The 544,123-nt window shown below is 38.5% G+C and overlaps 6 protein-coding genes, 1 long non-coding RNA gene, 1 other non-coding gene and 2 pseudogenes across 23 annotated transcripts; 2 read left to right on the top strand and 8 right to left on the bottom strand.

Moving 5' to 3' along the window:
• Positions 1-15,758: 15,758 nt before the first annotated feature.
• On the bottom strand, positions 15,759-15,866 carry LOC128775981 (U6 spliceosomal RNA). Its single transcript, XR_008420960.1, has one exon. It is a non-coding gene; the product is annotated as a U6 spliceosomal RNA (small nuclear RNA).
• A 10,368-nt stretch (positions 15,867-26,234) lies between these two features.
• LOC109266615 (uncharacterized) lies at positions 26,235-54,495 on the bottom strand. Its single transcript, XR_008417080.1, has 3 exons — positions 54,415-54,495; positions 31,371-31,461; positions 26,235-26,489 (listed from the first exon to the last, which is right to left on the bottom strand). It is a non-coding gene; the product is annotated as an uncharacterized LOC109266615 (long non-coding RNA).
• Positions 54,496-76,699: 22,204 nt separating this feature from the next.
• Positions 76,700-268,680, top strand: OSBPL9 (oxysterol binding protein like 9). Of its 10 annotated transcripts, XM_053895403.1 has the most exons (25): positions 76,702-76,838; positions 119,077-119,127; positions 152,625-152,703; positions 190,261-190,337; positions 215,487-215,555; positions 220,965-221,060; positions 222,043-222,090; positions 223,137-223,166; positions 224,392-224,442; positions 235,246-235,284; positions 238,952-239,042; positions 242,604-242,708; positions 247,944-248,103; positions 253,709-253,821; positions 253,944-254,062; positions 258,675-258,760; positions 259,985-260,156; positions 261,386-261,470; positions 262,189-262,299; positions 262,573-262,636; positions 262,758-262,898; positions 265,345-265,423; positions 266,243-266,334; positions 268,049-268,184; positions 268,442-268,680. In XM_053895403.1, exons 1-25 carry the CDS (start codon positions 76,728-76,730, stop codon positions 268,514-268,516), a joined length of 2,280 nt encoding a protein of 759 aa, XP_053751378.1. In that variant the 5' UTR covers positions 76,702-76,727; the 3' UTR covers positions 268,517-268,680. The 10 variants fall into 10 exon arrangements, with proteins under 10 accessions (XP_053751411.1, XP_053751414.1, XP_053751378.1 ...); XM_053895436.1 differs by lacking the exon at positions 215,487-215,555 and having other exon boundaries at positions 76,700-76,838; XM_053895413.1 differs by lacking the exon at positions 235,246-235,284.
• Positions 239,450-241,271, bottom strand: LOC109266888 (T-complex protein 1 subunit zeta-like; annotated as a pseudogene).
• Positions 268,681-269,811: 1,131 nt separating the features above from the next.
• Positions 269,812-370,792, bottom strand: NRDC (nardilysin convertase). 3 transcript variants are annotated; one of them, XM_019449312.2, is made up of 33 exons: positions 370,271-370,790; positions 330,356-330,665; positions 327,407-327,537; positions 326,437-326,506; positions 326,200-326,281; positions 324,969-325,122; positions 311,487-311,560; positions 306,399-306,494; positions 305,054-305,176; positions 303,201-303,258; positions 300,989-301,062; positions 299,827-299,896; positions 296,870-296,947; positions 295,444-295,564; positions 295,309-295,367; positions 294,955-295,009; positions 290,047-290,151; positions 287,882-288,005; positions 287,244-287,330; positions 285,418-285,537; positions 284,078-284,129; positions 282,768-282,918; positions 280,102-280,229; positions 278,069-278,231; positions 276,214-276,245; positions 275,822-275,960; positions 273,309-273,356; positions 272,964-273,016; positions 272,452-272,535; positions 271,796-271,886; positions 271,394-271,510; positions 270,189-270,278; positions 269,812-270,031 (listed from the first exon to the last, which is right to left on the bottom strand). In XM_019449312.2, the coding sequence occupies exons 1-33, from the start codon at positions 370,612-370,614 to the stop codon at positions 269,834-269,836; spliced, it is 3,681 nt and encodes a 1,226-aa protein (XP_019304857.1). In that variant the 5' UTR covers positions 370,615-370,790; the 3' UTR covers positions 269,812-269,833. The 3 variants fall into 3 exon arrangements, 2 of the variants coding, with proteins under 2 accessions (XP_019304857.1, XP_019304858.1); XM_019449313.2 differs by lacking the exons at positions 326,437-326,506; positions 327,407-327,537 and having other exon boundaries at positions 370,271-370,789; XR_002079903.2 differs by lacking the exons at positions 269,812-270,031; positions 270,189-270,278; positions 271,394-271,510; positions 272,964-273,016 and having other exon boundaries at positions 370,271-370,792.
• LOC128775024 (S-adenosylmethionine decarboxylase proenzyme 1-like) lies at positions 339,848-343,075 on the bottom strand (annotated as a pseudogene).
• Positions 370,793-399,643: 28,851 nt separating the features above from the next.
• Positions 399,644-473,171, bottom strand: RAB3B (RAB3B, member RAS oncogene family). 2 transcript variants are annotated; one of them, XM_019449309.2, is made up of 5 exons: positions 472,949-473,171; positions 463,919-464,146; positions 425,665-425,783; positions 422,643-422,767; positions 399,644-410,015 (listed from the first exon to the last, which is right to left on the bottom strand). In XM_019449309.2, exons 2-5 carry the CDS (start codon positions 464,144-464,146, stop codon positions 409,828-409,830), a joined length of 660 nt encoding a protein of 219 aa, XP_019304854.1. In that variant the 5' UTR covers positions 472,949-473,171; the 3' UTR covers positions 399,644-409,827. The 2 variants fall into 2 exon arrangements, with proteins under 2 accessions (XP_019304854.1, XP_019304855.1); XM_019449310.2 differs by lacking the exon at positions 472,949-473,171 and adding an exon at positions 464,293-464,541.
• Positions 473,172-494,737: 21,566 nt separating this feature from the next.
• On the bottom strand, positions 494,738-521,670 carry TXNDC12 (thioredoxin domain containing 12). The gene is made up of 7 exons (XM_019449307.2): positions 521,437-521,670; positions 507,666-507,726; positions 500,480-500,532; positions 499,305-499,378; positions 498,368-498,437; positions 497,535-497,618; positions 494,738-495,594 (listed from the first exon to the last, which is right to left on the bottom strand). Exons 1-7 carry the CDS (start codon positions 521,531-521,533, stop codon positions 495,515-495,517), a joined length of 519 nt encoding a protein of 172 aa, XP_019304852.1. The 5' UTR covers positions 521,534-521,670; the 3' UTR covers positions 494,738-495,514.
• KTI12 (KTI12 chromatin associated homolog) lies at positions 502,898-504,919 on the bottom strand. Its single transcript, XM_019449301.2, has one exon. The coding sequence runs from the start codon at positions 504,830-504,832 to the stop codon at positions 503,768-503,770; it is 1,065 nt and encodes a 354-aa protein (XP_019304846.2). The 5' UTR covers positions 504,833-504,919; the 3' UTR covers positions 502,898-503,767.
• Positions 521,671-521,801: 131 nt separating the features above from the next.
• On the top strand, positions 521,802-543,877 carry BTF3L4 (basic transcription factor 3 like 4). Of its 4 annotated transcripts, none has more exons than XM_019449304.2 (6): positions 521,802-521,831; positions 526,191-526,257; positions 529,645-529,758; positions 541,624-541,825; positions 542,656-542,715; positions 543,422-543,877. In XM_019449304.2, the coding sequence occupies exons 2-6, from the start codon at positions 526,204-526,206 to the stop codon at positions 543,466-543,468; spliced, it is 477 nt and encodes a 158-aa protein (XP_019304849.1). In that variant the 5' UTR covers positions 521,802-521,831; positions 526,191-526,203; the 3' UTR covers positions 543,469-543,877. The 4 variants fall into 4 exon arrangements, with proteins under 4 accessions (XP_019304849.1, XP_019304848.1, XP_019304851.1 ...); XM_019449303.2 differs by lacking the exon at positions 521,802-521,831 and adding an exon at positions 522,785-522,890; XM_019449305.2 differs by lacking the exon at positions 521,802-521,831 and adding an exon at positions 523,163-523,271.
• The last annotated feature ends 246 nt before the right edge of the window (positions 543,878-544,123 follow it).

Genomic DNA, 544,123 nt, shown 5'->3' with positions numbered 1-544,123 from the left:
AAACTACAATTGTAGTGATAATCTGGAGCTCATGCTTGCAAGCTGTTGGTTGCATAAATATAGCCCATTATTGTTCATGTTTGCCTAGGGCAGAAAGAATATGTGAGGCTGCACAATAATAACAATTGTGCTACACAAATAACTTTCCCTGTGCCAGGAACTGAAAAGAACAAGCAGTAAGATTTTTAAATGCCACGCACACCCAGGGTGTGATAGAACATTTCAAAATTGTCTTCATCACTAATTTTTCAGGGCAACGGGGTGTCCTGGGAAGAATCTGAATTTAGAACTGGGAAGGCCCAGTCTGGTCCAGTCTCAGTTCTGCTACTTCCTAATTTTGTGAATTTGGACATGTCTGTGAACTCTACCAAGCCATTGTTTCCTGCTAAACTGAAGGTAATAATAGGTAATAATAGCACCTACCTGGTTGTGCTATTATAATGATTAAATGAGGTTTCATGTGAAAGCAGTTAGCCTGTAACCTGGCACACAATGGACACTAGATGAACAGTAGCTTCTTTTTCTTCTTATTAGAGATTATTTAGGATTTGAGAAATCAGAAACAAAATAGAAATCATTTTTAAAGATCTTCCCTGGTTTACCAAAACTTACCTTAATGGGTTTTTTAAATAAAATCCATTTATCTATTAGTAATATTTATTGAGTACTACAGAGTAAGGAAGATTGTTACATTCATGTCCCAGAAGTTCCATTGGCTTCTAGTGAGCAAGCAAATGCTGTTTTATACTTGCCCTGTTTCCTTCTTTTTTCTTTCCTTGCTTGCCTTTCTTTCCTTTTTCTTTCTTTCTTTCTTTCTTTCTTTCTTTCTTTCTTTCTTTCTTTCCTTCTTTCCTTCTTCCTTTCTTTTTTTCTGTATGAAACGTCCTGGAAACTATAAGAAACCCAAAGAACATCATGGGAAACAAAATGTTTGCACTCAAGACTGCAGGTCCTTTCATCTGTGGATTTCAAAGCATTGTCTCCAACACTAATTACTAGCCCTGCTTAACATGTGGGAATGCTGAGACACCATCAAATTAAGAAGCTTGCCCTAAATCACAAGGCAAGTCAGTGGATGGGCTACAGACAGAACAAAGCTGTCCTGTTTGCCAGCTTTGGGCTCTAAAGTAGGACACATGAGAGTCAATAGAGGCTTCTCCTCATTACGAGGAGAAAAGTTTGGGGAATTCTGATTTTGTGCCTTTGAATCATTTCAGTGACAAGAGCATGGGCTTTAGAGTCAACTTGGACTTCAAATCTCAGTTCAGCTTCTTAAAAACTGTGCAAAGTCAAATCATAAGTTAAGTCTTAGTTTCCTTCTCTTATAAAATGGGGATATTCATTCTTACATCTAAGGATTTAGGGAGAGTTAAATGATGCAACTTTTGTGAAACTACCTGGCGCCATGTCCTGCACTTAGCAGGTTCACATAGTTGGAGAAAACTAAGACCTGCCACATACACACATAATGACAAATAACTCTTTCAGTCAAAGATTTTCTAAGGCATAATCACAGTTGTGTCTCAGTTAAAAATGATGACTCTGTACTGAACATCTTATAACACAAATAGAGGATGCCTTGTTTAGTCCATCGCTTTTCTTAATTTATTCTGTGCTTTTTTCCATAAAAAGTCCAAGCTATCAGCAAGTTTTGTTGGCTCAACCTCCAATATATATCTGAAATTCCATTTCTGTTTTCAAAATATATTCCAGATCTGACCATTTCTCTGTCTTCACTGCCACCATGACCTGTCTCCTGGGCCACTCCTAAAGCTCCTTAACTAAGCTCCCCAATTCCATGTTTGCACTTACATCTATTACCCTTATCACAGACAGAGTGGTCTTTTAAAACAAACAAACAAAAAGATCTTGTAATTTCTGTTTAAAACCCTCTGGGACTTCTCAGACCCCTGACCATCACTTACAAAGGGGCCAGTTCTTTCCAGGTAAAGTAGGAGTCAGCAAAGAAGAACAAGTATGTTTTGAGCATTCTGAGATGTTTGGTGGAATGGAACATGGCGGGGATAGAAGAGGGAGGAGCTAGCAGAAAAAGATAGAGGAGATGTTAGGACATACTCAGAAGGAATCATGTCCGGGTCAGAAGAGGCTGAGGGAAATTTGTTTGTCTTGAGGTTCTCAGACAAGCAAAATCATTAGTGGCCACAAAAGGGATCACTATTGTTTTGTGTTGATAACATTTTCAAATCTAGTTACCTTGATTTTTATAAAGGACAATATGTAATCTATTTTACCCTTTCAAAAGGAAGTCAGGAACCCTGACATCAGGACAGTGGTTAAGAAGATGGGCTTTGGAATCAGACAAATTTGAGATTAGATCAAGGTCCTCTACTTATAAACTATAACAGCATGGACAATTTACTAAAAGTCTTTGAGCCTCAGTTTTATGGAAACTACATCAGAGTGATAAAGGAAATTAAATGGACAATGCTTATAAAGCACATTACACGGTGTCTGGCACATGGGAATAAGTGCTCAACAAATGGGGACTATCACATCATGGTTATGACAATGATAATTAATGATTTGCTTATCCTTATAATTGTCCCATGTTGTCTAACTTTACTAATAAACACTGTCAATGTCTTCACCCCTAACAGAGATCTGAAGTAAATCTGTCAAATTTTGAAAATCTCAGGAGACTGTCCTCATTCATAGAAACATTTGGCCCTGAGAGATTAAAAAAAAAAAAAAAAAAAAGGTACCTATTTCACTGAAGGCACTATCCACTCTATCCTACAGTCCAGAAAATCAAAGTATGTAAAGAGAGGAGTAGCATGATGTTTGCATTTAACTGTATATGAATGTAATTATATGCCTTCAGTGCTCAGTGTTTAAAGAAAAGGGGTTTTGTTGTTACTTTCAATATTATCTCTATATGCAAGCCAAGGATTTCAGCTGATGCTCAACCAGAGAAGCAAGGATTTGATTTAAGCCTGAAGAAAATAATTGGCTGTGTTGAGCTTATGCAGACACAATGTGTCTGTATATTATACTGAATAATTTCTAGAATTTATCTGGGATAATTCTGACAATACACAAGTTTTGCCTTACTAAGTGTCAAGCTTAACCTCAAGTAAGATACAGCTGTTCTTTTTGCAAAATTATATTCTATAAGTAGGTAAGATGAAGGAAGTAAATGATTAAGAGCACGGGTTTTGTGTCGCAGACTTTGTTTCAAGTTCTGGGAACTTAGGCAAGTTACTTAACTACTCTGCCCCTTATGTGTGAAATGGAAATGATGATCCCTACCTCACTACATATTTTGGGTAGTTTTGTTACATCAAAATGCAGTGGGGTCTAGAAAATCATCAACTTTGAAGAATTGGATTCAAGAAAACCAATAGTTTTTGAAAGGCTATAAATTTTAATTTCTATATAAAACAAATTATCTCTATAATTAAATGTCTACCCAAAGGACACTGAGAAAAAAAATTTTTTTTACTACTTAACAAAGAAGATTCTGATTGGAACTTCAAGGGAACAGTAATTATTTCAGGCCTATAAGGGAACATTGAACAACATCCTGCAAACTCCTAGCCTAGTAGGCTCATTTTCAGACCACTGATTAGAACTACCAAGGACAGGTTTACTGAAGTATGGGACTTATAAAGAGCAGATAAATAGGCTTCTACCCATTTATTAATTTATTCAACAAGTTAAGTTTTAAGTATATGCTATGCCCCAAGCATTTTGCAAAGTAGGGGAGTTACAAAAGTGTATAAGGCATAGTCTCCACCCTCAAGGAGCACATGGCCTAGAAAGGAAGACAGACAAGCAAAATGGCAATTATAAATGCAATGTAATAAAGTTAAAAGAATAAGATTCAAGTGATGTGGAAATACACTGGAGGAATGTAACATCTGCACTGTGGGACAAGGGAGGGGAGGCTTCCTAGTAGAAGTTGTGTATAAGCTGAGATCTGGAGCATGAGCAGAAATTACCTTGAAGCAAGGGATAGATGGAGAGTGGAGTGTATCAGGCACAGGGAATAATGTGCACAATGGCCCAGAAGCAAAAAAGAGCAAGGAGCTGGGAAAAATACTGTGATTCAGTTGGGTCAGATTTTAAGGATGCAAAGCTAACATGAGATGCAAGTAAGTAAATGAGAAGTGAAATCTTTATTCTTTTTAAAAAAAAAAAAATTTAACGTTTATTTATTATTGAAAGACAGAAAGAAACAGAGCGTGAGCAGGGGAGGGGCAGAGAGAGAGAGGGAGACACAGAATCTGAAGCAGGCTCTAGGCCCTGAGCTGTCAGCACAGAGCCCGACAGAGGGCTCAAACTCACAAACAGTGAGATCATGACCTGAGCTGAAGTTGGACACTTAACCGACTGAGCCACCCAGGTGCCCCTGTGAAATCTTTATTCAAAGGGCAATGTGGAGTCATTGAGAGGTTCCAAGGTTGGGAAATAACCCAAAATTGTGTTTTAGAAAGGTCACTCTCAGGGCGCCTGGGTGGCTCAGTCAATTAAGCGTCCGACTTCGACTCAGGTCATGAGTTCAAGCCCTGCATCGGGCTCTGTGCTGACAGCTCAGGGCTGGGAGCCGGCTTTGGATTCTGTGTCGCCCTGTCTCTCTCTGTGCCTCCCCATCTCACACTCCGTCTCTTTCTGTCTCTCAAAAATGAATAAATGTTAAAAATATATATTAAACAAAAAAAAAGAAAGGTCGTTCTCTTCAACATTGTACTGGAGGTTCTAACCAGGGCAATTATGCAAGAAAAAGATATGAAAGGCATCCAAATTGGAAAGATGTAAACTATCTTTATTCACAAGTGAGATGATCTTGTATGTATGGAAATTCCAAAGGAACAACAAAAAATTTATTAGAGTAAACAAATTCAGCAAGATTGCAAAATTCAAGATCAATAGCAGTTGTATTTCTATATACTAGCAATGAATAATAGGAAAATGGAATTAAGATGATAATTTTATTACCAATAGCATCAAAAAGAAAACGTACCTGAGAATAAATTTAAAAGAAGACATTTGAGACTTACAACTGATAACTCTAAAACATCACTGAAAAAAAATTAAAAAGACCTAATAAATGCAGACTTTTCCTGTTCATGGATTAGAAAACTCAAGGCTGTTGAGATGTCAATCTTGCAAAAGATTCAAAATAGCCAATCTTGAAAATGAAGAACAAAGTTGAAAGATTCACACTCCCCGATTTCAAAGTTACCACTAAAGTAGAGTAACAAAGGCAGCTATTGGTTATTGCCATAAGGAGGTATTGGCATAAGGAAAGACATATAAATCAATGAAACAGAATTGAAACTTCAAAAATAAACCCATACATTTATGGTCAGTTGGTTTTCCTTTTTTTTAAGTAATCTCTACACCCAACATGGAGCTCAAACTCACAATCCCACAAGATCAAGAGTCTCATGCTCTACAAAAGAGCCAGCCAGGTACCCCTATGGTCACTTGATTTTCTTTCTTTCTTTTTTTTTTTTTTAATGTTTACTTATTTTTGAGAGAGACAGAGACAGAATCTGAGGGGCAGAGAGAGAGGGAGGCACAGAATCCGAAGCAGGCCCCAGGCACCAAGCTATCAGCACAGAGCCGGACGCAGGGCTCAAACTCATGAGCTATGAGATCATGCCCTAAGCCAAAGTCGGATGCTCAACCGACTGAGCCGGCCAGGTGCCCTGGTCACTTGATTTTGAACAAGAGTGCCAAGACAATTCAATGGGGGAAAGAATAGTTTTTTTCAACAAATGGTATTTGGACAGCTGGATGTCCACATGCAAAAGAATGAAGTTGGGCCCCAACCTCATTCCATATATCAAAATAGTTCATTGATATAAAATGTAAGTCTATAAAGCTCTTAGAAGAAAGTAAGTTCCCTAACTCTAAAACATTAAGAGGAAAACATAGTTGTAAATCTTCATGACTTTGGATTAAGCAATTCTTTCTTAGCTATAACACCAAAAGCATAAGCAACAAAAGGAAAAATAGATCAATTGAACATCAAAACTTAAAACTTTTGTGCTTCAAAGGGCACCATGAAGAAAATGAAGACAATCCAAGGAATGGGAGAGTATTTTTGCAAATTATATGTCTGATAAATAAATTGTTCAGAATATATTTAAAAAGCCTTACAGCTCAACAATAAGAAGATACATAACCCAATTTTAAAAATTGGGTAGGGGCTCCTGGGTGGCTCAGTCACTTAGGCGTCCTACTCTTGGTTTTGGCTCTGGTCATGATCTCACAGTTAAGAGAATAGCCTGCTTGGAATTCTCTCTCTCCCTCTCTATCTGCCCCTTCCCCCCTCAAAATAAATAAACATTAAAAATTTTTTTTTAATTTTAATGTTTTTTTTAGATTTATTTTTGAGAGAGAGAGAGCCAGAGTATGAGTGGAGGAGGGGCAGAGAGAGAGGGAGACACAGAATCCAAAGCAAGCTCCAGGCTCTGAGCTGTCAGCACAGGCCCGACATGCGGTTCAAAATTCGTGAACCACGAGATCATGACCTGAGTGGAAGTTGGGTGCTTAACCGAATGAGCCACTCAGGAGCCCCAACATTTTTTTAAATGGGTAAATTATATGAATAGGCATTTCTCCAAAGAATATGTACATGTGACCAAAAAAATGCGCAAAATATGCTCAACAGCTCACATCATTAATCGTTACGGAAATGCTAATCACAAACACGGTGAAATAGCACTTTACACCTACTAAAATGGTTACAATTTTTAAATGGATAATAACAACTGCATATCTACATGCAAAAGAACGTTGTTGAGATTGTTATAATAATCTAGTATTGGGGCGTCTGGGTGGCTCAGTCGGTTAAGTGTTCAACTCTCTATCTCAGCTCAGGTCATAATCTCACAAACTGCAAGATCGAGCCCCTCATCTGCCCTGTTAGCATAGAGGCTGCTTGGGATTCTCTCTCTACCTCTGTCTCTGTTCCTCCCCTGCTCGTGCTTCCTCTCTCTCAAAATAAATAAATAACCTTAAAAATAATAATAATCCAGTATTGGCAAGGATGTGGAGAAATTGGACTCTCCATACATTTCTGGTGGAATATACAATGATACAGCCACTCTGGAAGACAATTGGGCAGTTCCTCAAAGAGTTAAACATAGAGTTATCATATGCCCCAACAATTCTACTCTTAAGTATATAGCCAAGGGAATTAAAAACATATGTCTGCATAAAAAACATGCACATGAATATTCATAATAATGTTATTTATAATAACAAAAAAGTGTAAAAAAACAAATGTCCATCATTGATGAATAGATAAATACACATGGTATATCTACACAATGGAGTACTATTCAGCAATAAAAAGGAATGAAGTACTGATAAATGCTACAACATGGATGAACCTTGAGAACATTATGCCACATGAAAAAAGCCAGATATAAAAGGCTTTCATGCCCCACATTGTATGATTCTATGTATATGAAATGTCCAGAATAGGCAAATCCATGAAGACAGAAGTAGATTAACAGTTGTCAGAAGCTGAGAGAAAGGGAAATGAAGAGTAACTGCTAATAGATATAGGGTTTCTTTTTGGAGTGATAAAAATGTTCTGCAGTTAGATAATGACGATGGTTGTGACTCTGTGAATGTACTAAAAACCACTTAATTGTGCATTTGAAAACAAAATAAAAAGAAAGAGATGTCACTCTGGCTCTGCGTATAGGATGGAGCAGTGAGGTCAAGGATGTTTTAAAGAGATACAGTTAAGAGTTGTTGGGGCCACAACTATAGCTGAGACAGTGGTGATATACTTAAGAGGACTGATTATAGAGATATAAAGTATCTCTAAAGTGGTTAAAGTTGTGGGCTGTAAATAAAAGCACATCCTGATTCCAACTTCAGCTCTACTACTTGCTAGTTGTATGATTTAAGTTTCTTAGCCTTTCTGAGCCGCAGTTCCCTCATCTATAAAGTAGAGATGATAAAAAATAGAATCTACCTCACAGAGCTATCATGAGGATTTGTTCATTAATTCAAGAAACAGTTATTCAGTACCTACTATGTGCTAAGCTCTGTCCTAGGTACTGAGGATATGGCAGTAAACAAAACAGACAAATTTCTGTCTTCATGTAGCTTATATAAATTATTTATGAAAGTACAAATATATGTAATATATATAATCATAAGTTGATAAGGAGAAAAATATATCAGGGAAGAAAGAAAGATGGATGGGAAAGAATATGAGAAGGAAGAAGGTTTGGGATTTTAAGGGTGGTCAGAAAGGTCCCATGGATAAGGGAACATTAGAGAAAAGACTTTAAGTAAGAGAGTGACAAAGAATATATCTAGGGTGGGGAGAAATCAAGGCAAAAGGAACAGCAGTGCAAGGCAGGAGTATGCCTAGTGGATTTGAGAAATATGAAGGACACCAATATGGCTGGGGTAGAGTGAGGGAAAGGGTGAATGATTAAGAAAGGAAGTCAGAGAGGTTATAGTATCCTACATCAAGTGAGGCTTTATGGACCATTTTAAAGACTTTGCCTTTTACACTGAATGAAATGGAAAGTTACGGGAGTTTTGAACAGAGGAAGAACATAGTATAGCTTAGGTTTAAAAAAGATTATTTGGACTACTGTGGGAAAATATAGTGTAGATAACAAGAGCAGAAAGCAGTAAAATAAATATGATATTGTTACAACAATCCAGATATGATGATGACTTGGGTCAGAGAGTTAGCAATTGGAGGTGGGGGAGAATGGGAGTTGGGGAAAGAAGTGGTAGGAAGTGGTCAGATCTGTATATATTTTGAAGGTAGAGCCTACTTGGTTTGCTAAAGATCTGAGGTATGAGAGAAGAAAAGAGCCAAGGATGATGCTTGGTTTTTGCCAGGTTTTTGCCTAATGGGGTAAGATGGGGGAAGACTGTGGAAAAAACCAACTTGGGGAGAAAATCAGGAATTTTGTCTTGCTCTAGGTTTGCTTTTTAGCAAACCTTTTAAAAGCAAAGCTTTTTAGGTGCTTTTAAAATTTTGTTTTTTATTTTAGAGAGAGAGCAGGGGAGAGGCAGAGGGAGAGAGAATTTTAAGTAGGCTCCATGTTCAGCATGGAGCCTGATGCAGGACTTGATCCCAAGACCCTGGGATTATGACCTGAGCCAAAATCAAGAATTGGACACTCAACTGACTGAACACCCAGGTGCCCCATAAGTTTGAGATACTTTTTAAACATCTAAGTTGAAATGTCAAGAATGCAATTGGAATAAAATGTGGAGTTCAGAGGGCCAATAGCATTAAAACCATGAGACTGGGTAAGACTATCTGTACAAAGAGTGTCTGTAGATCCAACAAGTCCAACTGCAGCCACTCCAACGTTAGAGATCAAGGAAATGAAGTAGAACTAGCAAAAGTGAGGGAACTGAGAAGGAGCAACCACCAGTGAGTTTAGAGCAAAACCAGGAGAGCATGGTGTCTGCCCTGGAACCAAATAAAGACAAATGTTTCAAGAAGAAATGAGGAAGGAAGGAAGAAGTTAGCAAATGTGCCCGATCTGATCATAGAGCTACTTAGATAAGAACTGAGAATTGACCTCCAGATTTATCCACATGGAGTTCTTTGGTGACCTTGGTAAAAAGAGCTTTAGTTAAGGGAGGGGATAAAACCTGATTAAAGTGGACTCTAGAAAGAATGAAAAGGTAGGACTTGAAATCAAGGAATAATATATAATTCTTTAGAGATATTTGAAATGAAGAGCAGAGAAATAATGTGTTAGCTAGAAGGGAATATGGAGTCAAGAGAATTTTCTTTTTTTAATATTAGATATACTATAGTGCTTTTTTAAGCTGATGGGATGATCCTTTGGAAAGGGAAATATGATGAGATAGATAAGAGAGAGAATTGCTGGAGCATAAGGGAAAGGATTGGCTTTCAGAGTACCATTGAGAGGACAGGAATATGCAGGCATGGATGAAGGTGGGTGGGTTATCTGCTGAGAGGGAACAGAAAGAAGAAGGTACTGGAAGTTTGAAGGGAAAAAAGGTATGAAATAATCATTTAGGGAAAGTAGATGGACTATTAAATAAAATGATTACCAGATAGCAGTATAGTATCACTTGAGATTAGTGGTAATGAATTTGTAGAGTCCAGTTGACATCATTGTGGGTTTTCTTCAACAACTTTACAAAAGGTAGAGAGTAGGTGGAGAGTTAGATTGTCCTGGGTAGGAGTTTTGTGAGGCAAAATAACAAAGCAACAAGAGCAAAAGAGAAGAAGACATATCAAGGGAATTATTATAACATTGGACATTGGAATTTAAGTGGGTAAGAAAAGAAGTAAGGATATAAGATGGGTAAGGAATGGTCAAGAGGTGTTGGGATCACTGGTCCAGGGGTTATCAGAGCACTGTTAGAGTTGGGATATTGGAAGGAGTGAGCTGGAAAGGCAGGAGTGGTAGAAAGATAAGAAAGAACATTGGTAAGGGTGCCTGGGTGGCTCAGTCGGTTAAGCATCCGACTCTTGATTTCAGCTCAGGTCATGATCTCACAGTTGTGAGATTGAGCCCTGCATGGGGCTCTGCGCTGAGAGAAAAGCCTGCTTAGATTCTTACCCACCCTCTCCCTCTGCTCCTCCCCAACTTGCATGCCCCCTTTCTCTTCCTCTCTCTCTCTCTCCCTCAGAAGCAAAATGTTTAAAAAGAAATATTAGTAGATTACTAATAAATGGAAACACTCCCTAAGAAATAATAGTAGTATTAAGACCCAGTCTATGCCCTCCAAGTGCTCATTATGTAGTGCAGAAGAAAAGGCAGAAATGAATGCTCAAGATAAGTACATGCAATGCCTGTGGGGGCCAAAAGGAATCTTCAAGTAAATGTGAGGGTCAGATCAAGGAAAAACATCCAAAGAAGGTTGCATTTGAGGTGAACCTCAAAATGGAGCACGTGCAGAGCACAGCCTGATATACCACAGCACTTAAACTATTGCAGCAAGTGTTCAGAAAGCAGTGGTTGGAGGGGCGTGTGGGTGGCTCAGTCAGTTAAGCGCCAACTTTGGCTCAGGCCATGATCTTGCGGTCCGTGGGTTCCATGCCTGCATCAGGCTCTGCGCTGACAGCTTAGAGCCTGGAGCCTGCTTCAGATTCTATGTCTCCCTCTCTCTCTGCCTCTCCCCTGGTCACACTCTGTCTTTCTCTCTCTCTCTCAAAAATAAATAAACAGAAAAGTTTTGCAGGGGAAGGAAAAAAAAAAGAAAGGTTAGAGAGGAAGTGAACCAAATCATAAGAGACTCTTAAAAACTGAGAACAAACTGAGGGTTGATGGGGGGCTGGGAGGGTGGGGAGGGTGGGTGATGGGTATTGAGGAGGGCACCTGTTGGGATGAACACTGGGTGTTGTATGCAAACCAATTTGACAATACATTTCATATTTAAAAAAGAAAGAAAGAAAGAAAGAAAGAAAGAAAGAAAGAAAGAAAGAAAGAAAGAAAGAAGAAAGAAAGAAAGAAAGAAAGAAAGAAAGAAAGAAAGAAAGAAAAAGAGAAAGAGAAAGAAAGAAGGACAAAGAAAGAAAGAAAGAAAGAAAGAAAGAAAGAAAGAAAGAAAGAAAGAAAACCGTGGTTGGTGCATGGGATGGGAACTATGGCAGGACACGAGACTAAAGCATGGGCTGAGGCCAGGTTAGGCTGGTAATAGTGTGAGCACTTGAAACATCAGGCTGATGTATGAGCATTTTTCTACAGGTAATAGTGAGGTTAGGAGCCCTTCTGCATAATTGAGCCCACTTGTTAGCATGATAAGAAGTCATATTGGTTTCTGTAATTTAATCAATCTAAAAGTGCTTTCTTCTCCATTATATATTATGTCATATTTATAGTTTTGTACTTCTCTTGGATTTTCTGATTGTCCTTGTAAGATCATCTCTAGTCTACTGCATTGATACTGTTATTTCTCTGCAAATAATGTATTGCCACATGCCCATTCCCTTTTTTTCCAACTTCATCTTCCAACTTCAACTTCATCCCCCAGTGTTGGTAGGAAAGTCTAATTATGTGACCCCTTTAGGCCCTACCAGAAATGGGTAGGAAATAGGTTGGTTGTGATCAGAACTATGCTGTCCAGAGCATTAGGACTAGTCAAAGTGGACAAGATTTGGGGCACCTGAGTGGCTCAGTCAGTTAATCGTCCGACTTCAGCTCAGGTCATGATCTCATGGTCCGTGAGTTTGAGCCCCGCGTCAGGCTCTGTGCTGCCAGCTCAGAGCCTGGAGCCTGCTTCGGATTCTGTGTCTCCCTCTCTCTCTGCCCCTCCCCTGCTCATGCTCTGTCTCTCTGTCTCAAAATAAATAAAAACATTTTTTAAAAAATTAACAAAACAAAACGAAACAAAACAAAGTGGACAAGATTTGAAGGTGAAGAGTCAAATCCTCCCAGGGTAGAGGAAGACATAAGGGGCACAGTCTCACAACAGAGGTCACAATTTTTTCAGGAACTCAGTATCAGTACCAATGATGGAGTCAGTCTCTTTGCAAGCTATATTTACGATGTCATTTGAAAGTATCAGAACCTCTGTCTTTACAGACTAACCAGGGTAAATGTTAAAACCATTATCTTTTCAGGGTGCCTGGGTGGTTCAGTCGGTTAAGCATCCGACTTCAGTTCAGGTCATGATCTCACAGTCCGTGAGTTTGACCTCTGCATTGAGCTCTGTGCTGACAGCTCAGAGCCTGGAGCCTGCTTCAGATTCTGTGTCTCCCTCTCTCTCTGCCCCTCCCCTGCTCATGCTCTGTCTCTCTCTGTCTCAAAAATAAATAAAAACATTTAAAAAATTTTTTAAATCAAGCAAGAACTGCCTTAAAAAATTATCTTTTCTACCACATTATTGTGGTTTGGTCAAGTCCCTTCCCTCCTCTGGACCCAAGGCCCTGTCTATAAAATGTGGGGGCTGGATTCATCCTTTTCTAGAGCTGCTTCCAACTGACATGCTCTAATTTTTCTGTTACCTTCTATTCTGTATTAAATTCATGACATGTGACAGGCATTTTTCTAAGGATGAGACCCTTTTTCTCACTCCCTTCTTTCCTCACCCTTGTTATGAATTATGTTGGTCTTTTCTTGTTTAAAAGCTTTGGAAAAAGTGATGTGTTAGGAGGTTTATTTCACATGGCATATTTGAGAGAAAATCACATAAAGGGCTTTGTTTTGTTCCAGCAGCTGAAACAGTAAAACCACCAGAATGACATACAGCGTCATTTTGTACTGCCCTCAAGTGGTGACCCAAATGTCTTCTTGGTTGTAGTTTAAGGAATAAAGTGTTTTCAGAGGAGCCTAACGCAACTGGCTTTGATCGAATCTCTCATAAAGGATGGGCTGAGGCTCATCGTTGTTTTCATCAGCATACAAATCTGTTCTAGTTTCTCCTATCTTTAAAGAGCTATTTTATAACCCTGACTCCCTCTCCAGTCCTATTTCTCTGCTTCCCTTCAGAGCCAAATTTTTCAAGAGTTATCAGTATACTCTTTCTAGTTCCTCATTTCCAGTTTATTTTTAAGCTTTTTACTTCAAAATAATTGCAAACTTTCAGAAGAGGTGCACTAATATTATGAAGAATTCCTATACACTCTTCACCCCAATGCACCAGAATTTAATATTTTGCCACAGTCTTTTTGTCTGTGTGTGTTTGCATATGTGTATGAATGCATGCATATATACAAATGTTTCCGGAACCATTCGAATTGTAGTATTTACCCCTAATACCCTAAATATTTGAGTGTGTATTTGCTAAGAACAAGGACATTCTCTCTCTTTTTTAATTTTTTTAAATGTTTGACTATTTTTGAGAGAAAGAGAGAGAGAGAAACAGTGTGAGTGGGAGAGGGGCAGAGAGAGGGAGACACAGAATCCGAGGCAGGCTTCAGGCTCTGAGCTGTCAGTACAGAGCCTGATGTGGGGCTGGAACTCAAGAAATGTGAGATCATGACCTGAGCCAAAGTCATGGTTGACTGAGCCAACCTGGTGCCCCAGGACATTCTCTTATGTACCTGCATTCCTCCCCCACCCCAAGTATGATGATCAAATTCAAGAAATTTAACATTGATAGAAGTCCTTATATTTAGTACATATTCAAAGTTCACTTATTGGCCTGATACTGTCCTATCTAGCAATTTTCCCTCTGATCCAGTGCCTGATCCCTAATCATGCATTACATTTAACTGTCATGACTCTTTAGTCTCCTTTAATCTAGAGCAGTTCCCCAGTCTTACATTGTTATTCATGATATTGACATTTTTGGAAAGTACATACCAATGTTTTGTAGAATTTCCTTCTATTTGGTTTTGTTTCATGTTTAGTTATAATTCTATTTCTTTTTCTTTTTTTTTAGAGGGAGCAGGAATACTACCCAGGGGATGTTATGTCCTCAGTGCATAAGGTGAGGAAAAACATTATGTCACCTGGTCCCATTATTGTTCACCTTTGATCAGTTGGTTAAGATGGCATCTGCCAGGTATTTTCACTATAAAGTTAGCATTTTTTCCCATATAAATAAGTAATTTGGAGAGGTACTTTGAAACTGTGTAAATATCTTGTTCCTCTTCAAATTTATGCTCAAAGTTTTCAACATTCATTGCCAATTGATAGTCTTTACTCCTTCTATGTCTTCAAATGCTGATTATGCTAAAGCTTCTAAATTCATATCTTCATCCCAGACCTCTCTTCTGGGCTCCAAACTTACAACCAACTGCCTAATTGATATCTACTTGGATATTTCACTGACATCTTCAGTTTAACGTGTGTAAAATAAAACTCCTGAGCAACATCTGAATTCATTACTCTAAAGGTGGTCAAGTGGTGATTTTATCATTCCATTATTCCACCTACATTTTTAGTTGGCATTATACTGTAAGCAAGATCTTTCCCTTTTCTCCTATTTATTTGTATATTTATTATTGTCAGTATAGACTTATAGATTCTTATTTTATTTAATAGGTTATAATCTATTACTGTCATTATTCATTTTAATGTTCAACTTGTCCCAGATTTGGTCAGTGAGAGCTCCTTCTACTGGCTCCTGTATCCTTTTGACACACACCCATCTTTTTTTTTTTTTTTTTTTTAAGCACTTTCTTGCTTTCTGGCGTAATATAGCATCCCAGGTACATCTTTTACTTTTCCTGTCTAGTCTTGGAAATCATCCATCTCCAAAGAGCTCCCCTTTTAGTAGGCAATGGTATTTAGAAACCAAGATCTGGGCACCAGATATACTCATTGTTACTGGGGTATAATTGCTTTTAGGCCTTTTAGGTAAACAGAGCCACGAAGGAAAAATGGCAACTTAACATAGTTTAACTATTTTTAATCATGAATTCATTACTGGCACACTCTAATTCCAATTCAGCACCACAGGGTTTTTTATCCTATTCCTTATTTGCATCTCCTATTCCTTATTTTCCTGCAGTGGGAGCTCTGACTCCCAACAGCATCATTGTCTTTTTTCATTTGCTCAGTGTTGTGCTACACACAAAATAGTTTCAGAATTGTTATATCCATGTCACCTAAAAAGTCTATTAAATTGGATTCAAAATTTCTTTGTAGTTTTGTTTTGTTTTTAGACTAAAGGTATATATGCAAAGTACTGCGTTCAAAATTTATTTGAATTAAGTTTTATTTTCCTTCAGAATGTTTATATTATTTATATATAGTTAGGTTTATTTGTTTTCTATTTATATTAATTTTTAGAATCCCTTTCATTCTTGTAGATTCAAATTTCTGTTTGAATATGTTAAAGTTAACATTGTCAAATACATATGATAACATATGGAATGCTTCGCAATTTGTGTGTCATCTATATGGAGGAGTCATGCCAATTTTCTCTGTTTTGTTTTAGTTTTAGCATATGTGCTGTTCAAGTAAGAACACCTTCAATTCATTTTCAGCCTGTTTGATGTTTACTTAGCACCTTCACACACACACACACACACACACACACACACACACTTCACTATTTTTTTATCCTTATATTATTTGACCTTTCCACACTCAACTGACCTAATTTTCTTGAAACACTCTACTCTCTTGGTTTTTGATTCCACACTCTTCTGGTTCTACTTCCTCTTCACAGGACTCTCCTCATTCTCCTTGTTTGTTCAACTGCTCCAAAATATGTGGCTGCTCAGGACTCTTCTTGGCTCCCTTCACTTCTCTCTGTATATTGTTTTCCTAGATAATCTCAACTACTTCTGTATCTTTGAATGATAATACTAGGAAGGGAATCTTTGAATGCTGATTATGTCAATGACTTCTAAATTCATGTCTTCGTCCCATACCTCTCTTCTGGGCTCCAAACTTACAACCAACTACTTCATTGACATCTACATGGATCTCACTGACATCTGAAGCTTAACATGTCTAAAACAGAACTCCTAACTTCCCTGCCAAACCTGCTTCCTCCAAGCTCCTCCCTCTCGGTAAATGTCACCTCCCTCCACCTGGTTGCTCTAGCTAGAAACCACTACTACCACTTTGCGCATCATCTCTTACCTAGGTGACCCATCAGCCTCATAACTGGCTTCTCTTTTATCCCTCACACATTCATTCTCTATACAGTAGCTACCATGATATTTTTGAAAACAAGATAATAATACAAGCTTACATTTGTTGGGTGTTTACTATGTGCCAGGAACTGCTGTAAGCACTTTGTATATATATTACCTTCACAATGGCTCTATGAGGTAAAACCTATCTCAGTTTTATAGAAAAGGAAATTGGGGCACAGAGAGTTTAACTAATTTGCCCAAGGTCACACAGCTGGTATATGGTGGAGTTTAGGTTTGAACCCAGAGTGACTCTTTAGCCTTCAAGTTTATGTACACATGCTACTGGATCATATCACCCAGACTCAAATACTTTCATGGCTTCTCACTGGGGCTCACTGGAACTAGATTCCGAACTCCATACTTAGGCCTGCTGGGTCCTGTGATGTGCCTCCTGCTTACCCCTTCAAATTTATCTCATGCTGTTCCCTTTCCTTGACTTTCCTTCAGCCACATGGCTTGTTTTGTTTTCTGTTTGTCAGTTTCCTTGAACATGATAAGCCATTTCCTGCCAGTCGACATTATTTATCCTCCACTTCAAACACTCTTCTCCTTGGCTTCTTCTCATTCTTCAGGTATCACTTTAATGATATGTGATTCCCTTACCATGCTGTTTCTTAAGTGGCTCCCTTGCTGGTATGTTCTATCTCAGCTTCATATTTGTTTTCTTTTTAGCCCTTAAAACAATTTGTAATTATTTGTTTACTTGTTTTGTCTCTCTTCCCCACTAAAATTAAGTGATATAAAGACAGAGGCTGTGTCCTAGTCACTTTTGTGTATTCTGAGCCTAACACAGTGCCTTGTTCATAGAAGGAACCCTAGAAATATTTGTTGAATAAACATATGTTACCATTTTCTACTTTATAGCTTTTATTTACTCATAATTTCTGCCTCCTCATCACTTTGGTTTGTCACAGCCTAGAGTCTGTCTCCTCTCTCATATACCCCTACTCAACCTCATGGCCTCTCTTTTTGCATCCTTTTAGTCATAGTTTTAGTGCTACTAATTGCCTCAATCACATCATGTTTCCCAATTTAAATTTCTGAAAGAGAAATATTTATTTGTCCAACTCATTTTTTAGGAGACAGACATTTGTAGGTCATTGGCAAGCTCATGAGTTGCTTGCCTTTGGGTCAGATTCCTAGTCCTGGTCCAAACAGTTGTGTGGGGCAGGGTGTGTGTGTGTGTGTGGGCGGGGATATTCTGCATAGCACTGCCTTTCCGATCAGGCACAATGATTGATATTTGAGCACAAGTGGCAGCCACAGCAGCAGCAGTGGCAAATAGTTAATCAGGCCTCACTTAAGGGTCAGGTTCTCCAACAGTCGCTCTCTAGGAGGCAGGTCTCAGGTTATCTTGAGTCCTGTGTACTCTCCCTCTGAAAATAGTAAACACAAATTGAAAGCCCTCACATTTACACAGCATTTCTAAAACTAAAAAAGAGTATCTGCATCCATCTGTATTTGTTAGTCTAGCAACCCTGTGAGGCCAAGAATATTGTCTCCACTTTATAAATAAGGAAACTGAGGCTCAATTTCCTTGCCCAAAGTCAGACACATACTAAATAAGAGCCAGCATCAAATCCCAGGTCTCTAAACTCCCATGATGGGCTCCTTTCACTGTATCTAAAGAAACTGGATGATGATTGAAGTTTCCTCTAAAATAGCACCATAGGTGGCTCCATGGGCTGTGGGTTCCCAATATACTTATCAAGTACCTAAGGGTTTACAAAGCACCTACCATGTACCAGGCACTCTGCTTTACAAATACTATCTCAGTTCAACCTCATAATACTTGGGTGAGGTAGATATTCTAATCCCCACTGAGGAAATGGAGATTTAACAGATTAGATTACTGTTCCAAGTTCAAGATCTAGTATATGGCATGGCTGGGATTCTAATTTAGATCTTTCTGACTCCAAAGCCCATCTTCCTTACATTACACTAGACTGTATCCCTTCTTCTTCCCAACTGTGTTGCCTTGGTCAAGTTACTTAATTTATGTGACCTTGTATTTCCTTATCAGTAAAATGGGGATATGAGTACCTAATTCATGGGATTATCATAGGTTTATGAGCAAACATGTGGTAAAATAGCCTATTCCAGTAAACATAGCAGGTACATACTTTCAGTTTTGTGTGAATCTAAATCTACACGTGTGAAAAAATATATAATTATCAACTTTAGTTGCCCGTAATGATCAGGATCTCTTGTGAGATTCTATTCTGTCAGCAAATATTCCTGATTCAAATTCTGAAGACATAGGGCCTTGACAACAGTTATTCTCTAAGAAAACAGAGCAAGTCAATATACTTCAGAGATGAGAAAGAACCTACACTCAGCCTAGCCATAATATAGCAGAATGGAAATTAATAAGTGCTCAATAAAGAGATCTGAGTATGTGTCTCAGAAGCTTAAGAATTTCTTTAAGGCCAGGGCATTTAACATATAGTCTGATTTAATCCCACCACAACTTTAAGAGATACGTGTTCTTGTGACCTCCATTTTTCAGGCGCAGAGAGTTTAAGTGATCTGCCTAAAGTCACACATCTAAATTGAGGTAGACAAGGAACTGGAGCCCAGTTTGGCACTATTGCACTGAACTTTCAGCTGTGTGCAGTCTGGCAAGTCTACTAACAAGTTAACCTGCTCTGCACCTTCAGGGCTCTTTGGATGGAAACTTACTCTCAGGTCAAACACCCTTCTAACATCTTGCCCACTCATTGTTCTCAGGAAAGAAAAATCAGTTCCACAAGCATCGGCACAATTTAGGGAGAATGCTGGCTAGAATGGCACTTCCCCATATAATAGTACAGATAAATACCATCAATAAATACAGACAAACAATACAAATACATACAGATAAGTAATACCATGTGAGAAATGCAAGAGCAAGAATAATAACTAATCTTTGTACAGTACTTTATAATTTATAAGAGATATGATACCCAATTCTCCACATATCGCCCCTTTGAGATAGGTATTATCATTGCCATTTCACAGATGAAGAAACTGAGGCTTAAGAAGTTGATTTAGTATGAAGAAGTGGACATATACTGTTTTGTGTTTTCCCAGACTCCATTCTTCCTTTTGGTAATGACACCCCGCGTTTCCTTTAGAGATCAAGTACCTTCCATCACAGCAACGTGATTAGATCAATGTGAACACATGACACATCAGATCTTTGGATGTCAAGCTTGGAACTTTTGTTTAGGCTTTTATTCAAGCCATTAAGAGAGAGGAACTCTCTCTGGAGACTGAAGTTAGTGGCCACTACCACAGTAAATACAATGTTATGTATAAATTTTAAACCTGCCAAAGAAAATTCAGTCTAGCCAGTGGAAAGTAGAAATGGAAATTTACGATAAAAAGGAATGTACAGTAAATGGATGGTGGGACTAAATCTTAGTATATAGTAATTACATTAAATGCAAATAAGTTAACCTCACCAATTGGATTTTTAAAAATTACATCCAATAATAAATTGGCTGTAAGAGACACACTTAAAACATGAAAAGATAGGGGATGCCTGAGTGACTCAGTAGGTTAAGTGTTCGATTCTTGATCTTGGTTCAGGTCAAGATCCCACGGTTCATGAGTTAGAGCCCCACGTTGATCTCCACACTGACAGTGCAGAGCCTACTTGGGATTCTCTCTCTCCCTCTCTCTCTCTGCCCCTCCCCTGCTTGCTTTCTCTCTCTCTCTTTTAAAATAAATAAACACTAAAAAAGGAAAAAATATAAAAATATATGAAGATTAAAAATAAAAAGATGAAAAGACATACACTAGGCAAATATGAACTGGGTTGTGATCTTAATTCTGTCAAAAAGAAATTTTAGTATCAAAAGGTAAAAAGTGATAAAAAGTAATTATATATTCATTAAAGAAACAATAAGCAAACCCATAGGTGCACTTAATTACAGAGTATTAAAATACACAGAACCGCAGAGAGAAATAGATGCATAATTATAGCTGCAGATTTTAATATCTCCCTCTCAGAAACTGGTCTGTCAAGGCTGGAATACTATAATTACCATATTTTGACAATTCTACACCTTATACAAAGTTAGACTCTGGGAGAATTAAAGACATAATAAATATTTAAAAATATATTTTTAAAATAGGAAACATAGTTTGTGAGAAGAGAAAGGCGAAACTTCAAAATCACAGACTATGACACAATAATGTTGATGAATAATCAGGATTCCCATTCAACAAAAAACTGTGGACAAAGTAACTAGATGAGAAAATGGGAGAAGATATTTGAAATACTTAGGATACAAAACTCTTGCAAATAAAGAAGACAGCAACCTCTGGAGAAAAATAAGCAAAAGATATGAACAGAGAAGAAACCTACAAATCAAAAAGCATGTGAAGAGATGCTTAAAAAAATCAGAGAAATGTTAACTAAAACAGCAATGTGCTATGGTTTTATATCAATTAAACTATAAAAATCAGAATGTTTGTTGCCTGCTGGTGGCTGGAAGGAACCCTTATGCATGGTGGCGGGAGTATGGACTGCTATAGCCACTGTGGAAAGGAATTTGACATAAGTTAAGAGAATTATGAACTCACATACTCTATGAGCCCATAGCCACTCCTGGGATATATCTCAAAGAAATTCTTATGCAGACACACAAAGGATTAAAATGTTAATTGCAGTATTATTTATGAAGGCAAGGACTTAAAGACTACCTGTTTGGTGGTCTATCACCGGAGACTAGATAGCTAAAATGTAGTAAATTTTATATCGTGAAGTTACATAGCAGTCAGAAGCAATGCATTAGATGTATACACAGCAACATGAATGCATTTTAAAAACAGTGCTCAGTAAAAAATCTGAAGAAACACAATGAGATTTAAATACTGTACCATTTGCATAAATTAAAATACATCTATAGAAAATAAAAATTCACATTTCATATGAACATATACAAATGAAAAGATATACACCAAATAGAACACAGTTGCCTTTGTGGGGTCCAAGGAAAGGGATAAAAGAGAAAAAATAAATAACAAATAAGACTTAAATGTATAAACACTGGGGCACCTGGGTGGCTCAGTTGGTTAAGCATCTGACTCTTGATTTAGACTCAGGTGCTGATATCGCTGTTGCGAGATCAAGCCCCATTTTAGGCTCAGCACTAGGCATGGAGCCTGCTTAGGATTCTCTCTCTCTCTCTCTCTCTCTCTCTCTCTCTGTTCCTCCCCCCACTCATGCATGCTTGCTCATGCTCTTTCTCTCTCTCTCTCTCTCTCAAAGTAAATAAATAAACATTTTTTAAAAGTATTATCAGTGACCTAAGATGATAAAATGCCATGTACTGAGGAGAGTGATTAACTAAAACCTCTACACCTCCAGTCAAACCAGCCAATCAACAAATGAACATAAAACTGGAAGAAAAGACAGTAAGTATTGTATAGTTGCCCCTGGATTTGGGGATAATGAGAAATTTTTACATTCTACTTAATACATTTGTAGAATCAAAATTTTTTACATTGAACACCTGTTACTTTCTAAAATAAAATATATAAGATTTTTATATAATATAATATATTATATAAATTATATAATATAATTATAATATATTATATGTTATATAAAGCATATAATATATTATATTATAATATTATATAATTTATGTAACATATAATATAATTATAAATTATATAATAAAATAAAATAAAATATATAAGATTTTTAAAGTTTATTAATTTTGAGAGAGAGAGAGCACAAGCAGGGGAGGGGCAGAGAGATTGAGAAAGAGACAGAGACAGAGAGAATCCTAAGCAGGCTCTGCACTTTCAGCACAGATCCCAACATGGGGCTGGATCCCAGGAACAATAAGATCATGACCTGAGCCAAAATCAAGAGTTGGACGCTTAACTGACCAGAATTTAAAAAAAAACAAAACAAACTTCATCTGGAGATTTAGGTTTCAGTGGTAGAATGGTAGTATTCAAAAGACAAGACCTGAAAGGAAATACAAAAAATTTCAAAGTCTGTGCAGAATGAGTGGAACTATGCATGCATTTTTCTCTTGTTAAATTACCTTAGTTTTTTAAATAATGCTACAATCTATCAAAATAAAGACAAGGAAATTTAACAAAGGTAAAAGCAACAGCTTAAAAAAATTTTTATGTAGACTTTAATGTTTATTTATTTTTGAAGGAGAGAGAGAGAGACAGAGTGTAAGTGGGGGAGGGGCGGAGAGAGAGGGAGACACAGAATCTGAAGCAGGCTCCAGGCTCCCAACTGTCAGCACAGACCCCGACGCGGGGCTTGAACTCACAAACCGCGAGATCATGACCTGAGCTGAAGTTGGACGCTCAACTGACTGAGCCACCCAGGTGCCCATATATATACTTTAAAGTAAGCTCTGAGCCCAAAGTGGAGCTAGGCTTGATTGACCTCACAACCCCGAGATCAAGAGTTGTATGCCCCAAAGTAGCAGCTTTAAAAAACCTTTGAATAGATCCTTATTATTTATTCTCTCCCCCCACCCAAATTTTGCATGAAAATCAGTATCTTTATCTGGTGATATTTGAAAATACATATCAATTGGTAGAGCATATGTCTAACTAATTAGAACAGATATTGGCAGTAGATGAGATGCTCTCATCAGACTGGAATGCCTAAAATATAGATTACCCACAAGCCAGTCCTCTAGCCCTAACACAGTGTTCAGACACAGGCATCTAAAGCCTTGCCCTTTTTCACAATGGGAAGACTCTTATGTTATAGAAAGAGGTATAAAAATGAGGGATGCCCAAAAAAGCCACTCTATAAAATGCCACTTTGGCATAAAGATTATTTTGAGTGAAAAGCACTTGAAAAACAGCAGATACAATAGGGACACTCTGATCTCTTTTCTTCCTGAAAACAGGAGATAGAACTCCTGTGTGAGAGCTGCCCTTGAGCTGCTAGGAGAAAAGAAACACTCTTATGAAGGACAGAAAGTTGAGATTAAGAGGATTCTGTACAAACAGACTTTGTTAAAATAATTCTTATCTTCCTATAGCCTCCCTGAACATTTTAGTTATTTTTCCACAATTGCCTCTCTTTGTTCAACCTATTATAAAAGCATTTAAGCTTTGCCCCTTCTTTGGGTCTTCATTTCCTTATGAGGGCTCCTGTGTCCCATAAAAGTTTATATTAAATAAATTTGTATGCTTTTCTCCTGTTAATCTGTATTATGTCAATTAAATGTTCAGGCCCAGTCAAAGATCCTAGAGGGTAGAGGCAAAGTTTTGCCTCCTCTACTAAGTCCAGTTTCCCAAGCCAGAATGTTCCAAAGATTGTAAGGCTCAGAAACTACACTAGGCACCAACCTATAACAAAAAAGGAGATGGAATACTTGCTACTTCTTCCTGACTCACCACCCAACTCCTGTTATCTAGGTGCCCTAATCTTTGACCCTGAAATTTGGTCCACACATCTCCTTCTCCATCAGACAGACTCTTACACATTCTTGAAGATCTGGCTCAAAAGTCACTTCCTTCATGAAATCTTCCCTGAAAATACCAGCCAGAGTTTTGTTCAGTCTTTCAACTAATATTTATTAAGTACCTATGGTGTTCCAGACCCATATTATATTTGTATCCCTGTGCTATCATATGACAGCTGTGCCTGGCCTGACTCCCCAGCTAGACTGGGATTAGTCCTTGGTATACTTCTAGTAAAACAAAGGCAGGAAGGAGTCAGCATTTAATCCTCACAGCTAAGTCTGCAGTAGGTCCCGTTATTAACCCTGTCTCACAAATGTGAAAAATGAGGCATAGGAAAGTTAGATCACTTGCCCAAGATAATACAGCTGATAAGTAAACAGAGCCATGAATCAAGCACAGTGACCTCAAACAACTGGCAAACACACTAACTGTATCACTTCTGAAAATGAAAAGGCTGTCACACTGAACTCAATTGCTTGTCTGTATGTTTGTTTTTTGGGAAATTTTTGAAAAGAGGAAGATGACTTTTCGTTTATCTTAAAATGGTATTTATTCTGTATCTGCTATCTGTATTATCTGTATTCAATATAATGTAGATCCACTCATTCAATCAACAGCCTAGTACAATGAAAGGATAAGCTTTGGAATCAGACAAACTTGAGTTCAGATACTGGTCCTGTCCCTTACCAGCAGCTTGACCCTAAGCAAATGACTTGCCTGTTCTAAGCAGTTTCTGCATCTGTAAAACGAAGCTAATAATGGTATCCTCTACAATTGCTGCCATGAGGATTGAATAAGCACACTGAAGGAACTCCTCAAATTTATGGGAAGTGCTTTGCAATCTGTAAAGAGCTATGTGAATGCCCATGATAATGTCGTTATGAGCAGGTGGTAAGAAGAGATAAGTGTAAGACTAGCAAACCTGCAAATGAGTAACAATTATTTAAAAATTAGGGCACAAAACAACAGAGAAGCAAAAGGACTTTCACAAAGTACCTTCTTTATGTTAAGAGGAAGTCTGATTTTGTTTTTAAGTGCTTGCTACATCTGTAAGAAGAAGACAACATCACCCACAGGTATAACCATCAGAACGACTCAGTAAATATTAAGTAATACAGATATTCATTTATTTTATTATTTTAGAGAAAGAGAGAGCATGTGAGCAGGGGAGAGGGACAGAGGGAGACAGAGAGAGAGAATCCCAAGCAGTCTCCACGCTCAGTGTGGAGCCTGATGTAGGGCTCTATCCCACGACCCTGGGATCATGACCTAAGCCGAAATCTAGAGGAAGATGCTCAACCAACTGAGCCACTCAGGTGCCCCAAGTAATACAGATATTTAAACAAAATAAAATTCCCTGGAAGTACTAAGATAAATTGAAAGTGAAGATCAAGTTTATACAGAAGTTTATTTACCAACAATTAATTTCATAAACACCATGATAATGATAGTAGGAATAGTGATTATTTGTTGACTATATATTTATATCAGGCACTGTACACACATGACTATTTAATCCCTGCAACAACTTCATGAAATAGGAATTCTCACTCCCTTTCCAGTGACAAGGAAATAGGAGCCCCAAGAGGCTGATGTGACTTTCCTTAGGTCATATAGAGCAAAGGAGGTAGAGTAGAAAAACAAATCCAAAGTCTGATCAAAAAGAGCAAGTAGGGGTGCCTGGGTGGCTCAGTTGGTTGAGTGTATGACTCTTGGTTTTGGCTCAGGTCATGATCCCAGTGCCATGGGCTTGAGCCCCACATCAGGCTCCATGCTGAGTGTGGAACCGGCTTAAGTTTCTCTTCCTCTCCCTCTGCCCCTCTCCCCACTTGCTCTCTTTCTCTCTCTCTCTAAAATACAAAATAAAAAAAATTAAATTAGGGGCGCCTGGGTGGCTCAGTTGGTTAAGTGTCTGACTTCAGCTCAGGTCATGATATCGTGGTTGGTGGGTTCGAGCCCCATGTCAGGCTCTGTGCTTTTGATTCTGTGTCTCCCTCTCTCTCTGCCCCTCCCCCACTCATGCTCTGTCTCTGTCTCTGACTCTCTCTCTCAAAAATAAACATTAAAAATTTGTTAAAGCAAATTAAATTAATAACATTTTTTTTTTTTTAAAAAAAGAGCAAGTAATTTTGCTCTCCAGATTTGGCCAACCTCATGAACATTTCTCCTTCTAAGCAACATCATTTGCCTCTGAATGTAAGGTGTTTTGTTTTTGTTTTTGTTTTTGTTTTTGTTTTTGTTTTTACCAGATTACAGTTCATCCTTCTGGTCAACACAGACTTCTTCATTTTTACCCAGAAACACACTTTCAGCATCATCTTCCTTCCGCTGCCTGTCATTTCCTGGGTCCTTGGCAGAATCCTCTTCACTTCCCTCTTCTTCAACTCCCCAGATGTCATCTTCCCATTCCTTCTCCTTTTCTTTTTTCTTCTTGACTTCTCCTTCCTGTTTTATTTTTTTCCATCTCTTCATACAGTTTTATCCATTGCTTCTCTTTGTCCTATTTAGAATATGGAATTTCAAAATAATTTACAGATAGTATAAACAAAGTTAACCCACTTTAGAAATGTCTGGTGTCTTCCCAAACTCTTAAAGATTTCTGGGATGGTGTTTGTTTACATACAAATTTTCAGTCTGTGTGTGTTGTGGAGAGAACTCTGTGTATGTGTGTAATTTGTTCATAAGTAAAATTGGTTCAGATTCAGCAATCATGTACTGAATGCCTACAGCATTGCTAAGAATAGTGCTAGACAATTTATACACATTATTTCTATTCCTCACAACAATGTATGAGGTAAATGTTACTAGTTCCACTTCCTAGATGAAGGATCTAAGGTTCGGGCTGATTAAATGCCTTGCCCAAGCTGTATAGTTAGTGAGTGGTAGAACCAGAATTAGAAATCCAGGCTTTCTGCATCTGAGTCTTGTCCTGTCTCTGCTATTTCCAGTGACACAATCTTAGGGAACTCTTTGAATTTGCTTTGACCTGTGATCAGTACAAACTTGTATGAAGTCAGAAATGAGACTCCTTCTATGTTCTCCAATGTGTTCATCTAGGTCCCAGAATTTGATCCCTAAAGCCAATTTCATAGATTTTCCTACTCAGAAGTTCACTAAGGAAGGGACACAGTCCACATTCCTCCAGATGCTTTAGATAAGCATCTGGGCCAAGTGGTCTTTTACCCAGTTTTGGGGGATAAGACTAGACTGAGAACCTGCATGCCCAGTAGGTGGTGATCTTCTAGAATCCTTTTGTGAGGAAGTGCTTGGCATCTCGTTTGTGTTTCCCACATTATTAGACGCAAAAACATTCTCTTTCATTCAGGCCTTCATTTTCTTATGTCTGGAAAGCAGTGGCTACAGTTTAGGTCTCTATTTCTCCCCTTCCCTCTCATGGCTCTACTCATTCATCAGCTTCCACCCTCCTTTCTTTACCAAAACTGCTCTTGCCAAAGGTAACCAGAGACCTCCAATTCCACCAGTTTCTCAACTCCACTTGAACCTACAACAATCCATTGAGCCTATCTATTTTTTATTTGACCTCAACCAACTCATGTCCTCCCTTTTCTCCTTTCTTTATTTTTGTGTGATTGCTCTCTTGCAAACATCCTCAATTCCCTTGCCCTCCCTTAGGTAGGCAAACCCTCAACTCTGGTTAAATCCAACTCTACATGCCTGCATCAAAGCAGAGAAAATAGCTAGAGAAAACAATAAAACCAAACCACTTGTTCTCATTTTAAACTCATTATGACTAAACTCAGGCGAGCCCTTAGTGCTAGTGAGTGAGCCCACTGTATTCTGTGGTTGATTCACTTTCCTTCTACTTGGATAACTATTTCTCACCTTCTTTTCCTCCTCAAACCTCCAATATATCTTTCCCAATCTCAAGTTAAGTTGTTGGCCTTACTTCCTATTTCACAATCAGAAGAAACTTTCCACGTATTCTGTGACAGCCATGGAGTTAGGCCACTTGGATTTCCCTTGAAGAAGAGCCTGTCAGTCATTTGTGAGGAGTGCAGTGAGCTGCTGGCATGTGGCAGTAGCACCTGGGGGTCCACTGCCGCATTTGAACCCAAGACATTCTGTTTCAAAGCAGCCCCTAGCCAGTGGTTGAGCATGGAGGGGGTGCTGGGGTCTGGCCATTTCTAACAGAGTACTCCTCTATAGGCAGTCTTTCTACTGGAGCCCTGTTGGGTAAGTGAGTCTTTCTCAGAGCTGTGCTGCACTCACAGAAATTCTTACCCAATCCTCTTTCCCCCCTCTTCTTTTACAGGTGCCAGACTTTTCTGCCTATTTCTGTACCCTTCACCCTTTATCTCTCCCACACATTATTCCCAGTAAATAGCCTACATTTCTAGCTCTGTCTTGGAATCTGATTCCCAAAGAATCCAACTGACAAATACCCCTCACTACCATATGTACCTGTTTTTATTCTCATATTGTTATTCTTTATGTCTGCAATTATGTATGAAATATCCATACTCAGATGGGAAGCCAGTTCATCTTCTTGGGCACTAAATCTCATCCATTCTCATATTCTCAAGAATGTTGCTCCAGAAATTCTCCTCTGCATCTCCTATATTGATTTCTGTCTTTATTGGATCATACCCATTAGCATACAAGTAGGTAGGAGGAAATTCGTCTCTCTCTGTTCTCCTTCCTTTCTTTCTTGAACCCATTTCCCCCCTATATCTGTCTACTAAAGTGGTTCTTGTCAGAGACACATGAACTCTATGTACTAAAAACAGTGGTCTATTCTCAGTCGTCATTTTTCTTGAACATTTGACACCACTGATCATTCCTTTTCCCCTTAAAACACTTCACTTGCCTTACAGGATACTACTCTTTCTTGGTTCTTTTTCTACCTTGTTTGCTACTCTTTCTGTCTTCTTTGCTTGTTTCACTTTATCTTCCTGATCTCTAAATATTGGGATATCCCAAGCTCATCCTTGAATCTCCTTAACTCACTCCTTAAGGGATTTCACCCAGCTTCATGGGGCTTTAAGTATTACCTGTAGGCTGATGATTCCTGAATTTATATCTCTTAAGCAGACTCACATTCAATGACTCTTTGACATTTGGATTTCTAATAATAATATCTGACTTAACATTTAACAGTTATGCCTTTGATTTCTGTGCCCACTTCCACCACCAAAATGCTCCTTCCTTGTTCTCTATCTCAATAATTCCATCCTCTAGTCATTTGGGTCAAAAACCTTGGAGCCATTCTTGTTTACTCTCCTCATGTCCCATGTCTAATCCATCACTACGGTGAGTTTTGCCTTCAAAATGGATCTGAGCATTTCTCATTACCTCCACTACTGTCACCTGCTTCTGCCTTTGTTCCACTATAGTCTGTTTTTTAATGTTTATTTATTTATTTTGAAAGAGAGAGCATGCGTGTACAAGCAAGCAGGGGAAGGGCAGGGAGAGAGAGGGAGAGAGAATCCCAAGCAGGCTCCGTGGTGTCAGTGCAGAGCCTGATGCGGGGCTTGATCTCCCACAAATCGTGAGATCATGACCTGAGCCAAAATCAAGAGTTGACCCTTAACCAACAGAGCCACCCAGGCGCCCCTAACTATAGCCTTTTTATTCCTATCATCTTTTACAACACAGCAGTCAAAGTAATATTTTAAACTGTGAGCCAGTTTACATCACTCCTTAGCTAAAACTGTTTCCAATCACTCCCCATTTTACTCAGGGATATGAACCTAACTATTCTCATTGTCTCTCACTCAGCTCTAATCACACTGGGCTTCTTACTCATGAGGAAACAAATTATGCTTCTACTTCAGGGACTTTGCATTTGCCGTTCTTTCTACCTAGGTTTTCTTCCCCAGGTATCTTCATGGCTTGATCCTTCCTCCAAGTCTCTTGGATGTTGTTTACTCAATGAAGCCTCTCCTGACAACCTCTATAAGAAAAGAGCAAAACTCTCACAGCCTTCTCTATTGCTTTATTGTTTTCCATAGCTTATTTTACCATCTCCCACATATGTATTGACTTATTTATATGTTTCTTGTTGGTATCCCCTAACTGAAATGTAAGCCCAATGGTGACAGAAACTTCTCTGTTTTATTTCACTAACACAACTTTATAACCTATAACAGTGCTTTGAACAGGCACTCAACAAACATTTGTCAAGTGAACGTATGGTTTAATAATAATGGGTATCATATATTGAGCACTTACTATATGCCAGGAACTTATAAGGTAGTTGCTATCATCATTCCCAAATTATAGATGAGAAAACTGAGGATCAGAAAGGTTAAATAACTTGCTCAAGGTCATATAGCTAGTAAGTGATGGAGCCTGGATTTGAACCTCAGCAATCTAGCTCCAAAATTAATGCTCTTGGGATGCCTAGGTGGCTCAGTCAGTTAAATGTCCAGCTCTTGATTTCAGCTCAGGTCATGATCTCCAGGTTCATGGGATGGAGCACTGCTTCAGCCTCTGTGCTGACAGCACAGAGCCTGCTTGCGATTCTCTCTCTCCCTCTCTCTGTCTCTCTGCCCCTCCCCTGCTTGTGCACACACACATGCGCACACACTCTGTCTCTCAAAATAAAAATTAAAAAAATAAAAAAACAAAACTCATACTCTTAACCAATATGTAATATCGCCTCAAAACATTATTAGATGATAACAAAACATTATTAGATTATAACCTCTAGGCAAAACTAGACTAAAAAGTGTAAAAGGGCTTAATAGATTTTTATTTTTCCATGATGACTACTTCAATGCTTCTTTGGAAATATTAAGTATGAAAGTTCTCTCAAAAAGTTTTTTAAGCATGAGTTTAATCTGCCTACTGGGTAATCAAACCTGCCACTGGCCACAAACCTGCTTGAATAGACCTTCTTGCAGAATAAGGGAGTCATGAATCCATTGTCCCAATTATTACTCTACCCATAAAACAGTTCTAGGAGAGCAGGAAAGCTGGGGAGCAGCTCTAACACCTTCCTTCTTTCTCCAAAGCATTCATCAGAAATGGGCTTAGCAGCCACCTTCTAGATCACCACACTGTTAGCAGGGAGTATGACACAGAAGGAGTGTCAGTTCTAACTCAATAAGTTTAAGGCTGTGTGTGACCTTGGCTGTTTATATATATTCTCAGAATTTCAGTTCCTAGAGCTGAAAAATGGGAATAATGTCTGTCTCATTAGGTGATTTTGATGGCTAAGTGGGATAACTTTTGGAAAGTTCTCCTGTACAAAGTTGTGAATGTCCAATGAATATATGAGCTCTTTCCTTCCCCCTCTTCTCAGGGCCATGTGACCAGCAAATGAGATAATGACTATTAGGCTGATCTTGCAAATGCAAAGAACACTGTACAACTGAGGAGTCAGACATCTGGAATTCAGGGTAGGGGAATATCTTACTTTTCTTATTCCCCAGGTCTTATTTCCAGTCTCCTCAGCAAACTTCATCATTTGTAAGAAAGAAAATATCCAAGATGCTGCCTGATTTTACCTGTTGAAATGAAAACAGTGGGATTAGAATGAGGTTAAAAATCTTAAAAATTCACTTGGGGGCCTTGCTAAAATGCAGATTCTCAGACCATGGACCCAAAGATTTTAATCAATAATTGAGGCAGAATGAGGGAATACAAAGGTGATTAATAATACGGAGCATCCAGAATGTTGTACCACCTTAGTTGATCCACTCTAGAAAGAAGTTCATTTACTATTTCCCAAGATTCTGTGTCCCTCAAACCTCTGACCACTATTTTAGAAGATTATAATGAAATTTTCATTACTCTGCTAGGCTCCAAATTGCTGCCCAGTGGCTCTTGCCCCAGCTCAGATTGACAGCATCTACCTCTGATGCCACTTAGAAATGCCCTTTTTAAGCTTCTCTCCTTAATATAATAAGAAACATTAAGAGAACATAAGGAAAAGAAAAGGTTTGACAAGAAGTATGGGCAGAATTTAGATTCTTTACCATATTTCTCTCTTTTCTTTTTTTTTCTTTCTTTTTTTTTTTTTTTTAGAGAGAGAAAGAGAGAGAAAGCACATGTACGAAAGCAGGGGAGGGGAAAAGGAAGAGGGAGAGAGAGATTCTTAAGCAGGCTCCACACCCAGCGCAGAACCTGACAGAGGGGATGTGGGGGGCAGGGTGTGGGGGGAGTGGGAGCTCGATCCCGTGACCATGAGATCATGACCTGAGCTGAAATCAAGAGTCAGATGCTTAACCTACTGAGCCACCCAGGCACCGCTCTACTTTCTTAAAATAACATATTTAGTATTTGTAATTAAAGGAAAAAGTGAATTAAGTCAATGGCATATAATAAGTCCAGTGTTTGTTGATTTAATGATATAGGAACAGAATACAAAGAGCACAAATCATGGGTCAGACAGACCAGCTCAACCACATACTAGCTGTATGACTTTGGGCAAGTTACTCAACTCCCCTGGGCCTCTTCCCTCTTAAGTAAAATATTGAGAATAACTCCCTTGCAGTGTTGTAATGAGAATTCAAAATAATATATGTAGGGGCACCTGGGTGACTCAGTTGGTTAAGCATCTGACTCCTGATATGGGCTCAGGTCACGATCTCACGGTTTGTGAGTTTGAGCCCCCCATATGGCTTACTGCTGTCAGCACAGAGCCTGCTTTAGATCTGTCTCTTTCTCTCTTTGCCCTTCTCTTGCTCACATTCTCTCTCTCAAAAATAAAAATAAAACATTAAAAAATAAATAAATAAACTTAAAAAAATATTTGTAAAGCACAATATCTGGCAGTTAATAGTCACTCAATAAATGACAACAATTATCACAACTTTTCAATATCTGGATATGTTTCAGAAGGAGCAAAAAGAGAGTCATTCTGTATTTTTTTAAGCTTATTTATTTATTTATTTATTTATTTATTGTGAGAGAGAGAACACTTGTACGCACACCAGGGCAGAGCAGAGAGAAAGAGAGGAAGAAGGCAAATCCTAAGCATGTTCCATGCTGTCAGCACAGAGCCCAGCATGGGGCTGGATCTCAGGGACTGAGCCATGTAGATGCCTCTGTATTTTTTTTTTTTTACTTTAGCAGTATGTTAAATAAATCAACAAGTTAATTGTGTGGGAGCAGTTGTGTGACCAAAAAGAAAGTTCACGGCATAAGTTATGTGTCCCTCCTCCAAGGCTTGAAAAAAGTTTTATTTTCTTTAAATGAGAAGACTTTTGTTTGGTTTATATAATCCTACCAACCCTGCCTCCAACAGAAGAATGAAGGACAAAATAGCCACTTTGAATAGAGATTGTTATTTTACTGGGAGCCATGATTTAGTCGGTTTTAATAATTCCTTCTACAACTTTAAGATTTTTTTTTATCTTTGGGATTTTTTTTTCTCTTTTGAGTTGGAGATTTTTTTTCTCTTTTGAATCATCAGCAGTCTTGGTTAGAGAACTGGTCATTTATTGGCTCTTCCATTTTCCTTATTCCAACAAAAAATGTTCCTAATCTTCTCTGTTCTCTTCAGTGCCCCCTTACTCCCATCCCCCTCACACTAAACTCTTGGTTCTGCATTCAGCTAAAAATCAGGACATGAGGGCTAGTTCTGCTTCCTAAAACTTACTAGTGCAGTGATCTTGGTCTATAAACATCCTCTCTATTCCTCCATGTTATCATCTGAAAAATAGAAGAAAATAGACCTTACGTGCTTTCTTCACACAGTTCTCAAAAAGAAACATAAAAAGCTTCTGCACAGCAAAGGAAACAATCACAAAACTAAGAGGCAACAGACAGAATGGGAGAAGATGTTTGCAAATGACATATCAGATAAAGGGTTAGTACCCAAAATCTATAAAGAACTTAGCAAACTCAACACCCAAAAAAATCAAGTAATCCAGTGAAGAAATGAGCAGAAGACATGAATAGACACTTTTTCAAAGAAGACATCCAGATGGCAAACAGACACATGAAAAGATGCTCAATATTGCTCATCATCAGGGAAATACAAATCAAAACCACAATGAGATACCACTTCACACAGGTCAGAATTGCTAAAAGTAAAAACTCAAGAAACAGATGTTAGTGAGGATGTGGAGAAAGGAGAACCCTTTTGCACTGTTTGTGGTAATGCAAACTGGCACAGCCACTCTGGAAAACAGTGTGTAGGTTCCTCAAAAAATTAAAAATAGAACTACCCTATGGCCCAGCAATTGCACTACTAGGAATTTATCCAAAGCATCCAAAGGATTCGAAGGGGCACGTGCACCCTAATGTTTATAGCAGAGCTATCAACAATAGCCATGTTATGGAAAGGGCCCAAACGTCCATCAACTGATGAATGGGTCAAGAAGATGTGGTATACACACACACACAGACACACACACACACACACACACACACACACACACACTGGAATACTACTCAGCAGTGAAAAAGTATGAAATCCTGCCATTTGCAACAACGTGGATGGAGCTGGAGGGTATTATACTAAGTGAAATAAGTCAGTCAGAGAAAGACAGATATATGATTTCACTCAGATATGGAATTGGAGAAACTTAACAGATGAACATAGGAGAAGGGAAGGAAAAATAAGATAAAAACAGAGAACCATAAAAGACTTAAATACAGAGAACAAACTGAGGGTTGATAGGGTTGTGGGGGTGGGGGTGGGTTAAATGGGTGGTGGGCACTAAGGAGGACGCTTGTTGGGATAAGCCCTGGGTGTTACATATAAGTGATGAATCACTGGATTCTACTCCTGAAGCCAAGACTACACTGTATGTTAACTAACTTGACAATAAAGTAAATAAAAATAAAAATAAATAAATAAATAAATAAATAAATAAATAAATAAATAACAAGAGAAGAAAAGAAAAGAAAAGAAATAGAATACATAAGAAAACATTTTGTTAGACTGTAAACGCTGAAAAGCTCACTGAAAGCTACCTGTTTCCCGTGCTATCCCAGTTGAATCATAAAACGGAAAGAGGGTAGGTTTGGGCACTTTATTAGCTATAGCATCTTGACAAGTCAAGTCACCTCTTGAGCCCTCTGCTTCCTCGTAAGAAAAAGGGAGACCTCACAGACCATATGACTTAAGAAATATCAGCCTGCGGGGTGCCTGGGTGGCTCAGTCAGTTAAACGTCTGACTTCAGCTCAGGTCATGATCTCACTGTTTGTAAGTTTGAGCCCCACATCGGGCTCTGTGATGATCTCAGTGCCTGGAGCCTGCTTTGGATTCTGTGTCTCCCTCTCTCTCTGCCCCTTCCCCCCACCCCTCACACTCTATGTCTCTCTCAAAAAATAAACTAAATTAAAAAAAAAAAGAAATATCAACATGCTTTGCATTGTGGCAAAGCTATACTCACTGCTTTTTTGTGTCATTATTCCTTCAAAGATCATAAAGAGTCCCAAAAGTAAGAGAAAGAATTTTCTTCCTTTGTGGCCATCTCCCCTCAGCCTCTGTCCTAATGAAAGAATGTAACCACTTCTGTCTAAACAACAACAATAATAACAAAAGCAAGGTGATAGTGTATGGATGTGTCAGAACAGAGGGCAGGAAGGGTGAGGGATCAGGCAGGGAAATTAACCAGTTTTCTAGGCTAGGACCCACCAGGAGGACAGCTGGGCTCACAGAGCATCTGAAGGCTGGAAACCCTGATAGGGACAGGGCAGGTAAGGGAGTTCCCACCTATAGGCATGCTGAGAGTCACTAGGTTTTTACAGTAAGGTGTAGGGACCCTATGGTAAACTGGATGTGTCCAGCTGGTTAAGTGTGTAAGGTGAAGTAGGATGTGGGAGTATCAGACCGAATTAGAACTTAGAAGGAAAGGATGCCTGCAAGGGTGATGTCAGCATCATACAGAACTGTGTCACAAGAAAAACAATAATATAAAAAGATAATGCTGGAGTTTTAGAAATCTAGTCTCTCAGGCTTTACCCAGACTTGATGGATCAGAATCTGCATTTTAATAAGATCCTCTAGTGATTCATATGCACATTAAAGTGCGAGAAGCATTCCTTCAGCGTGATTTAAATTCACAAATAGAAGGTTTGCCTGCTTGGAGAGGTTGATAGAATTCAGAACTATTAGTGCCTCAGTTAAGCATCTGACTCTTGGTTTCTGCTCAGGTCATGATCTTACAGTTTGTGAGTTCAAGCCCTGCATCAGGCTTTGAGCTGACAGCGCAGAGCCTGCTTGAGATTCTCTCCCTCCCTCTCTTTCTGCCCCTCCCCTGCTCTTTCTCTCTCTCTCTCAAAATAAATAAATAAACATTTAAAAAAACAACTAAATACATTTTTATAGATGAACAAATACATAGTTTTAAATGTATACTTTAATGTTTTCAGTGAAAAAACCCAATAGATTTTAAGAAAACAATCAAATTAGGCATATGAACATGACCACATATTTACACAAGATATAGAAAGTTCCCATTATTTATTAAAAAGAGAAAACTGAGCGGTCCCTGAGTGGCTCAGTTGGTTGAGTGTCCAACTCTTGATATCGGTTCAGGTCGTGATCTCACTGTTTGCGAGATGGAATCCCTGTGTCGGTGTGGATCCTGCTTGGGATCCTCTCTCTCCCTTTCTCTGTGTCTCTGCCCCTCCCCTGCTCTCGCACTCTCTCTCAAAATAAATAAATGTTTTTTAAAAAGAGAGAGAGGGGCGCCTGGGTGCCTCAATTGGTTAAGCATCCGACTTCAGTTCAGGTCATGATCTCACAGTCCGTGAGCTGGAGCCCCATGTCGGGCTCTGTGCTGACAGCTCAGAGCCTGGAGCCTGCTTCAGATTCTGTCTCCCTCTCTCTCTGCCCCTCCCCCACTCATGCTCTGTCTCTCTCTGTCTCTCAAAAATGAATAAACGTTAAAAAAATTAAAAATAAATAAAAATAAAATAAAAACAGAAAGAGAAAACTGTAAAAAAGAGATAACAATGGCAACTTGTGCAAAGTGTATCTACATTCTTCATATAGGAAAGGAAGGAAAGAACAACATGTGTCCCTTGGTTCTTTCCTTCCTTTCTTCCTCCTTCCTTCCTTCCTTCTTTCCTTCCTTCCTTCCTTCATCCTTCCCTCCTGCCCTCATGTCCATATCTCTTGAAACCCTACAGTGTGTGTAGTAATTTACATACATCATCTCCTTGCACTTCCACGCCAGTCTCACTGAGCTAGGAAACCAAGAAAGTGGAAATAAATAAAGTGGAAAATAACTAAACCAAGAAAGCTTCATAGAGGCAGTGTCTTGTCCAAGAACCCTTTGGCAGCCCTGTACTGTAGAAATCACTGGTCAGAGACAGATTTCCCTGGCTATGGAAACTTCCATGATACACTCCAAGACAAGTGGCTGTAGTTTCTAGAGGCTCTATTGTATAGTGGGTTATAATCAATAAACGTTTTGTTTGATTCCTGTCTCTACCACACACTAGCTGTGTGCTCTTGGACACATCACTTGACATTTCTGAGTCTCAATTCTGTCAAATGTAAAATGGTATAAGAAGAGACAATAATACATTACATAGTTATGAGAATTAAAAGAAGCAATATAGGTAAAGCATTGACCCCAGTCCTGTATTTACCAAAAGTGAATTCCCTTCCTCTCCAAAGGAATTCCAAGACTATGTAGATTTCAAGGTTTTGTTTTTTTTATAGATTGCAGTTTTTCAGAGGCCTCCTGGGCTAAGGCCTTCATTCTGGAGCTGGCTCTTGAGGCACTCTTTTCTCCTGGGTTGGGAAAGAATCCTCCCCATCTTCAATAACTGGTCTCAAAGGAAGAGAGAGAGAGAGAACAACTCTATGAAGACCTGAGTATATGAGCCCTCCAATCAGAACCAGGAAAGATGACTGGCAGAGAGAAAAAGACTAGGTCAAGAATTGTCATCATGGCTGGGCCAATCACACCCAACATCTATTTGGGGATTTTAATATTTCAAGATTTTACCACATCTCTGATGATTCCCTTTTACAGCCAAAAAACACCCTCAAGAATCATGCAGGACCTTGGGGGCGCCTGGGTGGCTTGGTCGGTTAGGCATCCAACTTCGGCTCAGGTCATGATCTCACGGTCCGTGAGTTCGATTCCCGTGTCGGACTCTGTGCTGACAGCTCAGAGCCTGGAGCCTGTTTCAGATTCTGTGTCTCCCTCTCTCTGACCCTCCCCCGTTCATGCTCTGTCTCTCTCTGTCTCAAAAATAAATAAACGTTAAAAAAAAATTAAAAAAAAAAAAAAAAGAATCATGCGGGACCAGTAGGGCAGTGTAAAGTTTTGGAACCCTGAATCTGGCCTCAGAAAGATCTGCACTCAAATCTCAGCTTTTCTTTTTACCAAATGTGTCTTCAGGCAAATTATTTATCTTTTCCGAACCTCAGTGTTCACTTTTAGAAATGGGAGATTTCATAGTGAGAATTAAGTGGCATTTGCAAAGTCTTTAATATGGTGCTTGGTACATGGTAGGGACTCAGTACATTTTAGCTATTATGATTTTCAGGATGAATATAATTAGCCCTGTTTTAAAGATGAGCAGTTTGAGGGTTAGAAAGATCAAGATTCATTCAAGTCTTGTGATTTCCAGCCTGGAACTCCACTTTGTGAAAACTTTAGAGGCAATGTTGATCATTGGCTCTGAGCTCTGAGAACTTTACCTGCCAAAGGTCCAGGCCAGAAACATTGATGTTATAATAGTGACAAATGGTGGGATCAGGCTTATATTTAGCGTTATCTATTCCTGGATGAATCCACTACCCCTGTTAACTGGGATTGTCAGCGATCTCAGGTTTCCATTGTTCCTAAGCAAAAAACCAAAGAGTGCACATGGCATTAATATTTTTCCATTCTTCTCATGCAATCAGAAAGACCAATTTATAAAGACAGTTGTATTTATACAACTTATAAAGACAGTAGGATTCCTGTAGCTTCTTTCCCTTTCCTCAAGCTAATGAATGAGACTCTTCCAAGTTCTCCTTTTACCCAGAGGGTAGAACAAGGTGGCAGAAACCCATTCTAAGCCTGGTTCCATCTCTGTGCATAAGTTTGTTCATGACATTAAGAAAATGTAGCTTCACAGGGAACACCATCTAAGACTTTGGCACTTGGGCCATTCTCTTCCTAGTATATGACACAGGAAACTGTGGCCCAATAAAATCATCAGTTCTGTCAAACTGATGTATCAGTTTGATGCAAACTGCTTGCCACAGTTATATCTCTGGACTATTTGATAGCCAATCCTTTTAGTTTCTTCTCACTTCTGACATGAGGTCAGGAGTTGGTCCTTAAAGAGAAGTTCTCCATCCTCACCCCCAACACCTTTGGCTTATTCATATCCCACCTTTCTCTTTCAGGATCAGTTCTGAGACTTCCAGTTCCTGACCTCAGACCCATTTTCTGTTTTGACCATGTTTCTTTGGCTGCTTTCCACCATTGTGGACAAACCCCTTGTCTAGGGCTGCCTAGATCTCTCCCTCCCAGCATTGACCTTTACCAGACCACCAGGTAGGCACTGCCCTGAGAACAGGGCCTAGATGAGGCTACAGTCTTATGGGGAGTGGGGGTGGGGGTGGTGGTGAGGAGAAAACCGCAGGATCTTAGAGTTTCTGTTTTGTAAATTATACCTTACATCTCTCTCTTCTGTCTTATTTCTCATACCTGTTGCAAGGAAAGGCCCCCTTCACTTTATACTTCAGGTTTGGCGTCAGAGGCCCTTCCCATTCCCCATCCACTACCTCATTCCAGTCATCTGGCTTCTTGGCATTTCGGTCTGGGATGTACTCAAAGTCCTTCCAGTTCTAAAACAAAATGTTCCTTCTTTAGGACAGGTGAATGGGCTGGGATAAAACTGGGGTCCCTACAGTCAGGCTAGACCTGACTCCCTAACCCTGCCAACCTCCTGTCCTTACCCCTATGAAAGCCCAGCTCAAGATTCTTCAAACAAATCCAATACAGGAGAGAAAAAGCCTTTAAGCAACTCTCGCTCTTCCTCAAGTTGTCACTATCACTTTGACATTGAATACTTCAAGCTCAAATAAGTTGGAAATTTCCATTCTGTCTGACCCTCTCCCTCCTCGATCATCTGTCCCTATGGTCAGAATAAGTCTTCTAGCCTGTATCACTCTTTCTGAAGACCCCCCTTGGTGATCTGCTTTGTACCCAGAATGCTCCCAGACCTGTACCAGTCTTCCCTTTTACTCCAGGCCTCTTCTATTTACCAAGACAAAACTCCAAGTCACAAACAACCTACCCTGACTTTCATATTTCTTCTGTTGTGGAGCCTCCAAAATTTTGTTTTATCTACCTAGCAGGTCATCTTGGTGCTGACCATTTGCCCAGACTGACTGAAAGCTTCAATGCTAAGCCAACTAGACCCTGTCATTCAGTAACATTGCAACTGGGAAAGTTCTCTAGTTCCTCAGCTGTCTCAGCCACTTTTTGATTCCTGAGATGTAATAGTCAACATCCCATCATGAGGGCTATAGTCTTCATAGATCCCTGCCTATCTAACTGCTTTCCCTCTTCTCTAATTTTACTCAGCAGGGAGCACAGAGACCTGTAGCCTCTCCCCTCTCCCCCAGGCCTTGAGCCAACCCTGATTATATCAGGTACATGGTCCTCAACAGGAGTGAGGGTCTGTGGTTAGTCTTGCTGCTCTAAGCCTGCTTACTGCACCTGGAAGAAGACTCACCCCTAATTTTCCTGTGGTGCCAAAGGCACAGACACAGCCTGCTCACCTGTCTTAATTCCCTGACTATGCTTCCCTCCCATGAGACTGGATCCCTTTGCTAAATCATCCTACACACAGCTGAGCCACTGCCCACCTCTCTGCAGGCCTCTTCTTAGGAGTTCCAGCCACTGGGTCCCATGTTGCTCCTTGTTTAACCCTAAACGTCTTTTCTGCATGAGAATGAATCTGCTCTGACCTGTGGAGAACCGACAAAATAGCTAAGGCCCTCCATGACCTGGCTCCAACAAACCTTTCCAACTTCATCTCCCACCAGTCTTCACCTTGAAATTTATGCTCCCAAAATAGTAAACTGCTGCTTTCAATTCTTTTATGTAGCCATGTTGCTTTCCACCTAATTTTTGTGCCTCTGCTCCTGCTGTTCTCTGGGTCTGGAATATCTTCCCTCTAGCCCAATTTCCCACTTCCCTTGCTCTAATAAATTCAGTGTTGAAATCCAGTACATTTTAACATATAAATCCTGTATATTAAAAGAACTTACTATTTTCTAATCACTATATTATGTGTGTTAGCTCATTTAATCCTCACAACCACCTTCACACGTAGGTATTATAATAATCCCTGTTTGTGAAATTGACTTTCATAGCAGTTACATTCCTTGCCCAAATGTAACTGCAAGTAGGTAGGAGTCTCACAGTTAGTAAAGGGTGGAGCTCAGATTTCAATCCATATCTGTATGACTGCAGTCTATGTTTCCGACCCCTAGGTTAACCCAATCACTCAAGCATTGCCTCCTCCTTCCAAGACCACCACCCGAACCCTATCACAGGCTAGGTTAGGAGCCTCTTTTGGGCTCCACAGGATTTGGGCTTCCCTGACTCTTAGCACTAATTACACAGTGTGACCTCTGTCTGTGTACTTGTCTGCAAACTCCACTAGATTCTGAATACCAGGAGGATTCTCAATCCCTGGATTGTGCTATTCATAGCTATATCCAGGAGAGCTTTGCAGTGAGTGATAAGAAATCAGTGAATATATTCCACACACTCCCCATATCAATAACTCTGGAGTCAGAGATCCAGATTCAAATCCTGGTGCTAATGTAGGTATATTTGCCAAGTCACTTCATTTTCTACGTGTTGTCTGTTTCCTTATCTATAACAGAGATCAGAGCACACTGTTCACAGAGGCTGTCAGAAGGATCAATAGAGTCTTAACAAATGTAAGTTGCTTCCCTCTTTCCTCCACACCTCTTTGGATACCAATATTTAGCTGGATACCTCTTGGAGTGATTAATGCCCAGTTTCTGCTTCTCTTCCCAGCTTTCTTCTCCCAGGCCCATAGCTGACATCTCCATCTGTTTCCCAGCCAAACACTGTCTAACCTCAGGTTTCTTATCTTTAGGACCCTCTATTTGCAGATGTTCATCCCATTTCCTTGGTTTCCAGGCATAGAGGTCTTTTATCTTCTTGGGAGACAGGAAGTCTCAGTCAACTTCCAGACCCCCAGCAGCCACTTGCTAGTTGTTGTTGATTTTGACCTCATAAGTAGCATTGGGTGAATGATCAAAGTGTATAGTTGAGTATCTTTATTGATCTAGAAAGAGGATAGGGAATATTTCAGCTCCACTATTGGACATCTTTGGACCTCAAGCATTAAATGCACCACCTAAAACAGTTCCTGAATGCCATCCCCCAAATATACACAAACATATTTCACCACACCCCTCCTCCCATTTCTATGATTAATTCAGTAGAGACTCTGGATCTTTTTCTCCTAAGTACATACTTCTTTGGCTCCCCTGACCCCCATCCTTCAGCTCCATCGCAGTTCTGGTCATTCTCTGATGTTTTCTGTTTTTCTGTCTGTGCCCCTTGACTATAAGCTTTTCAAAAGCAGAGGTCATGTCTGACTCATCTGCTGTGTTAACAGCTTCCAGCACAAGGCCTACCCCAGAGGAGGACTTCAGGGAGCCCTTGCACATACAGTCCTTTCACAGTCCTGCTAGCAAAGGCCTTGAGCCTGAACATAATTTCTCCAGTGACTCAGGTCCTATGGGCTTCTCTAGACCCAATTTCTGCCTCTCCCCCGCACTCTGGTTGTGCTGAGTTACTTACAGTACCACTCTTTCTCAGGTATTTTTTACTTTTCTCATGTGATTGCCTCTTCCAGGGATTAAATCCTCCCTAAAATTGTCACACTCTTTCACAAGACCAATTCATGCTCATCTTTCAAAACTCAGCACAGGCAAGACCTCTAGGAAACATTTCCTAAGGCTCCAGGTTGTGTAGAGGGCTTCTTCTGTGCTTCCCCAGACTCTGATCATACTAGGTAGTCCTCTCCTTTTCTTGATTCATACCTTCACTGGACTGTGAGTTCTGTGAGGTCAGAGGCCATGTCTGGGGCTCACTTTATCCCCACCCCAAGTCCCAACACAGAGTTGGAATTTGGTGAATGCCGATTGAGATGCTAAAGAAATCCAGCTACTATCCTCCAGCTAACCTAGATCTCTCTAATCTAATGCTACTAAGACAAGCCCATCACTCATATTTTAGCTTAGTACCCGCCACCTTGCCCATCCCTTCAATATTTAGCAGGGCAACAGGGCCATGCCAAACGTTCTTCCAAGAGAGGACCTTATCTAACTTCCTTTCAGAACTCAGGCTCCTATGTGAACTTCTGTAATCTATAGCACTTCTCTATATTTTCTGATAGTATTTAATTTATAGGGTTTTTGTAAAGGTTAAGTGAGATAACACATATAAAATGCTTATCCTTCCCCCTAGGCTGAAGACCTGCCCACATACTTACCCTGAATTTGATGGTCTTGTTGTTCTCATGCTATTTCCCTTGATAATGAAGGATGACCTGCACTTTGTTGTTGCCAAAGCCACAGGATGTCAGGGCCTAGAAATTAAACCCTAATACATGGTGTCACATCATTTTTAGGCAGTTTGCCTGGTCTGAGGCTAAGACAGACATAGCTAATATATTAATCAGGGCCCCAGCAAGAAACAAAGAGCACACTCAAATTTAGTATTACTTGAGGAGAATTTAATAAAAGGACTATTTACAAAGATAGGGGACCTTGATAAGGCATAAAGAATAGTGCTGTGCTGTGGGCTGGCAACAGAAGGGCTATTCCTACCCTTATCCCTGAAGGGGCAAAGAGTAAGAGTGATTACCAGAGCCTGGAAGAAAGACTCCTGTGGGGAGGGTGGCTGGAGGGAAGCTGTGACTTTCAGTTGAGAGCCACAACTCTCTTTCCTCCCTCTGATCTACTGCCAGGACTTCCATTGACCAAACCCAACCAGAAAATCCCTCCTGTGCCAGGAACCTTATACCATATCATTTAGTTCTTGTGACAAGCATGTGTTACTATCTCCACTCTTAGCTGGGAAAATTGTGGCTTAGAAAATTTAAGTAACTCACCCAAAGTCAAAGAGCTAATAAGTAGCATTGCTGGGATTAAACCCAAGCCTACTAAGAAATAGAGCCTGGGGTTCTTTCTGCTTTGTGAAAACTTTAGAGGCAATTGTTGATCAGTGGCTCTGAGCCTGGAGAGCTTAATGTGACAAAGGTCCAAGAATAGGTTTTAACCTAGTTTTTCAACCTCACTCCCCATGTTCTTCTTGACTATCCTAAACACACACACACGTACGTGCGTGTGCAAAGTGCTCTAGCCACACTGGTTTCATCGGTTTTCTACTTGCATTTCAATTTCATGCCTCTGAGCTTTTGTATAGCTTCCTTTGTCCTCATTATATTTCCCCCACCTCCTTCTCTGCCTATTAACATCTAACTCATTCTTCAAAGAACAATTAATACCCCATCCAAAAAGCCCCCCCAGTTGGACTGAGTCATGCCATCTTTGTAGTCTCATAGCACCTCATCAATATCTTTTTAAAAATATGTCTTGGAGCAGCTGGGTGGCTCAGTCAGTTGAACAACCAACTCTTGATTTCCACTCAGGTCATGATCTCACAGTTGTGGGATTAAGCCCAGCATCGGGTTCTGCACTGGGTGTGGAGCCTGCGTGAGATTCTCTCTCTGCCCCTCCCCTGATCACGTGCATGAGCACACTCTCTCTCAAAAAGAAGTAAATGGATAAACAAATAAATAAATAAATAGAAAATATGTCTTTCATTCTGCCTTTTAAAAAAAATTATTCACATGCTTGCTTCCCCACCAAATAGAAGGCAAAAATATGGAGTAGAAAAAAGCACAGGCTTTAATCTGGATAGATTGGGTTTGAATTCTGACTTCCCACTTACTCACCTTGGGCAAATTTCTTGCCTCTGTTTCCTCATCTGTAAAATGGAGCTATTAACAGCTGAAACTGCTTTGGTTGTTTGAGCATCAAATAAATAATATTCATATGAAAAAAATCACATTTGAAAAAGTATTTCCATTTTCCTTACTACAACCATCTCATACATAAACATATATAAACTCCTTGTAAGGAGGGTGGATTCTGACAAAAAGAGAAATGGGCGAAGACACATTCAGGCACCCAGAGTGCTATATTGTTCTATGCATGCAAGAGCTTGAAAGATGAGGGAGAAAGAGTTGGTGGGGGAGGGGTGCAAATAAAAAAAGGGAAAGAGGCTGAAGAGGAAAATTTTGGCAAAAGCTTGAAGCAAGAAATCTGAAACTCCCTGGGAAAAGAAAGAAATTTTTAGGGAAAATTTTAAGAAAATTTTGCTGTATGACATGTGGCATAATGCTTGCCTCTGACTTTGTGCAAAACGTTTGGTAAAATCCACATTCCTCATCAGTGCTTTGGGAGTTGGATTAGCTTTTATTGTTGTTTGTTGGTTTAAAATTTTTTTTAATGTTTATTTATTTTTGAGAGAGAGACAGACAGAGTGTGAGCAGGGGAGGGGCTGAGAGAGAGGGAGACACAGTATCTGAAGCAGATTCCAGACCCTGAGCTGTCAGCACATAGCCCAATGTGGGGCTTAAACCCACGAACCACGAGATCATGATGAAGTTGGTCGCTTAACCAACTGAGCCACCCAAGCACCCCTGTTTGTTGGTTTTTAAATCTCAACCATCATTCAAGATTGGAGCTAAGTAAGAGCTGGACTCCTCCAAGGAAGCCTAGTGACATATTTGAGGTTACAGATGCAATACTCTGGACTCATTATGGATGCTTAATAAAGATGATTTATATGACCTCTTGGGCCTTCTCTCATCAAGGGCAGGAATCGCTTTCAAAGCAAAGCCATATTGTAGTAGGTGCATTTTAGGGTGTCTACACAGTTTATGGTTCCTTTCTCCCTTTTTGAGAACTGGGGAATGTATCTCTGTATTGCAGCCTTGTTAATAACCATGTGACTCTCTACCTCTTTTGTCTATTTATATTAACATTTAAGCTTAAGGTCGCTTTTTTCAGGTCATTGAAAAGTCTTACTGTGTAGGAAGGTGGATTAGAAATTTCCTTTTTCAGGTCAATCTGAGCCTCTTCAACAATTACAGTGCCTCTCATTAAGACCTCATGTGGCTTATAGTGACCACTATCAGAGAGCTTACAAGCATGCTGTAATGATCAGATTCTGAATGCCTATCCTCCTGGTTCAGGGTATCAGGAAAGAGTTTTGTATACCTGCCACCACAATCAATGCCTTGCTCATGTTTTACTGAAAACTGAACCACCAAGGTCTCATTCTCATTGCTAAATGGCTTAAACCTGGTTGAAAGGGTATAAAACTTGGCATCTTCGTTGGTCTGGAGACCCGGGAGCAGAGAGCACAAAATCTTTAGGCTTAAGTACTCAAAGAGCAGCCAGAGAGACCCAGTACTTGGTATCACCAATCTTTGGTACTTTCTTACATACCTACTATGTGCCAGGTGCTATCCTGGACACATTACCTTATTCAAGCCTCAGAAGAACCCTGCAAAATAGGTATTATCTCTACTTTACAAATTAGAAATCTGAGTCACAGGGAGTGAAGTGACCTGGCTAAGCCCTCATGGCTAATAAGGAACTAAACTAGGATTTTAATCCATGTTTGTCTGATTCTTTCTTCGCCTTATACCATTCTGTCTTTAATGCTCAAGAGATAAATACTGTTCTGCAGCTTTACGAAACAAGGCCCTGTTTATCCCAAGAAGCACAGAATATTTCTAGTCTATGTACATTATCTTATAGATGAGGAAACCAAGCCCCAGAGAGGAAAATTATTTATCCAGATCACACAGTCACAAACAACAGAAGCCAAGTCTCCTGACTTCCAAGCCAGTGGTCTTTCCATTATTCCATGCTGCTGCCCAGCTTACTGGTTTTGTCTCTGTCACTTAAATTCTCGAAGTCTCAGTTTCCTCATCAGAAAATGTGGATAATTATTCCTACCTCATAGGGATCCCATGAAATTCATATGGGTAAGAGATGTGAGAAGCACTTTGTACATTGTCAACATAAAATGCAAGGGGCTATCATCATTCATGCTTAGAGAGGGTCCTTCCTTCATGATTCCACAGCTCTCTGCACGTCCCTGGGTCACACTAAGTTGCAACTAGGTTTATTTCAGTCTCTTTGAATAGTTTTTAAGCTGCTGAAGAGAAGGGAAATCTTCATATTCCCGGAATCTAGGCCAAGGCCTAGCATAGAAGAGATGTTCAATAAATATGTGTTAAATTGCACAGAAGAATCACAGGTGCTGATTCAGCTATCTCTGGAGCATTTATTGCATACTAGTCTCTGTGCTAAACACTTTCATGTCTGATATTGCATTAGGAACTGTGTATTTTAGAGAGTATGCTTACTTCACTAAAGACCTCAAGTGAGGCCAGAGAAGACTTCAGGGCGAGGGAGTGGGCCAAAGGGAAAGAGTATTGAACCCATAAGCAGAAGACCAAGCTCTGAATCTCTGCTCTACCAGATCCTGCTATGTAGTCCAATGCAATCCCCTCCATCCTTGCTGAACCTCATTTGTACCTAAGAGCCCTTCTGGACAACCAAAGGGAACCTAATGCACTTGAGTGGAATGAGATCTGAGGAGCAACAAATCAGAAATCAAACTGAGAGGAGGTGGGTGGCTGTGCAGACTGCCCCCAGAGCCACCAAGAAGCAGGCGTCCCACGAGTCTCTCAATCTCCAATTCTCTCTCCTTTGGAAGCAATTCTTCAGAGTGGATTTAAATGAGACTTTAAATGCTCAAGTCAGTTTGTAATGTTCTCCTTTAATAAACATGAAAATGAGATTCATAACAGTAGCCAGGAGAGAGAAGATGGGAAGTTACTCCAGGGGACAATCAATGGATTCTATTTATAGGATAAAAGCTTTCTCAGGCAAAAACCCTTGCCTTGTAGACTTTGCCCTTAGAGCTCCCCCTTCCTTCATAATATTTTTTGGCTCTTACAGCAGTTCTGCCTAATGAGCATGGCAGGTGATGATTATCATCTCCATTTAACATCAAGGCTCAGAGAAGTGAAAAGACTTGCCCAGATTATGCAGTTAGTGAGTCATAGGAGTTAGCCCTCAGTCTGTCTGCTCCACTCTCCTTTGCACCAAGCTGCTCTAGGGGAAAGCAACATTTGAAGGTTATACAGCATTTTTTCCTGTTTCAATTGCAGTGTTATATTTAAAAAACTCAGGGTGGAGAAAGCAGGGTAGCCCAGCAGTAATTAACCCAGTCCTGGAGTCAGACCTAGAATCAGATCACAGCTCTGCCTCTCGCCAGCTGTGTATATAGCTTTGGGCATATTACCCATCCTCTCTGGGGCCCCTCTGCAAAACTGGGAACATAACAGTAACCATCTCATGAAGTTGTTAGGAAGATTAATGGGGATAATGTGCCTAAGGGCTTAGCTTTGAATATCTGTTATTTAATAAATGGACATTATTATTTTGTGGACAGTTCCTTCTTCTCCACCTGCTAATTTTTTATTCTAAGAGAAATGAATTGATAATTATGAATAAAAACAATTACATGAAAGTCAGAACTTTTTCCCAATTAGTATATTCCTGAATTCCAGCATTCACCTTTATCCTCTTCTGTCTCTATAAAATTTTCCTGCTGTAAACTGAAATTACCATAATCAAGCCTATGTTTAAATTATACCCATTGTTTTTTCCACCCACCAATGGGGGAAAGAAGAAAAGCAACATATAGAAATTATTTGTGTTTTCTTAAAGACAATAAGATGCAACTAAGGCTGACCAAGCCTACAGGAACAGTAAGGGAATATCATGGGATAACTCCAATATTCCTGAAAACCCCTTTACTATCTGATGCCTAAATTCTACCTTTTTTTTTTTTTAATGTTTATTTACTTTTAAGAGAGAGAGGGAGAGAGAGAGAGAAGGGGAGGAGCAGAGAGAAAAGGAGACAAAAAATCCCAAGCAGGCTCCACGTTGCCTAGAAAGCTCAATGTGGTGCTCAAATTCACAAACCATGAGATCATGACCTGAGCTGAAGTCAGACACTTAACAACTGAGCTACCCAGACGCCCCTAAACTCTACCATTTGTGCCCTACTGTGTGGAGTGGCTTGACTACTAAATATTTGAGCCACTTACACATTAATGCGCCACCCTACCCTCCTCTATGAGAGTTAAGTCTTAAAAACCATCATGGCAATGTATGATTGGTTGAAAGACTTCAGGGATTCTCTTAACAATAGATGGAAAAAATATGGGTAGGAGAATAAGTCCTTATGCATATTTATGTCTAGTAAGATAAAATAATAAAATCAACTCACCAAGAGATTAGCAATACCATTTTATACTTCTTGAATTAGTAATGATGATATTAAACAATCAATTTCCATTTACCTTTTTTTTATTGCTTAAAATTTTTAGACTCTCCCTTGCAGTTTTGAGGAGATGCTGATAAATTTGTTTTGCTTTGGCATAGATGGCATACAGACATCTTTTTAAGAGCTGGCACTCCATGCAAACATTCAGTACCCTTCTGATTTTAGGCTTCAGAGTTGCTGACTCCCACTTCCTGGGCCCACCATGGTCCCAGAGTCACAGGGCAATTTGGCAGCCTGTGATGGAAAAGGCCTTGGGTGTAGCCTTTATTTCATCTCCTCCCTGCAGCTAAATGGATATTTCTCAAATTCCACTACCCAGTATGTCGGGTTATTGCCTGAGCTCTGCCCATGAAAACCCTACTTCAACTCACATCCAGTAAGACCACGCTGAACTGGCTCTGTCAGCTCCTGTTACTCAAGCCTGACAGCTCACCTCCTCCCCTCATGAGGCTCAGGGGGTGAGTTTGCTTTCTACGGTCTTGCCTCCTCTCCCAAGATCTCAGCATTAGACAGGACAAGACATATCAGTGACCACCTTACCCACCACTCCTGACATCGGGCCTCCCATTGTTCATCCAAAGAAGGATAAGGACTGATACCAAAGTTAAAAGATTTGTTATTGTGTGTTTGGCCCTTATGTGGGTCCCTAAAAATTTCACCTCATTTACTCCCATGGATAATGCTATGAAAAGGTACTATTAGTTGCATTTTGTGTCTACTAAGTGGAGGACTTGACATGTGAACTCATTTGTCTGACTTCAAACCTGGCCTTTCTTCTGGAAAAAGAGGGAGCTACAGGGAAAAGTGCTATGAAGAACAAAAAGTTGTATAATCATAATAACAACTAACAGCAGTCATATGTCAAGCATGGTGCTGAGTGCTTTACATGCATTATCTCACTGCATTCTCATAATAGCTCTGAGACAAACGTGCTATTTTTCCCCATTCAAATGATAAGAAAAGTAAAGCTAGGAAACCTATCCAAGAGGCCAGTTTGTAAGTAAGTGGGCAAGCCAGGTTCAGACGCAGGCCTCTATAATGCCAAAATCTTTACTTTTAACCCCTATACTATAAGGCTTCCCATGAGGTGATGTGTGTGAAAAGCCCTTTATAGCCTAGAATGCACAGCAAAGGTAAGAGTCATAGTACTTTACAGTTTGTAATTAATAAAGTTATTTGTGTATAATTGGAGTAATGTCTGTCTTCCCCAGACACCAACATGCTGGTAAGTTCCATAACTGTTTTACTTACCATTGTGACCCAGTATCTCTCATAAAGTTAATTGCCAAAATATTTGTTGAATGACTGAATGGATGTATGTATGATCTTACCTTTTGCCTATGCCATAAGATTCTCAGCTTTACAAATGGATAGATTCATTTATTAATCCATTTGACAAATGTTAATTGAATTTAACAAGTATGCAGAAACAGTTGTACAACTTTGATCTTGAACTTTATGGTAAGAGAGGTTAGGGCAGAACTCAGAATTGTTTATGGCTAATTATTTTTCTGGGTGAACAGTATTGATATAAATCAAACCTGACACAATTTAAGATGTCCCCAAATAAGGAGCCTTTCTTGTTAGGAGAATAATGTCCTGTGGTTAATAAAGTCCTACTTTAATGTTTTATATTTTTCCTCTTAGCATCATAACATCTTAACATCAGAGAATGCTCAAGCCAGAATGACTGTTGGTGGTCATTTCATCTGACCTCCTCATATTACAGGCAGGGAAACTAAAGCCCAGAGAAGGAAGTGACTTGCTTATAGACAAAAAGTTGTCAGTTGCAGAGTTGTGATTAGAACCTAGTTCTTCTGCACTTTGGTTCTGGGTTCATTATTCCTTCACTCAACAAATACATATTTTAAAAAAATGTTTTAAGGTTTATTTGAGAGAGAGAGAGAGAGCACAAGCAGGTGAGGGGCAGAGAGAAGGAGAGACAGGATCCCAAGCACAGAGCTCAGATACGGGGCTAAAACCCATGAATCATGAGATCACGACCTGTGCCAAGATCAAGAATTGGACGCTTAGACAACTGCACCAGCCAGGCGCCCCTCAACAAATATTTCTTGAGCACTCACTTTGTGCAAGGCATTAGGCACAAAGGCATGGATCTCCTAGGTTCTCTTTAGGGTCTCAGAGTCTGGTAGAAAATACAGACAAGTAGACAGTTACAACACAGTGTGGTAAGGACAGTGATAGAAGGAAGCACAGGGCAATGAAATTCAAAAAAACACTGAATGCCCTCCAAAGTCAGAGTGAACTTCAGAGAAGGCATACCTGAAGAAGTGAGAATGGAAAAGGCAGAAAAGATGAGGAGTGGGTGTTCCAAATAGAATGACTTGCACATGAAAAGGCCCAGAGGCATCAAACAGCACAGTGTTTCAAGGGAAATGCAAACAGTACTCTATAGTTTTTGGGGAACAGGAGAGGAAAGTAAATAGGGACCAGCTCAAAGAGAGATCTTATTGAGAACAGGAGAGCATTGTATCAACCTCGAGTATATGCTACTATCTTTTCTCCTCTGATAAATCTTTCCTTCACATTGGTCAAATACTGTATGTCCCCAGAGATCCAATCAATAAAAAGCAATAGATGTTTGGAAGCTGGTACATCTAGCTGATGAATGCACATAATCATACCCAAGTCTATAGAAATATAGGACCAAGGAGGCCATATAACATGACTCCTATGTCAAATGAACTTATATCCACATTGCACCTCCCACCGTGTTTGGCTTGTAATGTAGCTCAAAACCAAAGACTGGGCTAGGGACTCATCTCCACCTATAGCTTTAGCAGTATCTTTAACCTCTCTGAGATTGAGTTGCTTCATCTATGGGAAGAGATTATCTAATTTATTGAGATTCTGGGAGAATCAAATAAAATAGAATGTAACACAGTGTCAGGCACATTGTAAGTGCTCAATACATACTACCTGAAACTGAATCTGTACATATGTGTATATGTATACAAAGATACAACATCAAAGGTAAAGAGAGAGAAATATTTTTTAGCCTTGAAGGTAAGCCTTGTACCTTCCCCAACACCTAGTCCTGAGCTTGGGACACAATAGGTCCTTTAGAAAATGCTTGTGTAATTACATGAAAATACACATTTGCTGCATTTATTCAACATAATCAGACTGCATTTTGCAAAAGAGAATTTGCTAGACAAAACTAAAGCTTATTTCTTCAGGTGCCAACATTTTATATATCATTTTCAATGGAAAATTTTTGTAAACATTATAAAAGACTCTGACCTCTTACGTACAGAATCTTAAAATGTAAAGTTCCTTGAAGACTCAAACCCTACATTAGGTTGTAATGTACAGCAGAGGTGTGGGTTTGTTTTGAAAATTTTCTGTCTCCATTGTTCTTGTTCTGCCGTGAACACTCACTTCTCCCTGAGGTCAATGTGTTTGCCTCTAGCAATCTACCCAGTGAGATCAGTGGACCTACATCCCTGCTTACCTGCCTGCCAGCTTATCTGCCCACTTCCTTTCCTTTCTTTTTACTGGCCAGTCTATCCGCATGTTTGTTACATAGACCATAGTCACTCAAATATTTATCAACTGATAAAACGCCTTGTGGTATAATGAACAGCACTGGATAACAATCTGAGCCTTCCCCCCTATTTCTGTATGTGACTTGAGCCAATCCCTTTTCTGAATCTGTGTTCTCATCTATAAATAAGGTTTATATTTAAACTCTTCAAAGAAGGGGATACTGAATACATAGTAGCTGCTCAATGTTTATTGAATAACCGATTGGCATGAGGACCAAATTAAATAAGATAATAATAATTAAGATAATTGCTATTATTGTGATTGTTAATAATTATTAAAAATAATTATTTTGGGGCACCTGGATGGCTCAATCGGTTAAGCATCCAACTCTTGATTTTGGCTCATCTCATGATCTCATGGTTGGTGGGTTTAAGCCCCCCATCAGGCTCTGCACTGACAGTGTGGGGCCTCCTTGGGATTCTCTCTCTCACCTTCTCTCTCTGCCCTCCCCCACTCATGCTCCCTCTCTCTTTCTCAAAAATAAATAAACATAGGGGTGCCTGGGTGGCTCAGTCAGTTAAGCATCTGACTTTGGCTCAGGTCATGATCTCGCAGTTTGCAGGTTTGAGCCCCACATCCGGCTCTGTGCTGACAGCTCAGAGCCTGAAGCCTACTTGGGATTCTGTGGCTCCCTCTCTCCTTGCCCCTTCCATGCTCATGCTCTGTCTCTCTCTCTTTCTCAAAAATAAAATAAACATTAAAATAAATAAATAAGCATTTAAAAAATTTTATAAAAAGGCACCTGGGTGACTCAGTCAGCTGACAGTCAGACTTCAGCTCAGGTCATGATCTCATGGTTTGTGAGTTCAAGTCCAGCATTGGGCTCATTGCTGTCAGTGCAGAGCCTGCTTCAGATCCTCTGTCCTCCTCTCTCTCTCTCTCTCTGCCCCTTTGCTACTCAGGCATTCATGCGCTCTCTCTCACTCTCAAAAATAAATAAATGTTAAAAAACATTTTTTTAAATAATTATTTTTGCTCTCACTGAATGGGTACTACTAGTAGGTCCTTCATTTATTTTATGGGTTGTCATTTCTAATCAACTATATCCTAGGAAGCACACAACCAAGTCTATCAAGAAAGGAGCAATAAATGAGAGCCTAAATGCTTGAAGTAAAAGACAATACAAGTCATTCACTTAAATATTTACAGAGCTCCTGTACTGTCGCAGTGCAAGTGCTAGACATCAAAGTACTAATAAGACACAATTCCTCAAGCCCTCTAGCCCTCAAGGAGCTCACAGTCTAATAAGAAAGGCAAATAAAGTGTCTATTTTTCTCATTTTATATTTCGTGATTTTTCAAAGCAAAATAATTTATGGTAGCAGCAAATAAACAGTAAAAACACTATAATCTACCTCACAGACATGACCACTGTCAGCATTCTGATATATTTCCTTCCAGCCTTTTTGTTGTTTTGTGTGTTAACAATGGCCCCTGCTCCCACCTCCACATCTCTGCAGCCCCTGCAGAGATCCTTACCATCAGTTTGCACTTGAGACCTGGAAAGGCCAGCTGGATCAGGCCTCTTTGGTTTGGGCATCTGTCCAGAGTGATTCTTCCTCAGGCCAAGCATGTCCAAGTATCCACAATTGGCAGATGGACCCAATCGTGTATCAGCTGGAGGCCTGAGCAGCAGGCTGCTCCTCAGCCCTCTGAGCTGTCCTCCGTGGGTGTGAGCCAGCTGGGCACAGAGGCCCTTTGTCTCAGAATGTCTCTTCGGCCAAGTTTTCATGGTCAAGTCTGAGAGTTGACAGAATTAACATTCACACACACCCAACCCCCTTGTGACTTCTGCATCATTTAGATCCTCATCTGCATTCCAGTTTCTTTCTGCCTGATTTTGTGCTTTTACAAATGACACTGCCATTGCCTTCGCCCTCCCCTCACACTTATTTGTATCACTAATTCAGGGATTCTCCAATTCAATCAATCAACATTTCTGCATATTTTAATGTGCCAGCCCCTATGCAAGGTCTCAGATTCCAAAAGCTCATTTTGCCCTGAGGCCACTGGTACTACTTCCTGCTGGCTAACTGACACTTGGCAGCTTTGCAGCGGTGGCCAATACAGCCTTTATGGAAGCAAGAGACCTGGGTTCAACAAGCATCTCTGCCAGTTACTCACTCTGTGACTTTGGGAAAACCACCTCTCCTTTCTGAGTCTCCATTTCATCTGTACAGTGAGAGGGTTGGATTCTAAAGGCCTGGCATGCCCTCCGGTTGCTGAGCTGCTCTCTGGCCTGGAATAGCCTAGGAAAACAGCAGAGAGAAAGGAACCTCAATCAAACTCTGGTACAAAGCTTTTAAATGGCCCTGCGATGTCATGACCTCTCTCTGGACCTCAGTATTCCCATCTATATATGGGGAGAAGGAGGCCATTTGGGGCTGGATGAGCTCTCAGGGCCCCTTTAGCTCTAACATCAAAGTATCTAAGATTTTGTTGTTAAATACTACTTAAAATGTGAGCTAGAAGAACTTCAACTTATTGGAATCATGGGAGGCAGTGGGGTGGGGAGCAGGGGTAATGCAAGAAAGATCAGTTTTTATATTCATATGACATAGGTTCAAATTCTGACTTTGCTGTTTAATAAATGTGTGACCTTAGATAGATGATCCAACTCCTTGGGCTTCAGTTAGATGGTCTATAGACTGGGAAAAAGAATAACTACTTTGCAGAGTTCGGATGAGGAATGGAGTATGGAAAGCATTGTGCCTGGTGAGTAATACTGTGCTCAACAAAGGTTACTTAAGGTTTCTGATACAATTTAGCTATAAAAACCAGAGTTTAAAAGGAGGAAATTTAGTTCCAAGCAGAAATGGATCAGCAGAACACTTAATTTTTTAATCTTGTTTTTTTTTTTTTTATTAAAAGATAACACAAGTTCATTGTAGAAAACAAAGAAAACATTAAAGTCATCTGGAATTCCATCATCTATTTACATTTTGGTATATTCTATTCTTTTTTCTACAACAAATGTATTTTATAATAGTGACAATATATATCTTAGATATTATCTTATACATTTTACATTAAGCTTATATCAAAGATTTCCTTACGACATTAAAGACCTCCCAAATATTCTATGGATGTATCATATTTTACTTGCCTGAGCCCCTACTGTTGGACATTTCGGTTTGTCTCCAAATGTTCCCAATTATTGATAACGCTACCCCCACTCCACTGACCTTCCCTCCACACCAGTTTAGCACTCTGTCCCTATCTTCACACCTTGGGCCTTTTCATCACCAGGAACTGTTCTGCCTCTGAAATTTCAAACTCAGACTTCCCCTTCACGATTCATGGCCTGCTACCCTTCAGTTCTCACACTCTGTTACTTGAAGTACACCTGTTCTTTGATCTCTTGCATTTCTTTTCAGTCAGCTGTCTCCTTCCTGTCTAACTTTCACAGTCCTTCTTCCCTCCCTCCTTCCTTCTTTCCACAAACTTTTAATTGAGCATTTTCTATGTGCCAGACACTGTACTAACACAAGTTTATAATGTTGAAGGAGATATGGGTCTATCACCTTACTCATGTCTCTCAACTCTCTTGCCTGTTTGCCGTTCTGCAAAACCCCCACCTGTGTCATCCAAACCTTCCATTCTCACTTTGCATTCCAAATTAATTAGGATCTCTACTTCGTGTCTCAGCCAGAATTCTCTAAAACATAGCCCATACTTGTTCTATTCATTTTCTAGGCTCTCGTCTCCCCTAAACCTATTGAAGTCATCCTTCCACCTCCACCACTCCACTGAGTCATCAAATTGTCTTCTAACTATACAATGCAATGAATGTTTCCAGAGTTTGCCTTACTTGGCCTCCAAACCACTTTTGACACTAGCTGTGCAAACTTGGGAGAGTCACTCAACCTCTCTGAACCTCAGTTTTCTCATCAATGAAAGAGAGGTTATAGCATCTTTTTGATAGAACCGTTGAGAGATTTAATAAAATAATGTACAAAGAAAAAAATATACTGTTGCACAATAGGTATTCAACAAAAATTAGGAGTGAATGTTAAATGAGGGGGTGAATTTTTAAATTTTATTATACATATAATTAATAAGATTATATGTATAATAAAATTTAATATAATTTTAGTTACTTATATGTATAATAAAATTTAAAATTTAAAATAAATTTAAAATAAAAATTTTAGGATGTCATACTGATAGAGACACCTGATTTGTCAGGTGTTTAACATATAGTTTAAGCAAATATCTTTACAAGCAAATAAAGATGTATATTTTAATCTTTTGATCCAAAAGTTATACAAATTGATAAAAAAATAGATTTCATTTACAGGTTTATTTTCTAAATCAGATAGGCCCACATGATTTTTGCAGCATCCACAGGATTTTCCTCAACCTGTAAGAATATACTGTTAATTGTTTACTGTATAAAGCACTTTGGAGTGACCCAATGCAATTTAATTCAGCATTTATTGGGCTACCCCTATGTACCATGCAGCAGGAGAGAAATAAAGGCATGGTTTCCATCCTGTAGATGCATCTAATCAAAAGGGATGTCAGGCTTACCAGGGCCTGCCTGACCTTTTTCTATCACTTACCAGCAGTGTCATCTTGGGCCAGTCAGGGCCATGTCATGACTTTTATAGGCCCTAGGCACCTTTGCCTTAATGAGTCCCTTCCTCCATAAAAAATTTAAAAAAATGCATTTAAATATATATATTTATGACTGTATGGCATAAAGCCAAATACAATGCAGATTGGATTCATTATTATATATTCATTATTTTCTTTCGTACTGTGCCTTTGAGCCAAATGGATAAGTTGGCTCTGGGGCCAGTTACTGACCTCACCTAGTTCTCATTTTCTGCTACCGAAATTCCAATTTTGAAGGATTGTTATAGGATGATTATCTGTGATACCTAGAAGCTGTATGAGGGCAGAAACCAAGTCTAATTTATTTTCCACTGTGTACCTACAGCACTCGACAGAGTAAGCACTCAATAATATGAATGTGAAATTATCTGCACAGTGCCAGAATACAGTAAACACTTGACAACTGTCAGGTTTCTTTCACCAGAAGTCCTAGAGGACAGTTTAGGATGTACATAACAGATATCAGAGAGCTGGAGTGTATGGTACAGATCCTGAATGTAATAGGAATTGGGGTCAGGAAGGATTATGTGGGTCAATCAGCATGCTTTTTAATTTTTTGTCAGTGCATCCGTGCCCTGGGCTCACTTAATTGCATTTATAACACAATCTATCGTGCGGTATTGGTGGTATAGTGTAACACAATGTATCATTAGCCAGGTAGATAAGTAGATAAGAAAGATGAGTAAGATGAGTAGATGAGTAGATGAGTAGATGAGAAAGATGAGTAGATAAGAAAGATGGTTTTGGAAACCATCAATTTTATAGTCCTGTATGGTATGTTTATACATGCAAGGAGTTGTACCAGTATTGCTGTGTATCTCCACTCCAAATCCTCTGCAGATTTAATTACAGAGCTACAAAGTGAGTGCATAAATTATGCACCACAGCCCATGTTTTAGAAATCACTGTGTAGTCTTGGGAATTAGATAGGAGTTTAGATCTTTGTAAATGATATGCTCCCACTTAGGAGTTGAAACTCTGTGGATCTGTGAGAACTTTTTTGTCTAAACAGTGTGTCTGTCATCCCCAAAGGCAAGGGAATTAAAAGCAAAGATGAACTACTGGGAACTTATGAAGATAAAAAGCTTCTGCACAGCAAAGGAAACAACCAACAAAACAAAAGGCAACCAACGGAATGGGAAAAGATATTTGCAAATGACATTTCGGACAAAGGGCTAGTATCCAAAATCTATAAAGAGCTCACCAAACTCCACACCCGAAAAACAAATAACCCAGTGAAGAAATGGGCAGAAAACATGAATAGACACTTCTCTAAAGAAGACATCCGGATGGCCAACAGGCACATGAAAAGATGTTCAACGTCGCTCCTCATCAGGGAAATCAGGGAAATACAAATCAAAACCACACTCAGATATCACCTCACGCCAGTCAGAGTGGCCAAAATGAGCAAATCAGGAGACTATAGATGCTGGAGAGGATGTGGAGAAACGGGAACCCTCTTGCACTGTTGGTGGGAATGCAAATTGGTGCAGCTGCTCTGGAAAACAGTGTGGAGGTTCCTCAAAAAATTAAAAATAGATCTACCCTATGACCCAGCAATAGCACTGCTAGGAATTTACCCAAGGCATACAGGAGTACTGATGCATAGGGGCGCTTGTATCCCAATGTTTATAGCAGCACTCTCAACAATAGCCAAATAATGGAAAGAGCCTAAATGTCCATCAACTGATGAATGGATAAAGAAAATGTGGTTTATATACACAATGGAGTACTACGTGGCAATGAGAAAGAATGAAATATGGCCCTTTGTAGCAACGTGGATGGAACTGGAGAGTGTGATGCTAAGTGAAATAAGCCATACAGAGAAAGACAGATACCATATGTTCTCACTCTTATGTGGATCCTGAGAAACTTAACAGAAACCCATGGGGGAGGGAAAGGAAAAAAAAAGAAAAAGAAAAAAAAAGAGGTTAGAGTGGGAGAGAGAGCCAAAGCATAAGAAACTCTTAAAAACTGAGAACAAACTGAGGGTTGATGGGGGGTGGGAGGGAGGGGAGGGTGGGTGATGAGTATTGAGGAGGGCACCTTTTGGGATGACCACTGGGTGTTGTATGGAAACCAATTTGACAATAAATTTCATATATTGAAAAAAATAATAATAACTAAAATAAACAGTGTGTCTGCACTTCTACAGGGTTAGCTGGACATTTAAATTCCAAACAATAGATATCCAATCTTTCCCTGTTCTCCTTCTCTATAGATTTATCTCCCACCATGGATTCACTGGTTCCTGTAACCCCACTGCACCGGAAAGGATATGCCATTTCCCAAATGCATAATATATGATTTTGAAGTGTTGTGTCTTTACTTTTACTGTTCTCTTTGGTTGGAATGTTCTTCCTCTCCTCATTCTGGGAAACCCCAAAGAGAGTACCTATTCCAGGTAGCTACTCTACAAGTGTTAGTTTCTCCTCCTGGGTAAGAAAGCAAACTTTTCATGTTAGTAAGCTCAGTTTGAATGCTATTTCCTCTGGAAGCCTTTCTTACCTTCCCTTTCTAGAAGGGGAAAAAAGGGATGTACTTGTACTAGACACAGTTATGTAGAAACTATGGTTTCAGAAACTATGCTGGATCCTTTGCATTTATCATCTTGTTTAATCCTCAGGGCAATTTTGTGTGAAATGTTATGCTTATTCTCAGTTCCCATGTTAGGAACCTGCCATCTGAAGGTTAGGTGTCTTAGCCAAGGTCTCACGCTAGCAAACAGTGGAAGTGGCACTGTTAACCTGGTTTTGCCGGGCTGTCTCTCTCAGGAAAATCCACTCCATTATTGGTGCTCGTACAGCCTTTTCATCATACCCCTATACTAATAATTCTCACTGTATGGCATTTTATTTACATAACAGCATAAGCTGTCTCCTTCACTAAAATCTTGAATCAGAGACCAATTCTTACTTCTCTCTGTATCCTTAACATGTGGCATGATGATTGGTGTACAGAGGGTATTCAAAACATGTTGAGGGAATGAGGTGAATAATAACAAAGCACTTTGCAGTCTGTAAACCATTTTCACATATACGAGTTTATTTAATTATAAATAAGCATAAGATTAAGTCCCTGTCCTTGGAAGCTAGCAATAGAAATGAGAACACAAACTATATGCAGGTGAAAAAGATTATGAACAAAACAGTATTAGGACTAACAACATTGCATACCCATATAATAAAATAACTAAGGCCAAGTGAATGAGGACTGAGAAAAAGATTTTTAGACTTGGAGAGAAAACCATCTTAGAGTTCCATTTAGGGAACTTGATGGAACACTTCTAATATGATGGCTTATTTCATCTTCATAAAATCCAGTGAAGTTAGTGATATTGACTATTTCCCAGAAAGGGAACAAAATCTCTTTGTTTAAGAAGTTAAGTGTTTTCCCCAAGGTCACACAGCTGGCATATAGCAGAGCCTATTCTAGGTTCCAGTCTCTAAGAGCCCTGTTTTTTTTTTCTTAAAAAAAAAAAAAAAGATAGCTGCATTATTTTGTGTCAACATTTTAGGGGATACTAGTAATTTATTTATTTTTTAACATCATAAGACAAAAAGGGCTTTGAGAATTTTTTATCACCAAATATCATAGTAACACAACTTGGAAATTTGGTTTTCTTTTTGTTCAAATATCAAATTTGTATTAGCATAATCTACTCTTCTTTTTAAACTCCAGTATAATTAATATAGAGTGTTATAGTAGTTGCAGGTGTGCAACATAGTGATTCGACAATTCTAGGGGTGCCTGGGTGGCCCAGTTGGTCAGGCATCTGACTCTCTATCTCAGTTCAGGTCTTGATCTCAAGGTTATGAGTTCAGGCCCTGCATTGGGCTCTGCACTGAGTGTGAAGCCTACTTGAAAACAAAAACAAAAACAAAACAAAAACACCCCACAACAACTAAAACTAAAAAAAAACAAACAAAAAACAACCACTAAAAATAATTCTATATATTACTCAGTGCTCATCACTATAAGTGTACTCTTAATCCCCTTCACTATTTCACCCATCCCCCACCCACCTCCCCTCTGGTAACCACCAACTTGTTCTCTACAGTTGAGTCTGGTTTTTGGTTTGTCTCTTTTTACTTTGTTCATTTGTTTTGTTTCTTAAATTCCACATAAGAGTGAAATCCTATGATATCTGTCTTTCTCTGACTTATTTCACTTCGCATTATATCCTCTAGATCCATCCATTTTGTTGCAAATGGCAAGATTTTGTTCTTTTGTATGGCTGAGCAATGTTCCATGGTGTATATGTATATATATATATATATATATATATATATATATATGCCATATCTTCTCTATCCATTCATCTATTAATGGACACTTGTGTTTCTTCTGTATCTTGGCTATTGTAAATAATGCTGCAATAAACATAGAGGTACATATATCTCTTCAAATTAGTGTTTTCATATTCTTTGGGTAAATACCGGGTAAAGGAATTATTGGATTGTATGGTAATTCTATTTTTAATTTTTTGAGGAACTTCCATACTGTTTTCCACAGTGGCCATATAAGTTTGCATTCCTACAAATAGCGCACAAAGGTTACTGTTTCTCCACATCCTCAATAACACTTGTTGTGTCTTGTGTTTTTTATTTTGGACATTCTGACAGGTGTGAGGCATGTTGTGGTTTTAATTTGCATTTCTCTGATGATTCCTGATGTTGAGAGATACTAATAATTTGTATGTTACTCTTTAGGCAACAATAACATTTTCCCTGGGGTCTTCTGGCTAAACATTGTGGTATAGTATAATGAATGTGTATCTTGGTTTGGGTTAAAATCCAAGTAACTTACTTATGATGTCAGAAAACCTGAGTGGGAGTAGGGTAGTGAGACAGGGGAGTGAAGGAGGCCAAAAATATATACATTATCAAGCTAGTTGCCATGGTAGCCAACTGAAGCTCAATTATGCTGGGGAGCTCTGAGTGACAGTACAGGACACATTTAGGGTATTGTAATCGAAAGGTGAGGAACTTGGGGTATTATTCAGTAGCTCACTATCCATCACTGAGTTCAAGGCTGCTTCTGGTGGCATTAAATCTCTGAGACTCCCAGTTTGCTCTCAGCACAAGCCAAATATGTTCTCTGGTAAGAAAGTTAAAAAAACAAAACAAAACAAAAAAGCCCTTCAAGGCAAAGAGCTGTAGGTGCTCTTTGTAAGTGGCCTTCGGTGTATGGAAGTGAATGCCAGGAAAATATGGACAAGAAACCATTAGCATCTGCTACAGAATGTAATGCAATACAAACCCTGCCTCTACCACTTCATTCAACATTCAAAAGAAGTTCATTAGGTACTTATTGTAAGTTCATTATACACTAGGTCAGGGATGGACATGCTATGGATGGAAGGCAAATCTGGCCTGCTGCTTGTTTTTGTAAATAAAGTTTTTTTTATTTTTTATTTTTTTTTATTTTTATTTTTTCCCACCCTCCCCTCCCTCCCACCCCCCATCAACCCTCAATAAAGTTTTTTTTTTAAATGTTTATTTATTTTTGATTGAGATTGAGACAGAGTGAGAACAGGGGAAGGGCATAGAGAGAGGGGGAGACACAGGAGAACCTGAAACAGGCTCCAGGCTCTGAGCTGTCAGCACAGAGCCCTACGCGGGGCTCGAATTCACAAACCTGTCAGCACAGAGACCAATGTGGGGCTCCAGCTCACAAACTGTGAGATCATGACCTGAGCTGAAGTCGGATGTTCAACCGACTGAGCCACCCAGGTGCCACTGTAAATAAAGTTTTGTTGGAGCATATCCATGTCCATTCACTTATGCTTTTGCTCTACAAAGGGGATGAAGTAGTTGTGATACAGAATGTCTGGCCTGCAAAAACGAAAACATTAACTATCTGGCACTTTACAGAAAATGTTTGCCAGTTTCTGAGCTAGGTACTTGGGATACTGAGATGAATAAGATTATTCTCTTGTCTTTAAAGAATTTATAATCCAATGAAAGAGATAGATGTGTAAACCAGTAAGTGCAAAAAAAGTGTTACAAATGCTATAGTAGCCATGCAAGTGAGAGAATGGTGATTTTTAACTAGTTGGGAGAGAAATCAAGAATTTGTTATATCTTCATAAAAGATATAACAAATCCCTTAGCAGAACCCTAAAAGATGTTTCTACAGAAACAGAGCAGAAAACACATTCAACCTAGAGTGGGCAGAAATAGCGAAAATGAAACATAAATCATCAATAAGACGAATTTAGGAAACTAGTGTCATATTTGGATGTGGAGAGAGGAGTGACACAAAAGTAAAATTGGAAGGTAAGGAGTCAAATTTTGTCTTTTTTTTTCTTTTTTGAAATATAAATGGCTCTTACAGTCAGTATGGAAGCCAAGTTGAAGAGGCTGATAGCGGGTTGATAACTCTAAGGTACTGTTGCGATCCAAGCCGGAAATGGTGCAGGCTTGAGCTAAGATGGTAGCAGCGGCCATGAAGAAGGAAAGGCTACTTATTTCCTTAGCACACTGATAAACTCCACCCTGTCACTAGGCTGGCTGACAGATACCAGGCTGGCTGTCATTAGGTGCCCCCTCTTTGCCCCCCTAACAGCCTTGCTCACCACTGGTTTAGCAGAGATCATCTTGTGCAGCAACACATTGTGTTTTCCCACAGACGCTGAGCCCCATGAGGACAGGAACCACGCACGACTAATCTCTACCCTCGGTGTCTGGTACAGGGCTTGACACAGAACCACTGCTCAGTAAAGTCTGCTTTTCTGAAAACAGGAGTGAATGAATACACACCAAATTCATGGCTGCAGTGATCTGTCTCTAAGTTTGCAAAGGTGACACGTTGTAGTATCAGCCCACATAGAGTCTTAGATGGATATAGAATGAGGGAGAGGGCATAGGAATTCTGCAGGCCTCCTGATTGGCACAGAGGCTTATTGGGATCTGACAGGATATCACTGTTTGAATTATGATGTTAGCTTGTTCCAGCTCTTTAAGAAGGCTGGCATTTTATATGACTAAAAATGGCAAATACTGGACAAATTCAGAGCTGACATAATTACCTGGTGGTATTTTTTATATTATTTTAAAAATTCCTTCATAAAATGGCATTTTTTTCCTCATTATAAATACAAGTGTCTGTTACTTGTAGAAAATCTAGAGAATACAAAAGAAGGATAAAGAGAAAAATAAAGTCAATCACAATACTATAAACTGACTTCAAATGTTTTTCTATTTATCCTTAGAGTCTTCCAGGAAGATATGAACATTTTTATAAAATTAGAATCATAATCATATCATACATATAATTTCGAACTGTTTTATACCTATTGATATACATACATATATAATTTTATATCATAACTTTTTTCATTTGTCATATATCTTAAACAACTTTTAATAGCTATACCTTAGCCCATCAGATAGATCTATTATGGCTTATTTAACCTTTTCCCTATTGTTATACATTTAAGTTGTTTCTAGGGTTTCATTATTACAAACAACATCCTAGCATATAAATCTCATATTACTTCCTTATTGATAAATTTCCAGAAGTTCTTGATGTTATTTTGCTGTGGCAACTGGAGAATATCTATGCTAGTCATGCGAAGGGTTACCATAAATAACTGATAGCCACAAGTAATTTATAAAACTCAAATAATTTACAAAACTCAACCTTCTTTAGTCTTCTGCTCAGGCCACTGGGAAAATTTGGCAATCACAGAGGAATCCTTTTGTCATTGTCAGTTAGCAACTTCCTTTATTAAGTTTGCAGCACTTGTCTACAGCTTTATTCTCAACTCCAACCCCTGCCATCAAATGGGTAATTTCAACCTCCATGAGAATGAATTCTGCAGTATAGTGGCCTCACAATTCCTTGACTTCTGGAGCTCCTGTAATCTATACCTCCCAACACACTTCAGTTCTCCACTCCTATGGCTATTTCCTCAACCTTCCATTACCTGAAACCATTCTACTAGTGAAATCTGAAACTCCTCTGTCTGATTACAACCTTCTTTTCCTCCGAGCTTTCTTAATCCTACTAAAACTTGGAACCTCACAAGGAGATCCTATCCAGTCTCTTGACTCCTTTCTCCTTATCTATCCTCCTTTTTGGCTATAGTCAGCCTAAATCCTATGATCTCTCACCTCAACCAATACTCTCAACTCCTTTCTTTCTAGCCTTTTTGCCACAACTACCCTCTAATTCCCCTTAACTTGGATATGTCCAGTTATGTACCTCTTCTGTGCCTAGAGTCAGGTTGCTAAGAATTGCTGAGAAAAACAAACAAACAAACAAACAAGCCAGTGCTGCTAAAAGTTTGTATCCTTAAACTCAGCTAGGCCCCTGTTGCTACCTGGAAATCCTTTTTCATTTCACAAGGCCCCTCCCACCTGCCTTTCATACTTCATCCTCTTTTAAAGTTCACTATCTAGTCCATTCCTTGTCTCTCAATGCCCCTCCCCCCAATAATTCCCCTCTAATTATCTACCAATGACCTTCTAATTCATACAGAAAGAGCCCACTGAGAAGGAGGCCTCTTAATTTCCTGCATATGACCTTGAAATATTTTCCTTCAGCCTTGGCTTCCCCAAGTTTTCTCATTTTTCTTTATTCTAATTGTTCATTGTCAGTCTTTTTTCTTGGGTTCTGTTTTGGGTTTTTTTGTTTTTGTTTTTGTTTTTCCTCTCCTTCTTTAAATGTTGCTGTCCTCCAGGGTTCCATCCTGATCCATATACTCTGTCCACATTCCCTAGGTGATTTCAATACTTCCCATGCCTTCAGTTACAAACTATGGATTGAAACTATCAAATTTATAATTCTAGTTCAGGTTTCTTTCCTAAGCTCCAAATTAGTATATCATCTTGCCTTGCTGAACATCTATTTCCATCTGGATGTGCCACATACTTCAAATTCAACATGTCCGACATTTATTAGTGTTTCCCCAAATTCACACCTTTTCTAGAGTTCACAAACTAGAAATTTGGAGTCCACCTGATTCCTCCCTTTTCCTAATCCCTTAACATTTCTCCTTTCCATTGTCTTCCTTTTCATCTCTTTTGTTCCTGTTTTAATCTAGTCTTTATGCTCTCTGCTCTAGACTCATTTTATAGACTGTGGTCTTCTTAACTCCAGCATGGCATCCATCCTGGTCATAGCAGAGTTGTTCTAAAACATATCCTGACAATGTTTACTATACTGTCACAATACATTGTGGATGAACTCATTCAGGACACTGTAAAGTATATTGCTATCTTTATTAGAGGAGTGCGTAATCTGCTGTGGGACATAGTAAAGGGTAAGATCAATTCTATCTGGCTGTTGGCATAGACTGGGTGTCCAAAGAAGGCCTCAAAGACAAATTGATATTTGAATTGGGACCTGAATGATCAGTAAAAAGTTCCCAAAGCAGAGAAAGAAGGAAAGGACAATCCAGAAAGAGGGACTGGCAAGAGCTCAGTTCAGTTCAGTTTCATAAATATTCAGTGTGGGCTGCTATGACTCAGGCAGTATTCTAACATTGGGGATATAGAGGTGAGTAAGTCACTGACCTCAAGAAAATTATAGTCCAGAGAAGCTACTTTTTGACTACCATCTATTGAGGAGGGTGGCTCAGGAGATTTAGTTCCTTAATCTCTATTAGCTCCTTTAGTCCAATCCAAATAAGTATAAAATAAAAGTAAAAATTGTGTTCCCAGCAAACCCACTTCCCTTCACCTTTCATCTAGATTGCCTACTGCTGCTAAATTGCATCCACTGTTCTGCTACTGTCCATATCAGGCACTGGGCTAAGTCTGAGGATGCACATACAATTGAGTCCTCAAAGAACCCACTGTTAAGGAAGCACTCAGACTCTGTGAATCAGTAAATACAATAAGGTGTTCCAGAATTTCTGCTAGAAGTTTGTTTCTGCCAGAAGTTTGTTCAGAGTATAGGTGGAATACAAGGGAATGAGGGGTCAATTCCACCTGAAAGAGGGAGGATGTTTAAAGAGGGAAATGTTTAAAGAGGGAAATGTTTAAAGCCAAAGGTTACTGGGATGTGGCTATCCAAGGGACATTAGGTGGGCAGGGCAAAAGATGAGTACATTCCTCTGTTCTCTCCTTAGAACACTTACATAGTCTAGATGTAAAATATTTTCTTTTCCTTCCCCAACTCTCTTTGTCTCAAAATCATAGCCACATTTTTCTAAACTTGACATTTCACTTTCTTACTCTCTTGCTAGAAGAAAGAGTGGGAAAGAGCTAGGACTTGTTTGTGGACAAAAGAAGCTATGTCTTATTTTGCTTTTTCCATATTTATGCTTGATCTTCTGTTTCCTCTATACTCTGCAAAGGACAGTCAAGTTTTGATAGGTTTCTGTGTTTTCCCTTAAGAAGGCAGCATTTTGTAAATGTTGTATCATTTGATTCCCAACAATTGTCAATTAAGAAACATGACAACAATAACAGCAACAACAAAAAGCTGTTGGTTGGAAGTTTGAGAAGGCAGCAAACCAGCAACAACAGAATCCGTTATGAAGCAATTTGTAACTACAATCTTGGCTGTGGAAAATTTGGAAATCATCTTTACAAGAAAATTTTAAAAAATGGGGTGCCTAGGTAGCTCAGTTCATTGGGCATCTGACTCTTGATTTCAGCTCAGGTCGTGATCTCATGGTTGTGGAATTGAGCCCCTCTTGGGCTCTTTCTTTCTGCTCCTTTCCCCAGCTCACGTGCTCTCTCTCTCAAATTAAAAAAAAAAAAAAAAAGAAACTAAAAAAAATCACATTTCTAAACAGCTGTGTAAAGGAAGGAAGCTTCATATTGAGAAACATAGCCATTTTTGTTCTTCCTTAAAAAATACGCATAAAAACCAAACTTGATCACTTAAGTAATCATTCAGTTATACACAAGTTAAAAATCTTGGTATTGTCTCTTACTCCTCTTATTCTCTCCTCATTTAATCCCATTGTTTAGTGAGTTTTAAGATCTCATCTCCAGAATATTTCTTAATAAATATGCAACATAGTAACTTTCCCACTCTCCATCCCTGCTATCTTCCAAGTTTAGACTCTTTCTACTGCTTGCTTGGCTTTGTATATATCAGTTTGTCTTCCTGCCTCTGGTCTTGCCCCTCTCCAATTTGTTCTCAATTTTGCTGTGAGTGATCTTTTAAAAAATCACTTTAGTGTAACATTTATTGATATTCTAAGTGGCAGGATGGATTAGTCCCAGTGTCTGCCCTTGATGAACACTGGGCAGTCCCAGTGTCTGCCCTTGATGTTTGATGGTTAATATCATCTCTAGCTTCTGATTCTGAATCTAATCCTCATTTTCTGCTCTGCTTCAGCTGCTACCTCATTTCACAAGAGGTCTGTCACTGAGGAATGTCGGAATGAGAGCTGGTGTATTTCTGCCAAGTTTAACTTTAGATGATAATCTAAAGCATGTAGTTGAACAGTTCATGTAGAGTATAGACGAAGTGCTATGCAATTGGACATGGTTTTAGGAGTCAAGAATTGTCCTTGCTCCTGGCTTTTCCTGAGGACCTGTGTTCTGACATTTGAAGTAAAGCCTGTCGATTTCTGGTTAAAACTGATTTAGTAGTTGATGGTGTTGCCTGTGTTATGTCTAAGACATTTATTTACACATAGACAATGCAAATATAGCTTGCAGCTGGGGTGGAATGGATCTGGAGTGAAAAGACCTAGATTCTAATTCTGGTTCTGCTCTTTCACTAATTGTGCTTCCTTGGACAAGCTACTCAATATCTCTGTGTCCCAGTGTTCTCATCTGTAAGATGGGTGTAATTATCTTAAAGGATTGTGGTGCGATTAAAGGAGAAAACGTAGGTGATGATTCTTAGCATAGTCCTGGAACTTAGGTCGGTTTCAATACAGCATGTAATTCAAATCAAACAGTAATTGTTAAACACTTCTGTATACTGGGCTAATTTCTAGGGCTACAAAGATAAATAAGACCTGGTTGCTGCTCTTAAGAAGCTAATAAAGAAGGAGTTATTAACACTATGTAAATCTTTTTACTCAGTCTGAATCATGATGTTTCAAGATCCCAGCACTTTATCTCAAAAAATATCAGCAACATGAGGCTTTCTGCTAAATAATGTTTCTAGAATATGAGGTTTCTATGAGAAGTGTGTAGTGTGTTTTGGGGGGGACATGTAGCATAATAAAAACACAGACGTGTGTTTACTTGAACTCAGATACTCACCAATTGATACTATTAATATTGGGCAAGTTGGCCAATCTCTTTGAATCTCACATTCTTTATTTGCAAAATGTGGAGGCTAATACACTGATGGGGTTATTGCGATGATTAAATGTGAGAAGGTTGGGGCCCCTGGATGGCTTAGTTGGTGGAGCATGAGACACTTGATCTTAGGGTTGTGAGTTCAAGCCTCACATGGGATGTATAGATTACCTAAAAAATAAAATCTTAAAAAAAATAAACATAAGAAGGTTTATGAAACTCCTTGCACAGTCTCTGGCACATGGTAGACACTCAATAGTGGCAGAATTTCCAAAAAGAAAATGGCTTTATATTACACTCAGTTGCACAGAGGTTTCATGCCCCAGGTTAGCTACTGGATAGAAAGTATATCTCTTCATCTTTAGCTTTCTTGAAGGTGTCAAACACTTGCTATGTTCTCAACAAATTTTGTTGAATTGTAATCTACAGGAAAGAGGCTATCCTAAGAAAAGGAAAGAAGGTAACTTTTATTGGCGGCTGTCCCCTTCATATATGTTCTCATTTGCTCCTTAAATTAGATAGACATGTTACTTTCATGACTATGAAGATAAATGTAAGTCTTACAAAGGCTTACCCAAGCACAGCCAAAATGGCAGAGCTAGGATACCTCATGTTTAGCTCTTTAATTCTAGGGTCAAGTTCTTCCTATTCCATTTTGCCATCTCTTCTGGAAAAGTAATGAAAAGTCATGTAAATAAGGATAAAGAAAATATTCCTCACGTATATTGAGATCCACAGATTTCCTTTGAAAAGACAAATTGTGGCTTGCAATGGAATAGTATGAAGAACTCAAATACCAGGTAGGTCAAACAGACTCTTGAATGTAGGAAACAGGTGATATGCTTTCAATAATTATGAAAATAGCCTTTTCCTAATAAGCACCTTCGTTTTGACCAAGTTTCTCCTTTCTATGACTTCCAATTGCATTTTCTTTGTACCTCTTTGATGAGTTTTATTTGACTTTTGTGTGTGGCCCATCCTTCCCACTAGACTGGAAACTTTTTGAGTCGAGGGACTACATCCACGTATCTATGCATAAACCAGTGTCTTTCACTTCATACAATTTTAATACATTGAATTGCTGAATTGAACTAGATGAGAAGCAAGGGAGGACAGAGTATTCTTTCAATTAACATTTATGAAGCCCCAACCATATGTCAGGTACTGCTTTCGTTTCTGGGTATACAGTTGAAAGCAAGACAGATAAAATCTCTATTGTCATGGAGATTACATTTGAAGTGAGAGAGAAAACAATAAACATGTATCTCTCCCAGCATTTTCCATGATATATAATTGTTTATTTGTCCAGGAGTCTTGAGAGTGAATTCAGTAGAGAGAACATTGGATTAGGGGGAGAAGCATAGGGGTGCCTGGGTGGCTCACTAGGTTGAGCGTCCAACTCTAGATTTCAGCTGAGGTCATGATCCTGCAGCTATAGGATCGAGCCCCCTGTCGGGTTCCATGCTAAGTGTGGAGCATGCTTCAGATTCTCTTTCTCTCTCCCTCTGCCCCTCTCCCCAACTCATGCTCTCTCTTTCTTTAAAATAAAAATTAAAAGGGGGGGGGAAATAAGTCTAAAGTACTTATCATACTGTCCTGTCACTGTCTGTTTATATGTTGTTCTTTTGCATCAGACTTTCTCATATTTAGGGGAGGGAACTCACTTTCCTGAATAATATCAGTGACTAGCCCAAAAGCCTGGCACATAGAAAGGTCTTAATAATTCTGTGCTGAATGATAGCACTGTTATTTAGTAACTCTGTGAACTTGGGCATAACTGCCCAAATAGAAAATTTGAAAATTGAAAATTGAAAATTCAATTTTCTCATCATCTGAAGGGGTATTACTACCTATCCCATAGGGTGTTTTAAAGACTAAATGCTCCTCTTTGCTGCCTCTAAACTAAAGGGGGGGGGAACTACCCCTTCTCCTTCATAAACCTTAGCTTCTTTAAGTCCTTTCCATTCCACTTTACCACCTGCTTTTCTGCTTTCTTGTTGTCATCTACCTACCCCCTGGGCATTAGCCCCAATTCGGTGGTGATTTAAGCTCCTAGCTTTCTTCTTTTACACCTGTCCTGTCATTATTCTGGATGACCTCAACATATCCTTGGACAGCACTTTACAACTCTTTTGCTTCTCCATTCCTGGACTTCCACATCCACAATGTGCTCCTCTCCCTGACCTTAATTGTCCATGCCTGTCTTCATACCTCAGTCTTTGCCCTCATCAGTGACTGTTTTCCTTCCAAAATCTTGACTTCAGGTGTCCACCTGAAGTTTTCATGACCACTTCTTACCCTTCAAGGTCATATACTCCCACTCCAGCTCTTCCTTCACCTTAATAAGATTCGCAAGCCATTATTCTTTCCCCTCTTGTTCTCACTTCCTTTCTTACCCAAACTGGGTTTCATAGTCCAAAATTATAATCACACCTTTGGGTATCATTGTGAACTTAATTGTCCTTCTCTCCCTTTATCCAGCTTGCTTGGTTAATCTAGTTCTCTATACACTCTGAGCTTACTCCTGAACATCCTGATATTGCTGAAGAAAAGCCAGTATCTGGTCTGTTGACTGGTTTCATTTTAAATTTGTGACCATGAACCCTAAATGGGCATGCAATACTGCCCAAGCAATCCTATTCCACTTTTATCGCTTTCTTATTCTCTAAAATGACTCTTTCAAACTTTTCCCTCCACTTTTGTGCCATGTTTCTTTGGAAAAAATTCTAAGAAGTAGTATTCATTGAGTGCTTAGTATCTACCAGGTATTTTTTTTAAATAAATATTTCCTTTTTTTAAGTTTATTTATTTTTGAGAGAGAGAGAGACAGACAGAGAGAGCATGAGCAGGGGAGGGGCAAAGAGAGAGGAAGACACAGAATCTGAAGCAGGGTCCAGGCTCTGAGCTGTCAGCAGAGAGCCCGATGCAGGGCTTGAACCCACAAACCATGAGATCATGACCTGAGCCAAAATCGGATGCTTAACCAACTGAGCCACCCAGGTGCCCCTTTACCAGGTATTGTTTTAAGCTCTTTCCATTTATGAGCTCATTTAATCCCCCAAACAACCTACTATTATTTTTCACATATTAAAGATGGAGAAACTGAAGCACAGAGAAGTTAGAAAACTTGCCTAAGGCCATATGGCTACTAGGTGATGGGTCTGAGGACTCAAATTCAGGTACTGTGGCACCAGATTGTACATTCTTAACCACTGTTTTGAGCCTTTTCGTAACTAAAAGCAGATAAAAACTCATTCACCTCTCTACCATCAAACTATCAAACCATAGTATTTGAATTCATAGTCTCTGTTCTCTCTCGTTATTATGGATGAAGTATCCCTGCTCCTGGTTTCACTGGTGAGTTTCACCCAACATTCTAGGAAGAATTGATTCCAATCTTCTCAAACTCTTCCAAAAAATTGAAGAAGAAGGCACCTTCCAAACTAATTTTATGAGGCCAGCATTGTCCTGATACAGACAAGGATGTTGCAAGAAAACTACAGGCCAATATTCCTCATTAATATAGTTGTAAGAATTTTCAACAAAATGCTAGCAAATCAAATTCAACAGCACATTAAAAGAACCATATGCCACAATCAAGTGAGATTCACCTCTGGGATGCAAAGATGGTTCAACATATACAAATCAAAAAATGTGACCCATCACATTAATAGAGTGAAAGATAAAAATTATATGGTCATCTCAATAGGTACAGAAAAAGCATCTGACAAAGTTCAACATTCATTCAAGATAGAAACCCTCAACAAATTGGATATAGAAGGAGTGTACCTCAACAGAATAAAGGCCATATATAACAAATCCATATTTCATTGGGGAAAGGTTGAAAGCTTTCACTCTAAGATCAGGAACAAAACAAGAGTACCCATTCTCACCACTCCTATTCACCTTATTTAGACAGAGCAACCAGGTAAGAAAAAGAAATAAAATGTATCCAGATTAGAAAGGAAGAAGTCAAATTGTTTCTGTTTGCAGATCACATGAGTTTACATATAGAAAATTCTAAAGATTTCACTAAGAAATCTGAGATCTAATCCATGAATTCAGTAAAGTTGCAGGATACAAAATCAACATACAAAAATCAGTACCATTTCTACATGCTAACACTGAATTATTTGAAAAGGAAATAAAGAAGACAATCCCACTTACAATAGCACCAAAAGCAATAAAATACTTAAGAATAAATCTAACCAAGGAGGTGAAAGATCATACACTGAAAACTATAAGACATTAATGTAAGAAATTGAAGAATACACAAATAAATGGAAAGATGTCTTGTGTTCATGGATTGGAAGAATTAATGTTGTTAAAATGTTCATACTATCCAAAATAAACTGTGGATTCAATGCAATCCCTGTCAAGATTCCAATGGCATTTTCTACAGATAGAAAAAAATCTTAAAATTTGTTTGGAACTACAAAAGACCCTGAATAGCCAAAGCAATCTTGAGAAAGAAGAACAAAGCTGGAGATATCACATTTCTTAATTTCAAACTATATTACAAAGCTATGGTAATCAAAACATTATGATACTGGCATAAAAACAGATATATAGACCAAAGAAACAGAATCGAAAGCTCAGAAATAACCCAATGCATGTACATATATAGTCAACTAACACACATGCATTTTTTAATCTGGAGAATGCCCATTGGAGTTGCCCCTTTATTTTATTTTTTATTGAGCATAATTAACAGAGTGTTATATTAGTTTCAGATATACAATATAATGATTCAACAGTTCTATACATTTCTCAGTGCTTATCAAAATAAGTGTATTCTTAATCCCCTTTATCTATTTCACCTGTCCTTCCACCCATCTCCCCTCTAGCTACCACCAGTTTGTTGTTGTTGTCATCTCTTTTTTTCTTTGTTTGTTTTATTTCTTAAATTCCACATATGAGTGAAATCATATGGTATTTGTGTTTCCCTAACTGACTTATTTCACTAAGAATTATACCCTTTAGGTCCACCCATGTTGTACAGTCAACTAATATTTGACAGAGGAGCCTAGAATACTCACTGGAGAAAAGATAGTCTCTTCAATAAATGGTGTTGGGAAAATTGGATATTCACATGCAAAATAATGAAATTAGACCCCTCACAAAAATTAACCCAAAATTAATTAAAGACTTAATTGTAAGACCTGAAACCATAAAACTCCTAGAAGAAAATTTCTTGACATTGGTCTTGGTAATGATTTTTGTATATGATACCTACATCATAAGCAACAAAAGCAAAAACAAACAAGTGAGACTATGTCAAATTAAAAGGCAATCAAATGTTAAAACTTCCAGTTATAGGATAAATAAGTTCTGTGGATGTAATGTACAGCATGGTGACTATAGTTATTTGAAAGTTACTAAGAGAATAGATCTTAAAAGTTTGCATCACAAGAAAAAAATTGTGTGGTGAAGTGACAGATATTAACTAAACATAGTATAGTAATCATTTCAAGATATATATAATAGTTATGTATATAATCATGTATATATATGTAAATAATTATGTTGTACACCTTAAGCTTACACAATGTTATATCAGTTACATCTCAATAAAATGGGAAAAAAGATAACAAAGAGATCAAGCATGATTAATTTAGTCTAGATTTGCACCCAATTTTGTTTAGCTAGCAAATAGGTTCTCTGTTTAGCTCCCTCAGTGATATTCTTTTTCCTAGAGTTTGTGTTATCAGCAAAGAGAAGGGATTCATAAACACAGTACCTGAATAAAGATACTTTGTAAGTTCAGAAAAATGAAAAAAATAAAAGACAAAGAAAACCTCTCCCTTGACCTCATAACTAATTCTAGCTAATGCCCTACTTCTCAGCTCCCTTTTTAGTTCTTTCTCTCATATTTTCATGGCTGGCTCTTAACCTTCACAACTCAATTTAAATGGCATGTCTGGATCCCCTACCCCAAATATAAAGGAGCCACCCACTGGATTCCTGTTACGTCAATTTAAATTCTCTGCAAGATGTCTTTTTTTTTTTTCCCTAAATCAGCATTAGATATTTTTCTTGTTTACTTGCTTAGTTAATATTTGCTTTTCATCACTGATTTTAAGCTTTTAGAAAGCAAGGAACTTGTTTGGCTCCTTCACTGTTGCATTCCCAGGACCCCGAACAGTGCCTAATGTAGCAGGACAATATATTCATTGTCTTTATAGGCTCTAAGTGATCTACCCTTACTTTTCTGACCTTGTCTCCTACTACTTTCTTCTTAGCTCACTGTTCCACTCACAGTGAACTTGCTGTTCCTTCAACACGCCAAGCTAGTGGTGTTTGCACTTGTTATTCCTTCCCTGGGAAGGCTCTTCCCCCAGCCTTCCTCCACATTCTTTAGGTCTTTGCTCAAAAGTTACCTTCTCATTTAAGCCTTCTCTATTTGAGAATTTAAAATTGCATCTCCTAACTCTCTGCCTCTTTCCTTGCTTAATTTTTCTCTATAGCACTTACCAGTGTTTAATATACTACATAATTTACTATTTACTTTATTGCCTGTTCACCTCTACCCCTCATGAAGTCTCTGTTGAATCCTCAAAGCCTAAAAGAGTATCTAGCACAAAACAGCAAATATTTCTTAAATGAATGGATTTGTGAAATTAATGTATAAATGAATATCAGATGTGAAATCCTTGGGACGTGTAAGATATCATAATGGGTAATAAAATTATTTATGTCAACAAACAGTCTTAGCGGTATTCAGGCTTATACTTCTCACATCCCTGGCACCGAGTCCTGCACACAATAGGCGCCCCAAAAAAGCTTGTTTGAAGTTGATAGCTGGGGGTGTGGGTGGGCAGTTTACCAGCTGGCCCCGCCCCGGCCCCGCCTGGTCCCTCCCCTTCCCGCGGCGGCCCCGCCCCCGCATGGTGAATTCCTTATAGGCGAGTGACGTCAGGCCGTTTGTTGTCATTGGCGGCTCCCAAGATGGCGTCCATCATGGAAGGGCCGCTGAGTAAATGGACTAACGTGATGAAGGGCTGGCAGTACCGTTGGTTTGTGCTGGACTACAATGCAGGGCTGCTCTCCTATTACACGGTGAGACCTCGGGGGGCAAAGCTCCGAGTGCCTCGGCGGTCTCTATCTCTGAGGGGGGACGGGTTTTTTGGTAGCCGGGTAAAGGTTGCTAAACTGGGGGTGCCGCCGTACGAGAGGGTTCCCTCGTGGGGGAAGGTTTTACGTCCAGGATAGCCAATGAGGGTGAAGAAGATGCTGGCGCAGCCAATAAGCTGGCAGTGGCTGTCTGATTTATGGGTTAGGGGCGAGCCGCGTTCCTTTTTTAGGGTCTGGTATTAATCTGTGGTGGGATCCAGCGCAGATATAGATGAGTGAGGGTGATCGTAGCCATGATTTAAAGTGTCAGGTCGCGCAGTCCACGAGGTTCTCCCCACATTGTCATGAACTTGACATTGGCCCCTCCAGGGCCTGTAGACGGCCGCGCCCCTTAGCTTCCTTCCAGGGATTAGAGAGCTCTGCCTTCTCGGAGCAGCGGTCAGACAAGCTTAGCCAGGTCCTAAGGTAACTGGCTCTCCCGCAACCCGAAGCCGAAATCCCTCCTGTCTGCCCAAATTGAGTGTTTCTTTCATGGGATGCACTCTTCTGCGAGAGGCGAGCCTAACCGACACCTTAACTTTTGAAGCCAAGGACTTCCAACACAGGAGCCTCTTGTTAACGAAGAGAATGGCTAGTGCGGTGTGTCCTGAAAGTTTTACTCTGGGGAGGGCTGAGTTCAGGGCTTCACTGTCGTTAAACGCGGATCAGTGCCCATGGGCAAGTGCACGAATTGCCACGAATCTGTCTATCCCTTCTACACCTACAGCATTAGAAACGGAAGGTGGGTGGTATTAGAGAAATTACTTCCAAAGTTACTGTCTTTGAATGGTGTATAGTTAATAATAGCCAATGAAAGGGAGGAAACCACTTAAAAGGACAAAATAGAATCCTTTGAAATCTTCAGAAAATAATAAAAGAAAAAATATCATTATAGAGGAAGGGTTAATGTGAGAAGTGGGGACATTAGTATTTATTTTTCATTTAAAAATATTTATTGAACTCCCACTATATATTAATTATTACTGCTTTGGACTAGGTGTGTGTGCACACACGTGGATATTCACCATTTTTTCCCCCCCTCTGGAGCTTATATTCTAGTTTAGTGATTCCTATAATTCATTTTACAGTAACTATGCAAGGTAGGTATTTTACAGTTTTGGAATCTGAGGCTCCAGGCTTTTAAGTTATTTGCTAGATCACAAAGCTAGCAGTAAGTGGTGTAATCAGGATTACAAATTTCTTGGCTTTCTGACTATTTTCACTGCACTTCACTTTCACCTCAGGGAGGAGAAAAGTGCAAGCTGTAAGTTACTAAAGGCAAGTCTGCAGAAGTAAAAAAAATATAACTTTCAGCATCCTTTAACTATCAACTTCCTTGCTCTATATACTTTTTTAATGGGAGGAAAAGACCAAACCTGAATGAGATTTAAACCCATCATTCAAGATTATCTTTAGGTAGCCATGAAAGTGAGGCAACTGAACATTATATACTGAAAATTCTGGGATAATGAAATCCCATGGCTTAGATGCATCTAAAGTAATGTTGGGTTTCAGTAGATGTGATAATCAGAAAATCCCATGGACCTTTCTAGCCTATTCAAGGTAATTTCAATAAGCGGCACTATGGAATTAAGTTAACTCTACGAATCCTAAATTCTAAATTCTAGGCCTGTACTGGAGCCCTAGCTAGGGTTCTTAGGAACTCTTAGCCCAGACAGAACCTTCCTTCTTCCTGTTTTTCTTCCTTTAATGTATCCTTTACTGCCTCCCTGCCCTTTTAGTTTTTGAATACCTTGATAGATCCTTGCCTTACTGGCTAAACACACTTTTCTTTTTTTCCATATACTCCCCTGCCTGCCACTTAATTTCTCCCTTCTGAGACCACACTCTATAAAACATCATCATTGCCAGCTGAAGGAGGTATCATATTTCTTACTAATAGATATTTTAGAAGGCTTCCCCCCCCCCCTTTTCTAGTTCTTTGGTGTTAAAACATTTGCTTGTAGAGAAACAGCAGAGAAGTATAAAGTAAAATGATCTTGTGAAAATAAAATGATACCTAATCCCAAATTAGAGGAGGTCCAGCAAAGATGGGAAGAGGATAGGTAATCACTTAAAGACTAAGTAGGAGACACATTGAATGTTGTCAATGACTTCTATACACTTGGACATTGTTTTAGTACATTAGGATTTGGGAGGATTAGAAGGTACAGTTTAGTGCATGTGGCTGATAACTTGGAGCTGCATCTTCCAGGAAGAGTATCTGAATCAGTTACATAGCCTTTTAAGCAGAGTGATAAATAGCAAGTCACTCTGTTCCTTGTTTCCAGAATCATTTAGGCTCTGGTCCGGCTCTATGGTTGGAGATCTTTTCCAGGGTGGCCATGAAAACCCTGAACTAAAGTAGATTGGCATTGGTTTAGAGTTGTCCTGTACTGAAAATTGATTATTGGGATAATCTCAGTGTTGGGTTAGAGTCACTGGGATTGCCATGGACTGAATAGATTTACCTAAACTTCACCTCAGTCTGAATCTTTTTCTCTGGGCCTGGGTCTAGACCTAGACCTAGACCTATTGTTCTCTGGGAATGGATGGTCTTTTTACTTTACCTTTCTTTTATTTTCATAATCTGTGAATTTTCTGTTTTTGAAGAAGAACTTCATGCAGTGTTGCTCTGTCCAATACAGGAACAGAGAAACTGATTATCTCTTCTAGGAAAGTAGATTTAGGCAGTCCTTTCAGCTCTAGTTCAGTATCTTAATTATTAGAAACAATATAATGTAGTTCATTCAGTAAGCAATTAATAGGGATTGTATTGTATATGATGGAGATACAGAAGGTGAGAGAGTCTTTCTACCTAGAAACTTACAATCCAGCAGCAGACACCTAAACATAATTTCAAAAAAATATGATAAATTTCAAAACAATATGATAAATTCTACAATGGAAATAAGAATAGAGTGCTGTGGGAACATTGCCTAGAAAAGGTGAGGGAGACATTTGAGCTGAGATTTACAGGATAAAGGAAGAAAAGAAGAAGGGCATTTCAGGCAAGGGGAAATATGCACAAAATGGGAAACTTGAGAACATAAAGGTGCATTAAGAAGACACTGAGAATTTCTGAGCAGCTCTAGTGTAAAGATGTGTAAGGGAGATAACAGGAGATTGAGTGCAGAAGGCATTTGGAGCCATAGATCAGGCCTGGAGATGAAGATCTGTAAAATTATAGCATATAAATTATTATTATGTATTTTTATTGGATGAGATACCCAGAAAGGGCTAAGGTATAAATTTGGGAACACTGTGAACAGCCAACAATTTATGTGAATCATGATCACAAAAGAAGCTGAGAAAGGAAGAAAAATTGAGGGAGTTATAGATAAGTGAGGAGTTGGAAGGTTAGAAAGTGAAAGTCATGTCTTTTGTAAATTTATGATATGTTTATTGAGAACCTACTGTGTGCCAGGCAGTATGCTAGGCAGAGGCGTTAAAATAGTAAATAAAATGGAAATAATCCATGGTTTCATGATACCTAGAATCTACTGGGGGATACAGCAAGTAAGAGCTATGATAGGGGACATAGGATGTTTGGGGGCTATGTAGGTAGGTTGCTTGACTCAGTCTTGAAGGGTTAGAAAAGGTTTGCTGTGACCTGAATGAGTAGAGGCTAGCCATGTGAGCAGAGAGAGAGAACTGCTTGAGATGGAATAAATGTTTTTGGAGCAGACAAGAGTAAGGAGTTTGAGAGTTCTAGAGTTTGGTCTGTGAGATGGACAGCAGTGACATGAGCTGGAGAGGGAGGCAGGGGCTAGATAATGAAATGCTTTCTTAGCCTTCATGGTAAACCATGCTAAGGATTTTGAACTTTACCCCCAGGGCAGTGGAAAGTCATTTAAGTGTTGTGAGCACTTTTTATTACAGAAAAACTTTTATTATAGGGGCACCTGGGTGGCTCAGTCGGTTAAGCATCTGGCTTCAGCTCAGGTCATGATCTCACGGTTCATGGATTTGAGCCCCACGTCGTGCTCTGCACTGACAGCTCAGAGCCTGGAGCCTGCTTCAGATTCTGTGTCTCCTTCTCTCTCTGCACCTCACCCTCTTGTGCTCTGTCTCTCTCTGTCTCTCAAAAATAAATGTTAAAAAAAATAAAAAAAAATACATAAAAGATGATAGTAAAATGGATTCCTGTCATCCAGCATGTACAGTTATCAACATATGGCCAATTTAGTTTTGTTAATATTTCCACCACCCTTTCTTCCCAATTGGATTATTTTATTTTATTTTTATTTAATATTTTAGAGAGAGAGAGAGCTTACGAGTGGGGGAGAGGGGCAGAGGGAGAGAGAATCTTAAGCAGGCTTCATGCTCCCACAACCCTGGGATCATAATCTGAGCTGAAATGAAGAATCAACCATGCAACCAACTGAGCCACCCCAGGCGCCCCCACCCCCCATTGGATTATTTTAAAGTAGATCCCAGATAGACTGTATGTCATTTCATTTGTGAATATTTTAGATGTACTACTAAAAGTTAAGGTCTCTCTCTTTGAAAAAAATGTTATCACAATAGCATTATTAAAACTGAATAATACTAACATGTGCCTGGGTGGCTCAGTTGGTTAAGCCTTTCTTTCATCTCAGGTCATGACCTCACGGTTTGTGAGTTTGAGCCCCGAGTTGGGCTCTGCACTGACAAGTGTGGAGCCTGCTTGGGATTCTCTCTTTCTCCCTCTCTCTCTGCCCCTCCGCCATTCTCTTTCAAAATAAATAAACATTAAAAAAGCCAAAATAAGGGCGCCTGGGTGGCTCAGTCAGTTAAGCGTCCGACTTCGGCTCAGGTCACGATCTCACAGTTGGTGAGTTCGAGCCCCGCGTCGGGCTCTGTGCTGACAGCTCAGAGCCTGGAGCCTGCTTCACATTCCGTGTCTCCCTCTCTCTCTGCCCCTTCCCTGCTCATGCTGTGTCTCTCTCTGTCTCAAAAATAAATAAACATTAAAAAAAAATTAAAAAAAAAGCCAAAATAATAATTTACTAATATCAGATATCCAGTCATATTCAATTTCCTTGGTTGTCTCAAGCATCTCTCCCTCACCAGTAGGTTTGAGTCAGGATTCTGAATAAGATCCACACATAAAATTGCATCTCTCTTTTAGTTTATAGGTCCTCCTTCCCTCTTTTTTTTCTTTGCCACTTATTTGTTGAAGAAACCAGATCATTTATTCTGTAGAGTTTTCTACATTCTGGATTTCACTGCAATGTTCTGTGGTATGTTTAAACATGTTCCTTTGTTGTCTGTATTTCCTGTAATACAGGAACTGTATAAACTGATAATTAGAGCTAGAAGCTTAATCAGATCCATTTTTTTTTCTTTTGGGTGAGAATTCTTCATAGGTGGAACATATTATATCAAGTGGCACATGATGTCTGATTGTCTTTATGATTTTAAAATTGATCAGTAGGGGGGGTGCCTGGGTGGCTCAGTCGGTTAAGCATCTGACTTCTGCCCAGGTCATGATCTCACTGCTCATGAGTTGGAGCCCCGCGTTGGACTCTGTGCTGACAGCTCACAGCTTGGAGCCTGCTTCAGATTCTGTCTCCATCTCTCTGCCCCTCCCCAGCTCGTGCTCTGTCTCTTTCTCTTTCTCTCTCAAATATAAATAAACAAAATTGATCAGTAGGTATAGATGAAATTTGTATTTTTTAAAGAATACTGTCATTACAGAGAAATAATTGGGTCATATTGACAGGACTTAGTGATTGGATGTGAACAAAATTGCAGGAGTTGTCTGATGAAATCCAAGTTTTTGGTTTCACATAGATGAATGATGATAGGGAAGACAAACAGGTTCGGGGAAAGATTGCTTTAGGGCATGTTGAAATTGACATAAAGATGTCCAATAGTATGGAATTTAGGAAAAAATCTGGATTACAGATCTATATTAGCTTTATACATGGAGAATTGAGAGAGTGAGTGAGAATAATTAAATAGGATGCTGAGAGACACCATTGGATTAGTTCTCTATTGCTTTGTAACAAATTACCCCAGAACTTACTAATTTAAACTAACAAATATTATCATAGTTTCTGTGGCCCAGTACTTTGGGAGTGACTTAGCTGTGTGGTTCTGGCTCAGGGTCTCAAGAAGTTGCAGTCAAGACGTTGGCTGGGATTGTAGTCCTGTGAATGGCTTGATGGGAGCTGGAGGATCTGCTTCCAGGATGACTCACTCTCACATCAGTTGGCAGAAGGCCTCAGTCCTTACTGGCTGTTAGAAGGTGGCCTCAGTTCATCACCAGTTAGCCTCTCCAGACTAGACTAGTGTCATCATGACAGGGTTTATGGTTTCACTCAGAGGGAATGATCAAAGTAAAAGCAACAAGGAACTTCAGTGCCTTTTATGTCTTAGTCTGAGAATTCTGCCTTATTTTATTCATTAGAAATGAATCCTACAGTTTAGCTCACACTCATGGGATGGGAATTACAGGCATGGGGAGGGCAATTAGGCTCTACCTTTAGAAATGAGTGTCAAAGAATTTGTGGCCAGATTTAAAAAAATTATTTTTTAATGTTTATTTTTGAGAGAGAGAGAGAGAGAGAGACCGAATGCAAGTGGGGGGTGGGGGCAGAGAGAGAGGGAGACACAGAATCTGAAGCAGGCTCCAAGCTCTGAGCTGTCAGCACAGAGCCTGATGCGGAGCTTGAACCCACAAACCGTGAGATCATGACCTGAGCCAAAGTCGGCTGCTTACCCGACTGAACCACCCAGGTGCCCCTGTGGACAGATTTTTAAGTCACAATCACATTCAAGGGATTGGCAGAGAAAAAAAAAAACAAAACTGTAATAGGAAAGTGACAAGGGACAGCTAGAGATACAAGAAAAACCAGAACACTGGCAGTCAAAGTGGGAATCGTGAGTTGGCTTAAATGTGGTTGAGAGGATTGAATAGGTGAAGTCTAAAAATATCCATTGAATTGATCAATTTGGACATACAGATGCCCTTAGTGAGAGCAGTTTCTGTGGGGTGGTAGTTGTGGAAGGAAGGCCGATTGGAGTGGTTTAAAGAGTAAATAAGGTATAAGAAGTCGAAAAAGTGAGTGCACGTTACTCAAGATACTTCATTTTGAAAGAGGCAGAGAGGAATATGGAATTCAGGGGGAGGGCTTCTACGATAGGGGTTGGCTTAAATGTTGTAGAGACAGGAATCAAGGTCCATATTAAAAATGAGGGTACAGTGAGGACTTAAGAAGTATAGTAAAGCTTTAGATCAGTGGCCTTGGGACCTGGAAAAAGGAATAGCTAGAGACACATTAAAGGTTAATCAGATTGTTTGAGAAACTAGTTGGGAGTATAAAATATAATTTGTTTCATCATTACCCCAAAATGTTTAACTCTCTTTCTTGATTTGCATTGTTTTTATAACATTTTGGAGAGAAAGTTAGAAACAATGAATTAGTAAGTTACCAGAGCCACCCAAGGTATTATTTGCAAAAAGAATCATTAGAAAAATCATGTGTTCTTTGCTATTACTTGCTGCCTGGAAGAGACTCATAATGATATTGCATTTCAGAACCACTGGTAGTTGAAACACATTCAAGTGTTATTCGGCAGTCCTTAGCATTGTTTTGGAGGATGATCAAAATTTTGAAAAGCTTAAGAATATGTGTTTTTCCTGCAAAGATGTAGAAGAGGTAGTGTCAGATTCTCCTAGGAAGATACCAGCACCACTCCCATCAAACAAAAGTGAATTTATACTTTTCTAAATAAACTGTTCTTGACAGTTTTTATTAAGCTTAAATGGTATGTATTAGAAATCCAAAACTAATAAAGTAGCTTTTGAATTGTAAAAGGAACAAGGGGCGCCTGGGTGGCTCAGTGGTTAAATGTCTGACTGTTGGTTTCAGCTCGGGTCATGATCTCATGGTTCATGGGTTCTAGCCCCATGTCAAAGTCTGTACTGACAGTACAGAACCTGCTTGGGATTCTCTCTCTGCCCCTATCCTGCTGGCTCTCTCTCTCTCAAAAGAGATAAACTTAAAACAATAGTAAAATAAATAAAAGGAACAGAACAAAAATTGGATTTAATCTAAATGTCCTGAAAAGATAACAAAGAAAGCTCATAAAATGGTAAGTGGTATCAGTGTGAAGAAGTATATGGAAATTTTATATCTTTTGCTTTCTTGAATACTCTACTCAGCCTTGATTTTTTTCCCTGTTTTAATATCCTTGAAACTTGCTCATTTAATTCTTTGGGGATTTAATCATTTCACATTTGTTATCATTAGCTAGTCGTATCTAGAGTACATTCTTTATCTGTACAAGTTTGTAAACTCTTCAATGGCAGTACTGAGCATTGTAATCTTCAAGCCTTACACTGTGGCACATTGTTGTTGTAGTGAATGTAATGTCCAGGGCCCTTAAAACTTGGCTTAGAGATGAGATTCAGAAGGCTGTTTTGGAATTGTTTTTTACACAACCTTGTAAATTTTGCAGATTGTACTAATAGCAAATATGTACGTTTTCATGCTTTATGTAAAGCCTTGTATCAACAACAGTGGCTTTTGTTTAATTATCTAGAGCCTGTAGAAATGTGTGGATCTTGTGCTTAGTTTGTTCCATCAGACAAGCAGTCAGCTCTTGCTTCTGTTGTAAGCAGTTTTGTTGATGGTAATAATTTGTGGAAGGACAGAAAATAGAGTTGTTCTCAAACATGCCACTCCTGTATGTGGCAATTGTGATAGGGTTAGATTTTCAAATAATTACATAATTCCAATCAAAGGTAGAACAGTACACAAGTGATTTAGATTAATAATTTAATTCCTTTTATTTCTTATAGAGAAAGGCAAACAAATGGCCAGTCCACTTATTTATTTTCCTTCTCACTTTATCATGAAGGATTCTCTTCATAGACTAGTTCCTTAAAAAAAGGGAATTTACTTTTTTTTTTTTTTTTGCAAAAGTTAAGTTTACAAGGTACATGGAATCATACGAATGGAATTATATTCAAGGGAAGTGTTTTGAGGTATTCATAATTTTTTTAATTTCCCATTCACATGACAATGTTAAGATTATTATGAAAGTTGATTTTGTTTCCTGGAGTTTTGTTCACATTAAGCCTTCATGCTAAGATTGTCTACTCATTTCATTTCTTGCATTTTATTTTAGCATTACTGCTATAGCACAGGCGGGTGGATAAAATATTGGGTGAATATTTGCTTTGTCACTCTGCCAGATGTCTCTACATTCTCTCAACCCTTCTCTTTCCTCCATTATTCAGAGAAGGTCCCATGCTTCCGAGACAATGGAATACATTTAGTGGGAATACTTTCAACATCGTGTACACATGTAACTACCTTGTTACTATACCTGCTTTCCTGCCAACCCTTGCCTGCATCTGTCCCCATCTGAGTGGAAGAGGTAATCCTTGGGTGTTCTGATTTCAATCTGCTCACAAATTTTCATAGGACCTCAGTCTGTAGATTTTCTCCTTCATCTGCTTTTTCTCTACTCCCTTTCTCTCATGTAACTTCAACTTCCTTTTTATGTATGGACTTTTGTGATTTCTCTTTTTTCTTTTTCTAAGTTTATTTATTTATTTTTTAATTTACATTTTTTTTAATGTTTATTCATTTTTTGAGAGAGTGAGAGTGGGGAGGGGCAGATAGAGAGGGAGACACTGAATCCAAAGCAGGCTCCAGGCTCTGTGCTGACAGCTCAGAGCCCAATGTAGGGCCCAAACCCACCAACAGGGAGATCATGACCTGAGCCAAAGTCGGGTGCTTAACTGACTGAGCTACCCAGGCGCTCCAGTTTATTTATTTATTTGAGAGAGAGTGAGTACTAGCAGAGGGAGAGGGAGAGAGAGAGAAAGAGAGAGAGAGAGAGAGAGAGAGAGAGAGAGAATCCCAAGCAGTCTCTGTGCTGTCAATACAGTGCTTGTGTATTGAGATTGAGTGGCCTCAATCTCATGAATCATGAGATTATGCGTGACCTGAGCCAAAATCAAGAGTCAGACATGTAAGCCACTGAAGCCACCCAGGGCTGCTTTTGTGGTTTATTTTTAAGAATATTTATTTTGCAATATGACAATTAAACATCTTTGTTGTTGGGGTGCCTGGGTGGCTCAGTGGGTTAAGCATTCAACTTCGGCTCAGGTCATGATCTCAAGGTGCGAGTTCAAGCCCTGTCTGTATCTGGCTCTGTGCTGACAGCACAGAGCCTGGATCCTGCTTCAGATTCTGTGTCTCCCTCTTTCTCTGTCCCTCCCCCATGCATTCTCTCCCATGTGCTCTCTCTCTCTCAAAAATAAATAAATGTTAAAAACATAAAAAAATCTGTGTTGTAACAATTTCATGTGGACATTTTGAGTAAATCTTTGGGTTGCCTGTTGCTTTTTGTTCTGTTTGGTGTGTGTGTGTGTGTGTGTGTGTGTGTGTGTGTGTAACAGTTTTACTGGGGTAGTAACTCACATACCATCTATTTGAAGGATACAGGTAAATGGTTTTTAATATATTCATAGAATTGTGTAACCATTTCCACAGTCAATTTTAGAAAATTTTCATCACTCCCCAAATAAACACTGTTTCCATTATATTCGTACCAGTATTTCACCCCAGCATAGGCAACCACTAATCTACTTTTGGTCTCTATAGATTTGCCTATTTTGTACATTTCCTTTACTAGACTCCTATTATAAAACTATTCCTTAAATAATTCTAACATGGCTTCTTTCATTTAGTTTTCAAGATTCATCTATATTATAGCACATATCAGTACTTTTTACTGCTGAATAGTCTGTTGTATGAGTATTACACAATTGTATTTATCCATTCATCAGTTAATAGATATTTGAGTTGTTTCCACTTTTTTTTGGCTACTGTGATTAATGCTACTATGAACATTTGTGTACATAAGTTTTGGTGTGGACATATGTTTTCATTTCTCTTAGATATCTAAGAGTGGAATTGCTAGGCCATATGATGACTCTATGTTTAACCTTATGAGGAATTGACAGTCTGTTTTTTAAAATTTTTTTTTTTTTAATGTTTATTTATTTTTGAGACAGAGGGAGACAGAGCATGAACAGGGGAGGGTCAGAGAGAGGGAGACACAGAATCTGAAACAGGCTCCAGGCTCTGAGCCATCAGCCCAGAGCCCGACACGGGGCTCAAACTCACGGACCGCGAGATCGTGACCTGAGCTGAAGTCGGACGCTTAACCGACTGAGCCACCCAGGCGCCCCGACAGTCTGTTTTTTAAAGCAGCGACACCATTTTACATTCCCACCAGAGGTATAAGGGTTCCAATTTCTCTATATCCTTGCCAATATTGTCATTATCTATCATTTTGGTTATAGCCATCCTAAGTGGGTGTAAAGTAGTATATTATTAAGGTTTTCATTTGTGTTTCTCTGATGGCTATTGATGTTGAACATCTTTTCATATGCTTATTGACCATTTGTATATCTTTTCTAGAGGAATATCTATTCAGATCCTTTGCTAATTTTTAGATTGTGTTACTTGTCTTTTTTATTAAGTTGTAAGACTTTTTTTTAAATGTATTCTAGATACAAGTCCCTTATTACATACATGATTTACAAATATTTTCTCCTTTTTTTTTTTCTTGATGGCATTCTCTGAAGCACAAAAATTTTTAAATTTGATTATGTCTAATTTAACTTTAACTTTTGTTGCTTGTGCTTTTGGTGACAAGAAACCATTGCTTAGAGGTGCCTGGCTTGCTCCGATGGTAGAGCACAACTCTCGATCTCAGGGTTGAGTTCAAGCCCCACGTTGGGTGCAGAGCCTACCTAAAAAAAACCCCAAAAAACCAAACCCGTTGCTTGATCTAAGGTCACAAAGGTTTATACCTGTGTTCTTCTAAGAGTTTCATAGTTTAAGCTCTTATGTTTAGGTCTTTGATTCATTTTGAATTAATTTTTGTATGTGGTGTCAGCTAAGGGTCCTATTCTTTTTCTTAGATTTTATATTCTTTTTAATTTTTTTATTCTTTTGTGTATGTATGGATATCCAGTTATAATAACATCAATTATTGAAAAGACTTTTTTTTTCTTGTCACCGTGTTGAAAATCAATTGACCATAAGCATGCAGTTTTATTTCTGAACTCACAGTTCTACTCCATTTATCTTTATGTCTGTCCTTATATCGGTGTCACACTGTTTCAATTATTATAGCTTTGGGGTTTTTTTAAATTTTAAAAAGTTTACTTATTTTTTTTGAGAGAGAGGGTATGCACCCATGAACGGAGGAGGGGCAGAGAGAGAGGAAGAGAGGGAGAATCCCAAGTAGGCTCCACATTGTCAGCATGGAGACCGACTCGGGGCTTGAACCCACAAACTGTGAGATCATGATCTGAGTTGAAATCAAGAGTTGGATACTTAGTTAACTGAACCACCCAGGTGACTCTCAATTGTTATTTATAGCTTTGTAATAAGTTTTGAAATTGAGAAGTATGACTTTCAGCTTTTTTTTTTTTTTTAAGATCGTTTTGTCTGTTTTGGGTTCTTGAAATTTCCATCTGAACTTTAGGACCTACTGACTTTTTTATTAACAAATTGACATGGTCATATTTCTCTCAAGTAGAAAAATGTCTCTTCTAATGCTGTGTCTCCCTGGAAATACATCCTAACCTCTCAAACCTGTGGAAAGTTTCTACGTTGTATCTCTTTATCCATCTTATATTTACTCTGCAGCAGTCTTTACCTCCAGATTTTACTGAAAGTCCTAGCAAAGGTCTCCAGTGATAGCTTTGTTGCTAAACCCAATAGGTACTTCTTCATAATTAATTTTTTTTTAATCGTCAAGAAATTTTTAATATAATTCATTAACAAATGAAAAATTATAAATCACGTGATTTTATTATATGATAACATTGACATTTTTTATATAAAATTTATTGTCAAATTGGTTTCCACACAACACCCAGTGCTCATCCCAACAGGTGCCCTCTTCAATGCCCATCACCCACTTTCCCCTCCCTCCCACCCCCATCAACCTTCAGTTTGTTCTCAGTATTTAAAAGTCTCTTATGGTTTTTTACCTCCTTCCCTCTCTGTAACTTTTTTTTCCCCTCCTTCCTCCCCCTGGTCTTGTGTTGAGTTTCTTAGGATCCACATATGAATGAAAACATATGGTATCTGTCTTTCTCTGCCTAACTTATTTCACTTAGCATAACACTCTCCAGTTCCATCCACATTGCTACAAATGGCCAGGTTTCACTCTTTTTCATTGCCAAGTAGTATTCCATTGTGTATGTAAACCACAATTTCTTTATCCATTCGTCAGTTGATGAGCATTTAGGCTCTTTCCATTATTTGGCTATTGTTGAGAGTGCTGCTATAAACATTGGGGTACAAGTGCCCCTATGCATCAGTACTCCTGTATCCCTTGGGTAAATTCCTAGCAGTGCTATTGCTGGGTCATAGGGTAGATCTATTTTAATTTTTTGAGGAACCTCCACACTGTTTTCCAGAGCAGCTACACCAGTTTTCATTCCCACCAACAGTGCAAGAGGGTTCCCATTTCTCCACATCCTCTCCAGCATCTATAGTCTCCTGATTTATTCATTTTAGCCACTCTGACTAGAGTGAGGTGGTATCTCAGTGTGGTTGTGATTTGTATTTCCCTGATGAGGAGTGACATTGAGCATGTTTTCATGTACCTGTTGGCCATCTAGATGTCTTCTTTAGAGAAGTGTCTATTCATGTCTTCTGCCCATTTCTTCACTGGATTATTTGTTTTTTGGGTGTGGAGTCTGGTGAGTTCTTTATAGATTTTGGATACTAGCCCTTTATCCAGTATGTCATTTGCAAATATCTTTTCCCATTCCATCGGTTGCCTTTTACTTTTGTTGATTGTTTCCTTTGCAGTGCAGAAGCTTTTTATCTTGATTAGGTCCCAATAGTTCATTTTTGGTTTTAATTTCCTTGCCTTTGGGGATGTGTCAAGTAAGAAATTGCTGTGGCTGAGGTCAGAGAGGTTTTTTCCTGCTTTCTCCTCTAGGGTTTTGATGGTTTCCTGTCTCACATGCAGGTCCTTCTTCCATTTTGAGTTTATCTTTGTGAATGGTGTAGGAAAGTGGTCTAGTTTCATTCTTCTGCATGTTGCTGTCCGGTTCTCTCAACACCATTTATTAAAGAGACTGTCTTTTTCCCATTGGATATTCTTTCCTGCTTTGTCAAAGATGAGTTGGCCATACTTTTGTGGGTCCAATTCTGGGGTCTCTATTCTATTCCATTGGTCTATGTGTCTGTGTTTGTGCCAATACCATGCTGTCTTGATGATTACAGCTTTGTAGTAGAGGCTAAAGTCTGGGATTGTGATGCTTCCTGCTTTGGTTTTCTTCTTCAATATTACTTTAGCTATTCGGGGTCTTTTGTGGTTCTATACAAATTTCAGGATTGCTTGTTCTAGCTTCGAGAAGAATGCTGGTGCAATTTTGATTGGGATTGCATTGAATGTGTAGATAGCTTTGGGTAATATTGACATTTTAACAGTATTCTTCCAGTCCACAAGCACAGAATATTTTTCCATTTCTTTGTATATTCGTCAGTTTCTTTTATAAGCTTTCTATAGTTTTCAGCATACAGATCTTTTACATCTTTGGTTAGGTTTATTCCTAGGTATTTTATGATTCTTGGTGCAATTGTGAATGGGGTCAGTTTATTTGTCTTTCTGTTGCTTCATTATTAGCGTATAAGAATGCAACTGATTTCTGTACATTAATTTTGTATCCTGCGAGTTTGCTGAATTCATGTATCAGTTCTAGCAGACTTTTGGTGGAGTCTGTCGGGTTTTCCATGTATAGTATCATGTCATCTGCAAAAAGTGAAAGCTTGACTTCATCTTTGCCAATTTTGATGTCTTTAATTTCCTTTGGTTATCTGATTGCTGATGCTAGAACTTCCAACACTATGTTAAACAACAGCGGTGAGAGTGGACATCCCTGTCATGTTCCTGATCTCAGGGGGAAAGCTCTCAGTTTTTCCCCATTGAGGATGATGTTAGCTGTGGGCTTTTCATAAATGGCTTTTATGATGTTTAAGTATGTTCCTCCTATCCCGACTTTCTCGAGGGTTTTTATTAAGAAAGGATGCTGAATATTGTCAGATGCTTTTTCTGTATCGATTGACAGGATCATATGGTTCTTACCTTTTCTTTTATTAATGTGATGTATCACATTGATTGATTTGTGAATGTTGAACCAGCCCTGAAGCCCCAGAATGAGTCCCACTTGATCATGGTGAATAGTTCTTTTTATATGCTGTTGAATTCGATTTGCTAGTATCTTATTGAGAATTTTTGCATCCATATTCATCAGGGATATTGACTTGTATTTCTCTCTTTTTTTTTTTTTTTTTTTTTGCTGGGTCTCTGTCTGGTTTAGGAATCAAAGTAATTCTGGCTTCATAGATTGAGTCTGGAAATTTTCCTTCCCTTTCTATTTTTTGGAACAGCTTGAGAAGGATAGGTATTATCTCTGCTTTAAATGTCTGGTAGAATTCCCCAGGGAAGCCCTCTGGTCCTGGACTCTTATTTGTTGGGAGATTTTTGATAATTGATTCAATTTCTTTGCTGGTTATGGGTCTGTTCAAGTTTTCTATTTCTTCCTGTTTGAGTTTTGGAAGTGTGTGGGTGTTTAGGAATTTGTCCATTTCTTCCAGGTTGTCCAGGTTGTTGGCATATAATTTTTCATAGTATTCCCTGATAATTGCTTGTATTTCTGAGGGATTGGTTGTAATAATTCCATTTTCATTTGTGATTTTATCTATTTGGATCATCTCCCTTTTCTTTTTGAGAAGCCTGGCTAGAGGTTTATCAATTTTATTTATTTTTTCAAAAAACGAACTCTTGGTTTCATTGATCTGCTCTACTGTTTTTTTAGATTCTTCTATATTATTTATTTCTGCTCTGATGTTTATTATTTCTCTTCTGCTGGGTTTGGGGTGTCTTTGCTGTTCTGCTTCTATTTCCTTTAGGTGTGCTGTTAGATTTTGTATTTGGGATTTTTCTTGTTTCTTGAGACAGGCCTGGATTACAATGTATTTTCCTCTCAGGACTGCCTTCGCTGCATCCCAAAGTGTTTGGATTATTGTATTTTCATTTGCATTTGTCTCCATATATTTTTTAATTTCTTCTCTAATTGCCTGGTTGATGCACTCATTCTTTAGTAGAGTGTTCTTTAACCTCCATGCTTTTGGAGGTTTTCCGGACTTTTTCCTGTGGTTAATTTCAAGTTTCATAGTGTTGTGGTCTGAAAGTGTGCATGGTATGATCTCAGTTCTTTTATACTTATTAGGGGCTGTTTTGTGGCCCAATATGTGATCTATCTTGGAGAATGTTCCATGTGCACTCGAGAAGAAAGTATATTCTGTTGCTTTGGGATGCAGAGTTCTAAATATATCTGTCAAGTTCATCTGATCCAATATATCATTCAGGGCCCTTGTTTCTTTGTTTATTCTCTGTCTAAATGTTCTATCCATTGCTTTAAGTGGAGTTTTAAAGTCTTCTGCAATTACCACATTCTTATCAATAAGGTTGCTTACGTTTGTGATTAAGTGTTTTATATATTTGGGAGCTTCCGAATTTGGTGCATAGACATTTATAATTGTTAGCTCTTCCTGATGGATAGACCCTATAATTATTATATAATGCCCTTCTTCATCTCATGTTACAGCCTTTAATGTAAAGTCTAGTTTGTCTGATATAAGTATGGCTACCCCAGCTTTCTTTTGACTTCCAGTAGCATGGTAGATACTTCACTATCCCCTCACTTTCAATCTGAAGGTGTCCTCCTCAGGTCTAAAATGAGTCTCTTGTAGACAGTAAGTAGATGGGTCTTGTTTTTTTATCCATTCTGATACCCTTGTCTTTCGGTTGAGCACTTAGTCCATTTACATTCAGTGCTATCATGGAAAGATATGTGTTTAGAGTCATTGTGATATCTGTAGGTTTCATGCTTGTAGTGGTGTCTCTGGTACTTTGTGGTCCTTGCAAAATTTCACTCAGAGTCCCCCTTAGGATCTCTTGTAGGGCTGGTTTAGGGGTGATGAATTCCTTCAGTTTTTGTTTGTTTGGGAAAACCTTTATCTCACTTTCTATTCTGAATGACAGACTTGCTGGGTAAAGGATTCTTGGCTGCATATTTTTTTTTTTTGTTCATCACATTGAAGATTTCCAGCCATTCCTTTCTGGTCTGCCAAGTTTCAGTAGATAGGTCTGCTGCTACCCTTATGTGTCTACCTTTGTATGTTAAGGCTCATTTATCCCTAGCTGCTTTCAGAATTCTCTCTTCATCCTTGTATTTTGCCAGTTTCACTATGATATGTCGTGTCAAAGATCGATTCGAGTTACGTCTGAAGGGAGTTCTCTGTGCTTCTTGGATTTCAATGCCTGTTTCCTTCCCCAGATCAGGGAAGTTCTCAGCTATGATTTGTTCAAGTACAGCTTCTGCCCCTTTTTCTCTCTCTTCTTCTTCTGGAATTCCTGTGATACAGATATTGTTCCGTTTGATTGCATCACTTAGTTCTTTAATTCTCCCCTTGTACTCCTGGATTTTTTTATCTCTTTCTCTCAGCTTCCTCTTTTTCCATAACTTTATCCTCTTATTCACCTATTCTCTCCTCTGCCTCTTTAATCCGTGGTGTAGCTGCCTCCGTTTTATTTTGCACCACATTTATAGCATTTTTTAATTCATCATGACTAGTTTTTAGTCCCTTGATCTCTGTAGCAATAGATTCTCTGCTGTCCTCTATGCTTTTTTCAAGACCAGCGATTAATTTTATGACTATTATTCTAAATTCTTGTTCTGTTATATTGCTTAAATCGGTTTTGATCAATTTGTTAGCTGTTGCTACTTCCTGGAATACCTTTTTGAGGAGAATTCTTCCGGTTCATCATTTTGGCTAGTTTTCTGTCCCTTATCTGTTTTAAAAGCTTGTTGTGTGCTCTGCACCTGTGAGCATTGCTATATTAAAGGAGGGTCATACATTGTCCAGAGCCTGGCCCTTCAGGAGGTGTTTTTTTGGGGTTGTTACTTGCTCTCTGTTGTTGTGACTTTGGTTATTTTATTACCCTACTCATAGTAATATTTCGGACCCTCCACCAGATGTGCTCTGATTTGTTCCTTGGAGTAGCCCTGTAAAGGAAAACAAATAGACAAACAGGAGACAAAAACATACTAACGTACAAGCCAATAACACAAACAGACAAATAAACAAAAACCTAAAGACTAAAAACAAAAACCCAAAAACACAGACTACAAGTAAAGAAGAGGGTGGAGGCGGTGCTGATGGAAGAGCACATACAAAGAAAGAAATGACGGTGGGGGAGGGGGGAGAAAAAATAAACTTTGATTAGGCAGAGACTAAATGGCTCAATCCAGAGAGAGAGAAAGGAGAATAAAGAAGGAGGCTGGGAAAACTAAACGAAGATAAAGTTACCCAGACTGAGAAACTATATAGCTTGATTATTTCAGAGAGAGAGAAAGGAGTGTAAAGAAGGAGGCGTAGAACATTTATCAAGACAATGGATTAAATATGTTTGTTTAGATAGACCAATAACCAGAGTAACCAGCCTAGGAGAGGGAAGAGATAATGGGGAGAACCGGGGGGGGGGGGGGGGCAGAGTATATCTAAATATCCAGAATTGACCTAGAGTTAATCCAGGCAATGCTGTATCACTTGTCGGTAGTAGATGTCTGCAGGGTCTGTGCTGCTCGGGTGGATATGCAGTTACCCAGTGCAGAGGGGCCTGGTTTGGCTTTATCTGGACCCACCTCCACTATGGGCCCCTGGAGTGATCCCTGAGGCCCCATCTTGGTGGTGGTGGGGAAATGGTGATCCCCCAGTCTCTTCTCCACGGAGAGCCGTACCGGTGGACTCAGTTTGAGTTGTCCTCACTGTGCCGTGGGAGCAGACAGGGCGGTCCTTCTTGCTCCAACTCCCCTGACCCTGTGCTTGGCTAGGATTCAAAGTCCCGCTCCGTGCACTCTGGCACTGGGGAAGCGCCTCTCTGTGCGGCCCGATATGTGGTCCCGGCTGGCTTTGTCTGTGCCTCCGCACTTCAGGGAGGACAGCCTTCTCCTACTTCAGCCTGAAAGCCGCCGTCCTCCCCGGCCCGAGCACCAGGGATGGTGGACGCAGGCAGGCTTTGTCTTCTCCCACAGCACTCCAGAGAGACGGCTGCCTTTTTCTCCTGCAGACTGTGCCCTCTGCCTAGCCACTGCGCCCCGGGGGGTGGCAGATGCAGGCAGGTTCTGTACTATCGCTCAGCCCTCCAGGGAGGGAACCACTTTCTCCAACTGCGGACTGAGCCTCTGACCTACCACCACACCCAGGGCTGGCTCCCCTCCTCCCCAGGTGCGCAAACAGGGAGCCAGCCCCAGTCCGAAGAAAGCCCCACAGTTAGAGATTGGATCCCTCTCAGTCTCAGTCTGAGGTCTTTCTCCTGTCTAGATATGGTCCTGCACTTTCCTGCATTTCCCTAGCTGCTCTTTCTCTTCCCTTTGTCTCTCTGCAGAAGGGTGGGGGGGGGTCCCTCCCCCTGTGCCCACGCAGCCTTTTTTTTTGGTTTTAATCTCCCTCAGTTCACAGTTACCCATCTATCTTTTTTTCCAGCTTTCCCATTTTCTTCCTAGTAGATTCAGTCTCTTTTCCTCCCAGGCTCTGGTGTTCAAAGTCCTTTGGCTTCTACACTTCTTTGAGAGACATGGGAAGTATGGATTCTGCCTACTTCTCCCTTCACATTTAATTTTAATAGCACTGTCTCTGCAGAGTTTGGCAACATAATTTCTTTCTTTCTTTCTCTTTCTTTTTTCAAGAGAGAGATAGTGTGAGCCACGGAGGGGCAGAGAGAGAGAGAGGGAGACACAGAATCTGAAACAGGCTCCAGGCTCAGAGCTTTCAGCACAGAGCCGGATGTGGGGCTCGAACTCCTGAACTGTGAGATCATGACCTGAGCTGAAGTCGGACGCTTAACCGACTGAGCCACGCAGGTGCCCCTAATTCCTCTTTTCTTTAAAGCTTTAAAACAACAGTTTTATTATTCTAAAAATAAGAGATGACACTTAAAAAAAAAAAATTGAAACAGTATGGAAAAGTATATACAATAGAAGGAAGAAAAGTTCCATCTGAAATTCCTCTGTGTTTTGAAGAGTAACTTTTCCTAAAAACAGTTCATGCTTAAATATACATGTATGTATATTTTACATAATTAGATCATTTTATACATGATATTCTACAACTTACATTTTAGTAAAATTTTTGTATATAGTTTAGTATTGCATTTCTTCAAGTAGCAAAATGAACAAAGGGTGTAATTTTTCCTTCATTTTTACTTACTTACTGAGATAATGAGATGTCAGTTATCTGACTTTGGGAGATTAAGAGTCCTATGCTGTTTCATGCTGAAGGGAAGGTATAATAATCTGCATTATCTCCCATGGTTTTGCTCAGTTGGGTAATAATCAGCTTACTTAGTTAAGGCAGTTTATGAAGACCCACCAACAAGTAAGACTCTACTTCTTAATGAGGAAGTGCCATTTTATTTATTAAAAAAAAATTTTTTTTACATTTATTTATTTTTGAGAGACAGAGTGAGACAGAGCACAAGCGGGGGAGGGGCAGAGGTAGGAGACACAGAATCTGCAGCAGGCTCCAGGCTCTGAGCAAGTGTTCAGCACAGAGCCTGATGCGGGGCTCGAACCCAAGAACCATGAGATCATAACTGGAGCCAAAGTTGGTCACTTAACCGACTGAACCACCCAGGTACCCGAGGAAGTGGCACTTTAGAAGAGCTTGTGGGATGAGAAATATTACTGGCTATTATTGGAAAATACAATTTGTTACAAGCCTATATTAGCTATTAATCTTGTTCTAAGTATTTTCTAATATGGTCAAGGATATCACCTCATTAGGCCTCACAACATCTCTCATTTTTTTCTTGCTACCATGTTAGCATATAAACCATCATCATTATGTCTCACTTGATCTGTTGCAAAAACCTCATAACTATTCTCTTTGTTTCCATTTTTACTTTCTAAAATCCATTTCTATCAGCAGTCCAAGTGTTAAAAAAAAAAAAAAGAAAAGAAAAAGATCATGTTACTTCCCTGCTTAAAATTCTCTAGTAACTTTAGGAAAAAATCCAAACTCTTTATTATGACTTATATGAGCTTGGTTATCAGCTTCCATTTCTTTTTCTACATTACTCCCTTTGCTCACCACTCTCTAGCCACTCCAGCTATTTTTTTCTGTTCCTAGAGCACCTCAAACTTGTTCCTGCCTCAGCACCTTTGCATAGGTTTTCTGGCTTCTCAGTCTGTTATCACTCCAGGTCTGTGGCATGGTGGATTCCTTCTTGTTATACAGGTCTTAATTCAGTGTCACTGCTCAGAGAAGCCTTTCCATAACAGCCCACCTAAAGTAGACCTCACTCCCAGCTACCATCACAATGATCTTGGTTTATTTTTTCATGGCATTTATTGTTAGCTGTGGAGATTATTTTTCCTTGTTTGTTGTCTTTTTCTCTCCTCTGGAATGTAAACTCCATGAGAAACTTATCTTCAGTATTTTATATCTAACATCTAGAGCAGTAGCTGGCATTTAGTGAGTATCCAGTAAATATTTAAGGAATGTGTGAAGTAGTTAATATGAAGAAATTGAGACTTACGAAATCACACAATTTATGTGCGTGATAAAGTTTTCTCACTCCACATAGAATGTTCTTTCTTTCAGAGGATATTGAATTGCATTTGCAGTGATACTTAAAAATGATGATAAACCCAAGTTATCACTAGTCTGCTGACAGGTAACAAATAATTAATATCATTATCACAATGAAGTAAACTTTCTGCAAAGATCATTCTAAAATGCTAACTACATTGATTAATCATTAAAAAGTACTGAATCTTTTTACATCTAAGATGTAAGATAGGGACTTAGATCATTCTTGTTGAAATGCCAAGGATAAGCAAAGATTGTCCTTCCTATTACAGTTCACTAAAAGCCTACTAGATGAGGAGAAGGGAGTAGGGAGCAGATACTAAGTTTTAGAATTTGTTGAGTGATGAATATTTTATATTCACAGGATGAGAATAGAAAGGTAGTGGCAAATTCTTAAAGATAATTCCACTTTGAAATTGTAGTCACCTACAATTCAAAGAGGAGTTAAGTGTAAATTTCTGATAGGTGACATCCTGCATGACAAACCCACCATTTTGTGCTTGCATGTTCACTCTTCTGCCTTCTTCCTTTTGTTTTGTTTTTTTTTTTTTCCTTTTTAAGAAACCCAATTTTGAAGTAAAATTAGACCTGACAAAGAATGAGGGCTTTTACATTGCTTTTCTAAAAAGTTTTTTTCCCCTGATTATGAAAGTAAAATATGTTTATTGTAGATCATTAACTTGTCAAGTCCTTGTGTAGCAAGATTCTTGCACAGAGAGACATGACACTGAGGCTTTTCTTTCCAGGAAGAAACTGTATTCCTGCCAGCACCACTCACTTGGGTTCATACCTGAAGAACTGAGCCCCAAATGCCATGTGGCTTAGTTTTTTATATATTTTTTACTTCTTTGTCTCCCATATATGGTAACACACAAACATTCAGTCTAAGTGGTCTCATTTTAGAAGGTCATGAGGGATGTTTTCACCTATGCATATAGCCAGGTGGCCTTGAGGTTTTTTGGTTTTTTTTCCTTAGGGAGGAAAAAACACTTGAAAATTTCTTTCTTTTTTTTTTTAAAGCATTAAAAAAATATATTTATTTTGTGAAATGGGGAGGGGCAGAGAGAGAGAGGGAGAGAGAGAATTCCAAGCAGGCTCCATGCTGTCAGCACAGACCCCAGTGCGTGGCTAGACCCATGAACCGTGAAATCATGACCTGAGCTGAAATGAAGAGTCTTAACCCACTGAGTCACCGAGGCGCCCCAAAGTCCTTGAAAATTTCTTAAGCCCTTAGCCATACCTCTGGAATTCTTGGGAACTATTTTTACCAGTTTCTTTACAAATATTTGTTCTTAGTTCCAGTCTCCATTTGAACAGGAGCTTTTGGAGTATAGCTCCATTCTAAATTGGGGCCTGAGGATGTGTCTTAGAATTAGGACAAAGACTACAAAAGTCTGTGGTTCTGACTCTTGTTGATGCTAATTATTTTGTATGTTGTACAAATTCTCCTATCTTCAAATTTTTGTAATGTTCTTCTTACTGCTTGTCTTTTCATGACCTTATTATCTTGGGCCCTGACTTGGTCTTTGCCAAATGAGGAAAAACATTCCTAGAAAAGTTTTGTTACAGAAGTGAAGTTGAATGATAATAATGGATTATCACTGCACTGTACTAATATACAACACAAACCACCTGGAGTTTAACATGCATGTCTCCATTATTTCTTCAATCATTTTTTTGTGAAATAACAATTATTATTTAGTATTTTGGGCAGTATTTGAGAAACAAAGCAAAAATAGAAAATTTACCTTGAGGTCTACATATATTAACATAACTTAATTTACAGAATTTAGGCTATATTTAGTATTTAGAAAGAATGTGACAACTGCAAGTCATCATAGCTGTGCTTAATTAAACCTTGTGAAAGTCATTCTTTTCACTGATCTGTTGGCTTAAAATTCTGACTTGAAGATAAAATGATCTTTTTTAAGAAATAGTGAAAGACCTGGGACTTCACAATGTAATAGGTCATTAGATCAAAATATAAGCCCACAATCCTTTACTGCAATTTTGAAATTTCATATTTATTTATTAAAAATTTTTTGAGAGAGAGAGAGAGAGAGAGACTGAGACCATGAGTGGGGGAGGGGCAGAGTGAGAGGGAATGGGATGGAGAGAATCTCAAGCAGGCTTCACACTCAGCATGGAGCCTGACATGATGCTCAGTTTCATGGCAGTGAGATCATGACCAGAGCTGAAATCAAGAGTCAAGATGCCCCAGTGACTGAGCTGCCCAGCTGCCCTTGAAATTTCTTAATCTTTGAATTCCAAAAGTTTTTTCCCTAAATTTATTATATTCTCATTTGGAAGTAAAGCCTGTCTTGAACTGTGTGGGTATTTATGGTCTTTATCATAGTTAGTGTAAATATATGTTGTACTACAGAAATATTAATATGCCTGATTGTGAAATTAATTAAATGCTTGATACCCTAGATCCCAGTTCAGGTATGACACAGTGTATGTACTATATGGATACTGTATTATTTTTCTAAAATAGTGAATTTCAAAACATGTATGAACAGAGTTCTCAGATAAGGGATGTGGACCTGAATTTATTATCTAGTGACCTAGGGTTTATAGGCCAGAGGTAGTTCAGAAGGCAGGGGTACACCTACTGAGGTACTGCTGTGAGGCTTTATAGGGTGACATTTATACTACTGAATTCACGATTGCTGATTTGACAATCAGCCTTCAGAAAATCTTTGAAGGAGGACTTAACCAGATTTATAGTAACTGGTAGAAATTCATGGCCTTTGGAGTTAAACTTGGATATGAATCCTGTATCTCCCATGTGTTGTTCATGAGTCCATGGGAAGTTACTTTTCTGAACCTTTGCTTCCTCAATTATAAAATGGATATAATAAAAAGAATTTATAAGACTGATGTGAGAATTAAATAAAATTGTGCTTAAAGCACTAGCATAGTGTCTGGCATAGAAGTGCTCAGTAAATGTTAACAAAAAGCTAAAGTTTATGACAGTGTTTGACATATATTCGCTAACTATACATTGTGTTTACTGTTATATAAACTAGTATTCCAATTTATTCATAACAAGAAATATAACTGTTAAGGAGACTGTATTCTTAGGCTTTCTGGTTAGTGTGTTAGTGCATATACTCTCTGAAAGCAAGCTGTATGGGATGCCAATTTTTTTTTTAAGTTTATTTACTTACTTTTGAGGGAGAGAACCATTGGGGGAGGGGCAGAGAGCAACACAGAGGATCTAAAGTAGGCTCTGGGCTGACAGCAGAGAGCCCGATGCAGGGCTCAAGCTCACAAACCGTGAAATCATGACCTGAGCTGATGTTGTACGCTTAACTGACTAAGTCACCCAGGTGCCCCAGGAGACCTTACTTTTAGATATGAGAGCATCAGAGCATGTTAGATGAGACTCTTACTTGATCTTTTTATTTTTATTTTACTTTTCAAAATTTATTTTTTTGAGTTTGTGTTTTTATTTTTTTAATTTTAATTTAATTAATTAATTAAGTTTTAAATTTACATCCAAGTTAGCATATAGTGCAACAATGATTTCAAGAGTAGATTCCTTAATGCCCCTTACCCATTTAGCCCATTCCTTTCCCACAACCCCTCCAACAACCCTCTGTTCTCTATATTTAAGAGTCTCTTACGTTTTGTCCCTGTCCTGTTTTTATATTAATTTTGCTTCCCTTATGTTCATCTGTTTTGTATCTTAAATTCCTTGTATGAATGAATGAATGAAGTCATATGATATTTGTCTTTCTCTGACTAATTTTGCTAGGCATAATACCCTCTAGTTCCATCCACGTAGTTGCAAATGGTAAGATTTCATTCTTTTTGATTGCTGGGTAATACTCCATTGTATATATATATCACATCTTCTTTATCCATTCATCTGTAGATGGACATCTGGGCTCTTTCCATACTTTGGCTATTGTTGATAACACTGCTGTAAACATTGGGGTGCATGTGCCCCTTTGAAACGGCACACCTGTATCCCTTGGATAAATACCTAGTAGTGCAATTGCTGGGTCATTGGGTAGTTCTATTTTTAATTTTTTTGAGGAACCTCATACCATTTTCCAGAGTGGCACTAGTTTGCATTCCCACCAACAGTGCAAAAGAGATCCTCTTTCACCACATCCTTGCCAACATCTGTTGTTGCCTGAGTTGTTAATGTTAGCCATTCTGACTGGTTTGAGGTGGTACCTCATTGTGGTTTTAATTTGTATTTACCTGATGATGAGTGATGCTGAGCATTTTTTCATGTGTCCTTTGGCCATCTGGATGTCTTATGTTTTTTAATTTAAATTCTAGTTAACATACAGTGCAATATTGGTTTCAGGAGTAGAATTCAGTGATTCTTCATTTACATAGAGTACCCAGTGCTCGTTATAACAAGTGCCCTCCTTAATACTCATCACTCATCTAACATCACCTATCCACCTCCCTCCATCAACCCTCAGTTTGTTCTATTTAAGAGTCTCTTGTTGGTTTGTTTCCCTCTCTCTTCTTCCCCCCTTCCCATATGTTTATCTGTTTTGTTTCTTAAATTCTACATTTCAGTGAAATCATATGGTATTTGTCTTTCTCTGATTGACTTATTTCTTTTAGCATAATACACTTTAGCTCCATCCACATTGTTGCAAATGGCAAGATTTCACTCTTTTTGATGGCTGGGTAATATTCCATTGTATATATACCACATCTTCTTTATTCACCAGTCAGTGGACACTTAGGCTCTTTCCACAGTTTGGCTGTTGTTGACAATGCTGCTTTAAACATCAGGGTGCATGTACCCCTTTGAATCTGTATTTTTGTATCCTTTGGGTAAATAGCAGAGCAATTGCTAGGTCACAGGGTAGTTCTGTTTTTCCCTTTTTGAGGAACTGCCATACTGTTCTCCAGAGTGGCTGCACCAGTTTGCATTCCCATCAGCAGTGCAAGAGGGTTCCCTTTCTTGGCATCCTCACCAACACCTGTTGTTACTTGTGCTGTTAATTTTAGCCATTCTGACAGGTGTGAGGTGATATCTCATTGTGGTTTTCATTTGTATTTCCGTGATGATGAGTGATGTTGAACATCTTTTCATATGTCTGTTAGCCATCTGGATATCTTCTTTGGAAAGATGTCTCTTCATGTCTTCTGTCCTTTTCTTCACTGGGTTATTTGTCTTTTGGGTGTTGAGTTTGTTAAGTTCTTTATAGATTTTGGATACTAACCCTTTATCAGATATGTTGTTTGCAAATTTCTTTTCCCATTCCGTTGGTTGCCTCTCAGTTTTGTTGATTGTTTCCTTCTCTATGTAGAATCTTTTTATCTTGATGAAGTCCCATAGTTCATTTTTCCTTTTGTTTCCCTTGCCTTCAGTAATGTGTCTAATATGAAACTGCTCCAGCCGAGGTCAAAGTGGTTGTTGCTTGTGTTCTCTAGGATTTCAATCGTTTCCTGGCTCGCATTTAGGTCTTTAATCCATTTTGAATTTGTTTTTGCATATGGTATAAGAAAGTGGTCCAGTTTCATTCTTCTGCATGTTGCTGTCCAGTTTTCCTAACCGTTTGTGGAAGGGACTTTTTTTTTCCATTGGATATTCTTTCATGTTTTGTCAAAGATTAGTTGACCATATAGTTGTGTTACTTGATCTTTTTAATACAGATTTAATTTATTTCGAGCAAAGTAAAATTAACATTCAAATAAGAATTTAAGTGTCTTTAATTTTTTTTAAGTTTATTTATCAGAGAGAAAAAGAGACAGAGAGAAAGCACAAGCAGGGGAGCCACAGAGAGAGAGGAGAGAGAGAATCCCAAGCAGGTTCTGCATCATCAGAACAGATGGCCTGATGTGCACAGGGTTAGCTTAGGCTTGAGCTCATGAACTGCAAGATCATGACCTGAGCTGAAGTCAAACACTTAACTGACTGAGCTACCCAGGCACCCCAGAATTTATTTATGTATTTATTTATTTATTTATTTATTTATTTTTCAATATATGAAATTTATTGTCAAATTGGTTTCCATACAACACCCAGTGCTCATCCCAAAAGGTGCCCTCCTCAATACCCATCACCCACCCTCCCCTCCCTCCCACCCCCCATCAACCCTCAGTTTGTTCTCAGTTTTTAACAGTCTCTTATGCTTTGGCTCTCTCCCACTCAAACCTCTTTTTTTTTTTTTTTTCCTTCCCCTCCCCCATGGGTTTCTGTTACGTTTCTCAGGATCCACATAAGAGTGAAACCATATGGTATCTGTCTTTCTCTGTATGGCTTATTTCACTTAGCATCACACTCTCCAGTTCCATCCATGTTGCTACAAAAGGCCATATTTCATTCTTTCTCATTGCCACGTAGTATTCCATTGTGTATATAAACCACAATTTCTTTATCCACTCATCAGTTGATGGACACTTAGGCTCTTTCCATCATTTGGCTATTGTTGAGAGCGCTGCTATAAACATTGGGGTACAAGTGTCCCTATGCATCAGTACTCCTGTATCCCTTGGGTAAATTCCTAGCAGTGCTATTGCTGGGTCATAGGGTAGGTCAATTTTTAATTTTCTGAGGAACCTCCACACTGCTTTCCAGAGCGGCTGCACCAATTTGCATTCCCACCAACAGCAGGCACCCCAGAATTTAACTGTCTTTATATAACAAGTTTGGGGAGGCATTTTTTGCTTTATAAAAGGATTGTAGAATTAGTTTAAATGGCAAACCCCCTGTGAATTTTTTTTTAACATTTATTTATTTTTGAGAGACAGAGAGTGAGCAAGGGAGGGGCAGAGAGAGAGGGAGACACAGAATTCAAAACAGGCTGCAGGCTCTGAGCTGTCAGCACAGAGCCCAATACAGGGTCGAACTGTGAGATCGTGACCTGAGCCGAAGTTGGACGCTCAACTGACTGAGCCACCCAGGTGCCCCAACCCCCTCTGAATTTTGAATGTGTTCGTGTAAAACTTTTCCAGGCTCAGTTGCTTTGTGAAGCAGAGTAAATCCATAGTTATATTTCCAATTAAACAAGTTTTCATTGGTGGCAGTATGTACCAACACCAAATTAGATTTTGTGAGTTAGTTAATTCATAAACTTAAGATACTTTTGAGTTAGTGTATGCTGGAATATGCTGAACTAATCTTTATAGTCCTGTTGGAGGTACAGTTAACTAGTTATAATGAAGATATAACTAAGTGGTTACTTTGGTACTTTGATTTAGTGCTTACCTAACGTTAGAAATTTGTATTGCTCTTTAGTTGTTTTATGGTAGTATTTTTAAGTATAATTGTAAAAAATTTGTTTAAAAGAGATGTAAAGGGGGCGCCTGGGTGGTTTAATGGGTTAAGCATCTGACTTCTGCCCAGATCATGATCTCACGGTTCGTGGGTTTGAGCCCTGTGTCAGGCTCTGTGCTGACAGCTTGGAGCCTGGAGCCTTCTCCAGATTCTCTGTCTCCCTGTCTGCCCCTCCCTTGCTTGTGCTCTGTCTCTGTCTCTCTCTGTCTCAAAAAATAAACATTAAAAAATTTTTTAAAAAGAGATGTAAAGGCATTAGAAATGGGGAAAAAGTTTCACCTGTTTTACTCAGAATTGTTGAATACTAAATTGGGAATGAATGGGCCTATTTTGAGTGAATTATGTTTGTTGAATGAGTGGCATGCCAGGGAGAGGAAGCTGGGGCTATTCACTTAGCAGACATTTATCTCATACCTTCTAGGTTCTAGGCATCGATTAAGTTCTGTAAGATAGGGTGGGAATAATAGTAATACAATGATAATCAAACCCACTGTTTGGCAAGAAAATGAGATGTAACAATTATAATAACTAGTGAACTAGCAATAGCCATAAATTGAATAGAATATAATAAATTGTACCTGAGTATAGAAGCTGGAGTGGGAAAGAATCCACAAAGGAAGTGTGTGAGCATGAAGGAGGAAAACATTATGCTTTGTTTAGTTGCTTATTTTTGTAGGGGCTATGTATTATTACTAAAGCAGGTGTGTGTGTGTGTGTGTGTGTGTGTGTGTGTGTGTGTGTGTGTGTCTAGCGTGTATAGAGGGGACTGAGCTGATGCTAGGAGAAATGCCTGAAAGTATGGTCTAAAGGACACAGGGTTAGCTTAGGCTCAGAGGAAATGATTGTGCATCTCCTGCAATATTTAAGGTAGAAGCAAGGAAGGGTCATGAATCTTGTGCCAGATGTTATGCTAAGTGATTTGTTTTAACTCAGTACTTGTAATGATCCTATGAAAACAATAGCTTAGGGAACTTGCCGCTTAGCCCAGAGTCACACTTCTATCAAGTTGGCAGGGCAGAAATTCAAAATCTTATCTCTTTCACTCTACAGCCCATGGTATATCATTAAACTGTACTGTTTATAGGGTAATGTAAATTATATATCTCTGGGTATGCTTACTTAATGTAATTTTTTCCTAGAAATAGTACTTCCTTTTCTTTTTTAAAAAGCACATATATGATTGAGAGATTGAAATAATTTTGTACATTTTATTATTAAAAAAAATTTTTTTAATGTTTTTTTGAGATTGTGGTGGGGGGGGGGGGAGGGTCAGAGAGAGAAGGAGACACAGAATCTGAAGCAGGCTCCAGGCTCCAAGCTGTCAGCACAGAGCCTTACTCTGGGCTTGAACTCATGAACTGCAAGATCATGACCTGAGCCTAAGTCGGGTGTTCAACCAACTGAGCCACTCAGGTGCCACAAATTTTGTATGTTTTATTCTTTATTTTTTAATTTTTTAAAAATGTTTATTTATTTTGAAGGAGTGAGAGGCAGAGTGTGAGTGGAGGAGGGGCAGGAAGAGAGGGAGACACAGAATCTGAAGCACGTTCCAGGCTCTGAGCTGTTAGCACAGAGCCCGATGTGGGGCTCGAACTCATGAGCCAGGAGATAATGAACCGAGTTGACGCTTAACCAATTGAGCCACCGAGGCACCCCTGAATTTTTTACATTTTAATAATGATTTCATGTGTCTATAACCTTAGAAGCCTAACTGGAGACTATTTTGAGCTGTTCTTAATTTAAATTACTTTGAAATATATGTAGCCATCCTTTCAGAAGATGTTTTTTATGTGGTACACTGAAGTTCAGATAAAGTAATAAAATATATCTCGTGTGTAACAATTAAGAGGCTCTGCTAGATTGTGTTAACCTCTTTTTGAGAAGCAATTGTACATTAAGCTGATTTAAGACTTGACATTCAGCTCATAATTCTCAGTGTCCTCAGAATAACCTTTTCCTAAGGATTTAAGAAATGGACAGAACAGACAGACAACTCTGTAAGTTAAGAATTGAGAATGCAGGTCATTATTGTCATACCACTCTGATTTTGGGACTTTTTGTTTGTTTCCTAATACTCATTTCACAACTAATTTCAGATCCCATGTTTTATAACAATTTTTGCAAGATTCTGTAATTCTCAGATGAAAGAAAAGCTTTCCTTTCCCCCTGCAGGCTGATAGATCAGAAGGTTTATTTAAAAATAAAATTGAGTAGCATCCCTCAGTGATTATTGACCTGTCCACAAAGCATTTTAAAGCAACGTGAGGGTGCCTGGATGGTTCAGTTGCTAAGCATTTGACTTCAGCTCTGGTCATGATTTCATGGTTTGGGAGTTTGAGTTCCATGGTGGGTGAGCTTGAGCCATGCTTCGGGTGAGCTCACTCTGGTGAGCACGAGCCCCGCTTTGGGTTAGCCCTGCTTCTCTCTCTCACTCCCCACCCCCACCCCTGTGCCCTCGCTCACTTGTGCCCTCTCTCTCAAAAAAAAAAAAAAAAAAGCAACTTGAGGTTGAAATTACATTATTTTCTATTTAACAGTTAATGGAGTCTTCATTGATAACTTCCTGATGAACTGCTGAAATTATAATCACATAGTGTGATTTATATGTAAAGTGAAGTCCATTTGTTTTTAACTAGGAGGAAGATAACATAATATGTATTTTTCATTAGTCTGCTGGGCTTTTGTCATTTTCCCTAAAGTGGTCATTGGGAGAGTGTGTGGGGGGTGAGTAGTGGTGGTTGTTAGTGGGTTTGGAGTGAAAGAGATGATAAATATCTCTGTGGATACAGGTGTCCCTCTCATTAAGTGAGCCTACCTAAACAAGTTATATTCTCAAATAGTTTGTGCATTTAATTTTGGCAGTGTAAATTCTTTCTGATACACCTATGTGACCCTTTAAGAAACTTACTTCTGTGAGAGAAGGAGAACTGTTTCTGGTTTTGTTAATTTAGTAATTTTCCCTACAAGGTCCTTTATTCTGCAGTCACCTTCTTTTGGTTGCTTAACCACAGCCTAGATTTCCTCTTAGCAGGGGCTTATTATGAATGTGCTGATTATATATCCCTGACTGTTTTGTTATCAAAACAGGTGGGGGTTAGGCTTTGTTCCTTGACTTCCTGGGAGCAGCAGTCAATGCCAAGATAAATATCTAAGTGTCAAGCAGATATGAAGATGGTAGCATAAAGGACAGAGGTTCTTTTCCTTTGAGGCAGGCTTAACAGACTTAGTAACAGACTAAAAGCTGTGAAATTTAATTTGTACTACGGCAGCTAATTTAACAGCTTTATTTTAGTTTGCTCAACAATGTAACCAAAATAATAATAGAAGCTTCAGAGTACTTGCTGTTAAGACATAATATATATGGTTACAGGCTTTATTTATTGAAACTTAAAATGGCTGTCTGCATGTATGTACAGCCTTCCTATCATTCAACAAATGTTTTTGAATCTTTACTGTATTATTAGATTACTCTCTTAGAATTTATAGGCTAACAGGGATGATGAACTTCAAATAAGTAATTTCAGTTAATTATTATTTACATATTTGGTATATTTTTAATATTCCTTTTTATTAATTTTATCCTGATTACACACACATGAGGTATTCTGGGTGAGAGACAGATTTCATAAGCATAAGAGTATTGGCTTCCTTCTGCCCTAGTCCAAGCCCTTACCCCTAGGGCAGTGTCATAAGAGCCACATCAATTGTCCTACACATATAGCCAAGTAGATGTATGTGAGAGATGAGGAAAAATGAGTTTTCTCTACTTTTGAAGGGTAAAGAGGCAACTGTCCCTCTGCCCTCCTGAAAAGATTGCCTTCGAAAGGTAAGAAGCCTAAATCCTAACTTCAGCCCTTTACTTGCATATCTAACTTGGTATACAAGTAAAATCTTTCCTGGAGCCAGATAGCCTTGTGGGTCTCTGTTTTTACAGACTAGAGACCTTTTTCAGTTCTGAGGCTTCATTTTCTTTCTTTCTTCTTTCTTTCTTTCTTTCTTTCTTTCTTTCTTTCTTTCTTTCTTTCTTTCTTTCATGTAAATACCTAGGGAGATACTTGGTACCCTCTTCCTGGTGCCTTGGGGGCTCAGCCTAGGGACCTACTCCAGGCTTTGACCTTTTAACTGTCTATGGGAAATAGAAGAAGTTTTATTATTCTTTCAGATGGGGAAAACAACAAATCCCTGACTTCATAAGGCAGGTGGAAATGTTGGCAAACTCTTGGGCTTTTTACAGCGACACTGAGAAATCCAGGGAAGTTTTTCTCCACAGTACTATGAAGGAAAATAAGAATATTATGTGAGAATATTATGTAATCTAGTCTAGGTCTTCAGGTAAAGGTTGCCTTTTAGGGAACTGAGGGATGAATAGGAATTATCCAGTTAATGAAGTGAAACTAGATCAGTGAAAGCACTTCAGGCAATGGGAACAGTCTATATAAAAGTCCTAAGGCAGGAAGGCACTTGGCTGGTTCAGGTAATGAAAGGTCAGTGTGGCTGGGGTGCAGGGATGATGGAGACTTTAGAGGTAGGCTGGGGCCAGGGCAAACAGTCTCTGTAGGAGGATAAGTTACAAAATTTGGATTTTATCTTAAGAGCAGTGTAGAGCCTTGAAATATTTTTTTCTTATTTATTTTGTTTATTTTGTTTATTTTTTTAAGTTTATTTATTATTTATCTTGAGAGAGAGAGAGAGAGTGCACAGTGAGTTGGGGAGGGCCAGAGAAAGAAGGTGAGAGAGAATCCCAAGCAGACTCCACACTGTCAGCATGGAGCCCAATGTGGGGCTTGAGCCCAGGAACTATGAGATCATGACCTGACCTAAAATCAAGAGTCAGAGGCTTAACCGACTGAGCCACCCAAGTGCCTCTTGTTTATTTTGGTTTTAATCAGGGTAGTGACCTGCCCAGATTTATATTTTGAAAAGATTCCTCTGGCTACTGTATGGAGAAAGATTAGAGCAGAGGAAGAGTAGATAAAGAGAGAGGAGTTAGAAGGTGATACAGCATAGGGGATGGATTATGGAGGTCTCAATTAGGGCGGTTACAGTGGAGATGATATTAAACAGAAGCATTTGAGAGATTTTTAGGAGACAGAAGTAGGGCGGTGGACTTTGGATGGATGAGAGATAGGATTTGAGAAAGAAAATCGTGAGTTGGTTTCAGACATGTTGGGTTTGAAATGCCTGTGAGAAAGCCAAGTGGAAATGTGCTGAGGGAGAGTGTGTGGTGGGAGAATGGAGACAATTTGAAATAGCCCTTGCTGAGAATGGGAGAGCAAGCCTACTAATGAATCCTTTCCTGCTCTTCCTTCTGCCTGAAACTTTCCCCCAGATTCTTCACTTGAATGGCTTTTCTCATTTAAATCTCAGTGTAGATATGAACCCTCTAACAGTCTTCCCAAACAATCTGCGTTAAAGTAGAACCCCACTTTCCCACAACAGCTTTCTGATTATTACCCTGCCTTATTTTCTTAGCTTATCACCAGCTGAGATTATTTTGTTAGTTTGGTTTTCTTAGGAGAAGTATCCAAATCCTTTACTCATTTAAAAAAAAACACATTTTTTTTTTAACGTTTATTCATTATTGAGAGAGCATGAGCATGGGAGGGACAGACAGAGGAGGAGATACAGAATCTGAAGCAGATTCCAGGCTCTGAGCTGTCAGTACAGAGCCCCTCACAGGGCTCGAACTCACAAACCGCAAGATCACAACCTGAGCTGAAGTTGGATGCTTTACCGACTGAGCCACCCAGGTGCCGCCCCCTTTACTCATTTTTAAGTTGGGTTATCTTTATTGTTGAATTTTAAGTTTTTTATATATTCTAGATACTAGTTCCTTACCAGATGTATGATTTGTAAATATTTTCTTCCACTTTGTGGTTTGTTTTTTCACTTTCTTGATAGTGTCCTTTGAAAAGCATGAGTGTTTTTATTTTTAATTTTTGTTTAATGTTTATTTTTGAGAGAGAGAGAGAAACAGAATGTGAGCAGAGGAGGGGCAGAGAGAGAGAGGGAGACACAGAATCCGAAGCAGGCTTCAGGCTTTGAGCTGTCAGCACAGAGCCCAAGGCGGGGCTTGAACTCACAAACTGTGAGATCATGACCTGAGCAAAAGTCAGACACTTAACCGACTGAGCCACCCAGGCACCCCACATAAGTGTTTTTTTAAGTTTGATGTTCAATTTGTTTTTCTTTTGTTGCTTGTGTCTTTGGTGTCATAACTAAGAAACCATTGTGTAATCCAAGGTCACAAAGAATTATACCTATGTTTTCTTCTAAAAGTTTCATAGTTTTAGCTTATTATTAATAAGTATAATGGTTTTATATGGTATAGGGTAGGGGTCCATCTTTATTCTTTTGCATAGGGGTATATCCATTTGTCTCAGTATTCTTTGTTAGAAAAATTGTTCTTTCCCCCATTAGATGATCTTGGCATCCTTGTCAAAAATCAGTTGACCATAGCTGTGTGAGTTTATTTCTACACTTTCAATTCTATTTCATTGTTCTAATTACTGTCTTTGTTACTCTAGTTTTTTATTGCTCTGAGATTGAGAAGTATGAGTTCTCCAACTTTGTTGTTGTTTTGTTGAAGATTGTTTTGGCTATTCTGGGATCAGTTTATCAATTTCTGCAAAAAAGACAGCTGGGATTTTGATAAGGGATTATGTGAAATCTGTCACATAGGAATTATGTCAATCTGGGGAGTATTGCCATTGTAACAATTTTAAGTCTTCCATTCCTTGAACATGAGATGTCTTTCCATTTATTTAGGTCTTTAATTTCTCTCAACGATACTTTGTAGTTTTTATTGTATAAGCCTTGTATTTCTAAAAATTAAATTTGTTACTAAGTATTTTAATTCTTTTTGATATTATAAATGGATTTTTAAAATGTTTATTTTTTGAGAGAGAGAGAGAGAGAGAGAGGGCATATGAGTGGAAGAGGGGCAGAGAGAGAGGGAGACAGAGGATCCAAGGCAGGCTCTGCTCTGTCAGTGAAAAGCCTGATGCAGGGACTCAAACTCACAAACTGTGAGATCATGAACTGAGCTGAAGTCAGATGCTTAACCTACTGAGCCACCCAGGCACACCTGGAATTGTTTGTTTGTTTTTCATTTTTAGATATTTTATTCCAAGAGTATAGAAACACAATTGGTTTTTATATATTGGTCTTGTGGTCTGAAAATTTGCTGAACTCATTTATTATCTCCAATAGTTTTTTGGTGGATTTCTTAGGATTTTCTGTATATAGGTTCTGTCACCTTCCAATAGTTTCATTTCTTCCTTACCAATCTGGATGTCTTTTATTTCTTTTTCTTATCTAATTTTCCCAGCTAGAACCTGCAGTACAGTGTTGAATAGAAGTGATGAGAGAGGACATCCTTGTCTTGTTCCTGTTCTTAGGTGTAAAGCTTTTAGTCCATTACCAGTAATTATTACATTAGCTGTGGGTTTTCATAGGTGCCCTTTATGAAGTTGAAGAAGTAACTTTCCATTCCTAGAGTGTTGAGTGGTTTTATCATGAAAGAATGTTGGATTTTGTCAAGTGGTTTTCCTGTTTTTGAGATGATCATGTGACTTTTGTTCTTTATTTTATTAATACAGCATATTATGATTTTTATATGTTGACCCAACCTTGCATTCCTGGAATGAATCCCACTTGGTCACTGTCTTAGTATGTTTGGGTTGCTACAACAAAAATACCATGAACTGGTTAGATTATAAACAACAGAAATTTTTTCTCACAGTTCTGGAGGCCGGGAAGTCCAAGATCAAGGCAGTGGTAGATTCAATGTCTGATGAGGACCTGCTTCTTAGATGACCATTGTTTTTCACTGTAACCTCACATTGTGGAAGGGCAAGGGAGCTCTTCTAGGCTTTTTTTTTTTTAAAATAAGGGCACTAATTCCATTCATGAGGGCTATTCCAAAGGTTCTACTTCCTGATACCATCATCATGAGGGTTAGGATTTCAACATATGAATTTGAGGGGTGGAGACACAAATTTAGACCATAATAATTTTGCTGTATAATCCTTTTTGCATGTTGCTGGGATTGGTTTGCTAGTATTTTGGCTAAGGATTTTTGCATCTTTATTCACAGTAGGTGTTGGTCTTTTTTTGTGACAGCTTTGTCTGGTTTTGGTATCAGAATAACACTAGACTCATAGAAAAAGTTGGAAAGTGTTCATTCTGAAATTTTGGAAGGGTATGAAAGGTTGTTAGTTCCTTAAACATTTGATAGAATTTTTCAGTGAAGCCACCTGGGCCTAAGGCTTTTCTTTGTGATAAGTGTTTTGATTACTAGTTCAATCTCTTGTTATATAGGTCTATTCAGATTTTTTTGTCTTCTTTAGTCAGACTCCTTTTTGTTTCTGTAAGGTTGTCAGTAATGTCTCCTCTTTTATTCCTGATTTTAGTAATGTTAATCCTCTTTTTTTCTTGGTTAGTAAAGCTAAATTGTCCCATTTTGTTGATCTTTTCAAGGAACCAGTGTTTGGTTTCATTGATTTTTCTCTGTGGTTTTTCTATTTTCTAATTTCATTTATTTCTGCTGTGACCTTTATTATTTCCTTTCTTCTGCTTGCTTTAGATTTATTTGCTCTACTTTGTGTTATTACTTAAGGTAAAAAGTTAGGTTCTTGATTTCAGATCTTTCTTTTTTAATGTAGACTTTTACAGTTATAAATTTCTCACTAAGAACTGCTTTCACTATCTCCTATAAGTATTGGTATGTTGTTTTCATTTCACATCGCAAATATTTTCTAATTTCCCTTCTGATTTTTTTCTTTGACCCATTCATTATTTAGAAGAGTATCATTTAATTTCCACATAGTTGTGAATTTCCCAATGTTATTGAGCTCTGCTTTTAACACATCATGATCAAAGAACATGCTTTGTATTGTTTCCATCCTTTTAAATTTATTGAGGCTTGTTTTATGGCCTACCATGTGGTCTGTCCTGGAGAATGTTCCGTGTGCGCTTGAGAAAAATGGGTTTTTAAGCATTTCTTTCTTTCTTTTTTTTTTTTAAAGTTTATTTATTTATTTTTTTAGTAACCTCTACACCCAACATGAGCTCAAACTCATGACCCCAAGATCAAGAGTCACATGCTATTCTGACTGAGCCAGCCAGGAGCCCTGTAAGCAGTTTTCTTTTAAAACCACAATGTAGGGGCACCTGGCTGGCTCAATTGGTTAAGCGTCTGACTCTTTTTTTTTTTTTTTTTTTTTAATGTTTATTTATTTTTGAGAGAGAGAGAGACAGAGTGTTGAGTGGAGGAGAGGCAGAGAGAGAGGGAGACAGGAGCAGAAGCAGGCTCTGGGCTCCGGGCTCTGAGCTGTCAGCACAGAGCCCGACGTGGGGCTCGAACTCATGAGCCATGAGATCATGACCTGAGCCAAAGTCGGACGCTCAACCGACTGAGCCACCCAGGCGCCCCTAAGCATCTGACTCTTACTTCACCTCAGGTCACTGTCCTAAGATTGAGCTTCCCATGGGGCTCTGCACTGGCCATGGAGCTTACTTGGTATTCTCTCTCCTTCTGCCCCTAACCCACTCATGCTTGCTTTTTCTCTCACACGTAAAAATAAAGGCATTATGTGTTACAGACATTGCTTCCATTCATAGCCCACTGGACATTATATAGATAAATAGCCTGTATCTACCTGAAAGGGAGGCTGGAAGTGTAATATCCAACAGGAAAGCCATGTGTTCAGTTAAAACTTGGGGTGGAAGGTTTTATTACTGAAAGGAAGAAGAGGAGAATGGATGAATATTGGGGAATATCTCTTTTTCAGTCTTGTCTTTTTCCCCGTTCCTCTGCACTCTGTGCTTGGGTCTGTAAGTCTACTCTCTTATGAATAGTTTGTGTGTAGAGTTTTCTGTAACTGTGCCTTTGCTGGTGTTGTTTCCTTGGATTGGAATGCCTTTTTCTTTCTACCTCTCCTCTCTTTTTATTAGAATCTTTTTTTTTTTTTTTTTTTTTTTTTTTAAGTCCCAGATTGAAACCTGAAACCTTCAGTATTGCCTTCCCTAATCTTTTTTCATGGCAGGGAGCCTTCTGTAGCTCACATCACTTTGTGCCTGTATTCATGTAATTTATTTTTTATTGTATTGCAATTATTTACATGCTAGTCTTTTTTTTTTTTTTGGACATTTTAAGTTTTTATTTATTTTTAATGTTTATTTTTGAGAGAGGGAGAGAGAGGAAAGGAGGGAGGGAGGGAAGGAGGGGCAGAGAGAGAGGGGACAGAGGATCCGAAGCAGGCTCTGTGCTGACAACAGAGATCCTGATGTGGGGCTCAAACCCACAAACCGTGAGATCATGACCTCAGCCAAAGTTAGACGCTTAACCAGCTGAGACACCCAGGTTCCCCTTTTTTGGACATTTTTAAAGAGTCTAGGCCAATTATTTTGTAGGATGTTTCACATTCTGGATTTGTCTGATTGTTTCTAGTTACATTTGTTTTAATTATTTTCACTTATTTCTTTCAGTGTTTACTAATTCATAACCCTAACGGTGATACCATCATTGGGGCCTGTCTTACTCTTTTCCTGTTTACTATAATCATATTTTTTAAAGTGGGAGAGTAATTGAGGATGAATGTGTTGGTTCTTACCTTGAGTTGTATTCTATTTCTCACTGAGTATTTTCAAACCTAATTATTATTTTTGTGTTTGTCTTGACACTTTTGAAAATAAGTCTAGGGTATGGTAAAGGTTTTTGTTTAGGGAATGTTTTTGTTAACTGTGTTTTTGCTAACTGTATTATTAGCAAAGAACTCTTACACCTGTGCCTGGTATTGAATTTTTTTTTTTAATAAAATATATGAGTCTTTCTTGTATTTTAAGTAGAATAAAAGAAGACTGTCTTCTATACTTTAATAATCATTTTTGAACGTGAATTCCTATGGCTCAGTACTTTTTTTTTTGAAGAGAGTCAACTTTGATTTATCATTGTGATATTGTTACATTCATAAGTTTAGAATCAATGAAAAAATAGGCTATGTTCATAGAAAGTACTGTTGGCAATGAAAGGGATAAAGCAGATCTTTATGTACAGACATGCAGATATCCCCAAGAAATATTTATTTTTTCCAGCTTTATTGAGATATAATTGACTATAATATTGTATAAGTTTAAGGTGTACAGTGTGATGATTTGATATATGTATATATTGCAAAATGATAACTACAGTAAGGTTAGTTAACATTATCTATCACCTCACATAGTTAACCTTTGTGTGTGTGGGGGGGGGGGGGGGTGAGGACTTTTAAGATCTGCTTTATTAGTAACTTTTAAGTATGCAATATAGTATTGTTAACTATAGTAACCATGTTGTATGTTAAATCCTTTATAGTCATCTTATAGCTGGAAGTTTGCCTGGGGCTCAGTACATTGGATGTGGGGCATCTGTGGCTTAAAGTGGAACAGTTTTCTTTAAAACATAGTTTTATGATATTGTCTTGTTTTACTTCTCTCTTGCATAGGGGAGTACAGAAAAATTTCAGTTGTGGAGGTGTTAAATCTTCTTAAAACTTTGATTATTTGAGGTTTCACTTTATTGCTCATGACTAAATTTAATTTTAGGAATATTTACTGAATATCAACACAAGGCTTATTATGCAGAATATAGCCTTTGCTCAGCTCAGTCTAGTAAGGGAGACTTAAAAGGTAAGCAGTATTTCATTAGTAAATATTTTTTGAGCATCTAATGTGTGGCAGACACTGTTCTGGAGCATAAATCAGATACAATTCCTACTGTTCTAAGGAATATGCAGTCTTGTGGGTGACTTAGACAAGTAAACTAGCCATTATAGCACAGGGTGCATGCGATGACAGGGAAATATACGGGAGACTCTGAGAACCAGGATAGGAATCCAAATCAGAGGTAAGGAAAAGTGCTTGATGAGTGACAGAAAGGCAGAAAATCAGGGTCAAGTATATTCCAAACTGAGGAACACTGGATGAGATATCTCAGAGGCAAATTTGAGATATGCCCAAATGTGAATCATTTGGGGAATTGAAAAGAGATAAAGCAATGTTTCTCAAAATGTGGTCCTCTATCTGCCTGAGGTATCATCTGGGAGTGAATCTTAAACCTTTGGGTGATTCTTAGCCTTCTAGGTGTTTCTCAAAGTCATTAAAATATGAGAAACACTGAGTGAGAGTCAAGGGGCATGAGGAGGAATGAAAATTATAGTGTAATATATGCTACATTAAAGGCACACATAAAGTTCTATGGTTAGGTTTATTTGTATAGACTATAAAAGGTTTTCATTTTATTTTTTTATAGTTGGCATTCAATATTATATTAGTTTCAGGTGTACAACATAGTGATTCAACATTTATATACATTACTCACTGCTTACCGCAAGTATAGTTACCATCTGTCACCATACAAAGTTATTATGACATTACTGACTATGTTCTCTATGCTGTGCTTTTCATCCCCATGATTTACTTACTTTATAACTGGAAGTTTATACCTCTTAATCCTTTTCACCTATTTTGCCCATCCCCCTACCTCTTCCCCTGTGGCAACCACTAGTTCTCTGTATTTATGAGTCTGTTTCTGTTTGTGTTTTTTTATATTTTACGTATAGATGAAGTTGTATGGTATTTATCTTTCTCTGTCTGACTTATTTCACTTAGCATAATACCCCATAGGCCAACCCACGTTGTCACAAATGGCAAGATTTCATTCTTTGTTATGACTGAGTAATACGCCACTGTGTGTGCGTATGTGTGTGCGTGTGTGTGCGCACGTACACACACACACACACTATATCTTCTTTACCTATTCATCTATTGATACATACTTAGGCTGCTTCAATTTCTTGGGAGTTGTACATAATGCCGTAAACATAGGGGTGCATGTATCTTTCAAATCAGTGTTTTTGTTTTCTTTGGATAAATACCCAGAAGTGGGATTACTGGATCGTATGGTATTTGTATTTTTAGTTTTTTGAGGAACCTCCAATACTGTTTTCTATAGTGGGTGCACCAGTTTACATTTCTACCAATGGTGCACCAGCATCCTCACTGCCACTTTAAAACATATTCATTTGAAACTAATTCCTATCCTTAATGATTTTGGGGGTTGCAGGGGAATAGGGAGAAGGGAGGGATATTACTACTATAATTTTTTTCTCTTTATCCCCAGATGATTCTATAAACAGTCTATTAATCTTTTATTCATTGGATGTTTTTGTTTTTCTTTTAGTCCAAGGACAAAATGATGAGAGGCTCTCGCAGAGGATGTGTGAGACTCAGAGTGAGTATTTTTTCATTTTATGGAAACCAATTTTGATGAAAAAAAAATTTGATGGATCATGGAAGTTAAATTTAGTTTAGTTTTCTCACTAATTGTTGGGACAGGCAACTAAAGCTCAGAGAGAAAAAAATGAGTGCCAGAACCAGGAGTAGAACTCAGTTTTTTGGTCATTGATTTAATGTTGTATTCATGACTAATGCAGCAACTGATTTTTTTTTTTCTTTAACCTCTATTTTTATAGTCAGAGACAAGAAATTAAATGAATTGTAGTATTGGTAGTAGAGCAAAGAGTAGAAATAACTCTGAAAATCCCCACTTATAGTTGCTTTTTTTTTTTTTTTTTTACCTATTCAACACTATTTAATAAGGGTCTAAGTAGCAGTGACATCTAGTAGAAATATAATGTGAGCCATATATATAACTTAAAATTTTGTTGTAGCCACATCTAAAAAGGAAAAACAAATAGGTGAAGTTAATTTTAATAATATATTTTGTTTGGGCCAGTATATCCAGAATGTTATTATTTCAACATGTAATCAATAAAAATTATTAATGAGATGTTTTACATTTTTTTTTCATATTAAGTCTTCAAAATCTAGTGTGTCCTTTACACATATGGCATATCTCAGTTCAGACTAGCTGCATATCAGGTGCCCAGTAACCCCATATGGCTAGTGGCTACCTTACTGGAGTTTCCATCATTATCCAAATTGCTAAAGGCAAGAAAGAGTACTTGGTTGGGGATATAATTTCTAGTACTCCATTACATCTAAAGATGAGCCTACCTTTATCATAACTGGGTAAATCAGCTTCTAGTAGTCTTTTCTTCCTCAGACTCCTGTTGCTTTCTCTCTGCCATCTTTTTTCTGCATGTTTACTTTTGAAGATGTGAATATATTTGGTAAACATATTGTCTTTATTAGCAGTAGCTAATTGGCAGAAATGGGAAATAACTAAAGAAACCAAATTCTTTTTTTTCCCTTCAATTTATTGAAACTAAAGAAAAACAAAAACAGTGAACTTTTCTCCTACTCCACCCCCAGCTTCTGGCAACTACCAGTCTGTTCGTTGTATCTGTGAACTTGGTGTGTGGTTTGTTGTTGTTGTTGTTTTAGGATTCCACATGTAAGAGAGATCAGACAGTATTTGTTTTTCTTTATCTGACTTGTTTCACGTGTCATAACAGCCTCATGGTCACTTCATGTTGCAAATGACTGGATTTCATTCATTTTTATGGTTGAATAATGCTCCAGTGTGTGTGTGTGTGTGTGTGTGTGTGTGTGTGTGTGTGTGTGTATATACACATACAGATATATAAAGAAATATATATAACACAATTTCTTTATTCATCCACCAGTGGATACTTAAGTAATTTTCATATCTTTGCTGTTACATATAATGCTGCCGTGAACATGGGGTGCATATATCTTTTTAAATTAGTGTTTTCATGGTCTTCAGATAAATACATAGAAGTATAATTGCTGGGTCATATGGTAGTTCTCATTAATTTTGGAGGAACCTCATACTTTTTTTCTGTAGCGGCTGCACCAATTTACATTTCTACCAACATTACATGAGAGTTATGTTTTCTCCACATCTTCACCAACACTTATTATTTCTTGTCCCTTTTTTTTTAGTTGCTTCATAAAAACAATTATGAAATTTCCCTTCATTTTCTTTCTTATTGAGGTAAAATTGGTTTATAGCATTATATTACTTTCAGGTATACAATATAATAATTTGATATTTGTATACACTACAAAATGATTACAGTAATCTTGTTACCATCTATCACCATGCAGTTGACTTCCTTCACCCATTTTGTACCTTCCAACCCTCTTCCCCTCTGATTACCTGTTCTCTGTAGCCATGAGTTTTGTTTTGTTTGTTCATTTGCTTTCTTTGAATAAATACCCAGAAGTTGAATACCTGGATCATATATATGATAGTTCTATTTAATTTTTTGAGGAACCACTGTACTGTTTTCCACAGTGGCTGTACCAATTTACATCCCCACTAACAGTGTACAAGGTTTCCTTTTCTCCATGTTCTCTACAACACTTGTTATTTCTTGTCTTTTTGATAAGTCGTTTTAATAGGTATGAGGTGCTATCTCATGTTTTTTGTTTGTATTTCCCTGATAATCAGTGATGTTGAACACCTTCTCATGTGCCTGTTGACCACCTTATGTCTTCTTTGGAATAATGTGTCTAAATGGGCACATCCTCTGCCCATTTTTAAATTGGGTTGTTTGGGTTTTTTTGCTATTGAGTGTATGAGTTCTTTATACATTGTGGATTTTAACCTCTTATTGGTAGGTGACTTGCAAATATTTTTTCCCGTGTAATAAGTTGCATTCTCATTTTGTTGATGATTTCCTTTGCAAGGCAGAATTTTAGTCTGATGTCATCCCACTTGTTTATTTTTGCTCTTGTTGCCTTTGCTTTTGGAGTCAGAACAATGTCAAGGAGCTTACCACTTATGTTTTCCTCAAGTTTTATGGTTTCAGGTCTTATGTTCAAGTCTTTAATCAATTTGAGTTAATTTTTGTGTGCAGTGTAAGAAAATGGTCCACTTTCATTCTTCTGCGTTTCATTGTCCAGTTTTCCCAGCACCATTTATTTTTTTTTTTTAATTTTTTTTTCAACGTTTTTTATTTATTTTTGGGACAGAGAGAGACAGAGCATGAACGGGGGAGGGTCAGAGAGAGAGGGAGACACAGAATCGGAAACAGGCTCCAGGCTCCGAGCCATCAGCCCAGAGCCTGACGCGGGGCTCGAACTCACGGACCGCGAGATCGTCGCGGGGCTCGAACTCACGGACCGCGAGATCGTGACCTGGCTGAAGTCGCACGCTTAACCGACTGCGCCACCCAGGCGCCCCTCCCAGCACCATTTATTAAAGAGACTTTTCTTTTCTCATTGTATGTTCTTGGCTCCTTTGTCATAAATTAACTGACCAAAGATGTGTGGGTTTATTTCTGGGCTCTCTATTCTGTTCCATTGATCGATGTGCCTGAAAAATGCTCACAGGTTAAGGGTTCAGTTCTGCAAGCCCACCCTCCACCCTTTACTTCAAATACTAATTGTAAGCCCCAGGCTATTACCTGTGTTTTGACGGACCAGCTACAGATCGGAGGTTCCAACAGCCTCCTCCTTAATTAATTTAAGATTAATTTTCTAGAGCAACTCAGAACTCAGGGAAACATGTTTACCAGTTTACTAAAGGATATGAATCAGCAGCCAGATAAAGAGATATAAGACAAGATAAGGATAAAGGGTATGGGGCTTCCATGCCCTCTTCAGGCATGCCACTGCCCCCCATCTCCATGTGTTCACTAACCTGGAAGCTCTCTGAACCCAGTCCTTTTGGGTTTTTATGGAAGCTTCAGTGCATAGTCATGATTGACTAAGTCTTTGGCCATTGGCTGATTCAGCCTCCAACCTCTCTCCTCTCCATGGTTGGAGGTGGGGTCGACTACAAGTTCCAACTGTTTAATCACATGATTGGTCCTCCTGCCAACAAGCCCGCATCCTTATGTGGGTTCTAAAATTTGCCTTGTTAACAAAAGACACTGTACACTCTCAATACCTAGGAAAATCCAAAGGTTTTGGGAGCTGTAAGTCAGAAACTATAGAAGAAGATAAATATATATGAGAAATATATTTTGGTCTTCTGAATAACCAAATATATATTTCTTATAAATTTCTTATAAATCACTTGCAACATTGTGATTTATGAGAAATATGTATTTGGTTATACAGAAGACCAAAATATATTTCTCATAAATCACAATGTTGCAAGTTGATTTCTAGTTTCATATGATTGTGTTCAGAGAAGATGCTTTATATGATGTCAGTCTTCTTAAATGTATTGAGACTTGTTTTGTGGCCTAATGGGATCTATCCTGGAGAATGTTGCATGTGCACTTAAGGAGAATGTGTATTTTGCTGCTTTTGAATGGAATGTTCTGTTATTTATCTATTAAGTCCATTTGGCCGAATGTGTCTTTTAAGGCCAGTGTTTCTGTATTGATTTTCTGTCTGGTTGATCTATCCATTAATGAAAATATATTGAAGTCCCCTACTATTATTGTATTGTTATCAATTTCTTCCTTTAGGTTTGTTAATATTTGTTTTATATATTTTGGTTCTCCTATGTTGGGTGCATAAATATTTACAAATGTTATATCCTATTTTGGATTGACCCATTTATCATTATGTAATACTTTTCTTTGTCTTTTATTACAGTCTTTGTTTTAAAGTCTATTTTGTCTGATATAAGGATAGCTAAACAAGTTTTCTTTTGATTTTCATTTGTACAGAATATCTTTTTCTGTCCTTTTAGTTTCAGTCTGCATGTGTCCTTTGATCTGAAGTGAGTCTCTTTCAGGTGACATATAAAGGAGTCTAGTTGTTGTTTTTGTGTGTGTGTGTGTTTGTTTTTTAGCCCATTCTGCCACTCTTTGTCTTTTGATTGGGAATTTAGTTCATTTACATTTAAAGTAATCATTGATAAGTATGTATTTATAACCATTTTGTTGTTTTCCGGTTGTTTTTGTAGTTCCTCTCTGTTCTTTTCTGTTGCTCTCTACCCTTGTGGTTTCATGTCTTTCTTTAGTATTATGTTTAGATTACTTTTTCATTATAGGTTTTTGCTTTGCAGTTGGCCATGGGGTTCACAAATAACAGCCTTTATATATAACAGCATATTTTAAGTCAATAACAACTTATAAAAACTCTACATTTTTGTTACCCTTCCACCATGTTTTATGTTTTTGATGTCATACTTTACATCGTTTTATTTTGTGTATCCCTTAACTAATTATTGCAGTTATAGTTGGTTTTACTATTTTTGTCTTTTAACCTTTATACTAGCTTTATAAATGGTTAATCTCTCACCTTTACTATCTTTAGCCTTACTAGTGAGTTTTTTACTTCCATATGTTTTCTTGTTATTAGATGGTGCCTTTTCTTTTCAGCTTAAAGATGTCACTTTAACATTAATTAAAAGGCCAGTTTATTTATTTGTTTATTTATTTATTTGTTTATTTATTTAAATATGAAATTTATTGTCAAATTGGTTTCTATATAACATCCAGTGCTCATCCCAACAGGTGCCCTCCTCAATGGTCATCACCCACTTTCCCCTCCCTCCCACCCCCCATCAACCCTCAGTTTATTCTCAGTTTTTAAGAGTCTCTTATGGTTTGGCTCCCTCCCTCTCTTTCTTTTTTTTCTCCTTCCCCTCCCCCATGGTCTTCTGTTAAGTTTCTCAGGCTCCACATAAGAGTGAAAACATATGGTATCGGTCTTTCTCTGTATGACTTATTTCACTTAGCATAACACTCTCCAGTTCCATCCACATTGCTACAAAAGGCCGTATTTCATTCTTTCTCATTGTAAAAGGCCAGTTTAATGGTGATGAACTCCTTTATCATGTACTTGCCTGGAAAATTCTCTTTCTCCTGAACTTTTGAATGATAACTTGGCTGAGTACAGTATTCTTGATTGGAAGTTTTTTCTTTCAGCACTTTGAATATAACATTCACTCCCTTCTGACCTATGAAGTTTTTGCTAAAAAATCTTACATGAGTTCTCTTGTATATCACAAGTCTTTTTTTAAGAGTCTCTTTTTGGCGTGCCTGGGTGGCTCAGTTGGTTGTGTCTGACTTTGGGTCATGTCATGATCTCGTGGTTTGTGAGTTGGAGCCCCACATTGGGCTCTGTGCTGACAGCTCAAGAGCCTGGAGTCTGCCTCAGATTCTGTGTTTCCCTCTCTCTCTGTCCCTCCCCCTGCTTGCACTCTGTCTGTCTCTCTCAAAAATAAACATTAAAAAAAATTAAAAAAAAAAGATTCTCTCTGTAACTTCTGATATTTCATTAATTTATTTTTAAAAGTTTATTTATTCTGGGGTGCCTGGGTGGCTCAGTCGGTTGAGTGTCCGACTTTGGCGTAGGCCATGATCTCACGGCTTGTAAGTTTGAGCCCCGCGTCAGGCTCTGTGCTGACAGCTCAGATCCTGGAGCCTGCTTCGGATTCTGTGTCTCCCTCTCTCTCTGCCCCTCCCCCACTCACACTCTATCTCTCTCTCCTTCAAAAATAAATAAATATTAAAAAATTTTTAAAAAAATAAATAAAAGTTTATTTATTCTGAGAGAACGTGTGTGTAAGCAGGGGAGGGGCAGAGAGGAAGAGAGAATCCCAAGCAGGCTCCACCTCAGCAGCGTGAAGTCTGATGCAGGGCTTGAACCCACACACTGTGAGATCATGACCTGAGCTGAAACCAAGAGTTGGACACTTAACCAACTGAACCACCCAGGTGCCCTGACATTTTAGTTATAGTGTGTCTTGATATGGATATCTTTGGGTTCATCTTATTGGTAACTCTCTGTACTTCCTGGACCTGTATGTCTGTTTCTTTCCCCAGGTTAGGGAAATTTTTAACCACTATTTCTTCAAATAAGACTCTTGCCCCTTTCTCTCACTCTTCTGGGAGCCCTGTGATGCAAATGTTAGCTTATTTGATGTCTCATATGTCCCTTAAACTGTCTTCCCTTTTTTTTCCATCCTTTTGCTGTTCTGCTTGGGTGAGTTCCACTGCTTTGTCTTCAAGTTGACTGATGTTTTTTTCTGCTTCATCTAATCTGCTGTTGAACCCCTTGAGTGTTGGGGTTTTTTTTTTTTTTTTTTTTTTTTTTAAGTAGGCTCTATGTCTAGTATGGAGTACAATGTGGGGCTTGAACTCATGAACCTGAGATCAAGACCTGAGCTGAGATCAAGAGTTGGACACTTAACCGACTGGGCCACTGAAACACACCTCAAGTATTTTTCAGTTCAATTAGCATATTCAGTTCTGTGACTTCTATTTTGTACTTTTTCATATTTTCTATTTCTCTAAGTTCCCCTATGTTTATCCATTCTTCTCTCCAGTTTGGTGAGCATCCCTATGACTATTTTTTTTTTTAATGTTTACTTTTGAGAGAGAGAGAGAGAAACGGTGTGAGCAGGAGAGGGGCAGAGAGAGGGAGACACAGAATCTGAAGTAGGCTCCAGGCTCCGAGCTGTCAGCACAGAGCCTGATGTGGGGCTCAAACTCACGAGCTGTGAGAACATGACCTGATCTCAAGTCAGGTGCTTAACCGACTGAGCCTCCCAGGTTCCCCACATCCTTATGACTATTAAGTTGAACTCTTAGGTAAATTACTTGTCTCTGTTTCAAGGTTTTTTTCTGAGGTTTTATCTTGGTCTTTCATTTGGAACATACTCTGTTTTTTCATTTTGCTTGACTCTCACCCACCTCTCCCAGTCTTGAAGGAGTGGCCTCATGTAGGAGGTGAAACTTGTCATTCAACCCTTCCTTAGCTCTTGGTTGTCTTTCAAATCTTAATGCTTGTCCAAGCAACTTGTTGTATTTGTAATAGCTCCCAGTAGTTTAGGATGTGCCAAGATTTGTCAGTGTCCCAAAGGGGAGGATCTCAGCACCTATATTCAAACTGACTGGAAGCCAGACCCTGAGGTCTGAGCTTTTAAATGTATGGAATTATAGGGATGCCTGGGTGGCTCAGTTGGTTAAGCGCTTGACTTTGGCTCAGGTCACGATCTCACGGTTTGTTCGTTCAAGCCCCATGTTGGGCTCTGTGCTGACAGCTCGGAGCCTGGAGCCTGCTTCGGATTCTGTGTCTCCCTCTCTGTCTGCCCCTCCCTGACTCATGCTTTGTCTATCTCTCAAAAATAAATAAACATTAAAAAAATTAATAACCCCCCCTCAAAAGTATGCAATTATATACAGTCCTTTGGGACTGTAAATGTCAGCCCTACTGGCCATCAGAGCCAGGCCATCTGGAGGCATCCCCTGGATGTCAGTCACACAGAAATTGGGGCTGCAGATGCATGTATGAGCTCTTTTTTTGGGTGATACCAGTGAACTCGAGCAAGGCAGAGGAAGAGGGCCAAGATGGTGTCCACAGCCTATGTTTCCTGAGAACAGCTCCATAGGTCACTAATTATGTGCCACATGTGAAGCCTGCCTCTCAAACCAAAGCTACTGGATGAGCAAAGGGGTCCCCTTCACAGAAAGATTGGGGAGTGTGCCCTAATCTGCTGTTTGTGTAGTTGTAGCCTGCCAAGACCCATCTCTTCTCTTACCACAATCTTGTGGGACCCAGTAATGCAACCCACCCTGGCCACTAGAGCCAGGTAATTAAAGGACATTCCTTGGGCAGTAGCCAGAAAATCTGGCTGGGCTTCAGGCATAAAAACCAGGGTACCAGACATGTGTAAAGCTTCCGTCCAGGAGACACTGGTGCTCTGGTGTGTGGCAGAAGATGAATGTGAAGGTAGCGGCCACCCTTCAAGGTCTCGGGAAAGGATTACAGTTCGTCCCAGGATGCATGTTTAATTAAAAGCCCCTCAGGCTGTAGTCCTGATGTTTAGCTAGTTTCCTTCACAGAAAGACTGAGCTCCTGGGTCTGTTGCCTCTTGTTCTTTGGGGTGGTAACCATTTAAGAATTTTTTCTCTGTTGGTTACAGACTGTGGGACCCACAAATGTAAACCCCATTGGTTACCAAAGTAAGGTGATATAGAGGGGTCCCCTGGTAGAAATTGCAAAAATCAGAGCAGCAGACGAGTATACTCTTCTTTCTGGGTGACACTGATTATTACAGTCATATGGGACCAGGAGTGCAAGCTCCCCTGGCCTCCAGATCAAGAGGCATCTCCTAGGCAGTAGCCTGCCACAATCGGGCACTAGACATATGTAAAAGCTCCCTTCCAAGAGATACTCTCCAGCATAGCAAAAGGAGAGTGTGAAAATGGCATCCACCAGTTTCTATCCGTGGATAATATTCCTAGAGGCTTTTAGATGTGTGTATTAAATTAGATGCCTGCCTGTTAGGCTGATGCTTTAATATTAGCAGGTGAGCTTCCTTCACTTTAAGTCTGGGTGTGATCAGCTGTCTGTGAGCTGGGCCTTGGGGTGGGTGAATCAGAGCACTTGAACCTTTTAAGAGCAGTTTCCCAGCTTCCTGGAGTCTTGTGGGTCTCCAGATGCAAGTCCAGTTGATTTTCAAAGATGTTTTGTCTCTCGAGTGTATGTCTTAAAAGTTGGGATGCCTGATGTGAGGTTTGAATCCTTTGCTCCTCAAGGAGAAACTCCAGGTTTTGAGTTCTCTCCTGGTAATGGGATGCAGTACCTGGAGTATGGTTTATGGTAAGATTTTGTCCCAGCCTCTCCTACCCACTTTGATGTTTTCATCTCATTTGTTGGATGTGTAGTTTGTCACTCAACCAGCATTTAAGGTTTTTGAAAGAGGAAATTATTCCATGTGTAACTGTAGACTCGGTATGTTTGTGGGAGGAGGTGAGTTCAGGATCTTCCTATGTTGCCATCTTGTATCAGAATCCAAAAACAAAATCTAATGGGAAAATCTCGTGCAGAGATACAAATAAGTATGGTGAATTTGCAGGATGGAAATGAGATAGACAGGCTTGTTCTGAGCTGATGATGTATATGTGATAGCATTAAGGTTTTTTAAAATTTAACTTATTATACTGTTTACTGTTTTTTTCTTTCCACTGGTTTCTCTTTTGTTGCCTTGGTTTTATTGTTTTTCTAAGCACTGTTATTGACCTTAGTCACTGCTCAGTCTGGTATTAACTGCTTTCTTGGCTGGAGATAGCTAAGTAGACTTTGGCAGAGCTGTTTTGAGACAGCTCTTCAGTTGAATTCAATCTGAATTTGGACCAATGTCCCATTGTTACATTTAATGGACTATTTTTTTTCTTTTAAATGTAGCTTAATTACTTACCCTTGTGACTACCATCCAGGTTAAGAAATAGAATTTTGGCAGGTATGCTGGAAGCCTCTTTATGTGCCCTATTTAAATTACAGGCCCCTCCCTGTCTCTTAAAGTAACCACTATTTTATTATAGCAATCACTTCTTGGATTTACATTCCTAAATTCTATACTTTGGTCTTGCCCTTCTTTTTAACTTGATAACTTTTATTTCTAATTTACCTATTGAAGAATCCAGATCCTTTGACCTATAGATTTCCATAGTGTGGATTTTACTGATTGCACACAGCTGTAATTCTGCATACTCCTCTTGCCCTCTGTTTTTCCTGCAAATTAGCAAGCGGATGCACAGACTAGATCAGACTCAGGTTTGATCCTTTTGGTAACACTATAGGGGGTGGTATGTTCTTTTATCAAGAGATATGTAATGTCTGGTTTTTGCTCATGATTGATATTAGCAGCTACTGATGCTTAGTACATAGATTCATTAACTCATTTTGGGATTGCAAAATTGTGATATTTCCTCATTTTGTTTTAATTTTTATGAGAAATAATTTTACAAGGAGATAGTTCTCTTCATGTATTTGCTTACCCAGTGCTACAGATCAAATAAATAGGATAAGTGCTTGATTATTTCCTTTTACTCACCCAGTTTTCAAGATAGTGAATTGACTTAAAATAATACTGATTTAGGGGTGCTTGGGTGACTCAGTTGGTTAAGTGTCCAGCTTCAGCTCAGGTCATGATCTCATGGTTTGTGAGTTCCAGCCCCGCCTCGGGCTCTGTGCTGACAGCTTGGAGCCTAGAGCCTGCTTCATATTCTGTGTTTCCCTCTTTCTCTGCCCCTTCCCTGCTCACACTCTGTCTCTCTCAAAAATAAATAAACTTAAAAAAAATAATACTGATATATATATATATATGTGTGTGTGTATACACACACACACACACACACACACACACACACATAAATTGATAGCAGACTCAAACAGATATTTGTACACCCATATTCATAGCAGCATTACTCACAGTAGCCTAGAAGCAGAAGCAACCCGGTATTCATTCAGTAGATGAATGGATATACAAAGTGTGGTGTGGGTGGGTGGGTGGGTGGGTGTGTGTGTGTATAATAGAATATTATTTAGTCTTAAAAAGGAAGGAAATTCTGACACATGCTACAACATGGATGAACCTTGAGGACATTATACTAAGTGAAATAAACCAGTCACAAAAAGATAATACTGTATGATTCTACTTAGTTGAGGTAACTAGAGTAGTCAAATTCATGGAAAGTGGTAGTTTCCACGGGTTGAGGGGAAGGGAAATTGGGAAGTTAGTGTTTAATGGGTACATGGCTATAGATTGGGAAAATGAAAAAGTTCTGGAGATGGATATTGATGATCACACAACAGTGTGAATATACTTAATGCCACTAAATTAAACACTTAAAAATGTTTGAATGGTAAATTTTATATGTGTTTCAGCACAATTAAAAAACATCTACCTGAAAAGGAAAAAAAAAAAACCCACACCATTGCCTCTTTATTATCTCAGTTCTGTAAATGAGACACTTCAGAAGCATTCTCTGCTTAAGGTCTCACAAGGCTGAAATCAAGGTATTGACTGGGCTGGGTTCCTTCCTTCCTTCCTTCCTTCCTTCCTTCCTTCCTTCCTTCTTTCCTTCCTTCCTTCCTTCCTTCCTTCCTTCCTTCCTTCCTTCCTTCCTTTCTTTCTTTAATTTTACTCTCAAGTTAGTTAACATACAATGCAGTCTTGGCTTCAGGAGTAGAATCCAGTGATTCATCACTTATATGTAACACCCAGTGCTCATCCCAACACGTGCCCTCTTCAATGCCCATCACCTATTTTCTCCACCCCCCCCCCCACACTCCACCCCCATCAACCCTCAGTTTGTTCTCTGTATTTAAGAATCTCTTACAAAAGGGAACCCTCTTGCACTGTTGGTGGGGATGCAAATTGGTGCAGCCACTCTGGAAAACAGTGTGGAGGTTCCTCAAAAAATTAAAAATAGACCTACCCTATGACCCTGCAATAGCACAGCTAGGAATTTACCCAAGGCACACAGGAGTACTGATGCATAGGGGCACTTGTACCCCAATGTTTATAGCAGCGCTCTCAACAATAGCCAAATTATGGAAAGAGCCTAAATGTCCATCAACTGATGAATGGATAAAGAAATTGTGGTTTTTATACACAATGGAGTACTATGTGGCAATGAGAAAGAATGAAATATGGCCCTTTGTAGCAACGTGGATGGAACTGGAGAGTGTTATGCTAAGTGAAATAAGCCATACAGAGAAAGACAGATACCATGTTTTCACTCTTATGTGGATCCTGAGAAACTTAACAGAAACCCATGGTGGGGGGGGGGGAGGGAGAAGGGAAGGGGGTAAAAAAAAAGGAGGTTAGAGTGGGAGAGAGCCAAAGCATAAGAGACTGTTAAAAACTGAGAACAAATTGAGGGTTGATGGGGGGTGGGAGGGAGGGAAGGGTGGGTGATGGGTATTGAGGAGGGCACCTTTTGGGATGAGAACTGGGTGTTGTATGGAAACCAATTTGACAATAAACTTCATATATTGAAAAAAATTAAAAAAAAAGAATCTCTTACGGTTTACCTACCTCTCTGCATTTATCTTATTTTTCCTACCCTTCCCCTGTTTCTCAAATTCCATGAGCGAAATCATGTGATATCTGTCTTTCTCTGACTGACTTATTTTGCTTAGCTTAATACCCTCCAGTTCTATCCATGTTGTTGCAAATGGCAAGATTTCATTCTTTTTCATTGCCGAGTAGTATTCCATTGTGTGTGTGTGTGTGTGTGTGTGTGTGTGTGTGTGTGTGTGTTCCCCTTTCTCCACATCCTTGCCAACATCTATTGTTTCCTGAGTTGTTAATTTTAGCTACTCTTACCAGTGTGAGGTGGTATCTCATTGTGGTTTTGATTTGTATTTCCCTGATGATGAGTGATTTTAAGTATCTTTTCATGTGTCTATTTGCCATCTGGATGTGTTCTTTGGAAAAGTGTCTGTTCATGTCCTCCATCCATTTCTTCACTTAGTTGTTTTTTTGGGTTTTGATTAGGTAGAGTATCATGTCATCTGCGAAAAGTGAAAGTTTGACAACTTCTTTGCCAATTTGAATGCCTTTTATTTCATTTTGTTGTCTGATTGCTGATTGACTTCCAATACTATGTTAAACAACAGTGGTGAGAGTGGATATCCCTGTCATGTTCCTGATCTCAGGGGGAAAGTTCTCATTTTTTCCCCATTGAGGATATTAGCTGTGGGCCTTTCATATATGGCTTTTATGATGTTAAGGTATGTTCCTTCTATCCCAGCTTTCTTGAGGGTTTTTATTAAGAAACGATGCTGTATTTTGTCAGATGCTTTTTCTGTATCTATTGTGACAGGATCATATGGTTCTTATCCTTTCTTCTGTTAATGTGATGTATCATGTTGATTGGTTTGCGAATATTGAACTAGCCCTGCAACCCGGAATGAATCCCACTTGATCATGGTGAATAATACTTTTAATATACTGTTGATTTCGATTTGCTAGTATCCTGTTGAAAATTTTTGCATCCAGCATAAGAGACTGTTAAAAACTGAGAACAAACTGAGGGTTGATGGGGGGTGGGAGGGAGGGCAGGGTGGGTGATGGGTATTGAGGAGGGCACCTTTTGGGATGAGCACTGGGTGTTGTATGGAAACCAATTTGATAGTAAATTTCATATATTAAAAAATAAAAATTAAAAAAAAAAGAAAATTTTTGCATCCATGTTCATCAAGGATATTGGCCTGTAATTCTCCTTTTTAGTGGGGTCTTTGTCTGGTTTAGGAATCAAGGTAGTGCTGGCTTCATAGAATGAGTCTGGAGGCTTTCCTTCAGTTTCTATTTTTTGGAACAGTTTGAGAAGAATAGGTATTAACTCTTCTTTAAATGTCTGCTACAATTCCCCTGGGAAGCTATCTGGCCCAAGACTCTTATTTTTTGGGAGATTTTTGATAACCTATTTAATTTCTTTGCTGGTTATGGGACGGTTCAAACTTTTTTATTTCTTCCAGTTTGAGTTTTGGTAGTGTGTGAGTGTCTAGGAATTTGTCCATTTCTTCCAGATTGTCCAGTTTGTTGGCATATAATTTTTCATAGTACTAATAATTATATTTCTGTGATGTTGGTTGTCATCTCTCCTCTTTCATTTGTGATTTTATCTGTTTGAGTTCTCTCTCTTTTCTTTTTGAGAAGTCTGGCTAGGGGTTTATCAATTTTATTTATTCTTTCAAAACACCAGCTCTTAGATTCATTGATCTGTTCTACTGTTTGGGTTTTTTTTTTTTTTTTTTTTTTGAATTCTATGTTGTTTATTTCTGCTCTCATCTTTATTATTTCTCTTCTGCTAGCTTTGGGCTTTCTTTGCTGTTGGCTTTCTAGCTCCTTTAGGTATAAGGTTAGGTTGTGTATTTGGGACCTTTCTTGCTTCTTGAGATAGGCCTGAATTGCAATGTGTTTTTCTCTTAGGACTGCCTTTGCTGCATCCCAAAGGGTTTGGACTGTCATGTTTCATTTTCATTTGTTTGTATGTTTTTAAATTTCTTGTTTAATTTCCTGGTTGACCCATTCATTCTTTAGTACGATGTTCTTTAAACTCCGTGTATTTGGGGGCTTTCTAGATTTTTTCTTGTGGTTTATTTCAAGTTTCATAGTGTTGTGATCTGGAAATATGCATGCTATGACTTCAGTCATTTTATATTTGTTGAGGGCTGTTTTGTGATGCAGTATGTGATCTGTTTTGTAGAATGTTCCGTGTGCACTTGAGAAGAATGTGTATTCTTCTGCCTTAGGAGGTAAAATTTTCAATATATCTGTTAAGTCCATCTGATCAAATGTGTCATTCAGAGCCATTGTTTTTCTGCCTAGACTGCCTAGATGATCTGTTCATTGTTGTAAGTAGAGTATTAAAGTCCCGTACAATCATGGTATTATAATCTGTACATTTGTTTATGTTTGTGATTAATTGATTTATATATTTAGCTTTCATGTTGGGGGCATAAACATTTACAATGATTAGCTCTTCTTGATGGATAAACCCCTTAATTATGATATAATGCCTTTCTTCCTCTCTTGTTACAGTCTTTATTTTTATTTATTTTTTATTTTTTTTAATTTATTTATTTTGAGAGAGAAAGAGAGAGTGAGCAGGGGAGAGGCAAAGAGAGGGAAAGAGAGAATTCCAAGCAGGCTCCACACTGCCAGTGCAAAGCCCAACACAGGGCTTGAACCCATGAACTGCAAGATCATGACCTGAGTTGAAACCCAGAGTTGGACACTTAACCAACTGAGCCACCCAGGTACCCATAGAAGTCTTTGTTTTAAAACCTAGTTTGTCTGAAATATCATATGACTTCACTCATATGAGGACTTTAACACACAGAACAGATGAACACAAGGAAAGGGAAGCAAAAATAATATAAAAACAGGGAGGGGGACAAAACATAAAGAGACTCTTAAATATGGGGAACAAACAGAGGGTTACTGGAGGGGTTGTGGGAGGGGGGATGGGCTAAATGGGTAAGGGGTATTAAGGAATCTACCCCTGAAATCATTGTTGCACTATATGCTAACTAACTTGGATGTAAATTTAAAAAAAAAAATGTAGTTTGTCTGATATAAGTATGGCTATTCTAGCTTTCTTTTGACATCCAGTAGCATGATAGATGGCTCTCCATCCCCTCAGTTTCTTTTTTTTTTTTTTTTTTTTTTTTTTTCAACGTTTATTTATTTTTGGGACAGAGAGAGACAGAGCATGAACGGGGGAGGGACAGAGAGAGAGGGAGACACAGAATCGGAAACAGGCTCCAGGCTCTGAGCCATCAGCCCAGAGCCTGACGCGGGGCTCGAACTCACGGACCGTGAGATCGTGACCTGGCTGAAGTCGGATGCTTAACCGGCTGCGCCACCCAGGCGCCCCATCAGTTTCTTTTTTAATTAAAAAAAATTTTTTTTTAAATTTTATTTTTGAGAGAGACAGAGAGCACAAACGAGGGAGGGACAGAGAGAGGGAGACACAGAATCCGAAGCAGGCTCCAGGTTCTGAGTTGGCAGCACAGAGCCTGATGTGGGGCTCGAAGTCACAAACCATGAGGTCATGACCTAAGCTGAAGTCGGCGCTCAACCGACTAAGCCACCCAGGCACCCCCATCCCCTCAGTTTCAATCTGCAGGTGTCATCAGGTCTAAATTGAGTCTCTAGTAGGCCGCATTCCTATGCTTTTTTTCAAGCACGCTATTAGTCTTATGACTGTTACTCTAAATTCTTGTTTAGATATGTTGTTTATATCTGTTTTGAGCAATTCTCTGGCTGTCATTTTTTCCTGGATTTTCTTTTGAGGACAATTCTTGTTTCATCATTTTGGCTAGGTTTTTGTATTTTACATGTTTTAATAGTTGGTTATGTGTCCTGTACCTGTGAGTACTACTGTATTAAAAAGGGGTCATACACTTTCCAGGGCCTAGTGCTTCAGGAAGTGTTTTTGGAGTGTGTTGTGTGCACTCTGTTGTTGCATTTGGGCTGCTCTATCCTGCCGGTCAGTCCTCTGCAAAGCTCCTTCTTGCTTGTGGTGGAGTGTTTGGACCTTCTGCCAGGTGTGCTTTGATTTGCTTTGATTTGTTTGTTGAAGCAACGCTTGAAAAAAGGAAAGGTATGGGAAAGGTATCCCTTTGTATGGAATCAGGCTCCCCCCCCCCCCCCCCCCGCACCGCGCCCCCCCCCCCCCCGCAAGACAAAAATGAAAGGGGTGAAAAAGACCAAGCAGAGAATAAAAAACAAAAAACAAACACAGAAAACCCTATAAGGTTTAATCCAGAGAGAGAGAAAGGAAAATAAAGGAGATATAGAAAAGGCATAAAAAGAATGTAATACAAATGCCTAATTAAACAAAACGGAAAAAAAACATATATATATATATATATATATATATATATATATATATATATATATATAATATGAATTGACCAAAAACAAATCAGAAACTATGAACCTGATTCCAAAAGAAAAAAAACAAGAAGGTAGAAAGAAAAAGAGAAGAGCAAACAGACAAACACACTAACCGACAAAAACACAAAACAGTTGTCTGTTGGTGCCTGGGACCAGTGGCTGTGCTGGTCTGGAGGAGAGGCCATCAGTTTCCTCAGTAGATCAGTCTCTGTAAATAAGAGGTTACCAGGCACCGAGGGGTGGGGTTTGGTGTAAGCAGGTCCCTCCTCTGGGGGCCACTGTGCTGCTCTCTGAAGTCCCACTGTGTTGGTGTTGGGGAGAAAAATGGCGACACCTCAACCTCTCCTTCCCAGACCAGGTGTCTCAAAACATGCTGTTCAGGCAGCCCTCACAGAGTAGCAGTTGGATTGCCCTGCTCCACAGTTCTCCCCTGCCTCCTAGGCACTTGGCTGGGATTCAAAACCTGATGTCTTAAAGGACCCTGCACCTCTTCTGGGGTGGACCCTCTGGGAGGACCCTCTTCTGGGGTAGTGCCACTCAGCTCTGCAGATAAAAGTCCTTTGGCTGGAGCCTGCAGCATCTTTTGTCCTTGAGGAGGCAATAAACCCTCTTCCCACAGTACTTGAGTTCGGAGACTTCTCTCTCAGTGCGCCCCTGAGGTCGCTTTTCCCCTGCCAGGCATGTGCACACGCTTCAGGCTTAATTGAGCCTGATATTCAGCAGCTAAGGCTGTTTGCAGAGTAGAAGCTGGCACTCTCTGTATTTCTTGTTCCCCAGTGTGTGGTCCGGAGAGGTTTTCCTTTTGTTTCAACTCAGTACCGCAATTCCATAGCCTCTCTTTCTCTCCCTTTTATCTCTCCACAGAAGGGGTTCTCTCCTCTCCATGCCTGTGCCATTCACATACACGCACCTTGATTCTGCCATGCTGTCTCCCTCCACCTGTGGATATCCTTCTGCCACTTTGCAGATTGATTTCCTGGGTTTTCCAGGTGATCTGACCTTAAAATGGCTGTGTTTGAAGGAAAGGGAAATCCCAGTCCTTCCGCTCACTGGGCTGAGCTCTTATCTGGAGGCCCTGAGGAAGAATCTAAGGGTCCAGGTCATTCAGGTTATTGTCAAAATTCAGTTCCTTGTGACTGTAGGACTGAGGTTCTTTTTTTCTTGCTAGTTGTCATCTGGGTTCTTCTCTCAACTTCTAAAAGCTGCACATACTATTTGTCATGTGTCTCCTTCCATCTTCAAGGTGGCAGGGCAGATACCTTGAATCCTTCTAGTGCTTTGTATCTCTCTTACTCCCCATTTTGCTACTAGCTGCAAAAAACACCGCTTTTAAAAGACCTCGTATAATTAGGTTACACCACCAGATAATCTCCCTTTTGCCATAATCACTCCAGTGATAACTCATTCTGTAATATAATAACTGCATAGATAGGTCATCACATTCATAGGTTTCCACCCACCTATGAAAGGGAGATTGTATAGGGGCAAGGGTCATTTAGGGTCTTTCTTTTTTCTTTTTTTAGAATGTAGCTTACTACAGAGCATGACAGAGAAGAACAGATATACCTGTGTTTGAATCTTATTTTTTCCTTTTACATGTTAACTGGAAGAGGGAAGCTGTCTGTAAGCTTCCTGAGTTTGAGTTTTCTCTTTAAAGTGGGGATTATAATACCCTTGCAGAATTTTGTGACAATTAAGCACCTGGCACATAGATGGAAGCTGTTACTTCATTTTGTGTGTGTGTGTGTGTGTGTGTGTGTGTGTGTGTGGTTTAAGAGTCTGTGGTATTTTCAAAGTGCTGGACTGCCATTTGGCTTCCTATTTCAGAATCATTTGGAGACTTTGTTTACAATTATGTTCCCTCCTCCTACTCTCTAGACAAACTGTTTTAGAATAGGGTCTAGAACATGTTTTTTATTTTTTTAAATTAATTTATTTATTTTAAGAGAGAGAGAGAGAAAGAGAACAAGAGTGGGAGGGGTAGACAGAGAGTGAGAGAAAGAATCCCAAGCAGGCTCTGCACTTCTAGCATGGAGCCTGACGCGGGGCTTGAACTCACAAATCATGAGGTCATGACCTGAGCTGAAACCCAAGAGTCGGATGCTTAACTGACTGACCCACCCAAGCGCCCCTAGAACCTATTTTTTAAAATAGATTCTCCAGGTGATTTTATTGTGTAGCCAAGTTTGGGGCAACTGGTGTAGTAGAGTCAGAGACCTGGGGTTAAATCTCACTCAGCTCCACCCCTTACTGACTCTGTGCCATTGGGCACATTTCTTAACCTCTGTGAAGATAAACTATAATTTACAGGGTTGTTGTAAGGCTTAGCAATTATATATGGACAGGGTTGGGCACATATTACGCATCTAATACATGATAACTGCTATGGATGATGATGATGATAATGGTGGCAATAGTGCATTTAACATCAAGATTCCAAGTGAGCTTAATGAGCTATCATTGATTGTCTTGGGCCATAGATCTCTCCCTGCCTCTCCATCCATCCCAGACTGTGTTCCAACCACACTGTACTTGTATTTCCTCACTGTGTTTCTTCATTCATCGTTGCTTCTGATATACTGATATATTTTTTTCTTAAGACAGAAATTCTGTGCCCTTGTCTGGTAAGCTCATCTTTTAAAGACTTTTCAAATGTTCCTTCTTCTGTATAGCACTTCTGATCCACATCCGTCTAAACAGACTTGGTCCTCCTGTATCTTTACATTTGCCACTTATATCCATGAAAGTACTTATTACATAGTATTACATGTTATTTTATCTGTTTTCCCTACTCAATAGTGAGTTCCCATCCACTGTCACAGTGTCTGCTTATGTAGTAAGTAGGTACTCAAAAAATGGTTAGTGTTGATTTTGTAGATTTAGAAAAATAATGAATAAATGTGGAATTTGCCTTTACTACAGTTTGCTTACAAAAGAACTATGGGAGTTATCTTCAACACAGTATGAGCCAGTGGTATGGTATGATTTCTAAAAAAAAACAAAGCAGGGGGTGCCTGCTGACTTATTTGGTAGACCATGTGACTCTTGATGTCAGGGTCTTGAGGTCAGGCCCCACATTGGGTGTGGAGCCTACTTAAAATTAAAAACAAAAACAAAGCAGAACACACAGGTGGTTTTAATCTACATAAAAAGAGAATAGGGAAAGGAACAAGTAGTTATTGAGGAAGCTCTCCTAGCAGGTAGTGTGCTGGATGATTTTCACATGTAATCCCATAATAATCTTGTCAGATAAATGATGTTATTTCATTTTACAGATAAGGAGACAGACTCAGGCTACTTTTAGCAACTTACCAAGGTCACAAAGTAAATGGTGAACCTAGGATTGAACTTGAGTCTGTCTCATTACTAAACTCTGTTTAATCTTTAGTGTTACCAGACTCCTGTTCTTTTTGACTTACAAGAGTTAATGCAGACACACTCCAACTTGTGACAAGGTAGTGTCAAACCAGTGGAGGAAAGCAGAACTGTGAAAAACCATTTCCTTCCCATCTATTTATTGTCTTTGACTACATTGGTGGCAAAGTATATGCCACTAGATGGTGCCCTTGCCTTGACGGAAAAGTAAAATGTTGGTTGAGACCTAGGGTCTGATTCCATCTGTCCCACACACATACTAGCCAAAAGCAAAGTACTGACATTTCCAGGAAAAATCTGCAAAAGGGAGAAGTAATAATACTAAAAAGGTAGTGTGAGATATAGATAAAAACAAGCCATACATAAAATGGAATTCAAATCCAGATTCTGCCTTTTACTAGCTCGTGTCTTTAGGCAACTCATCTATTCCGCGCTGAGTCCTATTTTCTGGAATGGGCATCATGTTATTTACTCATAGAATTATGAATATCAAATTAATTGATATATTAAAAAGTATTCTAATACAGTGTTTGGGACTTAGGTTGTTAATGAATGATAGTTACTGTTGTAATTAATAATTATTGATAAAACGAATCTCAGATTCTGAAGAATTCTACAGGGTCTTAGGAATTATTAAAGTAATTATACTCAAGAAAGTTTTTATGCTTAATGTATTGTGAGTTTTTGAAAACTGTTAATCCATACGTATCTTCAAGTAACAGTTTTTACCCAGTCCAGTGAAACTGAATACTCCATTTACTAGTTGTGCTGGTCATCAGAGTTGACTGATTTCCTGAGGGATATGTCATCTGTTCTCTTTTCTTTTAGTTCATCACAAGAGAGGTCAGCAGTGTATTGTGATGGATTATTACTAGTCTTAGCACTGGGGTACATGCACCCCAATGTGTATAGCAGCATTATTAACAATAGCCAAACTATGGAGAGAGCCCAAATGTCCATTGACTGATGAATAAAGAAGAAGTTTTATACACACACACACATACACACGAATATTACTCAGTCATCAAAAAGAATGAAATCTTGCCATTTGCAACAACGTGGATGGAGCTAGAATGTATTATGCTAAGTGAAATAAGTCAATCAGAGAAAGACAAATACCATATGATTTCACTCATATGCGGAATCTAAGAAACAAAACAGATGAACATATGGGAAGGGGGGAAAAGAGGAGAGAGGGAAACAGACCACAAGAGTCTCTCTTTTTTTTTTTTTTTAATTTTAATGTTTATTTGTTTTTGAGAGAGAGAGACAGACAGACAGACAGACAGACTGAGCTAGGGAGGGACAGAGAGAGCGGGAGATACAGAATTTGAAGCAGGCTCCAGACTCTGAGCTGTCAGCACAGAGCCTGATGGTGGGCTCAAACCCACAAATTCTGAGATCGTGACCTCAGCTGAAGTCAGATGCTTAACTGACTGAAGCCACCCAGCTGCCCCAATAGACTCATAGTGATAGAGAACAAACTGAGGGTTGATGGAGGGAGATGGGCTAGATGGGTGATGGGTATTCAGGAGGGTACTTGTGATGAGCACTGGGTGTTGTATGTAAGTGATGAATCACTGAATTCTACTCCTGAAACCAATATTGAACTGTATGTTAACTAAATTTAAGGAAAAAAAAAAAAAGAAAGAAATAGCCTTCCAAAATGAGCTTAACTACAACAGAAAATAAAATGTGGTGAAACAGAAAAAACATAGTTTTAGCACTGACTTTTTCTGCTAGTGCCTTATTTCATTGATTCTACATTATTTTTTCAAATGTTAACATCTCGGGCATTGGGATTCGTCTTACAATTATTGCCATCCTAGAATGGATGCAATAAGGTATTTTTAGTTTTATGTATAACCTTAAGAATGTGTTCAGTTTTGTCCCCTTAGAGCTGCATCCTGTAAGAACTTTTGTCTGTTGTTTTGTCATTTCATTATGAAAAATGACTCTATTAATTTCTGCCTTTTTTGTTAATTCATTAGCTTTTTTGCAAACATCATCTCTTCCTGAATTTGACACTGAAAATATCGTCCCTTGGGGAAGATGTAAATTTCTGTTTAATCTTTTCATTGACACATACATACCATTTTGCTATATTTTCTGAATGTTTGCAATATTTCATAATTACAAATTAAATTAAAAATAGGAAAGTGATGGAGGCACCTGGGTGGCTCAGTCAGTTAAGTGTCTGACTCTTGATTTTGGCTCAGGTCATGACCTTGCTGCTGTGGGATGGAGCCTGAATCAGGCTCCATGCTGAGCAAAGCCTGTTTGGGATTCTCTCTCTCCCTCTCAAAAATAAATAAACAAACTTTAAAAAAAAATAAGAAAGTGATGAAATGTTAGCCAGGAAATGTTAGCCAAAAGAAAGCTTAGAAACAGTATTAATATGAGACCTACTATACTTTAAGAAAAAGAAATTTAAATTATTATGGAAAAAGAATAACAAAAACACAGTTCACATAGATAACATTCCTTGACAAAAGTGGAATAAATTAAGAAACCTTTAACAAAACAGTAACCACTCACTGCCTTACAAACATACTTCTAAATAATTCATTGGTGAATGTAGAAATCATAATGGAAATGATGAAATATTTAAACCTGAATAATAATGAAAGGATCACATGTTAAAGCTGCATCTAAGGCAGTCTGTGATTTATAATTTTAATATAAAACAGTGATTGAAAATTAATGAACTCTAAAAATTAGAAAAAGAAAAAGGTAATAATAAAGTAATAAAATAACAAAGGAAATTTTTAGGCCTGTGTCCTTTATTAATATAGATGTCAAAGTCCTAAACAAAATACAGCAAACCATACACAGTGATGTATAAACAAAAAGTATTACGACCAAATGAAGTTTATTCTAGTAATACTATGATGCTAATTTGAAAATTAATTAAAGTTATTTATCCTATTAATAGATCAAAAGAGGAAGAACTACATGATCATTTGAATAAATGCAAAAGAAGCAGTGACTAAAATGAAACATGCCTTCAAGATTAAGCAAGCTAGAAATAGAAGAGAATAATCTCAACCTGATAAGGGGTATTTACTGCAATACTACAGTGTATTTAATAGTGAAATAGTAGAAGCATTCTCTTTAAAGTCAGTAGCAAACATAAGTGGCTGCTTTTGCTACTCCTTTAAATATTGTGCTCTGGAGGTCCTAGTAAATGCTATAAGACAAAAGATATGGAAAATATAAGGCCTGGAAGGAGGAATGAGAATTAGGATTTGCTGATGATGTCTCTGTAACCGTACTATAGGTCCTGGCAAATGTGTAACACAAGAATAAGAAATAAGAATTCAAAGAAAAAGGATTGGAAGAGAAGAGTAAACATTACTGGTATTTGCAGATGATAATGTTTGTCTACATAAAAAAAATTCACAAGAATCTACAGAAAAACTATTTGAAAGACTAACCTTCAGCAAAGTTTTTGGATATCAAATCAATATGCAGAAAACATATAGTATTCCTTATACAACCCACAAACAATTGGAAAAACGTTATTAAAAAATATAATAGCCAGAAGTTATTAGGGATATATTTTACAAGATCTGTGCGTTCCTTTGGTGGAGGAAAACTGTAACACATCACTGAAAGACTAAAGGAAGATCTGACCATTAAAAAAATCTAATCTATTCCTACTTGTTAAACTCAATATCATGTATATGCTTCTATCCCTTAAATTAATCTGTAAATACATGTGATTCAGTCAAAACCACAATTAGGCTTATTAAATGACTTGCCAAGGTGATTCTAAAAGTCATTTAAAATGGTAAAGGGGCAAGAAAAATTTGAAGAATAAGGAGTTGGGGGACTTGCCATTCCTAAGACTTTTAATGAAACTGGTAATTCAAATGATATGGTGTTGATATAAGGGGAAAGAAATTGATCAGTGGCAAAGAAGAGAAAACTCAAATAGAACCACACAACTATGACAGTTCAGAATATGACAACATTTCAAACCAGATACTGTCACTCAGTAAATGAAGCTGGATCAAGTGACTGCCCATATGGAAAAAAAATAAAATTTACTTCCTACCTTATGCTATACACAATAAATTTCAGAAGTATTAAAGGTATAAAATGAAAATTCATACTTGTAAGAATATATAGAAGAATGTCTTTATGATGCCAAGACAGAATAGGATGTTTTAAAGCACAAACCATGATAGAAGAGATTGGTAGATTTGATAACCTTCAAATTTTAAAACTTTTGACCACCACCAACAACCAAAAGACACCACAATTGAAGAGAAAGATAATGCGTGGACAGGAGTGAAGATATTTACAATGCATATAACTGACAAAAGATTAATATCCAGGGTATATTTTTAAAATCCTACAGATTAATAATAAAAAAGACAAAAAGAAATCCCAAAGAACACATACCAATCAGTAAAAAAGACAAAAGAATGCCTAAAAGAAAATGCACAAAGGATATGTACACTCAATTCATATAAGAGGAAATAAGAATGGCAATAAATGCGACTAGGTTCTTATTTCTCAGTGATATCAGAAAATGCAAATTAAAACTCCAGGAAGATAGTATTTTTATCACATTGTCAAGGATTTATAAAGTCTGATTATACCTAGTGTTGGCTAATGATTGGGGATGTAAGAACTTTCATATAGTACTGGTTGGGATATAAATCAATACAACACTTACGGAGACATTTTGTAGTATTTAATAAAGTTGAAGGTGTGCCCAACTCTACATAAAATTGGAACTCATTCCATTTTAGAGCATATTCTTACTTTCTTATAGAAGTGTTACCAGGAGACATATACAGTAATGGTTATTGCTGGATTATTGGAACAGGAAAAATGAAAAATAACCTAAATGTTAGGAAACTGACACACTGTGGAATACTTATATAGTGGAAATACTATATAGCAGGTAAAACGTACATATGTATTCTCAAAATAGATTGTGTGTGCGTGTATGTGTGCATATATATTCTCAGCATGAAAAGTTTGTGTGTGTATATACACACACACACACACACACACACAGCACTAAGAAACCTCAAAACAATATTTAGTGAAAACAGCAAAGCAGATTGTTCACTGATCTATTCCTATTAGCTATAGTAATGTCTAGAAAATTTAATAAATATATGTTAAATCAATGAATGATGTTAAAATAGGTCCTCCATGCAACAGCATTTGGATAAGCAGGCCAGACCTCAGGCTTTCCTATTTCCTTCTGTATTGTTGACTCCTCTCTTTCCCCTCTAGATGATGTGCTCTTCAAGGGCAGAGATATATTTTACTCCTATTTATATTCCTTGGCTATTAATGTTCCTGGCCCAGAATAGGTATTTAATAAATCTATTGAAGTAATTAGTGAATGTTGCTTATTATAACAGTGCCCTGTTAATAAAGGGCTTTGGATCAAGAATTCCAAAACCTGAATTCTCCTGCCTTTTAGTTGTAGGACCTTGGGCAGTTTTTTTTTAACCTCTCTGAGCCTGTTTTCTAATTTCTAAAGAAGCATAATACCTGTTCTGTCTGAATCTCCAAGTTCATATTTAAATGTGTTATATGAATGTAAGATAGGTTTCTAATATTTCAGCAAGGAGAGAAAGGATGTGGTTGTAGAGTTACTGTGGGAGTGGCTGTGCTGTGTATTCATAACATTGTGTACATTTCTTTTAGGAGCTGTGTGAGCAGTCTGTGTCCCAGAGGAGTCATCATTTCTTTCTTATTATCTTAGATCCAGTTTACCAATTCAATTTTCTCTTCTTGCAAAGGGAGATTGGCCCAAAATAGCCAGAATTCTGTTTTGTGGTGTTCTGTTTTGTTTTGTTTTTCTTCTAAGCCATGAGAGCAAAACTTTCTGTCTTTGGTACCAGAACTATGACTCATGTCTGGGGTATGTTTGTGTGTGTAGAAGAAAGAAGAGAGAAAGTCAGGAAATTTCATCTGGTTGCACTAGACTCCAGCTCTAGTTACTTTCTATCTGGAACTTGGATAGTGTGACCCTGAAGTAGCAGGTATCTTGGTGAACACAAAGTACTGATAACCTGCAAGGTGGAGCATCTCATATATTCAGAATAGAAATCCTGAGAAGTAAGTGAAAAATATATGTGTTTATTATGTTGGTACAGTGGGTCATAAAAGCAGGCTGAAATAAAAACTTTGGTATTTTGGTGGGTTTGCATCGTAAAGAACTTGTTTAAGGTAGAATATTATTCAATATGTGGATTAGCAAACAGAGTTTTGCTTTACCAAATGTAAAAAATAAAGTAGCATACACTCAGATAAAGTGAGAGGATGAATGTTTGATGGAAGAGAGCCTGGGACAACTGGTAAACCTCAAACTGTCCAACTGTAGAATTTGATAAGAGATGAGAGGTAGGCATGGAGCAAATCACTGAGGACATTGTAGGCTAGGCTATGCCAGCGTGACCATATCCCTTAAACCAGACACTCAAGAATAAAAGACCAGGATACTCTATTCATTATTATGCCAGGACAACAGAAATAATCTGGAACTGTCCCAGGCAAACCAAGTCATATGGTCACCTTACTTGAAGGTGAAGAAGAACCATTGATGTGGTTACATATCCCACAAGGAATGGGAGGCTAAAACAATTTAGGAGGCTTGGACAAATCTAAATAATAATGTTGACTGGAAGGGAATGAGAGGTGTGGGCCAGTTGCTAGATGAGGATGTACAATTGAATGAATGATTGTTGTTGTTAAATAGGGTAAAGAATTTCAACATGTGTAAATGCTGTTGGGAAAGAGCCAGTAGTCAAAGAAGTTGAAAATTTGGTAGAGTAAGAGATCTAAGGAACAGTGGTGGGGTTGGAGCCCTTTTTCCATTATGACAAGTGGAAAGGAAGCAAGAGTGGGTATAGATGCAGGTGAATGTTTGGGTGAGAGGGCATAGCAGGTCTAGAGTTTCTACCTGATGACTGCTTATGTTGTTGTTGGGAGTTCAAGGAAAATAGAGAAGGTTTTAAATAGCTACAGAGGACAGTGGGAGAGAGACCAAGGGCAAGGATCCCCTCTGTCATCACTTAGATTCACCATCATCTGCTCTTCTAGTGGCAGTCTTTAACCACACATGCACTGGCATTCTTAGTCAATGGATAAAGCACGAAAAATAATATAAGGTATAAGAAATGGAGTAGAACAAATAAAACTGTTATTATTTGTAGCAACTTAACAGAAAATTCAAGAGAATTTACAGATTTACTATTAGAATTGATAGATGAATTTAGCAAGATTACTGGATACAAGGTCATTATACAAAATAAACTGTATTTTAATATACTAACAACTAGTAATTAGAAAATGAATTTTTAAAAATAAAGAATATTTACTATAGCATCAAAACATTAATTACTTAATAAACATTAATGAAAGGTGGACAAGACCTCTACTCAGAAAACTATAAACATTGAAATGTAAAGAGACTTAAATATTTGGCAGTCCCAGTTCATTCCATCAGAATCCTAGCAAGTTTTTGTGTAACTTGTTCTGCTTATTCAGATTTATAAAGGACCAAGAACACCCACTTCTGATTCCTGCCATCTCAGTCAACCAACAGACCCCCAGTAGAAATGGTGACTTGTTCTCACCTGGGGCCTAGGGGGACCTGGGCATTGACTGTGGTGCTGATGTTGATTTATAACTTATAAAGGCCAAGAGAAAAAAGGTGGAGGATTTACTTCGCCTGATATCCATATGTAAAGACTTCTAAAAGATAACGTTGGAGAGAATATTTTCATGGCCTTGAGATTGGGAAAGACTTCTTAAAACACAGAAAGCCCAATCATAAAGTGTGAAATTAATACATTGTACTACACTAACATTAAGAATTCTTCATGGACATCTTTATGAGAATACAAAGACTGGCAACAGGATGGGAGAAGATACTTGCCTAATTCATAACTAGAAAAGGGTTCATATCCAAGATATGTAAAAAGCTTCTACAGATAATTATAAAATAATCGTCCAGTCTTGTCACTATTTCACAAGAGGATATTCAAATAGCCAAGAAACATGAAAAGATACTTAACCTTATTAGTTATCAGGGAAATGAAATGTATATTAAACCCACTATGAGATAGCACTACTCACCTGCCAGAATGACTAAAGTACAACAATGCTAGTGAAGATGTGGAGCAGTTGAAACTTTTGTATACCATTGGTTGGAGTATAATTGGCACAGCCACTTTTGAGAATTATTTGACAGTATCTTTTACAACTGGCATGTGCAAGGGTGTCTGGCTGGCTCAGTTGGTAGAGCACGTGACTCTTGATCTCAGGGTCATGAGTTTAAGCCCCATATTGGACATAGAGCCTATTTAAAAAAATAAATAGGGGTGCCTGGGTGGCTCAGTTGGTTGGGCATCTGACTCTTGATTTGGGCTCAGGTAATGGTCCCAGGGTTGTGGTATTGAGCCTCACATCAGGCTCTATGCTGAACGTGGAGCCACTTGGGATTTTTCTCTCTCTTCTCTCCTTCTCTCCCCCATTCTCTCTTTCTGTCCCCCCTCCCTCCCTCTCTCAAACTACAAATAAATAAATAACAATTAAAAAATAAAAAAAATTAAATTGGCATGTAGATATCCTATGACCTAGCAAATTTACTCCTAGATATGTACCTAATAAAAATATAAGCATATGTATAATGAGAGAGATACATAAGAATGCCTTAGCAGCATGATCCTATGAATCAAAAACAGGAGACAACATAAATATCCATCTACAATGGGACTGTAAATAAATTGTGGAAAATCCATACAAAGGAATACTATATATATAGCAATAAAAGTGAACAAACTACTGCTATATACAATAACTGTGATGCATTTCACAAGCATTATGTTAAATGAAAGAAGCCAGACACAAAAGAAAGTATATTGCAGAAGTCCATTTGTATAAAGTTCAAAGACAGACAAAAATAATTTGTAATGTTGGAAAGAAAGATAGTATTTACCTTTGGAATGGAGAGTGGGGCTAATGATTAAGAAAGGTTACAAAGGGAACTTCTTTTCACTAAGCTTGTAGGGTTATGATTTATGTATATGTCACCTTTCAATATGAAGTTGTTGTTTTCAAATGATAAAGAATATGTAAAATGCTTATAGTGCCTGGGTCATTGAAAATATTCAGTAACAGGCAGTATTAACTATTTATTGTGGTTTAGGTCTCTATGATGACAAGATCTAGGGCAACACTCACTGTCCAGTAGACTTCTTGCAATTATTAAAATATTCTGTATCTGCACTTAGTTTCATAGCCACTAACCGCATGTAGTAGCTATTGAGCACTTGAAATGTGACTGAGTAACTTACTTTAAATTTTAATTAAAATTTAAATTCCCATGTGTGACTAATGGCTGTTATATTGGGTAGTGCAGGTGTATTGCCATTGGGAATGAGTGACTGAAGGAGAATGGCAGTGAAGTTTATTTGAGTTGAACAAATCAGGAAACTGGGAGGCCAGATTGTCAAATGAATTGTACATCTGTATGTTGAAGAATGTTCAGGATAATGGCAAGACCCAATTGGACTGGGAGATTGTTAGCTATCTTCCAGAGTCTTCACGGAAGCATTTGGACAGAGGAGAGATAAATTATAATGGGCGACAAAAGACTACTTTCTCTTGTATAGGTTGTCAAAGGTACTTAAGTAGAAATATTTCTGAAGCACAGCTTAGGTAATTAAGGACCATTGAAAGAGAGTTTCAAGAAGGAAGCAGTCAGCAGCAGCAACAGTGCTTTAGACTGGTGGTGTATGACATAACTAGAGAGTACTAAAGCAGTCATTGGAGAACTGTGCGACTGTAGTTTGGTGCAGTGGTGGGAAAGAAGCTAGATTGCAGGAGTGGATGAAAGGTTAAGACATTGCCAATTTTTAAAAAGCTCCTTTGTGAGGGGTGCCTGGGTGACTCAGTGGGTTAAGCATTCGACTTCTGCTCAGGTTATGATCTCATGGCTTGTGAGTTCAAGCCCTACCTCAGGCTCTGTGCTGATAGCTCAGAGCCTGGAATCTGCTTCAGATTCTGTGTCTTCCTCTCTCTCTGCCCCTCACCTGCTCGTGCTTTGTCTCTCTGTCTCAAAAATAAACAACATTAAAAAAATTAATTCTTGGGGTGGGGGGGCGCGCCTCGGTGGCTCAGTTGGTTAAGCATCTGACTTCCGCTCAGATCATGATCTCACAGTTTGTGAGTTCAAGCCCTGCCTCAGGCTCTGTGGTGATAGCTCAGAGCCTGGAGCCTGCTTCAGATTCTGTGTCTTCCTCCCTCTCTGCTCTTCCCCCACTCACACTGTCTCCCTCTTTCTCTCTCAAAAATAAATAAACATTAAAAAGTTTTTTAAAAAAAATTTTTGATTCTTGGGGCATCTGGTTGGGTGAGTAGTTAAGCGTCCAACTTCGGCTTAGGTCATGATCTCGAGGTTTGTGAGTTCAAGCCCTGCATCGGGCTCTGTGCTGACAGCTCAGAGCCTGGAGCCTACTTTGGATTCTGTGTCTCCCTTTCTCTGCCCCTTCCCCTCTTGCACCTTGTCTCTCTCTTTCTAAGTTAAGTAAACATTAAAAAGAAAAAAAAAAAACTCCTTTGTGAAAAAGGAGGTTGTAGCTAGGGGGATATGTGGGGTTTTGCTTTTTTTCATAAATGGTTGGTAATTGAGCATAAGAAAGGACATACAAAAAGTGAAATTAATTGGTGTGTTTAGTTTTTTTCCCCCCAGTATGTGGAAGAAATGTTGGGGCTGTATGTACAGGGCCTTTGTGTGTGGTAAGGAGGAAGGGTCTAGTTGATAACAGTGGAAAGGTTAGTTTCCTAAGTTAGTTAGATTTTGAACAGTCTTGATTGGCATTATGAAGAAATGTTGACTTTATCTCTTAGTTCAGAGACCCAAGGAAGGTTTTAAACATCTTTTTCTCTTGTGAGACTCTGTAGTTCAGAAATATTACTCTAGCAATAGCAAAAGACTGGACTAAAAAGGTAGCCAGACTGAAGGGAGACAGACTGCCTTATCAAGCATGTAGTTATGAGAGCCTGAATTCGGGTGTTGGCAATTCATAGATGGAGAAGAATTGACATATTTGAGATTATGGTTCAAGGGTGGAATGAGCACAACTTATGGGGATGGAATGAAGGAGGACATGTGTAGAACCTAGAGGTTTCCATCTGAGTTGACCAGGTAAATGGTAAATTGACATTAAGGGATCCAAAAGAAAGAACAGACATTTGGGATTGGGGTGATTTATAACAGCTTTGTTGAGATATATTTCACATACAGTGCAATTCACCCATTTAAAGTATACAATTCATTGTTTTTAGTATATTCACAGAGTCAAGCAACCATTCCCACAATCAGTTTTAAAATGTTTTCATAAAGAAACCCCGCGGGCCACCAGGGTGGCTCAGTTGGTTGAGTGTCTGACATCAGCTCAGGTCATGATCTCACAGTTTGTGAGTTTAAGCCCCGCATCAGACTCTGTGCTGTCAGTGCAGAGCCCACTTCAGATCTTCTGCTCCTCTCTGCCTGTCTCTCCCCTGCTCATGCTCTCTCTCTCAAAATAAATAAAACATTACAAAAATTAAAAAAAAAAAAAAAGAAATCCATAACTGTTAGCAGTCACTCCCTATTTTACCCCACTTCTTCCCTTCCCCACAACCCTAGGCAAACTTTAATGTACTGTTTGTCTCTATGAATTTGCCTGTTTTGGACATTTCATATAAATGGAATTATACTTTATGGTCCTTTGTGGCTAGCTTCTTTCACTTAGCATGATGTTTTCAAAGTTCATCGATGTAGAGATCATTTTTTGCCTTGTTTTATACTCACCTCTTTGCATGTTTTATCTCCTCCTCTGAAGTATACGTGCCTTGAAGGCAGGGACTGTTGTTACATATTACAGAGCTGTATCTAGCACATATTTTTGTATTTAGTTATGACTTAGCAAATATTTGATACATCTAACTCAGTTAACCAGAAAGATCCACTCCCACGCTTGCTTACCCACTGAAATGTGTCTATATTTGCTGTCATGGAATAAGTAGGTATCCTGCCAGTGGTTCTGGTTCTGACATTCATTCTTTGTGTGACCTTGGGTAAGTCATTATACTCTCAGGAGATACTTTCCTTATCTGAAAATGGGGTAACAATCCTAACCCAATCCAAAACTGAAGAATAAGATAATTCAGGTCAGTGGGGTTTGCGTATAGTTGGGGTTTATCCAGATGGCCTCTGAGAAGAGATTTAATAAATGTTTGGCTCTATTACCTAATCCTCTTGTAATAGGAGTAGCCTTTTTTCATGGGATTAGGTATTTTGGCCCCCTGATTCTTTTCAACACCCATTTTCAAGGTCCTGGTTTTGTCTGTGGCACACTGTTACTTTTGTAGCCATCCTGGGGCATTTTGCCTATCTCAGGTTCTCTAGCTTCTCTCTCTGGAATACTTTAGACACTTCTTAAGGACACTGATTATAATGTTACACTCCCTGTTTTGAGTAGCTTCCTGTCTCTTAATTCCTGTTGTCTTCATGAGCTGCTTGAGGTTGAACACAAAAAAAGTTTAAAACCCAGCCTATCCACTTTCTTGGTACAAACAACTTACAAATGCATTCCCTTCGTCCCCTGTCTTTGGAGAGTTGTTCATGCTTTTATTAGAAAACATAGCTTGGATGTGTACTTAAGGGTCATGTACCAAAATAAATAATGTAGTCCTTGACTTCCAAGATCTCATGGCACTTCAGTGGGAGGAGGCAGACATATGAACAGAAAATTACAGCAGAAAGTGAAAAGTGCAGTTGCACAGCCATGTATAAATGGGGCACACTGGGAAGAATTGATTGGGGTAGTGTTTTGAAGCAAGCGTTACCTGACATTTCTGCACTAAGAAGTGTAACACAAAGCAGCCTGCTGAAGAGGACCTGCATTCTTTGGCCTCACAACAACTGGGTGAGGTGGAGGTTTCTGACCCCCCAATTTTAGAGAGTAGTCCAAAGCTCAGAAAGCCTCAGTGGCTGACTCTGAAACACAGATTCTAGACTCAGCTTCTATGTTTGTCCCCTCCCCCTCACCACAACCATGCCCCTTATGCAAGGATAGAAGGTAGCCATGCAGAGTACTACAGTGCCCTGCCATCCCCTCCCCTTTAGTTCTTCCTCCCTAAGCAAAAATACAGTCTCAGATTCCCCTTTTCTGTGTCTAGCTTACTGCCAGTGCCCTCGGTGCATTAAGCATTCCAGGGCTGTAGCAGTAGTGAATATTGCTGATGTCATTGTTTGCCTTATTGGGATTTTGCTCTTTGTTTCACAGGGAGCTGTGATTGGTATAGACGATGAGGACGACAGCACCTTCACAATAACTGTTGATCAGAAAACCTTCCATTTCCAGGGTGAGCTGAAAGAAGAGATTCTTTCTCTTCACAGTCCCAACTGCTTCTTTCCTTCTCTTTTGGGTTGTTTGCTGGATGACTTGAATGGTTTTGCAACTGATCTGCATGAATGAGTGCACAGGAACGTTCTGGATGAAGTGGTACTGCAGGTTAGGCAGGGATTTGTATCTGCAGTGGATACAGATCTGTTTGAAACGACTGTGGATCTGGCTGCAATTGGAGATTAAAAATTTAAAGGATAAAAATCAGTGAAGGGAGAAAGTAATGGGCTGCTGCTGCTGCTGGCTTGTGTTTACAGAAGGTTGCTGATCTTCTTTATCGAGGAGTATGGTTCTGCTTCTGCATGAAGAGTCTAAAGACTGATTGTGAAGGTTGCAGTGTTTGTCTGTGTAAAACTCAAAATGTAAATTAAATTGAAGCTAGTGGCAACCTTTGGCTTAAAGGTTTTGCTTTGCTTCAAGAACTGCAAGTTTGCATTCATTTCATCTGCATTTCTGTGTGTTGTCTGCCAGCCGTCATTTCTCTGCTATTATCCTTTTTATAGTTAATAACACCAATGCCATCTGCCACTGCTATGTTTCGGCATTGCATGCTATGGTTCACCGGTAGAAAGGGTAAGGTACTGTATGATCATTCTCATTTCATCTTGCTTTGAAAACTAAACCAGCAAATAAAAGTCAATTTTAATGATGTACCTTTCATGTATAATGTACCTCTCATCTATTAGGAATGTCTATTAGCTTTGTTACTAATGGTTTTGTCATTTTGCCTATCCAGAGTAACCTCTATTTTATGTTAAGGCATTCCATGGAACTTAGAAATGAGAAGCTTTGGATATGTTAGCAGTTTCTCTGAACTACAAGTGACAATGCACTATGATAGATGCTAGGTGTACCAGTGTAAATAAATGTATTAAATAAATTGATAGCTTAAAAATGTTTTGAAGGTTATGAAGAAATGAAGAATGTTTGAAGGTTATGAAGTCAGTGACCAGATATATTATATGAGATGTTGAGACAGCTATTGTCCTTCCATGCTAGGATAGTATAGTGAAGTTATTTTTCTTCATTGTCTTGTTTAAGAAATTGACACATAGAAATGAAAGATGCAGCTTATATACGATGAAGACAAACCAATATAACTCAGTAGTGATATACCTAACGCTTTCAGGAAGAAACATCCTTAAAATATTTACTGTGTTTGGTCATACTCTTTATTCAGAGCTGCTTAACTAATAATCCTTTCTGAAATTTTCCACTGCATTTAACTTTACAAAACATTTTAAATCTTATTATGAAAGCTCGGGGCCTTTATTTTTAAGTTGAATATATAATGCTGCTCATAAACTAAAGCAGATAACACCCCCACACTGAAACTCTTTACTTGAGTGAATATGAATACTTTAATGTGTTTCCAGTAATAGCTGCTGGATGCAGGTGAAGGCTGCAGTATAGAATTTTCTCCTCTGCAGTTATTAAGGAGACATCTCCTTTGGACTTCCAGAAGCTGTATTGTTTGCCTATTTAAAGGAGAGGAGACTCAGACCTCTAGAGTAAGGGTACCTGTACCTTCTAACTTTTAAATTATTTATGTTTGATAGTCCCATATTTCTGTGGTTTGCTTATAAAATAAGCAATTCCTTTAATTCTTTTATTGATATAAATGACAAGTGTAAGTAAGAGTTACATGTATTTTTAAAATGAATTCTGGGGCGCCTGGGTGGCTCAGTTGGTTAAGCGGCCGACTTTGGCTCAGGTCATGATCTCGCAGGCCGTGAGTTCGAGCCCCGCGTCGGGCTCTGTGCTGACGGCTCAGAGCCTGGAGCCTGTTTCAGATTCTGTGTCTCCCTCTCTCTGACCCTCCCCTGTTCATGCTCTGTCTCTCTCTGTCTCAAAAATAAATAAACGTTAAAAATTAAAAAAAAAAATGAATTCTTAGCTCTGGGACTGTCAAACTGATTAGTTTTCTCTACTGTAATAGTAATGGGAGCTTCAGGCAACATGAGATTATCTGGCTTTTGTAAAGAACTCAGCAGGACTCTATATTCTATATATTCTTGGCAGTAATGAGAGTTATTTCACATAGATCCTTACTCAGAAGAAATTCTCTGAAAATTTGATAAAAAGTTCTTAATGTCTGATAGATTCTGTATTCTTTTTTTTTTTTAATTTTTTTAATGTTTATTTTTGAGAGAGAGAGAGAGAGAGAGATGGGGAAGGGCAGAGAGAGAGGGAGACACAGAATCTGAAGCAGGCTCTGAGCTGTCAGCACAGAGCCTGATGCAGGGCTTGGACTCATGGGCCATGAGATCATGACCGAAGCAGAAGTTGGATGCTTAACTGCCTAAGCCACCTAGGCGCCCCTGATAGATTCTGTATTCTTGATTAGAATTGAAAACAAGTTTGGCTGATATATATTAAGTGTGTTGAAGTTTTTATTTAATTTACCAGAATTTTTTAAAGCAAATAAAGTATCAGTTGATGCATCTATAAAGTAAATTTTACTTACTATCAGCTATTAAAGGGAAAGCTAGAATTTGTTGAGATACATTCATTTATTCAACATCCATTTTAAGATCTGGGGTTACAGTAGTGAACAAAACAGATAAAATTCCTTTTGGGTCATCCATTCTGGTAGAGGAGAAAGCCAATAAGATATAAGTAACATATATATTAGTAAAATACAAATAAATAAAACAGTGCTAAGGCCTGGGAAGAAAAAAATAAAGCAGGAAAGGAGAAAATGAAATACAAGTGAGGTTGTGTATGTGGGGACGGAGGTGCTGAAATTTGAGAGTGGCCAGGGAAAGACTCATTGAGACGGTGCCCTTTGGTGAAAGACCTGAAGGAAGTGAGGAAACAAGCTTTAAGGCCTTATTGGGGTTGGTAATAGGGAGTACATCATGCCTAGGCAGAGGGAATAAGAAGTGCAAAAGAGTGTGCCTGCTATATTTCAGGAGCAGCAGGGAGGCCACCTCTGATTGGAGTGCAAGTAATCATGGGGGAGGGTAGTGGGAAATGAGATCTATGAGGTAACAGAGAAGCTGGTCATGTGAGGCCTCATATGTCAGAGTAAGGATGCTGAATTTTACTGAGAAGCCGTTAGAGGGTTTTGAGAAGAGTCACATGATGTAATTTTTAACAGTATCAGTGTGGCCACTGTGTTGAGAATAAAATGCAGGAGGCAAGGACAGAAGCAGGGAAACTAGTTAGGCTATTGTCATCCAGAGAGGTGATATAGCTCCCACATGGTAACTCAGGGGGTAGGGAGGCAGTGAGAAATAGTTGAATTATGTATGTATGTTTAATCTTTATAGAGGTATAATCAATATATGATAAAATGTACACATTATGAAGTTCAGTGAGTATTGACAAATTTATTACTCATAACTGCTTCCACAATCAAGATATTGAACATTTTTGTCATCCAAAAGATTTCCTTTTTTCTTTCAGTCTCCACTTTCAGCCACTGGCCCCGGGCAACCACTGATCTACTTTCTATCATTATAGATTTTTCTTTTGGAGAGTTTCACACAAATGGAATCACACATTATGTCCTCTCTTTTGTCTGGTTTTATTTTAGCTCAGCACAATGTTTTTGTTTTTGTTTTTTAAGTTTTATTTTATTTATAAATTTACATAAATACGTTTATGTTTAATATATAAACAGGGGCAGGGGCAGGGGCACAGACAGAGGGAGAGAGGATCCCAGGCAGGTTCCACACTGGCAGCAGGGAGCTCAATGTAGGGCTCAAACTCACGAACCATGAGATCATGACCTGAGCCGAAATCCAGAGTCAGGCGCTTAACTGACTGAGCCACCCAGGTGCCCCACATAATGTTTTAAATATTCATCCATGTTGTTCCATGTACTGGTAGTTTGTTCCTTTTATATTGTTAAGTAATTGTCATATGATAACTATATTTTAAAGGTTAAACTACAGCACGTGAGATAAAGGAGTCTAGGTTGACACCAAGATTTTTTGACTTGCCACAAGAATGGAGATGCCATTAACTGGGGTGAGGAAGATTGCGAGAGGAACTAGTTTAGAGAGAGGATGTGGGCATCAGGAGCTTATTAGCCTTGGACATGTTTATAAACAAGTTCTAGATGCCTATCAGACATCCAGATGGAGATGTCAAGTAGGCACTTGAAGTGTGGAGTTCAGGAGAGGAGTTCATGCTGAAGAAGTAAATTTGGAAGTCATTGGCATAAAGATGGTATTTAGAGCCACAAGAACTTAGGAGTCCAACCTTTACTTATAGGGCACAGAGCTTAGGTAGAACTAGCAAAAGAGATTAAAAAGAAGCAATGAAAAAGAAGGAGGAAAACCAGGTGAATGTAGTACCCTGAAAGCCAAGAGACAGTGTTCTAAAAGAGGAGAGCAGAGGTATCAGCAACTGTGTCAGATGCTCCTGATAGATCAAGTAAGTTGAGGGATATGAAGTGATCAGAGGACTTCTAACAATTAGGAATTCACTGATAACCTTGAGAAGACAATTGTAAGACGGAAGTATAGACAGTGCTTTCACATTCTGCTGAAATAACTGAACTACAGCAGTAGCTGGAGAGGACAATGAGAATAAAAAATTTTTTTGATAAGAGAAATAATAGCATGTTTTTATACTGTTAGCAGTGATTCAGTAAAAGGGGAAAAATTGATGCAAGAGAGAAAGGGGAGAGTTGTTGGATGAGTGTTATTGAGAACACAAGAGAGGATGGGATCTAATACAGAGCTGAGGCATTGCCTTTCTCTAAGAGCACAGATAGTTCGTCCATAATAACAAGAAAGAAAGTCAAGAGTATGGAAATATACATAGGTAGGTTGTTACCTATCACCTTCATTTTCACTATGGTTTAAATCTCTAGCTGCCCTCCACATCCTATATTCTGAAACATCATTTATTTATAATAAAGAGGATTGGTACCAAAAAAAAATTTTTTCCCTCAAAACAATAGATTACTTGTTATTACAATGATTCCCAGTTCTGGTAACTTATTATTTCAGAATGTCTCCAATTTTTAAGAGATGCCATAAAATTATCAAAACAAAGTCAATTTAAATTAACTTTGGATTTGAAGAAGAAATACTCTATTATGGTTTTTTTTTTCTTTAGGTAATCATTGAAATTACAGTTCTAGCATGTTAGAGCTTTAAAAAGGTTTAAAAACTACAACTTCATTCTGTCCTTTGTCAGAGATTAAAAATAGTTGCCAATTTATCTTTACAAGGTGGCTCTTTTTTCTTTTGAACAAGGGCAAAAGATGATTCCCTTTCCTATCAGTCAGCCAAACTTGTTTGCCTATAGATTCTCTCATAGACAGTGGATGGAAAGTAGTTTTGGTATAGACTGGCTGTTGAATTCAAACATTAATTGTGTATATAGTATGTATAACTCCCTGTTTTTAGAATTGAGAATATACTGGTAAATAAGACTTGGGCCATGATGTCAAGGAGTTTGTAAAGAAGTAATTGTAATGTAATATGAAATATGCTGTAGAGGTAGAAATATGTATAAGACACTGAAATAATGAAGAGACAAAAAAGGCAGTCACTCAGTGTTTCACAGAAGAGCAGGGTTTTTTGTTACCAAGTAATTATTCTTATAATAAAGTATTTAATGTAAAAATTAAAAGGTTCCTGTAACCAGACGCTGCTTCCTTCCGCTTCCTCCTTACCTTCTCTCCGTGGCAGTTCTGAAGATTGGACAAGTTTGTTAGGCTGAGGGATGTTGTAGCATGTACAGAGGTATGGAAATATGATGCTGCCACTGTGTTCAGAGAACTATGAAGGTTGGTACTGTTAGAACAATGGGAAGATGAGGCTGTAGATATAGGCAGAAGCTTACATCTAAAATAAAGAGGTTATATTTTATCCTGAGGTCAGTGAAGAACCAGTGAAGCAGAGTTTTAAGCAGAGAAGAGACAGAGTGAGACATGGGCTTTAGATGAGTAGCTGTGATTGTTGATAAGCGCCTGAATGGGAAAGCGGTAGTAATGGGGAAGGAGAAGAGGAAATAGATTTGAGATTTTTAGGAGGTGCATCTGTAGAAACTGGTGACTGCTAGGAAATGGGAAGTGAGAAAATGATTGTAGTAAAGGTGACATTCTTGGCTTAGCATACTGTTTGGATTTGTCAACATCTGAGGTAGAGAAACTAGGGGAACAGAGATGGTAAGGGACTTATGTCTGTGGGACACATAGGTATAGATGGGGATGGCAACTGGATCTGAGTCTGGGCTGAAGATGGAGATTGGTGCTTATCAGCACATTGCTAGTAAGTAGAACTAGCAGCTGAAAAATTGAATGCCTAAGAGCTAGGCAGATAAATAAATGAGTGAAGAGTAAAGCTAACTGAAGACTTTAGCAATTTGGAAAACTCATGCCCTGTTGGAAGTTAGTTGCTATTCCAGACAGTTGTAGGCTTTTGCTAATGCTTGTCCAGTGTTGCCAGATTGTCCAGTTTTTCAAGAGAAGCCAGAATCCAATTTTTGTGTGTGTGTGGGTAGGAGTTTGCGTATGTGTGTGTTAGATCTCCAAATTAAACAATAACAACAAACTATGTAGGCCAATGAAATGCATCTGTGGCTAGATAAAACCTCTCTGTATTTTCAGTCTCCGATTAAAACCATAGAATAGTCATTAGGAACCTTCTGGGAGATCTGAAGGAGAAGAAAGCTGAGGGGGCACCTGGGTGGCTCAGTTGGTTAAGCGTCCAACTCTTGACTTCAGCTCAGGTCATGATCTCACGGTTCGTGAGTTTGAGCACTGCATCAGACTCTGCCCTGACAACACAGAGCCTGCTTGGGATTCTGTCTCTTTATTTCTGCTCCTCCCCTGCTTGCTCTCTATCTGTCTCTTAATAAATAAAAATAAACTTAAAAAAGGAGAGAGCTGAGGACGAAACCTGGGAGCACACTAGAGTGGAACCATCAATAGGCTCAAAAGAATGATCAGAGAGATTGGGATGAAAGCTATTACTCTGAACCTATGCTAGTACTGTATTTATTAGTTGCATGTCAGCAGTTCATATGACTCAACCTAATAATAGAAGACTAGATAGTCTGTAGTTCACACTAATAATTAGAAAAATACCCAGTTATTTAAATTTTACCTTCAAATAACATTGAGTGTATTTAATGCTTTTTTTTTTAAGACAAACTATGAATTCAATTCTTTTAATAGTTATTGGAATATTCAGATTATATATTCCATCTTAGGTGAGGTGTTTTTTTTTTCTTTATTTATGTTGAGGGTTTTTTTTATTTTTATTTTTTTAAAATTTACATCCAAATTAGTTAGCATATAGTGCAACAATGATTTCTGGAGTTGAATCCTAGTGCCTCTTACCCATTTAGCCCATCCCCCCTCCCACACCCCCTCCAGTAACCCTCTGTTTATTCTCCATATTTATGAGTCTCTTCTGTTTTGTCCCCCTCCCTGTTTTTATATTATTTTTGTTTCCCTTCCCTATGTTCATCTGTTCTGTCTCTTAAAATCCTCATATGAGTGAAGTCATATGATTTTTGTCTTTCTCTAATTTCACTTAACATAATACCCTCCAGTTCCATCCACGTAGTTGCAAATGGCAAGATTTCATTCTTTTTGCTTGCCAAATAATACTCCATAGTATACATATACCACATATTCTTTATCCATTCATCCATCGAGGGACATTTGGGCTCTTTCCATACTTTGGCTATTGTTGATAATGCTGCTATAAACATTGGGGTGCACGTGTCCCTCTGAAACAGCACACCTGTATCCCATGGATAAATGCCTAGTAGTGCAATTGCTGGGTCATAGGGCAGTTCTATTTTGAGCTTTTCGAGGAACCTCCATACTATTTTCCAGAGTGGCTGCACCAGCTTGCATTCCCATTATTTAATGCTTTAATATGTATATGTATATATATACATGTGTATATATATGTGCATATATATAATGGTATATAATATAATGATATATAATGACATATATATGTAATGATTTACAATGTTACTGTTAGCGTTTTGGGATAATAATAATGATAGCTACATTTATTGGATGTTTATTTTATGCCAACACTGTTCAGAGTTTACTTCCTTTAACTCAGTTCTCATGACCTTAGGTACTAATACTGTTTTTATTTTACAGGTAAAGAAACTGAGGGCCACAGACACATAGGTTTTGTAAGGCAGAACTGTTACTTGAACACAAACAGTTGTGCTCTAGATCTGTTCTCTTAACTGCTACAAAAAAGTTATTGTAGAGATTTGTAACTAGTTTATAATTAATTTTTATAATTTTATCAGGAAAGGAATTAATGTAAAATATAAGGAACTTTTAATTTACAGTGCAGTTTAATGCAATTAAAAATTTTTGTGATGTTAATGTTCTATATGTTCCATTACTTAGTAGAAATAGTATAGCAGTGATGGTGGAACAAGTACCACTATTACTAGTACTAAATATCTAGGATATTATTATCATGAACCAGGCACAGTGTTCAACAGGCACTGTACATTACTTCCATAGTTCCTAAACTCCACAACAACAAACATAGTTTTAGAGTTAGAGAAGCTGAGTTTTAGAGAAGCTAAGAGTCCAGGATTGGTAGATTAGCACTCAGGTCTCTCTAGATAAGGTCTCTCTAGTTCTTGAAGTGTGCTACCAGACCAGCAAGATTAGCATCACCTGGGAACATGTAAGAAACATAATCTCTGGCCTGACCCCAGACTTGCTGAATCAGAAACTCTGGGAATGGGCCCTGTGTAGTGATTCTGATGCACCCTGAAGTTTGAGAGCCATTGGTCTGGATTCTGTGGTTTTACATGTTATTCCAGTTTACTCTCCTAACAGCCCTACACATTAGATGGAATATCTCCAATTTATATATGAGTGAAATGAGACACAAAGAGTCAAGTGACTTGGCTTTGTTCTTAGATTGTCTCTTACTGTGTCCTAACCTATATACTAGGGGTGTTTGTTTTGCCTTAAGCAAACCTGGTGTGTGAAAAATCTAAATTTTTTAAAGATGAAAATTAGATGTGATTAGGTCTTCATAAAATCCTTTACTTTCAAAGACTTTACTGAAGACCTTATTTAGGCAGTATGTTCTCCAAAATTATTTCAAGTATGAAATTGGTTTGCAAATTTATGTATTTTTAAAGCAATGCAAGTTGCATAAGACCAAATACATTTTTTAGACATAAAAAATGTCTAAATTAGAAGAATCTTCAGGAATTGTATCTTAGTGGAAGTCATCTGTGCTTGGGCTGATAGCTGACCTTTTCAACTCAGTCCATTAAAGCTTGCAGAATTACTACAAATCAGCCCAGTGGTGAAAGAAAGTGTTTAATTCAGGAAAGCTATATTGATCAAGTGTATTAGGGCATCATTGCCCCTACTGCATTAACATTAATCAATGCAGCATGATACATCCTCATCATTAATCATTTAGAAGAACAGACAGTACATCATCAGAGTAACCTTGGTTGCAGGCTTAAGTGTCTTCTGCTTAAAAATAATCATCTTGGGGTGCCTGGGTGGCTCAGTTGGTTAGGCCTCTGACTTCAGCTCAGGTCACGATCTCACACTTCTGGAGTTCGAGCCCTGCATGGGGCTCTCTGCTGTCATCAGCGAAAGGGCAGTGGGGTGGGGGTTGGCAGTGGGGAGAGTGCGTCACTTGGGATCCTCTGTCTCCCCTCTGTCTTCGCCTCTCCCCTGCTCACCTGTGCTCTCGCTCTCAAAAATAAATAAACATTAAAGAAAATAATCATGTGAAGGGTGCCTGGGTGACTCAGATGGTTAAGTGTCCAGTCTTGACTTCAGCTCAGATCATGATCTCTCACTATTGTGAGATTGAATCATGTGTGTGCTCTCTTTCTCTCTCAAAAAAAATCATCTCAGCCTTCTTATTATTAGTAAACAGATTCCATTATCTTGTGTTCATTAATGACTTTTTAAAAAATTTCCCTTTGTAGTTATATATTTTTGATATGTACATGATAACCTCTCCTTGAAACCAAATAAATAACAATTTAAGGCTTTGTGTAAAGGTAGTAAATCAACATAATTCTTTGTTTTGATAATTTTTTTTAAAGTTTATTTTTATTTATTTTGAAAGAGAGGTAGAGAGCAAGCTGGGGAGGGGCAGAGAACGAGGGATACAGAATATCAAGCAGCCTCCATGCATTCAGCACAGAGCCTGATGTGGTCCTCGAACTGACAAACTGTGAAATCATGACCTGAGCTGAAGTCAGACGCTCAACTGACTGTGCCACCCAGGCGCCCTTGGTATTATCATTTTTAAAAATTTTTATTTAAAAAAATTTTTTAAATGTTTATTTATTATTGTGAGACACAGAGAGAGCATGAGCATGGGAGGGGCAGAAACAGGAGGAGACACAGAATTTGAAGCAGTCTCCAGGCTCTGAGCTGTCAGCACAGCCTGATGTGGAGCTTGAACCCACAAACTTCGAGATCATGACCTGAGCCCAAGTCAGACACCCAACCGACTGAGCCACCCAGGCGCCCCCCTGGTAGTATCATTTTAAAAGAATACCAACCCAGTGGCCCTTCTCAAAAGTGTTTTTTAATGTGTTTATTTCTTGTTTGGTAACTCATTAATTCCTTTGTCCATTTTGTTGTTGGTGCTGTGCTCATCTTTTTCTCATATTCTTTTTGAAAGAGAATAGAAAACAGGTTCATTCATTAACCCTACTGTCTGAGAAATTGCTAATAGACATTAAGTCATCTTTTTTACCCAGTTTGGAACATGACTTGGTAAGGTGTTAGTGTGAAGAGTATATAAAGACATGTAAAGGAAATCATTTCCTTACTTTAGTACATAATGTGTACTTGAAAATCTGCATGAAAGTAAACCATGTGAGTTGCACAAAGATTTGCAGGGTAGAAGGGGGATATATTCCTACCACTTACTACAGAGTCTGTAATGACACCTTGCCTCTTAGACATAGTATTTATTCATAAGATGTATTTGTACATTTTATTTCCTTTTCTTCAAAAATAGCCATATAGGCAGTAGACCAAAGTCTTATTGACAAAGTCTAAAAAGTGTTCCACTGATGATAAAAATTTACTGCTTTCAGCATGCCCAATGATTACTCAATTATATTATGTTTATAAAATTTTATTATCATTCCTATTGACACTTAATTTTTCTATTTTTCTTCTAATTAAAAGAAGGGTAGACTAGAATGCCAAATATATTAACGTGGTTGCATGAGCATTGCTCTTCAAGTGGAGATGGTGATGCTGCAAGAATTAAATTGTTGCATGGCAGACTTTGCACATAGTAGTGGCACAAAATGTCCATTTGTTGCTTGATATGAGAAAATTCAGATTTTCCTCTGAAGAGTTGGTCTACAAGAAAGTGTAGATTATATGAAAGTTGAATAAGCAAATACTGATTATATAAAATGTAATGTCATACCTCAAGAAATTTGGGGAACTCAACAGTAATTTGAGGGACAATTACACATTAAATTTTATGTACTTGTAAGTTAATAGTTCAAGGAAGGGAGTGATAATGATAGATGTCCCATGGTTTTCAAACTTTTAATGAAAGCATTTTACAAATGCAATCTTGTTTAAAAGCCTAAATTGGGGGCGCCTGGGTGGCTCAGTCGGTTAAGCGTCCGACTTCGGCTCAGGTCACGATCTCGCGGTCCGTGAGTTCGAGCCCCACGTCGGGCTCTGGGCTGATGGCTCAGAGCCTGGAGCCTGCTTCCGATTCTGTGTCTCCCTCTCTCTCTGCCCCTCCCCCGTTCATGCTCTGTCTCTCTCTGTCTCAAAAATAATAAAATAAACATTAAAAAAAAATTTTTTTTTTTTAAATAAAAGCCTAAATGGGAGATAGAAAAAAGTAGAGCTGCTCTGGTTGAAATAAGAGGGATGGAAGGCTTAGAGCTCTGCCGCAGGCAGCTCCTGGGCACTGTTTTGAGAAAATACCAGTATTTAAATTTATTTCTTTCCTCTATTCATGTATTCGTTCATTTTTATGGTCAACAAATATTTGAGTGCTTATTGTATGCTAGGCACTAGGCTAGTTTCTGAGTATAAAGTAGTGAGCAAAGCAAAGTGCTTATCCTCAAGGATCTCACATTTTGAAAATCATTATAGAGGAGGTTTTCTGGGTGCAGTTTCATATAGTTCTCTGATTCCAGGTTAAATATCCCTCAGTTAAGCTCTGTATTCTGGTAATGCCTGGACTGCACTTGTTTTACTTTTAGATAACTAACTAGCTGATGAATTCTAAGAAAATGCTCATTCTGCCAAGGTCATCTTTGTCTTTTCAACCTCCTTAATTAACTCCACATGCAGTTTATGAACATTCATTCTCATGATTATGATGCTTTAATCAATGTACTCCATGCATAACAGTCCAGCATATAAATTGAAGTTGTAGTTCATCATTGCATTTTCTTAATATTAAATTTGGATATTAAGAGTTTCTTAATATTAAAATTGGGATACCTAAAAGAGTTTGACTAATATCCCAGAAAAAATAATTAGAATTCAGAAAACTGTAAAGAAGCTGCATTTTTGCTGGGTTGCCAGCTTTAATGAGGACATCTGTTTTGGGTGACTAATAGAAGGAATCAGAGTATCATATGAGAAAGAATTGAGCTGAGCCCTTGCATGTGGGTGATTTAAGTCAAGTGGTGAACAGATATCAATGAGTTTTTTTGTGTTTTTTTTAAATATTGGGAAGGATGATTGGATACCTTTTCTGGTTAAGGTGATTATATTTCAAATTTTTTTTACATTTATTTATTTATTTTTGAGAGACAGAGACAGAGCACAAGTGGGGGAAGGGCAGAGAGAGAGAGAGAGACAGAATCCAAAGCGGCTCTAGGCTCTGAGCTGTGAGCACAGAACCTAATGCGGGGCTCAAACTCAGAAACCATGAGATCATGACCTGAGCTGAAGTCAGACGCTTAACCGATGGAGTCACCCAGGCACCCCAAGGTGATTATATTTTAGAAGTGACCCTCAGATGGATAAAAGAAGGAAGTGGAGAGGAAACAAACACTTCATCTGAGGTTGCAGATAATGTGCTAGGCACTGTAATCCTCCTATGTACATGCTTATGATATTTTTATTATCATTTTATATATACGGAAACAGACTTGGAAGGACTTTTTATCCAAGGTAACATGTATAAGAAGTGGCCGAGTCTGGATTCAAATACATGCTGTTTTCATTACTTAGTGCTGCTTGTTCATGCGTTTCCTCTCTGTTACTCTTAGCCACATTGACTTCTCTTTTCACCATGCCGTAGCCTCTTTGCAGCTCTAGCTTCACTGCTGTTTTCTCTTCCTCAATACAGCATACTTCCTAACTCTGATAGTAGTTAATGTTTTCATACTATCAGGTGGTTTGATTGTCAGAGTTTCTCCTGTACTTAGTGTATCATTGTCACTGGGCAGGGGCCCAGCAAGTGCAAGGGAACAGGGACACTGGTCAGAAGACAGTGGTGTGAGTCATGGCATGAAGCATGAGGTGAGTAATCTGTTTCCAGGTGTGAGGGAGGCCTGGAAAACTGGCCAGAGAAAGGGCCAGGAATATTCCCTTTAAGGACTTAAAGGGTAGAGAGTCAAATATTTAATTTTATTCTTGTTCTGAGTGCAGAGTTCTCTTAATAGTCAAGCAAGGGAGCATCCCACTTGTTCTCATGTTTACTTCTCCTTTGCAGAGGAAGTCCTGCTACCTAAGAAGCCTAATGTGGAGCAGGAGGTCACCAGCAAAATGAGGAGGGCAGTATAAACCTTCAGAATTGTTGTGAGATTAGAGAAAATGCATATAAATACTCAACATGATGTCTGGCAAATAGCAGGCTCAAAAATTAGTGGCTGTTGCTGTTGTTATTTTCTATTTTGCCTCATTTTGCTGATGGTCATACTGCTGTTTCTGGGATTCTCTTTTCTCTATTTTGTAGCCTAGGGTTTGGGCTAGAGGTAACCCAAATTAGGTTCTTGAGAATGCCACACACTGAGCATAATACCAGGATGCAGCGCCCATTCCTTGCTGATTCAGGGAGCTCTCAGTTATTAAATTGAGAAGCCAGAATGACTACTGGGAATATTTATTAGAAAGGCAATGATGAGGATAGCAGCTGGGTACAGGTTCTGTACCAAAGATTTACATGTATTTTCGCATTTAACCTTTTTAATGCTGAGAGACCACTATGAGGAAACTGAGGCATAGAATGCTAAATCATTTATCCAGGGTACACAGTTTAGAACAATAGTTATAGTATAATGTAAATGTGATAGAGCATATGGAATGGTAGAAAAGAGAACTAGTGGAGTCAGCGAAGCATCACAGAAGAGACTATTTTGATGCAGATTTTGAAGGATGAAAAGATGGGATAGAAAGAGCTTAGAAGCCAAAAAGAAAAAAAAAAAAAAGAACTTTTACCAAACTTCAGAGAAAGGAAAAACACATTCCAGGTCCAGGGAAAATATGTACAAAAGCTTGGAAGTATAAAAAAGGATAACTTGTTTGAGAAATGTAAGGAATGTAGCATGTTTTAGAATAGATGGCAATTGAGGGGAAGGAGATATGAGTTCAGTCTGGAATTAAAATAGATCATCAAACGTCTCATGGGGGCACCTGGCTGGCTCAGTCAGTGGAGCATGTGACTCTTGATCTCAGGGTTGTGAGTTCTAGCCCCATGTTGGGGCTAGAGATTACTTAAAAAAAAGTGTCATGTATCGGAATGATAAATCAAAATATTGTCTCTATAAATTAGTGAGAGGCATTGGTATTTTAACCAGGGAAATGTCATTATCACATATATGGCTTTGAAAAAACACTGGGAGCTGTTTGCAGGATGCTCTGGGGAGAAGTGAGATTGGGGTCTGGGTGCCCAGTTTGGAGCTTACTGCAGAGGCTTTGATGAAACGTGATGGGGGCTTGAATAAAGGCCTTTGTGAAATATCCCCAGAGGGGATAAACGCAAAAGATGTATGACAGAATTTGGCGACTAACTGCATGTTAGAGGGTAAGGAAAAAGAAGTTCAGAATTATCCCCAGCTTTCTGACAGAGTAATGGGACGATGGTGGCACCATCCTTTGAGGTGTGTCTTTTTCACTGCTCTGTCACCAGTGCCTACTGCTATGGACATGTATGCCCTGAATTTTATTTTATTGGATGAAAGTGTAATTTTGGAATGTATCAGGGTTAAGTGCAGTTGTTAAGGGAAAATATGTGAAGTTACCCCACTGAAGGAAGCTTTGGAGCTTCAGATTTCTGAGAAAACAATCTTCATTTAAAAAGAGTCACAAGACCAGTGACTTCAGCTTGAAAAGAAGTACTCAGATATGTGGGAGCGATGTTTGACTTTTACTTGCACAGGGTATATCCTGATTTGTTAATGGAAAGACCATGAGTAGAATATAATTATTTGAAGTATATGCATTGATTCTTGACGATGTTTTCTCTGTACAGGTTTGTAGCCATCTTGCAGAGCTTTTGAATATGAATCAAATGGAGTCCTTTCCTTTTAGGAATGTGCATTTTTAGGTAAATGAGGTAAATCAAGGTAATTCCATAAATACAATGTGTAGCTGAGTTTTAGTAATGTGGACAGGATGGATAATGGTGGACAGGGAGAAGCAAATCTGAAGTATAGGCTATCTGGAAAGAAATGCCCTTTTCTAGTTTTATGTACAGACACCAGAACTAAGCTAACATTGTTGTCTGATGTTTTTTTTTAGCATGTTAGATCATCATTAAGAATTTGTTTTAATGTTATTTACCCTTTGTACTTAGTGAATTGTTTTAAGCATAGTGACTTGGTATAAATTGTTACAAGTCCTAAATTATGGGGAGGGCTGAATCAATAACATTTTACTATATCTAGATTGTATTTTACAAGATAAAGTTAAAGCTTATGGAATGTCTTAGTTTATACTGCAGTCTTGGTCTGGAAATATATGTTTTCCTAAAGAATGGTGAAGATAGTGTATTAATAGCTTATAGCTAAATATAGAGAAAGAGGGAAGTAGCTTATTGGTATCTTTCTGCCTGAGCAAAATTCCTTGGAGAGCTACCAGGGTGGGGGTGGGGGGCGCAAAGAGTGAAGCTTTTAGAAAAGTTGTTCACTAGGAATATTGTAAGATTATAATGCAGATGCCTCTGTTGTACTTTATACCCTAAGGATATATTTGCACATTTTTTAAGTCTTAAAGGGCTTCACTACCCACAGTTTGCAGGAATAACATCTATTTTCAAAAAACTCTTGAAGCATTTTATTTAAAGTAACATAAATCAATCAACTCTGCATCAACTGACTCTTCCTTTCACAAAGGATTTCTCTGTAGCATGCAATGTTTGACAACATTTTATCCACAGAAAATTTTTAATTTTAATGTTTATTTTTATTTTTGAGAGAGAGAGAGACAGAGACAGAGACAGAGTGTGAGGAGGGGAGGAGCTGAGAGAGAGGGAAACACAGAATCTGAAGCAGGCTCCAGGCTCTGAGCTGTCATGACCTGAGCCAAAGTTGGACGCTTAACCAACTAAGCCACCCAGATGCCCCTTATTTTTTTTTAATGTTTATTTTTGAGAGAGAGAGACAGAGACATACAGACAGAACATTATCAGGGGAGTCACAGAGAGAGGGGGGAGACACAAAATCCGAAGTAGGCTCCAGGCTCTGCACTGTCAGCACAGAGCCTAATACAGGCTTGATCTCATGAACTACAAGATCTTGATCCAAACTGAAGATGGACACTCAACTGACTGAGCCACCTGGGCACCCTAAAGCCATCCTATTCTTAACATTCCCCCCACCCCCCTTCCCAGTATTATAAATGTTTAAGATTGAAAACTCAAATCCTAATTTTTCTTTATTATTTTTTATTTTAGAGCAAGAGAGTATGAGTGGGGGAGAGGGGCAGAGGGGGAAACAGAGAGAGAGAGAGAAAAAAAAAAGCCCAAGCAGGCTCTATGCTCAATGCAGAGCCCAACGTGTGGCTTGATCCCATGACTCTGGGATCATGCCCTGAGCTGAAATCAAGAGTCAGACACTCAACTGACTGAGCCACCCAGGTGCCTCTCAAATCCGAATTTTTCTCAAATTTAAGATAAAGGAATACCCCTTTACTAAAACCTGGAGTGAAAGTGGTTAGGAAACATCTGCTGGAGCTAAAATTATTAGGATATATTTACATATAAATTTGGTGAGGATTTTCATTTACCAGGGATAAGTTGACTTAGAAGCATGTAATTGTAGAATGATTTGAAAAAAACCCATCAATCTGCATTTGATTTTCATTGTCTGTTTTGACTGAATCAAAGATATCCAGTTGCCCAATACAATGCTGACTCTGTCCAGGAGAAGCATAGTATTGCTTCAGATAGTCAAAACAGAATTTGTAGGGATGAGAGAAACCCTTTTGTAAATATTTGCTTATGTTTTATTCATCAGTCTGGAGACTTCAGCTAAAACTATTCCTAGATCTTTGAGGGAGTCAATTGTGGCAGCTTTAAAGGATACTGAACAGAAATAATGATTTAGGGAAATCCAACCTATTTTTAGATTTCATATATAAAAACCATGAAATCAACAATGAAATCAATGGATCATTACTCCTCATTCAGCAAATATTTATTGAACACTTGTTTGCCTGGGATGATTCTCAGGGTTTGGGTTACATCCATAAATAAAACAAAGATCCTTGCTTTTGTGGAGCTTACATTCCTATGGCAGGAGATGGACTGTAAATAAACACACACACACACATGCATGCATGTTAGAAGGAGTAAATACAATGGAGAAAAGATACAGGGAATTGGCCATGCTGGTTTGGGGAGCCATGCTTTGGTATATACTAGTGAAGAGACTTCATTGAAAATGTATCCTTTGAGAAGATGACAAATTATCATTTGTCCTATAAATATTTATTAGTTGCCAAGAACATGTTATGCTTTGAGAATTAAGAAAATATGCATCAGACTCCATCCCAAACTTCAGTGTATACACAGTTGAGCAAGAAGAGGAAAAAATCGGGGCGCCTGGGTGGCTCAGTCAGTTGAGCGTCCAACTCTTGCTCAGGGCATGATCTCGTGGTTCGTGGGTTTGAGCCCTGCGTTGGGCTCTGTGCTGACAGCTCAGAGGCTGGAGCCTGCTTTGGATTCTTTGTCTCCGTCTCTCTCTCTGCCCCTCCCCCACTCACACTCTGTCTCTCCCTGCCTCTCAGAAATAAATAAAAATGTTAAAAAAACATTTTAAGAGGAAAAAATGTAAACAAAAAAGCATTATACTGTTATAAATGCTTTGATAGAAACATACATAGACTTTTCCTTAATTGGATTTCACCATTGCTCTTATTATGGTAAGCAGTTTATTTAAACTATGGCTCTTAAACCTGAATATCAAAACATTGGCTTGGGTTATTTTAGATTTAGAGTTACGTGAATTGGTTTTTCTCTCTACACACCTCTTTCCTATTTTCTTTTAAAAAGAGACCCTCTGACTACCCAACCTGTCCAAACTTGTTACAAATTACAGTCAGTGGCACTTGGAATCACCTGATTATCTAAGTGGATTGTTTTCATTCAGCATCAGTCCAGTCATTCATTCTGTACCCATGCACAAATACATAATGAGTATCTATAAAATGTGCAAGGCACTTTGGTAGGTGGTGGAAATACAACTAGTAAGACAAACTTTTGCTTTCTAGGAGCTTACATTTTAGTGGAGGAAGCAATCAATATGTAATTAATAGGATGTTTATATATTATACACCAGTGGTTCTCAAACTTTTTGGTCTCAAGACCACTTTACAAACTTATTGAGTACACCAAAGAGCTTTTGTTTATGTGGGTGATGTAGATATAGATATAGATATAGATATAGATATAGATATAGATATATAGGTATAGATATTTACCAGGTTAGAAATTAAAACTGAGGGCTTTAAAAAATTATTTATGTATTCACTTAAAATATCAATAACCCATTTTACTAATAACATTTTATGAGAAAATAACCGTTTTCCCAAACAAAAGAGAAATAGAAGAATGACATTGTTTTACATTTTTGTAAATCTTTTTAATGTCTGGCTTAAAAGATAGCTGGATTCTCATACCTGTTTCTACATTCAATCTTTTGACATGTCTTGGTTGAAGTATATGAAGAAAATAGTGTCTCATACAGATACATAGTTGGAAAAGAGAGGAGTATTTTAATAGCCTTTTTAGACAATTGTGAATGATACTTCATCAAAACTTGACAAGTGGTAGTTTCGTAAAGGTTAGTTGCCATGTGGAATCTGAACCCATAACAATGAAATTTACATATGAAAATACTCTATTACATTAAAATCCATTGGTTTGTCTGGCAGTTTGGATGGATCTTTTTACCCTAGGTATGATTTTGTAACATCATGCATTTGTCATATGTGGATCTTACAATTATTGACACATACCATTAAGTGACATAATCACATTTGTTGATATTGCCCTAAACTCTTCAGAAAAGGCTTTAAGTATTGAGAATCTGTTACTATCATGGTGGCTGGCAAATACAGGTTTCCTAAAATTCTAATATTTGCTTGAAAGTCTGGATTTTATAATTGACAACATAAACTGCAAGTTTTCCTGGAAATGACAGGCTCATTTCCATCATTGTCAGGGAAATGTCTGCCAAATACCCCAGTTTGAATACTACAGCTTGTCAGTTCTTTTAAGTAAAAATGCTGTTCCATGAGAAAAGTGCCACTTAGTTCATAACTCAGTTACACAAGTACTTTTCCTTGAGATAATCATTGTACTTTGGTAAGCAGATGTGCTTACGCCTAGTTCCTGTTTGTTACGTAGACTATTATAAAGCATATATTTTATGCTTTATATGGTTGAGATTTAATAATGTTTACTTGCTTCTTCAAGGGCATTTTTTTTTTATTTTTATTTTTGAGAGAGGGAGAGAAACAGAGTATGAGTGGGGGAAGGGCAGAGAGAGAGGGAGACACAATCCAAAGTAGGCTCCAGGCTCCAACTCAGAGCTCAACACAGAGCCCAACTCAGGGCTCGAACCCATGAACCATGAAATCATGACCTGAGCCAGTCAGATGCTTAACCAATTGAGCCATCCAGGCACCCCTTCAAGGGCATTCTTAAGTGAAACAGGAATTGTTTTCTTACAAGTGCATGGTGGTAAAAAATACGACTACCAATTCAGTTTGGTGCTACCGTTCATGCTAAGGTGCCAGCAGTTTTATCACCATTGCTCTTGCACCATTAGTGCAAAAGTCAACACAGTGAAAAATGCAGATAACCTCCTAGTATCATCATGAAATTGGTTTTACCTTAAAAACACCTTAACCTCACTGGACCCCTAGTAGTGTTATATACCTTATTTTATCTTGTTTTCACAGTAAGTCTTTGAGGTAGTTGGTGATATTAACCCCTTTTGAAATTCGTGGATACAACTCAAGTTTTAGTGTTTACTTATTATTTTAAGAGAGAGAGAGAGAGAGAGAGGGAGAAAGAGCATGAGCAGGGGAGAGGCAGGGAGAGAAGGAGACACAGAATCCCAAGCAGGCTCCAGGCTCTGAACCGCAGTACACAGCCTGATGGTGGGGCTCAAACCCAAGGACTGTGAGATCATGACCCAAGCTGAAGTTGGCCGCTTAGCTAACTGAGTCAACCAGGTGCCCTGGAAAGGTTTATATTGTTATCTCTTAAGGATTTTATCTAGCAAGAAGGGCTTGGGATGAGGCTTGTATAACAGAGGTAGGGTCGCATGAAGCCTAGAGATTTCATTTGTATTTGTTGTTTTCTGTGTACTATGTCATTGCAAAATACTAAACCCTGTTTCTATATTCTGGGAAATAAGGATAATAATAATAATTATCACTATCACATGTAGTTGTGAGGATTTAATTAGTTAATACTGTAGTTAGGTATGCATCAGACTATGCTGATACAAATTATCAATAAGCTCAATAGAGATAGCTTTTATTATTTATACAGAGACAAGACTCAGGCATTTCAGCTGAGGGGGAAACAACTTGAGGAAAATACAGGAGTTATAACTTATGTGAGCATTAAGTACTATGTAACTGAAATATAGTGGTTCCTGGAGGAGTATATCAGGAAGTTAGTAGGGAAATAGTAGATTTGGACCCTGATTATTGCTGGGCTATAGTTATAAACTATTATTTGAAGTTGTGCCCCTAATGCCTGAGACAATGGCTGAAAATGGCATGTATTTATATACTACCTGAATATTGGAAATATTTTAATACATTTCAGGAAGGAGAGAGTAGGTCCTCCTATCATGAGCAATATACATAGAGAAGGTGACATTTCAGTGTAGCCCGGAAGAATGAATAGGATTCTAGTAAGCAGATATTAGAAGTTATCAGAATGGGTAAGGATAACTCCTCACTCAACAATGTCTACCCAACCAAGTGATTGTACTTTCCAGGAGAATAAATTACTTAAGATCATGGATTGTCTTCTCCTTGCTTATACCTCCAACACAGTACCTGATACATATTGGGGCTAAGTAGACATTTGAGTGGTATCTCAGCACTTAATCTTGTAAACATGTTTTTTATGTAATGTTTTTATTTCAAAAGAACTTTCAGAGAAAACGAGACCTTCCTGATTTTAGAGGCTAATTCTTCTTTTTACTACAATTACAAAACAGGCAAATAACCACTTCCTTTTGCAAACAGGCAGTAATGTATTCATAATTGTCATATGTCTTAATGGAGAAAAAAAATGTGTCTATAGGAGGACAGATTCCTAAGTAGTGCATCAGGAATGGCAAAATACAGGAATTTTGAAAACTTGTCTTAAAATCTGCTTCAAATATGTATAATGTAGGAAATGTGAATATGTAATAAAAGAGATAAGATTATAGAATCCTGAAAATGTAAGTATTTTACTTAATGAATATTGTTTTTCCTTCTATGTACCTTATATTGTTTCTGTATAAGCCAGGCATTATTGGGAATTAGAGGAGTTACCAGTAATCCCTTCCCGACGTATTTACTCTGGTTAATCATTTATTAGATTATTAATAGAATTGTTTTCTTATGAGGCTATTTGTGAGAATAGTATATTGATATTTTAGTATATGTCAGGCACTATGGTAAATATACAAATTAATTATCTTTTTTTATTTTTAAGTTTATTTATTTATTTATTTTGAGAGAGAGAGCATGTTTGCACGAGGGAGGGGCAGAGAGAGAGGGAGAGAGAGAATCCCAAGCAATCTCTGTGGTGTCAGCCAAAAGCCAGATGTGGGCTCTATCTCACAACCTGAGATGAATTCAAGAGTCAGATGCTTAACTGACTGAGCCACCCAGGTGCCCCTAATTATCTTATTTAAACATCACAACAGCCTTATAAGGTCTAGCTACACTTATCATCCCCATAGGTAATATTATCATCCTTAGATTATATATAAGAAAAGTAAACCTTAGGGAGTTTAAGTAACTTGCTCAAGATCTGGCTGAATAAGGACAAAAATAGGTATCAGAGCCAACCTTCTTAGTTTTTTTGTTTTTTGTTTTTTTTAATGTTTAGTTTTGAGAGAGAGAGAGAGAGTGAGAGCGCACAAGTAGGGGCAGGGCAGAGAGAGAAGAGGACAAGAATCTGAAGCAGATTCTGTGCTGACAGCAGCGAGGCCAATGAAAGGCTCGAACTCACGAACCTGAGCCGAAGTTGGATGCTCAACCGACTGAGCTACCCATGTGCCTCCACCTTCTTAGCTTTTACACTGCACTGCCCAAGAGACACCAGAAAGCAATAGCTTTGTGGACATTGGGTGACTTAGGGTGGTGTTTTCCAGACTATGGATAGTACTCCATTAGTGGATTGTGAATCCTATTTAATGGACCAAGATCAGCATTTTTTAAAAAGTGAAATACAACACAGAGGAAATATCAATGTGTATGGAATGTAGTAAGAGCAGACATTGTTTTGTGAAACTAATGTTCCAATTTTATATGTGTGTGTGTTTGTGAACTGGTCGTGTTATAAAATGTATTTCTTACCATGGGTCACAGCCAAACAAAATTTGTAACCTACTGGCTTAGAGAATGGAAAGAGTTTGAAAAATGTAATGAAGAGGAGACATAGACTCTAGAGAAGAAATTTTAGATATAAACTGAGTATATAAATAATATTATGAAAAGAGGAAGAGTTGGGGCACTTGGCTGGCTCAGTAAGAGGAGCATGCAGCTCTTGATATGCAGGTCACGGGTTCAAGCCCCATGTTGGGTGTAGAGATTACTAAAAAATAAATAAACTTTAAAATGAGGAAGAGTTGATCTATCTTTACAAATTTGGGGAAAATAATACACTGTTTATAAGTTGTTTTAACTAATTTATTAAATTTAGAGCCCTTTTAGCAGGGATTCACTCAGAATTAGTGTAGCTTTAATTTCACTTTTAGAGAGCTGCCTCTGCAGGTGATTTGTGAATTGTGTATATCATTATTATGTTTTTGTTTTTCATATGAACAGGTAATATATTATGGTTGAATAATAACCAGACATTTTATTGGTGCTTCATATACACAGAGATATTTTTCCTGTTAGATCTAGCAGAGTAGAGGTTTGTTTATTGACTCATGGGAGAATGGGAGAAGGTGAGCTACGTTAGTCAGAATAATAGAGTATTGAATTTTCAGCTAGAAAGGATGATTTAGTCCAAGCTTCCAATTTTATTTCTAATTATCATAAAAAAGCACATAACATTAAATTTACTATCTTAATCATTTTATTTTTTTTTAAATTTTTTTTAAAGTTTATTTATTTTTGAGACAGAGAGAGACAGAGCATGAATGGGGGAGGGTCAGAGAGAGAGAGAGACACAGAATCTGAAACAGGCTCCAGGCTCTGAGCTGTTGGCACAGAGCCCAACGCTGGGCTCGAACTCACGGACCGTGAGATCATGACCTGAGCCGAAGTCGGGCGCCCAACCGACCAAGCCACCCAGGCGCCCCCATCTTAATCATTTTAAATCTATAGTTTAGTAGTGTTAAATATATTCACATTTTTGTGCAACAAATCTAACTTTTTCATTTTGTGACACTGAGACTCTATACCTGTTAAATACTAATCCCCCTCTGCCCCTTCTCTCTAGCCCTTGGTAACCACATTTTTACTTTGTTTCTATTATTTTGACTACTTCAGATATTTCATGTGAATAGAATCATGCAGTATTTGTCCCTTTGTGACTGGCTTAATTTGGTTAGCATAATGTCCTCAAGATTCATCCATGTAGTAGCTTGTGATAGGACTTCCTTCTTTTTAAAAGCTGCATAATATTCTGTTGCATGTATATTTTACATTTTCTTTATCTAGTCATCTGTCAATGACAAGTGGGTTGCATCCACCTCTTGGCTGCTGTGAATAATGTTATGCTCTAGTCGTGCAAATATCTCTTTGAGATTCTACTTTGAGTTCTTTTGGATAAATACTCAGAAGTGGGATTGCTGGGTCATATGATGATTCTATTTTTAATTTTCTGAGGAAACTTTATACTGTTTTCCATAATGGCTATGCCATTTTATATTCCCACCAACAAGGCATAAGGATTCCAACTTCTCTGAATCCTTATCAAAACTATTTTTTGTTCTTTTGATAGTGGCCATCCTGATAGGTGATATCTCATTGTGGTGTTGACCTGAATTTCCCTAATGATTCGTGATGTTGAGTACCCTTTCATGTGCTGATTGGCTAGTACTTGTATGTCTTCTTTGGAGAAATGTCTATTCAAGTCCCTGGGCCATTTTTTAAATTAAGCTGTTTTTATGTTTTTGAGTTATAGAAGTTCTTATATATTCTGGGTATTAACCTCTTATCAGATATATAATTTGCAATTATTTTCTCCCATTTTGTACGTTGCTTTTATTTTCTTTTGATTGTTTCCTTTTCACAGAAATTTTTAAGTTTGTTGTAGTTCTATTTGTCTAATTTTTCATTTTGTTGCCTGGGCCTTTGGTGTCATATCCAAGAAATCCTTGCCAAATCCAGTGTTGGAAGCTTTCTCTTTCTGTTTTCTTCTAGTTTAATACTTTTAGCTCTTATATTTAGTCTGTTTTGTTATTTTTTGCATATGGCATAAGAGTCCAAATTCATTCTTTTGAATGTGGATATGCAATCATCCCGGCACCATTTGTTGAAGAGACTGACTTTTCCCCACTGTATAGTGTTGGCACACTTGTCAAAAATCATTTGGCCACAGACACATGAAAAAATGCTCAATGTCACTCATCGTCAGGGAAATACAAATCAAAACCACACTGAGATACCACCTCACACTGGTCAGAGTGGCTAAAATTAACAGCTCAGATGCTGGCGAGGCTGCAGAGAAACGGGAACCTTCTTGCACTGTTGGTGGGACTGCAAACTGGTCCGGCCACTCTGGAAAACAGTGTGGAGGTTCCTCAAAAAAGAACTACCCTACGACCCAGCAATAGCACTACTAGGAATTTATCCAAAGGATACACGAGTGCTGATTTATAGGAGCACATGTACCCCAATGTTTATAGCAGCGCTTCCAACAATAGCCAAATTATGGAAAGAGCCTTAAATGCCCATCAACTGATGAATGGATGAAGAAGATACGTGTTTTATATATACAATGGAAAACTACATGGCAATGAGAAAGAATGAAATCCTGCCATGTGTGGCAACGTGGATGGAACTGGAAGGTATTATACTGAGTGAAATAAGTCAGAGAGAGACAGATATCATGTTTTCACTCATATGTGCATCCTGAGAAATTTAACAGAAGACCATGGGGGAAAGGAAGAGGGAAAAATAGTTACAAACAGAGAGGGAGGGAGGCAAACCATAAGAGACTCTTAGATACAGAGAACAAACTGAGGGTGGATGGTGGGGTGAAGGAGAGGGGAAAATGGGTGATGGGCATTGAGGAGGGCACTTGTTGGGATGAGCACTGGGTGTTGTATGTAAGCGATGAACCACAGGAACCTACCCCAAAAACCAAGAGCACACTTTACACACTGTATGTTAGCCAATTTGACAATAAATTATATTTTTAAAAAAATCATTTGGTCACACATGCAAGGGTTTATTTCTGGGTCCTCTATTCTCTTCCATTGGTCTATATGCCCATCTTTATACCAGTAAGCCTCTAATTTGAAAATGCTAAAATGAGTATTCAGATGGTGTAAGTGACTTGCTAAGGTCAACACTGGAAAAAAGTAGCAAAGCATGGGCTATATTTTCTGGTTCTTAGTTTATATGTTCATACAGTAATTTGCCACATGTTTACCTTTGCTTATACTGCCCTCTTTACCTTTGAATACCTCCCTTGTCAGTGCTTTCCTCACCACACATCCCTTCTCCCTCTCCTCCTTCACATCTCCCTCTCCTTCTTCCTTTCTCTATCTCCTCCCTCCCTCCACATCCACACCTTTGCCTCTAATTCTCACTCAGTTAAAATTTTTTTTCATGTTTTATTTATTTTTGAGAAAGAGACAGAACACAAGTTGGGGAGGGGCAGACACACACACACACACACACACACGCACACGCACACACAGAATCCGAAGCAAGCTCCAGGCTCCAAGCTGTCAGCACAGAGCCCAATGCAGGGCTTGAACTCATGAACTGTGAGATCATGACCTGAGCTGAAGTCAGAAGCTTAACTGACTGAGCCACCCAGGCACCCCTCACTCAGTTTTAAAAACTCAACTCTAATCTCCATGCTCTAGAAGGCTTCCTTGATGAGCTCAAGCCTTCCTTGAGTTCATCTCCACAAGTGTACACCCCTTGAACTCTGCTTACACTGATTTACTCAGTCATCTGTATAGTAGTGGTTGTCAGTTTGCATATGTTTTCTGTCTGTCACTGGAGTGTATGTTCTACACAAACAGGGACTGGGTCTTATTTGAATATATATCCCCAGTTTCTAAACAGTACTTGGTATTTACTAGCTACTAAATAAATGTTGGATGGATGGATAGGAAGATGGATGGATATATCTAATACTGTGATAAACACTATGGTTAATATTGTCAGAAAACCTAAAATCTTAGAGACAAAACATAAACACGTGAAAAAGTGTAAATAACAGTGTGTGGGCAGTATAAGATTAAATTTTATAGGTAGTCAATAAATACTTGATCAAAGAATAATTGAATGATTCATTGGCATTTAAGGAGAAAGAGATCACTGCTGTTGGACTAGTTAGGTAAGACTTCCTTGAGGAGAACTAGGACTTATTCTGAGGCATGTGATGTTTAGGTAGATGGAAGGAAGGGTAAAGTCAATGTTAAGGTTCACAGAGGGAAAAAGTATTCCATGAAGATAATTTAGAGTGTTTTAAAGTCATTGAGAAGATGGTTTGGTTCATGTAAAACAAACATGAAATGGAAGATGTGGAGGGATTTTACTGTTAAACAGGGAGGTTAGGTGAATTCTGTAGAATATGGTCGAATTTTGAGGTTTTTAAAAATAGAAATAGCATTTCTTTTTTTAAAAAAAAAATTTAATGTTTATTTTTGAGAGAGAGGGAGAGCGTGAGTGGAGAGGGGCAGAGAGAGATGGAAACACAGAATCTGAAGCAGGCTCCAGGCTCTGAGCTGTCAGCACAGAGCCTGACACTGGGCTCTGACTTATGAGCCATAAGCTCATGACCTGAGCCAAAGTCGGATGCTCAACTGACTGAGCCACCCAGGCACTCCTAAATAGCATTTCAATATAAGCTCAATCTGAGGTGTGCAGGCTGTGTTGGAGGTTGCAGAGTATACACAGTACTACATTTGTGATGATATTTTGTTTACAGACATAAGACTGTATGACTGCTTGAACCAGCATGTAGTCACTAGGAATTGAAAGACAGGATAGAAAGAGGGACTATCTCAAGGAAGAATCTGATGAACCTGGTATCTGATATCATTTGTGAGGAGGTGGCAGATTTAAAGATGATTACCATTTGGTGGCCTGATGGCAGTGAGAATAACACCCCTTGTCATGCCCTAACCATTTCTCAATTCTGGCCTTACTGGTACAACCACTTCCTAACTGGTGTGACCCCCTCAATTTTTGCCCCATTTTTCATTCTCTACAACATTGCCAGACTGATGTTCCTAATATGCAGATTAGACCATGTCATTCTCATGCTTGAACTTTTTAAGGGCTTTCCATTGTCTTAAGGATAAAGTCCATTTGTACTCCTTGGGCTGGGATCCTAATCTTTTGCCATTTCCTCCTCCCCAAATCAATCCAATGTTCTAGACATATTTAAACCAGTTTCCCAAATATACCTTTTTCATGTCTCAGTGTCTTTATTATTGTTCTTTTCTCTTTCAAGATGTACTTACCCTCTCTACTTAACAAACTAATTCTTATTCTTTAGGGTGTAACTCCTCAAGGAGCTCTTCCCTGATTTTTTATTCACTTCCTTTGTGTGTGGGGGCAGGGCGGGTGGTGGGCATAAGCCATGTATTCATATAGTTAAATACAAATCTTTCTTTACTAGATTTTGAACTCCTTGAAATCAGGGCCAGATCATAATTAATGCTCAACAGTTTGATAGTAATAATTTAATGCTTATTGAGCACTTACTTTATGTCATTTACCTGTCCAAGTGTTGTATTTGTATTAACTCATTTAATCTCCGAAATAACCCTTTGTGGTAGATACTATTACTGTCATTTTACAAATGAGAATACTGAGGCTTATAATTTGTTGCAAATTATATGGTTAATAACTAGCAAAGCTCAGGTTTGAACCTAGAGTCCATGTTCTTTAACTCTGTATGTCACAGTAGCTTATTATGACATTCTCTAAATGATGTCTTTTGATGAACCAAAATTCTTAACTTTGATGTAGTTAAATTTATCATTTTCTTTGTAATTAGTTCTGTATCCCGTTTAAGAAGCTTTTTTTCTATCCCCAAATTATGATGATATTCTCCTGTTCTATCTTCTGGAAGCTTTGTTGTTCTTTCACAGTTAAGAACAAAGCAATCGCCTGGAATTAATTTTTGTGTGTAGTAAAGGTATGGTCAGGTTTCTTTTTTTCCCATATTGTCCTACAATTATATATTGAAAGATTGTTCCTAACTGCTCTTAGGTGCCACATTTGTCACAAATCAAGTGTTTATATATATGAGTGGGCCTGTTTCTGGGCTCTGTTCTGTTTCCTTGGTGTGTTTATATAGCCTTGCTCTAATACCACATTTTCTTTATTACTCTATATTTGATACAGTAAACCTTCTCTCTCTTTTCCAGGAAGCCTTTCCTATTCTTTATCTTTTGTACCATTTTGTATTTTAGAATCAACTTGACAAAGTTTGAAAATGCCTTTTGGAATTTTAATTTGCTTTGCATTTAATCTATAGATTAATTTGAATAGGTTGCAGTATTGAATTTTACAGTCCCTGAAGAAATATTTCCATTTATTTATGTCTTCTTTGATTTATCATAATTTTAAATATTATTTTTAAAATATGATTCAATCTTATACTTACAGAAAAGTTGCAAGTACAGTACAATCCTCCTCCCAAACTGAAAGTTGCTAATTGAATGTCCCATCACCCCTGCTTTTTTAAATATTTCCTGCAAATAAGGAAGTTTTCCTCTATACATACTATACAACCATTAAAATCAAGAAATTAACATTGATGCCTTAATGCTTTCTAATCCTTAGACTCTGTTCAAACTTTTCCAGTTGTCCCAATAAAGTCCTTTATAGCAAGAGGATCTGGTTCAGCATCACATTTTACATTTAGTTATCATGTCTCTTTAGTCTCCTTCAGTCTGGAATGGTTCCACAGTCTTTCCTTTCCTTGACTTTTATGATCTTGACACTTTTTCTTTAAAGATTTTATTTTTAAGTAATCTCTATACCCATTGTGGGGCTTGAACCCACAACCCCAAGAGTCTCATGCTCCAATGATTGAACCAGTCAGACGCCCCTGACCTTGACACTTTTAAAGGTTATAGGCTAATTATTTTGTAGAATGTCCCCCAGTTTGTTTTTTTCTGATGTTTCTTTATAATTTGATTCAGATTACCTATCTTTGACTCAAAGATCACAGACATGATTCTGTGTTCTTATCACAGGGTTTCAATATATCCCATTACTGATGACATTTACTTTAATCATCTCTTTAAGGTATTGCCAGGCTTTTGTTGTTAAATTTAATCTTTTTCCCAACTTAGTTAATATTTTGTGGGGAAGTATTTTGAAGCTATGCCAATATCCCATTCCTCATCAAACTTTCAGTGTGTGTGTGTGTGTGTGTGTATACATATATGTACATATACATATATATGTATATATATATTTATATATCAGTAGTAACATAGTATCTTGTTTTAATCAACAGACTATAATTCTTTACTATCATTATTTATTTTGATGCTTAAATTGCCCTCAGTTTGGCCACTAGAATTCCCTTTAAGCTGACTTCTGTATTCTTTTTGACATGTCCCTATAATTCTCTGAGTATTTCCTTACTTTCTGGCACAAAACATTTCCTTGCATACTTTCTCACACACACACACACACACACACACACACACACACACACACACACACACAAGAAAAAAGGATTCTAGGCTTATTTTCTCCCTTCCTAGTTCTATAATCAACCATTTTTCCAAGAAGCCCTGGTACCTTTGAAAGGAGAATGGCTTTCAGAAATCAATACCTGGTTTTAGGTGTATTTGGCGCTGTTAGGTGTCATGGGACCCAGGTTCTCTCATAGCTAAGAAACATGTAAATGTTATATACATGCATGTGCATCCATGTCCATATTTCCATATGTATTTATTTATATATCCAAAACCATGAGTTCATACCGATACCTCCATTTCCAGTCTCACACCCCAGAAATCATTCTGGTTTTCTCGCTTACATTATTTGTAACACTATTTTCCAACAGTGAGAAATCCTTTATCCTTGTTGTGTTTACTTACTTGGCCAATCCTCCTGTATGTAGTTCCTATCATTACCTGCTTTGTGTGAATATCATCCTTACTCCACCCAGCCTTGGAAACCTTGTGCCCACTTGACTCTGTCCTCTGCAATGTGGACTCCCTCTTTACCTTTCTTGTCTTCTGACTCTTCATGCTGGACTCTTCCACTGTGTAGATTCCCTCTTCATCCTGTTTTGGGCTTTGATGCCTCATGCCACATTGTCCATTGGTATGATGTACAGTAGTGCCCCTTCATGCGCAGTTTTGCTTTCTGCGGTTTTAATTACTCACAGTTAACTGTGTTCTGGAAGCAGATGATCCTTCTAACATATTGCCAAGTCAGTAATGGCCTAATGCTACTTCATAGTGCCTGTATTAATTTACTTCACTTTATCTCATCACATAGACATTTTATCATCTCACATCATCACAAGAAGAAGGGTGAGTACAGTACATTAAGATATTTTAAGGGGCGCCTGGGTGGCTCAGTCAGTAAACCATCTGACTTTGGCTCAGGTCACGATCTCGCAGTCTATGAGTTTGAGCTTCGCGTCAGGCCCTGTGCTGACAGCTCAGAGCCTGGAGCCTGCTTCGGATTCTGTGTCTCCCTCTCTCTCTGCCTCCCTCTGCCTCTCCCCCAACTCACTCTCTGTGTCTCTCTCTCTCTCTCAAAAATAAATAAACAATATTAAAAAATATATATATATATTTTAAGAGTATTCATGTATGTGAGAAACAGGCCACATTCACATAACTTTTATTACAGTATATTGTTATAATTGTTCTATTTATTATTAGTTACTGTTGTTAATCTCTTACTAATTACTGATCTCTTACTAATTTATAAATAAACTTTATCATAAGTATGTATAGGAAAAAACACTGTATATATAGGGTTCATTACTGTCCATGGTTTCAGGCATCCACTGGGTGTCTTGGAATGTATCCCTTGTTGATAAGGGGTTAAGACCGCGTGCCCTCCTCATCTTGCTCAGGCTCTAATGTCCTGAGCTGAATCTTCCACTCATTTGGTACAATGCTTTTAATTAAAACACAGAGCTCATTTGATTTTTCCTCTAATGTTCCTTTTCTCTTCCAGGATTCAATCCAAGATCCTGCATTACATTTAGTTATGGCAGTTCCTTATTCTTTTCTTGTCTTGGTTTTGGGGATAGATTCCTGTGAGTCATTGCTTACATACGACATCCAGTGCTCATCCCAACAAGTGCCCTCCTCAATGCCCATCACCCACTTACCCCCTCACCTTCCCCCCCCCCCCACAACCCTCAGTTTGTTCTCTGCATTTAAGAGTCTCTTATGGTTTGCCTCCCTCTCTGTTTGAAACTATTTTTTCCCTTCCCTTTCCCTCCCCCCCCCCCCCCACCGCCCCATGGTCTTCTGTTAAGTTTTTCAAGCTCCACATGAGAACATATGGTATCTGTCTTTCTCTGGCTTACTTCACTTAGCATAATACCCTCCAGTTCCATACATGTTGTTGCAAATGGCAGGATTTCATTCTTTCTCATTGCCAAGTAGTATTCCATTGTATATATAAACCGTATCTTCTTTATCCATTCATCAGTTGATGGGCATTTAGGCTCTTTCCATAATCTGGCTATTGTTGGAAGAGCTGCTATATGGTCAGTTTTTAGAAATATTCTGTGTGTGCTTGAAAAGAATGTCTATTTCACATTTGTTGTGTGTAGTGCTCTATGTATGTCCATTGGATGAAGTTTATTCATCAGGGATTATTCATATTTTCTAGATGCTTACTAATTTTTTGTCTGCTTCATCTAATTGGGAGATGAATGAGTTATATTAAAATCTGCCACTATGATGGTGGTGTTTTGTCTATTTTTCCTTATATTCTATATGTTTTTGCCATATACATATATTTTTGAATACATATTATTAGCTACATATAAATTTATATTTATTGTATCTTCTTGATGATAAATTCTGTTGCATTTGCAAAGTGAGCCTCTTGATCTTCTGGTAAAGTCTGTTTTGTGTGATTTGAATAATATCAACTTTTTTAGAGTTAGTATTTCTATGGTCTGTCTTTTTGTATACTCCTATTTTTAATATTTCTGTATCCTTATATTTAATGAGTATCTCTTGTGTCATAAAATCTTGTTTAAAAATTCTTCTTTTTCTAATTGGAACATTTACATACTTCATTTATACTTAATTTATTTATTGGTGTTTTAGGGTTAAAATTTTACCATTTTACCATATGTTTTCTTTTTGTCTTATATTTTGTTTCTTTTTTTTCTTTCTTGTAAATTTTTGGATTATTTTTCATTACTGATTTTTTTATTTATTATGTGGGAAGTTAAACACTTAACCTTATAGTGATTACTCTAAAAATTACAACATAAATCTTTCAGGTATCAAAATCTAATGTTAATTGGTAATTTTATCTTCTTTCCAAACAATGCAGAACTTTAGAATTCTTTAACTCCATTTTCTCTTTCCTACTTTATTTGCAGTTGTTTGTATTTAATTTTATATGTATTTAACTTCACAAGGTATTATTATTTTATGTAGTCAATATGCATTTAGTTTTGCCCATGTACTTACCATTTTTTTAATTTTTATTATTTTTTTTTATTTTTTTTAACGTTTATTTATTTTTGAGACAGAAAGAGACAGAGCATGAACGGGGAAGGGTCAGAGAGAGGGAATCACAGAATCTGAAATAGGCTCCAGGCTCTGAGCTGTCAGCACAGAGCCCGACACGGGGCTTGAACTCACGGACCACGAGATCATGACCTGAGCCGAAGTCGGCCGCTTAACCGACTGAGCCACCCAGGCGCCCCAATGTACTTACCATTTTTTAACTGTTTTTTTCTTTCTTTTTTTTTTTTTTTAGGTTTTTATTTAAATTCCAGTTAGTTAACATACAGTGTAACACTGGTTTCAGGTGTACAATTTAGTGGTTCAACACTTCTATACGACAGCCAGTGCTCATCACAAGTGCCCTCTTTGATCCCCATCACCTATTTAACCCATTCCACAACCCTCCTCCCCTCTGGTAACCATAAGTTTGTTTTCTATAGTTACGTCTGTTTCTTGATTTGCCTCCCTCTCTCCCTCTTTTTCTCTATGCTCATGTGTTTTGTTTCTTAAGTTCCACATATGAGTGAAATCATATGGTATTTGTCTTTCTCTTTTCTCTTAGCATAATAATATACTGTCGCTCCATCCACATCATTCTGGCAAGATTTCATTTTTATGGCTGAATGATATTCCATTGTATATCTATTCCACATTTTCTTTATCCATTCATTAGTTGATGGACACTTGGGCTATTTTCATAGTTTGGCTGTTGGAGATAATACTGCTGTAAACATTGGGGTACATGTATCCCTTTGAATGAGTAAATACCTAATAGTGCAATTGCTGCATCATAGGGTAGTTGTATTTTTAACTTTTTTGAGGAACGTCCATACTGTTTTCTAGAGTGGCTGGACTAGTTTGCATTCTCACCAATAGTATAATAAGGTTCCCCTTTCTCCACTTCCTTGTCAACACCTGTTGTTTCTTGTGTTACTGATTTTAGTCATCTGACGGGTGTCAGGTGCTATCTCATTGTGGTTTTGACTTGTATTCTTGATTATGAGTGATGTTGAACATCTTTCCATGTGTCTGTTAGCCATCTGGATGTCTTCTTTGGAAAATTGTCTATTCATGTCTTCCACTCACTTTTTAATTGGATTATTTGTTTTTTAGGTGTTGAGTTTGTTGAGTTCTTTATAATTTTGGATACTAACCCTTTATCAGATATGTCATTTGCAAATATCTTCTCCCATTCCATAGGTTGCCTTTTAGTTTTGTTGATTGTTTCACTGTGCAGAGGTTTTTTATTTTGATGAAGTACCAATAGTTATTTTTGCTTCTGTTTCCCTTGCCTCAGGAGACGTATCTAGTCAGAACTTGCTATGGCTGATGTCAAAAAGATTACTGCTTGTGTTCTTCTCTAGGAGTTTAATGGTTTCATGTCTCACATTTAGGTCTTTAATCCATTTTGAATTTATTTTTGTGTATGGTGTAAAACAGTGGTACAGTTTCATTCTTTTGCATGTTGCTGTCCAGTTTTCCCAACACCATATGTTGAAGAGACTGTCTTTTCCCTATTGGATATGCTTTCCTGCTTTGTTAAAGATTAATTGACCATATAGTTGTGGGTTCATTTCTGACTTTTCTATTCTGTTCCACTGATCTATGTTTCTGTTTTTATGCCAGTACCATACTATACTGTTTGATCACTACAGCTTTGTAATATAACTTGAAGTCCAGAATTGTGATACCTCCAGCTTTGCTTTGTTTTTTCAAGGTTGCTTTGACTATTCAGAGTCTTTAGTGGTTCCATACAAATTTTAGGATTGTTTGTTCTAGCTCTGTGAAAAATGCTTATGGTATTTTGAGAGGGATTGCATTAAATGTGTAGATTGCTTTGGGTAGTGTAAATATTTTAACAATATTTGTTCTTCTAATCCATGAGCATGGAATGTCTTTCCAGTTCTTTGTGTCCTTTTTAATTTCTTTCATCAGTGTTTTATAGTTTTCAGAGTACCAGTCTTTCACCTCTTTGGTTAGGTTTATTCCTAGGTTTCTTATGGTTTAATATACTTACCATTTTTGTGACTCCATTCTTTCCTGCTTCTACCACCTTCCATCAGACATTATCCATGTAGGCATGGAGAATACCTTTCCAAATTTTCTTTTTCTTTTTTTTTTTTTTAAGTTTATTTAGAGAGAGAGAGAGGGAGGGAGAGGAAGGGGCAGAGAGAGGGGCGGGGAAGAGAGAATTCCAATCAGGCTCCACATTGTCAGGGCAGACCTTGGCATGGGGCTTGATCTCACAAACTGTGAGATGATGACCTGAGCTGAAATCAAGAGTCGGATTCTCAACTGACTGAGCCACCCAAGTGCCCCTCAAATTTTCTTTAATGAGTGTCTGCTGGTGACAAATTTTTAGTTTTTTTGGTCTGAAAATGACTTTATTTCATCTTAGTTCCTGAAGGACATTCACCAAATTCTAGATTGGAAGCTATTTTCTTTTATCCATTAAATATAGTACTCTGTTGTCTTTTGGCTAGCATTGGTTGAGAGTTTAGCTCAATTGCTTGCTTAGCTTTAAAAAAAAGATTTTTTTTAACATTTATTTATTTTTGAGAGACAGAAAGAGAGCATGGGTGGGGGAGGGGAAGAGAGAGAGGGAGACAGAGAATCCAAAGCAGGGTCCAGGCTCTGAGCTGTCAGCATAGAGCCCGATGCAGGGCTTGAACTCACAAACAGTGAGAACATGACCTGAGCCGAAGTCAGAAGCTTAACCGACTGAGTCACCCAGGCGCCCTGCTTACCTTTTTGAAAATATTTTCTGTTTGACTTACTGTCTTTTATACTGATAAGTTTCTTCTGATCTCTCTTCCATTTCTCTGATTGTCTCATTAGTTGATTCATTCTGCTGTTAAACTCATCCACTGAGTTTTAAATTTTGCTGATTATGTTTTTTTAAGTTTATTTATTTATTTTGAAAGAGAGAGAGCATGAGTGGGGGAGAGAGACAGAATCCCAAGCAGGCTCTGCACCATCAGTGCAGAGCCTGATGTGGGGCTCGAGCTCACAGACTGTGAGATCATGACCTGAGCCGAAATCAAGAGCTGGATGTTTAACCTTCGGAGTCACCTATATGCCCCTGTATTGTCTTTTGATTTTCATTAATGTATAGTTTTGTCTCCTTGTATACTTGGCTATCTGTACTTATGTGCTAGACATTGTATCAAAAATTATTTATAGAGATGATTCAGCGGTTGAAATGATGTTATCTTCCTACAGAAAAGATTTTGTTTGCTTTTGTTAGCCAGGTACCTAGAGTCACTAATAACATGGGGTTGTTTTAATCCATTTTGGGCATGAAGATTTTTCTTTGCCATTCAGAACTGAGCAGTTAATTTAATTGTTTTATTCTTAATCCCTCTATTAAGTGTAGCCCCATGACACCCTAATTGAAGCATGACTTATTTACTAGAGTTCCCACTGGTGGTGGGCCTTGGTTTCCAACTTTTGCCTTGACAAGGCTTTTTTTTTTTTTTTTTTTTAATAGACTATTTTTTAAAGCGGTTCTTGGTTCATAGAAAAATTAAGCAGAAAATACATAGAGTTCCCATACAGCTCCTGCCCAAACATACTGACAAAGCTTTTAAGTACGTTGCTCAGTCTACTACTCCTTTGGTGGAATTTATAAGGAGAAAAGTGGCCTTCAATATAAGGCTTATCTTCTAGATGTTTGTCTTTTAGACTTTGGCCTGTTATTTCTTTATTACCTTGTTATTTTCTATTGTCTCCAATCAATTATTTTTTAGTAATTTTTCCAGCTTTTCTAGTTGTTCTCAGTGAAGTGTAGCTTGCTATTACTGACCATAATTATTCCCTTTGTTATAAATTGCTGCAAGTGGATTGCATGTTTAGAAAGGATAGGAAGATGAACCTATTAAGAAAATGGCACAACTAAAACCTCTCCTATTAGTATTGAGGTTTAAAATTTTTACTTTAAAACATGAAACTATCTTGTAGAAATTAGCAGTTTAATTTTTATAATATTTTATTTCAGCTCGCGATGCTGATGAGCGAGAGAAGTGGATCCATGCCTTAGAAGAAACAATTCTTAGACATACTCTTCAGCTTCAAGTAAGAGTCTTTACATAGCTTCTGGATAGTTCGTTAGTTTTTGTTTGTTTACTTTCTGTTTTTTTAAAATAACTGTGATATGATATAATGAAAATTTCTTATTTCTGAGTTGCTTATTCTTGCCTTTATAGTGTTATATTAGTAAAGGTATATTCCTTTTCTTCTGCTTTCTATGGGGTAAAATACTGATTTTTATTTAGAAATAAGACAGCTCAAGGCCATATTCAATGTGAAATGCTGTGTTAATATGTACCAGATCATTTTTAAATTTAGTGTCTATGATTGGTTATTGATACAACTAAATTATGCAGTAATGTATAATAATACATAAGTACTGATGAGTTGACCTACTTTTCTTGTTACTGGATTTGGCAGTTACCATATGTGTTAAGTAGTACTCTTTGGGGTGAAAGTAAAAGAAAAAAAAGACAAATTGGGTTTAAGAAAAATGTAAATCTGGCTGAAATGTGGTTTGAAGTAGGCACTTAATGTCATGAGGACCCAAATCCACCATTTCTATTTCTAGGCCTCATTTCTTCTGGAGTGCCTTTATTTTTAGATAAGTTCTTTTTGTTGTAGCAATTTCAGCCTCCCATTGTTGAGATGTACAACATACTATCAGGAAAATATTGTAGGAACTCCCAATTCCACAGAAGGTTATTGTTCTTTCTGGACCATAGTAAGACCAATAGGATTAGTGCTGATCACCTTATCTCCAGTCATTTTCTTAATCCTGACCAATCACAATTTCACAGTCACATCTTTCACTCCTGGAGCTGGGCTGTTACCTGCTTCACCAGAAACATATTGCTTATAGGGTAGAAGATGGTGCCCACCAAGCAAAGTCATAATAGGGAAAAAAGATGATAGATGACAAAAACAACAAATGTTTACTCCACCATACTGCAGATAGTTTTCCAAGTTCATTCTTAAATGAAGGAGCTTATATTATGGCATTGGAGGATTTTGTTTTAATTATTTTGATTTATAGGGTTGAGTTGTAGAAAACTGATATTTAATAACTCTTTTTCTCTACTGATTTTTGTCCTGTACCAGGAACTGGCTTGATTATACAAAGTGGTATATAGGGCATTGCAGGTCCTACAAGGTGGAAACTCCCCATCACCTGAAACTGTTCAAATAGAGGCTTAAAAAACATTATTCAAGGATGTGGCTATTAAGAGATTATAAGAATGAATATGGAGTTGAACTAGGAGATCTGTAAGTTATTCTTTGAGCTATGCTTTTTAAAAGCAATTTCATAATTTCTCAAGGCTTGCTTTTAGGCAGTTTTATAAATGACTGTGACATCATTTTAGGAAATTTGTGATTCAGTAGGAAGACAAGTGTTTTAAGAATCCTATTAACCTGAATGCGGCAGATGAGATTCCCTCCGTGGTTGGTGAAACTGACATTCAATTCAAGTCCCTCTGTGATCTGTTCTCAACTTGCCTTTCTAGACATTTCTACCATTATACCTCTATGTCAGCTTTTTACTAGAGTGCTGCTGCTGTTTACTTAATTTCCTCTGAACGCATCTTTTCATTTCTGGTCTCCACATTCTTGCACATTATGTTTTCTCTCCTCTCTGAAATGCCATCTGCCTCCACTCTGCTTATATACCATGGCTTTTCTTTAAAGCCCAGTTCAGAACTGATCTCTTCTGTGGAGTCTCCCCTGACTGACCCCTTTCTACCCATCCCCCAAACTCAAAATGATCTCTTTCCTTCGAATGCCATACTTGTCGCACAATTCAATTAAGTCCTCATGAGATATATAAATATATATATATATTTATATATATATATATTTTGTTGTTGTTGTTTTGTTTTTTTTGTTTTGTTTTTTGTTTATCTTTTAAAGTATGTGTTACTCCAGCTTCCCCAATTAGGATGCAGACTCCTGAAGGCCGGGTACCTAGTTTGATCCATTTTTGGAATTTCTGAGTTTTCACTCAGAAGAAGTAACAAGAAGAAAAGAAAAATTTTAAAGTCTTAGACTCTGATAGCTTTGATATTTTAAAATACATGTAATACAAGAGAATATATATTTTTAAATAAAGTTTATGTATGCATAAGATAGGACATTTAGAAATATGTAAGTAAATGTTAATTTGATTGGCAAAAAAGTAAAGATTTTCCTCCCAGAGATAGTGAAGTGTGGTGAAGAACTTGACTCTGGAGCCAGAATGTCTTGGTCTGTATCCCAGTGCCACCACTTAGGTTTAACTCTTTACATTGAACTTAGTCTGAGTTCCACTGTCCTCATCTATAAAATGAAAACAAAAGTACCTACCTTTATAGAGTTGTTTTGATGATTAAATTAGTTAAATGCAAATTTGTTGTAATCATTCCTAGCTATAGTGAGAACTTGATAAATGTTAGCTGCTATTACTAACACAGCAACTACTCTCACCATTTTTACTCCCAGTACCTGACTGACATTCTAAAGAGTGCTTAGTAACTGTTAGTTAGATGAAAAATAATTGAAAGAATTAACAAAGAAACACATGATGTATAGGTTGCTTTTCCATTGCTGTTTATCAAGTACTTTGAGATGTATAGTGTACTATTAGGCACTATGGAGTAGGCACTCATGGAACTCTCTTGCAAATGGTCACAGGAAAAGGCTTTACATGTCTTCTTTTTCCATTGAATTTCATCTCTACTTTAGCCATTAAGTGATACTGGTTTGGCCTTGTAGCTACTGAGGGCTGCACTACCTCCATAATATTGAATTTAAAAGTGTTTTCTCTTTGACCACAGTTTTCTTACCTTTACCCTCTATCACTTAACTTCTTCTGAACTTTTCTTATTTTGGTCTGAGCTCTACTTCATTTTTTCTGGCCATTTAATACCTAATTTTGCTTATGTCATCCTCCCATGTAGACCTTATGCCTGCTTCTCAAGCACTGATTTTGCTATCACCCTTAGAATTTTTTGTCACTTGATGTTTTGTGCTGTGTACCATTCTGGTTTCCATTCCCCAAGGCCCCCATTGTTTGGTTTGTCAGCCTCTAGTACTATTAGGGGTCACAAAATTGAGATGGCTGTATTTAAATTTTGTCTAACTGTAATTGGATTTCTATTTAACAGTCTTCTTATTGACTCCTTGATTTTCAATTAAATCCCCACAGTGAAATCTTTAAAGTGTGCAGTATCTAACACAGCCTGCTCCCTTCTTTATAGAAAAAGGTCTCACTGCAATAGTTCTTAGTGATTTCACCTATACTTTCTTTCTCTGCTTTGCATATTTCAAAGAAAAATATGCTTACTTTCTCAGAGTTAATACTACATCCATCCTCTTGAATGTATGATGTTTCCTTTGAGACTATGACCTTACTCCCTCTGCCTCCAGTAGCCCTCACCATTTTCATGGATTCATCTAAAACTTTTATGTAGGTGACTTCTCCTTACCTCTCACCCACCCGTTTTTATATATATCTTTTCATATTTGGTTTTAGTCCTACACTCTTTCCTTTTGGATTTTGCTAGTTAGATGTCCCCCTGGAACTCAACCTCAACATGGCTAAATCTGAGCTTGTCATCTCCTTCTTCCTCAAACCCATCTCTTTATCCCATTTTTCTGTTTCTGTTAATGACAGTGTTACTCTCTGAGCCATTGAAGTTTCAGAGTTGAGAGTCCTCTTAGGTGATAACTTCCCACCTGCCAAACTGTGTGTGTGTGTGTGTGTGTGTGTTGTCCTTTTTTTTTTTTTTTTTTTTTTTTTTTTTTTAAAGTAGGCTCCATGCCCATTGTAGGGTTTGAACTCATGACCTTGGGATCAAGAGTTGGATGCTCTACTAACTGAGCCAGCCAGGCACCCCAGTGTCTTTTCTTTTTAACAGAATCGCTCATACTCCTCTTCTCACTTTGACTACCATGTAAGTTGCATCTTGCTAACTCTATTTCTGGTACCCTTGTAATATTCCTGAATTTATTCTCTTCATCTTATAAAAGAGCACCTTTAATAAAAGACCTTAAGGTATCAATAACTGTGAAAAACCTTTAATTACTTACATTTGCCTGTAGGATGAAGTAAAACTTTATTAGGGGATTTCTGTCTCTTTTTAATTTGACCCCAACCTACCTTTCCACCTGCTGATCCTACATGTATCTGATGCTCCGCATAGAAATCTTTTCTGGTTCCATGCTTCTACTCATGCTACTCTAAGTCCTCACCATCCTTAGTCCTCAAATTTGCCTCTGAAAGATTAATTCCAGTCATTCAAGACCCAATGCACATATTACCTCTTCATTTCATCTTTCTTATCACTGTAATAAAAAGTAGTCTCATGTAGCCACTCTGGAAAACAGTATGGAGTTTCCTCAAAAAGTTAAAAATAGAACTACCCTATGACCCAATGATTACACTACTAGGTATATATCTAAAGGATACAAAAATACTGATTTGAAGGGGCAAATGCACCCCAGTGTTTATAGCAGCACTGTAAACAGTAGCCAAATTACAGAAAGAGCCCAAATGTCCATTAGCTAATGAATGGACAAAAAAGACACACACACACACACACACACACACACACACACACACACACACACACATATATGTATGTGTGTATGTGTATATTGTATATATATGTATATACATGTATATACATGTATACATTTGTATATATGTATATATACAAATGTATACATGTATATACATGTATATACATATGTATACATATATACATGTATACATGTATATATATATGTATACATATATACATGTATACACATGTGTATATACGTATGTATATATGTATACATATGTGTATATATATACATGTATATATACGTATGTATATATGTATACATATGTGTATATATACATGTATATATATGTATGTATATGTGTGTATATATATACACACACACACACACACAGTGGAATATTATTCAGGCATCAAAAAGAATGAAATCTTGCCATTTGCAACAATGTGGATGGAATTAGAGTGTATTATGCTAAGCAAAATAAATCAGAGAAAGATAAGCACCATATAATTTCACTCATGTGGAATTTAATAAAAGAAACAGATGACATATGGGAAGGGAAGGAAAAATAAGATAAAAACAGAGGGAGGCAAACCATAAGAGACTTAACTATAGGGAACAAACTCAGGGTTGCTGGAGGGGAGGTGGGCATTAAGGAGTGCACTTGTGATGAGCACTGGCTTTTATATGTAACTGATGAACCACTGAATTCTACTCCTGAAACCAGTACTAAAAAAAAAAAAAAAAATTGCTCTGCCATATATTCCCTCCCCATGTCTGACTGCTTGAGCTTGAGCATATTCATAGCTTTCTGGTCAGTTACAAGAATAAGTCTTATTTTGGATTTTAAAACTGTTTTAGGTTAAGAAATTCTAATTCAGCCCTGTAACAAAACTTTAATTTCTTATTCAACTCATAGTTTGCCTGATAACTCCAACTGAGGACTGAGGAACTTGTATTATTGGGACAATGGAAAGGATTCATTTTTTTTCACTTGTCTTCTGTCTTCTTCATAGGTCTTCCTTCTGAGTTAGGGCAAGGATATGAAAAGGGAGTATAGGAAAAAAAATAGGCCAAGTCTTACATGACTGGTGACTTATGTGTGCCATGTGCCTAAATATTAGATTTTTTAAATTGGGAGTGGGAGAGAGCCAAAGCATAAGAGACTCTTAAAAACTGAAAACAAACTGAGGGTTGATGGGGTGTGGGAGGGAGGGTAGGGTAGGTGATGGGTATTGAAGAGGGCATCTTTTGGGATGAGCACTGAGTGTTGTATGGAAACCAATTTGACAATAAATTTCATATATTAAAAAAATAAAAAATAAATAAATTGGAGTTCATCAGGGAATTCTTTGGACATCCTCCCATTGGGACATCCCATGCTACACAGTTCATTGACACAGGCATTTTGTTATTTGCTCTCCGACTAACCACTTGCTCCCTTCACACCCCAGTTTCTATTTTTGGCAGAACATTTAACATTCTTTTAATTCTTAATTCTGAGTCTCATTGTGGTAGAAAGTAGCCATCTTAAGGAGGATTCCATTATCCTTCTACCTTACTAACCTGATCCCTGGGAAGCTCATGCATCTTTAACACAACAAACTGTAGTTGTAACAGCCACTCCTGCTAAGGCCCCTTTCCATTGCCCTGACTTAGGATAGCTCTAACCATACTTCTGGCACCCAAATTTATTAGATAGGAAGAAAATATCTAATTCAGCAGTTATGCATGTCCCCATATTCTAAGGAATACACATTAATTTCTTTTTCTCCTTATTTTACATCTATTCCATGAAACCACCTGCTGATTTAGTTGCTGAATAAATATCCAAACATGGAGGAAAAAAAGTACTCTCTTACCTCTTTAACCTCTGCTGTAATTTCCCCTCCTTTGTGGTCCATATAACATTCTGGTATGTAGTAATAACAGTAGCAACTAATATTTGAGCATTTCTTATGTGCCAGGAACTATGTGGGCTTTACATGCATTATCTCTTTTAATAATACATTATTGTTTAATTCATCTCCCATTTGAGATTATAAGTTTCATGAGGTGAGAGCAAACCTATCTTTTTGATAGTATTTTTATCATAGCACCTATGTGCCTAGCCCACTAGGCACCGTCTAACTTGAATATGGTTTAAGAAGCAGTATATTATAGTAGAAAATCTGTAGAGTTAGGCTTATCAAGACTTGGGTCCTGGCTCTGCCCTCTTACTAGCTGTATAATGTGGGTTAGTAAGTACTTAATTTCTTTTAAGTCTGAGCTGATCTTTAAAGGTAAGTATAAAGCCTCAATAAAGTCGTGTTCAGATTTATAATATCTCTAATATATTATACCTTGTATGTAGAAGGTATTCATAAATATTAGTTCCATTCTTCCTTTTATTCTGATTAACTGTAAATTCATCTAGCATCTCTTGTACCTTTTCCCTTTCCTTCTATCTTTCCTCTTTTCCTGTTTTCCCTGCTTCTCTGTGGGTATCTTTTTTTTTTTTTTTTAAGTTTATTTACTTATCTTGAGAGAGAGCACGCATGAGCAGGGGAGGGGCAGAGAGAGAGAGAGAGAGAGAGAGGGAGGGAGGGAGGGAGGGAGGGAGAGAGAATCCTAAGCAGCCTCCACACTGTCAGTGCGGAGCCTGCTGCGGGGCTCAAACTCAGGAACGGTGAGGTCATGACCTGAGTTGAAAGCAAGAGTCAGCCATTTAACTGACTGAACCACCCAGGTGTCCCTCCTCTGTGGGTATCTTAAAATTGCAATTAGGGTAGTCTGAGGATGTGAGAAGACAATTAAAATCTTCTCTCCTTGCAACTCCTATAGTAGTTTAATTTCCATTAGTCATTCTAAATTTGTATGTTAGCTTGTGTTATCTTTGCATGTATTTACAGCCAACTAAATTAGGATACTCCTTGAAGAGGGGCCAGAGGGGATGTTGAGCTTCTTATTCCCCTCTTCTTAGCCTGTAAGAATCCTTCAGTGGATATTTGCTGAAACTGATTAATGGAGGGAAACTTTTAATTTATTTGCCCTAGTAAGCTTTAGTACAGACAAAATGCAAGAGATTGCCAAGCAAGGAATTGATCACTGGAAGAAGATAGGATGCTACATCCTGTAGGTTTAGCAGTGTTACCTATACTGTGCAAAGTTTTGTGAATTATAGCAGCTTGTCTGGATATCATACAGATGTAAAAAAGGTTTATAATCTTCAGTAAACTAGGACCTATTTTAGAAAAAAAAAAAACAAAATAAAACTCTTGCAAGCCCAAAATTCCAGTGTTTCAAGTATTATATATATCATGTTATTTAATGTGGGCAAAAATTAAGCTAGGCATAAACTTATTATATTTAAAATTTTATACATCCAAAAGAAAATTGCAAGTTAAATACAAACAAAATACAAAGCAATAAAATCTAAATTAATATTTATTTAATGTGATGAATGATACTGCCTTGTAAAAATGGGTCACTACTTACAATGTGAAAATGGTACTGACTGTTAGGGTATAGAATCTTTTTAAGTTTGACATGTATACACTGCTGTGGATTGTGATAACTGTCATCTTGCCACTTTTCTCTGTTCTGACTACTGGGAAACCTTCATTTGTACATCACATCCTATGAGGTTATTTGACCTTCACTTCACAAAATATGTCATTTTCATAGTCAAGGCTCTTCTGTGACAAGTAGTAGTACTTGGTGCCAAGTTGATCATAAACAAAATGAACAATGAAATAAGTTGGTACCACTTGGATTTAAGGTTGTTACTGAGATGATTCAGTTTGTGGCTATATAGGTTTTATATAGGTTATATAAAAAATGAAAACATAGAAGATTGTGGTAGATACTTTTTTAGATTCCAGTTTAAAAACCTTCATGTAGATGTTTAATTGAGTAGTATAGACCTTTATATTTTTTTACATTTATGCTATAAATTAGTTGATATTTAAAATTTTTTCATACTAAATGGCTTCTGTGATTGTTGTTTGGTCTGAGAAATTGGGCTATAATTGTCCTTGTCTATATAGGTTTATGTAGGCCATTGTAGACTGTATCTTAGGTGGTTATCAAATTGGAATTTCATTGCTACTGTCTTGTAATTTTATAATTTTTGCCCTTTACTGTTCATTCATTATCCATTGGCTTTGATCTCAAGCCCCTAGAAAGGACATGATACCTTGTGTAAGAATATGGCTGAGGGGAATAGAGAGGGCTAGTAGAAACCTCACCAGAAATGCCATTGAATCTGTGGGTAAAACCTAATTATACATAAGGAAAATGTGATAGAATTCAGATTGCAAATCATTATTGAAGCTGAAAAATAACAGAACCATTATAGAGCCATTATGAAGGCTTTTTTCAAAATTAGATACTTCGGTCAATTACATACCTGCCAAATTTTGTATTTAAGGTATAATTTGGGATAGTAGCTGAGAAACTAATCTTTAGTATTAGGATACCTTAATTCTACCCTCTTTTCTGTAATGTCTCATGTGTCTTACTGGGTAGCTACAATTAATAGAAATCTTTTGAGTACTATTCTTAGGTGTTAAGCTACTTCACTTGAAGATTAGTTTTTTGAACATATGTTTCAATTTCTCAGTATATAAGTTTCTGTTTACCAGCATTGTAGTGTTTCTCCTGCTACCTTAGATTTTATTTTTGTATCATGGAGAAAAATAGATGTGTTTTGTTTTTCTCCCTTGAAACTCTTTGTTTCCCAAAGGAAATGATTGCAATATATATGTGTCCACCTTTTCCATAGGTGAAGTGGTATGGAGAAGTAGCCAGTTACTTGTGTTTCCTATAACAAAGAAAAATTTCCCTAAGGGCTGTTTCCATAGTCATTGCAATTACTGAGGGTAGATAATCTCTGGCTCCCAAATTGGCATTTAGGATTCTAGGATTCATGATTTTCTTCAGTTCTATTGTCCAAGCAATGGCCCATCTATCTTAAACTCTTAGGAAACAAAAACAGATGGTCCAGGGGTGCCTGGGTAGCTCAGAAGGTTAAGCATTGACTCTTGATTTCAGCTCAGGTCATGATCTCACAGTGGTGAGATTGAGCCCTGAATCCCAGCGTGGAGCCTGCTTGGGATTCTCTCCCTCCCTTTCCTTCTGTGCCTCCCCTGCGTGCACTAGTGTTTGTGTGCGCTTTCTCTCAAAAAATTTTTTTAAATTAAAAGAACAGATGATTCATTCTTATAGCTGCTGAAGGTCATTCCTTTAACTGCCAGAAATTTATCATAACTGTGTTTTTATGGAAATCTTTTAGAATTTATTATATATTTTCCTGCCTTCTCTGTATAAAAGTAAGGTTTAAAAATTAAAAAAAAATAGTGCATGCTCACTTCAGAACATATGGAGAATACAAAAAAGTTATGCATTTGGTAAATACCACACAGTTAATGTATTCCATGCACTGTACTAGTTATAGAGGATATAATCGTGAATAAGTGCCGTGTTGTCTTTGACTTTACAGAGTTCAGTCTAGTATAAAGTAGAAAATAAAAATAATGAGGATTGAATTTCTCATTAAAAATGAGAATTTCAATTTTAATTGAAATTAAAATAAAATAATGACATAAGTCATGCTTCTAAAAATTTTTTTAAATATGTAGAAGTATATAAAATAAAAGCAGTAGTGTTTCCCACACCCTTTCTTTAGAGATGAACACACAGTTTGTTAACTTCCTAATTTTACATAAAGTTGGAGGGCATAAAAGCAGGAGCATTTAAAAAGAAGAGTAATTACATAATACAAAGCCATCTCATCCATTTTGTAGCAAGGAGCTTTGTACTTCTAACCAAATTTGGCAACTCATGTGTCTTTTTTTTTTTAATTTTTTTTTTTTTTTTTTTTTTTTTTTTTTGAGAGAGAGAGCGCGAGTGAGCATGAGTTGGGGAGGGGCAGAAAGAGAGGGAGACACAGAGTCCGAACAAAGCAGGCTCCAGGCTCCCTGCTGTCAGCACAGAGCCTGACGTGGGGCTCAAACTCATATACCATGAGATCATGACCTGAGCCAAAGTTGGACGCTCAACCGACTGAGCCACCCAGGCACCCCAGCAACTCATGTGTTTTTAATGAAATCTACAAGTTGCAGAATTTTATGTGTAAAAATTGGGGCACTAGTACCTAATATAAGCTTTTAAAATTAAATAGTACTAAAGGGCTCATACAGGAAAACAACAGCCTTCTGTCTCTGCTTTCTCTGTTCTGCTTGCTTTACTTGCCATTTTCAGCCTTTTTAGTTGTTTATACTGCTATTTTCATAGTATAACACCTGGCATTTCATTCATTTAACAGATATTTATTAAGTACCTAATACATGTCAGTCCCTGTGTTAAGAAGATACTAAAGATATATTGGTGAACAAGGCAGTACACTATCATAGCCATTGTGTGGTTTATAAAGGGTGTTTATTCCTAACCTTGAACCAAATAATTCTTCTGTTTGATAATGCACTGAGAATTGCAAATAAAATAAACTTTTGGAACATGGTCACCGTGGTCACGAGATAGTACAGACTGCTTCTACCATATGGCAAGTGGTGTTTCGATTCCATATGACCAAACTTTCTATGTGGAAATTTGAGACTTTTGGATACTGGTTAAATAGTGGAGCTGCATGTCCTTCTTCCAAGAGTTGTCTCTTAATGTTACCTGTTCCAATCATTTGGCCTGAGTTGCAAAGCAAATTCATAGGTATATATTCATATACTATGAACATAAATGTAATATATACATAAACATAATTGAGCCCTCTAGCAGAATATTTTTGAAAGTAGTGGATGAATTCTGTATGGTTAAAATTTTCATCTTAATAGCTGTAGGTAAAATTGGCCTATTTTTTGCTTGACCTCTTGCCATTTGAAAGACCCCCTCACCCTGAATCTTTGTGTTTTTATTTTTCTCAGGTTGTTTTTTGTACTCCTTATTCATCCTATTGTATTCTTCTTTATCTTGAACAAAAACAGAAGTACTAATTTAATCACATAATAGCCTTAGTTATGTAGTTCAAAGATAAGTATTGAAGACTTTTTTTTTATGCATACATTGGAAATCCATTGCTATATATGGGTTTAAGGCATTGGTCCCTTAACTTTCTTCTGAAATAATTTGTAGATTTTTTAAAACTTTTTTTTAATGTTTATTTTTGAGAGAGAGAGAGACAGACCGTGAGTGGGGGAGGAGCAGAGAGAGAGGGAGACACAGAATCCAAAGCAGGGTCCAGGCTCTGAGCTGTCAGCACAGAGCCCGGCTCGGGGCTCAAACCAACGAACCGTGAGATCATGACCTGAGCTGAAGTTGGATGCTTAACTGACTGAGCCACCCAGGTGCCCCAATTTGTAGATGTTTTAAAAAACAACTTGAGTTGCCAAATTTGCTTATGAGTCCTCTAGTTTCTTGAGATAAAATGGGTCAAGTTGCCCTGTATCACGTAATTATTTTTCATCTTAAATAGTACATCTTTCATGCACATTAACTTTATGCTAGGATTAGGAAAGTGAGAACTATATGTAACAAATAGTTATCTCTAGCATGAAACTAGATGAACGGGTAGACTTTGGATTGTAGCTGTGGCCTCTTTAAATGTGTAACTAGAATGTAGAGTTTTATACACACACACACAGTAGAAGAAAACTCAATTGTTTTAAGAGACCATCATAACTCATATATTCTATTGCCATTACCCCTAATCTTAATACTTCAGCTTATTAATAAAAAAAAACTAATGATAATCAGGTCCACTAAAATCTTACTAGAACTTTACTATTTACCCTATATTGTCAAAAATGATAGTGCATTATATTTTGAAATGACTGACCGATGATGATGATGATGATGATGATGATGATGATGATGATGATGGTGGTGGTAGATTTGGAGAACACTTTTTAAAAAAGTGTGACACTTTGATAGACACTGTTAAATATGAAGTCACTGATGACACCATGGGTCTTTCTGTCTAGTTGGGGAGATAAGACATAAGCACATGATGGACCTGGTAAGCAAGAAAGATATAAATAAGTATTATGTCTCTTATGGGGTTAAACAGTACAGTACATAGAATTAGAGATGGAGGCTTTTTTCCCCTGGAGAACTGTTGGATCAGCCAATATTGAATTACATACTTTGGGCTGCTCAAGCACAAAACTGCTAAAGGCAGATATTAAAGGAAAATGTTAAAGGGTGTTAGTGAAAGTTGCTAGACATTGACCTTGTCCATCTGGCAAAATTCATGTATTTTTCTACATCACTGCTTATGGTTTGATATTTATCATACAATTGATGTTTATTTTCATAACCTATTAACAGAAAATCCATTATTAAGCATTTAATATGTGCCAGGCATATGGCTAAATATTGAAGATATAATGTTGAACCAAATCAGATAGATCCTTGCCTAATTAAGCTTACAGTCTAGTGGTAAACATGAACATTAATGAAAGAATAATGCAAATAGAGCAGTGGTTGGTGGGATTGACTGCTTGAGGGGCTTAAGGGAAATCCTGGGGTGATAGAAATATTCTGTGTCTTAATTGTGGTGATTACATGTATGTATACATTTATCAAAATATGTTGAACTGTACATCTAAAATAGATGTTTTATTTTATGTAAATTATCTCATTTTATGTAATTAAAAAGAGTATTTTATGTAATTAAAAAGAGTAACTCAAATACATGTAAAATTATAGCTGTGATAAGTTTTGTAAAGGAGAGTTATAGGGGCCATGAGAACATAATAGGAATTCACATAGGTGGGGAGGATAAGATGATGAATAGCAGTAAATTGAAGATTTGTGTCAAGTGGATAAGTGTAAAAGAAGTAACAGCCTGCTCCAAGGCTATGAACTTGGAAAGTCCATGGCAAATTGAAGAAACTTGAAAAAGGTCATTATGTGAAATGCAAAAAATGAAGGAGTGGAAGGTGTAAAATGGACTAAGGGTGTAAGTAGAGCTAAACTTTGTAAGCCATTGTTAGAGACTGAATTGTATCCTAAGCACATTGGAAAGCAGTTGAAGTTCTTTAATTGGTTGTGGTAGGGGGTGAGGAGGGGGTAATTAAATTGGCTTTGAAAACCAACTACTGTGGCTATAGTGTTAAGACTGAATTGGAGGAGCTAGGGTAGATTCAGGAAGTTTATTGCAAAAGGCCCAGACCTATAACCGAGTGGTGGTAATGGGGAGAGGTGGGCATAATTGAGAATGTATTGGGGAGGTAAAAATGATGGAACTTGATGGATTGAAGGTGGAATGAGAGAGGCAACATGGACTGTCCAGTTTATGGTTTGCATATTAGAGTGGATGGTAGTGGTTATCGTTTACTGATATAGAGGGAGTACTGGAAGACCAGGGTTTTGAAGCATGGGTTTGGGAAAAAGAGATTGTGTTTGGTAGTGGGCATTTTGGGAAAAAAAATTTACATTAAACTGTACGTATCTTTAACATTGAGTGCAGCAAGCATTTATTGCGCCTTCTGTGCAGGGCACACTATGCTAGTTGTAGGGGATAGCAACAGAGCTAGAAAAATTAAGATGCTTAGGAATTTAGTAGTTGCAGATATATAAATAACCAGAAAGAAAAATAGTAAGGGAAAGAAAAGGAGATTGTCCTCCGGAGCAGTAAGTTAATCATTTATGTCTGTGATTCCCTGCATTTTGGATAATTATCTGTTAAGGGCCTCTAAATTCGAACTTTTGATCTAATTTGAAGTTATGCCATTTAGTTTCTTGAAGCATCTTCACAAGCCACCTACATTCCTTATGGAGCTGTGGCATAACAGCAGGCCTACGATGTTTCCTGTATTAATAAAACAGGCACCCACGCTTTTGTTTACTGATGAAGTATCTTTTCCTCCCAACTCCTTCCCCCCACCCCCCCCCCCCCACGCGACACAAACAACTTTACGGAAGTAAGCAAAAGCAGCGAGATGAAACTTGGTTCCACAGCTGCCAGATTTTTAGATAGTAAACTAGAAGTCGGTGGGTGTAGGTGGAGCAGTTTTTCGTCGGTAAGTTCTTCTCCAGTCGCCACGTTATGGGAATTCCTGGGGCTGAAGTTCTCAAGCCAAGCCCAGCTCCCTTGAGCAGTGACCTCCGTTTCCTAAGGAGTGCGTGGGCTCAGCTGGCAGCAGCTGCACGTCTCGAAACATAGGTCCTGCAGCAGGCTTGGGTTCCCAGCTTACAGCCCCCGAGGGGGACCCTGGGCTCCGTGAGGAAGCAGCAGGGGTTGGGTCTGGGCAGGAAGGCAGGGGGGCAGGCTCTCCGGTGCCCACCGCAGCTGCCCGTCCCTCCCGTGAGTAGCCCTCTCCCTCTCGCCTCTCCACCCAAAATTGGCCTAACGGCCAATCATCAGCCGCTCACGTCTTTTACAGCAGGTGACCTATGGCCAATCGCCAGGGGTTTCTTTGCCAGGAGCCGCCAGGGCCAGCCAATCGGTGCGGCCCTTAGGCCCGGGCGGGGGGCGGGGCAAGAATGGGGGGGGGGGAGCGGTTAAAGGGGTGTCCCGGGGGACTGGCGGAACCTGAGAGGAGAGACTTCACTGCATTCTGGGGGATACGGACTGGGGGAGAGAAAAGGGGTGCTTGGAAGCGGCACCTAGTTCCCTCCTCTGGAGGCACAGAGGGCGGGGGCCTTGGCGAATGGCTTTCTTGCTGGCCACTTGCGGAGTGAGTAGACCCAGAGGGTCTGGGAAAGGGGCCGGCCCCCACTCCTGAGTCCCCGGGGGTCCCTGCTGCCTGTCCGGGCCGGGCCGTGGGCGCGAATGTCGCTCTCTCCCCGCCTCCTTTCCGCTGCCCTCTGGGGTGAGTAGGACGACGTGGCCACCGAGGCCCTCTCTTCTCGGGGAGCTCTCCTCACTTCTTCGGCTGAGATGGGTTGGAGGGTGAGGCTAGGGGCTTCTTGTTCCACAGAGAGGTCATTCGCCACCAAACCATACTGGAGGGTATCTCTTCCCCTTTTTCTCATTTCTGTGGAACTCACTTTCCTTTTCGAAAGCTCTCTCAAGATATAAACACAAAAGTTAAGCTTTCTCGTAGTGTGAAAGCTTAATTTTGACCAGTTGCCCATTAATAGAATCTCCAGTTGCAGGCCAAACATTTTATTTTTGGCCCTGTTGTTCTTTTAGCCTGGCCTAGTATTTTTTGTGTGTAATAATTATAGGTGCTATTATTTGTGAGTGGGGGGGGGGGGGAGGGAGTGTTTTTATTCTTATTTGGTAGCTTGTACAAAAAATTAAAAACTTTGGAGTAATGTGGGGTTCTCAGAAAAACTGGAGGTAAAGGTTTAGGTTCTTAGCACAACTCAGTAATGCAAAGTTGAATATAATGAATAGGGTAAAAAGCATGTTTGAATCATGCAATTTTTTCAGCATTCATACCGTACTTCACAAGTATTTTTGTTATGAAAGAGCTGTATTGAGCCAGAAAACTTTTTGCTAATTTGAAGTAACATTTGGTTTTGCTTGTCCGTTAAATTGTTTACTTTTAGCTGTGTTCAGGAAATTAAAAACCAATCAAGTAATTATTTCTACTATTCAGTGGAGAAGTTTAGGCATGTAGTTGCAGTTTTAAGAGCTTTTGTAGTGATATTTAAATTGGAAAATTTCAAACACTGTTTGTGAATCATTTCTCAGAACATTGCCTGTGTTGAATTAAGTGATAAAACCCTTTAAGGATTAGGATCATCATCTTTCATCTTCTCAAAAAAATTTTTTTAGCTTTCATTTTTTGTGCAGCTTAGCAAGAGACAACTTAAATAAAATAATATATTACCTTCCCTAACTCAGGGAAAATATAAACCACCAAAACTCAGACTTTTAGTCTGAGAGCTTAAATGAGAAATAAGGAATATCACAGACAAGCCACATCTGTTTCCAAGTGTCCTGAGTTTGGTTTTGACAGAGATGGCATTATGCTTGAAGTGCCTCTCAATAAATACTAAGCTGCAAAGGCTCTTGGTCACATCCATTTTGATATTTCTAAAGTTCTAGGTGGATTTTTTTTTAATGCAAAAAGATTGTATTCAGTAATAATCTAATCACTCAGCCATCCCCAGATGATATGAAGATCATATCAGGGAGTTTAAGTTTGATTCAACCAGGAAGGAGCATCATGATCCAGCCATATTCTGCTGATTGGAAAATCAGGCTGTTGCATGGTGTGCAGTCTGTTGCTTGAGGAAGATAATACCAGGCTTTTATTCTGAAAGCAAATTCTAGGGTATCCCCTGCGATATGTTGAGTTCTATCAGTGCCTAGACTTTGTAGTATGGAATGATAACTGATGTTTATGTGGATTCTATAGAAAAAGACAGTTTTAATGTAGTTAGCCTATTATATTTAGCAAGGTTTTTCAATACAGATTTAAACAAAGGTTATGTTTGAAAGAGTAGTTCTTAGCGTGAATATATAATTAAGCCAACTAAGTCTCCCTAAATATGTTATTTATTTATATCTTAAAGTTTATTTATTTTGAAAGAGCACAGAGGGTGTGGGGTTGATGGTGTGGGGAGTGTGACAGAGGATCCGAAGAGGATCAGCTCTGTGCTGATAGCAGAGAGCATGATGTGGGACTCCAGCTCATTAATGGTGAGACCATGACCTGAGCTTAACCAGATGCTTAACTGACTGAGGCACTGAGGCGCCCTGCCCTCTCCCTAAATATTTTAATTAATTGAAGTTCCACCATACATAGGTAATTAGTCATTTAAAGCTGTTTTCCATCTTCCTTATTCATGTCCAGTCACCAGATCCTGTTAAATTTGCATTAGTAATATCTCTTGGATTTGTCCTTGTTTTCCCACATGATAATGCTTTAATTTAGGCTTTCATCATCTCTTACCTAGACTTTTGCAAAACCTTCTAACTAGTCTTCCCTCTCCTCACATTATTTATCCCTAATCAGATCAGACTCAGCCATCGGTGCTTAAAAATCTGTTTTGAATCCATTTTGCCAAAGTCAGCTGTCTGTCAGGTCCAAGGCCCTTCACAGCCTGGTCCTAATTTATCTCTCTTTAGTCTCAACTTAGCTAGCTGCAGGTGCTCTACCCAAGTTATCCACTCCAGCACTGTGAACTGTTAATTATTTAGAACATGACTTAGCCTCTCAGCTCTTTGTCCTTAAACAGCCTTTCCCTCTTGCTTAGAATTATAATTGCTTAGAATTCTAGCAAGTGATAAACCTCCAGTTCTTCCTTTCACTTACAGCTCACATCTTACTTTTTCTCTGAGGTCTTCCTTCAGACAGAGCCAGTTAGAGTTACTCTTGTCCTTTGCCTGTGTGCCACTATCGCACTTTGTTAATATCTCTGTATTTGAGCCTTCATTGGATTGTATTGTAGATTTTTTGTTCACATGTCTGATTCTTGCATTACACCCTGACCTCCAGAGGTCAAAGGTCTTTACTCATCTTTGTATCCCCAGGGCCTTTGTCTGTAGTCCAGTGCTTGGCACATAGTAGGTGCTCAATGAATGCTTGTTACATGGTCAAAATATATGACTTAACGATGTCCTAAGTGTGCAAACTCAAACTTAGCTTTATCCCCTGTGAGGTAGAAATATTTCCTAAGTCACCAAGCTCCCTAGTTGCTGCCACTTCTGAGAGACAGGATTGGAGAGAATATTTAGAAACAGTGTTATAAATGGTGAGCAGATTCCTAGGCAAACTCCCTCTGCCCCCCAGTCTGTATGATCTCTGATGTATTTTGAAGAATACTGATTACAGTATCAGCACTAATTAGTTCTATGGTAGTTAGTATCGTAGGAAGTCAGAGTATGTTGCTTGGAAGGGGTGAAATTTGAGCTCATTCCAGAAGATTAGGTAATGATTAATTATATTTGCTGTTTTCTGTATTGTCCTTAAAGATGTCCTTTGGAGACCATGATAGTACCTGGCACATAGCATATTCATTGAATATCTGTGTCGTGAAGAAATTGTTCCCAGGTGTGTGTGTGAGAGAGAGACAAAGACTTTACATTGGAGTTCATTTATTTCTGAAGACACCTTTAAGAACTTTGCTTCTTCGCTATATTTTATCACCTCATTTTGTTTTTTCCAAAATGTGCCACTTTAGTCAATTTATTCTGCTTACTCCATTGTTTCTTTGCATTCTCTGCATTCCAAAGCATGTTTTAAAATCTGGTTACATTGGTCTTACTCAGTTTCAAGGTTATACTAAATGATAGTCTGCTTGTATTTTAACATTCTTTGTTGTATTGTGCAGGACTTGGCTGCAGTTGGAACCTACAAGTTCTTATTGTCTTTATTTAAACGAAATTAATTTTTTATAAAAGTAAATAAGTGGACTCCAGGTTTTTCCAGTGCAGAAGGGTTATTTACTCACTTGATGAACATGCTTATTTACCTGGAGATACTGGCTTTACAGGCTCCTAGAGTTGGAAGGGATCTTAATGTTTTAACACAACCTCTACCTATTTTTATAGTGGAAAAAACAGTTTCAGAGAATCCAAAGGACTAGCCCAAGGTCACAGTTAGAGACTAGATTAACTAGGCCTAGAGTCCTATGATTCTTGCTCTTTTGACTATAGAGAGAACCAGAGTGCTAACCTGCTGCTGTTCTCCATCCTTTGCTCTCCTACCTCCCCAAACCCTAGTAATTTTTCCAGTTAAGCCACTAATTTTGATTTCTTTTCAGATTCAGCATCTGAATCTGAAAAACATGTTCTCCTTCCAGAGCATATTGTCCCTCATTTGGCCTCCTTCTCTTTATAGCCTCTCTATGCTTATGCTAGCCCCTGAGTCTAAGGATGCCTTTTCTGGTTATTTTCCATTTTCCTGCAGATTGATTCTTTGCCCTTCTCTGCTCTTTGCTCAGGAAGGCTGACCTTTACAGCCTGTGTCACCTGAGGCTCTTTTTCCTTTGGATTCTGGTTGGGGTTAGCCAGTGGGAATGGGAGGTAGTGACAGACGATGAAAGGAGGAAAAGAGAGAGCTCTTGGGGTCTTTATTCCTCTTGCTACTCTGTTTTGATGCATTTCTGGCAGTGGCTATGGACTATGTTAGAGTGTCCTTTGATTAGCTCCTCCTCCAGTTCATCCTAGGTAATGTTTCCTTCCTTGTTCCTTTAGGCTTGAGGTGGTGAAGGCTTCCTGCTGTTCCTCGTTCCTGGGTCCAGCATCCCTTGTTAGTTTACTTAACCCTGCTCTCATTTCTATAGCCCCATCATTGAAGAGAAGTTCAAATACTCCATTTCATTATGATGTTTCCTGCCTCTGGCCACTGCTATAATACTTTCCCCCTCACATGTCAGTCCAAATCTTGTACTTCACAGTGCTACCTCTGTGAAACCTTTCTTATCCTCTCAACTTTCCCCCCGGTCTCTTAGCACTTTTCTCATAACACTTATTTTACCACGTTTGAATCAATTATTTGTAGACAGATGTTTATCTTCTCTTACAGATTTGAAACTCTTAGGGCACAGTCTACATCTGATTCATCTTGGCATCTAGCACAGTGCCATAGTCAAAAAAGATACCCAATGAATAAATCATTATTGTAACACTGAATTCCAACCATAGAACGGTATAGGTTTCCTCAGCTTTTTGAAATTAGAGTGTTCTTATGAAATCTTTCCTAAGTCAAAATGGTGTAAAGTGAAGAAGCAATTACCATAAATTTAAGTGGAAAGATTTCTGAAGGATCTTAGACCCTAAAAATAACCTCTCAGACTTTTCTGACACTTTAGGTCGTCTTGCTAATGGATGCTCAAGAAATTTAGATAAAGCACAAATGCTCACAGATACAGTTCAAGCTGTGGCAGCATAATGGCTGAGATGCTGAGTGTAGTTCCCAGAGAAGGAGCTTGGTGGTGCCATTCTTGATTGTGGTATTTGCTGCCTCTAACAGCTTGCTGCAAAACAAATGTTGAATGCTGTTTTTGCTTTGTGCCTTTTTTCATAAAAGCAGATATCCTCTTCAGATATCTTTTGGTTAGTGAAAATAAGTACTGATGAAGGTCTTTTGTGAAAGCAAAGTGGTAAGGTGGACTTTTGAAAGATCAGGGGATACCTGCATGTGTAAAACTGCTTGTGAGAAGATTTGGCATGAGAAGAATGAGGTTTTAGAGGGGTAAGTCAGTTGTCATTGCCTGGTCTTGTTTTTTGTTTGTTTTTATTTTTAGTTTATTTATTTTGAGAGAGCATGTGGGTTCATGAATTGGGGGTGGGGCAGAGAGAGAGGTAGAGAATCCCAAGCAGCTCTGCACTGCCATTGGAGAGCCCGACACAGGGTTTGATCCCACGGACCAAACCATGAGATCATGACCTGAGCCGACACCAAGAATTGGACGCTCAATCAGCTGAGCCACCCAGGTGCCCCTGCCTGGTCTTGTTTTTTGTACTGCCTGTATAATACAGTGTCTTATCTGTTACTTCTTTTTTTTATTTAAGAAGTTTTACCTAGCCATAAAAAAGCCAGCTTCCGTTCTTGTAAAATAATAAATCCTTTAGAGTAAACAAGTTATTTATGCTTTTTTCATGATACGCTGCTTTATAATTTCTTTGATTACTTTTTATGTTTAAATGCTAACAGGTAGGGACATTTCAGAATTCCTTCATTTGCAAAATTTTTATTGAGCACCTCTACAAACCAAGCACTGGCCTTGGATACAGTTGAGAACAACACTGAGTCCTGTCCTGATATATTCTAGTTATGTTTTAGACCATCTTGATAGATTTGTGACCACAATTAAACTAAATTAGGGTAATTTTCTATGACACTTTTAACAGCTTTAGCAAAAACTGAACCTGTTAGTTCTGTTTAATGTTCACTGGCAGCTAAAATGAGATATACAAAAACTGCTTTGGCATATGTGATTTTTAAGGGATATATGCCAAACCAATTACAGTATTTATTCTTTTTCAGTGTTGTTCTTCTATTTTTGTTTGGTTGGTTTATGTGAGATTTAAGCCTTTTAGTACTTGTCTGTTGGTCTGACTAGTTCATCATTTAGCTCCTGTTAGATATTGTTTCATTTTCAGTGTGTTATGTTTTGCCATACAGAGAGATCCGGGTTTGTTAGAGGAATATATCAAGTTTTGTTTTTGAAAACATTTCATAATCAAAATTTCAACAACTATTATGCTGTGAGAATTCTGCAGTTATTTCAAAAATTGACCTACTAAAATACCCAGGTTAAGGATTCATGTGTTTGAATATGAGTTTCTGTTAGTTATGCTTAGAGCAAATATCCAGTATTTACCTAAAACTTTCATTTCTGTGGGCCCTTAACAATAGTGAGACTTTTTTGCTTTCCAGAATGCTGTTAAACCGCATGCTAGGTAGTAGTCTGAGGTTGGGGAAAGGAAGAATGTATTTTTTCCATCTCATACTAGTCACTCAGAGCTTATATAAATCTTGGAATGAGTTAACCTGTGACTTGTAAGAAAGAGATGGCCAATAGCCTGACAGCTAGTGTGTGAAAAGAAAAGCTTTGGCTGATTGCCACCATCACATGGTCAAACAGGGCTTTGTTAGAGGGAGTGATGTAGTGGGTGTTTTTGTCTTTCATGAGTTTGCTTTCTTGAATGTTGAGTTATTATGTTATTGGCAGGAAGGATGTAGAAAAAAATAGGTATTCTGCTTTGTTTTACTGGCTATTTTTCTTCTTGACATTTATTTCAACATACTGTTGATTGCTAATTTTTTAGTGCCCTCCCCCTTTTTTTTTGCTAGTTTGTGCTTTTGATCTGTAAATGATGTTACAAATCTGTTATGCTACATTTTGCTTGGAAAGGTGTACCTGAGCAGCTGTATTGTCAAATTTACTCTCAAGACATTTTACGCATTTATAGATAATTGTAAGAGAATAATTTTGCAAGCTAAAACAGTAATAAAACTTTTGAAAAATATTTATAAACCTGCAGTTTCCAAATATTTTTACATGTTTTTGAACTAAAATAAATATATACTTATTTTTAATAATCAGAGACAAGTGAATGTATAAACTAAAAACTATACCAGTCCCTGTCTCAAATACCCCCTTTCCTTAATCCCCATCCCCGGTAATAATGCGTGATGTATTTCATGTGTTTTGTTACTTGCATTTTATTTCAGAGGGGAATATGTGTATAAATAAGATAACTTTTAAAAAATGTAGCTTTTATATTATTTACGTCTCCATTTAGCTAGCATAAGGTAAGCACCCAGTTAATGTTAATTACCTTGAGTTACGTTAAAGCCTTACTTCTGTAATTGGCTTTCTACATTGAGAGCCTTTAACCTCGTTTTTCATTTAAAACAATGTTTTAAGTAATTTGCTGCATTCTGACAACTCAGAGGCAATCTCACACACTTTCCAGGATGCTAGCTACATTCTTTATAGAGAAGGAGCCCATACAGTTTATTGTCCAGACTGGAACACTTTTGAGATTGAAGGAGGCTGCTAATAATTTTTTTCTGAGACAACAGGCATAATAAACATTGATTACCCCAGACGAACTAGGATATGTGGTCATCCTATTCATAAACTTCAGGTTTTTATTTGTTGTATTTAGTTTTGACAGGACTTTTTATATGACTTTATTGAATAAATTGAGAGAACTCTTGGAAAAACAAGCTATCAATGATTTAAAAACAGAGGAAAATGGTGCAAATCCCAAACCTCTTTTGTGCAGTTGTAACCAAGTCATTTTATGCAGTCAATATTAGTGTTTTCTTCTGTAAGTTCTTAGGTTACATATAGGGTCAGCATTAGATGAAGAGATCATGAAGAATAAGCAGTTGTGCTAAGAGTTATGATTCAAGTTCATGAATTTTGACACCAATGTCTGTACATAATTCCTGTTTGACAAAGGAGTTCTCTTTCCCAACTGTATGAGCAATTCACGTTTGCTTTGTGGTATATATATTTTTTAAACAGAAACTTAATACTATGCATAAGCCATTTTTTTAAACTTAAAAGTGATTCCTTTTTTAAAGAGCTGATGTACTTTCAAAAATCAGTTTATTTTATGGTGAAAAAGGCTTTCTCTATGTTGTTTGACTCTTTGTGACCACAATAATAATTCAGTACAATTTACCTTTTATGATTCAGGCTTAATACCCAATACTTTCCTGAAAATCTCATATGGAATTTTTTTTCTGATCTATTTTCTATAACTGTATTTTATGACTTGTTTTGTGTATTGCTCATATCTTTATTACTATTATATTCAGAATTTATCAACTTACTGTGTTCCTTTTTTAAAGGAACATTAAATACAATTTCACTTAGGCTTATATCCTTTTTTGATTATGGGTCTCTTAAAATTGCATATGTTTTATGGTATTATCGGGTTATTAATCAGTTTTGTTTTTATCAAATATTCATTGAGTGCCCTCTTTATGTTAGGCACTAGTTAGGCCCTGGAGATAATGAATCCTGGTTATTTATGATTCCAGATTGTGAAGAGGAAGTGGAAAACTTACTGCTGTGTTACTTTGCAGATTCTTTCATTTCATTTATCCAACAACTTTGAATCGTTTGTTATTATGCCCATCTCTAGATGAGAAAATGGCAGTGGGGAAAGTAGCTTGGCCAGATCATACAGGTAATTGGTTAGGAAGTTGCAGATTCAGGATTTAAAACTAGATCAGTCTGACCTTAAAGCTTGTGCCCATTTTAGCTACCTCAAGCTCCTTCAGGCAGTTTTTCTAGTACATTTTAGTGCTCTTATGCCATGAATTCTTTTCAGACATTATTGTGATTTAAGAGAAAAGTTTAACGGGTTAAAGTCAAAGGACTGGGTTGAAATCCCAATTAAAGAAAACTCCTGCCTCATGACTTGGGTAAATGCTTATAAAAATAGGGTTAATGTCTGTCTACCTTACTGTCTTGTGATAATCAAATGAGAAAACTTATAAAGTATCTACCAGAGGACCTAATACTGTGAAAAGATTTTAATATAGTACATCCATGGTGAATCCATGGTGTTAGAACTACAGAAAAAAACCTTATAGGATATTCTTGGGGTACCTAGCAGTGCTGGTAAGTTAACTATAGCTACCATGTTGATAAAAGAGAACTTGCTCTGGAGGCTTAGGTTATCAGAACATTGACTTAAATGGAAAATAGCGTGAAGTTACAGTGGAGGAAAGTATTTAGTAATAGGCTCAGTTTTATTGACAGTTTTGAATTGATAATCTTCACTCCAAATGAATTGATAGTGGAGTAGTCTTTAGGATTAAAAATAGAAATTCTTGCCCTCAGAAATTCCTTTAGGTGAGGTGAATAAACCACAGAGACAGTAGGGATTATAAATGTTTTCAGGTTTTCAGCAATCCAAGAAAATCACAGAGTAGTATACTTGACATAAAATCATAATCTGATTAATATTTCTGGTTTCTTTAGTATACTATTTTCATCATTAAGCCAACTTTTAAGTCATTTGATAAGGAGACAAAATGGTGTCATTTCTCAAAAAACTTAATTTGTTAATAAGTTTCTAAGGAACAGAAAAGCCATTAAGTTTGGCATAAAATATTCTTTTTTTTTTTTTTAATTTGCCACTTGCTGCTCACGTACCTACTTTTCCTCTGAATATTCAGTTACAGGTTTTTCTCTTATTATTCCTTTACTTAATTATTGATGTCAGACTCACAGCATGGTAAAGTAACTTTCTATTCTCTCTTTTCCTTACTTTTATGGAAGATCAGTACCACACTTGCTTTTTTCCAGTCTTCTGGTATCTCTCCAGTTCTTGAATTTTCAAAAATAATTGTAAGTGATTGAATTGTAAGTATGCTCTATACTTCTTTCATTGGATGAAAGCCTATCTGTGATGCATGTCATCTCAAATTGCTAATTGTGAACTTAAACTTTCCAAATACTCTCATATTTTATCAAAACGACATTTCTGCAAAGTTTGCATTATTTTAATTATCAGGTGTGTATTTTGCTAATTTTTAAAAAATCATCTACTTTTGTCTGGATTCATGTTGTGTTTTTTTTTTTTTTTTTTTTCATTAGGAGGCTTGTTTTCTTTGGTGTTTTTCCTTTGTTAAATTTTTAAGCTGCTACTCCCCTTTACAATTCTACTGTTGATAACTTATTCTGTTTTCTTGTTATTCTGAAGTTTTCTGTGAGATTTACATGGTCTGATTTCTCTAATATATTTTCCTTTTCTCTTTTTGCAACATATATTTATTATATACTATTCCTATATAAGAGAAAGCAGAGTATAGAGTACTTAGTCCTTTATGTTTTTGCTGTAAAATAAGATTTGATATGAAAATAATTACTCATTTGTTAATTTCACAGTGTTATTTATTCAGCCATAGCCCTTCCTGTTCTGTGTTAATCTCCTCCGTTCCTCAGATTACTCATGACTTTCTTATTTCCTGATTCTGACCTCAACAAGACCTTTAACCACCTTTTACCACCTTTACCTCCACTGTTCATTACTCTTCCTCTGTTACCAGGAATTACTTTAAAAGCTCTTAACTGCCTGCCTCAAAAATTGCCTCCTGTACTATTTTACTAAAAGAGTACCTCTACAAAGCAGTTACCGTTCATATGTACTTCAGTTTTAAGGACGTCCTTGTAATACTTTTTTTTTTAATGGAGGTGAAGCATTTGGTTATGTGTGTGTATAAATAGTGTTTAACGGCCCCAACTGAAGTCATTAATAGGAATTCATTTAATTTTGCTGACATTTGTTAGCTTTGAAGTGCTTTCTGAGAAGAGAAGTGATGCTATTCAATATAAGTATTAGGAAGATAGTAGGAAGTACTTACATACAGCTCTGAGGCAGTCTGATGTTCTTCTGGCAGTCTAGATATTATTTTTGAAATTGGGCCAAATGTTTCTTTATATATTTTAAACTGAATATATAGATCTTGGCTGGTGGCGAATCATGTGTTACTCTTCTTTAAAAGTCTTGATTTTATAGCTTCCTTTATTAGCAAAGGATTCTTTTTTGTTGTGATTTTTGTTTTTAAAATGTTTATTCATTCATTTTGAGAAAGAGAATAGGGAAAGGGCAGAGAGGGAGAGAGAAAGAATCTCAACCAGACTTCACACTGCCAGCGCAGAGCCTGATGCAGTGCTCGAAACCCCAAACTGTGAGATCATGCCCTCCGCCGAAACCAAGAGTTGGGCACTTAACCAACTGAGCCACCCAGATACCCCTATTAGCAAAGTATTCTTGAAAACTAGACTGTTTTGTTTTTAGTATATTTGCCACATAAAGGGGCTTTTTTTTCCCTTTTTACGTTGATTTCTAATTTTATGGATGTATGTAACTTGCAGGTTTCGTTTCTTTTGTTCCAATTTAATTTCTTTTACATCACAGATCATTTGCCTTTACTTCTCTGTAATAGTTGTGTTTAATTTAAACTTTAGGTTCACCTGGGTGGCTCAGTCGGTTGCCTGTCTGATTTCGGCTCAGGTCATGATCTCATAGTTCCTGAGTTCGAACCTTGCATCGAGCTCTGTGCTGACAGCTTAGAGCCTGCAGCCTGCTTCAGATTCTGTTTCCCTCTTTCTCTGCCCCTCCCCCACTAATGTTTTGTCTCTCTCCATCTCTCAAAAATGAATAAATGTTAAAAAAAAAAAATTGAAACTTTAAATGAATTCACACAGAAGTCATCAAATGAGAACTATGGCTCATCAATATAGTAAATTAGGGAGCAGCAACCTCTTTGGTCCTGACTGCCAAAAGTGCAACAAAACCACTTTGGTCACTGCTAAAGGACAAAAGGGAAGAAAAGAAAGACCTGAAGTGAAGAAGGGAGTGAGGGGGTAGGCAAAGGGGAGGATGAAGACAACAGAAAGGCAAGAGGAATCTTAGGGAGGAAGGGGAGTGGAGTAGACCCTTGTCAAGGCATCAGTAGCTGCCAGATGCTGCAGTCAGTGCCACACACATTTATTCAAGGCTGAACTATCCCTGAGGGTATAGTATTGAATGAGTGGTACATCTGCTTGACCCAGCCAGCTTGTTCTCAAGAGTTATTATAAGATACCCCTGTAAGAAATATGAAGTCACACGCTGTCTTAAAGGATCTGCTCTGTTTGTTCTTAGTTCTTTTGAAGAAAGACCATTCTCAACATGGTGTAAAGGGCTATATATTCTGATAATTTGTTTTAAAACAAAATTCCATTAAAAAGGACATGAATAAGTGTAGGGTCTTATTGTAAATGTTGAATAGAAAGAGGAATAGTTATGACTTAAAGGGAATTTTTATGAAATAGTATATGTTAGGAGGTAACGAGTTCCTTGTCTGTTGAGATATTTAAAGACTAGAAGACTTTTTTTTTTTTTTTTACATTTATTTTTGAGCAACAGAGTGAGACAAAGTGTGAACGGGGGAGGGGCAGAGAGAGGAGGAGACACAGAATCTGAAGCAGCCTCCAGGCTCTGAGCAAGCGGTCAGCACAGAGCCTGATGCAGGGCTCGAACCCACGAACTGTGAGATCATGACCTGAGCCGAAGTAGGACGCTCAACCGACTGAGCCACCCAGGCGCCCCTAGAAGATTTTCAAAGACATTGTAAAAGTAACTTCAGGTGGGAGGTTTTAGAGATGGCTTTGTTTCTGTGTACTTACTGTAAGTCACAATACATAGTAACAACTTGGTATTTTCTTCTAGTGTGAGGAAGCAGTTTAATTACTATCAGTTGTCCATGTTGATAAATGTGTGCATGTTGTTTTATTGATTGCAGATTTTCTGTTTAAGTACATTAGAGATGTATGGATTACTGTGCAAGGAAGTTTAGGCTAGTGCTGGGCTTTTACGCTAATAACTCTTGTTATAAACCTCCTATTATACATTACATAAAAATAGATTGGTGAGTAGATCTTTGACTTGGATGTTAACGACGTGTGGAGTTTATTCTGAGGTTAAAGGAATGTTGTGGAGGACTATCTAGAGGCAGGTCTAAGAAGAGAGCCAGGTTGAGGTTCTATGATTATAGCAACATCAAAGGATTGTTTTTTAAGAATTAATTTAGGTGGGTTTTAGATCTCAGTAATTTAAATCCAGTTTGTTTCTATTTACGGAAGGATTTTTAATCATATTTGTTCAAAATAATATGTTAATTACATTTTGGATTCAAAAGAGGGAAAATTCTTAAAAGTTACATTTTCTAATTATTTAGATGCTTTACCTTTTATTTATGACTACGCCATTAACCTTTCCAATATTTAGCAAGCATAATGTATTTTACTGATTTTTAACTGGATCTTATACTTACGTTAATGGCGGTTATGTTCTATTGCTGTGTGAAACAAAAACTAAGCCAAGCAGTTCTAATTTTTCTGTGGTACAGTAACATACAAAGAAATTACTTCCTTCTTTCACAATGCAGTACTGTAGTATCTCTGAAATGTAATGGATCTATCCTTCCTTTTCCACATCTTTTATTATCATGCTCTATATAGTAACTGTTTTTAATAGGAAGTTTTTTGGATTATCTTTTAAAATGAAAATGTTTAAACCACAGTTTTATTATACACGATGTTTATTATGATTTTTCTTAAATTTTGTTTTTATGCATGACATTTCATTGGGAAGGGATATTTTAATACTCATTCAAGCAGTTTCTTTACATGTATATATTAAAAAACAGGCAGTTGTATTGCCTTTGAATTTGAAAAACAAAATGGGTTACAAGCTAAGTTGATTTTCCCATGGTCTAATATGACTTAAGTTTTTGTTTTCGTTTTTTTTTACTGTTCTGATTCAGAATTTGAAGCAAGAGCAACAATAAATGCTAATAGTAGTAATTGATTGTATTAGTAATTGTCTTAAGTACTAGCTGTGGTATCAATAATAGTATGAGGAGGATGCCTATATTTGGCAGTTAAGAAAACAGCTTAGAGAGACCTGTTAGTGGCTGAGCTGCAATTAGAAACCAGGCTTGCCAACCCATTGTTGTTTTCCATACTATACAGTCTCAGTCTGGTGTTTGAGATAATGGTTGTAAAAGTGCTTTAGTAATAATAAAGTATTGTGCAGAGATGAGGTGTTGGTATAATACACAATGAACCCTGGCCTCAATTTTCTAAATTGGGAATGTGAAAATGATCAGCATGTTTTGGCCAATAAGTGAAAATCAAGTATGGTATGTTTAACTGGTATATTTTACCCATTCAGTGCTGAATTCTGTGGTTGGGTTGGGATTGTGACATTAGTGGTTTGTGACCCTTTTTAACTGCATGACATTTGGGCATGCAAGTATGGCAGGCTGGTAGTCTTGTTCAGTCTCCCAACTTTGTCTTTTATTTTTTTAAAGATTTTTATTTCTAAGTAATCTCTGTATCCAACATGGGGCTCAAACTCAAAACCCAGAGATCGAGAGTTGCACGCTCCACTGACTGAGCCAGCCAGGCACCCCACTTTTTGTCTTTACACCTAGGATTGATGTGTTTTTCAGTCGGAGATGATTACTTTTGAGTAAAGTTAAAACATAGGAATCCCATGCTCTTGAAGTTTAAAATTTTTAGTGTACAAAAAGTGGGACATGCAAATGCTGGACCCTTAAACTGAGAAATGAGTGGGCCCTTTAAATAAATAAACATTTACACCGTGTCCAGAGTGTAGTGTTCATGCCAAGGGTGAAAGTGAGTAGGGAACTTGATTAAGACAGAAGTATTGTCATTTTCACTTAGAAAGGGCCCTATTAGAAGAGGTGAGAATTTTGAGGTTCATTTTTCTTTTTTAAAAAGGAAGGAGGAGAATGCATCAGTGCTAATGGGGTGGGTTAGGGAATGAGAGAACTAAATAGAATATGAAGTTAAGATAAGGGACTGGAGGAATCAAAGTGGGGGTAAAGTAGGAGGTAATCAAGGTGGTGATCGAGGTTATTTATCTAAATTACTGTTGCTCTGGATATCACTGGGAGCCATTTTGGGAGAGAAGAAAATGATTCTGAAGAGCAGGGTGAATCCTAATTTAAGCAGCAGCACATGTTTGATAAGGGAACAGGGCTAGAAGTTTATGAGGGAGATTGATGTACCACTATTCTTGGAGAATTTAGATAGTTTAAATATGCCTATTATATATGTAAAAGTACTATTTTTACTTCAAAAATTGAAATGTCATGTATGAAGGATGAAGTATCTATCTTCTGTACTATTAAACATTGCATGGGTACTGTTAGATTTATTACAAATTTTCTTTTTCTCTAGGGTTTGGATTCAGGATTTGTTCCTAGTGTCCAAGACTTTGATAAGAAACTTACAGAGGCCGATGCTTACCTACAAATCTTGATAGAACAATTAAAGGTATGGCATTAGTTTATATACTGGATTGGTATAAAGTAGTAAATGTTACTGAGCTTCATTCTGAATGTAAAGTTATTTGATGTTAATTTGAACCCCTAGATGGTTCCTCAGCAGTTTTTAAAGCTGACTTATTAAAAGATCTGGGTGACTTATTCATAGATCTTTATCTCTGATTTATATTGATAAATTGTATAATGCACTTTTTTGGCCATTAAAAAATAAATATCTAGACATAATTAGAAGAAAGCATGATAAGATTAGATTCATATTCTGTTTTAAAGTTCTTTGAAACTGGTGAATTTTAAAGTCATTCAATTTCAAAGGCCTTGGTTTTTCCATTTTGGGGATTGGGGTTGAGAGAGATGATTTCTCTACTTCATTTATTATTACTGAAATTGTCTTTTTCAATTCCTACTTTAAAATTAATTACAAGCAGGGGCTTCTGGGTGGTTCAGTTGGTAAAATGTCCAACTTCAGCTCAGGTCATGATCTCGTGGTTTGTGAGTTCAAGCCCTGTGTCGGTCTCTGTGCTGACAGCTCAGAGCCTGGAACCTGCTTCAGATTCTGTATCTCCCCCTCTCTCTGCCCCTCCCATGCTCATGTTCAGCCTCTTTCTGTCTCTCAATAATAAATAAACGTTAAAATTAATTAAAAGCAAAAGTCCTGGGAAGAAAAAGAAGTGTTAATAAACTTGGATCACAGAGCAGAAAAAGCTTAGGTTTCAGTTGATATTTTAAGTTCAGAATGTTTTCTTTTGCTTGTAATTCTACCAGAGTAATTGAACTTGACCGTTTAAAATAATTCAGTAGAATTGGATTTGATACAGTCCTTTGGAAAAATGTACGTTACCTTAAAAATACATGTAGATCATCCCTGGAAGAAAAGTGTTCAAGAACTAAGGTTTGCTGTTTTATGTTTAGTACATGTATACAATATAGTAAAGTGGCTTGATACTATAATCGTTTTCTTTTTAATCCTGTAGCTTTTTGATGACAAACTTCAAAACTGCAAAGATGATGAACAGAGAAAGGTAAATTCTATAATCATTATTTTGCCTTAAACCATTTTAAAACCAAGAGCCTTTTAGAGAAATAACAGAAGGACCTCAGTGTTTTGGCTACTATCATAGTATTGTTTACTGTTTATGGTAGTACTGCTGTACAGACCAGGGCGGGGCAGAGGGGACAGGGGGTTCTGGGGAATTTCTGTTATGGTTTCATAATTAAATGAAAGGGTAATGTACAAAATTTTTAATATGATGCCCATTTTGTTAAGTACCACCTTCCTAGAAATAAGTTCTGTTTAGAGGTTTTTAAATGTTGAAGGTAGAAATTTTATTTTATTAAATTGATTTGTGGTCACTTCATATAGTAAACTGGCAAGAATTTGCAGAATTAACAAGAAGCCACAGTTGAGGAAACAAAACAAGTGTTGCTTTAATTATATTTCCCCTACTGCCCTCTGTGAATTTCTGACAATTACTTTGTATTTTGAATATTGCTTTCTTCCAGTTAACATTTTTTCTTCCTTGATTAGATTTCCTAATGCAGTATCATTTATTTTTGTGTGTGTTTCTTTTGACTGTAGCTTTGCATTTGGCTCTTTTACACTTGATAATAGTATCTGTAACTCATGTTTAGCTCCCTTTCCATTCTTAGTTTTGGAATTTAGTCCCATTTCATTTTTAAACAGCTTGGCAAAGTTTAAGGTAGTTCTGAAACACGTGTTTTAAAATCATATAGTGAATCAGTCTATAGAAAAGAGACGTTTTTTAATAAAACGAATAAAAATGTTTTGTATTCTTACAAATGTTGAATTGAACCACATGAATTTTATTTGCAGATGTAATCATTTTCTTTTTAATCCTGTAATCCATAATCCGTAAAATATCTGAATGTTTTATTTAATGTTTGATATAAGTTTTAAAAAGTATAACCAAAAGTACTCCCTTTCCAACTTGCTTGTACTCAGAGTTATGAGTACATTTTAGTAAAATTCTTTAAATGATGAGTAGAAAATAATGATATCTCTTTGTGCTTCTGATTATTTCTGTTTAAAACATCTCATTTTTCACAGAAAATTGAAACTCTCAAAGAAACAACAAATGTAAGTTATGTGTTTGATAAACTCTGGCTTTGCATTAGAAAGTACTTTAAAATGCTGTTTCTATTTTAAGCTGCCACTATTAAGAACAATTGAGATTTTAATTTTTATGAATTTTTTACAAGGCTGTTTAAGAATTTTATTATTTTCAGGGAGCCTGGGTGACTTGGTTAGGCGTCTGACTCTTGATTTCAGCTCAGGTCATGATCTCATGGTTCATGAGCTGAAGCCCCACATCGGGCTCCGTGCTGACAGTGTGGAACCTGCTTTGGATTCTCCCCCTTCCCTGCTCTCTCTCAAAATAAATAAACATTAAAAAAAAGAATTTTATTTTCTAAAGGAGTTAAAAGGACTAAAATAATCCCTCTAATTGAAATGGACTTCATGTGCCATTTTATTTGTTTCTGGTCTTGTCTGTCTGAGATTCTTGGATAAAAAGTGTCATCCATGCACAACGTAAATTCTCTTATAATTAAAATATATTATGATTCAAGCTTTCTGATGTACTGGCCTTCTGACATTATGTAATAGGCTACTCATAAGATCTACATTTTGATAAAAGCCTTTTTAAAAACAAAGTAGTAGTATTCTAGGTAACCAGTATTGGGGTTAGAATCCTTTACTCTCCATAATTCCATAAAAGTCTTCAATAGATATTTTAGGAATTTACATTAGGGTTACCTGCCATTGATCTAAGAATTTGGAAGTTAATCAGCCCCCTGTTTCTTTCTGTTTGAAGTGTTGAAAATCCGTTTAGAATGTTATCAGTATAAATTAACAATTTTTAGCATTCTTTTTAAATTTTTTAATGTTTATTTTTGAGAGAGAGAGGGAGCACGCACGAGCATAAGTGGGAGATGGGCAGAGAGAGAGGGAGACACAAAGTCTGAAACAGGCTCCAGGCTCTGAGCTGTCAACAGAGAGCGTGACACAGGACTTGAACTTGTGAACCGCAAGATCATGACCTGAGCCAAGGTTGGACACTTAATGACTGAGCCACCCAGATGCCCCTTTTTGGCATTCTTTAATGATTTATAGAATTGCTAATCATAACTTCATCTGACACTGTCAATATAGTAGAACCCACCGGATATCCAGAGAGGGTATTTCTTGTATAGTATAGACTTAAATCTTGTACATTTGAACTGATTTTTATATCTAAAGTTGTAGTATCAAAAGACCATTTTATTTGGTGCAAGATCCTAAAATCAGTGTCCTGTTTTTACAGAGCATGGTAGAATCAATTAAACACTGCATTGTGTTGCTGCAGATTGCTAAAGTAAGTAAATTTTACTTTTGATTCCTTTAATTTAATGAGATTTAAAAATTGTAATAGCATTTCTCTTTAATAGTCCGGTGACCTGGTTCTGAAATATATTACCTTTCTACAGTAAATTGTGGGGTTCCTAGTACTATTGAACAACTGTGTATTTGGGTGTATAGTACTATTGAACAACTGTGTATTAGCAACATGTGCCTGGTTTTGATAAGGTAATTTCTGATATGACTGGGAAGGAGGGGAGCACATTTGAATGACTCACTCCTTTCTTCCACTTTACCCATTATACTGCTTTGGAACAAGGGCATACTTTGCAAAACTTTTCACAGAAAAGTTTTTCTTAGGAAGAAAGGAATTAAATTTTAGCAAGAGTTCTTTCTCTCATCCATAATGAAGAGTATAAAAGATATATATGTGTGTGTGTGTATTATATGTATATAATATATATATATATTTTTTAGTTGGTTTTCTAGTACTAAACTACATCAGTGAACCACAGCTTTAATTGCTGTTCCTTATTCATACAATAAAATATATTTTGAATTATTGTGGTGAAGTAAAAATTTCATGGCGTTGTGCCTGCTTTTCTGAAAAATTTTGGTGTATTCAACTTAAATGTAGATTTGATTGCCTGGTATTTTGAGAAATAGGCATTTTAGGGTTTGAAAATAAGAATTTTAAAAAATGTCCCCTGATTATTTCTATCTGACTGTACCTCTGTATTTCTAGCCAGTGGCTAGAAGAGGGTGGGCAGGCAATTCAGCAGCCAAGTTGGGAAATGATGTTTGCATGAGTTTTTAATTACTGGCCTGTTTTACTTATTCAGTTGCATATATTTGTTTGCCCAGTAATGGTCACTTTTTACCTAGTATGGTTAATAACACAATTGTATAGGACAATCCATTTGTGCTTAGATAGTAAGGATATTCACCATATAAGTTAAAGGAGGTCAATATCATTTTCTTCTGAGGCTAGATCCAGTATTAAAGTGTCTGAATTTAAGGGCTTGTGTTCACTTTCTAGGTTTTTGGTGTTTTGTTTTGTTTTTTTATCACTATGCCTGATTTCTTGTGTATATGTCTAAATTTTTCATCTGCTTTTGTGGATGAGAATATATTATAAAGGGAGGATAGTGTTGGGGGTATAAAAGAGGTGGTAAGGTTTCTGTTTTTCTTGACTGTAAAATTACACCTACTGTTACCCAAAAGCCTCTACAATATATAGATAAGCAGTGAACTACACCATGCTCAGTGTGAATAGGTAGGTGTTTTAGGGATTCATACTGCCTTCTCTAGAAGATTGAGGAAATAGAAGAGCTGATAGTGTTTAGGCCAGTTTGGATAATCTCTACAAGTCATTCAAAACTTTTAGATAGATGTAAAACAAGACTGCCTAGCTTCTTTGAGTAGCTCACCTTTTTAGCTTCCCATCAAGAACATTTTCGGTGTTCTGTCTTTGGAATGAGTTACAATTCAAATTACTAACACTCCTTTTTGGAAGTTTCTACTATTTTTTTTAAAGATTTTTCATTTTTTAAGTAATCTCTACAAATGTGGGACTCGCACTCACCCAAGATGAAGAGCAGCACTCGCCACTGACTGAGGCAGCCAGGTGCTCAGTTTCTGCTGGAAGTTTCTACTGTTTAGTCTGTACTTGCTACCTCTCTGTGTTTTTTGTTTTTTGTTTTTTGGTTTTTTTTGTTTTTTTTTTTTTTGTTTTTTTTTTTTTTTTAGCCCAGCTTGATAGACTTATATTTCAAGGTCCTTCAGAAGGGGTAACGTAGATTAAGTAAATGGAGTTTGGCTTTTTAGTTTTTTCCATAAGGAAAAAGCCTTCATTAAAGGCTTTCAGTGTACAAAAACATCCCTTAAATTACATATGTATTCTGTATGAATTCTATGAGTATCTTTAAATCTAAATGTAAATCAGATCATTTCACTTGCCTCCTTAAATCCCCCTAAATGGTTTTGCATCTCCCTTGGAATCTAAACTGCTTATAATAACTTATATCAATTGAACTATCACTACTCTCTCACCTCATCTGCCCTCATTTGATCACGTTATTCCAACAACATTGGCTTGTTTTCTTTTTCTCAGGCCAGACGCTTTCTGCTTCAGAGATGTGTATTTACTTTCCCCTCTGCCTGGAAGACCCTTCCTCCATATTTCCAGGACTCACTCTCTTGCTTTATTCAGATTTCTGCCCACATGAAATCTCTTTGAAGAGACCTTCCTGACCACTCTACTTAAATAATGTCTAACTTCCCATTGGTGGTCTTTTTCTTCATGGCCTTGCATCACTAGCCAAATTCACTTGATATATTGTTTGCTATCTGTTTACACCTGACTGTAATCTCCTTAAGGACTTAGTCTTATTTATCCTTGTATTAGTCTACTTGGGCTGCCATAACAAACCATCACAGACTGGGTGGCTTAAACAACAAATTTATTTTCTCACAGTTTTGGAGGCTATAGAAGTTCAAGATCAGGGTTCCTGCCAATTTGGTTTCTGGTAATGACTCTTTAGCTTGTAGACCGCCACCTTCTCACTATGTCCTCACATGGTCTTTCCTTGATGGTGTGCACAAGGAGTAGAGAGATAAAAAGGAGGGAGGGAGGGAAGGAGAAGGAGAAGGTTGAAAGGACAGAGGGATATAGGGAGAGAGATGGTGAGGAGAGCTCTCTGGTATCTCATAAAAACACTTAATTAGGTCCAGACCCCACTTTTAGGACCTTATTTAACTATAATTTACTTCAATAGATGCCCCCATCTCCAAATAGTCATACTGGAGGTTAGGGCTTCATCTGAATATGGTAGAAGGCAGGGCACACAAATATTCACTGCAAAACACCACTGTATTCTCAGTGCCCAGAACAGTTGCCTGCCACATAATAGGGGCCCAATAATTGTGAATTTTGAATTAATGTTTCTAATACATAATTAAAAAAAAATTTTTTTTTAATGTTTTTGAGACAGAGAGCATGAGCAGGGGAGGGGCAGAGGGAGGGGAAACACAGAATCTGAAGCAGGCTCCAGGCTCTGAGCTGTCAGCACAGAGCCTGATGGGGGGCTCGAACTCACGGACTGTGAGATCATGACCTGAGCTGAAGTCAGACGCCCAACCGACTGAGCCACCCAGGCATCCCATCTAATACATAATTTTTTATGGTTTCATAGTTTAGTGTTTCCACTCTATGTATGATTTTTTTTTTTAGCCACCTCTCTGTTGTGCTGGGAGGACTTCTGTCTAATACTGATGGGAATATGAATTGTTACAGTCACTTTGGAGGACTGTTCTTCATTGGTGGGTTAATAAAATCTTGAAATCAGCTACCTCTAGAGAGTGCCACCTGAGACCCCAAAGGGATATAAGAGGATAGCTAATTTGATGCCTTTGTTGTTTGGAATTTATTTAGTATTAGCTTGTTAGAGGCAGAATGCTGTAGGTAGGATTGTAAACTCCTTCCAGTTTTGATTCTTTCATTTTAATTCTCCCACAAGTTTTCCTCCTCCCTAAATGATTAATGTATTGACTCCCAAACTTTGCTACCTGTTGGAATCACTTGAGAATCTTTAACAGTTCTCGTGTCTAGCTCGCATTTCCAGACATTGTGTTGTAGCTGCTGTGGGGTGTTACCTGGGCTTTTGGGATTTTTAAACTCCCAGGTGGTTCTAATATGCAGCAAAATTTGGGTACCACTTGGGTTAGTGGGATTTTCAGGTGGGCTGTGTTAGTTCAGAAAACTTCATTCTTCCTTTGTACTATAGATAGAGGCAGCTGGTGTTTCACTCATGGGAAATTGCAGAGGAAGTGGCCGGGAGGCAGGGCGGGGAAGGTGGAGTAAAGCAGAAATAATCTGGGAGGCCTCTACATTGGAGGACTTGACCAATTCCTTATCAAGATTAGGTGATAAGACCATATGCCATAATTCATATAAGCAAGTGAAATTAATTTTAATAACGTATTTTATTTAACCCAATATATCCAAAATACTATCATTTCAACATACTTCATATTCTGTCTTTTTTTTGGTGCTAAGTCTTCAATATCTTGGGTGTATATTACACTTTGAACTAGCCACATTCCAAGTGCCCAGTAGCCTGGTGTGACTGGTAGTTCCCAAACTGGACAGTACAGGTCTAGATTATCCTTTCAAAGTAGATTGTATATTTAAGTTGTCTTGGGATCTCCGGTTCTCTCCCCAGAATATTTTTCTTCATAGACTTTTTGTTTTTCATAAGTATTTGTTAATTTCTCATCAGACTTTTTAAAAACAGATTTATTGATACTAATTTATATACCATAAAGTTTACTCATTTAAAGTATACACTTCAGGGGCACCTGGGTGGCTCAGTTGGTTAAGCGTCTGACTTCGGCCCGGGTCATGATCTCACAGTTCACAGGTTTGAGCTCCACGTAGGGCTCTGTGCTGACAGCATGGAGCCTGGAGCCTGCTTCAGATTCTGTCTTCCTCTGTCTCTGCCCCTCTCCCACTCACACTTTGTCTCTTTCTCAGAAAATGAATAAACATTAAAAAAATTTTAAAAAGTGTACGCTTCATTGGTTTTTGGTATATTTACAAACTTGTGCAGTCATCATCATATTCAAATTATAGTACGTTTTTATCACTCCAAAAAGAACCACTGTATCTATTAAGCAGTCACCCCCTCCCTGTTCCTCTTTTCTTTGCTACCCTCGCCCCTGTTCCTCCTCCAGTCCCTGGAAACCACTAATCTACTGTTTCTAGATTTGCCTATTCTGGACATTTCATATAATTAGGATTATATAGTATGTGGTCTTTTGTGACTGGCTTATTTAGCATAATGTTTTCAAGGCTCATATTGTCACATGTATCAGGACTTAATTCCTTTTCATTTCTGAATAACATTCCAATGAATAGATATACCACATTTTGTCTATTCAGCAATTAATGAATATTTGGGTTGTTTCCCTTTTTTTTGGCTACTGTGAATAATGCTGCAGTAAATGTCTACATTTTGTGTGGAGATATGTTTCATTTATTTTAACTGTATACCTAGAAGTGGCATTAGTAGGGTCATATGGTAATAACTTTTTTAGAAACTGCTAAACTACTTTTCAAAGCAGCTACACCATTTTACAGTCCCACTCACAATCAGTATGTTAGAATTCCATTTTCTCCACATCCTCAACCAATATTTGTGATTGTCCTTTTTTTTTTTTTTTTTTTTTTTTTAAGTGGCTTAAAACAGCAGTCATTTATTAGCTCACAGTTCTGTAGATGACTCTAAGGTGACTGGGCTGGATTGTATGCTTAAGGCCCAAATCAAGGTCTGGACAGGTTGAACTATTTAGACGGTCTGGGAAAGAATCCACTTCTAGGCTTACTCAGGTCCTTGTTGTAGGACTGAGGTCCCCATTTCCTTGCTAGTTGTTGGCTAGAACTCATTGTCAGCAACTAAAGGCCTCTGTCTCATTCTTGCACAGTCTCCCTCTATCTTCAAAGCCAGCAGTGACATATCATATCCTCTCATGGTTCACATTTCTGACCTTATCTCTCTTCAGCAACCAGCCAGGGAAAGCTCTCTGGTTTTAATGGCTCATGAGATCAGATCAGGCCCACCTGCGTAATGCTTCTGTCTTATGGCTAACTGTAAATGTAAATACCATATGATTTCACTTAAATATGGAATCTGAAAAAACAAAACAAATGAACAAACAGAAACAGACCCATAAATGCAGAGAACAGCTGGTGGTTGCCAGAGAAGGGGGTGTGGGGGTGGTGCAGAATGAGTGAAGAAGAGTGGAAGGTACAGGCTTTCAGTTATGGAATGAGTAAGTTATAGGGATAAAAGGTACAGCACAGGGAATATACTCAATGATACTGTAATAGTATGTTGACAAATGGTAGCTGCACTTATGATAAGCATAGCATAACGTACAGAATCATAGAATTACATAGAATTACTGTGTTGTACACCTGAAACTAATGTAACATTGTGTGTCAACTATACTTTAAAAAATAATAATGGATTCATGGAACCTCTGAATATGATGAGATCACTCCTGTGATTGTCTAGCCATTCTTAGTGGCATCTCAGGGTTTTCATTTGCATTTCCCTAAGAAATAGTGATGTTCGTGATCTTTTCATGTGCTTGTTAGCCATTTCATAGATCTTTGGGAAAATGTCTATTCAAATTCTTTGCCCATTTTTTAGTTGTTTTGTTTTAAATCTCATTGAGTTTGGGACTGATTTATATGTTCTAAATACAAATCCTTATCTATGATTTGCAAATTTTTCTTCAAGTTTGTGGGTTGTCTTTTCTCTTTCTTGATAGCATCCTGAGAAGCATGCATATTTTTATTTTTGATAAAGTCCAATTTATCAGTCTTCTATTGGTTGTGCCTTTGGTGGCTTACCTGAGAAAGTCATTGCCTAATCCTAGATCACAAAGGTTTATTCCTGTGTTTTGTTCTTAGAGTTTTATAGTTTTGTGATCCACTTTGAGTTCATCTTTGTGGTGTGAGGTAGGGGTCTAAATTCATTTTTCTGCATGTGGATATCCAGTTGTCCCAGCCTCATTTGTTGAATCTCATCAAACTTGAGTTAGAAATTTTCTGTCATCAAAAGATGTTTATTTTTTGTTTCATATAATAAGTATTGGTCCATAATTATGAGAGCTTTTACTAGACTATATTGCCTTATTAGAGAGATGGGGATATATTTCATGTATTTTATTGGTAGGTATGGTTTTAAAAATACTGGAGTCTACAGTTGTCAGAAATCAGAAATCCAGGTTATGTTGTGCTGATGTTTTTGTTCATTATCATATTTCCAGATCTCAGTCATGCTGGTATGTTCAGAGAAAAGAATAGCCTTTGCATTAAGGAATGAGGGACTTAGAACCAGATAAACGTATGGTATAATTTAAGTGGGAAGTAGCATTAGACCCTTTCTTTGTTTCATTAACATAGTTCATATTGAATTCAATTAAATCTCCAGTTCAGTAATACTTGAGGTTTAGCTTTAACTGATCCTGATTAAAAGCCATTTGTGGTATACTTAAAAACAGAATCGTTTTTAAAAAGAAAAATGGGGAAGGCGGGATGAATATAGCTTTAATTTTAAGTAGTAGAACAAAATTCCTAAAGTACATGATGGGAATGGATTAATAGGAAAGCATTTAATAGTCTGTGGGTTCATCTAGCTTTGACTCTGCCTTAAAAGACAAACCACAACAATAACAAGAATAATAAACCCTGATTTAAAATACCCTGTAGATGAAGTGCCTGGTGGCTGGCTCAGTTGGTTAAGCGTCTGACTTCAGCTCAGGTCATGATCTCATGGTTTGTGTGTTTAAGTCCCGCATCCGGCTCTGTGCTGACAGCTCAGAGCCTGGAGCCTGCTTCAGATTCTGTGTCTCCCTCTCTCTCTGCCCCTCCCTCCCACCCACTCCCCTGCCTCTCTTTCTTAAAAATACACCCTTTAAAAAAAATTAAAATTCCCTGTAGGTATCATTCATTATTAATGGGTGGGGGGCAGTTTGTCAGATATTGAAATTTATTTTAAATTACACCAGAATTAAAAGTGGTCTTTTTAGATAACATACGTGTGTATATATAACATAGTATTTCAGTAATCAATCACTGCATAACAGAGCAGTCTAAACTGGAGTGTCTTAAAATAGCAGTAGTGATTTAAATTTTGCTCACAAATTTGCAGTTTGGGTAGACCTCATGACTTGTTCATATTTCATGCAGTGTCACCTGTGATAATTTGGGGGCGGCTAGAGGATCTACTTTTAAGATGGCTCACTCACACACTGCAAAGTTGGGCTGGGGGCCTAGATTCTTCTCCATAGAGTCCTCTTTACAGTTGCTTGGGTTTTCTCACGGTATGGTGGTTGGTTGGGTTGGTTGTTTTCTGCTAGAAAACAAGGAGAAAGAAAGTTTGTGACATATCTATGAACTAACGTTAGAAATCACATATAGTCATTTCTGCTGTAATTACTGGTAGAGACTGTCACAAAGGCCCACCTAGGTTTTAGTGTAAGGGACGTGAACACTACCTCTTGTTGGGGCCATTTCTGGAAAATTTAATCTATCACATGTGTATAATACTCCTTTCTAAGAAATCCTTTGGAAAAACCAATATTTAGAAATTAATAGGGGAAAGCCATAATTAAATCAAAATGTCATCTGAGCAAGAAACTTTCTAATTTCTTTCTCTAGAATTCCCAATAATTTATTTTCAACTATCTTCATTAAGAATTACTGAAACTTTGGATATTCTAAATATATAGTTAATTTTTCAAATGGGGAAAACCCCAATATGAATTACATAGATAACAAAATGCCAGATATTCTCAAGGATATGTGAAAGATACACACTGTGCTAGAAGTTCTCACAAGCACCTCTAGGTTTGATGATTTGCTTGGAGGACTCACAGGATGATGGATATTCATAGGTACAGTTTATTAGAGCAAAGGATCCAAAGCAAAATCAGCAAAGGGAAAAGGCACATGGGACAAAATCCAGAGAAAACCAGGCACAAGCTTCTGTCTGTCTTCTCCCAGTAGACTTGCATAGAATGTGCTTATTAACTCCAGTAACAAATTGTGACAACATGTGTAAAATGTCTACCAGGGAAGCTCATTAAAGACTCAACACCTTGGAGCTTTGTCAAGTAAGCACTTTCTACATAGCACTTATCAAGAGTCCAGACTTAGAGAAGGAAAACAGGTTGTCAGCACAAACAAATTGTTTGCTTATACAGTTTAGGTACAGTGAGCCACCCTTATCAGATAGAATGGTCAGAGGCCAGCTTTGCAGGCAGACAGGCCTGCTATGTTAGTGTTAACTTATTCCCAAATCTTCAAAGTGCTCTTGGTTGACACTTCAATATGAAGATTTCTGAGTAAACTCAGTAAAGAAAAAGTTATAGGTACGTGAGATAGAATGTGGACATTATGTTTAAAACCAAGACCAGATACTGGTTTCTATTCATACTTAAACATCCTCATACTATGGAGTTGAAACATTAAACAGTTTTATTTAAAATTAAACATATTATCTATATAATGCAAATAGGTGGATTATAATTACAGAAATGAATATGTGTTGGTAACTTTCCACCACCTTCTTAAAGTATGTGCTTGGAGAAGCAAGGCAAAATAGCGTATTAGTTAATTAAGAACATGAGTTCCAAAACTGGACTGTGGAATCCTGGCTGCCCACCTTCTGTCTCAATTTTCTCATATGTCCAATGGGAATAATAATAGCACCTACCTTATAGAGTTGTTGGTGGAATAAGTGAAATAATAAATGAGAAATATTTGCCAGGCATTCGCTCCTATGTCATTCCATGGATACAGTGATTATATTTACTGAAACAAAAATCAGACCATCTATTTAGAAAAGTGTAATTCTGGGCCCACAGCCAGATATAGGAAATTGTGTTTGTCCCAAGTTTTTAAGGGTGTATGATTGTCATCTCTTTATTTTTATTTATTTATTTATTTTTATATATGCAATTTACTGTCAAATTGGTTTCCATACAACACCCAGTGCTCATCCCAAAAGGTGCCCTCCTCAATACCCATCACCCACCCTGCCCTCCCTCCCACCCCCCATCAACCCTCAGTTTGTTCTCAGTTTTTAACAGTCTCTTATGCTTTGGCTCTCTCCCACTCTAACCTCTTTTTTTTTTTTTTTTCTTCCCCTCCCCCATGGGTTTCTGTTACGTTTCTCAGGATCCACATAAGAGTGAAACCATATGGTATCTGTCTTTCTCTGTATGGCTTATTTCACTTAGCATCACACTCTCCAGTTCCATCCACGTTGCTACAAAAGGCCATATTTCATTTTTTCTCATTGCCACATAGTATTCCATTGTGTATATAAACCACAATTTCTTTATCCATTCATCAGTTGATGGACATTTAGGCTCTTTCCATCATTTGGCTATTGTTGAGAGTGCTGCTATAAACATTGGGGTACAAGTGCCCCTATGCATCAGTACTCCTGTATCCCTTGGATAAATTCCTAGCAGTGCTATTGCTGGGTCATAGGGTAGATCTATTTTTAATTTTCTGAGGAACCTCCACACTGCTTTCCAGAGCGGCTGCACCAATTTGCATTCCCACCAACAGTGCAAGAGGGTTGCCGTTTCTCCACATCCTCTCCAGCATCTATAGTCTCCTGATTTGTTCATTTTGGCCACTCTGACTGGCGTGAGGTGATATCTGAGTGTGGTTTTGATTTGTATTTCCCTGATAAGGAGCGACGTTGAACATCTTTTCATGTGCCTGTTGGCCATCCGGATGTCTTCTTTAGAGAACTGTCTATTCATGTTTTCTGCCCATTTCTTCACTGGGTTATTTGTTTTTCGGGTGTGGAGTGTGATGAGCTGATTGTCACCTCTTTAAATTGCAGTGAGAGTTTAAGGGTTGTGGGTAGTTATCATAACATACTATAAAATTAAACCCAGAAATATTCAGGGTCTTCCATCCTAAATTAGTGTATCTGCTTTTAATAGTTGGTACCAATATGAGTACACAGTTCCATAAGTTATTTCTATAATGAACTTAATTAAATACCTGTAGAGAAAAAATAATTGTTGGTTGTGTTTGTTTTATAGCCAGTGATAGAATTATGTTTGGTTAGCAGTGTACAAATAGAATTACAATTTTAGTAGAAGCCAAGAGATAGTCTAACGTTGTTACTTACCTATAGTAAAATAAGCTTTCTTAATAGGGAAGAAAGTACAGAAGGAGTTACTTAAAAGAATGAAGTTAATATTTTTAACATTTCTCCTTAAGGACCAGTGTAATGCGGAGAAGCACGCAGATGGAATTATAGTAAGTTTAATCTAATCTTTTTGTTTCCCTTTACTTCTGCAGAGCATTATAACCAGTCATGTCAGGAGAAGCCTGAACTTCTACTCATTTTTCAACACAAATTCCTCTTTTACCTACTCACTGCTTTTTTGTTGTTGACTCTTGCAATTTTCTTTAAGCTTCTAAAGTTGGCCATCTTTCAGCAATCATTTGGAGGGGAAATGTTAAAATTTTTCTAAGTATTGATTCAGATCGAATCACTTTGCATGTGTTAACATGAAGGGTTAATCATGGTGTGAAAATGCAGCTTTTATGACTAAGGCATAACTCACAATGCTACTATCAAACTTTTTTCTCAAATGAAAGCAGAAGGGGAAGGATACAATATTGAAACATATCTTAATCTATTTCAATATGTTTATTGGTTTCCATTTTATTTTTAGATTTTGCTATTGCAGTATATATTGCATCTTTATTAGAACAAATTGCACCATGAATTCTTTCACTTGTAGCCATTTTCTTATTCTTTCCTCCCCCTTGGCTTTTTACTCTTCGCTTAGATTCAACTTCTACTTTAAAAAGAAAAGAAAATTTTATTGTTGGTATTTCCCATCTGGAAATAAAAGTTCGAGTTTGAAGATTTATAGTTGGAGCCACCCTATTTTTATGATAAATGAGTGACTTCTGTTTAGACTGTGCTTCTAAAGCAGGAGGCAGCCTCTTTTTTTTTTTTTTTTTTTGAGACTTTACAAATGCCAGCTTGTCTGAGATCTGGAAACTCTTCAAAATCTTCAAAACCATCTCATGATTATACTTGAAAGGATAAGCGTGTTAACTTTATATTTGTTTTAAAATGAAAAAAGTTAAAAAATCTGTGTTGTTTGCATGTTTCTTAAGGCAGAGATAAGAGAAGCATTTTTAAAATATGAATTAAAAGCATTGGAATTTTTATCTCTCTTCACAGTGTGAGTTCAGAGTTTGAGGCATGGTGATTTAATACGAATATGTCGTATAAATACAATGTAATGTAGTATCTCTTCCTGAGATATCACTTAAGATTGTAAGCCTCATAGAAAATGACTATTTATGTTGTTATTATTAGCTATTTTTTTATTATGTTAAAAAAAAGTTGGCTGAGTTTTATAAAGCATACCCAAAATGTTTGGTCATTTACAATTAAAAACATCTAGAAAATTTATACTTAAAGAAAATCTAAACCTGTAGAAAACAAACATATCTGAATCATTTGATCAAGGACTATAACATTTTTCCCTAAGAGTTTTTATTTTTAAAAGATAAAGGAAATGTTCATGGTTTAGATCTTGGACCCATACAGCTAGAACCTGGCCTTCCTACTCACTAACTGTGACCTTAGTAGGCATGTTACTCAACCTTTGAACCTTAGTTTTCTCATGTATAAAGAAAAGTGGCTAGATCTACCTCAAAACATTGTTGTAAGGTACTGAATGAGCACAGAATCAATAAATGTTCACTATACATATATACATTTATATATAATTTATAACATTTTATTGCATGAATTCTATAAATGTTATAGCAGATTAGAGCTGAGGATTATTGTTTGCACTTCTAAAGCTCTGCTTTAGAATTTCTATAATTTCTATAGAATTAGTTTCTATAATTTTCTATAACAACAAGCAACAAAAGATATGTGGTACCTTTAATATCCATGCAAAAAAAGTCTAAAAGTATCTTCTTTGGTTGACTAGCCTAATCTTTAGAACATTTCACCTGGAAAACAGATTGCATTCAAAAGATAGAATTCTGCTGGTCCTTTTTCCCAAAGTTATTTCTTAGTTGCTTCAGTAATTTTTCTTATATAAAAGATGAGGATAATAAGGAGGTGACATATTCTCCTTCCCATGGATCACGGTATTAATGGCAAGATTTTGACTTTAAACCACTTGGAGTTCTTTGGAGAAAACCACTGGGTAAAAATGGAATTTATTCTAAGAACAGCTCCAGGACTTGTTGAGACACTTGTTATTATGTCCTGGTCCAGTATCTGAAAATAGAATCACAAAGTAATAAGCAGAAAGCCCCTATATAACGTTTAATCCAGCCATTTCTTCATTTTACAGACTGGGAAGGTGTGGACCACAGCAGATAAGAGACTTGCCAAATTCTTGGTAGAGGAAAGATTCTAAGGAATTAAAATTCTTAGTCTGTTTCTCTGCTTTTCCCAGTGCTTCAAAACCTTCTGTACTTCATTTTAGTGGGGTTTTATTATTAATGACTGTTTTCAGGGTCTCTCCTCTAAGTGTCCTTTATTTTTCCATTAGAATATTTATGGTAGGTAAGCTATTATAGTGACAAGCTTCAGAATTCTTATGTTCAAATCAGTTGATTTAAGAGATCTGACTTAGTGCTTTTAAAATTTATGCAGAGAGGTAGTTTAAGAAAAAAATTTTTTGAACTTAGACATTAAATGAGAATGAGATAAAAACTGTCCCATTATCTCAGTTATTGCTAGGGGCTTCTAAATTTTTATGAATACTATTGGAGCTCATTCATCAGTAAAGTATTTCTCTTCTGATTCTATTTTGATATTTTCTGTTATAAGCCCTAATATACATTTAAAATTTAGTTTTCTGGATCAAGGAAAGCTAAAGAACTGAAAATTTTATTTCTTGGGTTTTATCTGATGTGGTATTCTAAATGAGAGATCAAACTTAACTCTGACAAAGACCTTATTTTAATACCACCCACCTCCTCCAAATAAAAAAGCATTAGTAAACTATGGAGTCTGGTTTTTAAAATACCATCCTGCTGGCAGAATAATTTCTTGGCTTGAAATTAGAAACACCTAGACTTTTTTTTCCCTCTAAAATTATAACTATGTTTATTTTTTTTCTTCTAATCTTCAAAAAGGAAGGCTTCTTCCCTGCATCCCCCAATTAGAATATACATCTCTTTGCTTTTAATGACTGTAAAATTAGATGCCTATACTGTGTGTACACAGTATTAGAAGGTGGCAATAGTATGAGATGGAAAGATAAAATCCTAGTGGTACAAATAAATTTGCAAGTCGTAGTTTATATATATATATGTGTGTGTGTGTGTGTGTGTGTGTGTGTGTGTGTGTATAACTATATATATATAGTTGTATATATATAGTTATACATATATATAACTATATATATATGTATAACTATATATAGTTATATATAGTTACATAGTTATATATATATATTATATAATTATATATACATAGCTATAGTTTTTATTTATATAGTGTTTATTAATATAGTTTAGTGTTTATTAATACCAAAGCAAGAGAGACTTTCTCTATCTTTGATAGAGAAGCAGTATTTGTGGTGAACTGAGAATTAAGTGAGAAGCACTGAAATGAATTGAGAAGTTACTGCTGTAGCTTCCTGAAATTTTCCCACACCTTTTTACAACTCTATGCAAGTTTTTCCATTTTAGCTTTACCTATCTATATGACAGAGACTGTCATTTTCCTTCCTTACTACATTTTTGTTTTTTTAGGAAATTCTTCTGTATTGTAAAAGTGTTTCATTTCTTCCTTGCATTTTGATCAGCGTATCTATATAGCTACCTCAGGACTTTGCTGTCAGGAATCTGGGCATTTCATACATTTGGGAGGGTCAGCACTGGGAAGGCATTTAATTAAAAATAACTGTACTGTGTTTCTTTATCTCAGAGTACTATTAATCCTGTGGATGCAATATATCAACCTAGTCCCTTGGAACCTGTGATCAACACAATGCCTACTCAGACTGTCTTACCTCCAGGTATGATATTTGGAAAGATATTTCACAGATTCATTGATTAGAAAAAACTTAATTTGTACGACTGTCATGGTAATCTTGAAGGGCTCATTTTTTTTTTTTTTTTTTTTGATAAGTAAAAGGAATCAAAGAAATGGTATAACAGAAAATGAAATAGAAAAAGATACATTTTGGTATTGGGCTTTTTTTTTTTTTTTTTTTTTTTTTTTTTTTTGCTTTTCAAGGAACATTTAATAACAAGGTAGGTAACATACTTGTCTAACATGGTACCTTTAGATCATGGAAGCTAAAGCAAAACATCCTGTTCATTGGGTGAAAACAGCCTGCTTAATGGTGTACACTGCAGTGAAATTTAAATAAATACTGTAATAATAATTTCAGAACTTCAAAATTTGAGTGTCAGTGTTCCCTTTTTCGTATGGGAAAGGAAAATGCTTTTGAAAATCATTTGAAGCTTGGACGAAAATTCCATAGCTATATTCTTAGGATCACTCTGTAGTCTTCATGATACAAATGACACAAGGGAAGCTTCAATTCAACCTTTTAGAGAAGACATTCCAGCTCGCATGATCTCATCAACCAGGAGAATGTTGGTGGCAATCACAGTGCAGGAGTGAAGAAGCTGTTTCTTTACACAATAGTTATCCCATATGCCTACTTCAGCAGCTACCACTGGCTAACCTGTGTTCAAGTCCACACCTACAAGTTGACCTGATTCTGAATGTTCTGCTTGAACTTTAGTGTTTCTTGAAGGTCAAAACCAGAATTCTGAGCAAGAACCTTGGGAATAATGAGCAATGCATCAGCAAATGCTTGCACTCCAAGCTGGGCCCTGCCCTTTACACTGGCTTATATTTAATCAAGGCTTCTGCCATTGCCACTTCCACTGCACCAGCACCTGGAACTACACAGCCATCATCAATAGCATTTTTAACAGCCCTCAAGCCATCTCTTATTGCATGTTTGATTTGAGTGAGTGTGTGCTTATTTGGTCCTTTGACCAATAATGTGACAGAGTGAGGGTTGTTACATTTCTCAATAAAGGTGAATTTCTCTTCTCCCAATGTATATTCATAGACAAGTCCTACATGTCCCAAACAATCAGGATTTAGGTCATCAAAAGAATTTAGAGCTACTCCACCACAAGCAAGAGTCAGCCTTTCCATATTTCTCCTTTTAGCCCTCCGCAGAGCTACTATGCCTTCTTTTGCAAGAGCATCTAAGGAAAAGGGGTCAATTCCCTTTTGATTAATAACCACGAGTCCTTTATCTGAATCACCACAGACTTTCTTTTTCAGTTCTATTATTTTTTTAACTCTACCTTCAATGAATTTTCTTTCAGCTTTTACAAGCTTCTCTCTCTTTTACACTCTTGTAAAAAAAAAAAAAAGCCAGAATTCACTTCTGTTTTTTCATATTCTGATGACACATTGCACGTGAGGATGTATGCATCTTCTACTCTTTTTTTTTTTTTTTTTTTTTGTCCATATCAGGATGCCGCGCCCCATGGTCTAAAACAAGACCTCTGATTAAGCTTCTATCAGTTTCAGATTTGTGTTTCATCTCCATAATCTGAACCATGAAGAGGTCAATAGGTTCATCTTGTTTTTTAATGGCCAAAATGGAATCCACCACAGCCTCTGTTAAGACATCAGCAAGTTCAGCATGCACTTTAGTACGTAGAGATGTTCTGGCCACATCTATAAGTGTTTCTCTGTCCTTTTCTTTGCTTACTTTGACTTGTTCCAAAAACTGAAGTGCCTTTTCCTTTGCAGCTTCAAATCCTTCTGTTATTATTCTGGGATGAAGACCTTCAGAAATGTAGAGATCCGCCTGTTTCAGTAGTTCTCCAATGATTAGGACATTGGAAGTGGTACCATCACCAGTTATGTCATCCTGGGCTGTTGCTACTTTGGCTATTAAGGAGGCTGTTGGGTGTTGAATTTGCATTTCATGAAGCAGCACATTGCCATCTTTAGTAAGCTTGATGTCTTCAGCACCAGAAACAAGCATCTTCATGGTGCCTTTAGGCCCCAAGTTGGTCCTCAGCACATCCTGCAGTCCCCGGGCTGCGCTGATGTTGACCGCCAGCGCCGCCTGGGCTCTGGCTACCTCGGCCTTGGGGTTCAGGGTCTTCACGGCCGCCATAGCTAACCACCACAGGAAGAGGAGGAGACCCGGCGTGCGGAGTGCCTAAAGCCGGCTCAGTGTGGCCTGGAGGCGCTACCCAGGTCTTCTCAGTGTTGGGCTTTTAAAAATGTTTATTTTATTTTATTTTTGAGAGAGAGGGAGGGCACAGGCAGGGGAGGGGCAGAGAGAGAGAAGGAGATGCAGAATCTGAAACAGGCTTCAGGCTGTGAACTGTCAGCCCAGAACTCGACACAGGGCTCAAACCCACAGAGATCATGACTGACCCAGAGTTGGACACTTAACTGACTGAGCCACCCAGGCACCCCAATATTGGGCTTTTTTAATACAGTGAAAGAGCTTTTGGCTTTCAAAGAAAGAAGAAAAACATGATTACTAAGACTTGGGTTAGCTGGTGGGACAGAATCCTATGACTCAGGATTCATGCTACCAAAGAAAGCTTACTATACCTTGATATATACTTGAAGGTAATCCAGGAACTTTCTATTTGGGGGTATTCTTTATAGCTGTGAAGAATACGAATGGTTTCTTCTTCATGGTGGATTCTATGGTAATAGAAGGGAAGAGTGAAATTTGTGATGCCTACTGATTATATAGACATGAATTTTTAAGTATAGAGTACAAAATAGTAATTTTTTTTTGAACTGGCAAAAGAAGGCTTAGGGGCAACACCCAATGTATACCAGTTCCTCCTCTTACCTTTTGTGGCATCCAACACTTTTGTGTTTTCAATGATGCAGTTAAGTCAGAAATTATAATGAAAAAAAAAATCCCTTTAAAAATACTTCCAAGTATGTGAAATCCTTTTGTGAATTTTTTTTAATGTTTATTTTTTTTATTTTTGAGAGAGAGTGGGCACGTGAGCAGGGAGAGGCAGAGAGAGGAGAGGGGAGAGAACCCCAAGCAGGCTCCATGCTTATTAGCACAGAGCCTGATGCAGGGCTCGAACTCACAAATTGTGAGATCATGACCTGAACCAAAATCAAGAGCCAAACGCTTAACTGAGCCACCCAGACACCCCTGTGAATTTGACTCCTTAAGAGAATGAGTTTAAGTATCTTATGGGGCTAAAGAGGAAGTACTGTGCCCCATTTTTAAATGATTTTATGTGGTTTGATGCTTAGAAAGACCTTATCATTAGAAGCATTTGCTAGTTTTACAGAGCATTTTTACTGAGGTATTGGCCTACCTTGACTAGTCTCTTGATATCTTGCCTAATGTCTTAGTACTGAGTAGCCTATCCTCATTGAGTTTAAAGGGGATTAAAGATCATGAAGGAGTAGCATAGAATTTGACTTAATGGAAGACAGTTTCATAAATTCCTGATCTTTATGATTTTGAATTGCACACAATTGCAGCTAACAGAGTTGTATTTGGCTTTTTCTCTAACTTATTTTATATGTTTAAATCTTCTAGAACCTGCTCAGTTGTGTAAGTCAGAGCAGCGTCCATCTTCCCTACCAGTTGGACCTGTATTAGCTACCTTGGGACATCATCAGACTCCAACACCAAATAGTACAGGTACAGATTTGTGTAACTTTCTTTTTTTTTATGTTTATTTTTTGGAGTGTGCAAGTGGGGGAGGGTCAGAGAGAGGGGGACAGATGATCCAAAACAGGCTCTGCACTGACATCAATAAGCCCAATGTGCAGCTCAAACTTACGAACCAAAAGATCATGACCTGAGCCGAAGTCAGAGACTCAACTGACTAAACCACCCAGGTGCCCCTGTATAATTTCTTTCTCATAAAGCCCCATTAACATTTAAGATGTGTTTGATTGCTAATGGGAAGGAGAATGAAGAAATGTGTATTTGTATTGGAGCTATCCTAATTTTACCATTACAGTTCTGTACATGAAGTAGTTAACTTTGTGATAGAGCTAGAAGCTTTAGTAATAATTGTATTGTACATAAAATATTCCAGGATTTTGTTTGTTAACCTTAAGAAAAGATTTATTTTGGAGCACCTGGGTGGCTCAATTGGTCAAGCTTCTGACTCTTGATTTCCACTCAGGTCATGATCTCACAGTGAGTTCAAGCCCCGCATTGGGCTCTGTGCTGACAGTGTGGTGCCTGCTTGGGATTCTCTCTCCCTTTCTCTCTGCCCTTCCCCTGCTCGCACACACACTCTCTCTCTCTGTCTCTCTCAAGATAAATAAACTTTTTTTTTTTTTTTAAAGATTTATTCTGAAGATCTGTATTGGCTTTTTAAAAAATTTGCTCAAGTCAGATTTGTATACTTTATTATTGTAAAGAAATCAGTACAAAAATATAGAGAACAAAAGCTAAAAGTCCTCTTTATTCTTCCCTCTGTCATTTGCGTGTATTTACACGTAATGCATGCATATATGTACACATATACCTGTATATGCCTTTATTTATTTATTTATTTATTTTTTAGTTAAACTATTGTTTTACAATTTTTGAGTATAGTTGACAATGTTACATTAGTTTCAGGTGTGCAACTTAGTGATTTGACAGGCTTATACATTATGCTGTGTTTCCCCAAGTGTAGCTACCACCTGTCCTGTTATATCACTATTACAATAGCATTGACTGTATTTCTAATGCTGTGCCTTTTATTCCTGTGGCTTATTAATTCCATAACTGGAAGCCTGTATTTCCCTCTCCACCCATTTTGCTCACCCACTCCCTTCCTGTCTGGCAACCATCAGTTTGTTCTCTGTATTTATAGGTCTGATCCTGCTTTTTGTTTGTTTATTCATTTGTGTTCTTTCTTTCTTTGTTTCTTTCTTTAAGATTGTGGCCACTTATGAATGGAGTCATGTGGTATTTGTCTTCCTTAGTTAGACTTGTTTCACTTAGCATAATACCCTCTAGGTTCATCCAAATGTCAGTGTCATCCCTTTTATGTCTGTGTAATATTACTGTGTGTGTGTGTGTCACATTTTCTTTCTTTATTCACCTAATAATGGACACTTAGGTTGCTTTCATATCTTGGCTGTTGAAAATAATGCTGCAGTGGGCATGAGAGTGCATGTATCTTTTTGAATTAGTGTCACCATTTTCAACACTTGTTATTTCTTGTCATTTTGACTTTAGCCATTCTGTCTGGTATAAGGTGATATCTTATTGTGGCCTTTGATTTGCATTTCAGTTATTTGTGATGTTGAGCATCTTTTTTGCCTGTTGGCTATCTGTATGTCTTCTTTGGAAAAATGTTTATTCAGGTCCTCTGCCCCTTTTTAAATCCGATTATTTGGGGTTTGGTGTTGAGTTGTGTAAGTTCTTTATATATTTTGGATATTAACCCCTTATCGGATAGGTCATTTGCAAATATCTTCTCCCATTCAGCAGGTTGTCTTTTTGTTTTGTCAAAAGTTTCCTTTGCTATGCAAAACTTTCTATTTTTAGGGGTGCCTGAGTGGCTTAGTGTCAGACTCTTGATCTCAGCTCAGATACTGATCTCTCAGGGTTGTGAGTTCAAGCCCCACATTGGACTCCATGCTGGGCATGAAGCCTACTTAAAAAACAACAACAACTTTTTATTTTGATGTAGTCCCAATAGTTTATTTTTGCTTTTGTCTCCCTTGCCTCAGGAGACATCTAGAAAAATGTGCTACAGCCAATATCAGAGAAATTACTTGCCAGTGTTTTCTTCTAGGATTTTTATGATTTCAAGTCTCACATTTAGGTTTTTAATCCATTTTTTAGTCTGTTTTTATGTACAGTGTTAGAACATGGTACCGTTTCATTCTTTTACATGCAGCTGTCCAGTTTTCCCAGCACCATTTATTGAAAAGACTGTCTTTTCCTCATTGTATATTCTTGCCTCTCTTCCTTTGTCTTTGTCATGGATTAATTGACCATATAATGGACTTATTTCTGGGATCTCTGTTCTGTTCCACTCATCTGTCTATTTTGTGCTAGTAACATACTGTTTTGATTACTGCAGCTTTGTAGTACATTTTGAAATCTGGTATTGTAATACCTCTACTTTGCTCTTCTTTCTCAGGACTTGCTTTGGCTATTCAGGGTCTTCTGTGGTTCCATACAGAGTTTAGTATTATTTGCTCTAGTTTTGTGAAAATATTTTGTATATTCTTATTGCTGTTTTTGTTTTAACCTGAATTGAGATCATGCATTTCTGTGACTTTCTCTTTTCATTTAACAGAGAACGCTTAAACAGCCTTCCATGTTCATACAGTTAGATACATACAATGTTCTTTTTATGGCTGCCTGACCACATATTGTTTTTCCACTGATGGACATTTAGGTTGTTTCCAGTATTTTCCTATCTATAAGCAGTAGTACTTCAGTGAATATCCTTGTGCAGCCACTTTTGGTACATACATTTTTTTTTTTTAAGGAAGATTTATCATTCTTTCACATATTTGTCATCTCACAGGCAAAAAAGGGTACTTCATTTTAATTTGCATTCTCTTTATTTAGACTTATGGTCATTATTCTTTCTGTAATTTACAGAGTTGCTGTCAGTGTTAGTATTAAATTTAGTTCTTATTTTGAAACTGATTAGTTGTAAATTGAGGTGCTTGTTGAACCAAACTCAAAGGAGAACTAAGTGCTTTTGTCCCTATTATAACTTGAGGAAGTAGAAGATAAGCCCCTGTTTGTTGCTCCACAGATTTCTTTCCTGGGCAGAACTTTTCCTTGGTAATAATGAAAAATTACCTTGTGACTTTAGTCCATTTTGAAATTTGAATTAGTAAAGATGCTGATGCTATTACTTTGGTCTTTAATATTTAATAGCATGGGCAGCTCTCTCCTGAATTTTGAAAGAAAGAAAGCAAAACTAACTCCTCTTATTTGAAGCTCTTGGGAAAATGCTGATAAGCAATTTGAGTAATGAGGTTGAAATGTTTGCCCAACTTTTTTCTGTATTTCATTACTTTTATCTTCCTTTTTTGTTCGTTTTAAAAACAGTACCTGTGTTTTCTTGTGTTTTTATAAGAAAGGATACTCTGGTTTCTCTTTAGATCATATAAATCTTTTGCCTTTTACTAAAAAAAGGATTATGTCAGAGTTTTGAAACACAGCCAAAATAGGTCTATTTGAAGATATGTAAAATTGATTACAAACTTTAAAAAAGTGAGCACTCTTCCTATGTACATTCACTTTAGCATAATTACTTAATAAATAATTTAGGATACATTGTTTCAGATTACATTTTTAAAATATAGCATTTTAGAGTAGGTAGATTTAAAGAAATTTTGGAAATTAAATTAACATATGATTTATATCCTGTTTGATTTTTCAACCTAATTTCTTCATCTTCTCCACCTTTCTTTAAGTCTTTCCCCAATACAAAAATGAAATAAGGTAATAAAAACTGAGAAAAGAAAAAATATTGTTTGTTCTCATAAGGAAAACTCCGTTCTTTTGTTTGCATTTCCCAAATTCATTTTCTTCTTTGGACACTTTTTCAATTGTGTGATCATCTGGAGTGTTTGCATGTTACTTAATCATTTTTGATTCCTGGGTGGGTTGATTGTTTTTCCTATTTTAGTAAAAGAAAGTCTCTTTCCCATCTATTGCTGCTATTGCAGGGAGCAGAGAGGAAGAACTTAAAGTTATTTGCTAAGATGAACTATTTTTGGAATCTACAATAAGATTACCTTTTTGGGGTTCCAAACTCTTTGTTATGTTCTTAAAAATATCTCGGGGCGCCTGGGTGGCTTAGTCGGTTAAGCGTCCGACTTCAGCTCAGGTCATGATCTCGCGGTCCGTGAGTTCGAGCTCCGCGTCGGGCTCTGTGCTGACAGCTCGGAGCCTGGAGCCTGTTTCGGATTCTGTGTCTCCCTCTCTCTCTGACCCTCCCCCCCGTTCATGCTCTCTCTCTGTCTCAAAAATAAATAAACGTTAAAAAAAAAAATTAAAAAAAAATATCTTTGTGAACATGGCAACTAAATGTAGCAGATGAATTTGCTTTTTAATCTGTAGCAGTTTAGCATACATTGCCTGAAAGCCTTTAGATGCTCTGTAAACACTTGTTAAATTAATATCTCAGTAGTCCTCCATTATTTGATACTTTTATTGTTTTACTTTGTTACTTAGACAATCCAGTGATCACAGAGATTAAATAGTAGTAGTCTTCTTTCTGTGGATCTCTGTTAATTTCCATTTCCTTAGACTGTTTAGGAATAGAAAAATGTTCCTCCTAGTCCTTTCCTTTTCCACATTCTTCTCACAATAAACCTGTTTTTCTCTGTCCCCGAGTCCCAGGCACCTGATTTTTGACTTAGGTAGGAAAGAAGTAAGGAGTTTGGATGGTGAGTGCTGGGGCTTTGTGTGGCACTTCTGTGTTTTCATGTGACTGCCAAAACAGTGACTGATGTGAATATGATATTCTGGATAGCATTTTAACATTCATGTGGTCTTTAATATTCTTTCCATTATGCGTTTTCATTGTCTCACTACTGCATTTTTTAAATACCTGGATCTGCAGTATAAAGTAGGAGCCCTGGCTTGTATCTTTTGTGGGACTTCTGACCCCAGAACTCACACACTGAGATTATAATCAAAAGAGCTCCCTAATTATAAATAATTATGGAGTGGGAACATAGCAATTTTTCATTTAAAAGGCTGTGTCCCATTCTATAATATGATTTGCCTTTGTCTAATTTAAATAGTGATTTTCTTTAAAAATAATGTAGGGACTTCTACCAACTTAACTTTTTCTTGATTTTAGGAAAGTCTGCTTTGACTCCATCTCCCTAATTTTCCCCCCTCTGTTACCAGCATTGTCTCCCAATTTAAAATGTTTTAATTTCCTAGGCAGTGGGCACTCACCACCTAGTAGCAGTTTGACTTCTCCAAGCCATGTCAACTTGTCTCCAAATACTGTCCCCGAGTTCTCTTATTCTAGCAGCGAAGATGAATTCTATGATGCTGATGAATTTCATCAAAGTGGCTCATCCCCAAAGCGCTTAATAGAGTAAGTAAATGAACTATGTGTTTAAGTGACTCTTTTGATTTTAAAAATTAATTTGATTTTGAGACAGCTGTTAATGATGGACTCCCTTACAAGTTATTATACTGGTGTTGACATACTCCCTTATAAGCTTATTTTTGGTTATTGAGCAAAGACATTTCTGTGAGAATGTTGATTTTACTTTTGATTTAATTCAAATGGAAAAAAAAAACATCAGCTCAAGTAATATGCCAGTATTGTTCATTAAACTCTAGGCATTATTTCTATAGCACCTATGTTCTATAGAACATTAGGAGAGAGTTAAAGGAGAGTGAGAAAGCTAGCAAGTATTATACAAATAAGAGGTTACCGTTACTTGTTTTGTATTAGAGTGGAGATATTAAATACCTATAAGCCAAGCACTATACAAGTGGAGGGAATGATCTAGAGGTTAAAAAAGACCTAGTTCCTGCCTTCAGGGAACTTAGAGTTTGTTGGGAGATCAAACAGATAGTTATTATCCAGTGGGATACATGCCATGGTAAGAATAATCAAAGGCCATGGGAGCCTTTTGAAGTCCTTAGAAGTAAGGGAAGGATTCACAGAGGTGGCAGGGGGCGTGATTCTAGGTAAGAATGGGAGTGAGTAGGAAGAAGGGATGTGGCGGTGATGAAGGGGAAATAGAAATATTTTCATGGGGGTAGAACCCTATTAAGGCAGGCCTATAGCTACACAAAGGGAGGGGAGTTGAGTTTCTTGGCGGAAACTATAAATTGTTGAGTGTGACTGGAGCATAAGTTGTCTTAAAAAAGGATACAGAAGTGGTTGACAAGGGCCAGGTCATTTAAGACTCCTTTAGCCTTGGGTGCCTGGGTGACCCCATTGATTGATGGTTGAGCATCCACCTCTTGATTTTTTGGCTCAGGTCATGATCCCATGGTGGTGGGATTGAGCCCACATCGGGATCTGCACTTAGCGTGGAGCCTGCTTAAGATTCTCCCTTCCCCTCTGCACCTCTTCCCAACTTGAGCACTCTTTCAGAAAAAAATAAATAAATAAAAGGCAAAAAAAGACTCCGTTAGCCTTTTATAAATTTTGAACATTTTCTCACAAAAAATAGCCATTACTGGTCAGGTCTGCATTTTAGAAAAATAGATTTGCCTAGATTGTTCATAGAGTTGAATGAAGTGGGGCTGCATTACAGGTAGGAAGATCAGCCTAAACCAGGTAGTAAGTTGAGAAATGTTGATAGCTTTAGCTAAGGTACTAGCATGGAAATGAGGGAAACATGTGTATTCCAGAGACATTAAGCAGGCAGATTTTAATAGATATTAATGATAGAGTTTCCCTCATTAGAAAATATTTGTCCTTTTTTATACTATTGAAAAAGCTAGTTAGGTATGTTCCATTGCACAGACAAGGCTTTTTAGGTGTAAAGTCATTTATCTGATAGCTGATAAGCAAAATATGCCCTATTGGCATATAGGTTGCTATTGTTAAGACTTTGGATTCTGGAATCTCAGAAAGAAATAGGTTCTAAATCTGTTTTGCTTTTAAGGTGTGTAGTCTTGGTCAAGTTATTTACCTGTGTAATCCTCAGTTACCTCATTTGTAAAATGAGGTTAATAATAGTTTCAACTTCAAGGTGTCATTGTGAACATTTAAATGAGAATAGTGTCAGTCAAGTGCTTAATAAGGTATCTGGCATGTAATAAGCACTCAAATATATAGAAAAAAATTAATATTTGCTTTAATGTTACTTATGTTTATTGTAGATATAGTTGGCTTAGTTGTTGGGTATTGTTTCTGATTCTACTGCTTTTTCAGGACTTGGTACTATTGTTAGAGCTTGGCATTTGCTTTGTAGGAAGTACAAATTTGGAAATAATTATATGTGAATCTGTAAGCCCAGTACCATCAACCAGTCCTTAAGCCTCAAACTTTGTTTCCTTTTAATAAATACTGTGTAGGACTCTAGTTTTCTTTTTTGTATTTTATTTTATTGAAATCTTTTTTTTTTTTTTATGCTTATTTTTGAGAGAGAGCGAGAGACAAAACATGAGCCAGGGAAGGGCTCAGGGAGCACAGAATCTGAAGCAGGCTCCAGGCTCTGTGCTCTCAGCACAGAACCCAACGCAGGGCTTGAACTCATGAACTGCGAGATTATAACCTGAGCCAAAATCAGACGCTTAACCGGCTGAGCCACCCAGGCACCCCAGGACTCTACTTTTCTCAAGTGTACACATGAACTGAAAAATACAGTATTCGTATATAATTTCATCATAACTACTCAAAATCTCAAAACTTTTAAGCAAAATGATTATTGGTTCAGGAAGTTTTATGTCTTAGTGGATCAGATTCAGCTTTTTAATGTGGGAAAAGTGAAATCTCTGTGATATAAGTAAACACATACAGTTAAGACATGAGACTAAAGGAAAAGAGGTTTGAACCCACAGCTCAAGGCCAGGTTAGCAGAAAGGCTTGGTTTAGTATCTTTTTTTAGTGTCGTATGTGGAGAAATAAACTATTGAGAAACCGTTATAATTAGTTTGCCAGTAGGGATTTCACTTTAATTTTAAAATTGTTTTTTTATGATAGTGGAGGAAAATTCCAAAGTAAACTGATTTGTGATGTTTTTAAGTAAGTTTCCTTTAAACAGAATTAAGGACAATCTTACATCAAAAATTTGGTATTACTTTAAACAAAGTACAGTTGAATATCAAAATGGACTCCTTTATCCTCTAGAAGCATATAACTGTATTCAGTAAGTTTGTAGTATGTGGTTAACTTCCTTTTAACAATACTGATAGTCTCCGGCTATCAGTTTCAAGGGGTTCTCCTGAAATTTTTATGAGGTAGGAATACTTAACTGTTGTACCTGTAATGGGCATATTTACAAAATCACCTATAGGGTCATAGGCTTTTCTTTTTTCTTCTTCTTATAAGCTTCTGTGCTCTCCTGGTACCCATTGCATGACAAATACACAGTTTATGAACCTCCCATTTGAAAGGATACAGAGTTAAATTCTGTGTCCTGCTAGCCCACTGGGTTCCTTTTCTCCCTCAATTTTATGCTCTCCTTATATGCCCTAATGTGGATTCCCAAACTGGTAGTCCTACAGATGTTTTATTTGGCCAGCAAAGTGTTTGTTGACTTTTTTTTTTTTTTTTTTTTTTTTTTGGAGGGGTGGGGTGTGTTGTTTTTTAAATGGGGCTTTAAATCCCTTCAAATTGAGTGTGTTGGCCCCAGGTTTATATTGCCTTGTAACCTAGCCCTGTCCATGTATTTATGTTCTCTGCCTGACCTTGGTAGGCATTGAGTGTGTGACACCTGCTGGTCATCAGCTACTACTATTTGTTTTCTAACTCAGGTCTAAACAGTTTTTCTGTCTCTCTCTGAAGGAAGAGAACTTAAAAGCTAAAGTCTTCTCACTGTTCACTTTCTGAAGAACTGTAGTAATGATAGTTCCTGTGTGAACTCTGTTATCGAGCAGTATGGTTGTACACAGTTATAAACTAGATTAAAGTGCATGTTGGAAAGAACTGGTGCTAGGAGCCAGATATGCATTTGAAACGGCTCCACTGCTTACCAGCTGTGTGACCCTGTCAGGTCAGTCACTGAACCTCTGGGCTGAGCATCCATGCATGATGAGAATAATCCTGTCTACTTTGTAGGATTGTTATGGAGGTTCAATTGTTATGGAGATAAACACAGCATTTGGCAGGTGCCTAGGTACTCAGGAAGACTTTGGATTCTGTTACTATAATGCAATTCAGTACTTTACATTATTTGCTTTAGTTTATGATATTATCATTAGATATTTATACAAGTTAGCCTGTTGCAGATAAACGTTTCCTGTATGCATATGATTTTTGTCAATATTGCTGTTATTTTTTAACTGTATTCTTTAAATTCTTTGTCCTGATTGAAGTAAATTATGAAATGGATAAATGAGAATTTATACCATTTAAAAAATTTTGAGCTTTATTGAGCATTTCATTTGGCCCAGACATGGTTTCTAACCTGAGTAAGAAAGAAAAGCCCAGCATAAATCTGACCTTTGGAATTGCACCTAAAATAAAGTACGGGTTTTAAAGAATTCGGGGGTTTTTTGATCAATTGATTTAAAAGATTGACTCTATTTTAACGATGTATCAAAGAGCCACAAAACATTTTGAAGATAATTTTCATGCAGCTCCTTTATTTAATGATAATTTGATTTCTCTTACCTAGGTCTTTTACTCATATTTTCCATTGGCTCTCAAAACTGGTGAGGTAGACATTAGTTACAGTACCTTGTGATGTATACTACTAAATTATCAAAGAAGCAATATTTAGTTACCTAAGGATTTTTGAAAAGTAGATCAAAAGGAGGTAAGTAACCAGGACAAACTATGTCTAAATTAGAATATACATTGTTCTAATACTCTAATATTAGATTGTTCTAATATTCTAATGTTCTAATATAGGCAGAGTACATAGGATTTTTAGGGTAGTGAAACTATTCTCTACAGCACTACAGTGATGAATACTTATCATCATCCATTTGTCAAAATTCATAGAAAGTACATCACCAGGAGTGAACCCTAATGTAAACGGTGGATTTTGAGTCAGAGAATGATGTGCCAGTGTAGGTTTATAAGTTGTTCCAAGTGTATCACTCTGGTGTGGGATGTTGGTAGTATGGGAGGGAGGTTGTGCATGTGTGGGCAAAGGGGCACATTGGAATTCTGTACTTTCTGCTCAGTTTTGCTGTGAAGAACTGCTTCTGAAAACTAGAAAGCTTATTAAATAAAAAAAAAATTGAAGGTAAGTAATTAGGGCAAACTATGTTTAAATTAGAATATATAATATGTTTTGCACCCATAAATGTGTAACAAGACTGATTATGTGTGTACTATTTTATAAATAGTATCTTCAGTGTAAAAATTTTGGTTTTCTTTTTATATTTAATAAGTAAGCTGTAGGCCCTGATTATTTTATTAATATACAACTAATCCTGGGTAAGTTGTAATCACAGGTATAACAGTATAATAGAGGAAGCTTTCCTTAGACCCTGTTAACCAGCTCATAATTCCAGTTACCATAAATTTACTTGTAAAAAATAATATCCTTTTTTATTTTTTAATTTCAAATACAGTTTTTAAGGGACTGGGAAGAGTGTTATGTACTAGCGTAGGCTTTTATCAAAGGATCTCAAAAATATAGACAAAGCATCTTTCTGAGACTAAGTAATACACTTGCAAGTTTTGAGGTTCTGAAAATTGTTGCAGAGAATTGTAGGTAACTTTATGCAAAGTAACACGATAAGAAAATGAACTCTAGTTTTAAACTTAGATGCAGAGGCAAAAATCTTACTAATTTTTGATGACTTTTCAGCATGGCTTGGTTGACCACACACTATGCAAAAAGTACAAGATAAGAAACCTAGTCATCACACTTTACAGTCATGAGGGTGACAGAGAAAGAGTTGGAAAGTGTGTGTGTGTATGACCAGCTAACTGTAAGTCTAGCTTATTTGTCACCTATCTGCCTCTATTGGTTTTAGGTAGCTTTATAGGTTAATGTCTTACTATGATTCTAAATTGCTTTCTTAAAAGCTTATGAATGTGATTACTGTTTTTTTAGTTCCTCTGGATCTGCCTCAGTCTTGACACACAGCAGCTCAGGAAATAGTCTCAAGCGCCCTGATACCACAGAGTCACTTAATTCTTCCATGTCCAATGGAACAAGTGATGCTGGTAAGTAGCCTTGGAGGATTTAAGTTTTTCTTAAAACTGTTTGAAAGAAAGATTTGTAACACTGGTAGCATCACAGATTGGCCCAGTTTAACACTGGTCTAAGCAGATCTGTTTTGTTTTAGACCTCTTTGATTCACATGATGATAGAGATGATGAAGGGGAGGCAGGGTCCGTGGAAGAGCACAAGAGCGTTATCATGCATCTCTTGTCACAGGTTAGGCTTGGAATGGATCTTACTAAGGTAAGAATCAAATTTGGCGTTTGCTAGAAGTCTTAATGTGTATGCATGGATTCTCGTGATTGTACAGCGAGTATGCCTGCAAATGTAGCATAACTACATAACTTCTGTTTATACTTTTGTGGTTTAATATCTCCATAGATGAGTAAACTGAGAAGTTTTATAAATGGATAAAATATGTAAAGCTAGAATTCATAGAGATAGTATATGTGAATTGTATGAATTAAGATTTGGTTTTTACTGGGGGCAAACAAGGAATAGTGTTGGGCTTGATGAGTAATTTGGATAAAACCTAAAGTAGTGGGGTGTGCACAGAATCAAATGAGCAGAGTTCTGAAATTGGGGTTAGAGGACCCTTGTTTACATCCTGCCTCTGCTATTACGAAACCATCTGTTTGCACAGGTCCCCTCCTCTGTGATCTTTACATTTCTCGTGCAAGATGAACATACAGTGGCCACTTCACAGGGTTGTTGTTAAGGATTGGAACAGGTAGTAAATGGGAAATTGTATGACATATTGAACCATACACTTACTATGGTCTGCATTTTAATTTGAATTTAAACTTGCTGCTCTAAACAGAAATGCCCTGTTGATTTAGGAGACTAGCATGTGGGTGCCTTTTGTATATCCCTGCCACTGTGCTGGAAGCCATATTCTTTTTTTTTTTTTTTTTTTTTTAACATTTTTTTTAAATGTTTGTTTATTTTGAGGGAGAGAGCGCATGAGTAGGGGATGGGCAGAGAGAGAGGGAGGGACAGAATCCCAAAGAAGCTCTGCACTGCCAGCGTGGAGCCCAACGTGGAGCTCAAACTCACTAACCGTGAGATCATGACCTGAGCCAAAACCAAGAGTCGGACACTTAACCAACTGAGGCACCCAGGTGCCCCTGGAAACCTTATTCTTGCACTTCATTCTCATCACAGCTCTGCAAAGGTGTTACTGTTAACATTTTATAGATGAGGAAACTAAAACCCACAGAGGCTGAGTAGTTTGGCTGAGTCCTATTAAGTGGCAGAACTAAGATTCTAATCTGGTCTGTGACTTCAAAATCTGCAGTCTTTCTACTACTGCCTTTTGTCCTAAAGACTTGGGCTCTAGTAGTTTTCATATTGGTTAGATTATTATTTTACCTGGCTTTAGAAAGTTAATAAAATTTAGGACTCTCACTTTTGTTAAGACCAAATCAGCTCCAGGGCTATATATAGTCTTCATCAGCAGTCAGCTTCATTTTGGTTTTGGATTTAGAGGGTTATTGAGGAAAAAACTAATCCTTAATACTTTCCAAGTAAGTGTCCATAATAAAACCTTTTACCTTAAATCTAAATGAGAACAGAAACACAAGGATAGCATTAATTTGTGGAAATCAGCATATTTGCCAGGTATGAGAATATTTTCAGGTAAGAGAATATTTGCAGAAGTCTGTCCCAGAACTTTTTTGGTGATCATTAGATTGCATAGTTGCTGGGACAGAATTGTCACTTAAAATTTGCAAGTTATAGTGTAATTTTAGATGTTGACATCTAAATATTTCTTTTCTGTATTTTCCACCTTGGTCTGTCTTGGTCTTCAGTAATGGATGACTAACCAGAAGATATCTTGAACAATATGAGATTTATTATCTCATATAATGAGAAGGCTAGAAGTAGCATAGTTCTGGGATTAATTCAGTCAGTTGTGTCTGAGAAAGAACCTAGGTTCCTTCTGTTCCTCCATCCTTAGCATGTTGACTTTCACACTCAGGCTTGTCTCTTTGTAATTGCAAAATGGCTGTCCCACTTCCAGTCATCACATCCTTAGGCAAATAATGTCAAGATCCAGAAAAATAATTGCTTTTCCTGGGTTTGTTATTGTTATTAGGGAAGGGCATTCTTCTGTAGTGGCCCCTCAGACTTCCAACTGAATCTTACTGGCCAGAGTGATGCTTGTGCCCACACCTAAACCAGTACCTAGCAAGGGAGGTTAAATGATAGGTACAGATTAATCCACATTCACCCCTTGAGATCTGGGAGGACCCTGTGACTCTCATCAATCTAGATTCTCGTGAATCTTGAGCTGAATCAGAATTCTCTTACTAAGGATGAAGCAGGGATGTGCATAGGCAACCAAAAGTGTCTGCCACAATCAAGTTTGTAATACTTGCCTCACATAATTTCCTCTGCCAGTTAATCTACATTTGGTCCATAGTTACTATAAGCTTGTTATATTACCAAAGATGTGATAATAATTGTTAATTTTTTACCAAGTATGTTAATAATGAGTTATTTTAGTTATTGGCACAAACAAATGGCTGTGATTGCCAACAGATTCTGAAATCTTGATGCCTTTATGCATTCCAAAATATTACAGTAATGCCTTAAATTTTTCTCATTCTATTTTTAAATGTATCTTCTCACTTCAGATACTTTCTAAAAAAGAGTTCTTTCCTAAGTACTTTGTAGTGTTCAGAAATACTACAAAGTCACATCCCATTTACCTCACTTGATCTTCCAAACAGTTCTAAGGTAGAAGCAGGGCATGTAATTATCCTCCTTGTACACAAACTTACAGAAGTTGAGTTAATTTTCCAGGGCCTTCTCACACCTAAGGGGTGGCAAAATAAGTACTTGAACCCAGGTCTAAGACAACCTAGCCCTGTTTCAGTGACTGGACATAATGGCATGTATCAGTATATTGCTAAAAACATTGAAGAAGAGCTGTTGAGTGAGAGTTATCAAGAAAATTTAAGTAGGGAGAAAAAAATCTTTTTTTTTTTCTTTTATTACATGTAAATTGGGTTTTGGCCATTTCTTCTTTTTGAATTACCTGTTCAGTACTTTTGTCCATTTTTCTCTGAGCAGTAGTAATCTTTTTCTTGTTGGTTTGTCAGAGTTATTTATATATTAAAAGTATTTACCCCTGTTTTGTTCTTTAGCATTCTTACTTAGCAGTTTGTAATTTGTTTTTCAAGAGTGGTAGGAAGTTGGTTGTACGAAGTCAGTACATAAGCTTACCTACCAGTCTAACCATCTTTAGATTATGAGCATATATGGGAAAGAAACATACATAGGAGAAATGTTTACTTAACTGTAAACTCTTGGGGCATCTGGGTGGCTTTGTTAAGTGTCCCAACTTCAGCTCAGGTCATGATTCACAGTTCCTGAGTTCAAGCCCTTCATCAGGTTTTGTGCTGACAGTGAGGTACCTGCCTGGGATTTGCTCTCCCTCTCTCAAACAAACTTTAAAATGTAAACTCTGGAGTCTGATAACAAAGATTCTAAATGTTAGAGCCATAGTGTTGTTTCTAAACTGTGTTCCATCATTCTCGTATTCTTAATATACCCAACCACACTGGTCCACTGGTCAATCCCTGTCACACACTATTTCCTGTCTCCATGTCTTCCCCCTTCCCCCGCCCCCACCCCCGCCCATGACCATGTCTTGTTTTTCTGTTTTCTCCTCTGTTACAGTCTTATTCTTTTCTAAGGCTTTTCTGTAGTGCTACCTCAGTGAGTCATTTCCCAGCTCTGCCCTCATTCTGGTTGCCTAACAGAACATGATCTTTCCTTCTCCTAAACTTCCAGGACACTTTGAACATCTCTTGTATGATATTATTCTCTCAAACTTACCTTTGCCTTTTCTACAGGATTTTAACACAGAACCTTGAATGTAGTTCACATGCAGTAATTACTAAATTTAAGGGAATTTTTGCTTACTGTGGTGCTCTGTAATGAATACCGTAATTTGATAAACATATCAAAAACTGTTCTTCCATTCCCTAATTAAATTCTTCTCTTTTTAATTGGTTGTTCCTAATATTCCTCATTCCTTCTTCCCATATTCCAGTTTCCTATTTACTTTCTCCTCTGCCATATTCCCAGCCCCTCAGCGTTTCTTCATGGGCTCAGTTCCTGGTAGAAAGAGTTCATTGACTCCCATCCTTATTCTCTTCTTTGTTTATTCCTTTAATGCTCATTTAAAGATTTCTTACTGTGTAATAGTAGCCATGAATGCAAGTGTAAGTGTGGTCCTTGCATTCTAGCAGATCATTTATTTGAGGAGACAGGTTTGTAAGTATATCCATTTCCTAATACAACTAACAATAACAGAGAAGCAGCATTATTAGAAAGGGCACAGAGCCCTCAATGTCATACTCAGTTTTGAATTCCACAGCAGTACGGAGCAATGTGAAAATTTCTTACTCTCTTTGAGTTTCATTTTTCTTGACTGTAAATAGGGGTAATAGTTTTTTGATAACAGGATTGTTGTACAGTTTAATAACATAAAGTATATGTAGTGCCCCAGCAGGTAGAAAGCATCAGAGAGTTGGTGCTGAGAGTTTGTCATCGTTATACTGATTTGGGAGCAATAGGGAGGTTGCACAGAGGAAGTGACGTCTGAACGTTGAAAATCTGTTCTTCATTTCCCATCTGCCGGGCAGGTTAATGAGCATTTCTGAATCAGAATAGTTTGGAAAGTAGGTATCAGAAGCATGCTGGGCAGTACGTGGTGGGTTATTACCATGATTGGAATGAGATTTTTTTGGTTTTGGGTTAAAAAAATTTTTTAATCAATATAGTAGTCTGTTTATCTGTAGTGGAATTTGATCCTCAAGGGTCAAATGTGTATGTTTTTCAGGTAGTTCTTCCAACATTCATTCTTGAAAGAAGATCTCTGTTAGAAATGTATGCAGACTTTTTTGCACATCCGGACCTGTTTGTGAGGTATTTGCCTGAACATTGTAGTTTCCAATTTTTAAGCTGTTACTTGGTAGCTTTGTGTTTGTACAGGATAGGTGGATTCCTTTTATCCTTTTTACCTTTCAGACATTTCTGGGGAAAGCCATTAAATACTTTGTTTTATTAGATACCTGTCTGTTTGCTTAGGTTATATGGTGGTGATGTTGTTAGGCAACCAAGTTAGATGCTAAAAAATCTTGAGAGCCAGTGTTTATAGAGCCAAGGCTATGAGCTTATTTGATCCAGGGATTGGTAATCACTGTTTATACTATATCCTGATGAAATTCAGTTAATTGAGTTCAACAAACCATTTTAAAGCACCTCTTATTTGCCAGGACTTTGTTATGAGCTGGAGAAAGAAAAAGTCACAATGTCTGCCCTCGAGGAGCTTACACTCTAGTGTCCAGATTACAGACTGACTCATTTTTTAAATATTGCAATATTAGATATATGTACAAAGGGGAAAGTATTCTGAAGTTGGCATTGATTTACAAGGAGATGAGTTCACATTGTTTTTCAGTGGTAGCAGGAAATTTTTCTTTATGGTAGGATGTTCTAATCCATCTTCTCTGACTACATTCTTTGGCTTTGGACTGTGGTTTACTGAAGCCAGATATAAATCACTTTGAGGTTTCATGATGGTTGGGCACACTGGTTGACATTGGTATTCACTTGGCCCTTGGATAACATGGGGATTTGGGTTGCTTATCCCCCACACAGTCAAAAATCTGTGTGTACTTTTGACTCCCCCCAAAACTTAACTAATAGCCTGGTGCTGACCAGAAGCCTTGCTGATAACATAAACAGTATTACCACATATTTTTGTACATAACATGTATTATGTATTGTATTCTTACAATAAAGAAAGCTAAAGCAAAGAAAACATTGTTACAGTCATAAGGGAAAACACATTTACAGTACTTTACTGTATTTATCGAAAAAAATCCACGTGTAAGGAGACCCAGACAGTTTAAACCCATGTAATTCAAACGTCAGCTATATCCATTTATCAAATTCATCAAACCAAACACTTAAGACTAGTGTGTCTAATCACGTATATTATACCTCAGTTTTAAAAAGAAACTTAGAAGTAACTCTTTGTCTTGGGTCCTCTCAGCCTAGCTTAGGGTGGACCATGCTGAGGAGTGCTGCATCAGCTTTTCTGTTACTAGAAAGCAGGACATTACATTTTGTCTTTCTCCCTTGCAGCATTAGTGACCAGAAGGATGCCAGAGATCGAATGGTTCAGGTTGTGAAATGGTACCTCTCAGCCTTTCATGCAGGAAGGAAAGGATCGGTTGCCAAAAAGCCATACAACCCCATTTTGGGCGAAATCTTTCAGTGTCACTGGACATTACCAAATGATACTGAAGAGAACGCAGTGAGTTCTACACTGACATTTTTAATAATCTTAAGTTGCAGACTGATTCAAGATTTCATTTTATTTGGGGGCAGATAACAATGGTGAAGGCAGAAATCAGAAGATGCTCAGCACTCACAGAACAGTGCTGTTGGGGCAACATACTCTAGATACAGTGAGCAGGGAAGAAGTGGCAGGAAATGCGATTGACAGATCAGGTCATGGAAGGCCTTGTGGGCCATAATGGTAATTTTATGGCTTATCAGGATTGTATTTTTATTTTGAAAAGATCGCTGTAATGATTTTGTTAAAAATAAATTGGAAAGGGGCAAAAATAGAAGGAAAGAGACCACCGAGGAATTTTTGGCATTATTCCAGGAGAGACACAGTTGATTTAAGCTGTATTGTGGAGGTAACACTGATAGGTGGACTGGAGAAGTAAAAGAAAGGGGACAGAGATGAACCCTGCATGTGGGCTTCAGCAGTTTGTTGATGCCATTTACAAAAAAGGAAAAAAATTATATTTGGGGAGGAAGAATCAAGAACTCGAATTTGAAATAAAAAGTATGAGTTACACATGTATGTGGAATTATCAGGGAGTTAGAATTTTAAGAATCTGGAGTCTAAGGAAGAGTCTAAGGGGAAAAATGGGTCTTTTAGAGATTTGAGTATATTTAGATGACATTTAAAGCGCTGGAATGAGGTGAAATGATCTAGGAAGACAGCATAGAGAAGAGTAAGTAACCCAGACCTGAGTCCCCAGGGTCCCAACATCTAGAGGTTGGTTTGAGGAAGATGACCAGCAAGAATACTCAAGCAAATGTAAAAAAGGCCCTAGCCCACAGTGCCTGATACATAATAGCCTGAGTAAACGTAAATCTCCGTATTTTTCCCTTTCCATGTGATTTGTTACATGTAGTCCTTACCGAAGACAGGCATTGTAATTTGTCTGTTCTTACTCATTTGGCAGACATTGGTAAGTGACCACTGTCTGTGCTATGCTGCCCCTGAGTTAGGCACATGATGCTTGCCTTCAAGGATGTCTCAGGGAAACCTAGTCAAGGCAGACTGACACAAAGCCGTAATTCCAGTAGTGAAGTTAAGTGCCATAATAAAAGTGTGTATAAGGTGCTTGGGGTGTGTGGAGGAGACAACAGTTAACCACCTTGGGAGGCAGAGACTCCAATTGTTAGACTGTCCACAGTGTCATTTGTTTCCACATCAAAAGAAAATGTTGTGTTTGCTTACAGGAGCTAGTTTCAGAAGGACCAGTTCCCTGGGTTTCCAAAAACTGTGTGACATTCGTGGCTGAGCAGGTTTCCCATCATCCACCCAGTAAGTTACAGGGCTCTTCTGTACCATCCACTGTCGAACTGTTCTGTCTAAAGGGTCCTGAGAAGCTTCATAGCTGAGGTCACTCAGCTTTACCTCACTCAGCTGAGATACCAGTTTTATGGCTGCCTGTATCTTTGTAACCTTATGGGGATTAGTTTCTCCTATCTGTCTGTTCCTTGTATAAATGCCAAAGATTCTATTCACTGATAAACTGTGTATAGAAAGCAGGGATTTAGGAAACTAACTTGTTGGTGCTTCTAAAGTCCTCTTACACATAACAAGCTATGTTATAGAGACTTCAGCAATTTTGACAGTTTATAAAATGAGATGTAGTTTCTGCGCAGTATATTCCTGACAGAGTGGAGAGAATGCACATCCTTAATGTCTTAATTGTTCAACACAATGTTAACACTGGAAATACTGGATGGTCCCAGGTTGGGGCTGTGGCAAGGACATGCTTACTGACCAGAAGAGTTTTAAGCTTCCAGGATTGCTACAGCGTCATCATTCAGGAAAGTTCCTTCTTATATGGCCCTGAATGGTGCTTGCATTGGGAGAAACAGGGTAGAAAAGGCAGTTAGATACCTTCTGGTCTCATTTGAGGCTGTTCTTTGAGGGATACAAGGATTTTCCCAGTGGAGCTTGTTCTTTCTCCAAGTTGTGTTGGAGAGGTGACTATAGCTATGTAGTGCACTAATTGCAAATAATTTCTATTCAGTTTCAGCTTTTTATGCTGAGTGTTTTAACAAGAAGATACAATTCAATGCTCATATCTGGACCAAATCAAAATTCCTTGGGATGTCAATTGGGGTGCACAACATAGGGCAGGGTAAGTCTGTGGGCTTAGGGTGGACTGCACTGTTAGTAGAATTTTATTCAAATATGTGCTGGACCCTTGTCTAGTGAGGGGAAATGGCACCAGAAAGCCAGACTGGATCTCATCATTTGCATATAAATATGCGTACTGGGGATGAGAGCAGGGGTGGGAGATTGATTTTCCCTAAATTGAGTGGAGTATTCTGGAGTATCTATCAACCAGACAACAAAATCTTTATGGCCAGTTGACACTACTCATCAGAGATTCTATCCCTTCTCTCCACAGGCTGTGTCTCATGTCTAGATTATGACGAACATTACATTCTCACATTCCCAAATGGTTATGGAAGGCAAGTAGAGCTATGCCCTTTTCCTCTGACCAGCTGGCAGCAGACCCTGCTGTTCCTTAAGCTACACTCCTCCTTTTTTTCCTCTAAACTGTCAGCCTTACGTGCACTTTTGGTTTTGCAGGTCTATCCTCACAGTGCCCTGGGTGGAACTAGGTGGAGAATGCAATATCAATTGTTCCAAAACTGGCTATAGTGCAAATATCGTCTTCCACACTAAGCCTTTCTATGGGGGCAAGAAGCACAGAATTACTGCTGAGATTTTGTAGGTATTTTGTTTTCCTGCTTCAGTGCTCTTGTGCTTCGCTGAAATACTTTTCTTTTTGTCTTGAACTATAACTTACTAGGAATTGACGGTTTGACTGGTTCTGTCTTTGTAAACTTGTTTCACATCTTGTATGTCATGTCCCTTCCTAAAATCCTATTATCAGAAGAAGACCTAAAGTCTGGATTTCAGAACACTCAGAGGTCATTCATTGGTGGGATTTCCTTCCCAGAAACCTGAGGGGAGTCTTCTTAAATTGCCTAGTTAATGCAAATCGTAGATTTCTGACTCGATACTGCCAGATTGGATGATGGGCTAGTCTGTACAGTAGACTCTGTGATTCCTGCTGCATTGTCTCCAAGACCTCACAGTCCTTTTTTCTGTGCCTTTGCTGGGGGAAAACATCACATCTTGGCTTGCTTCCATCTAGGGTCAGATGAAGACAACTGTGCTGTCTGGGTAACAGAGCCTGCCTGGAAAAGGAACATCTGCAGGACTTTGTCTTCCCTGAAAGGCCTTATTGGGAACAGTGTTGCAGACGGAAGATACATGACTGGTTAACCAGTTTTCCAGGGAGATAGATAATTGGGATGACAAAATCAGCACCCCCCCACCCACCCACCCACACAAATCTGGAGCAGGAAGCACCACAAACATAAGATGAAGTTTGCTAAGGATCAGTGTAAAATCCAAAAAATTACTGCAGTCAGAGAATATGGGCAGAGCTCAGAGAGTAGCATAAGTCACCACTGTAATGCATCTGTGCCTCCAAAATAGGCAGGTGGTGGAAATTGGATGTCCAGAACAAAGGCATGGATGCTTCTCAGTGTTCTTTGGAGGTAACCAGCACCAACAGGAAATGCTGGCTCAGCAAAATCTTCTGCCAGTCATAGCCGTATATAGAAAACTTCCCTCAAAGTTGGGAGCTGAGAAGAGTACTTGGTAGACTCTAAATTAGGGATTTGAGCACAAGATGATGAATGGTTGTACCAGCTGGGTGGCTCTCAAAGTTTTTGGTCTCTGGACCGCTTTTACACTTAAAAATGATTAAGAGCCCCGAAGAGCTTTGTCTAGGTCTATTATATCCACTGATATCTCTCACATTAGAAATTAAAGGGGGTGCATGGGTGGCTCAGCTGGTCAAGTGTCGGACTCTTGATTTCGGCTCAGGTCACGATCTCATGGTTGAGTTCATGGGATCAAACTCTGCATTGGGCTCGGCACTGATAGTGTGAAGCCTGCTTGGGATTCTATCTCTCCCTCTCTGCCCTTCCCCTGCTCGAGCGTGCGTTTTCTTCCTTAAATACTTTTTAAAAAAATAAATTAAGACTTAAAAATATTTGTAAATACATTTACAAATGACAATAGTATTTTTATGAAAAAACTTTTCCAAAACTTTTCTTTAAAAAATTTGTGAGGAGTGACATTATATACATTTTTTGAATTTTGTACATCTCTGATACAATAGAAAACAGCTGGGTTCTCCTAACTACTTGTTGTCAGTCTCTTGCTACATATCACGTCTCTGGGAAACACTGTACCCTTATGGGAAAATTAGAGTGAAAAAGGCAAGTAATGTCTTAATATTATAAAAATAGTTTTGACCTAAGAGGGTCTTGGGAACCCCCAAGAGTCCCCAACACACTTTGAGAAGACTGCACAATGACCTTCTAAACAAGGGATTCGTCCATTTCTTTTCCCCTTTGTCCCTCTTCACCCAAAGCCCCTAAATCATAGTGGAAGCTTGTTTCAGTCCTGTGATGGCAGCTTGCATCCTTCTACCCTGTGTATTTTTTTCTTTCTGACCTCTTTTATAGCTCCTCCTATGTTCATACCTTACCCTTTCTAACCTGTCCTTTGCTGTGATGCTTAACTTCCCAAATTTCATACCTGCCATACATACTATTGTCATGTCCAAGTAGAGGCCTGTTGGGGTTTTCCTCAAGAGAAAAAGGTCAAACCATTTGACCTTTGGACTTCAGGATCCTTCCTAAGGATGAAAAGCCTGGTCTCCAGTGTTACATCCTTAAGTGAGACCTTCCCTGACCTTCATTCCAACTTTTGCCTTTGATCTCCAGTGCTCACATAAACTCACCATAGCACTTACCACCCAGAATCTCGACGGTGAGGTCTCCACAACTAGGCTGTGAACAGCTTGAGGACAGGGACTGTCCATCATCTGCTGTGGCCCCTGTACCTCCAGGACAAGGCTCTCTTGCTCATCTCATGCCCACTGTTCATAGGATCTTCAGTTCATTAGCATCTTGTTTAGGGCCCTCATTCTTATAGTTGGCTCAGGGAAATCCAATTTTACTAAGCTGCTTTCACCAGAGACTGACTTCACAGTTGCTCTCCTATGTTCTGCTCTGTGTAGAAGGCCACACCAACCAGATTCTCTGGTAATTTTTAAATTAAGACTAACAGAAATGTTTCCTTTTCTATTTAGTTCTCCAAATGACAAGAAATCTTTTTGCTCAGTTGAAGGGGAATGGAATGGTGTAATGTATGCAAAATATGCAACAGGGGTAAGAACCTGTATTTTATACTTGTTTTAGGCTACGTTGAATTATAGCCTTCCTTCATCTGGAAATTTAAACGCTGAGGCCAGCTCTAATGCCAGCTCTTCAGGGAAATCCTTTTCCTTCCCCTACTTTTTCCCCAGCAGTACAGTGGTTTTTATTTTCTCCTCTCAAAATACGCAAATATATATATATATATATATATAATGTACTCAAAATAGATGTGAAAAAATGCTTGGCATACTGTATGCCAAACCCCTATGGGTTTAGCTATATCACTAGAATATGTGGTATATTTATAAAATTAAGTGCTAAACTAACTCGTCTGTTTGTATACACAGCTTGACTCTTTTACAAGAAATGTATTTACTACCTAGCACCAGGAATGCAGAAATGATTAAGACAGTCCTTGACCTAAAGGAACTTGCAAATAGTACCTAATTAAAGTAGGGAGGAAGGTGGAATGGGATTAACAGGAGGAGCCAATGAACTGGATTTTGGACTTGGAGAATTTGAAATGTAAAAATGTAAAAAGCACTTCAGCATTTAACATTAGAAGTCATTGTTTATGGGTCAAGCTTTCCTAAGAGAGTTAATACTGAGCATGTAGCACATAGCCACATTGAAAACCTCTGTTGAGCTTCTACCAAGACTTAAGATACACTAATGTTATTTTATGCTGATAGTAGCATATGAAACTGTTTATACGTTGTCTTCCAATGTGGGATTTGATTATTAAATCTGTTCAGGACTTCTGGGAAGAGTTGACTTTTCCTCCTAGAACAGTTTGAACAATAAAGTGTCTACCTACCTCTTGTTTTTTAGGAAAATGCAGTTTTTATAGATACCAAGAAGTTGCCTATAATTAAGAAGAAAGTGAGGAAGTTAGAAGATCAGAATGAGTATGAATCCCGCTGGTAAGAGAACTTTGCTAGAGTTGTTGTGGTAGTGCCCCTGCTAATGGCTAGACATAGGCAGGGCTGGGTTTTAGAGACACAGTAGCACAGTGTAACAGCACAGACTAATTTTGAACTGGGTTCATATGGAGCTCCACCACTTAGTAGCTATGTAACCATGACGGTAAGCTAGCATCTCTTTGCCTTCTTTCCTGAAATGGGAACTACCTCAGAGTTGATGTGAGGACTAAATGAGATAATCATGTAGTATATAAATGATGTAAGGATATAGTAAGTATTCACTGTGTCGTTGGCTTATCACCTTGTGGTTTATACAAGAAGGCAGTGAGGTTTCCAGTCAAGGTGTGTACAACACCCTCAGGTTTTTTGTTGCAAAAAAAAGTTTTTTTTTTCCTTAAAGTTCATCTCTAAGTATTTCAGTATGTATCTCTAAAGTGACTTTAAAGGGGTGCCTGGGTGGCTCAGTTGGTTAAGTGTCCAACTCTTGGTTTCAGCTCAGTTTGTGATCTCACGGTTGGGAAGTTCAAGCCCCGTATCAGGCTCTGCACTGACAGCATAGAGCCTGTTTGGGATTCTCTCTTTTTCTCTTTTCCTTCCCTGCTCATGCTCACTCTCTCAAAATAAAATAAAGTGACCTAAAAACCACTAGCCACAATATCATGATCATGCTTTAAAATTCCTGGGGCGCCTGGGTGGCTCAGGTCAGGTCATGATCCAAGGGCTGTGGGATCAAGCCCACATTGGTCTCCATGCTCAGTGTGGAGCCTGCTTAAGATCCTCTCTCTCTTCTTCTGCCCCTCTCCCCTCCTCACACTCTTTCTAAAAAAATTTAAAAAAAAAAAAGTTTCCTTAATATCATCAGATATCTAGTTGATACTCAATATTCCAGTGGTTTCAAACCTAATTTTTTCCTTTTCCATCTGCATAGTAAAATCCAGATCTTTCAGTGGTTTGAGGAATCATGCACTAAAGTTCTTTGTTTAGCATATTAGGGCATTTCTTAAGTGAAGGAAGAGGATCTTACAACACCCAACTATGGTCTCTGACTTAACAGTCTGCTTGGCTGGACAGCCTGGTCATATTAGTAAGTGGAAATCTATAGAAATCCATAGGGGGATCTTAGGCATGCCACTTTTGTGGTTCCTAGGCATCTTCATTTGTACACTGACACTAGTCTTACCTAGTTGTCATCTTCCAGGCTCTGAGAAGCAGCCACATCTCTTACCCCGATAAGCCTCTGTTTCACATCTTGACTCTTACTCTATTCACACAGTTTCTCCAAGATTTCATTGTTCAGGGTAGTTTTTCTGAAATGGAACTTCTCTCCCCTGATCTAATAACCCTTTTGGTTTATAATACAGGAAACTCAAGCCCCATGGAGAGGTAAACCTACCCCCTAAAGTTGCATAGCAACTACAGGTCAAGCCAGAAGTAAAATTCCAGGTTTCAGTTCTATTCTTTTCTCCTGTTGTCTCTACCATATCCAACTTTCTGCCCATCCTTTATTTTCTTCCTTTGACACTAACCGTGCAATCTTCCAAGCCCATTTCTCTGTTCTTTGCCACTTTAAGGAGATTGTCTGTGAACTATACTCAGAGTTATTTGACTTATTACTTTCATTGTGCTGTATTTAGTGAGGCTCTAGACTTTCATTCTCAAGTTTGCTAACTCCTTTGTCCATCAAGTACTTAGCACCTTGACTTCTTTTCTTTAGCCTTTGGAAGGATGTCACTTTCAACTTAAAAATCAGAGACATTGATGCAGCAACTGAAGCCAAGCATAGACTTGAAGAAAGACAAAGAGCAGAAGCCCGGGAAAGGAAAGAGAAGGAAATTCAGTGGGAGACAAGGGTAAGCTTGTTTGGGTTGCCTGCCCCAAGGTCCCAGCTCCTATTCCCTCTGTATCCTGAGGTATATAACTCATTCATTTCAATGAATGCTGAAGTGAAGTACCACTTTTAAATAAGCATGGCGATAAACAAAATGAGCCTTGGTCCCTGCCTGAAACTCATTTTAGTGTAATGGAAGAAAATATAAAATAATAAAAAGTATAATTCTAGAAGTACAGAGCAAGTGAGTAACTGAATTTTCCCCCATTTCTTTTACAGCTATTTCACGAAGATGGAGAATGTTGGGTTTACGATGAACCATTACTGAAACGTCTTGGTGCTGCAAAGCATTAGGTTGGGAAATGCAATGTTTACACCTGATGACCAGGGCAATAGGCATAATTAAGCAACAATCTTCCTTTGGGAGAACCTATTCACTCCCTTCTTATTGCAGTGGTTCCTATCTCAGGGATACTGGACTTTCTGATGCAGATGAACAATTAAAGCAAGAAAAGCTTCCCGTTTTTTCCTTTTCTGTGGCAGTTACAGTTTTGACTTCAGTCCTGAGAAAAACTTCAGGTTTTGAAAACAAGATGTCTGCTTTTTTCCCCAAACCCCATGCTTTGAAAAGCATTTATAAATCCCAGTCTTAAATCTTGCATACCAGTATGGCTGTTAAGATCTACATTTGTTTCCTAGTTCATATAATTCTGGGATGGATATATATATATATAATTACATACACACATATATAAATATATACCTGATGCCAGAATTTTCATAAATGCTCCAACTACTGTAAATATTCCTGAGTTGTTTTAGAAAATTAGTGCAATGTATTAAAATCAAGTGTTAGGAAATTTCATGGCCTCACCTATAACAACTTTTGTTTTGGAATTGGACTATTAGGAATTGGACTATTGTATCTAATGCTGGACTATAATTATACTCAGTGCTTAAGGCTTCATAAAGTAATTTTTCCAGTTTTTTTTAATGTGTTTCTTTTATTGTTTGGCAGCCTGGGATCTAAGAGTTAATAAAGGATCTATTCTTTTTTTTTTTCCACCCCTCCTTTATACCTTGTTTAGCCCCCACCATGCTATCCTCCAGAGTCTTCCTTGAACTCTCATACAGCACACATAGGGCTCCCAACATTTTATACAAAAATATTTTATTGTTTTAGAGGGTTTGGGAAGAATAATTAGATCCCCCCACCCCACAATGAAAAGAATGCTACAGCAGCAAAATGGCTCATTCTGAAGGGCATTACAGAACTATCTTTATTTAAAAATACATTAAAAAAAAAAAAACAACAAAACCACAGGTATTAGCACCTAGCATTTAGGCACTAAGACATCGGTTACATAGGGCCTCTCAAGGTTCTCTTACAGACCTAGATCCTCCATCTGAGAGAACCAGGACATGCCAGGGCTTCTCATATTGCTCCTGCAAGCATTTTGGTCACACTTGGTGCACCCTGCTACTTTCTCTCTGCCAGCTGCTATAGTAACCCTTGGTTTGTTAGTCATAATGTGGTGGGTAGGAGGAGAATAAGTCAAATTCTATGATGGCAGTGCAAAATTTCAATGGCACTACTAGCAGTATAACTAACTTCATAAAATACAAACACATTTTTAAATACACAATGCTTCAGGCCAACGGGACTGCAGTTTATTTGACTATTTTGTGGTAGGGGAGAAGGTTAAGTGTTGATGTGAAAGCCCTGATGTCAGTAATGGGGATGGTAGACTCTACCAGCAAAGGAGAGGTTGGCAGGTAGGTTAGCTGCATCACTTCACAAGAAGAGTTTGAATCTTCACCAGAAGGGGAACCATCTTCTTCCAGCTCATACTTCCCAAATCCAACAACCTAAAAGAAGCCAAAAACTTGAGGTGAGAAAGGCTGACCAGATTTGGGCAAAGCCCTGTTAGAATCTTTGATACCAACCCAAACTCAGTGAATGGTAACTGGGCTGAATGACAGCTCTGAAAAGGATAGAGCTACAGCTTTAGTTAGCCATACTCACATGAACGCTGAGCATTTTACTTCCTGGTCCTCTATGAGCCTTGAACCAGTTGACTAGGTCTGACTTTGAGAATGACTTCAGTGCTTCAATCTTACAGGGGAAAGGGAAGATAGGTAAAACAAAGAAAGCAAGCTATAAAAAAAGACTAGCAATGCATTTTCTGGAAAGACTGTTATTAAACTAACACACCCGAGGTGGATCTCTTTGGTCCTGCTTAGCACCTGAGCACATCATTTTATTCTTCCAGGTATCAGCTTGCCTTCAACCTTCCAGAGAAGGGTGAAAAGCCTCTGAGACACACCTTCATCTGTTTCACAGTAATAATTAACCCTGGCAAATAAGCAAGAGAGGGTAGCAGATGCTGTAATTATAGCTGAGTACTACACACAGCCAAAACCCACTACTGCCTCAGTGTCACCTCTCAGGTACATGGTAACTGTATATTCTAGCTTGCTTGAGAAAATATAGTAACAACTGAAGCAGGTAAAGAGAACTTTGTCTTTTTTTTTTTTTTTTTAATGTTTATTTTTGAAAGAGTCACAAAGTGCAAGCAGGGGAGGTGCAGACAGACACAGAATCCAAAGCAGGCTCCAGGCTTGGAGCTGTCAGCACAGAGCCCGACGCGGGGCCTGAACCCAGACTGCGAGATCATGACCTGAGCTGAAGTCGGTCACTCAACCAACTGAGCCACCCAGGTGCCCTGAGAATTTTGTCTTCTAATAGGAAAACTGGAGCACCGTATGAGCTGGGCTGAAATCTCTTATTAAATAACTTTCTTGCCTCTGTGTCCTTTGCTAATTCCCCTTATACAGTTATATTCTCAGCGCTAGACTGCAAGTTCCAGAGCTTTTGTGCATTTTACTACTTGGGGCTAGAAGCTGTCAAAAAGACCACAGCCAGAATCTGGAGAGGAATTCCATAACGACCAGATGTTCTCAATTTTCTTTAAATAGAAAACCCCTTTCCCCCCCCCAACAATCCTGCAGTGAACCTCAATATAAAAGTATTTTACAAAAACAATATAAATACAAAAATAGATCTGCTCACTTAGGTGCTAGACAGGCCAGTCTGGAAACAGGATTTGATTTAGTAAAAAACCAAACCTAGAGGAACACCCCAGGTTTCTCTTCCACTTGGGATTGGGACTCCTATAAAATCAGGAGTCCCTATCAGAGCTCTGTCACTCAAAACTGTGTTACTACTACCTCATGGGCAAGGCGGTCAAAGAGATACTGCTGTGTCACCACTTCGTTCCAGTTCCTGTCCACCTCCTCCCCAAGGTGGGTATCTTCACACTCCTTTAGCTTGATCAGAGCTGTGACCTGTTCCACCAAAAAAGGAGACCCTCAGGTATAGTATCACACCAGATGCCCCAGAACACACTTGGCCCTGTTCAGTCTGGTTAGTGACAGACCTGCTATGGTCCCTTTATTTGGGACCTGCAGCACGATGGGGAGGGATAAAGCTACGAAGACATTATGACCATGTTAAGGTGGGGGCTACAAAACTCAAAATCTGGCCAGCAGGTAACACTGGCAAGATTGGTATCAAGTTGTCTTATGGGCTTGTGTGGACCAAGGAACAAAAGAGCAGGTCAGCACAGTTACCTGGGTGTTGAATGCATCCTCAGTGAGGTTCTCGATCTTCTCCTCAAAGTTTGAAAGAAACTCCTCTATCTTCTTATCAACAACTTCAGAACTGAAACAAAACATCTTCAATTAAGAGTCATCAGGAACCTGGTCTCAAGCAGAATGCAGAAGAAGAAAAGGGCTAAGGCATATTTTTAGGAAAGAGACAAGTATTTTCCTCCCAGGCCTCAGTACTCCCCTACGCTGAGGGAGATACAGGAGAGAACCCAACCCCTACCTCCAGCCCAACTTCCTGATATCCTCAATACTGAAGCAGTGACAACCCATGCTTGACCACTCCAAAGCTGAGAAACAAGGCTTGTTTGTAACTCTGGTTCTAGTATGAATGCTAGGCCAGGCATTCTTTGCTTTTGTCCTCAGACCTGCCTAAAGAGAGGAAACATTGGCAAGCCGTGCACAGTGACCACAGGACTTGAGTCAAGCCTTATAGGATCACCGGAACCACTGATCTGTCCTGGATCAGGCAGGCATCTCTGAATCACCCTCCATCCCCACCCCCTTGTGACTAAGTGAAGCAAACCCTATTTTGGTCAGAGTTGCCTGAGGTTTAAGGAAGCACCTATAGCCCCCACTCTCCAGGCCAAGAATAGTAATAGCTGGGCCCATCTACTCACTTGTATTTAGTTGCCTGAGTCCCCACAGTGACAGAAAATCCTAGAATCCCAGATGTGTTCCTACAGGTAGGGTAGACATGGTACCTACAACCAGAATGAAAAGTTCTATGAACGCAGGTAGTCACCTGGGCCCTGCCCTCAGAAACTAGAGGTAAGTAGGAAGGGTTTCTGCACATCTTTACTGGACCTGGAGGTCCTGAAAGAGAATCCACAAACGTATATGCATCTATTTCATTCTCAGGTTAGGGTGTCCACCCCCTCTCCTGAACTGAGGACTACAGGCTAGCTTTTATCCTTGCTAATCTCTGAAACTTAACTGAACTGAAAACCTGATCATAGTACAAGATGCAAATTCTAGAAGTTGTCTTGACCAGTAGGTATGATGATGATGCTAAGGCATGGAAGGACCAGCGAGCTCTGAGGCTGCTCAGTCAGGATATCTGATAAACCTCAGCCTGCAAAGTAAGCCCCAGACCTTTATTTGAGCTCAGTGCTCTTGCCAGCAGACTTACCCAAGGGTCTGCTTGGTTCGAAGGAAGTCAAAACAAGGCTCTTCCATGTGCATCTGTAATTCAACATACTACCCATCAGCCCAACTCCTCCCAGCAGAGAAACCTCCATTTCTAACCCCCAAGTGTTCCACATACCCCAAGTCCATCCTTCTTTACTGTCTTCTTCCTAAATCGCCCAGGCCCCCTGTCCATTCTCATACCAGATGAGAATACTAAACATAACCATCTCACCTACCAAACAGGCCTCTGACCTCTCCCAAGTCCCTAGCTCCCAGGCATAAAGGCCAGTCCTCGTAGTGGGTCAAGGGCTCCTGAACACCTCAACTCTCCTTTATTACAACTTACCACAAGCAGCTCCATAAGAGTGTATTCTTTCAGACTCCTGGTACCTGACTGAAAGGAGAAATTGGTCAGACCAACTGAAAATCCAATGGCTTATAGGGCTTTTTAAGAATCCAGTTATTCTTGGCAACCATTTATTCAGGTATCCATCCCATTCTTCTCTTCCCCTCAAAGAGTTGATCACACCCTCTGTTGCCATACTTGCAACAATTTTGTTTATACATCTGCCTTTCCACTAGACTGCAGGCCTGTGAGGACAGAAATCATGCTTGATCATTTGAATTCTTGGCCCATGCACAGGACTGCAGGCACACATGAAGGGAAGTCCAATAATCCCCACCCAACCTGCCAGTTCCTGCCCAAAGGACCCAAAGGATATAACCTAAAGTCAAGTACATGCAGTTCAGGGTCCTAAGGAGAAAAGCAGAAAATGGGATCAATGAACAGTATCTGGAGCTATTCCTTCAATAGGAAGGACATGAATAGAAGTTTTTAAGGCCACATACAGGGACCAAACCAGTTGCTAAGAGAAATACCTAAGAGGCTGATACCATACTTGGAGACCACATGCTGGCAATCCTGAAGAGTAGCAAAATAATGCAATTAGAATGAAAGGGCAGGAGGCCAAAATCCAAGGATGTTGCTAGTACATCATATAGTCAGGCTCTTGCAGGCTCCTCTGACACGTACTCATTGCTATTCCTTCCCACTTCACCAGAGGAAGAGGCTAAAGCCTGTGTGCCCTGCAAGTCCTGTTTAGTCAGGCAAAGAGACTTCCTGTTTGCCTCTAAGAGGACTGTAACAAAACTAGTTGAAACCTTGTATCAATTTCCAGTTTAAAATGTTGTCTGGGGGCACCTGGGTGGCTCAGTCGGTTAAGCGGCCGACTTCGGCTCAGGTCATGATCTCGCGGTCCGTGAGTTCGAGCCCTGCGTCAGGCTCTGTGCTGACAGCTCAGAGCCTGGAGCCTGTTTCAGATTCTGTGTCTCCCTCTCTCTGACCCTCCCCCGTTCATGCTCTGTCTCTGTCTCAAAAATAAATAAACATTAAAAAAAAAAATTTTTTTTTAAATAAAATGCTGTCTGGCGGGAGGGAAGTGGTGCCCTAAAGAAAGCAGTTTGTTTTGGAAGCTAGTGCTAACAGGTGATTGATAAACACTTCGACAGACATGGTCACACGTGGTCTTATGCTATGAAATCCTGCCTAAAACAGAAGTACTATGGTTTTGAGCAGCAGAAGCACTGGAAATGTGGACAAGGCTAATAAACAGGGCCAGGCCGTATTATTTATGAACTTTGGGGCCTGGTAGTCATTTCAGCTTCAAATAAGCTGAGAAACTAGATGAAAGCAAACAAACAAGGCAGCTATAGTCAGCAAAAGATGGGCTCTACAGACAAACTGGATCTCAATGGAAAGACTTAGGTCCAGGCCAGAAACACAATAAAAGGACAAAGTGACAGACACTAAGGCCATGTAGCCCTGCCCAAAGCCCCGATCAGAGGGCTCTTCACAGGGCCTGACACAGAAGGGACTTCCTCATGCAGGACTTCAAAGACTAGAGCAGCAGCTAGCGGTAGAAGCCCCAGAGTGTAGGAAGTCTGACATCAGTCTAGACAAGCACAGGTCCCCCATAGTCCTAGAAGTAAGTGGGCTAACCACAAGCTACGGACCAAATGAGATTATTGCAAAGCTCTACCTTATTTTAAGCCCAATCGCACCTTCCCAGAATGATGTGGAAAGAACAAAGGATCTGGGGGTGTAAGGAATAAATTCAAGCCCCACTTAGTATGACCTCAGGCAAGTAAGGGACTCTGGACCTCAGATTCATCATCCATAAAACAAGAGATAAATCCTTTATCTAAATGCTTTGAAATTTTTAATTGGAATTCTGGTAGTCATTCTTTTTGCTATATATACTGATTACTTGGCTATGTTTACTTTTGTCTCTTTCAAAACTGTCCTTTTAACAAATGTCCTTCTGCTGCCTGGGGTTGGTTCTGTCAGGGGAACATGTAGGAACTCCCAACTACTCTTCAGTCTCTGTCCCTCTGGCCCAGTGGTTGAAGGATTCAATGAAGCATTATGATTGAAAAAGAATCCATTTCACTGATAGGAGCAATTTTTAAATGCAATTGCTTCAATGGGGCACCTGGGTGGCTCAGTCTGTTAAGCGTCCAACTTCAGCTCAGGTCGTGATCTCACAGGTCATGAGTTCGAGCCCTGCATCCAGGCTCTGTGCTGACAGCTCACAGCCTGGAGCCTGCTTCAGATTCCGTGTCTCCCTCTCTCTGCCCCTCCCCTGCTCAACTCTGTCTGTCTCTCTCCCAAAAATAAACATTAAAAAATTTTTTTAATGTAATTGCTTCAAGAAGACAAATGACTGCAAGGAAAAAACTACAGAGGTAAGTGCAAAATAAAGGGCCTCGAAAGTCATAGGGTCACTACTCCAAGGTACTCTGGACCTTCCATCAGGCTCTTAGCCATGAGGATGGCTGTGTGTAACGGGGCCAGCTGACCTGATAGTACACAGTGACTTCAGAGTTGGCATCACCCTTGTTCAGAGCTCTCACTTTGCACAGGTGGTGACCACTAGGCAGCTCTACCACCTGGAACTGCACAGGCATCTCCTGCTCCAGAGGCATGAAGTTCAGCTTACTGCAAAAGAATGAGTGTGGATCACTGAACAGTGCCTTTATCCTCTTACCCCCTCCCAAAAACTACTATGAAGAGGTGAGGCCATCCACAGTCCCTTCTGAATTGCTTTGTTTACATAACCAGCCTCAAGAAAACCTACTACAAGGAGTAGTATCATCCCCTGTGGATTTACTAATAACTGAGCTGTGGTTCAAGGCCCTCCTGCTGGTAGGAATATAGAACTCCTACAGAGAAAACTCATACCAATACTTACTCAACAACATATTTCAGGAAATCCACTGATTCCTAGGAAGCAAAAGAGAAAAAAATAACTGTATTGGGCACTATAACATTAATTTCACCCTGAACCAACTACTATCAACATTCTAATTGCTTAAGAAGCCCTGGATAGCATAAGGAAAGCAGATATAATCTACAAAATTCATCAATTGGGCTCATCATTCACTGATTTAATATTATGTTTGTTGAATATTAAGTGGCTCTCAACTGAACAGCTCCCTCTTTTTTCCCTTTGGCATTCTGTTAACCTGTACACTGTGACACGATCAAACTTAACTGTTCAGTTAAACCCACTAAGCTGTGTCCTCTAGGATACCTGTGACTATGTTTTAGAAACCTAGGTCTATAAATACAGAACCTGGCATAGAATGAGCAAAAGAATAACACTTAACACTAAGTGAATGCATCCTCTCCCAAGACTTCTGTTTTCTAACCTATAAAATGGGGGATAACCGAAGGGGTGAGCTCATCTTTACAGTGGTTTCTATCTGGGGCAATTCATGGTACTAAGTTGTTTAGACCAAAAGGACCCCAGCCCAGTACTCCCACTGTGTTCAGAAAAGCAGGCAGCTATCCTGCTCTTCTCTATGTGGGTTAAAGCTTTTAAACTTCTTTCTGAGGAAAGGAAAAGAAACTAAGGCTGGTTTGGGGATTGGGGGAATAAAGACAGAGGAAGTACAGAGGAGACAGCAGTCTCAAGAGTGGCCAGTTACATATTCCATTGAAGGAACAGTCCTGAGAAACTAGAAAGCCATGAAGGAAGATGGTCAACAGGCAAAAAATTTAGGCAGAGTCCCAAACAAGCATTCTTGGCTGGAAGAGGCCTCAGGTAATTACAAGGTTCACAGACCTATCCCACTCAATATATATCAGAACAAATTTCTCATATGCCCCCAAACCTACTATTTTTCCTACTCCTCCACCAACCCACTGTTTCTAAAGCAAGAAATCCGGGCATCATCTTAGACTTCTCTCTTCTCCCTCACCCCAACATCCAATCAGTCACTGAGTTTTGGTCATCTTCTATCTCACTATTTCTTTTTCATTTATTTGTGTAACTTTGGGCTTTATCATTTTTCACTTCAACTTGTGTGTGTGTAATGGTAAAAGCACATAACATAAAGTTCACCATCTTAACCATTTTTCAAGTAAACAGTTCTACAGTATTGAGTATATTTACATTGTTGCAAAATGGAACTCCAGAACTTTCTCACCTTGCAAAACTGAAACTCTATACCCATAAAACAACTCCCCCCTTTTTTCCATCTTCTCAACCCTTGGTAACCACCATTCTACTTTCTGTTTCTACGACTTTGACTACTATGGATATTTCATATATTCTGGAATTATACTTCATGTCAATTCTTATAACAGCCTCATAACTGGTCTCTCTGCATCTTTCTTAACAACAAATCCCTATTTAAATGCTTCAGTGATTTTCTATTTACTACAGGATAAAACCCAAGCTCCTTAACTTGACACACAAGCTTGATATACAAGTTCTGTCTGTGTGTCTGTTTGTGTACACATCCCTCACCACACCCCAGATCTCCCACTTTAATCTCTAAATTAAACTGGTGTTTCCACACACACTCTTCAACAAGTAACCAACACCTTGTATTTACTAAATCATTTCACTCAAAGCCTTGTCCATTATCAGCAGTCTTCTTCATTGAGGAAGTCTTGCCCAGCATCAGAATGGCTGTGCTAGGACAACTCTGACCTGCGAAAACTACTACAGAGCTTCCTTTTTCGGAGAACTAATGCAATTCCAGAGCCCACAACAGCATTCAGACCTAGCCAATAGCAACAGAGCACCTCACACTTACTGTGCTTGTGACATTTCCTTGTACCAAGCCTTCAACAAAGAGCTGGGATTTGAACTCCTTGACAAAGCTCAGCAGAGACTCAAGGGAAAGGCCATCCATCAAAGCCCGGTACTTGTCAATCATAGACCAACGGGCATATTCCAGGATTAAAAGCCGTACATCTCTACATAGAGGGCAGAAAAAAGACAAAGTTTTATCATTTTGAAATGAATCTTAAGGTAAAAAAAGATTCTACAGATGATGTGTTTCTAAAGAGACACAATTTCTATCATAACTTAAGATGGGAGAAACAATGTCATAATCACCAAAAAGTATTTATAAAATTACATATACAAAATTATGCATAAATTTACTCACTGGTACAGCTCAAGTATCTCAGTTGCAAAATAAAATACTTCACATTAAGTTAACACATGAGTCACACACACCAATTTAAAATTGTTACTATTTTTACTTCAAGTCTCACTAACATTTTTTTAATTACTAAAGGCCACCATTATGGGTATCTATTACTACAGTAACTATACAGTATAAATAGTGGCTCTGGGCCAGAATCAGACTAACTCCTACTCCTCTCCACCCAACTCCCCTCTCCTCACACTAAGCTATCTGAACTTGTCAAGTTACTTCACATCTGTGACTCAATTTCTTCATTTGTAAAACAAGGGAATAATAATGGCTACCATTATAGGGTTTTGGAGAGAAATAAATATATACATCTAACGTTTTTAGATTTAACAAGTAACAACTCTTCAATAAATGGATATGATTATTAGTTTACCACATTTGAATAAAGTAGCATTCAGTAGTTATTGGATACATAGGGCTATTTTTCATATTGATAGCTCTAGACAACTCTCCTTTCCAACTTATACTTGGTTATTAGTTTTTATAACTTTTTGTGATGAGATTATAAGTTATTACAGATTTCTCAACTGCTCCCTGCCCTGCTTTTGAATTTTGTTCATTTATGGGCTCCTTATGACTAGGTCAAAAGTAGGGCCTCTATATAACGTTGTGCTGTTTGTTCACCATTTATAGATGTCCAGCAAGGAGGTCAAGCCATGTGCACAAAGGGTGGTATCTACTCAGAGGGGACTTCTTTCTCCCCTCCACAAAGACTCCACCTGCTGATAGAGGCCACCCCAAAGGGGCACTTCTTCTGCTTCACACAGAGGTACCTCTGGGCTACCATTAGCCCTAGACAAAAGAACAGGCTCTAATGAAAGGCTCAGGGTGTTATGAGCAGGAGGTTTAAGCATTATTCTACAGACTGTCAGAAGCTTTTTGCTATCGTTTGGAAACTTGGCTGAATTCTGGGTAGTTGCAGTTGCCAGATAAACTATGGATTAAGCAATTTAACTCAACTACCTCATCATAATACCCTACATACTACAATCATCAGTAAAACAATTTTGAGTTATAACAAAGCCAGCATTCACCATCTTTTACTTACAAACTTTGGAAAAAACACCCAGGTTGCTTGCCTTTAGCCTATAAATAAGTATAGTAGGCTTATTTTAGTCCTACTCACAAATAGCTACTTAAGCTGGGTTCAGAAATCCTATAATCCAATGGACGATTTCCTAAACCATAGCCAATTCTAGTATGTCTGAAAAATAGCACTGAAACTATAGTCTCATCCCCCACACCTAACCCCTCAGGAAGGCAAATACTTTCAGGTCTTCAAAATATAAACTGATTCTGGGGCACTTGGGTGGCTTAGTAGGTTAAGCGTCTGACTTCAGCTCAGGTCACGATCTCACAGCTTATTGAGTTCGAGCCCTGCATTGGGCTCTGTGCTGACAGCTCAGAACCTGGAGCCTGCTTCAGATTCTGTCTCCATCTCTTTCTGCCCCTCCCCTGCTTGCGCTATGTCACTCTCAAAAACAAATAAACATTAAATTATATATTATATATGTATGTGTGTGTGTGTGTGTATATATATATATATATATATATATATATATATATATATATACATACATATATATATATACATACATATATAAGCTGATTCTATGTATACCCACTTGGCCAGAGTCTCAGGCTTGATGAGGATGTTAAAGTAGGTCTTCTTCAACTGCTCAGTTATCATTGTAAAAACAGCTGGTGTGGAACTGAATTCCGCTAAGTAGTCAATAATGAGCTGAAATAGTAGCTAAAAAGAAAAGAAAAAAGCACTTTAAGTAGAGAAGCATGAAATTCACTACGTTTTGGGGCAGGGATGAGGGGGGAAGGTTTTTCCCTTGTTTTTTACCAGGGGCCCAGCATGGTAATAGGCATTTGTAGAGGACATAAGAGAAGTACGTGACTCAAGGATCTTTAGGAGCTAAAATCCTCAATAACTGTGAAATTTGGAGCAATGGTTACTTCTTTTTTTTTTTTTAAATAGTTTTCATGGGTATTCTTAAACATTTTTTTTCATCCAAATAAACTTAAATCACTTTTTATTCAGCATCTCCATTGCCCCTAATTTGACTTTAACTGAGAGGGCATTACATATATATATAAATTTTGGAAGTAATGACAACTTTCTATCAAAGCTATTCTATCCAGAAACATAATGAGTCTCTCTCTCTTAATTTAAAGTCTTTTATTTATATGATTCTGTAAGATTTCTGGTTTCCTTTAGAGAGATTCTGTACTTTTCTTCCTTATTCCTAGGTATTCCGTTTTTCTCAATATCATATAACGGAGTACTTTTTCCATCCATTTCTATGTGGTTACTGCTACTATAGGAAAAAGAGCTATTGATTTTGATATACCGATCTCATGACCAGCCACATCATGTTATTTTTTAAACTTCAGTAGACTCTTAGGTTTTCTAAGAATACAATCATATCATCTGCAAAGGGGAATACTTTTTCTTTTCCAACTGGATTTTTTTTTTTTTTCCATTTTAATGTAGTAGCCAGAATAATAGAGATGATCATGTGTTTCCTTGGCTTGTGCCTGATTTTAGTGTTCAGCATTTCATCAGTTACTGTAACATTTGCTGTTACTGTTCTTAATGAAGGTTTTAAATTTCTCTTTAATGTTTTATTTTTGAGAGAGACAGAGTATGAGTAGGAAAGGAGCAGAGAGAGAAGGAGACACAGAATCTGAAGCAGGCTCCAGACTCTGAGCTGTCAGCACAGGGCCTGACATGGGGCTCAAATCCACAAACCATGAGATCGTGACCCGAGCGGAACTGAGATGCTTAAGTGACTGAGCCACCCGGGCACCCCTGAAGGTTTTTACTGTATTTAATTTCCCTCTATTCCTACTTATTAAGAATGCCTACTTACATTTATCAGATGATTTTTTAGTACTTATCATATAATGTTTCTCAATTGACCCGTTATGATGATTTGTGTTCATCAACTTAATACTGAACAACCAATCCTTTGCATTCTTCCCATTTGATCACATGAATTATTCTTTTTGTTACATTTTTAATTTAATTTTCAAATTTTTTAAATGAGTCTATATTATATAGGTGAAACTAGTGTCTACTTTGAGAGAGAGAGAGAGAGAGATTGATTGATAGATTCTATACCAGGTTTTAATATTAAGGCTAGGTAAGCTTCATAAAATTAAGAGCCTCAAATACTTGTCTATACCTTACACATATATTTTTTTACATTTATTTACTTAGAGAGAAAGCACACACATATGTGTGCGTTCAGCAGAGGAGCAGAGAGACAGAATCCCAAGCAGGCTCCACACTGTCAGCACAGAATATGGCTTATATTTTTTAAAAGCTCCCCAGGTAATTTCAAAACATACCTCTTAAATGACAACCAATGTTATTAGGCATTAATCTGTTTGGCTCTAAGCTACATTACACTTAGGCCTTTAAAGGTTGATAAAGGTTAAATATTCCACAGTGTCTCCTCCTGAGACCAATCTTTGTTCTCTGGGACAGTAATAGGGACAAGGGTACAAAGAAGAGAACTATAGTCTGCTCTTGGGTTTAGCTATGACAGAGAGGCCTCTTAGCACAGGTCTAACTTCTGCCAGGTCTTTTCCTCCACAATTTTTCTTGTATGAACCTAGTTCCGCAAATCTTAATATATGTCCTACACAAGAAATCAAGATATAAAATTTGTTGATGGACACATATTATTTTAGCTGGTATTTAATGGCATAACCCTCTTAGCTAGCATCCCATATTATTTCTTCTTCTGCTTAAGAAGTTTTTGACAAATAACACTGAAACATATTCCTTACCAAAAGATAAATTAACGACAAGATATATAGACCCTGTTTCTAAAAGGCTCAAAAACTTAGAAGGGAAATAAGACACATATTTGAAACAAAGGGATGGAGTGAAAGAGGAAGAAGGAAGGATACAAATATTTGAGTTCTACTCTGTCAGGTAATGTGCCACGTGCTTTAAATTTGTTATTACTGTCTGAGCATGAAATTAAGCTCACACCAGTCCAAAATGCCAGTGTTGGCTGCAGAGGAACTGACAGCAAAGGGAAGGGAAATCAAGCCTGAGGCATAGACTGTACTGCATGCATTGCTAATAATTAATGAATGTATATTGCTCTTATGTGTGGCCCAAGTTAGAATAGCTGTCACCAGCCAAGAATCCACATTTTGTTCTATGTATAGCAACCCATGCATAAACCTCTATACTTTGTGCTTTAGGGGCAACAAACATAAAATTTGAAGCTCTCTATGAGGAAAACAGAACATGTGTACTTACAGGTAGTTTGTGGTTGAATCCTTTCACTCGAATAATTAAACCATGTTCTCCAGCTACCAACTTGTACTCTAGCTGTGCCACATCTGCTTCATAAGCTGGTTCCGCAAGGTTATGGGTAAGGATATTGACAAAGATATCAAAGAGAACCACACTGAGAATATAAAATACAAATAGCACTATTAATTGGCAAGAAATAAACACAAATAAATATACTTTGATTTAACAACAGGAAACTTCACTTTTAGAAAGATGTTAATTCCACTACTCCAGAATGTAAAACTGTGTACTGAGTTAGAGTTTACCTAGGATTCAATTTTACAGGGACATTACAGACACCTACCTTTAGCAGTGCTTCCCAATCTTTTTCATGTTATATACACATACAAAATGTTAATATTTATACTGAAAAATGGGGTAAGTGTAAAAGGCATACAAGGCAATTGGCCCAAAGGCTCTGGCCATCCCCACAGCCTAGGTTTTCTGACTGACAAATTAAAAATCTGAGTGAAGGGGGAGATTAATACATTTTTTATGTGGTATTAAATGTTAGTGCTGCTTATCATTTTAAGGTTAGATTTTACAGTTCATTTATTTTTATTATTAATATTTTTTTTAACATTTATTTATTGTTGAGAGACAGAGCATGAGCAGGGGAAGGGCAGAGAGAGAGAGGGAGACACAGAATCTGAAGCAAGCTCCAGGCTCTGAGCTGTCAGCACAGAGCCTGACATGGGGCTCGAATTCATGAACTGTGAGATCATGACCTGAGCTAAAGTCGATGCTTAACCAACTGAGACACCCAGGCTCCCCAGATTTTACAGTTTAAGTAGCAAAGGAAAGGAAGAAGTACAGTAACATTTCCTGAACACCTCCTATGTTTCAGGGACATTTTAGGCTCTGACCTCCCACAGTGCAGGTATCTGTATAAATATATAAATTATTTGCTAAGAACAAAGTATAATCAGATTCCTTGCCAGTTTCTAAATATAAGATCAAACAGATCCATTCATTCTCATTACAAACTAGAAGCTAATCCAAACGCATCTTTAAGGAACTTTCTCAGTCCAATAATCCTATGATTAGCCTATACCATCAGCATGTGTTATAAATGGGTGGAGATGGAACAGCCACAATTCCATTTGAATGCTCAGTATCAATACAAATAATTTGTTTTGGGTACAGAAAAAATACACAAATCAGCAGCATAACTCAGTACTCATAGAGAAAATAACAGAATGATTCAGAATAAAACAAACCAAATAGTTTTTCCATAAGAAATATATTTTCCAGAAAAGAGGACAATTGCTTACTTTGCTGCAGACTTCTGTATCAAAGGTGAAATCAGATGGAAACGTATATATGCTAAAAGAAAAAAAAAAAAAAAAAAAAAAAAACAGATAAGAAATTACAGGCCAGAGGCCTCAAATATTTTATACATCTGCTATTTGACCCTAACATATTTTCTAAAAATTCTTTTTTTTTTTTTAAGTTTATTTTTATTTATTTTGAGAGAGATAAAGAGCCAAGGGGAAGGGGCAGAGAGAGAGAGGGAGAGACAGAATCCCAGGCAGGCTCTGCACTGTCAGTGCATGATGTAGGGCTCCAACTTACAAATCATGAAATCATGACCTGAGCCAAAGTCAAGAGTTGGACGCTTAACCGACTGAGCCACCCAAGTACCTCTAAAAATTCTGAAATAAGCTACTAGCCCTTAAATCCTCATTACATCTTTATCCTGAAGTGTCTTTAAAAAGTAATATTTACCAGTCTAAACAGTGTTCAGAAGGCACACTTCAGTCTATGGGAAGCACAAGTATATAGACAGATACACAAAGAAGCCTAGGAATAGTCATCTTTATTAATAGCTTTGGTCAGAGAACATGTTTACAGAGATATACATGTCAAAAACAACGGAACAATCCCAATGTTCACAGAGAGCTATAGCAGAGACTATCTAAAGAAACACTAATAAGCTATTCAAAAAACACCCTCCCAGTAATCTAAAAAATCCCTCAGAGCTACGTTACAGTTGTCTTGAGGTTAGGAATATGGGTTAAATACCAATGAAGAGCCCTCAGCCTTTTTGATTCTAAGTTGCTTCCGTAAGTTCCTATGCTATTCACAAGAACAGAAAATAAAAATGCAACAGTTTGGGTTAACACACTAAAGACTAGAACTTTGGAGTCTATTTCTGTATACCATGATTCCTTTATGATGAAAAGCAAAATGATAGAGGGAGAGAGAGGGAGAATATTTCACATTTGTAATGTTGGAAAAGGCTATCAATTGTGTCTCAGAATAATTTCCTTCAGCATACTTTTATCCTCTTTTTAAAAATAAAGTTTAAAACATACCACCATTCCCTAAGATGGCCAAAAACCTGGCTCTGCTTTCATTTAACCAGAAGAAAAAATATTTGAAAATAATTTCATTTTAGCCTTGAATCTTTACTTATTTCCTAGAATCTGTAAGGTATACAAGGGTTTCTGTGACAGCACTGGAGCACAGTATGAATCTGATAGATAAGCCTAGAAAACATCTTCAAATGAAGAGAAAGGAGAAAGGGTGATAGAGGGAAATAAGGTTGCTACCAAGTAGAGAAAGAGTTGATATACTTATTTCATTCCAATTAGAGAGGGAAACATTTTACCTTTGGGAATTTTGAATTTGTTGTCTTTCTTATACCACAGGCAACCTTGTAGAGTATTCACAATTTTAACAGGGTATTCTGTCTCAGGGCAATCAAAAGCCTTCAACATGAAGTCCGTGGCTAACAACAGAAAAGAGTAATAATTAATTCAGGTATTTCAGCAAGATTCCCAACAATCTTCAGTTCTGAAGTCTAGGTAACTTTTGTGGCAAAAATAAGCCAAATTAAGATGCTAGAGAACAATAAATTAGTAAAACAATACAGAATAGAAAATTCTCTTGGTCTTAAACTAAATGAACTCTGAAGATTTGTAATTTCCTAAAGGCCAATTCTGATCTCTCTGCATTCTGCTTCATTCCCTTTCTCAAAGACAATGTTAACCGTAAAAGGGACCTTTAGTCAGGATGGTTGTATAAACCAATTTATAAATGAATCCATTCTTGAATGTCTTATACCAATCTTACAGACTTCTGAAAGGTAACAAAAAAGTGAAAGTCAAACTTGTCCTCTCAGTTAATGAAAACCTAAATTCTTTCATCAATATGTAGGTGAGAAATAGCTACTTAAGAGAAAACTATAGAACAGAAAAAACTACTGGTTATATTTATTAAGAAGAATTGGGTTGTTTAGATACTTAAAGTTCAAGATGTGGAAATGAATGGTCTAAAATATGTGAGACTTTTTTTCCTAATTGAGGTTAGACTCACATAACAAAATTAAGCATTTTAAAGTGAACAATTCAGGGGTATTTAATACATGCACAATGTCGTGCAACCACCACTTCTATCCAGTTTCAAAACATTTTCATCACCCTAAAAGAAAATCTTTAAACCCATTACAGTCACTCCCTATTATCCACTTCCCCCAGCCACTGGCAACCATCAATTTGTGTTTCATCTATGGGTATACATATCCTGGATATATCATAAATGGATCCATAAATGGAATCATACAACCTATAACCTCTTGTGTCTGGCTTCTTTAGCATGTTTTTAAGGTTCATCCACATTGTAGCATGTATATACCTCATTTCTTTTTATGACTATTACTCCTTTGTATATACTTACCACAATTTGTTTATCCATTCATTCACTGATGGACATATGAGCTATTTCCACTTTTGACTACTGTGAATAATGCTGCTATGAACATGCATGTACATGTATTTGTTTGAGTACCCATTTTCAATTCTTTTGGGTATATTCCTAGGAGTGGAATTGCTGGGGAAAATTCTGAATAAATTAGTTATATACAACTGTAACCTTTGACTTAGGTAGCTTTCTCATAGTTAGAATGTTTCCCACTCTAAGCTAGTACACAGGCACAGATACAAACATATATACCTACACAGAATAAAAGTTCTTAAAATAATACTTTATATAATTAAACATTTTGCTATTTTCCATCCTAATTAATTTTTTTAATGCTTTCATAACTCATTACACAGAACTCACAACCCATTACAATGATTTCACAAACCTTGTAGTTTGAAAAACACTAGCACGGCAATTCCTACAGAGATGATAGGGAAGGATCAGCTATGACATACAAAAAAGCAAAAGCTTCAGAGTCCCAAGATCTACATTTAAGTCCTGTTTCCTCCATTTACCAACTGAATAGTCTGGGACATGTTACTTTCCTTTTTTAAGCCTCAAGTTTTCTCATTCAAAAAAGTAAGAAAACAGTAATCCCTATCCCAGAGTGTTACACTGGGAAGCTGAAATATGAACTCAAATGATACTTTGGAAATGTACTATATAGATGCTATTTGTTTTGTTTTATTACTACATAAATGAATTATGTATAATTATTGCTATTTCACTGACCTATGTACTTGTTTTCAGCTGGAAGATGAAGATCTGGATTTAATTCGAAATTAGACTTCCATAGGTCAGCCCACGAGTTTTCAACATCTGTGGAGATGAAAAACAAACTGATCCAATAAACCAGCAATGTTGAGAATTCTCTTAATGACAAACCAGTTAACAACCAGCCTTCACAAATCAATTCTCTTTTCTTAGGAAAACTATAATATATCCAGGCATTCTAGCTATTTACCACTCAAAGTGTAGTCTTAGCAGCATTGGTATCACCTGGGAGCTTGTCAGAAATGCAGAATCTCAGGCACTACTCCAGAGCTAGCGAATAAGAATCTGTATTTTAATAAGATGTCTAGGTGATACTACATGTACACTGAAGTTTCAGAAGTACTTTGCTAAAACACAATCAAAAAACCCTTCCCCAAACTATCCAGAAAACAGGATTTTTTTTTTTACTAGTTAATAAGTAGCTATAAAACACAGCAGAAAATAATTTTTTGTTAAGCAGTATAATTTTCATTTCAAAGTCAACTCCTAAAAAAAGGATATACTTTTTTCCCATAGGAACCATCAGATGAAATATTAAGGAATAAAAATTCTCAGTTGAGTTAGATAAATGTGGGACTATTATTAAAATATTTTACCTTCCATACTATACTGAGTCCCAAACCATTTCTCCTTGAGGTCACATTTTCCCTCATTAGCACCAGACAGTAGAACAAGATTTGCTTTTTGTGGCAGCAGCTGATTAAGAGCTTCAGCAATGACCTAATCAGGGGAAGGTAGAGAGACACACACACATACACAATAATAACTTTAACCTAATACATCTCTGTTAAAAAGGCAAAATCACGTTATGGTAGGCATCCCCAAGATCCTAGCATCTTAATGCTCATGAAATTATCGTCATGAACACCATAATTTATAAAACTTTGTTAGTCTATTGTTTCAAATGTTTCTTGATAAGCTATAAACCAGTGTCCATCTCAAATCCTACGTAATAATAGTGCTAACAGTAGAAACAGCTCTCATTTATTAAGTTTTACTATGTACCAGGTAGTGCTTAATATACATTATTTCATTTAATCCTAAAAACAACTCTAAGGCATACCCATTTTATAAAAAATAATACTCAGGTTCCTATTAAAAATTAAGTAATTTGTTCAGGTTAAAGATTACATAATCTGCACAGAACAACACATCTAGAAGTGGCAAAGGTGGAGTTCTAAACAAGTTCGTACATGATTCCAAAGACTATGCTCTTAACCCCTAGGTATTATACTACCTTCATCCCCAAGAATCAGTAACATGATACCATTGCAGGGCCTCCTTCAATAATCCTTCAGCTATGACAGGAATAAACAAAAGATTTTGTGGGTAAAGTTTGAAACCCTGACTAGCATTTGAATACCATTTCTTTGAGAAACACAACAAATGGAGGTTCAGAATAAACTGCTTGGGCCCCTGGACACAATATTCCCAGGAGATAACAAGAATATTATCACTGCCTCTTCCTTTACCTTTCCATTATCTTTTTTTTTTTTTTTTAATGTATGTTTATTTTTAAGAAAGAAAGAGAGAGAGAGAAAGAGAGAGAGAGAGAGGATGAGTACGGGAGGGGCAAAGAGAGAGGAAAACACACAATCCCAAGCAGGCTCCAGGCTCTGAACTGTCAGCACAGAGCCTGATGCGGAGCTCAAACTCACAAACCATGAGATCATGACCTGAGCTTAAGTCAGACACTTAATTGACTGAACCACCCAGGTCCCCCACCTTTCTGTTATCTTTAAAATTAGTAGTTTTGGAATACCCTAATCAAGATTTCTCAATCTCAACATTATTAACATCTTGGACCAAATAATACTTTATTGTGGGGTGCTGTCTTTTGCACTATAAGATGTTTAGCTGCCATTTCTGGCCTCTAACCCACTAGATGCCAAGAGCATCCCACAGTTATGACAACTGAAATGTCTCCAGACATTGACAAATATACCCTGGGGGCAAAATCAGCCAACTGAGAACTGCTATCCCATATGGAGCAAAATGACTTCACCCCAACAAGTAAAGGAGGAAAGACTCAAACCAACTATTTATTTGTATATAATAATTATCTCTAAGTCACATGTTTCAAATTCAGGGAATCTTTTATTTCTTTTTTTTTTTTAATGTTTATTTATTTTGAGAGAGAGAGCAAGCGGGGTAGAGGGTCAGAGAAAGAGGGAGAGAGAATCCCAAGCAGGCTCCATGCTGTCAGTATGAAGTCAGACGTGGGGCTTGATCTAACAAACTGTGAGATCATGACTTGAGCCAAAATCAAGAGCCAGCTGCTTAACTGACTGGGCCACCTAGCGCCCCAGGGAATCTTGTATTTCTCAGAAACATTTTCAAAATGGTTAAATTTAATTGCCCAGAGTATCTAACTGAGTTAGATAAGGTAAGCAAAAACAACTCACTAAATAAGGTTACCAAAAAGGTGAGCGAAACATCTCCCTAAGTAAGCTTAACAACCAAAGCACGTAATTCTTAGGAATCACTTTAATTGTTTTAGTAGATGTTTCAACACTTGAAAAACAGTGAGAATAATAGTACCTAAGAAATGGACTTGGTTTTCTCCTCATATTAAAACATAATCATATACAACAATCATGAAAAACTGCCAAAAAAAATACTGTTATTTCTTCCATTTAAACAAACAAAAATCTGATATATTTAACCAAGTTTTCTACATTCTCACAGTTCCTAAGTCATGTCTGCACTTCTCCCCCTTCTCTCTGTCTAAAAGTAACTCTCAGAAATGAAACGTCCTTACTTCTGGCTTGTATTCAAAAAGAAGCTGATCTCCAGTGAGGAAATCCTGTAGCGGGTACAGCTGCATGTTTTCACACATATTTTCCACATACTCAACTGGATCTGTCTGTAAAGAGATATAATTATTTCACACCAGAAACTTCCATTATCCTTAATTTACCACAAAATATACTTTTTCTCTTTTTATGAACAATGAAACCAAGAGCTTCTGAACAGAAATAACCAGATACAATTTTAGCCTAAGCATCTAGCTCCCCATTGGGGGGGGGGGGGTGTGGGGGCAGAGAAAGAAAGAAAGAAAGAAAGAAAGAAAGAAAGAAAGAAAGAAAGAAAGAAAGAAAGAAAGAAAGAAAGAAAGAGAAGTTGATGCTCTGAATTCTAAGAAAATTTAGCCAGAGTTACCATCTTAAGGAGTTTAACCTGACACCCCTCCAATCCCCAACCTGAGCCCAACAACACACAAGGCTCTAATCATGTCATGACCTCTTTGTGAGAATAATTACAACACTGAATTGTAAATGCTTATTTATATGTCAAGTACCCCATATGACTGATGATGCCCATAAAGACAGGGTCTTCATCATGTATCACTACAGCACTATCACTTGAAAACTATCTGTAAACATGAATCAGATCAACGTAGAAATCAAAATGTGTCATTAAAGTCTTGATATAAGAAATTATATTAATCAGTATATTACCTCAATTTAAAAATGAAAGAGTGACCACAAGTTCTCTAACCTATGAAATGGAAATACTTTTTCAGAGGAAAGCAATCAATTCAAGTACTTATTGAGCACCCAGAGGCACAGAATCTTAAAGCTGACAAGTCCTTCAGACACCAAGTGGTTCCATTCCCACATTTTATAAGGAAATACACCCAGACTGATTGGATGACTTGCCCAAAGTCACACATTAAGCATCAGGCAGAATAGACACTAGAACTCAGGGCTCCTAATGTAGCAGCAAACACGCTTTCTAAAATACCACACTATCCAGTCCTTTACTAGACAGAATGGGTTGTTCTCTCATCTAATGGAAGACACAGGAGAAGTGAAGGTTACTGCATTTATGGAGAAGAAATAATGCATGCATACATCAAACTAGAGACTATAGGTATATATATTATCTACTATATTATCACATAAAAATAGAATAAGAAGAAAGTAAGGAAACACTGTTAGGTTTTGTTTTTGTTTTTTGCCCCACTTCAGGAAACATTCCTGAATCAAGTTGACTGTCACTAAGGTGCTATTATTATTTAAAATGATTCCTCCTACTCTCTTCTACTTTTTAAAAATAAGTTATTCTCACTAGCCACTTAGTTATAAAGTAAATGGTCAGTATGCAACAAAATTGAATGATTCAAAATATTTCCAATAAAAAAACACTAAGGACCTTGGCTAAAAGCAGATCTCCAGTACCAAAGCAATGGAGCAGGTATTAAGAAAAACACTTAAATGATATCCTCTAATTTTTTAAAGATATTAATCCACATACCATAAAATTCACACTTCTAAAGTACACAATTAAAAATGAAATAAAATTTAAAATAAAGCATACAATTCAGTGGTTTTTAGTATATTTACAAAACTGTACAACCATCACCACTATTTAGTTCGAGAATATTTTCATCACCCTAAAATGAAACTCCCATAACCGCTAAGCAGTCACTCCCTGCTACCCACTCCCCCTAGCCACTGGCAACCATCAATCTGTGTTGTATTTCTATGAATTTACCTATTCTGGAAACTTCATATAAATGGAATCATATTAATATGCAACCTGCAGTGACTGGCTTCTTTCATTTAGCATGTTTTCAAGGTTCATCCATGTTGTAGCATGAATCAGTACCTCATTCCTTCTCACAGCTAACATTCCACAGTATGCGTATTCTACATTTTGTTTAACCATTCATTTGTTGACGGGCATTTGGGTGTTTCCACTTTGGGCCTATAATGAATATTGCTACTATAAACACTTGTGTACAAGCATTTGTGTGGACAGGTTTTCTATTCTCTTGTATATACCTAGGAATAGAACTGATGGTAGAGCTTATATGGTAACTCTATGTAACTTTTTAAGGAAATGCCAAGCTGTTTTCCAAAGCAGCTGCACCATTTTACAATCCTACCAGCAATATATGAGGGTTCTAATTTCTCTACTTCTTCTCCAACACTTGTTATTGTCTGTCCTCTAATTTTTTTATCTACTTCTTACTGCCTTCCATTATTGTTACATTAATGCTGTTTTTCTGCCTGCAGAAAAGAACTTAAGCAGCTCTTTCTAATTCAAATTACTGATTTATAAGATATATTGAGTTCAAGTTCCTATGGAAAATAATTTTTTAGATTTCTTAATTAAATAAGACTGATGTGAATAGTTTGGAAAGGGAATTCCTATCTGCCTTTATTGATGAAAACCAGAAAGTCTAAAGAGGAGGCATTCCAACTTTGTTAAAAAAAAAATTTATAAAAGCCTTAAAAATAATTAAAATAATTAAAATAATTAACTTGAGTTAGCAGTTCACACAGAGATATAGACCTTTCTGAATTGTTCTCACTTTTCACTGATTAGGTTTAAAATTAAGATGTCTTGGACACATGTTTTAAAATCAAGACAAGTATTCATAAATATTGTTAAAGGTAAAAAAAAAATGAGCTACAAAATGGGGAGATTTCAGTAAAAAGATATCCGAAATGTTTTGCTAAGAAGAAACTGGAGGGACAGAACAAAAGTGTCACTCACTCAACCAATGCTAAAAAGCTGATCCTCAAAAAAGGAATGTGGGTGTCACATATGGTTGTATTCCACAATTCTTGATCCCACTCCTTCCCTGCCATAGTTCTGACCCACATGTTGCCACCACAGCTGATAAGGACACTGCACAAAATCACTCCTGGTAAGGTAGGAGGCAGGTCTTGTGGAGTTCTATGCATATCAGTCCACTTATAGGGAAGAGTGTTTATAGAACACTCTAATGGCCAATATATGTGTCATAGCAGCCTTTCTGATTTCATAGAATAAGATTTTCTTTTTGGTTTTTTGGTTCTTGGTGGTGGTGGTTGTTGTTTTGTTTTGTTTTTTTTTTGAGAGCATGCACGCACGTGTGTAAGCACAAGTGGAGGAGGGGCAGAGAAAAAATCATAAGCAGGCTCCACGCTGGGACACAGGCCTCAATCTCATGATCATGTGATCATGACCTGAACCAAAATCAAGAATCAGACACTTAACTAACTGAGCCACCCAGGTGCCCTTAGAATAAGATTTCTATTTCGATTTCAATGATTCAAGTGCAAAGAGCAGATTACACAGGAATCAACAGCAACGAGACGCTTACAGTTTTTGTGACCTTGTTACATATACCTAAATCTTCTTTACTTATAGTAAATATTCAGAGAATTGTCTCTGGTGATGATCCAAAAAGCCAGCTTCAAGATGCTCTGTGAAGCAGTTCTAAATCAGAGGCTTTTAATCCAGGGTCCACAGACATCTCCCACAAGATAGAACAGTGGACAAATTCAGGGGCATGTATGTGCACAAATTTGGGAATAAATTACATTATTTATCTTCACTAACCTCTAAATTAGCATTTTTATTCTATTATGAATATAGGCAACAGGTCACAGTTGTATTAGCAGCATCTATGACGAACCAATAAAAAAATCACAATATAGTTGTAGATATCTCACACTGCTACTTAAAACTGAAATAATTGTTAGACCTACTGCTAGACCTTGTTACTTAATATGTTAAGAAAGAGACACATTACTATTTTTTTTTACCGTTTTAAGTACTTTATACTTCAACAGTCGTTTGTAAACTGCTGTATTTTATTTTATGCACTTAAATACAATATTTTATGAATTGTATAATATTCAACAATATTGTTTCAATGTGATTTCCCAACTATGACAATATTAGTGAGGTTATGCAAGAGAATACATTTGTGTAGCAGATACATGCTAAAATAAAAAAAATTTAGATGTGAAGTACCATGGTATCTGTAATTAAATCTCCAATGTTTTGGGAAAAAAAGATACACATACACACATACATATGTAAGGAAAAGAGACAGAAGAAAATATAGAAAACTATTCACAACTGGTGAACCTACATGAGAGATAAACCAGTAACCAATAACAATTTTTCTGAGAGATTAAAAATTTGAAGGGATGAAATATTATTCTAAGGAGAGGTCCACAGGATTCAACAGATTTCCAAAAGGATCCAATACACAAAAGGGTTTTAGAGAAACCCTGTTTTAAACTCCTTACCTTTCAGCCTTATATAATACCTTCCTTTCAAATACCCTATCCTACAGATACCCAGGATCATTTACTTTTTCGCAATATTCCAGAGTTCCTTACTTAATGTTTTCCTTGTTGCTTACAATGTATCCAAACTTTATCCATTTTTTAATGCTGAACTCAATTCAAATTTACCACATCCATGGAGCCTTCCCTGATTCTATTCCAATCAAGGCAAATGCTCTCCTTGCCCTGAAATCCTAAACCATGCCATTTCTAATAGTACATATGGTAATTACTAGAGATTATCCTACAGAATTTCTTCATGTCTTCATAATATTAGAATTTCCCAAATATCAAGTACCATAGCAAGCTCTCTCTGTTTATCAAAAGGATAGACAGATGGATGAGTACATATATAAAATGATTGTTGCACAACATGATCTATGTGAATCTGCCCACCTCTCACGGTTACACAATACACATAACTCAGAAACACAAAAGTTAATTTTCAGATAACCTCAAGGGCATCTTGGGACTCACATGACACAGAGTGGCAGAATTAAAACTCCAGTGACACTTCCAAAAAGAGGAATAATGTCCACACGAGTTTCAACTTGATCACAGAAAACATTCAAAAAGAATTTAACTTCCAGTACCTGTTCTTGGTAATGAAATTCATTATCCTCAATTTTCTGAATCTCTTCAAAAATTCTGTGAAAGAAGAAAATTATAAGTAGAAGATATATTTACATTTCTCATTCGAATCCTCAGCAAGAAAAGAGAAAAAACAGACTGGCCACATAAACGTAAACCCTTAACGTTTCGTGTTCTCATGTAATATAGGTAATATTCACAGGTAGAAGAAGCAGGATATGGAGCCAGTGAAGGAACTTAGGCAGGAAATGCCTAAAAAACTATCTCGGTAGGACTAAAGCATGTCTATTTGTCAGTCTGAATGCTAAAACACACTAGGATTGATTCCTAGCCTAATTCTAGTATCTATATATTACCTTTTTTCTGGGCCTAGCTTCTGCAGCATTTTCAAATACTGGAAGACAGTATGAGCAACCTGAAAACAAAATATCTGATTATGCTTTTGCATAAAGTCATATCTATATTTTTTTAATTCCATTTTAATTATTTACCTCATAGAAATGTTCATAACCCTCATCAGTCAATGTAATAGAAATGCTGAACACTGAGTAAGTAGAATTTTGCTCAAATCCTGTCTCACCATTTCCACCAAATAGTGCAAGAGCCCAGCACCTATTGTTAGGAAAAAATGAATCCAATCAATATCTTGGGATTGATAGCCTACAAATACTTCAAATTAACAAAACAGGTAGGCTTTCTATATAAAATTTGGGAAGCTCAGTCTTTGAGGCAAATGTACTTTCCAAAGGTAAGTTTAAAAGTACAAATTTCTAAAGTACAAGGCGTCCCAAACAATTGCACTGCATGCAAGAATCACCAGAAGGAAATAACAGCCGTATTTATTTGTTTAATGGAAACAAATATATATATTGCAACATAGTAAAACAGGTTTATGAAGACATAGTTATTATTGTTGAAGAGAACAGTACAAAATATTAAAATTATGGTTGCTGGGAGGCATTTCACTCATCCCTCTCGAACCAGTCTCCCAGAAGCAGCTTAAACACTTCAGATACATCTCTCCTTAGGATGTCAAGTGAGCCCTTTGACACTATCAGCTAACCTCTACAGGTTGTTTAAGAAAGAAGCAGTGAAACTGTATCTTTTCCTGACTAGAATAATCCTGAAAACCTAAAGTAAGAAAGGAGGAAGCCAGAATGAAGAATGTGAAATTCTAAAAAAGTTCGGTAATGTAGAGAGATTGAGCACATCTCAAAGCACTTTGCATTTATTATGTAAGTCATATATGTAACTATTATCATTATTCTTTTGTAATAACCCTGGCCTTTTAGCTTTCTTTGAATGTTCTGGTCCTATCAGTACTTTAAAGTACTTATTTATAATTCTCATCTTCCTTTCCATTCTTGAATTACTCTACAGAAAAATCAAACAAGGACGTACTTTAATTATTGGTCCTGATTTAAAGCTAGATTTCTGTGATTTGGCTAGGCAACTTAAGCAAATGCTTAAATGTATTAGGAAACATTCTGCTAACACAGCCGCACAGAATGTTTATAGTCCCACTATTTGTTATGCTTTCTCTGCCCAATGTAGTTTTAAAGTCCACCTTTTGGGTTAGGACAGTCTGGAGATCCATAGCATTTAAATAACCGACTTCTTTACTATTCAAATCTAAATTCTTGATTAGAGCTAACCTTCTATGTAACTCTGGAATCTATTTTTTTTATGATTTTTTAAATTTTGTGTACTACTTCCAACAAGGGCTAAAAGGTGGCTCCCAAGGAAATAAATATAATAGGACTATTAACATAACCTAGGTATTAAGTGACTATAATTAAGCATTAGATTTGATGCTAGGCTTTCTGGCAAATAAAGTCAAAAGAATGGGTTATAGAATGTTTACTATTATTTTTCAGACATTGCTATACTAAAAATACTTATTAATTAAATACTTGCTTTTTTCTAAGGTAAGAAAGAATGCTGCCTTTGCCTTCATGTCCAACCAGCCAAGAGATATAGTGAAGTGGTTTCACCCTTTAAAAAAAATATTAAGGTCAGAAACAAAAATAATTAAGGTATAAGCAACACCAGGAAATCTTATGTCAAAGGTTATGATATTTAAGAATATGATTATAAACTTATTATCACATAAATTCCACCACACATGAAATTATTATTAATTTGACAATAGCAGGATAAAAACAGAAAACATGGTAAAATTTAACTTCTTTACTTGAAATCACTGAATGAGTATAATCATTCCAAAATTAAGACTACTGCTTTTTCTCTTGGACACTCAAACTTCTTTTCATGGTAAAATCTTTCATTTTTGTTTCACCCAAAATGGAAACTACATACATTCCCTATCATTTTAGAACCTAATACAGATAATGAATCACTCAGTATCTGAAAAGCTTTCAGTATTGCATCAGGTTCTGTGGTAAAAATAAATGTGTTGCTTTATGGGTCAGATAATCTAACATTTAGTTTTAGTTTTTCCTTTAAGTAAATGCATGATCCTGAACAAGAGACTTAACTTCATTGTATTTTTCTTTTTCTCTTCACTTGGCCAACTACTTACTCATAGAGTGTTCATGACAATGTAATATAAGTGCAAGAGGTATAAAAATGCTACATTATATAACAACATACTTTAAAATCTGAGTAGTTGTATATATATTAAATGGTCTTTTCCCACTGACTTCTGCTATAATTTCATAAATGTATTCCCACCAAAACAAAAATATATAGAAAAATAAAGTTAGAAAATCTAAGAATTCTTAAATTTTAAAATTAGTTTACAGAATTATATTCAGTAAACTCTTAAAAACCAAGATATAATATAATGATCTCAACTACATTAAGCAATTCCCAAACCCCACATAAGATTGTTTAAAATATGAATTTGAATTACACCTATCCTAAGACTGATGTAGGGAAAGTACATTAGTTAAAGAATAAACTCAGTAGATTACACAGTATCTGCATCTGAACTAATGGTTTTGTATTTGTAACTCTGTAGGGATAAAATTTGCTTTTTTGTAAAAACAAAATGGGTCCCTCAAAAGGCTAATTCACGTAGAGATTTGAAAAGATTCATGATGAAAGCCACATTAAAACAGTCCATAAAAAATAATAACTGGATGAAAACATATAGAAATTTTAACATTCTTTGGAAAAGACAATCATGAATGACTTTTTTTTCTACTTTTCAGTGATTTTCAGGATTTCTACAATGAATCTACCTTAGTAATCAATAGGATAAATAAGCCTTTGTTAATTAGAAAACTAAGCATTACCCAAAAAAAGGAGGAATAGTATATACAGTATGATTTCATTTTCATAAAAAAAGGTATGTTTCATATTCAGTTTTAATGTCTGAAGGATATATAAGAAACTATTAATGTTGGGCCTTTTAGGAAACAAAGAAATGGGGAAGCACAGCTTTACTTTTTACTAAATACTCTTTTGTCCTATTTTAATATTTTACAAGTATTATTTTTATAGTAAAAACTTTTAAATATGCATATAATAGGGGTGTGTAGGTGGCTGAGCCGGTTAAGTCTCCAACTCTTGATTTTGGCTCAAGTCATGTTCTCACAGCCTGTGAGATCTCACGTCAGAATCCCCTACCTGGGATTGTCTCCCTCCCTCTCTGCCCCTCCCCTGCTCACACACACGTGTTCTCTTTCTCTCTCTCTCAAAATTAAATAATATGCACATAAGAATTTTAACACTTTTGGGCACAATCTACCATAACTACACAATCAATGTACACTGCTTTTTCCTGTATTATCCTTGCACCAAAAGCAAGTAGACAATACACATGTCCTCTACTTTCTCACTGTAAGTGAGAATGGTATCATTTTTGATGGGATGTTTGAATATTCTATCACATGTGAAAAAATTTTTTACTGAACTTAAGCAACATTACTTCTGCTTGTGTGTTTATTCTTATGGTTTGGTTTTGTTGGTAATGGTTTAAAAAAAAATAAGGTAAACTTTTATCAGTTCATTAGCATTTGTTTTTAATCAGAAAAGTATTTGTAGGCATTGACTGATCTTTATCTTTAAAGAACATCTTAGCTCAAGCTATACTGCTCAGTTGAAATGTTTTCCTAATCTGAATAAATCTTCCCTAACTCATTACCACCTCAAATGTGTAGGTCCTTAAGATTTCAGCTGTAGTCATATTCTAGGCTCAAAATTATTTAACTTTACTTTTAACAAGATCAAATTGAGGGGCGCCTGGGTGGCTCACTCGTTTAAGCGTCTGATCTGGAGCCTGCTTCAGATTCTGTGTCTCCCTCACTCTGTTCCTCTCTCTCTCAAAAATAAAACATTAAAAAAAATCAAACTAAATGATCACCACTGACAAATAAATCATAAGCTAATATATTTTTGTACTCAAAGTACTAAAGAAATTAATTACAAAAGTTAGCACTCGTACAAAGATACTTAATTTCAAAGACTCAGAAGAGGTAACCAGCTGTAAGAAAACTCTAGTTTTTATCCCAGAAGACATTAAAATATACAGCATAGTTTGAAAACTCTAGGAGTAGTGAAGTCCCAGTTTATCACATTACAGAACACTCAAATTTAAACCATTTAGTATTCTTTAAAAATATGACTCTTGGGGCGCCTGGGTGGCTCAGTCGGTTAAGTGGCCGACTTCAGCTCAGGTCATGATCTCACGGTCCGTGATTCGAGCCCCACGTCAGGCTCTGTGCTGACAGCTCAGAGCCTGGAGCCCGTTTCAGATTCTGTGTCTCCCTCTCTCTCTGACCCTCCCCTCCTCATGCTCTGTCTCTCTCTGTCTCTAAAATAAATAAACGTTAAAAAAAAAAGTTAAAAAAAAAAAATATGACTCTCATTCAGTATGTACTGGAGTAAATTTGCCCTTCAACTCTTACCTGTAATGTTGCTGTTGAGGGGGAAGCGCCCATGTGATGGTCAGAGCATGAATTTTCCTGATTGGAACAACTAAACAAAAAATTTTTCAGAAAAACAGATATAAGTGTCTCTCCATAATTTTTATTATGCTACACGATTTTTTATTGCAATATATTTCATCCTCCAATAAACAGGGGAAGGTTAAATACAATGCAATTATTATTTCAAGTTGCCAATTTTCCAATTTGAATAGCGCAATTTTTAGAAATTTCTCTTCAATTTGGTTTCACAGGTGGAGAAAACATGGATAAAAAAACTACAACTGAAAATAAGTTGTCTCTGGGAAGAGTCAGCTTAGATAGAATGGAACAGAAGGCAGATAAAACGTGTGACAAAAAGCCATTGATCAAAGAAAGGGAAGAGGAGAGAGACAGCCAATGGGGTGAAGGAGGAAGTGGAGGAAATACCTAAGCAATCCGGAAAAAAAGAAAAAAAACCTGCCATGTTAAAAAGATCAAAGAAAGAGAAAAGCTAAATTAAGAATATTTCTGCAATATTCACTATGGGCAAATTATTAAGTAAATTATAGCAGAGCTCATTGGGAAATTATTACCCATATTAAATGAAAAAAAGCAAGAGATAGAAGTGTACATATTTTATCATCTCGAGTATGTTAAAATATACCTATAGAAACTTTGTCAAAAGGAAATTTGCGAAAATGACTTCTCTACGTGGTAAGCTTTAAGGGTGACTTTCCCCCCTATTTCTTTACACTTCATTTTTACTTTTATTTTTCTTCATTTAACAAAATTGTTTTTATAATTAAGATAAAAGGAAATAATTTGAAAGTTTTATCCATCCTGTATTTTTCTCTTTTTAAAGGTAATAAAGAGCAGAGCATAGATTAAATGAAATAGGAAAGAAACAAAAACCAAAGAATAAAAAGAACAAGGAGAAAACAGGGACAAAGCATGAAACAGACTCAAGTAGCAGCAGGGTAGCAGACCAATCTGCTGCCAGTTACTGGCCTGTCACTAATTGGATCTCCTCTGTCCTTATACTTCCTTTCCAACCCAGCTATACTTTCTGTTATCATTTTCAAAGAAAATTGGCAGCCTCAATTATGTTTTAGAGAATGCGCTGAAGTTATTTCAAACAGTTTTAAACCTTTGGTTCACGAACCTCTATAAAGTTTGTTAAATGCTGGTGTGTCAAATGGATCCGTTAAATGGCCAAAGTTTGGTTTGGGTAACCCACTGAAAATAAAACACATATATTAAAATTTAATTGGCAAAAGCCTTTATAAGCAGTATCTTTAGGGATGCCTAACTGATAGGTATTTATAATTATAATCTATTCTATATACTCCTGGCTGAAAAGCATTCTAGGCATAAGCAAATAGATGGCAACAAAGCCACAAAATCCTGAACTGTCATGTCAACCTCAGTCCTAGTAATTCAAATGCCTTTAAAACTCATGGGAGACAGAAAACAATTGAAGGGGCCTCCCTGCCCAATATTTACTACCTCTATCAGCCCCATTCAACTTCAATTCTCCTCCTATATAAAGCTACTTCAGAAAGAAAACATACTAGAGATTTTTTTTTTAATTCAACAAATATATATGAAATAATTATTAGGTATGAAGCACTGTATTAGGCATTGTGGTATTTAAAAGACATGGCCTTTCCTTCTGGAGGCTTCTCATGTGGTTGAAGATATTAACTATTTCTTCTAAAACATGGTCAATATGAATTATTATTAAATACCTAGAAGATTTTTTAGAACCAAAGTTATTAGTGAGTATTATTTAAGAGAATTTCTAAAAGTGCTTATCAGGGATTGACAGGACCTAATGAATCTCTCCAATCAATATACCTCTGATTTTATTGGCAAAGTTTCACAGTAAAACACATTTCAATCTGCCATTTAACATTTCCATAGCTCATACTCATTTCTTATCAAAACAACCAAAACCAAACAAAACAACCCTACAACTATGACATGACTTTCATTATTTTTCCATACATAAAAGTACTGCTAATTATCAATGGAAATTTACATAAAGCCAAGTTAATAATAATCATTCAGCTGTTACTACAATATTCTAACATTTTCATAGTGAATTTTTCTTTCATAAACTTAAATTATGCCCTGGAATGAGGAACTGGAAGAAATCTAGCTTACTCACCTGATGGAAGAAAAAAACCTTTCATTTATTGTATTAAAATGCAAACTACTTAGGAGTAGAAAAAAGGACTTAAGTATTTCAGAATTTATTTTTTATATTCTTTGTAACAAAAATGTAGCAATAAAACGTTTTTTTTTTTTTTAACGTTTATTTATTTTTGAGACAGAGAGAGACAGAGCATGAATGGGGAGGGGCAGAGAGAGAGGGAGACAGAATCGGAAGCAGGCTCCAGGCTCTGAGCCATCAGCCCAGAGCCCGACGCGGGGCTCGAACTCACGGACCGAGAGATCCTGACCTGAGCTGAAGTCGGGCGCTTAACCGACTGAGCCACCCAGGCGCCCCAATAAAACGTATTTTAAATAACTATTATTTTGAAGAATTTGAGGTAGATAAAAAGTAGTAGTTATTTGACCTGGAACTCTATATACAATTTCTAATAAAAGATAACTTGGTTCAAATATATGAAACAGACTTTTTAGCTTGTATGGAAAGTCAATCATCACCTACAAGATTATTTATTTTATGGAGGAAAGCAATCCAAGTTCCAAACAACGGACTTAAAAATCAAACTTTCAGGGGCGCCTGGGTAGCTTAGTCAGTTAAGTGTCTGACTTTGGCTCAGGTCACGATCTCACGGCTGGTGAGTTCGAGCCCCACGTCAGGCTCTGTATTGATAGCTTAGAATCTGGAGCTTTGTTTGGATTCTGTGTCTCCCTCTCTCTCTGTCCCTTCCCTGCTTATGCTCTGTCTCTATCTCAAAAATAAATAAACACTAAAAAAAAAAAAAAACTTTCAGAACAAAATTTGTTCTGAGGCAGGGTATACAAGTGTATATATAGGCTGCCTCTCGATATAATACTTGCTTTCAAAACACAGTGTCAAACACTCTACACAGTAACAGAAAAACTCTGAATAACTGTAAAAGGAGAAAGAGCCATAAATTCTTCAGAATTATTACTTACTGTAAGATTGCAAGCTTATAAATTTTGAACTATAGACATTATGGAAACTTGGGCTCTCATCTTGGTTTCCCAATCAAAAAGCTATGTGATCTTGCTAAACCATTTTAGGTCTTAATCACCTGTTTAAAAAATAACACCCCTTCCCCAGGCGGGAGGGGTGGGGGGACCACCTCTAGGATTCATACAAGAAGATACCTCTTTAATTCTTTAAAGCATATGGTTTATGAAAATTAATGTCTTACTTGTTTGGTATCTGAGAGAAGATTTCAGTCACCCACTTTTCCAAAGTATCCAGTGTTTCTTTGGGGAGGGCAGGTAGGAGACAGGGAAATAAAATGTTGTTATTGAAGGAAGAAATGCAATTAGATTTAGGTATAAAATCTTTAGGTATAAAACAAAGGGATACTTTAATTTGGGCATTACTTGCCACTCCTTAACCAGTAATAAGTAGCAACAACAACAAAAACAATAGTTAAGAAAACCTTAAGACACATAATTTTATTAGAATCCTCTATTTCTAGCTGGTAAAGTTAGAAAAGGTACACAAGTTTTTGTTTTGTTTTGTTTTATAAAAAAAAAGGAAAGTTTTTGTTTATCACTAGGCTACTGTGGAGAGCCAAGAGTAAAAATATCTCCATCCTCCTACTCCATTCTAAAACTTAATTCTTCTAGGAAGGTTTCTCCCAATTAATCCACACTATACTGATCATTCTTTCTCAGGATTTCATTAGTACTTTCAACATTCCATTTATTTTACATTAATTTATACTTGCTGAGGTTTTAATCTGTAAGTCTTCCTCTTAGGTTGCATATAATATGATTTCTATCTTCTTTTGATTCCTGTATTTCATACAAAATTCTTTTTAAAAGCAGATCTCGGTACAAAAAGAAACCTTTTTCCTTTATCCCACTCACTGACTCATTACTATTACCAAATAGTATTTGTACTTCCACCAGACACAAGTTTCACTAATTTTCAAGAGATGCCCCATTATGTAAAACACAAGATACAAATTAGACTAATCAAGTTCTGAATTTATTCTATACTATATATATAGATATTCAACTCTTAAATGGATAAATGCTAAAGCTTAAAAAACAATTGAATTTAAATTGTATAAGGTTCTCTTATCAAATATCTAGGGTTTATTTTAGAAATTTGCAACAAGCATTAATAAAGGAAACAATACATAGTTGAAGAAAAACGTTTGTTTGTGACACACTTGGAAATAGTAATTAAAAACTGTAAATTATATACTGAATATGGAACTGCCTATTTTAACAAATGTTGTAAAAGGAATTTAGATACACGTCTGTAGTCCGAACAAAAGAATCTACAATTCTATAGCCATAGCTTTAGATTCAAATCAACTTTTAGTGGACTAATTTTGATCCTAAATGCAAAAATGTTTCATATTTAAGTGCCAGGTCAGCTTCAATTTCAGTTTTGACAACGAAAGAACAAAATCTCAGGAAAAGGAGAGTCACAGGGTGAGAAGATTACTTTTTCAAAATTAAATGTGCAAACTATAACATATGTCAAAAAGAAGTTTGGCAACTTCCTGAAGTGTAAAGAAAACAAAAGAAAGCTACCATGATTTCTTTAACGATGAAAAGTTAACACAAATTGCTGAAGATAATGATAAAAGAAGGAAAAGAAGTACTGATCAGTATTTTACATTTTGCTATTATCACCATGATGGATTTCAATTAATCATGCCATTTTACTGGACCCTACGTAAAGATGAAAAGACAGACACCTTGCTCTGTCAGAGTTTACAAAGGCAGCAACTAAATGTGACCTAAAAGACCAATTCATGGCCTATTAGAACATCAGTAAACTCACAGACCAGCCTAGAGATAAGATCTATGTCTATAAAAGAAAAAAACATTTGCCTGAGAATCAGATGATTTTGTGATTGCTAAGCTGTGCCACTTGCTATGTGACTTTTCCAAACCCTGACTTCCTTTAGGTCATATTAAGGTCAAGCACTAAAATAATTTATAATACCCTGCAACACTAATCAAGGCAAACAAATCCTAAGAAAGCACTACTTCAACATAATTCTAAGGGCCATAAAAGACAATATACTACCTTTGGATTGAACCACTAAAGTCATGTAATGAGCAGAATAGTAACGCATCCAGAATTCTCTCAATCTAGCATGTGTATCAATATTATTCCTTTTTGGCTCATGTTTCAGTGTCTCAGCATTTCCTGTAAAAAAAAAAAAAAAGATGAAAAACATCACAAAAATAAGTAGTTTACTTTGAACCACACTAAAATTAAAATATTTTAAATATGTTTACTTTGTCAAAAGCCTCTATACCAAAAATGCATGCTCTGCTACTGATACATAACTAATGAACCTAAGTGACTCAAGAATATAGAATCAATGCATAACAATAATATCAATATAGGACAAAAATTCAAAAGAAACAATTCTGAAGTGTATTTTAACACATAAGGAATTAATCTCCAACTGGCGATACCTTAACAACAGTAATTGTCTTCAGCTTATCTTAATCATTAGTCTAGCATCCAATTCAGGTTTTATCTCTGAATTATTTTAATAATATTCTACATAATCCTTAAAAATAAACCACATAAAGCAAGGCTGTCATATAAATTGCATATAACTGTACAAGATATACAGGGAAGCAGAACAGCCTTTGAATGAAGTACTATTTAGATCAACTCATCTCAGATTCTACCTTACGGTCAAAAGCATTAATATAAGGCTATAACTGAATTCTAACACTAAGAAAAAGCCATTATAAAAAACATACCATTTAAACAGCTTACCATTTAAACAAAATTTGGTCACATTGCTGAATCTCTATTGATAAAGGGAAATACCAGGTTGGGGTAGAGCACAGACTTTATAATCATATAAAAATAGAGGTTCAAATCTCACACCCAACACAGTGTGATTTAAGCAAATTAAATAACTTCCCTGAACCTGTTTATCTTTAAATGGATATGATAATGGGACCCAGCTCATAACAATGTTAACAATGATCAAATGAGGTAATTCATGTAGTGTTAGCAGAGTATCTGGCACTCAAAAAGCATTCACAAAACATTAAGTGCTATTCTTGATATACCTAATGTCAGAAAACCAAATACATGCATGCTCAACCACTTTCTATTTGAGAAGCTGCCTACCAATCCTAAAAGGTGCCCAGCTACTCTGCTTTCACAGTCTTCCATTCTTAATCAACTTTGCATATTCTCAATCTTCCTCAATTAGAAAATAATCTAATCCTGAAACCAAGATTGCACTGTATGTTAGTTAAAATTTAAATTAAAAAAATAACACTTCTGCCAAAAGAAGGAAAAGGAGGAGGAGGAGGAGGTGGAAAAGAAGGGAGAGGAGAGGGAGGAGATGGAGGAGGGGGAGGGGAGAGAAAGAAGATGAAGGTATGAAGCATCTTACCCCAAAAAAATTTCCCCATAGGATGTCCAGGTCTAGCAAGGCTTCCAAACAACATTTCCTTTCTGTTTGCATCAGAAGGTCTTGCAAGTTGATATTCTGTCAGTTTTAAAGAAACACTTTTAATAAAATAAATTCAGTATTTGCTTTATTATTAGAAATTCAAGAAATGAACTGCACAGGACTGAAAGTAAGGAAGTAACAAAAATTAATTTTATGAATTGTGTGTTATAAGACTGAAGTGGAGAACTCAATGACCCAGGTCAGGCTCTATGATTTAACACATTCTGTATCTTTAGGCAGTCAATGCACCTTCCTAGAGGTTTTCCTTTATCTTCAAATGAAACAAGATAAGTTAATGATCTGAAGGTTTCAATTCTAGGATGCTATGTCCAAGAATTTACTGATAAAGTGCTTTAATAAGATGTTAAAGCAAATTTCTCATTACCTGGGAACTCTGTCATACATATTTAAATTTCCTCTAAAACCAGCTGTGTCATTAATAAAATATTAATTGTTCAGAACAATCACTTTGAAGTCAGAAATACCTTGTCTAGAATCCAATTCTGCCATTTACTACACTGTACAACCTTGAGGATAGGATGTTACCTAACTTTCCTGATTCTATTTCTGCATCTATAAAATAGAGTTACTGGCACTTAGTTCATAGGCTTTTGATAAGAAATAAGACAAGATATATTCCTTCAACAATTACTCACTGAACATCTTCTATGAGGCAGGTAGTACTGAACCAGTTGCTAGAGGCAGAAATGTGAAAAAAAAAAAAAAAAAAAAAGGACCCAGTCCCCGCCCTCAAAGAGTTTACATTCTAGTAGAGGAGATAAACAATAACTAAAACAAACAGATTCTAGACATAATGTCAGTGGTAGGTGCTAGAAGAAAAATAAAACTGTGTAAGAGAATGGAAAGTGACAACAGGTCATAAAAGGCCTAAGGTGGTGACAAGTGAGCAAAATCCAAATAAAGTGAGAATGATGTCATAAGAAGTTTTGGGGAAGTTTTCCAGGTATCGAAATTATAAATTCAAAGGCTTTAAGACAAGAAATATTTTAATGAATTCAAAGGCAGCAAAGAGGCCAGTGGAGCAGTTTAATAATCATAAGAGCTTAGGGTCAGTAGAAATTACAGTTTGCTATGGGTAAGTGCTAAAACGCATAGAGTAATTTAAATATATATAAGGGCTGTCACTTAACCTAATTTTGTCTTATTTGTGTGTGAATTTATTTTGGGTAAGGGGGAGGCTCAGGAAGGTTTTCCACAGAATGACTCAAGCTGAGTATTGAGGGACAAACTAGGGTCTTCTAGGAAATAGGAACGGAAGGAGAAATGGGAGTGTGTAAAACATTTTAAGGAGAAAAAACTTAGAAGGAGATTATGGCACCTCTGAAAAACAGACACAGTTTTTGAAAAAAATTGGGCAAATGACTGATTCTGGAACTTTGAGTTAATTACTTCACTTCTGTAAGCCTCAGTTTCATTACATGTCAAATAAGGACAATGGGGATAACAATCACAATAATGCACATAAGTAGTGCTCAAACTGTCAGCTATTATCATTTATCATAGGAGTAATGGCAAGGCATTGCAGATGTTTAATAAGGAGAGTGACATTATCAGATTTGGACTTCAGTAAGTTCATTCTGGTTGCGAAAGTAGAGAATGGGTGGTAGGAAAGCAAAAGTAGAGACAAGAAAACTGATTAGGGGCCATCACTGTAATATTTGCTGAAGAGAGTAGAAAGTGGTGACAGTAGGGATAGGAAGAAACAAAAGTAAACATATTCAAAATACTTTAGTTATAAATCATAAAGTCTAAGTCAACAATGAGACAGCAATGTATATATATATATATACCTTCAACAAGTAAATAATAAAAAAAACTGTAAAAAAAATATGAAGATATGGCTATAACATGAGAAAAACAATTCCTAAGTGTGGCAGATTGAATAATAGTTCCCAAAGATGTGCACATCCTAGTCTCTAAAACCTGTGAATATGTTACCTTACATGGTAAAAGGAACTTGGTGGGTATAAATTAAATTAAGGATCCTGAGAAGGAGAGGTTATCCTGGATTATCTGGGTGGTCCCTATGTAATCATAAAGATCCTTATAAGAGAAAAGCAAGAGGATCAAAGTCAGAGAAAAGATCTAAGGACAGAAGCAGAGTTCAGAGAGGAGAGAAGATTCTACTCTGATGACTCTTAAGATAGAGAAAGGAGCCATAACCTAGGGATGTAGATGGTAACTAGAAAGTGGAAAAGGATAGGAAACAGCTTCTCTCTTATGGTCTCCAAAAGGAATGCAGCCTTAAAGAAATAATTTAGACTTCTGACCTCCAAACATTTAAGAAAACAAATTTGTGTTATTTTGAGACACCAAGTTTCTGGTCATTTGTTTCAGTAGCAAAAGGAAGCTAACAGACATGTAAACATATCCACAAAAAATTATCTATCCACAACAACTGATAAAAATAGAGTATAAATATCTGAACACTTAGAGAACACATTCTGCTACTTGGTTAGATTAAAAAGGTTTTGGACATATCCTCAGTCTCAATCACTAAGACATATTCTGTAGGAAATTACACATATTTATGTGAGAGCATGAACTATCACTAAAATAAAAAGCTAATCATTAAGAACATTTTTTTTTCTCTACAATCTTCTTTTAGCAATAAGCTAATCCCATTTTAAAACCTACCCTATAGACATTGACATGAGTTTGTTACCAAATGTATTCAAGAAAACTGTAAAACACTAAACACACCTATCTGCAATGGGTAAATAAATGCTTATAAATATAAGTGTATAACCACTCCTTTGAAAGATTAGGCGCAAAACAGATTGCCAATGCAGGGCACAGTGATAAGAGTAATGAAGTTAGATCTACATAATAAATTAAAAACCCAGAAAGAATCTTTTTTATAAGCAGGTAGAGAGGAATTTTTTTAAAAAAGTAAAATGAGAAGAGGAATCTGCCAGGAAAGTTGAATCTCCCTTCAACTCCTCTTACATGGAATGGGCCATCCAAGCAAACAGGCAACTGAAAACATGCAAATGAGTTAAGAATGATAGAAGACTATCTCAGCTGAATAGAAGAAAACAACACCAGATTATTGAGCTTTCAAAACTTGTTAATGAATACTAAAGTTATTACACCAGTTACAACTTAAGAGCAACCTCATCTCCCTGATCTCAAGTAAACCCTTCACACTTAGAAGGTTAAGTGACTAATGACATATATCTAGCTATCTGTATCAGGTCACAAATTGAACTAGGTCTCCTATCATCAAAACAAATAAATGAACAAAACAAAAACAAAAAAACAAAGCCTTTACCTTAAGTTCATTTTAAACCAAAACTACTTAGTACATGTGTATGTATGTACATATATCACATGTATATGTCCATATATATATTTCTGCATATTTCAAAATAAAATATATTCTAACTTAAACTTATAAAAACCAAATTAAAGATTGTGTGAACACCAACACTTCAACCCAATCTAGAAACTGTATGAAGAAAAATACTTCAAAGTACTTAAGACAGAAGGTGCTTTCTTCAAAAGTAAGAAAGACTTTCAGAGTTTTCCTTGGTTATTTTGGTTTATCAACCACTCAACAAATACTTATCTGGGCTATGATAAAAGAGATAGTGTGGTAGGCAAATAACAAAAGTGAAGAAAATAAATCCTTGATTGTAAGGAGCTACAAGAGCTAAGAGGAATACAATTCCATCCCACCCTCTTTTACAAATAAGTTGAGGGCCACAGTCAGTTAAATTTCTGTAAGTAAAACAAAAATCTGCTGACGTCCAGGCAGATGGGTCTTTCTATCCATCTACAGTTTACTCCTCTTAATGAATGCAGTAAGTCATTATTACAACCCAACAATGAATTAAGACAAAGAAGAGAAACAAGAACAGAAATCTGCCTCTTAGGCTGTTGCAAGCCAAGCCTAACCTATATGAACCGAAAGTCCCCTCAAGTTTAGTATTATTTGTTTTCAATGCTAAAATAAGGCAAGCAGGGCCATTCTATGATGGTGCTATTTACCAGTACTCTGTAATTAACGGTATTTATAGCATGGCTCTGTAATGAAGCCTCACCCTATATAAGTACAGTTTTTCCTTATGGTCTTCATTCTTTAAATCCTAAAGACAAGAAAAACTGTTAACAAAATTAAATGCATTTCCTATTCAGGGATTTAGTTTCTTTATTCATAAATATATCACAACTGTTTTCAGAACTACCAAAATTCAAGCCATAGACCTAACAAAGGATAAACCATTTATTTATTTGTTTATTTTGAAGGGGGGAGGGGCAGAGGAAAAGGGGAAGAGAAACTCTTAAGCAGACTCCATACCCAGTGCAGAGCCCGACATGGGGCTCAATCTCACGACCGTGAGATCATGACATGAGCTGAAATCAAGAGTCAGAAGCTTAATAGACTAAACCACCCAGGCACCCCCCAGTATAAGCTATTTAAGTATCAGAATGTTACTTAAAGCCTCAGAGAAAATGTCTCTTCATTCAGAAAGAGTTATGTTAACTTTTAAAGTTTTAACACCTGGTATTAACTTTAAGAATTAGGCTACCGTCCTGGGGCACCTGGGTGGCTCAGCTGGCTGGGCGTCTGACTTCTGCAAGGTCATGATCTCACTGTAAGTGGGTTCAACCCTGCATCGGGCTCTGTGCTGACTGTTCTGAGCCTGGAGCCTGCTTCAGATTCTGTGTTTCCCTCTCTCTCTCTGCCCCTCCCCTTGTCACGCTCTCTCTCTCTCTCAAAAATAAAATATTTTTTAAAAAAAAAGAGAATTAAGCTACTGTCCTGCAAAAGATGTAGTCACTATGGTAAAATGCTCAAAAACTAGACTGAAAAACAATAATCATTATTTTATTTCAAATCTACAATGAATTACATTTTAATGGTTCAAGAATATGACACATTTATTTTAATTTTGCCCTTTATGATAAAAGGATAAAATGGTCCAGTGATAATAATGATAAATGTGCTAAATAACTAGTCAATGCAAGAAATAGTCGTAAGATATAAAGCACTTCTCTTACCACTATCAACAGCTTCAACTTCACGGTCAATTGCATCTCTGATCATTAGTGGATGGATGAAAAACTGAGCCCATCTGAAAAACAAAACACAAAAAAACCCTAGCATTTGTTTTTGTTCATAAAAATCTTTTCATCTGTTCATCTGTTTTTTTAAGAAATTTACTAAGTTGGAAATTTAGTTCATAATCATGATATGTAAAATCTAAGTAATATTCTGCATTTCTGTATTTTAAAGTCTACAAACTACCTTTTTTTCATTATGATCTATAATACCCATACAGAAAAGTTCATAAAACATGGACATAAAGACTAATGCATAGGGGCACCTGGGTGGCTCAGTCGGTTAAGCATCGGACTTTGGCTCACATCATGATCTCATGGTTCATGAGTTCCACCAAGAGTTCCAGCCCTGCTTCAGGGGACTTTGAGCCCTGCCTCAGGTGAGCTTGAGTCCTGCCTCAGGTGAGCATGAGCCCTGCTTCAGGTGAGCATGAGCCCTGCTTCCCCGCCCCACCCCACTCTCTCTCCCTCTCTGCCCCCATGGGATTCTCTCTCTCTCAAAAAAACAAAACAAAATAATGCATAACTACAAGGTAAAAGTCTGAGCGGCTACCACCCAGGTCAAGAAACAGACCCAGGCCAAGAAACACTGTCAGAACTCTAAAAGCACCCGGCACCTATATCCTAAATGTTATGATAATCACTTCTCTGCTTTATAGTTTGTACATATAAGTACATATATGTACTTCTAGACCAGTGTTTCTTGACCTTTCTTTTTCCCATTATCAACCCTAAGGAGGCTTTTCAGATTTTCTCCTAATCACTCTCTTTGAACTTTTAATATCACAGATACACTGTTTATCTGTATGTATATCTGTGATTTCATATAAGGTATATAAAGCCTACTCTTATTCAATGCAGGGTTACAAATGATTAACTTTTTTAAGTTAAAAGTTAAAATTTTAAAGACTATCAAATATTTTACTTTGCTTTATAATTGTATTTGCTTTTTAATGTAATTTAAATTGTGATGCATCAAATTACATGTGTATCCATTTATTAATAATAGCAATACAAATAAATTTTAATTAACATCTATTTTTCCAGCAAAAAAAAAGCAATTAAAAAAATTAATTTCCTACAATTTTTAGTAAACTTTTCACTTTTGCTTGATCCAAAAAGAAACTTCTAGCTTAACTGGCTACTAGATATTAAGACAATCAAAATTTTCTTTTCAGTACTTGGCATAACTAACGGGTTAAATAACTTGTTCAATTAAATAAAGTAGAATATTTTTATTTAATTCCAAAGTCATATACAAAAGCACAGAGTATCAATACCCACAAAGCAGCTAATGAAACCAACTGGCACATGCAATGCAGATCACCTCTAGTGATGACTCCAAGATCAAGCAAACATTTCAAAGTTCTCCAATCATCTACGCACCAGTTTTGTAGCACTGACAGTGAATGTGCTTTGTATTATCTTCTATGAACTCTTATCACTGTAAATGGTGCTCAGTGATACTCAAGTAAATTAAAAACAGAAATTAAATACTAAGTAAAGATTTTGCCAGCTAGGGTTAAGCTTTGGAGGGCCACAAGCCATTATAATATTGAACATTTTTTCATCTAGAAAGAACCAATTTTTGCCACCAATGGGAACAATATGCTCCCTGCTGAGAATGCGTGTTCTAAACAATCCAGTTTTATTTTTTATTTTCTATAAATGGAAATATATTTATATATTTTTTATGTCTGACTTATTTACCTATTTATTTTAATAGTCATCCACGATGGTACATGTGGCTATGGTTCATTTATTTTCACTGCTGTAGAATATTCCACTGCATGAAGTTACTCATCCAAGCTACTGCAAATAGTCATTTGGGCTGATTCCAGGTTTAGACCATTACAATCAATGCTACCATAAATTCTTACAAATGTGTAATATGCACATTTGCACAAGTCTGTCTAGGTATACATCTAAGAAAAAACTCCTAGGTAATAGTATATGCAAGCATATGTTCAACATCACTAGCTAAAACCAAAATTTTTATCAGCAGTTCCAATTCCTCCATTCCTCCAAAACCTCACCCTCACCTGGTATAATCAAACTTTAAAATTTACTGCAACTTTCAAGAGTACAGTTAAATCTCATACTGGCTTTAATTTACATTTTCCTGACTCCTAATGAGATTGATTACCATTTCATACATTTATTAATCATTTGAATTTTTTCTTTGGTAAAATACTTAAGGCTTTTTCCTACTATGTTGTATTTTTTCTTGATTCTAATATATATTCATTTTATATAATATTTAATTATGTTACATACAATTATACATATAATCTAATAATTAAAAATTAATGACAGTTACTTTAAACTTTTTTAAAATTAAAGAATTATTTATTTGGCGGGGAGTGGGGGCAGAGACAGAGAGAGAGAGGGAGAGAGAATTCCAAGCAGGGTCCGTGCTGTCAGCACAGAGCTCCATGAGGGATGCTTCAACTCACAAACCATGAGATCATGACTTGAGCCAAAATCAAAGAGTTAGACGCTTAACCCACTGAGCCACCCAGGCGCCCCAACAGTTATTTTAAATATAAGTCCTTGGTTATGTGTGTTGTAAATATATTCTTCCACTTTATACTTGTTTTTCCCACACTCCTTATGGTATCTTTTGATGAACATAATGTAGTATCATTTTTCTTTATTTTTTGTGCTTTTCTATCTTGTTTGATAATTCTTACTGGGGCTAAAGTTACACTCCTCTCTAAAACTTTTAGTTGTACTTTTTACTTTTTGGTCTATAATCCACCTGGAATTGACTCTTTGTGTATGTTGAGGAGAAGTCAAGTTTATAGAAGCCCAATTATCTTGGAATCATTTCTTTAAGAAGTTCTTTTAATCACTGCTACACAGTGCCCCTATCAAAAAGCAAGTGTCTACATATGTGTTGGTCTATTTCTAGGATTTCTGCTCTGTTCCATTGGTCTCTTTGCTTAGCCTTCTAATACCATAGTGTCATAATTACAAAACAAATCTTAGTATCTAGTAAGTCCTGCTATCCTGTTATTTTTCCTATGCAAAAATAATTAGCCCTCTGCCTTTCCTTATAAATTTTAGACTTAGTTTTTTTAATTTAAAACTACATAAATCTTCTGAGATCTTGGTTGCAATATCGCTGAATCAATACATTAACTGATAACTGAAAACAGGTATCATTAAAAATAAATTAAGCTTCAAATCCATGAATAGTACTTTTCTCAAATTACTTAGCTCTTCCTTAAAATCTCACAATAAGGTTTTAATATATTCCCCAAAAAGAGTCTTTTTACCTAATTTTTGGAATAATTTCTGAGTGTTTATTTTTTATAGCTTTAAAGGTATTTTAACTATCACTGTTATGGAGAAATACTACTGACTTTTATATATTAAACATTATCAATTTTATCATTTTTATTTTATGTATCAAGCCACACTAATAAATTATGTTAAATAGAAGTGATAACAATCTGCATCTCCTTCTTATATCTGATCGCAACTTGAAAGCTTTCCAGGTTTTACCATTAAATATAAGGCTTGGTTTAAAATATCAAATATCATCTTGAGAAAGTTGACTTACACTCTGTTAGCTAAGAACATCTTGATGACCAGATACTGAATTTCACCACATAATTTTTTCTACATACATTTTTCCCTTCAATCTGACAATGTGATGAACTGCATTAATTGACTTTCTCATGTTAACCCTACCTCATAATTTTCAACCCAACTCAGTACTACTGTATCTTTATTACTATTTGTATGTGAGTATGGTCTACAGTTCTTTTTATATTACACTTTCTTATATCAAGAGGTCATACTACCTTCATAAATGAGGGAGGAATTATTTATTCCTTCAATTTTTTGTAGACCCCTAAACCTAAAAGTTGATTTTTGTAGACCTCTAAACCTAAAAGTTGATTCATTTCTTTGTTATAAGATTATTCAAACTTAAAAAAAATTTTTTTTAATGTTTATTTTTGAGAGAAAGAGACAGTGCAAGTGGGGGAGGGGCAGAGAGACACGAAGACACAGAATCCAAAGCAGGCTCCAGGCTCTGAGCTGTCAGCCCAGAGCCGAACACAGGGTTTGAACCCACGAGCTGTGAGATCATGACCTGGGCCAAAGTTGGACACAACTTACTGAGCCACCCAGGCTCCCCAGATTATTCAAACTTTTTAATTATAATTTCTCTTGTGTGGGTTTTGTAAATTATATTTCTAAGAATTACACACTTCTCTTTTTTTTTTCACTTACTGGCATAAGTATTCAAAATATCTTATATTTTCAATATCTGAAAAATCGTAAGTCATATTCATTTTCATTCCTGACATCTGCACATTACTTTTTCTTCCCCTTGACCAGACTCGTGAAAGGCTTATCTATTTCATCAGTTTTTTAAGAACCCACATCTAACTTTCTTGAAACTCTGAGAAATAATTCACATACTGCAAAATTCCCCCTTTTAAAGTGCACAACTGGGGCACCTGGGTGGCTCAGTCGGTTAAGCATCTGACTTCAGCTCAGATCATGACCTCACAGTTCAGGAGTTCAAGCCCCACGTCAGCTCTGTGCTGACAGCTCAGAGCCTGGAACCTGCTTCAGATTCTGTGTTTCCCTCTCTCTCTCTGCCCCTCCCCTGCTCGCACTCTGTCTCTCTCTAAAATAAATAAAAATTTAAAAAAATAAATAAAAAAGTGCACAATTGAACAGATTTACTACATTCACAGGATTGTGAAAACATTAACACTAATTTCAGAAAATTTCATTACCCACTAAATAAACTCTATACCCGTTAACAGTCATTCCCTTTCCCCATGTTCCTAGTCCCTGGCAACCACTATTCTACTTTTGGTCTCTACGAATTTATCTAATCTGAGAACTACAGACTAAAGAGACATATTGCATGCAATGCATGTACCTTGATTGGATCATAGATCAAAACAGCTAAAAAATAATTGGAGGACAATTCAATTTGAATACACTCTACATATTAGATAATGTAAGGGACTATTAAATTTTCTTAAGATATGGTATTATGGCATCGTAGGAGAATGTCTGTTTCAATAGAAGATGCACATTTACGTATTTAAGGGTAAAGTATCATGAAGCCTGGTTGCTTTGAAATTGTTCAGAAAAAGAATATATAGAGAGATAAAGCAAATGAACAAGAAAATGTAATGGGTATCATTTGTACTATTCTTTCAACTTAAAGGTTCAAAAAATTATAGAAAGATATGTACCGATACTATGCATTTAAGTGAAATAGTACATATGGTATGATAATTCTGTTTTTGTAAAAAGAAATACACACACACAAACATATAATGTTAACTGCTATAACAAAAGGGCCAAAAATGTCATTACTCAATCAAAACAGAAGTTTATTTCCTGCAACTTTGACAGTCCAGGCTGGATTGAACCAGATTAAGTAGGTAGCTCTCCTCCACTCAGACTTTCAGGGACTCAGGCTTATAATGGCACTGTTGTTTTCAACATGTGACTTTCAGAGTCATTTACTTTCCAGCTGAGGTGTAAGTTCAGACACTATCTCACTTACATTTACACTTCAATGGTGAGACTTTCCACAAGGCCACTCCTTATTGTTGCAGGGGAGGCTGAAATTTTTCATTCAAGTTGGGCAGCTATGTCCCAACTTCAACTCTTAACACTTGAGAAGAGATTTCACTGGAAAGCAAGTACTCTATCAGTCATTAAAAAAGGGAACTTGGCTTGGGGTGCCTGGGTGGCTCAGTCAATTAAGCGTCAGACTTTGGCTAAGGTCATGATATCGCAGTTCATGACTTCGAGCCCCACACTGGGCTTTCTGCTCTCAGCACAGAGCCCGCTTCAGATCCTGTCTCTCTCTCTACCCCTCCCCTGCTCACACTCTCAAAAATAAATACACATTTAAAAAGAAGAGGGTAGAGGGTCTTGGCTCCTATGCTGCTTGCAGCCCAAACCAGTTTGTACTCATCCCTCAGGTCCTAGAAAACACACCTCCTTCATGTAGCCTCCCTTGATTTCTCTTTTTTTTGTGAGTTCCTTTGAAATTAAGAATTGATGCCACCTAACGTCACTTAATTAAAAAAAATTTTTTTAAGTATTCCAAATGTCTTCCCTTTGCTGGTTTGGAAGTTTTACACTCAAATCCTGTTCTTTTAGAAGTTACCCTAGAAAATATTACATGCATCCTTTTAACTTATCAATGTCTAATGTTAATCAATACCTTACCCCTCAAAATACCTTTTACTGCATTTACCATTATTCCTGATATGCCATTGTTGCTTTAATTTTGTACTTTAAAATTTTCACTATTGCTTTAATCAATGTTCATTTATATTTATTCACATAAAATGACTTTCATTGTTCTTTTTTTCATCTCTGATCTTCATTTTCCTTCTGCCTAAATAAATTCTTTAGAAATTTCCTTCAGTAAGTTGGCTGGTGGCAAACTTAATTGTGTATCTGAAGGTCTATTTTACAATCATTCTTGAAAGATATTTTTGCTTGGGGTACCTGGGTGGCTCAGTCAGTTGGGCATCCGACTTTGGCTCAGGTCATGATCTCATGGTTTGTGAGTTCAAGCCCTGCATCAGACTCTGTGCTGACAGCTCAGAGCCTGGAAACTGCTTTAGATTCTGTGTGTGTGTGTCTCTCTCTCTGCCCCTCCCCTGCTCGTGCTCTGTCTCTCTCTCTTTCTCAAAAATAAACATTAAAAAAAAAAAAATTTTTTTTTTTAAAGATATTTTTGCTTGGTATAGAATTTGTGGTTGGTAGTTATTTTCTTTCAGGCTATTGCAGATATCCAACTGTCTTTAACCTTTCACTACTCTGAATAGTCATTTATCAATCTAACATACCTTTGAAGGAAATTTGACCTTTTACCTGGCAAACATTTCCTATATTTGGTTTTCTTCAAATCACTATGTTTTTCTACATATGGATTTCTTTAATTTTTTTAAAGATTTTATTTTTAAGTAACCTCTACACCCAATATGGGGCTCGAACTCACAACCCCAAGATCAAGAGTCCCATGCTCCACCAGCTGAGCCATCCAGGCACCTCTGGATTTCCTTTAACGTCCACCTTTGGAATTTGTTAGGTTTCTCTAACCTTTAATTTGATGTTCTGGGAAGTTTCCAATGATCAACCTTTCAAATATTGTGTCTTCTCTATTTTTCTCTCCCACCTTCTAAGACTCCAAGATATACTGACATTTCTGCTATATCCTTTATGCCTCTTTTCTTTTTCTCTGTATTTATTCACCCCTCTTTGTGTTGCATTTGGAACATCTTTTGGCCTTACAGCCTTTCAGTTCACTAATTCTGTCTTCAACCGTATCTACTCTTTTCTTAAACCAGGCAATTAGGTTTTCCTTTTTTTTTTTTTTTTTAAACATTTACTTATTTTAGGGAGAACACAAGTTGGGGAGGGGCAGAGAGATTGGGACAGAGGATCTGAAGTGGGCTATGTGCCGACAGGCTGACACAGTGAGCCCAATGTGGGGCTCAAACTCACAAACCCCAAGATTATGACCTGAGCAGAAGTCAGACACTCAACCGACTGAGCCACCCAGGTGCCCAAACCAGAACTTTAGGTTTTCAATTTCAATCATCCTATCTCAGTTCAAGATATTCTTTTTATTTTTATTATCCAAATCTCATAGGCCATGTTACAGTTTCCTATTCCTTGCAACTATATTCAAACTTGTGCCTTCTTTCTTTAAAAACAGAAAGTGCAAACATTTTTATAATTTGTGTCTAACCATTCCAATGCCTAAGATTTCTAATGTATTAAAAATCTTTATTTTCTCTCTCTGCCCTTCCACCTTCTCTCAATCCAAAATATATAAACATTTTTTTTAATCCTTGTTTTCTGTTTTAACTCATGTCTTGTTTTGTGTGCCTGCTTACGTTTGACTAAATGCTGATCATTTTACTTGAAAAACTATTTATAGGAGCAATGCAAAGCCTAGGATGAAGAATTTTCTTGTTCTTTTTTCTCTTTTGCACATTTATTTGAAGTACAACTTACCAAAAAAAACCCTATATATATTTAAAACATACAATATGATGATTTGATTACGTATCCTTTTGAAGTGATTACAATTAACACATCACCCTACATAATTTCCTCTTTGTATGTGTGTGAAAGTTGAAGATCTATTCTTTTAGCAAACTTCAAGTGTACAATACAGTATTATTAACTACGGTCCCCATGCTGAACACTTTATCTCGAGAACTTATTCATCTCATAACTAAAGACATGTGCCCTTTGACCACCATGTCCTCATCTTCCCAGCTTCTGGTAACCACCATTCCAGTCTGTTTCTATGAGTTTGGATTTTCTTTTCCTTCTTATTTATTTTATTATTATTAATTATTATCATTATTATCATTGTTATTATTATTATTATTTTATATTTTTTCTTTTTGGTGCCACATATGTTAAGATCATACAGCTTTTGTCTTTTTCTGTGTGGCTTATTTCACTTAACTTAATGTCCTCTAGGTTCATCCCTGTTGTTGCAAACGGCAAGATTTCTTCCCCCCCCCCCTTTTTTTAAATGTTTATTTATTTTTGAGAGAGCAAACATACAAGCAGGGGAAGGGCAGAAAGAGAGGGAGAGAGAGAATCCCAAGCAGGGGGGGCCTGATAGGGGGCTCAATCTCATTACCGAGAGATCACATCCTGAGACAATATCAAGAGTCAGAGGCTTAACCAACTGAGTCACCCCAAGATTTCCTCCCACCTTATGGCTGCATAATATTCCACTGTCTATATCTATGTAGACATATTTCACATTTTCTTCATCCATTTATCTATCAATGCAAGCATTTTCTTTTTAAAGAACTTGTGTTTGCTTCTCTCAGGCATCTGAGAACACTACCAGTTCTGGGCCACTTTAATTCACAATGAAGACTTGAAGTTCACCAGAAAACTCAGGCATTTTGAGAATAGGCTGTAATTTCTTTGGATGCCTAATCCACTTCCTCAACCTGAGTCCCAGATTACTATAAGGAAGATCTCCTGTTAGATACCCCACTTTGTGGGTATCCAGGGTTTTGATATTTCTTGCTCTTGCCCTGAAACGCTGATGTAGCCAAGTCCAAATATATTGAAATTAGCAAATGCCATCAGGGCAAAAGCAGCTTCCATTCTCATTTACTTACCAGAGTAAAAATTCAGTCATTGCCTCAACTTTTTACTTATATGATCCAATATATTAATAAACAATGTGACCTGTGTGAAGGAATTGGATTTACTGACCTATTAAAAAATCCTGGCACTTAATACATGCTATAGGAGTCCTTTCCAAATGATCAAAAGACTTTTTATTCCTTAGTAATTGTAGAAGTATATTATATAAATTATAGTGGATACAATACTTAATGCTCTACCACTATCATTTATGTCATAAATTCATGATGATATTCTAATTATTTTCTATTAATATAGTAGCATTCTTCTTTTTATTTCTGGTAGCTTTTTTTCTAAGTAGAAACAAATGTATAAATATCTTCTGATTTCCTACAGCAGTCCTCAAATCAAAAATGGATACAGTCTCCAAAGAAGAAATGAAACAAGTTCTTTAACTAGACTTTACACCATGCTTCATTAACTCTGAGGTGGTCAGAATTTATTCAACATACGCTTCACCTAATCTTTTTTCCAACAAAATAGGCTTTTTCCTTCTTTATATTTAGATATAATCAAATGTGGGTATTTTCAGTTTAGGGGTATTGTTATTTGTTGTTTGTTTTGGGGTTTGGTTTTTTGGTTTTTGTTTTTTGGGTTTTGGTTTGTTTTTTTAACCAAATATAAAGTCATGAGAATTCAACTTGACTACCGCTCAAGATTTCTCCACATTTACAAATATCTGTTTGGATTTTGTGAAATCTTGGGAGCTAAGAACTTTGAAACAAGAGCAAACATGCAGTCATCCTCAGAGTATTCTTGATTTTATAAGTTCACAGGAAAGATAATCTTGAACATGATTTGCATTGCCTTAGTCAATTAGTTTTGTCCCTATCTTTTGGTTATTTTCAAATTAAATGTTTAATTACAGAAACTAATACACTGAGTATCAAATGTGTGTGCTATGAGCATGTTCTAAAGTATACAATTAAAAACAGCTAGTTTTTAAATAGTTCACTGAACACAGGCAGCCATATTAGAGATTAAGGAAGAAAAACTAGAATGTGGTATCCTATTATAAATGTTATCAAAGTAATATTGTCAATTTTAATGGTATTTTAACACTTTTTTAGCAAAAGAGTTGTTTACTGGGGATAGAGGAACATAAATATTTATCCCGTTGAGAAGAACGGCATATGCTTTCAACTTATGGGTCAAAATCTCTTAATGGAAAAGACAATTTCTTTAAGAAAACTGAATTTTTGTCATGTTTTTGAGAATTTTCTGGTCATTTATGGGTTAATTTTATGGTAATTTTTTCTATAAAGAAACAGTATTAATTCACTCAACAAATATCAGTATAGATTATCTATCAAATTCTGGATGCCGGAGAGATATCAACAAATAAATAGATAAAAATCCCTGCCCTCAGAGGGCTTACATTATATTGATCAAATTCAAGATTTCTTTTTTTATATTTCAATCTTATATTTATCTAGAATTTTCTACTGTAGACTCTGGTCTGCAACCTGTGACATCAAAACTCTACTAACACATGGACAGAAACTTTCTGGAAAACAATTTTACAGTGAGTATCAAAAGCTTTAAAAAAAAAAAAAAAAAAAAAAAGCCTTGCACATGGAACATTTTCCAGAATAGATCACATACTGGGATACAAATCAGCCCTCAACAAGTACAAAAAGATCCAGATCATTCCGTGCATATTTTCAGACCACAATGATATGAAACTCGAAATCACTCACAAGAAAAAATTTGGAAAGACCATGAATACTTGGAGATTAAAAGACATCCTACTAAAGAATGAATGGGTTAACCGAGAAGTTAAAGAGGAAATTAAAAAGTACATGGAAGTCAATGAAAATAACACCACCATAGCCCCAAACCTCCAGGATGCAGATTTGATCCCTTTTGGGTCAAAAGAGGGACATAGCAATCCAGGCCTTCCTAAAGAATGAAGAAAGGTGTCAAATACACAATCTAACCTTACACCTTAAAGAGCTGGACAAAGAACAGTAAATAAAACCCCAAACAAGCAGAAGATGGGAAATAATACAGATTAGAGCAGAAATCAATGATATCAAAAAAACAGAACAGATCAATGAAACCAGGAGCTGTTTCTTTGAAGGAATTAACAAAATTGATAAATCCCTAGCCAATGTGATCAAAAAGAAAAAGGAAAGGACACAAATAAATAAAATCAAGAATGAAAGAGAAGAGAACACATGCACCCCAATGTTTTATAGCAGCACTATTGACAATAGCCAAAGTATGAAAAGAGCCCAAATGTCCATTTACTGATGAGTGGAAAAAGAGGATGTGGTATATTTACATACAATGGCGTATTACTCGGCAATCAGAAAATTGAAATCTTGCTATTTGCAACAACATGGACAGAACTAGAGGGTATTATGCTAAGCGAAATTAGAGAGGACAAATATCATATGACTTCACTCATGTGGAATTTAAGATATAAAACAGATGAACATAAGGGAAGGGAAGCAAAAGTAATATAAAAACAGGGAAGGGGACAAAACATAGACTCTTAAATATAGAGAACAAACTGAGGGTTGCTGGAGGGGTTGTGGGAGAGGGGATGGGCTAAATGGGCAAGGGACATTAAGAAGGACACTTGTTGGGGCACCTGGGTGGCTCAGTCGGTTGAGCGTCCGACTTCGGCTCAGGTCATGATCTCGCAGTCCGTGGGTTCGAGCCCCACATCAGGCTATGTGCTGACAGCTCAGAGCCTGGAGCCTGCTTCGGATTCTGTGTCTCCCTCTCTCTCTGACCCTCCCCTGTTCATGCTCTCTCTCTCTCTCTCTGTCTCAAAATAAATAAATGTTAAAAAAAAATTAAAAAAAAAAAAAAGGACACTTGTTGGGATGAGCACTGGGTGCTAGATGTAGGAGATCAATCACTGGATTCTACTCCTGATACCATTATTGCACTATATGCTAACTACCTTGGATGTAAATTTTAAAAAATAAGTAATAGAAGTATTCAAAAAAATTCAAAAAAAGAAAAAAATCCTTAAAAATGCACATGCAAAAAAAATACACATGCATGCAAAAAAAATACACATGCAAATATACTCAGCAATTTTACTTCCTAGAACTTAATTAAAAAATAATTAAAGATGTGCACAGAGATTAGGATATTCATCACAGCATTACAAATACTAAAAAACGGAACACAGGGGCACCCGGGGGGGCTCAGTCAGTTGAGCGTCTGGCTTCGGCTCAGGTCATGATCTCACGGTCTGTGAGTTTGAACCCCGCGTCGGGCTCTGTACTGACAGCTCAGAGCCTGGAGCCTGTTTCAGATTCTGTGTCCCTCCCCCCTCTCTTTCTGCCCCTCCCCCACTCATGCTCTGTCTCTGTCTCAGAAATAAATAAACGTTAAAAAAAATTTTTTTTTAAAAACTGAACACAATTCAACTAACCAATCATATGTAACTTGTTAAACAGATTATGTTATTCTTTATACAATAAAAATAACACACAATCCCTTAAAATTAGGTTTTATAAATTACATCATGATGTATAAAAATGATATGTCTTGTTTAAAATATAAAAAGGACCCATTCATATGTGGAATTTAAGAACCAAAACAAACAAACAAAGGGAAGAAAAGGGACAACTCAAAAATCAGACGCTTAACTAACTACCGAGGGGAGGTGTGTAAGAGGATGGGTCAAATAGGTAAAGGGGATTAAGAATACACTTATCTTGATGAGCACTTAGTAATAGTTAGAATTGTTGAATCATTATACTGTACACCTGAAATGAATTTAACACTGTGTGTTAACTATACTGAAATTAAAATTTAAAAATTAAAATAAAAATATAATAGGATATGAATAATAATCCCAAATACATTTAAAAATATAGACGACCATACACCAAACCATTAACCATAGTTATCCTTAGATATCAAATTAGGAACAATCTTACCCCTTTTTTGCTTCTGTTTTTCCATATTTTCTACTAAATTAGAAAAAATAATCGCAATAATGAGCCAATAGAGTATACATTATTTATAAAACTCAAAGGTGTTTAAGGGTTTCAGTGTAATCTTCAACACAAAGACTTAAGTATATTACAGAACAAGAGCCAAGGTGCATTTAATAGTTTGCTCATTTCTCCAGATAAAGTATGACAATTCTACAGAATTAGAGTACAGCCTGAAAAGAAATACCATAGAAAAATGCCCAATGTCTCCATTTGTAAAATGTCGTTAGATAATTAAAATAAAAATACATTTTGAGTTAGTTACCTATCGAGGGCCTCCTTGAAGTATTTTCTCTGGACATCAAATTGAAAGACTGTACGTTCACAATCAGTTGAAGCATTATCACTACCCCCATGTTTCTTCAAGAAGGCATCAAATCCATTTTCATCTGGATATTTCAAGCTACCCATGAATACCACTAAGTGGAAAGAACACAAAGTGAAAGAACACAAAGATGTAGACAATGTTATTATCAACAATGAAATTTCTCATGTGCAAAACAAAACAAAACAAACAGAAGAAATATACCAACATACTAACAATGCTTATGTCTGGATAATTCTTTCTTCATTATATTTCTGCTTTTGTAATTTTCTATAATGCTCATCTATTAGTTTTATACTAAAACAACTAAGCACTTTATTTTTTAAAAGTATTTATAAAAAGGGCAAAATGTAAGTATTAGCATATATGCAGATTGTTACTATGAAAGTCCTAAGGTGCATGTTTACCCTCAAATAGCTTAGAAAATCAGAATATAAATAAATAATTCAAGAAAACAAATATAGACTTAAATTTATAACTGTACAGCAACCACACAGGTTTTATTTAGGTATATTCATAATTAAACTGAAGATTTTATTTTGTTTTGATATTAATCATGCCTTTTTATTTTCTGTATTCCCAATGTTTGACAGCTTGGGGCATTGCTAACCCTGGAAGAGGCAGTCCTTCCCAAGGTTATAAGATTCTTAGAGATGGGCAACTATCTCCTGATCTGTTGGCCTTACCATACCAGAACAATAATAAAATCTACATTTTAAAATAGTTTTATAGGTGGGTTTCATTCTAATCCACAAAATTATACAGTCAAGGAGATTAAAATTAAGTGTTCCCCTATGATATTAATAAATGCTTTTCCTTTGGGGCGCCGGAGCAGCTCAGTCAGTTAAGCGTCCGACTTCCGCTCAGGTCATGATCTCACAGTTCTTCCCAGTGTCGGGCTCTGTGCTGACAGCCCTGAGCCTGGAGTCTGCTTGGGATTCTTTTTCCCTCTCTCTCTCTCTCTCTGCCCCTGCCCCACTTACACTCTGTCTCTGTCTCTCAAAAATAAATGTTTAAAAAAATTTTTTTAAATAAATAAATGTTTTTCTTAGTCTTTTCTCTTATTAAACATATCACATTTCTATAAAACCAGTTATTTATCTTTAAAATCAATTTGTACAAATTTGGAGGAAAAAACACACTCAGGAATAATATTCTGTAAAGATCTTACTGTGTTCCAAAAAGTGTGCCAGCCCAGGCAGGTCATCTGGATCAGCAAAACTCCCAACTCCAACACAAAGAGCCGCTGCAGACTGGAGTAAGTAGAACACATGCAAATAGTGAGTCATTCCTAAAGGAATAACACTGTCATCACGTATTAAGGATTCACTTGGAGATGGATGTTTCCAACAGAAAGTAACAAAATTCTTTCCCTGAGAATCAGGAGGAGCAGCATAGTGAAACTCACCAGAACTGTGTCAGTTTCACCCTGCTGCTCCTCCTCTTGCCATCCTCCCAAATGCTGAACAGGTGCAGACCTAAGGGAAAAAGCAGAAACAGAAAAAAAAGGAAAGGGGACTAGCCAGCCCACCCAAATATCATTTCCTGTCAGCATTTCAGAGTTCCGAACCAAGTATGTTTCCTGACTTAATAGATTTTGGAAATCTGCAGAAATAATTTATCTAGGTAGATTATTTCTAAAGATCTTAGCAATTAACGACTATGTGTTCAGTAACTAAGTTATTAGAGGTGAGACTTCTCAATATGTTACTCAGAAAATTCTGTTTTTATTAAAACAGGGTAAAAAATAACATGTCAGGAAAACATTTAATAAAGATAGTAAATGGTTAAAAAAGAAAGTCTTTATTTAAAAAAACTACAGAACTAAACTTTAAAGAGGCTTTTTAGTTCTTCTTTTCTTATTGACGATATACAGAACATATATCTGATCTGTAGGTATTCTCCCAATACCTTGGGCAAATCAGAGTTTTTAACAAAATGGATGGCCAACAGGTATACCAAATTATGCACTAAAAATGATTAGGGTATACCATTATGTGATTGTAAATTAAAAGACACAAAACAGAAGAGGAAAATAGTCAATTTGAATCCTTGAGGATAGGAAGTTGAATTACTAGCTTTCCCCACATTTTAGAAATGTCAATTTTAAAAGGCTAACATTTGGTGATATAGACTGTTTTGATAAATGGTTATTCCTCTAAAAAGAGAGCTTTCAAAAAATAGCATGTACGTGGCATAAAGCCTGACCATGTGTCATAAATGGAAAATATGTTTACAGAAGAACCAAACAGCCTCATTTTACACTGTAAATCCCATTTTGAAGTTGTAGGCACATAAACTCAGTTAAAAAATAGGGGAATATCCACTTCTTCAAACTACAGTCTAACCTGTTCTGGGATGTTTAATAGGTGCCTAACCTGCTTTCAGCTCCAACTACCCCATAAAGATTTCTTGCTTCGACCAGGGTTGAAGACATTTTTGTATAAGATGACTTAAACCACAGTCTATCAGTCAGCTTTGACCACAGCAAAAACAGGCTCTGCGATTGCTAGAAAAGAAATTCATACTTGAGAATTATCTACCCAAGAAATTCATACTTGAGAAATTCATACTTGAGAACTGACTTAAGAAAACCCTGAACAAATCATAATTCTGTATGTATCATACTTAAATTTCAACCTTGTTAGTTTATCAAACCTTTCAGATCAAGAACAACTTCCTTTTGGGAAGATGAAGATGGAGAGGGCTAAAAATGATGCCTCAGGTAAGTAGTTAATTCTTAATTAGGTAAATGTTCTCCAAAAACCTCAAAATTATTTCTTCCCGCTTCTTTTATTAACTTTCGTATTTACCTTAAACAAGATCCACATTTTTCAAATAAAAATTAAACCATAAAATCACTGAAAAACCCTAAGCTACTCTTTAAGCCATCTCTTACATAGACTATTTCCCTTTTGCATACACTTATTCATTCATGAATATAAATCATTTCCAATGTTACAATCAGTCATAGGATCTTTCCTTTCACTAGTATAACCACTGCATCTGAATAAACAATTTGATTTCATCTTCAAACTACATTAGGTTCCTGTATTCCTTTCTAATATGACCTAGAACATTAGCAATCAATCAATATGAGGGAATATATCAACTGAGTTTTCAGAAAAGGCAGCATCTAAACCATTTTTAAATGAGCACTAGAATCTGATCTTGCTGTTCTAAAAAAGGTAAACATTTAGAGTTTGATCCACCTAAGCAAAATAAAAAGGGGTACCAAAATACTGTATGCACATCTTCATTAGTCAAAGGGGCTTACAACCCCTATAATAAATCTAAAGTATTTTACTATGTCTTGACAATAAAATCAGCTGTCAAAACAAGTCTTTAACCCTAGAGTTTTACTTATCAGTTGACAGATGATATAAAGAAATCCAAAGTATGGAAAAGTTACTAACAGATATAGAAGGAAACTTTTAGATAGGAAATATTCACTTATTAAGTTATAACATAATCAGTTTTAGAGCTAAAATAGGCCTTAAAAATTATGTATATAATCTAGGGACACCTGGCTGGCTCAGTCAGTAAGAGTATGTGATTCTTGAACTCAGGATTTTCAGTTCATGTCCCACATTGGGGGAGAGATTACTTAAAGAAAAAATAAAATCTTAAAAAAAGAATTACCTATATAATCTAATCCTGTTGTTTTAGAAATAAGAAAATGAAAAGGCATAAAACCATCCAGATAGAGCCAGAGCCAGAATTAGAACTCAGGTTTCCTGACTGTTAGTGTTTTTCACTTTGTGACTTATATAATTTCTTCCTATTATTGCTCTATTTGGAATTATGAGATCTATTTTAAATTAATGTATTAGTTCCCAATTTATTTATAAAGACCTTAATACAAAGTATCAAGTGGCATATGTATATATATTTTTTTCTTTTCAGTATTTTGGTTTTTATAACTAAAGTTTTCCAACTAAAACCACTTGTCCTAACATGTTACCCCAAAACAGGCATTACTCATAATCTATATAGCAAGGGGCAAATAGCTTCTCACAGACATGACTCAATCCCCTTTCAACAAAAAAGTGAAAAAACTGGTACAATCTTCTTTAAGAAAGTAATTTTTCCAGGAAGAGTGACTATCAAAAGGATTTACTCATAACATATTTACACTACCTATATCTCACATCTTTTTATCTCTGAAGGCTGACCACCTTACGGTAGAATACATTTGACATCTATATTTTAGTCTTAATAATATGAACCTTACTTCATTTGTATGTTGACTGTACCATGTTGAATATATTATCAGTATTCAAGAAACTAGCTTTAACAAACATTTGCTGATCAATCCCACTATAATGCCTCCAAAATATTATCCTCTAATATAGGTACTCCCTACTGCAAAATGGAGGCATTCTTTAAAAGATATCTAGAGAGGAAAATTCTCCTTATCAAGCCCTATTGATATATTTACTTATTGTTATTATACTTGACCTATGAACAACATAGGTTTGAACTGCCCAGGTCCACTTAACTTGTATTTTTCAATAGATACAACACTGTAAATGTACTTTCTCTTGTGATTTTCCTCATAACATTATCTCTAGCTCACTTTACTGTAAGAATACAATACATAATACATATACAAAATATGTGTTAATCAACTGTTTGTGTTATCAGTAAGTCTTCCAGGGAAAAGTAAGCTATTAGTAGTTAAGTTTTAGGTGAATCAAAAGTTATACATGGATTTCCAATTGCACAGGAGGTTGGGGACCCCTAAACCCCACATTGTTCAAGAGTCAAAGTTCAACTGCCCATTTTTATTTCAATTCCTCCAACTTACTTGGTGCCTCCCCATAAAAAGAGAAAAAATACATGAAATTACTAAGCGGAAATTATCCATGAGGATGCTTAGAACCATAGGCCCAGGTGAGAATTCTACACTACCCTGTTCTTTTTCCAGTCCCTCCAAGGATAATATACTCTCCTATCCCTCTATTCCAAGCTAAGAATTGCACAGATCGTCAAATATTACCAGTGAAAACCTCTGAGACTTATGATTATGAGATCATTACATTCTGAGTTTTTATTTTCCATTCATTTCTTTTTTTATATATATGAAATTTATTGTCAAATTGGTTTCCATACTCCATTCATTTCTATAATGAGCTTTTATACTTTCCTAATCAGAGCAAAATGTTTTTTAAATATTATTTTTATACAGAATAAATAGACCTTTACTAAAGATCAAAAGATAAATATACTTCCTTTTTTACATTAAGAAATAAAACATGAATTTAGGACTTATCCCAAAGAATTCCCAAATCAGAAAAAGACATAATAATAGACAAGATTCACACCTGTTTTTCAGTGGTTTTCTTTCTAGCTTCTGCCCTCTCTTCTAATTCTTCTAATTCATTATCCTCAGTATCAAGATCCTCATCATCATGTTCATCCTCATCATCAAACTCATCTTCATCATCAAAACCCTCTTCATCATCATCTTCTATTTCAGCTCCAGAATCTTCATCATCATCGTCATCATCATCGTCTTCTTCTTCTTCCTCTTCGTCTTCTTCTTCATCATCTGTTGCATCTCCTGTTTTACCTTCCATATTACTTAGGTCTGAAATCAAAAGTGCCTGCAAGCCATTCCGTAATTTGATGTACCTAAAAAAAAGAGGAAAAAAAAAAATCACAAACATTTTGAGTCAGCTATTCATTATGTCACACAAGTAATCATCTTAGCAGAATTTAAAAAACAAAACAAAACAAAAAAAAACACGGGGCTCAAACTCACAAACCATGAGATCATGACCTGAGCCAAAGCCAACTTAACCTACTGAGCCACTCAGATGCCCCACCATACTTTTATCAGACAAAATGGACTTCAAAACAAAGAAAGTCATTATATAATGATAAAGGTGTCAGTTCATCAAAAGATGTAACAATTGTAAATATGCGTGCTCCCAGCACCCAAGCAACAACATATATTAAGTAAATAATAACAAATCTTAAGGGAAAAATAGACAGCAATACAATAATTATAGGGGAATTCAATACCCCACTATCAGTAATAGACAAATCATCCAGAAAGAAAATCAACAAGGAAACATTCGAATTGAACCACACTTAAAAACAAATGTACTCAATAGACATACAGAACATTCTATCCAACAGCAGCACAATACACATTCTTCTCAAGTGCACATAGAACATTCTCCAGGACAGGTCATATGATAGACTACAAGATAAATCTTAGCAAATTTAAGATTGAAATCATACCAACTATTTTCTCTAACTACAAACTCTTTTTTGTTTTGTAGTTTCTCTAACTACAAACTCATCTGTGGCTTTGTTTTGTAGTTCTCTAACTACAAAGTCTTCTGTGAAGACAGTTTATAGCAATAAATACATGTATTAAGAATTCAGAATGAGGGGCGCCTGGGTGGCTCAGTCGGCTAAGCTTCTGACTTTGGCTCAGGTCATGATCTCACAGTTCGTGAGTTCAATCCCTGCATCAGGCTCTGTGCTGACAGCTCAGAGCCTGGAAACTGCTTTGAGTTCTGTCTCCCTCTCTCTCTGCCCCTCCCCCGCCCTGCTCATTCCCCCCTCTCTCAGAAATAACATTAAAAAAAAATTTTTTTTAAACAATCAGAAGGATCTCAACCTAATTTTGAACCTCAAGAAACTAGAAAATAAGAAATTAAGCCCAAAGTTAGCAGAAGGAAGGAAATAACAAAGATCACAGCAGAAAAATATGCAATGTCAATAAAATACCTAACCTAGAATAAATGGATACATTTCAGAAACACAACCTATCAAGACTGAATCAGGAAGAAATACACAATCTGAACAGACCAATAACAAAGAGATTGAATCAGTAATCAAAAAACTCCCAACACAAAAAACTCTGGCCTGACAGAATCACTGGAGAATTCTACCAAACATTTAAAGAAGAATTAACACCTCAAATCCTCCTCAAATTCTTCTAACATAACAAGGATGAGGGAACACTTCCAAACCAGTTCTATGAACCTACCATTACTCTGATAAAGAAACCTATAGGCCAATATGCCTAATGAATACAGATGCAAAAATTCTCATCAAGATATTAGCAAACTGAGTTCAAGAATACATTAAAAGGATTATACACCATGACTAAGTGGGAGTTACTCCTGGGATGCAAGGGAGGTTCAATACATGCAAATCAGAAATGTAATACATCACATCAATAAAATGAAAAACAAAAATAACATGATCATTTCCATACACACAAAAAAAGCATTGTATATTATTTACATAATACATCCTCTCATGATGAAAACCCTTAATGTACTGGGCATATAAGGAACATATCTCAGAATAATAAAGGCCACATGTGACAAACTCACAGCTAACATTATAGGCTTACCTCTGAAATACAGGTCAATCCCAAACCACCACAATAAAGTAAATATCACAATAAAGTGAGTCAAATGAATTTTTTTTGTTTCCCAGTGCATATAAAAGTTATATTTACATTATACTGTAGCCTATTAAGCAATAACATTATGTCTAGAAAAAATGTATATGCCTTAATTAAAAATACTTTAGGGGCGCCTGGGTGGCTCAGTCGGTTAAGTGGCCGACTTCGGCTCAGGTCATGATCTCGCGGTCCGTGAGTTCAAGCCCCGCGTCGGGCTCTGTGCTGACAGCTCAAAGCCTGGAGCCTGTTTCAGATTCTGTGTCTCCCTCTCTCTGACCCTCCCCCGTTCATGCTCTGTCTCTCTCTGTCTCAAAAATAAATAAATGTTAAAAAAAAAAAAATTAAAAAAAAAAAAAATACTTTATTGATAAAAAAAAAGCTAACCATCATCTGAGCTTTCAGCAAATCATAATCACTGATCACAGGTCACCATAACAATTATAATAATGAAAACATTTGAAACATTGTGATAATTATCAGAAACATGAAGTGAGCAAACGCTGTTGGAAAAATGGTGCCAAAAGATTTGCTTGACACAGCTTTGCCACAAACCCTGTATTTGCAAAAAATGCAGTATCTGTGAAGTGCAATAAAATGAGGTATGCCTGTATACTCGGTGAAAAACTGAAAGTATTTCCTCTAAGGTCGGAAACAAGGATGTCCACTCTCACCACTCCTATTCAATATAGTACTGAAGCCCTAGATAGAGCAATTAGGAAAGACAAAGATAAAAAAGGCATCCAAATCATAAAATAATAATTAAAAACCACCACTATTTGCTGAACATATGATCTTAGAGAAAATCCGAAAAAAAACAATCCAAAAACTACCAGTAAACTGGCAGGCTACAAATCAACATACAGAAATTAACTACATTCCTTTACAATAATGACGAAGCACCTGAAAATGAAATAAAGAAAACAATCCCATTCACATTAGCATCAAAAACAATAAAATACTTAATAAATTTAAGCAAGGAAGTGAAAGATCTGTACAATGAAAACAATGCTTTGCTGAAAGAAATTTAAAAAGATGCCAATGGAAAGCCATCCCATGATCATGGATCAGAAGAATTAATATTGTTAAAATGACCATACTACCCAAAGCTATTTATATACTCAATGCAATCCCCATCAAAATATCCAAGGCATTCATTCATCACAGAAATAGAAGAAACAATCCTAAAATTTGTGTGGAACCACAAAAGACTTTGAATAGACAAAGCAATCCTGAGAAAAAAGAACAAAGCCAGATGTATCATACTTCTGGATCTCAAACTATACTACAAAAGCCATAGTAATAAAAATAGTATGATACTGGCACAGAAATAGACACATCAACCAGTAAAACAGAATAGAGAGCCCAGAATTAAATCCCTGGATATATGGTCAACAATACTCAACAAAGGGACCAAAAATACCCAATGGGGAAAGGACAGTCTCTTCAGCAAATGACACTATAAAAACTGGAGAAACATACGCAGAGCAGTGAAACTGGACCCTACCTCACACCGCTCACAGAAATTGAAATGGATCAAAGACTTAAATATAAGACCTGATATCATAAAATTCCTAGAAAAAATGTAGGAAAGAAGCTCACCACCATTGGTCTTGGCAATGATTTTTTCTTTTTCTTTTTTTTTTTTTACATCTATTTATTTATCTAAGTAATCTCTACACAACATGGGGCTCAAACTCATGACCCCAAGATCAAGATTTGCACACTCCACTGACTGAGCAAGCCAGGCACGTCCCTGGCAATGATATTTCTATACAATGCCAAATGCACAAACAACAAAGCAAAAAACAAATGAGACTATATCAAACCCAAAACCTTCTGTACAGACCAAGAAACAACTAACAACATGAAAGACAACCTACAGGAGAAAATTTTTACAAACCATATACTGAATAAGATGTTAATATCCAAAATATATAAAGAACAAAAGTCAACTTAATAATAAAAACAATTCAATTTTAAAAAGGGCAGAAGAACTAGATACTTTTCCAAAGAGAACATCAAAATGGCCAACAAATACATGAAAAGATGCTCAACATCATAGTTATCGGTGAAGTATAAATAAAAACCACAATAAGCTATTATCTCACACCTGTCAGAATAGCTATCATTAAGAAAACAAAAGACAACAAGTTCTAGAGAGAATGTGGTGAAAAGAAAACCCTTAACATTAATGGTAGGTATACAAATTGGTCCAACTACTATGAAAAACAATACGGAGGTTCCTCAAAATATTAAAATTAGATCTACCATGAAATGCAGCAATTCCACTTCTGGGTATATACCCAAAGGAAATGAAAAGAGGAATTCAACAAGATATATGCACTGCCATGTTTATTGCAGCACTATTCATAATAGATATGGAAACAACCCAAATGTCCATCAATGATTGAATGAATAAAGTAGATGTGGTATGTACACACAATGGAATATTATTCAGCCATGTGAAAGGACAAAATGGACAGAACTTGAGCACATTATACTAAATGAGATAAGTCAGAGATAAACATATATCACTTATATGTGGTATCTAAAGAGGTTAAACCTGTAAAAAAGAGAATAAAATGGTGGTTGTAAGGGGATTGGGGTTAGGGGTGGGAAGTAAGAGTGATAGTGTTTAAGAGAACAAACTTATAATGAGTAGCAAATAAGCCACAGCAATTTTACACACAGTATAATGAATATAGACAAAAATACTGTACTATAATTATGTAAGGTGACAAACATCACTGTATCAGCAATATTACAATACAAAAATTTATCAAAGTAACATACTATACACTTTAAACTTACACAATGTTACATACCATATTTATTCAACAAAAAAAGAAAAAGTCAGTCTAGCAGAAACTGGGAAGAATAATGTGCAAAGAAAGATGACTTAAGATGAAAGACTGAACATATAGATGTACCTACTTTCATACCAAAAATCACATTTAAATAACCAAAAAAGTTATATTTCATTTTGGTTTTGAGAATAAAATCATGACAGACTCAGAAAATAGAAAAGGACACTGTTAGCAGATCAGAAGTTTTTAGAAATTATTAGAAAACAATAAGTAAATTTAATTAGACTAATGGAGAAAATAGAAAGGAGAACTGCAGGCCTACCTAAATACACGTGATAAAACATTACTTCTTCCCAAGAAGCCCTGGAGGAAGCCTAAACTCCACACCAAAAAATGAAAGTAGGGAGAGACTCAGGGCAAGACGCTCAATTATTAACTGAAATGGAAATAACCCAAATGTCTAGTGACAGCAGAATGGAGAAACTGTGGTATGTTCACAGAATGTATTTCTTTTTCACATAATATTATAATACAGAAAAATACAGGGGCGCCTGCGTGGCTCAGTCAGTTAAGCGCCCGACTTCGGCTCAGGTCATGATCTCAGGGTTTGTGGGTTCGAGCCCTGCGTCAGGCTCTGTGCTATCAGCTCGGAGCCTGGAGCCTGCTTCGGATTCTGTATCTCCCTCTCTCTCTGCCCCTCCCCTGCTCATACTCTATCTCTCTCTCTCAAAAATAAATAATAAAGATTTTAAAAAAATTTTTAAATACAGGAAAATACATAATCCAACAAAAAGCTACAAATGTAGTAAATCTTAAAAATATAATAAGTGTAGGGGCATCTGGGTGGCTCAATCGGTTAAGTGTCCAACTCTTAGTTTTGGCTCAGGTCATGGAATTCTCTCTCTCTCCCTCTCTCTTACCCCTCCCTCCAAGCTCTGTCTCTCTCTCTCTCTCCAAATAAATAAGTAAACTTAAAAAAAAAAAAAAAAATAGGGGCACCTGGGTGGCTTAGTCAGTTAAGTGTCCAACTTTGGCTCAGATCATGATCTCATGGTTGGTGGGTTCGAGCCCCACATGGGGCTCTGTGCTGACAGCTCAGAGCATGGAGTCTGCTTCAGATTCTGTGTCTCCCTCTCTCTCTGCCCCTCCCTGTTCATGCTCTCTCTCTTAAAAATAAATAAAATATTTTTAAATTAAAAATATGAGTATAAAAAGCATATCACAAAGGATTATATACCATATGAATATCATTTATATAAAACCAAAAAAAAAAAAGGAAAAGTAAAGACTATATTTGGCTATACACATGCATGTGATAAAACTTCTTTTTAAACAAAGGAATGATAAATACAAAATTCAGAATAGTTATGGGGGCAAACAACATGGGAGGGTAGAGGAAGGGGCATGTGGCAGAACACTAGAGTAGATCCTAGTTTTGTTTTTTATTTAAAAAAATTTTTTGACCTTTATTTATTTTGACCTTTATTTATTTTTGAGAGACAGAGAGACAGAGAATGAACTGGGGAGGGGCAGAGAGAGAGGGAGACACAGACTCTGATGCAGGTTCCAGGCTCTGAGCTATCAGCACAGAGACTGACACAGGGCTCGAACTCACAGACTGCAAGATCATGACCTGAGCTGAAGTCGGACACTTAGGCTGAGCCACTCAGGTGCCCCTGAAGTTTTTTTTTGTTTTTTTTTTAATGTTTTATTTATTTTTGACTGAGAGAGAGAGACAGAGCATGAGCGGGGGAAGGGCAGAGAGAGGGAGACACAGAATGTGAAGCAGGCTCCAGGCTCTGAGCTGTCAGCACAGAGAGTGACATGGGGCTCAAACTCACGGACCGCGAGATCATGACCTTAGCCGAAGTCCGACGCTCAACCGACTGAGCCACCCAGGCGCCCCATGAAATAGTTTTAAGTTGAGTAATAGGTTATCCATTTTGGGGTTTATTATGCACCATAAAAGCTGTGTGTTCTCTTTTGTATATATAAAATATTAGTCTTGGGGCGCCTGCGTGGCTCAGTTGGTTAAGCGTCCCACTTCGGCTCAAGTCGTGATCTAGCTGTCCGTGAGTTCGAGCCCCGCGTCGGGCTCTGTGCTGACAGCTCAGAGCCTGGAGCCTGTTTCAGATTCTGTGTCTCCCTCTCTCTGACCCTCCCCCATTCATGCTCTGTCTCTCTCTGTCTCAAAAATAAATAAACGTTAAAAAAATAAATAAAAATAAAATATTAGTCTTATAGATTTCTTAAGTAACAATCAAAGGAACTTCATTAATAATAGGCCAGTCAGGTCATGCTCCTCTGTGCCAAATAATCAACTCAACAGCAGTAGGATATGTTAAAATCAAAGAGCTATTTTCTAAGAATGTGAACAATCTGTCAAGAAATGCATCCTAGGATAAATCTTAAGACACAGAATCTTCAAAAGGCAAACATCAAGGCATGTAAAAAAAAAAAAAAAAATCGGGTGGGGGGGAACACCCCAAACAGCCTTTGTAAAATGTGTTTTTTTTACTAGCTTCAAATTTTCAAAACCAGAAAAAGAAAAGGGTGGGGGTGGGTGGAGGCATTCTACTTTCAAAGTAATCCTAAGCATTCCACTTGAAAAACAGATCATAGGGAGCCTGGGTGGCTCAGTGGGTTAAGCATCTGACTCTTTGATTTCAGCTCAGGTCAAGATCTCACAGTGTGAGATTGAGCCCCACATCAGGCTCCACACTAACAGCATGGAGCTTGCTTGAGATACCCTCACCCCCTCTCTGTCCCTCCCCCTGCCGTGCATGCTCTCTATCTCTCTCTCAAAATAAACTTAAAAATCTATCCTCAGCAGTCTGAAAAAGCAGATCAGGTGTGTTATGGGCTAAATTATGTTCTCCCAAAGTCATATGTTGAAGTCCTAACCTCTAGTACCTCAGACTGTGACTATATTTAGAAATAGAACCTTTAAAGAGATATGACTAAGTTAAAATGAGGCCATTGAGGTGAACCCTAATCCAATCTGACTGGTATACTTATAAGACAAAGACATTTGGACACAAAGACACCAGATGTATCTACACAGAAAAAAGATCACATGAGGACAGAGCAAGAAGGCAGCCACCTGTAAGTCATAGAAGCCTCAGAAGAAACCTAACTATTGACACTCAAATCTTGGGACTTCTAGCCTCCAAAGTTGTAAGAAAGTAAATTTCTGTTGTTTAAGGCACCCAGTCTGTGGTATTTTGTCAAAACAATCCTAACAACTAATACAAGGCACTTCACTTTTCAAAAATCATCAATGGCTTCCTGTCATACTTGGAATAAAATCCAAAATCGTTACCAGAGCCTAGAAAGCTCCACATAATCTGTCCACCCACTACCTCTCCAACCTGCTTTCCCTCCACTCTTCCCTCATCCTCTTTGCTCTAACCAAATGACTCTTGTTTCAAGAACATTCCCAACAGGCTTCACACTGGGGCCTTTGGGCTTGCTACTCCCAGTCCTAAAGCGCTATCCCAAGGACAGTATTTGCATGACTGTTCCATCTAGTTCAAGTCTTTGCTGAAATTTACCCTTTTCAGAAACTTTCTCTGACCACACTATCTAAAATAGCACCCTAATCTCTATGCTCTTTTATCCTTTTACTTTTTTCTCAACATTTGGCTCTCTCCTTCCTTCCTTCCTTCCTTCCTTCCTTCTAACTTTTCCTCCCTCCCTTCCTTCTTCCTTCCCTTCCTTCCCTTCTTTCTATTGTCTACACCTTTAGAATGTTAGTTCTGAGAGCAGAGCTCTTCTTTTTCTTCACAGCCATATCCCCAGCACCACAGACATTGTCTGGCACTTAGTAAACGTTTTAAGAGACATTGTTTGGCACTTACGAACCATTTAAAGATTTGTTGAATGAACAGAAGAAGGTTAATGCCTGATACATGGCAGGTATTTAATATCTGTTAAATGAAACAAAATATCAGATAAAATCTAACACCTACTTTTATAGAAACAAATAAAAATATGTGTACAGGAGCACCTGGGTGGCTCAGCTGGTTAAGCCTCGGACTCTTGATTTCAGCTCATGTCAGGATCTCACAATTCATGGGATCGAGCCCCATGTCAGGCTCTGCACTGAGTGTGCAGCCTACTTGGGTCTCTCTCACCCTCTCTCCCCTTTCCTCTTACTCTCTCAAAATAAACATTAAAAAGAAAAGTATGTGTACACCTGTACACATTAAATATATATAAAGGTATAAACCAAATGTAACACATATATGTACAGAGAGGAATAGAAGTAGAGCAGGATACAAAGAATTTCCATGCTTTAAAAATTTGTCTATAGTCTATCACTTCTGTACTTTTTCAATCTTTTGTAATAAAAGTATGTTCCATTATTATTTATATAATAAAAATTTAGTAAAAATCCAAAACCCACTACTCAACAAATTAAGAACACACATATACACACACAAAGCCCTTAGCTTTATAGAGGGTTATCTTTCATAAATCAACACCAAGTCCATTTAAAGAGCCATGGGGAAAAAATGCTCTTTATCAACACTTTTTTTTTTTTTTAACAGTGTATTGCTTTATTGAGAGGGGGTCAGGAGGCAAGACACCATGGCAAGGAATGAAATCAATTTTTAAAAAAGTACAGGTACAAGAAGCAATAATGTTAAAATAGTAATACACAAAATGGATAACTGCAATTATTTCTTAAAGAGGACTCGGCTCATGGAAGATAAATTTTAAACGCTGTTGCAAAAAACATCTGTATGAAGTAGAAATTGGTTTCAGTAATATTAGTAGAGAATATGTTCTGGAAAGTGGAGGTAAATGGATGTAAAATCCTGGCAGCAATTTAATAGAACAGTCCCAGATGATTAGGCTGAGGCCAACACCTAATGAGGACAAAAGCCTTGTCTGTGGGGAATTTTGGATGATACATGGAGAAATATTACATTGTGAATAAGCCAAATTGAATTGTTTTCACAAGTGTTGTAAAGTTTCATATAGTAGAAAGTTTTTTCTATATGCACTTCAATTTCACAGCAAGAGTGGCATAGGATACCTAAACACAGAAGAGAGCATTCATGCAAGATATCTAACTCCTTCATATAATAATGCATATAATTCAAAATGATTACATTATCATTACATCTAGGGCTTTCTGCAGCTACAAGGTGGTGGTTATGGAAAGCATGGCTCCCGATATCAATATCTAAAAAGCAGCCACCACCTCCTTCTATGTGTGTTCTCTTTTTGCATTTGTTCTTATCAACTCTGCTGTTGTTGATGCTTCTTAGCAAAACTGGTAAAAACAAAATTGTAATCATTGAACATAACGCTCTGGCAAGCAAAACATTTAAAACCTTCAATCTTCTGGGGTGAAGAAAGCACTGTGCGACATTTAGAACTCTGATTTACAAACAGGGTGGTCACAAATTTTCCTGGCTTGAAGACTTCCACAACTTTCCTGACCAGGTCATCATAGGAGGTCTGACTTAAGTTTGTTTCAAAGCTAACATAAGAAAATTCTGATTCTGGAGTGATGTGAATAGTCCAGTAAGTTCTATCCGATTTCATTCCATTTATCGAATACCCACAAGGATTGAACAGTGTGGCATCAATGACAGAACCTGGTATCACGTCACGAATTCCACTCTCACAAGTGACATCCTTTGCAGTAATACCATCTTTCATGTAGAACTGGTCCATAACTGCTGGGTCACTCACTCATCAGAATTTCCAGGGTCTGATCTGCCTGACTGATTACCTGAGTCTCTGGAAAATCCAAAGTTTACAAGTACCAACAGTCAGAATTCACACGTCCCATACAATATGCTGCTCCATTTGGGAAAACTGCATTAAGAAATTCTATTTCTTCCTGGAAATTCCAGTGTGGGTACCCTTGATGAGAAGACTTTGTGAAATTCTTACGAGAATAAAAGCTTTGAATTGAGTCAAATCCACTGTAATCCCTAGCAAGTTTCAACAGAGGAACCAACATTCTCAGCAAGAGGGTGGTACCACAGGTCTTCAAAATGAAACGTCTCTTAGAGACAAACGTGCTACTCTCACTGAGTACATAAGCTTCCTGCTTGTCAGTTTTTGTCACACTTATGATTGAACATTGCACATCCTTCAAAAAGTATGTCCCACTCGGATCTTGGGATAGTGCGAAGATCCCCAGATATTTGGTTTAAGTCAGGTTGCTGCCTGGAGAACCAAACCTCCAGCAGCTTCTCAGTCCCTTCGAAAAACTGTGCAGCTTCTATCACCGTGAGACTAGCAAACAACCAACAACCACAGAAAATCAACTAAATTAAATCTCTTCTCCCACCGCTGCTGCTATCGCTGCAGATTGTTCCAGTTGTGCTACTAAAGTTCAGGTTCCTTTTTTTTTTTTTTTTTTGCTATAATTTTATATTAAATTTTTTTTAAAAAAGGATTAATAAAATTTTCCTGGCTTTTTTTTTCATGAGTGAAAGTTGAACGAACATGAGCCTGTTGGAAATAGAGGCAGATACAGTTCAGTCTCCTGCAGTCCGCTGTTTCCCCATTAAAGAGAGTAGAGTGAGCACTAGCTATGTCGTCGGCCATACTGTGGAAGCTCATCACTTCTATTCAACATTGTATTGGAAGTTCTAGTCAATGAAAAAGATCCATGATATAAATAAATAAATAGGAACTATGAGCCAAAAATACTGAAAGCCAAAAGAATTCATTGCAAAATATATGATTACCTAGAGAATGCAAGAATTTAGAAAAACAAAACAAGGAGCTGGTGGCTCAGTTGCTTAAGCATCCAACTATTGATTCATCTCAGGTCATGATCCCACGGTCCTGAGACTGACCCCTGCATCAGGCTCCACTGTGGGCATGGAGCCTGCTTAAGATTTTCTCTCTCCCTCTCCCTCTGCCTCTCTCTCTCCCTCTCTTAAAAGAAAAGAAAAGAAAAAACAGAAGAAAAACAAAAATATTAGTATGAAACAGAGTTCCACAAAGTATTCAAATCAAGAACCACAAGCAAAAAATCATGAACTTTCCTATATATCAAACAAAACCAATTAAAATGAGATTTAAATATAAGACCCCATTCACAAAAACAACAGAAACTATAAATACCTAAATATACACTTAATAACAATAGCTAACATATTGTGTTAACTTACAGGTCTTAACCATTTAATCCTCACAATAACCCTAATGAGTTATTATTCTTCCCATTTTATGGATGAGAAAACTGAAGTATAAAAAGGGGTTTTTATTTGCCCAAGCTTAGCACACAATGAACCCAAATAGCATGGCACTAGAACTCATTCTTTTCACTACTACTCAACACAATCAACATGCAGAAAAGTAGAAAACTGCAGAAGAAAATAAAAGATGTGACTAATCATACCATGCTGGTGAATGAAAACACCTGATATTGTAAAGATATAAATTCCTTCCCACATGAAATCTGTAAATTCAAGGCAATTCCAATAAGAAAAAATCTCAAGAAGATTTTTTTGTGCAACATAACATACACACTGATTCTAAAATTCATGAGGACAAGAGTCACAAAAAAGGCAAGAACATTTTGAAAAGGGAAAACAATGAGAGGGAAGAGCCTTACCAATTATAAAAATATAAACTTTTAAATGAATTGAAATCAAACAGTATACTGGTACAGGAACACTTACAGATCAATGAAACGATATTCTAGAAACAGCAGTCTTTATAATACTGCTGCAATACCATTTATTATGATTCATAAATGATGCTGAAACAACAGGCAATATCTACTTCCTTACATTCAACACATATAAATTTCAGAGAGATTATAGAACTAAAAGGAAAAAGTGTTCTAAAAGTATTTCTTTTTTTTTTTAATGTTTATATTTGAGAGCACACATGCACGCGCGGGAGGGGCAGAGAGAGAGAGGGAGACAGTGAATCCAAAGCAGGCTCTGCTCTGTCAGCAGAAAGCCAGATGCAAGGCTCAAAATCACAAATCATGAGATCATAACCTCAGCCAAAGTCAGATGCTAAACCGACTGAGCCACCCAGGCACCCCTACAAGTATTGTTTTAATGTTTATTTATTCATTTTGAGAGAGAGAGAGAGAGAGACAGAGAAAGAGAGAGAGAGAGAGAGAGAGAGAGAGAGGAAGAGAGGGAGAGGTACAGGGAGAGGGAGACAGAGAATCCCAAGCAGGCTCTGCACTGTCAGCGCAGAGCCCGACACAGGGCTCAATCTCACACCCTGAGATCATGATCTGAGCCAAAGTCAGACACTTAACCCACTGAGGCACCCAGGTGCCCCTAATTTAAAACTTTTTTAAAACAAAGCATCATAAACAAAGAGCAAACTGCATACAGGCATACCTCAGAGATATTACAGGTTCAGTTCCAGATGCCATAATAAAGCAAATATCACAGTAAAGTGAGTCAAGTAAATTTTGTTTCCCTGTGCATGTAAGTTATGTTTACACTATGCTGTCATCTATTAAGTGTGCAATAGCATTGTCTAAAAATATGTACATACTTTAATTTAAAAAGACTTTTAGGGCTAAAAAATCATCATCACCCAAGCTTTCAGTGAGTCGTAATCTTTTTGCTGGTGGAAGGTCTTGCTTCGATGTTCATGGCTGCTAACTGATCGTGGTGGTGGCTGTTAAAGCAAAGGTTGGCTGTGGCAAGTTCTTAAAATAAGACAATAAAGTTGATTGCATCAACTGACTCTTCCTTTCACAAAGGATTTCTCTGTAGCATGCAATGTTTGACAACATTATATCCAGAGAACTTTTTTAATTTCAATGTTTATTTTTATTTTTGAGAGAGAGAGACAGAGTAGGAATGGGGAAGGGGCAGAGAGAGAGGGAAACACAGAATCTGAAGCAGGCTCCAGGCTCTGAGCTGTCAGCACAGAGCCCAATGCAGGGCTCGAACCCATGAATCTCAAGATCATGACCTCAGCCAAGGTTGGATGCTTAACTGACTGAGTCACCCAGAGGCCCTACCCCAGAACTTCTTTAAATTAATCTTCTCAAACTCAACTGCTGCTTTATCAACAAGTTTATATAGTAATCTAAATACTTTGTTGTCCTTTCAACAATCTTCATAGCATCTTTACCAGGAGTAGATTCCATCTCAAGAAATCACTTTCTTTGTTCACCCATAAGAAGCAACTCCTCATCCATTCAAGTTTTATCATGAGGTTGCAGCAATTCAGTCACACTTCAGCTTCCACTTCTAATTCTCTCGCTCTTTCCACAACATCTGCAGTTAGTTCTCCACAGAAGTCTTGAACCTCTCAAAGTCATCCATGAGGGTTGGAATCAGCTTCTTCCAAACTCCTATTCATGTACTTTCAGGTATTCTGACCTCTTCCCATGAATCACAAATGTTCTCAACGGCATCTAGATCATGAATCCTTTCCAGCAGGTTTTCGATTTACTTTTTGCCTGGATCCAAGAAAGGAATCAATATCTATGGCAGATATAGCCTTACAACATGTATTTGTTAAATAATAAGAGAAGCCAAAATTACTACTTGATCCATGAACTGCAGAATGGATGTTGTGTTATCATGCATGAAAACAACATTCATCTCATTGTACATCTCCATCATAGCTCTTGGTGACCAAGTGCATTGTCAATGAGCAGTAATATTTTTATTTTTTTAATGTTTATTTATTTTTGAGAAAGAGAGAATGCAAGTGCACACAAGCAGGGGAGGGCCAGAGACAGAGAGAGACAGAGAATCCCAAGCAGGATCCGCGATGTCAGTGTAAAGCCCAACAGGGAACTCTAACTCATGAACCGAGAGATTCATGACCTGGGCCAAAGTCGTACACTCACCCAACTGAGCCACCCAGGCACCCCAGTAATATTTTTTAAAAATAATAATAAAATAAAATGAGCAGAAATCTTTTTTTTTTTTGAAAGGAATCTTTTTTTTTTTTTTTCTCTGAGCAGGTCTCAACAGTAAGCTTAAATATTCAGTAAGCCATGTTGTAAACAGATGTGCTATCATCCGGGCTTTGTTGTTCCATTTATAGAACACAGGCAGAGTAGATTAAGCATAATTCTTAAAGGCCCTAGGATTTTAAGAATGGTAACTGAGAACTGGCTTCAATTTAGAACCACCAGCTGCATTAGCTCCTAACATGAGAGTCAGCCTGTCCTTTGACGCTTTGAAGCCAGGCACTGACTACTCCTCTCTAGCTATTAAAGTCCTAGATGGCATCATCTTCAACTACACTGAAAATCTATTTAGTGTCGCCACCTTCATTAATTATTTTAGTCAGATCTTCTGGATAACTTGCTGCAGCTTCTATATCTTGCTGCTTCACCTTGCACTTTTATCTTATGGAAACAGCTTCTTTCTTTAAACTTCATAAATTAACCTCTGCTAGCTTCAAAATTTTCTTTTGCAGCTTCCTCACCTCTCTCGACCTTTATAAAATTGAAGAGAATCAAGGCCTTGTTTTGGATTAGGCTTTGATTTAAGGAAATAATCTATCCAAACCATTCAAACTTTCTCCCTTATCAGGTTGTTCTGCTTTCTTGTCATTCTTATCATTACTGTATTCACTGAAGTAGTACTTTTTTTTTTTAAGTTTATTTCTTTTTGAGACCAAGAGAGACACAGCATGAACGGGGGAGGGTCAGAGAGAGGGAGACACAGAATCCGAAACAGGCTCCAGGCTCAGAGCTGTCAGCACAGAGCCCGACGTGGGGCTCGAACTCACGGACCGCGAGATCATGACTTGAGCCAAGATCGAGAGTCGGACGCTTAACCGACTGAGCCACCCAGGCGCCCCTGAAGTAGTACTTTTGATTGCATTCACAATTTGGCTAACTGGCTCAAGAGATCTGGCATTCAGTCTATCTCAGTTTTTAAATTTTTTTTGTTTATTTTTTAAAGAGAGAGAGAGAGACAGGGAGCAGGGGAAGGGCAGAGAGAAAGGGAGACACAGAATCTGAAGCAGGCTCCAGGCTCTGAACTGTCAGCACAGAGCCCAACACGGGGCTCAAACTCCCGGACCGTAAGATCATGACCTGGGCCAAAGTCAGCCACTTAACTGAGCCACCCAGGCACCCCACAGTCTCAGTTTTTGACATGACTTCCTCACTAAGCTTAACCACTTCTAGCATTTGACTTAAATAAAGTAAGAGACACAAGTCTCTTCCTTTCACTTGTACACTTAACTGTAGAGTTATGAATTGGCCTAATGTCGATATTGTTACATCTCAGGGAACAGGGAAGCCCAAGGAAGAGAGAGGGAGGTGAATGACGAGTCAGTGGACCAGTCAGAACACACACAACATTTATTGACTAAGCTTGCTATCTTATATGGCCACACTTTGTGGCATCCCAAAACAATTACAATAGTAATATCAAAGATAACTGATCACAGATCACCATAATGTAGTAATAATAAAATAATAAAAATAATAATAATGATGATGAAAATTACCGAAATGGGGCACAGAGACACAAAGTTAGCAAATGCTGCTAGAAAATGGTGCTGATAGACTTGATTGACAAAGGGTTGCCACAAACCTTCAATTTATGGGGGGGGGGGGGGGGGGCGGGGAATGCAGTATCTGTAAGATGCAATAAAGCAAAGCACAGTAAAATGAGGTATGCCTGTGCTGAGAGAAAATATCAACGATATATAAAAGTTCCTTCACATCAATGAGCAAAGAAACAAAACTAAGGAAAACAGGCTTTACTATTTATTTATTTATTTATTTATTTATTTATTTACAGATCAAGCATGAGCAGAGGAGGGGCAGAGAAAGGAAGAGAGAGAATCCCAAGCAGGCTCTGTGCTGTTAGCATGGAGCCTGATGCAGGGCTCAAACTCACGAACCGTGAGATCATGATCTGAGCTGAAATCAAGAGTTGGATGCTTAACCGACTGAGCCACCCAGGTGCCCCAAGGAAAACAAGTTTTACAAAGATATAAAAACATTTCAAGAAGAACCACAAGACATCCAATAAATGAAATGATGATGAAACTCACCAGAAATCAAAGATAACCAAATTAAAACAATAATATATTTTTCATCTAGCAAACTAGCTAAAAAAATAAAAATTACTGCTATCTAATAGCAGTAATGACAAGGGAGAGAGTATTCTCACCTAGTTTGGGGGTTCTGCTTACATAATGGTTCTGCTTACATAAATGGGTTAGAAAAAAGTGCCCAAGGTTAGGTAGCAAGATATTGTAATGGGATCACAAGTGAAATTACTTTCCATCTGACACCAATATACTATTATACTTTAATCACAAACTTCACTTGCCCCCAGACCCTTTGCTTCTTACATATACAAGTTAATGATTACTGATTGTTTTCTCCACATTTACATGTGTAAATCTTGTTTTCTTCACGTTCACCACATGGGTAATAATCTTGTGAGCTCAAAAAATACAGAGATGAAACCCCTGTTCACCACTCTTGTCTCCTCCCAAACATTAGCCTCTCTCATATTCAATTCTGCGTCCGCTCTCTTGATGGACAAGAGAGAACTCCAGACTTATAGTGTGCAACACTGTTTATAAATCTCAACTGGTATAGTGTTTGTATAGGGAAATACGGCTATACCCATTAAAATGTAAACTCTGCATACTTTTAACCTCATAATTTCATTTCTAGGCATCTTATGGAAATATTCATATACACCATAAAGATATGTCTACAGTGTTCACTAAAGCAACATTTGATAGGGAAAAACTAGAAATTACCCAAATGTCCACAAATAGATGAATGTGCAAATAAATTATTCTACAGCCATAACACAGCATACTACTTAGACTTCAAGACCTCATTTTCTCATATAGAGAGAAAATAGTGAGGCAAGTTCCAGCCCAAATTGCTATTTTTAGGCCTAGATAGTGCTAAATCATTTTAGTCAAAAAGAATACTTGGAGGGCTAACAGTGTAATTACATAAACTTGTCATTACTTCCCCCCAAACGATTTAGTCTCAAATATTTGTATGTATATAAGATGTCACCTATCTCTAAGAAAACTTCTCTTCCTCCAACTTATTCAATTTGTCTTCCTTTATTTGGTTTCATTCTCCCATTGCTCCTGTACTGATAGTGAAGACTGAAGTAGATGGTATTATTCTCTCCATCATAAAGTATCCACCCACTCACTTTTATTTGTTCCGTTAACAAGCTAACCTTTTGTTAAGAAGCCCACTTTCAGTCACTAAAATTACCAGTTACGAGCTCACATATTTAAATCCAAAAATACTTGAGACCACATGGTGAGGGTAGGGAGAGTGGGGACAAGTTACATAGTTACAAAGTAAGCCCTCCCAAATACCCTCTTTTTTTAAATTTTTTTAAGTTTATTTATTTTGAGAGACAAAGAGAATGAAAGGGGGAGAGGCAGAGAGAGAAAGGGAGAGAAAGAATCTCAAGCAGGCTCTGCACTGCAGGCTAAAACTCATGAACCGTGAGACCATGACCTGCCTGAAACCAAGAGTCAGAGACTTAACAAATTGAGCCACCAGGCGCCCCACAATATCCACTTTTAACCTAAAGAGATTTAGCACTGTTTAGACCTAGAATTAACAATTTAAGGCTAGAGCCTTTATCATTAATTACAGCACATTTGGAATTTTAGACATCTTTGCAGTTTAAAACTGCAGGCCTGGTTCAAGAAATCAATAAAAGCATTAAAAAAGCTTTAAAAAATCAAACCCCTGTTTACCCTTGCCTATAATTCTAGGCCAGCTGCAACTCTTGAGTCAAAACAGCCCATATACTAAAACTGATATGACCAGCCTGAATCAACTAAAGTGTTCTTATCCAAGCAGCATTAGTTTAAAGCTAAACATACAACTGTTTTTTAAAAAACAGGGCGCAGGGAGAAGACCTGCATGGTACAACATAGTTCTTGCAAATAACCACGCTCAAAAAATTCACATGCCTCTTTACTTGTTAAAACATAATACCAAGCCACTGTATTTAGGACCCACCAGAGGTACATTTTGCTCCCCAAATGGCAGTCCTTCCCCATTTCTCAAGGTTCCTCAGCTATGGAACAGGTGTTAGGTTATTAGGTGTGACTGATTATTTTAATAATGGCCCCAATTACTGACATACATATCTTCCCACAAGGGTCAGAGGCTATTTCTCCCAACCCCTTAAATCTAGGCTAGTTTTGTAAATTTTGGCCTATATATTGTGATGAAATTGATGTGTAAGTCCTGGAGCCTAGGCCTCAAGATGTCTTGCAGCTTCTGCCTTTACTCTCTTGGGAATCAGTTGCCATGTAAAGTAATACAAGCCAGACTGAACAAGCAGAGATTTTGTGCAGACAGAAGGCCCACTTTCTCACTGTCCTCACCAAGGTCCCAAACATGTGACTGAAGTCACCTTAGATACTCTAGCTCCAGTCAACCCACCGAATGAATGCAGCACACAAGTGTGACCCTAGGCACAAAAGAGTGTCCAGCTATCCCACAGAATTTTAAGAAATAATAAATCATTGTTGCTTTGAGCCACTTCAATTGTGAGGTAGACTGTTACACAACAATACCAATATACTGGGAGAACTCAAATGGTTGAGCAACACCACTTCTGGATATAAAGCAGGGACTCAAACAGGATTTGTAAATCAATGTTCATAGCAGCATTATTCACAACAGCTAAAAGGTGCAAACAACCCAATGTCTATCATTGGATGAATGGATAAACAAAATGTGGTATATGCACACAACAGAGTATTTTTCAGCTTTAAAAAAGTAAGAAATTCTGGAGCACCTGGGTGGCTCAGTTGGTTAAACGTCCCACTTCAGCTCAGGTTATGATCTCAGGTTTGTGGGTTCAAGCCCCGTGCTGGACTCTGTGCTGACAGCTCAGAGCCTAGAACCTGCTTCAGATTCGGTGTCTCCCTTTCTCTCTGCCCCTCCCCCACTCACATTCTCTGTCTCTCAAAAATGAACAAATGTTAAAAAAAAATAATAATACAAAAAAGGAAAGAAATTCTGACACATGCTACACGATGGATGAATTCTGAAGATACACTAAGTGATATAAGCCAGATAGAAAAGGACAAATATTGTGTAATTTCACTTATATGACATACCTACAGAAGCCAAATTCACTGCAAGAAAGTAGAATGGTAGTTGCCAGGGCTTGGGAGGGGGGCGGAAATGGAGAGTTATTGTTTAATGGGTTCAGAGTTTCAGCTTGACAAGATGAAAAGATATGGAGATGGATGGTGGTGATGGCTGTACAATATAAACATACTTAATGCTACTGAACCATACACTTAAAAATGGCTAAAATGGTAAATTTTGTTATGTATAGTTTACCACATTTTTAAAAAGCACAAATCTTCCCCAACTTGATTTCATAATCAAACAAGAGAAAGTTACAGGAATAGATAAATGGAAAGGAAAATATCAGCTTTATCTTTGATAAAAAGGTAGGATGAAGAACATGGCTTAAGAGTGGCTCAGAAATGGCTTACAAACACTATGAATTAAAGTTATCAACCAAAATAGAACTATTTCCCCCCAAAGCAGAACTTGTCCTGCACTCAGTTTACTGTACTAGAAAAGAATATGCCAAAGTACTTGCTGGCTACAGGCTGGAAAGAGATGAACAGGTTAAATTGGCACATGCCCCAGGTAATTCTACTGCACTCATTAATCAGATAAATCACTCCTCCAGTGAAGAGAAGAGGTAAAGAAAGAAGCTACGAGTTTTTTTGTGCCTTGAGGGAGGGGAAGAAAGGCTCCACTGCAGAATCCTTGGCTGCAAACCCCTCACCTGTGTCCCCAGCCCATCTTGGCTCTTGCATTTTCCCACAGCAAAGTCCCTCCACACTTAACCAGTGTTATAGTAGTATATAATAGTTTCAAAAGAAAACAGAGGAGAACTAGAAAAAAAATTTTTTGAGAAAATTTCCTGGCTGGAGTTCCTGGGTGGCTCAGTCAGTTAAGCTTCTGACTCTTGGCATCAGCTCAGGTTATGATCGAGCAGTGGTGAGATCGAGCTCCACACTGAGTGTGGAACCTGCTCAGGATTCTCTCCCAATCTCTCTCTCTCACTGCCCCTCTCCTGCTCACGTGCGCATGTATGTGTGTGTGCGCGCTCTCTCTCGCTCTCTCTCAAATTAAATAAACATAAAAAAGAAAAGAAAAACTTCCTGGAACTGAAGAACATACATTCTAGACTGACTGAGGAATAAAGGTACAACAAAACAAATGCATTGATTGTTACCTGATATGTTTGACCATAGCTGGAGAAGTTTTAAAGCTCTGGCAGAGTAGTAGGGAAGAATTCATGTTAGATAACAAAAGCACACTAAACAAAAATAATAAGGCATCTTCGATATAACACCAAAAGTACACACGGCAAGAGAAAAAAAATAAACTAGACATCATCAAAATTGAAAACTTTTGTGCTTCAAAGAATACTACCAAAGGAAAAACTTTGCAAATCATTTATCTAATGAGATGCATATCTAAAACACAACAACTATTACTACTCAATTAAAACAAAAAATAAAGACGAGCAAAGGATCTGAATAGACATTCTCCGAATAAGATATACATGGTATAAGACAACAAGACCACCAAAAACCACATGAAAAGATGTTCAACATCAGCCATCAGAGAAATGCAAATCATAATGAGATACCACTTTACACCTACCAGGAGGGCTATACTCAAAACTACAATGAGCTATCACTTCACACCTGTCAAAATGACTAAAATTAACGACACAGGAAACAAGAGATGAGGGTGAGGATGAGGAAAAAGGGGAACCCTCCTACCCTGTTGGTGGGAATGCAAACTAGTGCAGCCACTTGGAAAACAGTATGAAGTTTCCACAAAAAGGTAAAAAACAGCAATTTTATGATCCAGCAACTGCACTACTAGGTATTTACCCAAAAGATCTAAAAATACTGGTTTGAAGGGATACATGCACCCTGATGTTTAAAGCATTATCTACAATAGCCAGATTATGGAAGGAGCCCAAATGCCCACTGACTAATGAATGGATAAAGATATATATATATGAACATTACTCAACCATAAAAAAGAATGAAATCTTGTCATGTGCAATGACATGGATGGAGGTGGAGAGTATTATGCTAAGTGAAATAAGTCAGAGAAAGACAAACACCATATGATTTTACTCATATGAGTATTATGAAACAAATGAGAATTTAAGAAACAAAACAGAAGAACATGGGAGGGAGGGGTGGACAAGAGAGAGGCAAACCATAAAAAAGACTCAACTACAGAGAACAAACTGAAGGTTGCTGGAAGGGAGGTGGGCAGGGGGATGGGTTAAATGTGTGATGGGTATTAAAATGGGCACTTGTGATAAGCACTGGGTACTGCTGTGATAAGCAATGGGTGTTGTTATGTAAGTGATGAATCACTAAATTCTACACCTGAAACTAATATTGCACTGTATGTTAAATAACTGGAATTTAAATAAAAACCTGAAACTAAAAAAAAAAAAAAAAAAAAAAAAAAAAAAGATTGTAACAAGTATTGGTGAAGATGCAGAGAAATTGGAATTCTTTTACACTGCTAGAGAAAATTGTAAAATGGTACAGCCACTTTGAAAAATAGTCTGAAAAAAATCCTCAAATGGATAACCAGTTTCCATCTGATCCAGCAATTATGCCCCTGTTTATTATATACCCAAAATAAATAAAAACATAAGTTCACACAAAAGCTTGTACATATATGTTCACGGCAGCATTACTCATAATAACCAAACAGTGTCCACCAACTGTTGAAATAAATAAAATGCAGCATATTCATACAATGGAATATTACTCAGAAATAAATGAAGTTCTAACACATAGTACAACACGGATGAACCTTAAAAACAATACACTAAAGTAGCCAGTCACAAAGGATGAAAAATTTATGATTCCATTTACATGAAATGTCCAGAATAAGCAAATCTAGAGAGCAGAAGACAGATGAGTGTTTGCCTAGGGCTATGGAGATGGGGGACTGGGGAGACTGAGGTGAGGAGTGAGGGATTCCTTTTTGAGGTAATAAAAACATTGTGGTTATGGATGCACAACTGCAAATACACTAAGAACTATTAAGTTGTACACTTTAAATAAAGTCTATTGTGTGATGTGTTACTTATATCTCAATAAAGCTGTTCTTAAAAATAAGGCAATTAGGAGCACCTGGGTGGCTCAGTCGGTTAAGCAGCCAACTTCGGCTCAGGTCATGATCTCAGTTTGTGGGTTCCAGCCCCACATCAGGCTCTGTGCTGACAGTTCAGAGCCTGGAGCCTGCTTCAGATTCTGTGTCTCCCTCTCTCTCTGCCCCTCTCTGACTCATGCTTGCTCTCCCTCCCCCAAAAATAAACATTAAAAAAAATTTTTAATAAAAAATTTTTAAAAATAAGGCAATTAAAGAGAAAACAGTTGTTTAAGAAAGAAAATATAATTATAGTAGACTACATGTCCCAGTAGAAACAATATTTGGATACTGCAAATACTGAATACTGTTTATCAAAAAAACTGGGATGTATTTTACAATAGAGAAAGGGAAGAGGGGAGAGTTAGATATAAATTTCATTACCAGAAAAGACCTGGCTAATGAAAAATAAAAAATTATTTATTTTAGCAACATAATCAACTAGATTAAGATTTGTGTCAAGTAAAATAAACAGTAAGAAATCATTATTGTTTTTGTCTACATAACATGAAGATTTTTTGAAAAACCCTCCCTGCAAGTAAAAAATATGAACTTTTAGGCCATAATATAATGAAATACGAAATCAACAAAATGGAACATAGTAAAGATCCCTGAAAAAATATCCATGCATTTATGAAAACCTAACATATGATAGAGTTAGCATTACAGGAAAAAAAGACATACCAGGAATTAAGAAACTATGGTTACAGCCTTTAAAATAACTGTTTTTTACTTTTTTTGAAGCAGTAGGAAAAAATCCAATGAAAAAATATTTCATGATACATTAAATTCTCTGAAATTCAAATTTCAGTCTCCATAAAGTTTTACTGGCACACAGCCACACTCATTCATTTACATCTATTGCTGCTTTCTCCTTCCAAAGACCTTTGTGGCATTTTCACTGTTGTGCACTGCAGGCTCCACACTGTAAAAATTGCAGCAATGCACTTTATCACCCACCAGCATTTCAAGTGCCACATGTATCACTGTAAGTGCAACTTTTTAAAAAATATTTTTGAAAATGTTTTATTTTTGAAAGACAGAGTGCGAGTAGGAGAGTGGCAGAGAAAGAGAGAGACAGAGAATCCAGGCTCTGAGCTATTAGCACAGGACTTGAACCCACCAACAGTGAGATCATGACCTGAGCTTGGATGCCCAACTGAGCCACACAGGTGCCCCAGTGCAACTTTTTTTAAAGTGGCAATACATATTCATCATGTCCAAATAAGGAAAGGGAAAAATGAAATTCAAATGTCACACTTTTAGTGTGGATTTTGTTACCAAATAATAGGAAAATGCTGTGTTTATTATGTAATATTATAGCTATGCTAAAAGAATAAAATGTTATTACCAAGACTTAGCACTCATCACAGTGTTCACAACTCACAGAAGAGCAACACTCAGAAAAATCAGAAAATTTAAAATGAAATACCTCATTACAGTAGAATTTCTTCACAAAAATTAAAGATGAAAATGAGACTACAACCAAAGTAAGTTTCTGAGTAGCTCCATTTGTTAGCTAAGCAAGGAAAACTATTTACCAATGACGAGTTAGACTGTATTTTGTAAAAGCTGAAAAAATTTATAAAATTAATTATTAATTAAACTATTAGCCTGTTGATGAGAACTACTGCTCAAAGATTTGAGGACCTTAGTAACTGATAAGCAATTAAAAACAAGGCAAATGATTTCAAGATTTTGACTTTTGATGTGCCTAGATATGTTACCAACAACTCAGCTGTTTACTTGAAGAGTCAGTGCCAAGTCTGAAGTGACTGAGCAATTAGCCTCCATGAATATTCTGCGAGAACTACAGATAAGAATATTTTCAAAGGGGTTGAGAAAACATGAATGTACTACAACTGGAAGTGGGATCTAATATATAGTCCCACTAATGTTGGTAAAATAGGTATGGAGCAGAAAAAAAGATTTAGTTGGACAAATTTACCTTTTGTGAGGTGTTTCAAAGTCTATGATTATTCATGATCTTATCAGCAGTACTCTACAGAAAATATTTGAATCTATCATGTATTAAGGAGACAGTAGTGTCACTTATTCTTGTAGACTTCACAATCATCAGTTCTGTGAATTTTTGTTAGAAATAGAGGCTGAATATCTTGAATTACCCTTATTGTAGAGCAGTTTGATGGCTCAGCAATGGGAACATTTTATTGCAATTTTTGAGCTCAAGGCTAAGACAAATTTTTCTGCAAAAAAACCGCCTTCCACCACTATTGTCAAACACCAAATGGCTTTGGAAATTAGCTTTTGCTGAAGGCTCCATAATGTTTCTGAATGAATTCAACCCAAAATTACAAAATAGCACTTATGCAAAACATCTTATGGTAAAGTCATTTCAACAACAACGAATGTTATCTGAATCACAATAATGGCAAACTGCTTTATACACTTCCCGTGCTGTCAAAAGTTAAAACAAGAAGCCATAGCTCCATTACCACACAAATTTGCAGCAGTTATGTTTTCCAAGCAAACTCTAGTTCCAGCAAGTTTTTCAGATTTTGGTGCAAGCATAAGGGAAATTTCCATATTTGTAAGTCCTTTCAACTGTGCAAAGACTCCATCTAATTAAGGAGGTTCCACCTAATTTTCAATCAGAAATGATTAATCTACTATGTAATAACATGCTAAGGGGCAAAAATATCACAAGAATCTAACAGAATTCTATAAATGCTTTCCAAGCAATGAATATGCTAAATTAAAAGCATGTACTCAGGGACTGATATCAGTACTTAGCAGTAACTATCAGGATGAAAACACATTTTCAAAGATGAAATCCGTAAAATCTCATTACAAATCAGTATTAACAGATGCATATTCACAATCAACTTTGATTACAAGAAACACTAACTGTGAACCCCCCAAAAAACAAATGTTACCCCAATAAAAAGAATTTCACTGTGGGCACCTGGGTGGCCCAGTTAGTTAAATACCTGACTCTTGATTTGGGCTCAGGTCATGATCTCATGGTTGTGAGATCAAGCCCCACATTGGGCTGGTGCTGAGTGTAGAGTCTGCTTAAGATTCTCTCTCTCCTTCTCCCTCTCACCCCCATCCCCAACCACCCCCAAGCATAAGTTCTCTCTCAAAAATAAAAGAAAAAAAGGAAGAAAGAAAAAGAATTCCACTCTTCTCACTAGTAAATCTGTATTATCAAAAAAGTACTATTACTATATTTTGAACTTAATACAAATTTTATTTAAAATTTGCAAAGGCACCTTGGTGGCTTAGTTGGTTAAATGTTGGACTTCAGCTCAGGTCACGGTCTCACCGTTTGTGAGTTCTAGCCCTACTTCAGGCTCTGTGCTGACAGCTTGGAGCCTGGAGCCTGCTTTGAATTCTGGGTCTCCCTCGCTCTCTGCCCCTCCCCCACATGCACTCTGTCACTCTCTCAAAAATAAACATTAAAAAAAATTTTTTTTAATTTGCAGAAATTTTGGAAGCACCTGGTGGCTCAGTCAGTTAAGCATCCGACTTTGGCTCAGGTCATGATCTCACGGTTCGTGGGTTTAAACCCCACATCAGGCTCTGTGCTGACAGCTCAGAGAATGGAGTTCAGCTCCGATTCTGTGTCTCCCTCTCTCTCTGCCCCTCCACTGCTTGCGCTCTCTCTCTCTCACTCAAAAATAAATATTAAAAAAAAAAAATTTTTAATTTGCAGAAATTTTTAAAAATTGCAGAAATGCTTTCTTCCTTGTTATAAAAGTACCCACCTAATATCTTTAATTTTGCCTCTTAACTGGCAAAGCCTAAAATGTTTACTATTTACCCTTTAAAGAAAACATTTGGTGACTTCTGGGATATAGACTTCAAAAGGTGTACTTGGACAACTGGTTGTCCCTATTTTTTAAAAAGTGATAAAATTAGATCCATATCCTATAAAAAGCAAAACTGTAAAACTTCTAGAAGAAAATAAGATGAAAAAAACACAAACAATAAAAATAAAGATAAAGTACTATGACTAACTTTTCAGACTTTATAAACAAAGGATAAAGATAAGCTATACAGACTTAGAGAATATATTTGCAACTCATATAACCAACAAAGGATTCAAAATATGTAAATTATCAATTTTAAAGAAGAAGAGAAAGAACACTCCTCTCCAACAAAATGGGCAGTTCATAAAAGGAGAAATCCAAATGGCCAGGAAACATGAAATAATGCCTGATCTTATTAGTAATAAGGTAAAATGCCAACAAAAGGACTTTTTGAAAGAGAAAATGTTTCCTAAAGATCAATTCTCAGTAATTTTTTTAAAGTCTGATTTCTTATTATTTCTGAGAAAAAGAGAGAGAGAGGCAGAGGGAGAGGGATAATCCCAAGCAGGCTCCACGCTGACACAGGGCTCATGTGCAGGAGATCGTGACCTGAGCTGAAGACACTTAACTGACTGACCCACCCAGGAGCCCCTCAATAATTTTTAAATCTAACAATATCAAGAGTTGGTAGGAAACGCTATAAAAGCAGGAACACTAATGCTCTATTGGCATAAATGTAAAATAAAACAGTACAACCAGTTAGAAGAGTATTTTGGAAACATCTAGTAAAAAACAAGTTGTTTCAGGGAAGAAAAAAAAAAGAGAGGAGCACCCGGGTGGCTCACTTGGTCGAGCTTCCAACTTCGGCTCAGGCCATGATCTCCCGATTCATGGATTGGAGCCCTATATCCGGCTCACTGCTGTCAGTGTGGAGACCACTTCAGATTATCTGTGCCCCCCGCCCCCTCCCAGACTCACATCCCCTCTCAAAAATTAAAAAAAAAAAACAAACAAAAAAAAACCCTTTTTCCCTTATAGGTATATATACTCTCAAATGTGTGCCCAAGGAGTCATGTATAAAAATGCTCACTGAACAGGCACCTAGGGGGCTTAGTCATTAGTCAGTTAAGCCATCTGACTTTGGCTCAGGTCATTATCTCCCGGTTGGAGAGTTTGAATTCCACAACCAGTGAGCTCAAGCCCTGCTTCGGGTGAACGCTGCTTCTCTTTCTCTGCCTCTCATGGGATTCTCTCTCTCTCTCTCTCTCTCTCTCTCTCTCTCTCTGCCCCTCACAAGACTCTCTCTCTCTCTGTCCTTGCTCACTTGTGCCCTCTCTCAAAAGAGAAAAAGAAAAAATGTTCACTGAACACTAGAAACAAATGTCCAACAATCAGAGAAAAGATAAATTGTGGCATAATCATAAAAAAAATAACAGAAACCTGGGAATAATCTAAATGACCAATAATAGGAAAACAGACAAATTATGATATATTCATACAAAATATTACTAAAGAGCATTTACCATTAATAACTAGAGTATTACACTTTATTAGCACTGATAAATCTCAAAAGCAATGCTAAACCAAAGGAAAAAAAAAGGCAGGTTCTGAGACATCTAATATGACAATTTCTATTTGTATGTCTTAAAACATGCAAAAACAAGAATATATACTGTTTACAGATAAATGTACATTTGATAAAAAGTATAACAATATATATAGGAATGAATTTTATCAAATTCAGATAATGGTTAATACTGGGAAAAGAGGGTAGGGAATGAAATGAGAGAAGCAGTTATAAAGAGCTTCAACTGTATTGGTATGGTTTTATTTCTTTTATTTTTAATTTTTTTTTTAATGTTTATTTTTGAGAGAGCATGAGCGGGGCAGGGGCAGAGAGAGAGGGAGACACAGATTCTGAAGTAGGCTCCAGGCTCTAAGCTGTCAGCACAGAGCCCAACGCGGGGCTAGAACTCACAAACTGAGATAATGACTGACCTAAAGTCGGACACTTAACCGACTGAGCCACCCAGGCACTGCAGTATGGTTTTATTTTTTTTTTTAAATTTTTTATCTGAAACAAAAGCAAGAAATAAAATGATAAAAGACTGAAAAACTTATCTTTATATAACAATCAGAGCAGAGGAGAAAAGGATGAAAGAGTCAGAGATGGAAGCAAGGCTGAGACAGGTACTACTGTAGGCACTGGGGATTCAGCAGTGAACAAAACAGACTCCTTGCTCTCACAAACCAGTAAATATATAGTATATCAAGTGGCAATAAGTGCTATGAAGAAACATAACCATGAGAAAGGGTATAGGGATTGGGAACCTGAGTAAAATTGTTATTTTATACAGGGTTCTATTTAAAGCCAATGAAATTGGATGAGATAACGCAGGGAGCAAAGGTAGCCAGGGAAAAGAAGAGGTCTGAGAACTGAGCCCTCGGTACTCCAAAATTTAGAGGTCAAGGAGATAAGAAGGAACCTTCAAGTGAGGCAGAAAGAGAACTAGAACAGTGCTGACTGACCTGGGAGCCATCTGAAAAAAGCATTTCAAGAAGGAAAGAATGATTAACCATGTCATATGATACTGAAAGGCCAAGAAAGATAAGAACTTGAGAACGGCTCAACCGTAAAGGATATTGGTGATCTTGAAAACAGCTGTTTTGATATAGCAATAGTGGCAAAAGACCACTCTTGAGTTCAAGAAATTATGGGAGTGTCAACTATACCTCAATTAAAAAAAAAAATTGGGGGGAGTACGTGGGTAGCTCAGTCGGTTAAGTGTCCGACTTTGGCTCAGGTCATGATCTAGCAGTTTGTGAGTTCCAACCCTGCGTCAGGCTCTGTGCTGACGGCTCAGAGCCTGGAGCCTACTTCAGATTCTGTGTCTCCCTCACTCTCTCTGCCCCTCCCCCATTCCCACTCTGTCTCTCTCAAAAATAAATAAAAACATTTCAAAAAAATTTTCAAATGGGGCGCCTGGATGGCTCAGTTGGTTGAGCATCCAACTTTGGCTCAGGTCATGATCTTGCAGTTCATGAGTTTGGGCCCCACATCGGGCTCTGTGCCGAGAGCTCAGAGCCTGGAGCCTGCTTCTGACTCTGTGTCTCCCTCTCTCTCTCTGCTCCTCCCCTGCTCATGCTCTGTCTCCTTCTCTCTCAAAAATAAACATTAAAATAAATAAATAAATAAATAAATAAATAAATAAATAAATAAATAATTTTGGGGGGTGCCTGGGTGGCTCAGTTGGTTAAGCATCCAACTTCAGCTCAGGTCATGATCTCACAGTTCATGAGTTTGAGCGCCACATGGGGCTCTGTGCTGACAGCTCAGAGCCTGGAGCCTGCTTCGGATTCTGTGTCCACCCCCACTACCTCACCCCCGCTTTCTCTGCTCCTTCCCCACATGCACTCGTGCTCTCTCTCTCTCTCAAAAATAATAAACATTAAAAATATTTTTCAATTTTTTAAATGATAGTATGGAACATATTAATGGCAATGAAAGCTATAAATCACACATTAAATGAAAAAATATATAAATTAAAATGGACATTATGTCAAAAAAAAAGAAATAATGAGAATAGATGAACTGCAAATTTCAAGTGTAGACAATTCTTTTAACAAGCTTTGCTACAAAGAAAACCAAGAAACTTGAGTAGATGGAAGGTATAGCTCACAGAGGATGTGGGAAAAAAAAATGTCTTTCCCCTGAAGACAGGAATGATTACAACATATCTGTATACTCGTAGAAATGATCCAGTAAAAGAGAGAAACTGGTAATGCAGAATGGAAGGGGAACGACTGCTGGAATTGATGGACAGCATCAACAAAGAGCAGATGGGGCTAGTGCACAAATGAAGAGATGGGTCTTAAGAGGTACAGACATGTGATTCATTAGTAACAGAAGAAAAGGCATGCAAAGACTCAAAGAGACAAAGTCCCTCCCTACAAAAATTTCAAAATAAGGGGTAAAGATAAATTTAACTTAAAAAATTTAAAACAGCTTGAAAAAAATTGCTACAGGGGCACACAGGAGTATAAATAACTTACATGTGGGAGGGGAAGACTGACCTAAAAGAGTGAGAAAGGATTCACAAGGGGCGCCTGGCTGGCTCAGTCAGTCAAACATGCGATTCTTGATCTTGGGGTCATCAGTTTGAGCCCCACAGTGGGTGCAGAGATTACACACATACATAAGATTCACAAAGGAGGCAATACTTCAACTCACAAGGCAAATATGACCTAAGAGTATAGCATGTGCCAAGAAAGAGTACAAAACAGCACAACAGAAGATGAAACTAGAAAGAAACCAAAATGAACGGGCTTGGAGCTTATCTCCCATGGTAAGAAATATGCTTAGATGGAACCAAATGAGAACACAATCCATTTACACTAATCAGTGCTCAATACCTGTTCAGAATGTGTTTTCACAGAACATCATTTTAGGCTATCATGTAATAAAAGCATTACCTAATAGGATTACGGTAAAAATTAAGTGAGATCAGGGCGCCTGGGTGGCCCAATCGGTTAAGTGTCCGACTTCAGCTCAGGTCATGATCTTGCCATCCGTGAGTTCGAGCCCCGCGTCGGGCTCTGGGCTGACAGCTCAGAGCCTGGAGCCTGTTTCAGATTCTGTGTCTCCCTCTTTCTCTGACCCTCCCCCATTCATGTTCGGTCTCTGTCTTAAAAATAAAAAAACGCTAAAAAAAAAAAAATTTAAGTGAGATAATCTACGTAAACTCCTTAGAATAGGACCTAGTATATAGTAGGCACTTAACAAATACCAGCTATTATTATTAGAAGGAAGATTACTGTTGATGGTAGTGATATATATATGAAATAACTTTTCAAATTACAATCTACTTCCAACCCTCGCGAAAACAGTTAAATTCTGGTCCAACCATATAATTGAGCCTTCCAATGCTCCCCTCCCCCAAAATACTAGAAATAGACTATACTCAGTTTCCTGTGAGTTGGACTGACTTCATTCTGGAAAACAATATGACTATGAGACCTATGTCAGAGTGGAAGTCCCAGAATAAACCAATCGCCTTGTCTGCCAGTTCTCCCAATTACAGATCATCTTTGAAACAGACAAGGTCACCAGAGGTTACCCTACATATCTACCAAACTCATTAGGACTGGGTTCATTCGCAAAGGACTCTGTAGGGAATAAAGAGGCTTCTTAGGTAAAGAAAATTTGACAATATCTCATAAAATGGTAATGATTAAATATGGTATATCTACACAATGGACCGACTTTGTTGGTAGACAAAGTATGTATACCGAAAAACAGTAAGAAAATGTTCACGACATTGTTAAATATATACCATTTTTTTAAAAATTTTTTAATGAGAGAGACAGAGACAAAATGTGAGTGGGTTGGGGCAGAGAGGGAGGGAGGCACAGAATTTGAAGCAGGCTCCAGGCTCTGAGCTGTCTGCCCAGAGCCTGATGCAGGGCTCGAACTCACGAGCTGTGAGATCATGACCTGAGCCGAAGTTGCTCGCTCAACCGACTGAGCCACCCAGGCGCCCCTACCATTTTTTTAAATGTATAGCAAAACAGTATAGTACTGGCACAACATACACACATAGACCAATGGAAAAGAACTGAGAGCCCAGAAATAAACCAATACATGCTTACATGATCAATTAATCTATGACAAAGAAGGTAAAAATCTACAATGAGGAAAAGAAATTCTCTTCAATAAATGGTGGTAGGAAAACTGGACAGCTACATGAAAATGAATGGGCCTGAACCACCTTCTTACACCATACACAAAAGTAAACTCAAAATGGATTAAAAAACCTAAATTTAAGTCCTGAAACCATAAAACTCCTAAAAGAAAACATAGGTAGTAATCGCTTAGACATCAACCTTAGCAATATTTTTCTGGATATGTTTGCCCAGATAAGGGAAAACAAAAGCAAAAATAAACTGGGACCATATCAAACTAAAAAGCTTTTGCACAGAGAATGAAACCATCAACGAAACAAAAAGGCAACCTCCTCACTGGAAGAACTGCAGATAACATATGCAATAAGGGGTTAATATACAAAATATATGAAGAACTCCTATGACTCAACACAAAAAAAACAAATAATCTGACTTAAAATGGGCAAAAAATGCGCACCATGGGACTTCAGTCGGTTAAGCGACTGACTCTTGATTTCAGCTTAGGTCATGATCTCCCAGTTCATGAGATCAAATCCCATGTAGGTTCTGCACTGACAGCACAAAGCCTGCTTGGGATTTTCTCTCTCCCTCTCTCTCTCTCTGCCCCTCCTATGCTCACACACATATGCACTCCCTCACACTCTCTCCCTCTCTCTCAAAATAAGTAAGAATTTTTTTTTTAAAAATGGGCAGAAGACTTGAATAGACATATTTCCAAAGAAAACATACAGATGGCCAACAGAAACATAAAAAGATGCTCAACATTACTAATCACAAAACCACAATGAGAAATGACCTCACACCAGTCAGCATAGCTAAAGGAGTAACAAGGCAAGCATGTGGAGAAAAGGGAACCATTGTGCATTACTAGTGAGACTGTAAATTGGTGCAACCACTATAGAAAACAGTATAGCAGTTCCTCAAAAACTAAAAATACAAGTATCACAGCATCCAATAATTCCACTTCTGGGTATTTACCCAAGAAAAATGAAAACACTAATTCAAAAAGATATATGCACCCTGTATTTACTGCAACATTATTTACAACAGCCAAGATATGGAAGCAACCTAAGTATCCACTGACAGTTGAATGGATAAAGATGTGGTATACATACATGATGGAATATTAGTCGTGAGAAAGAATGAAATCTTGCCATTCATGAAAAGATGGATGGACCTACAGGTGAAATAAATCAGACAGACAAACACATTTAAATACCATATGATTTCACTTATATATGGAATCTGACAATCAAAACAAACAACAAAGGAAAACAGACTCGAAGAGAACTACTAGTGATCACCAGAGGGGAGATGGTGGAGGGATAGGTAAAAGGTGAAGGGGATTAGAAAGTACAAACTTCCAGTTATAAAATAAGTCACGGGGAATAAAAGTACAGCATAGTGAATACAGTCAATAATATCGTAATAACTTTGTGTGGTGACAGTAACTATACTTACTATGGTGAGCATATCACAATACATAGAATTGTCAACTCACTATGTTATACACCTGAAACTTACATGTCAACTAAATGTCAATTAAAAATATACATACAAATTACAAATGCATAGCACAAAGGAATAAAGACTATAAAAATGCAGCAAGTGGTTAATGCTGGATGGAATGATTATAAGAATTTTTAAATTTTTTGTTATTTAAATTTCCTACAATGAATACCTAATACTTTTATTTACTGATCTTCTTTCATTATTAAAAAGTAAATAATCCAAATCAAATTCCTTCTTTCTTTCCCTAGAGAAATAAGCTTACTGAATATCATTCCTAATCATTTCTATATAAATCTAAACATAAAGAACTATATTTTAGGTAAACATATAATGAGAGGTGTTATTTTTTCCTTTTAAAAACAGAATTATAGGGGCGCCTGGGTGGCTCAGTCGGTAAAGCATCTGACTTCAGCTCAGGTCATGATCTCACCGTCTGTGGGTTCGAGCCCCCCACCGTTGTGAGGCTCTGTGCTGACAGCTCAGAGCCTGGAGCCTGTTTCAGATTCTGTGTCTCGCTCTCTCTCTGCCCCTCCCCCACTCATGCTCTGTCTCCCTCTGTCTCAAAAATAAACAAACATTAAAAAAAAAAAAAGAATTATACAACCTACTTTGGTCTGCAACTAGCTTTTTTCATTCAACAATATATCAGGACATGTTTCCATTTCTTTTTTTATTGCTATATATGATTTTCATTATATAAAAAACTTAATCTTTAGTCACTAATGGTCATTAAAGTTGTCACCAATTTTTGCTATTACAAACAATGCTGCAAACATCATTTAATTGGGAACATATTGGGGTGCCTGAATGGCTCAGTCAAGTGGCCAATTCTTGATTTCGACTCAGGTTGTGATCTCACGGTCATGGGATCAAGCACCGCATCATGCTCTGCTCAGAGCTCCCTCCCCTGCTTGTGCTCTCTCTCTCTCTCTCAAAATAAGTAAACTTTAAAAAATTAAAAAATAATAAAGTAATTGGGAACATTATAGCTAACATCTGTGTGCTATGTGCCAAACACCACAAGCTTCTACATGAATTAAATACACAATATCACATGTATTATTACTACTTGTATAATTTATATTTTGTCTTCTGTAACCTACCCATTCATACTATTTTCCCTGAAAACCAACTAATTATGTTTTTAAATTGGCCAGGATACAAAAAATTTTTTTAAGTTTATTTACCTTTAGAAAGAGAGAGAGAGAGAACTGAGCACGCACATGAGCAGGGGAGGGGCAGACAGAGAGGGAAGGAGACACAGAATCCAAAGCAGCCTCCAGGCTCTGAGATGTCAGCACAGGACTTTAACCCACAAACTGTGAGAACATGATCTGAGGAGAAACCAAGGGTCGGAGGCTTAACTGACTGAGCCACCCAGGCACCCATGGCCAGGATACAAATTTAATCTAAAAAATTTCTGGCAGAATATCCCCATGAGTTCCATGAAAACACCTAGCATATGAGCACTCATGCATTTGTACATTCTACAAATATTATCTGAGAACCTACTATGTGCTGGACACTAAGTGAACAAGACATAGTCTCCACATTCACTGGTTTTAGCCTAGCTAAATTGAGTTAACAACGAGAGAGGAAAAAAAAGTAAAAAATAGAATACATCAATTAAAGAAAGACTAGTATCTTATATCAGTGCACACCATTCAAACACCATTCAATACACAATTATAATTACCTCCTAAACCAGTCTTGCCACATCCTATGGATCTGATCTTCAGATTCATCTTAAAACACTGGTTTACTTACGTCATTTTCATGCTCAAGAACCCACAACTTCTCTTAGTATTTCCCAAATACACCTCACCCATTCTCATTAGCTATTTCAACCTTCACCACTAAAGGATTCCTGTTTCCCACTACAACTCTTAAAAGAATCACTTAAGTAAACCTCAACGCTTACTTTACAGAACAAAAAAATCTATAAAGCAAGAATGCTTTCAGCACCTAACTGCCTGCATCCATACTCATTACACCTTCCTCCATTTTCAGTGAAGAGATTTTGTGTTCCTCTTCTCTAAACCAATCGCTTCGTTAATATTCTTGATCCCGTCTCCTCACTACTATGTAAGGATTTTGTTCCATTATCTCCTGTATCTTCAACCTCTCCCTCTCTGATTCTTTTTTTCCCTCAGGCAATAAACATTCTCAAGTTTCTTCTGCCTTGAAAAAAATTCTCCCTTCACCCCATATAATACTTTATCCTAAAATTTTCTCTCATCCCCTCCCCTTTAAAACCAAACTTCTTTAAAAATGTCTATCTCATTATCTAAAATGTCTTACCTTGTGACTCAATGAAGTCTAGCTTCTGCCTCCCTATCATTCCTTTAAAACAGCTGTCACCAGGAACAAATAATTTCTTGGGTCTCCACAAGATTGTTCTCAGTTCCTGGGGTACTGGGTGACTCAAGTCGATTTAGTGTCCGACTTCGGCTCAGGTCATGATCTCACAATTTGGTTCATGGGTTCGAACCACCAGACTGTTAGTGCAGAGCCTGCTTGGGATTCTCACTCTCTGCCCCTTCCCCACTCATGCTTTCTCTCTCAAAATAAACCTCAAAAAAAAAAAAAAAAAAAAAAAAAGATTTTTCTCAGTTCTTATAGTACCTGACTTCTCAGAATAATCTAACAATGATCATTCTTTGCATAAAGCATTTTCCACTGCTCTTCATTTAAAAAAAAAAAAAAAAAAAAAAACCACTATCATGTAGTTTTTCTCCTTCCTAACTGTTCCTTTTCAATTTCAGTGGTTTATGGGCTGCTTTTCTTCTGTGTCCTTAAAGGTCCTCTGCCTTAGATTAATGTGCCCAAGGTCACATAACTAGTGACAGAAGACTAGATACACAAAGGACTAAAAATGCCATACTTTACACATGCTAGCACCTCTTACATTTAATGCATTTGTGCTTCAGTATCTGCTCCCTAACTCTACCAAAAGTCTAGAAGAATTAGAATTCTTTTTAATGGACTAGAGAATTTTTTTAATGCTAAATCTTATTTCCAAAAGAAACATTTTAGTTCGAGCCCCAGTAGGGCTCTGTGCTGACAGTTCAAAGCCTGGAGCCCGCTTCTGATTCTGTGTCTCCCTCTGTCAGCTCCTCCCCTGCTAGCACTCTGTCTCTCTCTCAAAAATAAATTAACATTAAAAAAAAACAGTAGTTCCCAATTTGAAGTCCCTTAATTCTTCCAAATAAGGAAATCAACATTTACTAAACACTTATACAGATCCCTAAAAAAAAAAAAAAAAAAAAACCAGAATAGATGTCCTGTAGGTATGTTTAACATTTCACAAAAGCTAAATACAAATTACACATATACATAAGTAAAATTCCACAGGCTATTACTTAATAAGTGCGGGTTGGTAAGCAAATCTTTCTAGGCATTATTTCACCCTAATAATCCTTTAATCAGGTCTGCCTCTGGTGCTTATTCACACATTCCAAAGACATATAATAAGATGGATATGCACTGTAACAGACGATGTACAAAATCCTACTGAAATACAGTTAAAGGAGGGATTGGTGCTACATATAAAAACTTCACAGAGAAGACATCTGAGAGGGTCCTAGAAGGATAATTCAGCTCTCTGGGCTGCAGATGCTTCATGTCTGTTTCTGGCTACAAAAATTCACAGAATTTCACTTTAGGTTGGATAAGTCTTTAAAGATCATCTAGCACTGAGGTTTTCCACTTTTTTTTTTAAGTAACAAAATCTTTTCTTTAGAAGTCTAATTGAAACTTTCAGTATATTAGAGATAAAAGCGGACTTGCTCTTTTGAAAGGAGAAAGTCACTGGAAAATACCTGTACTAATCAACCCCCATTCACTTTAAAATAAGAAAAACGAGACAGTAAGAAGAAAAATGATTTGAGAAAGGACCACATCAAAATAGAAATACAATATATTCAAAGAATTCTTCTTAAGTATTACCTCTTCTTTTAAATCTTTCCTAATTTTCTCCCTAAATGCAGTTTACAACTCCTTATATTATTCCTTAGTATATAAAACATATACTTCCATTATGGCTTCTATAAATTTTTAGCACCCTAATTTTAGCTTTTTTTTTTTTAACATTTATTTATTTTTGAGAGACAGGGCGAGACAGAGCACGAGTGGGGGAGGGGCAGAGAGAGGGAAGTACACAAAATCCGAAGCAGGCTCCAGGCTCTGAGCTGTCAGCACAGAGCCCGATGCGGGGCTCAAATTCATGGACCACGAAATCATGACCTAAGCCAAAATCGGCCGCGTAACCAACTGAGCCACCCAGGTGTCCCTAACTTTTTTTTTTTTTTAACATGTGTATGTCCCTCTTCTACATTGGAAGCTCCCTGAACACAAAGGCTGTCTTACTCATTTTTTTTGTATGCCCAGCACTGAGAATAAAATTAAGTTATATCCAATCAAGTTTTAGAAAAGATTTAAGATAGCGCAGTGTGTGGCACACAAGACTTTAGTATTTGTCAAATAAATTTGCCAAAATAGGTCATTAAATGAAATAACATATCTAAAGCAGTTAGAACAGTATTTGACACATGGTGTATATTCTTTAAACATTAGCTGTTAATATGTAATTTTACGTAGGCTAAAAAAACTGAAGCTATTACTGAACATTTAATCTAGAAAACTAAGCACCTTTAATCAAGGTTTCAATTTGCTCATTCACATATTACTAATGCAAACACATCTTTGATGAGAAAAAGATTTAGCCCATCCATAAAGATCTCTTGACCCTGCAGCCTGGAAAAAATAGTACAAAGAATTGTGTACTGTTAATCTCTAGACTTGAAGCTAAAGGAGAAATGTGGCCAGTCTTAAACTAGAAGCTAAATCACCTGTTTCAGTCATCTGTCCAATGGGAGTGATGGGGAGTGGAAAAGATTACCTCCAAGGTTCTTTCCTGTTCTAACACTGTAGAGGCTTCTAACAAATTGGGACCTAGAATCCTTCACCTTTCAACTCAATAGGAGCAAGAACTCTATAAAAATCAGTAAATGGTGCACTGGATTTGGTGTCAAATGGACAGGGTTTTTATATCAGTTGTAGTTAACAGTGTAATTCTAAGTAAGAAGCCAACTCTCTGGATCTCAATTTCCTCAACCTGGAAAATGAAGTTGTTGGACAATATGATCTCTCTTTAAAATACATCACACATTCTATGAAATAAGCTACCTCTGAAAGAAATATTCAGGTAGATGTTTAGAGGATTCCGGCATAAAACAAAAAGCAGACAATTTCAGAATTAAAAGAAACCTCAGAAGACTTCTATGACTCACACAACTCAGACCTACGTGCTCTCTAATACACTTTGGAAGAGGTCACCCAAACATTCTAGTAATGAAGAACAACCCATAGAAACAAACCACTTCATCGTAGGCCAACTATGACGCCCAAGTTCTTTTACTGAAGCCACACTATCCTCTATAACTTCCACCCATTAGTTTTACCCCTTTCAACCAAGGGCACCTATTTATTTGTGGCCAGTGATAATATGCCCCTTAAATATCTTTTCCAAAATTAAAATTCCCAACTCCTTCAACCTTTCCTCATAACCTAATACAAGACTCCCTCACCATCCAGCATGTCTTCCTCAGAGAACCCACCATTCTTAGCGAATGTCAAAATTACTCCAAGAGCCCTTCCCATTCTGACATCCTGATTCCTCGTGAAACTCAAGATTTCCCACTTGTCCGGCTGACACCACATGGAAGCCCCTAATTGCCCTCCACCCAAGGAAGCACCTGTGATGGGAAATGTGCCCCTGTTGCTCTTTTGGGAGACAGAAACAGAGAAGCCCCCACCCGGCTCTCCTCCCGGGTCCAAGCCTCCTCCCTCACCGGTACTGCTTGGGGTCGCTGGGAGACTTGACGATCTCAGGGTCTCCGGCATTACTAACAGACCCCCTTCGTCCCTCTTCCTCAGATTCATCAGCTCCTAGACGGGCAACACGGCCGCTCTCTCCCAAATCCTGTCCGTTGGACTGCAGGTCAGGACAGCTGCAGGTAGACTTCGCCTTGTTCCTTCCAGGCATGGTCAGAGTAGGAAAGGGTCTGGCAGCAGCCGAGTCTTCGCACCGACCCCGCGCTCGAATTCTCCACAGCGCCGCGGACTCCCGCCCGGCCTCAAACCACAACTTCCTCCCGGTGGCACAGACTGCAGCAACCGTGACTCTCCTCAGCATTCACCACCAAGCTAGAGCGATGGGCATCCCGCTCGCCTGGGCCCACCTCCTCCTCCTACTCCTCCAGCCGCTCCTCCTCCGCGTTCCAGAGGCGGCGGCGGCCGGCGCTGGTGCTGCCGCAGCCGCTGGGGAGGACAGGCCTGAACCCCTCCCCCAATCCGGTCTGCCTCACACCAGCTTCCCTCAAGCCCCCGCCCTCGCGGTCGCCGATGTCGTTACTGATTCTAGCCAATCAGTAGGGAAGAAGAGAGGTCACGCGCATGCAAACAACCAATGGGAACAGGGAATAAAAAGTACCAAAGCGACCGGGCCGGATTTTTGGAGCACCTAGAAACCTAGGGTGGGCGGGGCGAGGAAGTAGAGGCGGAGAGAGTGGCGCGGAGGACGACGGGAAGAAAGTGCTTGCGCCGCGTTTATGACGTTTCTGTGGTGTAGGTTTGAGGGGAAGGCTGAATAATGTTCCGCGGCCTTGAGAAAAATATTCCCCTAATGAGAAAACCGAGAAGCGAGTGGAGAAAATGAATTCCCAAGTTTTTTTTCTCCAATCATATTTTGTGTATTCTGCCCTTCACAGCCGGCGCGTAGCCATAGGCTGTGACTCAGCATATAAAAAGCGGAACGCCGGAAGTATTTTTCGCCGCCGGATGGGAGCCGCGAGAGAGCTAAGCAAAGCTGAATGCCAGAGATAGCCGTTAAAGTTTTTCACCTTATCGCCAGGCAAACCTTGGTGCTATATGCCCTCAGAGCCTAAGAAAGTGCTTGAAAGACCAGTGTGCTCATTCTTCCATGCGAGAACATTAGCTACCCCACAGCCTAGAGTCCACAGCATTATGTTCAGCTAACTTTAAGTAGCCACAGCTTCCCTGGCTACTACTCTGAAGTACCTTTTTCCAAAGTTTTTTCTGCTTGTAATGGTCTTTGGTGGGCCATCATCTAAACTGTGACTGAAACAGACATACTTGGAAAATAAAAAGCAACTGCCATGTTAATGAAGTACAATATACTGACACCGTGAGTCAAAAGATCCTCACACGTAAAGGGAATAAATCTGTATAAATGAATGGAGAAAGACCAAGCAGAGGGAGGGATTCATTTCATGGCTGTTAAAGGTATTTAAATGTTTCTAGGCCGCCTGAGTTCCAGACACAGGGAATGCAATCAGGAACAAACAAAAATCCTTGTCTTTATCAGGCTGGCTTTTTTTTTTTTTTTTTTTTTTTTTTTTTTAAGTAAACTCTACATCTGTAAGGTGGGGCTCCAACTCAATACTCTGAAATCAGGAGTGGCATGCTCTCCCAACTAAGGCAGCCAGATGCCCCTGGGGTTTGCATGCTAATGATAATGGGGGGTGGGGGAACAGAATAAAATCAGTGATACATTTTTAAAACAATGAATGCTCTGACAAATAATGCAGGGTAGGAGAATAAGGAGTTGGGAAGAGTAAATGCAATGATTCAGGCAGGAGATGATGAAAACCTGAACTAGGGCAGCAGATGAGATAAAATTGAAAAAATATTGTTCAAATATTCCAGTTTATTTTCATACATCTTTTCAGGATGATCATCTATCAGTTTTTAAGCTAAGAACTCCTCTGGACTTCCCTCCTTCAAGGAAATGTTTTTTCTTGTATATCCAGCCCCCAGGTTAGCTTCCCAGTCAGTACATTGTGAAGCAGTCAGTAATGTTTGTTGTTGAATAAATACCTGAAGTGACATGTCTATTTTGAAGGTGTTTTGTTTGTTTTTACTTACCAAAGCAATAACATCATAAATAAGGAATCTTCAGATTCAGCCAGTAATTAGAATTTTATAGCTGGGAACAAAGAGAGGCCATATCTAAAGTGTGACCTGGGGGTGCCCAGCTGGTTCAGTCAGTGGAGCATTGATCTTGGGGGTGTGAGTTCAAGTCCCATGTTGGGTGTAGAGATTAAAAAATAAAATCTTTAAAAATAATAATAAAGTGTGACCCGTTAGTTTTTTTCCCTTTAGAAAGAGCCCTCTAAATCTTATAGTTGACCCGACTGTAGAGATACGGTAAGAGATATGGTGTGTGTTTATTTATATAAATAAATATCAAGGCATACATTTATTCATTCAACCAACAAACTGAGCTCCTAATATGTGCCAGGTACTGAGAATAAAGATACTGGGAATTACAAGAGAACTAGTGGGAGAGACATTAAACAGGCACACAAATTTTTTCTTTTTTTTTTTTTTAATTTATATTCTGGTCAGTTAGTATACAGTGCAATATTGGTTTCAGAAGTAGATTCAGTGATTCATCACTTACAATACCCAGCGCTCATCACAAGTATCCTTCTTAATACCCATCATCCAGCTAGCCCATCTCCCACTCACCTCCCTCCACCAATCCTCAATTCATTCTTATCATTAAGAACCTCTTGTGGTTTGTTTCCTTTTCTTCTATTCCCCCCACCCCCACCGTCTTCCCATATGTTCAACTGTTTCGTTTCTTAAATTCCACATACGAGTAAAATCATAAGATATTTGTCTTTCTCTGATTGACTTATTTCCCTTAGCATAATACATTCTAGCTCCATCCACGTCATTGCAAATGGCAAGATTTCTTTTTTTTTTGATAGTTGAGTAATATTTCATTGTATATATAAACCACGTCTTTTTTATCCATTCGTCAGTCAATGGGCATTTGGGCTCTCGCCATCGCTTGGCTATTGTTGATAATGCTGCTATAAATGTTGGGATGCATGTACCCCATTAAATCTGTATTTTTGCATCCTTTGGGTAAGTACCTAATAAATAAGCACACAAATTTTTAAATTTATCCTTGTGAATAGCTCTAAAAGGAAAAATGCAGAGAGACCTAGAATAGAGAGTTTCTCTAAACAATAGACATTTAAACTTAAATTTGAAAAATGTATAGGAATTAGTGTAGAAATTTATAGGAATAGACTTGTTTAAAAGCTCTGAGAAAGCAAGTCAATATGACCAACGTGTCATAATCAAAGAGCAAAGGGGAAGTGAGTCAGTGGCCAAAATAATACAGAACCTTTATAAGAATAAAAAGAAATAATTGCATTATCTATTTTTTTTATTTTTTTTAACATTTTTATTTTATTTTTGAGACAGAGAGAGACAGAGCATGAACGGGGGAGGGTTAGAGAGAGAGGGAGACACAGAATCTGAAACAGACTCCAGGCTCTGAGCCATCAGCACAGAGCTCGACACGGGGCTCGAACTCACGGACCGCGAGATCATGACCTGAGCCGAAGTCAGACACCCAAACCGACTGAGCCACCCAGGCGCCCCTGCATTATCTATTTTGTGTATCACTGGATTCCTAGCTTCTAGAATAATGTCTGCCGCATTAAAGATACTCACTAGGGGCACCTGGCTGGCTCATTTGGTAGAATATATGACTCTTGATCTTGAGTTCATGAGTCTGAGCCCCACATTGGATGTAGAGATTACTTAAATATGTATGTATAAATACCTACTAAATAATGGTTGAACAAATGAAACAGGAAGACAAGATCACAAGTGTTTTCCAGGTAGATCACTCTGGTTGATGTGTGAAAAATAGTTTGGATTGTGGAGGTGAGGATAAGACTAAAAGTAAGAAGAGAGGAATCACTTAGGAGGGTATTAAAATAATATAGGCACTAGAAAATGATAATTTGGATTTGAGGAGTGATGGTGGAGATGGTGAGATGTATACATATATGTCATATATTTAGGAGGTGGAATTGACTGGTTTGGGAACTTCTTGATGTGGAAGAAGTGTCAAGTATAACTCCCGGGTGTCTTACTTTCTGGATGTGTATGAAATAGACCAGGGCCTGGACTTGGGTCCCCTCTATCTTGACTGCAAAATCTAGTGTTCTTTGGCTTCCTCCATAAGGCGGGGAGGGGGGGGGGTGCTAAAACTCTATATCTCTTGAGTAGCATATCTTGCAGGAAAGCAGAGGGAGTATGCTTACAAAAAGAGGATGCTTACTACAGAGACTGATGAAGACCGGACCAAACCAGTCTGTGCCAAGATGGACCCCAGTGCTGAACTTTCACTGATGTTTTCTCTCAGTATAATACTAAAAATTGTGCTGGTGATGGAGATTTAACACATCAATTAGACATGGGACACATGAAGAACCATGACCTTTAAATGTACAGGTGCTAATAAATCCTAGCATCTACACGCTTAGACATCACCTTTTTCCCATCTAAGTCTCTCTAAAATAACTCTCCCTGACCTCTCCTCATGGAGTCAACCTGAGTGAGGATTCTTTCCTTTGTGCTGTCTCCCTTCTGTCCAAACATAAGCCAGAGTAAAGCCTTGCCTAAAACTCCCTGTGGTCTCCTTTCTGTTTCTATTGTTTAGAGAGCCCAAGGTAGGTAATAGTGCCATACCTCAGTGAACAAATTCTTAAAGAGGAACAGGTTTTGAAGGTGAAAAGCATAAGCTCAGTTTTGGATATATTATGTTTGAGTCATTTGTGTGTCATGCAAAAGAAAGAAAGATTAGGTCTAGAGCTCAGAAAAGAGGCTTTAACTGGAGATGCCAATTTGAAGTTTATCAGCTTATATAGGTGGTAACCAAATTCTATTGAATGAGATCACCCACACTGAGATTGCAAAATGAAAAGAGAAAAGGGCCAAAGGACCAAGCTTTGAGGAGCTTTTAGCAGATGAAGAATTCCCAAAAGTGACAGAAGGAACTACCTGGTAAGAAGGAAGACCAGAAGAATGTAATATTTCCGGGAAAATACCTCTTTGATGCTTGGCTCAATACCATTCTGACCCTATAGCAAATTGCAAAGTGTCAGATTAGATGTATAAAAGATGAGAACTAGTAGAGTATCATAGAAATACTTTAATCTGGCCTCTTCAGATATAAAGAGAAATACCTACCCAGAGAGGTAAAGTTCATAAGCAACCTATGACACAGCCGGGACCTCCAAACCAGAAGATTGGTTTTCCCATTTAAAATACAGCTAACCTGGGGCACCTGGGTGGCTCTGTCAGTTAAGCTGTTAAGCATCAGACTCTTGGTTTTGGCTCAGGTCATAATCTCATAGTTTGCGAGATCGAGCCCCATGTGGGGCTCTGTACTGACCGCACTAAGCCTGCTTGGGATTCTCTCACCCTCTCTCTCTGCCCCTCTCCTACTCTCTCTTTCTTTCTCTCTTAAAATAAATAAACTTAAAAATAGTAATAATAATAAAATACAGCTAACCCTTGAACACGCAGAGGTTAGGGACACCAAACCCTCCCTCCCTGTACAATCAAAAATTTGTATATAACTTTTGACCCCCCCCAAAACTTAACTACTGATGGCCTACTGTTACTGACTAGGAGGCTTACCAATAACAAAAACAGTCAATTAACACATATTTTGTATGATACATGTATTACAAATTATATTCTTACAATAAAGTAAGCCCAAGAAAAAAGTTAAGAAAATCAGAGAAAATACATTTACAATATAGAAAATCTATTTACAGTATACTGTAGTTATCCAAAAACTCTGCATAAGTGAACCCATATAATTCAAACCATGTTGTTTGAGGGTCAACTGTAGTTTAGAAATTTGCCATTCTTCATTTGAATTGAAGATTTGAATATTCATAATTATTGTAAAATATTCCTTAGAGAAAACTGGTAAGTTAAGCTATTATCATTTTATAGGAAATTGAGACATTAGAAATCTTTTTTAAAAGCTTGAGATCCTCAAGAAAGTTGAAGATTTATTAAAGAATATGAGTAAAAATAATTACATTATTTTTCCTGTACAAAAAAAGAAAGAAAGAAAGGTGAAGTGCACAGGGGCACCCAAATTGCTCAGTCAGTGGGGCATGCCAACTCTTTATCTCAGGGCTGTGGGTTCAAGCCCCATGTTGGGTATAGAGATTACTTAAAAATAAAATATTTAAAAAGAAAAAAGGAAAGAGGGATGCCTGGGTGGATCAGTCGGTTAAGCGTCTGACTCTTGATTTTGGCTCAGATCATGATCTCGCAGCTTATGAGATCAAGCCTGGGTCGGGCTCTGTGCTGATGGTGCCCCTGTCCTTCTCTGCCCCTGTCCTGCTCGCATGTGCACGGGCTCTCTCTCTCTCTCTGTCAAAATAAATAAGTAAAGAGTTTTTCAAAAAGGAAGGAAGGAAGGAAACAAGGAAGAAAGGAAAGGAGAAAGGAAGAAAAAGAAAGTTGAAGTGTACAGATCATAATTTTTAGCCTCATTTACACAGGCCTTCTCAGAGTATTTAGATGTTTTCCTCTGTCTTCAGCCAGCCTATACTTCTTCCCGTTTTTACCTCAAGGATTTCCCTCCCATTAGGTTTGATGACCCTTCTCTCCCTATTTTTCTGATGAGAGATCAGAAATCATGAAAATTAAAAGCATCTCATTTGTATATTTGGTTCTTGCCTCTCAAAGTTATTTTAGTCAATGCAATGGCTGTCTACATCCCTGAGGGATAAATCTGAGCCCTACTCCTAAAAATTCAAAGGTAAATAATTTTATTAACCCCATTCCTGTATTTATATTTGAGAGTCATGATAGATCAGAAATATGAAATATTAATTCTAGGTTGAATAGATTGGTAGTGTTGCTGGTAGTCCATTAAAGTCTCAAGCCCAAAAATATCTATTTTGCCTTATGTCTAAAATTCCCCCCATTAGTGATTCATTATTCTCTTTAGAACTCCTTTTAAATGCCAATAATAACCTTGAAAGGAATGAAAAACTACCACCATTTTGCATATGGATCTGTCTTATTTCCCTGTTTTTGAAACACTGGGAAATTTGAGATCACCATGAACCTGGGGTGGGTGAAGAGTTTGCTTAGGGTGGGGAGAAAGGCACAGGAAGAGGAGGTAGGTAGCAAGAGAAATATTATTTACTTTAAAATTTTGTCCTGGGCCCACACTCTAAGCAATTACACCTTTGGAGCTCTAGTTATTAAGGGTACTGCCCACTGGTTGTTCTCCATATTTGGCAGCTTTGTATCTAGGTCAAGAAGTAGGCTTGTTCTTATATAGTCTTCTCTTAGGAGACCAAATGTATGTACAATATATGAAGGAATTTATGTGACCATAAAAATCATTTTTGGGGGCACCTGCCAGGCTCAGTCAGTACAGCATGTGATTCTCGATCTCAGGGTTGTAAGTTTAAGCCCCACAATGGGTGTAGAGATTACTTAAAAAATAATAAAATCTTTAAAAACAATGTTTTCCTATACTATTAACACAGTTCTAGGAAGAATTCGGAATTCAAACTCTAAAAAGAAGGCTTTATGTCAAATGAAAGGTTATTAAATCACAAATCCAGCTAAGTACTCTCATCTCTGATCTAAAGATAGAGATTTTGAGACTACCTGGAAGGGGGAATGTGAAGGCACAAAATGATATTTAAAATATATAAATCAGAAATCAGATCATATTATTTCCCTTTGTAAAACCCACCAGTGGCTTCTCTTTGCACTTTGAATAAAGTCTAGCTGCTTGCCATAGCCTATAAGGCCTACTTATGATTTCTATCCTTCCTCTATGTTTACAATCTCATCTACTATTCTGCCCTTTGCTCCATTCACACTGGTTTTCTTAATTTCTTTCAACACACTAGAGTAGTTCTTGCCTTAGGGCCATTACATCTGCTCCATGCCTGGACTGTTCTTCCTTTAGATTTTGTATCATTGGCTCCTTTTTGCCAGTCATATGTCAGCTCAAATGTGACCTCTTAAAAGAGGCCTTCTCTCACCATTCTACCTAAAATAGTCCTCATTATCTGAAATCATGTTATTTGCCTATAAATTCTATTTTATAAGGTCCATTGGAGAGTTATTACTTTGTCTTGTTCTGTACCATATCCCCAGCATCAAAAATAGTGTCAGGCACATAGTGGGTATTCAATAAGTATTTGTTGAACTAATGAATACATGATACAGGAAAAAGAGGGGACCATTGAAGTTACAAGGTCCCTAGGGAGGCAGAAGAGAAGGATTAGCCTTAAATTAGAAAGGAACACCTTCTTCATTGGTCACAGAGAGAGAGTCACAGATAGTTACAGAAGCAGCAAAGATTTTAAATGTTGTTAGGAGGAAAGAAGGGGTAGAAAATTAAAAGCCATCACTTTCTAAATAAATAAATCCCCCCACTTTCTTTTTGAAATGTCATTTAAAGTCATTGCTGGAAATGAGGGGATAGGTAGTGATGGGTCCTGCTTCCATGGGAATCAGTACATAAGATATTTGCTTTTTTTGTTTAAATTTCACACATCTTTTTTAAAAAGTTTATTTTGAGAGAGAGAGTGTACATGTGTGTGCAAGTGAATGGTGTTAGAGCAGAGAAACAGGGAGAGAGAAAATCCCAGGCAGAGCATGGAGCCCACTGTGGGGCTGGGTTCCACAACCATGAGATCATGACCTGGACCGAAATCAAGAGTCAGACGCTTAACGGACTGAATCACCCAGACGTCCCTAAATTTTACACATCTTGAAGCCAAGCCCCGTTGGTAGTGTTCATTTCCTGAGTAACAATACTTTGGGCAAAGCATTTTATTTACATTAATTCATTCAGTCCTCACAACAACCTAAGTCTGCTATTCACCAGTTCACAGATCAAGAAACTGAGATTCGAGAGTTTAAATAACCTGCACAAAATCACACAACAGGAAAGAAGTATTACCAAAATTCCAAAGATTTTATTTATTTGTCCCTTACATGCTGCCTGTCAAATACCTAGAATAAACAGACTTCTAATTCATTAATTTGATTATTGATATCCCCTGATATTCCCTGGCCAACCCCCAGTTCAGTTTTTAAATGTAATATGCAAAATAACAAATGTTGTAACTTAAATATCCTGAAAGGACAGTTCATAACTATCATTAAGAAAGTATCTGGCTTTCCATCAGCCTTCCTTCCTTCCTTTCTGAACGATTATATCTAAAAGTCATTTGTTTAGGTGGGGTTAAACAAAGCAGGCCCTACACCCAGGGTGTGGAAGAGTAGTTTGATGAGAAGTATTGGAACATGAGCAATGTGAGAAGGGTGAATATGTGGGCTGATGGTGCAGGATGTCAGAGTCCAAGCAGAGGAAGGAGGGTGAGGGGTGATGGCAGCAGTGGCACAATGGAGATTGGTTACATACAGAGGTGATTGATCAAATAAATAAATATATTAAAGATAATGGAGTTTGTTTCCTCACTGAAGAGAGATGGGAGAAGGGAGTTACAAATATGGAAAAGCAGAAATTAGAGTAAACTCTGTGGTGTTGGACTGGAATTATAGGTAACAGTGTGAACTCAAGATTTTCAATAGTTAGATATGGAAGTAAATATAGCTGTGCATAGATGCATATGTGAGGATATATATATATACATAACGTATATTTTCAAGCCATGTTCATTGCCTGGGAGCAGTGACATCCCAACAGCAATAAGCATACCTAATATCTCCATCTTGATTTCTAAATGCTGTTCTCCACTAAAAGGAACTGGGGCTTCTTGGAGAAATAGCTGATTCCAAGGCCAGGGTAGGGAAGGTACAAGATGAACCTGCAACATCTCATATGCTGGAAAGTAAGGAAGTATTCAAAGAATGATGAGAGCACGCCAAAAGGACACAGAGAACAGCTTGAAGGGGCTCCCACAGGACCAGAATGGGACGATTTGAGAATCAAAATAAATAACAATAGCAACAGATTATTGTATAAAATAGGAATCCATGCATCTAAGCTGATACAAATAAACCAAAAGGCATAGAAGAAAGTTGTTAAAATGGAAAGCCAACAGTGAATTTAAAAGGGATGATGGAATTAAAAAATTATCATCTGGCAACCATACTAGTAATAATTAATTAAAGCAAGAAACATTTATGTATGCTAAGCCACTTGGTGAAAATTTGATGAGGTATGGGATATTTATGTAGCCTCAAAGTACCTCCCTACAAAATACTTATTAAGAAGAAGAAAAGGACAATTTTGCTATGAAAAAAATCTGCCAAATATCACTTAATCTGTGAACAGTTAGCATCAGTAATAGGAAAATTGAAATTGTTACTACCTGATGGTATGCAATGAGGAAAAAAAATCATCACTCTGTGCTATTCTTGCTAAAAACGTGTAACCTGAGTCTAATCAAGAGGAAACATTAACCCAACCCAAACTGAGGAACATTCTATAAAATAACTCACCTATAGGGGCACCTGGGTGGCTCAGTCAGTCAAGCGTCAGACTTTGACTCAGGTCATGATCTCACAGTTTGTGAGTTTGAGCCCTGCTTTGGGGTCTGTGCTGACAGCTCAGAGCAAGGATCCTGCTTTGAATTCTGTGTCTCCCTCTCTCTCTCCTCTTCCCCCACTCTGTCTCTGTCTGTCTCTGTCTCTCTGTCTCTCTCTCTCTCCTTCAAAAATAAATAAAAATATTTTTAAAAATTAAAAAAAAACCCTCACATATAGTCTTTTAAAGTAGCAAGCATGAAAATCAAAGAAAAACTATGGAACTATTTTGATTAAAGACTAATGAGGTGTGATAATTAAATGCATTACCAAAAGGCTATTATTGGGGCAATTGGCTAAACTTGAGTGGAGTCTGTGGATTAGACGACAGTAATGCATCAATATTATATTGCCTGATTTTGATAATTTATGGATGATGAAGAATCATATGGGCAACTTATTCTCAAGGGTTTAGAAATTTAAAAAATATTTTTGTACTGTTCTTATAACCTTCCTGTAAGTTTGAAATATTTTAAAATAGAAAAAATATTAGTAAGGGAGTCCAAAAGAATACCCTATGTCTTAAATGTAAAATGTCAACGCCAATGTCTTAAATGGAAAACGTGATTCCTGGAATGGTGGATAGAAAACGTTGTTTTGTGGTCTTAATAATGGCAATTGTCCTCCACCGAACCACATCCTTCAAGATCCTGATAGAAACCTACCTCCTCCTGGAAGCCTTCTTTAACTCTTCCAGACTACACTCATCATCCATTCGATACCAGATCTCCGGATACTTATTTGTTGCATTACTTCCTTGGCACTTAATCATATATGACTTTATTACTTCTCTTGTACTATTATCATACATAATTTTTGAGTTCTTGTTTAAGCCTTTTCTTGAATATGTCATCTTCATAATTCTAAGTTGTAATCAACTTAGGAGCAGACACCATATATGATCTCTGTTTCTTCCCAGGGTACATAGCATATGTTTGTTGTTGTTTTGTTTTTTATTGAAGTATAGTTGACACACAACATCACATTAGTATCAGGTGGACAGCATAGTGATTTGGCAAGTCTATAGTTATGGTACCTAGCATATGTTTTAAAATCACATTTCCACATTCCAAGGACTGTCAAAGGATAATTGATCTCATTTAGTGAATATTTCTTGCATCCTCACTATGTATCAGGTACTGTAAATAGTAATTCCTCACATGTATAGAATACTTTACATTTTATGCAGCACCTACACATCCATTATGTCATTTTTTCTGCATAACTTTGTGAGGTAGGTGCCGCCACGTGATAAACATGCTCAGACAAAAACTGATTTCCTGGAAGTCACAAAGTCATTTAATAGCAGAAATGGGATGCCAACCTTGGTCTTCAGATTCCAAGTCTAGAGCTTTTACCATAAGAAACAGGTAACAAGTCTGGACACGCTGATGGTCATAGGTATTGTATTAATTTTCAATTGCCGCTGTAACAAGTTATCATAAATTTAGTGGCTTACATAACACAAATACATTAGCTTACAATTCTGTAAGACAGAAGTCTAACCAAGGTCTCACTAGGCTAAAATTACGAAGTCAGCAGGGTTTTATTCCTTCTAAAGACACTAGAAGAGAATCCATTTCCTTGCCCCTCCAACTTCTGGTCATGTTCTTTGGCTCATGTCACCCTTTCTCCATCTTCAAAGCAAGCAATGGTGCATCTCTTTTTGCTCTTGCTTATAATTACATCTTCTCCTTTCTCTTCCACTTATAAAAACCCTTGTGATTAAGTTGGATCTACCCAGATACTCCAAGATAATCACCCTATTTTAGGGTCAGTTGATTAACAACCTTAATACCTTCAGTAACCTTAATTCCTCTGCTATGTATCCCAACATATTCACAGATTCCGGAGATTAAAACATGGACATCTTGGGGGCCACTATTCTGCTTGTCATGTGCATATTCTTCAAAGTTTCACTTCCCTAAAATTCCCTGAGCACTTTAGCATCTTAACTCATGATATGAGCATTTCTTCCATCTACTGAAATCAATCATCAGATTCTAACAGGATACTTTGTTTACTAATACATTATTAATTTACAGAAATTAGTTTTTATGAAAAATGAGCTGGAGTTTGATTTACAAAAATTAATATTCTTTGAGTTCACTGCTTCTTAATTTAATAAAGGAATTGAGGCCAGTGACATTAAGTAACTTGGTCAAGGATACAATGCTAGTAAGCGGCAGAGTAGGAACTCAAACCAGTCCTTTGCAAAGATCAGAGCTTTTCCATTCTATCATTTCGTCACCAAGAATAGCTCCTCCCAGGGCCTAATGCTCTAATTTAATGCCTGTGACTTAAAAATCAATCTGTTCCTATGGATCATCCACTTTTTATGAACTGCCTTGCAAATGTAAATTCTTGTGGAAGATAAATACAAATCCCTCCAGTAGCAGATTAAATAAGACTATCTTGTTCACATATGTTGTAAAGGGAAAGAAAAATATGTGTGATAGATGTACGCATTAGTGTATAAGTAGACAGTAGTGAAAGAAAAGAAAGCTTAGAAGAGACTGGATCAACTCCTGACTGTGACACTTGTACGATCGTGGACAAATCCTGAACTCTGGTAAATTATCTTTATCTTGGTTTTCTGATTTATAAAATATTCATAGAGTTGCTGTGAGAATTAAATGCCATAATTCTTTTTTTTCTTTTAATTTTTATTTATTTATTTTAAATTTTTTATTTTTTTAAATTTACATCCAAATTAGTTAGCCTATTGTGCAACAATGATTTCAGGAGTGGATTCCTTAGTGCCCCTTACCCATTTATCCCATCTCCCCTCTCACAATCCCTCCTGTAACCCTCAGTTTGTCCTCCATATTTATGAGTTTCTTCTGTTTTGTCCCCCTCCCTGTTTTTATATTATTTTTGTTTCCCTTCCCTTATGTTCATTTATTTTGTCTCTTAAAGTCCTCATATGAGTGAAGTCATATGATTTTTGTCTTTCTCTGACTAAGTAAATGCCATAATTCTTTTTTTTTTAACGTTTATTTATTTTTGAGACAGAGAGAGACAGAGCATGAACGGGGGAGGAGCAGAGAGAGAGGGAGACAGAATCGGAAGCAGGCTCCAGGCTCTGAGCCATCAGCCCAGAGCCCGACACGGGGCTCGAACTCACGGACTGCGAGATCGTGACCTGAGCTGAAGTCAGATGCTTAACCGACTGAGCCACCCAGGCGCCCCTAAGTAAATGCCATAATTCTTGAAGAGCACTTATGACAGAGCCTGGCCCAAAGTATGTGCTTAAAAACTGTTGACAAGTGTACAGATCCTGATACCTCTTTACCAAATTCACGAATTGATTCTGGAATGGGTGATTTCTTTATCAACCACAAGGTGGAAGTAGAAACACAGGAATGTATGTCTTGTTTATCAGGAATTTTGAACTTAGAGGGGTAAAGAGAGTAGCCTTTCCTTCTGGGTCTAACTGCTTTTAAGCCACCACACAAATTCCTCCATTATGGGAACCTTTGTTTTTTGTTTGTTTTTTGTTTTTCAGAGACAGTTAGATAGGCAATGAGGCTTTTAATAGACATTCTTTAATAATGTGAATTTAGGAGCTCCTTGGTGACTGGGTTGGGAGTCCACCTTTGACTGGGGTCATGATCTCACTGTTGGTGGGTTTGAGCCCCACATTGGGCTCTGTGCTGACAGCTCAGAGCCTGGATTCTGTATCTGCCTCTTTCTCTGCCCCCTCCCCTACTTGCACACTGTCTCTCTCTCAAAAATAAGACATTAAAAAAAATAATAATAACGCAAAATTTAATTTCACCTGGAGAAAATGTGGTATCTGGTTCAGAAGAGATAACTGTACAGTTATGAGAGAAAATCTTTACACTTATTTTCTTCTTCCTCACTCCAGAGGCAAAAGGAAGTTTTTGTCTACACTCTTTGGTCTAAAGGGCATATTTACCCTTTCTCCCAAGAAGCCTACTGGGTCCTCATGAAAATAAGACTCCTAGAAGTCTATCTTAGCATCCCAGGATTCTCAGGATGTAGATTTGGCTTCAGGTGTTCTCAGAGGATCACTTTGTAGGTATATTTTGATAAGTTCATTAAAAACTCAACTCTCATTACCTTCAGGCATGAGGTTACAGACTATGTACCTATTATAATTATAGTCTCAAAAAATTATATATTATATTATATGTATAGTTAGGATTAGAATCTCAATAAAATCATAAAGTCCACTCAAAAGATGAAGGTACTACCAAATACCAACTTCAAAGGGCTACTACTTTTAGGACTTAAGAAAGTATTACTGCAAAAACAGAGCTTAGATTCCCCCCAAAATCTAATTGGATAAAAGAAATCCCTTCATTTATATGTATAATCAAAGGATGAATAAGTGTTAGCCAAGCAAAGGAGAAGGAAAGATGAAAGATCTGAGTTTCAAGACATGCAAAGGTTAAAAAAGAAAAAGCAATGTTCTTGTAGGTTTGAAAGTAATTACATATGGCTTAACAGTAAAGATTGAAAGGGGAATGGCAATAGTTAAAACTGGAGGGGTAAGCTGGAGACAAATCATTAGGCCCTGTGTTTTATGTTCAGTATGGACTTTATCTGAGGGCAATGCAGTCACCAAAGGGTATCAAGGTGGGACAAGAAAAGATCAGATTCATGCTTCAGAAAGATCATTGTGATGGGGTGTCTGGGTGGCTCAGTGAGTTAAGTGGGTCTGATTGTTGATTTCTGCTCAGGTCATGATCTTATGGTTGGTGAGATTGAACCCTACACCGGGCTTTTCACTGACAGTGCAGAACCTGCTTGGGATTCTCTCCCCATCTCTCTGCCTGTCCCCCGCTCATGCATGCTTGTGCTTTCTCTCTCTCTCTCTCTCAAAAATAGATAAATGAACACACACACACACACACACACACACAAGACAGAGACACCTACCAAAATAATACGAATATTCCTACAGCCATACTAAGGCAGTATTTAAGAAAGAAAGAAAGAAGAAAGAAAGAAAGAAAGAAAGAAAGAAAGAAAGATCATTCTAGCTGCAAAAATAGAGACTAAAGGAAGGCAAGACTATATGGAAGGTGTGTTGAATATTTTGTTCGTCTCTCCAGATAATCTTTCCATCCTGCTCCACTTGCTTTGAGTCACAGAATTTTGACCTGTATGGGCTCCCAACAGGCTCCCTTGCCCACTGGCTTCTGGTTGGGTCTAGCATTGGGAAATAGTAGGAGATCAGAGATCAGGAGGAAAGAAAGGTCTGAGTATTTATGCCCCAGCTTCCTCCCTGACAGAGTAGCTTTGTGAGGATACTTCCGTCCACCAAAGGTTATGTAGCTCTTATGAGACAGAACCCTCCATTCAACTGTCTTCTTCAGATTCTGGTAATCACTTTCTCCTTTATTTTTTTATGCCTTTGGCTAGTAATGATTCCCACCATTGCTAGCACCAGGGGGAGCTTTATATCCCATGTTGGTTTCCCTAAACCCTGCACATATTTTGTAAATAATTCCTTAATTAAACACACTACAAATTATCTAATATGAGTGTGCTATATGTTTTCTGCCAGGACTCTAACTGATATAGAAAGAAACAAGCAGTAATAATGATAGCTAACATTAATTATGTTCCAGACATTCTCCTACTAAACAGTCTGCATACATTAGCTTATTTAATGCTCACAGCAACTCTATGAGGAATCTCTCCTTTACAAATATGTATTTGAGGTATAGAGAAATTAAATAATTTCCCAAAGTCCCAGAGCTAGTAAGGAGCTAAACCAGAATTTAGATACACACAGTCTGTTTCCAAAGTCTGTGTTATTAACCACTATACTCCTTTGATGAGGTAAGAGTTGATTGTAAGTTGAAGCAATAGCAGTAGAATGGAGAGAAATCAAAAGGTTTAGGAGATATTATTGCTAATCTCAGCATAATTTGGAAGATGAATTGGGATCAGGAGGCAATATAAATGCATTGATTTAAGAATGAAATGAACCTTTATTTATAATTTGGAGTTTACTACCTGGGTGATCTTGAGTGAGTCACTTTATCTTTCTGGGTATTAGTTTCTTAATACCTATAATACCAATAATACCTATTCCATGGAGTGGGGCTCTAAGAATTAAACAAAGTATTGGAAGTCCTAGCCAGAACAATTAGACAAGAAAAAGAAAGAAAAGGCATCCAAAGCAAAAAGATAGAAGTAAAACTGTCTCTATTTGCAGATGTCTTCATTTGCAGAGAGAGAGAAAATGAGAGAAAGAGAGACTGCATCAAAAAACTGTGAGACAAATTAAAGCTACAGGACCCAAAATCAATACACAAAAATGAGTTGCACTTCTAAACACTAATAATGAGCTATCAGAAAGAGAAATCAAGAAAACAATCCCATTTATAATCACATCAAAAAGAATAAGATACTTAAAAATAAATTTAACTGAGATAGTGAAAGACCTAATACACTGAAAATTATCACAAGTTGATAAAAAAAAAAAAAGGAAGAAGACACAAATAAATGGAAAGATATTTTGTGCTCATGGATTAGAAGAGTTAATATTATTAAAATGTTCCTATGACCCAAAGCAATTTACAAATTCAGGGGGTTTCTTATCAAAATTCCAATGGCATTTTTCACAAAAATAGAACAAATAATCCTAAAATTTGGATGGCACCACAGGAGACCCTAAATAGTCAAAGCAATCTTGAGAAAGAACAAACCTGATAACATAACACTTTCTGATTTCAAACTATATTACACAGAGATAGCAATTAAAACAGTATGATATTGACATTAAAAAAAAAAAGATACATAAAGGGGCACCAGAGTGGCTCAGTTGGTTAAGCGTCTGACTCTTGATCTCAACTCAGATCATGATCTCAGGGTGGTGAGCTTGGACTTACATTTGGCTCTGTGCTTGGCATGAAGCCTACTTAAATTAAAAAATAAAAATAAAAAAGACACATAGATCAATGGAACAGAATAAAGAGTTCAGAAATAAACTCACATATATATGGTCAATTAATTTATAAAAGAGCCAAGAACATACAATAGGGAAAGGATAATCTCTTTTTTTTTAGTTTTTTATTTTTTATTTTTTTAATTATTTTTTTTAGTTTTTTATTTTTTATTTTTTATTATTTTTTTATAATCTCTTCAATAAATGGTGTTGGGAAAACTAGACAGCCGGACAGCCATATGCAAAAGAATAAAACTGGACCCTATCTTACACCATCCACAAAAAACAATTGAAAATGAATTAAAGACTTGAATGTAAAACCTGAAACTATAAAACTCCTAGAAGAAAATATAGGGGGTAAGCTCCTTGACATTGGTGTTGGCAATAATTTTTTGGATTTGACACCAAAAGCAAAGGCAGCAAAAGCAAAAATAAACAAATGGGACTACAAGAAACTAAAAGGCTTTTGCACAGCAAACGAAATCATCAACAAAATGAAAAGGCAACCTATGCAATGAGAGAAAATATTTGCAAATCATATATCTGATAATGGGTTAATATCCAAAATATATCAAGAACTCATACAACTTAATAGCATCAAATAAACAAATAATTCAATTTAAAAATGGGCAGGGGACCTGAATAGACATTTTTCTGAAGAAGACATATATATAGCCAACAGTTATGTGGAAAGATGCCCAAATCACTAATCATCCAGGAAATGCAAATCAAAACTACAATGAGATATCACCTCACACCTGTTAGAATGGCTAGTATCCAAAACAAACAAGCAAACAAGAAATGAGAAGTGTTGGTGAGAATGTGGAGAAAAGGGAATCCTTATGCACTGTTGGTGAGAATGTAAATTGGTGTAATTGGTTTCCATACTGGAAAACAGTATGGAGGGTCCTCAAAAAATTACACATAGAAATGATGATTCAGCAACTCCACTTCTGGATATTAATCTGATGGAAATGGCAACACTAACTTGAAAAGATATCTGCACCCTTACATTCACTGCAGCATTATTTACAATAGCCAAGATGTGGAAACGATCTAAGTGTCCACTGATGGATGAATAAATAAAGAAAATGTGGTATACATACACACAGACACACAGTGGAACATTATTCAACCATAAAAAAGAAAGAAATCCTGCTATTTGCAACAACACGGTTGGACCTTTCTTTCCTTTGGTTATCCACAGTACTTTGGTTATCTATGGCATCTTTATGGCATGTGTCTGCTGTTAGGTTTAGTGGTTCATATGTCTTTCTCCCATATGAGGCTCCATTAGTCAGGAACAGAGTTGTAGAACCCTGATTCATATCCTTAGCTTTAGTTACTACCATAATTTGTAGCCTATAGTAAGTGCTCAGTAATACTTATTGGATGAATAAATAACTCAATACTCCCAGGAAATTATTTCCTGAGTTTTATCTCAATTTGACTTTCCTGCTATAATGAAGATGAGAAAATTACTCTGCTACTTTATTACTTTTCTTATTTATTGACACACTGGGTGCTTAGTAAATATCTATTAAATAAATGAACTAACATCAAGCAATTACAGTAAACTGGCAGCCTAGCACAGCAGAGGTGGTGGAGTCAGATTAGCTGGATTCAAATCAAGGCTCTAATGCTGTGAGATACTGAGCAAGTTACATATTCTCAATGAGCCTCAATTTCCTCATGTGTAATGGAGGATAATAGAACTTATCTCATGGGCATAAAAGAATTGTGAGAGCTAAATGAGATAATGCTGGCTGCTCATAGTAAGGGGTTAACAAATGTTATCCACATAGTGCCAAGTGCTGAGGGTAGGGAGATAGCTTAGAGCCACCATCTTTTTTTTTTTTTTTTTTTTTTTTTTAGAGTCAGTATGTGAAGCCTAGTATACAGTATACAGGGCATCACTCTGAGTAAAGCCTCCTCAACGCTAACTAAATAAGTAAGTCTCAAACTTTAGAGGACTTAAGAAATAACTAGGGAGATAGTTTAAATATCAGAAATGCAGATTCCTAGGCCCACGTTTTGAGGAACGCTGCCCTAGGTCCTGAGCAGATCAACTTGATAACTGAAATTGGCTTGATATTGCCAATTCTGCAGAATTGATCCACGTTAGCTCTAAATTTCAGTCTCTCATGATCTGCTATACAGCCAATGTATAACATTGTCTGCTCCTGCCAGACGTTTCCTCAATGATTACTGCCCCCAGCATCATGCTAATTTCCATCTCCTTACTTCTGCTAGTTCTTCAGTCTGAAATGATTTCTTTTCAGCCTTTTCTATTCAAATTTTCCTGTTCACCAAGATTTGGCTCAAACTACTCCTGCTCCTGGCCCCATCACATGCACCTCCTCAGCAGTTCTTCTTGGGTATCTTACTTGTACCTCTTTCTCCTTTATTCCTTGCCTGTCCACCTGTGCTTCCTTCAAGCACTGCTTTAAGATTAAATGGAATGATTTCTGTGAAAAATAAGGTCTTTCCAAGTTTATTTTCCAGAAGGGTATTCATCTTATATTAGTGAACCAAGAGGGTTGAGGTCACAAAACTCATAACTGATTCCAAAGCTGCATGATGTTGTCAGCATCTGGTCTCCATGAAACTAAGGAGCCTATGTGATACTTACACTAAAAACTAATATAATAATCTAAGTTTTTTTTTAACTCAGAATTTCTGTTAAAGAATAAGAAAAGTATGGTGGTAGACAAAGGGGACTACCCTAGGTCCTGAAAGTCAAACCTGGACTTTATCACCAACATCTTTGAAACCCCCTGCAGTACCTAGCAGAATATTTTGTACCCAGTAGGTACTCAAAATGTTTATAATGAAATCATGGCCTGCTGATCCAAGTTCTTGATTTTGTTGCCCCACTGGATAAACACTAAGGCCTGGGGAGTATGATTTACTTATGTGATCAATTGTTTAAATATGAGATGAAAGAGAAAGTATAAAGGTATGGCCCTATTATGTACTAAATTGTGTCCATCCAAAATTCATATGTTAAAGCCCTAACTCCCAGTGTGACTGTATTTAGAGATAGGGCCTTTCAGGAGGGAGTTAAAGTTAAATGAGGTCATAAGGGTGGGGCCCTAATCCAATATGACTGATATCCTAATGCAGAAAGACGGACTCCAAGGGATATATGTAACAGAGAAAAGGCCACGTGAGGACATAATGAGAAATTGGCCATCTGAAAGCCACAGAGAGAGGCCTCAAGGAAAACTAAACATGCTAACATTTGATCTTGGACTTATAGCCTGTAGAAAATAAGAAGATAAATTTCTGTTTAAGCCACCCAGTTTGTTCTAGTTTGTTATAGCAGCCCTAGCAGACTAAAGTACTTTATTCTACTTTTTAAAATTTTTTAAATATTTATTTACTTTTGAGAGAGAATCAAAGACAGAGTGCCAGTGGGGGAGGGGCAGAGAGAGAAGGAGACACAGAATCTGAAGCAGGCTCCAGGCTCTGAGCTGTCAGCACAGAGCCCAATGAGGGGCTTGAACTCAGGGACCGCGAGGTCATGACTTGAGCCGAAGTTGGACACTTACCCGACTGAGCCACCCAGGCGTCCCAGACATTATTCTACTTTCTAATGAGAGCAGAATTTCCCCAAAGTGTGTTCAGTAGAACTTCAGCAGAGTATTAATGGAGGTCTAGAAAAGAGATTATTCAGTAGTCAAATAAACTTGAGAAACATAGGGTTGAACAAATTAAAGCTGATTCTCAGGATCTTTAATTTGCTAACATATTCTGATTCTCCAAGAGGACAAAATAGTATGTAGCATTTCCAAACTTGCCTGACCATAGAAACACCTTCTTTTTTTGAGGAGGGAGGGGGCAGATAGCAGTCTTACAAGACCAGTATTTTGTGGGAAACAATTTGGAAAATACGTATTTACGGTTTTGGGGAACCTGGCTGGCTCAGTCTAGGGAGCATGCAACTCTTGATCTCACGGTTGTGAGTTTGAGCCACACACTGAGTATAGAAATTACTTAAAAATAAAATCTTTAAAAAAAAAAAGAAAGAAAAGGAAAAGAAAATACTTATTTTAGTTTTGTTTTTCTTATCCTGATCAGCCTGTTCTTAACTGTCCCACTACCACCATTAGGATCTAGACAGATATTCAATAACCTTGGAGAAGGGAGTATGGGTCTGTTTCAAATGAATTATTCCCAGAATGGGGAATGACCCTCCATGGAAGTCTGCCAAGTTTGTTCCTTTAATGACCAACCCAGAGTAAGAAGTGGTAATGACCAAACCCAAAGGAAGAATAGTTAAAAGAGAAGGGCTAAAATCGAACCTGATTTTCTATAAGGAAGTCAAACTGCACTGGCAACCAAGACCTTTGTAAATACTTCTTGTTTTTTATTCTTTTTGTATTTCCCTAAAATCGTTGGTAATAAAATCCTTTACCAAAAAAGTGCAAAAAACAAACAAAAAAAAACCCTCTTTGATCTTGCAGTCTGAAAAAGAAGAAAGATGAAGAGAGAGTGTATCTAATTCTGTAGTCGGATTGAGAAAAGGATGAGGTGGCGGGGTGACAGAATATTCCAAACACAGAGTGTGCGGTGGTAACCACCAAGAAGAGAGAAAAGGAAACAGCATCTGTGGTGCTTGTAGCAAGGAAGGCAGAATAAATGAAGCTCTCTCTGGCTTGTGCAATGGGATTTAGAGGTGTTTTTTTTTTTAAGTTTATTTATTTATTTTGAGAAAGGGAGAAGAGAATCGCAAGCAGGCCCTGTGGTGTCAGCGTAGAGCCAGATGCAGGGCTTGAACTCACAAATGGTGAAATCATGACATGAGCCAAAACCAAGAGTTGGTTGCTTAACTGACTAAGCCACCCAGGTGTCCTGGGATTTAGAGTTAAAAAAAAAAGGGTGAGTGAAGATTTCTTGACTCTATCATGGATGAGGGTATCCTGGGCCAAAGTTAGATATCCATTGGGCCAGTATTTAACACATATTTATTTAGTACTTAATGTCTCAATACCATTCTAGCAAAGAAACAAGACAAAAATGCCCTCCCAATCTCATCCTAGTGAGAGTTTATTATATTTTATTTTTGTTATAAGATATATCATACATACAAAAGTTATCTACAACATATGGGATCATATTAAAGAATAATCATAAAACAAATACACATCTACAAACCGCCAAATTTAAGAAATAGAATACTACCAGTACATAATGAGTTCCTCATCTGGCTTTTTATATCACGTTTCCCTCCTGCAACACACACAGAGTAATTACTATCCTGAATTTTGTGTTAATAATTTCTTTGCTTTTCTTTATAAGTTTTTTCACACCATCTGTTCATCCCTAAACATGATTGTATCAGTCAGGGTCCTGGCAGAAAACATATGACACACTCAAATTAGGATATAAGGAGGCAGGATATTGTAAGAATATAGGATATTGTAGGAATACTATAGGATACTATCTAGAAGCTAGTAACAGTGCTCTTTACCACCACAGGATTGAAGGGGGAGAGGAGAGAGTAGGTACCAAAAGTAAAAAATGGTGGGCTGTGTGAAAAGGGTCATTTGATAGGAGTTGCGACCTTGAGAGGAGAGAATCCAACCAGCTCACACAACCCACAGTGAGAGTACCAGAGAAGAAATACCCAGTGTCACTCTCCTCCAGTTCTCCAATCCTTTGCTGGTGCCTACCATCAGCCAAACCTAACCATAAGGCAGGAGTCAAAGAGCCCTTTGATCCAGTCTGTGCAACTTAGCCTCCTGGAAATAGAAGTGTGGAGAGTGAATCTGGAGGGGCAAACTGAAGATACCTTAAGTATGTTGCTTATTTTGCCTTTTTAAGCTTACATAAATGGAGTCATACAGTATATATTCTTCTGTGACTTGCCCTTTCTGTTTATACATTAGAGAGTTCACGTGTGTAGATGTAGTTCATTCATATTCAGTTCTGTGTGGTATCCCATTGTATAAATCAACTACAATATATTTATCCATTCTACAGATGATGGGCATTTGAATTGTTTCCAGCTTCTCGTTTTCACAAACAATGTGGCTGTGGATATTCCTATGTGTATCTCTTGGTGTGCAAATGCAAGAATATATATATGTATACGGAATTTCTGGGTAATAGGATGTGTGCAAGTTAAACTTTGATAATACCAAACTATTTTCCAAAGTCACAGTAATTGATACTCCAACTAGCATTAAATGAAGGTTCCTGTCACTCGACCATCTCACCAATACTATTACTACCAGACTTGCTAATTTTTATCAGTCTGATAGGTGGGAAATAGTATCTTATCGTGGTTCTAATTTACATTTCCTTGTTTCTAACAAACGAACATCTTTTTACATGCTTACATGCCATATATATGATTATTTTTCTTTTGCTCATTTGTCAGTTGTATGTGTTATAAATATCATCTCTCCATTAGTGCCTTATTTTTTCACTTTGTTTTTTCATATTGTATTTTTCAGTGCACAGAAGTTGTTAATTTTAACATAATTGAATTTATACTTTTTTCCCTTCATGTAAAATCTTTGGTTCCCCTTTAAGAAATCCTTCTCTACCCTGAGGTCATAAAAATATTTCCTATTCTCTCTTCTAAAAGGTCCATCGTTTTACATTATACTATAAGTTTTAAGTCTTTCAGAGTTAAGTCTTTTTTTTGAGAGAGAGAGAGAGAGAGAGAGAGGAACAGAGAGAGAGAGAGAATCGAAAGCAGGCCAGGCCTAGTCCAAAGCCCAAGTGGGGCTCCCTGAGGCAAAATCAAGAGTTGGACACTTAACCAGATGAGCCAACCTAGGTGCCCCCATAGATAAGTCTGGAACTGATACTTGTGTATGGTTTAAGACAGGCGTCTGATTTAATTTTTTCCATCCAGATAACCAATTATTGAATAGTCCATTTCTTTCCAACTGGCTGCAAATGCTTTCTGTGATAACATTTTTACTTCAATATATGTATTAGTTTTTTTCCTGGATTATCTATATATTCTGCTAGCCTGACACAGTGCCTGAGAGTCTGTATATTCTTGACACAGTGCCTGAGAGTCTATATTCTTAGGAACTTCAGCTCCTGAAGTCTTACTTGGTATTAGCTCCTCTGGAGAAATTATATATTAAGCCAAGATTTTTCAGATTATCTCAACAGGAGAATAGTTTATTAGTATCTATCAGGATCTGAGAGTGTGGTCACTTTAATGTTGGAGTAAGACAGACCAGGATCTAAGGCAACATGAAGACTCTGGTTACCTGAAATGTGCCCTTTGCAAAGGGGAGCAAATGAAGGAAGATACAGAGGGGTGAGCCTGATCCTAGTAGCTAAGGAATATTTATGCAGATCTAATCTGCCAGGATGAGCAAGTTTATGGAGCAGAAGTATTTCTAGAACCATATTTTCAATATATGTAAAGAAATCTGCTTATGTGAATATATATATATACATATATATATATATATATATAATGTTTTATATAGATAGATGTTGAAAAATAGCTACTCATATTTTTAGAGCTGTTCTTTTAAAGTCAGTTAATTGAGTCATGCATAGATAACCCAAGTATTTAATTTAGACAATTATCAGTTGATTCACAGGCATCCTCTATATCCACCCTGACAGACAAGAAGACATCATTAAGGAAAGCATAGAGGCTTCCCTTTCAATAGGCAAAATTGTGATCCAGGCAGTTCTTGCAAAAGCTGGAACCTTGGAAACACAGCTCCCCATAGGTGCCTGGTAGTGGACTCTGGATATTACAGCCCACTTATCCTCAAAGAAAAACAGGGGGAAAGGGTTCTCTAACTTAAGCAGACCGTAGAAATATTAGGAAAGGATTTAAATAAGACCTTTGGCCATGAAGGGCTTTAAACTTGTGACCACCTGAACAAACATTTCCTTTGTCTGCCCCCTCCAGAACTAGCTTGGCTGTGATTTCTCCATGCTCTCAACACCCTTCCAAAATACCACCACCACCACCCACCCTTCAGCTAAAAATCTAAGATATCAGCAACTGCCTTGTCCAGGAATCATCCCATCTGTTCAGAATGAGCATCCAATTCCCTTCATTTAGCAAATGGCCATTGGATACCCTTAACGTACTGGCACCTGTGGGAATCAGGGGATTGAGAGAGAAATAAAACCCTCTTCCCTGACCTCCAGGAGCTCACTCTTTAGTGGTGACAAAGAGAAACTGGCTGAGCACCAGAACAAGTTTATTTCTTAACGAATGCCCCAGTAGTGTTCCATAAAGCACAGATGGAACTGCCAAAGCCAGAGGTGTCTGAAACATAAGCAGTTGAGAGAAATCCTTTCCTCTGCTTCTGTCATCACTGAAGGTGTTGCTTTGGGTTTATCCCATGTGATGTGATAGGAGCTGGGTCTCCAGCATCTCCACCTGTGCTTGCCACTAGTATGAATTCCTGACCAGGCTTCAGAAGCTCTTCAGGATGTAAAGGAAGACAACCCCCCATCCCAGTGTTACAGTCAGTCAAGAATTACCTTGCTCCTTACTACTTTATAAATAGACCCTTGTAGCCATTTCCCTGGCACAAGCCTGCCCACAGGAGGACAAATTAGACACAAATTTCAGTATCACTGCCTCACAGACCCTAAACTACTATTCTCTTTCAATACTGTCTTGATTTTTGAGTCAGACCAGTGGCTCTATCTCTTTCCATTATCTTGGTGATTTTTTTCATTCAAAAAGGATTTATATTAGGAGACAACATAGTATTGTGGTTAAGAGCAAGGACTCTGGGGTTTCAATCCTTGCTCTGCATTACTAATGGTGTGGCTTTAGGAAAATTAAATATCCTCTCTATCTACTCATCTATAAAATGGGGATGACAATAGTATCTACTTCATAAGGATATTAATGAAACCTATCTAGGGGCAGGTTTACCTGGCTGGCTCTGTTGGTGGAGCATGAGACTCTTCACCTCGGGGTTGTTAAGTTCAAGCCCCACGTTGGGTGTAGAGATTACTTAAATATAAAATCTTGGCACGCCTGGGTGGCTCAGTGGGTTAAGAGTCCAACTCTTGGTTTTGGCTCTGGTCATGATCTCCTGGTTTCAAGAGTTCAAGCCCCGCATCTGGCTCTGCACTGGCAGGATGTAGCCTGCTTGAGATTCTCTCTCCCTCTCTCTGCCCCTCCCCCACTCATGCTGTCTCTCTCAAAATAAACTTAATTAAAATTTTTTTTAATTAATAAAATAAAATAAAATCTTAAAAAAAGAAACTATCTAATAAAGTTGTGAAGATTAACTTGATGTATATGGAAAGGGCTTAGAATAGAGTAAGCACAATATAAGTGCTAGCTAGTATTGACTATCACCTATGTGCCAGGTTCCAAAGTAAGCTCTCATATTAATGCCTTTAATCCTCACAATAACCCTATGAGGTTGGTACATTTTACAAATTAGAGGTTTATAACAGAGGTTTTAAGTAAAATAGAAGTAAAGTAACTTGCCAAAGGCTCTGAGGCTACAACAGTGAACACAACAGGCAAGATCCCTGCTATCATGAAACTTTCATTAAACAAATAAAATAATTTCATCATGATTAATGCAATGAAGAAAATATAACAAGAAGAAGGGGTATGATAGTGTTGGGGTATACTTCTCTGAGCAATGACATCCCAGGGATTCATTGCCCTTCCCTGTCACTGGCCTGTGTTCAAACCACCCTGGTTTACCTCACATTTCACATTTCAAGAACTCTGAATCTTGTTAATGAAACTATTGGAGTCTCATTTCCTTTGTGTAAGTATGTCTCCAGACCCCTTATGCACATTTGCCTACTGCTTGCCTGGTTTATTTCACAGAAAAATATGCTTATTTCACAGAAACATGTGACAATCAACTCCCACAAGTAACTGGGAAGTTACAGTAGATTTATGGCAAAGGAAAACAAAGGGGGGTGTGGTTTCCTAGAGGAGGTACCTAACTCAGCTTGGGAGCCAGGAGTAAAGACAGCAGCATATGCAGAGGCTCAGATCTAAAGTGTGCCCCCATCCTCTTCTCAAACCAGGGATAGATGGCCTCTCATTTTATTGTCAGGCCTCACTCTCTCTATGAATTACTGCCATTTGAAAATAATTTATTCTCTGTGTGCAAGTGAAGGTAACAGACACTTCCAGGATACTCTTAGGTAGTAATACCCATGAGGAGGCCCATATATTTCTGCTGGGGTCCCTTAAGTACCTGAGTTGTCCATGTCTTCTACCAGAACAGGGGTGAAGGAAAACCTTTTTCTCAGGGTTGCTGCTAGCTCACATAGCACCTGTATTAGTTTCCCAAGGATACTGTAACAAAGTACCACAAGCTGGGGGGCTTAAAACAGTAGAAATGTATTCTCTTTTATAGCTCTGGAAGCTGGAAGTCCAAAATCAAGGTGTTGGGAGCATTGGTTTCATCTGAAGGCTTTGAGGCAGAATCTGTGCTGTGCTTCTCTCCTAAGCTTCTGGTGGCTGCCTGCAAAATCCTCAGTTAGTCCTTGCTGTCCTCCATGGCAGGGAGGACCCTATTGAGTCATATATATTGACTCTGACTGCTCTGCACTCAGCTGGCTGCCTCAAGTCTGCACCCCCATCTCTGCCCACTTTATTCCTTCCATTCCCATATCCTGGGGGTAGAACCCATTTTTTGTTCTCCTCTGTCCAGTCTTTTTTGATGTCTTTTGTGCAGTGATCTGATTCTGTATCTCCTGTGAATAGCTGGTATGTTTGCCTCCCTTCTTTTCTCTTCTAGAAAAAGCACCTTAATTTTCTTTTGGAGCAACCATTCCTTTCCCACTTTCAGTTCATCTTGTTTGAGTAGTACTGACTCCTGTCTCCAACTCCACAGATGGAGTTGGACAAGATCTAGGCTTAGCCAATCAGAACATCTCTCTTCCTGGCATAATTGATCCCAGGACGTTTGCCAAAACTATTAAAGCAAAGACTCTCTGTCTGGATGGCTATATTGGTAGGGTAAGCCTGGAGCTGACTGAGAATGAAACCAACCCAGAGAATCCTGATAAAATAATTTAATCACCCAGTTCCAGATGGGCCTGAAGCTAAATATACCACTGGACTTTATAGCAACACGAGCTAACAAATTCCCCTCCCACCATGACCTCTTTTTTTCCCTTGTGATTATTTAAAATTCGGATATGTCACTTATAATCAAAAGAATCTTGACTGAATGCAGCATCTGACACTTCTGTCACCCCTGCTCTGCATTTCCACAGCTCTGCATCCTCTCTGGCCCACCAGCGTGTCCATGTCTGAGTCCTGACAGATGAGTAGGAGCTAACCAGGCTGAAGAAAGGGAAAGGGTTCCCCTACCACACTGTAGTGTGAATGGGTGAAGAACTGGACTGAATTTGCTGTCTTGTTAGACTAGCTTTGGGGGGTTGGCAGGTAGGGAGTGGGTTCTGCTGCTTTCAGAAGCCGTCAATTCTGTCTGCAGTTTGTTTCATTTTCTTGTGGGCTCACCACTTTCTCTCCAGCTCAGTAGCTTTGCTTCCACATGCTGTCCAGCAGTATAGCCTAAACCTTTGTTGGGGTGCACACTGCTCCTTGTGATTCTCTGCATCCTCTACATCAGCCAGTATAGAGCCAGGACTCACAGGGTCTCCAGAAGTACAAGCTGATTGGGTGTCCTTGACCTCTTGCAGTGCCAGTCCTTCCACCTTGAAACATTCCCCGACAGTTATAGCCCATCCTGATTTCCCCCTATCCTGAGTTCATCAAGAACCACTAACTTGTGGCTTTCATTGCATTGGTGTTGGACCTGTTTTCCCAGTTCCATTCTAAGATCTTAGAAGTCTACCCCCGAAGTTCTTAGCACAAACCCAGGGAAGAGTCACTCCATAAATGATGTATAGTTCAGATGAGCTTTAATGTACATACCACCACTGCCATTACAATAAGGATAGGAGATATATTAAAATAAGCCAGTTTGTATCAATAAAACATATCAACACAGAACAGGGAGGCAGCACAGATATTTGCAAATGGGATCTTCCTTTTTGTTACTGTGTATACATGTGTGTGTGTGTGTGTGTGTGTCTTCACATTTGTACAAACTCACAATACCACCTAACATTTCATATATTTCATATACCACTGAGAATAGATGTCAGTATACAGAACATAGGAAGAATAAAAAAACATGAAAGCATCTGCTTAGCTAGAATCTTACAGGGAGAGTTATGAGTTATTATTCCTTTTTCTGCTCAGTCCTATAGAAGGAAAACTCCAATTTTTGCTAATTGCTCCTCCTGAGGAATTCTGCTCAGCCTATTATGGCACATCTCCTAGGCTGGCATGAGACCAGCCCAGTCCCTGGTTGAATAAATTAGAAAGAGCAACTGGGGGAGTTGAAGCTGGTGTGCAAATTAAGTAAGATGACATTTCTCTGTGTGACTGCCAAGACCATCAGTGTCTCGCCCCACGATATGAGGAATGCCTCTGCTCTAAACTTTCATTGTATTAAGGGTGGTGTGTCCTCTCCTTCCTTCTCTCCTACAAGCAGAGAGGAAGCCAGTTGTACATACATTGATGAAAATAGGCAGGATTCAGGATCAGTACTGCCTACTCCTTGGGGCAGACTCTACCTTGTTCTGAGACCAACTCCTAAGCCATTTGCTGCCTTCTTTATGTAGTCTTGAGCAGGTTGTTTCACTGATGCAGGCCTCAGTTTTCCTTATCTGAGTACTGGGAATAATAAAACCCACACCACAGGGTGTGTCAAAGACCATTGAAGCTTCAACAAGAAAGTGCTTTGAGAACTGTAAAGTGCTGAACACACAATCGATGATTTCTGTTATAATATACTAATCATAGTAAAATGGACTCTACTGTCTGCCCCTCCTGGGCCCCAACCCCATCCACAGGTCACTGCTCTGTTCATCTAATCTCAGCATGCACTGGCTGATTCTCTTTGACCGATGTTAGCATCTGGAAGTTTCTCTGTGGCCAACTAAACCTCTAGGTGTAAGGCATGTTGACCCTGATATTTCTGTGTGAGGTTAGTTTCCTGGGACCAAAATGTGGGGGGAAAGGGGGAAGTTGGTAGAGGTGGAAGGGACGCTTGGAAATGACTCTGGAAGGGGTAGGCTCAGTTTTATTCTGGGATGAATGCTGCTTACTCCCACCCGCTTGCAGTGAGTGGCTCTGTCTTATATGTCCACAACATTTCACAGTTTCTAAAATGCACTTTTGACTCTCACAACTATTTTGTAAAATAGGTAAGATTATTAATCTCATTTTATAGATGAAAATGTTTTTCCAAGGTTACACAGCTAGTATGTTGCTGTGCTCAAATCCAGGTCTTTCAGAATCCTGGTTTTCTGAGTGCTGGGGAACTTTTTATTTTTTGTCTTTAAGTAAACTCTATCCCCAATGTGGAGCTCAAACTCATGACCCCAAGATCAAGAGTCACATGCTTTACTGACTGAGCCAGCCAGGTAATCCTCGGTGGGACATCTTTTGACAAAGGCTCCAGAAAACACTGCCTGATTGGAATGACCTTGTGTAGTACAGCAGTCAACACTACCTGCTCAGCACCTACTATGAATGTCAGGCACTGCACTAAGGGCTTTACACTCATTCTTACATTTAATCCTCTCAACAACGTCTTGTAGTAGATATTCTTCCATTTACATATGAAGTAATTGAGGTTCCAAGAGTAATTTTCTTAAAGTCACAAACTATTTAGTGTTGAAGATCCAAGGATTGAACCCAGAACTGTTGGAGTACAAATCATGAGCTCCTAACCACTTCACCATGCTACTTTCTCAGTCCTCATTCTGGAACTTGACATTTGGAGAGACTGGAAGATAGATGCAGATCTCTTAGCCCTTTAGTTTACAGGCTTCCTGCTTTATGACAGAAATTGTCCTCAGAAAGATCTTACTCAGCTCAGCCTGGCACAGATTTGGTGCTTGATAAATTAATTCCCCCTTGAAGTGGAATGCATTTCTGGCTCTTAAATACGGCTGCCTGGTGTCACTTCTCAAACACATATGTCTGCACTCCATTCTCAAATTTCATCAGAGATTCTTGTTGTTCCTCTTCCTCTTGTTAGACTTTAGGAACCCCTAGCCTCGGACAGGTAGGCATGGACCATCCAGATGTATTTAATTGCTAAGATGCTTTCTGGAAGCTTCAGAAGCCAAAGCCACAAGCCTAGTTGAGTGATGGCGGGGGGGGTGGGGGGTGGAGGGGTGGTCACACAGCCTTGGCTGTTTTCATTGTACCCAAGAAGAAAGAAGGCTTTCATAATGAAAGGATTCCCACCAAAATCCTGTTTGCCACTTGCAGTTCTGACAGAAAAATGTGCCTAAAATCACAGAGCATTAGAGTGCCAAGAGGGCCTACAGAAATCATCTGCTCTAAACTCATGAAGCCTGGAAATAGAGAGTGACTTAATCAAGGTTGCGCAGCCTACTGGCTTTATCCTGGTCCATTGGCAAAAACCAGGAAGAGATGCATCAGAATCTGAAGGGAGCTGGGAATCCTAATCACACCCCTCAGGGACTTGCTGACATTTTCTTTGCCAGACATTAGTATTTCTATGGCATGATTTTGTACCAAGCAAAAGAAACTCTTACTCAAGTCTCCCAGAGATTTCCTATTTGGGTATTTGCTATTTGGCCACTTCAAAATGATAGAAGGAAGCAGACAAAACAGATATCACACAACTCAGTCCAGTCAATGGTATTCTGTCAAGATGGTAGGTGTCACTGAGTTGGTAGACATAGGAACAGATGTGGAGAAAGAGCAGCAGCAGCATTCACTGTTTTGTCTAGCTTCTGTCCCTGGGAAGCCAGACTCTGCGTGGACAGTGACCTAACCATAGGAAACTCTGTGCTGTCATCAGTGTTGGTGGAGAACTACTTCTCACCATGAGAAATCCCTCTTCCTCTTACATTCAGATACATGAAGAGACAATGGGGCAGAAAGTAGGTTTTAGTTTGAGATTATACAAAGTCTTCATCAGAAAGCCCACAGAAGTGCGATTTTTCTGAAAGACTCAGTGTTTAAAAATTAGAATTATTGCACTTGGAGCTGGAAGTATGCATAAAGGAGAAAACTGAGAACCAAAGAGAGGACAATGTATTTTTGGTTGTTAAGTGTTAAGAACCTAACTCCAATGAGCAAAACTAAATGGGGGCTTTATTAGAAACACATACTGAATTGTCTAATAGAATCAAAGGAAGATGTGACCTGCCAAACCTCAAGAAGCCAGAAGCATAGCTGGGAAGGCCCCAGGACACACTTTCTCATCTCATGCCTATGGTTCTGTCTGCATGATGGCCTCATTTTCTCCTGCCACAGACCAGCATTCTACACATGGGTTAAGGATCGGTCATTACAGTTTTAGAGCAAACATCTTCATAATATTTGTCAGAAAAAAATATTGGAATATTTGGAATAAAATAGCTCCAATTATTTCTTTTTAAATCCTAGGGAAGAATTCTGCTTGGCCTTGCTTGATCACATGCCCCCTTTACTGACAGTCTTCACTAGAATCACCTGGTTTGGATGAAGGAGCAGTATTACTACAAAAGAAGAGATTGCTTTTCCAGAAGAAATACTGGGGAGAAGTGATAGCTGGCTATTATGAGAAATGATTTACCAGGGATCCTGCAGTAAGTTAGGGCAGATTCAGGACTAGAAAGAGAATTGATAAAATAATTATTAATGGGGCACCTGGGTGGCTCAGTTGATTAAGCGTCTGACTTTGGGCCAGGTCATGATCTCATGGTTCGTGGGTTCAAGCCCCATGTCAGGCTCTGTGCTGACAGCTCAGAGCCTGGAACCTGCTTTGGATTCTGTATCTTCCTCTCTTTCTGACCCTCCCCCACTCACACACACTCTCTCTCTCTCTCTCAAAAATAAATATTTAAAAAATTAAAATAATTATTAATAATAATTGAAGTTTCTGGATTCTTTTTATGTGTGGTATTAAAATAAACCCCCATGCTTTGAGCTGTTCATTTATTTACATTTTTAAAATATTTGTGTTGTGTGGAGGATGGACTGTAGAGGAGCATGTGTGGACTAGGGAACCTGGTTAGAAGCTTTGTGGTAGCTATCTAGGGGAAAAATGGCATGGACAAACATCATGGTAATGGAATTGGAGAAAAGTAGGCAGACTTGAGATATATTTTAGAGACAAAATCATAGGACTTGTTGCTGGCTGTGGACAGTAAGAAAAAGAAAAATAAGGAATTAAGAATATCAAGGTCTGTGAAGAGTGGGGTTGAAACAAATTTGGGGCAGAATTAAGAGTTCCAGTGTGGACATGTTAAGTTTGAGCTATGGAGATGTCTACTGGGCACTTACGTACACATGTCATTACCAAATACTTGGCATCTAAAGCTGCAGAACTAGATGAGGGCTTCAAGGAAGATAGTACAGCTACAGCAGGGGGCTCAACTATTATTTCTTTTTAAGATTTTGTTTTTATGTAATCTCTACACCCAGAATGGGGCTTGAACTTACAACCCCGAAATCAAGAGTTGCATGCTATACTAACTGAGCCAGCCAGGTGCCCCTCAACTGTTCTTCGAATAATCCTTTATGCATATAATGAATCCTTCTGCTGGGCTTCCAGCCAGGAATCTCAGATGGGAATCACAACCATTATTACCGTTAATCCCACAGAATGAGAAGCCAGATTCATCCTCCAGGGAGCAGCTAAGAAGTAATAAAATGAACAGTGAAATATGCTTCAAAACCCCATGCAGATGTGTTGTCATTCCTCCAGAGTAGACCCTTCGGACAACCAAACAAATGGTGAGATTGCCCTGCTGTAAACCATTTTGACATTTCTCTTTGGGGATAGCAGGTTTTAAGACCTAGGGAAATTTACCAGACTTGGTTTCATAAGACTTAGTGTTGCTTTCTTTGGTGGGTTGAAAAAATAGCCAAAGTATTTTGCAGCTCCTCCTATCAAGAGATGGCATCTCTTTCTCCACACCTTATACATGACTTGTATTAGTGGGACATTAGCGAACATGATACAGAGGCTTGAAAAGTACTTCTGCATTGGAGCTTGCCCTCTCATGCTGCTGGAAAAACTTCTGCCACCATGTGAACAAGCCTGGGCAGCTTCTGGAAGATGAAAACACATGCAGAGACATCAACCACCCTAGTCATGTCAGCTGGGACCCCAGGCATGTGAGTGAATTCATTCTAGGCCATCCAACCTCAGCAGGGAGAAACACCCAGCCAACCCATGGAATCATGAGAAATAATAAATGTTTGTTGTTTTAAGTCACTAAGTTTTGTAGTGGTTTGTTATGTCCCTCAGAAGACAATAATTAGCTCTGAACCAGGCAGTCTAAAGATATTTTGCAAGTACAGATATTCTTTCTCTCACCATTACTCTTTTGGAGGATTTGTTTGATCAATCATCAAAGGTTTGAACTGAAAGATGAAAGCTTGAGGAATGTAAAGCAATGGCCAGTGGGTAATGGAGGTGTTTGGGGGTCAGTGGAGTCTTCCTAGGATTCCTGAAACAGCTCCACAAATATGATTCAAGTTTTCCAGTTGTGTTCTCATAGAATGATGTATCTTTCCTTCAGAGCACTTTGTAATTATATCTGGGTATTTTACAATGTCTAGACTAAACCACAAGCTACTGGACTATAAGCTTCATGAAGGCAAGGATTGTGTTTAATTTGCCATTGATTATATCCTGGCACATACTAGACACTAATTTATTGAATGAGTAAATGTGAGTGAATAAATTTGAGTTTTGGGGATCCAGGTCTTCAAAAACATGACTTAACAATATTCACGTCTCATGGGCCAGTCTCTTGCATGCACTCCCAGGCATAGGCTGATCCTCCAACTGTGGCAGGTAATCAGGGGTAGTAGAGATGCAGAATCTGAAATCAGTGAGATTCCAGGACACCAATTACTCTAATTCCTTCTTACCCCAAACTATTGGCAAACAAAGTCAGACAAACATTCCTCAAGCCACTCTAGAAAACTTGACACCCAAGCAAAGAGCTTTGGAGCGGCAGGTGATGTGAATGGGAAAGTCAGGTCTGGAGGATATTCATATCATTCTGTGGACATTACAAGGCTGCACTCACAAAGTAATCGTGAGAGCAAAGGATTCTCAGAGATAATTAAACAATCTCAATTGGGACATTGGAGTCGGTCACTACTACTACTCCTGAGACACAACTTGAAGAGAAAAATTGAATGAAAATGAGTCAGACAGAGGTGAATTCAAATGATACTACCAAGTGACTTAAACATGTTAACTTTCCCAAGGCTATGTTTCCTTGACTGCCAAATTGGGATAATATTTTAGAAACAGCACATCCATTTGACTATAGGTACCTTGTAGGCAGGCACAATTTGTTTTCATATATATTTATCTAGTGTTTAACAGTGCCAGACTCACAGTAGATACAGAATAGATAAATTTCTACCTAGAGATAACCCAAGATCTAGTCCTGACTCTATCACTAATACACTCTCAGAGTGACCTTAGGAAATTTCCTTTTCCCAGGACTGCAACCTTCCTCTTTGTAAAATGGGAAGCCTGGACAAGCTTTTCTCTAAACTCCTTCCAGATCTAATATTTGAGTCTGTGGCCATTTAGTACAGTCTACCCCATTGCTGCTCCCAGAAGTTAATTAATGCTACAGACTGAGGAGACAATAATAAGTCACGAATCACTTTGTATTTACAGATACACATGCATTTAAAACAGATTCTGTAAATAGCTACAATACTGTATTGCACATTTGGCCTACTTTTGCCTCTTTTGAGGTCAAGAGGTTTTTGTTTGTTTGTTTGTTTAGTCTTCCTTTATTTGGATTGTTAAGCAAGATGAAAACCGGGACAAGTTGCCACTAACACATATTATGCAGCTTGAACCTTGGTGGCTAATTGCACTATTACTGTGATTGATAAACACTGCACTGTAATCGGCTGGAAGCTCCTGGCTTCCATGTGGCAGAAATGAGGTCACAGAGCAGGTCTGGGGGACTGCCATCTAGCAAGCAGCTCTGTTGGTCTGTTGCCCAGTAGGTTTGCCATTATCACATTCAACTCTTGATTCTATCTGTTGTGAAGATGATTGCTCTCTTAAACTAGCTCCTGACTTTTACAGAATTTAACAATTTTTAAGTAGAAATTTCACTATTTGCCTGGATATCCAGTATGAGAGAAAAGATTGTTGGATATATGTACTAAAATATCCAAAGGTCACAAGGAGCTCAGTCTGAAATCCTAGTGCTAGGGTAGATGGGTGTTACTGCCCAGAAAAATAGTGATTATCCCTGACCTGTATTGACTTAGCAGTATAAAAAGCACATCAAGAATCACTGCCTGTAAAGGGATCACATTTGTCCATGGTTGAAGAAGTTAATCAAGTCACTCCTGCAAAATGCTCCATTGCTGGAGGCTGCTTAAAGCATTGCTTGAGAGGTAGGTAAGAATTTCCTGACAGAGACAGATACAGGGACTTGGTCCTGAAAAACATTGGACAATTTTCGCTCAGGCCCTTGGGACCTGATTGCCTCAGAGACTGACTCCTTTCCAGAAGCATTAGATATCCATCATCTTGGATTAGTCTTAATAGTTGAGTAATTTGTTAACAGATTAGAGACATAAGTCTTTTCTCCAGTGGACTCTGAATCTGATGGCCTTGGGATTGAATCCTAACAGGGCTCTAATACTTCCTAGCTGTATCATCTTGGTCAAGTGTCTTAATCTTTTTGGGTCATAGTTTATCTATAAAAAACATCATATAGAATGTGATAAAGAGCACAGACCTTAGAATCTACTGCCTGGATTTGAACCCCAGCTCTACTATTTACTCGTTATGTGACCTTAGGCAAGCTAAAGAACCTTTTTGTATCTTACTTAACCTCATCTTTAAATGAGGTTGATTATAGTGCATCCCTCACAAAGATATTGAGAAGATAAGTTAATATATGTACAGTGCTCGGAACAATGTTTAGTACAGAGTAAGCATGACCTCAGTGTTAGCTACAATGACACTGGGGTGATAATCCTCATCTCTCAGGTTCATTTTGCAGATCAACTGAAATGATAAAAGTGAAAAAAAGAGTCACAGAATTATTAGTGCTAGAAGAGACCTTAAAGATTACCCAAATAACCTCCACATTTTATGGGTGGGAAATCAAGACTCAGAGATGGAGTGATTGGTCCAGAGTCACACTTGATTTAAGGGCAGAGTCCAGGTCTCCTGATTCCAAGTCCAAGTCCAAAAGCTCTATCCTCTGCATCACATCAAAGAAAGCAACATCTCCACAGGGAGGACTCTGGGGGGTCCTCTTATGCAGTCATTGGACCTATGCTAGTTAAGGTACTTTCCTAGGATAACGAACTGCATTTGGAATGGACAAAAAACTTGGGAGAGACTCTCCCCCTTCCCCCACCAACTTCTGAGGTGGCATGTTAGTGAAGGGGGAAGTGGGGATTCGGGCTAGGGCTGGGAGGAAAGATTTTTCAAGAATCAGTGCTAGTTCCATGACATTATTTCAGCTAAAAACCAAACATGTGCCATGTCTAAACAAGCTAGAATCCACTCCATTTGTTTCTGGTGTCAAAGGTTTTCATGTGGTTTTGATTTTGGTTTTGGTTTTTCCTTTTACTCATTATGTGACTAATTAAGCAGCTTTAATTAAGCAGCTTTCCCTAGGAATGGTTTCACATCCTCTCTTCAGTGGAAACTAAGATTTCACTCCCAGGAAGGTGAGTTTGGGATTGGGACCTCTGAGTTCAGTTTTCCCAATTTTTTCAGGGTCATGCCCCCTAGATTTATTCTGCCTTAAATTACATTTCCCAGTTGTACTACTCAGCAGTGATTGAAAGATGGGTTGGAGGAAAGGGCAGTTTGGAGGGAAGACACCATGAAGAACAGCAGAACTATCTGACTTGGAGAAAAGGAGAGGTCATGATTTCTGTTCTCAAATTATCTGAGGGTGTCAAGGGGCAGAGACTGTGAGGTCTCTGACAGCAGAGCTGGTACAAATGGGGTAAAAAGAAGAAGAATTGCCAGGGCACAGATTTCAGCCTAAAGCAAGGAAAACTTTCAAATATGAGAGTTGCCCAAAGATGGTATGGACAACGAGCTCCCATCCCTGCCTAGAAGGTATGCTTTAGAAGAAAGAGATTTGGTTGTGAGGTCTGACAGCCACTTATCAGAGATGTGAAGACTGGAATTGACTAGTCATACCAGGTAACTCTAAATATTTCAAATTCTGGGAGTCTAAAAAACAAAGACCAATTTCATGGAGTTCCCACAGTTAAGAATCACCTGGAAAGCAGCAAAATCAGAAAGTCATGACCTGTTCCTTTATCTTGCCTGTAATTCTCTTTTCTTTCTCTTTCTCTTTCTCGAGCTCACTCGTCTACTCTTTAATATAGCAGGAACCTTTGACATTTTGCAGGGAATAATCTTTTCTTTTAAATGTATTTCTGGCTTAGCCTTTGCTCCTTCAGCATCATTAGAGAGTCTGAGCTCTCTGGAGATTAGCTCTGGCCTGTCACCACAGCAACTGCCCAGGCCCTGTGGGCATCCATGGTAATAGGCATAGGGCTTTGAGAGGAAGCCCCACAGGGAGTCTGATATGAAACAAGCATGTTGTGTATGAGGAGGTTTTCTTTAATAGGATTAGCTGTGTAGGTTGGCCTCACTTACCTAGTTGGCCAGGCCTGAAAAGTGTGCATGTGTCAAATTTTGGTCAAAGGAGGAAATCTTATTTTAAAGGCAGAAAAGAGACTCGCTCTCCACGTCCCTGAAGTGAATCCCCTTTGTAAGATTGAGTCTTTTTTTGTAAAGTGAACCTTAACCCATGCCATGACCTGGTTGTTGGTTTGGGGCTGGGTGTCTGCAAGGGAGGCCATCTGCAGAGAATTCGAGGGGCATGCTTCCACCTCCACTGCAGGCAAAGAACAGCAGCAACTCAGCTTGCTTGGGGCTGGGGGTGGACAGAGTGTAATGCGGGAAGCAGAGTGGGTGTGGGGTTACAAGAAGGGGAAATCGGGAGGGTGGGCCTTGTTTAACATGAGCAGTTCTCCTGCAGCAGTGGTGGGGTGTCTGAGAGACGGGTGTTCTTGGAGGTGCCCAAAACAGAGGGGTCTGTGTCCAGCGAATCAGACATCTTGTCACAAATGGCATCTACCAGGCGCTCGAAGGCCTGCCTCACACTGATGTTCTCCTTGGCGCTGGCTTCAAAGAAGTCAAACCCTAAGGAGAGAAGACAGAAAGTAGTAAGGATTTTTCCCTTCCTTTGTATGCCCCCTGGCCAGAACACTCCGAATTAATACAGCTGGTGCTAAGGAATGAAGTGAGGAGGCCTAATTCCATGGCAGGGGATTCTGCTTTAAAGAAATGGTACAGGGCAGGGGCATTACCTGCACGGGTTTTACAGTCAGTCAGATCCTGGTTCTACCACTGGTCAGCTGTATTATCCCCAGCAAGTCACGTATTCTCTTTATAAATCAAGTCCCTGGTTTATAAATTGTGTTAATTTTACCTAACTCATTAAACAAGATAATGCATGTAAAGTATATAGCCCTGTGCCTGACACAGAGTGGGGGTCACTAGGTGTTTTCTGAAAGAGTGAATACTTCAATATGTGTACACAGCACTTCACAGTGTTCCAATCCATTATTTTGTCTGATCCTCATGTTACCCCTGGGAGGAGGAGTATTTGGGCAGACCCCTCCATTTCACTAGTGCAGACACTGTGGCTTAGAGAAATAAGCTGACTTGCCCAAGATAAATAGAGGCACCAGTTAAAGAAGCCCAAGCTTTGACCTTTTTCACTAGGGCTTTTCTTCCTCTTTCCCTTGCCTTTCAGTCACCTCACAGCCTAGCCCTCTGGGATCTGGAAGGCACCCCAAGATCCACACCAGATAAAGCTTCATTTGCCCTTTCCGCCCCAGACCCACTGGCTTATCTCTACTCCATGAGGTTCCTCCTCCCTGAATTCCCCTGGACTTTCTCTATAGCTCTGCCTCCCACACAAACCCAACAGAAGGCACATGGAAGGCTGCACTTGAAGCATAAAATATTCTTGTCTGTTTGGTACCTTGAGATCTTTAGTGACACTTTCTGTGACAAGGAACAGAACTTGATTGTCCCAAGAGACACAAGAAAGTCCCTCCTGATTCAGACAAAGTGGCTACTTCCCAGCTGAGGAATTCTGACCAGGTTGGTGGCAGTTCTTAGAAGTAAAAGCCTCCTTCTCTATAGGTCCCTGACCCAGTCTCCTCCCTCCTATTTGTCCAAGGAACTTCCTCTTTCCTTTCCTTTCAGGTCCATCTTTATTTCTTCTCAAAACTTCTCTCTTCCCTTGTTTTCATGTCTCTCCTTCCTTTCCCTTATGTTCCTCACACTTTCTCCTTTGGATTCTTTATATTTATTGAGCACCCACTATATGTCAGACACGATGCCAGGAGCTTTGGAACTATTATCTTACTGTGGGTAAATATAATCATCTTTAATTTATAAATGAGAAAATGAAGGCTTCAAGAGATTGCATAACTCACACAAGGTCACGGGACTATATTAGTGGAAATTGGGTTTAAATCTGGGTTTGGCTAGCTCCAAAGTTCATACACAGTCTTGTCTCCTACTTCTTCTCTTTCTCTTCTTTCCATCTTTATTTCTTTTCTTCCTTCCTTCCTTCTTTTTAAAAAAAAATGTTTATTTATTTATTTTGACAGAGAGAGTGTGTGTGCAAGCAGAGGAGGGGCCAAGAGAGAGAGGGAGAAAGAGAATCCCAAGCAGGCTCTGCACTGTAAGCACAGAGCCCAATGCAGGGCTTGAACCCACAAACTGTGAGATCATGACCTGAACCAAAATCAAGAGCCAGATGCTCAACAGAGTGAGTCACCCAGGTACCCCTCCTTACTTCCTTCTCTCTTTTCTTTCCTTTTCCTTTTCTTTCTCCTTTCTCCCTTCCCTCCCTCCCTTCCTCCCTCCCTTCCTTCCTTCCTTCCTTCCTTCCTTCCTTCCTTCCTTCCTTCCTTCCTTCCTTCCTGACTATGCCTTTCTCTTCTTTACAAGTCTCTTTGGCCTTTGCCTTTATCTGACTATTACCCTGTCTGAATCTGGGCAAGTCACTTTATCTCTGCGAATCACTTAGCCTCTCTGAGTCTCAGACTCCTCAGTTGTCAAATAGGAATAGCTACAGTGTGTTCCTGCTGAGAACAGCTGGGAGAATTAAGTGAGAGGAGAGATAAACTGGTGTACGAAGTTGCCTGTTAGAATAACAGTTTCTTTCCTTCTACTTTCATCTGCTCCTCTCACCTCCTCTTCATCCTGTTCTCCTTCTTTTATTGTCTTTTCCCACCAAGGAGGGGCTCTCTTTTCTCCCCACTTCCTACTCCCTATTATCCCACTGTGGACTGAAGGACTGAAGCCCCCAGGTACAAACAAGCCTCCTCTTCCTCCACCATCTCAGCTTGAAGGCACTCCCAGCTCCTTCCAGGCCTCCTTTGGTTGACAGTCTCTCAGTGGCCCTTTTCCCAACCTGAGAAAGGCAAGCAGCAGGAGTGCGTGCTGACCATCGACTTGTGATAAAGAAGGAGTTGGCTGCTGGCTCATTATCTTCAGGCTACAGAAACCCAGTCAGCTTCAGAGACCCTCCAGCATGTAACTTTTCCTTAATGAGTATCATAAAAATTGACTCTCTGGCCTTTGACTGGCTTATCACAAGTGATAGTTTTTGGAGAAGAGGGGGGAGCATATTGCTTGCCTAGGAAAGGGGCAAACAGGTAAAGAAGTAAATAGGCTTTAACTATTAGTTTGGATGAAGATGAGGACCCAGTTCAAGGCCAGGGCACAAATCATTTCTGAGGAATTGGCACTGAGGGGAGGACATGTCATGTTGTACAGGTGGGCAGTGGGAAGAGGCCCAGGAGTCATATAACCCGGATTTGATTATAGTCCCTGTCAGCTACTGGCTATATGACCTTGGGCAAGTTGCCCAACCTCTCTCAGCCTCTATTTCTTTATCTGTAGAATGGGTTGAATATTACCTACCTCATAGTGAGGTAATAAGAATTAAATGCACATAAGTATGTGAAATGATTGGCATATGGAATACATGTTAATTCCCTTTTCCTTATATTCCTAGTTCACTTTAGTCCCAGCTTCCTTGCACCCAGGGCCTTTAGGGAAATCTTCTTTCTCCTAATCACTCAGGGTCAATCAATAAACCAGTCTTTACTGAACATTGACTTTGTGCCAGGTCTCATGTTGAGAGCCAGGGACAAAAGGAGACCAAATCTAATTGTGGAAAAGATACATTAATCAGAGCCCTTATGTATGCATAGTCTATAACAGTTCACAAATACAATTTTATTTTTTTAAGTTTTATTATTTGAGAGAGAGAGAGAGAGAAAGAAAGAGAATATGAATCCCAAGCAGGCTCCACGCTGTCAGCACAGAGCCCAACACAGGGCTCCATCTCACGAACCCTGAGATCATGACCTGAGCCAAAATCAAGGGTCAGATGCTCAACTGACTGAGCCACCCAGGTGCCCCCAAAATATAATTTTAAAACAACCTTGTGAGCGGGGTGGGGGGCAAGGCAGGGGTTATTACTTGTAAGTTACAGACAGGAAAACCTAGACTTGGGGATGCGGTATAAGCTAGGGCTCTATCCCTTATGCCCCTTTGTCTCGCTCTCAGTTGGAATAGTGACTGAACACTATATAACATTTCTAACCCAAGTAGAGCAAACCAGAGGCTGTGCAGGAATGCAGTGGTGAGAGAGAGTGGCATGGGAAGAGAGCAGGAGGAGGCTTCCAGAAGTTAGTGGAAAGAGGAATCTTTGAGGCTACAACTGAGCAAAACTCTTCACCTAACTAACTTTTCATTCTTTCAGGCTCAGCTTAGATACAGCCTCTTATACAGCTATAGCACATGTTACCCTGCATGGTAGAAGTCCATTTGACAAGAAGGTCCCTGAGCAGGGACTATGCCATTCATCTGAGCCCCAGAAATAGCCAAAGGTATAGGTGTTTGGTGAGTGCTGGTTGATGAAGAGATGACTGAAGGAGGGGGGAAGCATGGAGAATGTGCTTGAGAGGATGTGGACAGTAGGGGTCATAAAAGTCAGCTCAACATGCACGATGACACTTGGGTGAATCGGTAGTTCTTACCCTTAAGGAGCTCCTAGTCTAGTGTGAGAGACAGACACACTGACAGTATTACCATGATAAATTCTGGAATGGTGGGAAGCAAGGGGATTAGCAGGACACAAGAGGAGGCACCTAACTGTCCTGGGGGGCCAGGGAAGGCTTCTTGGAGAAGCTGATTCCTACACAGATATCAACTAGATAAAGACAGGTGATTGTGAATGTATGTGTGAGCACATTTGTGTGTACTACACCAGGCAGGGGAAGCAGCATGAGCACAGATAATGGGCAAAAACAGCATTGGTATATGCCAGAGTGACCATAGTAGTTTGTTATCATTAGAGCAGAAAGCTCAAAGTGATGACAGATGAGACAGTAAGTCTCATGGAGACTCATGGAGGGCTCATGTGTCATGCCAAAGAGACGCTGTCACTGTCATTTTAAAGGTACCCAAGGTGTGGGAACTCTGATTTGAGTAACCAGCTCATGGCCTTAGCCAGCTCATGGGTCTCTTTCCCTAGCAGGACCATTCCAAATTCACATCCATCCAATTACTGTCAGGCTTCTGGAAGGCTCTTCATTAGCAGGCCCAGATGGTAACCTTTCCCTCAGATTCATTAGTAAGGATTCTCAGGAGCTGAGAACCTAGTGAGGTCAGAAAGATGACAACCAATTAATCAGACTAGCCCTCAGTACTTTCCTCCCTCTAATTGGCTTCACAACAATATTTCTTCTATCTTTAATAGGGCCCAAGTCTTAGCTGAATCTGAGATAATCCACATCCCCCCAGGATCATGTTTACCTATCCTGCCCAAAGGTAGCTGTCATAGACCCAGACTCTACAGTTTGTCCACACTGCCTGCTTCTGAGTTTGACCTCAGAATCCTATTCAAAAACTCATAACCAACTGAACTTACCTCTCCTCATCCTGACACTGCCCTAGAACACTTCTCCACTTTTATGTTCAAATACCTTCTCTACCTCCCTCTGATACCTCCCATCTCTGTCATGTATCAATCTTCAATTCATGACCTGCTGGTCATTGATAATTTGGCAAGTGACTCACTGTGTTCCTTTATGCCCAGGGTTGTTCTCATTCTCAGGAACTTTGGGTTTCATGTGGTCAATTCATCTAACACCCTTAATTTCTCAATCATCTCATTTACAGCAACCTTCTCTTTCATTTTGTTCAGCTATGCTTCTGTCCTATTTTGACTTGGACTTGTGTAACTGGGACTGAAAGAGGCCTAATTAATGCAATACCCAGACTCATTGGCTTAACATCCAAGATTTTTCGTGGCTTGGCCTCTATCTACTTCCCTGGCTCCATCTTCCTGGCACACACCATGCTCCAGAGATATGAACACTCTCTCATTTGGTGCCATTACTCATGCTATTACTCTCTAGCTCCTACTCCTAGTTACTTTCATTATTCAACTGTGGAATTACCTTTCTCTTCTCACCCCACCTCCACCACTTAGAACATACAATGTACCTCTCCCCTGTTCTCCCATAGTACCTTACACAATTGTTTCCATCAGATTCCAACAGCAAAATGGGAACTATTCTTAACATTTAAACTAGAGGAAATTGGTTATATAAGAGACAGAAGAACAAAGAGGCCAATAAGAATAGTGAGGAAACCAGACATTATCACCGACAAATAAAACAAACCTACTACTAAGGCCAAAGGAAGCTAGAGCCAGGAAAGCAGGAGCCAAAGAAGAGGAGTAGCCTCTACTTGAGGAGTCATCCAAGGTGGGGAGAGGGAATATACAGGTTTCCCTTTTCCCCATCTCTAATCACCTGCCTATGTCTCTCCTTGGCTAAATGCATCCAAAAGCCACTGTCACAGGAACCTGGGAAACACAGCCTACAAATGTCAACCCCCTGGGATGGGAGTGGGGGACGGGGTGTTTGCAGGAGAGACAGCAGAAGAGTGAAGAATGATATCAAACAGGCTAAGGACTGACACAGCCATCTACCCAAAGGATGTTGAAATTACCTCTCTACTATTTTGTTTCCCTAGTCAATTGGCATCTTGAAGGCAGGGTAAAGGCAGGTGTTCACTTCTGTGTCCCCAGCGTCCATCATGTGTTAGACAACTGTGGCAGATTATTCACTGCCCTCTCTGTACAGGATTTGGCATATCCACCCATTGGCAAGTGCTTTGAAGAACCTCCTTGTGGGAGGATTATATCTTTCTGTTTCATTGACATCAAATTTGATCATGTAACTTGCTTTGGCCAACAGATGTGGGCATTCCGAGTCCCAACAGAAGATTTAAGAGCCTTTGTGTGGTTTAGCCATCCCAGATTAGACCCCAGAGTAGGAAAACACATGGAACAGATTCACAGCTGACTTGCAGCTAGCATATGTGAGAAATAAACCTTTATTATCTAAGTTCCTGACTCGAGTTATGTGTTACCACAACAGAATCTAAAGAAATCTCACTAACACTGTGACTAAGGGTAGAAATTTGAAGAGAAACAGTGGCCAGCTTTTGGGAAAACACCACTGGATGATGATATAATGGGAACATTAGGATTTTTAGTCCAAAGCCTGAGTTTGAGTACTGGGCCTACCACCTGATACCTGCGTGGCTTAGAAAAGTTACAGAATCTTTAAATGAAAAAATAAAGAGACAGAAGTGAGTGGCACAGCTCATTGTGTGCAAGAAAACACAACTTTGGATTCAGCTTCTTCATCAGTATCATGGAGCTGATGATAATGACATCTTCCAGGCTAGGAGTGAGGATGAGGGTCACAGAAAATTGTTGTGAAAGCACCTTGTAAACTGTAAGTCACTGCATCAAAGTTAGTTACTATCAATGTCAGGTCTTTCTCTGCAACGAGGCTCTGTGGTGCAGGTTTCAACTGTTCATCCCAATTCAAAAAACAAACAAATAAACAAGCCCATTTAACAGGCACCTAAAATAAGCAAGGCAATGTACAAAGGTCTGTGAGGTCTGAGTGATAAGTAGGTATTGTGTGAACTGAAATCATGGAATCAAAGAGAAGGGATAGAGCCAAATGGACCTTCCCATTCAACTAACCCAAATCTCCTATTTTTCAGATGGGTAAACTGAGACCCAGAGACAGGAGACAAGATGCTCAAGATCATATAGCAAATTAGTGGCAGAAACAGGATAAAACCCTCAGCCTCCAACTCCTACTCTGGTGCTTTTCACACTAAACTTTGCTGGAGTGAGTGTATGTGTGTGTTCTAAGACCGCATTGTAAATGAGTCTCTCCCTCCCTTGTAAGCAGAAGTGCGTTTTTCTCTTTTACTATCCTCTCTGGGCTCTGGCCAGGTCCATTTGCATTCAGATCCAGAGAAGGGACAAGATGTCCCTTTCTGAGGGGCACAGGAGGGAAGAGGCCCCCAAATGCCATGCTTCTCACAATAGGAGTCCCTGAAACTGCTCCATACTCCCAAAATCCACTTGCCACAGTCTCACCCATGTCCCAGGAACTTCGAGGATACTGATAGCCTGCTGCTACTCACAGCTTTAATAAAAGCTAGCAGCTGGCCATATCACTAGATTGGCCTAGTGAGCTAAGAAAAGCTAAGGGAAAGGGAGTCCTGAAGAGGAATCCCATCGAGCAGCGAGTGGCACTACTATGGTGGCAAACAGACCACTGAAACTCAATTGCTGGCATAGCAGAGATAGGACTGAAGTGCGAATGAGGAAGGCTGAGCATCCACCCTCACTGTTCCCAAATCTGATCACATCCTTGCAAAATTCTTAACATGATCCACAGGATCCTTCATGACTTGGCCCTTGCCTACCTCTCCACTCTCACCTCACACTACTCCGCCCTTGATTGTTCAGTCCCTGCGGTATGGCCTTCTTTCAATATCATGAGTGCTTCAAGCTTTACCCCACAGTAGGACTATTCTTGATCTGGAACATGGTCCTCTGCCTCTGTGCCCCGCCCCCGCCCCCACCACACACTCACTCACACCCACTCTTTGCCTAACTTTTTCTCATCTTTTAGTTCTCAGCTTCAGTGTTACTTTCTCGGAAGATCTTGACTCTCCAGTCTAAAATTAAGTTTCTCTGTTTCACTCTCTTCATAGCACTTGTAACTTATGTTACATTTATCTGCCCACCATTCCTTCTTTTAGGGAACCACTATTTTTAAACAGTTGTGGTGGCACTATAGGTCATAATACCCGCCTCCCCCAGCCATTGGAACAGGCACGTGACTCACAGGTGGCCAATCATAGTCTTCCCTAAGATTGAAGGGAGAGAGAAGAGAAGGCCTTTTTTTTTTTTTTTTTTTTTTTTTTTTCAGGAGTTGAGAAGATATGAATCTGGAGCTTCCATCACCCATCTTACTCCCCATGCAGAGTTTGCCTGGAGAAGGAGGGAGGCTGAAGGGATAAACAAAATTGAGAAATGGAAAGGGCAGTTGAATCCTGGGTCTAGTGAACTGTGCAGCTACATGAGCTAACAAGCTATTTTTTTTTAATGAAAGCTAGTTTGATTTGGGATTTTATCACTTGCCATAACAAGAGTCCTAACTCATGTAGAACATATCACAATTTTTAACAGCTTTATTGAGATATAATTCACATACCATTCAATTTGTCTATTTACAACATTTTAAATTATATATTTATTTGTATAATTATTTATTGTCCCCTTCCCATTAGTTCCATGACAGTAAGGATCATAGCTGTTTTGTTCACTATTATATGCCAAATGCTAAAATAGAATCTAGCTCAGAGTTAAGTGCTCAATGAATAAGTGAATAAATGTATGAATGAATGAATGAATATCTACCCTATGCTGGATCCTTAGGATAATGACCCAAATTAGACATAACCTGGTTGCTCTCAAGGTCTAGCAAGAGAAATAGATGTCCAATATGCAAATACTGGTAAGTAATGGAGGAAAACTCAGGAAATTGTACAGGACAGACGTGGTTTAACTTTACTGCCCAAATAGGACTAATTCATTAAGACTCTCTTTAAATGCCTTCCTACACCCTACGCTAAGAATTAATCTTACTTCCATCTATGTTCCTATATAAATTTGATAGATCTAAACTAACCCCACTATCTCTTAACTTGAGCAAATTATTTAACCCCTCTGAACTTCATTTTTCAGAGTATTGGACATACCCTATAGTACCTACTTTGAAGGGTTATAGTGAGAATTAGATGAATTACTATACAGCATTTCATATAACACCTAGATCAATATATATATCACCTATTATTACCATATTTAGTGATAATACATGGTACCATATATAGTGAGGTTAAGTAGTTAGGAGCACAGGGTATGGAGCCAGACCACTGCTAGGGTTCAAATTCTGACTCAACCTGTTACTAGCTGTGTGACCTTAAGCAAGTTACTCAATTTCTCTGTGCCTTAGTTTTCTCCTCTGTTTAAAAAAACAAAAACAAAATAAAACAAAACACCTAACACAACTTAGAGATAAGAGAAGCACATATGTCAGAGAGTTCTAGGGGGATTAAATTAAGTGAGTAATACTTTAAAACACTTAGAATAGTGCCTGGCACATGGTAAACACCTAATAAATATTTAACCAACTCACTTTTTAAAAATCTTAGTCCTAAGGGCTTGGCATGCTGGTTATTTTTTTTCCAAATACAAAACTACCTCATCTTTTAAAACTTGGTCTAAGGTCTTGACGTACTGATTTTTTTCCCTCTTTCTTTTCTTTTCTTTTCTTTCTTTTCTTCCTTCCTTTCTTTCTTTCTTTCTTTCTTTCTTTCTTTCTTTCTTTCTTTCTTTCTTTCTTTCTTTCTTTCTTCTTTTTATTAAATAGGCTTCATGCCCAGCATGGAGCCCAACGTGGGACTTGAATTCATGACCCTGAGATTAAGACCTGAGCTGAGATCAAGAGTCAGATGCTTAACCAACTAAGCCACCCAGGCACCTCTATATTTTTTTCAAATACATATCAAAGTATATACATAAAATCATCTTGCACACTTCCAATGGCATAAGTCTCTTTGGGAAATGCTAGACTCACACAGTCAACAATTTATAGTACCCTGAACACACAGTGCTGTTCTTTGCCTTTGCCAGTGTTACTCCCCTGAAATGTCCTGGCTTCTCCTCCTCACTTGGCTGCTCCTACTTGTCTTCAAGACTCAGCTTGGGCATCATGTTCTCAATCCCCGCTGAGTTAGGTACCTCCTCTGTACCCCTACAACCCCCAGCACATTCCTCTATCACAACACTGATCACTTGGGGTATCACTCTTTCTGTCCTTCAGACAAGGGAATGTGTATCCTATTTCACAGCACAGTACCTGGCATAAAGTAGGCGCTCAGAAAGTCTTAATTGGATTGAAGTAAAATGAAGTAGCCAAATACTTAACATAATAAAATTTAATCAAAACATATTTCTGCAGTGTCTACTCAGAGCCAGGCCATATAGTAGGCACTGTGGGCACAAAAATAAACTAGACTCATTTCCTGTCCTCACAGAACTTTAGGGAGATGGACAAGTAAACAAGTGCACCCAAGTGCGATAGGGACTGTGACTGCTGTGTGTCTGAGGTACGTTGGGTAGAGGCAAGAGGAAAAGAGCTCTGGGGGCCAGGAAGGGCTTTATAGAAGATGTGAAGCTTGAGCTGCTTTGAAAAGTGAGTTTAGGTTTACTGGCTGGATGAGGGTAGGGGGTGTGGAGTAGAAGAGAGCATTCCGAACAGATGGTTAGTTCAGGGAAAGTGCTGGGAGTCTCCCTGGGGACAGCAGGTTGAAGGCATAAAGTGATAGCAAGAGTCACCCAAACGTATGCTTAGCCACATGCTTACTGCTCTGTGAACAGGGGGACAGGTAGACCCTTTCTGGACCCTGTGAACTTCTGTAATGGGGTAGGAACAGCAAAATCCAAGATAACTCAACCTCCCTATTTATTAAACACCTACAGTTTGCTACTTTCTATTCCAGGCCACCCTGGGGAACAGAGGAAGGAAGAAAGACATATAAGACACTCCCACACATGTACTCATAATATACATAATACAAATATATACCACACACAACTCACATTTATATATTACACAATTTTTCCCACCTACAAGCCCAAATACCTATAGTCTAGAGACCATAAGGGAGAATAACTTTAAACTTCCTACTCCTCAATACTTACAATACCTAGGTTGTGAGACATATTTAGGGAGGCTGGCTAAAAGTTAAGAAATATATCCTTTCTTCTAGATGAAGTTTTTTCTGAGGTGATCCTACATTGAACCCCAATACTGAAAGGAAAGGAAAGGGGGGCGCCTGAGTGGCTCAGTCAGTTAAGCGTCTGACTTCAGCTCAGGTCATGATCTCATGGTTCATGAGTTTGAGCCCTGCGTCGGGCTCTGTGCTGACGGCTCAGAGCCTGGAGCCTGTTTCAGATTCTGTGTCCCCTTCTGTCCGCCCCTCCGCTGCCTGCACTCTGTCTCTTGCATTGTCTCAAAAATAAATAAACATTAAAAAAAGGAAAGGAAAGGAAAGGAAAGGAAAGGAAAGGAAAGGAAAGGAAAGGAAAGGAAAGGAAAGAAAAGAAAAGAAAAGAAAAGAAAAGAAAAGAAAAGAAAAGAAAAGAAAAGCAGCTGCTCCTTTAAGCAAGTATAGGTAGGAGTTCTGCTGTGGGGCCATTGAGACACACCTGAGGTACCTGGGTCTCAGTGGAACACAGAGATAAGAGTGCTTTAATCTTGGAAAAAGTCAGACTGAGCTGCATACCTAAATCACATTATTTCATCCCTTCAAACATTTACTGTTGTTGTGAATGGTGTTTTGGTGAAGAAGCATCAGTTTACATTGAGAGAAATACTAAGACACAGTGTTGTGGTTGCTATAAGGATGTTTGCTATTAAGGACATTGTCACATCCAGCATATAGAGTCTGCTCTATCGTGGCCAGTGAAGAGAATAATGGGTTTGTTTTTATTTTATTTTGGAGGGGTTGTTTTTATTTTAAGGACCATCTTGAGACCATGTATTGGTTATGTTTCTCTCTTTGCATGGCTGGTAGGAAGCTAAAAGCCAATATTTTGACCCAACTCTTACACATGCCTGGGAACCTAAAACATACATACTTATCTCACCCCTGGCTTCCTCTTATTTTCCTCCTACCCTTGTTTTCCCTTTACTTTGATTTTCTAATTTTTTTTGATGTATTATGATAATTAAAAAAAATTTTTTTTAATGTTTATTTATTTCTGGGAGAGCGAGAGAGCATGAGTGGAGAAGGGTCAGAGAAAGAGGGAGGCATAGACTCCAAGGCAGGCTCCAGGCTCTGAGCTGTCAGCACAGAGCTCCATGTGGGGCTTGAACTCACAGATGCGAGATCCTGACCTGAGCCGAAGTTGGATGCCTAACCAACTGAGCCACCCAGGTGCCCCTATTATGATGATTTTTATAAGATACCTCAAAGCCTTTGTGGAAGGCACTGGTGAAAAAAAATAGTTCATAAATTTAAATTTTACTTATTAATTCAATGTAACAAAATATACACATTATCATAAATAATAAATTACCTAAAATTCATTAGCACAAAGCTTACACATACATCACACAAATATAAACAATATACATAGAGCACACATGTACATAATTCACAATCACAACATACCTTTAATGTCACACTTAACTGTAAACATGCATGCGCGCGCGCGCGCACGCGCACGCACACACACACACACACACACACACACACACACAAACGTTGTACACATACCAAGCTGCTCTGCAAGGAGCCGGCCCTTCTCAGTGGGAACAACCCTCTCTTCCTCCATGTCACATTTGTTCCCCACCAGGATAACCTGCGCATTGTCCCAGGAGTAGGTCTTGATCTGAGTAGCCCTAAAGAGAGACCAAGAGAAGACTGTGTTAATGACATCCTGCTCTGGTGGCAGAACCTGCAAAACTCTAAGACGTGGTTTCCCTTCCAGGAGGCAGGCTACACCCAAGTTATGTCAATTAACTCAGTTGAGGACAGACAGATACCTGCCCCTGCTGGTTGTCACAGGTGCTGACCCCTAAGCCCTGGTTGCAAACCTCACCCACCTCTTAGTAGCATTCCTCTAATACATCTGCCCATCCCTCTCTTCATTGGGCAGAGAGTTCTTTCTAAAACATCTAGCTGATCCTTTCCTGAAAGGACTCTTCTATGCTCCCCCCCTGCCAACCCCGCCCGCAAAACGAGTAGCTATGTGATGAAGTCTATATCCCTCAGGTGTTCAAGAACATTCACATCCCGTCTCTCCAGCTTTATCACACTTCCTCTCACTTCCCACCCATCCCCAAATGCTCTTCCATAGCTTGTGCCTTTGTCTATACTGGGAGTCCCTTCCCCACACTAACTCATCCCCCAAGACCCAAGGATGGTCCCACAATTCCTTGGGGGAAGTCGTCTCAGGCTTTCTCAGGCCCAGCTAGCCTCTCCTTCTTCCTCTGTGACTTGCAAACATTCACTGAAGCCTCAGATGATGAATATTTGTAGAAACCAAAACGTCAGCAGTAGTTTCCCTCACAAAAGATGATTATGAAACTTTTCAAAAATACTTTATGTACTTCTCAATTTTTCAAAAGTGAGTATATACTACTTACATAATGAGAAACAAAATTTTAACGTAAGGAATAAAATAGGGCCCTTATATTGTGGACATCTCCTTGTGGGGATGGGCCTAACTCTGTCTCTAACCATCCCTTCAGACAAAAATGGAATCTCATTTTGGTCACTTAAACCTTTACCATGGCACCTGTTATATTTAGCTAAACTTATCAGTCTTTCCTTGAGGGCAAGGATAGTCTCATTGATCTTTGGGGTGCCAGTCCCCAGCACGGAGCACAAAGTAGAGGAGATGTCAGCAAATTTCTGGTGAATGAATAAGCCAGCAAATGGTTAATCCTGAAGCAGATCTTAAATGCAACCTATCCTGACACTGACACTCAAACTAACTGAACCCTAACTGTTTCTGGACCTATTACCAACCCTGCTCCTAAAGCTGATCCCACCACCAATCTTCTCTTTAAGGATGAGAAGCCATTCCCTTAAGGTACGGAATTCACTCAGCCACGTTGGTCATGGGCTGACAAAGAATGAGGCTCTGTGCTGGGCACTGGAGGGGCTAGGCTAGGACCAAGTTTCTCAGAGGCAAAACCTAAAGGCCAGGGCTTAGGAGAAATAGACACTTAATCTTTAGCCTCAAGGCAGGTCCCTGGAGCCAACTCTTAATGTCTCCCCATACTATTCTTTCTGTCATTTTTGTCCCTCTTCTCACCCCCATCCACTCTCAGCTCCCAGATTAGCAATTCAGGTTATTCTTGGAGGAATCGTCACCAGGTGTTAAAGTCACTGTGTTCCTGAGACAGAATGAACAGGGACTGATGGCAAAAGGGAAGGAGGTCAAGGCCAACAGGGAATTAGCAGTGTAGAGACACTGAAAGAAAGAGCTAATAATTCCATGGTAGGAGGTAGGGGGGAAGATGGAGAGGGAGAGAAAGAGGAGGAGCTGAGACAAATCGTGACTGAAGGGAAAAGAGGGAATAAGAAAGGAGAAAAGGAAGAGAAAAGGAAAGAGGAAAAAAGACTAGTAAAGAGAAAATGAAGATGGAGGGGTCTTGTTAAAAGAGAAGAGAGAAAAAGGAGGAAGGGGAGGATAACCAATAGGCTGAGAAGGAGAACCTAGACCACCATGAATGACAGACACGTGAAGGCACCTTGGAGAGCCTGCAAAGTCACTCACAACTCAAGACTACAAGGCACCAATAGTACTTCACACAGTCATGGCAACTGTTCCTTCACAGAAGGGAAGTCATCGAAGGATGGCTGTTGGGCAAAGGGCAGCATAGATAACCTTGGCATTGGCCAGCACCGCTGCTGAATTGCTGGCCTTCTCAGCATTTCTGATTCTGAAGAAGACCATGGCACAGATGTCCCATCTTCTCCCATCCCAATCCTTTCTACTGATTAGGGACACAGTGTCCTGGGCCCTCCCTCTTACCTGTCCTTCCCCTTGTGCTCCCTTCTCCCTGTGAATTATACTCCAGGAAGAAAGCTGTGTAAGTCATTCAGAGGTTGTACCTGTGAAGCTGTGCTGATTTCCATTGTATGTTGAACCTTTACAAGCTTGGACTAGATGTTCTCTTGACCCCTAGCCTGGGGATAAACTTTATGGGGATGTCATATGTGGATTCATTCACTACTATGACCAGGATGATCTTTCCAAAACATTAATCTGAACCTGCTGGTTCCCTGTTCAAATGTCGTCATCTAGGGAATAAACTCCAAATTCCTTATCCCAAAACACAAAATTCTTCATGACCTCTGCTCTTTTTATACCCCTCACTTACCTTCTCATCTTTGTACATCTGTATACTTTTCCTGGAATATTCTTATCTATTCACCCCCTGGCTCACTCCTGTTCATCTTACAAAATGTAGCATCTGTGTCAGCAACTCCATGATCCCTTCCTTGACTCCCCAAGCTGGGTCACAGCCCTCTGTTGGATTCCCAACAGTACCTCTCTTTATCACTGCACATGTACATGATATTCTCACTGCTTGCTTACTTATCTTCCTCTCCTCTCATCTGTGAGTTCCTTGAGGACAGGAGCCATGTCTGATTCACGTAGATTTCCCTAGCACACAGCACAAGACCTAGCACACATTAGGTTTTCCTAAAGAGTTTGATGAATAATGAATAACTGAGGTGAATGAATGAATGAATGAATGAGGTGAATGAATGAATCTCATACCAATCTTGGACAGCATTGAAGGACTCCTCGTTGGTGATGTCATACATCAGAATGAAGCCCATGGCCCCACGGTAATAGGCTGTGGTGATGGTCCGGTACCGCTCTTGCCCAGCTGTGTCCTGGGTAGGAAGAGAAAAGAGTTAGCATCCTAGAAAGTCTGCTTTTTTTCCTAAAAAGTCCTCAGGAACAATTAAGAAATAGCCCAAAGTATATTTAAGGAGTACCTATTATGTGTCTTGTATTGTACTTGGTAAGTAGAATAAAATGTTTTTTTAAAACCTCATAAAAATTAATAAGAAAATAATTGAGGGGCTCCTGGCTGGCTCAGTCAGTAGAGTAGGCAACTCTTGACCTTGGGGTCACAAGCTTGAGCCCCACATTGAGGGCAGAGTTTACTTTAAAAAAAGAAAGAGGGGTGCCCGGCTGGCTCAGTCAGTAAAGCACGTGACATTTTTTAAAAAATTTAAATCTAGGGGCGCCTGGGTGGCGCAGTCGGTTAAGCGTCCGACTTCAGCCAGGTCACGATCTCGCGGTCCGTGAGTTCGAGCCCCGCATCAGGCTCTGGGCTGATGGCTCGGAGCCTGGAGCCTGTTTCCGATTCTGTGTCTCCCTCTCTCTCTGCCCCTCCCCCGTTCATGCTCTGTCTCTCTCTGTCCCAAAAATAAATAAAAAACGTTGAAAAAAAAAAAAATTAAAAAAAAAAAAATTTTAAATCTAACTCAATTAACATATAGTGTAATAATGATTTCAGGAATAGAATTTAGTGATTCATCACTTACATATATCACCCATCCCAACAAGTGCTCATCCCAACAAGTGTCCTCCTTAATGTCCCTTGTCCATTTAGCCCATCTCCCTACCCTATACCCCTCCAGCAACCCTCAGTTTGTTCTCTATATTTAAGAGTCTCTTATGGTTTATCTCCCTCTCTGTTTTTACATTATTTTTGCTTTCGTTCCATTACGTTCATCTGTTTTGTATCTTAAATTCCACAAATGAGTGAAGTCATATATTTGTCTTTCTCTAATTTTGCATAGCATAATATACTCTAGTTCCATCCATGTCGTTGCAAATGGCAAGATTTCATTTTTTTTTTTTTGATTGTTGAGTAATACTCCATTGTATATATATACACCACATCTTCTTTATCCATTCATCCATCGATGGACATTTGGGCTCTTTACATATTTTGGCTATTGTCTATAGTGCTACTATAAACATTGGGGTGCGTGTGCACCTTTGAAACAGCACTCCTGTATCCCTTGGATAAATACCTACTAGTGCAATTGCTGGGTCATAGAGTGGTTCTAGTTTTAACATTTTGAGGAATCTCCATACTGTTTTCTAGAGTGGATGCACCAGTTTGCATTCCCATCAGCAGTGCAAAAGAGATCCTCTTTCTCCGCATCCTTGTCAACATCTGTTGTTGCCTGAGTTGTTAATGTTACCCATTCTGACTGGTGTGACGTGGTATCTCGTTGTGGTTTTGATTTGTACTTCCCTGATGATGAGAGATGTTGAGCATTTTTTCATGTGTCTGTTAGCCATCTGGATGTCTTCTTTGGAGAAATGTCTATTCACTAGCATTTACATTTTATAGTTGAGAATGCAAAAATGCAGGCAGGGTAAGTGACTTTCCTAAGGTCACAAAGCTGGAGACAAAAGCTATGCCTTAAATCCAGGACTTCTGATTCCAAGTCCAACGTACATACCACTAAACTCCAATCAATGAAGGATTTATCCACAAGTATTTACTGAACACAATCTATAATGATAATAAAATAAGGGGACAATAATTCCAGTATGCCATTATTTGTGTATATGCTGCACCTGTTATCCACACACTTCAGAAAAACTCTGTAGGATATATATGATTACTCTATTTTATTCCAGATAAGGAAACTGAGGCTTAAGAAGATTGCCACTAAGTATCAGAATTAGAACTCAAAATAAATCTATCTGAGGGGTACCTGGGTTGGATGAGCTCCCGCTCAGTTGGTTGAGCGTCCAACTTCAGTTCAAGTCATGATCTCGCGATTTGTGAGTTTGAGCCCCACATCAGGCTTACTGCTGTCAGCGCAGAGCCCCCTTTGGATCCTCTGTTCTCTGCCCCTCCCCTGCTTGCGCTCTCTCAAAAACAAATAAACATTAAAAAAAAAAAATAAGCCTGACTCCTACACTCATTACAATTTATACCTTAGCCATGGACCATACTTTGTGTGATATAAAAATGGACAAGGCACTATCCCTAACTTGAGGAAGTCTCAGTAAAAGTGCAGAGGTAGCTAATGCTAATGGGGAGCATTAGACTGATAACTAGCAGTATGTGGCAATATGTCATTAGTTCCAGATAAGCAGTGTAAAGAAAATGCATCAGGCTTGCACTGGCAGTGCAGAGCCTGCTTGGGATTCTCCCTCTCCCTCTCTCCCTGCCCCTCCCACCTTGTGTACACATGTTCTCTCTCTCTTTCTCTCTCAAAATAAATAAACTTAAAAAAAAAAGAAAGAAAATGTGTCACACAAGTCAGGTAAGGTAGAAACATGGTGGTTTGGGGTAATTATAGAAGTTGTCAAAGCAGAGATAGTGTATCAGTTAGGATATACTGAGTTATTTAGTAGCAAAGCAATCCCCAAATTTCAGCAGCTTAAACGAGGTTTTATTTTTCACTATTGCTACATATCTATTAACAGTTGGCTGGGTGCTCTGCTTTTTGTCTTCCGTAGCTGACAGGGCAGCTACCAGAGGGGGGAAAAGTGTGTGAGTCATATTTTGGCTCTTAAAACTTCTACTTCTCCCACTTCACTAGCCAAAGCAAGTCACACACCCACATCCAAAAAAATCTTATAACATACCCACGAGGAGAATCATAAACGTGGCAGACAGCGTAACTCCCACTAATGGAATCTGTACCAAGTCCAGAAGCATTGGCCTGAAGATGTGCTTATTTGACAATAGTAGGAGGATAACAGGGACTTTCTTTTTATTTGAGGAAGAGAGAGAGAGCAACTGAGTGAGGAAGCAGAGGAGAGGGACAGAAGGAAAGAGAAAGAGAGAAAGAGAGAGACAGAGAGAAAATCCTAAGCCAGCTCCATGCTCAGCACAGAGCCCAATGCCAGGCTCGATCCCACAACCATGGGATCATGACCTGAGCTGAAATCAAGAGTTGGACACCTAACCAACTGAGCCACCCAGGCACCCCATCAGGGACTTTTCTAAAGAAGAATTTTCCAAGCAGTGAAGTGAGGGAAAAGTATTTTGGCAGAAGAAGAGTTTTTGCCATTGAGTACTCCAAAAGAACTTAAGGAATGGTAAGAAATGGGAAATGGGTAATGGATAAGTGCCGAAGCTAGAAAGAGCTTTAAATGTTGTGCTAGGGGGTTTGGACTTTATCTTTTTTTTAAGTTTATTTATTTATTTTTGAGAGACAAGACAGGGAGAGCACAGAGGAGGGACAGGGAGAAAGGGAGACAGAGGATCTGAAGTGGGCTCCGTGCTGACAGCAGAGAGCCAGACTTGGGGCTCAAGCTCATGAACCATGAGATCATGACCTGAGCCGAAGGCAGATGCTTAACCAACTGAGCCACTCAGGTGCCCTTGGACTTTATCTTTTAAACTAAAAGATTACGAGGCAGGGGATTAACATAATTAGATGTGAACTTTATTTAGAAAGATCACTCTGGCTGTGATGTGGGGAATGGACTGGAAGAAGAGATGGAAAGCAGGAAGGCTAGTTAGAAGATCTCTGCAGTGGTTCAAGTAAGTCCCAATAAGGATTTAAACTAGAGTGGTAGCAATGAGAAGGAAGTCAAACAGATTCAAGAGGTATTTAAGAGATGAGTTATATAGGGCATGGTGATGAATTGGAGGTGAAGTGATGAGAAATCAAAGACAACAGTTATCTGTTACCTCATTTTCTCCATGTCCTCAGCAATTCAGCTCTGACCTAGACTTGCACAACTTTACTCAGCAAAAAAATCTGTACTTACTACACCCACTATCCTTGGGGAGCATATAAATCCCCAACTCCTGTTTATTGAGCATGATCTTTGGGTGTCTTACTCTTCACCTCAAGCAGCTTATCAGAGTATCCCTTCTGACCACATACAATATTTCTTCCTACGAGCTCTGGTAAGAGTTCTTTCTAAAAGTTCTCCAGTTCATAAATGAGTGAGTGGATGAATGAATTAATATATAAATGAATGAAGAGATGGATGAGTGAGTTAACACATAACACTGGGAATTTTAGGCACTACTGAGAGAAATCATCAATTTGCACTATCTATGCAGAAGTTTTTTGTACCTATGAAACACTTCAACAGTATTTAATCCACCCCACACCCCTTGCCTTTGCTTCCTGAGCTCCCACACCACAAATGAGACTCCTCCCACCCATCTGCAGGCCAGGCCCCAAATCTTGTCCTGTGAGGTTTAGAATTAAGCCACCCATCCAGACTAGAGATTTAAAGGCCCAGGCAGGATTTCTAAGCAGCTGATCTCAACTCTTCTCACTCTGCCTGTGTTGTATCATTTCCCTGTGAGAGTTTTGAGGTCTCCATCTCTGACTGGAGTCTGGCCCTGTGCCCCAGGTCTTTGACAGGGGGGGTCCTGTCACCCAATTGATGCCCAATTAATTAGAAATCTTGGTATGGGGAGTGCCTGGCTGGTTCGGTTGGTAGAACATGCAACTCTTGATCTCGGGGTCATGAATTTGAGCCCATATTGGGTGTAGAGGTTACATGAAATGAAATGAAATGAAATGAAATGAAATAAAATAAAATAAAATAAAATAAAATAAAATAAAATAAAATAAAATAAAATAAAATAAAACAAAACAAAATAAATCCTAGTATGGAATACTAAATGAGCTTGGACATGGAACCAGTTTCATCTCTGTTCTCCTAGTGCCTAGCACAGGGCTGTGCACACAGTGGAGATTCAATCATCACTTGCCAAACAAAAAGGCTACATAGTCTTGAAATTGAGGGTGGTCTCTGGGGTTAGACTCCTGGGTGTGAATCCCTGTTCTAGCACTTACTATGTGACTATGGTAGGCAGCCTTTTAAATGCCTCCTAACGATCACTGTCTCCTGGTATTTATGCTCTTGTGTAATCTCCTTCTTGGGCAATTCACCTTTTTGGGCCTTAGTCTCTTCATCTTTAAAGTGGGAATAACAACTATATCTACTTCACAAAGTTATTGTGAACATTAAGAAAGTTATTATACCTAAAATGCTTAGAAAAGTTCCTAGTACATAGTAAGAGCCATAAAAGCCTCAGTTACTATTTTTGCACTTTCAGAGTTAGCCCCAGGAACAGGGCCAGCTTCCCAGAGTCTGCCCAGCTGGAGTAGATGAGTTTCATGCTATGTGTCACTTCCCACTCATTCAAACCTGCTGAGGGCTGCTTCCAGTCAGAGTCTTAATATGATGCTTCCCTCAAAGAGTAGCAAATGGCCTGATAGAAAGGGAATGGATGAGTGTAAAAGTTGAGCAGGCTTTGGTCTGACTCCCAGCTCTGCCATTCATCACCAGCTCACCATTCATCACCAGCTCTGCCATTGTGTGGTTTTGGAAAGCTTGGGTTTTTTGTTTGTTTGTTTGTTTGTTTGTTTATCTCTTTGAGATTCAGCTTCCTCACATCTGGAATAGAAATAATAATCCCTACTTTGTAGGCTGTTTGCAATTAAATAAGATTTTTAAAAATGTCTAGCTCATAATAGGTACTCAAATATGGGAGTACATATCATTTTCATTATTATTTAACCCTTCTAAGCTTAAGTTTTCTCATTTGTAAAGTGATAATACCAACCTTAAAGTGGTTGTGTGAAGATTATAGATAACGTATTTGGAGAGCCTGGCAGAGTGCCAGGCACATAGTAGGTATGCAATAAAGTCCATAGTAGTTCCTGCTATTACTGTTGATATTATTGTTATTGTCATTTCCCTTGAAGAGAAGCAAGGTTGGAAACAACAATCCAGCTCTCACCATCCTGTGCTCAATGGAAAGTAGCCCAGAGAACTGTTCCTGAACCTCCCTCTCTCTCCCTCTCTCTTTTATTTTTAAAAATCACTTCAACAAACATTGATTCCCCTCCCACTGATGAGAGTCAGAAATAGAACCAAAGAGGAGACAGGAAGGAGGAGAAAGAGGCATGACTCACTGGCTACTTGAGGAAGGAGACCATGTCATCAAGAGCAATCAATTCACTTCTATGAAGCAGGCATTCATTGAGCTCTTTATATGGGCAGAGCATTATTCCACAGAGTGGACACCAGGGTGAGCAAGCCGCCGCCCTGGCCTCCAGCAGCCCCATGTGGCAGACAGACACATAGGTAAGGGGCAGAGAAGCTAACATCAACTGAACACCTACTCTGTGCCAGGCATTTTGATAAATGTTTTATATATGGGATCTCACTTATTATTTATAGTAACAAAATAAGACTGTTAGTTGAGAATTATTACTGGCCAAGCACCATGCTAAGCACTTTACCTATTTTATTTAATTACCAAATAACCTTGAAATACTGTTATCTCTATTTACAGATGAGAAAAAGTTAAATAATTTGCCTAAGATCTTGCAACTAGTTCATGCCAGACTGAGATTCAAACCTAGGTCTGATTCCAAAGCCTGTGCTTTTCCCAGGATGCTCTTTATTCCACATCATTTATCTTAATTGTTACAGCAGCCTAAAGCAGGACAAATTTGAGTCTCCATTTTATACATAAATCCACTGAGGATCACAGAAGCTAAGTAAATTTCTAGAGTCACAAACTATAAGGAGACAGAGTCAGGATTCAAATTCTGTCTTTTGACCACAGCCTGTGCATTTTCAACACAACCTATAGCCCAACCAGACTATGTATTCTTGATCCCCTTCTTCCCCCTAGGACAGGACCAATCCACTCTGCAGCACCCCACCCCCCTCCTAGAGAGGGGGTCCTCTAAGGTTTCCTGGGGTGAACAATCTCCCCTCCACCAGAGGGTAAGGCTGGAAATTACCCAGAGAGTTTAAATGGAATCACGTGTGTCTGGCACACATGTGCTCAACCAATATTAGTTATCTTCTTTATCTTCCACTGAATCATCAAACCACACAGACTCTTCATTTCTTTCTGGAGTTTCCTCATGGTCGCCCACACATGCCACACTCATTTCTGCTCCATATTTCTGTTCATGCTACTCTCTGCCACATATGCCCCCTCCCAGTTCCTCCACTTGTCTTGACTACCAGATTGTTGAATTCTAAAGTTAAAAGTAAACCTTAAATATTATTCAACTTACCCTCTCACTCAAACTAGGAATTCATTCCACAGCATACTTGTACTGAGTGTTTCTAATGTTGGACACCCACTACCTTAAAAGGCAGCCATTCCATTGATGGACAGTTCTGATTATTAGAACATTTCTTCCTTCTCTTGAGCTGAAATCTGCATGTGGTAATTTCTATCCATTGATTTAATTCTGTTCTCTGGAGACACAAAGAATAAATCTAATTTTTCACTCACGTGGCAGCCCTCCAAAAATTTAAATCCTATGTTTGTTTAGCTCTTAGAGGTTATAAAGTTTATTATCTCAGTTATCTCAGTTAATTCCCAAAGAAATCCTATGAGAAGAACCAAATCCCCATTCCACAACAGAGGCAACTGATGCTTGCAGAGGTGAAAGACAGTGAATGATGGAAAGGGGCTTAAAGAATACCAGGTCTTTTGGCTCCAAGAGACCATGGCTCCTGGCACAAGGCTATGTCTCTGTTTTAAGTCACCTGTCACAGGGACCTTCACAATTAGCAGAATAACCAGAACAGTGACAGGAACTTGAAACTGTTTTACAGGAGGAACAACTACAGGATGGAAGATGTTTAGTACTCTAGGAAATAGCACTGCTATCTTCAAATATCTAAGGTGTCTAATAGGTTTTCCTCTTTTACCTTCCTTTTCTTTCAAATCTTCGCTGATTCTATGGTTAGTGTCTGCTAGGTCCCGAAGATCAAAGGATGAGTACAATGCCAATACTTGCTTGAAGTTTGCTTTGGAAGGTAAACATGTGTCAGATGGGAGTCTGAAGCCTGAGAGGCTGTTCCCATAAAGCCTTCCGAGTGCCTTTCCTTGAGGCAACACTCTTCCTTTGGAGCTTAGCTCAACTCAGCAGAGAAGCTGCCCTGACCATCCTGGTAAAGTCAAATACTCCAATTACATGCTGTCCTGGCACCATGTACTTCTCCTTTGGAGCACTCATCCTCACTGTAATTTTGTATTTATTCGTGCAGTTATTTGATTAAAGTCAGTCTCCCCTGCCAAACTGCAAGTGCCACAAGAACAGGATGTCTGGTTTTGCTTACTATTGTGTCTCCGTGACTGGCACAGCACTAGCACATAAGGTGGGGGAGATTTCCAATAAATACTTGTTGAAAGGATGAATTTATTGGGTGTCTGCAACATTTTCAATAGAGCATACTACAATGTCAGATGGGTCTTTCTAAAATCTAAATCTCATCATTTCCCTCTTGGTCTAAATCCCCTCTCTGGCCTCCCATAGCCCCCACCACAGAGTCCAAATTTCTCAGTAGAACATACAGACTGTTCAGGATCTAGCTCAAGCTTCCCTTCCAGTTCTTTCCTTCTCATACCTCCACTGAACCCGTGAGTTCCAGTTTTGCCTAACTACTTGTGGCCTTTTGTTGATATGCAGATGTTTGCCTGGAATCCCCTTCTCTTTTATCATTTGTAAACTCATTCAAAGGTCACATCCTCTCTGAAGCTTTTCCTGGCCTTCCCTCCCCTGACAAAGTAACTTCCCTTTCTGCCCTTTCATGGTTTGGCATTATGTCACTGGACACATCACATTTATTATAGTGCTGGTTTATTTATCTGTCTCCTCTTTCAGATTATGAGCATCTTGAGACCCAATCATATATTTAGCTAAATTCCAGGCCCTTGACTATAGCACTTGGGACATAGTAGGCACTAATAAGAACGCTGAATGAAACTCAAGAGCTGACCATGTGGTTGGTAGGGAAAACTCATTTCAAACCTCATTTATAACCCCTTTGGTTATAAAAGGGTCTGTGAGATCATACAAACCACCTCCTCTTACTGGTCCCTTTCCATGTTATAGATAAAGCAGGAGGCACAAAGCAGTGACACAACCTGGAAGGTCACACAACTGGTAAGAGGTTGTTTCTGGGGCCTCTATCCCTGGATACTGCCCTGTTGCATACTTTCTCCTCCAGGCCAGACTCCTCCCTCCCTCCTATTCAATTCACTCCCTCTGGGCCATGTTGGGAGATAGAAATAATGAGCACCAGGAAGGCAGTAAGGAGAGCTTCTGGGCTGGCTCTCCCTACACCTCACCCTCTGACCCACACCTGTCAAGCTCCAAGCCCTTTGTATTTGCAGCAGCAGAAAGCCAAGGCATTGTGTCCCATGGGAGTGGGAGGAAACCAGAGGTAGAGAAGCTTTTCAGAGAGGTTCAATGGAGTCTGGGAGAAGCCGAGGACTGAGGAATGGAGAAAGTGATCCCTTGGAGCTGGCTTGGTGTTACACCCATCTGTCCTCAGCAATACAGACCACACTGTGGACCACCTAGAGTTTATAAACATTTTGTTGCATCACCTTATTGGATCCTAACAATGACCCTGGATGCAGACTGTTTAGAGCCAGAAGAAATCAATCTTAGCTCATCTAGTCTGACTCCTTTATTTTGCAGGTAGAGAAATTGAGACCTAGAGAGGTAAAGTGACTTCCTCAAGGTCATATGGCTGCTTACTTTTTGGCTAGTCAAAGACTCAAATCCAACTATTCAGACTCCACATGATGTTCTCTTCAGCATACCATGTATTATTGTCACTACTGGTTTACAGGTAAGAAAATTAAAGCCTAAGGGCATATAGGTAGTAACTGATAGATCCTTGAGGGCACAAGGCAGGAAAGAGGTCACTAGAATCCAGGACTAGGGATTATAAAGCACTTCCCTGTTCACTGTAATCCTATCTAACTTTGAGGTCCAGGTCAGCGGGCGCCTATTCTGGAAATAGCATCTTTGGGATCTAGCATCAAAATTTGTCATCATTCTTTCTGGGCTTCCACACAACGTACTTGGGACTTTATTTTAGCAGCAGCAGAGCAGAGTATTAGAGCTAGAAGGCCCTCACAAGAATAATCAATTCCACAAATATTTACTGATTTACCACAAATATTTCACTGTGCCAGTGACAAAGACCCATGTAATCCTTGCTCTGGGAATTCTCAGTCTAGTGGGGAAGCTACCTCATATGTGACTAATCCTATGATAGATACATATAGGGTCAACTCCCTCATTTTGCAGATGGGAAGCCAAGGCCCAGAGAAATGAATGCCCTGGATTCTTATTTTTGGCATTGGTCTCTTACACAAAACTCTTGTCAAACACTCAAAACTCAAAACCTCTCAAGGATATAACTATTGACTTCCATGATTTCCACATTTTACTTCAAGCAGATAAACCAAAGGTTATAGGACTTCCTTTCATTGCTCCTCAATGTACCTGGCATGTCTTGTGTGTTCAATAAATATTAATTTAATTTTATTTTAGAAAGAGAGAGAGTACACAAGCAGGGGACAGGGGCAGAGGGAGAGAGAGAGAAAGAGAGAGAATGTTAAGCAGGTTCCATGCTCAGTGCAGAGCCTGATGCAGGGCTGGATCCCACAACCCTAGGATCATGACCTGAGCCAAAACCAAGAGTCAGATCCTCAACCGACTGAGCCACCCAGGTGCCCCAATAAATATTTTTTGAATGAATGACTCACAGCAGCTATATCAGGGATTTGTTTCCACTCCCATCTGCATCTCCTCATTTAGACTATGGTTTAGGGGCTATGTCTTTCATTTCTATACCTTCTGCAATGTCTAAAGCAGTACCTGACAACTGGCAAGTATTCAAAAATACTAACTGAACAAAGAAATGAATGAATAAGAGAAAGGCAGATAATGTGGTCTCTCTTTTGCCCTAAATAACAAAGATGGCATCCCCAAACATACATTCCTCTTCTTGAAACCCCACCTTTCTTCAGCATCACCTTGCTTCATCAATGTGTTCCCTTTATTTTCCCCCTGCTCCTGCTCTGTCTTCTACACTGGCTCTTTATCCTCCCCTCAACCCCTCACTTCTAAGTTTTAGATGGAAATTACTAATTATCTGCTGAACCTTTCCACTTAGTCTGGATGCCTTTAAAATATACGTAGTTGACTATTAATTACAACCTATTTCTGGGATGCCTGGGTGGCTCAGTTGTTGGGCTTCCAACTCTTGGTTTTGGCTCTGGTCATGGTCTCACGGTTCATGGGATCAAGCCCCAAGTCAGGCTCTGTGCTGGCAGCATGGGATACTCTCTCTTCCTCTCTCTCTCTCTCTGCCCCTCTCCTGTTCAAGCACACATGCACATGCACTGTGCTCTCTCTCACTCTCTCTCAAAATAAACCTTAGAAAAAAAATTATGATCTATTTCATTTGTGTCTTCTCTAAATAGTAAGCCCTTATCAGCACCCAGCACAGATCTGAGCATGTAGCAGGTATTTTAAAGATACCTACTGAATGAACCATCATCCATAAAACCTCAGTGCTTTGGCATAGACAAATTTAGCATCAGAGTTGGCAACCCATTTCCTCTTCACCCTTTTTGCCTCCAAATTGACATCACTACCATTCAGAGCATTCTCAGAAGTCTCTCTGAGGAATTTACTTAATTTTTTACTTCCTGTATCTTTTAGGTGACTCACCCAACTCCTCTTCAGGATAGCAAGTGGTGGGGGAAGAAGTGAGGTAGGAGAGGGCTAGGAGAAAAAAGAGAAGCTTGGAACAAGATTATACTTAATACATTCCCAGGTCACAGCAAGTAAAAGCAAATGAGAATCAGACCTTGTACTGAGAAATTGACAGTGATAAAAATAGGAACCTTGTCAAACAGACAATTTGCAGAAAACAAATGATTAATAAATATATAGATGACTGTTCCATATGTAATCAGAGGAATGTAATTTGAAATGATGAGGTACCATTTTTAACCTATTGAATTAGCTAAAATTAAGCTAACATCATATTCCATGCTGGCAAAGATAACATGAATTAGGAATTTCACTATTGAAAATCCATTTAAAGGAAATAATCTAAAACCTAGGAAAAGTTTTACGCACAAGGCTGATCACTGATCACTATAACATGATTCATAACAGCCCCAAACTGAAAAATAATTAAATACTTAAACCATAGAGAACTAAACTTTGAGAAACCAGAGATTGTGCCTCATTCTTTTACCTTATTTATAGTGCCCAACACATGTAAGTGCAACAAATATTGTTGACTACATGAATTAATGAATGGATCTTGTGCATCCTCCCTATGATGTACAATGAAGTCATTAAAATCATATTTGTAAAGACTTGGTAATAATTTTAGCTATATTTATACTATAATGTTACATTTTTAAATTTTTTTCTTAACGTTTTATTTATTTTTGAGACAGAGAGAGACAGAGCATGAGCAGGGGAGGGTCAGAGAGAGAGGGAGACACAGAATCCAAAATAGGCTCCAGGCTCTGAGCTGTCAGCCCAGAGCCCGATGCACAGCTTGAACTCACGGACCACGAGATCATGACCTGAGCCGAAGTCGGACGCCCAACTGAAGTAGGGGCCCCGAAGTAGGGGCGCCACCCAGGCGCCCCTATGTTACATTTTTATTTTTTATTTTTTTTAAAATTTTTTTTCAACGTTTTTTATTTATTTTTGGGACAGAGAGAGACAGAGCATGAACGGGGGAGGGGCAGAGAGAGAGGGAGACACAGAATCGGAAACAGGCTCCAGGCTCCGAGCCATCAGCCCAGAGCCTGACGCGGGGCTCGAACTCACGGACCGCGAGATCGTGACCTGGCTGAAGTCGGACGCTTAACCGACTGCGCCACCCAGGCGCCCCCCTATGTTACATTTTTAAAAAGCAGGATATAAAATTGAATATACAGTGTGACTTCAATTACGATAAAAACTCATAGAAAAGAAACTGGAAAGAAACGAACCACAACAACAATAATGGTTTTTTTTCTTTATGCCTGAATGTAATCTTAAAGTATTTTTTTTAATGGGCATATATTACTTCTATAATTAAGAAAAATTAAGTCCATAGTAGGTAGTGGCAGTTGCTCTTAATATAGCCCAGGGAAAACAAAATATGGAGAAAACATGGAGGATAAACCATAAGTTGGTAATTGTTGTAGATGGATTATGGAATGCATGTAATATGTAGTAGTCTCCCCATTTGACTGCGTGTTTGAAATTTCCTATAATAAACAGTTAAAAAAAAAAAAAAAAGTGAAGCCTGAAACGCCATGGCGTCTGGGGAGAGTACGAGCAGTTCCATTTTCACTGAAGTATAAGATACTCAGAAGGACTCTAAGATGTTCACTTTTTCACATTTTAACATCTCTGAAATAAGAATATAATTTACAATTGACAGCACTTTAGATTCTCTGAAACAGAATACTTAAAATACTAGGTGAGGGTAGAAGTAGGAAGTGAGGCTGGAGCTACCTAGATCATCGAGGCCAGGCCAGGTGCTTGGACGCTGTCCTGAAAAGAAAAGCCACTGAGGGGTTTGTGGTGCCCAACATTGGGCCTGTCACCTGGAAGACATTCAGGAAGTGTGTGCTAAATGGTGAGGCCACTGAGGATGGGGACACTGCTGCTTATGCCAAGGGCCAGGGAAATTGCCCTTCATGGGAGACGTGCTTGAGGCCTTGTTCCCGTGTCCTTCTTATCATCTCATTAGTCCCGATTCTCTTCAGCTCTGCAAGGCAGAACCATTGGGTTGTCTGATAAAATTATCTTTTTCCCTCCAATCCCCCATGATACTTCTATTTTCCTGAAAGTAAGAATCATTTCTCCAGAACGTGAGCCAGCATCACAGCCTAAATAGCTGATATGAATGTCCACAGGCCTGGGTTTCACATTACCTACTGACATGACATTTGAATCCCAAAAACTCAGCTTGGAACCTGGCCAAAGACCTCCTTATGAACTCATTTCCAAACAGAGACAAAAAGAATTAAAATACAGATGGCAGGTAAGAGATTAGAATGAACTCTTCAGGGGGTGCCTGGGTGGCTGAGTCAGTTAAGTGTCGGACTGTTGATTTCGGCTTAGGTCATGATCTCACAGTTCATGAGTTCGAGCCCTAAGCCGGGCTCCTCGCTGACAGCCGGAGCCTGCTTAGGATTCTCTCTCTCTCCCTCTCTTTCTCTCTGCCCCTCGTCCGCTCACCCTCACTCTCTCTCTTTCTCTCAAAATAAATAAATAAACTTAAAAAAAAAAATGAATAAACTCCCCAGGACTTCTAAGACTTCACTAGAAAGATAGTGCAGGATCTCCACCCCACCCTGGGCTGTGCTTTCCCTTTGGTTTCATAGCTGCTTTCTTTGGGGAGTTGGCCCAAGTCACCATAGCAGACAAATTCCCCTGAGGATCATTTGCATACAGGTGCCAGAGTGTTCTAAAAATAGGATAAGCACAAAGTAAATGCCTTGAAATTTATTTACAAAGGAGGGGAGACAATCATCTGAAGAGGGAGGGAGAACCTGTCAGAGGTGGCCTGACAATAGTAAGGGAGCCACACGGTGCAGGCTGGGAGTCAGGAGGCCTGGGTAGGATTTAATTCTACCACTAACTTGCTTTGTGGGATTATAAATACACCCCACTTTGGGCCTTGGTTTTCCATCTTTAAAACAGGGACATTAGGGGCACCTGGGTGTCTCAGTCAGTTAAGTGTCCGACCTCAGCTCAGGTTATGATCTCGCAGTTCATGGGTTCGAGCCCTGCGTCGGGCTCTGTGCTGACAGCTCAGACCCTGGAGCCTGCTTCAGATTCTGTGTCTCCCTCTCTCTTTCCCCACCCCTGCACCCCCCACTCATGCTCTGTCTCTCTCTCTCTCAAAACTAAAATAAACATTAAAAAAAAAACCAGGGACTTTAGACTAGATAATTTTTAGGGCCCCTTCTGGTTCTAAGGAGTCAGGATAAATACTACTACTACTACTACTACTACTACTACTAATAAATTGAGTATTTACTAAGTATCAGGCACTGTGACAAGTATTTTTCATGCATTACTTCACAATCCTCACAACCAGCTCTGAGTGGGTAGGGCAAAGAAACCAAGGTACAGAGAGGTTAACTAGCCCAAGTTAGTAAATGTTGAAGGTAGTTTAAGCCCTGTGCCATACTTCTTTCCAGAATGCTAGGATGCTAAACTTATCCCTTGTTTTCTAACCTAATAATTTTACTGCCTTAAGCTCATGCCACCCCTCCCATTCTTTCTCCTCAGATTCTAACCATTCTGAGCTACTCTCCAGGTCCCAAATATTGTTCTCCTCAAAGTCTCTGTGTTTTCTTCCATGTTGTTCCCTCTGCCTAGAACAGCCTGACCTGCCCTGCTAAACCAGTCCCTACTTACCATTCAGAATTCTGTTCAAATCTCCCCCCAAAACCCACAGATAGAAGTAATGACTGGCTGCCATTTGCCAAGCACTGTGCTAATTCATTATTACAGCTCTCTGGGAGAGGTCCCATTGTCATACCACTTCAACAGATGAGGTAACTCAGACTCAGAGGTTAAATGCTTGCCTAAGGTCACATAGCTGATAATGGTCTGAACCAGGCAGTCTGACCCCAGGGTTAGCCTTCCTAACCCCTATTCTACCCTCTCTCTAGGGAAATACTGTATGAATTGCCAAGTTGTCTTATCCACAAGACCATAAACTCTTTTAGTTTTGTTTGGTCTGGTTTTTACTTTTTGGGATTGACTAAACTGCTAGGAGGTAATTTGGAGCAGCAAACCTGAGGGAAAAAAATCAGGCTAGAGTCAGAATCAAACTGGAAAAAAGAAAAAAATGATTCATTCTGTCTAATCTTTCTCTACCATTTTAAATCCCTGTGGAAACAAGACAAAAATATATTTTTGTAAATACTATACATTGGTATTCAATTCTGTTCCCATCTCAGGGTGGGATCACCTCCTCCAAGAAGCCTATTAAAATCCTCATTCTCAAAATCCCCCCCTAATTTTAGTGTACCTTCAGCACTTAATTTATCATTTAACTAAACACTGTGAGCACTGAATGAATGGGTACTGTAAGGAACAGCAGTAAGAGCATGGATTTGGGGATGGAACACATCTGAGTTCAAATTCCAGTTCTGCCACTTCCTGGCATGTAACCTCAGACTAGTTATCTGACTTTCTGAGTTGATTTGTTAGCTGCAAAATGGAGTTGAAAATAATATCCTTTTCTTTGTATTGCTGGAAAGATAAAATAACTGTTGTGACAGTGCTTGGGCAGCTGTAAAGCTTTGTATAAACATTAGTCATGTTCATTCAATTTACATGCCCTCAATTATCTGCTGTTCCTCCCCAAGTGCCGCATCCAGGGAAGACCTCAGATTCCCGGAGAGCTGGAGGTGTGGGAAAGTGCTAAGAGGGAGAAGCCCAAGAAAACAGGGCTGGTAACTACCTGAGCAAACTTCCGCTGGAAGGAAATTAAAAGGGTAATTATGCCTCCACTGGTGGTAAATTTCCAGGCTGGCCTTTGGGCTCAATCGGTTGACACAGCAACACAGCAGTCGGGGAGGACAGTATCCTGAGAGAACATTTTCTCTCCTCACAAAATGACTCCTCATAGGAGCTTGGACACAATGTCCAACCTTAACATCACCTCTGATTTCCTGTATTCACTCTCTCTCTTCTCTCTTAATTCTCTCATCTTTCTCTTTTGTTTTCCAAAGTTTATTTATCTATTTTGAGAGAGTGAGACAGAGAAATCAGCGGGCAAGGGGCAGAGAGAGAGGGGGGGGGGGGGGCAGAGGATCCAAACCGGGCTCTGTGCTGACAGCAAAGAGCCCAATTTGGGGCTCAAACTCACGAACTGTAAGATCATGACCTGAGCCAAAGTTGGACACTAACCAACTGAGCCACCCAGGAAACCACTCCCTCATCTTCTCCTCCCCAGTCCTTCCTGAGGAAACTAAAGGGTTCAGCCTGGACCCCTATTTAAAACAGTTCCTGCAGAGGAGGCTGGGATGTCCCGGGATGCTCTGAGACAGCACTAAATTGTTGCTTGGGGGTTAGGTCTCATTTTTTATATGCAGAAACACTGTGGGCCAGTGAGAAAAGCCCAAGTTTGAAGGTGAGTCACAAAAGCCTGGGTTCAAGTCTCACTTAACCCATTTACCAGCTGTGTGACCTCCGGTAAAGTACAAACACTTCACCTCTTTGGTCCTCAGTGTCCTCATGTGTACAATGAGGATGACAAGACCCCCTCTCAGGATTAAATGAGATCATTGATGTACCTGATGATCTAACAGGACTGGTGTCCACTTGGTTCTGAGAAGAAAAGCACATGAGAAAGTGGTTGTCCATTCTACAGAGAGGCTAAGCCAAGAGAAGCCTCAGACCTCCCAACCACCGAGGGGCAGAATTGACCAGAGGAGGTTTCTAGGGGAGGCAAAACTTAATCTAGGCCAAAGGAGTGTCAGACGTGCTGGGTGCAGGAGGAATGGCTAGCCTTGACTTTAGGAAGTATAAAGCCACAGCCTGAGCACTGACTTCCATTTTGCCAAACTCTATTGAATGCTTACTCTTTGCCAGGCCCTGCTGGGCAATGGAACTGTAGACGTGAATCAGACCTGACCCTGCCCTCAGGGAACTTGCAGTCTGGGAGGAAGACAGACAAGTCTGAAACACTTGCAGTACAGCTGGTAAGTGTAGGAAGTAAAGGAAGGGCCCTTAACTTAGGCTAGGGGTGAGGTGGGTCAGGAAATGTTTCCAGAGAAGCCTTTATTTGCACTGAGCCTTTAAAGTCAAATAGAAGTTTGCTGGTGGAAAATGGGGGATGGGTGTGGGGGAAAGTATTCCCTACAGAAAGGGAAAGCAAGACACAAAAAAAGTGCATCCTAACTCTCACAGCCATGAGCAACCTAAGCAGACATGACAACTAAATGCAGTATGGTATCCTGGATGGGATCCTGGAACAGGAAAGGGATAATAAGTAAAAACTAAGGAAGTCTGAATAAATTATGTACTTAGGTTAATAACAAGGTATCAATATTGGTTGATTAGAACAAATGTACCATATTAATTAATGTAAGATGGTAATAATAGGGGAAATTGGGTGTGGGGTAAATAAGAACTCTGTGTTATCTTTATAATTTTTCTATAAATCCAAAACTATTCTAAAAAATAAAGTGAGTTTTGTTCTTTGGTGGGGTTTTTTTGTTTGTTTGTTTGTTTTTTGTTTTTTTGTAAGTGCATCCTGTGTTTGGATTTGGGGTTTGGAGAACACGCAGGTAGAGTGTGCCTGAGGGCTGAGTGACTGAGGATGGAGCTGGGAAGGCAAGAAAGGGCCTGGAATGCCAGGCAAAGGAATTTATTGGGTATCAGTGGACAGCCCTTTCTGGGTTTTACGCCGTGGAGGGACAGTGACCAGAGAACATAAGGAGGGAGCAAGACTGGGGGGAGGGAGATTCCTGCAGTCTGCTGCTACAGTCTAAGGGGGGAAATAAGAGGAACCTAAGGTAAGAAAGGGGCAGAAGGGAGGCACACAGTTAACCCTAGATAAATGTTTATAGCACAGAACCAAGGAGGGAAATTTGGGAGATAGAATTGATAGTTCTCATGAACAACTGGATGACTAGGACAAAAGCTGAGAGGAATAAAGGAGGACCCTCAGTTTTGAGGTGGAGGCTCAAAAAGAGAGGGAGTATAGATATTCCCTTGGACTTGACCTCCCATCCTTTTCGTGTCTCCTCCACCTCCACCCGGGGCCTGAGCTCAGTCTCTGCGTCATTAGCACAGAGTTGACAGACTTCACAGAGGAAGGTGAGAAGCACAGGAGTACAGAGAGGATAAGAATTTCCAGCTGCCACCTGGCAACCCAAGGTGTGGGGCAATGGTGTTGGGCAACAGTGTGGGGGAAGAAGAAGTTTGTAGAAGGAAGGAATTATAAAATTCTCAGTTGAATGGCCTCCCCTACTCCTTCCCCTGCCCTTTGCAACACATCTGGCAGTACTTAAGCAAGCTAGGAGAATCTTTGAAGGCTTTGAAGGCAACTGGGCATCTTTGAGAGCAGAGCACTGCTGCTCTCTCTATCCCCCACTGAAAATGGGGGTAAAGCGTCCGTGACTCATATCTAATTTCTCTGCTGATAGACTCTACCCTGTAAACCCCACAGCTCATAATCTTTGTTTTTTGTTTCTAAAGTTGATTTATTCATTTTGAGAGAGAGAGAGAGAGAGAGAGAGAGAGAGCACGAGCATGTACACCCATGAGCATGAGCAGGAAGAGGGGCAGAGAGAAAGGGAGAGAGAGAGAAACCCAAGCAGGCTCTGGGCTGACAGCACAGGACTGGATCCCATGAACTGTAAGATCAAGACCTGAGCCAAAATTAAGAGTCGGACACTTAACCAAATGAGCCACCCAGGCACCCCCAATCTTTGAAATGGTAGTAACCAAGATCAGTACAATAGTATGGCACAAGAGAACACTCATGAATTTATCCTGGCTTTACCAATCACTGTGTGGCATTGGGCAAATTTATTTGAGCACATAATATGTCATAGGCACCATGTTGGGTCCTTTCTTATATTGTCTCATTTAATCTTTACTGCACTACAGAGAAGTTGCTATTATTATTATTCCTATTTTACAGCTGATGAAACAGGTTCAGAGACATCATTACTTATCACATTGCTGGTGCTGTGTTTTCATTCTACTTCTTCCTTAGCTGAACTAACCCAGTCCCCCATCCTTCCTTTGAATCTGCCAGAATGTGCAGCAGGAACTACTATATACCTATCTATCAGTGTTGTACAACTTTGGATGTCCATTAGAATCACCTGGGAAGTTGTAGTGGGGTGGAGAGAGGGAGGGGAAGGAAAGCTAAGAGGAGATAGTTTACAACACATGACCCATCCCTTTCTGGGTGTTTGCTTGGAGGTTCCAAAGTTTCAGCCATGACATTGACACCTGTGAGGTCCCCAGGGTATCACAGGGCAGTGGGAAGAGTGGGAGGGGAGTTGGCTGTGAAAAGAATACAGGCTCCACAGCAGATGGCCTTAATTTTGAATCTCTGCTCTGTCATTTACCAATCTTAGTAAGATTAAGTTCCTTAACTTTTGAGTCTTAGTTTTCTCATTTGTTCTGTGCAGCATAGTTGTAATCACTTTTTGAAAAATGCATGTAACCATTTGCACAATATATAGTTGCTTCCCAATAAATTATAACTCTTAGCAACATCTTTACCATCTATTGGGTGCTTTCTAAGCACCCAAGCCCTTATCCATGTGAAGATATAACAAGAAGAGTAACGGCACAGGACATAGGGGGGTTTTAAAGACAGAACTCAGTTCAAATCTGGACTCTGTTACATGCTATTTGTATGAACTTAAGCTACCTAACTTCTCTGGACCTTGGTTTACTTATCTGTAAAATAGGGACGATAACAGCACCTAGCTCATAGGGTTTTGTGAGGATGAAATGAGTTGATAAAAGCACTGAGTATAGGGGCTCCTGGTTGGTTCAGTCGGTGAAGCCTGTGACCCTTGATCTCAGGGTCATGAGTTCAAGCCCCACATTGGGGGAAGAGATTACTTAAAAACAATTTTTTTTTAGCACTGAGCACAGATGGCCATCAGCCAGTGCCACGGGCAGCTTATGCTAGTCCTGTGAGAGGTATTATTAGCCCCATGGTGCAGGTGAGGATATTTTACATAAATGGTAGTTGGTGTTTATTGCCACAATAATTACTGATGTGTGAAATCAAGAGGAAGGCAGTCCAAGTAAGAATGGCATCTCCACCAGCCTCTTGACTTCTAAAAGCAGGGACCAAGAGGAAGCAAGGCCCTATTCCTCTTCCCCTACAACCACCGCCTGTCTTGGTGCCATCTGTCTGCATTTTAATTTATGTTGCACCTTTTATTCCTCTATTCATGTCAGTCATGGCAAGCATCCCAAGCCTCTCAAGCCATTCTTGATCTCTGGACTCTGAATCTCATACAGCTCTGCACATTATCTTTTCCAACCCTCTCCAGTCCCCTCCCTACTGACACCTTTCACTGGGCCTTCTGAAACACACAGTCATCAGAGAAATCTCTTTTTCCTCAGCCTCTTCTCTGAATGTTTTCTTCACCCCCTTGCTGTGACTGAAACCAGCTTTCCCTGAGGCCACACCTTCTCCTAACACCTCCAAATTGATAGTCCCTTTCCCTCTTACCACCTTTGAATCTCTGGGCCAGGAGGTGGGATAGATATTGCTGCTTTTCACCCCTACTTCCAGATCATTCTTTCCCTCCTTCAAAAGTCAAATCAAAACACCTTCAGCTTTGAATCTCGAGCATCATGAGACTGTGCCACCCACTTATTTGTCTACTGACCAATCAACAACTCCTGGTTCATTGTTACTCTCTCCATAATTCTTGGTGATTTCAATATCCACAGAGATGAGACTTCCAATATCTTGGACTCTCATTTCCTTGAGCTTTCTTCTAGTAATGTTCATTTCTAATCCAGCTCAGCCATTCACCCTCATCATCATACCCTGCACCTTGTCATTGCCAATAGTAATTTCCAGTCTCCCACTTTCCGATCTCTATGATCTTTCTAGCTCATATGCTCATCAACCCCCTGTAATCTTTTCACTGTCCTCTACCCGCCTTATGTCGTCACCTCCCTCTCTGCCCAGCTTGAATCCTATGGTCATTATACAATGGCTTCTCTGTACAAAACTCTGACTCTCTTGGCCTTCTATTGCTTTGTCCATACTCAGCAAAACAATACTTTCATTAAAGCCAACTCTCTGCCTACTCTATGACTGTATCCACAGAGCAAATCATGGTTGCAGAGAAACATACAACCTTGCTTCAAATTCATGAATTCATGAATTTAAATTTATGATCACTAATTTCAAGTAGAGCCTTAATGCTAATGAGCAATCAAATTACATTTCCCTAGTCTATTCACTCTTCCTAGATGACATTCTCCTTGAATCTCCACACTGCCTGCTCCCCATCCTCACTCTCCACCAATGACCTTGCTTTCTAATTCATCCCAAAATTGTATCCAGGAGAACCCCCACCAGCACATGTAGCCCCTGGCCACACCTGTGCCCAGCCTCTTTGTTCTCTCTCCTGTTGATGTGGATGCACAGTCTGTGCTCCTAGCAAGGGCTTACCCCCTGCTTGTGATGTCACCTCCTCTTATCAATTCAAGGATATTATCCCAGTAATTGTCCTCTCTCTCCTACAGCACCAGGTTTGTGTTTTTGTTTCTTTGTTGGTAGTTTGGTTGGGTGACTGCTATTGGATTGTTCCACCAGCACACGAACATACTGGTACTTCTACCATCTTAAAAAACAAAAAACAAAACCCTTTTCTGACTGACTTTTCCCTTCACCTTCAGGTACCACACATTTGAGTCCTTTTACCTTTTTTTTTTTTTTAATGTTTATTTATTTATTTATTTTGAGAGAGAGTGCGTTTGAGCAGGACTTGGGCAGAGAGAGAAAGGGAGAGAGAGAATCCCAAGCAAGCTCCATGCTGTCAGCAAAGAGCCCAACACAGGGCTTGATCACAGGAACTGTGAGATCATGACCTGAGCCTAAACCAAGAGTCGGACACTCAACTGACTGAACCAGCTAGGCACCCCTCCAACAGCCTATTCTGTATCTCCCTTCAGTTTTCCAAAAGGCTTTTCAAACTCAACATAACCAGAACTCAGCCCCAATTATCTCCCCCAAATCCTGCTCTCCCTGCAGTCTTCCCTTCTCCATTAGACGCATTTTCAACCTTCTGGTCACTCAGCCCAAACCCTCGGCATTGTCCCTGACTCCTCGTCTTCCTTCTGTCCCCACTACCAATTCATTAGCAAATACCGTCAGCAATATTTTCAACATATACCCAGAATCTGACCACTTTTACTACCACTCAACTTCCAGACGCATTATTCCTGGCCTGGATTATTACACATCCTAACTGATCTTCCCTGCTTCTGGCCTTTGTCTCTTTATAATTTATTCTTGATGTAGGCATAATCCTTCCTCAGAGCAATCATATTAAATATTGAAATGTAAGCCACTAAAATATTCTGGAGTTAGTAGTGATGGTTGCACAATTTTAGGAATAGTAAAAATCATTAAACTGTATACTTTAAAAAGGTGAATTTTTTTTTCAATATATGAAATTTATTGTCAAATTGGTTTCCATACAACCCCCAGTGCTCATCCCAAAAGGTGCCCTCCTCAATACCCATCACCCACCCTGCCCTCCCTCCCACCCCCCATCAACCCTCAGTTCTCAGTTTTTAAGAGTCTCTTATGCTTTGGCTCTCTCCCACTCTAACCTCTTTTTTTTTTTTTTTCTTCCCCTCCCCCATGGGTTTCTGTTAAGTTTCTCAGGATCCACATAAGAGTGAAACCATATGGTATCTGTCCTTCTCTGTATGGCTTATTTCACTTAGCAGCACACTCTCCAGTTCCATCCACGTTGCTACAAAAGGCCATATTTCATTCTTTCTCATTGCCACGTAGTATTCCATTGTGTATATAAACCACAATTTCTTTATCCATTCATCAGTTGATGGACATTTAGGCTCTTTCCATCATTTGGCTATTGTTGAGAGTGCTGCTATAAACATTGGGGTACAAGTACCCCTATGCATCAGTACTCCTGTATCCCTTGGGTAAATTCCTAGCAGTGCTATTGCTGGGTCATAGGGTAGGTCAATTTTTAATTTTCTGAGGAACCTCCACACTGCTTTCCAGAGCGGCTGCACCAATTTGCATTCCCACCAACAGTGCAAGAGGGTTCCCATTTCTCCACATCCTCTCCAGCATCTATAGTCTCCTGATTTGTTCATTTTGGCCACTCTGACTGGCGTGAGGTGATATCTGAGTGTGGTTTTGATTTGTATTTCCCTGATGAGGAGCAACGTTGAACATCTTTTCATGTGCCTGTTGGCCATCCGGATGTCTTCTTTAGAGAAGTGTCTATTCATGTTTTCTGCCCATTTCTTCACTGGGTTATTTGTTTTTCGGGTGTGGAGTTTGGTGAGCTCTTTATAGATTTTGGATACTAGCCCTAAAAAGGTGAATTTTATGAGATATGACTTATACCTCAATTTTTAAACTATGTTACTAAATATAACATGAACTGGATCCTGGAACAGTAAAAAGACATTATTTGAAAACTAGTGAAATCCAGATAAAGTCTAGAGTTTGGTTAATAATATTGTACTAATTTTAATTTCTTAGTTTTGAAAAATGCACCATGGTAATGTAAGATGTTAATATTAGGGAAACTGGGTGAAGGATATATGAGAACTCTCTGTACCCTCATTGCAAATTTTCTATAAATCTAAAATTATCCAAAAATAAAGTTGATTTTAAGAATGTTAGCCAGATCATGTAATTCCTCTGCTCAAAACCCTCCCATCTCATTCTGAGTAAAACCAAAAGCCTTTTCTTAATTTTTTTTTTAACACTTATTTATTTTTGAGAGACAGAGTGAGCAGAGGAGGGGCAGAGAGAGATGGAGACACAGAATCCAAAGCAGGCTCTAGGCTGCGAGCTGTCAGCACAAAGCCCGATGCGGGGCTCAAACTCACAAACCGTGAGATCATGACCTGAGCCAAAGTCGGACGCTCAACCTACTGAGCCACCCAGGCGCCCCTACCTTTTCTTAATTTTTTAAGGAATCTTCATATAGTCCATAGTGGCTGCACCTACATTCTCACCAACAGTACACAAGGTTAGAACAGTGAACAAGTGAAACAACGGTTCTGATTTCCCCACATCCTTGCCAACACTTGTGTTTTGTTTTGTTTTTAAATAGCCATCCTAATATGTGAGGTAATATCTAATGGTCTTGATTTGCATTTCCTTGATGATTAGTAATGCTGAGCGTTTTTCATATATCTGTTGGCCCATTTGGAGGTCTTCTTTGGAGAAATGTCTTTTCAAGTTGTCTGATAGAACTGCCATATAATCCAGCAATCCTACTTCTGGGTGTGTACCCAAAAGAACTGAAATCAGAATCTCAGGGATATCTGTAAACCCATGTTCACTGCAGCAGTATTCACAGTAACCAAGATATGGAAACAACCCAACTGTCTATTGATAGATGAATGGATAAAGAAAATGTGGTATACACATATGATGGAGTATTATTCAGCCTTTGAAAAAAGGAAATTTTGCCATTTGCAATAACATGGATGAACCTGGAGGACATTATGCTAAGTGAAATAGGCCAATCACAGAAAGATAAATACTGCATGATTCTATTTATATGACATATCTAAAGTAGTAAAATTCATAGAAGCAGAGAATAGAACAGTGGTTTCCAGGGACTATGGGGAGGGAAAAATGGGGAATTATGTAATTGGTATAAAGTTTCAGTGATATAAGATGAATAAGTTCTAGAGATCTGCTGTACAGCATAGTGCCTATAATTAACAACACTATATTATGCACTTAAAATTTTATTAAAAGGGTAAATCTCACCAAAAAAAAAAAAAAAAAGATTTGGGGAAGAGGACACAAGAAAACTTTTAGATGTGATAAATATGTCTATCATCTTGATTATGGTGATGGTTTCACATATGTTTGCATATGTCCAAATTAATCAAATGGCATACATTAAATATATACAGGTTGTTTTGTGTACCAATTATACATCAATAAAGCTGTTTTTAAAAACCGCAAAGTCCAGAGGCACCTGGGTACTCAATCAGTTAAGCGTCTGACTTTTTTTTTTTTATGTTTTATTTATTTTTGAGACAGAGAGCACAAGCAGGGGAAGAGGCCAAGAGAGGGAGACAGAGGATCTGAAGCAGGCTCTGTGCCAATAGCAGTAAGCCCTATGTGGGGCTCCAACTCACAAACTGTGAGATCATGACCTGAGCCAAAGTTGGATGCTCAACGACTGAGTCACCAGGTGATCCAACTCCCTGGCTCTTGATTTTGGCTTAGGTCATGATCTCACAGTTCATGAGTCTGAGCCCCCCATGGGGCACTGCACTCACAGTGTGGAGCCTGCTTGGGATTCTCTCTTTCCCTCTCTTTCTGCCCCTCCTTGGCCCACATTCTCTCTCTGCCCCACCCTCTATCTCAAAAATAAATTAATTAATTAAAAAAAAACCCTCCGAAGTCCAGTTATGGAATAAATAAGTTATGAGAATAAAGAACACAGCATAGGGAATATGGTCAGTGATATTACACAGACAATAGCTACCCTTGTGGTGAGCACAGCATAATGCATGGAGAAGTTGAATCACTATGTTGCACACCAGAAATTAATATAACATTGAGGATCAGTTATATTCAAATAAAAATTTTTTTCACTTTTTTGAATGTTTATTTATTTTGAGAAATTTTAAATAACACTGCACTTCCCAGTGTGGAGTTTCCTCAAAAAAATTAAAAACAGAACTACCCTAGGACCCAGCAATAGCACTACTTGGAATTTAACTGAAGGATACAGGAGTGCTGATTCATAGGGGCACTTGTATCCCAATGTTTATAGCAGCACTTTCAACAATAGCTAAATCATGAAAAGAGCCCAAATGTCCATCAACTGATGAATGGATAAAGAAGATATGGTTTATATATACAATGGAATACAACTTGGCAATGAGAAAGAATGAAATCCTGCCATTTGCAACAATGTGGATAGAACTGGAAGGTATTCTGCTAAGTGAAATAAGTCAGAGAAAGACAGGTTATCATATGTTTTCACTCATATGTGGAACTTGAAGCACTTGACAGAAGACCATGGGGGAAGGGAAGGGGAAAAAATAGTTTCAAACAGAAAAGGAGGCAAACCCATAAGAGACTCTTAAATACAGAGAACAAACCGAGGGTTGATAAGGGAGTGGGGTGGGAGGGGAAAATAGGTGATGGGCATTGAGGAGGGCACTTGCTGGGATGAGCACTGGGTGTTGTATGTAAACAATGAATCACAGGAATCTACCCCCAAAACCAAGAACACAGTCTATACAATATATGTTAGCTAACTTGACAATAAATTAAACATTTTTAAACATATAAATAAACAAACAAATAAATAACACTCCACTTCAAGGGCACCTGGGTGGCTCAGTCAGTTAAGCGTCTGACTTTGGTTCAGGTCATGATCTCGTGGTTCGTGAGTTCAAGCCCCACATCAGGCTCTGTGCTGACAGCTCAGAGCCTGGAGCCTGCTTTGGATTCTGTGTCTCCCTCTCTCTCTGCCCCTCCTCTGCTCACATTCTGTCTCTCTCTCTCAAAAATAAATAAATAAATATTTTTAAAATGTTTAAAAATAACACTCCACTTCCTATATCCCTTTTCCTGCCATATTTTTCCCCAGAACACATCATCATAGCATATACCGTATATTTTGCTTGTTTACTGCCAGTCTTCCCCCTTAAATCTAGGGAAATGTGGGATAGGGGATTCTGTCTGTTACTTTTACTGCTGTATCTGTAGCACCTAGAGCTATGCTTGGTGTGTACAATGTAAATATTGTAAGGAGGGAATGGCTACACCACATGGCAATTGAGGCAGAGGCAGGAGCTGTGACTTACATATGGGAGAAGTCCAGTCACCTCACTGGAAAAACACTGTACAAAGTACACTACAAATCATGCCCTCCTCTAATGTCAATCCCCTTGCTTGGGATGTCTCCATCACAACCTTCCTTCTTTCCCCATCCTATAGTGGTCCCCTTGCTGCTTTCCTCCCAGAAGTCTTTCTTACCCACTCTTACTGAACTCTTTCCTTTAAACTTCCATTAAATTTATTCAGTACCACATATTTTAGTTTTTTATGGCTTTCTAAATTGTTCTATCCCCCCAGCTAAACTGTATGTGCCATCAGGCACAGCTCTGTCAAAGAGATCAGCCACAAACCACTGCAGACTCAGCTCAGGACTCAGAGAAAGAATTCAGATGGATGTTCATCAAATCCTAAAAGATGCGGAGTCCAGCTCAGATATCCAGACTTTGGTGCCACAAATCAATCCCTGAGAGTACCAGAATTAATAACAAAAACTACCAACTAATGATCACTTACTACATGCTAAGCATTATCTTATTTCATTCTCTCAACAACACTAAAATTATCCTTATTTCAAAAAGAAGAAAGAGAAACACAAGGAGGAAAGGGAACATGAACAAGGTAACAGTCGCAGAAATGGGTTTGGAGCATGGACCTGGCTCACTCTAAAGTCTCTGCTCCTAAGGACATGCTGCACTGCTTCCTGAACATGCAAATCGTTTCAGGGAATGTCAGAACATTGCCTCTGAGTCAAAAACCGAGGTCAGCCTGGACCACAGACCTAGAAGAATGAGACAGACAGCTCTGCCTCTGAGGATGTTATTATCTGCTAGACCCGACTTTCATTACAATAAGGCCACCTCCTCAATGAACCCTTCCCTGATGCTGTCAAGCTGAGAGGGAGCACTCCCTCTCTAAACTCCCTTAAAACTTTCTGTACCTCTCAAGGCATCATTCATGTCTATAGCATCATTGATAATTTGTATGCGTGTTATATCCGTCTTACTGCACTGAGTGCCCCTTAGAGGTAGGGATGTTGTTTCACCTACCACAGCCAGGCATATAACAGGTCCCTAAAAGTGATCATGCTTTTGCAAATAAATGTCTTTCCTTTTGCTTGAAAAGATCTTCCCCAGCATTAACCTGAAAAACTCTGACTCATTTGCTAAGACCCAGCTCAAGTGTCCCCTCTTCGTGAAGCCTAAAATAACTTCCCCATGCAGAGGTAGCAGCTCCTTTCCCTTTCCCGGCACTTTCTTCACTCCTTTATTATATCATTCATATTGTATCATAGCTGTGTATTTGCCCTCTTATGACAGTGCCTGGCACGTAATAGGTACAGGTTTATTGAATGAATGAGTATGCAAATGGCTTGTAGGTATTTACTTTCCACCCACACCAGTTTGGGTAGAGGTAAAGGGGTGGTCGCCCTAAAGAACACACACCCCTGGAATAGCCAGTCAGGACTTCTGGTTAATTTATTTACAAGTTACAAAGGCAGATGAGGCCTGCAATTCTGGTTTGACTTCCCATAGTCTTTGTTGTGATTTAAAAAATCAGATTAAACCTCTCTAGCAGCTGGTTCCTACAGGCTTTGGGAGGTGAGTGTCAACATATCTCTGCAGCCACACCAGGAAACTTGCTGCCTATAAAAATCAATTCTGATTATCATAAGAGCTAAGCATGAGATGTTGTACTCAGAACTGTCTCCAGATTCCTGGAGCAACAGGGCCCTGTCAGAGCCCTAGTGTTCCTGTTCAGCCTCCAGCCTCTTCTATGCTGCCCATCAGTCTCTCTATGCTCAGGTGGACAGACTTCACCTTCCTGAAGTGTAGGAAGAGCACTGAAATGTGTTAGGAAACCTTGCTGCAGCCCCTTAGTAAAGTCTGTATCTCTCTGGACCTTAGCCTCATGTCTAAAATGAGAGACTAAGATGTGATAAACTCTGAGCTCACAGGCTTATTGGGACCTAACAATGTGACAAGCATTCTCAGTGGGCAGTGTAAGCCTAAGACATAAACAGTGCCTGTTTCAGGCAGCTAGCAGCAGGGACTAACATCAGAGGAGAGAGAACTTAAGTTAGAGTCTCGAAGGATAGGGAGCATTTATATTAGATCTTTTCCGTGGGTTGTTTTGTTTTGTTTTTGCCTCTATCACTTTTATTTATTTATTTGTTTGTTTGTTTGTTTTTGGTGTGGGGGGTTTAGGTTTTGGAGTTTGTTTAGTTTTTGTTTACATTCCAGTTAATTTACAGTATAATATTAGCTTCAGGTGTATAATAGGTCTTTTCCATGTTATTAATAGATGCTGTGGTAGTCAGAGCAATAGCATCCCAAAAGATACTCACATCTTAATTCCAAGAACGTGTGAATATGTTACCTGGCATGACAAAAAGGGCTTCATAAATGGGATTAAATTAAGGTTTTGAGGTGGGAGATTATCCTGATTATTCATGTGAGCCCAAGATCATGAAAGAGTCCTTATAAGAGAAAAACAGGAAGGTGAGAGAGAGAGAGAGAGAGAGAGAGAGAGAGAGAGAGAGAGAGAGATTGAAAGATATTATTGCATTGCTGGCTTTGAAAATGGAGGAAGGGACCCCAAGCAAAGGAATGCAAGTGGCCTCCAGAAGCTGAAAACTGCAAATTAATGGATTCTCCGCTAGAGCTGCCAGAAGGAATGCCCACCTGCAAACACTTCAATTTTTTTTAAGTTTACTTACTTATTTTGAGAGAGAGAGAGGCAGGGAGAGGCAGAGAGAGAGAGAGGGAAAGAGAGAGAATCCAAGCAGCCTCCACATTGTCAGCACAGAGCCCAATGCAAGGCTCAAACTCATGAACCATAAGATCATGACCTGAGTGGAAATCAAGAGTCACTCAACCAACTGAGCCACCCAGGCGCCTCCAACACTTCAATTTTTAACCCAGTGACACCAATTTTGAACTTCTGACCTCTAGAACTATAAGATAATAAATTGTGTTGTTTTAAACCACTAGATTTATGGTAATTTATGGTAATTGCTGCCCAATCTCATATAATCCATTATTATATATTCTTAAATTCTTAGAAAAAGTCAATCTCTCCTGATGTCCTAGTTTGTTTCCCTTAACCAGAACAAGAGAACTATGCTACTCATTTCACTTTTGGAGCTCACAGGTAAATCCAATCGCACTAGTTTCTGGAGAGCACAGGATGTGTCTCTTCATATTAATTTCTCTATCACCAGTGTAAGCCACAGTAAATATTTGTTAAAAAACTACTTGGGGCGCCTGGGTAACTCAGTCGGTTAAGCGGGGGACTTCAGCTCAGGTCATGATCTCGCGGTCGGTGAGTTCGAGCCCCGCGTCGGGCTCTGTGCTGACAGCTCAGAGCCTGGAGCCTGTTTCAGATTCTGTGTCTCCCTCTCTCTGACCCTCCCCCATTCATGCTCTCTCTCTCTCTCTCTGTCTCAAAAATACATAAACGTTAAAAAAAATTTTTTTTTAAATAAAAAAAAAAAAAAACTACTTAAGGGGCACTGGGTGGCTCAGTTGGTTAAGTGTCCGACTTCAGATCAGGTCGTGATCTCACGGTTCATGAGTTGGAGCCCCGCATCAGGCTCTGTGCTGACAGCTCAGAGCCTGGAGCCTGCTTCGGATTCTGTGTCTCCTTCTCTCTCTGTTCCTTACCTGCTCACACTCTGTCTCTCTGTCTCTCAAAAATAACTAAAGATTAAAAAAAAAATTTTTTTTAAAGACTACTTAAGATCCACAATCCTTCTTAGTCTAGGCTTCTGGTATGATTATATTTCCCCATATTCCTAAACCCCATTCCATTTATTGTTATCTTACTGGTTCCAAGATATAAGTTTTTTGCATTCCCAGATTTAATATTCACTACTTTTAATATTTACAAAGGACTCCAAAATCATGTGGTAACCTGCTATCTTACTGGTTCCAAGATATAAGTTTTTTGCATTCTCAGATTTAATATTCACTACTTTTAATATTTAAAAGTGACTCTAAAATCATGTGGAAACCTAAATTTCATTGAGGTGGCTGTGTGGGAATAAGGTAGTTGGCTAGTGAGTAAACCTAGCTGACTCCCAAAAGCCCTGTCTCACCTGGTCTTACTTTTTCAGCTCCTGGTTACATAGGAAGTGAATCATGTAACTGTGAAATTCAGGATTTCCAGGAAATCTGTTAAGACTCCTCCTATTTTTCCGGGCTTTCATTATTGTACTCAACCTCCTTTTGGAGTGAATGCTTACTTCCATCTATCTCTTTAATACAAAAAGAGTTGTTGGAGGAGGCACCCTCCTTTCCTCCATGAGAAAGACTGAACATGGACATAGAGGCATCTACTATCGTCCTGAGTGGGATGCTTTAGGTCTGAAGCATTAGTAAGTCTGGGCCACATGGACTTTGACCTTGGGTGTACACTGCATGAGCAGATTGCAGCTAGCTCCCCATGTTGGCCTGTGATTGGGTTTCTACATCTATCCGACTCCAGAGCGAAGTATTAGCAAGCTCCACTTCCCTGAGGACTTGGGCCATGTGCTTCATCCTAGCTTTTACCAGTAGTAAGGCTGTCACATTACTCCCCATCTCTCTGACTCCTGCATCTATCTCTCACTTGGTTCCAAACTTAAATGGGGAGGAAAATGAATATCATTTCTTGATCACCCGGGAACCTTAATAAATACTACTGTTTGTTGAGTGTTTCCCCCATGCCAGGCAATATGTTGGTGCTTTATACACTTTACTACTACCACAACAAAGAAATAGAATAATGGAAGTACACACAAGGGCCTTAGTAACTGAGCGCTTCAGAGGAATGAGTTGCGGAGAAAGAAAGATGATAGGAAACAGTGATACCACAAGAGGCCCAGGAGTAAGGATAGTGGCCTATAAATCCTTCACAAGACATAGTTCTTAAAACAGCCAACAGGGGCGCCTGGGTGGCTCGGTCGGTTAAGCGTCCGACTTCGGCTCAGGTCATGATCTCGCGGTCCGTGAGTTTGAGCCCCGCGTCGGGCTCTGTGCTGACAGCTCAGAGCCTGGGGCCTGTTTCAGATTCTGTGTCTCCCTCTCTCTGACCCTCCCCCGTTCATGCTCTGTCTCTCTCTGTCTCAAAAATCAATAAACGTTAAAAAAAAATTTTTTTTAAACAGCCAACAGAAGAATGCTGGACAGGCCAGCCAGTATACTCCCCAATCTTTATACAAGTAATCCCAAACACATGAGGTACTCCTATCTTTAAACCTTTCTGGACATTCAGGTCACCCAAAGCCTCACTGGTGGATGTAAGCAGGAGATACTATCTTTCCACAATGGAGACCCCTGCCACCATGTCCCCTAACAGAGACAGTTCTGAAGTGAACTGGTATGGTGAAGGTCATCAACTAAGCTAGCCTTTTAAATTGTGAATAGAGGGGCGCCTGGGTGGCTCAGCCAGTTAGGCATCCAACTTTGGCTCGGGCCCATGATCTCTGAGTTCGTGAGTTCAGGCCCCCTGTTGGGCTCTGTACTCACAGCTCAGAGCCTGCTTCAGATTCTGTGTCTCCCTCTCTCTCTGCTCCCACCCCCCGCCCCATGCCACTCGCAGTCTGTCTCTCTCAAAAATAAAAATAAAACATTAAAGAAATTTAAATTGTGAATAGAATTTGACCCTGAACTCCAGCTGCAAGCCCAGGGATGAGATTAAAGTCACAGTTCAGCGATTCCAGAGTTCAGAGTCCCAGTGCCTGGGTTTGAAACAAGTCTATTCTTTTCCTTCAGGGTCCTTACCACAGATAAAATTATGTATTTTTTATTCATGTACTTAGTATTTATCTCCCCTCCTAGAGGGTAAACTCCATGTAAGTAGGAAGGGTGTTTCCCCATAGCTAGTACAATGCCTGGCATAGAGTGAGCACCAGGTAAATATCTACTGAATGAATTAAAGAATGAAGTTTACAGTTTGGCTCTACACAAGTAACTTCACATCTCTGACTTAAACACCAATTCTTTTAAGGAGATCAATACTTCCCTGGGTCAGAGGGCAGGTGGGAAAGATACAAAGAATGATTGAAAGCATATACAAGAAGAATTCACATAGCGGACAATATCCATAATCCTTTGATCTCCTCAAAGCTTCATAGTTCTCTTTAGGCTCTCCTTTGCATTTCCTCACTTGATCTTCACAACAACTCATGAGGCATGAAGAACAAGGATTATTTTCTCCATTTGATAGTTAGGGAAGGCCCATGGAGGAGAAGGGTCACTCCAGCTCACATGACTGGAGGGCAGAGCCAGGACTGGAACCCAGGACTCCAGAGTCCTAGGTCAGCTCAGTCCTCCCACACACACCCAGATTCTTCCCTTGACCAGCACCAGACCCAACAGTCCCTGCAATGGGCTCAAAATGGAAGTAGTGGAAGGCCCTCTCCTGCTCATCTCTTCCCACAGGCCTCCAGTGGTTGCTTGGCAACCAGCACCAAGCAGTAAATGGCCTCTAGTCAGGTCTGTTGCTGTGGAGTTACCTAATATCCCTCCCTTCACACCTGTGCATGCTCTCACTCTCTATTAATGAGACTTCTCCCCTACCCCCACCTCCCCAGTAAGATTCTCATCTCTGATCCACAATAATTAACCTCTCATGAAACAGAGGGGGCTCTTAGGGACCTATGTATTCAGGGACCCCAGGGAACAAAGCACTACCAATACCTTCATCATCCAACATCCTCCAGAGATGATAGAAACTCTTTTGGCGAATGGTCCTGCTCAGCAATGCTCATAACCTCCTCTTCCTCCCTCTCCACCTTCCACCCTGACAATGGCTTTCTGAAATCCCCTGAGAGATCAAATTGACCAGAGAAATTTAACTGAACATTTCAGACAGTGCTAGTGCTGTTCCAGCACTCCTGGAACCATGGGTGGAAAACTTGGCAAGGAACCCAGTCACACTTTGCATTTAGATCAGGAACAGAGAGAAAAAGGAACCTAACATTTATTGTGTTCCTAATATGTGCTAGGCACAATACTATGTTATCACATGTAGCACCCCCATCAACAAACCTGTGAGCCTTTTACAGTTGAGGATATTATCTATTCATAGAAATAGAGTGACTTACCAAAGCTCACATAATTTAAAAAAAAAATTACAGAACTTTTGTTTACAGAAGTAAATATATGTAAGTAGATATATATAAGCAGATATGTGTTCCTCCTTCTTCCTAAACAATTAATTGATCATCAAATTCTGTAAATTCTAGTCCTAAATCTCTCTCCTCATTTCCATCCCTTTGGTCACTTTGTTGCTGTCATGATATTATGTTCCAAATGTCTGCATTCTCCTAAAATTCGTAGGTTGGAGTCCTAACCCCCCAGTGTGGCTATATTTGGAGATGAGGATTCTAAGTTAGTGATTAAGGTTAATTGAGACCATAAGCGGGGGGGGGGGGGGGGGGGGGGGGGGGGCGGGGGGGGGGCGGGGTGGCTGATTTGATAGGATTAGTGTCCTTATAAGAAGAGATACCAGAGAGCTCCCTCACTCTCCATATATAAGCACCAAGGAAAGGCCATGTGGGCATGCAGCTAGAAGGCAGCTATCTGCAACACAAGAGAAGAGTTCTTGTCAAGCATCAACCTTGCTAGCACCTTGGTCTTGAACTTCCAGCCTCTAGAACTAGAAGAAAATAAATTTCTATTGTTTAAGCCGTCCAGTCCGTGGTATTTTGTTACAGTAGCCCAAGCAGACTAATACACTTAATTCAGGCCCTTATAACTTACCTGAACCACTGGTTTCTTTGCCTTATTTCCATCCTTTCTCCAAACTGAAAGAAGGGATTTTTCCAGACTGCAAATCTGACCTTATTAAAACCCTTCTATGGCTCCCCACAGTCTGGTAATGGTCTCCAAATTTATACCCTTTAAGTAAGGCCATGTGAACAATGTGAGCACATACCCACAATATTTGTATATTTATTTAGATTACACATACATATAGATCTATATCTGTACACAAAAGATGTTAAAACTCATAAAAATGACAAATATTTAAATCTTTACATTTTAATGTATTTATGAACAGTACAGAAAACTTTTTCTCTGCTATAGAAAAGCATATATGCACACACGCACAAAATCTCTTTGCTAATTTTTTTTTTTTAGCAAAAGCAATGTGATTGACTATGTCAGATCTAATTAGATCATCATTGATTTTACCTCAAAACATGGCTGACAATGAACTTATGCTGGGAGTCTGAGAAACATCAGTTCAGCCATTTGCCATGCTCACTTGGGCTCACTATAATTAGTATAGTCTTCAGGCAGAGGTTTCTTCGCAGGACTCTTTTAAAGCCACATATCCATTGTGAGGGTTTATTTAGTTAAAATTAGGTAGTATAATAAATAAATCCACTTAACCAGGGACAGAGAAACTGCAAAAGTTCACAATGTACTGAACATAAATGAAGGACTGAGGGAGCCACCACTGCCAAATCCCTTAGAAGGGCAGACTGTCTTCTCCTACCTGAAGATTTTTTGAGTGTAGGATATATGACCATGTGATGTGGAGATCAAATGAAGACATCTGTGTCAATCCATATAGGAAATATGACTAAACCTTTATCTTATGTTTATAGATTTAAAAAAAAACTCCAATAGTTTCTTCAGGTCTCTAAAGAATCATCAGGTATGTAAACTCTGGCCCATGATAAGAAACTTCCGTTTGCTGTGCAAGGTCTCCCTTACCTTCAAGCCACTGCCTAACAGCCTCTCCAGCAAATTTCCCTCTTAGCACCCCTCCCTGCTCTTCACAGCCTTGTTCCAGTTCCCCTGTATTGCTCACCACCCCCCAATATCCTGTGCTTTCACTTCTCTGTGCATTGGCTGTCAAGAGGATGTCAGATTACACAAGTGGAAGCAGTTGGCACATAATAGGTACTTAATAAATGCTTATTGATTCTCACCATAAGACGGTTAAACCTAATAGTAGTTAAACCAAAGTGGTTCTTCAATTTTAGCCTGCCTCAAAACCACCTGGAAGGCTTGTTATAATAAACATTGTTAGGTCATAGCTCAAAGTTTCTCATTTAAGTAGGTCTGAGGAGGGGCCTGAGAATTTGCATTTCTACTATATTCCCAGGTAATGCTAATGCTGATGACCTGAAGACCACACTTCTAGAACCAATGAACTGAGTGGTCTTTTTAGCTTCTCATATTTCTAATAACTCACAATTCCTCAGTGATTTTAATAGAGACTAAATGAACAAAATAAACTTTTATCTCTATATAAATTAATACTTAACATTATCATAAATGGAAATAAGGGCTCTATAAGACCTAACATGCACAGTGTAGAGAAAAGAGCACAAAACTTGGAATCAGAAGGCCTCAATTGGAATCCCACTTTGCAACAGTGTGGTTGACTTAAGGCAAGTTAATTACTGAGTCTGACTTTTTTTCTTCTGTAAAATAGGAGTGAATTAAAATAATATCTGTCCCTTGGGGTTAATCAGAAGATGATAACATATGGAGATAATTTATAAAAAGAAAAGTACTGTATATAGCCAATAAGATATGTGCACAATGTATCAGGTTGAATGGAGAGATCATAAACAACACATGCTTTGAATACTAAAAATCACTAATTTTCAAAATATCTAATCCTGGCAATAATTCATTATTGAAAAGCATATGATCTACATTTTGCTATATCATCTCAAAGATGTATATATTTTATTAGTACCACTGGTAAATACCAATAATAGTAGCTGTGGTGGTTTCTAAGATGGTCCCCAATGATCCTCACCTCCCAGGATTCATACCCTTATGTAATTTCCTCCTACACTGAATCAGTGACCAAAAGATACTCTAAGCTAAGTAATAAAAGACATTGTCACTTCCTCTCTGCTTTCTTGGATCTTTCCCCCTGGGGGAAGCCAGATGCCATGCCATGAAGGCACTTACACAACTCCTTGGAGAGAACCACATGGGAAAGAACTAAGGCCTCCTGCTAATAGCCAATACCTGATACATGAGTAAGCCACTTTGGAACGGGATCCTCTAGCCCCATTCAAGCCTTCAGATGACAACCCAAGCCAATATCTGACTGCAACCTCATAAGAGGCAACAAGACAGAAACCAAGCCACCCCCAAATGTTTCATCCACAGAAACTGTGTAATAATTAATTACTGTTATTTTAAGCCATCAAGTTTTGAAGTGATTTATTACACAGCAATAGATTATGGACACAGGAGCTAACATTTACAGTGCATTTACTGCATTCCACGAAGTATGCTAAGCACCAACAGCCCTATGATGTCGATGCTACACCCCCAAAGAGGAAAGGGTGGCCTAGAGAAGATAAATATTTAGTCAAGATTCCATAACTAATAAGTGGCATAACTGGAAGTTGAATCCAAATTTCTAACCCCAAAGCCCAAATTCTTGGTCACTCATTTGTATAGGCAGGATAAAGCCTCTTAGAAAGTTAAGCAGCAGAAACAACTGAGGCCCCAGAAGCGAGCAAACTTCTATCAAAGCAGCAAGGGGCAGTCCAGGGGCCAGGCCTTCAACAGCACTGGTGCTTGATGCCATAAGACCCAGAAGTTCCAGACTGGCCTGCCTCCCAGCTCTTGTACTAGCAGACCAATCACCCCCCAAGACAATCCTGCGCAAGATGCTCAGGACTCACCCAGATCTGCAGCTTCACTCGCTTCTCATGGCGGTAGACTGTCTTCACCTTGAAGTCGATGCCCACAGTGCTGACAAAGGCTGGGGTAAAGGTGTCATCGGCATAGCGGAAGAGGAAGGAGGTTTTGCCAACACTGCTGTTGCCAATGATGAGCAGTTTGAACATGTAGTCAAAATTCTGGTCAGAAGCATCTTTGACTCCAGCTTTACCATCAGTCACAGAAGCCATCTATAGGAAAGACCTGTGGTCACTCAGGAGGAACACACCTCCAGTGTCACCAATCTTTAATGGTTACTCCACCATTCACATACACTCTCTCCACCCAAGCATCACTGAAGAAACACACACACCATAGAATCACCCCAGTACTACACCTGCTCCAAATGTTGTTTCAGGACTGGGGTGGAACCCAGTTCCTCCTATTCATTCTTTCAGCAAATATTTACTGAGCACGTTGCTCTGGGTCAAGCCTTGTGCTGGGTATGGGGAATACAAATATGAATCAGACATGGTGCTATAACCTCTGAGTGGCCACAGATTAGAGTAGAAAAGCATGTAAACACAGGGTAACAAGGCAGTAGATAAGTGATAGGACAGAGGGAAGGCTTGGCCCAGGAAGCCCACAAGAAACATCTAACATCTAACCCAACCTAGAGGCATGGTGGTCAGGAAGAGTCTCTTGTAGGAGGCAGCTCCTGAGCTGAGTTTTGAAAAGAAAAAGCCAAAACGGTAAACGTGAATATTCCAGGAAAGGCCCAGCATGGGGCTATCATTCCCCTGTTTCAAAAACTTTCAAAGGGGCGCCTGGGTGGCTCAGTCAGCTGAGCGTCTGACTTCGGCTCAGGTCATAATCTCACAGTTCATGAGTTGGAGTCCCGTGTCAGGCTCTGTGCTGACAGCTCAGAGCCTGGAGCCTGCTTCGGATTCTGTGTCTCCCTCTCTCTCTGCCCCTCCCCTGCTCACGCTCTGTCTCTCCCTCTCTCTCAAAAATAAATAAACATTAAAAAAAAATTTTTAAACTTTCATGGCTCCCCACAACTCTAAAAATCAAGCCCAAAGAACCAACTTACCAAAAAATAAACTTGATCTTCTTCTAAGCTTTCTCTCTACCAACCAGTGCCACTTTTATACCAAATTATGCACTTTACTCTAAGCCATGTTATTTCTTGCTTTATCCCTTTAGACATGTATTCTTTCTGTTTACAAGACTCTTAATAAACTGCTATTCATCCTTATAGATCCAAATGAAATCTCACCTTCCGTTGTGCATGATAAAGGCACGCACTCCTGCTTCTATGCCTCCAGACCACACTAACAGCACTGGTGTCATTTAGAAACTGTTTACTATTCCAGCTCCTCCTTTAGACCAAGCATCTTGGACTTAATGTACTTCATTTCTGCATCTCTAGCTTCTAGCATAAGTACTCATACATAATCAGCACTCAGTAAATGTGTGCTGGATTAATAAAAGTCACTCATCACTCTGGGACTCAATCTCATCATCTGGAAAATGGAGAGGACAATTTCTGCCCTGCTTTTCCTACAGGGCTGTTATAGGACCCAAATGAGATAACACTAAGGAAGACCTTGATAAAAAGCCCTCACAGCTGTGAACATAAGTTATTATTATTCCAAATCCTTTAAAGCCCAGATCCTTTGTTTATTTATTTGTTCATTTGCTCACTCATCCATATACTCATCAGCAAGTATTTATTTATGTGTCAGGCCTTCCCTGAGACTCCAGCTCCCTCACACCTGCCACCATCCTCTCCTTTCCTGGAGCACTTTGGATCTGAACCCCATAATCCAGCACTTGGTCCCATAGTCTTATTGGAATAAGTAAGTACCCTACTTCTCTACCTGCAGTCACTCCTTATGCTCAGCACTGGGTTCTTGGGCAGGCTGTATAAGTGGTCAAAGGAGGGTGGGAACACAGCCCTAACATGAGATAATGTCCAGGGTGTCACTCTCTTTGGGAATTCCTGTTTTTGTTCTTCAAAGGAAAAGAAAGAGAGTTTGGCTGGTGGGTTTAAGTCTATGGGCCTCTCAGGTGAGCTGTAAGGACAAGGAACTGACAAACGTAGAAGGTTTAAAGCTCTCTTGAAGAAAGGTCAAAGAAATATATGGGATTATTAGCAGTCCTCTAAAAATTTTTTTAATGTTTATTTATTTTTGCCAGACAGAGACAGAATGCGAGCAGGGTAGAGGCAGAGAGAGAGAGACAGAGAGACAGACAAACAGAATCCGAAGCAGGCTCCAGGCTCCAAGCTGTCAGCACAGAGCCAGGTGTGGGGCTCGAATTCACGAATTCATGACCTGAGCCGAAATTGGATGCCTAACCGACTGAGCCACCCAGGTGCCCCTAATAGCAGTCCTTTAATAATACTTTCTTAAATATGCCACCACTAGCCTCTGGTGGCCTCTGTTCTTCCTTTCTCTTTTCTCCCAGCTCTCAAGCCCTTATCTGAGACCCTTGGCCCCACTCCCATAATCAATCTGCCCCAGAACAACACTCACTAGTGGGTGTGGAACGTGCCCAGGACACCTGGAGCATTTACACGGAAGAAGAAAGTGAGATTAGAGGGGAGGATGCCATTGCTTGCTTAAACTGTCTCATAGCCCTAACTTTTCAGCTTTTCATGGTACCAGATGGAGAGCCTGTTTCCAGAATTGGCAATTCAAAGGAATTATGCTTTTTTTCCTACCTAAAACAAGGGAAGCAACCACAACAACCTCACACCATCCTCCACTCTGCTGCCAGTCATTATTGTTTGTTTACAAGACAGAATTTTTGCTTTGAAAGTATAAATTCACTATAAAAAATTAGAAAAGAACATAAGAGGGGTGCCTGAGTGGTTCAGTTAAGCATCTGTCTCTTGATTTCATTCAGCTCAGGTCATGATCTCATGATTTGTAAGTTCGAGCCCTAAGTCAGGCTCTGTACTTACAGCACAGAGCCTGCTTGGGATTCTCTCTCTTCCTCTCTCTCTGCTCCTTCCCAGCTCATGCTTGCACTCTCTCAAAATAAATAAATATATAAATAAAAGAAAAAAGAAAAGAACACAAGAGTGTAAAACAGAAAGTTTTACATTGTAAGATACCCCATCTACTCAGAAACAGCCATCATTAACAGTTAAGTGTATTCTCTCCCTTATTTCCTTTTATTCTTTTCTTTCTTTCTTTTTTAGAGAGAGAGAGAGTGCACATGAGTGGGGGGGCGGAGAGGGGAAGAGGGAGGGAGAGAGGGAGGGAGAGAGAGAGAGAAAGAGAGGGAATCTTAAGCAGGCTCCACGTTCAGCACAGAGGCCTAGATCCTCTGTGGGCTAGATCCCACAACCCAGGGATCATTATCTGAGCCAAAATTAAAAGTCAGACACTCAACTGACTAAGCCACCCAGGTGCCCTTGCCTTTTTATCCTCCGTTACTTTCTTATGCAACAAAGGACCATCTGTTTTTAAATTATATCTTATTATTTGTTGATTTTAAAGGTAATACGGGCAGACAGCCTCTCCTTTGCTGTCCTGCCTGCCTCTCCCTTGCAGTGTATTCAATAAACTTCTATCTCCTTTAATAAACAAACAAACAAACAAATAAATAAATGGTAATACATATGTTGAAAATAATTCAAACTTTTTCTATTTGCAAGCATTATCTTATCACCATCTGTAGTTGGCATTATTTTAATTTTTACTTAAAAAATAAATAATACGTAAAGGTTTATAGTGCTTTCCACTCCGACTTCCAGTCTCTGGTCCTCTCCTCAAAGGCAAACATGTTACCAATTTATGCACCCTTCAGAGATAGTTTTTGTATATATAAACATAGAAATCTATTTATACTTTTTATCTATATATAAATGACAGCATACCATATATCCTTGTTTGTAACTTCTATGTATATTTCACTTAACATTATATCATAAATATTTTTTCTGAGACTTCTATTTTTTCATTTTTTTTTCAAAAACTAAGAGCCACAATAGTTTATTTACAATTGAGACCTTTAAAACTTTTCAGAAATATCATTTCAATTGACTACATCGTATTCCATCTTATGGATGTGTCATATGACCAGTTCTTTAATATTGTACTTTACTTTTCTATTCTTAATTATTATAAATTAAATCAAAGTGGTCATGTATTTACATAAATATGTGTTCAGTTTTCTATTACTTCCTTAAGAAAGATCCCTAAAAATGGGACTGCTGGTCAAAGAGTAACTTTACTGAAACACAGATTTGATCCTTACCTCAATTGCAAGTCCTCTACCTTATTTTATTCTCTAAACCTGGGAGATAAAATTGGAAGAAGAGAGATTACAATTCCTATTTAATCAAGAAAGAAACTGAGAACCAGAAATTGAGGATTTGCCCAGGCGTTACAATTAACAGTTGAGACTAGACCTAGTACTGTGCATTATTATAGGGAGTTCAAAATCCCTGCTCTATTTATTGTTCAGCTGAATTTTTGGGTGAGTCGTACTGCCTCTCTAAGCCACAACATTTTTACTTTACAATAGAGAAAATACTCTCTCTTCACAGAGTTGTGGTACATATAGAATGAGCAGTTGTCATATGTAATTAATCTAGCATAGTTTCTTGGCCTATGAGAGGTACTCAATAAACATTATTTCACTGGCCCCTTTAATTCACTTCCATAGTCAGATCTTGTTCAACTGCCCTCTCCCTAATCTGGGCTACATTATTGGAGTTTGTTTTACAATTAGCCGTCTGCTTTTTCTTCTGGATTCATCTGAGTTTTATCTATCCTTACATCCTGGCAACACTGGACCTAAAGCAAATCTTTAGGGTATGCTACCCCTTAATTATTATTATTATTATTATTATTATTATTATTTAATGTTTATTTTTGAGAGAGAGAGAGAGAGAGAGAGAGAGAGAGCGAGCACGAAAAGGGGAGGGGCAGAGAGAGAGGAAGACACAGATTCTGAAGCAGGCTCCAGGCTCTAAGCCGGCAGCATAGAGCCCAATATGGGGCTTGAACTCACCAACCATGAGATCAGAACCTGAGCCAAAGTCAAATGCTTAACTGACTGAGCCACCCAGGCACCCTATGTTACTCCTTTCGATAAACATTTACTGAGCATTTGCCATGTGCCAGACTATTAATGTAAAAGTCATATTATTGGTCTTCGTTTTTTCTGAGGCAGCTGTTTACACACTTAGATTTTTGGAATAAGAAGAGATTTGGGTGTGGCAGCTTTACCATAACAAAAACCCTGACTCCTGGCCCCAACTTTCCCATAACTCAATGTATGAACTTGGGCAAGTCACTTAAACTCTGAGCCTCATTATCCTCATCTATGATATGAAAATATTACCTACCTCAGAAAGCTGCTGTGAATTTTAAATAAGAGAATGCATATAAATGTGCATCATACACTGTGTTGAGAAAAACACATGGGGCCTCCTGGAGAATCAGCGGGAAAAGTGCCTGCCTTTATGAGCTATGCCTGCCACAAGGAGTGAGACAAGACTAAAAACTAGTTTCAATTCCTGATATGATCCACTTCCCTTCACTGCACAGGTAAAAAGAATAAAAAATAAAAATAATAAAAATAAAATGAGGCTCTATAAAGAGAAGTGATTTGTCCAAGGTCACACAGCAATTCAGTTGGAGTATCATGACTAAACCTTCTGTTATTTAATGACTCCCAGATTAGATGAGGCTTAGGGAAATTAAAAACTTCAGTAACTTTAGCGTGAGTAAAGAAGCATCTCCAGCGCCCTGCAGCTCTTTCCTAGCACTTGCCATACTGTACTATCAACATCTGTTTATGTGCACACAGCACAGCATTCCCAGTAGGTGGTGTAAGAATAGGGAGAGGCAGAGGGCAGAGAGGTTCAGTTGCAAAGCACATTCAGATGGAAGCCCCAAAGGAGATCTTTTCAGGAAGGTGGCAGGGGCTACTTAGTTGGAAGGGAGGCAAAAAGCATCCCAGCAGGCAACCGCCTGAGGCAGATATGAGCAGACAGGTCACTCACTGCACAGCAGCGAGTGCAGAACGCATTTGTGAGATAAGCATCAATCAGATCTTCCTGTCTTTTGTGACAGTCACATAAATGATAGAGCTGGGTAGCTCACTGTCTCCATGACAAGCAATAAAGATGAAGGTCCAGGGACCATCTGGGAAGGCATCTCTAGTCCCAAGCTGGGGGAAAGAAGGAAATGGCCCCTGCAAGGATTGGTATGAAAAACAAGGCTTTCAGTCTGATAGGCAGCAAAAATAAGCACCCACGGAAGAAGCCAGCTTCAGCTAGGAAAGAGGGGAGAGAGGAGGAGAAAGCCCTAAAATCCAGCAAGCGATCAATTCATTACATGTAATGAACAAGTGATCAGATGAACTTCTCTTTTGGTGGAAAGAGCACAAGATTGTGTCCGAGACACCTGGGTTGAGCTCTGGCTCTCTCAGCACTTGTAAAACCTTAGGCAGATCAATTTTCTCATCTATAAAATGAGTTAATAAAAGACTTCTTGGCAAATTGTTATAAGAATTAAAACTACTATATGGGAGAGTGCTTTATAAACCCCTTAAAAAAATTTTTTTTTGTCTGCTTCATATTTTCTTCTACCAAGTCATCTTAGGTAGTGGAAATAGCTTGGGGTTCCAAACCAAACAAACTAGATTCTGTTTCCAGGTCTGTCATTTATTAGCTCTGAGACCCTGGCAAGAAATTTTATGTAACTAGGACACAGTTTCCTCATTTGTAAAACAAGCATCATTGGGAAAATTATAGTCAATGTTGGTAAAGCATCTAGGTAATATGTGACACATAGCTGGTGCTCAATAAATGTGACTCCATCTTCTCATTGGGAACATTTAGTGAGAATAGAAAGGGAGTTGGGCAAATGTGGACTTCATCCTATTATATCCAGCCTCCTCCCTAAAGCCAAACTCTACTAACTTTTCTAATTCAACCTTTCTTTAGACCATTCCCCAATGCAGCACCACCAGCCCAGCCTAGGCCACCTATTCACTGTTTCTCCAGGTCTCTCAGAGCCACAAAAACAGTATCATAATAGCTACCATGTATTGAGCACCTACTAAATGCCAGGCACTCTATTAAGTGCTTTCAATGCATTCTATCTTGCACAGAATATAGGCACACCTGCATAATATTAGTGGCCTCTCTCTTTTGTACAGTGCTTTATAGCTTATGAAGCTCTTTTCACCCATGTTATATTCGCTTCTCACAATTCTTGCCCGGGGTGGGGGGTGGTAGTGGTAAGTGAATTGAGGCACGAGCACCAGCACAGGTCAATTGTTCACTGAATCAATATTCACTGAACACCTACTGTGTACCACACCTGTACTGTACTCTGGAGGGAGGGAGAGGAACCATAAGGAGTTCTGAGTTTAGGGAGGGAAATCCTTCAAAACATCCTCTATAGGTTGCTGGTATCTCTCTTCACATTATATTCCTTAAGAAACCGGAGATTCGTTTAGTGGACTGGAGATGTTAGAGTTTGGGCTTTTCCCACAGTGTTTCCTCTGACAGAAACACATTGTTCTCCACTGCTAGCTAAATTCTTCATTACCAGAAAGGCTTCCCTTACCCATCATCTTCTAGCAAAATGTCTCCTCTGGCAAACACAGGGCCAGGACTTCCCCACTACCATAGCCAGGGCTTTTCATGGCATTCCATGATTTTTCTCCCTTTATAGGCACAGAACACGTGGGCATCCACCTGTACACACACACTCCTTTTACCCTTCCCCACCCCTTTCTATCTGGATTCCAGAAAGTTGGGATGGAGGCCCTGTCTTTCTCCCACCCCCCTCCACACTTGCATTAGCTTCCAGAGGCTGCCATCCTGCCATCCCTAAAGTCCCCTCCCACATTTGGACTCTGGAACAGAGGGAGCCAGTGGATGAATTTTTCTTTCCAAAATTATCTTCTTGTCTGTGATCTCAGATGTCGGTGTAACAAAGTTCAGTGACTGCGCCCCCTCCTCAGCCTTCTTGAGTAGCTGAGACACAGCTAGCACCTGGGTGCCTGTGGACTCCACTATGGGCCACATCATCTTTTCCCCCTCACACCACAACCCACACCTGGCTTCCTCTCCAGCCTGACCCAGCACACCCAGCACTGCCCTAACCTTCCCAAGGCTCTCAAACAGTTCCTCCACTCCCAGCTGCCAGACCCCTGCTCTATTCCAGTGCCTCTCCACCCGCCACCCCTAGCCAGAACTCAGGCGCCCACTGCCCATATCCAAGGCCACTGCCCTCTCCCTCCACCAGCTCCCCGCACCCTTCTTCTGCAGTCCGGGTAGATCCAGCCTTGCCTCCCACCTTCCCATTCTTCCAGGATTCCCGCCTCCGAGCCCCACCCCCCAGTCCCCACTCACGGTTATGCCCCGTGGCCGCACAAGGCTGGCCTCTGGCTCCGCATCCTTTTCGCTCCCAGCTCTCCACTCACATCCCCTCGTGCTCTTCCCCTCTCCCCGACCAGCACCCCCCCCTTTGCCCAGCGCCCCTTCCCTTCATCCCCTCACTCCTCTCCAGCTCACAGCGACCCCTGCGGATCCCGTCCCCTGCCCTTAGCTCTCCACCTCCAGCCACCCCCCTTGCCCTAGCTGTCCTCAATGCCCTCGCTTCAGCTCCCGCTTCATGCTCCTCGGCTGCCTGGCACCCTCTTCCCGCACTGCCCCTCAGTCCCTCCTTACATCTCCCCTCCCCCAACGCTCCGCGTTTCCCCCCAGAGAGCCCCTACTGCGCTCCAGTGGCCGCTTGTCCTTTCCCACCTCCTGCCGCCCCCTGCCCTCGGAGCTCCCCTCCCAGCCCTCACGGTCTGGTAGACTCCCCCACCACCCTCAGCGCCGCTCCCGAAGCTACGCGCCTCCCTCCCGGCCGTGGCGCCCCCTCCTCAGAGGCCTCCCCCAGCCCCTTCTCCTCGGTGTCCCCTCTGCTGCCCTGCACTCGTTAGCGCCCGCCCGGTGTCGCTAGCGCCCCTAGCCCGGGTCGGTCCCACATCCTCCCCGGGCGGGGCGCCCGGGCCGCGCCCCTTACCTGGGACTTCGGGTGTGGGACGAGCGGCTCGCTCCTGGCAGTGCAATGGGACTGGAGATCTAGCTGCACGCGGCGGAATGTGCAGGCGGATTCCCAGAGCAGGGAGGCGCGGTGCGGTGCGGTGCGACGCGGGGAGGTGCGGGGCGGGTCTGGCGCCCACCGCAGCTACTTAGGGCTGAGGCTGTAGCTACAGCTCCGCTCCGCTACGGCAGCGTCCAGGCCCCACCCACGCCCCGCCCAGGGGCGTAGTCCGTGTTCGCTCCTCCCCGGGCCCCCGCAGCCTGCAGGTGCAGGAAATCAGTGGTATCTTGGGCCCCCAGGGCTTCTTCCCACGAGTTCGCGGATATCTGAGTGACTACAGTGATTTATCTTAACTGTCACGTCTCGTTCCATAGACTGAACTTACTGCTATGGTGGTTGAGAGCTTTGATAATAATATAGATGATGATTGGTACCCAGCTTTGCCATTTCCAAAGAACTCTCCTGTCATACTGCTTCATCCTCACAAAAGCCCAGGGAGAGAAGCAGAACCTGGACCGCTGACTACAGGAGGAAACTAAGTCAGAAACCTGGGCACTGTCCTCTTCCCTATGCACTCCTTCACACCCCACATCCCATCAGTCTGGTAATAAAACCCACTTAACATACCCTATCCCTGCCCTTCCTCTCCATCACCACTGCTCTCACCCTGGTTCAGGCTCATCACTTCCTGCCTAGGCTAATGTAACAGCCTAATAGATGTCCCTGCCTCCACTCCAATTTATCCTCTATACCAGCACCATGAGTGATTGTTCTACATGTCACCGTGTTACCATCAACCTAGTTAAAACAAAACAAAGTTTCAATGGCTCCCCATTAGAGTGAGAAAATGTTATTTCCTAGTCATTAGGAAGTCCCAATTCTGCCAGAGGAGGCAGGTATAGGAGGCAATTTGACCTCCCATCCTGACCTGCACTTCACTTTAAGTCTTCCCAAGGTCATAGGAGTCAGCTGCCAGCTTTGGTTTAGAATCATTGTCCTTTTCCACACTCTTCCTCCAACCCAAATCTTATAGGTCTGAATCAGATACCAAAACCATTTTCCCTCAAGTTCCATTACGACCCTATCTATAATTTGTCTCCCCAACATGGGAAACCACCCAATTGATAGCCTCTGGTTGTCTAACTTCTCTCTGACTCATCATTATACATTTCTGAATTTCTCCATCCTCCTCCCTTTCACTCACCTTCTCCCTGCCCACTTCCCTGGCAGACCTTTCCACTGTGCCCTCTAGAACCCTGTTCCTTTCTCAATAAACTCTCCTACATCCTCTGCTTCTTCAGTGAGTTTTCTTCTTTGCCTTTGTTGAAAATTGACCTTCTTCCAGGACTCTCCTTGTAGTCCTCTGCAGGAAGACTTCTCACTTTCCCACTCCCCACACACCAAAAGCTAAAAGTCAGCATTGCCACATTTACCCTTGTACAAAAATTCCTTCTCCTTTGCTCTTCAACCATACCACCTTCTACTCTTCATCATTGCAAATATCACTGACCCCCTTAGTTGCTCCTTATGCATTGAAAATCCCAACCGCCGATTTGTGGTTATCCCAATTAACCCCTGTCCTGCCTTCCTGACTTCAGTAGCCATATGATTTCTTGATCCTTCAGTCCTTGGTCTACTTCTCACATAACTTTTGTCACTGGCTCCCATGGCACACCCTGAACTTCTTACTAACCTGGAACTAGAGCTTCTGTGGTCTCAAAATCCAATATCCTATACTACCTGCTCCCTCATTTCCTGTCTCCCATAAGGCCCTAGTTTACTCACTTCAAAGTAGGTATCATAATTACTATTCATTCTTCACAGGAAAAATGAGTTAACATATAAAAACATTCTTTTAAAGTTGCGAAACAATATGAGAACAGATGGTGTTGTGTTTATGTAGCCTCAGGTCTTCTGATTACTTTCTCTTTCTGCTTCCCCTGGAAGGCCATGTAGTAAAGTGGAAGGAGCACAGGCGTGGGGCCAGCTAGATCTGGTTTTCAATCCTTGTTCCACCACTTGCTTGCTATGTGATCTTATGCAAATTACATAATTTTTCTGATATACACACCTCATCCTTGTTTGTATTAATAGCAATAATGAGAGGTACCTCTTAGGGTCATTGTGAAGACTAAATAAGAAAATGAGATTGCTACTGGAAAGCACTTGATAGATCGCCAGGCACATAGTAAGCACTCAATAAAGAGGAAACACTGTGGTTATTATACCAGAAAAAAAAATGCTATTTTTAGCCACAATTGCCTCCCAAGAAGGATTGACCCTAATGTACAAAGATCCTTTTGTCTACTTAGGGTCTTGAGGAGTGTGGGTATGTAAGTGTAGGAGGAGAACGGGTAATACTAAATTGCTCTGGGTAGAAAAGGGAGGAGAATTTAGAATTCACTTGGCAAAATGGAAGGGAGAGGCAATAAAGAGAACTTGAAGGGGGAAAGGAAAAAGATGAGTACGAAAATCAGTGTAAGGGTAGGTGCTACATGGGTAAAAGCTGAGAAAAAACCCTCCCATAGCAGATGGACAGAGTGTTTAAGTTCTAGAATGTATAAAATGTGATATGTTGTTTGTCATACATATGATGCAACTGCTTTCTGTGACTCTCGAGACTTTGGAACTCAGGAATGCTTTCTGAGACAGGGGCATACTGAGGATGAGTAAGCAGGGAAATTGTGCAATGGGCTTTGTTTTCCTGAGTTGAAAAAGGAGACTAGAGGCAGAGACTATAAGAACACAGTCCTCGTAGAATTTACAAAAATTTCCAGGAAGACTTAGAACATATAAGGATTATAAAATGTGAAAATTGAGGTTCGAGTCCATTGCAGTTAGATCTTAAGGGGGCAGAGAGGCCACTTCTGGCATTTGGACTGTATCAATTATGCCCCCCAATAGCTACCTCCCTATTATTAACTAGCAGGTTACCACCAGTTCAAATTATATTGAACTGCCTTCACTTCCAGATCCAAATGCCCAAATAAGAACAGGAAGAAAGATCTATTCTATCCCAAAAGTCTACTTTTTGTCTTTGATTAGATTGATTAATAACTATGATCATTAAGACCTTAACATGTGATGGGCCCATTCACATCTTTTATCTCATTTAGTTCTCAATACAATCATGCAATGTATGGATTGTCATCCCCTTTTTATAAATGAGGAAACAGAATTCAGAAAGTTCCAGTGACTTGCCAATGGTACATGTCTGGTAAATGGCAGAACCAGATACAAGTCTGTCTGATTCCAAGTCTGAGACCCTTCTATTAGACCCCCCAGAATTGTGGTTGGTCAATGGTCACCACCGTGGTTTAGAGTCCTACAAACAAAATCTCCTTAAATCTTTTCTAACTTCCAGAGTAATCATCCTTTTCCAGCTCCTATTTTTTACATGAAATATAAAATTGATGTTTTCTGTTGAATGAGAATTAGTCACTTAGAAAAGGTAATATCATAAGTGTGTATATCATTTGGAATGTTCAAATCTTTACAAGGTTCAAATCCACACCCCAGTGCCAGTCCCTTATGACCAACCTAGATGTGTTGACAGGTTAAGTAAGTGTTTTCATCTGACCTCCTCGACGGGTCATGAGCTTCCTCATGCAATGAGGGAGCTTAAGCAGCTGTCGGAAGGTCACCAGAATCTGTAAAGCAGCTTTAGAAACATTGGGTTCAATGAGAGGAGTGGTGGAAGACAGGACTGGGAAGAGGCAGGGGCCAGGTGATCTTAAGTCCTCATAAATCAGGGCAAAGATTTGAGAATTTACCTTGTAAGCATAAGGATTTAAGCAATGGAGTAACCTGGCTACATATACATACAATAAAGAATGGTCTGGGGCACCTGTGTGGCTCAGTTGTTTGAGCATCCGACTCTTGATTTCCTCTCAGGTCATGATCTCAGGGCCATGAGTTCGAGCCCTGCATGTGGCTCAGTGCTGACAGCACAGAGCCTTCTCTCTCTCTCTCTCTCTCTCTCTCTCTCTCTCTCTCTCTGCCCTTCCCCCGCTCGCTTGCTCTCTCTCTCTCAAAATAAATAATTAAACATTAAAAAAAATAAAGAATGCTCTGATTGTGGTGGGTATGACAGATTGAATGGGAAGGGTAGGGAGCAGGGCGACAGCATTCACTAAACAGGGAATATAATTAGAGATTGCTCTGATAATCCAGGTGAGAGATGAAGAGGGCTAGAACTCATGTCCTAACAGTGGGGAAAATGAAGAGTAGAGAGACTTGATATGTATTTAGGAAGGATTAAATGTGAGATATGAGGCAAAGGGAACTGGCATAACCAACCAGGTAGACAAGGAAGCTATTGATTGACAACTGGAGCCCAGAAGCTGATTTAGTTACCTATTGCTGCATAACAAAGCACTCCCAAAAATTCATGGCTTAAACAGCAATACTGTATTCTTTCTCCCAGTTCAGTGGATGGCTGAATAGGTTAGTCTTCTGGTTTTGTTTGAGATCACTCTGAGCAGCATTCAGCTGGAAGTTCAGCTGGACTAGGAGGTCTAAGACGGCCTCACTAATAGGTCTGGCAATTGGTTCTGGCTGAGAGCTGAGCGCCATGGTTCTTCTCCACTTTCTAATCCACCAGTAGGCTAGATCAGCTTACCTGGTGGTCTCCAGGCAGTATGCCAAGAGGATAAATGCAGAAGATACAATCTCTTAAGGGCTAGCCTCAGAAATTGCATAGCATCACGTGTACTTTATTCTATTGGCTGAATCAAGTCACAAGAACAGCCCAGATTTCAAGGAATGGAGAAATCAACTTCTGATGGGAGAGAATAGCGAAGTCACATTGCAAAGGGGGCATCGATACAGGGAAGGGAAGAATCTATTGCCATCAACCAATCTACTGCAGGAGTGGGAACAGATTTAGATAATGAGTATCTCAAATGCCACTTCATGCACTAATCATTCCTTCCTTCTCTGTGCTCCAGTTTCTTCAACTGTAAAGTAAATGAATGTGCATGGGCATTCTCCCCACTAGTATAAGTTTATAAGTGAAATTCGGTAAAATGTACATTGAGGACACTGCCCCCATCATCAGGGCACACTACTGTCAGCAGGAGTGGAATGTGAGACACACAGGGAAACATTCAGTTGTGAATAGTCAGAACACAGGTACCACCCACCACTCATCCCTCTTCCTTCACCCACTCTGCCAATCCTTCACAGAAGCTGATCCATTCTACTTCCTGAGAACTCTCTATTCCATTCCTTCCTCTCCATTCCAGTGCCATAGCCTCTTCACTGTCCTACTGCCACCATAGCTCCCAATCTTCCCCTGTAATCTGAGCTCCATGCTGCAGCAGAGGGCTCTCCCTAAACCCAGTTTAAAATCCCCCACCACATTGCCCTCCTCCAAAGTCCGTCTGTTAATATGCACATATGGCCCTCTGTGATCTAGCCTCACTTATTCTCTAGACTCATTTCTAAAAATTCCCCCATCACATCCTAAGTACCAACATTAAACTACCTACTGTTCCCTGAATGTGACCTGATCCATAACACCTCCATGAATTTGTGTCAGGGTCTTCTACATGGAATGCCATTCATTCATTTATTCATTCACTCACTCACACAGCAAATATCTCCTATGTACCTATTATATAGAGGGGTGAATAACAAGCAGTCCCTGACCCCAAAGAGGCTCAGTGTCTGGTGCAGCACAGCAAGCTATTAAGATCCAGCTAGTCTGAGTTTCATAGGGCAAAGGCCACACTAGCACTCAACAAGGTGCCTCCTGGATCATTCTTAGAAGGAGTCAGGGGATATTTGCTGAAAAACAGTCATATAAATATTTACAAAGGGTTTCTCCCACCCACCATCTCATTGAACTTTCACAATAAACCTATAAGGTAGAGACTAATTCATACTATCTTGGATGTGAAGAAGAAATAACTAGGCCATGGTTTCTTAGCTACTGAGAGTAGGGAAAGCCAGCACTAAAATCAGCCACAATAATAAATCTGACAAGACAGGACTGTATTCTCACTCTGGGATGTGTCAGCGGGGAGGTGCCTGAGAGGTTAGGCCCCATGCTGAATGCAGAGTTGAGACTTAAGCTGAGCCTTCAAGGATAAGTAGGAATTTGTTTTGTTTGTTTGTTTGTTTTTTAGTTTATTTATTTATTTTGAGAGAGTGCAAGTGGGGGAGAGGCAGAGAGAGAGAGGGAGAGAGAGAGAATCCCAAGCAGACTCCATACTGTCAGCACAGAGCCCAATGCGGGGCTCAAACTCATGAACTGTGAGATCATGACCTGATCTGAAGTTGGACGCCCAACTGACTGAGCCACCCAGGCACCCCAAGGATAAATAGGAGTTAAACTCATAGAGAAGCAACCCAGGAAGATGGAGCATCATGAGCAAAGGCCCAAAGGTTGGAATGATGTGTGAAGTCTTTGGGTGAGCTGCAGGGGTTGTGAGTTGCTGGAAGCACAGACATGACAGGCACAGTAGAGGTGATGAGTGAGGTGGGAGGTAAGTCAGAGCTGGAGGTTGGCCAGGCCTGGGAGGAGGGGAGAGGCGTGCTAAGGATGACGGACTCATTGATCAGGGCAATGCGGAGCTGTTACAGGGCTTCATCCAGAGGGAAGACTTAGCCAAACTCACGCTTTGTAAAGATCTCAGCCTGCACAATGGGAGACAGATTGGAGGCTACAAGAGACAAAGGACAGGGAGACCAGAGAGAAGACTGGTGCAGTGACTTCAAAAGAGATTATGAGACCTGATCTGGGAGGTGCAGTTGAACATTAAAGGGATGAAAATATAAGAGCTGGTAACTGGATTAGATGGGGAGAAAGAATATTGAGGCAACTAGGAGAACTTTCTGACATGGATGATGCATTCCCTATGAAAAAGGGAACAGAAGAGACAGCCAAGGGGGAAGTGAGGTCCGGAAGAAGGGAACATAAGACCAGTGGTAAAAGCAGCAACTGAGCTGGAAATGATTACTCATAATTGTTTTCATTTATTTTATTCAAATTTAAGCAAGCCCACCAGTGCCTTAGGCCTTTGCCACAGAGCCCAGAAGAAGGAGCTAGTATTGACAATTCCCTTGTCTCTGCTTCCCCTATCCTCTGGGCTAATCTTCCCCTAGTTATTAAGAGAAAATACCCAGTTCACAATTTTTTTAAAAAAAATTTTTAATGTCTATTTATTTATTTATTTTTGAGAGAGAGAAAGAGCATGAGCGGGGAGGAGCAGAGAGAGAGGGAGACACAGAATCCGAAACAGGCTCCAGGCTCCGAGCTGTCAGCACAGAGCCTGACACAGGGCTCAAACTCACAAACTGTGAGATCATGACCTGAGCTGAAGCCAGACACTCAACTAACTGAGCCACCCAGGCGCCCCTACCCAGTTCACAATTAAACACCAACAATGACTAGACCACATACTATTTTCAGGGTTTTAGTTCAAAATCTAATTAAGATTTTACTGAGAAGCCAAAGGAACCTCAAATCAGCCCTTCCCTCCAACCCAACATGGAAGCCTCCCCTAAGCCTTGGCACGCTCAGAATGAGACGGCTACCTCCTCCAGAGCAGACTTTGTCTTTGAACAACTCTTATTGTTAGGAAGTCCTCTTCTTTGTTGAAATATGCCTGCTTATAGCTTTCACCCTCTGGCCCCAGGTCTTTATCATTATGTCATTCATTCATTGATTCCACATAGGTTATTGATCACTTAGCAGTATTCTAGGCACAGGGTACACAAACAGTGAACTAAACAAACAGAACCCTACTCACTGGGAGGTTATGAATCCTAGGAGGGGAGACTAACAAATAAGTAAGCAAAATGTATAAGATAATTTCAGTTAGTGATGAGCACTTTTAAGGAAATATTCCAACAAGACAATGGAATAAAAAGTAACTAGGGGAGGGGATTATTTTAGAATGATTAAATAGGGAAAGCCTCTCTTAGGAAGTGACATCTGAGTTGAGACCAGTTGGAGACCAGCTCATTTTAGAGATGAGGAAATTAAGAGCCAGACAAGACAGGCAATTCTCCTAGGGTGAGACCACGGCTAAATAACCAAATCAAAACTTCCCATCTTGCAGCATGTTTATACAGCAGCAACATGGGCACAGCAATGGTCTGTGGTCAGGGTCTTTGTGTCCACAAGCCCACTGTGGACACAAAGTCTCCCTTGGTCTCCTCCATTACTACTCACCACTGACCACTTCTCCTTCTAGACCATTTCTGTTAAATAAGGAAATTGAATTAAAATAAACCCCAAGACTTTCTAAGGTAAACCAGTGTGGAATAATCAAAAGCACATAAGGTCTAGGTTCAAATCCAACTTTCACCATTTGTAGTTATGTGATTAATTTTCTCTTGATCACACAGGTTGCTCATCTATAAAAAGGGAGTGAGAGTTAAATTAAAAGTGATAATATATGTAAAATAGGTGGTGTATAATAGGATATTTAAAAATATCAGCTGTTTTAAGGGATCTGATGGCTCTTATAACTAAATCCATCATGCTTGCCAATAGTTTCCCCCTTCATATACATGTCCAGGAACCTAAAGATAGTTACTACTTAGTCAGGTTTCCTTTCTAGTTTTGGAAAAACATCTATTTTGTCTTTCTCAGAAGGTTGGCTAAGTGAGGCTAAGTCAGCCCTGTGACCCTCTGGAAAGGTTTGGTTTCATACTCCCTCTTGTGCTCTAAATGGGAACTGCATTCTCTCAGGACTGACCAAAAGCCATGGTGCTGAAATCATAGGAATGAAAGGGAAGTAACATTAAAAAAAAAAAAAAAAAAATGTAATGTTTATTTTTGAGAGACAGAGAGAGCCAGAATATGAGTGGGGGAGGGGCATAGAGAGACAGAGATACAGAACTCAAAGCTGGCTCCAGGCCCCATGCTGTCAGCACAGAGCCTCACATGGGGCTCAAACCCACAAACCACGAGATCATGACCTCAGCTGAAGTCTGATGCTTAACTGACTGAGCCAACCAGATGCTCTGGAGCTAACTTTTTTTAAAGTAATCTCTCCACCCAACTGGGGCTCAAACTCATGACCTGGAGATCAAGAGTCACATGCTCTACTGACTGAGCCAGCCAGGCACCCCAAAAGGGAACTCACATTTGATAAGCATCTACCATATTCCTGGAACCTCTGAAGTACCGTCCATGCCTTATCTCATGTCTCTCACCAGCCATTCAACAGGAAGGGAAATGGAAGCTCAGCAAGATTAAATGACTTTCCCAAGTGTCCATAGATAAAAGACAAAGCAGACCTAAACAAAGGAAAGAACTGTAAAAATCAGTGATGTTTATTGCACTATAAAATAAAATTCAACCTATTCAGCAAACTTGATCAGATTCTTTACTCTTATCTTTATCTCCCATCACTAATGCTTTTTGCTCCTTGCTCTGTGGACACACAGAATGACTTATAGCTTCCAGAAACTTCTTTAAAGTGACTTTTCACAGGCCTTTTCTACCTTGAGTGTCTTTCTCAATACCCCTCCTTTATCTAGAAAACTCCTTACTCATCCTGCAATCCATCCTATCCTTCTTACTTGGAGATAACTTAATCACCTTCCTTTGTACTACTTCTGGACCTTAGGCTTGCTGTTGTTACATGAGAGCTAAAGTAGAACATTCAGTCCTAAGAAATTAACACTGGCCATGCTTTTATTCAACAACTATTCATTTATTGTACAGAGGTATGGTTGCAGTCTGAGCACTAGAAATACAATAATGAGCAAAACAGATATAGTCTATTCTCCCAGAGCTTGCATTCTAATGAGGAAATCAGACATTAAACAAATAATCACATCAATAATTAATTAACATTGTGATAATTGTTTTGAAGGAAAAGAAGTGGGGGATATGGGTGTCATGATCAGAAAAGGTTTCACAAAGTAATATTTAGGTGGGATTTTTGGAGAATGAAGTAGGCAAAAATCTGGGGAAGATTACTCCAGTGAGGGAATATCATGTGTAAAGGCCATGAGGAACTTTGAAGAATGGCTGGAATACTCATGATAGAATGAGAGAATAATATGCATCAAAGATGGAGACTTGTGGGCCAAATTATGCCATCCACTTAAACAGTATTATTGATTTTGGACTTTATCCTGAGAATAATGGAAGAGAGACAATAAAGAGTTTCAAGCAGGGGAATGATATAACCAGAATTTTTATATAAAGAGAATAGTCTCTGTGGAGAACAATTGAAGAGAGGGGCAAGGATGGTTGCAAGGACACCATCTAAATAGCTATTCAATTATTTAGCTGTTTCATTAATATTTATCAAATGCCTATTATTTGCCAGATTCTGTCCTAGGCTTTGAGGATATAGCAGCAAATGAGATAGATAAAGCCCTTCCCTGATGGATCTTACACTGCAAAAATCTAGACAGCAAATGTTTGTGGTGATGGGGCTAGAGATGAAGAAAATGTATTAGTAGACTTGGCCTGCCATAACCAGGTACCACAGACTGGGTGGCTTAAGTTACAGAAATTAATTTCCTCACAGTCCTGGAGGCTATAGATCTGAGATCGGGGTTGGTTTCTTAAGGTCTCTCTTTTTAACTTATAGATAGCCATCTTCTCCCTGAATCTTCACATGGTCTTCTCTTTGTGTGTCTATGCCTTAATCTCTTTCTGTGAGTACATCAGTCAAATTGGATTGGGGCCTACTCAATATGACATCATTTTAATTTAATAACCTCTTTAAAGCCCTCATCTCCAAATATAGTCACATTCTGAGGTACTGGGAGTTAGGACTTCAACATATTAATGGAGGGGGGACATAATTCAGTCCATAACAAGGAGCATATCAATTTTTAAAATATTTAGGAGAAAGAATGAACAGTAATTGATGATTAAGGAGTAAGGGAGAAGATGTGAAGGATGGTGTCAGTTTTCTGACATGTAAAACAGTGGAGGGTCGTGCTATTTACTTTGATAAGGAACTTTGTAGGAAAGTTCACTGTTAGGCCCATTGGGATCCATTTCCTATTTTTTCAGTAGTTGTGATCTTTTGGAAGTTGTAAAGCAACATATAAAAATACAGTAGTTTGGCCAGCAACATAGTGGGGCATTTATTGGCACATAACATCACAAATACATGGGAGGTTGTATCAAGCATTATCCATGCAAGTCTGAATGAGAAAGAGAACTTTCAAAAATAATTTGATCAGCCAAACTCCCCTGACTCACTTCTCAATATCTTCTCCCATAGAGTTGTAAAGGGATAGGCCAGAGTGGAGCAGGTAGAAGGTTGAAGAGAGAATAAGAGGTGAAGAAAGGTTGACTGCATTGGGTCAGGTTGAAGAGACACATAAAGTCTACAGATGGTTTGTTTTTCTTTTCTTTTTCACTTTTTATTTTTTTAAGATTTTGTTATTATTTTTTATGTAATCTCTACCCTCAATGTGGGGCTCGAACTCATGACTCCGAGATCAAGAGCCACATGCTCTACCGACTGAGCCAGCTAAGTTCCCCTAGATGGTCTGTTTTTAAATGAGAAAAACAGTGCTTGTTTAAATGTGTATAGGAATGATCCAATGAAGATAGACAAATGATATAAAAGAGGGAAAAAGAAACATTTATGATGGAAGAAAAAAAATATGAGGACAAAGAGGGGATGGCTCCAGAGCTCAGTGGAAGGATTAGCCTCTGATAAGTAGGAGTCATCTCCTCCACTGAACAAGAGGGAAGAAGATGGGACAGATTTAGGGAAGGTCTATAAATTTACCAGTGGAAAGTTGAGCAAGTTTCAGCAGAAGATTTAGATAAGGTCAAAGTGTAATAAAAGATGTTGATCAGTTAGGAAGAAAGGACAAATAGGTGGTTGTGGTCAAAAGAATTTCTGAATTTAAGATTTTAAAAGTAGAACAGTTTTGAGTGATAACAAGATGAGACCATTGGAGTGAGTGGCTGAGATAGAGTGGAGGTCATTGGTGATGATAAAGTCAAATAAATGAGAGGTTAAGATGTTAGATGATGTTTTACATAGTTTTTCATGGCAAGTAATGGGAAGCTGAGCTTCAATGGTATTAAATATAAGGGAATGTTACCTCACATATTTCGAAGTCCAAAAACAATGTGGAATTCAAAGTTGACTTAATTCCCTGGCTCCCACCATATTTCACTGTAGTTTTCTCAGTATACCCCCTCCTACCATAAGTCAACTTCACAGTCAATCTGGTAACAAGTAAAAATCTTTCTTGTGAGACCTCTCAGAATTTCTAAAGTATTCCTTTGAATTATGAATCATTCTAAGAGATACATTGTTATCCAAACTTACTGAGCCGTGGACTCTTTTTCTGAGAAACTAGTGTTCCATGAAATAGACTTTTGAAGATGCTGCTATAACCTTTTTTTTCTTTTTAGATTGTTGCATATCTTTTACTTAACTAATTCTCAGTAGATATTTAAGCTGTTCCCAATTGTTTTTTTTTTTCTTATTTATTTATTTATTTAAATTCAAATCCAAGTTAGTTAACATATAGTGTAGTAATGGTTTCAGGAGTAGAATTTAGTGATTCATCACTTACATATAATACTCAGTGCTCATCCCAACAAGTGCCCTCCTTAATGCCCATCACCCATTTAGCCCATCACCCCACCCAACTCCCCTCCAGCAACCCTGAAAGAGCCCAAATACCCACCCACTGATGAATGGATAAAGAAGATGTAGTATATATATACAATGGTCAGTGATCAAAAAGAATGAAATCTTGTCATTTGCAACAGTGTGGATGGAGCTGCTGTAACCTTTTAAACGATGGTATTGATAATTATATCAATCACAGTTAGTGGCTAACCACAGAAACTTAGTCTGGCTTATATATGGAAGAAAAGAATTTATTATATAATATTGAATAGACCATGAAATACCCAGGGAGGCTGGAGAACCAGGTTTGGGGTACATGTTGCAGACATCCTGGGAAAGACACTACCGCTGTCGCCACTAAGCACTAAGCTTGTACGGCCAACACTACTAGCTTCCAACACTGCACACCACCATGGGCACTACAACCACCATTCCCCCAAGAACTGTCACATTTCTGCTGCAGAAAGTTGCAGGTGTATCTTATTGGCTGAGCTTAGGCCATGCGCCTGTAGTCTAGCTGCAGAGGAGGCCAGGAAAGCAATTATCTGGCACTTCCAACTTCTAAAATGGAAAGGGGGTTTTGCCTCCCTTCCAAATTTATAAGGTGAAAGATTTCTTAAATCTAAGAATGAGATTTTAATGCAACGGGTAAAAAGAATTTTTAAATGTCCATATAATTCACTAATTTATTTGCCCTCCATGAACTATAACCTTCCTCCCTTCCCCCATATTTATGCTTCAGAAAAATCCCAGTTAACATAGTGCAACTCAAAGTTGCAATTACTCACTCACTAAAGATGGTGCAACCCAAAGTCTCTTCGTTCACTACATCCAGTTACAAATCTAGAACCTCTAAGTAATGACCTGGGAGTTATGTCTGTACATAGGATATCTGAATTAGAAAGTTCACCACTATAACCATCAAGGTTCTTTTGTGGTTACTAGGAGCCATTCTAACTATTATAATCAGAAAAGCATCTTTTTAATGATTTAATTTTTCTTTATTTTAGAGAGAGAGAGAGAGATCACGAGAGGGGAGAGGCAGAGAGAGAGAAAGAGAGAATCTTAAGCAGGCTCCACACTCAGCATGGAGCCCAACATGGGGATCAATCCCATGATCCTGGGACCATGACCTCAGCCGAAATCAAGAGTCAGACATTCAACCAACTGAGCCACCCTGGCACCCCAGAAAAGCATTTAATACAGAGAATTAGGTACTAAAAAAATCAGTTTGAGGGTTACAGGAAAAGACACTGGGCTGGGCCTCAAGGAATGACTCCCAGAACATCACAGACTGTCCTGAAAAAGGAAAGAAAGTTTCACATCAGGAATTTACTACCCTCCAGGTTCTGGTTCCAGGATCATACAACCTTGGCCACAATCTGGAAGTAAGGAAGCCATTGTCCTCTTGGAATACACTGACATAGTTACAACCTGGGATGAGGAAGCTGCTGCCAGAACTGTTAGCTCAAGAGCCATGTCACACTTGCAAGGTCATGCCAGCAAAATGGTGGCCTCATACTCTACCAACTCTTTCCCCCACAATTCCCAATTCAGGTCTCACAGGCAAACGTCACTGTAAAGTGAGTTCACTGCTCAAAGGCAATATTAAGCAAGGTAGCATGATGATGTATAAAGCAGTCTGTAAATCCACAGAGGGCGATGTGACAGCAGGAGCTTGGTGGGTGAGAAATCCTGATTAAGATTCTCTTCCAATAAAGTCAAATCACTACTTGATCCATGATAGGAAGAAACCGGTTTAATCAAATGGATTTTGATTCAGTGCCTGACTGGAGCTTCAGTGTTGGTTGCTACTGCTGCTGGCCTAGTGGACACTCAACAGTGCCAGGTGACTCAACAGTGTCAGACTTGGAGAAGCAGTGTAACTGTGAACAGTAGCCCTGATGCTGTACTGCTCCTCCTGGCTCTGAGTGGCCCAGGAGGGCAACCAAATTGTCCTGCCCACAGAAGGGAGTAGAAATGGTGCTGAGGAGCTGATGGAGCCAGAGGGGTCTTGCTGACAGGATAAAGGAACAGAGTGAGTGGACTGACCACTGGAGGCTGATAGGAAAATAGACATCTCAGCAGATGCTTTCATAGGAGTCCCAGGACCAGGCAGGATGCCTTACATCTCGGAAGATGGCAGCTTGGGCAATGTCTATCTGATGTCGTGACACTGCACAATTCTCTGAGATTTAGATGCCACACGCAAGGGAGAAGAAAATAAAAACTTTAAAAGCTGACAGAGTTAAAACTTCAAATACCTAAAAAACCTTGGATCCGACTACATAAAATATTTCTCTGTTTTCATGAGAAGGGAGGCTTGAGAAATAATTATTGGAATGTACAATTGTTCCCTTTTTTTTTGTAACTGTATTTATTATCTTGAAAATTTAGATCAGCTACACAGCACAAGGCATTGATGCATTCCCTGAGTTGGTTGACTAGAAACTGTATCAGATAGGATAGCAGTTAAAAGTATGGATTCACCAGCCAAACTGCCCACATTCGAATCCCAGCTCTAATACCTACTAGATTGGGTAAGTTACTTTGTCACTGTGTGCCTCAGTTTTCATGTCTATAAAACAGATGATAATGATGATAATAGAATCAAATCCATCAGGTTGTTATTAGGATCAAATGAGCAAATGTAACTGAAGGTTTAGAACAGTTCCTGGCATATAGTGCTATATAAATATTTGCATTATCAGATGAGGAATGTTTGAAATCAGTAGTCTTGAAAGAAATTTAGGTTGAACAATCCTTGAAAGAATTTTGGAAAACTATGTACTTTTAAGATGACACCTTTAGCCTGATATTTACAAGTTTCATTATTTAAATAACTGCTAAGGACATAATTTCTGGCATACTGTAAATATTAAAATTTAAAAATAAAACTTAGGGGTGCCTGGGTGGCTCAGTCAGTTAAGCATCTGATTTCGGATCAGGTTATGATCTCATAGTTCGTGAATTCAAGTCCCACATCTGGTGAGCTTCAGCCCTGCTTTGGGTGAACAGGAGCCCTGCTTCCAGTAAAAACAAGTCCCACTTTGGGTGAGCCCCCCTTCTCCCTCTCTGTCTCTCTGCCCCTCCTGGATTCTCTCTCTGCCCCTCATTCACTTGCACCCTCTAACAAATCAATAAATAAAATAAAACTTATGTCATTTTCTAGAATATATCCACTAGAATCTAAGTACCATAGAAATTTTATACCCATCTTATCCACTTAAAACTAATACATGCACAAGCTCTTCTTAACAGTTGGAAATTTTGTATCATAGTTTCCCCTTAAATTTGTATTTCTCTCATTCTACTTAGAAAATTTTAACCTAATGTTATACTTGTATATGCTTTAAAGTCTTTTATTGATCATCATGCCATACTTCTCTGTAGTAAAAATATGTACTTAATTGGTATTAAAATGCTAAAATTTCCTTTGATTGTAAGAAGCTATGTTAGATAGCTTTCATACTTTATTTTACAATCTTTTGACCTCTTTTTTTCCCCTTCAGCTGTCACTCTGGTGACCAGCTACAATAAGAAGCTGAGGACAACTCTCTATAACTGCATTCCCTTATCTCTTGCTGTCTGCCTCAAGGTTCTCTGTCACTTTTTCGTGTATGATCTCTCAAGAAATGAACTCTTCTGAGGCAATCCTTGACCGACAAGGATAACCAGCTCAATAGTAGACCCTATTTTGACTATCCCTCCTATGCTTCACTCTCCCCAGTTCCCCACTCTTGTTCCCTAGAATCTCTTCCTAAAATATATGAGCTGTACAGAAAGCTTTATCTCAGGCCCTGCTTTTAGGGGAACCTAAACTAAAACATATGAGTTAAATTTTTTCTTCCAGATTCAGTTATCACTATAAGAATCATGAATATGTCAATCAGAACAACAAACATTACAAATGCTGATAATTATTAAATATAAAAGCAAAACTTTACTGAAAGTGCATCTCTTAGTGACACAACTTTTTAAAAATGTCATTCATGTATCTGTGGGAAGAATGTTAGTTATGGCTAGCAGGACTCAGCATTAACTCTATTTTTTTTATATCAAAAGTAATTCTTAGAATGTTAAAAACTTAATTCTAAATTTCTGAGCACATGCCAAAATTTTAACTGATTAATGAGGACCAGCAAGATGACAAAACTAATTCAAAAGAGGATACAAGAAATGTATATACATATCGTCAGTAACAAAAAGGAATCCTGAGATAAGATTGCTAAATCAGATATAAAACTGGTTAATGACCAAAAGGTAATAGAGCCAACACTTTTAAGGTTATTTTCTCCCTGGGAAAGAAATCATTTTCATCTTATTTGTTTTTTTTAAGTTAACATATAATTCATAGAGTTGTAAAATGTCTGTACCCTGATTAATAGTAAATGGTGAATTAAATTAAGTAATATTCTCCTAGAAAGTCACATAACCCTTTAGGCAAGCTTGTTACAACAATGCTCTACAAAACCATTAAAAGTTTCACACAACTTTTATTATTTAGTTATTATTTTTAGAGATATAATTGCTGAGAAATGTTCATATAAATAAATACATGGGAATGGAAGGAGTTTTGTTATTGCCGTGGCATTAAATTCTTTCAACTCTCAACCGAGTTATATACTCCAAAATCACACTGGTGTAACATCAAAAATTTCAAATGATAGATGAGTTGATAATTCAATTAGGTCATCTTTAAATCACATTGTAAGCAAAGAAGTAGAAAATATCTACTTAGTGAAAGAATTTGTTGCCCATTCATTAATCATTCACTTTCTCAATTTCTAAGACATATACCACAAAGACTTATCAAATACTCATTAACCAAAACTCAGACCTTTTCACTTGCTTTTGAGATATACTGTATAACCCAATTCCTCACAAAGGGCTAAGAAAATCTTTGCCAATACAATATACTTTGAAGGAACGTAAAATAGGTGATGGGGATTAAGGAATGCACTTGCTGTGATGAGCACTGGGTGTTATATGGAATAGTTGAATCACTATATTGTACACCTGAAACTAATATGACACTGTGTTAACTAACTGGACTATAAATAAAAACTTTAAAAAAACACAATACACTTTCATAAAATGTATCTTCTCATGTAATTTAAGTATGTTTTAATCAAACACTCGGCTTTCACTCAATTTATGGGGAAAATCTTATATGTTACCTAACTGGCCACATTGGCCTTTACTGTTAAATCAATCAGCTACATCAGACCTCTTTCAGAGACTTCAGTTTGGAGAGTTGGAATAGGTATTTTAAAATCAAATGTATTGGCATATAAATTACATACAAAAATGTACGTTTACAGTACGAGTTTTGACAAATGCATAAACCTATGTAACCATCACAGTCAATACTTCCACCACCACATAAAGTTCCCTCCTGTGCCATTGCAAGTTAATTCCCTCCCTGCCACTCCCAACTGCAGGTAACCGCTATTTGATTTCTTAGACCATAGGTAAGTTTTGCCTGTTCCAAAACTTCATATAAATGTACTCTTTTCTTGGTTTTTTTATTTTTATTTATTTTGAAAGAGAGAGTGTACACACACGCGTGGGGGAGGGGCAAAGAGAGAGGGAGAGAGAGAGAGAATCCTCACTGGGCTCTGTGCTGACCACAGAGCCCGGTGTAGGGCTCAAACTCACAAACCATGAGATCATGAGCTGAGCCCAAACCAAGAGCCGGACATTTAACTGACTGAGCCACCCAGGCACCCCCCACACACCATGTTTTTAAGATTCATCCATATTGTTTCATGCATCAGTAGTTTGTTCTTTATTCTGAGAAGTACCCCTCTGTATGAATATACCACAATTTATCCATTTATTTGTTGACAGACATTTCGGTTGTTTCCAGGTTTGGGATATTATGAATGAAGTTGTTATGAACATTCTTGTACAAGTTTTTTGTTTGCAGACCTGTTTCATATAATCCACATAGTCATAATCTTGGAATTGCTGGGTTACAAAGTAAGTGCATTTTTAACTTTACAAACATTCCCAGACTGTTTACCAGAGTGGTTTTACCACTTTACATTCCCACCAGCAATATATAAGAGTTGCTCCATAGCCCCTTCAACATTTGGTATCATCAGCCCTTTTAATTTTAGCAATTCCAGCAGGTAGGAAATGGTATCTCTGAGTTCTAATTTGCGTGTCTCTGATGCCTAATAATATCACACATTTTCATATGCTTATTGGCCGTTCATTTATCTTCTTTTTGAAGTATCCATTTAAGTCTTTGCCCAGAGGCAACATTGTAACTCTATGTTCCAATTCAAGTAAATGTGTTAACATGAATCTCTATGACAACTATCCTAGGTCCAATTTCTAAGATTAATTCTGAATTCTTTTCTTCTTTTTTTTTAACGGGGTTTGAACTCACAACCCTGAGATCAAGACCTGAGCTGAGGGGCGCCTGGGTGGCTCAGTCGGCTAAGCGTCCGACTTCGGCTGAGGTCATGATCTCGCGGTCCGTGGGCTCAAGCCCTGCGTCGGGCTCTGTGCTGACAGCTCAGAGCCTGGAGCCTGTTTCAGATTCTGTGTCTCCCTCTTTCTCTGACCCTCCCCTGTTCATGCTCTTTCTCTGTCTCAAAAGTAAATAAATGTTAAAAAAAAAAAATTAAAAACAAAAACAAAACAAAACAAAGACCTGAGCTGAGATGAAGAGTCGGACATTTAACTGACTGAGCCACCCAGGCATGCCTAAGATTAATTCTGAATTCTAAGAGGTGAAGACTTGTCCTGAATTTGTCATCTGGATGACTTCAAACTTCCTTCTATGCTCCCTTAGAATTCTCCCTCGGGAGAGATGCCTTCTTTAATAATAACTGGGGATTGGAAGAAGCAAATTTTCAACACTTCACTGTACAACTTGTCTGAATTCAAAACACTTCCAAATGGTACAAACTGTCCATTTCTAATGTCAAGTTTTGCTCCCAACAGAACTATGCTTAAGACAGAACTGACAGGACAAAAGGCCTTTAATCATGGAAACTTATTAGTCTTATTTCAGTTCTCCTTTGTTTAGCACCCCCGAGGTTTTACATACCAGAGCAATGTACCACATTAATATTCAAGGTGAGAGGTGTGCTTTTTTCTGTAATGGGGAAAGGTGAATAGTGAAAAGGGAGGTGGGAATGATATTTCCTGGTAAATCTTTTTTTTTTTAATTGTGATAAAATATATACATAAAAGTTACCACTTAACTTCTAAGTGTACAGTTCTGTGACATTAAGTACATTAACATTGTTGTGCAGCCATCACCAACATCCATCTCCAAAACTTTATCATCTTTCTCAACTGAAATTCTGTAAATGCTAGCTCCCCATTCCCCCTCCCCCCTGTGAACTACATTCTGCCTTGACTATGAATTTGACTGGTATCTCACATGAGTGTAATCATACAATATTTATCCTTTTGTGATTGGCTTGTTTTACTTAGCATGTCTTCATGGTTCATTGATGTTGTGGCATGCATCAGTCCTTCCTTAAGACTGAGTAACATTTCACTATATGCATACATCACATTTTGTTTATCCATTCATCCATCGATAGACCCTTGAATTGCTTCCATCTTTTGGCTATTGTGAAAAATGCTATGAACATGGGTGTGCAAATTATCTATTGAAGTCCCTTCATTCAATTCTTTTGAGTATATAGCCAGAAGTGGAATTGCATTATATAGCAATTCTATGTTTAATATTTTGAGGACTCCTGGGAAATCACTTTTAAGAAAATGAAGATCTGGATATCAATTCACTGAAGTTTCTGTGTCCATGTCTCTCTTGTAAAGTCTTTATGTAACCCAGATTAAATACTCCTGTTCTGAGTCATACCTTAGAACATAAGGGAGGTAATGCAATGTGTGGTGTGAAAAAGCAGGAGTTTGGAATAAGATACGTATAGTGAGAATCCAGTATTTACTTAACTCTAGAAACTGTGGGCAAGCCATTTCCCTCTCCATAGTTTCCTATTCCATGAATGAGGCTAACAATGCCTGTACTATAGAACTATAAAGAGAACGGATAAAAAGAACCTACCATAAGACGTTGACAATTCACTTGAAACTACATTGTTTGGAGACCTGGCTACAGGCCTAGGATCTCTGCCCTGGAGAAGAATGACCACCTGGTGACAGCCACAGATAGAGAATTATAATATAATGTAGCGTGGTGCCGGGACAGATGTGTTTGCAGGGGGATACGGGGACACATTATTCTCATGAGTAGGGTCAGGAAAGACTCTCAGGAAGAGATGGCCGTGGAAGCAAGCCGAGCAAAGACACAAAAGCATAAAAAAGCATATTGTGGGGGGAATTTGAAGCAATTTGGTGTCACCACAACACAAAATGCAAAGACATGAATGGGAACAAATGTGGTTGACAGAGCAGGCAGCTTCTTAAAGGCCATGGTAAAGATTCTTCTGTGCCTTGGTTTCATTGTATATTTCAAATTCTTCTGTAAAATGGGGATTGTTATATATCTTTTCTTTTTTAAAAGTTTATTTTGAGAAAGTAAGCAAGCAGGGGAGGGGCATAAAGAGACAGAATCCCAAGTAGGCTCTATACTGATGCGGGGCTTGAACCCATGAACCGTTGAGGTCATGATGTGAGCTGAAACCAAGAGTTGGACACTCAAACAACTGACCCACCCAGGTGCCCCTATACCTTTCTCATAGGGCTGTTAGGACTATAAACACATGAACTGGGATAACATACACACACAGCACTTAGAAGTATGCCTGGCACATACTGAGGCCCAAATATTTCCTTATGTTAATACTATTTTCTTGAGGTGGCAAGAAAGGCTTTTTAAGCAGGGGAGTGACACTGTCACATTTGCATTTTGGAAAGATCACTGGGGAAAGCAAGGAGGATGGACTGTAGGAGAAGAGAATACTGGAGGTAAGTAGGCAAGTTAAGAGCCTGTCACAATAAATCATCTACGAAGTAGAAAAAGCCTGCTCTACCTGAAAACAGTGACAGTGAGGAGAGAGGGAATCCAGCTATTTAACTAGCAGAAGACATGAGTTCTGATGCCCATGTGAATGTGGGAGAAGCAGGAGTGGGAAGAGTCCCAGATTAGGCCCTCAAGCCTAGTTTTCTTCCTGAAGTGATCTCCATCCCTCCCTCCATTCTCTAGTAACAAAAAGGCCATCACAACACATTTCCTTTCAAAGTTTTATTAAAGTTTAATGGAACAATTAATGTCTTTTAATTTTTTTGTTAACCTCAGTACAAAAATACAGTTGACGACTTGACAAAAATGGCTCCACATAGGGCTTGAAGGTTTCTGTTTCTATAACAGTAACAGGGAAAAGCATGCTTCCAGCTGGGGCTGAGTCCAAGCACACAGCCATTCTTGCACACACATGCGTGCAAACAGGGAAGCCCAAGCAGTAGAAGAGGATGGAAGTTTCTGGGATTCAGGAAGAAGCCCAAGATTATTCCCAGGAGAAAATGAGAAGAAACAGGCTGGTCTCCTTGGTGGGGTAAAATTACTGATTTACATTTAGGTTTGTTGTTTTAAATGATAAACTATTTCTGAAGTTTTACTATTGTAGAAAAGATGCTACTTGTCTCCTTTCACCGCCAAGGTGAAAAAAGCTGGAGGAAATGGAAAAAGATTCAAATACTGAAGTGTGAGGAATAAACCTCCAAATGGCTCAAGTTTTGTGTCAAAAGTGTCATCCTTTACATTCAATGACAAATAGACATCTAAGAGGGTGCGGGAAAAGGAAGTCTGCCACACTCTGCTGGATCCAAAGCACGGAGACCAGTTTCTGTTAGCAGAAGTCTTCCACAGTGACAGCGCTCCTTCCCATGTAGGCAGGAGCAAGGTTTCCTGGTTGGTTTAATTGTTCTGAGTGATTTCTCAATGTTCCCTCCCCTGCTGCTTTCCTTCCAGAACACTAACTTTGATGAAAGAAGGGATATATTCATGTTACAACTCATCTTCAAGATGTTTCTCTCTGAAGGCATCACCAGTCAGCCTTTCCTGAGCTTCCTTCATCCCCTGAACAACTGTGAAATAAAGGTGGGGGTGGGGGGGAGTATGAAGTAGGTTTTTAATATCCGACATTTGACAACTAACACAGATTTTTGTTATAGGAGAAATATGACAGGAGCACAGGATCTGGACTCGAGATCTAGTTCTGGATTTTAGGCCTGGAAAGTCATTTACCTCTTTGAATCTGTTTATAGCTTATCTATAAAATGAGCTAACACTACTTACTTCACACAGGATTATTATAAAAATTAAATAAATAATAAGAGCTTTATAATTTATGAAATACTACAAAAATATTACTAGTAGTTACTATGGCTTAGCATCCAGGATTAGGACTGAATCCCTGTCATAGACTACAGATGTTCACTTGACATGAAAGGAGTAGAAAACACCTTCCTACCATCCCCATCACATCTTTTTGATGAATGCTGCATTTATTTCATGTGCTGTGGAAGTTACAGGCATGTGTGTGCATGTGCTAGAAGGCGGAGTGGTCTTCAATGAAGTAGGTAGTCATTTCTAGTATCACCTATACATAGAAGAAGGCAGGTTCTCAAAGAAAGAGTAGACTGGAAGGAGGGCCCTACATAGATGAGACATGAAACTTCGTGTTTATCTCAGGACATCTCTCTTGTAGATTTAACTTCAAGGAGAGCAGGTGTTTTGGTACAGGCTCTCTAATACAGCGACAGGCCAGGAGCTAGATTGAGCCAGAGTCTGTAAATCTCAGAAAGCAAGCCTGTAACCTCATAAGAGCCAGGTAGAATAGTTGGTTACATCCCTTTTGCTTTCCCTAAGCCTTTAGTAAAGCCAAGTTTGAATGTTCCAGTTTCATGTCAGCTGAGCCATGGGGGATTCAGGCAAAGGTTTTGTGTCCACAGTTGGACTAATGTGTTAAAAGATGATGGCAGTGTGGAGATGGCAATGGTAAGTTGGATGAAATCCTAAAGGGAATGTGAATCTCAAGGTTCAAGAATTGGGGACCTAAAATCTAGCTGCCCTTCCCATAAGGGAAATTTCCAGCTTTTAGTGATCTGCATTTGGGTAAGGAAGATGACATTCTCCTTACCCATGGGAAGGAGATAACTTCTCCAGATCTTGTTCCTCTCCCTATTCTAAGAAATAAGAGTTCCAAGGACTCAAAACAAAGTGATCAACAACAACAGCATGGCAATGCTGAACACATGGCAACTTAGCAAACAACCCCCTCTTATAGATGACACGGGGGAACTTTGGAAGGAAAACAGGGGCAGTACGTAGCATGAATTCCATCTCTGCCTCTAGAATGATTGTGCTCAAGGATTAGAGAACAAGAAGGCATGACTGACATGATTTCAACCTTCCTTCACCTGTTTGTGCTGATGCTGTTCTCTTTGCCTGGAACATGCTTTTTGCATTCTTCTGCTGGCTAGGTCTCACTCTTCAAGATTCAATCCAGTCACTGTGTCCTCCAGCAAGCCTTACGTACTCCATGTTGGGCTACACCTCCCACCCCTTGCTTCCATAGCTTGAAATGTCCTCATATCTGTCCACAGAGACAAATTCTTATCTTTCTAGGTCCAATTAGAGATTACGATCTATGAAACCTCTTAGACTTGATCAGCTAACAGCATTCCCCCTCCTCTGAATTCTTACAGGAAGAGTGGCATTAGTGCCGTGGGAAAAAACTTAAGTTCTGGACTGAAATCCTGGCTGTGACTTAATTGTGAGACCACAGGCAAGTGACTATCTCTGTAAGCCTCAATTCTTATTTCCTGTGGTTCAGTTAGCTCCAAACTAGATTTAAGCAGCTAGGGATAGGGCTCAGTCTCATCTTTCTCCTATATTCTATACAGATCCTAGCCAAAAGCTGGTCATGCAGGAGACACTGAGCTAACATGCTGAATCGAGTCTCCTACCATAGAGCTAGTTAAATTTAGCAGCAATTCTCCTCCTCTCTCTCAACATAACATACCTTGTTCAGCACTGACGTAGAAATACTTGTAGCTGGGGTTTCCATTCTCATTGATGATTTCAGGACGCACCTTGCCACTGGGATCTATTACAGACATAATGCCACAAGGATTGCAGTAATTGTAACGGAGAGGTGTTTCAAATGCTACATAGTATATTAGGCCTTCTAGGAAACAATACCTGCCCATCTTTGCAGCCCATTATCTCACCACTCTACCCCTTGTGTTTTATGTTGTAATCACAATGAATTCCTTGCAGCTCCCTGAAGTCAAGTCCCCCATGCCTTGACATATGCTGTTCTCTTTTCCTGGCATGTTTCTTTTCTGCTTGATGATGGGGGGATTCTGCATTTCTATTGTCTCCCCCACAGAATCCAGCAGAATGCTGAGCAAAGATTAGATGGTCATTAAATTTAGTATCTTTTATAAGTTGTTTGTGGAAAGACATTTGTTAAGTTATATGAAATTAAGTTAAGTTATAGTGGAAAGACATTCCACTGCCTCAGTTGCACTATGAAGTCAAGGGTAGGAACCATGGCTTCTCTCTGTCCCTGTAGTGCCTAGCACAGGGCTTGACATGTGGCTGATACCCAAATGAATGAATGGATGCTCAGTACTCTGTCATTGCTCATAAAAACAGTTAGTTAATAAAAAAAAATTTTCCTTCCAATTTGAAGTTCTAGCATTTAGAACTCCCCTACTCTCTTGAAACTGGTTTTTGTTTGTTTTTGTTTTTAGCCATCCTACTACAATTTCACTAGATGGAGTAAGTGCCTTGACTCCTTTACCTCTCCTTCCACATCACAGATCCCCAGATTAAGGTCTTTCACCTTACCCAGAAAAAGGATTCGTGGAATATAACCCCCATCAGGGCTGAAATCTTCATCCTTGGGCTCTTCTTCATCCTATTAAGTATAAATCTTAAGTCAGATCATGCATGTCCTTTCTTTCTTCAAAACCTTTCAGTGGCTTCCCCTTTCACTCAGGGTAAAACCCCAAGTCCTTGCATTGGCCTAAGAGGCCCTACATAATCTGCCACCTGAGCACTTCTCTAACTTTATGTCCTTCTACCCCTTGTTCAGTCTTTTTCAACCATGCTAACCTCCTTGTTGTCAAGGCATTAAGCCAGGCATGCACCTCACTCAGGCCTTTGTACTTACTCTTACCCTCTGCCAGGACATGCTTTCTCCATTATCCACAAGGCTCACTCCTTTTGTTTCAAATCTTTGTCCATATGTCACCTTCTTTTCTATTTAAAATTGCAAAGTATCCCCTCCATCCCTCATTTTAAGCCATAGCATTTACCACCATCTGACATATTGTTTCACCTGTCCCACCATATTCAATTCCCCATATATAATTTCAATGAGGGCATAAAGGATACCTAATGAAGAAACAGGAATGTTGTACATACAAGCCCAGCACAGACAAGGTGCTCAACTGAATCACATTTTGCAGAGATCTGTGTCCTGCATGTGTTACTATACCTTTAGTTCAGCAATACAAAGATGTAAAACATGTCATATAGACTAAGACTGAAGGACCTTACAATGTGGTCTTCTTAGCTAATCTCTCCTCCCCTTCCTCCCACAAGTGGAGGCTGGATGGCCTTTTACACCTGACACAAGCTTTACTATTAGAAGTGAAGAGGAAAACACATACATACAGGATGCCTGCTCTGCTAAATATGATTTTACACCATTAATGATGTTAATTCTAAAACAGCAAAGACTTAAAATCATAGCAGAAAGGAGAAACCCCCAAAGTCTTACCTCAAGATTCACCATAACGAAATTATGGGAAAGTTCTGAAATTTCTGTAGATTCTGCAAATTTGGGCTTTAAAGCTAGGAGGGAAAAAAAGAGTTTGAAATATAAGAAAACATCATTTTCATATCCAAACCCTAATTTGCAGAGTTGATTCAAATAACTGAACTCTTTTTTGTTTTAAACTCCTAAGAACCAGAAATCAGGACACCTGAATTCTGGCTGTGTTTCTGCTACTTACTCCACACCTGGAGTGAATGACTTTATTTCTCTGAAACTTTTACTTCATTTATAAAATATAGATAATGGCATATAAATGAAAAAATTATTTCTATTTACTTTTTATAGCCACATGTCAGTAACTTCTATTGAAATAACAGAAAACACAGTAACATTACCGTGTGTGTGTGTATATATTATATATACATATATATATGTGTATATATATATACACATATATATATATATGTATTTTTTTTTTTTTTTACACTATTTGCACTAATTTTCTACTCCTTTTCCAACTAGGATTCTGCTGAGTGTAGCATACCAAACAAAAGGAAAAACCTGACCGGGAAGTGGCAAGATGGCAAAGTAGAAAGAATAGGTGCCACAAATAACATTGGGTTCTAAATTTCATTCCCACCTCCTCCAGAAAGACTTCCCTAACCACTTCTCATGTTTCTGTATACTTCAGCTTCCTGTATTTACTGTCTATACAACTACTATAGCACTAATACTATACTCTCCCTAACCATATCTCAATTGCTTTACTCTCCAACCCCTTGCAAAGGTAACTGCAAACTTCTTGAGGGCAGGGAATCTATGTCATATATATTTCTTTGGTATTCCTTAGAGCAATCAGTACTGCTGGGAAAAGTCTGTGCCAATGTTTTTTATTTATTTTTTTAAAATGTTTATTTCTGACAGAGAGAGAGACAGACAGACAGACAGCATGTGCAAGGGAGGGGCAGAGAGAGAGGGAGACACAGAATCCGAAGCAGGCTCCAGATCTGAGCTGTCAGTACAGAGCCTGATGTGGGGCTCAAACTCACGAACCGTGAAATCATGACCTGAGCTGAAGTCAGACATTTAACTGAGCCACCCAGGTACCCCTGTGCTAATTTTTTTAATTAAATGTTAATATTTAAGAACACATTTGAGGTTTGATTATTTGTACTTACCTTTGCAAGCTCCACACCAGGACTTATGGATGATCACCATTAGGGGCAAGCCACTTGAAAAGAAAACAAAGGAATTATAATCTAGTAATTCCACTTCTTTAAGTCTATCCTAATAAAATGACCATATATAAAGACAAAGACTAATGTATAAAGACGTTCAGGTAGTACGATTTGGATTAAGAAAATTTTTAGGCAACATAAATATTCAATAACAGATTATAATAAAATTATTGGTAAGTTCTGACATTCCTATAAATTCTGCAAATTTGGGCTTTAAAGCTAGGGAGAAAAGACTGTAGAATAGAATAAACATCAAATTACAGTATTTCTAAATGTTATGGTTATATAATCATTGAAAATGTTAAAATTTTTCATTGGTACATCAAATTAAAACAGAATGGGGCACCTGGTTGGCTCAGTCAGTAGATCATGTGACTCCTGATCTCAGGATCATGAATTTAAACCCGCTGGGTGAAGAGCTTACTTTAAAAGAAACAAAAAAACAAAAAACTAGAATATAAAATTATCATCTATAGTTTGGATTTAATTGTACAACTATGTACAGAGGAAAGACCCTAAAATGAAATGAAATATACCAAAACATAATAGTTATCCCTAGATAATGGGATTGTGGGTTTTACTATACTTTTTCTATATTTTCCATTTTTTCTACAATTAAATGTAATCTTTATAATCAGGGAGGAAAAAACTTTTTCTTTTTTGAAATGATGAGCAACATCATCCACCTGAACCAGTCTTGGCCAAATGAAGTCCTTAAGCTCTCAAGGCTTAAATGCCAACTTGTAGGAAAGTCCTGTGTAAGCAGCCATGGCTTTCTGAATCATACAACCCCTGTAACACCACACTACATAATACAATCATTGCATTTACTATATTTACTCTATTACTTACCCATCTCCCTGCAATAGACTCGGGAGTTCCCTAAAGCAAAGAACTCAGCTCTCCCTACATGCCCTACATGTGGCACATAGAATATTATTGATATTATTGAATATATTGATAAATGCATAGCATTTACTATGTACTAGACACTATTCTAAATACATATAATTAATTGTCAAATGAATTATTCAGTACCTCATTAGAGGCCTACTACAAATCCGGGGTGGATTTGTACCTCTAATAGTTGTAAAAACCGAATAAGAAGGAAAAACTTATGTGAGAAGTGGGATCTAAGTAACCATAATAATAACCAAAATATGCTACCCATTTATTATACATTGTGCTATGTGCTTTACAGGCATTATCTCATTTAAATCCTCACAACAATCCTAATGTATATACTACTAATGTTCTCATAATAGAAATAAGAAAACTGAGACTCCCAAGAGATTAAATATTTGGCCACATAAAATCTAGGTTCTGTCACTTATGACGTAATTCATTAAGTCTGACTCTAAAACCAATGTTCTTTCTGACCATTACTGTCTACTTCAATTTAGAATCGCAATCCACAACCAATAACTAACTTGGAATCTGAGAACAGAGGTTGGAAAAGGCGTTAGAAGTTGCCTAGTCCAAATCTTCCTGTCACACAGGAATTCTAATATATATCATCTAATATAGCATATGTAACTATAATACATCCACTATATCAAATATAACAAAAGGTGGTCCAGACTGCCTAATGAGCAAGAAACCCACCACCAAGGTAGCCCAACCTTTCAATAGCTCCATGCACTTACAGAGCAGTTTGGAATGCCTTGCTCCCTCCTCCCTCTCTAGTAAACTCTTATTTATCCTTCTAGAGCAGAGATCAGCAAATCTCTGCAGACCTGATCCAGGCCACTGCCTGCTTCTGTAGAGCTGTAAGATACAAGCTATTTTTTTTTTCATTTTTAAATGGTTGAAAACAAATCTAAAAATAGTCCCCCTTGTGATATGTGAAAATTAAATACAATACACATTTTGGTGTAGTTTTGTTCAAGCGCACTTATACTGAGGTGCCTGGCTGGCTCAGCTGTAAGAGTATGCAACTCATGGTCTCAGGGTCATGAGTTGGAGCCCCGCTTGGGTGTAGAAATCACTTAAATAAACACAAACACACACACATACGTACTCATATTCAGTTGTATACTTATTGTATATGGTTGCTTTTGTGCTAAAATGTGCTACAGCTAATAAGCTACAACAGAGACCCTATGGCCCACAAAGCCTAAAACATTCACTATTTGATGCTTTGCTGACACATGTTCTACAGTAACAGCTCAAATATTAACCCCTCTACAAGCCTTCCCAAAACTACCCTCTCTCAACAGCTAATTAGTCCTTTCCTCTTCTGGGGTCCCAACCCATTCTGTCATTATCCTGTAAACACCAACATTTTTACACCATAATCATGTTTACTTATATTTCTCACCAAACTATTAATTTCTCAAGGGCAAAGCCAGTATCTAATTCATCTTTGAAAATCACAAGTGCTGATTTTTATTTAATAAAATCAGTGAAAGAATGAAAAAGCTTAAAGTGGTATTTGCCTTGAAATAAAGAATGAAGCACAACACTTATGGAAGTTGTCATCATCACTCTAGGTTAGACCAAATATCCACTCTCTCATCAAGCACTGTCAAAGTACTATTTTGGTCAAAGGCATAACAGTGATACATGTGTCTCTAAATGTTACATTAAGTAAATTACATGAAGAACATTAAGTTACACGAAGCAAAAGAGATTCCAGCAGACTTTCTTCTAAAAGATTTTATTAGATGTAAACTCTAATAGTTATGTCTTTTGCTTCCACTAGAACCAAAGCTTCCCAAGGACAGAAACCAGTGGATTTATCGGTGACCCCTGGCCCCAGGACAGACTAGCAAAAGCAGACACAGTACTTTAAAAACTGTGGTATGAAAGAAAGGCCAGTGCAGATGCAGAACTGTCTCATCTTCAGTTTCCACTCACAATTGTTTAAAAAAAAATTCATCCATCCAGTCTGCTCTCCTACAATTCAGATGGGGTAAATCCTGGGTGTGTGACACCACAGGCAGAACCCAATCTAAACAAATCCTGTCCACCTGAGCTCTGTCCCTGGAGAAATTTGCCAAGATCCTCCAAGCCAGTTCTCCATTTTCTCTAGTCTCAATTTATGCTGTAACTCAAGGCCTGTCACAACAGAGGCACTCAGAGGAAAATGTGAGTAAAATCAGTCACAACAGCTGTAGTACGACACATCAACATGCTCTGTAGACCTTCAGATTACTTTATCAAGAAACACAGAGAGCAGTGGAGGTCAGAGAAGGAGCCAGGGCTTTCCCCCCACACCTCCTCTGTTTAGTGCAGGCTCTGGCTCAGATACTGCAGAAACATGTTGGCCAGCTGAGGCAGGTTCTCATTGTTGGGATGCATTTTAGTGTAGGAAATAAACTGGCGACGGAGGCGACTCAGTTCTGCCATGGTCAAAGGCCGGGTAAACTGCAGGTGCTCCGTGGTGCCAGGAAGCTTAAGCAAGTCTCCAGGGACCGCGCGCTTCTGAGCTTCCATCAGTCCTGCCAACACCTGGCTGGTGACCTGATCCAACTGGTGCAGAAAGCTGCCGGAGGCAAGGGGCTGGGACTGTGTAGACTGATGGGGTGGGGGAGCCTGGTTCTCAAACAAGGCAGCCCGTATCTCTGCCAGGGGTAATGGCTCCTCTAAGCCCACCAAGGTGAACAGGGGCCGGTCCCAGCGGTTCCGAGAGTCGGGAGCCTCAAAGCGCAGCGTTAGGGCCTCCATAAGTTCAGGAGAGTAAAAGGTACTGACCATACGCTTTTCACATGTATCAAATTCTGAAGTCACAGGAGCTGGAAGATCTGGCACCCCGGTTTCCTCCGGCTCCAGTTCCTTAGGTACAACTGCTTGGGTTCTCCCACTTGCTACAGAGTCCACTGCTTGTGGTTCCCTGAGGACAGGGGTGCCCACCGCCAGAGGTCTCCCTCTTTCCTCAGTACGCGGCCTCCAACTCACACTGAGGTTCAGGCCTCGGTGGTCCACCGCATCAGCCACCCGAGGTCCCCCGCTTAGACCGCCCGGCCGTACGCAATATACCAGACAGAGCGGAGTGCGCGCCGCCCGCGCCAGGCAGTAGAGCTCGTAGCGGAAGCCCTTGATGTAGTTAAGCGAGTCGAGGATGACTACATCGTGGCGACTGAGGCGCCGCTCCACTGCGGCTCGCAAGGCCCCGCGCAACGCCTTCTCACGGGCCGAATCGCCATACACCGTCGTGTCCTCCGTACCCAGCACCAACGCGTCATCCACTACGTACACCGCGCGGCCCTCGGCCGCTAACGCCCCACGGAGCTCCTCCGCCCGCCGGCTCTTGCCGCTGTATGGCAGCCCGCAAAACACTACGAGCGGCATCCTTACGGGACGCGGCCATGTGCAACCGGGTAGCGTCACTTCCGGGTTGCTGAACTCTCCGGCGCAAACCGGAAGGGCAAAGTGCACTTCCTGTCCCTCTCTACTCTTAAAGGACTTATTGTTGCTGTGGAAACATGAGATCTACCCCAACTAAACCCAGGATCTGCTCTCAGAAAAAAGATGGAAATAAGAATGACATCAGTTATTTATGTCAAATAAGCCTCAAGAGAATGTGATCTGCCAAAGACTGCCCAACCGTTTATAATAGGGCCCTAATGAGCATTAAACATTGCAAAGCAGTCAGCACCATATTTATCATACAAAGACCATTCACAAATGCTAGTTCCCCTTCTTTCCTTACACCCAGTGATTCTCAGTAACTGTTTACTCAATAACCATTTCAATCATTCAACTTCTTCATGATTGGGAATTCAGATGAACATAAAACAGTTTCCCCATAGAAGTCTGAATGGGAAAAATAAAGCACCTTACATGGATAGAATACGTTGTTGGGATATAAAAGTATAATAGAGAAAAAACAACATACCCCCCAAAGTCACTTAAGACTTTATCTAGGAACAGTCATTTGATTTAGAACTTGAAAAACTGGGGCGCCTGGGTGGCTCAGCCTGTAAAGCTGGGGACTTCAGCTCAGCTCACCATCTCCCAGTCTGAGTTCCAGCCCAGGGTGGGGCTCTGTGCTGACAGGTCAGAGCCTGGAGCCTGCTTCGGATTCTCCCTGTCTCTGCCTCTCCCCTGCTCACGTTCTGTTTCTCTCTCTCCCTCTCTCTGTCAACAATAAATAAACATTAAAAAATTAAAAAAAGAAAAAAAGAACTTGAGAAACTAACATAAATTTTTCTCCTGGGTAAGGTTGCTTGATAATATACAGGATGCCTAGTTCAATTTGAATTTCACATAAGCAACATAAAATGTTTTTAATATGTCTCAAATATTGAATGGGCCATATTTAAAATTACTTACAATTTACCCGAAATTCAAATTGAACTGGGCATCCTTGTTTTTATTTGCTAAATCTGGCAACCCTATTCTACAGAATGTGTTAAGACTCAAAGTCATTAAGCTGTAGGGTCTGTTCTAGCAAAAGCAAGCACTCACTATACAGTTGACCCTTGAAAAACAGGGGTTTGGATTGCACAGGTACACTTATAATGCAGATTTTTTACAGTACAGTACTATAAATGTATTTTCTCTTCCTTATAACTTTCTTAATATTTTCTTTTCTCTAGCTTACTTTGTTGTTAGAATACAATATGCAATACATATAACATACAAAATATGTTAATGGACTGTTTATGTTATCAGTGAGGCTTCCAGTCAACAGTAGATTATTAGTAGTTAAGTTTTGGGGGAGTCAAAAGTTATATGCAGATTTTGACTAAGCATAAGCAGGTGGTCAGCATCCCTAAGCCCGCATCCCAGCATTGTTTAGGGTCAATTATAATTTTGTAGGTGCAGAAGTGTGACAGTTTCTGTGCAAGTATGTGTGTGTATAAAGTAGATGCACAGGGGTGCCTGGGTGGCTCAGTTGGTTAAGTGTCCAACTCTTAATTTCAGCTCAGATCATTATCTCACAGTTCATGAGTTTGAGTCCCATGTCAGGCTTTGCACTGACAGCGTGGAACCTGCTTGGTATTCTCTCTCTCCCTTTCTCTCCAACCCTCCCCTGCTCAGGCTTGCTCTTTCTCTCTCTCTCTCAAAATAAACATTAAAACATTTTTTTAATAAAGTAGATGCACATATTTTGGGTCTTTGTATCTCTCCAGTACAGTACAATAGAGAACATTCAAGTATTGGCTCTATCACTTACTAGCTGTGTAATCAATTGACAAATTATTTAATCATTCTGTGTCTCAATTCCTCTCCCATACAATAACAACAGTTCTTATTTCACAGGCTGAACCAACCTCATAGGTTATGAAGATTAAATAAATTAATGTATGTAAAGCACTTAGATCAGTGTTTAGCCTTCCCTCCCCTGCTCTGCCTTTTCTTCTCCTTTGCATCAGTTATTTGCATCAGTGCATAGAATAAACCTAACTGAAACTCGAGACTATTCAACTTGAGACTGTAAGGCAGTGTGGTTTACTGGTGGAGAGTAGGCTCTAATGCCATAGTGCCTGGGTCTGAATCTTGGCTCTACCGCTTAATAGCTATGTGATCTTGAGGAAGTTACTTAACTGCTCTGTGCCTTAGTTTTCTCATCTCTAAAATGAAGGTAACAGCATTAGCCACCTCCAAAGAATTCTTGTGAGAATTAAATGAGTTAATTCACATAATTCAGTGTCTGGTGCATACTAAGCACTTATTAAATGTTAACTAGTAGTGCTTTTTTTTTTACATTTGGTTATTTTTTGAGAGAGAGAGAGAGAGAGAGAGAGAGCAGGGGAGGGGCAGAAAGAGAGAGGGAGAAATCCCAAGCAGGCTCCACAATGTCAGCACAGAGCCTGATGTGGGGCTCAATCCCAGGAACTGTGAGATCATGACCTGAGGTGAAACCAAGAGTCCGATGCTCAACCAACTATGCCACCCAGGCACCTCAACTAGTATTGTTGTTGTTGTTATCATCAGGCAACTCCCCAGTTTTAGCTCTGTTTTGGCATAATCCTTCACCTGAAATTAATGTTAAGCCGATGGCTGGAAAATGTTTTACCACCATAAATAACCTGCTGAATGTATTTTATTTTTACAGCAATCTCTAGGTCCAACGTGGGATTGTATTGTGACACCAAGATCAAGAGTTGCATGCTCTACCTGATGAGCCAGCCAGGCGCCCCTTCCACCATAAATAACCTAAAACCATATCTTGTACCTTGCAGCTGCTTCCTTCTTCCCATCTTCTAGTGTCCTCCAATGAATGTGATCTCCAAAACCTGGAAGGAAAGAGCCTTATAAACATTCACCCGTGAATAAAGGCAAAGACCCAAAAAAAGAAATGTGGCGTGTTCACAAGGTAGCCATAAAAAAGTTTTCCTCTGTCAAGAACATGGTGTTCAAGTCTCAGCTCTACCCCTTTCTAGGTGTATGGGACCATGAATGGTCCCATAACTCAAGCCTCAGTTTACTTTCATATATATAAAACAGAGAAAACATGACCTAATTCATAATTTTCAAGAACAGCAAATAATGGTTGGGAAATTCTTTAACATTGAGTATGCAAATAACACTATAAGCATGAATGAGAACTTTCCACAGAGTAAACACAAAATAGGTCATAACAAATCATTACCAGCTGCAGACAATACAGGAACATAGATTTAGGGTCAGAAATACAAGGGTATGGGATGCCTGGGTGGCTCAGGTCATGATCTCATGGTTTGTGGGTTCGAGTCCTGCCTCAGGCTCTGTGCTGGAGCTTCCTTTGGATTCTGTATCTCCCTCTCTCTCTGCCCCTCCCCTACTCATGCTCTCTCTCTCTCTCTCTCAAAAATAAACAAACGTTAAAAAAAATACAAGGGTATGTGACTCCACTTCCTATCAAATGTGTGAATTTTGTAAATGTAGTGAACTCTCCAAATCCCAATTTATTCATCTTTAAAATCAAGATAATAATACCTACCTCCAAGTGTTGGTGTAAAGATTAAATAAGATAATGTATCCAAAGCTACTCTTATTATTCCCCTCACTTCCACCAAAATCATACCTCTGTTATGTCAAACCTTTCAGAGGCTCTCCGATTACCGAAAAAGAAAGGTCAAACTCTGGTAGCAGGGCTTACAAAGCCTTTCAAAATATGGCACCTGCCCATCTCCCCAGGCTCACTTTCCACACTTTTTCTAAAATCCTCTATACAAAACTGTTTTCATTTCCTTAAACTCGGCATGTACTGTCTCCCCTCCAGCCTTCATAATTACTGCCTCCTCTGCCTTTCCTTCCATCCTCACTTCCAATTTATTCTTCAAATACAAACCCAGAGGGCATCATTACATCTGGTAAATCTTCCCTGACTCCCAAAGCAGCCTATTCTTGCTCCATCACAGCATTTCCCAGGCCGAACTATAAATGTTTATGTGCCTGTCTCCCTCACACTAAAGGGAATTACCTTAGGGCTGAGATCATATCTGTCTTATTCTCTCCTATTTCTCCAGCATTGAGCATTATACATGGCCATAGTAAGTGCTCCATAAAATATTTTTTGAGTAAATGAATCTTATTTAGGCCATATCATGTAAATGACTTAGTTTTATTACTTGAAAAATGTTGAGTGATCACAGTAATACTGTCATTCATTGGCCCCTTTATATGTGCTCATGTTAACTACACGTTATCTCATTTAAATTTGGCCTTGGGGCGCCTGGGTGGTTCAGTGGGTTAAGCATCCGATTTTGCCTCAGGTCATGATCTCACAGTTTGTGGGTTCGAGCCCCACATTGGGCTCTGTGCTGACAGCTCAGAGCCTGGAGCCTGCTTCGGATTCTGTGTCTTCCTCTCTCTCTGCCCCTCCCCCACTCATGCTCTGTTTCTACCTCAAAAATAAATATATAAAAAAATTTTTTTTTAATTTGGCCTTAACAATAACCCTGTCTATATTTCCCTAAACTTCTGTTTTCTCATCAGGAAAATAGGTAAAATAATAGCTGTATCTCATAAGATTGCTACTGGATATTACATAAGAAATAAGAATATATAGCACCTTAGCACACTGCTTAGCATTTATAAATGATCAGTAAATAGCAGCTTTTGTTATGCTTTTCATTTGAGACTTCTAAGGCTCTGAGAAGTTACATAACCTGTACCAGGTCACACAGCTGGTAAATGGCCAAGCTGGGATTTAAACTTCAATTCTATGACTTTTCAGTTACGATACTATCTTGCAGACCTTCCTTTCCCAGAAGAAATTCAAATTTCCATCAGTGTTGCCACAGGGAAATAAACAGCTCATCTAGATTAGTGCACAGAGGCAGTATCCCAACTAATCATCATCATTTTTCATTTCCAACAGTGTGGGTTGCTAGCCAAGAGAAATATGTCACTTGCCTAGGGCCCAAAGTCTAATCTTGAAGAGTTAATGATTAAGTGAGAGTAAAACTGGGAGAATTGGAAGGTGCCTAATGTGATTGATCACCATCATTCTACCTGTCAATACCTAAATTCAGGCAACTTAATCCTACCTTGGCGGGATTGCCCAAGTAGACAGTTTGGGGCAGTATCCACCTACAAAATAACAAAATCCCAGATAAAACAGACTTTCAAAATGTACTTACTGGGCTAAAGCAAGCTAAAACCAGATAGTGAGCAACAAATAAAAGGGAAAGCTGACCTGAAAGCAAATGTCTATTACGATAGAGCAAAATGGAGATAAATCTGAGATTCCATATTTAAACAATTAAAAAAAAGATTGAAATGATAATACCCATAGTTTTCCAGATAAGTCAAATTTCAAACCTTTCTAGAGGAAAGTACTCCCCACTTTAGGCCTCCAGAATAGCCAAAGATGAACAGTTCACAATCATAGATTCCCCCAAACACATAAGAAAACAGGCCACCACAAGTAGGAATCAGCAGAGGCAACAAATAGATTTAGATCCCCTACGGACTTCAGATATTAGAATTATCAGCCATAGGACACAAAGATAACTACGTGTGAACATTTAAAGAAATAACACATGGAGGGTGCCTGGGTGGCTCAGTTGGTTAAACGCCCGAGTTGATTTTGGGTCAGGTCATGACCTCATGGTTTGTGCACTGTCAGTGCAGAGCCTGCTTGGGATTCTCTCTTTCCCTCTCTCTCTGCTCCTCCCCCACTGGCTCACTCTTTCTCTCTCAAAATAAACATTTTTTTAAATTAAAAAAACATAAAGAAGTAACACATGGGATCACAAAAATGCATGCAACACATGAAATAAATAGGCAAATCTATAAAGGCACCTGGACTTCTAGAAATTAAATATTATAGGGGCAGCTGGGTGGCTCAGTTGGTAGAGCATTCGATCCTTGGTGTCGGGGTTGTGAGTTCAAGCCCTACCTTGGGCACAGAGCCTACTTAAAAAAAATAATGGTTGAAATATAATATCAATGGATATTCAGTGATAAAAAGAAATGAGCTAGTAAGCCACAAAAAGACATGGAGGAACCTTAAATGCATATTGCTAAGTGAATGACGCCAATCTGAAAATGCTACATAATATATGATTCCAACTACATAACATTCTGGAAGAGGCAAAACTATGGAGATTATAAAAAGATCAGTGGTTGCCAGGGGTTCACGGGGGACAGAGGGATGAGTAGGTGGAACATAGAATTTTTATAGCAGTGAAACTATTCTGTACGATTTTGTAATGGCAGATATATGTTGTTATGAGTTAAATTGTGTCTACCCCACCAAATTGGTATGTTGAAGTCCTAAACCACAATACCTGAGAATAGGACTGTATTTGGACAGAGTCTTTAAAGAGGTTAATTAAATTAAAATGAGGTCACTAGTGTAGGTCCTAATCCATTATAACTGGTGTCCTTCTAAAAAGAGATTAAGACAGACACATATAAAAAAAAGGAAGACCATGTGAAGACACAGAAAGACAGCCATCTATAAGAAGAAACCAATCCTGCCAACCACTTGCTGTTGAACTTGTAGCTTCCAGATTTGTAAGAAAATAAATTTTTGTTAATTTATTAATTAATTATTAATTTGTTTCTACAAGTCTGTAGAATTTGTTATGGCACCTCTAGCAAATTAAGATATATGTCATTATACACTTGTCAAAACCCAGAGACTATATAGCACAAATGTAAACCATGGACTTTAGTCAATAATAATGTATCAATACTGGCTGATCAATCGTAACAAATGAACAACACCAATGCAAGATGTTAATTATAGGGAAAACCCGGAGAGGGGGAAAGTGGAGGGGTGACAGCTGACATGGAACTCTATTTTCCACTCAAGTTTTCTACAGACCTTACACTGCTCAAAAAAATAAATTCTAGTAATTAAAAAAAATACAATGAGGGGCACCTGGGTGGCTCAGTTGGTCAAGCATCCGACTTTGGCTCAGGTCATGATCTCGTGATTTGTGAGTTCAAGCCCCGTGTCAGGCTCTGTGCTGACAGCTCAGAGCTTGGAGACATTTTGAAGGGGCACCTGGCTGGCTCAGTCAGAAGAGTGAGTGACTCTTGATCTCAGGATTGTGAGTTTGAGCCCCATGTTGGGTGTAGAGATTACTAAAAAAATAAGTAAGTAAACTTTGTATTTTTTAATAAATAAATGTTAAATGTTTTTTAATTAAAAAATTAAAAAATTCAATGAATAGGTTAAAACAGCAAATTAGAGACCAGTGGAGAGATAAATCAGAAGTTATCCAGAATGCAGCACAGAGAGATAAGGGGATAGAAAATGTGAAGAAGAGGCCAATAAATATTGAGAAGATTAATAAAGCTAGCATAAAAAGAATTGGAGTTTCAGAATGAAAAGATGAGAGAAAAGGATATATTTGAAAAGACAATATCACTGGGATAGGGCACTGGGTGACTGGGGAACAAAAATGGGAGGAAAAAATACCTTTTGAAATATCAAACCATGTTAATGTATTACTACTTAAAATACATTTGCATCTTTTAAAAAGAAAAAGAAAGAAAGAATGGCTGAGAATTTTCAAGAACTTAGAGAAAACATGAATTTGCAGGTACACAAAGCACAATCTATAGCAACTGAGACAAATTACAAAATCAAAATACACACACTTACACCGTAGTGAAACTGCAGAGCAGCAAAAATATTAAGATGTTTAAAGTATTTCAGAGACAAATGACATATTTCCCACAAAATATCAATAATTAGACTGACAGGAGCAAACTAGAAATCAGAAGAAAGCAGAATACCATCTTCAAAATACTGAAAAGAAAATATCTCTAAATTTAGAATTACGTGCCTAGCAAAACTATCTTTCAAGAACAAGGGCAAGACAGACATCTTCTGAAAAACTAAGAAACTTTTCCACCATCACGTATTCACAACTCATTATTATTTCAATGAATAAATATTTACTATGTAGTATTACATAGTGGTTAAGACCATGAACTCTGGACCTAGACTCCCTAGGTTGGAATCCTAGTTGCAGCTTACTAGCTGTGTGACTTAGGGCAAGTTTCTTACCCTCAGTTTCTTCACCTGTGGATAACCAAGGATTACAACAGTACTTACCTGTTAGGGTTGCTGTGAGGATTGAAAAAATGAATACGTTAAAGAACTCTGAACAGTGTCTGGGACTGGAGAATTGCTACAAGTATCTGCTATTAATATAATATGCAAAGCACTGTTCTAAGTACTTTATGAATATTGATCCTCATAATAACCCTAGAGGTAGGTACTCTTATTAATCCCATTTTACAGATGAGAAAACTGAGGCACAAAGTCTAAATAACTCCCAAGTTTATATCACTAGTGAGTATCAGAGCTGGGATCTGAACCTAGGCAATCAAGGTCCAGACTCCCTGCTTTTAATCACTACACAGTGGTGTCCCTAAAACTAGAGGGAGGTAAGAACAAAGAGGGAACGAAGAGGAGGGAACAGACAATGCAGGGCCTGTTAGGCCACTGTAAAGACTCTAGCTTTTACTAAGCTCTTGGGTTTTGATCAGAGTAGTAACACAATGTGGTTTATGTTTTCACAGGATTGCTTTGGCTTCTATGCTGAAAACAAACTATAGGGGGTGTTATGAGTTGAACTGTATCCCTTAAAAAAAGATATGTTGGAGTCCTAACCCCCAGACTTGTGACCTTATTTGGAAATAGGGTCTTTACAGAGGTAATCAAGTTAAAATGAGGTCGTCGAGGTGGGCCCTAACCCAATATGACTGGTCTCTATCTAAAAAGGGAAATGTGGACACAGATATGCACACAGGGAGAGCATAGCCATCTACAGATCCACCCCTCACTGTTCAGAAGGAACCAATCCTGCCGATTGCAAACTTCCAGCCTCCAGAACTGTGAGACAATAAATTTCTGTTGTTTAAGCCACTCAGTTTGTGGTACTTTGTTACTGTAGCCCTAGTAAACTAATATAGGGGGAAAAAGGAAAAGCAAATGAGACTAGTAAAGTGGCTATTGCAATAATCCAGGCAAACAATGATGATGGTTTGGACTAGCAGAGATGATAGAGGGTATAAGATACTACCGGATTCTGGATATATTTTGAAGGCAAAGTCAAAAGGATTTTGCCATGCATATGGGGTGAGAGAAGTTGAGGACAACTCTTAAGGTTTTTGGCCTGGGTGACTGGAAAAATGGAGTTGCCATTAACAGAACTGGGGAAGGAGCAATTAGAGTGAGTTTTGGAAAGAAACATTAAGAGATTTGATTTGGGTGTGTTCACTTTGAGATGCTTACTAGACATCTAAGTATAGATGCTGAATAAGCAACTAAATGTCTAAGGGTGAAATTCAAGGGACAGGTATCAGAATGTGGATGTTATTAAAGTCATGAGACTGAATAAGATCACCAAGGGAGTGAGTATAGATGAAGAGGGAGTCCAAGAGCCTTGGAGGACTCCTAGGTCAGGGGAGATAAAGAAGAACAACACAAGGACAAGAGAAGGAACTGCCAAGTGAGATTGGCAGAAAACTAGCAGTGCATGGAGTCCTGGAATCCAAGTGTTTCCACGATGTTTCAAGAAGGAAGGATGATCAACTGACTCCAATGTTCCTGTTAAATCAGAAATGACCTCAGCATTTAGCAACTGGAGAGCAATGCTGACCTTGATAAGATCAGTTTCAATTAGACGAGTGGGATGAAAGCATGATTAGAGCAAGATCAAGATAGCCCAGGGGAAGAATCAGAGGAGTACTTACAACTCTTCCACAGAATTTTCCCATATGGGGGGTAATTGTTAGGGGGAGCAGTGAGTTGAGGAAGGGTTTTTATTCAATATGGAGGAAAGTACAGAGATGTTGAAAGCTGATAGAAATGATGTAATAAAGGGAGGACAATTGCTGATACAGGACAAGAAAGAGGAGTCAAAAATATCTAGAGGAGGTGAAAGGAGAAAGGAGTTAGTACTCCAATAGAGGGATCAGCTTTTGCTAGGAGCACAGATAGTTTATCCAGTAGACAGGGGAGGAAGAATATATGGACACTGGTGCTAGAAGGTGGGTAGACATTGTGGTAACAATTTTTGAAAGGCCTCTTCCAATTGCTTCTATCTTCTGTTAAAGAGGAAACATGGTCACCAGCTGAGAGCAAAGATTGTGGAGAAAGTATTGGAGATTTGAAGAGACAAAGGGAAATTAAAATAGTCCCCTAGGAGGGAAGAACCAGAGAAACTAAAGGAATAAGTGAAGGTCACATTTCAGGAAGAAAATGATTCCAGAAGAAAGTCTAGATACAAGGAATAGTGAACAAATTGGGAAACATGTGGATAAATCTAAATATTATCTGTGCAAAGATTGTTAGTGTTCAATTGGTAGAGTTAAAAAAAAAAAGCACCGAACAACTGCTTATAAGTAAAGAGGAAGTGACTGAAGTTGAAATGTTCTAAGACCCCTTTCCATTGGACGGTTAAGATATTAATATTAGATTTTGTAAGTATGTAAGTAAAATTTCAAAAGTAATCACCAAAAGAAAAGAACTAGACGGTCAACTTCTACACTAATAAAGGAGACAAAACAAAATGAGAATAAGAAAATACTAAATTCCTAAAGTAAACAAGGAGAAAAAACAGTAGCAATGCAAACCAGATGACACAAATAAGACCAGCTCTGGCAATAATCACCACAAATATAAGTGGACTAAACTTGCCAGTTAAAGTTAAAAAATAGAAATTGTCAGATTTCACTTAAAAAAAAAAAAACACAAAACCTACCTCTATAACGTTTAAAAGAGCACCTAAAACAGACAGACTTGAAAAAGTCTAAAGTTAGTTGATTGAAAAGTATGTGTCGGGCAAATGTCACCCAAAAGAAAGTCAAAAAAGCTAGATTAATATCAGGTAAAATTCAATTTCTCCATAAACTGGGGCTACTAAGAAGCTAGCTGACACAGCTAAAGGTCATAGGAGGTTCTGGCTAAGAATAGAGACCCTGTGGCAGCACCATTCAATAGAACTTCCTGCAATGATGGAAATGTTCTAGATCTGCACTATTTAATATGGTAGCCACTAGCCACAAGTGGCTACTGAATACCTGAAATGTGGCTAATGCAACTGAAAAGATGAATTTTTTATTTTGATTAGTTTAAATTTAAGGGTGACATGTGACTAGTACCACTGTATTGGGACAGCACAAACTTAAGAGATTAGTCCAATCCTTTCATACTAGGAAGGCCTAGAAAAAGGAAGAGGCTACCCAAAACCACAAAATCACAACCAGAATTTAGGTCTCCTGATTCCTAATTAACATGCTTTTCCAGTATCCCAACATGTGCCAACCTGCCTTACTGCATCATCCCTAAGAGTCAGTCTAGAGGTATTATTTGAAACAATTCACTACATGTACAAAATTGCTTTGAAAATTTGTATTAAAAAGTACATTGGAGGGCCTCGTGGGTGGCTCAGTTGGTTAAGCATCCAACTTTGGCTCAGGTTATGGTCTCGCGGCTCGGGGGTTCAAGCCCCACATCAGGCTCTCTGCTCTCAGTGCGGAGCCTGCTTCGGATCCTCTGTCCCCCTCTCTCTCTACCCCTCTCCTGCTCACACACGCACACTCTCCCTCTCTCAAAAATAAATACACTTAAAAAAAAAAAAGTACATTGGAGGGGCACCTGGCTGGCTCAGCCGGTAGAGCATGCACCTCTTAATTGTGGGTTCTAAGTTCAAGCCCCAAGTTGGGTATAGAGAGGACTTAAAAATAAAATTGTTAAAAAATAAAAATAAAAAGTATACTGGAATTTTTCATAAGAGTCATAATCACCACCATCATTTTCTGAATGCTTACTTTGTGATGATCACAATAATAACAACGATAGCAACAATATTAATAATGACTAATACTCACATGGCATTCATTGTATGTCAGGTCCTGTTTTCCATACTTTTATACATATTAACTTATCTTCACAATAAACTTACAAGGTAGAAACTCTAATTATCCCCATTTTACAGATATGGAAGCTGAAGTCAAACACCTTGCCCAAGGTTGCACTGCCAGTAAATGACAGAACTGGGATTAGAACTTAGGTGGCCAACTTCTAGAGTCTGTATTTTAACCGCACACTATACTGCCTTTCCAGCAAAGAGTAAATGAACAAATTAATGAAAGAACACAGTCTCAGCAAAGGAGAATGAAAACACTGACTTCAGATCTGGAAAACCAGGTCCTTTTGTTTCACTTCAAATATAACTTGAAAGGGTACAGTGTTAACTTTGTTATTAAAATCACCTACTCCCCTAACACCACCCACACTTATACACCCATGCCAACGTGGAACATTTGAAAACAGTCCAATTTCCTGAAGTGTCACATGCACAGCCACCTAATTTATGCCACTATCTGCAAAGTGAGCTGAAGGCTCCCACATCAGTAGCCCTTTCCCTAAAACATTAATTTTTAAAGTGGGGGTGGGGAGGACCATTTCTAAACACAGCATTTACAGCAGAATTCCAACCCCTTCATCCTGAAACTGTTTTCATGAATGTATGTGAAAGACATCAGGAAAGTATTATCCACCCACTCCTGCTATTGAAACAAAAGGTCAAGTGTCAGAGCTGGCAGCCAAGCCTCTAAAACAAGCAACACTGTACCTGAGAGATAGAATAACACAGTAGCTAAGCAAAGTCTAACTACAGTAGAGCAGAATTGGACTGGAATCCCACTTCCACCCTCTTGGCATTTTCACAAACGCAAAATATGGCTAAGAAAAATATCTATCCCATAGGATTCTTGTGAATGTGCGTAGGACACTGACACTTCATGTGTCAGTGCCAAATTTTTATTCCAGAGACTTAACAAAGTCATCTATCTCTGTTTCAGGCAGTGACAGCATCTGAACCACCCCCATTGACAACTTTCTTATTTCTCCTGTGAAGTCTTCAAAGGAGTTTCTGCACTCAGAGACAGGAATGGTATACTGGTTAAGAGGACGGGCTCTAGGATTTCTAAACCAGACAGTCCATATACCAGCTGTGTGACTCCCTTGCCCCATTTTAGATTCTTCATCTGTGAAATGAGGATGATAAGAAAAAATATTATCCATCTCAGAGGATTATTGTGAGTATTAAACTAGTTAATACATGAAAAATGCACAGAACAGTGCCTGGAATATAGTAAATGTACAGAAAATGTTAGTCATTACAATTCTCCCCATAGATGATATATTCCAAATTTTTAGGACACAGAGAACAACAAAATTATAGTTGACCCCTGAACAACACGGGTTTGAACTGCACACATCTACTTATACATGGATTTTTTTACAGTACAGTACTATAAATATATTTCTCTTCCTTGTGATTTTCTTAACATTTCTTTTCTCTAGCTTACTTTATTATATAAAAACAGTATATAATATATAGAACATAATAATGTGTTAATCAAATATTTATGTTATTGGTAAGGCTACTGATCATCAGTAAAGTTTTGGAGGCGTCAAAAAAGTTATATGCTGATTTTTCGACTGTGGGATGTGCAGGGGTCAGCATCCCTAACCCCTGTGCTGCTCAAGAGTCAACTGTATTTGTTAATACCATACTGTTAATACCAACTGTATTTGTTAATACCACTCCAATACCATACTGTTAGAGCTGAAATGACTCTTAGGAATCATTTCTAGTTCAACACTCTCATTCAATTAATAGTGCCCTGGTAAGACTACATGGTCTGACCAGCATTAAAACCCAGGTTTCCTGGGGCACCTGGGTGGCTCAGCCGGTTAAGCGTCTGACTTCAGGTCATGACTCGGGGTTTGTGAGTTCAAGCCCCGTGTGGAGCTCTGTGCTGACAACTCGGAGCCTGGAGCCTGCTTCAGATTCTGTCTCCCTCTCTCTCTGCCCCTCTGCCACTCATGTTGTCTCTCTTTCTCTCTCTCAAAAATAAACATTAAAAAAAAATTTTAAAACAACAAAACAAAACAAAAACACCAGGTCTCCTGATTCCTATCCAGTGCTCACACTTCTGTATTTCCTATTTTTAATGAAAATAGTAGGGTTGTTCAGTCTTTTCTCTCTGCAAACCAACAGGCCATCTTCTGGAAAGAGCCAGAGCTCTGAAAACATTTGGAAAGAAACCATACTCATCAAAATTTTCAGGAAATACTGCTTCAGGTAGCACATTTTGGGGGAGGTAGGGTAGGTAGGCTATAATTTTTTCCCAAGAATCCATACCCAAGAGATACAAAAAACAAAAATTTGAAACATTATTAATTCCTTTCAGGAACAATTAAATATTCTTCCTTGGGAGGGCATAATAATAAATATTAACTAAATCCTTTCTAAGTTTATAACACAATATTACGTGCCTTTTTTTTTTTTTTTTTTTTAATCCTCAGAGCACAGCCCCCCTGCCTCAAGTTGCCTTCTTACATACTGCTACAGTTACTGGTATTTTCCTTGCTCACCGTACATATCACAGCTTATGCAATTGCTTGCTTACTTGCTTTGACAGTCCTCAGACTATAAGCAGAAAAAAGACAGGGATCTCAATGATCAGATACACCATTCATTTCTTCTTTCAACAGATATTCCTGAGCATGAATGAGACAGAAATGGTCCTGGCTTACTGGGGCAGACTATACTTGTAGCAATATCTCATTCCACATGCTTTTCTTACAAAGTGTCCTCAACATTCTTTCCATGCAGGTCCTTCCCCTTGAACACGCCCTTACAGACTACAATGGAAGTGATGCTATGTGACTTATAAGGCTAGATGATAAAAATGCAATGCATTTCCACCTTGGTCTCTTGGGACGGACCCTCTTAAGAGTCTGGCTGTCATACTGAGGAACCCCACACCTGGCCCATGAAGAAAGACCACATGGAAAAGTAACCAGACATGGAACCAAGGGACACACCTTCCCTACGGTGCCTTGTTTGAAATCCTGACTCACAGAATTATGAGCATAATAAAATGATTTCCTTACACTATTAAATTTTGGGGTGGTTTATTATGCAGCAATGGCAACTGGAACAACCATTAATAAATATATGGCTTAATATCTAATAAGGAGTAAAGATACTGAACACATGACTCTAAAGTATTGCCTACACCTAACAGTAACTGGAACAGAGTAAATTATTTGTTGAGTGTCCAAGGTAGTTATTATTATGCCCATTTTGTAGATGAGGAACTGAGCTTTGAAAGGTGAAGCAACTTGCCCTAAGCCTCTCAGCTGGCCAATAGCAGAATAAATTAAAATTCAGATCTACACCCACACTCATAACACTGTACTCTGTCTCCCTTGGTACTTACATTTTTGTGCTAAATATACAGTAATCTGTTTCAAAATGAGATTGTCAGTACTGAAAATATTCTGGCCCAGAATTCACCATGCAGTTTCATCACTGAGATGGAAATCCACATATCACCTTCTCACAGAAGTCTTCTTTGACCTTCCTAGCTCAAGTAATGCCAGCTCCCTCACCCTCCCCAGCCATTCTTTCTACTCCATCACGATTTCATTTTCTTCACAATACTTATTCCTAGCTGAAATTCTCTTGCTTCTTACATTTGTTCTTGTTCACGTGTCTACTCTCTGTATCTCTGACTTGAATATGAACTCTGTGAGCAGGACCCTTATCTGTCCTGTCTATTCCAAGATCCCCAGTGCCTAGTACAGTGCCTGGAATATGGTAGGTGATCAAAAATTAATTATATACTGAAGGAGTGACCACCCAACCTCACCACCTACCAATAAATATGCAAACTGGAAGGATAAAGCAAAGTTTAAAACATCAGGACTGCATCAGAATCACTCCATCCAGTAAGGTTGGTACAAAAAAAGGAGAGGAGAATCCATGCTACCACTCTTCTACTTAGAAAAAGCATAAACCCTGAATTCCAAAGGAGATGTAGGTAAGGGGATGGGGTGGGGGTGGAGGTCACACCGATCTCCCATTCATAACCACTGTCCCCTCAACTCCTCAAAAAAAAATCAGTTTCTTCAGACACATTGACTGAAGCACACCAAGGACAACTGTTGGTGACCCTCTAACACCAGACCTTCTATCCTTCACCTGGCCTTTCCTTATATACCAGTTCTGGGATGCAGGTGCTATTCTCCCCAAGGTCCGGAAGAAGCAGTAACCTAACTCCTCAGGGAGAAGGTGAGTAGGGGGATCTTCAGAGCCAGGGAAATGGTCTCTGCATGTGCAGGTCTCCAAAGACCATATTTCTCCCAAAAGGAAAAATGATTGTTCCTGAGGACCTACCAAGTGCTAGGCACCTATGCTGGCTCTTAAACCTGCTTTAGGGTCGTTCCTTACCTCCAACCCAAGAATTTAGGGAGGCCTCAAGCACAACTTCCTTCTCACCATTTCCCAGACCCGCTACTCCTTATCCCCTAGAAATCCTCAAAATCCAGGAGCGGTTAGAGAGAATAAAAAGAAACCTGGCGTGGCCTAAGAGACAGAACGGGAGGGGGATCGTGTTAGCATAAGAAGAGGATTATACTGGGCTGGGCCCCAGTATGAGTAAAGATTAATATAAGAAGGCAGTCTGACCCTTTCCAAGCCCAATATGTCCATCAGAAGAGGTGATCAGAAGCAGGAAACTGAAGCTCAGCAAACAAGTGGCCCCGAGATGAGACCGAAGCTCCATGGTGGTAGGTGCGCGGAGCCACCGGGCTGAGCAGACGGAGGAGGACCAGAGTCCTAGCAGAAGGTCCGTGCCGTTCCCCAAGTGCGGCTCAGCCCAACCCCTCGCGTTCCCAGATTTTTTTTTTCCTAACCGTGAAGGAAGTGATGTTAGATGGATGTGGGTGGTGCCTCCGGGGTCTGGTTTGAGATGGAGTAAGTTTAAAGGTGCAGATCACGTAGAAGGGTGCGGGAATTGCTCTCCTGCGCGACCTGCTTCCCCTCGATTCTGGATATTCAGTCCGAAGACTGAGAGGGAGAAGGTGGGCCGAGATAGTGGGGGTGGGGAGAGGGCTCAAGAGAACCGTTGCTGGTTGCCTCAGCCTGCAAGCTAGCCCCTCCCCCCAAGAACCGCTGCACTTAATATTCACAACGCGAATTATTGATCGGTGAAGTCAGCTGCTCCCTACAGTGGGCGCGTTGCCCATTGGCCTCCCCTTTCCTCCTCCGCAAAACAAAACAAAACAAAACAAAAAAAAACCCAAAAACCTAGACTACGCGATTTCATTCTTAGGTTCCTGCTCTGGTCACGAGGAGACCTGGCAAACCTGTTCTGCAGTGTATTGTCTCGTGCCTTGCAAGAATGCCCCTTCCTGCTGGAGAAGCAGCGCTGGGCCTTATTTTTCCTTGCAGCCGCAATTCGTCCACTCTGGGATGATGCAACCAACCGATGCAAGCTCCCAGAAAACCAAATTTCGAATCCCTTATTGCAAAACTGACCCAGATCTTCAGGGAACGAGGACAAAAGTCACTGCAGACATTTAAAGCGTAAAACTTCTTCTGGTTAAATCTACTTGACTTGTTTTTAAACTTTGTGGGTTGAGTATTTCTCCTCAAGTTTTCCTCTGATTTACATAACAAACGGTAAAATTTCCCGTCTCTCCTCCCAGTAGAAGCTAGTTGAATCAATACACTAGTGAGTCCGCACTAGTTGACTCCGACAGTGCGTACTTAATGAGTAGTGAAAGACATGAGACAAAAGTACACCCTCAAACAAAAATACACACCTCTTTTTTATTAGTACCCTTACAAAATTGTAGGCACAATGGAATCCTCGGGAGACTGCAGGCTCCAGAATGCAGTGCGGCCACCTGCACCTGCCGCATTTCTATTGGCAGGCGCAGAGCAGGCTGGGTTTTGTAGTTCGTATATGCGCTCTCCACGATAGGCTGCTCTGGTGAGAGAGAAAGAGAGGCGGAGCCGGTTGTGTCACGTGGGCCCCGCTCCCGCCGCCGCTGCTGCCGTCGTCTTTCTCTGTCTCGACTGAGGCAGCCATCTTGCTCTTGCCGCGTGCTGTTGTTGGAGGACCCTCCCTGCTTCAGGTGAGACCCCCGGCGGTCCCGCCACTCCACGGCCATAGGCCGCTGCGCACGGTCTCCCCCCGCCCTCTTTTTCCAACACCCGCCAACCATTCGGGCTGCCACTTCCGCCGTGGCGGGCCGAGTGGGGGCGGAGGCGGCTGGTTTGGCTTGTCGGTTACCGGCGGCGCAGCTGGGGGTCGGCACCTGAGGGAAGGTCCCCAGCACCATCGCCCCCTATGGGGGCGAGCGGGGACCCGCGGTGTTGCCTCCCAGATCCAGTCCCAGGAGGCGGATTACCCCCGCCTCTCTCCTGTTACTCTATTCACAACAACAATGCTGTGATAACAGCCTATCTGTTGTCATCTCGTTTGATCGTCCCACTCTACAGATAGGGAAACTGAGGTTAGCAGCCCCCGGCCCCCAAGCGCTTGGGACTGAATTCCGTTGCAGCTCTGTTCACCTCGCAATGGCAGTATTTACAATTCTGATTCCCTCTCTGAGACATTGCCTTGTCCATCTCGATAGCCCCATCAAACTGCCTGATGCATAGTAGGCTGTCAGGAAACAGATGATTGACCGACGGGCACCCTGTTACACAGCTAGTGAATGGCGGTTTCAACTTCCGTTCCCACGTTCTTTCACTTATACCATAGATGTTCCCTCGGGAGTGGTAACAATAGTTACCAGTTTTTGAATATATACTGTGAGCCATACCCTGTGCTTGTTAACTTAACCTTTAACCTTTAAAACAGCCCTGTGAATTGTGTAGTGTTAAACCTTTTCTAATACAGAACGAACACAAGTTCAGAAAGTAAAATACCTTTCTGAAGTCTTAAGGGGTAGAACCTTGATCCTTTTGATTACAAAACTTGTGCCTCTGTTAGAGGAACCCCACATAATAAAAAGTCAGGACAAAGGATTGAAATTATTTTATCTGTGTAAACAAAAAGAAAGTGCCTAGCATAATGCTTGGAACTTAGGCACTCAATAAATATTGATCAGAACCTCATTATTTACACTTTTCTTGAGTCCTTGAGTAAAGGGCTAACCGATCCTAGGATCCCCAAGGAAGAACGCAGTAATTTATGTTCTTAGGAAGTTCTTCCTTTTGGGTCTAGGAAGTGACTTGTCCCTTCTGGACCTTCATTTCCAAATCTGTTAAATTAGGAGGGAGGTGAACTGTTTTATTTGTTCATAATTTTTTTATACCCGCTGCTGCTTGCAGGTATTTGAGATGGCCTCACATACAAGACAGGAATAATGGGTACAATGAAGTAAAGGTTGGTCGAAGAATAGGGAATTAAGCCAGGTGATCTTTGAGGTCTAGTCCAGGATCTGAGCTTAACACCTCATCTCTCATAGACTGAGTCCAGTCCTCTTTTCTCCTTCAATTCCACATACCCCAACCTGCTAATAGACAAAGGACCATCTTTCTTTCTCCCCTTCCCCTTTGAGAACCTCCCTAAAATGCTTTTTCTCTGAGATAATTCTTGGGAACAAGTTTTCTGTTACACTGATTACCTGGAATGGAAATCTGTTCTTTCATCAACACATTGATGTAAAGAGTTAATTTTGTTTTTGCTTTTGTTTCAAACAAGTCAAGACTCTTTATCTTGACTTCATTCTCTTGTTTTCCATCTCTTTTCTTGGGGATTGTTACTTCAAAATGCAGAAGAGCCCCTAAGGTTTACATTGTATCTAGTTCTAATATTTTCACTTCCTCCCTTTTTTGTAAAAAAAAAAAAATTCCTTAGGCTCTATACTAAGTTCACTATACTTTCATGGCCACATTCCTTTGAGAAAAGTGAATATTGGTCCTCTTCTATGGATATTGAGTATAGACATTGGGATTTGCATCAGCAAATTTAATTAAGTCTGGCAGAGTTGAGACTGACCTACACCTAAGCCTTCTGGCTTTGTACTCCTCCTGTAACAGCGTGTTTTTAGCTGCTTGAGCATTGTGATACAGTGCTGAGTAAAGATTGAGGAACTATAAATTCTGAATGTTATTTGGGAACTGGACTTTATTTGGCCTTGAAGCATGCATGTATGTATGTATGTATGTATGTATGTGTGTATGTATGTATATATATATATGTATACACACACACACACACACACACACACACACACACACAGGTTAGTGCTCCAGTGGTGTCAGAAAACAGAACAATTAGTACTTATATAATCTTTATTCTCTTTCATCTCTCAAATGAAGACATTATCTTTTTCATGTGAATGATAATTATAAAGAGGTTAGAGAATTGGCCAAAAAAGGTTTGAGAACAGCCTTTATTCCCTCTCTCACATCTTGGTAATGATCTCTTGTTCCACAGAACAAGTAAAACAAGACTTTTAACCTTGGCTTTTATTTGTTTATATAGTGTGGAATGTTACAACCCATTATAAACTTAACTTTTTTTCTCTAGTCAGGAATATCACTGACCAGATTAGGTTTTATGGCTTTATAATTTTCTTAAGAGTTTTCAAAATCAAAATTGGCCTTAAAAAAGCTATTTCTAAGACTCTCCTCCCCACTAAGCACTCACAAAAATTTAGTATTAATGTAGCAGAGATGTTTTTGTCAAATTGTGCAGTGAGGAATTTTACCCAGTGTGCAAGAATATCTTGACAAGTCTGACATACTATATCAGTGCAAGGTATTGAATGAACTCTGTGGAAAGGGCTGCTGAAGTGCTTAATGTCTGAAAATCTGGCTCTCTTTTCCTGTTATTAACATACCATCTGACCTTGAATAGAAGATGTGACTCCCTCATATCTTGACAGCTAGAGAGCCTATTGTTGAATTTCTTCTTTGTCCTGCTTTTTCTTCTTCTTCTTTTTTATTTTTCTATTTATGGGCACAAGGTTATTTATGGCTCATTTATTATTTGACAGAAAAAAATCTACTTAAAGGTTGTGCTGGTAACATTTGGTAACTGCTCTCTGTTGTAAAAACCTTTGGGGGAAAAACTGGCTTGTCTATAGAGATTTTCTAATTGGTTAGGTTTTACTGAATGCCCAAGAACTGAATTATGCATTTAAGGAGGGATCCTCAAATAGGTAACTTTGAATCCTATTCTATTTTATGTTTGTGTATTTGACTCCCTGGTGGTTTTATTTAATTTTCATTCTCTTAATATCTGGTTTATGAAGCGAGAACAAGTTATTAATATTTATTAAGACTATATAGACAGTATTAATATGATCACAGTGGTAATGCCTATTGCAAGCCTAGTGAACCAGAAGGTACTGTTGCATAAACAGTTATTTTATTTTGGTAAAACAGTGATTTTAACAAATGTATTTTTCCCCCCCTAGATTTACCAACAGCATGAATCAAGAAAAGTTAGCCAAACTTCAGGCTCAGGTCCGGATAGGGGGCAAGGTGAGTGTGGCATAAGAAAAATTGATAGGAAAATGTATTATCAGAAAGTAGTATTATTTTGGATTTGTGGTCATTGAAAATCTAAAATCTTTTCAATAATCAAGATCAAACCACATTCCAATTTGAAAAAACTTGTCTAGATTTAATATAGGTAACTAGAAGACTTCTTTCTGGTGGTGCAATGTTAATAGCCACCTTTGTTTGAATCCTCTTAACATCTGGTAGTTATGTGACATGAACAAGTTACCCAACCTTGTTAAGCTTCCATTTTCGCATGTGCAAAATAGAAAAAATCCTGCATAAGATACATCTAAATATTAGAGTAATACTTATAAAACACCTATCTGGCACAGAATAGATAATAAATGAGAGCTGTTATTATGTTAGACTCATTTACAGGGCATCCCAGATGTTGAGGTTACCTTATCTTGACTGGATACACCTATTTGTACAGTTAGGCTTATAAGTGGTTTAACTGGAGATGCTCAGACTGATTATACTTTTTTCATTGCTGGGTTTTCCTCCCAAATTCCTGTCTGTTCTTTGTTGGTCAATATAAGCATGAACATTCTTATTCCATGTATTTTGAAGCCCAAAGAAAAGCTTGTTCTGAGAATCTTTGATTCCCTTCAGCTCTTGCCCCAGGCTTAAGAAGAATACTCTGCCCTTATGTCTGCCTAGTACAATATTTGTAAAAGGAAAAGAAATAGTACTTAGCTCAGACCTGGAAGGCGGTAGGTAGGACACTATGTAGCAACTCTACCTGTCATTTACTTTGATGATTACCACAACTCCTAAGAATGGAGATAAAAGGGGAAGGAAAGAAGTGACTAGTACTTTCTCCTTCTTCCATAGTGACACAGGTATAGGACTCTGGAGTCATATTAACATACTCATGTAACTAAAGTAGTCACATGGTAGCATCAAGTCTAATGCAATGTACAAATGAAAAAACTAGGGATATTCAGGAACCATAGAATATACCTGGAAGAGCTTGATGCAGCACCTCACTGTTACACATTTTAAACCAGATGGTTCATACATTCATTCATTTAACTAGTTTACTGAGCACCTACTATGTGCTTGGCACATAGTAGATAACCTAGTCAGGGTTTTCTTCTCTTGACATAGCTAAGCTTGGAAGAGAGACGTGCTCACAGTTACACTACTGGGTAGTAAATGTTAAAATGAAGTACAAGGTGCTTTTGCCTAGGAGGGACAAGGAAGTCATCACTGAGCCGAGATTTGGAAAACAAACAAGAATTTATCACTAGGTAGACTGGTGAGGGTGAGGGTGTGAGGTGACGAGGGGATTGTTATTCTCATACATGCTAAGGCACCTAAGATGCTGAGATAACATGGTGCTTAATGGAATGGCTTGTTTTAGTTTGGTACAGTTAGAGTTTAGACTATCCAATGGATAAAGAATGATAGGAAACTAAACAACCAGGTAATCATAGTCTTATATGCCATATTAAGGAGGTTAGGATTTTATCCTATAGGCAAGGGGCAACTATTGAAAGATTTTAAGAAGAATAGTCATTTTAGAAAGGTAGGTGCTAGCAACATGGAAAATGGAAATGAAATAGAAGTCTGGCATAGAGGAGAACGATTGAAAGGCTGCTGCTGTAGTATATGGAACACAAATTTAGGAGTTGGAATTGACATGACTCAGAATACAGAGGAGGGATGACCCCCAGATTTCTGGTTTTAAAGACTAAATATATGGTGGTACTACCAGCTACAAATCTAGGAAGAATAGTTTGGTGGACTGGTAAGCTTTTAGACATATTGAATTTGAGGTACTGAGGATCATTTCATTTGAGCAAGCGATTGAGCTTTCCCTGAGTCAGGAATGTTTCACAAATAAACGAGGATCTATGAAAATAGTCCTCCTAGTCCATCCTCCAGCAACTGGATTTTGTCACATCCTCTGCTGCTACTCACAGAGCTCTCTTTCACTCCCATCAGCATTGCTGAGACGGTAGTCCCTGCCTACTGTATAAGGCTGGTTCCCTGAGTACTGCGGGAACTACCCAGAGAATGAAATCTCTCTTCCTTTCCCCTTACTCCTGCCAGGTGTCAGAAAGATTTAGCCCTCAAGACATAGGCTTCTTTTGGTAATGTTTTATTTTTGCTGTAGGTTACATTTTTGTAAATTGGCCCAGGAATTTAATCCATTATTTTAAATAACTTTTCAATGGAAATCTATATTGAGAGTTTCGAAGTATCCATTTAGAAATGAGCTCTTTCTGTCTTTGTGAATAGTGTAATTTTCAACCTATTTGCTCAGGCCAAATTTCTAAGCATCATTCTAGATTCCTTTTTTCCTCATATCCCACATCCGGTCTATTAGTATGTTGGTTCTTCTGACAGTCTAAGATCTCACCATCTCCATTGCCAGAACCCTCATCTCTCGTCAAGACTGCTACAGTAGCTTCCTGATTGATCTCATTGTAGTCCATTTTCTACAGCAACTTCAGTCATCTGTGAAAATCATAATAAAAATCATAAATGAGATCAAATCATTCCCATGCTTAAAACCTTCCTGTTGCAATCAGAATAAAATCCACCTGCTGCCCATGGCATTCTAGGCTACATGATTTGGCCCTTGCCTGTCTTTCTGACTGCATTTTCCTCCTCCTCCTTTGTTCATTCTGCTCTAGCCATAACTGACCTGCTTTCTCTCTGTAGAAACAATAGGTTCACTCTTGTTTCATTCTGCTTGAATCACTCTTCCCCTAGATCTTCCCATGGGTCTCAGCTCATAATGTCACCTCTTCACTGAACATTCTAATAAAATAGTGCTTTGCCCTCACCCAGTAAATATTCTTATCACTGTTTTTTTTCCCCTTACTACCCTTATCCCATTTGAAAGGATCTGATTTGTTTATGTATTTATTGACTTTTCCCTCTCATGTATGCTCTTTGAAGTAAGAACTTTGTCTTTTTCATTCCTAGATTCTAGGAATCTACAACAGTCATATAGTAGAAATTTGATGCTTAATTATGTCAGAATCTTCAAAATTTCAGAATATCTTTAGACTTAATTTTATTGTCAGGGGGTGGTAGGTACTGTAAAAAAAACATTCCTTGTAATGTTTGGAAGTTGTTATAAAACACTAAATTACCTTGAAGTTATAAATTATTTTTATTAGAAAACTTTTGAAACATTGAAATGATAAATGGATATTTAGAGAATAAGAACTGGCTAGAACTGACCCTCAGAAATCTGGGTTAGGTTGACAATCACAATTCTGAAAAGTCTTCTTAGTTGTTACTATTAAGTCAGCAATTTCTTACATGGATTTTAATTAGAATAGGAAGTTATGTGACTGCGGTTACCAGATGCAAGCATCTTAACACTTCTGTTTGGTTATTTTTCAGGGTACAGCTCGCAGAAAGAAGAAGGTGGTACATAGAACAGCTACAGCTGATGACAAAAAACTTCAGAGTTCTCTAAAAAAACTGGCTGTGAATAATATAGCTGGTATTGAAGAGGTACGGTCATTTTGTAAATTGTTAAATTGTGTGGACATATGGCACATTCACAAATATCCACACTTTTTGAATGTAAAATATCAGCTTAGAAGAATCTGATGTTGTCACTCAGGTAGCTTTGAAGAACTAGCTGTTGAATTTGCCGATTGTATAAAAATGGCTGATTGTAAAAAAATAATTTTAGTGGACGGTTAAGGAATTCATCATACTTTTTGGACTCAGAATTTGCACATATGACAAAATTATGGAACTACTCTTGAATTTTCATGCAAAGTAACATTTTTTTCTAATAATATAGAAATAAAGAAACTCCAAGATTTCTTCAAATAAGGTGGACTTTTTTCCCATAAGAGCACCTTTCTACTCAACAATATCTCTTTAATTACCTCAGCCAAGAAGCTCTAGTAATAGCCTTTCATGGATTGGATTTCTTATTAGACCCTTTCCAGAAATTATTGACTACATTTTTTAAATCATTTTATTATATGTTGGTGATACTGCTTTTCTCAAATATGAAACCAAAGACTGATGTTATTTCAAAAGATACTCAAGAAAAATGATGATAACATCAACTATTTGTGATCTGTTACCATCTAGAGTCACTTCTGCCTGATGATTCATTTCCCATAGTAATCAATGTTTAAATTTTCACTGCCATAAATTACATTGAATGTTTAAATTATACTTAATGATATCATTACTTTGTATGGTACCACCCCACAATTTTTAACAGATTGTTAATGCACACGTGCTGTAAAACAGATCAGAAATAATGTGGAGTCAAGGATCACTAAGAAATAGCAGAGTACCAAAGAAAAGGCAGTGAAATGGCCACATGTTCCTTCTAATATGCATGTATGAATAAATATTACTACACTATTTAATTCTGCATTGTACTTTCAAAATTAGTATACTGAAGTAGTAGAAAATGTAAGCCACGTGTATCTTTTTTTCCTTTTAGCTTGATGTGCCTGTGCATTCTTACTCTGATAAAGATAAGAACTTCATTTGCAAGTCTTGAAATTAAGCATTTTATATGCATTTTTCCTTCTGAGTTATTGAAAACTTTTATATATCTTTATTGACCTAAAATAATTTTCAGAGAGATCATTCTCTTTATCTGGGGTATATATGAGAGAAAAAAAAAATCTCAGCCTCTCTTAAAAAATCTAAAGCTTGGTAAAAAAGAACAATTTGTGGGGTGCCTGGGTGGCTCAGTTGGTTAAGCGTCCAACTCTTGATTTCGGCTCAGGTCATGATCTTACAGTTGTGAGATCAAGGCCCACATCAGGCTCCGCACTGAGCATGGAATCTGCTTAAGATTCTCTCCTAGGGGCACCTGGGTGGCTCAGTTGGTGGAGCATCCGACTTCAGCTCAGGTCATGATCTCATGGTTTGTGGGTTCGAGCCCCATGTTGGGCTCTGTGCTGACAGCTTGGAGCCTGGAGCCTGCTTTGGATTCTGTGTCTCCCTCTCTCTCTGCCCCTCCCCCACTCATGCTTTGTGTGTGTGTCTCTCTCTCTCTCTCTCTCAAAAATAAATGTATAAAAAAAATTTTTTAATGAAAAAAAAAAGATTCTCTCTCCTTCTGCCCCTCTCCCCAGCTTGCTGTCTTTTTTTCTAAAAAAAAATACACAATAAGCTGCAATAATAGACAATAACTCTAATAATGTTAAACCTAAACAACTTGAATTTATAAGTGTTTTGGCAGTCTTCCGTCTTCGCCTACATTTCTACTCTCCAACTACCACCCACCCCACCCCACCACTTCAGCACTACTGATATTTTAAATCAGACAATTCTTTATTGAGGGAACTGTCCTGTGCATTGGAGGATGTTTAGCAGCATCCCTGGCCTATACCCATTAGATACCAGTAAGCTCCCCCCAAACCCTCCCCCCAGTTATGACAACCAAAAATATCTTCAGACTTTGTCATATTCCCTGGAGGACAAAGTCAACCTTGGTTGAAAAATAACTCTTTAGAGAGGAAAAGATTCCATTTATACCGCCATGATGTATAGATTTAACTGTGTAATATCTCCAAGGACATGTTTGTCTTTTTTTTTCTTTTTTTTAAGTTTATTTTGAGAGAGAGAGTGTGAGCAGGGGAGGGGCAGAGAGAGAGGGAGAGAGTGAATCCCAAGCAGTCTCCATACTGTCCAGAGCCTGATGCAGGGCTACATCCCACAAACCATGAGATCGTGACCTGAGCTGAAATCTAGAGTCAGATGCTTAACTGACTGAGCCACCCAGGCACCCTCAAGGGCATGTTTTTCTAAATGTTTGTTTTTGTTCAGATTTGGGACACTTTATGGTTCTTATAATTAATAAAACTTTTCATGGTTGGATAGCATTAATTTTATAAATGTTTTATAATAAAATAAGGAAATCAGTCAACTAACAGTTTTGATTTTTTCAGTATACAGCTAAACTTGTTACAATGCTGTGCTGAGTTGATGGTATTACTGCAGTTGAAATTTTCTTAATAAAATATTTAATGATAGTCAACACTTAGTGAACATCTACTGTGTGCCAAACATTTTGCCAAGGACTTGCTAGGCAGTAGTGGAACTTATTATGATCTAGTAGGGAAACTAATTGGTTAACTAGACAAATACAAATTATCCCATTTCAGCTTCACAATATCTCTTTGAATCAGTTGTTGTTGGCTACAGATGAGAAAGCTGAGACAGAATTAGGTACCTGCCCAAGATCACATAGCTAGTAAGTATTGGATTCCAGATTTGAACTAAAGTGTGTTAAAACCAGAGTTCATTCTGTTCATCAATTTATCCTGCTTTTGGTCTTTTTAGTTGTACTTTCTTATATCCACTCTTGGCCTTTTCCTCTCCTCCTATCTCCCTGTCCATCAACACCCACCCCCTTCCCACCTTATGCCCTGTAATATTGAGCACCTACCATGGAGAATTCATTAGTTACACCATAACAGATAAATCCCCAACAGTATTTCCAAGGACATTGCTGTTTCTCTTTTTTTCAGGTCTTAATGCAGACATTATTTCTTCCAGAAACCTTCTTGTTAGCACCCATATACACTTGTGTAAAGAAGGGTTAGATGCCTTTCCTATGTGCCTTCGTAACATACTTTTATTTTACATAATATACTTTTATATAATATACTTTCATTATAGCATTTATTAAACTTCAGTGTGAATTCCTTTTTGTTGGTACTACTGATGCAATTCTAACCTTTTGAGGAGTCATAGCTCCAAAACATTTCACAGAAAATTAATGCTACATAATAATCATTACTACTTTCATTGCACCCCTACCCTGTGTGTGTGTGTGTGTGTGTGTGTGTGTGTGTGTGTGCGAGAGAGAGAGAGATGTATTCCAGCCCTCACAGACTAATTATACAGAGAAAATATGTATAAAAATAATTAACAATGCAAGGTAACAGGTATAAAATTTCTGAGTATTTGAACCTAAGATGGGAAGGAGTTTTACTTTTTTCGTACTTCTCCCTCTTTCTAAAATTGATTTTTTGAGAACTAAAATATTCGTACTTTATATAACACTTTGCAGATTTTGTGTAGGAATATCTAGTATACTATATATAACATGGTTTGCCTCAAACATCATGTTTTTTGTTACTATATTTAAAGTAGAGTTTTTTTTCAAGAAAATTTTTTAAACAAAATGATGACACATACTGGGTTTAAAAACAGCTCTTCAGAGGGAGAAAAGAAACTACTGCATTCAATGTAAACATGAAAACATGTACAGAAGTTTTCAGAAACACAAAGATGTGAAAAAAATATATCTTAGAATAGAAGAAACACATTACTGATTACAATTTTGTTATCTTTAGTTTCTTTAGTTTCAAACAATGTTTGAAACTTGTTTCAAAGTGCTGAACTCCGGGGTGCCTGGCTGGCTTAGTCAGTAGAGCGTGTGACTCGAGCTCCACTTTGGGTGTAGATTTTTACTTTATTATTATTTTTTAAGAAGTTTATGTATTTTGAGAGAAAAAGAGAGACAGAGGGGATGAGGGCAGGCACAGAGAGAATCCTGAGCAGCCTCTGCACTGTCAGCGCAGAGCCCAATGCAGGGCTTGAACTCATAAACAGTAAACTATAGAGTTTACTGTTAAAATAAAAACAATGCAAGGGGGCACCTGGGCGGCTCAGTCTGTTAAGTATCTGATCTGGATTTTGGCTCAGGTCCTGATTTTGTGGTCATGAGAATGAGCCCCATGTCAGACTCTGTGATGAGAGCACAGAGCCTGTTTGGGATTCTCTCTCTCCCTCTTCCTCTCTCTCTCTCTCCCTCTCTCTCTCTCTCAAAATAAACATTAAAAAAAAAAAAGTGCTGAACTGTGAGGAATATGCTGTCTTTTTGTTTTTTGGCAGTTTAAGAAAAGCAGATAAAAACTTTCAAAAAGATAAGACACCACTGTCATTGTTGTAGAACAAAAATAATATTACTATGTTTTCTGTACTTAGACATTCAAAACATCAAACAAGTAGAAAGTACTCAGTTTGTTGGGTGGGGAAGAGGAAGATTGACGGTGGGTTCCAAAAACTCATGGAATGTACCTCTGCCGAGTAAAGTTTTAATCTTACTTTCTAAGCTGTTGGTGTTGGCGATTTTCCCCCCCTCAAAGCTTAATTTATGTCTTCAGAAACTTTAAAAACTGAAGGACTGTTTGGATTATGAATCTCTTGTCTTTTATGTATTCACTAGTTTATTGATTTGGTGTAATAAATTAGTCATCTATAGATCTCTTTTACATGTTACCAAAAAGAAATACACAGCTGTCAAAAAGTAAGGGGCAGGGGAGTGTCAGAGACTGTCTCATACAAAAACCAAGTAAATAACCAGGTTTTTGGAGGGAATTCCTAGGCAGACTCCAAAAGATTTATAACCCAGGACTAAATTTCTAAAAATGGTTTATATTCTATGACATTTGAAGGTATTTGGATGTGCTTCTTATTTGGTATTCTGGTTGAATATAGTGACCTGTCTTCATCTGATAACCTAAATCTATCAAACAGTGGGATCTGTTGCATTTCTTGGAAATGATTAATTTTATCAGATTTATTTGGTAAGAAACATCACCAAAAATCTGAATTTCAGATTCAGATGGCCTAGTTGCTTTGTAGAGTTTTATGTTCAGAGGACATCTTCTCTTGTACCTAGGATATAATTCTGCCTCTATGAAACTTTTCCTGTCTTTCCAGGCATAATTAATCAACCCTTTTCTCTATACTTCCACTGCCCTTACCTTAAATTGCTCTGCTATAATACATTTATTATGACAACCTCATATTGTGGGATATAATGGTTACTTATTAACCACCAATTAGTGTCATCCCCCCTCCCCCCGCCCCCCCCCCCCCCCCCCCCCAGATTATAAGAGTCTTAACAGCAGGGATTGTGTTTATTTATCATTTTATAGTCTGTAGCATGCTAGCTCCCATGATGAATTTGTTTGGGGTCTATTAAGTTTAAGGGATACTGATTATTTGAGATGGAATTGTTCTCAAGAAGTTAGCCATTGGGGTACCTGGCTGGCTCAGTTGGTGGAGCATGTGACGCTTGATCTCAGGGTTGTGAGTTCAAGCCCCACGTTGGGCATAGAGATTACTTAAAAAAAATTTTTTTTAAAAGGTAGTCATAGGAAACTGGAGCTCAGGAGAACACATAAGGCTAAGAAATGTAGATTTTGTAATTGTACACATAAGTGTTACTGTTTATATTTTCTTCTTCCTGAGTCTTACTTTTCCTGAACCACTTGTACCAAAGGAAGACCTAAAGTTATTGGTGACTCTACACTACAATTTCTTCTCCCTCCAACTAGAGCCTCAGATACCAATTGGTGGACAGCTCTGGGTACCGGAGAGTAAAAGGGAAGCACCATGTCCCATTCACCTTATTCCATAGCAGCCTTACTTTATCTTTTAAGATCCTGCTTTTTGGGTTTGTGTTTTGTTTTTTACTACTTTTTTTATTATGGTAAAATATAACATAAAATTTGCCACTTTAACCATTTTTAAGTACAATTCAGTGGCACTAATTACAGTCACACTGTTACTCAACTACCATCATTATTTATTTCCAGAATTTTTCATCATCCCAAACAGAAACTCTATACTCATTAAGCAGTAACTTTCCATCCCCTCTTCCCCAGCCCCTGATAACCTCTAACCTACTTTTTGTCTCTGTGGATTTGCCTCTTGTAGTTATTTCATGTAATATAATATTTGTCCTTTCGTATCTGGCTTACTTCACTTAGCATAATGTTTTCAAGGTTCATCCACATTTTAGCATGTATCAGAACTTCACTCCTTTTATAGCCAAATAATATTCTATTGTTTGAATAATACCACATATATCCATTCATCTGTTGGTGAACATTTTCTGATTTTGAAATAGCTTCCCCCCTCCAATATGAAAATATATTATCATTGTAGAAAATTACAGGTATATAGAAAATATGAAGAATGTTAACATTCAATCATAATCCCACTACCCAGAAGGGACTACTATTAGTTTTACATTTCTTTCCCATCTTTATATGCATATATTTTTAACATATTTGAGACTACAGCTGGAAGCACAATTTGGAATCTTTTTTTTCCCAAGTAGCATTATATCATAAAAATTGTTTCATATCATTAAAAAACTCTTCTTAATCATCACTGTAGATGTCTACATATATTCAGTAAATGGATATACCGCTATTTAGTATTTCTTAATTTATAGTACATTAAATGCTTTCATAATAAGAGAACCATATGTTGGACTTCAATATACATAATATGTATCTTCATCTCTGATTTCCTTCAGAGAGATTCTTGGAAATGTAGTAACTGGCTGAACAAGCATGAACATTTTAGAATTCTTCATCCATGTTGCCAAATTGCTTTTCAAAAAGGTTATGCCATCTTACTCTATAGCATAGCTGTGGAGAATCCCATCTCATCAGACTCTTGCCACCAGAACATAAGAGAAAATGATCCTAGCTTATCATACAGTTTAATGACAGCTGTTAGCTTTAGCTCATATCAACAATAGTAGGTTATGCTTCATATTATGCTTTAGAAATAAGCAGGTGCTGAGCTTAGAAGCATTGAATGTGAAAGATACTGATTTATGAGAGTGCGCCCCAAGCCCATAATCTTCAAACTGGTATATCCCTTAGCCTCACAAAACCCCACACTTGTGTGTCCTCTTCTTAAAATGTTTACTATTTCACCTTATTAAGATATAGGAGGAAGGCAATAAAGGGTGAATTACCTGATAAACATTTAAATACGACTACAGGGGCAGCTGGCTGGCTCAGTCAGTAAAGCATGCGACTCTTGATCTCTGGGTTCTGAGTTTGAGCCCCATGTTGTATGTGGCAATGACTTGAAATTAAAATCTTAAAAATAAATATATAAATGCTACTACATACAGGAAGGAGTAGCAGAAAAACTTGATTTTTAAGACAGTTGTCAATTCTCAGAAGTGCAACTACCTGACCTAGTGGGGACTTGGATACAAAAAAAAAAAAAAAAAAAAGGAAGAATTTAAGCTTCCTTTCTGAACTGTGAGGGCAATTGTCAGCAAGAGATGTAGAGTCAAGTATAACTTTGTGAGCCTCCTAGAGCCATAACAATTTACTGCTGTGTAGGAATAAAGCATCAAATTTACCAGCTAGAAGGGTTACTGTGATTAATATATGTGCCCTACTCAGAGGTGAGCAAAGGTAAGGGTTGTTAAGGTTTTGATAGCAGCATAATGGGGCCACCCAGCAGTTGCTAGGAATGACTTAAAATTCCCCTGAATTCTGTCAGGCATTCAGGCTGATTCTGAAAAGTCAGAACAATAGGAAAAGTCCAGCCAAAGATGCAGCTCAGCAGGTTCTGGGCATTTTCATCAAGACCACTACTGGAGTTATTTCTAAAACTTGAGATGACCCCTCATCTAGCATTTGGGGAGTTTAATTCTGACAGTATCCAAGATTTGAAATTGTATTGGAGGTGTTAATTCATTTGGCAAATGTGAGTGACTATTATGTATTGGACACTTAGGGGCATACTATGTCTAGTAAGGCATGGTCTCTGATGGCAAGATGTTTACCTTCTAGTAAGGTCAAAGACTTGCAAACACAATTATCCTACAAGACAATTCCATATAATTGCAATACCCATGAAGTACAGAAAGTGCATAAACAACCTTAAATTTTCACAAAGAAGCATCTGACTCAAGTCTTGGATAAATGAGAATTTGCAAGGTGGAGAAGCATAAAAAGGTTCTAAACAGTAAAAACAGCATATGTAAATGTACTAGGCATGAGAGACCATTTTTTAATAACTACAAGACACATCAGTACTGTCCAAGCACCACCCGGTGCCTGGGTGGCTCAGTCAGTTAAGCGTTTGACTTCGGCTCTGGCTCCAGTTGTAATCTCACTGTGAGTTCCAGCCCTGTGTTGGGCTCTCTGCTGTCAGCACGGAGCCTGCTTCAGATCCTCTGTCCCACTCCCCATCCCCCCCCCTTGCACCTCCCCTGCTCGCTTGTATGCTCTCTCTCTCTCAAAAATAAACAAAAAAAAGAGAAAATTCTACTTCCTCCATAGCTCAAGTAGCATCCTTTACCTTAAACTACCTGTTAAAGTGGAAAAAACATTTTGACATAAGGGGTTGTTAGATTGAAAAGGGACCTGAGTGCTGGCACAGTAGCTAATTTAATAGTCTTTGTTTCCTTGTCTGCTCCTTATTTTTACACTGTATATAGACTAGGTATGACTTATTCTGACTAAGCAGTGGTAACTGGAAAAGGTGAAGTCTCCTTATGAAATGTGTACAATTTGTATTGTGAATTTAACAAGGTCCTTAATCCCTTCTTTTGCTTCTAAAAGGGTAGGGGAAGTGTCTAACTGATCTTGCTCAACCCAAAATTCATCCTTTGATAGTTTCTAATAGCTTGAGTCTAGAAGCCTTATATAATCATGTTATTTGCTCAGTAGAGAGGAAGGAATGGTAGATAGAAATAAAATATTTTGGCCTTCTTTAACTTAAAGTACTTCATTTTCTATTCTAAAATTAACTAAACTTGGGGCGCCTGGGTGGCTCAGTCGGTTGAGCTTCCGACTTCGGCTCAGGTCATGATCTCACAGTTTGAGATCTCATGAGTTTGAGCCCCGCATCAGGCTCTTTGCTGACAGCTCAGAGCCTGGAGCCTGCTTCAGATTCTGTGTCTCCCTCTCTCTCTGCCCCTCCCCTGTTCATGCTCTGTCTCTCTCTAAAAAATAAATAAAAACATTAAAAAAATTTAACTAAATTCTTCACCCCTTTCTGGACCTTTCTCTTCATGAAGCTACATCTTTTGTGCAACCCCATTTAAAACAACCATTTATAAATTTATTTCTGTTTTACAGTCTGAGATGGAATTCATCCTGCTTTTCACACTAAACTCAGCATATTTTAAACTACTAAGATATGACTTAATATTTAGCCTTTGATAAAGAAGCTTGAACAGAAGAAAAATCATGATTTTTTTTTTTTGGCCCTGTGTTAGCTTCTTGTTTTGTAGCTAGCAAGATATATATTATCCATATATCTGTGTCAGTTTTCTTTTACATTCTCCACTTATCCTATATTCTGAGATAAATTGCTGGCAAGCTTTCATGGGGCCAAAGAATTGAATTCTTAAAGGCAAATAAACAATTTTAAGAATGAGAATGACACATGCAGAGGGAGAGAGGCCAACCAAGAAACAGACTTTTAACTATAGAGAGCAAACTGATAGTTACTAGAGAGGTGCATGGGGGGATGGGTTAAATAGTTGATGGGGATTAAGGAGGGCACTTGCTATGATGGACACCAGGTGATGTATGTAAATGTTAAATCACTATGTTGTACACCTGAAACTAATATAACACTGTATGTTAACTTGAATTAAAATAAAGTGAAAACTTTAAAAACATTTAAAAAAAATAAAAGAATGACATCATAGGAAGGAAACTAAACAAAGTTGGGAACCCAGGTTCAAGTTCTAGGTTTGCATGTAACTATTTATCCTTGAATATTTGCTTAGCCAAGAGCTCTTGCCTTTAGTATTTATTTCTCTCACGAGATTTGAACTAGAAAACCTCTTAAGTTCAACAAATTTATGGCATGACTTTTGGAACAATATTGATTTCAAAATCTCTTATGACTTTAACATCTGTAAATAAAAAATATCTCAAATGCTAATATTTCAGACTTTTCAGTCCTGGAAATATTGTAGAAATCCTTTATTAAAATTATGTGATTTGGTCTTGATTTGGAAAATGGAGTCCTACCATATCTTTATTCATTTCCCATACTAGAATTATGTAATTCTAGGATAGATACAGAACAACATCCCATTTCATATCCACTATGCCACCTCCTTCTCAAGCCGTTCCTCTTCCAAATTTTCAGCCACTTTAACATTAAAAACTTTTCTACCTAAACTTATACCTTCAGAACTATATAATTTTATCTTTTTCTAAAGTCAGTATAAATTATTTTTAACTCATAATGGTATTTGTTCAGAACAGTTGGATTGAATGCTTACTGTGTGTAATATGCATAATGGAACCTTAAGTATAATACCGATACTGGGAAAGATAAAGAATTCAAATAGTAATTTTTGTCAGAGAAAATTTGGGAAATTATTTGTGGAGCTTAGTTATAATTTTCCAGGGGATATGCCTTTATTTTCTCTGTGTTCCAGGTCTTTCCTGAAATTTAGAAGCCCCTTTGTTCCCCTTCCTTTCTGATGCTATCAGTGGTGATGATCACCTTTGAGGAAGAAAAGCCCACTTCCACTGACCATGGAGAATACACAGCATCTCTGCTTGATTTTGACAAGGGTAGTTTTTGGATGGATCATGAAATGCTTCTAAATTAGTCAAGAGTTAACTCTCCTAGCCTTTTTATATAATGAGCATGTTACCACCAAGGTAACTTGTCCAAGTGGAATCAACTACATAGTGGAATCACATTATTTACACTTTTAACTTATACAAATTTAACACCACTAAAACACAAATAAGAAAGTACATGAGTGAGAGAGAAAAATATTTTAAATAGCACATGTTTAACCTTCCTTTTCAGCAAGTCCCAGGCAATGGATAAAATCAAATCTGAAACAGTTGATTCATGTTGGTGAAAGCTACCAAAAGAATGTGAGGATGGTTTTAAAGATTTCCTGGTAATTGATAAAGCATGTTCAGGTGGCCAGGCAAGTTTGGAGAGCTTTGACATTTACAAGGGTTATTAAAGGTTGTTGAGAAGCTACATTTAGGAGTTAGAGGAACTGACAAAATCCTTTTCACAGAGTGACATGGTGAGAACAAGTTGAAATTTTTGTAAATTTATTAAGTATTCAAAGGAGTGAAACACCTGATTAAATTTCTGATGCTCTTTATGGATCTTCCGGGGTTGTTTTTACCATACGCCATTACCCCTTTACAACCTGTTGCCTAAGTAAGATGCTACCCCACCAAATGGTATCTGTACCAATTTAGTTTGATAGTGTAAATTGATTAAGATACTGGGTAATTTCATTAACAAGGCAGTTCTTGGCTGATAACTTCCATTATTTTTAAAATATGGTCATAAACTTCTTTTTCATAGTAGAAGTCTTTGAATTTAAAATCTAGATTCTATAATAAAATGTAATCTGTGCCACCTGCACCATTTTACTTTGTCATTAGGGTCTTTTTCCACCCATATCTACTGCTTACTACCTTGGGATTGTTAAAAAAAAAAACAAAAACAAAAAACAAAAAACAAATGTAATTGGCTAAATCATTATTTAAACAGATACTGTTTTAGTTGTACCAAATATGTGATGTACATTTTGCTTCTGTGATCATACAGGTGAACATGATTAAAGATGATGGGACAGTTATCCATTTCAACAATCCCAAAGTCCAAGCTTCCCTTTCTGCTAACACCTTTGCAATTACTGGTCATGCAGAAGCCAAACCAATCACAGAAATGCTTCCTGGAATATTAAGTCAGCTTGGTGCTGACAGCTTAACAAGTCTTAGGAAGTTAGCTGAACAGTTCCCTCGGCAAGGTAGGTATTTCAGTTTAGTGTCTTTCCTTCTCCACCTCTGTTTAAAGAACCTAATGATTTAAAAGGTTTTCCATTTTATACTGGAAGGATTTGCTTGCATGTAAATTTTACTTTTAAAAATGTTGCTTTGCTTATATGTTTCATAATTTTTTGAGTTTGTTTCTTTAATAATTATGCAGTGTAGCATACTGAATATTCAGATACATTTCAGTAGTAATACAGATATGAGAGGTAATTACCTAAAAGGAAGGAGCCAGGATCTGCAGACCACATTTTATGGACAATATTTACTATTCACTTCTGACTAATGACAAGAAGATACTGTTATTACAGAACTATATTTTTGTTTAATATTGTTGATTGTACTATAGGTGCAGCAACCATAAGTTCTGAATTTCCAAGATAGTCCTGGTTTCAAATGTGTCTTCTCACCCCTAAAAATCAAAGAACCTGTTATTTCAGTAGCTAGATACTTTCTTACACCGAAAGAGATGGAAAAGGTCTTGAATATCGACTTTTGACTTGGAGCATATGGAATTTAAAGAATAAATTAACTGTAATGTGTTTTTATTCCAACTCATCCTGAATTATTTCATTTTTCATATAAATTTTACCTTGACTACCCATTGAAATTGCCAGCTATATTTAGTATATGCCTAATGAAGTTAAAGTTTTGATTTTACTATTAAGTAAAAAATATGGTATTAGATCAGACAATCTTTAGCTTTTTCCAAAGAACTATATAAGATTTAGACAGAAAGAATAAATATTACAAGTGTTCTATGAAGGCCTTTATTCTTCAGGACTAATTTTAAAATAACTTTTCGTAGTGTTGGATAGCAAAGCACCAAAACCAGAAGACATTGATGAGGAGGATGATGATGTTCCAGGTAAGTGACATTTCTTTAGCTTTAAGATTTTTAGCAGCCTGTTTATCACATTTAATTCATTGTATAATGAGTTTCAGTTTTTGTTGATGGTAAGCTCATAAATTTAAACTGATTCACGACAATATGGATACATCTAATGAAAAAGAAAAAAAGCCCTCCCATTTAGAACTTAGAATCAGAAATTGTAACACAAAGCTCTGCTACCTGTGTTTGTTAAATTAGAATCACTGTGATTATAAATTTGCTTAGTTATTGTTACATTTCTGTGGGAATTATGATTGACATATAAAAATGCTGTTCACCTTAGTAGTTTGCATAGACTAAAAAAAGACTTACATTTCGTTAGGATTACTGTTTTAAAAACAGATAAATGAGGGGCGCCTGGGTGGCTCAGTCAGTTGAGCATACAACTCTTAATACCAGCTCAGGTCATGATCCCAGGATCGTGGGATCGAGCCCTGTGTTGGGCTCCACACTCAGTGTGGAGCCTGCTTGAGATAGAAAAAAAAAAAAAAAAGCAGATAAAGGAAGCATTATTAATAAGTGAAATGCCACCAGTTCATTTCTGCCTCTTGTCCTGTATGTTTTCAGGCTAATTCTAGTAGCAACAATTTTGTTTTTATTAGGGTTAGAAGTTAGGAATTTAATTTACCACTTTTTATTTTTCTTGTATCTTTTACTCATTTCCTTTTTTATTTTTTTCCAGATCTCGTAGAAAATTTTGATGAGGCATCGAAGAATGAAGCTAACTAAAAAATTTTTTCTGGTGTTTGGAAGCTGGCATGGACTAGATTTAACAAATCAGCTATGTGGTTCCAAAGTTTTACAGACATGGAGAACATCAACTGTTACTAGTTCAGTAATATAAATATTTTGTATATTAATAATGCTGTTTGTTCAGCATTTTTCGGTCATTTGATTTTGCATTTTGCACTTCCTCCCAGGATCTATTCTTTTGGTCAAAATACGAAGTATTGGTGCAGTTTGAGGGTGTTTTGGTGTTTGATTCTCAGTTTTTTGTTTTGTTTTTTGTTGGAGTATTTTTGGTGTGTGTATGTGTATGTATGTGTGTGGGTATGTGTGTATACAGTGGAGAGCAAATTGGAAAACAGTTCTATTTATCCTCCTTCTTCCCCCAGTAGAAATAAAACAAATCTTTACATTTGTTACTTTTTATTTTTTTCTAATAATGCAGAGAATTAATGAAAAGTGAGTATCTTGGATTTCAGATCTGAGGAGATTTTACCCTTGGAAGTTTGGTTAATTTGCTTGGTTAACATATTTTTCATACATTTCTCTGGGTTTAAAATGTCTTGAGATATTTTGCCACCAGCTCCATGTTGGCATAGTGGATAGCATATCTTTGGTGTGGTTGCCTTAGATTCACTTACCTAGTCAGACCCAGAAG

The sequence above is a fragment of the Panthera pardus genome, unplaced genomic scaffold (assembly GCF_024362965.1).
Source record: "Panthera pardus isolate Hobbes unplaced genomic scaffold, ASM2436296v1 HiC_scaffold_11, whole genome shotgun sequence".
NCBI classification, from domain to species: domain Eukaryota; kingdom Metazoa; phylum Chordata; class Mammalia; order Carnivora; family Felidae; genus Panthera; species Panthera pardus.
This window is presented reverse-complemented; position numbering and strand designations above follow the sequence as displayed.

Excerpts from the sequence above, each read along its gene's own strand:
- OSBPL9 (XM_053895403.1), top strand. The coding sequence starts at position 76,728 with ATGGCGTCCATCATGGAAGGGCCGCTGAGTAAATGGACTAACGTGATG. Across the intron at positions 224,443-235,245 it reads TGTTGCTGCAGATTGCTAAA|GACCAGTGTAATGCGGAGAA; the intron begins GTAAGTAAATTT and ends TTTCTCCTTAAG. Across the intron at positions 239,043-242,603 it reads TCAGACTGTCTTACCTCCAG|AACCTGCTCAGTTGTGTAAG; the intron begins GTATGATATTTG and ends TAAATCTTCTAG.
- NRDC (XM_019449312.2), bottom strand. The coding sequence starts at position 370,614 with ATGCTGAGGAGAGTCACGGTTGCTGCAGTCTGTGCCACCGGGAGGAAG. Across the intron at positions 295,565-296,869 it reads CTTTCTTACCTTAGAAAAAA|GTGCTGGGCTCTTGCACTAT; the intron begins GCAAGTATTTAA and ends TCCTAACAATAG. Across the intron at positions 295,010-295,308 it reads AAGCTAGGCCCAGAAAAAAG|AATTTTTGAAGAGATTCAGA; the intron begins GTAATATATAGA and ends CTTCTTTCACAG.
- RAB3B (XM_019449309.2), bottom strand. The coding sequence starts at position 464,146 with ATGGCTTCTGTGACTGATGGTAAAGCTGGAGTCAAAGATGCTTCTGAC. Across the intron at positions 425,784-463,918 it reads GAGTGAAGCTGCAGATCTGG|GACACAGCTGGGCAAGAGCG; the intron begins GTGAGTCCTGAG and ends CTTCCTACCCAG. Across the intron at positions 410,016-422,642 it reads GCTCCTTGCAGAGCAGCTTG|GGTTTGACTTCTTTGAAGCC; the intron begins GTATGTGTACAA and ends TTCTCTCCTTAG.
- KTI12 (XM_019449301.2), bottom strand. The coding sequence starts at position 504,832 with ATGCCGCTCGTAGTGTTTTGCGGGCTGCCATACAGCGGCAAGAGCCGG.
- TXNDC12 (XM_019449307.2), bottom strand. The coding sequence starts at position 521,533 with ATGGAGCTTCGGTCTCATCTCGGGGCCACTTGTTTGCTGAGCTTCAGT. Across the intron at positions 499,379-500,479 it reads CTGGTGTGGAGCTTGCAAAG|CTTTAAAGCCCAAATTTGCA; the intron begins GTAAGTACAAAT and ends TTTCCCTCCTAG. Across the intron at positions 498,438-499,304 it reads TCGTTATGGTGAATCTTGAG|GATGAAGAAGAGCCCAAGGA; the intron begins GTAAGACTTTGG and ends TATACTTAATAG.
- BTF3L4 (XM_019449304.2), top strand. The coding sequence starts at position 526,204 with ATGAATCAAGAAAAGTTAGCCAAACTTCAGGCTCAGGTCCGGATAGGG. Across the intron at positions 529,759-541,623 it reads ATATAGCTGGTATTGAAGAG|GTGAACATGATTAAAGATGA; the intron begins GTACGGTCATTT and ends GTGATCATACAG. Across the intron at positions 542,716-543,421 it reads GGAGGATGATGATGTTCCAG|ATCTCGTAGAAAATTTTGAT; the intron begins GTAAGTGACATT and ends ATTTTTTTCCAG.